Consider the following 576,716-nt stretch of genomic DNA (forward strand, 5'->3'; position numbering starts at 1 on the left):
AAGGGGGAAAAAACGTGCCCAACATCGCCCTCATACTGATGGCCACCTTTGTGTGCGGCTGCATCAAGCGGTGCGTAGACCCTCAGTACGCAAACACCAAGTGTCACTACATGCTGAGGTTCTACCTGTCCCCGGTGTTGCAAAGGATGGGTCTGGCCACGTAGTTGGCTCCAAGTAGTTGGACTGTGCCGTACCACCTGTCCCTCGTGGGAAAATTTATGCTGAGAAACACCTTCGACCACAAGTCCATCAGGCAGTGGTCGGCACGTAACGTCTTAAAGGCCCTGAGGGAAAAGGAGACGGTGGATCCTGTGGGATGGTTCCCTGAGCAGACTGACAAAGTCATTTGGCAGAATGCCTCATCACCAGAACTTTCCAACAAACACCAAGATGTAGCTTGGCTGGTGGTGAGAAAGGCCCTCCCTGTAAGATACTTCCTACACGCCAGGAGTCTCACCCCCTCTGCACGTTGCCCTCGAGGTGGCTGTTGTGGGGAAGAGACCGTTGTTCACTTCCTTGTAGATTGTGTCTTTGCAAAGAAGGTCTGGAGAGAATTGCTGTGGTTGCTGTCGAGGTTCATCCGAGCAGTTCTGTGACAGAGGACTCTGTGCTCTACGGGCTGTTCCCAGGGACACTCACCGAGACAAACATCAACTGCAGCTGGAGGATCATCAACTCGGTGAAAGACGCTCTTTGGTCTGCCCGAAACTTGTTGGTGTTCCAGCGCAAAGAGTTGTCCCTGACTGAGTGTTGCAGACTGGCACTTTCCAAGGTCCAGGACTACGTGCTGAGGGACACAGTTAAGTTTGGGGCAGCCGCCGCAAAGGCGCAATGGGGAAGGGTCGCTGCCTAAGACCTTTCTGCCACAGTGCACTGAGGGGCTGGGAACTGTAAAGAGCCCCTCAGGCTGTACAGATTAAAATGTATGTCTGCCAATGATTGAAATATTCATTGATTTTTCTGATTCACCTTGTTTCATGTTGTAAAAGTTGAACCTGTTTGTATTTTTGTAATGGTGATTTGAAATGTTTTGAAATGTTTTTGAAGATTTATGAATAAAGTATATTTTTGCAAAAAAAAAAAAGTTTTGGTCAGACCACAATGAAGTTGCAGCATCAGAGACTGTTGAAAACGCAGCATGGTGGTTGCGAAGAAATGCTTTGGAGACACAGCACCAAACTAGTGCCCAAGTAAAGAGCTAGTAAGCAGACGGGTCCCTCATGGTGAGATTGCAGTGCAAAAGCCTGTCCATTCCATGAATGGGGCAGCATGTCGAGAGGACCAGAACCAGGTTAGCTCAGTCAGGAAAGGTGAGGGTGTGGCCCAGATTGAGACCGAAAACGAGAGAGTCAAACAAAAAAAAAGTCATAAAAATCAGGCCAGAGATTATAATGGGTGGCTTTAGGAGATGCTGAACAATAAACAGAATAAAAAGCAAAGACACCATTACTCCATGGTGCATTCCCCCAACAACTCACCTTCACGGGCAGAGCTCTGGAAAAATACATGAAAGCGGCTACAGCGATTCTCATCCCAGGTACTAAGAAGAAGGAACATCGAAGGGTTATTGTCAGGATGTCCAGAAAATTCCCAAGTTTGAATTAGGTTGCAGCTGACCTGCTATCCATATTCATAAACTTTAAACAGGTAACAGAGCTATGGGGCAGAATTTTTCACTGAGCCAGAGGGTGCGCACCCAACCCGCTTGAGCGTAAAATAGCGCGTGATTGACGTCGGGTGAGTGTCCCGACGTCATCACGCACTCGCGATATTTCGGTTGGCGGGTGCAAGTGGGTGTTGGAGATGCGCCTGCCATTCATTAAGAGGCCAGCTAAGGCCATTAAAAAGGCAATTGATGCTGATTTTACATTGCCCATGCGATTTCACACATGGGCAAAACAGACAGGCAGCCATCCAACAATTTACACAATCCCATCCATGAGCAGGATAAAAAGGGTCAGCTGCATTGCCAGTGTAAGTAGTGAGGAATTTGGCAGCTTCATCTCTGTTCTGAGCTTCATTCTTAGCATTTCAGGCTTCATTTCAGGTCTCCTCAGTTCTCCAAGGACCCCTGAGGATTCAGACCACGTGGACCCTTCCAGGTATCAGACAGCCTTCTGTAATCCTGGTAAAGTGGATTATGGGCTCAGCTAGAGGCACCTCCTCTGAAGAGGAACAGAGGGGCGGAAGGGGGAGGAGGTCAGGTGTCCCAATGTAGCTTCCAGGGGAAGAACCTGTGAGAGGGGAGGCGCAGGCACAAGGGGCGTGGGGCCAGCAGGCAGTCCAAGGCATTAGGGGTCGCACAAGATGCCACTATCCTGCTGTCAGGGTTTACAGACAGCGATGCAACTACCTCAATATGTCTGAGGTGCAGTGTCGAAGGAGGCTCTGCCTCTCAAGGGAGACAGTGGCTCCATTTGTCAGATGATTGGGCCTGAGATCACCTCCAACTGTGTGGGTGGACACCCCATTCCAGTGCCTCTAAAGATCACAGTGGCCCTCAAATTCTATGCGTCCAGCTCTTTCCAGAGGTCAGTGGGGGATCAGTGTGGAGTCTCCCAGTCAACTATCCATAGTTGCGTCAAGCTGGTGACAGAAGCTCTGTTCAGGTGGATTTGACTTTCATTCATTTCTGTACATACGAGGCCAGCCAGGCTGAGCGAGCCAGAGGCTTTGCAGTGATTACTGGGTTCCCCCGCATCCAGGGTGCAATTGACTGCACACATGTGGCCAACAAGGCACCAGCGGGTCAACCAGGTGACTTTGTCAACAGAAAGGGATTCCACTCCATGAACATGCAGATAGTGCCATAGGTCTTCTCAATATGCGCTTCTGATGCCTGGGCTGTTCAGGGGAGCACCACAATACTCCCCAGAGCGGGTGTCACTGATAGTGGTTGCATGCTGTGCTCTCCACAATCTGGCACTGGCAAGGGGGGACCCACTGGAGGAAGAGGATCTTGACACAGCTGCACAGGCTACAGAGGATGAATCCAGTAGTGAGTCACAAGAGGTGAGGAGAACGCTGAGGGTGTGGAGGCAGACCTCTGTAACCTCCAGGGAGGCAGGGACACCAGGGATGCCTTGATCCAACGCTGCTTTAGCTAGGCTGCCAAATAAGTGCTGCCACCTCATGCCAGGGCTGCTGCCTTCATCCTGGATGTCTGAAGTGACCCTTTCCTTTTACCCCAAAGTCCACTCCATGTCTGTGCAATAAAGTTTGGAGTCACTCACATCCAGCATTACATTCTGGCGTACCCTGCACCACATTAAATAAAAAAGGTGAAGATTACTCAGGTCATTACGACAAAAGAAAATTTATCTCATTTTGACAGTTCAAACAAATAAATAGAACCTTCTCTGGTCTTCAACCTCAGACCAGTACACATAAACAAAATATTGCACAACAGAACATTACCCGTGACCAAGCCCACTTGTACTCATGGTGCCTTAAAATACCTTTAAGAGCGCTACATCTTGGTGCTCCCCCCTTGCTGGTTGTGGCATTGGGGACGGCCTGCTGACTCTGCTGTCCTGTTGGCCTCGATGACCTTGGCGGTTGTCCTCTGGCCAATGGAGACCGTGCTGGCCCTGCCTGGGAGAGAGCAGCCACTGCCACGGCTGGCATCTCCTCAGTCGCTGCAGCCTCATCAGATGCCATGGTCACTGGCTGAGGGGCGGAGGAGCTGTTGCCATCATCCAGAGCACTCAGAGGAGCCCCCAGAGACGACAGGCAACTCATGCTCCAACGTGAGGTCGCTCCCTGCTTGCCATTGATGGACAGGCACCTAGCTGGGATACTGGGTGCCTCATCCATCTCCCACAGACATTGACCACCTGAGGCCAGTGCCTGTGTGAGGGCTTGCAGGTCCAAGCACAACCCCAGGAAACCCTAATTCTGTTCCAGAAGTTACCTCTCCATGAATCACCACTCTCTCAATGGAGGAGGCAGTGCGCTCAGCCATGAAGGTCAACGCAATGCTTATGCTCTGCATGGACTTCTCCATAACGGAGACCATGGCACACATAGCGTCATGGATCTCCACCAAGATTACAACGTCTCTTGATAAAGATTCAAGGTTACAACTGTGAGAACAGGCACAAGCAAAGTAACTTGATGGTCACATCAGATACACTTAGCAGATTGCCTAACCCAGCAAAATCAGAAGATACATCCTTAGATCTACAAGTTGACTTCATTGATATCAAACTTGAAAATATTCTCCAAATTCATCGGGTACATTTTGCGCAACAGGAACGCCAGCAGCTACAGGAAGAAATGGTAAAAGATTCTACACTACAGAAACTGTAGAAAACCAACATCGAATGATGGCCTGATTCAATTCAGTATGGCCTTATCAGGATGAGCTAGGCATTTCCTGAGGAGCCATGTTTAAAGGTAGGCAGATCATCATGTGAGAATCTTTGTGACCTGACATTCTTCAACAACTTCATCACTCATACATGGGCACAGACCATATGAGAACACTCGCAAAAGAGAGTCCATTGGTTGGGTGTGAACAATGAAATTGAAGTCATTGTCAAGAAGTGCTAGGCATGTCAAGAGCATATGCCAAGTCTGCCAAAGTACCATTGCTTCCACATGAAGTTCCTACCCATCCTTGGTCCAAAATTGCATCCAACCTCTTTTATGCCCATGGCACTGACTTCATCTTCATCATTGATTACTTTACCAAGTACATCATTACTTGACAATTGAACAATATGTCAAGCATAACTTTCGTGCACACTATAGGTTCTATTTTCAGTTTCTTTGGTATGTCTGGAGAGATCATTACAGGTAACGGTCTGCAATTTATCGGTAAGCTCTTTCAGGGTGTGAGAGAGAAGTGGAATATTGATCGCACTACTTCTTCTCCTCGTTACCTTAGATCTAACAATCTAGCTGAAAGAATGATTTGCACAGTGAAATCCCTAATTCTCAAATGTAAACAGGCCAACTAAGATGTACACATTACAATGTCACATCTGAGAGCGACACCTTTAAATGCAACTATTCCATCATCAGCAGAGCTCACGTTTGCAGATCCAATCCATACCAATTTACCTACTTTTGCCCATTCTACTCTCTCAGACACTGGAAAGCAGCTTTTAAAATCACAAGTGAAGATGGCCAAAGTGCACCATAAAAATTGAGGTACAGAATTGCCAAGTTTACAAGTTGGACAACAAGTTCACATCCAGGATCCCACAGAAAGTACATGGCAACCAGCCGGAGTGACAAGAATTTTTTCAGAACCAAGATCCTATGAAGTCATTACACACAAAGGTGCAATGGTGGGGCAAAACTGGGGACAAATCTGATCCATTCCAGCTCCTCAATGACCGTACAGTCCTATTGCATCTAGGACATGATCCCAAATGTAACCAGGAACAACATCTGAGAATAACAACCTTACAGATCATTGAGAGTAATTAAAGAAACCTACAGACAAACCTACAGATTGCAAGATCTGGGTGTGCCAGCTTTACCCTTCAGGGACTCATAGATTCATCAGTTCTATACACTGATGTAACAGGAGCAAAGCATGAACATGTATTGTAAATAGTTATATTTCTTTGGAAGGGGGGAAAGCATCTTTAAAAAGAAAGGGGATGTTGTAATATGCCTTTAAGGGATATAAGCATGACATCACTGGAAGGGAAATGTGTCATGGTCCAGTCTTAGTTTCACTTTTGCTTTGAGCAGAACACACACACACACAGCTCTGATACCTTCAAGCTTTATATCTATGTGTAACTGTTCTCATGTGTTTAGTATTAATAAATGAACCCACATCATGTTTACCCAATCCCTTATCAGTGATTGGGGCCTTGTGTCTTGTACAGTAACTAAGCCCAAGGTATCACGTCACTATAATAATTTGACACTTTGTTATCCAAGGTTGTCATTTTTTTGGCAAGTAAGACTCTTGACCTTTAAGTGTATAAACTGGTTCCGTAAAACTCTAAATTCATTTTCAAAGACTTCCATTAGATCTTCTGTCATTTTACCCATTAACAGATTCTCCAGTTACTTTGGACAGTCTCTATCTCATCACATTGAAATCAGCCTTACCAAAATCTAGACTCCGAGTAGATGCTTCATGTTCCTCCCTTCTAAACACTACACTGAACTGTATCATATTATGAATACTATTAGATAAATGTTCATGCACAATTAGGCTGTTAAGTAAATCAGGCTCATTACTCATTACTAAATCTAATATGGCTTGCTCCCTTATTGGTTCTGGAACATACTAAACAGGACTTTCTGTGAGCTTTGGGACCCTGACTTTGACACCAAATTAGGGTCTTGAACTCACACTTGCCAGGAGTCAGGCCTCCTACTTGGCCACCTCCTATTAAGGAGGCCAGGCGAGCTTCCAATGTTGCCAACCCAAACACAGGACTGGAAGGTCAATGTCTCCTTAAAAATGAAGGTGCCCTCAGAGGCATAAATTTAATGTAAAAAAATCCAGAGGGGCCAAGTAAGCAGGGCCCTCAGAATGGAGGGGAACTCGTCTAACAGTATTTGGGCTGCTAGTTTGACCTTTGCTGCCAGGAACCCCACATGGCAGGAGGCGCACTGCTGCTGGCAAAATGCTGGCAAGCCCTCTAAATTGCCCCTAATGGGATCGTTCATTATTAAAATTGGCTGCCCGCCTCCATGGTGTAAACAGCCGATCTACATTCCTGCCCACTGCTGGGAAACTTTCACAGGGCAGCTCAACCCTATTTTCCCTCCCTCCATACCCACAAACTGTCTCTAAGCCCATCACCATGGGGCTGGGAAAATCCAGCTCTTTGTTTCAGGAAACCAGCCTGGATACAATCAAGAAATTAAGATATTTCTCACATTTTTTGGTCTGCTTATCCCAATCTATTTCAAAGTTAAAACCACCAATAAAGCCACTCTTGTTACATGCTTGTCTAATCTCTGTATTTATACAAGCTGCTACTTCACAAGGAGCCTATGCACGACTCCCACTGCAGTCTTAAATCCTTTTCTATTTCTTAATTCTGCCCATAATGTCTCACCGTCTATTTACTTCCCATTGTCTCATCGCTTATCATTGAAGTGATTCCATCTTAAATCATTCAGGCTACTCCTCCATCAATACTATTTCTCCTATCTTTCCAGTAGATTCTATAACAATATTTCGTTCTCAGTCCTGACCATCTTGCAGCAACACAGCCTAATCTGTCCTTCTGTTTTACTCACACAGCTCCATGCTCTCAGGGATAGTGAATCACTATTGTAATTAATGAATAAATGGTTTAAAAATGTATTTAAGCATGTCCCCTCATGTGACTGTGCTAATCTTAAGATTGGATGGACAGCATTAACAACTACATCAATTACTTTCTTAATGGCCTTAATAGGCTGTTTACATATTGGCGGGCGCACAGCCGACTCCAGCATGCGCCTGCCGAACGAGACATGACAAGACAACACGACGAGGTCAGGGCGCACGCCCGATGTCATTGAACATCATTTTACGCATCGGTATGTGTCGGGCCTGCCCCCGCATGCCGACTGAAAGATCCTGCCCAATGAGTGATAACGATGACTATGAGAATGCAATAGGGTGAGAGTGTGTGTGCCCAGCTCACTCCCAGTGTCAGGGTGCTCACTCACTCACTATCACCCACTGTGAGTGGGTGAGAGTGCATGTTGGCATGTGGGTGAAGGTGAATGAGAACCCTGATACTGGGAGTGAGCCAGACTTGTGAACACACTCTGTCCCAGCACACACCCTCTCCCCATACACTCTCTCTTTGCGCCTTCTTTCCTCCCCTCGCACACACTCTCCCCCTCTCCCACTCTCCCCCACCACACACTCTCCCTCCTCCCTCAAACACACTCTCTCTCCCCCTCACACTCACTTTCTCTCTTTCTCTCTCTCACTTTCTCTCCCCCTCACTCTCACTCTCCTCCTCACTCTCACTCTCTCTCCCCCTCACTCACTCTCTCTCTCTCTCCCCTGCCACAGTCACTCTCTCTCCCCATCCAACAATCCCACTTCCCCCCCTCTTTCCTCCCCTTGCACACGGTCTCTTCTCCCACTTTCCTCCCCCACACACACTCCCTCCTCCTTCAAATACCCTTCTCTCCCCCACACACACCCTCTCTCTCCTTCTCACATTCTCTCTCCCCCTCACACTCTCTCTCCCCTCCACACTCAAACTCTCTCTCTCCCCTCACATTGACTCTCTCTCTCTCTCCCTTCCACACTCAAACTCTCTCTCTCCTCTCACACTCACTCTCTCCCCCACTCACACTCACTCTACCTCCCACACTCACTCTCCACCCTCTCTCACACTCTCCTCCCTCACACATTCAAACCCCTCACACTCTCTCACCTCCATCTCTCACTTTTCCCTCCCACTCTCCCCCCTCAACTTCTCTCCCCCCTCACCTTCTCTCCACCCCCCCCCCTCACACTCTCTCTCTCACACAGTCTCTAGTCACTCACCTACTCAGATGCCAGTGGGCCCCAGTTCAGCAGGGAGTGGCTGCAGCAGGCCTGGGGAGTTTGCTCAGGTGGCCTCCATTTTAATTTACTATGAGGAGGGTGGTACCCCAGACCAGTGGGCCCTCGGGAGGCCTAGGGTGAGGACTGGGGAGCCCAAGAGCCAAGGAGACAAGCGGCAGGGCCAGGAGTATGCCATGCTGCACTCCAGACCACCTGGGCCCTGCTCTTCCTCTCACGTCCTCCTCTGGAATACCTAGGCCCCATTCTGGACATCTGGGCCCTGCCCCTCGGCATCTCCACTCCCCACTGCTCGCCTCCTTGGCCCTGGGGCTCCCCACTCCTCGCCTTAAGCCTCCCGAGGGCCCGACACTCCGAAGCACTACCCCTGTCCCAGTAAATTAAAATGGAGGCCGCCCTGGCCTGCCGCAGCCACTCCTTGCTGAGCTTACCTGTTGCCCTGAGCTCCCCAGGCTGAAACCGAGAATGCAAACTTACCTGGCAACTGATTGCGTGTTGCTCGTCCAGTCACAGGCTGGTTCCTCCCTGCAATGGCTGCTGAGTTCACTCAGTTCAAGGGTAATTAGGGGTGGGCAGCAAATGCTGGCCTTGACAGCAACGCCCACTTCCCAAGAAAGAATACATTTTTAAAAACTCTTTCAGCCATGAGTTAACTTTCCTAATCTCCTTATCTCTATGTCAATGTGCGAGTGGCTAGGATAATAGTCAAGAGAATATAACTCTCAAGGTATTATCCTTTAATTTAGCTCCTAGTTTCTGACACTCTCCAGGCAGAACCACTTGCCTATCCTTCTCCATTATGTTAACCCTAACATGGACCACAACAAATGGATGTTTCCCCTCCTTCTCCAATATTCTTTCAAGCGGGTTTGACAGCAATCCATCTGTGACTTTTGATCTTGCTTAAAAAGGACGCTTAATATCTGTCCTCATAATTACTGAATCCCCTAAAATGATCAAATTAGGCTTCCTCTCCTGCTCCTTCTCCCTCTCCCCACTTTGTACAGTGGGGTGGCAGGCATGGTGGGCATAAAATTGGGTGCCATGGCAGTAGCACATTGCCTGCAGCCCACCAGCCCCATTGCAATTTTACTAGCACTGGGTGATGTTGGGCAGCCCACTCACATGTGGTTTATAAAAATCTGGCACATATGGTGTTAATGTGTGACTGGGTATAGTAGCACCATGTAAGAGAACACATGACCCGCACCCAGGGTCAGTTGAGTGTTAGACAGAGCCGTGTGTGCCAGTGAGCATGGAGTCAGCTCCCATCTTGTACCCTTTACTGTATATTTGTAAATCATTCCAAGAGTCAATAAAGATTAATGCTAACCTATAAATGGCTACAAAGACTTCTTCAGACCTAATGAATTGTAACCAACACCATACAATATGGTGGCAACTAGTGCAAAAACACAAAACATTACAGAAAATGCAGAGAAAAACTAAAATGCTGGAAGACTGAGAAAAAATTCAGCAAAGCATTCTGATCTGAAAAGAAGCTCCAGAAGCAGAGATGCAGAGGAAAAATCGCCAGGAGAAAGTTACAAAGAAAGGCTTGGAAGCTGAAGGCAGAGATTTAAAATTCCTTACTGCAGCAGAATACTCCATTGCAGCTCCTTTGGAAATCCAGCTTCAAATCCCAGAGTGCAGAGTCAACAGGGTGAGCTAAGTCTTTTAAAACTAAGGCTACAGCAAGTCGTGAGAAATCTTTAAATAATTCAGAGTCAGAATTGCAGTTTGAGAAAACCTGTCACTAAAGCCCAATCACTGAGACAGCCTGGTATCCAAGCTTGCTCTGAAATGGAAAAAAATAATTCACTAAATAATCTGGGAGAATCATGACGTCTAAACTAAATTGAGAGAAAGCAAAAGCGAAGACTTGACAAATTCATTACTTTAAAGTAAAACGCTGAGCAAGGGAACTCTGCAGGCAGTTGATCTGGTCAGCTATTATTGAAAATCTTTTCAAGTTGAGGGCAATTGCCATTGTAGCAGATCCCACCAATACTGGCAAGCGCAGGAAATCCCTTTGGCTCCAAGAGAAGGGAGGCGCCAACTTGAAATTCAGAAAACTCTTAAAGCAGAACCTGCACTTTTAAAAATTTGACCATGGATCAGTATTCCACATTTGCAAATCAATTCGGACTTATTCACGACCCAGGTCAATCACATAATTGGGTGCCCTGGAGTGGAGAATTTTTGAATTACCAGCGTACATCAGGTCTAAGTACAAAATCAGAAAAAAAAATCCAGATTAATACCTTTTCACATTGGTTTGGTGAATTTGCTGATAAAGTAATCCTAATGCAGTGCTTTGATGAATCCTCAACCAGCTTCAATGAAATATTAAACCTTCTGATGAATATTTTAATCTTCAAGTTGTGGAGCTCACAGAAGTTTAAAAAAAAGCAAAGTTATGAAAGGGGAAAAGACAATACCGAAGCAAACCACCTGAGGACGCCATGGAGTCCCAAAGGTGTATCTTTTTGGCGATCCCAGCACATTTCCTGAACTCTAACAGCAGGTGGCAGTGCAGACCGAGCTACTGGCTTGAACAACAAAGCCCTACTGCAGGCGGAGCAAGAAAAAGCAGAAGTAAAATCAGAAAATGTTCGCATCAAAACTGAATTAGGAGATTTGAAACATAAAATTCAAGCTGAGTATATACCTTTGAAAATGTGCAATACACTAAACTCTTCAATGAACCAAATTATTTGCGATCTGAACAAACAAATTTCTGAAGCATCACAAAGGTATCAGGAGGAAATAACAACCCTGGCTTCCACAGCTGGAAAATTGAAGCAGGAGTTGGGAAAACTCAATCAGAAAAGCAGCCAGGCACAACAGCAGGCAGAAAATGCACTTGAAGAAGTTGCGACCTTGAAAGAACTGAAGAACCAGTTGGCAGAGAAGACTCAGGAATTTTCTATATTCCAGGAGGAAGTCAAGAGGGACAAGTAAAGATTGCAGAGTTGCAGAAAATGGTTGGACATTTGGAAGAAAACTTGGGAAAACATTGCATTTCCAAAGATATATATGAAGAGATGAAAATTAACAACTTAGAATGGCAAGATCAATTAGAACTTCTTAAAAAAGAGCGTGGAGAGTCTCAGAAACAATTGGCAGGAGTGCGATTACAGAATGTGAGCTTTAAGGATAGCACAGAGGAGTTATGCTCTGCTAAAGTAATCAGATCAGTGTATAGAACCAACTTTCATGTACGAAAGACATGTTTGTAAAGGAAAAACAAGAATTAATCAGAACATTGGAATGTCGCTCACAGGAAGTGGAACACTTGAAAGAGAACTTGAAATCCTTAAATGACCAACTTGAAGAAGCAAATTCAACAAAGGTAGATCTTCAATTAAAACACTTGAACTTCAAGTATCAGAAATCTCTAGTAAGCATTGTGCAAAATGCTTAGAACAAGAGGAAGAATTATTGATGAATCAGAGCAGTTGCTTGAAAGCAGCAGTAAGAAGCAAAACTGATTAACTTTTTGAACTTCAGTCCAATCTGAACAACATGAAGGTTGAGATACACAATATGGAAGAGCAAATCCAGACTTCGAAAGCAGATAAGAGAAATTCTACGTTTGATGATCCAATGAGTGATTTGAAAGAGTACAAGCAGCAGGCAGTGACCAAGGAAGAAAGATTCCAAACAGAACTGAATTCCCCAATGAAGCTGCCAAACTTACATAAGTGCTATGCAGATAACATAGAAACAAGGATAACCGCTGTTGTTAATTATTCAGGACTGCAAGTTCCCAAGGACAAAAAAGAATATCCTGACTGGGACTTCAGGTCTGAACTGTCTTCTCTCTTTACAGAGTAGGTTTAATCTACTCTGATTAAATTAGATTCCTGTTACAGGTGCTGGAAAACCTACAATGTTCAGACCAGCCAACCACCCAGGAGCTAACCACGAATCCACCAGTGGAGGATGTAAAAGGGAGCAACCAGCAGTTTGAAAAGCCTCAACCTCTGGCTCCAACGACAGCATAGCAGGTCAACACTGCAACAACTGACCATACACTGCAACTCCCAGCCAGCATGCCAAAGTCTCAATAGATGCTGGAACCTGGTAGCAGCCGTCCATTGCTAATAGCAAAAGGTAGAGCTAAGCATACTACTAAACCTCATTCTAGGCACAGGAATGCTTATCTTCCACCACAGAAGACATCGCGACGACTCACATGATGATGGAGGAAGTGAAAAAAGCGACAAGGAAATGAACACAAAGTTCATCCACCCTGCAAGAAATGAGTTAGTGTAACCAGCACCAACCAGCATGAAAGCCAAACTGACCAAGTGCAGTTCAACAAAGAATAGAAGAAAAGGATGAAAATATACCCAGATGCTGGAACAAACTCAACTCCAAACTTACAGAAAGGACCAACAGCGGCAGAGCATACCACTCCTCCGATAGTAGTGCGAACGAGATGTGGAAGCGTTTTAAGGTCTCCGGACCACCTTTGATTTCAAGGACTTGAAGGGGGGAAATGGAGTAGTGATAACATAGTAATGACCAATGTAAATGTATGATAGTAATAACAATGTAAGACATAAGGTGAACTATAATCACTTAAAAGCATTGGATAAAGACTTGGGGGTGGTGTGGTATAAGAGAGCACATGACCTGCACCCCAGGGTCAGTTGAGTGTTGGGCAGAGCCTGTGCACCAGTGAGCATGGAGACAGCTCCTAGCTTGTACGCTTTACTGTTTATTTGTAAATAGTTGAAAGAGTCAATAAAGACTTACTGGTAACATACATAGGACTACGGGGATTTCTACACACCAGCCAAACTGTACCCAACACCCTACAAAAGCATGTTGGCCAATTAAGGCCCTTAAGTAGCCACTTAATGGCCCTTAAAGGGCTTCCTCCCACTGCCGCTGAGATTTTACCTGTAGCAGGGGATGCTGGCACCAAGTATCCAGCCTGACATGTGAAACCCAGTGGACTGGTGAACAGCAAGAATGGATTGCTTCCTTTTTGAGCTCCCCATGCCAATGGGCAGGTGACGTGTTGCAGCCGTAATATGTGGGGGGCTGGTAGACACCTATGTGATCTACAGCAGCCACATCTACAGTAAATGTCTGCAGCTCAAAAAACTTCAGCTCAGAGTTGATGAGCTGGAGTCCGAGCTTCAGGCACTGCAGTGCGTCAGCGAGGGGGAAAGTCACCCGAACACTTTGTTCTAGGACTTTGTTCCTTGTTCCTAGGCTAGGTACTTCAGATTGTGTACATGCTCAGGGACAGGAGATTGTGACTGCGCGTGAGTCAGGTTTGGGGATCCAGAAGATAGCAATGGAGAAGCCTAAGTCCTTGCAATTGTCCAAAAGGTCCTCACCTGCCATCCTGGCTCTGGTGAGACTACAGACTTACCTTCAAGTCCAGCTCCATCATAATTGGCTTGCCTCTGGAATTCACTGCAGCCCCAGAAGTGGCCAGCACACCCGGTGACATGCTGGGACAGGGGAGCTGCCAGCTGTCCTCACCTGGAAGGCCCACCTGAAGCCAATTTGTGGCCCAAGAGCAGTTAAATGGCTACAGTATAAAACATGCAAACAAAGGTGGACTCACCCCCAACTTTCATGCCAGGTGTGATGACCCTGCCCCCAATGTAAAATTCAGCCCCAACTTATGGCACAGCTCATGGTAAATGCTGAGCAGCTCAAGTCCCAAAGGGAAACATGAAACAACTGCTACAACTGTTTTGCAATTTGTATATATTTTGAGATGCGTGCCTTGAATCCAGTAGTGATAAGACCACCAAGTCTTATAGGTTTCTAACAAAACTAAATTAAACCTTTATTAAAATTTTAAAAATGATTTCAAGCATATACATAGTTTACAAATTACTATTATGAAAACTCCTAGCTCCCCTAATTAATCTAACTCCCAATTACACCTCCGTTAAGGCAACAGTAAAACGCTGGATTTAACCATCGGTCAGCGGGGACAGGGCCCGCTTGCCGACGTGTAAATTAATGCGCAGTGACATCGGGCAGAACTCCTGACGTCACCGCACGCCATTTAAATTTTCAGGAAGGCAGGGGAGCAGCAAAATCAGCTGCGCACCCGCTGACCTGTTCAATGGCCAATTGAGGCCATTGACAGAGTCAATTAAAGTAATTAGTGGACCTGCCCGTCCAACATTAAGGTTGGGAGACAGGCCAGGAGCCCCGGCGGAAAATAGAAAAAACACGAAACCTCATTCACAGGCGGGATAAGGTTTCATGTAGGGATTTAAACATTTTAATAAAGTTTTTTTGGAAATTTTGAACATGTCCCAACTCATGTGACATTGTCACAAGAGGGGACATGTAAGGGAATTTTTTTTTTTCTATTTTTAATATTTTTGAAGGTAGAGGTGATCTCCCTGAGGCAGCACTTAGCCTCAGGGAGATGAGTGCGCTCTTTCATGCGCATGTGCGAAAGGGCGCAGTCTTGATTTTAGGCATTCCCCCCCACCTGCACAGGAAGCGCATAGCACTTCCATGCGGACATCACGCTTGGCGGGCCTTAATTGGCCTGCCCACGTAAAATGGCACCGCACCTCCGATCGGGGGCACCGATCGGAAGCGTGCCCGCACATTCCTGCCCATCCACATCCCCCCCCAACGGGGGAAAATTCAGCCCATACATTTAAACAGACCCAGGCGAAGCACACACCCCGGGACAGTCAAATTCAACATGAGTTTTCTCAGCTTCGGTTCCTTATAGACAGCAGCTTGGTGCTTAGATGCTGGAAGCTTTTCGCATTTGTTAGATCTTAGAATTCCTTCTTTCCTGCACACAATCTCATCTCCTTTATACAGATTTCCCCTTTGAATACAAATTCCCATTGTTTCACTATGTCTTTGGACTTTACCTCTCTAATAATAAATCATAGTATCAATTTTACCAGTAATCCTTGGGAAAAATAAACACACTGGGTAAAATTTTTTGCTCGGTAGGCAGGCGCAAGCCTGACCCACTTGAGCATGAAATGACATGCATTGTGTCAGCCTAGAATGTCACACAATAGTTCCATCGGTGGGCAGATGCCAGAGCAGGCAGCACGCCAGTCTACAATTAAAAGGCCTGTTAAGGCCATTAAAGAATCAATTAACTTAAATTTTTCGCTGCCTATCCAATCTTATGGTTGGCGGACAGGTGATAAGGCCAAGTGGCCTTTGCATTTTTTTTTGGAAACCTCAGCCATGGGCAGGATGAGGTTTCTAAAAGCAAATAAAAGTAAAATAAAAGTTTTAAAATGTAATTAATTTAACAGAGTCACATGAGGGGACATGTTTTATTACAATTTTCAAATCTTTATCTTTATTTTAAAAAAACGCTTCATCTCACCGAGGCAGCTCTGTGCCTCAGGGAGAGTATGAAGTGCGGACTCACGCGCATGTGCTAAGTTCACGCTCTACCGTTCACCCTCCTGCCCACACCCCCATCCCCCCGGCACATGCAGCGCTCATTGAGGCTCGCGTTTCATGCTGGGCGAGCCTTAATTGGCCCATCAGTGTGAAATCATGGTCCAGCCCCAATCGCAGGTGGCAGTCAGCTTCCTGACCACCCTTGCTGAGCCCACCCGGCGTGGGCTAAATTCTGCCCACTGTTTCTTAACTTCTCCTGGCTAGATGAAACATTTCACCCCCTCTTTTGAATTCAAGCTAGTCTGGTTTATTTTAAAATGCAAATAACCCCTTTAAACCTCACATTCTAAAACTTCCCCCATGTTTACCTACTTAACATTTCAAACCTAGCTTACCTTCTAATACATCAAAGCCTTCAGACCAGCTGCCTTTAATTCAGTTAAGTCCCACAAACACATAAACACACAGACATAGACACAGACCCCACTATCACTCTACTTTACAATAAATTCCAATAACATAATGAAAATTATTATATTTCCTGCCACTGCCTCAAGCTTCCTGAATTGGAGGTCAGTATTAAAAGCAGCACTTCCTTCCCCCTATGCACTTACAATTACAATTATAGTTTCAGACTTTAGCACTCTGTTGACACTTCATTCTTCACAGTCACTCTGCAACCCAGTTCTAATCTGTTCGTCCCTATGCCAATTTCCATGTGTCTCGGGTTACAAAGCCAAGAGTATTTCCCATGAGGTTCTGCATTTTTATCTTGACCTTTGCGTCATTCCTAATTCTACCTATGTCTTTGGTTTCTACATGAACGATGACAACTTGGTCCTCCCCCTTCAAATTCTTCTTCAGCCAAGAGGAGATTTCCTAACAAAAACCCTGACACTGATCTGGCAGCACAATCTTTGGACTCATGGCTGTAGAGGAACAGTATCTATTCTTCTGACTATACTGTCCCCAATCACTACCACATTCCTTTCCACTTGAATGGCCTCCTTTAGCAGGATGTCATGGTCTGTTTGTTCATCCACACTACAGACGTTGCCATCACCTAGAAAGGCAGCAAGAACCTCTTTCCTGTTAGATAAGAGAGATGATGGAGACTGCTCCATTATTGCACCTTAAACTGTCTGACTCACAGCCAGATCCTGATCATTATCCAAACCTGGACTATTATCTATCTTAAAGGATGTTTCTGCCTCCTGGATCCATCCATCCAGGTAACTCTTTCCCTTCCTGATGTCCTGGAAAACTCTGAAGAAGGGTCATAGGACTCAAAACATTAATCCTGTTCCCCTCTCCGCAGATGCCGCTAGACCTGCTGAGTTTTTCCAGCATTTTCTGTTTTTGTTTCAGGTTTTCAGCATCTGCAGTATTTTGCTTTTATCCTGGAATATCTGCTCCTTAGACCTCAGCTCAATAATTCTGAGCTAAAATTCCTCAAACTGCAGACACTTACTTCAGATGTGATGTCTGGGATTGTAAAGATCGCACCAAACTCCCAGCTGTGGAATACTACTCACACTGACATTGTTATAAAACCTTGTTTTATTTATCTAATTAAAATTAAATTAAAATGAAGGGTTTTTTTAAACTGTTCCAGTTCTCCCTCTTTTACTCTGCGTTGTTCCTTATTTTTTAGTTTATTGGCTCCTCAATTTAGTCATTTATTTAACTCTTATTTATTATTTATGTAAGTGAGGTTTTAATTTGGCACCCCTCCCACAAATATTCACTCTTTCCACCACTGCCGAACAGTGGCAGCAGTGTGTACTATCAACAAGATGCACTGCAGAAATTCACCAAGGTTCCTGTCAGGAAGATATAATAATTCTCATAATATTATTGGAAGTTATTGTAAAATAGAGTGATAGTGGGATGTGTCTGTGTGTGTGTGTGTGTGTATGTGTGTGTGTATGACTTAACTGAATTAGGCTGGGTGATTTGATGTAAGAAGAGAAGTTAGATTTGAAAGGCTAACTAGGTAAACTTGGGGAAGTTTAGAAACATAGGTGTCAAGGAAATATTTGCATTTTTAAATAAACTAGACTAGATTGTTTTCAAAAGAGGGAGTGAAATGTGTCAACTAGCCAGGTGAAGTTTAGAAATAGTGTGTTTATTTTTCCCAAAGATTACTGGTAAAACTTAGTGCTATGAGAGGTTTTTATTATCAGGAAGATAAAGCCCAAAGACATAGTGAAACAATGGGTATTTGTATTCAAAGAAGATAACATGTATAAAGGAGTGGCGGCTCTGTGTAAGGGAAGGCATTTTAAGATCTTACAAGTGTGAAAAAGCCTTCAGCATCTAAGCCTCAAGCTGCTGTCTTCAAAGGACTGAAGTTAAGAAAGCTTACTTTGAATTCAACTTGTTCAGGGTATCATGTTTCTTTGCCTGGGTCTTTTAAAATCCATGTGCCTTACTGTTGCCTTAACAAAAGTGTAATTGGGAGTTAGATTGATTAGGGAATTTAGAATTTATCATAGTACTAATTTGTAAATCTAAGTATGTATTTAAAATCATTTCTCTTTTAATAAATGTTTAATCTAGTTTTGTAAAAACCTATAAGACTTGGTGGTCTTATTACTACTGAATTCAAGGCACGAACCTCAAAATTTATACAATTTGAAAATTAGTTGTGACATTTATTTCAAGTTTCCCTCTGGGATTTGAACAGCTCAGCATTTACCATCTGCTGTGTCATAACACTCCATAGGTAGCACTTTCCAAACCCACAACTGCTACTATCTAAAGGACAAGGGCAGCAAATAGATAAATTAATCACATACCACCATCTGGAAGTTCCCCTCCAAGCCACTCGCCATCTTGACTTGAAAATATATTGCTGTTCCTTCACTGTTGCTGGTTCAAAATCCTGGAACTCCCTCCCTAACAACACTGTGGATGTACCTACACCACAGGGACCGCAGTGGTTCAAGAAGGCAGCTCACCACCACCCTTTCAAGGGCAATTAGGGATGTGCAATAAATGCTGGTCTAGCCAGCAATGCCCACATCCTGTAAACAAATAAAAAAAAATTTACTGAACATCGGGAACCCTTCAGTGTTCTTGTCCTCTATTTAGTTAATTTTACTGAAATCCCCTTAGATATGATTAATTAATTAAAACTAATTAATTAAAACACTGATAAATTATACACTTGACTTTGTTATAAAATAAATTAATCACATACCTAAAGTTCCTTGGGCTCCACCACTACTCTGAAGTCAATTTCTCAGATTTTGAATTTTTTTCAGATTCTTCCCTGCATTACAGGCTAGCTTCCGCTCACAACCACCTCAGCTGTGCCTCATGCCCCCTTGCAGTTTACAAATACTCTTGGTTGATCTGGGGGGGTGTGCAGATTGCCAAGTACATGAAGTTGCTGACACCCTGCACTTGTGGAAAGCAGCCAGAGCTGCAAACCCAAACACCTGCTCATTTCGACTGATGTCATTATAGGTGAAGGTGACCGAATTGTCAGCCCTGGCAATAGCCCATCAGTGATCTGTCTTATGTGTTTGTGTGCAGCCAACTGCGAGATTCTCGCTATGTCTCCAGTAGTGCCCTGGAAGGCACTGGTCACTTTCATAGCCACTGGTAACGTTTGGCCACTAGGTTCGGCAGGCAACAGGTCTTCTTTCTACAAGGCTGCAAATGTGTACCACCACCTCAGAATCACAGAATTGCTACAACGCAGAAGGAGGCCATTCAGCCTAACTTGTCAGCACCTGCTCTCCGAATGAACAAATCACCTAGTCTAGTGCCATTTGCCTGCCTTCTCCCCATAACCATGAACATTCTTCTTTTTCAGATAATAATTAAATTCCTTGTTGAATGCCTCGATTGAACCTTCCTCTACCACACTGTCAGCATATTCCAGATCTTAGCCACTCACTTCATGAAAAAGTTTTTCCTCGTGTCTCCATTGCTTCTTCTGCCAATTACCTTAAAATCTATGCCCTCTCATTCTTGATTCCTCAACCAATGGGAACAGTATTTCCCCATCTACTCTGTCTAGGTCCCTAATGATTTTGAATGCTTCCATCAAATCTCCTCTTAAACTTCTCTTCTCCAAGGAAACAGTCCCAACTTCTCCAATCCATCTAGGTACCTGCAGTTACTCAACCCTGAAACCATCCTCATGAATCTTTTGTGTACTTTCTCTAATGCCTTCACATCTTTCCTAAAGTATGGCGCCCGGACCTGAACTCCAGTTGAGGCTAGGCCAATGTTTCATATAAATTTAACATAATCTCCTTACTCTTGTACGTTATACCCATATTAATAAAGCCTAGGATACTGTATGCTTTATTAATAGGGGTCCCACCTGTCCTGCCAACTTCAATGACTTATCCACATATATGTCCAGGTCCCTCTCTTCCTACCCCCCTTTAGAGTTGTTCCCTTTATTTTGTATTGCCTCTTCGTGTTCTTCCTACCAAAATGAATCACTTCACACTTCTCTGCATTAAATTTCATCTGCCATCTGCCTGCCCATTCCACCAACTTGTCTATGTCCTTTTGAAGATCTACCGCATTCTCCTCACAGTTCATGTTGCTTCCAAGTATAGCATCATCCACAAATTTTGAAATTGTGCCCTGTACACCGAGGTTTACAGAGAAAAGTCATGAAAAGCAAGGGCCCCAACATTGACTCCTGGGGAACTCCACTACAAATCTTCCTCCAGTCCATAAAACATTCCCTAAGCACTAGTCTCTGTTTCCTGCCACTCAGCCAATTTTGTACGCATGTTGCATGTTGCTACTGTCCCTTTTATTCCATGAGCCATAACTTTGCTCACAAGTCTGCTGTGCAGCACTGTATCAAATGCCTTTTGGAAGCCCATGTACACCACAAACAGCATTACTCGCATCAATCCTCTCTGTTACCTCTTCAAAGAACTCCAACAAGTTAATTAAACATGATTTTCCCTTAACAAATCCGTGCTGGATTTCCTTAATTGACCCACATTTTCCCAAGTTGCTATTAATTTTGTCCTGCATTATTATTTCTGGAAGATTCCCCACCACTGAAGTTAAACTGATTGGCCTGTAGCTGTTTGCTTATCTTTACACCCTTTATTGAATAAGGCTCCTGGCTATGCAAAGGCAGGAGCAGCAGCCTCATGAAGAAGGGCTAGCAATTGTTCGCACACATGACACCCAGGAGTGAAAGCTAACCGTGGCTTGTTGGTGCCTAGTGACACCCAGGGCCTTATGGATTTGCAATTCTTCAGTCATCTGGCATCACCCCGGAGTCTAAGGAAGATTGGAAAATTAGTGTCTCCACAATTTCCACTCTCAATTTCCGCAGTATTCTTGGATGCATCTCATGGTCTTTGTGTCTCATCAACTTTATGTACAGACAGCCTATCCAATACCTCCCTCTTATCAATTTTAAACACTTCAAGTGGCTGAAGTGACTCTTCTTTTACCATGGCCTGAGTAGCATCTTCTTCCTTGTTGAAGACAGAAGCAAAATATTGACTTAATACATCAGGTATGCTCTCTTCCGCCATGCATAAATTCCCTTTTTGTCCCTAATTGGCCCCACTTCTCCTTGAACCACACTTTACTATTTATATGCCTGTAGAAGATTTTGGGATTCCATTTTATGTTAGCTGCCAGTCTCTTTTCATACTCCCTTTTAGCTTCGCTTACTTGCTTTCTCACTTCCCCTCTATAGCTAGCATTGTTCTCAGTTGTAATATCCACCTGAAATCTGTCATACAACACACTTTTCCTTCTTCATCTTAATCTCTATCTCTGTTGCCATCCAGAGACCGCTGGATTTGTTTGCTCTACCTTTCATATTCGTGGGAATATACTTGTTGTGCCAAAACTATTTCTTCTTTAAAGTTAGCTCATTGTTCAGTTATTGTTTTTCCTGCCATCCTTTGATTCCAATTTATCTGGCCTACATCCATTGCTATCCCACTGAAGTTGGTGATGAGGCATTCTGCCAAATGACTTTGACAGTCTGCTCAGGGAACCGTCGACAGGATACATCATCTCCTTTTCCCTCAGGGTCTCTAGGACATTATGTGCAGACCACTGCCCGATGAACTTGTGGTCAAAAGTGTTTCTCTGCATAAATTTTTCCATTAGGGTCAGGTGATACAGCATGGTCCAACTACTTGGAGCGTTCCACAACAGTGTGACCAGGCCCATCTTTCGCAACACCGGGGACAGGTAGAACCTCAGCACTAGTGGCATTTGATGTTTGCATACCGAGGGACAGCTTGATGCAGCCACACACAAAGGTGGCCATCAGGATGAGGGCGATGTTGGACACTTTTTTTGCCTTTATCCAGAGGCTTGTACATCATGTCCCTGCAAACACAATCCATTTTCAACCTCCAGATAAAGTGAAAGATGGCTCGGGCGATCGCCACCACGCAGGAGTGAGGAATGGGTCAGACCTGCGCCACGTACAGCAACAGCGAGAGAGCCTCACACCTGATGACCAGGTTCTTATCAGCAAAAGAGCGGAAGTGCCCACATGCCCAGTTTTCTTTTCACCATAGCCACTCACTCCTTCCACTTTTTAACACATGCCCTGGTCCCTCCAAACCAAATCCCCATAACCTTCAGGCCATGTGACCTGATGGGGAAGGGGACAAAGGATTGGTCAGCCCAGTTCCCAAAGAACATGGCCTTGCCCTTGCCATGATTTACCTTGGCGCCCGATTACAGTTCAAACTGGTCATAGGTATTGATCAGTCTGCGCACCAACAGCGGATCCGAGCAGAAGATGGTGACATCGTCCATGTACAGGAAGGCTTTGGCCCGAGCGCCTCCACAGCCAGGGATCGTCACTCCTCTTATGCCCAGATCCTTCCTGATGGACTCAGCATAGGTCTCTATGCAACATACAAACAGGACAGGGGAGAGAGGGCAGCCCTGCCTGACTCCAGATTTAATTGGAAAGCTTTCTGATTCCCACCCGTTGATTCAAACTGCGCTACTGATGTTTGTGTAGAACAGTTGGATCCTCCCCAAACCCCATTTTGAAGAGCACATCCACCATGTAGGTGTGTGATACTCTGCCAAAGGCCTTCTCCTGGTTCAGGCTGATGAGGCAGGTGTCCACTCCCCTGTCCTGCACATAGGCAATCGTATCCCTGAGTAGCATGAGGCTATCAGAGATCTTCCTGCCGGGTACAGCGCAGGTCTGGCCAGGGTGGATCACCAACTCCAGAGCAGACCTGACCCGATTGGTGATGACCTTGGACAGAATCTTATAGTCCACATTCAACATGAGATGGGTCGCCAATTTTTAATTTCCTCCCTTTCCCCCTCTGCTTGTAGATGAGGGTGATGATGCCTTTCCTCATGGATTCTGACCTGATCCATGTCCCCTAAATGTTCTCCTACTGACATTTGATCCACTTGGCCCACCTCATTCCCAAGAGCCAGGTCTAGCAGTGCCTCCTTTCAACATTGAGGTCATCAACTTTCAATCATAGCTTCTGCCTCCATCTTGTTCAATGGTTTCTTTTCTTCTCCTTTTTTTTGTTTTGCTGGGTCAGTCTTCATCTTGTATCTTTTTTTAATTCCTTCATGTTACATTCAGATTTTTTTTATGTAGCAATTCATGCCTTAATTGAAAACAATCTTTGTTTCTTGACTGTACCCATCACCACTCTCTTTGGCTATTGCATCAGAAAATAGTTTGTTATTAATCTCCCCTGGGCTCCATCCTATCAGAGACCTATTCCTTTGTTTTTCCTGCACCATCCCCCCTTCCAACGGCTTAAAAGCTCCTACATTTCTAGCTTTCTCCAGTTGTGAGAAAGGTCATTGACCTGAAATACTAACTCTGTTTCTCTCCATAGATACTGCCTGCCCTGCTGAGTTTTTCCAGTGTTTTTTGTTCTTATTTCAGATTCCCAACATCCGCAATATTTTTTGTTACTACTTCCTTTCTCATTGGACTGGAAACATACTGCTGTAGAAAATTTTCCGGAACGCGCTCAAGGAATACTTGCTCTCTCTGCCTTCTACATTACCACTATCCAAGTCTATATTCGGATAATTAAAATCCCCTCTATAACCACGCTATAATTCTTGCACCTTTCTGCCATTTACTTGCAAGTTTGTTCCTTCTCCATCTTTCCTCCTAGTTGGTCGCCTATAGACCACACCAAGCCATATAATTGCACTTTTTTTGTTACTTAGCTCCAGCCAAATAGATTCTGTCCTTTGCCCCTCTGGGACATCCTCTCTCTCCAACACTGCAATGTTTTCCTAAAACAATATCACCACCCCTCCCCCTTTCCTTCCTTAGATTACATGGCATGACAACCCCAGCCTCCAGGGGCACTGCCTTTCCAAGAGATGAAGGGGGTCAAGCCTCTGCCTGTACACCCTGTCAGGCAGGTGATGTCTCCTGTGACCTTGACCTCTGCTGTTGCCACCATTCTCTCCTGACCACCTTTGGGTCTCTCCACAGCAGCCACTGCTGTTGGTGGTCACCTTGCTTCTCACCAAGGCCCAATCTAAGGAAGCCATGGCATCACTCATCCTGATTTTGAGTCTCAATACTCATAAAGTTAATCATTCAACACAAGTACTTTCCTCAAACCCTTTCCCAGTGGGAAGTAAGAAAGTAGTTGTGAGCAGTCTTGTTTGGAATTTCCACTAGATTGTACTTGTTTTTTTCAATGCAACTCACCCAAAATTGGTCGAACCAGTGCAAATATTGATTGAGGGATTCCAAATGCAAATTATGTCAAGTGTAAATAAACTTCTCACAATCACTGGTTTGGAAAAACATTCATTGGAAATCAGCTCCACCCACAAAACTGGCCACACCCCCAGATCAAATTAATCACCTCTCATGAGTGGGCCTTCTCAAAGGCTCTTGAAATAAAGCTGTTTCTTGGCACAGGAACAATAATAGGCAGCTTTTAAAAAATGTTTAATATAAAATTAATTTAATTTATTAAGAAACTGCTGACTTGTACCAATATAACTAGTTAAAAATAGCTCATTAAGTTGGAAAGTTGTGGGTTCAAGTTTCACTGCAGGACTTCAGCACAAAAATGAAGGTTGTCAGCCCAGTGCAGCCCTGAGGGAATGCTGCACTGTTGGTGAATGTTGTCTTTTGGATGAGAGGTTGAACAGAGGCCCCATCTGACCTCTCAAGTGGATATACAAGACCCCTTGGCCCTATGTTGAAGAAGAGCAGGGGAATTTCTTCAAATGTGTACAGGAGAACTTTTTAGGTCAATATGTAGAGGGTCCAACAAGGGACAGCGCAGTGCTGGACCTAATTCTGGGGAATGAAGCCAGACAGGTGACTGAGGTGGTGGTGGACGAGTATTTTAGCGATAGCGACCACAACATGGTATAGTTTAAAAACAAAAAAACTGCGGATGCTGGAAATCCAAAACCCTGACATTGTCATCAAACCCGCTGACAAGGGTGGTGCTGTTGTTGTCTGACGCACTGACCTCTACCTCATGGAGGCTGAGCGTCAACTTGCAGACACTTCCTCCTACCTCTCCCTGGACCATGACCCCACCACTGAACATCAAGCCATTGTTTCCAGGACTGTCACTGACCTCATCTCCTCTGGGGATCTTCCCCCCACAGCTTCCAACCTGATAGTTGCCCAAGCTCAGATGGCCCGCTTCCATCTCCTACCCAAAATCCACATACAGAACTGCCCCGGTAGACCGATCGTCTCAGCTTGCTCCTGCCCCACAGAACTCATTTCTCGTTATCTTGACTCCCTTCTCTCTCCCCTTGTCCAGTCCCTTCCCACCTACATCCGTGATTCCTCTGACACCTTACGTCACATCAACAATTTCCAGTTCCCTGGCCCCAACCGTTTCCTCTTCACCATGGATATCCAATCCCTCTACACCTCCATCCCCCACCAGGATGGTCTGAGGGCCCTTAGCTTCTTCCTCAAACAGAGGCCCGAACAATCCCCATCCACCACTACTCTCCTCCGTCTGGCTGAACTTGTTCTCATGCTGAACAACTTCTCTTTCAACTCCTCTCACTTCCTCCAAATAAAAGGTGTGGCTATGGGTACCCGCATGGGCCCCAGCTATGCCTGTCTCTTTATGGGGTATGTGGAACATTCCTTGTTCCAGTCCTACTCCGGCCCCCTTCCACAACTCTTTCTCCGGTACATCGATGATTACTTCGGTGCTGCTTCATGCTCTCGTCGGGACTTGGAAAAATTTATTAATTTTGCTTCCAATCTCCACCCCTCCATCATTTTCACATGGTCCATCTCTGACATTTCCCTTCCCTTCCTTGACCTCTCTGTCTCAATCTCTGGTGATAGACTGTCCACCAATATCCATTACAAACCCACTGACTCCCACAGCTACATCGACTACAGCTCCTCACACCCCGCTTCCTGTAAGGACTCCATCCCATTCTCTCAGTTCCTTCGCCTCCGTCGCATCTGTTCCGATGATGCTACCTTCAAAAACAGTTCCTCTGACATGTCCTCCTTCTTCCTTAACCGAGGTTTTCCACCCACGGTCGTTGACAGGGCCCTCAACCGTGTCCAGCCCATCTCCCGCGCATCCGCCCTCACGCCTTCTCTTCCCTCCCAGAAACATGATAGGGTCCCCCTTGTTCTCACTTATCACCCCACCAGCCTCCGCATTCAAAGGATCATCCTCCGCCATTTCCGCCAACTCCAGCATGATGCCACCACCAAACACATCTTCCCTTCACCCCCCCATCGGCATTCTGTAAGGATCGCTCCCTCCGGGACACCCTGGTCCACTCCTCCATCACCCCCTACTCCTCAACCCCCTCCTATGGCACCACCCCATGCCCACGCAAAAGATGCAACACCTGCCCCTGCACTTCCTCTCTCCTCACCGTCCAAGGGCCAAACACTCCTTTCAAGTGAAGCAGCATTTCACTTGCATTTCCCCCAACTTAGTCTGCTGCATTCATTGCTCCCAATGTGGTCTCCTCTACATTGGAGAGACCAAACGTAAACTGGGCGACCGCTTTGCAGAACACCTGCGGTCTGTCCGCAAGAATGACCCAAACCTCCCTGTCGCTTGCCATTTTAACACTCCACCCTGCTCTCTTGCCCACATGTCTGTCCTTGGCTTGCTGCATTGTTCCAGTGAAGCCCAACGCAAACTGGAGGAACAACACCTCATCTTCCGACTAGGCACTTTACAGCCTTCCGGACTGAATATTGAATTCAACAACTTTAGGTCTTGAGCTCCCTCCTCCATCCCCACCCCCTTTCTGTTTCCCCCTTCCTTTTTTTTTCCAATAAATTATATAGATTTTTCTTTTCCCACCTATTTCCATTATTTTTAAATATTTTAAAATCTTTTATGCTCTCCCCACCCCCATTAGAGCTATACCTTGAGTGCCCTACCATCCATTCTTAATTAGCACATTCGTTTAGATAATATCATCAACTTTAACACCTATGAGTTCTTTTGTTCTATTGTTGGTGACATCTTTTGATGATCTGCTTCTATCAATGCTTGTTTGTCCCTACAACCACACCAACCCCCTCCACTTCTCTCTCTCTCTCTCTCTCTCTCCCCCCCCACACACACACACACACACACACACACACACACACACACACACACACACACACACACACACACACACACACACACACACACACACACACACCTTAAACCAGCTTATATTTCAACTCTTTCTTGGACTCGAACTCAAGTTCTGTCGAAGGGTCATGAGGACTCGAAACGTCAACTCTTTTCTTCTCCACCGATGCTGCCAGACCTGCTGAGTTTTTTCAGGTAATTCTGTTTTTGTTATGGTATAGTTTAAGTTTGTTATGGACAAAGAAATCGACAAGTTGCAAAAAAATGTTTTGGATTGGGGGAGAGTAGATTTTAGTAAAATATGACAGGATCTGGCCAAGGTAGACTAGGAACAGTTACTTGTGGGGAAATCTACAGAGGAACAGTGGGGGGTGTTCAAAAAGGAAATGGGGAGGATACAAGCACAACATGTTCCCTCTAGGGTGATAGGAAGGAGTAACAAGCCCAGAGAATCATGGATGACCAGAGATATTCAGGTAACGATGAGAAGGAAAAGAGAGGTTTTTAGCAGGTACAAGGGAAGCAAATCAGCAAAGGCATTAGTGGAATACAGAAAGTGCAGGGTGGAGCTTAAGAAAGCAATTAGGAGAGCAAAGAGGGGATATGAGAAAGCTCTGGCTGGCAAAAGTAGGGAAAATCCCAAGATATTCTATAAGTATATCAATGGGAAGAGGATAACCAGGGAAAGAGTAGGGCCCATAGGGGACCAAGGGTGGAGTCAGAGGACATCGCTAGAGTGTTTAATGAATACTTCACATCCGTCTTCACCCAAGAGAATGAGGATGAAGGTATCGAACTCGGGGAGAGAGACTGCGAGGTTCTTGAGCAAATTAATATAGGGAGTGACAAGATATTGGAAGTGTTGGCAGACTTAAAAGTGGACAAATCTCCAGGTCCAGATGATTTCTGTCCCAGGCTGCTGAGGGATGCAAGGGAGGAGATCGCAGGGGCTCTGACACAAATTTTTAATTCCTTTCTGGCCACAGGAGAGGTGCCAGAGGACTGGAGAACAGCTAATGTGGTTCTGCTATTTAAGAACATTTGTAGAGATAAGCCAGGGAACTACAGGCCAGTGAGTCCCACGTCAGTGGTAGGGAAACTATTGGAGAAAATTCTGAAGGAGAGTATCTATATCCATATGGATAGGCAAGGTTTGATGAGGATAGTCAGCATGGCTTTATCAGAGAGAGGTCATGCCTAACAAATTTGATTGAATTTTTTGAGGAGGTGACCAGGTGTGTAGATGAGGGTAGTGCAGTTGATGCAGTTTATATGGATTTCAGCAAAGCCTTTGACAAGGTCCCACATAGGAGACTTATAAAGAAGGCAAATGCACATGGGATACAGGCTAATTTTATAAGATGAATTCAAAATTGGCTTAGTTGTAGCAAGCAGAGGGTGATGACAGAAGGATGCTTTAGTGACTGGAAGCCAGTGTCCAGTGGTGTACCACAAGGATCTGTGCTCGGTCCCTTATTATTTGTCATTTATATAAACAACATAGATGACTATGTGGGGGGTAGGATAAGTAAGTTTGCGGATGACACAAAGATTGGCTGGGTGGTTAAGAGTGAGGTTGAGTGTCTTGGGCTATAGGAAGATATAGATGGGATGGTCAAATGGGCAGATAAGTGGCAGATGGAATTTAACCCTGAAAAGTGTGAGGCGATACACTTTGGAAGGAGTAATTTGACAAGGAAGTATTCAATGAACATCATGGCACTAGGAAGTTCTGAGGAACAAAGGGACCTTGGTGTGTGTGTCCATAGATCTCTAAAGGCAGAGGGGCATGTTAGTGGGGTGGTGAAAAAAACATCTGGGACACTTGCCTTTATCAATCAAGGCATGGATTACAAAAGTAGGGAGATCAAGTTGGAGTTGTATAAAACCTTAGTGAGGCCACAGCTGGAGGACTGTGTGCAGTTCTGGTCGCACATTACAGGAAGGATGTGATTGCGCTGGAGGGGGTGCAGAGGAGATTCACCAGGATGTTGCCTGGGATGAAACATTTAAGTTATGAAGAGAGGTTGGATAGACTTGGGTTGTTTTCGTTGGAGCAAAGAAGACTGAGGGGTGACCTGATCGAGGTGTACAAGATTATGAGTGGCATGGACAGGGTGGATAGGGACCAGCTATTCCCCTTAGTTGAAGGATCAGTCACAAGGGGGCATAAGTTCAAGATGAGGGGCAGGAGGTTTAGGGGGGGATGTGAGGAAAAACTTTTTTACCCAGAGGGTGGTGACGGTCTGGAATGCACTGCCTAGGAGAGTGGTGGAGGCGGGTTGCCTCACATCCTTTAGAAAGTACCTGGATGAGCAATTGGCATGTCATAACATTCAAGGCTATGGGCCAAGTGCTGGTAAAAGGGATTAGGTAGGTAGGTCAGGTGTTTCTCATGTGTCGGTGCAGACTCGATGGGCTGAAAGGCCTCTTCTACACTGTGATTCTGTGAACTATCCTCGGTGTTCTGGCTAATATTTATCCTTCAACCAACATCACAAAAAGAGATTATCTGGTAAAGATCATGTTGCTGTTTGTGGGAGCTTGCTGTGCACAATTTGGCTGCTGCATTTTCTGCTTTACAATACTTCAAAAATGCTTCATTGGCTGTAAAGAGCTTTGGGATATACTGTGGCTATGGAAGGCACTATACAAATGCAAGTCTCCTCTTTTTTTCTCCCATTTGCCTCATAATAGGAACAGGACAAAATTGAAAAACATCTTGCAGAACCTACTACTTTGGAACCAGCACAGACAGTTTAACACTAACAGATTTATTTTTAAAAAAACTATATTAAATATATACATAGTTGATTTTAAAAAGCTCGATGTTGCACTTTTGAGCACGAACAGCATAAGGTTATACAGCTTATACAATGAAAAACTCAAAACCTAATTTTTAAACAGTTTAAGGTTATGCAGTTTATACACTGAAAAACTCAAAACCTAATTTTTAAACAACATAAGTTTATGCAGCTTACACACTGAAAACTTCAAAACCTATTTTTTAAACAGCGTAAGGTGATGCCTTAAAAATTAGGTTTTGAGTTTTTCAGTCAGGTTGCGAGAGAGAGAGAAAAATAAACGAGTGAGACTGCTTTCTATAAGCTCCCGCCAGATCTACACAAGTGAGCAGGGAAGGTTCAGAGAGTTAGGCTAGCATTTGGACCCTGGAGGAGCAGGGAAGCAGACGGCGAGCTGACTGCAGCAATGAGGATGGGAGTGAGCGCTGAGCCGCTTCCATTTAAGTAGTTGGTGCTGGACGGTCGCCGCGTGAGTGAGTGAGAGGAAGAGGTGGGGGTGTTTGAGACCGGCAGCTATGGAGTCCGATCGCTGAGAGGTGGGGAACAAAGTGAAGGGGAAGCGAGAGAGAGAGAGGCCCGCCGGAGAGCTGCTGTAGAAAGCGGGGCCTCACTTCACCCAATGCCCGGGGCCATGGAGAGATTTCTGAGCGAGGGCAAGGGACGGGGTCTGAAGGCTGGGAAAGACTTTGGCATAGGAGAGCTGGTCTTCACATGCCCAGCCTACACCCATGTCCTGACTGTCAATGAACGGGGAAATCACTGTGAATTCTGCTTCGCTCGGTATGTGGATTGCAGTGAAACCTGTTTGTTGCAGCTTGCTTACTGTTTGTGAATGCTTCAGTCCGCCTGGATAACGACTGGAATCCCACAACTGCAGTGCTTTCACTCTGGGTCCTGCTGGATGTAGTTGAACTCTCAAGGTTTGCAGTGTACCAAAAGCAGGAAGAAATCAGCATTTTAGTGGAATGTATCAATTGTTCCCCAGTGACATGTAGCTGTGTGGTTAAAGATCAAATAATTTATTATTATTAATATAGTATAATTTGTATCATTCTTGGGGGGGTGGGGGGGGGAGAGAACCGTTTTTGAGCATTGAGTTTTCCAAACATGAGCCTTACCTTGTTCCTTGCAGTGTTTGGATTTTTTTTTCACCTGAGTAACAGTCTTAATTAGACCTGGAATGGCTTTAATCACGAATTCTACAACTCGTGTGGAATCTGAAGGTTCTCTTAGATTGAAGGACGTGAGAGAAAGACAGTTAGACTTTTCACAACCTCAGAATGTCCCAATGTGTTCTGCAGCTAATGAAACGCGTTTTTTTTGGGGAAGGGTAGTCAATGTTGTACTTCCAAATACTGAGAAATGAGGATCATGCACTAAAATGATTCCAGGGTTGTGGAGAGACGAGAGAAACTGGAGTTGTTCTTGGAGTAGAGAAAGTTAAGGGGAGATTTATTAGAGTTGTCCAGAATAATGAAGGATTTTGGTAGAGTGAAAATGTGTTCCTCTGGCAGGTAACCAGACACAAATTTAAAATAACCACCAAAGGACCCAGAGGGATGATATGAAATTTTCTAAGCAGTGAGTTATGATGATCTGGAATACATTCCTTTAAATGGTGATAGAAGTTGATTCAGTAGTAACTTTCAAGAGGGAATTGGGTAAATATTTGAAGTGTAAATATTTGCAGGGTGACGGAGAAAGAACAGGGGAGTGGGATTGATTGAAAGATCTGGCACAGGCATGATAGGCTGAATGGCCTGATTGTTAGTGCTCAATTGCTGCTATAGATGTTAAATGGATAAAAGCCATTTTTTTATTGCCATATGTTATCGCCCTCTGGTGGTTGGAAGCCTGATCCAATATGGGTGCAGCCATTTTGTATTGCTTGTTGTACTGCTTGATTTTGTGGTTACATTAAAGCTCAGTGTTTTCACCTAAACATTATTGATATTGTGATCAAGTTTATGTGCCAAAGTAAACAGCTAACTGGTGTATAGAGTCATAGAACACAGAGGAGGTCATTTGGCCCACCATGCCTGCCTCTTTGAAAGCTTTTGAATTAGTTCTATTCATGTGCCTTTTCTCCATAACTCTGCAATGCTTTCCCTTCAATATTTATCTAATTCCCTTTTGAAAGTTAAAATTGAATCTGCCTCCATCATCCTTTCAGGCAAGCAGTGCATTCCGGATCATAACTCGATTTTTGTTTTAAATGCTCCTCATCTTGCTTCTGATTCTTTTGCCAAGTAGCTTTAAGTCTCTGTCCTCTAGTTACTGACACTTCTATCTCTGGAAACAATTTCTCTTAATTTACACTTATTAAAAACCCTCATGATTTTGAATACTTCTATTAAATCTCCCCTTGAAACTCTGTGCTCTAAGGGGAGCAGCTCCAGCTTCTATCTGTTGTCATAACCGAATTTCCACACCCCTGATACCACTCTAGTAAATTTCCTGTGCCACCTCTCCAAAGCCTTGGCATCTTTCCTAAAGGGTAGTGGCTCAGCATTGATCACACACTCCAACTGGGACCTACCCAATGATTTTATTAAAAATAATAAGCATAATTGCCTTTTATACATTATTCCTCCGTTTATAAATCCAAGAATCTTGTATTCCTTTTTTCTTTAAACAACTTACTCAACCTGTCCTGCCAGCATCAATGATTTGTATACACATCATCCTCTTCTATCTCTGTTTCTGCAGTGCCTTTAAATTGTGTACCATTTATTTGCCTCTCCTCATTCTTCCTACCAATATGTATCACTTTACAATTCTTTGTTAAATTGTATCCATATGTCTGCCCATTTCACCAGTCTGCCCTCCTGAACTCTGCTAATATTCTTCTCACTTTTCTCAGTTTCATGTCATCTGCAAACTTTGAAATTATGCCCTATGTACCCAAGTCCGTATGTATAAATCAAAAAGAGTAGTGATGTTAATACCAAGCCCTGGACAACATCGCTCTTATACTTTCCTCTTGTCTGAAAAAGAACTGTTCACCATTGCTCTTTGCTTTCTATTTCTTAGCCAATTTTGTATCCCTGTTGTCACTACCTGTTTAATCCCATGCGTTTCAATTTTGAAGTCTGTTGTGTGCCTTTTGAAAGCCCATATACACAATAGAACTGTTCTACATCAATTCTCAGTTACTTCAACAAAGAAATCAAACTGTGTTTGGTTAACTTGATTGCCTTTAACAGATCCTTGCTGGCTGACATTTAATTATCCAAATGATAATTAGTTTTGCCTTGAGTATTTTCTCTAAAAGGGTCCCTACCACTAACGCTGGATTGACTGTTCTGTATTTGCTGGATTTATCCCTCTCTGTTTTTGAACAAGGATGCATTATTTCCAACCTTTAGCTCTCTTCCCTTGTCTGAGGAGGTTTGGAAGATTGTGGCCACAATCTCCACTTCCTCAGCAACCTTGTGCTGCTTACCCAACGAGGTGATTTTTCTACTTCAAATAGCCAACGTTTTAAGTATTTCCACTTTATCCCATCCAATTCCTTTTATTCTGACATTGGCAGCATCCTCTTTAGTGAAGACTGATAAAATATTCATTTAATGTCTCAGCCATGACCTTCTCTGAGAAACATAAATGACAAAAGTGGAGTCAGGCTTTTGAGGTTTTTTTTTGTTACCCATTAATCCATCCTCATACATTTTCCCCCCACCCCCGACTCCTATCCCTTTATTTCCATGTTTAGCTCTCCTCTACACTTTATGCATTTAGTTTTGTTATCTACTGAATAATACACCTAACATATTTAGTCAGTGTCTTTTTCTTTCTTTCGTTTTAAGCTCTATCTTTAGTCACCCAGGGAGCTCTAGCTCTGGATGCCCTTCCTTTCCAGTTTAAGTATTTTCACTTTTTTTGTGCTTTTTTAATTTAAACCGAACATAGCCTCAGATTGGGAGGTGATGCGTTGCTGTCTTGATCGCCTACGTTGAGGTGTGGTGATAGATGCAGCAGGTACACCTGCAGTGTTCTCAATTGGGTCACGCTGCAGGGGGTAGTAATGTACAACTGCAGTGCTGATTCCAATGGTGGAAGAAGGGCAAATAAATGTTTGTTTTCAAAATCACTCCCTTCTCTGTTTTGATCATAAATGCAGCCATCACTTTGACAGGAAAACGCCTTTTTTTTCAAAACAAAGATTTTATGCTACTGTAGAAGTTGAGAGAGTGAGACTGTGAGAATTTTGCATTAAAGAATGAGTGGCAAATCAAAATATCTATTGGCTCTATTGAGGTGTTTCCAGACATATTTTCATGTATCAGATATATTGACTTGCCTTTTGTGGTGCAGTTAAAAACATGCAGAGTTAAAATTGTGAAATTTTTGGAGAGGGTTGTGTCTGCCACAGCATTTTCAGCCTATTTTAATTTCAGTGTACTTGTTCAAAAGGGAACTAAAGATGTCTTGATTTTAGGGGGGTGGGGGGGGGGGGGGGGGGGGGGGTGGCTGGTGGTGGGGGGGTTGCTGTTTGTTGTGCATCTTAGATGTATTTTGTTTGGGATTTGTTGAGAGTAGTCCTGGTTAAAGTTGTCAACTTCTTTAGTGTAACAAAAAAACTAGCATTTATGCAGTATCTTTTTAATATAAAAGAAGTCCCACAGTGCTTCACAGGTGCATAATTAAACTCAAGTTGCCACTGAGCCAAAGAGGGACATTTTAGGGCAGGTGACTAACACTTGGCCCAAGAGTTAGGTTTTTTTTAAAGACTGTCTTTTTAAAGGAGGAGAGGTGAAGAAGTGGAAAGATTTGAGGTGGGAATTCCAAAACTTGAGGCCTAACACATGTAACTCTTTCGAGTACAAACCCGTTTCCATCTGTTTCAGATGAAGTTACATTGTTTCATAATTTGCCATTGTGAGATTTGAACTCTTGATCTTGGGGTTACAAACCCAGTACCATAACCACTTGGCTATTTGGGCCAAGCCTAACACATGTAGGTGCACCTACCGAGGGTAGAGGTAAAGGACATTTAGTGGCTGGGTGGGGGTGCTGTGCACAAAAGGCTCGAGTTGGAGGGGAATGCAAAGTTGCTGGAGGGTTGTAGGGCAGGGGAGGTTAAATATAGGGAGGGGCAAGGCCATGGATGGATTTGAATACAAGGATAAGTATCTTAAAATTGAGTTTCAGGACCCAGAGCCAGTGTAGGTCAGTGCACACAGAATTGAATGGTGTATGGGCAACGGAGTTTTAGATGAGATCCAGTTTAGAGGGTGAGAGGTGGGAGACTAGCTAAGGAGTCCAGAGATGATAAAAGATTGAACTGAGGTGGAGGAGAGACTGGAGATATTGTGGAGGTGTAAATAGGCATTCTTTGTGATGGAGAGAATCAGGGCTGGAAGGCTTGGCTTGCAGGTCAACTAACCACACAGGTTGCTAATAATCTAGTTCAACTTGAGACAGTGACAAGGGTGGAGCAGAGGCATAGTGGCGAGGGAACGGAGTTTATAGTGGAGGCTGTAGACGATGACTTTTCCGCGTTGGAGGAATTTTGGCCCATCCAGGATTGAATTTCGGAGATCTGAAATTGTTCTGTCTGTATTGCCATATTGAAGGAATTTCTCTAAGAGTGCAGAATTGTAAATCTTTCAGCATGTGAAAGCTGCAATGATTTAGGTATGCCCAGGTCGGGGCAGAGCTTCAAATTATTAGCTGCGTAGGAACAGGAAATAGGCACTTTATCTCTTCAAGCTAGTCGCGCCATTCAGTAAGATCATAACTGATCTATGACCTAACTCTGTATAACTACATTTGCCCCATATAGAATCTTTGAGCAGTTACAATACAGGAGGTTATTCAGCTCATTGTGTCCATGCTAGCTGTCCAAGAGCCACTCACCTAGTCCCACTACCGTGCCTTTTCCCTGTATCTCTGCAAAGTTTTTCTCTTCAGATAATTGTCCAGTTCTCTTTTGAAAGCCACAATTGAATCTGCCTCTATTACACTCTCAGGCATTGCTTTCCAGATCCTAACACTCGCTGCATTTATTTTTTTACAAAAGGTTTTCCTCATGTCACCATTGCCCCTTTTGCCAGTCATCTGAAATTGCCCTGTGGTTTTTGATCCTCTGCTAATGGGAACGGTTTCTCCCTCATGACTTTTGGATAACACAAATCTATCAGTCTCATATTTAACATTTACAGTTGACCTGGCATCGATAGCACTTTTCGAAAGAGAGTTCTAAAATTCAGCCACCCTTTTTCTGTGTAAAAGTGTTTCCTTGTGTTTTCGTGTTCGCTAAAATATGTGAACAGTAGTTATTCTGTAGAATTCTCTCAAAGTTCTCTCACCTTTACATTGGGCCTTATTCACCCCAAAGGTATTTACAGCCAATTAGGTACTGTTGAAATGTAGTCACTGTTGTGTCGGAAACACAGCAGTCAATTTGCCCACCCCAAACCTTCCTAACAGCAATGTGATAATGAACAAATATCTGTTTTAGTGATGTTGGTTGAAGAATAAATTTCATCTAGGGCACGAGAGGAACTCCCTTACTCTCCTTTGAATTGTGTCACAGGAACTTTTATGTCTATCTGACAGGGCCTTAGTTTAACATCCTTCACTACAACATTGGAGCGCCAGTCTAAATTTCATGCTCTAGCCTCTGGTATGCAGTGTGAACACACAACCTTCTGACTGACAAGAATGGTACCACCGAGCCACGACTGACACAATTTTTATTAAATAAAAGAGGAAAGCAAAGCTTTCAAAAGAAATTTGAAATTCAGACTTGTGGGCCACTGACTACTGCACTTGAGCCGGAAGCTAAGTTATTTTTGGATTTCTGTCATTTCCAAATTTCCAAACTTCCCTGCTTGGGATGCCCTACTTAAATTGGGTCAGATTTCCTCTTTATGAATGGGGAGAAGAGTTGTACAAAATCTATAGCCCTTAACTTTTTCTGGTATGTGATCAGGCAAATGCACAGTTCAGAAATTGACATTTTCACTGCATCCAGAACATTTTATGCAAAATTATGGTGCCCTTGCAGGAAATCATACCGTACCTGTAAAGTTAGGAAATCACAGTGCGCTAAGTCACGCACCTTACCATTGAGCTGCTTCTTCAAAGACTGCGACTCAGATGATGGATAAGGCTGCCGAGTTAACGTGTTTTCTCTTCTTTTGCAGTAAGGAGGGTTTGGCAAAGTGTGGTCGTTGTAAACTAGCATTCTACTGCAATGTAACCTGTCAGGTAAGATTCCGGTCTGTGATCTGCAGTGTCCATCGAAACATAAATGTCATTTTTATAATACAGAAGTGTGCCCATGACCTGTCAACAGTAACTTAGCTTGCCACATTGTTTTGTATCCATCTGCATTAAAACTTACGCGAGAGCTGCTCCTCTCATGCTTCATTGTAGTAAATGTAGGAGCCCGGTGTGGCACTAGGCTGCATAAGTGAGGAACATCCCAGGATGAGTGAGGTAACCCCCACAAAGATCACAACGGTAAGTTACAATTGGTTTTCATGTTCCCAGCAACAAAGAAAAAAATGAACCTTGGATTGTACACCTGATTGCTGAGAAAGAAGCTCTGTATGAAAATGCGGATTCGGAGTGAGCATATAATTGACTGATGTCTTTGCCTTTGTGGCAGGATAATCCTAAAGGAATTTTTATTTGTTAAGAATACTAGAACACAAGAAATAGGAGCAGGAGTAGACCATATGGCCCGCTGAGCCTGCCCCCCCATTCAACTCCATTTTATCACCTGCTCTCCATGTCCCTTAATTTCCTGACAGACCAAAAAATCTGCCTATCCCGACCTTAAATGTATTCAATGATGCAGCATCCACAACCTTCTGGGTTGGAGAATTCCAAAGATTCACAACCCTTTGAGCGAAGTTAGTTCTAGATGATCGGCCCCTTATCCTGAGACTGTGCCCCCTTGTTTTAGCCTCTCCAATTGGCAGAAACATTCTGTGTCTATCCTATCAAGCCCCCTCAGACTTTTGTAGGTTTCAATGAGATCGCCTCTTATTCTTCTGAACTCCAGAAATATAAACCCAATTTAGTTAGCTTTTGGCATTGGACAACCTCTTCATCCCAGGGACCACTCCAGTGAACCTTCGCTGTACTGCCTCCAATACAAGTATATCCTTTCTTAAATGTGGAGACCAAAACTGCCCACAGTACACCAGATGTGGTTTCGCCAAAACATGTACAACTGAAGCAAAACTTCTTTATTCTTGTCCTTCAATCTCCTTGCAATAAAGGCCAACATGCCATTTGCCTTCCTAATTGCTTGCTGCACCTGCATGCTAACCCACTGTCTCTTCATCTCGGTATTAATATAGATTGTAAATAGGTGAGGCCCCAGCACTCTGCTAGTCACTGCTTGCCAACTTGAAAAAGCTGTGTTTATGCCCACACTCTGCTTTCTATCCATTAACCAACCCTCTACCCCAACTCCGTGAGCCCTTATCTTGCCTATTAACCTTTTGTGTGGCATCTTATTGAATGCCATTTGGAAATGCAGGTGTACTACTACATCTACTGGTTCTCCTTTATCTACCCTATTAGTTACATCCTCAGAAAACTCCAATAAATTTCAAAAAACAGGATTTCCCCTTAATCAGAACAAGTCAACATGGTTTTATCATACTATGCTTTTCTAAATACACTTTTAAGACTTCCTTACTAATCTATTCCAGCATTTTCTAAACAACTGATTTTAGGCTAACTGGCCTGTAGTTCAGTTTTCTCTCCACTTTTCAAGAAAGAAGGGAAATATTTGCCAACTTCCAATCTAATGGGATCATTCCCAAATCTAATGAATTTTGGAAAATCATAACCAGCACATCCACCATCTCTGCAGCTATCTAATTTAGAACCATAGGGTGTAGACCATCAGTACTTGGGATTTATCGGATTTTAGTCTCTCAAGTTTCACCAATACTTTTTCCCCACTGATATTAATTTCCTCACTTTTTAGCCACTATGTTACCGTCTATTTCTGGTATGAAATGTGTGTCTTCTACTGTGAAGACAGATACAAAATATTAGTTCAGTAAACTTTCTTAAGAGCAGATTTTGGAATAAAATAGTGTATTCATTGTTCACAATGTGTTTTACACAACACTGGGGAGACAAAGCGCAGACTGAGTGACCATTTTGCTAGGTATAATACCAATCAGTAGAGGGATTTCCCCCGATTCCCAATGACTTCAGTTTTGTTAGGGCTTCTTGATGCCACACTCAGTAAAATGCCGTTTTGATGTCGAGGGCTGTTACTTGCACCTCACCCTTCACCACATTGACTGCAGCGATCCAAGAAGGTGACTCCCCAGAAGTAACTACAAAATGGATATGTATAGGATCTATAGAAGTAAGCAGGATACCCAGTGATGAGGAGCACTTTGTAACCTATTGGTGAATCAAAGCCCAATTCACCTGTGGAATAAGTAGTCTCCCCTCCCTTTTCATTACCTTTCTCTTTTCCATCCTCCTCTACACATTCTTGATTCTCTCCAGTACTCAGCAACCAAAAATTAGACAAGATTACTGCTCTTGATCATCTGTTTTACTGTACAACTGACCTCATGTGGGCTCTTGAGGTCAGCAATTGATTTTATTATGACGGCAGCCATGATCATCAAAATACCCTCTGTTCAGGTTGTCAGAGGAGAGTGACCACTCCACTCTTATGCACTGGGGGACCAGTAGTACTCCCTCAAAGTTTGCGAACAATATAGCTGCTTCATGAGGATAGATAGATAGAAAATTGGAGAAGGGAGAAAGGTACAAACAATAAAATAGAATAGATTGAGTTGCTCCTGTACTGTAAATGCTCCCTGTGGTAAATTCTGATGTAGTATACAACTTATCCTCTTGACTGCTTTTTAATTGACTACTGCAAAATTGGGATTCTCAAGAATTGGTGTGGAGTAACATGATCTCCACTGATCCCCTCCAGAATGTATAGGTCACGCTTTGGGAACAGGATTAAGAGGGCAAATTCATCCCACCTATTCTTCTCGGGATGCAACTGAGAAGGATGCAACTGAGAAGGATAAGTGAGTTTGTCAAAACAGTACAGGTTATATCAGGCACTCCTTGTGGTATAAATGAATTTAAGTCAGTTTGCTGTGTTAGAATTCTGCTTAAATTAGACCATTGAGGTGAGCCTCTTTAATTAAAATGTTTCTAATGTTTGGAATCTTAACTATGAAATGTATCATCTATCTTTTTCTTGCAGAAAGCTGACTGGCCGATGCATAAACTGGAATGTTCTTCCATGAGCAAATTTGGACAGAATTGGAACCCCTCAGAGACAGTCAGGCTGTTGGCAAGAATCCTGGTCAAACAGGTGAGATGGATGAACCGACAAACTGTATTATTGATTGTTGTCAGTTGGGAGGATGGCAACAGCTGTGGTGTAATAATACTTGGGGATCTGACTGGACTGCTTACTATCTCTGTTGAGTTAGCCCCTCTTGGCACAGAATGGCTGTGGCATGAGGTTATAAATTGGCTGGGATTCCAGCTCGTGACTACTACTCAGTGACTTGTGCTGGAAGTGCATGTGTTCGATATCTAGTGAGGATAGGGCTGTACATGATTTCCCCTGCCTTTCCTTCTCTCCAATAATACTATAGCCTGCTGAAATTAATTGTCAAGACAGTGCACAGTACTAGTCTCCATATTACAAAAAAGGTTATAGTGGCATGGTAAAAAGGTATAAAACATTTTACAAGGATGATATGAGAACTGAGAGGTTATACTAATCAAGAATGATGAAATAGGCTGCCGCTCTTTGCGGGTTGACCTGATAAGGTCTTTAAGATTATGACAGGGTAGAGAATGGACTGGATTTTTCTGTCAGTGGCACTCACCTCTCACCTTGGTATTGGCCACAAAGATCTAGCAATCTCTGAGAAGGGAATTTTCCATTTTCTTGACAGAAGTTTAAACCTCCAGGCAGCCCAGCACTGGAAGGTTTTGTCGTTTCACTGATTGCTCTGTACTCTGTGGTGATTTCAACTGTGCACCCTCTAGATCAAGCGCAGAATCAATGATAGTAACTTCTGCATTACTGTGTTATTTTTGTACACATGCAGACTTCCAGAGTTGCAGTTGGTTTTAGTGGAGCAACAGGTGATGAATGTTGACAGTTTAACCATTACTACTGCAAAATCTGGGCTGTTAATGAATATAACTAAGCTTTGGAAGCCTGCAGGAAGTGGGAACAGAGATGGGCGGGCCCAAAACTTCCCAGGATTGGCTAGTGGGCAGATTTGCTGGCATCTAACCACTTCTGGGCCATTTTTTAGGGTGAGATAATGGCTGCTTGCCCAAAAGCAATGAGAAGCTTGTTAACATAATTAAAATGTCTCTTAAGGCCTATGATCAGAGGCTGACTGGAGTTTTTTAGCCAGCCTGTGGGTCGCCTGTCTGGAGACCGGCAGAAACCTGGAGGCAGCATACTGGCAGCGCTTCAGGTTCAATTTGAGCCCCCCCCCCCCCCCCGCCCCACCCCACAGCCACCATATCTGGAGGATTGCCACAGCTGGAATTCAGCTGGAATTCTAAATTGCTGGAATTCACACCAGGCTGCCATGATGGTGGTCTAGCAGTTGTGGCCGTTTCTTTTTATAAGTTTGTAAAAGATAGAAGTGCTAAGAGGGCACCTCCATTTTGAGGCACCCTCTCTCTCCCTTACCTGCATTGGCAGACTAATTCTTTCAGTGCTTGAGGGCCCCCTATTGGCTTTAACAGTTTCGGAGCCCATCCACTGTACTTGGTGTGTCCTCTAACCTTTAATTGTCTTTTTATTTAAAAACTGTGGCGTGCGTATCACGCTGATGCCATGGGGGTGGGGATCCCAAACTTATCCTGACCCAGAAATGAAAACTCAGCCCTTTGTTTCCACCTATACTGGAGACCAAAACTAGGAGCCATAAATGTAAGCAAATTCAATAGGGAATTCAGGAGAAACTTTGCCGGGGAGGAGTTAGAATGTGTACCTGGCTGTCACCAGGAGATGTTGAGTTGAATAGTTTAGATGCATTTAAGGTGGAAGCTAGATAAATGCGTGAGGGCGAAGAGAATAGGTTATGTTGATAGGGTGGGAGGATACTAGCTTGGGGCATGAACCAGTCGGCTGAATGGCCTGTTCCGACTGTATATTCTGTGTAGTTCGGGATGGACTATCGGGTGCGATGCTGAAAGGCTGCAGCTACCACCTATCAAACTGTCCCAGTTTGAGTTGCTGTCTTTGTCTCTCAAAGTGCGAAATGAGAAAATAGGGAGGAGAGCAAAGAAGTTAGTAAATTGGGGTTGATCATACAGTTGTTGCACTCTGGTTGATTAATTGTATGTTTTGACCACTTTTGGTATCTTCAGTCTTAAGCTGTGATTCTTCTAAAATGCATTCACAGGCATGATGGAGTGAATGGTCTCTTTCTGTGCTCTTGGATTCAATAATTCTTTCCAAGTGAAATAGGCAGAAGTTAAAAGTTGGGCCCCCTTGGTGTGTTTTTAATAAACAAAATATTAATTTGTTCTGGTGAATTCCAGCAATTTAGACATTCCATAAGGCCAAAGTAATGTTTCACTTAACTAAAGGATGCTTGTCAGTTATTCATCCAAGTGATCTCACTAATATTTATTCAGAGCATCAAAACAGTATTCTGTAACACTGAATGACATCTCGGTTTTAAGGTGCTCCTATGGATAGCAATATCTTCTAATTAAAAATTGAGTTAAATATTGAATCTAGAGTACACATTGAATTTTAAATAACAGTGGTGACCCTGTTTAGAAACAACTGTATGATCAATCCCAATTTTGCCTTGTGATGAATCTGAGCACAGTTATCTCCAACTTGGGCTGGTTTTTCCCTAGGGCTGCTAAATATTCCAGGAGGCTAATTATTAATTTACACCATCCCAAATGTGATTGAAATTATAAAGGGTTTATTTGATTGAATCCCAGTTAACTCCTATTTGCAGTTCCTTTGTTGTGAAAATTAAACTTTCAGATTTATTACAGTGCTAGTGCTTTCATTTCCCTTCCTTGAAATACAAAGACCTGTAAATGTAAAGAGAACAGTGCTCAAACTGAACTGTAGGCAGCTGGGTGACATACTGGAGGACGAGTAGCAGCGTAGAGCTGCACTTCAGCAAGGCAGTGGTTTTTATATAAAAAGAATATCTCTGCTTTTCAAATGGACATATTTTGGGTGTACTGTCATTCCATAGTTTCAAGAATTTGAAGCAAAGTCCTGCCTTTAGCCTATATTACCTGTGATTTTTGTTTCTCAACTTACTAGACATATGTACAGTACCTAGAAAAAAGGTTTTAAGTCTGGAAATTTAAGCAATATACAGAAAGTATTAATGCAGTATAGTACCTTTGAAATCTACTGAGAACAGGAGACTATAACTGGTCTGCCTGATCTTATTATGAAGCACACTGCAGCTTTAAGAATAAGAGGGATCTGGAAAGTCACAATTGCAAGGGCACTATTCGGCTCCCTCATCAAGCCCTCTCTTCCAATTTTTTATATAGCAAGTAATCCATTTTGGAAATTAATATTAATGCCAGTAGACGGGCCTTTGTTTTAGACAACAACGTTGACTCTTGCCATATTGAATCTTTGCTGTTATAAATACACTTCTAAATTCTGCTGCATTTTCTTTTTATTATCTAGAAAATGCACCCAGAGAAAACACCTTCAGAGGAATTATTAGCTGTTAGTGAGTTTGAATCACGTAAGTATTCCTCGCAACGATTGAAGCCAAAACTGGATTACAGGATTCTGGAACTCTTTTTAAGAAGAAAAAGATTTTAGTTCAAAATTAACACAAAAAAAAATGTCACATTCCCTTCATGATGCTGTTAGTACTTTGAGATTGAGGAGTCTGTATAACTCAAAGTGGCTGTCTGTTTCTCTGTGCTTGCCTTCACTGAAGCCTGGCCCTATCCTACAAACATTAAGAGAAAAGTTTGCTGCTATAATGTTTCAGACTTCAGGGTCTGGATTTCCCTTTGAACCATGTCCTGTTTTGGGGTAGGTTTGTGGTGTGAAACTAGGTACTTGAAGGCTCATCTCTTGCAATAAAATTGGATCTGAGTTACCTTCCCAGAGGAAAAAAAAACATTAATTCCCTTCAAAGACTGCTGGGACCCCAGTGCACTTTGAATCTGAGGTCATGCACTAGCTCCTCAATATTTCCTATGGGGATCTCTAGGAGATTCAGTCAGGGTATTTGCTGCTAGTTTTACTCTGCTCAAAGTATTGCTTTGCTTTGAATTTGCCAAAGGGAATCTCTGTTGTATGTTATGACAATGAGAATATTGAAGTAGTTAGATTGTAGGCTGAGCTGGACATCACAGAAGGCTTCTCTTCTCCATGCCCTGATATTCATTCATCAGGCCACACCATGATGATCTTGCTTGGGCTTTCCTGACTATAGCTGCCTCAGCAGTGTGCACTTTCTCCTGGAGGCTAAAGGGTAAATATTTCAACCACTGACTGGAGAGCTGAAATGCACTTCCACTAGGAGAAAATCATTGTGTACCAATCAAGGTCACCACTGAATTTCTTTGTGACTAAATCTTTCCAGGCAGCAATGGGTGACCTTTATCAAACTAATTAGGCAGTAGTTCCCTGTTCCTGTAGAATTGGATAGCTTTCTCTCATTGGTTGTTTGTTTCCACTAGGCAGGATATGAGTTGTGCAACTGTCCTGAGTAAAGCAGCAATGACCTTCTTGACACAACGGTCAGGCCCTGATGATGTTATCGGGCCTGATCTTCAATTTCAGCTTGATCAAGGGAGTTGATCTGGCAGTTTTCCTACCAAGCCAACCCCACTAGGATATGGATCGATGGCCAGAAGAGCAAGGCTTATAAATTTAAAATAAAAAATGTTTCCTTGTGGGGCAGGAGTTGCAAGAGTGCAGTAAGACCTTGGGCCTTTCTTGCCTCATGTAGTCTCCATTCTGCCACTTGAAGTAAGTATGAGGTTTGTCCTCTTGATTACTTGATTATAGCCCTTGTAAGTTGGCAATACACTCACTATACCTGACAAGAGGTGGTAGCTACTCTGAATGTAGGACACAGGAGGGTGGGAGAGGATGACACTATTTGAGGAACTTGGCACATTAACACTAACCAATAATACCAGATAAATGGCATGTGCCACTTACAACTTCAGCAAAGCTTGCATTTACATAGTGCCTTTAACATATAAAAAGGCCTAAGTTGTTTCAACAGAAGTGCGATCAGCCAAAAATAGAAGTTGAGTCAAATTTAATGGTGTGATGACTAACTACTTGGTCAAGGAGGTGAGTCTTAAAGGAGGAAAGGAAGGTGATGAACCAGAGGAGTTTAGAGAGGGAATCCCAGAGCATGGGACCTAGATAACAAGGGGTGGCTGCCATTAATAGAGGATGGAGGTGGGGTATGCATAAGAAGGTAGAGTCAGAGCAGTGGCGAATTTTCTGGGTAGTGAAGCGTTTTTAAATGCTAGGATGGGAGTTTTAAATTGGCTTCCAGACCCTTTAATTCCAATGTAGGTCAGTAAGGGCTGGAGAGCTGGATAAACAAGACAGCATATGGACTGCGGAGCTTTTAATCAGCTGAAGCTGAAAGTGTATGCAGGATGGGATGCCAGTCAAAGAGCAAGTGTACCTTAATGGGCAATAAGAATGGTTGGCTTATTTTTGTCAGAAAAATTGATTAAAATTTCAGAAATGTGGGGAAAGGTATTGCGAACATTACAATTTAAAAAAGAATTTCAGTGCCTGCAGAGCTTCCCTCGAAGATAATTTAAATGAAAAAAGTGCCAGCCTAGCGGAAGTACCATTGAATAATTTAAATATTTTTATATCAGCTCCAGGGCATTAGTAGAGCTTGCGCAGACAATGGGAAAAAACACATTGATTCACTAAAATTGGAGGCCAGAAAGAAAGTGGTGTAGGACCTGCTCTCTCAATTCAGTGCACCTTCCATGCCAATTGCTACTTGATCTTCTAGGGCAGAATTTTATGCCTCGCTGGCGGGCGCATGCCCAACCCAATCGGGCGACTGTCCCAACATCATCCTGCACACGCGCAGTCTTCAGATTGGTGGGTGTGCGCGGGTGTCGGAGCCGTGCCCACCTTCAATTAAAAGGCTATTAAAAACCCAATTGATCCCAATTTTATGTTGCCTGCGTGATTTTGTGCTTGTTGCGTGGGCAAAATGGACAGGCGGGTCAGCCCACTTTTTGCAGAACCTCATCCAAGGGCAGGATAAAAAGGGCCAGCAGCATTGCCATTGTGAGTAATAATGGGCTTAGGAGATAGTTTGCAGCTGATTGCTTATTGGAACTTGGCAGCTTCATTCCTAGTATTTCCAGGCTTCATTTCAGGACTCATTGGTGTCGCCAAGGCCCCTGGAGGATTTTGACCGTGTGCACCCTTGCAGGTATCAAATAGCCTTCGGTGACCCTGGTAGTGGGGATTGTGGTCTCCGCTGAAGGTGCCTCCTCTGAGGAGGAAGAGAGGGGCAGAAGGGAGAGGAGGCCAGGTGTCTCAATGCAGCTTCCAAGGGAGTGACCTTTGGAAGGAGAGGCGCAGGCACAAGGGGTGCAGGACCAGCAAGTATTCTAAGGCGGAAGGGACCACAGAAGACACCACTATCCTGCTGCCAGGGTTTACAGGCAAAGATGCAGCTACCTCAATATGTCCGAGGTGCAGTGCCGAAGAAGGCTCTGCCTCTCCAGAGAGACCGTGACCTCCATTTGTCAGATGATCGGGCCTGAGATCATCTCCAACTGTGTTGATGGATGCCCCATGCCAGTGGCTCTAAGGGCCACAGTGACCCTCTACTTCTATGCCTCCAGCTCTTTCCAGGGGTCAGTGGGGGATTTCTGTGGAGTCTCCCAGTCAGCTGTCCACAATTGCGTCAAGCTGGTAACAGAAGCTCTCTTCAGGCAGGTAATGACATTTATTCATTTCCATATGGGCGAGGTCAGTCAGGCTGAGTGAGCCAGAGGTTTAGCAGCGGTTGCTGGGTTCCGCCGCATCCAAGGTACCATCAACTGCACACACGTGTCCATCAAGGTGCCAGCGGGTCAGCCAGTTGTCTTCGTCAGCAGGAAGGGATTCCACTCTATGAATGACCAGATAGTGTATGACCACAAGATGCAGATTCTGCAGGTCTGTGCAAGGTACCCTGGTAGCTCTCATGCTGTTTATATCCTGAGACACTCTCAGGTGCCAAGGCTGCTGAGTGACAAGGGCTATCCATTGAAAAGGTGGCATGACCCCTCTTCGCCACCCAAGAACAGAGGCAGAGCAGCATTATAATAAGAATCATGCCTCTACAACGGTGGTGGTAGAGTGGACCGTAGGTCTTCTGAAGATGCCTGGACCATTCAGGGGAGCACTACAATACCCCTCAGATCAGGTGTCACTGATAGTGGTTGCATGCTGTGCTCTCCACAATCTGGCACTGGCAAGGGAGGACCCACTGGAGGAAGAGGATCTTGAAGCAGCTCCACAGACTGCAGAGGATGAATCCAGTAGTGAGGCAGAAGAGAAGCATGGTGAGGAGAACGCGGAGGACGTGGAGGCAGGGACACCAGGGATGCCTTGATCCAATGCTCCTTCAGCTAGGCTGCCAAAGGTCTGCTTCCACCTCATGCCAGGGCTGCCGCCTCCATCCCGGATGTCTGGAATGACCCTTTCAATTTAACCTAAAGTCTACTCAGTGCCTGTGCAATAACGTTTTGAGCTACTCATGTCCAGCATTATGTACTGGCATACCCTGCACCAAAAAAATCGGTAAAGCTTACTCAGGCCATTACGACAAAAGCAAAATTCATTTAATTTTGGCACTCAAAACAAATGAACATTACCATCTTTGGTGTTCATTTCCACACCAGTGAACATAAATATTACAGAACAGAAGATCACCTGTGAACAGTCCCGCTTCTGCTCATGGCACCTTAAGCTTAGGTTTGCAAGTGCTATGTCTTGGTGCTCCCTCCTCGTTGGCAGCAGTATTGGAGACAACCTGATGACTCTGCTGTCTTGTTAACCTTTATGACCTTGGCAGTCGTCCTCTAGCCTATGCTGGCCCTGCTGGGGAGGGAGCAGCCTCATTAGATGCCATGGTTACTGGCAGAGGGGTGGAGGAGCTGCTGCCAACACCCAGAGCGCCCTGAGAGAAGAGACGACAAGCAGCTCATGCACTAATGTGAGGTTGCCTGTGTGAGGGCTTGTAGGTCCAAGCGCAACCCCAGGAACCCCTGATTCTGTCCTTGGAACTGCCTCTCCATGACAGTCAACACATTCAATGGAAGAGGCAGTCCGTTCGGCCATGAGGGTCAACACAGTGCTTATGCTTCGCATGGACTCCTCCACATCAGAGACCATGGCACGCAGACCCTCGTGGATCTCCATCAGATCCTCCCGCCACATCCCGCTGGACATCCAGCACCTGCTGTCTAACGTACGACTCCAGTGGCTCATCATCTGCCTTCAACTCAGCATCGTCCTGGTCTCCAGCAGTCCTCCAACGGCTGGTGCCCTGCACCTCTCTGCCTCCGCCTGCACCTCAAGTGAGTATGAAGTGTCCTCACTGCTGTGCACTGACATTCTAGCTGAAGATCTAGCACCCACTGAGGTTCAGAGACCGGGTGTGACATAGGTGCAGCTGAAGCCCGGTGGTCCTCTGACATCAGGGGTGGCGCTTCGGGGTCCTGCGAACAAGCGCCTGCTGGCAAAGCCTAACGGAGAATAACAACATGTCATTTGTTTAAGTCATCACACTGTCACTGTACATGCCAGGCACCCTGGTGAGACAATGGAGATCTGCATCATGGTGCCATGGTCTTTCAATGATCAATGGGGACTCGAGTTTTGAGGCTTCCATCAGTTAAGAGACTACACGAGAACGTTTGCACCATGCAAAACTCTCACCTCTGAGCACTGCACTCTGACCTTTGTCTAACATGCCAGCCTCTCCAAAACTGGCCGAATAAGGTGCGTGGCGCCTCGCCAGCTCCAAGGCGTCCTGCTCAAACCTGGTCAATATTAGGAGGTTTTGGAGGCCATCGCCTGTGTGTGACCTCTCAGTGGTTATGGCTCATCTTCTCCTGAAAGGGCAGAGGACCACTGATTAGTCCACTCTCTACCTGCAGCACCATTGCAGCCTGGCCTACCCCACCTGTGGAACACCTTGCACATCTAAGTCGTGGCCCTCGAGCCGCAAGGCACTCAGTTCAAGTAGCCAGGGCTCACCCCCTTGGCCAGCTCCGGCACTATTGACAGTTGGCACTCAGACTCTTACACCCCTCAGCTCCACAGGGGAACGGCCAGCCCTTAACACTTCTGCACACTGATCCATGCCAACATGGTACTCGCCCTTGCTGAGTGCAGCAGATTGTGCAGCGCCACAAATGGTTCCACAATGTCGTGGCTGCTGATCTCGGCTGCCAATTCCTCCCAAGCTTCTTTAGTCTGGTGTGGTGGCCTCATCCTGCCATCTCTGGGAACAAGGGTGTCCCTCCTGGCAGCCACCTCCTCCAAGAGCATTGCGAGACACTCGTCTGAAAAACGGGGTGGGCCGAGTGCCCAACCAACCTGCCCTCCTGCCTGGCATCTACAGCTGTTGTTGAGGCCATAGCTTCAGTCTCCAGACCGCAGAATATGATTCTTCCCTGGCAGCCTTCAAGGAGCTGCCTCTGCCATTTTTAAACTGCCCGCCGGGCCGCCGTTGGACCCGACTTCAGACAGGCCCCCACACCCACCCGGCCCTTCCCGACCATTGGGAAGACGTGTTTCGCGCTGGGCAGGCCTTAATTGGCCCGCCAGCATGAAAACGCAGTCATGGGCCAATTACAGTTGTGGGCCTGTTTCCTGACTGGTCTCGGGCCTACCGATCGTGCGTGCCCACCAAGGGTAAAATTCAGGCCCTAGCGTATTGGACTACAGAATTGACTCCCATATCTCCCAATTCAATAGATTTAACAGCAATATAAAGATTTCTGAGCAGTCATAGTTTCACTGCAGGCTTTTTGATTAACTTTTTATTTTTGTTTGATTCAGACCTAGATAAATTGGATAATGAAAAACGAGAGTTGATTGAGAGTGACATTGCTGCCCTTCATCATTTCTACTCTAAGCACTTTGATTTTCCTGACCGGGCTGCCTTGATTGAGCTATTTGCTAAGGTTTGTACCAAATTTAAAACATGTTTTTTTTAAAATTTATGGATGTATTAAGGTGGCTTCAGAGCCCCCAAATGAATTTTATGCATACAGATATGTGCTTTGTCACATAGTTAAGTATTATTAGACTTGTGAAGGTTCCAACAGGATGGTGATGCACACCTATAGAATAAACTGAAAACTTCCAATGGACACAGAACATGTTTTATTTTTCTTTTCTCTGTATAACTCCTAGTGTGGACCTGTTTTTGTTGTGTCACATGGAGGCGGGAAATGCAATACTCTCCATTCTGTTTCCAGTTGATCTGCGTTTCTAGTCACTGGCTGGTTGGAGCAAGATGCTGAATTTAAAAGTGCAGGAAATTATGGGGAGGATTTTCCCCTCGTCAGGCAGGCCCAGGAGCCGTGCAATGGTCCATTGCCCGCAACCGGGCCCCGACCGCAATTTCACGCTGGCTGGCCAAGTAACAGCCAACCGGCATGAAATGTGCGCTGATGACCTCTGCTGCTGGGGTGGGGGGTGGGAAGAGCACAAGCGCTGAAGTGTGCGCATGTGTGGCGAGTGCACTTGGTAAAAGCTCCCTGAAGGCACAGAGCTGCCTCAGGGAGCTGAAGATTTTTAACATTACAAATAAAGATTTCAAAAATAAGGAAAATATCAGGGACATGTTAAAAATTTTTATTGATTTCTTATTTAAATCACTTTTTGAAATCTCATCCGGCCCCGTGGATGAGGTTTCACAAAAAACCCTTGGCCTATTTGCCCGCCTGCCCGCCAACCATAAGGTTGAATAGGCGGGGAAAATTTCACTTTTATTAATTGGCTTAATTATCGGCGCGCACTTTGCCGACTCCCACACGTGCCTGCCGATCGAAATATCACGCGAGTGCGCAGCAACGTCAGGACGTTCGCCCGACAACATTGCGCGCTATTTTACGCTCGGGCACGTCAGGTGCGCGTTCACACGCCGAGCTGAAAATCCTGCCTTTTGACACTCTTTGACCCATGTAGCCTGAGCATTTTCAACTTCAAGGTTTTGTTGAAAACCCATTGATACTTGGGGACAGGCGCCAGCTTGGAATGTGATTGGCAACTTGACCTTTGAGCAAGGAGACTATCATTTCATGATCTGTTGTTGCAGTAAAACTGAAGGGTGCCCAGAAGATGTTAAGAAAAGCTGGTGAGTTGCAAAGTCTTCTGCTCTCACCATCCTCCTTGGCACAATGGGGATTCAAACTGAGACTCCATTACACATGTGCTCCTCACAGGAGGGCCAGGAAAACTTTTGATTTGCCACAGAGTGTGCCACATCATTGGATGGAGAAGGCTTCTACCCCCATTACCCTGCTAATCTTGCAGAGGGACAGACTCTTAGAGGCTCTATTTCATCAAGATGTTATGAGAGAATTGTAGAAGCTGTTGCCGGCAGACTTACAGGACAAGCATGGTGCTGCCAGTGGATCTTGCACCAAAAGTGAGGTGGCTTAAATTTCTTGTCTCTGGCTGTTTCCAGGAAATGAGCGAGGACATGAGCAACATCAGGTTGTAGTGCATCACTACAAAAAGCAGTTGACTGTTTCCTTATTTGGCGAAGCAAGCAAGTATATCCCCTTGCCCAATGATAAGGGAAGAAAACCTCAGTTTTGTTTTCTGAACGGCAAGATCCTCCAAAAGTGCACAACTCTCTAAACTGCTCCAAATGATAGTGCCCTTTAAATGAGTTGCAACGACTTTAGTTTCACAATTTATCAGCTTGTGTATCCACCTACACCAGTTGCTGTTGGTGAATACCAGATTCCCTGGCAACAATCATGATTCATTCATTTTACAGCAGTCCACTCTGCCATTCTCTGCAGAGACTCAGCTAGTCAACGGTTGGCTCCTGGGAACACGAGAATCTCTGCTGTTACATCCCCACACACCTACAAGGCACAGGTACAATGAGGTGCATGCCTCCACCAGATCAATAATGAGCACACCATTGGATTGCTGAAGCAGCATTTCTGAAGCCTTGACAGTTCTCCGAGCATCCTTCAGAGTAACCAAGCCAAAATTCCCAAGATCACTGACGTTTGCAGCATTATCTGTAACTTTGCAACTTATGGGACATTTTTTTTATGAAGAGCCCTTTGAAGAACAGAGGAGGACACTGCTGTGGTGCTGGAAAACTCAGACGAAGCATCAACACAGGCACCTTCAGCTCTTGCAGCTGCCTATTCAGCAGACACTTTATCCCTGGGTTCTTTTTAGATTTTCTCCATTATTATCCTTTTGTACATATTTCATAATGAACATCCAGTGCACACAAGTCACCCTGCCTGTGAATCTGTAGATGCGCAGAGCTAATGGCAGTAGTGACCATGCTGAGAGCCGGAGTGGCTCTTTAACTTCCAATAAAATGATCTGTCAAAAAAAAAGCAACTGTGAAGGATGTATAATCATTTGACATACTTTTGGGAAAGTCTAGGTGAGAGTTTGCATAAGCTCTTTTTTTAGGGAGTATATTAGTTGCTTGAGTTGCAACAGAAGCGGATTATAGATTGTTCCAATCCCAGAGAGACCATTAACTTAATGTGAATTTGCCAGCTGCCGATGGAAAGAATCGCATGACAAAATTTCATATTTTAAGGCTTTTACTGTTACAAACAAACTAAATTCAACATCGATTAATGTTACTTAGTAAGCAACTAATACACTAAACAACAGAAAAGATTCTTTCTCCGTTAATTCATTCACAGAACCGAAAACCCCTGTACCTTATTTTATATGTGATGTCACACTTTCAGCAGATACATAGTCTTGTGGATAAAGTCCCAAACTCGTCTCGGCTACAACAGGCTGTGTTCACCCTATTAGACCATGGCAAGTCTTCCAATGTCCCCTTTGGAAGTTCCCTCACTAAGCCTCCTGAGTATCATTGAACTGACCTCCAGTAGCAGGGCACCCTCCCCTTGTTCTTTAAATCTCTACAAGTCCCATCTCTTCAAATGGAATCCATTCTCACCAGCAGCCTGCTTGGCGGTTAATACAAAAACAGTCTTTCCCTCAGCTTGGCACAGCAGCTGCTGTTTTCAGACTTCCTCTCCTGGTCTCCGTATCTGTCAGTGTGTGTCCAGCAAGACCAGTTTGACCCTCTTTTGTGTCGAGGTGTGAAAACTGGCACTTGAGTTTCTATAGGTTTTGATCTGGGCCTTGGCCCCCATAGCAACCAAATCACATGGACCTGTCTCAGGGCATGATTACCACCCCCCTCTTCAGGACACCCTGTTTTACCTTAAGTTAAAGGAAACACTTTAATACATAATCATGTTATAATGTCTCGCATTCATAGCAACATGGTCATTGGAAAGAATGGGCTTCATCTGCTTTTATTTCATTTGCCTATATTCAGCGCAGAAACCTGGCAATGCTATAAAATCTCTAATAAAGGCCGAGTAAGAATCAATCTGGACTGAGAGCTGCCTGAGTTTATATAAACTTTACAGTGACAATCCATTTAACAAATTGATTTGTTTTTGGGGAATACCAATATGACTGCTAAAAGTCCACATTTTAGTTAGGAAATACTACATAATGTGCACCATTTTATCTCTTAATATTCCAGTCCTTTAAATAAAGTGATTCCTAAATTGCATGGCCTCAACTAACCAGATGATTAGTTTACTGCCCCTTTGTATCGATCTAGGGATTAGGTAAAATTAATGAGAGTAAGCCAAAAGCTATAATAAAGCAATTATTGGGACTTGTGCGCCTGACTAGTGTCTGCTAGATGCCAGCCTGAGATTCTTAAATTGACAGCCACTGTTTCTGCCACTCAAATGTGGGGTGGCTACATTCCTACCTGTTCTAGGGTCATGTTTCCTCCATGGTTGGAAGCCGGAGCACAGCTGAACATGTGCTTGTGCTGAATAGAGAATGCTAGCTGCTTCATGTCCTATCTTGCTTGCTATGAAAGGAGAATGAATCCTTTAATGAATGTTAACCCAGCTGTTACTTTTCCATGTAGAATGAGAGATCTAGATCCTTGAGCAGAAAATGGTTATACTTGATGAAAACAGTAATTAATTTCAAGAAAACAAATCATAATCTAAAAAAAATCTATCCTTTTGCTTTCTTTAATTGGAAATGCTGTTGGAATGTTACAAGAAACACCATGGCCTGAATTCTTCTTTTGTTGGGCGCGTGCGATTGGCAGGCCTGGAAGCGGACATGACATGTACTTCCACCTGCGATCAGCCCCTGACTACGATCTTATGCTGGCTGGCCATTGAACACGCCCAGAGATAGGCTCAGCACTACCGTTGAGAGCGGGAAGAGGGCAGATGCCGACTTCCACTGAGCTCCCTGAAGGCAGACAATTGCCTCAGGGAGCTGCAGACCTCCAAATAATAAAAGAAAACCCAAACATGCTGCAAAAAATGTCCATGCAGCACAATCAAGCACCTGAAAGCAGACTTTATTTTTTAAAAAAACAAGCCCTCAGATATTTATTTTCATTTTAAATCCTAACGGAGATTTCATCCTGCCCTTACATCAAAAATGTAAAGCCCGCCCGGCCAATTGGCCCGTCTGCCAAACGTAAGGTTGGACTGGCCACAAAAAAATCGCTGACGATTGGGCTGCTAATAGGCTTAATTGCCTTCTAATTGTCGTCTGGCGCTCTTCCGACTCTTGCATCCGCTGAGCAAAATAGAGATGATGTCGAGATGCTCGCCTGACATTATCTCGCACGATTTCACACCCGCTTGAGTCGGGTGTGCACCAGCCCACGGGATGTAAAATTTTGGCCCATGTAAATGTAACCATTTGTTTTGCTGCTTGAATTGAAAAAATACAGACTTCTTTCCTTTAAAACTGATCCCACGCTTTTTTTCTTCTGTTAAAACCACAAAATAAAATTCAGACTTGCTCCAAGATACTGCACCCATTGCAGAAGTTTGTGTCCATAGGCAAGCTCCCACTTCTTGCGAATTGAAACACGACCTTAAATTTTCCTGGGTGACAAGCTTCAAAGTCTACGGTGAACTCTGTTTACTCTAATGTATGCTTCAGGATAAGTATGCTATAATTCCATGCAATTCTGATGTCTCTTTGGCAAGTAACCAGGCTTATAAAGACTTGGGCTGAAAAGTACAGATCAAGTTTAATCAAAAGCAATATTAAAATGAACAGCAAAATTTTAAGTCAGGTTATAATACATCATGCAATGGGGTGTACATTTTCAAGACAAAATTCCACAAACATTAGCGAGTAGCTTTTATGTGAGGAATGAACCTTGCCATGTCCTTCATTAGCCTCTGCTCGTATAGCAGGAAGGGAACTGCAAAACAAGAGCTACTTTTCTGGATTATATTCTGTTTCCCATTCGAGGCTCAGATGACAGAAAATGAGAAAGACATATTGTGCAACATCCTATTGCAAATTGTCCTTAAGATTACTGGGATGTGAAAACAATAAGCTGAATGAGAGCTGGAAATGCTTAGCTACCTTATATTGATAGTAGTGATAAACCTATTACTTACACTGTACAGTATCTTGAGTACATCAAAATTGCCAACTTACCACATTGCTTGCTTGCAGGTAAAAATGTTAGGTTGCCCAATAGCAGGTTAATTTGTTAGTATTAGAGCATCAGTATCAAAGGCTCTTTTTTTTTCCTTCCTCCTTCTAGGGATGTTTTTACATGGCTGATGTGAAGGCCAGCATTAATTGCTCTTGAGAAGATGGTGGTGAGCTGCCTTCTTGATCCACTAGGAATCCATGTAGTGTACATACATCTGGGGTGTTGTTAAGTAGGGAATTCCAGAATTTTGACCCAGTGATGATGGAAGTAACAGCAATATTATTCCAAGTCAAGATGGTGTGTCATTTGGAGGGGAACTTGCAAGTAGTGTTGTCGCCATATGCCTGCTGCCTTTGTTCTTCTAGGCAGTAGTAGTCACGAGTTTGGAAGGTGATAACGAAAAAACTTTGGCAGGTTGCTAGAGTGCATCTTGTAGATAGTACACACTGCAGCCACCTTGTTATTGTGGTGGGGGGAGTGAATATTTAAGCTGGCAGATAGGGTACTGATCTAACCAACTGCTTTGTCCAGGCTGGTGTTGAGCTTCTTGAGTGCTGTTGGAGCTGTAGCAATCCAGACAAGTGGACAGTATTCCATCACATTTCGGGCTCGGCGCAATGCTGAACTCTTCTTCCACCACCTTGGTCTCCGTGCTTACTTCTTTGGGCAGGAGTCCTCTCCCTGTTCAACGGATCCTTTTACCTGCCTCCAATATTAACCCTCTACCTGGACCCCTCCCTCTGGATTTTTACCTGCTCTTGATCTTTTCATTGAGAACTGTCGGCGTGACATCAGCCATCTCAATTTCTCTGCTCCTCTCATGCACCCTAACCTGTCTCTTTCTGAACTTGCTGCACTTCATTTTCTCAGGTCCAACTCTGACTTTGCCATCAAACCTGCTGACAAGGGGGTTGCTGTTGTTGTCTGGCGCACTTCCTCCTACCTCCTCCTACTGGACCATGACCATGACTATCAAGCCATTGTTTCCAGAACTGTCACTGACCTCATCTCCTCTGGAGATGTTCCCTCCACAGCTTCCAACCTCAGTCTCCCAACCTCGGACAGCCTGCTTCTACCTCCTACCCAAAATCCACAAACAGGACTGTCCCGGCAGACCGATCGTGTCAGCCTGTTCCTACCCCATGGAACTTATTTCTTGCTATTTTGACTCCATTCTCTCTCCCCTTGTCCAGTCTCTTCCCACCTACATCCGCGATTCCTCTCACGCATCATATCAACAATAACCCTAACCCAAATGCCTCCTCTTCACCATGGACGTCCAATCCCTCTACACCTCCATCCCCTACTGGGATGGTCTGAGGGCTCTCCGCTTCTTCCTCGAACAGAGGCCCGAACAATCCCCATCCACCACTACTCTCCTCTGTCTGGCTGAACTTGTTCTATCACTGAACAATTTCTCCTTAAACTTGTCTCACTTCCTCCAAATAAAAGGTGTGGCTATGGGTACCCGCATGGGCCCCAGTTATGCCTGTCTCTTTATGGGGTATGTGGAACATTCCTCGTTCCAGTCCTACTCAGGCCCCCTCCCACAACTCTTTCTTCGGTACATCGATAATTGCTTCGACGCCGCTTCATGCTCTTGTCTGGATCTGGAAAAATTTATTAATTTTGCTTCCAATTTCCACCCCTCCATCATTTTCATGTGGTCCGTCACTGACACTTCCCTTCCTTGACCTCTCTGTCTCAATTTTTGGTGATAGACTGTCCACCAATATTCATTACAAGCCTAACTACTCCCACAGCTACCTCGACTACAGCTCCTCACACCCCACTTCCTGTGAGGACTCCATCCCATTCTCTCAGTTCCTTCGCCTCCATCTCATCTGTTCTGATGATGCCACTTTCCAAATCAGTTGCTCTGACATGTCTTTCTTCCTTCCTTAACCGAGGTTTTCCACCCACGGTGGTTGACAGGGCCCTCAACCGTGTCCGGCCCATCTCCCGCATATTGCCCTCACACCTTCCTCTCCCTCCCAGAACCATAAAACGTCCCCCTTGTCCTCACTTATCTCGCCACCAGCCTCCACGTTCAAAGGATCATCCTCCGCCATTTCTGCCAAGTCCAGCATGATGTCACCACCAAACACATCTTCCCTTCACCCCCCCAAAGGCTTTCTGCAGGGATAGCTCCCTCCGGGACACCCTGGTCCACTCCTCCATCACCCCTTACACCTCAACCCCCTCCCACGGCACCTTCCCATGCAATCGCAGAAGGTGCAACACCTGCCCCTTTACTTCCCTCCTCCTCACTATCCAAGGGCTCAAGCACTCCTTTCAAATGAAGCAGCACTTCACTTGCACTACCCTGAATTTAGTCTACTGCATTTGCTGCTCCCAATGCGGTCTCCTCTACATTGTGAAGACCAAACGCAGACTGGATGTCCGCTTTGCGGAACACCTTCGGTCTGTCCGCAAGCATTACCCAGACCTCCCTGTCGCTTGCCATTTCAACACACCACCCTGCTGTTATGCCCACATGTCCGTCCTTGGCCTGCTGCAATGTTCCAGTGAAGCTTAATGCAAACTGGAGGAACAGCACCTCATCTTCCGACTAGTCACTTTACAGTCTTCCAGACTTAATATTGAGTTCAACAATTTCAGATCATGAACTTTGTCCTCCATCCCCACCCCCTTTCCGATCCCTCTTTTTCCAATAATTTATCATTTTTTTACAATTATATTTTTTTCTTTTCCCTCCTATTTTTAAATTTATTTTGAGCTATTGTTTCATCTCCACCTTTTAGCCCATATCGATCCCTTCCCCCCACCCCACCCCCACTAGGGCCATCTGCCACTAGCTTGTCCTGCTTGCTTCCCTTAATGTCCCCTTTAGCACATCCTTTAGATAATATCACCACCATCAACACCCCTTTGTCCTTTTGTCTATGACATCTTTGGCAAAGTCTCCTTTTAGCCTCCACCTATCACTGGCCCCCTATCGAGCTCTCCTGTCCCACCCCCTTCTACCAGCTTATATTTCATCTCATTTCTATATGTCTTAGTTCTGGTGAAGGGTCATACGGACTCGAAACATCAACTATATCCCTCTCTGCAGATACTGTCAGATCTGAGTTTTTCCAGGTGTTTTTGTTTTTGTTCTAGTTCAAGTCTTTGTTCACACTCCTGACTTGTGCCTTGTAGTTGGTAAAGAAGTTTTGGGGTGTCAGGAGGTGAGCTACTTACCTCAGATTTCCCAGCCTCTGTCCTGCTCTTGTAACTTACAGTATTCATGTGGCTGGTCCAGTTGAGTTTCTGGTCAAAAGTGACCCTCTAGGATGTTGCAAGTAACGGATTCAGCGATGGTAATGCTGTTGAATGTCAAGGGTAAGTGGTTAGACACCCTCTCATTGGTGATCATCATCACCTGGTGCTTGTGTGATGCGAATGTTACTTGCCACTTAACAGTTCTAGTCTTGCTGCATGTGGGCATGGGCTGCTTCATTATCTGAGGGTTCCGAATGGACCTTAACACTCTGCATTGGCAAAAATCCCCACTTTTCACCTTGCAATGGAAAGGAGGTCTTTGGTGAAGCAGCTGAAGATGGTTTGGCCTAGGACACTGCTATGGGAACACCTGCCGTGATGTTCTAGGGCTGGGATGATTGGTTTCCATCAATCACAACCATCTTCCTTTGTGCTAGATATGACTCCAACCAGTGGAGAGATTTCCCCCTGATTCCCATCGACTTTGATTTGACTTGGGTTGCTTGATGCCACACGGTCAAATGCTGCCTTGATGTCAAGGATATCACTAGCATCCAGAATTCGGCTCTTGTATCCATGTTTGGACCATGACTGTAATGAGGTCTGGAGCTGAGTGGTCCTGGTGGAACCCAAACTGAACATTATTGAGTAAGTGCCATTTGATAGCACTGTTGACAATATCTTCCATTACTTTTCTGGTGATTGAGGATAGACTGATGATAGAGCAGCAACTTGCTGAATTGGATTAATTCTCTTTCTATGGGCAATTTTCAACTTGGTTGTGTAGATGCCAGTCTTATAGCTGTACTGGAACAGCTGGGCTAGAGGTGTGGCTAGTTTTAAGTCAATACCCAGGTTCTCACAGGAAGTGTGTGTCATATGGGAATCAAATTGGGTTTAGCACTGATGACTAAACTATTGAATAGTCTGTTAAATGACTGGTGTGAAGAATTGACACTTAAGTAAAATACAAGGCAGTGCTGGAACTGTGTCCCTATGCACATTTGGATGGGGGAAGGGTAAAAAGAAAAATGAAGGCTTTTTTAAAAAAAATCGATAACCAAAAATCTGTGTAAAATGACCTCTTAACGTAAAAATATATTGACTGGAGTTGTATATATGCTGTCCTGCCATTTCCAGGTGGATTAGCTGCTTTATACAAAATCTTTTAGGCCAGCAACCAATAACAGAGAAACTGGCAGATAATTGTAAACATTTTGAGATGTTTTGAGATACGTCATTTAAAATCAGAGTCACTATAATCTCTTCAATAAGCTAGTGTAAGGACTATTGAAAGTTATAGCTTTTGTAGCTCTAAATGGTACTGAATTTACACTTGCTCCAATTCAATGTAGACAGTAATTGTCAACAGTGCCAGTTATGTTAGTGGTTTCATCATTGTGTTATGAGACCTGTTGGAGATCCCAGAATTACAGGGCCATAAGCTTTGCTTAAATCTACTAAATCAGCTCAGACGCCTGCATTTTTGAAAGTTTGTGTATATCTGCAGTTCTGATTGTGATCTTTTTTCCTCTTCCCAGCCTTAATAAACCAATCTTAGCTTGAACCTGTAGCATCGCTTATCTAAAGCTGAGAAGAACAATAATCAAGCTCTGTAGGGAATAACTGAGGGACCGATTTGTTTTTGTGAAGTGTTTAGTTTTTATTTCCTTTTTAAGGTCAACTGTAATGGATTCACAATTGAAGATGAAGAACTGTCTCACTTGGGTTCTGCTATCTTTCCAAGGTTAGTACTGCAATGAAAAGCACTCTGTTTATATTGTCACTTAGTAAGAGTTTTTGATTTTAAAATAGTTCATTGCAATCATTTATTCTTGACAAGTAAACTGGACTTGTCACATATGCTGTAAACAGTTACCAGGAATTCCTGAAGGACCATTTCCTGCTAACACCCATCTTGTGCTAAGAAATACACTGACAACCAATTTAAGGTTATCAGTCGGGCTCACTTGCACATGCTAGAAGCTACATATATTCACACATAGAGTCCTGCCCTTTGCAGACAGAAGGAGCATATCCATGGATTGTGACTTTTTCAACTGAACAAAAGCTTGGGGGATAGTCATTCCTTGTTCATTCCCAATGGCATTGCTTTGATCAATCAGTCAACCTGCCTGGTTTGAAGTTAAACAAAAGCTTGGCAGTTAACTATATCTTTGTCCATTCTCCATGTCAATGCCTCTACCAATCAGAGTCCACTTGCCAACCAATCAGCATCTTCTCTTGCAGTATAAATTGTTGTTCCCTTTACAATTGGTATTCTTGTGCATCTATCCTGTTGAGTGCCAGATGAAAAGCTTCGACAGCATGTCTGTATTTTTTCAGCAATGCACAATTGATTCAGTGAGTCCAGACAGCACGTCCCTTCATCAGCATTAAAAACTGGAATTTCAAATGATCATGGATTAGCACATGGTTTTTGATGGTATAAAGGTTTAAATCTATTCATGATAGGGTATTAGTGCTCTCACTCTGTGCCACAGGTGGGAGCTGAACTCCCACTCTATTCAGCTCTGATCTGTGTTGAATGTAGGGTGGTGGCATCTCTAGCCAACGGGTAATGAAAAGTTTGAAAAGAAGATAAAGGCTTATTCAACCTTGATGCCCCCAATTGCTATTTTTGAGTTTATTTATTTTTAAATTAAACTGCAAGTTGCTGATGGTGTCTCGGGGTACCTGCCTTGGAGGAGTTAGCAAGCTTGACAATGTCAGAATGCTGTAATTACACACACAGTTGGATTGACCTAATTGCTGAAGTGCTCTGCATTAACGCCTGCTGAGTATTTATTTAGTTCCATTATTCTGCTGGATTTAGTACTCCTTCAAGATTGATCGTGCAGTGATGTAGGCTGCACTCTGTTTACAAATTGATCAACATCTTTACATACTTTTGTTCTTTGTATTTTAACTATTTATAACTTTTTTTTCTGCATTTGTTGCTGATGGTGAGGCAGTCTCCTGAAGAGGTGTTCTGCTAGGGCTGCAAGGATAGTTTAAGATGGTAGTCTCTCTCAGTAACGGGAAAAATTCAAATACCATGCCATATCACAGGTTAATTATATTGTCACGCAAGCAAATGCCAAGGCTGTTCAACAATTGACAAGCTTTTTGTTTTGTCAACACTTGCCAAGAAGTATTAGACTGCAGTAGCAGTTATGAGACTTGCTTGATAAATCATAGGACATTGTTTTCTGGATTCTAATTTTCATTGTTTATCAATTGGGATGTTGTTACGGCCACAACTAATGTTATTCGCTGAGCAAACCAAATCCTACAGGGAAACTTGTCTTCCTGATCATAACATTTTTTTTGTATTTTGAAAACTAGGGCAAAACTAGAAACCCCAGAAGCACAGAATCCTAGTAACACTTATAGAATTTAAAATGAGAAGATTTAATAATAAGAAAAACAAAAAAACTTAAGCACACAAGATTAAAATTACACAGTTAAACAGTCTTCCACAACGTTCCCCCAAAAAACCCTACACAATTAAGCTACTTGGCAACATGTCCGTTACAGATTTTTAACCCTAGAAATCCAATCATATTACCCAAGGCAAAAACTGTGGCTACTTTAATAAAGTATAGTACTATCTTCCACTCTGCTGTTCAAAAAACTGAAGGATGTTCAGGAACAGACTGCTCTCTGAAAACAAAGATTTCTCTGGCTTGAAACTGGATGGCTGCTTCAAATTCACAGCACAGAGCTGGTCTCGGGACATCTCCGCCACACAGCCAACACAACTCAACTAAACATCTTTCCTTAAATATCACTTTCCCCTTTGGTCTTAGATTCCATTGTTCTAAGCACCTCTTTCTATTCCCAAAATATAAAAGTTTTTCATATTTTCCTATTGCCTCCACTTTCGGGTAAAATAAAATTTAATAACCTTCCCTTTTTATTTATGGAACCTTTAAGCTGTAAAGCCCCTTGTCACTTTTAAACCCCCTTTTGAATGTAACAGGTAAGGACTTGACTTTTCAGGTATTACCGAATACAAATTTTAAAACCCAAACTATTTACTCTAACATTCAACTTCACCATAGCCTCTCATTACAAATGCATGCATCTAGCTCTCTCTCACTCTCTCTCACTCTCTCTCACTCTCTCTCACTCTCTCTCACTCTCTCTCACTCTCTCTCACTCTCTCTCACTCTCTCTCACTCTCTCACTCTCTCTCACTCTCTCACTCTCTCTCTCACTCTCTCTCACACTCTCTCTCACACTCTCTCTCACACTCTCTCTCACACTCTCTCTCACACTCTCTCTCACACTCTCTCTCACACTCTCTCTCACACTCTCTCTCACACTCTCTCTCTCTCTCGCTTGTCTTTACAGAATACCACCATATTCCCAAAAATGTGTTAAATAATGTCCATTTCGCAACCTTTCAATGGGCCATCTGTCATTCTGCAACTTCCCACTTTGGGAGAGGGAGACCTTGATGTCCCTCAAAGCAGGCACACATATCCTGTTAACTCAACAACCGAGTGACTCCCACACCCATCTTGACTTTTCAGGTATTACCTAATGCAAATTTTAAAACCCAAACTATTTACTCTTACATTCAACTTCACCATAGCCTCTCATTACAAATGCATGCATCTAGCTCTCTCACTCTCTCTCACTCTCTCTCACTCTCTCTCACTCTCTCTCACTCTCTCTCACTCTCTCTCACTCTCTCTCACTCTCTCTCTCGCACTCTCTCGCACTCTCTCGCACTCTCTCGCACTCTCTCGCACTCTCTCGCACTCTCTCGCACTCTCTCGCACTCTCTCGCACTCTCTCGCACTCTCTCTCTCTCGCACTCTCTCTCTCTCACACTCTCTCTCTCTCACACTCTCTCTCTCTCACACTCTCTCTCTCACACTCTCTCTCTCTCTCACACTCTCTCTCTCTCTCACACTCTCTCTCTCTCTCTCTCTCGCTTGTCTTTACAGAATACCACCATATTCCCAAAAATGTGTTAAATAATGTGCATTTCGCAACCTTTCAATGGGCCATCTGTCATTCTGCAACTTCCCACTTTGGGAGAGGGAGACCTTGATGTTCCTCAAAGCAGGCACACACATCCTGTTAACTCAACAACCGAGTGACACCCATCTTGACTATGTCACCATCAAATCAACGGAGTGCCATTGTACTTTTAATGCCAGTGGCTTTCAACCTTTGCCAAATGAGAAAGGGGATTATGCAAATAAGCAAGTTACAGCCTTTTGTCATAACATATATTTGCAAATTAATTTTTCTTACTGTCTTTGGATATTGGATATGAATTCAACATATTGTATATATCTAGCTTGTGTATGGAGTTGTGCAGGTTTTTAAAACTGAACTGCTAACTTTAAAAGATTGAAAATCCTAATCTGCTGTGTTTTTATCATTTCTCATCCACAGTGTTGCTCTGATGAATCACAGCTGTTGCCCGAATGTGATTGTGACCTACAAGGGGACAACTGCAGAGGTCAGAGCTGTTAAGGAGATAAGCCCTGGAGAAGAGGTTAGCGAGAAGGATTATAGAGCTTGATTATTTTTTTAAATGAAAATTGTAATAATTCTGTGTAAATATAGTGAATATTCTGAAGTAAAGTGTTATGAATATATGCAAATAAGCATGTCAAGCACTTGTGCAGCTTGGTATTGCCATATTTTATTTCATTTGCTTCGAAGTGACCAGCTTGCTGGGGTATCAATGTAACTGTTGGAAATTAGAAATAAATAACAAGCAAATGTATACACTATTACAAAGTGACTGATACCGCCTCACATAGTAGGCCTTATGCATTGTTAAGCAACAATTTTGATGCTATGAATTGTAAGAAATATATGATTGAGGCTTATGTCCCTATATGTAGCCAGTCCTTTATGTCTTTGTGGAGTTTGATAGTACTGTGTTTAAACGGATGATGACAGCTAGGAGAAGCCTACCAGTCAACCAGCAAGAGTGTACCTGCATGTCCTCAAAGTATTGAGCTACAAAGTACTCCAGTAATAATATTTTAATAATGGTATTTTTATAATGCAAAGATTTCTTGCCTTGTCTGCAAGCTTATGGAATCTATATATTGTTTTGGACCTGATGCTAGTTTTGACATGAAAATCACACTTGTGCGCATGTTTTGGTCCACTTCACTCCAGATTTTCACCAGCTATATTGATCTGCTGTATCCGACTGAAGACAGACAAGATCGATTAAGGGATTCCTATTTCTTTACTTGCGACTGCAGAGAATGTGCAACAAAAGCAAAGGTAACATTTCTAATCTTAATTTTGCTCGCTTCACCTCCCCCCTCCCCACTGGGCACCCATACCTGCTGACCCACCCTCACCCACTCAATCGTACGCCAGGACATGCCCTGGCTCTCTCCCTTGCTCTCTCCAGTGTGAACAGGTCAGTGGGAGCCCTGCAGCACAATCAGGCAAAAGCTTCCAAATTTGAAGAGACTTGTTGCATCCTCCATAATATTACAATGGGACTCAGTCTTCAGAACACACAGGTACTAGTTCCTGCTCTCAAAAAGACAGAGAAAGCAAGAGAGAGACTTGTACAGAGACTGAGACAGACAGAGGGTGGAATTTTAAGTCCCGTGGTGCGGCTGTAAAATTCAAAGATATTCAAAGTTGGGGAACCATAAAACCTCATGGGTGTTAAAGTCAGTCCAGAATGTGCGACAAAGACGCACATAACTATGTCTGCCTGTGTGTGCCTCACTCGCTGGGTGTGTGTGCGTTGCTCCCCATTGTGTGCACCCCACCCCCCCCCCAACGCCCGTTACCTCTCGTTCTCCCTGTCTTTGTGCGTGTCTCTCCCCTGCAGTGTGCTTCTCTCTTCCCTTCTCCCCCGCCACCGTGTGCTTCTCTCTCCCCCGCCACCGTGTGCTTCTCTCTCCCCCGCCACCGTGTGCTTCTCTCTCCCCCGCCGCCGTGTGCTTCTCTCTCCCCCGCCGCCGTGTGCTTCTCTCTCCCCCGCCGCCGCGTGCTTCTCTCTCCCCCGCCGCCGCGTGCTTCTCTCTCCCCCGCCGCCGCGTGCTTCTCTCTCCCCCGCCGCCGTGTGCTTCTCTCTCCCCCGCCGCCGTGTGCTTCTCTCTCCCCCGCCGCCGCGTGCTTCTCTCTCCCCCGCCGCCGTGCGCTTCTCTCTCCCCCGCCGCCGCGCGCTTCTCTCTCCCCCGCCGCCGCGTGCTTCTCTCTCCCCCACCGCCGCGCGCTTCTCTCTCCCCCGCCGCCGTGTGCTTCTCTCTCCCCCGCCGCCGTGTGCTTCTCTCTCCCCCGCCGCCGCGTGCTTCTCTCTCCCCCGCCGCCGCGTGCTTCTCTCTCCCCCGCCGCCGCGTGCTTCTCTCTCCCCCGCCGCCGCGTGCTTCTCTCTCCCCCGCCGCCGCGTGCTTCTCTCTCCCCCGCCGCCGCGTGCTTCTCTCTCCCCCGCCGCCGCGTGCTTCTCTCTCCCCCGCCGCCGCGTGCTTCTCTCTCCCCCGCCGCCGCGTGCTTCTCTCTCCCCCGCCGCCGCGTGCTTCTCTCTCCCCCGCCGCCGCGTGCTTCTCTCTCCCCCGCCGCCGCGTGCTTCTCTCTCCCCCGCCGCCGCGTGCTTCTCTCTCCCCCGCCGCCGCGTGCTTCTCTCTCCCCCGCCGCCGCGTGCTTCTCTCTCCCCCGCCGCCGCGTGCTTCTCTCTCCCCCGCCGCCGCGTGCTTCTCTCTCCCCCGCCGCCGCGTGCTTCTCTCTCCCCCGCCGCCGCGCGCTTCTCTCTCCCCCGCCGCCGCGCGCTTCTCTCTCCCCCGCCGCCGCGCGCTTCTCTCTCCCCCGCCGCCGCGCGCTTCTCTCTCCCCCGCCGCCGCGCGCTTCTCTCTCCCCCGCCGCCGCGCGCTTCTCTCTCCCCCGCCGCCGCGCGCTTCTCTCTCCCCCGCCGCCGCGCGCTTCTCTCTCCCCCGCCGCCGCGCGCTTCTCTCTCCCCCGCCGCCGCGCGCTTCTCTCTCCCCCGCCGCCGCGCGCTTCTCTCTCCCCCGCCGCCGCGCGCTTCTCTCTCCCCCGCCGCCGCGCGCTTCTCTCTCCCCCGCCGCCGCGCGCTTCTCTCTCCCCCGCCGCCGCGCGCTTCTCTCTCCCCCGCCGCCGCGCGCTTCTCCCTCCCCCGCAGCCGCGCGCTTCTCCCCCGCCGCCGCGCGCTTCTCCCTCCCCCGCCGCCGTCTGCCTTGCCCTTCCCCCCACACAACCATCTGCCTTGCTCTCCCCCCCCGCCGTCTGCCTTGCTCTCCCCCCCGCCGTCTGCCTTGCCCTCTTCCCCCCCCCCCATCTGCCTTGCTTTCCCCCCCCCGCCTGCCTTGCTTTCCCCCCCCCGCCTGCCTTGTTCTCTCCCCACCGTCTGCCTTGCTCTTTCTCCCCCTCCCACTGTCTGCCTCTCCCCTTCTCTTTCTCTCTCTCTCTCTCCTGTGCTCTTTCTCTTTCCACCGCTCTCTCTCTCCCCTTCCCCTGTCTTCCTACCTGTGTCTGTCGTTTATAGAGCAGGATTGTGTTTTGATGTCCTAATCTCACTCTAATATTAAGGAGGGTGCAGCTATTCCCTACACATTTAGATGGCCTTGCCTGACTATGCTGGTCTTTCACTGGCCTGTCCAGAAACAGGACTTGACAATTCCAATGATGTGATCCGCGCTGGTCCTGGTACCGCTTGGATCTTATTGAACCTGTTTGCGGCTCTCCTGTTGTGTAATTGAGCAGTGCAGGCATCCTAGATTGTCTGAGAATAAGTGAGTCAAAGCCACCTTGCAGGTTGTGCACATTGATGTGCAGAATGACTGCATTACTCACTATCTGAACATTTGGGGAATGAAATCCCTTCTTGTTCCTGATGTTGATGGGTTTTTCATTCCAGGTTTTTGTAGCCACAGGGGACATATCACTAGCACCTTGTACATAAGAATCTAATCACTCAGAAGAAGGTGAATAGTTTTTCATTTTGCTAAGTCTGTGCAAATTGAACAAACTCAGGATATGCTCAAAAATTACCTGTGACCTGTCTAATATAAGACAGATAAGCAAGGACTTACATTTGTGCAGTTCTTTTCATGAATTCAGGATGTGCCATAATGTCCCACAGTCAATGGAGCATTTTGAAATGTAGCCTCTATCGAAATGTAGGGAATGAATTGCTACCTGTGACTAATATGTCACTATAAGTCACCTGCAAAGTAAAGGAAATAAAAAATCCAAACCAGCAAAGAGAAACAAAACAGAACGGGGGCAGAGATTATGATCTGAAGTTGCTGAACTCAATGTCGAGTTCAACAAACTTGGAGTCACATTTATGGACTGAACGGAGGACCAAAAAGCAGTCACTCGACCTACGTTTGGCCTCACTAATGCCGAGGAGACCACATTGTGAGCAGTGAATAAATATACTAAATGCTGGAGATGACTGAGGAGCGGACCAAGATGTTGTAGGGGGAACGGTCCCTCCGGAATGCTGAAAGAGGAGGGGTGGGAGAGTGACGTTCTGCTGTTTACAGTCCCATTCGACATTGTCATGCTATTCTAGGAGTGAACAAATGGGTTGTAATAACAAAGAGTTGCATTTACATAGCACATTTACTGGGATACTTTTCTGGATTAAAGCCGATTTTATATAAATACAGGTTATTGTAAAATGCTCAAGGTACTCCCGAGGTGTTCTGAGGCTAAGTAAAATATTACTTGGATTATAAGGAGAATCTTAGGTGTGGTCAAATTTCAGAACAGGAAATGGGTGGTTGAGATGGTCAGTGGTGGGGCAAAGGAAGACATAAATACGTCTTAGGCTGAAGTTGGTGGGGGAAAGATGGGCAGGGTTGGGGAAGACTAGGTGATAGAGAATTTAAAATTGAGGCTGATTTTAATTATGCTATAGATGGAGTTGAAAACAATGGTCAGCAAGAGCAAATTAAAACTTCATCCCTAAAAACTACGGTTGTATTCCCTACAATTTATAAAGTTAAGGAGTGATTTGATAAAAGTTTTGAAGGTATTAAGGGGAGCTAATGGGATAGATGGAGAGAAACTATTTCCACTGTTTGAGGAGTCTAGGACTAGGAAACATAGCCTAAAAGTTAGAGCCAAACCTTTCAAAAGTGAAGTTAGGAAACATTTGTACAAGTGAAGGATGGTAGAAGCATGGAACTCTCTTTCTCAAATGGCATTTAATGCTAGGTTAATTGTTAGCTTTAAATAGATTGACAGATTTTTGTTAACCTAAGATATTGAGGGATATGGGGCAAAGGCAAGTATAGAGTTGGGTCACATCAGCGAATGTACCATTAAGTGGTGGAACAGGCTTGAGGGACTAAATCTCTGGGGTTGCAAGGAAAGCACGAGTTGTTGAGGGATAGGATACGGATAGCAGTTTTAAATCATCAAAAATTTATGTGGGAGGAGTGGGGAATAGGGTGGAAGGTTGGTTAGGCAGATACTGGGATAACCAAGTCCAGAGTTGACGCATGCATGGCTAGGAGTTTTGGAGGCAGATGGACTGAGGCAGGTAACATTAGAGGTGGGCATCGGCGGCCTTCATTATGAAGGACTGCAGCATTATAGTGGGTGTAGTTTTGAGATGAGACCATAACCCGACATCCTGTTTACCCACTCGGATAGATGTAATAGTCCCCATAGCGCTATTAGAAGAAGCACAGGGGAAGTTCTCCGGCAGCCTAGCTAACATTTATCCTTCAACCAATACCACAAAAATATCCTAATTTGGTCATTTATCTCCTTTTTATTTGTGGGATCTTACTGTGTGCAAATTGGCTGCAGTATTTCCCCACATTGCAACAGTGACTATACGTCAAATCTATTTAAGATAAAAGCAAAATACTGCAGATGCTGGAAATCTGAAACAAAGACAGAAAATGCTGGAAAAACTCAGCTGGTCTAACAGCATCTGTGGAGAGAAAAAAAAGAGTTAACGTTTCAGAGTTGAAGAGTCATACGGACTCGAAACATTAACTCTTTTTTTTTCTCTCCACAGATGCTGTTAGACCTGCTGAGTTTTTCCAGCACTTTGTTTTTGCCTCAAATATATTTCATTGGTTTGGAACATCATGAAAGGTGCTGTATAAACGCATTATTTCTTCCATAGAAAACTGGATGGTAGCAGGCAGTTACAGCACAGAGACAACAGAGGGACTGAGAGAGCTGGTAGAGTTGGGTGTCATCAGAGTGTATGCGGAACATGAGCCCATGGGTTGAATTTTGCTGGCCCCATTGAGACGGGCTTGGAGATGGCAGGGCAAGGAGAATTGGTTTTCTGAGGCATTTCCGTCTCGGAGACACTTTCCCAGGCGGGCAGGGAAGAAAGTCAGCAGCCCACTCTGACCAGGCAGGCAACCAATTAGGTCATTTAAGAGCACACTTAAGGGCCATTTTCCTGATGGAGAAGGATCTTCCTGCTCTCCAGGAGCAACCTCCTGGTCACTTGTCAGGAGGGGTTTATCGCTGCTTCCTTTAAAACCCTCTCCCAGAGCCAAGGGGATCAGCAGGCCACTGCTGCAGGCCATTAGTGAAGGGGCTCTCCCTCCACAATAATAGCCTGCCAGCTGTGGCCACACTTGTAACAATTTTAGAAGTTTTCAGAGGACCTCTCCATCTTGAGGCACCCTTTTGGTCTCCCACCTACATTGGCAGCATCCACATTTCTCAGTGGCACTCTCTTACCAAGAAAACTGAGGGGCTGAGAAAAGTGAGGCTGTTGGCAGCCCACAGCTTCGAGCGCTCCGAATGGCCGTCCCATCTGCAAAGCCTGCCCTCGTTGGACAAGGCTCCTGGAGGCAGATTACAGAGGGGTTATCTCCATGTCTCTGGATAACCTTACCAAGGGGCAGAATATAGATGAGGAAAAGGAAGGCACTAATAGTAGATCCTTGAGAGATTTCTGAGGCGATTGGAGTGCTGAGAAGAGAATCCACTAGTAAAGAGATTTTGCCAATAACTGGATAATTAAGAGTGGAACAAAGCAATGGTAATCTTCCCAAGGTAGACATTGGAGGAGAGATGCTTGAGCATGCGGAGGATGGTGTGATTGATTAAACAAAAGCCCTTTATTAAGGCTATCAGCATGGTTGCTGGGATAGCTCTTCCCATTGATTTCTGTTCACCTTCAATAATAACAATAATAAATATCATCATTAACACATTTATACATGATTTTGAGAACCTGGAATGGGAGGAAAAGAAATTGTGATTTTAATGTACTAGTTTTCAGCCAGTTCTGGAGAATTGGTGGGGAAATGTTTTTATCAGACGGGATGGTGTGAGATGTGCCTTTCTTACCAAGAAAATATGACCAAAGGTATAGAGAATACCAGTAATCATATTAAAAAAATTGCACAACCATATTAGGAATTGGTTGCGGTAGATTACACCTTTGTCTTGATGGTTTTTAAAAAATCTTTCAAGGGATATGGGCATCGCTGACGAGGCCAGTATTTATTGCCCATCCCTAATTGCCCTTGAGTGGTGAGCTGCCTTCCTGAACTGTTGCAATCCATGTGGTGTAGGTACACATACACTGCTGTTAGGTAGGGAGTTCCAGGACTTTGACCCAGCGACAGTGAAAGAACGATGATATAATTCCAAGTCAGGATATTGTGTGAGTTGGAGTGGAACATGCAGATGGTGGTATTCCTATACATCTGCTGCCCTTGTCCTTTGTGTTGGTGGTGGTAGTTTTATGATTAATGGTGCTTCATGTTCCCATTCTTTTCTGCAGGATAAAGAAAAGTTGGAGATTACAAAATATGGTGAACCGCCAAAGCCAGAGGTCATCAAGGAAATGATTAAATATGCTCGGAATATAATTGAAGAGTTCAGGAGAGCTAAGCACTACAAAAATATCCTTTTCCCATAAATTGGTCATAAGGCACCCATGTCTTAAAAACCAAGCTACTGTAGCTTGATTAGTGCTGCTAATTAGTGTTAATTAATACAATTTCTGTTCATTCTGATGCTCTTCACCTCTTGTATATTTGTTGACAACAGGCTAGCCATTCACTCCTCTTGTTCTTGGCACATATAAGTTATTTGGACTTGGGAATAAGAAAAATAATATTAAAATTTGCTGATGACAGATGGTAAAAGGCTTGACCAAAAATCAAGGAAGGAAAGCTGCAAAAGACTTGAGGCAGGTATAGGCAGAATGAGGGAATGTCAGATGTAATTTAGATGTGGAGAAGTGTGAGGTGATGAATTTTGGGAGGGAAAACAGTGAGTGGGGGTATAAAATGAATGGAAGGACGCTGAAGAGATGAAGAAACATATAATTAAAACATATAATTCCTTGCAAGTGCAAGCAAATTTTTTTTTAAACATCATCCAATCGTTTTATAAATAGTGCCATAGAGTTCAGGAGCAACAAGATGACAGGCTACAATTAACACTGTTTTCAGTTTTGAGTACATGATTATACAAAGGATATTAAAGCCACACAGTTTAGGTTCAGTTTGTGGTAGAAAATTCGACTTAGGTGATGGCACTGAATGGATGGTATCAGATCGGCTGATTATATGCAGTGCCTGTTGTTTAATTCAATTGACTTGCAAGGGGAATTGAATGTAAAGATAGGGATGTTTTGCTACAGTTTGTGAGACCGCATGTGGAGTACAGTGTACAGTTTTGGTCTCCTTACTTAAAAAAGGACATAAATGCCTTAGAAGCAGCTCAGAGAAAGTTCGTTCGACTGATACCTGAGATGGGGGGGTTACCTTTTATGAAGAAAGGTTGGACAGCTTGGGCCTGTATCCATTGGAGTTTAGAAGAATGAGAGGCAATCTTATAGAAACATATCAGATCCTGAGGAGACTTGACAGGGTGGATGCTGAAAGGCTTTTTCTCCTTCTGGAAGAGACTAGAACAAACAGACACAGTTTAAAAATAAGAGGTCTCCCATTTAAGGCAGAGATGAAGAGAATTTTTTTTCTTGTGAGTCTTTGGAGCATTCTTCCCCAGAGAGCAGTGAGGTCAGGGTCATTGAATATTTTTAAGGCAAAGGTAGATTGTTAGTCAAGAATCTAAGGTTATCAGGCATAGGCAGGAGAGTGGAGTTGGGGCCGTGATCAGATCAGCCATGATCTTATTGAATAGCAGAGCAGGCTTGAGGGGCCAAATGGCCTACTTCTGCACTTAATTCGTATGTTCATAACAGCCAGCCGTTCTGGTATGCCCAATTTTTGCCACTGACCAAGAGCCATCTTTGTTCCTAGGTATGAGGAATGACTTTCAAATACTGGGTATTATTACCACTGTCCAGGTAAGAAGGAATTTGCGTTTTTAAAATTTTGCAGGGTTCTGATATCTGGGAAGATTATTTCCTCTGGTTGCAGAATTTTGGATGGAAATATCCTTACATGGTTACAGCACTGTTGAGGACACAATTTGTGCAAAAGTGTAAAGAGTTGGAGGGACACTAGAGAAGGTACTATGAAATTTAAAAAAAAATTTATGTTTTAATTTCCCATTGAAGTCTAGCTTTTGGGAGCTCCCTCAAATCTTTTGTGTTATGATCCCGGTTGAGGCTACCCCTGGACAAGCGTGATCCCAGAGTGGAACCCAGCTTGATATCTAAACAAACAAATTAAAAGTTAAGATATATGTGGAGAGTGGTCACTGAACAGAGTCACTACAGTCAGCTCATGAACTTTTAACTAAAGAATAAAACATTTATTTAACAAGAAACGATGAACTATATTACAATATTCCTTCACCCTCAACTATACCTTTTACAGATACATACAGATTTGTAAGGACAGCACAAGTTACAAAAACTATCTTATACTAACTATTTTATACTCTAATGTTCACAGTAAGTACACAGTCCTTGTACCAATAGATGACCTGTGGTCAGACACACCACACTCTGAAAACAAGTGACGGATGCCATCTTAACTGGATGCTATGGATCTCTCCTTAATTCCCCCCAGATATTTGTCACACCGTGAGCCAATCAGTCTCACTGAACTTCGTCTTTCACACGAAGGTTTCCAATCTCCACTTTCTAACAACTCACTTTGATCTTCTCGCTTTGGACGCTTTCTTTAAGATGCCTTCAGCAAGGGTTCACTTCCAGAGTTTTGAATTCCCCTTCCAATGTTCCTCTCCCCTTTGTCACCACATGCATTCACACTTTCTTCCATGCACTCTCTCAACGACTCAACTGTCAACAGTACACCGCTGCTTCACATGCCCATAACAAAGAGTTATAGACCTTCAGTTGTCTCTTTGGACCTTCTGGCCTCTTGCAAGTTGTTTTCGCTTTAAATCTGCTTTCTGCAGCTTTTGCCTCTTTAAACCTGAAGCTTGGAGCCTTTCTTTCTGCCCCTCACTTTTAATTTCACTTAGCAGGACCTTTTTCCAGGCTCTTGTCCTTGTTTTGACTAGAAGGTCTTCTTGGGACTTTCTCCTATTCCACTCCCCTGGATTTTGGGGTCTTTTCTTTAGCTTGGCACTTGCTATCTGCCCCCTTTGCTCCAGTCTCTTCTGGCAGCTACTTTCAAAACCAACTGAACTCAAACAACTTCTAAAAAAAACTTGCTGTTTTGTTATGACATAGCGGATGGTAAATGCTGAGCTTTTCAAATCCCAGAGGGAAACTTGAAACAGCTGCCATAACTCTTCTTGCATTTTTTAAAAATATTTCAAGATATGTGCCTTGAATTCAGTAGTAATAGATCACCGAGTCTTAAGTTTTTACAAAACAAAATTGAACATTTATTCATGGAAGAAAAGATTTTAAGCACATACATAGGTTTACAGATTACTACTATGATAACTCCTAGCTCTCCTAATTAATCTGACTCCCAGTTACACCTCCATTAAGGCAACAGTAAAAACAAAATAAATTTTAACAGCCCCAGGCAAAGCACACGATACCCTGGACAAGGACATTCACCGTGAATTCTCCTAGCTTTGGTTCCTACAGGAAACAGCTTGGCACATAGAGGCTGGAAGCTTTTCACACTTGTTAGGTCTTAAAATGCCTTCTTTCTATACACACAACCTCATCTCCTTTATACATATTTCTCCTTTCTTAATGTAAATTCCATTGTTTCAATATGCCTTTGGACTTTACCTTTCTAATAATAACTTTTCAAAGTACCAATTTTATCAGTAAGCTTTGGGAAAATAAACACACTATTTGGCTTCTTCTGGCTAAGTGTAACAGTTCACCCTCTCTTTGAAATCCACAACTATTCTGGTTTATCTCAAAATCCAATTTTCCTTTTACACCTCACATTCTACATTCACAGATCATTGAAGGTGGCAGGACAGGTGGAGAGAGCAGTTAATAAAGCTTTATTAATAGTGGCATAGAGTACAAGAGCAGGTAGGTTATGCTGAATTTATATAAGACACTTGTTAGACCTCAGCTGGAATATTGTGTACAGTTCTGGGTGTCACATTATAGGAAGGATGTGAACACATTGGAGAGAGTGCAGAAGAGGTTTACAAGAATAGTTCCAGGGCTGAGAAACTTCAGCCTTGAGGATATGGAGAGGTTGGGACTGTCTCCTTGGAGAGAAGGCGGCTAAGAGATGATTAGAGATGCTCAAAATCATGAGGGGGCTGGACAGAGTAGATAGGGAAAAGCTGTTCTCGCTCATAAAAGAATTAAACGAGAGGGCACAGATTTAAATTGATTTACAAAAGAAAAAAATGTGATGTGAGAGAAAACTTTTTCACACAATGAGGGGTTTAGGTCTGGAATGCACTGCCTGGAAGTGTGGTGAGACAGGTTCAATCAAGGCATTCAAGAGTGCTTTAGATGATTATTTGAATGGAAAAAATGTGCAAGCGTACAGGGAGAAGGCAGGACAGTGGCACTAGGTCATAATACTCATTTGGAGAGCCGGTGCCTACACGATGGGTTGAATGGCCTCCTGTGATTCTGTGAAACTTCAGCCATGTTTACTTATTTAGCATTTCAAATCTAGCTTCTCTTCTGATACACCAAAGCTTTCAGACCAGCTCTTTAATTCAATTAAGTCCACACACACACAGACTATCCATAGCCCACTGTTCCTACTTTACAATAAATCCTAATAACCTTATAAAAATTATTATATTTTCATGACAGTTTCTAGTTTCTTCTGTGTGCGTGACTGGGAGGGGCCTGCCTCTCTGGACCCCTGTTGCTAAGCAATAGCCCAAGTTTCTCTACTTTTTGTTTAACTTAGCTTAGAGTTGTAAACTGTCATTAGAAATGCAGGTTCCTTTTAAAGTGAAACTAAAGCTCAATTTGACCTTTTCTTAACCCGCAAATACAGAAATACAAATCAAATTTAAACATTAACGTTAAAACTCATTTCTAACACTCATTAACACACAAATATAACTTGCTTAAAATATGTCTTATTTCCTAACACTTGGTACAATCCTTAACTATCTGGCACCCCCTAGTGAGCTGCTGGAGATCTGTGAGTTAAGTCTGGACAAGATGGGCTCGATCTTTGAGGATAACAATGTCTACATGCTGCACATGATGTATCAGGCCATGGGAGTCTGCCTGTATATGCAAGACTGGGACGGAGCTCTACGTTATGGTCAAAAAATAATCAAACCTTACAGGTGATGAATAGAATATAAAACTGTATACAGAATAACTATTGCTACAGAATTTCCTGTAGTACCTACACAAGATGATTTCCAGAAGTAGCTTATAGTTGCTTTTCTTCAAGTTTTAGAACAGTGATATTAATATAGACAATGTAAAATCTCACTACTGCATAAGTTACATTAAAGAGTTGTGCAGAGTGCACCTTTAGTAATAAATTGTTGCATGCAGCAATAGATAGTTGCAACCATGTTTTTATTTGTCATTTAAAATGTGTTGCAATAGTTTCTGGCAGATTTGAAAGTGCTGGATAAATTTATTATTTTCTTGAGGTATCAAACTTGTATTTATATCCTTTGGCTAACAACTTCTGTGAGTGGAGCCTAAGCTCTGTGAATGTAGAAGAGGCCTGTAAGTAATGGCCTCCTCATGTGCTACGAAGTTGTGTGTCCTTTTGCAAGCATGTAGAGAATATAGGTGATTTCAAATGAATGAATTCACTGAGTTATGAAAATTAGATAATGGAGCTCAGTCTGATTCCCTGTGTAGAGGGAACATGATCAATAAGGTAGATGTCGAAAAGAACTTGTACTGAACCAAGTAAAGAGACCTAAGTTGTCATGATGGTACTACAGGCTATCTGTGTCATGGGCTGAATAGAGGCAGTTTGTTCGCAATCCTCCACATGGCAATTTTCCAATCTTTACTGCGGTAATGGTGTTGAACAAGACTCTGTGCTTTCCCACATGGAGGGAGAGATTTTAATTAGGCTAATCTGGTGTATCATCTTACAGTTGCCTGCCTGCCCTTTCGATCACAATTGCTGCTGAGTTCAATACAAGGAAAATCAAATAAATTATATTGAATATTTACCCTTAATATTTTGCCTTTGTCTACCCCCATATGCAAAGAAGAAGCTTTGCCACATAGTGTCTGTCAAGTGATGCTGTATACCTTCATGATCTATATTGTGCTCTAGTTTAATAGAATTTGATTTGTAGCTGTAATATAAATTTGTCTTCTGCAGTTGACTGCATGGATATTTAAAACTTTCTTGGCAAGCAGTTAAAAGTGGATCCAATCATTCAATTTGGTCTGTACCTGGTATAATCATATTTTAACCACTTTCTGATTATCATGTCCTGGATGCTGTTGCTTTATGCAGGAAATTATGGGTACCATGATGTGGCAGAAAGCTCCTGGGGAGGCACTGTGACGGTGATGTCTACAGAAGGCAGTATCCTTCTGCAGGGACTGGAGTCACATGTAGGCCAAACTGGGTAAGGACTGCAGGTTTCCTTCCCTAAAGGAACTTCCTTTCCTTCTCTACTGCTAATTACATTTGAGACAATATGTATCATTAGGACCAGATGGGGAGAGTGGAAACTTTATCACACTATTGCTGACATAGTGATAAAAGATTGAGAGTGAAATAAATCTTGGGCAATAGAGCAGAATAGGTGAGAGAATCAGTTTTACACCTGGTTCAGTTTTAAATGGGGCAGGGTGCAAAATGGGATGGCAAATGTTACTCCTTCTCAGTCCTCTCCAGCGTTAGAAACAAGTTGCATCTGGTTAAGGGAAGCAAACAAAACTAACTATTTTGGGTTGCTAGCACACCAGAGGGATTTGAGTGTTGTCGCAGAGAATCTACATGTTTTAAATCCTGCAGTTGGTTGATTATTTAATTGCAAACTATGTTTTTTGATAGCCTTTGATGTGCAAAGAGCTGTCAGTCAACCTCTTCCTCCAATGATTGAGAAATATATTTGCCAGTTCAGCAGTTCTTCCTGTGTCTCTCCTATCGCCCAAGTGAAGGTTCTTCCTGTGACTCACCTGTCGCCCGAGTGAAGGTTCTTCCTGTGACTCTCCTGTCATCCGAGTGAAGGTTCTTCCTGTGACTCTCCTGTCGTCCGAGTGAAGGTTCTTCCTGTGACTCTCCTGTTGACCGAATGAAGGTTCTTCCTGTGACTCTCCTGTCGTCCGAATGAAGGTTCTTCCTGTGACTCTCCTGTCGTCCGAATGAAGGTTCTTCCTGTGACTCTCCTGTCGTCTGAGTGCAGGTTCTTCCTGTGACTCTCCTGTCGTCTGAGTGCAGCTTCTTCCTGTGACTCTCCTGTCGTCTGAGTGCAGCTTCTTCCTGTGACTCTCCTGTCGTCTGAGTGCAGCTTCTTCCTGTGACTCTCCTGTCGTCTGAGTGCAGGTTCTTCCTGTGACTCTCCTGTCGTCTGAGTGCAGGTTCTTCCTGTGACTCTCCTGTCGTCTGAGTGCAGGTTCTTCCTGTGACTCTCCTGTCGTCTGAGTGCAGCTTCTTCCTGTGACTCTCCTGTCGTCTGAGTGCAGCTTCTTCCTGTGACTCTCCTGTCGTCTGAGTGCAGCTTCTTCCTGTGACTCTCCTGTCGTCTGAGTGCAGCTTCTTCCTGTGACTCTCCTGTCGTCTGAGTGCAGCTTCTTCCTGTGACTCTCCTGTCGTCTGAGTGCAGCTTCTTCCTGTGACTCTCCTGTCGTCTGAGTGCAGGTTCTTCCTGTGACTCTCCTGTCGTCTGAGTGCAGGCTCTTCCTGTGATTCTCCTGTCGTCCGAGTGAAGGTTCTTCCTGTGACTCTCCTGTCGTCCGAGTGAAGGTTCTTCCTGTGACTCTCCTGTCATCCGAGTGAAGGTTCTTCCTGTGACTCTCCTGTTGTCCGAGTGAAAGTTCTTCCTGTGACTCTCCTGTCGTCAGAATGAAGGTTCTTCCTGTGACTCTCCTGTCGCCCGAGTGTGGATTCTTCCTGTGACTCTCCTGTCATCAGAATGAAGGTTCTTCCTGTGACTCTCCTGTCGCCCGAGTGCGGATTCTTCCTGTGACTCTCTCCTGGCGCCCGAGTGAAGGTTCTTCCTGTGACTCTCCTGTCGTCCGAGTGAAGGTTCTTCCTGTGTCTCTCCTGTCGTCCGAGTGAAGGTTCTTCCTGTGACTCTCCTGTCGCCCGAGTGAAGGTTCTTCCTGTGACTCTCCTGTCGCCCGAGTGAAGGTTCTTCCTGTGACTCTCCTGTCGCCCGAGTGAAGGTTCTTCCTGTGACTCTCCTGTCGCCCGAGTGAAGGTTCTTCCTGTGACTCTCCTGTCGCCCGAGTGAAGGTTCTTCCTGTGACTCTCCTGTCGCCCGAGTGAAGGTTCTTCCTGTGACTCTCCTGTCGCCCGAGTGAAGGTTCTTCCTGTGACTCTCCTGTCGCCCGAGTGAAGGTTCTTCCTGTGACTCTCCTGTCGCCCGAGTGAAGGTTCTTCCTGTGACTCTCCTGTCGCCCGAGTGAAGGTTCTTCCTGTGACTCTCCTGTCGCCCGAGTGAAGGTTCTTCCTGTGACTCTCCTGTCGCCCGAGTGAAGGTTCTTCCTGTGACTCTCCTGTCGCCCGAGTGAAGGTTCTTCCTGTGACTCTCCTGTCGCCCGAGTGAAGGTTCTTCCTGTGACTCTCCTGTCGCCCGAGTGAAGGTTCTTCCTGTGACTCTCCTGTCGCCCGAGTGAAGGTTCTTCCTGTGACTCTCCTGTCGCCCGAGTGAAGGTTCTTCCTGCGACTCTCCTGTCGCCCGAGTGAAGGTTCTTCCTGTGACTCTCCTGTCGCCCGAGTGAAGGTTCTTCCTGTGACTCTCCTGTCGCCCGAGTGAAGGTTCTTCCTGTGACTCTCCTGTCGCCCGAGTGAAGGTTCTTCCTGTGACTCCCCTGTCGCCCGAGTGAAGGTTCTTCCTGTGACTCCCCTGTCGCCCGAGTGAAGGTTCTTCCTGTGACTCTCCTGTCGCCCGAGTGAAGGTTCTTCCTGTGACTCTCCTGTCGCCCGAGTGAAGGTTCTTCCTGTGACTCTCCTGTCGCCCGAGTGAAGGTTCTTCCTGTGACTCTCCTGTCGCCCGAGTGAAGGTTCTTCCTGTGACTCTCCTGTCGCCCGAGTGAAGGTTCTTCCTGTGACTCTCCTGTCGTCAGAATGAAGGTTCTTCCTGTGACCCTCCTGTCGCCCGAGTGCGGATTCTTCCTGCGACTCTCCTGTCGTCCGAGTGAAGGTTCTTCCTGTGTCTCTCCTGTCGCCCGAGTGAAGGTTCTTGTTGTGACTTTCTCCTGTCGTCAGAATGAAGGTTCTTCCTGTGACTCTCCTGTCGTCAGAATGAAGGTTCTTCCTGTGACTCTTCTGTCGTCCGAGTGAAGGTTCTTCCTGTGACTCTCCTGTCGTCCGAGTGAAGGTTCTTCCTGTGACCCTCCTGTCGTCCGAGTGAAGGTTCTTCCTGTGACTCTCCTGTCGTCCGAGTGAAAGTTCTTCCTGTGACTCTCCTGTCGTCCGAGTGAAGGTTCTTCCTGTGACTCTCCTGTCGTCCGAGTGAAGGTTCTTCCTGTGACCCTCCTGTCGTCCGAGTGAAGGTTCTTCCTGTGACTCTCCTGTCGTCCGAGTGAAAGTTCTTCCTGTGACTCTCCTGTCGTCCGAGTGAAGGTTCTTCCTGTGACTCTCCTGTCGTCCGAGTGAAGGTTCTTCCTGTGACTCTCCTGTCGTCCGAGTGAAGGTTCTTCCTGTGACTCTCCTGTCGTCCGAGTGAAGGTTCTTCCTGTGACTCTCCTGTCGTCCGAGTGAAGGTTCTTCCTGTGACCCTCCTGTCGTCCGAGTGAAGGTTCTTCCTGTGACCCTCCTGTCGTCCGAGTGAAGGTTCTTCCTGTGACTCTCCTGTCGTCCGAGTGAAGGTTCTTCCTGTGACTCTCCTGTCGTCCGAGTGAAGGCTCTTCCTGTGACTCTCTCCTGTCGCCCGAGTGAAGGCTCTTCCTGTGACTCTCTCCTGTCGCCCGAGTGAAGGTTCTTCCTGTGACTCTCTCCTGTCGCCCGAGTGAAGGTTCTTCCTGTGACTCTCTCCTGTCGCCCGAGTGAAGGTTCTTCCTGTGACTCTCTCCTGTCGCCCGAGTGAAGGTTCTTCCTGTGACTCTCTCCTGTCGCCCGAGTGAAGGTTCTTCCTGTGACTCTCTCCTGTCGCCCGAGTGAAGGTTCTTCCTGTGACTCTCTCCTGTCGCCCGAGTGAAGGTTCTTCCTGTGACTCTCTCCTGTCGCCCGAGTGAAGGTTCTTCCTGTGACTCTCTCCTGTCGCCCGAGTGAAGGTTCTTCCTGTGACTCTCTCCTGTCGCCCGAGTGAAGGTTCTTCCTGTGACTCTCTCCTGTCGCCCGAGTGAAGGTTCTTCCTGTGACTCTCTCCTGTCGCCCGAGTGAAGGTTCTTCCTGTGACTCTCTCCTGTCGCCCGAGTGAAGGTTCTTCCTGTGACTCTCTCCTGTCGCCCGAGTGAAGGTTCTTCCTGTGACTCTCTCCTGTCGCCCGAGTGAAGGTTCTTCCTGTGACTCTCTCCTGTCGCCCGAGTGAAGGTTCTTCCTGTGACTCTCTCCTGTCGCCCGAGTGAAGGTTCTTCCTGTGACTCTCTCCTGTCGCCCGAGTGAAGGTTCTTCCTGTGACTCTCTCCTGTCGCCCGAGTGAAGGTTCTTCCTGTGACTCTCTCCTGTCGCCCGAGTGAAGGTTCTTCCTGTGACTCTCTCCTGTCGCCCGAGTGAAGGTTCTTCCTGTGACTCTCTCCTGTCGCCCGAGTGAAGGTTCTTCCTGTGACTCTCTCCTGTCGCCCGAGTGAAGGTTCTTCCTGTGACTCTCTCCTGTCGCCCGAGTGAAGGTTCTTCCTGTGACTCTCTCCTGTCGCCCGAGTGAAGGTTCTTCCTGTGACTCTCTCCTGTCGCCCGAGTGAAGGTTCTAACTGTGACTCTCTCCTGTCGCCCGAGTGAAGGTTCTTCCTGTGACTCTCTCCTGTTGCCCGTGTGAAGTCAAGCGTGCATTTGCGTTGCAGATACTGAAAAAAATTCATTGTTAGGATAGTTTGTGAAATCTTGCAGCTTTTTTTTTGAGCCAAGGAGTTGTAAATTTAAATATTACAATTTAGTGGAATCTGCCGTATTGATCCATGGTTGAAGCTTAACATTTATTTTAAATAGACCTGGATAATTGATTTTAGACAAAACTATACCATTTACTAAAATGATAACAAGGCTTTCTTCTTTCTTCATTGTGAGCAAGGATTGACTTGCAGGCCTGCTCTTTGATGCTGAATACTGGAATAATATGTGGTACGGAGCAAAAATTGTAATTAATAATAACTAATTGGGTAATAGATACATTCATTCAAAATTACTGTCTGTTCAGTGCCACTGACTGGATCAGTTTCTGTTGGGAAAATTGTTCACTTGTTCTGCACTGTAAAGGATGTGACTAGTGGGGAGTTTCACCATCTTTCCTGTCCTAATACCAAAGGGCCAACTTAATAAATCTGAGCTCCCAAAATGGGAGTTCATCCACTGGAAACACTTGTTGGGAAGTCACAAGTGAGCTAATCCTGATTTCCATTAAAATAGAAGCTCTGGTGACTGAGAGAAATGTGCCCATGATTTCCTGACGTGCACTGCTGGTGGATGAGGCTTGTCACTGGGAGAGCAGTTCCATAAAGCCAGCATTTCGGGCCTATTGTACCATCAGAGGTGACATTCAGGGTAAAACCACCTCCACTGTACCCAGATCTACAAGAAAAATAAAGGCACCTGCTATACCACTGGCTTTTCCAGAGAGAAATTCTTAATTTGGCCCCAGATTAAAGATGGATTTGTGATTTGGACACACAACTCACTAAGAACTAAGTTAAGATAGCTCAGATTTAGACCTGGCAGAGAGAAGACTTTCTTTCAATCGTTCATCCTATCTGTCTGAATTTGATTTGAACCTGGGTCCGTGGCAGTAAAAAGGTTGCGCTTTATCCACTGCAACACCTAATCACTGCCAGTGCTTTTATATTTTTTAAACAAGGAAACCTATTCAATAAGTATTGGTTTGTCAGTAACAACTTGCATTTAATGCTGAAAACATCCAAAGGCATTTAACAAAAAGGAGATATTAAGGGCAATGACTAAAAGCTTTGTTGAAAAGATGGGTTTCAAGGAAGGTCTTAAGAGGCGAGGGCGATGGAGAGGTTGAGGGAGTGAGTCCCTGAGGGTAGGGCCTAGACAGCTGAAGACATGGCCAAATATAGAGGGATGAAGAGAGTGGGAAATGCACAAAAGTACAGAGTTGAAGGGACAGAGTTTTTGAAGGTTAGCAGAGGTTGTAGAGCAGGAGGGAAGGTCATAGAGGAATTTGAACACTTGGATGAATTTTCTTTTTAAATTTGAGACTTTGTGGGACTAGAAGACCATCTTAAGTTAGTGAGTATACTGGAGTTGAGGGAGCAGGATTTAATACAAGTTAGGACACAGAAATCAGACTTTAGGATTTATTGAAGTTTATGAAGGATGAGAAGTTGTTGGGGGAGCAATAGAATATTCAGATTTGGAGATGACAGGCATGGATGAAAGTTTAGGAAATTGACGGGGGTGGACAGAGAGGAGTAGTGTTGTGGAGATGGAAGTAGCTGGTCTTTTGTGATGGAGAGAATATGGGGTTGAAACCTTATCTTGCAGTAGTGCAAGCAGACAAAATCCTTGGGATTATTCCACTCGCTACAGAGTACTGTTGTCCTGCACATTGAACTCCAGTGCTTTCTTGCAATTGCTGTCTTAGTTTATTTGAGAGTGGTTGGAAAGTAACACATTTGGTCCCATTCCATGACAGGTTACTCCTCATTTTGTCTGACGTTGGTATACAGAGTTACTTAGTGAACTTTTCCCACTCACTTATGTGCAATCCCACAGTTAGAAAGAAAATGAGAATTAATGGAGGTCCGGAGAGAATTAGAATCTTACTTATATTTTTAAAAATAAAATTTAAAAGCAGTTTTGCTTTTGTTTTAAAAAAGCAGCAAACACTATCCAGCATATTCCCTAAATGTTGCCTCAATGTGGCTGAAACTGGGACGGTTATATATGGGCCTGGAACACCATTCTGCTGGAGCCAAGGCACTGAGGAAGGTAAGAAATTCACCTTGAGCTTTTCCCTTTACAGAGTATTGAGTTTATAACAAATGTATGTTCATTTTGATGGCTTGAATTTAAATTAATATTCCAGAGAAGACTCTTGAGTACCTTACCCAGTTGTGTAAGAAATTGAGTTTAAACCTATGCATGCCTCATTTTATTAAATCATACAGATCGGGGTTATTATCGGCTTTAGGCTGTTCCTGTGCTTGTTTACAATCTGTTTGATGAAGAAATCTCCAAGAAGCACATTCATTCAGTAAAGCTGCACACCCATTTCTTCATTTTTAATGCAAATAAACTTATGTCTAAAGATCCATCCTTTCCAGATTTTCAACTATTATTCCTTCACTTAAAGTAACTCTGAACAATAAGTATCTTGTAGTTTTCTGCCAGAGTGTATTGAAATTGATGGATTTTAAGGTAATTTAATTAATTCAACAATTAAAATACAAATTTAATCCAGCAAAATTGTTAACTGGGAAATTTTAAAGTGCACTAATCTTAGAGAAAACTCCTTCTGCGCCACACAGGTAAATGTACTTCATGGGTATAGTTACTTAATAAGCATCTACCATAATTAATGTGAAACGTTGCAGTCATTCTCATTCAAAGTTTGAGAATTCGAAAATGAACTTATCAGAGGCAGCACACCTTAAAGTTTCTAGGTTTTTATCCAGCAGTTGCGAGCAGTACTTTTGACTTCATCAGGGTAATTGCTAAAAATGTCGACTTGCACTGCCCCTCCATCCAGAATGCAGTTGGAAGGTACGGGTCCTTTGCCTTGACCTGTTGGAGCTGTTCATTGTCATTTGGACTTTCTTTCCTCTGCTCCCCTGGAGCAGTTATCACAAAAGCCATCCTAATTTGTTAGCAGGATGAAAGCTCAACGACCTGAAACATAACTCTGTTTCTCTCCACAGAAGCTGGCTGACCTGCACAATATTTCCAGAATTTTCTGTTTTGACGAGTGTGATGCATGTTGTTTGTAAAATCCTCAAAATAAAATATCAAGTTTCATGTACAGCTTAAATTGGGAGGTTGATATCATGAAATAATTGAAAGACATCATTGAAAGATTTTTTTCCCCCTGCCAAGTCACTAATGCTCGCAAAGCCACAGAAATAGATGGAATGTCTAATCTTAAATGACATTTCTTTGGGTGGGGGGGGTGGGGGGGGGGTGTTATTTTAAACTTAACTCTCTGGTGTGCACCAGGTGGCCTGTTTTTTACAGAAGGAGAGCAGAAATAATAAAAACAGCTTTGAAGTCAGAAAAATTCCCATTTTTAGCATCCTTTTTCTGCAGCTAGAATTATTCATCTTAGTGCCATGTGACTGAAGTCATTTGTAAAATTTGCATCTTTTAAAAGAAATCACATTTTGGAATAGACCTTGAGAGAGATGTTAACTGATCCAAATTGGGCATTTTCTTTCACAGGCATTGGCCATTATGGAAGTGGCGCATGGCAAGGATCATCCATATGTTCTTGAAATTCAAAAAGAGCTGGAGGAAAAATGAATGTTTTCCTGAAATGCTTCATTTACAGTCATAATGTGAGACTGAATGATGGTGTCCGTCAACAAACTGATCATTTGAAATATTTCTTCATATCTGCATCGACCAGTCTCAGAATAATGGCATGAAGGTCAAAGGAATGCTGTTTTTATTTTTGTTCTGTTTTTAATATTTAAATGCATATTACAATAAAAGTATTGTAAAAGCGTTGAATTGTGAGTTATGTTAATTTGTTTTCACAGTAGCAAAGGTTCTGTAAGCATTCTACTTCAAAGCTGAGTTAAAATTGAAAAAAACGGGAACTTATGTTAAACCTGTATTGAATTTTCATTAGACCACACTAAGAGTACTGCATGTTGTCCTTGTCGCCATGTTTTAAAAAGGATGTAGGGCAATAGGTATTCACTAGAAAAATAGTGAGAGCCGATTGTGACATTGAAAAACTTCGATCTGGCCACATGAGAGCTGGAGCTGGAGCTGGGGCTGGGGGAGAAAGAATTATGAGAGTGGAGGAGCAGGGGGGGAGAGTTTTGAGGCTCTGATGGAGGCAATATTGGAACCTTGGAGCTCATTCTCCAAACCATGGCAAGGAAAAAAAAAATCATGCGCGCGCATGTCATGGGGACTCTGAGCCAATGTCGGGATTGTCCTGCTAGAGTCCTGCTGAGGGGGAGGAGGAAATTGCAGCCTCACTGTGACCCACAGTTTGGGAACCCCTGGCTTAGGCAGTCAGTTCATCATCATAATACAGTACAAAGAATGATCCAGGGTGACATAGTAAAGACATTTAAATAAAGACACAAGAAAGACATGTGGTGAATAGCACTGGAGAGGCTTTTATTCATATGGCTGGGGAAGCAGTTATAGTTTCATGTCTAAGTTAATAATCCAATCAATGGCTTCAGCTGACACAGCTCGAATGGTTGTGATGCCACCAGGAATGTATCTCTCAGGGCAGAGGTTCAGTATATGGATAATACAAGAGGGATTGAACATAAAAGTATGTAATGCTTCAGTTATACAGGACATTGGTGAGACCGTACCTCGAATACTGTGTGCAGTTTTGGTCTCCTTATTTAAGGAAGGATGTAAATGCATTGAAAGTGGTTCAAAGGAGGTTTACTCGATTGATACCTCGATTGATTGAATGAGTGGATTATCTTATGAGGAGAGGTTGAACAGACTGGGCTCGATTCCACTGGAGTTTAGAAGAGTGAGGGGTAATTTGATTGAAGTATACAAGATTCTGAATGGACTGGACAAGGTGGACATTGAAAGGATGTTTCCTCTTGTGAGTGAGCCCACAACTAGGGAGCACTTTTAAAATTAGGGGTTACCCTTTTAGGACAGAGATGAGAAGGATTTTTTCTCTGAGGGTTGTGTGACTTTGGAATTCTCTGACTCGGAAGGTGACGGAGATGGAGGTCATTGAGTTTTTTTAAGGCAGATGTAGATAGATTCTTGTTAGGCAAGGGAATCAAAGGTTATCGGGGTTAGATGGGAATGCGGAAATCGTAACACGAAGATCAGCCATGATCTTATTGAATGGTGGAGTGGGCTCAAGGGGCCAAATGGTCTACTCCTGTTCCTATTTCTTATGTTCTTATGGACGGTGGTCTGAGTTGGATGGCCACAGTCACTATTTAAGCTGTTCCTCATATTCCACTTTTGGAGCAAGTAGCCACATTTTCCCTGGCCCATCCTCAAGTGGTTGAGGTTTGTCCAGATTTTCCATGGAGGATTGAAACCTGGGGCTTCACCAGTCGGTTCAATTACCAGGTTGCTGTTGGTGATGTTTGCAGTCAACCAGGAGGTGCACCATCGAGAGGTGGGACTGTCATCACTTGTCGGAGGGAGTACAGAGAAGATTTATAAGGATCGTGGCTATACATATCAGGAAAGGGTTGACGGGCTGGGTCTCTTATCTCTTGAAAAAAGAAGGCTGAGGGGTGACCTGATAGAGCTCTTTAAAATTATGTAACGTTTTGATAGAATGGATACAGAGAGAGTGTTGACTCACACCAAGTCCCTTTCCCCTATCACCCCTGTTCTTGCTAACCTATACTGGCTCCTGGTCAAGCAGCGTTTTGATTTTAAAATTCCCATTATTGTTTCCTTTCATGGCTTTGCCCCTCTCTATTTCTGTAATCTCCCCCACCCTCGCTGTGCTCCTCTAGTTCTGGCCTCTTGTGAATTCCCAGTCATAATTGCTCTACCATTGATGGCCATGCCTTCAGTAGCCTAGGCCCCAAGCTCTAGGATTTCCTCTCTCTGCCTCTTTTATCTTTCCTACTTTAAAATGCTCCAGAAAACTACCTCTTTGACCAAGCATTTGGTCATCTGACCTAATATCTCCATGGGCTGGATTTAACGCTCCCTCGCCAGTGGGTTTGAAGATGTGGGGAGCACTTTAAATTCTGTGGGCTGCTTGCCTGCTACTGACCTGCCTGCCCCGCCCCCATGGCAATTATACTGCAGGGGAGGGGTGGTGTTGTCAGGCAATCAGCCCACAATTGGGCCAATTGAGGCGTTTAAGTGGACATTAATTCTGGGATTTAACTGGTGGCGGGAGAGATCCATGTCATGTGGCCAGCCTGGCAGGTTTCCCTGTCTGGGCCGCTAGGAGTACAGTTCGTCCTCAGGCTCTCATTTAGAGGCCATGCCCAAAGTGTAACCTCCCCCTCACCAACGTCTCCCCCCCCCCACCCCACAGCTTCCTCTTCTCCCTGCTTCCTGCTACCCCATCTTGCCCACATTTACCCCTCTCCGCAGATCCAGTGACAATCCCTGGTGAAGGCCCCAATGTAATACTGGCAATGGCCACTACCTCTGGTTGTGGTGTTGCTGGTACAGGAGAGCTGCCAACCTCTGATTAGCAGCACTGAGGTGGGACTTCCAGTTCCTGAGGGACGGAAGTCCCACTTCCAGTCTATTAACAGCCAGAAGGCTGTGAATGGCTGCTGGACATCCATTTTCCCCCTGGGTGGGCTCCTATCCTGACTTTTTATTGGAGGGAAGGGCAGGGACTGTAGTGCCCTTACGTGGCTCACTGTCATATTTTGTCTTTGAATGCTCCTGTGAAACACCTTGGGACATTTCATTGTGTTAAAGGTGCTGAATAAATATAAAATTGTTGTTCTTGAGGAAGAGCATAAATCGAGGTGATCAATAGAAATCCAATAGGGAGTTCAGAGGAAACCCTCTTTACCCAAAGATAGTGCAGAGAGTGGCTGAAGTGAATCATAGCGATGCATTTAACAGGAAGCTAGACAAGCTTATGAAGGAGAAGGGAATAGATAGAATGATAAATTTAAAATGAGGAAAGATAGGAGGAGCCTTGAGTGGAGCATAAACACTGACATCAACTGGTTGGACTGAATGGCCTGTTTCTGTAATGTGTGTCCTCTGTAGTCCAATCATTTTTCAGTTCTGCCAGAATTCTGGGAACTTGAGGTTTTTTGGCCCTTCCCCCATTCTACCAAAATGCGTTCAGTTGCCTGAAAGGCATCATCAGTTAGCCTGCACATGAAAGCCGATAGCATTAAAGACTTCTCTAACTTTTTGTACTGAGAACAAGGAATTATCCTCAATCCAGATCCTCTTGAAATGTGAAGGTTGGTTTCTTGGGACTCATTCTGTTAATGGCATCAGTATTAAATGTTACATCTTTAAATTAAGTTTTATTCATTATTTTGACCTCCACGAATGGTTTGTAGGATAAATCCCTTATGAGGTTGAAAAATTAATTAATTTAAGCCTTGTCGCAATAGAAATTATACAGTTCTTTCCACGGTTTTATTTAGAATTTTAGAATTAAGAGCCTATTTGCCTCATGGTTATTTTATACAGCAATGGCAATGTGCAAAATATATGCAGTTTAGTCCCAGCTTGATCACAGGTCCTTATCAATTCAATCACAGCACATGAATTAAAAGCAAAGACTGTCCAAACTTAAATCAAATGTTGCAATTATTACTTGTCTTAGGGTGTGAATTTGGGTCTGGTAGTGCCCATGGCCTAACTGCTGTTCAGGGACCAAAATGGTGTCTGAGCACACATGCTCACTCTGCTGTGAATTGCATTGGACTCCATATTAGTGAAGGTAGTGAATGTCCAGCAGAAGTAGGCAGAACAGGCAGAACATGATGTCAGGCAACATGCAATGCTGATTTGATACCAGTGCTGACATTTTGGAGCTCAATGTTCCAGCTGACACTGTCTCTTAATCTCACTCAGTTGAACACGCTAAATAGCAGGAAGGGCTCCTGTCCTTCCACCACTGCTGTTCAAAGGGATCATTAACTACTTACAAGTTAGTTGCTGGTTGATTGTCTTCTGTCTGTTGGTAGGATTCTACAGTGTTTAGTTCTTTTTATAAGTTGTTTGAAGTTATAAAAGTTTACTGGGAGTGGTATGGCAAATGCAGAAGGATTCTTTGTCGACTTCGAGGCTTCTGCACAAACCCGTTACTCCAGACATTGGTTCACTAATAGGCATCCCTTTGGGATACAGTTGACCTTTAATGGAGGAAACTGCAGATGGCCGTGGAGGGCAACCTTGAGAGCCGTGAGCCTCAAGGGCCTGTCTTTGGACTGCACCACCTTTGCATGGGCAGCTAACAGCAAGACACTGATGGAGTGGCAGTGGTGGGATGTGAATGCTGTCACTTGGAGCACAGCAGGCTTGTGCTCCATGGAGACACTGCCACTCCCTAGGATGGTGCCAGCAATCCTGGTAACCTGTTGCAGGACAGATTGTTGAACTGCTGTGGCGCTCTGCAAACCTCTCTGAATATTGGTACCAGCAGTCATGACAACAATCTGAGCCTGCCTGGAAGCAAGCTAACCTTACATCATTGCTGCAGCACACACACTGTCGGTGAAGCTGAGCTATCATCCGTCACACGCTGCATCACGGTTGGGTCCAAAAGTGTGAGAACAGAGTTGGTCACCACTTCCATACTGAAAAGGATGAGCTCCTAAGCACTGTCAAGTTTGGTGCTGAACTCCTCCATGGACCTTGATTTTGAATTCAGGTTTTCCCAATGCACCGGATCTTTTATTGTATATGCCACTAGTCACCAATGTAATGATAAAAGGCCTCATCTGACTCCTCTGCAGCAGAATTTGTATGCAATCTCAGCCTCACCTGTGCCATCCTTGCCTTCTGCCCTGGTTACAGTGCACAGCTACAATGTCTCACACCCCATACAGATTGCACCTCTAATCCATCATCTAAGATATAAGCAGTGGTCAGTAAATGAGCTACTAGCTGTGGGGTGTAAAATCAGATGAAAGCGTGTCTTTATCATCACTTTCTCCACTTGCCTAGGCAGGTTCCAGTATTTAGGTATCTGAAAGGAGAAAGGCAGAAGGGTAAGATTGTGGGGAAAAAGTGGCGGATGCTTACACCATCTGCAGTTTAGAAGAGATTGTGGGATGAGGATGAAAGTGGAATGTGAAAAGGAGGATTAGGAATGAAGATACCATCATCTTCAAAGCTTTCAGCCCCACCACCATCGCAGTCTCAGCAATGGCCAACCCAGTACTGGCCAATATTCTATGTCAAAGCTATGGTGTAGGCTATGCAGTCATGCCTCTCTCTGTGCCCCACCATCCTATTCCTCCCCCACCACCCCCCCACCCCACTCCCCCAACAACACCAGATTGGTTCCTGCTGCCTCCAGATGTACACCATTTCTGCAGGAGAGAGGGCAGTGTATCAGGGAGTGCGGTGCAATGTGTTTCAGTGATGTGTCTGTCATGGTTGGAAAGCTAGCAATGTGTGCATTGGTGAGGCCTAGGTGTGAGGCTTGCAGTAATGCTGAGTGTGAAAAGGTGAGGAGAGGCATATGGATATTAGGTATGAGTCCTATCTGATAGAGATTGCTGGTAGCTAAGTGATGTGCATGTGGTGTTTGAGTAATGTCTGAGGCTAGTGGTATGGTTGGTGGGATATGACATCTAAAGATATATTCATGGATTGTGATCATTTGTATAACTAGGCCATAGAGAGTGCTTTAAACTAAATAGTGGGATGGGGGTGGGGGTGGCAGTAGGAGGGATCATGCAGAAGGAGATTTGGAAAATTAGAGAAAAGACAAGGCAATAGTGAAGGGCAGCTACATGGGTAATCAAAACCAAAGTGTAACAGGAAGGGACAGAACATGCAAACATAAGAATGCATCAGACATATGGTCAGAGTAGGGAAAAAATGGTATAAGGACAGAAATAATGGCTCTTTATCTGAATATATGCAGCATTTATAACAAGATGTATGAATTGTTAGTACAAATTGAAATAAAGGAGTATGTGATAGCTGTTATAGAGACATGGTTGCAAGGTGACCAAGGCTGGGACCTGAATATTCAAGGGTTTTTTTTTTACATTTTGGAAGGATAGGAAGAATGGAAAAGAAGGTGGGTTAGCTCTGTTATTAAGTGATGAGATCTTACAATATTGAGAAATGATTTTGGATCATCAAAATGTAGAATCAGTTGGGGTGAAGATAAGAAATAGCAAATGAAATAAGTCACTGATGGGAGTTGTTTATAGGCCCCCTAACAGTAGGTACACTAGGGGCTTGTAAGACAGGTGCTGTAACAATTGTTGGTGGTTTTAATCCTCACATAGATTGGATGAATTAAATTGGCAAAGATAGCCCAGAGGATGAGTTTATAGAGCGTATTCATGACAGTTTATTAGATCAATAAATTCTAGAACCAACCAGGGAATGGGCTATTTTAGACATGGTAATGAGACAAGATTAATTAATGACCTCAGAATAAAGGATCCTTGAGGCAAGAGTGATCATAACATGTTCCAATTTCATATTCAGTTTGAGGGTGAGAAACTTGGGTCTGAAACTAGTGTCTTAAATTTAAATAAAGGCCAATACAAGTGCATGAAAACAGCATCCACAGTATTTTGCTTTTATCATATGAAAACAGAGTTGGCTAAAATGGAAGGAGAAAATAGGTTGAAAGGTAAGACGGTAGAGAAGCAGTGGCAAACATTTAAGGAGATATTTCGTAACTCTCAACAAAGATATATTCCATTAAGAAAGAAAGACTCTGAGGAGGATAGACCATACATGGCTAACTAAGGAAATTAAGGATAGGATCAAACTGGAAGGAAAAAGTGTATAATGCTGCAAAGATTTGTGGTAGGCCAGAAGATTGGGAAAATTTTTAGAAACAAACGAAGGATGACTGAAAAAATAAGATGGATAAATTAGAGTATGAGAATAAACTAGCAAGAAATATAAAAAAACACAGTAAAAGCTTCTCCAGGTATACAAAAAGGAAAGAGTAGCTAAAGTGTTGTTCCCTTAGATGATGAGTGGGGTGTTAATAATGAGAAACAAGGAAACTTTGAGCGAATATTTTGTATCTGTCTTTACAGTACAAGACACAGAAAGCATCCCAAGATTGGTAGAAAATAAAGAGACAAGAAGGAGGGAGGAACTTGACAACTATCACTAGAGAAAAAAATGAGGAAAACTATGGAACTAAAGGCTGACAAGCTCCCTGGAGCTGAAGCCCTGCATCCAAGGTCCTTAAAAGAAGTGGTTGGCAGAGATAGTAGATGCAATGGTTGCAATCTTTCAAAATTCCCTAGATTATGGAAGGTCCCAGTGGATTGGGATTAATATTACTATTCAAGAAAGGAGGGAAACTGAAAGCAAGAAACTATAGGCCAGTTAGCCTAACCTCTGTGATTGAAAAAATGCTGGAATCCATGATTAAGGAATTATGATATTTAGAAAATGATAATTAAGTTAGGCAATATCAACATGGTTTTATGCAAGGGTGATTGTTTTTGACAGCTCCTAATTGTGTGTAGCAAGCAGCATGGATAAAGGGGAATCAGTAGATGTAGTATATTTGGATTTCCAAAAGGCATTTGATAAGGTGCCACATACAAGATGGCTCAGAGCCATGAAGTTGGGGGTAATATACTAGCACAGATAGAGGATTGATTAAGAGGAAACAATCAGGATAAATGGGTCATTTTCAGGTTGGCAAACTGTACCTAGTGGAGTGCTACAGGGTTCAGTGCTGGGGCTCAACTATTTACAATCTAAATTAATGACTTGGAAGAAGGCACCAAGTCTCTTGTGACCAAATTTAATTATATGAATATAGGTAGGAAAGCAAGTTGTGAGGAGGACACAAAGAGTATGTAAATGGATATAAATAGGTTAAATAAGTGGACATAAATCTGGCAGATGGTGTTTAATGTGGGAAGATTTGAGGCTCATCCAGGTGCAAAGAATAGAAAATTAGAGTATTATTTAGATGGAAAGGGACTGCAGATTGCTGCTGTACGGAGGAATTGGGAGGAATCACCAAGTTAGGATGCAGGTCAGCAAGTAATTAGGAAGGCAAATGGAATGTTTGCCTTTATTACAAGGGAGATAAATGTATGAAAGTAGGGAAATCTTGCTACAACTCTACAGGGATTGGTGATACTGCATCTAGAGTACTGTGTAGTTTTGGTCTCCATACTTGAGGAATATACAGTATTTTCATTGGAAGCAGTTTAAATAAAGTTCACTAGGTGATGAAGGGGGTGTCTTATGAGGAAAGATTGTGTAGATTGGACCTATACTCATTGGAGTTTAGAAGGATGTGAGATCAGGTTAGATGCTAAGAGAATATTTCCCCTCATGGGGGAACCTAGAACTATGGGGTACCATTTAAAAATAAGAGATCTCCCATTTTAAGACAGAGATAGGGAGGAATTTCTTCTCTGATGGTTGTTAGACTTTGGAATTCTCTTCCATTGACAGCAGTGGATGCTGGGTCATTGAATATATTCAAGAATTGGTTAGACAGACAGACATTTGATTGGCAAGGGAGTTAATGAGGGACAGGCAGAAAAGGGGAGTAAAGGCCACAATCAGAGCAGCTATAATCATAATGAATGGCGGAGCAGGCTTGATGGGCCGAATGGCTGTCTCTTGATCCTATTTATGTTTTATGTGATGTCATTGAACTTTTTTCTGCACTATACTGAGGTCCTTGAGGTTCGACTCCTGGCATTGATCTCCAGTTATCTGCTCCCATTGTCTTTTGATCATGTGTCTGGAGTGCTTCGGATATAGATCTTTCCTACAACCATCTCCTCCTGCAGGACCTCCAGCACAATACTTGAAAATCTTAGAACCTGATTTCTCCCATGTTATGCCATTTTTCACTTTGTCACAGGTCAGATTTGCTTCCTGCATGATTCACAACACCCCTGCTCCAGCCACAATGCACCTTCTCTTTGAGAGGTGCAGTGTAATTTTGAGTGCTAGAAAGTTATGATTATGGACCCACTGTTGAGTGTGCTGTTGATTGACTGCACTTGTTACACCGGTTGTCTACAGAAATCCTGCTAATTTGTAGGCAGCCTGATGATGGCATGCTACATTTCAAGCAACGAGCAGTTTAATTGCACATGGCGACCCTCGCACCCATTTTTGGGGGTTATTCAATTTTGCCCTCAAAAGTTCAAAGAAAAACCAAATGGGGGATATTTTTCCAGGTTCATGTTCAGGTGCACTTGATCATCTGGTCATAGCAAATATCAGAAATTTGTGTTCATTCAAGCACGTGCCTGTAAGGGAACCTGTCCAATTTTTCTTCAGTTAATTTAAATGGAAGTAAATGGGTTTCCTATACAAATATGCACTTTGCTCTCTCTGATTCACTGATACTTGCAGCATCCAGGCAATCCTGCATGCAGAAAATCTTCCCTAATGTACGATTGTTTAAATGCCAGCATGGACGAGTTCAGCCCAAATGGCCTGTTCTTCTGCTGTAAATGTTCTATTTAATTCTATTGAATGTGTCTGGCTGGTAGCTTTACTTATTAAAATCCCCACCAACTAATCTTTTGGAAAAATGTATCATTAGCCTGGACTGTTCAACCTAGAAAAAACAACTTGAACATTTCCCCAGGACTATGCACATGGAGCCAGATTTAAAGAGTTCATGTGGGTTCCAGTCAACCTGGAACTAACTGAGAAAACAAGGACATCTAGATTTTAAAGAAAAATGCTATGTATGTGGGTAGATTTTGGTCTAGGCTTGTATGGACTAGTGTGCGATGGAACCCAGTGGTTCCCAAGAATGAATGGAAATTGATTCTGTGGTCTCAGCATTTTCTGCATGGGCTGCTGATACTGATTGTGCCTTCAGAGACAGCTTCTCGCCAGCTGTGACCCTTGGGTAAGTCTGGGAGCAGGTGGAGCAAGGGCTGCTGACGAACTCTGAGCGTGGCGCGAATTGCCAACTAGGTGTTAGGTTCCTTAAATATGCATATTTGGAGCCAAACACCTGGTTTGAGAGGGGGGGGGGGGGTGGTTGGTGTGGTGGTGGCGGCTTCCAACAAATTTGGCAATGGAATCAACGTTTGCAGATTTTGTGCAAGTTGTCCCACTGCTAAGTTCATACACTGCCCAAATTCTGTTTGGGTGTAGCATATCTGACACCCAAGGAACAATCCTGCCAAATAAATGGTCAGATTTAAAAGTAAAAAGAATCAAAGAAAAATTTGAAGAGATCTTCCACCGTGATGTCCTGTGGAGAAATTTGTGGAATGGCACATCACAACAAATAATATGCCCTAATGATTACTTGTGTAGCTGTACTCAGTTTGCTGCATACAGAAGCAATTGATACAGACCAAACAAAAAAAGATGCTCTTTTAATCAAACTATCTTAGATCTTGGATTTAAGAACATGTACCAGATAGTCTGGCAACTGAAGGCCATATTCCAGCATAGCATACTGACTGATAAAAACAAAAAAACTGCGGATGCTGGAAATCCAAAACAAAAACAAAATTACCTGGAAAAACTCAGCAGGTCTGGCAGCATCGGCGGAGAAAAGAGTTGACGTTTCGAGTCCTCATGACCCTTCGACAGAACTTGAGTTCGAGTCCAAGAAAGAGTTGAAATAGTGCCCTACCATCCATTCTTAATTAGCACATTCGTTTAGATAATATCACCAACTTTAACACCTATGTGTTCTTTTGTACTATTGTTGTTGACATCTTTTGATGATCTGCTTCTATCACTGCTTGTTTGTCCCTACAACCACAACCCCCCTCCACTTCTCTCTCTCTCTCTCTCCGCCCCCCACACACACACCTTAAACCAGCTTATATTTCAACTCTTTCTTGGACTCGAACTCAAGTTCTGTCGAAGGGTCATGAGGACTCGAAACGTCAACTCTTTTCTTCTCCGCCGATGCTGCCAGACCTGCTGAGTTTTTCCAGGTAATTCTGTTTTTGTTTTTGTTTAGCATACTGACTGGTCAGAGTTCCCACTGGCAGTTATAATTCAATCACATGTCTGTATTCTTGAGTGACACCTTAGAAACAATTCTATGGGCAGGATATTGAGTTCAGCGAGCTGGGGGTGGAACTCCCGACGTCACGAGTTATTTCAATTTTCAGATTGGCGGGGGCGCAGCTGAATCAGCTGGCTGCCTGCTGACCTGTCAACGGCCATTTGAGGCCATTTAAAAACTAATTGAAGTAGTTAATGGACCTGCCTATCCAACCTTAAGGTTGGTGGGCAGGCCAGGAGCCCTGGCAGGCTTCAGAAAAAGCATGAAACTTCATCCACAGGCAGGATGAGGTTTCATATAGGTTTTTAAAATTTTAATAAAAGTTGAATTAAAAGTGATGGACATGTCCCAATTCATGTGACAGTGTCACATGAGGGGATGTCAGGGAAATTTTATTTGTCTATATTTCACATTTTTGAATTTGGCGCCGATCTCCCTGAGGCAGCACTTAGCCTCAGGGAGATGAGTCGCCCTTTCGTGCACATGCACAAAGGAGCGCACTCTCCGCTTAGGGAATCCCTCCCCTGCCCGCACAGGGAGCGCATAGCGCTTCCTGGCTGACGTCACGCTGGGCGGGCCTTAATTGGCCTGCCCACTTGAAATGGTGGCACGCCCCCAATCGGGGGCACCGATAGGAGACGTGCCTGCTCGTGCCCCCTCCTGAACTTCCCTGCCGATGGGGGGAAAATTCTTCCCTATGAAACCAAATGGCATTCAATTAATTAATTAAATCACCTTAAGTGGGATTCTCTCTACTATAACTTGAAGTTTGTTCGTATTCACCTGAAAAAAGCTGGTTGCAAAGATTTGCCCAGGTTCAAAGAAGGTCATGTGCAAAGTCTTAATAGCATAAGTTTTACAGAAAAAAAACTGTATTACCTTAAAATGCCATATCATGCAAATAAATAAAGTGTTGGTAATAAATCAGTGTCTTTGTTGTTCTCTGACAAGTAAGGGTGATGTTGTACATTGTCCTATTTCATTATAACTCTGTTATTGTCTGATATGGTTTGATCAATAAATTTTAGGCTACATATTGGAAGCTGTCAACACCACTCCTGATACATAGGGGTTATTGTTCTTACTTTTCTACATTAAAAGGAGGAAAGGCAGCAATGGGATTTTTGGAAAAAATGTTTTATTGCGTATATGAATGATAGACATAATTATCTTTTACAAAACATTTGGTACATTCATAAGGAAAAAATGTCACTGAAAAGCATATACAAAATAATTATTTACACAAGACAGAAAGAAACAAATGATAATTTTGTTCTGACGAGTCATGTGAAGCAATGCTGAATGGTATCAGTATCCACAGAAAGACAGGCAGCAAGATCAAATGCAAAATACTGTCATGTAGTATCACAGTTTTATACCAGAAAACTGGAAAAGAAAGCTTATACACTGTACATACACCTGATGTAATAAGCATGCATAGTTAGTTTTCAAGCAGAAGAAAGTTTAAACAGAACATTTTAAATCTATTTGTTTAAACGAACTATTCGATTTATTGTAGTTAAAACCATTAAGTTCTGTTGTAAGTCAAATAAGGTGTGGACTTAAACTTCTGTTACAAAGTTATACTTTTTCCAGACATATAAACACTAAAGGGTGCAAGCCCTTTCACTGGGTTAGTATAACACACGTCGGTTTTTTTTTTGTTTCTTAAGGTTTTTTTTTAAGCAAGACGCAGAACGGTGGTTTTGAATAGGTACAAATACCAATTGAATCCAGTATCAGCACACCGATGCTAAAAATTAGCTGCATATAATGGCAGAGATTGACTGCCGAACAGTCCAGTTAGAATCTGGGGAACCCACAAGAAATAAGCAAGAATCTTTTCATAAGGAAGGCACTTGCACGTTGGCATAAAAGATCACAAATGCAATATAAATAATTGTTTGTGTGCTTTTGAACTTTAATATGTAATTTTAGCAGGTATCATATTGAATTGTTTTTTGTCCAAATAAATGTGCATCTCTAGTTCTGGACTTACTGTGGTTTCATTAGTAATGAGTGAGATTAAGTGTGTAATCAATTGAATTTGGCAATTGATGACACAAGTCTACTTGTTAAAGATAGGGACTAACATGCTTAGCAGAGAATCAATGTAATGCTTGCCCTCTTTAGTCACGGTTTATGAAACTATTGACATATATCAAAGAATATTCAGAATTGTTTTCTACAAGCAGCATGTTTTTATTCACTAATTGGCCTCCTACCAAATCAGAACAGGTGTAACACAGGATTAAAAAAAATAGACTTAGTAAATTTATTAAATACAGCCCAGAGAGCAGTGATGAAAATCTCCTGTCAATGTTTAAGCCAACTAAGTTTGGACAGTTTCAAAACAACTTTTGGGTGGACTCAAGTATCTGGCAAAACACACTCTTTCCATTTTTATACAGAGAAAAGAGTTTCTTGGTACATTAAAGCTAACAAACAAGGTGAGACATAATTATATAAAGACATGGAAATTTCAGCAAGACGTTCATCACTGCTTTCCCATAGTATGCAACAATTTTGTACTTTTTTCATAGCAACAGCAAAGTTGTTGCTGTGACTTTATGAGAATCCTACCCATAACTAAGAGAAACTTGGGGATTTAATGTTGGTTTTGTATGACTTTTTTTTTACAACTTGCTGTTTTAGAGAAAACTAATTCCACAGTTTCTTGTTGTAAGCATCCTGATATTTTAGCAATTGTACACAGCTAACTGTGCAGTACATGGTTTCCAACTGGCCTTAAGTAACCTTGAATATGAATATACAATTGGAAAGGATTCTGTTTGCACCTCAAACCTAAGTGATAATTGCATTTATATAGATATATAAAAAAAATATTTATATGGCGCCTTTAACATAATAAAAAAGTCCCAAGGCGCATTGCAGCGGCATAAGAAAAAATGTATACATTCAAAAGCACTTTAACAAAAAAAATGGTTGTGGTACTTGATTACTGATAACAGATATTAAATCAAGAATCAGAACAATGTTAAAAATTGGTCAACAACCAATCATTCAGCATTTCCAAACATCAAATACAATGTTGTGATAGGCATTGCAGCAAACGTGTTGCAATTTCAGATATGGCAATCATTTGGCAATCAATATAGAACATTGTTCAACAGCACATATGTGACCCAACAATTCAAACTTTAGCAATATTGAAAAGCCAAAAAAATACTGTGAGACAATACAGATATTAGCATATTAAAAACTCAGATTGGACTTTATCCCAACCTGTTAAATTATATAAATACACAAATTAAGATCAGTCAACAGTACTAGTCAGTGGAAGGAGCTTGCAAAGTCACAGCATGCCAGCCATCTTAAATAAGGCCATCAAAAGTTTGACAAAAGTAAATCCGAGAAGCGTGAACTTGTCTACATTATCATTTACTTTTCATAGGACTGTTGACTATTGTGAGCATCTAAACCAGTCAAAGGTCTGCCATTTCCCCTTATTTTATTTATCAGTCTGTAATACTGTCTGAGAAATTTATTTTCATCTGTTGATTACCGGTAACTAATGCAAAATTTATGCTAATATGAAACAAATCCACACAGAACTTCAGCCCTGAAATTCCTTGGGGATCCTGTCCATTTCCTGTTATTAATTCAGTGAGACTTCATTGCTTTTGCCAGTTTCCAAAATGCCATGCCTTGAAAGGGGCGGAATCTTACAAGGCCATTACCAGGGAGCTGAGTCTGTGCAGGGATTCCTAGTGCCGCGTGATTTTGGCTCAGTCAGGACCCCAAATATTTGAAGAAGTCAGTACAAGTCAGTATACTAAGTGACTTATGGCATAGGGTTTCTAATGGGTGAAACTGAGCACCACCAATGGTATTCAGGGAAATGTTTTTCAACCACCTCCTTACACATAGCTTAAGGTGGTCAATGGCTGGGTAGGAAGCAGGGCTGGACAGACTATCCCTTCCCTGTGGCAGGCAGATGGCAGATTTACCAGATGCAGCAGGCCGCACCAGAGATGTGCCCCTAGTGGTGCTGGTGCCCACCCACCCCATAGAAATTGGGTGTCTTCCTGCTGACCCGACAAATTCAAGCAGGGACAGAGCTGGAGGGGATATCAGTGTAACTTCCAGCATGGCACCCAAAGGAATTTCAGAGTCTGCATGTTTATATGTGTTTGGTTTACACACCAGCACCCCTGACCAAAAACTTGAAAGCACAATCCAGACTTATAGCTTGGTTAATATCTGACTACAGTTTTGCTTAAACCTAACATTAGTGTGCCAGTGAAGGGATTATAAAGACTATACTCTTCTTTAGCTTTTTCATTCTCTGCTTTATTTTCTTACTTTTGCATTCCTATCTTCAAAGTATCTCCAAGCATTTTCTTCCCCCAATGACCAATTGTTTTTAATATACATGATCTCCTCAGGATTATACAAATTATACAATTACTGGCATTTTTTGTATTTGATCATTTTTGCATCTGGTGACACTGTACAATTTTGGTCTTATTTAAGGAAGGCTATAATTGCATTAGAAGCAGTTCAAAGAAGGTTCACTCGACTGAGTCCTGGGATCAGGGATTACGTTATGAGAAAAGTTTGGACAGGTTGGACCTATATCCATTGGAATTTAGAAGAATGAGAGGTGATCTTATTGAAACAGATGAGATCCTGAGGGGACTTGACAGGGTGGATACTGAGGGGACAGTTTAAAAATAAGGGGTTTCCCATTCAAGATGGAGATGAGAAATTCTTTCTGTCAGAGGGTCCTGAGTGTGTGGAACTCTCTTCCGCGCAGTGGAGGCAGGGTCATTGAATATTTTTAAGGTAGAGGTAGATAGATTCTTGACTAACAAGGGATGGGAGTAGGTCAAATATGGAGTTGAAGCCAAAATCAGATCAGCCATGATCTTATTGAATAGCGGAGCAGGCTCGAGGGGCCAAATGGCCTCCTGCTGCTGCAAATTTGTTTTTGTCTTAGGTTTTTTGGCTTTTGCTCATGGGCTAAGTAATAATAATGGTTTTTTTTTAATTCACCTATTTCCACATAATAATTAAACAAAAATATTTACTTAAGTCATCTTCCATCCATAGCATTCATTTCAGTTTACTGAGAAAGTTGTGTAAATACTGGCTTGTTTTTTTTTTTAAAACTTGGATTGCACCCGTGACTCTTACCAGTTCATGAATCAGTTAAAAAAGACCCTGTTATTCCCACAACTGATCAAACTGCAACAAGCTCAGATTAAAACCAATTCATTTGAAACAATCAAAGGTGACACATCACCTCTGTAAAGTTGCTTGCTTTCTGACCTATTATAGTAAAAAGCAAATGAGGGATGTCATTTGCATGTTAAAAAAATCACATGACTAGCTTCTGTACAATACAGTCATGCTGAAATAATGCACTGCCCCCTGTCTGGTAACCAAAGCTGGTGATCCATCCCATAAACAGGAAGACATGAATATATAGTCACTCATGCCACAGAAGCCACAAAGCAGCACATGAAGAGTTACTTTGGCCCATCTGCCTGCCTTTACTCAATCTCCCCGTTCTCTGCTGCTGCCATCGTTATTAACCTCGAGGGCTGGTGCAATATTTTGCCATTGACATAAAAATTAAATAAAAATAAACCTATTCTAGGAATCTTTTGACTTGAGAAGTGTTCGCTGCTTCAGTACATTTCTCTAAATCTATCTTATAACACTCAATATTACTGATGTACAAGAAATAATTTGCATAATTATTGTTTACTAAACAGCAGATGAAAAGTTTACTTAAGAATCCTTGTGAGGTACAACATAAGTGTAAAAGAAAAGCAATTTACTTTTCCCCTTACAATTTAAAAGTATCTGGCCAGGGATTAAAATAACTTGTTCTAATATTTGTAGGAATGACCACTTTACAAAAGTTAAGACAAGGACCAATTTTAAAATGAAACTTAACCCGCAGCTATGTAAACATCTTTTTCTCAGCACTGTCAGAGTTAAATGCAGTTGTTGCAAAAAGAACAATTCACACCAAAAAACGATAACAATGACAAATGTCCTTCTCATGTCTTATACTTGGCACTCTTTCTTTGCATAAAGATAATAAGTTTCATAAATAAAATTGAACATTTAATGTTTTTTCTGGTTTAATGCTCTTAATATAGTTTTCAAAAAAGTTCGTAACTTAATTTATATAACTGGACAAATATAAAAAATAAATTAAAATGAAACTTTACTATTCCACATTGAGGGGTCTTGTTTGCTCCTTTACATTAGAGCAGACGAAAATGTTACTCATATACATCTTGCTATAACGTACACCATCAATCAGATGTAATTATTGAAGAAAGAAATATAGTAGATGCTGTAAAGCTGAAATAAAAACAAAAAATGCTGGAAACACTCAGCAGGCCAGGCAGCATCTATGGAGAAAGTAACATAGTGTTAATGTTTCAGAACTCAAGAGGTGAAACTTTTAACTGTTTTTGTGAGCATCGCTGACAAGGTTAGTATTTATTGCCCTTCCCTAATTGCTTTTGAGAAGGTGGTGAAGAGTCATTTTCTTAAACCGCTGCAGTCCGTGTGGTGTAGGTACACCCACAATGCTGTTAGGGAGGGAGTTCCAGGATTTTGACCCAGCGACAGTGAAGGAACGGTGATATAGTTCCCAGTCAGGGTGATGTGTGGCTTGGAGGGGAACTTGTAGGTGTTCCCATTCATCTGCTGTCCTTGTTCTATTAGGTGGTAGCTGTTGCGGATCTGGAAGGTGCTGTTGAAGGAGGTTTGGCAAGTTGCTGCAATGCACCTTGTATATGGTGCACATCACTGCCACTGTGCATTGGTGGTGAATGGTATGAACATTTAAGGTGTTTGATGGGGTTCCAATCAAGTGCTATGAGGGAGTGTTGTTGGCTCTGCACTCATCCACAGGCAAGTGCAGAGTATTCCATCACACTCATGACTTGTGCCTTGTAGATGGTGAATAGGCTTTGGGGAGTCTGGAGATGAGTTACTCATTGCAGTATTTCCAGCTTCTGAGCTACTCTTGTAGCTACGTTATTTATATAGCTGATCCAATTAAGTTTCTGGTCAATGGTAATCCCCTGGATGTTGGTGGTGGGGGATTTAGTGATAGTGATGCTGTTGAACATCAAGGGGAGATGACAGACTCTCTCTTGTTAGAGATGGTCATTACTTGGCATTTGTATGGTGCAAATTCTACTTGCAACTTAAGTCCAACCCTGAATATTGTCCAGGTCTTGTTGCATGTGGGCACAGACTGCTTCAATAACTAAGAGATCATGATTGGTTCTGAACACTCTGCAATCATCAGGGAACAATGCCACTTTCAACCTTATGTTGGAGGAAAGGCAACTGATGAAACAGCTGGAAAAGGTTGGGCCTAGTGCATAATGCTGACCTGCTGAGTGTTTCCAGCATTTTCTGCAGTTAGTGAAGAGTTGCCAGTTATTCGATTCTTTGAGTAAAGTCTGTGTACCAGACCACTTTACATGAATTCTAGTGCTTTGAGGTAGCACAAGATCACAAATCAGTTTAGCAATAAATACAAAACTAATTAAACACAATAGCCTGGCATACTAGTCACAGAATAAAAATACAGCACTCAAAATTAGGGGACCAAACCTCTGCTGCTAGTTTCAACTGAATCTATAGGCTAAAAAAATTATTATTAATGAGTCAAACTGTTATTTCTTTAAAGTTATTTTCCTGTTCTTGCAGTGTCACCAGACCTCTGACTACTGGGCAAATAGCAAATATGCCTCCAGGCCTCTATTCTGCTTTGGTATGTGAATACGCCCTTGAATGACCTTTATTTTTCTTCACTTCTGTAAGAAAGCACTCCAACATTCCTGATGATGGGCAGGACTGAAATTAGTAACTCATTGGAGTTCCACATCCTATTTAAATATTTCTAATCTTAAATTGGTATACCAATCAATATCTTTGTTTCTGATGCTTGCTTCACATTCCTGTGGCTGCAGGTTCTTATCCAGGGTTGCTAACAATCAATACCTCAGGGAGAGCAAAATCCATCAATGTCTTTCATTGCAAGGAATCCAACTGTCAACTGCTGTACCAAAAAAGCTGCCAACATTGACCCCTCTCTATGCACCCTCCAGGATTGCCAATGAAGTCATTGAAAATACCAGTCACACATTTGGACAAGTTGACAAAGACTCATCTCTTGTCCCTGATGGCAATGTGCACAGTCTCTGCTGAGTAGCTGGCCTAGGTGATTATAAAGCCAAATAATATGAGCCAGATATTCTCATCTGATTACCTCCCAATACACAAACACTTCCCTTCCTCAGCTATATATATCATTCCCAGAAATCACTGCCAGCTGCTGAATGTCTATCTCTCCAAGCATTTGAAACATATTATGATATGGAAGATTCTAGCTTCCTTAAAAACATCTAAGATACATTTTACTTCAATCAATGTTAACACCATGCTGAGGGGGCCGCCTTCAGATGTTTCAACCTCTGTCCTCAAGTGTTCCACTAAAAGTGTCCTGCTGTTTATGGGAAAATATATCGCTATTCCAATTCTGTCATTAATCACCAGTGAAACCACCTGAATATATGAAGATATCCATAGCGCTTCTATTTATTACAACAAGGTCTGATGCAAGTCAATTTGGATATAAAACTGTCCTCTACTCCTGCAAACTTTGCCCACTATACTCATACTATACAATTGTATCCAAAGGGTCTGAAATCATCCTTGTAAGCACAAAATCTCAAGGAGAACAGATGTTCAAAAAGATGAAGGCATGTGCTGTCATTAGTTTAACTATTTAATATAAAAATAATCTCTGCAGACCATCATTGTGTTATCATCTATTTTTAACAGTGTAACAATCACCTCATCTTTGCTGATTTGACTATGAGACCAGGCTTTGTAAGTTATTTTTAAAAATTCTAATCATTATTAGATGCTTATGAACTCATTGAATCATCCTCATACTGCCATCAAATGGATCAGCCCCCCTGATACCTTTTGGTCTTTTCATGATGAGAATGAAGCAATAATAAAAATTTTGCTCAAGATGTAACAGAGCTGCACTTCCAACAAACTTTTAGCTTATGACTGTTAATCTTCTTTACAAATCTGCAAGGTTGGACAGTGCTCCATTTTGTTTAGTTGGAAAACATCATTCTGGCACATCACTGTGCAATCAAAAGCACAGCAACTGCAAAAGAACGCCCACCATTCACTCATGCTAAGTGTGTGCGCAGAATGTTCTCTTTCTTGTTACTATGCTCAGTACTTTAGAATTCTATAGAAGGATTCAACAGCAGCCTTTAAAGCCAACAAGACTCAACAGTGTAAAGGGCAGGGTTCCAAAAATCAAAGTATCACTTGACAAACTGCTTGCTGTACTGAGCTACACTTTTTTTTACTGAAAAAGCTAGCTCCATTTCCACTGCTAAATGTTAAGGTGGTTCAAATACAGTTTAACAATTCACATCTAAATCAACCGGGAGTTCTTCAGGAACTGAATGAGGACCTGGTAGACAAACTTGTATTGGGCTATTGTCTGTACCATTAACATCCGCTGTTGTCGGAGAAATCCCAGCATAACCGGCACTTCCAGCTTCTGGAACAGAACAACAATGAACATATGTTATTACACAAGCTGATACATTCGACTTTTAAGACAACCTAGTGTGGGAAAACTAAATTAAAACTAAAATACCTTGACATAATGCCCTACAATAGAGTTTATTTTTTCAAAATTCCCACTAATCCACAGTATGCAATTATTCCAAAGTTGAAAAATAATTTGACTCTCTCTTTCCTGATTGAAGCCTTGTTGCTCCCCTCACTGATTTCAAGGCTGCACTTTGACATTGGATATTTAGCACTGATGTTTAGAAACAAAGCCTTTAATCAGGGGTCAAATACTACAAATCAAAAGTTTAATTATATACATAAATACTGGGGATGTGGTAGTGAATAAGGTCACTTTTGGGGCTTACTTTCAAGCAATCCTATCAAGTGACTCAGTGTGTTCAGGATTTCTCAATTTAAGGGCCACGAATATGCCAGTCTGCATGTGCAAGTGAGAGACCTTGGCCTCAAAAATCTGCAGCCAATCAGATTGATATGATAGAAAACAATTACATACTCGAAGAGCTTCTGGGGAGCAGGCCAGAATCATATCCTGGATCATGAAGACATGAGCAATTTCCTGTAAATATCAAAGCCACCTTATAACAAGTATTTCAGGGGCATTAAAACCTTGTTTTGAAGAGTGGGGGAGAAGGAAAGGAGAGAGGAAAATGCTCAGCACCATGTCTTCACTGCCTGCTTATATCATTAAGTCAGAGAAAGGAAAGCCCCATAGATATGTTCTCAAGTACATTCACAGTGGCTCAACACCACCTTCTTAAAAAGTTTAACTTTTCTGGTGGAGAGTCATGCCACCTGTTTAAATACAGCAACTGATAACCATCTTCATCTTCTCCAGTTGGCTTCACTAAATAAGCATTTGTTATTTTATGCTGGGTTTTTGGCTTAGCTCAGCCCCAAAAGGGTCTGACAACAATGACAATTTCTGGAATTCTCTTCCCCAGAGAGCAGTGGAGGCTGGTTCATTGAGTTTATTCAAGGCAGAGTTCGACAGATTTTTGATGGATAAGGGGGGCAGACAGGAAAGTGGAGCTGAGGCCCCAAACAGATCAGTCATGACCTTATTGAATGGCACAGCACACTCTAAGGGCTGAATGGGCTACTCCTGCTCCTAAGACCTATGTTCCTATGACAAAGCTTCAGACTGAAAGCTGCCTAACTAATGCATTATGATGATCCAATCCTTCATGGGAGCTATTGATTTAAAAGATAGATTACAAGGTTATATAGAGATTTGTACTAATTGGTGCTCCAAACAGGTGTGAGATGATATGTGTAATAGAAACCTAATGTCTCCAATTTCACTAACTGTCCCTGATTTTCCAGGCTGTCTTGGTTCACTGGTTCAGAAGCAGATAAAGGTGTGCTGGAGTAAACAAACCAAGAATAAAAAGTTAACTTCAGCCTAATATGATTGTTGCTAGACCCTAATCCAAATTGCCATAATAATCCAATAGCTTCAATGACAAATGGGGCTGAAATAATGATTTTAATACTAGGCAATGATTTAGATGCTAATGTCATACCATCACGACTACAGCATAGTAACACAGGGGAGTGATTATAATTGATATGCAAGATGTATTGAAAGCAGATAGATTGTTTTATTTGTTCATGAGATGTGAGCAACACCATCAACCCAGTATTTATTGCCCATCCTTAATTGCCCTCAAGAAGGTGCACTCATTAAAATACTAACTTTAAAAGAGTGCATTCAATGAATACCTGTGCTCACTGGAAAAGAACATCAGTGCTCAGGAATGTGGGCAAACAAAATAACTAATAAAATAGCAGAAAGTACCAAGGTCGGCAAGAAACAAGATTGCTTGGCATTTTTCTCCCCTCCCGTCTTCAGTTTATTTCAGTTTGTCAGACTACTTAAATGTAAATAGAAGCCAACAACATAATGCCCATCAGGCAGTTAATTGGGAGCTATGTAAAATTTGATGAAGGCCTTTGCAGTTCCCCTTTGACAAACTGAACTGCTAGCCAGCATACCATGGATTAAAAGTCTATGAAATACCAATCTGTTGCACCCACCTCATTGTGCTCCAAGCAACCAACCATGATTTCTGTTAGAATCACCACCCCTGTTCTTCCAGCTCCTGCACTGCAATGTACAACTATCGGTGGGTTGCAGCTCTTGGTAGAATCCAGCATGCTATTGGTGTGTCGACGGACTGATTGAATTTCCTCTAGATAAGCTGAGAAATTAAACAGAAAATATGGGTGAAAACAAACAAACTGGATGCTGGAGGTTGCTCACTGTCAGCATGCAAAACGCCTCTAGCAGGATGAACAAGCTGGCTGTGATTTAAATCGCAAAATGCTGAATATAAAATATGATCTCATTTGCTTTCACCCAAGTCTTTTTTCCTCCCAGCATACTTTTGCTACACCTGCACCAGCCTCTCACCTCTTTTAAAGAGCTAGCTTTCCAGTAACTGAAAGCATTTTGTGAAGGCAAAGGGTTAGTGTCTATTACTGGCAGAAAGCTCTTGTCCATAATAATACCATTCCACAGAGTAAAGATAAGTTTAGGTGGTTGTAATCCAACAGCTATTTTCATCCTAACTTATAGATAAATCCTGTCATGCAAAAGGAAACTTTTTAAAAATAACTCCTGTTAAGATATAAAATAAATCTTGTTATAAATACCTAGCTCATGGTTCATATTAATATTTCTGAGGTAATTTTTAGTCCTGGGAAGATTAAAGTTTAACTGTGGAAAATGGGAAAAATGCAACTAAAGCAGCTTGAAGACTATTACACTTAAAAGATTGGGGCCATCTTGACTTAAGGGGTTAAGAACTAGAAAGTTAAGATCATAAAACAGCAGGTAGGCATGCTAAGCTGAAGAATTGGAAACAGGTATTTACACATCCTTGCAAAGAAATGCAGCCCAGAGGATTGTTTTGTTTTGGGAGTTAAAGCCACAAGTAATTTAAAAGCATTAGTGTGCCCTGGAAGGCTACAATGTTATTGGGATGGATGGAGTTTAATGAAGTTTTAGGCTTTCAATTTATCTGTTGTTTGTTGGGGGAAGAGAGGGTTCTGCAGCACTGGAAAAGGCTATACCAAAAAGATGCTGCTGTTAGCAGGCTCCAGGCAGCAAAAGTGTTGTTAGCTGGCTGTGTAATTTGGGGGCTTAGAAGTGGCAGGAGCCATTTGATAGGTCTGTGCCATTAGGGCTCAGGAGAAGTCCTGGGGAGCTCAGAAGGTGGCTGGCACCATGCTTGAAAGGGTTAGAAGCAGCTCTGGGAGCCATTTATAGCTTGGTGTTGCTGGGAAGATTGGAGCTTAGTGAAATCCAGGGGCAATACCAGCCCAGTGAAGCTAGCCGACTATTAAGGAGCTGAAATTGTGCCAGTAAGACTCAGAAATCCAGGGGAACGGAGTTTCAGAAGACAAGATTAAAACCTTGGGAGGTATGCAGTTGTTGAGACAGTCTGAGTTGGATTGGCTTTTGAGGGAATTCAGAGGCTAGATCTTTGAAAGAGAAAAGTTTCTAGTCCCTTGTGAAGGAGACAAGAGTTTTAAGGAGATTGATTAACTCAGTGTTCACCTGGGTGGGTTGCTAAGAAATCCATGGGACCTGCCTTGGTTGCATTTGCTATTTAACGTGTAGTGTGGGTGTTCAACCACAGTTTGCCTGTTAGTTCACATTTACCTTATGTCAATTCTTAATGTTAGAGAATAAGATAGATATTGTAAATTGTTTTATTTTTCTGACTCTGTATAATTGAGGTTATCTTTGTTCGTTCAAAACCAGTGGAATCCTGTGGCTTTATTTTCTTAGTAAGTGACTTGAATCTCAAGCTTTGTCTACTTTAAGCAAAGTGTTATTGGTTCTTAACCAGACATCATGAAAATCTTGAGGGTCTGGTCTAGGATCACAACACTGCACAGACGAATCTAAGTCTGTAGAACAAAACATCATTCGCCTGCTTGTCAGAAAAAGGGAATTTTAGATCAAATCTTGTGGAAAGTCCAAAGCCTGGATTTTCCAGCCCCGTCGTGGGTGGGACCCATTGTGGGGGAGGCCAGAAGTCCATTGACTTGTGGCAAGACTGGAAGATCCTGGCAGCAGGCAGGTGCGGAAAATCCCACCCCAGATTTTCAGTCATAGGAGAGCTTATACCAAAAGCCATAGCGGAGAGGAGCACAGTTAACATTTCGAATCTGAATGACCCCTTCAACAGACCCTTGTTGAAGGGTCATTCGGACTCGAAACGTTAACTGTGCTCTTCTCTGCAGATACTGGCAGACCTGCTTAGTTTTTCCAGGTATTTTTGTTTTTGTTTTGGATTTTCAGCATCCGCAGTTTTTTGCTTTTATACCAAAAGCCATGTCTCATCCAGTCATATGAGGTTACTGATCTTGGGACCCATATGGTCTTGAATTTTTCCATAAACATGTTATTTCTGACAGTTGGTTTTGATCTGGTCTAACAAAGCTGTAACCCTATCTCAGGGTTAGACCCATTAGTTTACACATATAGGATAACAGCTAATTATTTACTTCAAATTCATTCTTAAAGCCTAAAAACTGAACTTGAGTGGTCAATAATGTTATTGGAACCCTGAGATAGGGTTACAGCGTTGTAAGACCAGATCAAAACAGCTGTTAAAAATAATGTGTTTATGGAAAAATTCAAGTCCAAGAGTCCCAAGATCAGTAACCTCATATGACTAGACGAAACATTATTTTTGGTGTAAGCTCTCCAATGACTGAAAACTTGGACTTTCTACAAGATCTGATCTAGAACTCCCTTGCTCCTTCTCTGACAAGCAGGCAAATGATGTTTTATTCTACAGACTTTAGATTTGTCTGTGCACAGTGTTGTGATCCTATTGCTGAACTGTGCTTCAAGCCCAGATTGGGCCAGTATCAATGTTCTGTTGAAGAGTCATATGGACTCAAAACGTTAACTGTGTTCCTCTCCGCAGATGCTGTCAGACCTGCTGAGTTTTTCCAGGTATTTTTATTTTTGTTTTGTACAATATCAATGGGTCTTTGGTTTTCCTCCCTCCTACATGTAATAATTTATTATTTCTTCAAAGAGTTTTTCAATGTCTGTGTGTTCATTTACACAAGATTAAGAAGTGTGAAGTGAATAAAAGCTTTTTGTCATTGATCCTATGTTTGGTTGTGTTTGACTGACAATTTTGAAGATGTAAGCTGAGCAGTTTGCACAACAGCTTTTTAAATCCTTTTTGCTTACTGTGTCAGTCTCATGAGCATTTCAAACACTTGCTGGACCTGCCAAAGCCTCAATGGTTCTGTTCATAGTGGATAAAAACAAAATACTGCGGATACTGGAAATCTGAAACAAAAACAGAAAATGCTGGAAAAACTCAGCACGTCTGACAGCATTTGTGGAGAGAGAAACAGAGCTCTGAAGAAGGGTCATACGGACTCAAAACATCAACTCTGTTTCTCTCTCCACAGATGCTGTCAGACCTGCTGAGTTTTTCCAGCATTTTCTGTTTTTGTTCATAGTAGATACTGGGAGGATGGACATGAAGGATCCATGGGGTCATTGAAGGAACATTGGAAATATGGAGGCATGGAGGGTACTTGGGAGATATGAGGGGGCATGGGGAAGGGGTGGGTGGGGGTGACTGACAGGGCCTGAGTGGGGGCCTGACATTCATGATTACATTTGGGCCCATGTCCCAGTAAACGGAGGTGGACCTTCTAGCCTGCCAACTTCATCATCCACCCACCTCTGTTGCCACCTTGGGCCTGCCTCCAGAGGCAGTGGGCCTGACTACATCCCACTAACCCAGAAACATGGTGCGCAGGAGTTTGTGGAGTCGGGAACCTTCCTCAACAGAAATACGGTCCAATATGTCTGCAAGGAGATGAAGCTGACAGGGTGGAGCTTGTGAAGATGGAAAAGAAAATTCAGAGGTCAAGTATGATGATTATAAGGAAAAGTAATTCAGAGGATACTTTAGCTTTGTATTTCCTTCAGTACGTTTTACTGGCAAGAGAGTGACACTGGCAGTATTTATTGGCCATTTCCAGACATTCGAAGTTCTTTAGTTTATAAATACTCCCTTGTATTATGTTCTGAAAATAGATTTTGAAAACCACAAATGAAGCATTAAAATGTACCTAATAACATGTATCCATTTCTATTGCTGATTTAAATGCACTGCACAGTTAGGTAAGCAGTAATGCTGCTCACGATGAAGACCACCTGTTTCACATTCTTGGCACAAAATTGGCATCTTTCCTCACTGCATGACCTCTGATTTTAAAACATTTTAATGCAGCTTTGCAATTATATAATTCCCATATAAAAGGAGTTGCCATTTTAAAAAGCGGTGTTCTATCATTTTAAATATATTCTTTGAACAGTCATTGTGGCTGTACACGCATTACATTGGAACAAAGTGGAGTGACAATCCTCAGGAATGAAGTATCAAACTGCTTTACTCTGGAGCTTCGTTGAGTCCCAACTCCAGAGCTATACCAATTTAAGCCCGTACCAAGCATAACTGCTATGCACCATTGATGCGGTTATGATATAAGTGCGGCCTCTGGCTTTGCAGGTTCTAGAATCACCACCTGAACCGTAAACTGAAACAGGGCATTTTATGAGAGGTACCAGAAATCTGAAGGATCTACCTGTCCCTGTACAGCAAAAAAATTATAACCCAGTATAACTTGGCTGCTCTTGAATTTTAAAGCTTGGGTGTTGTAAGCTTTTTATTTGCCTTTGTGACCACATAGGTGCTTACCATGAGTGTAAAGAGCTGCATATAAAGTTTAGAGCCATGTTCCTATTAATTTACATGCACCTTGAATTACTTTAGCTAACCAGTCTCAGTATTCTAATTTAGAATTTACCCACCAATGAGGTAACTCTAAGAACTCTAAGACAATCCCATTCCAAAGCTCCAGCCATATAAAACTTAAGTGGGCTAGCCAGCAACAATATAAAAAAAGGTAAACTGCATTGTGATGGCTTCTTGGACCAGATTGCCAGCTGCAGGTGTTCCAAAGGTCACGGTTTAACACTGCTGCTTTAAAGCAAACAATGGTGTTTAATATATAAATGTTTCACACTAGCTTTGATTCAAGACTTTTATTTAAAAAATAATGGATTATAATGATAAAATTGATGTTTCATTCTGCTTGGCATATTGTGTAAAATACGATATGTATCATGGTACTTACATAAAAAACCCTGAACATCTTCCGGACAGCCATGGTCTGGCCAGTCTGTGTATTGCAAGTGCCACACAGTCCTCTCCTGTCCAGACAAAAGGTGCTTGACCTTTAAACCCGTAGTTGCATAGCAACCAGAATCTGTGCGGAATTTGGTTGTCACCTTAAACTTTCCATAAGTTGCTGAACTGTGCTTCGAGCCCAGTTTGGGCCAGTATCGATGGGTCTTTGGTTTTCCTCCCTCCTACATCGTAAAGGATAAATTCATGAAAGTTAGAAAGGTAAATTTCAGGATTAAAGTCAAAATACAATTGATGATAATTTCCTTCAAGCATGGTTCCTTTATATGTCACAAATCAATAACCATGTAGGAAGAATAAATTAATGGGAATAATAATTGTAGCACTACAATTACATTGTAGAATTATGGAGGATTCCTTGAAGGTGAGTAGCAAATCCTTCCATTGCATTGTCCACTCTTTTGCATTTGTTCATAATTTTTTTATCAGCTACATTTTTTATTCCACTAATTAGGGATCTTTATACATTGGCTTATTGAAACTATCTAGATTGCATGGCACCTTTCTTCTTACTAAAATATTACAGGAACATGATGCATATTAGGCTTCAAAAATTCTGTTTCCTATGACAGTTTTACTTGTAAATGTGAGAGCAGTGTTATTATTTTATTCATTGGAAGAATGAGCTCATGAGACATGCTGAATGATAAAGTGGAAAACAAAAAAGATCACAGTGGCAATATAGATAGCCTACGTGATCAATCTGACGAAAGAACAAGAAACAACAGAGGAACAGCATCAGTATTTAAAGGGAGATATGAGAGATTAACACACCAAAATGAATTATTTCACCATCTGTTTCCTGCTTTTCCGGAATTTGTATGATGTTGTTAATGGCCCCATGAGTCTTCTCTATAAAACCTCATGACCAATAGCAACACTATATGATAAAAGAAACTACACAGGTCCTGGTTTGAAACCAAATTTATGCAATGAGCAGATCAGATTTCAGAATTCAGATGTGACAGTGGATTAATGCATTTTGTTTTTCGGGTCTACAAGTTGTTTTGGCCCATATAATGTTATGTACCTCTATTCACATGTGTTACTAAGTAGGAATATATAGAGAGGCACCATCATTATCTAATTTACCCAAACCTGATACTGGGGATTAGTTTTGAACCTGGCTTGCTTTCCCCTTTCTTTTAGGCACTTTGTGTCGTTTATTTTGATATTTTCACATGTTCAAATGGGCTTAATCATCTCAATTTTGGTGACTTCTTTCCCCAAATGAAATAATTTTATCTTAATCCTAAATTTGAACAAAGTGACAGCAGCAGTGTGATGCCAAGTCATATGTTCCCAGTAGAAATTTGATATTCTACTACTCCCATAGCCGCAAAAAGTTCTGCATTCCACTCTAACCATTAGGAGTCTTACATATGTGGGATAAGGAATTAATTTCCTGTATTTGAGGTAACGCAACAAGATATACTTCCTTGTGAACCGAACCTTTGAAAGTTGAACAAATTCAAACCCAACTATGTGCTTGCATCCATCAACAGGAAATGCAGTAGCCTTAACAAAACGAACATTGGGTTCATTAGTCCCCTGCACAGTGTCCTCTCTTATGTTTGAAACATCGTTAAGGTTAATTCAGTATAAAAACAAACAGAACTCACCTCTTCTGCTGTAACCATGACAATAACATTCACTCCTTGCTCCCACACCATCTGCCAGAAGTCATGGCAAGTATGTGGCAGGGGTCCCTGTGTGGCAATATAATGCCAGTCCTCTCCAGCAACTGTAACCTGCCAAAAAATGCAATACCATAAATGAGCAGTCTGCATTAATAAGTATTCTGCATTATGTGCTTCAAAGAGATTGCCCCATTTCAACTGTAAAAAGCACACAATCTGTTTAAAAAAGTCTTGCTCGTGAGAGACACGTTAGCACATCAGCTCGTTGCGTTCTGACCCAGGTGCAGAAGTTAAGTCAGGCTGATGAAATAAATGTTCCCAGTTTGTTGGTTGCAGTGATCTTTTGTGTGGATTGAATCTTTACCATTAAGTCTTCACCCTCGCAGGACTAGGAACTGTAGCATAAAACGGACTGTAGTTTGTCACGATTTTGGCAATTGTGTTCAGAAAGATCACATGGTGAATGATTTTGCATATAACACTGATGCAGTAAGAAGTGTTCTTGTGATGTTGGCATTGAGACATGTATTTGGATATGGCAGAGCGAGTCTTGCTCTGCATCTCACACCCAAATAGACAGAATAGGCAGAATTTAGTGTTAGCAATGCGGCAGCACACCCAACACCTGAAAAACTGGAAGGAACCCTGAACCCCTCCTTTTCTCTAGGAGGCCCACATAGTTACCAGATAATCAGGCACTTACCTGGACAGCGTCAGGCCTCCCATGCAATCAGGCCCCCAGTAGAGCAGAAATCCACCCCCAAGAGCTGCCAGCCAGAGACCAGCAGCTCTCCTGTACTGGCAGCACCATCAGGAGCAGCAGCCACTCCAGAACAACACCTGTGCTGACCTTGAGGATCACTGCTGTATGCCCAGCTAGAGGCAAGTGAGAGCAGGATGAAGGTCACGGAAAGAAGGTCACCAGCAGAGGGTGGCATGGGTCAGGATCAAGGGCAGAGGGGTGGCTTTCTGATGTTAGTTCCCTCTATTGGGCACAGAGTGTCTGAGAGCGAGGAACGCTCCCCTGCGCTGCTCTCTGCTTTCCCACTGCCAACTAGGCCTCAAGCAAGTTGGGCAGTGTCCCCATGTGGTAAGATCTCACCAGCCACTAGTTGAATGCTATCGGTGGTGGGATGAGGTCCTGAGCTTGGAGGGAGGCAGGAAGGCAGTGGGGTTGCCACCCTACACTCTCCGGCCTGATCAAACGGCTCCCCTTACCTCCGAACTCATTAAATTCCGACCAATGTTTGCTGTAGTAATAGGTTCTTTTAGTTAAACTGTTGTAACACTGCAGTATAATAGTTCCCTGTTTAAAACGGGAAGTATTCTGACTTTATTAAACATTAAGTATTAATTTACAGCAGACACTTTAAAATGAAACAAAATCTGCTTTTGCATTATCAAGCACTCAAGAAGCACAACATCATTACTAACATATTGCCAACCTCTTTGTGCTAGAGTGATTCGCAAAATCCATTGCTGTGGTATACATGGAGGATGCCGTACATATATAGGTGGCAAAAATTCTGCCATCAGTTGCACTGCTGGCTTGACATGGTACAAACAGGAATGACTCTGGTTTTGCCAGAAGCGTTATAAGGTACAGGGAGGGATTTTGGGTGCTTAATAGTAAAGACTGTTGCACATTTTTGACTGAAGCTGGTCCTGTGTAAGTAGGCTCTTAACTAACAAACAGCAGCTGAAGATCCACTTCATGCTTTACAGGCCAAACAACATAAAACAAGCAAACTACAAAAGTCAGTTGAAGTTGAGAACACGAGGAAAGGTTTTTGATTTATTTTGCATGTTCAATTTGTTAATAATGTGTGGAAAGCATGAAGTTAAGACTTTTCTGTGGTAACATGAGCCGCTGCACCCCTCTTGAACAAAGTATATTCAATGTAATGATAACTTAGAAAGCAAAAAAATCACAATATCAGAAAATTAATCAACTTTGTGCCATAAGGGAAATTCTTTGGTTCAATTTATTCAGATGCAAAACTTGGTAAAATGAATAGGAGGCACAGATTAAAAACATTAAAAGGATTCAAATAAGGCATTTTAATTTGTTGCATCAGTTTCAGGAGAGTTTTACATGGGATGTCAGATAGAAGCAGAGTTTGCAAAAAGTTCACAAGACCCCTAAAATGCAGTTCTCCGCTACTACTGGAACAATGGTAGTTAGGTTATTTATACTACTAAATATTGCCGGTGACAGAATTGTGGGAGAGCTCCCCTGATTACAGTTTAGAATGCAAAAACACCACAATTGTGTGATATAAATACATGTTGTGAGATTTTGCTTTAATGCATCATGTACTGCTATATGGAATACCATCACTTTTATAATATCTAGATGGGACTGAGAAACAGTGAACTCAATGTCTTGTTCTCTACAGCCAGTATCATTGTCCTAATGAAGGTCCACTGTTGGCTGTTCCTGTTGCTAAAAGGGAATGCAGCTGAGTTCATGGGCTTGGTTTTAATTAGAAACTCAGCAGTATCTTGCAAAATCCACAAAGATGTGGAGATCCTTTACAAAGTACAGTGTAAATGTCTATTCATAGCAGTCATCCGAAGACTGTTGGCTCCTGGGATTTTTGGAGGGGGGATCCAATTGAGAGTAAACACTTCCACACATATAGGGAAGACGTGAGAAGATGAAACAACCTGTAATGTTTGGAGTCAAGGTTTTTTGACAAACCACTCAGCTGCTGATTTCAGGTCACAGATCTACCCCTATTTTTTTTTAAGTTTACCTTTAAAGATAGATTTCTAATAATTAAGGAACTTTATCGTTACTGGAGATGCAAAACTTTCATTAGAAATAAAAACCTCATGTGAATCCTCAATACAAATAAAGCAGTCTGAGAGGGTGTAATTCTGATCAATCCACCTGTTAAAAAAAAATCGAACTGCCAGGCTATTTAGCAGAACATTATGCATTCAGGATGCATGAACAAAATAGCCTCTGTTGAATTTGAAAATTCATCAAACTTTGAAACAGTTATCAGCACCAATATGAAGCAGTGAGATAATGATGATTCAACTCCTTAAAACAATTTAATAACAAACAGATTCATTATTAAATATCATGCTACACATCGGCTGGGATTTTTCAGCGCCATCATGACAGGACCGGCCACAGGGGATGCGATGGCCCAGCCAAAAGTCCACTGACTTTTGGCAGGACCGGATGATCCCAGCAGTGTGCAGGTCCAGAAAACCCCGCCAATTAATTCACAATTATTCAAAAGTTTGCATGAACAACAATAAATGGGGTAAACACAACTTGAGGCTCTTGTGTGACTTTAATAAATAGGTCTAACGTAGTATTTCCAATAATGTATGAGATCAAATGATGGCACAGCTAATATATAGATTGGTAATGTTTTAATGTAGAAAAGCATTCTCACCTTGATGTGAGAGGCATTGACATAGCCAGTGTTATTTTCTTTGGTTGGCACAAGCTCCACCCTGTTCTCCTCATATGGAACGACATCCCTGAAACGATTCCGCTCTGCATTTTCTGGAAGAGTCGCTGTGGTGAAAACACCATCCACCATCTTCTTTGGGATCTGCTCATATTCTGTAAACACCATGTCCTCTTCTAGCTTTCTTTCCAGCATCTTACACTGCATTTTCAGGGAAATAAAGGCAATATTAATAGAGTTTCATCTAGTGCCTTGGAATAAAATAGCAATTGCATAAACTGCAGTCACAGAGAGAGGAGTTTATTCTCTTTGCTACTAACTGACATCATGGGGCGACAATAGAGGCAGTGCTATTGCAAGACTGGTTCTGCTCAAATCTTCTAAGGTAGTTTGGCAATATACAGTGCTCATTGGGACAATCTGTGATACTATGTGAAAGTTGTTGCTTTTTATTTTGAAGTGCTATCATGTTATTTGGTTAGATTTGGTATTATTTTTGATTAAGACATTTCTTGTTGGTCTTGTCCTATATTATATTATGAAAGTTATCTATACTGACTTCATTTTTTTTTAGGTATACTATGGAATACGGAAGTGGGTTACAATGTTTATTTTAATCTCATCCATCTCGTCATCTTGATGTTACTCTAGTTTAATTCAATAAGGATGGAGACATAGATTGTGCAGATGTGGCTGCCTAGCTATTTTACATGATATATTCGATTCACTACAAGTTATGACAATGGAATAAGTTTAAATAAAAGACTTTAAAAAGACACACATTTACTACAAAGCAGTCAAATTTGTTTTGTTCAAGAGTTAAAGGAAAAGAGGTGAAATTGGTCTATGTCAGCTGTGTGAAATGGGCTCAATGAATCATTAGCTGATTTTTTCACTAAGCCTGATCTCTTTCCACTGAGCATAACACAAACTCTTCTCATGGTCTCTGTTGCTTTTGTCTTAAAAGTAAAAGTCTTGACAATATTATCCAAGCCAATGGAAAATGAAAACTGGCGCAGTATATAACAGGCTGCTGATTCACTGTGAGCTTATCTCACACTGCAGGCATAGACTAATTTCACCCCCAAATGTTTGACTTTAGGTGGAATTCACACAAAGACCCACTAGATGGTGCCAGGACACACATTTATTAGTTCACGTAAAATATCAGGGTCACTAATTTACAAGGTTTTTTAAACCAGTGTTTCAACCCTGTTTTCCAATAAAATTGAAAACCAGCTGCCTTGCAGATAATAACTGAAATTTGTGGCTATCAAGTATTCACTGATATAATTTACTTATACCAATACTTTAATGGCTTGCTTCATTCTACCAAATACCTGAATGATAGATTATTCAAACCATGAAATAGCCCATTCCAAATCTGTTCTTTTTAATTCCTTCTAAGAATCACACTTCAAAAATAAAGGTAAGCTGGTCCTGTGTTGTTTATTCTTCAATGTAATGTCCAGTGTAATAAATTTGAATTTGAGTTGCTTTTTTTTTTGCTTGCAACATATCATTTGATATTATCATCTGTTAGAGTTAAAAGTTTAAAGGCAACACAGAGGGATGGGATTATTCAGTATAATACCTGTAAAGAGTGGTAATATGAGAAGTGGTCAAATACCCAACACAATAACACATATGCACACAATGATGTTTGATGCTGTCCACCAGGCAAAGAATGAGTGTGTCTTGAATTTTGTAGCACTACTTATAGCTATAACTTAGAACCATAGAAAAGTAACGGTACAGAAAGAGGCAATTCAGCCCATCATGTCTGCGCCGGCCAAAAAGAGAAAAAAAAAACTAGCTGCTCATTTTAATCCCACTTTCCAGCACCTGTCAGTAGCCTTGCAGGTTATAGCACTTCAGATGCAGATCTAGGTACCTTTTAAATGAGTTGAGTGTTTCAGCCTCTACCACCAGCTTAAGCAGTGAATTCCAGATGTCCACCACCCTCTGGGTGAAAAGTCTTTCCTTAAGTCATCTCTAATCATTCTACCAATCACCTTAAATCTGTGATCCCTCAACTAGGGGAAACAAGTCATTCCTGTCTACCCTATATAGGCCCTTCATAATTAGGTCACCCCTTAGACTCCTCTGTTCAAAGGAAAATAATCCTAGCCTATCCAATCTCTCCTCACAGCTGCCATTTTCAAGCTCTGGCGACAATATTGTAAATATCCGCTACACTCTCTTCAGGGCAATTATGTCCTTCCGGTAATGTGGTGACCAGAACTGTACACAAAATTCCAGCTGTGGCCTAACCAGTGTTTTATACAGTTCTATCATTACATCCATGCTTTTGTATTCAATACCTCACCCAATAAAGGTAAGCATTTCATGTGCTTTCTTAACCACCTTGTCCACCTGTCCTGCCACCTGGACCTGTGGACATACGCTTCAATGTCTCTCACTTCCTCAACCCCTCTCAATAACTTTCTGATTAGAGTATTCCCTTGCTTTGTTTGCCCACCCCAAATGTATTACCTCTCACATTTCCAGATTGAATTCCATTTGCCACTTCTCCGCCCACTCAATCAAACCATTGATATCATTCCGGAGTTGATAGTGATCCTCTCGACTATCAACTACATCACCAATTTGAGACATCCGCAAATTTCCCAATCATGCCTCCCACATTTAAGCCTAAATCATTAATATATACAACAAACAGCAAGGGCCCCAACCCTGAGCCCTGTGGAACACCATTGGAAACTGTTTTCCAGTCGCAAAAACATCCTTCCACCATTACTCTTTGTTTCCTGTCAGAGTCAATTTTGGATCCAACCTTCCACCTTCCTCTGTAAGCCAAGAGATCTCACTTTCCTGACCAGTCTGCCATGTGGGACCTTGTCAAAGACTTACTGAAATACATGTAGACAATATCCACAGCACTACCCTCATCAATTCGCCTTGTTACTTCCTCAAAAAATTCTATTAAGTTAATAAGGCACGGTCTTCCCTTACCAAAACCATGCTGACTATCCCTGATTAATCCATGCCTTTCCAAGTGACAGTTTATCCTGTCTCTCTGAATTATTCCCAATAATTTGACCACCACCGAAGTCAGACTGACTGGACTATAATTTTCCGGCCTAGTCCTCGCACCCTTTTTAAATAATGCTACAACATTGGCAGACCTCCAATTCTCTGGGATCTCGCCTGTATCTAGTGAGGATTGGAAAATTATCATCAGAGCACCTGCAATTTCTCCCTGGCTTCCTTCAACAGCCTGGGATACAATTCATGGGATTCTGAACTCAGGGCCCACTGCCAGCCAGCACAGGGTTGGCTCCCACTTTTGGTCCTGGTGGTGGGACTTCTCAATATCTGACAAAATTCATCCCAATATGTGCAAAATTGGCACAGTGGTATTGTCAATGGGCCTTACTTTTTAATTCATTCATGGAGGATGGGCTTTGCTGGATGGGCCAGCATTTATTGCTCATCCCCAATTGCCCTTGAGAATATGGTGGTGAGCTGCCTTCTTGAACCGCTGCAGTCCATGTGGTGTAGGTACACTTACAGTGCTGCTAGGAAAGGAGTTCCAGGATTTTGACCCAGTGACAGTGAAGGAACAGCGATATATTTCCAAGTCAGGATGGTGAGTGACTTGGAGGGGAACATCCAGGTGGTGGTGTTCCCATCTATCTGCTGCCTCTGTCCTTCTAGATGGTAGTGGTCATGGGCTTGGAAGGTGCTGTCTAAGGAGCCTTGGTGAATTCCTGCAGTGCATCTTGTACATGGTACACACTGCTTCTACTGTGTGTCCATGGTGGAGAGAGTGAATGTTTGTGCATGTGGTGCCAACAAGTGGGCTACTTTGTCCTGGATGGTATCAAGCTTCTTGAGTGTTGTGGGAGCCGCACTCATCCAGGCAAGTGGGGAGTATTCCATCACACTCCTAACTTGTGCCTTGTAGATGGTGGACAGGCTTTGGGGAGTCAGGTGGTGAGTTACTCATCGCATGGTTCCTAGCCTCTGACCTACTTTTGTAGCCACAGTATTTATATGGCTAGTCCAGTTCATTTTCTGGTTAATAGTATGTTAATAGTGGGGGATTCAGTGCTGGTCATACCATTGAACATCAAGGGGTGATGGTTGGATTCTCTCTTGTTGGAGATGGTCATTGTCTGACACTTTTGTGGAGTGAACGTTACTTACCACTTGTCAGCCCAAGCATAGATATTGTCCAGGTCTTGCTGAGTTTGGACATGGACTGCTTCAGTATCTGAGGCGTCACGAATGGTGCTGAACATTGTAAAATCATCAGTGAACATCCCCACTTCTGACCTTATGTTGGAAGGAAGGTCGTTGATGAAGCAGCTGAAGATGGTTGGGCCAAGGACACCACCCTGAGGAACTCCTGCGGTGATGTCCTGGAGTGGAGCTGACTGACCTCCAACAACCACAGCCATCTTCCTTTGTTCTAGGTATTACTCCAACCAGCAGAGAGTTTTTCCCCCTGATTCCCATTGACTCCAGTTTTGCCAGGGCTCCTTGATGCCACAGTCAGTCAAATGCAGCCTTGATGTCAAGGGCAGTCACTCTCACCTCACCTTGGGAGTTCAGCTCTTTTGTCCATGTTTGAACCAAGGCTGTAATGAGGTCAGGACCTGAGTGGCCCTGGCGGAACCCAAACTGGGTGTCAGTGAGCAGGTTATTGTTGAGCAAGTGCCGCTTTGATAGCACTGTTGATGACCCTTTCCATTAGTTTACTGACGATCGAGAGTAGACTGATGGGACAGTAATTGGCTGGGCTTGATTTGTCCTACTTTTTGTGTACAGGGCATACCTGGGTGATTTTCCACATAGCCAGGTAAATGCCAGTGTTGTAGGTGTACTGGAACAGCTTGGCTGGTGTTGGGGGGGGCGGGGGGGTTTAGTTTTGGAGCACAAGTCTTCAGTACTATTGCCAGAATATTGTCAAGGCCCATAGCTTTTGCAGTATCCAGTGCCTTCAGCCACTTCTTGATATCACGTGGAGTGAATTGAATTGGCTGAAGACTGGCATCTGTGATGCTGGAGACCTCTGGAGGAGGCCAAGATGGTTCATCCACTTGGCACTTCTGGCTAAAGATTGTAGCAAATGCATCATTGAGGATGAGGATATTAGTGCAGCTTCCTCCGCCAGTAAGTTGTTTAATTGTCCACCACCATTCGTGACTGGATGTGGCAGGACTGCAAAGCTTAGATCTGATCCGTTGGTTGTGGGATCACTCAGCTCTATCACTTACTGCTTTTGCTGTTTGGCACACAAGTAGTCCTGTGTTATAGATTCACCAGGTTGACACCTCATTTTTAGGTATGCCTGGTGCTGCTCCTGGCATGCCTTCCTGCATTCTTCATTGAACCAGGGTTGATCCCCTGGCTTGATGGTAATGGTAGCGTGGGGGATATGCCAGGCCATGACATTACAAATTGTGTTCTAGTACAATTCTGCTGCTGCTGATGGCCCACAGAGTCGCATGGATGCCCAGTCTTGAGTTGCTAGATCTGTATGAAATCTATTCCATTTAGCACAGTGGTAGTGCCACAGAACATGATGGAGAGTATCCTCAATGTGAAGGCAGGACGTTGTCTCCACAATAACTGTGCGGTGGTCACTCTTACTAATACTGTCTTGGACAGATGCATCTGTGGCAGGCTGGTTGGTGAGGATGAGGTTCCCCCTCACTGGTTCCCTCACCACCTGCCGCAGACCCAATTTAGCAGCTATGTAACTTAGGACTCGGCCAGCTCGGTCAGTAGTGGTGCTACCGAGCCATCCTGATGATGGCCATTGAAGTCCCCAACCAGAGTGCATTCTGTGCGCTTGCCACCCTCAGTGCTTCCTCCAAGTGGTGTTCAACATGGAGGAGCACTGATTCATTAGCTGAGGGGGGACAGTACATGATAATCAGCAGGAGGTTTCCTTACACATGTTTGGCCTGATGCCATGTGACTTCATGGGGTCTGGCGTTGATGTTGAGGACTCCCAGGGCAACTCCCTCCCAAGTATATACCACTGTGCTACCACCTCTGCTGGGTCTATCCTGCTGGTGAGACAGGGCATACCGAGGGATGGTGATGGTGGTGTCTGGGACATTATCTGTTAGATATGATTCCATGAAGATGACTATGTCAGGCTAAGAGTCCCAACTTTGGCACTAGCCCCCAGATGTTAGTAAGTAGGGCTTTGCAGTCGACAGAGCTGCCTTTGTCGTTTCTGGTGCCTAGGTCGATGTTGGGTGGTCCGTCCAGTTTCATTCCTTTTTTGTGACTTTGTAGCAGTTTGTTACAATTGAGTGGCTAGCTAGGCCATTTCAGAGGGCATTTTAAGAGTCAACCACATTGCTGTGGGTCTGGAGTCACGTGTCGGCCAGACCAGGTAAGGACGACAGATTTCCTTTCCTAAAGGACATTAGTGACCAGTTTGGTTTTTACAGCAATCGACAGTGGTTGTTTCAAGGTCATCATCAGACTCTTAATTCCAGATTTTTACTGAAGTCAAATTCCACCATTTGCTATAGTGAGATTCGAACCTGGGTCCCCTGAGCATTACGCTGCGTCTTTGGATTACCAGTCCAGTGACAATCCCACTACGCCATCACTTCCCCCTTAGTATTCCAGAGATCCAGGTTAATTCTCTGGGCATCTAGGTTTGAATCCCACCAAGGCAGATGGTGAAATTTGAATTCAATAAAAAAACCTGTAATTAAAAGTCTGATGATGACCATGAAACCATTGCCAATTGTCATAAAAACCCATCTGGTTCACTAATGTCCTTTAGGGAAGGAAATCTGCTGCCTTTATCTGGTCTACACAAGGGCAATTAGGGATGGGCAATAAATGCTGGCCTAGCCAGCAACGCCAACATCCCATGAGCGAATAATAAAAATATTGTGCCCAAGAATGTTCATTTGTGTCTTGTGTGGAACTTAGTAATTCACATCTTCTGAAAGCAAGCAAGGGACAGCAGGTAGAGGTTAGCTCAGATGCAGTATCTATTTTCTGGCAGTTCTTAGGTTATAATAAAAAACACTTCATTTTTTTAAATCCCAGTGTCTGGACAAGCCTGGACTCATACTACTTGCAGATCAAATGGTACAGGGAGAGAAGATATAGCAATTATTTTCAATAATAGATATTTCTTTTTAAGCAAAAGAACACAGCTGTTACTGATCTGAAACACTACCTAAAAAGGAATAAAAAGAAAAACATATTTTGAAGTACTTGAGTTGGCTTTGGCATGACATGTCTCTCATACCAACACTTATCCAAAAGATAATTTTAAAAAAAGTAATTTGTTCAAGGCTACAAGATACTCCTTCAGACTGAGCTTTCATTTGCCAATGTTTTCACAAGGATTCAAAATAAAGATAAAGAGAATGTTAGCCATTCTACACACAATACATTTGGCATTTGTTACCCAGTAAGAGCCATTATTCAAAATTCTATCCAAGGTAACTACTATTCAAACCCATGTGCTGTAATATTTTTGGACACATCACCTACTTTTGCAAAATGCCTGACTTTTGCATCCTTGCAGAAATACAGGATTTAAATGATATGTAACAATGCAAATACCATAAATATTCATCTTTAGCAGCTGGGGATGTCGAGTCCATTGTGGACTTTTCACAGTTAGCTGCAAGGAAAGGTGGGGGGGTGGGGGTAGAAAATGCCAACCTGAAATGATTTATTATTTGCTACATTAGCTGGAGCCCTTCCACCCGTTAGCCTAGAACACCTCTCTGAAGAAACAGGCCCACCAGTGACTACAGATGGAAACTTATAATTCTGGAAGAAAAGGGCTTAACAATTGTATTCAAAAAGAACAATTTGCCCTTTAATAGCACCTGTAAAAGTAATAAAATGTCCCAAAATGCTTCACACAAGCGAACAAATAACTCAACGGCAAGTAGTGGTAGGCAAGGATTCAACAATCGTGATCCAGGAAATAATCAAAGAAGCAGCATTCAAGGAGACTTTTGAAAAATTGGAGAAAGATTGCAAACAGGAATGGGTTAGACAGAAGTTTTCAGTGGGTAGGTCCACCGATGGTTAAAAGCACGGCTGCAGAGAAGGAGAGCAGATGCACAGGACACAAGAGCCAGAAGAGCTAAAGGAACATGCTGGAGCAAAAAACTGGAGGTAGGAAGGAATATATAAATGAAATCAAAGATTTTGAAACTAATGTTTTGGAGGATGAGCAGCCAATGAAGGTTAGTGAGGACACAACTGATTGGGCACCAGGCTTAATGTAAGATAGGAAGCAGGTAGCACAATGTTAAATGAGTTACAATTTATAAATGGTGACAGTTAGGAGCTGCTAATGAGGACACTCAAGTAATCAAAGCAAAAAATGCTGGGAAAAGCTCAGCAGGTCTGGCAGCATCTTAAGTCTAAGTCATATGGACCGAAACGTTAACTCTGTTTCTCTCTCCACAGATGCTGCCAGACCTGCCGAGTTTTTCCAGCACTTTTGGTTTTTATTTCAGATTTCCAGCATCTGCAGTATTTTGCTTTCATCCAAGTAATCAAGTCTGGGGATGACAAATGCATAAGTAAGAAAGGGATAAGTCTTTCACTGTCAATAGCATTCAATTAAATTGGATTAAGGTAGTGTTTTGGTGGTGAAAGTAGGAAGTCTTGATGATAGCTTGAAGGTGGAGTTTGAAGCTCAGCTCAGGAGAAAACAGGATAGTAAAACTGTGCATCAGTGGACATATTCTGAGTGAGTTAGCAGGTAAAGGGAGATACAGTAGAGCTGGGGGTTAATGTGTAGGGTGGAATTTTGTCAGTGGCATGCCGTTCCTGATGCTGGAACCAGAAATGGGTGACACTTCCACTCCCTCCCTTTTTCCCATTTCCCACATCATTACAACTTAAATTTAAAGTGCTGGTGGAGTGCACAGGAAACAAATGCAATTCTGTGGTGGGGGATGCTTTTCAGGGGTGAAACCCACTGTCAGCTGACAATGCTGTAGCCGTGGACGGGCTGTCAAAGAGCCTCCTGGCCAAACAGGGAGACTCTGCATCATTGCCATAACTTTCCTACCCAACTCCACTGCTATTAACATAAGACATATTGAGAACACAAAGGTGGCATAGGTGTTTTTCAAATTTATATTTCACTTGTAAATAATTTACATTACATTGGTTTCATTTTACTCATGTGTGCATCATCATTATATATTGAGACCAGCTTAGTCAGAAAGCTAAATGTACTGTCACGCCTCCTGGTTGGCACGTATTGACGGTTACAGGGGAGTTAAAAGCTGTAGCTGTGGAGGAAGCAGTGTGTTTTTTTTGTTCACTCTTTAATGAAGTTCATATTAGTGCCCAGTGTTGTACTCGCCTCTCTGTGGGCCAAGGCTGAGCTTGCAGGCTCAGCTGGCCCTCCTTTCTATGCATTATAAAGCACATTGTCCGAGATCACTCTCAGAGGGTAACTGAAATGTAGGTGAACTCAAAACGCTGTTAGGATTCTGTCAGCCAACACCCTGAGATGGACACACATTTGGACAGTACTGACACCAGAGTTTAGGCCTCTCATTTTCTTACCTTGACAGACTGTCCCCACCACCCCGCAATCAAACCCTGGATACTAGCACTTACCACTTGACCACCCCCCGCCCCCCACACCACCCCCCCCGCCAATGCCCCAACTCTACTCTCTATCCTCCTTGGATTCCTCTTCCATTCCTCCATGCCCCCAGCCCCATTTCACACACCCACCCCCCAACACTGACTCACCTTTGCTAGTCCTGAGCCTCCATGCAAGCTGCCATTGACCTGCTCCCCTCCCTTGTGCCACAGAGTTCAACAACAGGGTTCAATGTTTACCTCGGGCACACTGCTCAAAGCTGACTGGTGCACGCCACCTTTGAACAAATGTGAATCAGGTGCGACGAATTCTTGTGCATTGCTGACTTTATCTTGAAGGTTGGACTTTATTAAAGAACCTTATATATTAATGAGTATTCATAGCATGCAAATGTATTACAGTATGAACCTGCCACAGGCTGATGTGAGGCCTGACACATTGCAAACACATTGCTGACTTTATCTTTCAATCCCAAACCATCGGAAAATTGAAATTTTGCACCCTGCCGAATTCAGTCACCCCATACTCCATATTTACCGTTCTTGCAAGCTCCATAAAATCTCCCCCATAATTTTCGATGAAAAATAAACATACATATACAGTGCATGTTGAATTGAATGAAGTTTGTGACTCATTCAGGACTGATGCTGGCTAAGGTCCCACATAACACAGAGGTGGTAGTGGAGTAAAGGATGGTGGCAAAGACACAGATCTGTCATCAGCATAACAGCGAGTTGACTGGATGCCTGTAAATGATATCAATGCGTTAGCCTGTAGATTAGGACAAAAACCTGGGCCCCGTCCAAGGTGACCATGTAGATGGGGAAAGAGATACCATTTTAGGAGATTTGTTGATTGTGTTGGAACAGATGTATGTGGAACCAAGCTAGGACAATGTCACAGAGCTAGACCACAAAGAAGAGACATGAAAGAAGATAGAACAGTCAACTGCATTACATTTTCAGAGAGCTCAAGGAGAATGAGAAGGGACTCTTTGTCACAGTCATTTGGGATGCCACTGATAACTTTAACTATGGTGGTATAGGCTTGATAAGAAAGTAACAAGATTGAAGGGAATTCAAGAGAATGTGAAAAACAGAGCTGGAAAATGATGGCACTGTTGTGAAAGAATGAGCAAAAGGATTGAGGGTGTGATCTTTGAGAAAACGATGAGAGAAGTGTTGAATGGTGGAAAGGAAGCCAGTGATGATGTCATCTAGCATTGGACTAAATTGTAGCAAATTAAATAGTTCAACATTCAGGAGCTGTGGACCCAACCCTCAGGCCCCAATGATTGCACTTTTTTAATGTCATGCTAAACATTTTTTTTTCAAAGACTGGATGAAGACCTAGATATGAACAGGACTAAAGGGTGAAGATAGAATTGTGGGTAGAGATGATCAAATTAAGAATAGCTCATGTTAACTCCCATATTGTTTAAGACTGAAGGAAATTTCATGCAATTTTTCTTCTGCAGATTAAGCTGGGTAAAACCTTTGAGGGAAAATGAAATGAATAGTTGGAATGCCCTGTTTTCAGTTCCTGCTTTATATTCTTATATGGCAAAGACCTTCCAAGATTCAAAAGAAACTTCAAAGGTGAAATACAGAACAACCTACACATAACCTGGTTGAAAGGAAAAGTGATGAAAATGCCCCCAGTACTTAAACAGGCAAGGGCAGATTCACTTCTAGACAGTGGTTCTGTCAGGCAATATTGTAAAGTATTGATACATGCGCACATGTTCTTCAAATGAAGAAGTGGGCACATGTTGCATTTCAAAAATGGCAAAACTAAAATCCAACATTGGAGCTCCATTCTCCAATCACATTGTCTCCATGAATGCCAAAATATTAGTGGTGGATTTAGTATATTTCATCAACCTTAATTCCACGCATTTCTTATTCTCTCTTCACATGTTAACAAATAGCCTTAATAGAATTCTACTGACAAATGGGGGCTACATTGCAGAGAGTTCTACACAGCTGGGGTGGCAGGTGGGCAAGGGAATTGCTACACAAGTCTATATATATATATATATATATATATATCTTCAATGTTGATTTAAATTGTCTCAGGCACTAACACTGAAATTAAATCACAGCTTTAATGCTCTGTAAAGATGTATCCCCTAGTCTTTGTTGTGAATCTCAGTCATTAAATCTAGTATCTATAACCCTCAACGACTGGAAACAGTCCACTGTTATATACCCTGTCTCATCCTTTCATACTTCATACAACACTTCTTTCATATTTTCACATAATCTCCGATGATCCCATGGGAAAAAAAGTTCTAAATTTTCTTCAAATTTGTATGTTCATCCATCTGGCAGCATCCCTAATCTATATTGTAGTCTCTAACACCTCAAGTACCTCCCTTTAGTATGAAACCCAATACTGGTGTATTAAAGTTTAATCAAAGCATTCTATTACCTCTTGGCTTTTATATTCAACAGCAAGTGATAAAACCTGGAATTAATTACCTTTTTAATGGACTTATCAACCAAGGTGCTGACTTTCATGTCCTGTCAATCTGTATCCCTAAATCCCTTTGCTCTCCCATAGTGATGAGCCTACTTCCATTCGGAGTAAGATTACAGTCTTTTTTAAATACTAAAATACTGTAGAGTTCTTTTTTAAAAATTCTATTTAGGTATTTTATTTTTGCTGACAGTGTGCTCCATGCTTTTATTGTCCACTGATAGTTGGGAGACAACCATGTAATTGTTTATCAAGTAACAAGCAAGATGATTTCTAGAAATTCCTAGGAGCATGGTTGATGTGAACAGTCGGATGTCATCATTTTTCCTATATCTCGACAAATATGCAAATAATGTCCACTCCTGAGTCAATGAATCATCAAATAGTTTGAAACAAGCAACATAAATAATGTAGCAAAGAGGAAGGTTAGTACTCTACGCACTGGAGATTTCTCTCAGTGCTTGAAACATTGCTCACCCTTTCATCCATTGGGACCTTTGAAGTGTCATCTTGGCTGTCCTCAAGTACTGGAACCCTTGCCATTGATAGGCCATTAAGCGCTGCCCACTTCAGTGGCCCTATCTTTTGGGCTTCTGCTGCTGCTAGTTTCTGTTTTTCTAAATTCTTGGGAAACAGAAAAGGCACACACACATCATTGGGGTTGATATTCAAAGGGAAAAACATTCCTGATGTCTTACCTTTTAACAGTCAGTTAAATGTAGGTATTGAACCCAGATTAAAAATAACATTCTTTTGAAAGCGCAATTCTGTAAAATACTGCTCTGTTTACAAACTTAAGCAAATTAAGAGAGAAGTTTAAATTTCTCAGGAAATAAATACAGTAGTCAGATGGTGGTTTGGTTTATCTGGATTAGAATAAATAATTGAAATGACTATGGAGTTAAAAAATGAAGACAAAAGAAAGCTTTTAAAATAGGTTGGGTGCAAACTCAAGAACACACCTGTCCTTGAACAAGAAGTGAATGTGATTCTAATTTTTTTAAACAAATAGATCAGAACTTTTGAAGGAACTATAACATGACGGTTCTATATTTTTTTCTGCTGAAATCCAACACCATTGATTATTTCTAGAAGTAGAGATTTTAATCAAATATCTCTCGATATATCAGAATATTTTTATAATCTTTTACTGCTTTGGCTATGTAGTAGGGATATGCATCAAAACATCTCTAACCTTTTGCTAATTAAATGTAAATTTTATATTCTATCAACTTTCTAAACCAGCTTTTTCTCCAGTTGTGTAAATGCATATCAGTGATACTAAAAAATAAACGAGAATTACCCTCAACATGATTTCCCTTTCCACAATGCTGTCCTCAGTAGAAAACAGTTCAGATACAGGTCTTTCTTTGACCGGCTCCTTTTTGACACGCTCTTTCACACTGGTGAGATCAGGTTCAGAAATGGATGGCCCAAGTGAGGACCCATTAAGTGTCATTTGTTCATTTCGTGAGAAGGTATCTAGTTCAGAACCCGGTAGTTTGGTCCTGACAATAGATTCTGACATTTTAACTTGTTCTTGTCTTAAGGCTCCATTGCTTATACTCTTTTTGTTTCCTGGGTATTCAGGAGGGGGCTTGTTTGGTATTTTTGCCAATGCTGCCTGCAGCTGGGCCCTGTAGTCCATCCTGTCGTTAAATGCTGGTATTTGAACATCATAGTCAGGGGTCTCCTCTTCATCTTCACTTTCACTGCTGTGAATTAGCATTGTGGCATCAGACAGTGTCTTCTTGTGATGGTATGAAGGTTGCTGTTGAATCTCTTGGACCTGCTCCTCTTGGCGTCGTTGATCACGCATGGTGTTCCTACGTTGGGGGACTGAAGCACTTAAAGTTTTCAGTGCCATGGCCTCCATACCACGTACCATGCTGCTGATTACCTCTAGGCTATGACGCTTGTTAACAGCTGCATGATGTTTGGCTGTTGTGAGGGGCTCACTGACCTCCTGCAATGACTGGTGCACCACGGGTGAACTGTCCTCTTGGAATGTCTTCACAAAGAGCTGGACTCTCCGACTGACTAAATCAGGGCTGCTGCCACTAACATACTTGTGGCGGTGACTGGCAAGGTCTGGCGTACTAGTAGCAGGCCGAGGACGTGGGTATGGAGGGGGTGGTCTACAAAAATGATTTCTCAACATATGGGTAGTACTGTAATTTTGAGTACCCTGTAATTGCATATTGGCAAGTTCTGGTGTGCTTACTGTGTGAGAGATTGCACTATTTGCTGTCCGGGTAGGTGCAGGATGGCTGGCATTTTGCTGGGCAGAAGTAGCTACAGGTTTGTTGTAACTGTGCTTTGACCCATAACGAGATGGATATTGGGATCGGTCCCTGATCTCTGGTTGACTGTAAACCATAGGTTCCGGCTGGTTGTATGCATGAGTGTTTCCAATATTAAGATTTCTCAATGACTGGCTTTGACAATCCATATGAATGACGCCTCGCTTCATTTGCCTCATTACAGTTTCATAGTCAGGTGTGGGCCTATATGAGGGCACAATGATTGCGCTGTGCCTGTGGCTGGGGATGTAATCTGCACGCATGATGTCACTTCCAGGGATGCTGAGATTAGAGGACACTGGAGATGCCTGGATGAAGTTTTGTGAATGATTCAATGAGTTCATGCTAGAAGCACTATACACACTACCATTTGGCACAGTTCCATTCATGTAATTATACTCCATTGGACATCTGTCCAAGCTAGACTGAGATCTGCAGTAGAACCCTTCCTCATTACCATGGTAAATACTATCTGTATGAAACAAAGAATGGGCAATTAAAATGATGATTAAAAGAGAGTAATTTAAAACTTTACTAGGCCAAAGGTTAGAGTTGACATCGCAATCTACAATGACGCTGATTTCTGCTACAAATGACTTATAGGAAGACTCTGCCCTATACTGATGGTATGAAGAAAGCACAGTCTCATCATACTCTTCGCCAAATGAATTTGCTCAATGCATTCATTGTATAATCCCACCGAATCAATAGCATACATTCAGAACTCAGATAAAACAGAAGTGAATACAACTAAAAACATACTATTCAAATATGTCTTTCACCAGCAGCCTACTGACATAACGAACAAGGAGACCAGTTTTTTTCCATTCACCCAAATGAATCCGGTTATGATTTGTTCCTTCATCTTCCACATTTTATCCTCCCACCGCCTGAATTTATTGTACCAGATAGTGCCCCTCAAAAATGCTGACCATTCTTGAGAGTTATTTTGGGAGCAAGTTTTGGTAGGTCATTCAATTGCAGGGAGTACCAAAATGAGCTTCATTTGGGTCATGACCTGACATCCATATAAGCATACTTCCAGCAGAAATGCCGCGCCACTAGACATACCAGAAACAAAAGAGTATTACCTTGTGAGGTGTTTGTTTCAGTATAATGCTCTCCATATTGAACGTGCATTGGTGGCATTATAAATGGCTGTTGCCTTGGCTAAAATCAAGCAATAAGAATTATATATGAGAAGCAGCACTACTCGAATTTAAGTAAATTAAAATTAGTACAGTTATTAGTTTCATACAGCAACATCTCTTTCAGGAGCAACTCTGAAAATTGTAAGTACTTAACACCTCTTTTGACGATTAAATCCATTATATTATCACACTATCAGAGGCATCCATTGATCTGCCCCTCTTTTCTCTTTGCCTTGATAACAACATTTGACATGTTGGTTGTGGTCCAGTATATTATTAGCCCAGGCAGGTTTTTTTATTCTTCAAATACATAAGGCAAATCCTCTGCTGAAACAGGGGCATGAAACTGATCAGAAATTAGTATATTAGTTACTCAAGGGTTACCTATCTCAGGAGCATTCACTGTAAGCAGAAAAATTGATTTGAATTGTTAGAAGGCGCATTTCCTCAGAATTTCTTTCGCTACTTTGCCATAATTTTGGTGGAAGCCCCATTCACGTTTCTAAGTGGGGTTTCTACCAAACTTCTACCAAAGTTACAGCGATGGAAAGCGGGAAGTCGCAAGGAAATTCTGATTTCAGATTTAAGATAGGTATCCCTCTTAAAATTTAAAAAAATTGGCCAACCCAATGGTGTATTTTGATGGAACTGTTGTCACAGATTATATCAAGGTGAATCGCACCTGCATAAACATTTCAGTGTGTAAGTGTTCACCAGACAGATGTATTCAACTGCATCATTCTAAAGCAGTGACCCAATAATAGTTTCTTAAAGAGCCATATCCTTAACATGTATACAACACATTTAAAACTTTTACAGACCTGTGACTAAATGCTGAAATATCCTAAATAATATCATAGAAGCACTGTTAATACAAGGATAGCAGCAGTGATCGACCACAGTCATTTATTATCTCAAATCAACTGGTGAAGGGTGATAAATGATCCATTGTCAGAATCACTACATCCTGAGGACAATTTGGACAGGTGCTGAACTGTTGTGTTGTTAATGCCAAATACCAAGAGTTGGCTAGGATTATGAATCAACACAAATACTTGCTTGAAAACTGAATGCCACCTTTGTTCTCTGGTTATGAGAACAGCTGTAAAATTCAAGGATGCAATTTTAAATGTAATTCAGTTACACACCATTGGTGGAAATTTCCAGTAACATATCAACTCAGCTTTTAAAATCTGAGTTCATTTTTGTAAATAATCTCTAAAGGATTGTAACCCAAGGACAGAAGGTGCAAAAATACATCTTGTTAAAAATCTTTGCCAAGTTGCTTTGATGGTTTGATTTGGTGAAAGCTGTAATTCATTTAGTGAAACAAACCAGGAGCTCCCGAATCAGCAATCCCAATGCCACACATACCACTTGTGCTTATTGAAGCCAGTGGCAGGACCACAGACCAGTGACCTCATTTGTTTATTAATGGCGAGCTGCAGGCACCAATTGCAGACCAAGAGGCAACTCACCAGTTTTGGAAGGCACCAAGAATGGGCGGCACAGAGTCCGGGGAGTGGAGTTAGTCGTGGGGGCGGGAGGAAGAGGAGGCAGGAATTCACTTGAGAGGGAAGCGAACATAGGCTCAAGAATTCATTATGGAGCCAGGAGGAGCAGGAGTTAAGTGAGAAATAAAGAACTTTCTAGAGGTAGCCTTGGTTTAGCTGCCAGGTGCCTGAGAATACTGATCGTGGATTGCCTGGCGCATGCTGCAGCGAACCACAAATTAATTTTGCAAAGAGGAGCCTCAGGCAAATCTCAGAACCATCCCTCTCCCTTTCATTTGCATGTTTAAAAGGCCCAAAATCTGTTTCAGGCATGGGCCTTGGACTCCAATGTAGTCATGGTGGGCGGCATACTTACAGTGTGGAATGGGCACATGCAAGCATCCCCTCCCACATCCCACCCCACTGCTCTACATTAGACTCTAGGGTGCCGGTTTTATGTCTGTAAAACAGTGAGAGATCCAATTTCTAGGCCTTATGTTGCCAACTTAATTGATCTCAACTGAGGTGGTAGTAAGGGTGCGACAATTGGCTGCAGCACCCCTGGGTAAGGAAGGGTAAAAACAGTCATTGTCCTTTTCCTGATTTTCTATCCAGTTACTTGGGCTGTAAAGTACATGTTTGTGGACTTGAGTGAGAATAGAATCACCCCTGACTGTGATACCCTTCCACAATCTGCCAGCATTTGTTGTGCATACATTTGGAAAAAGACTGCTAGGGCCAGTTACCAGAAGGCATCCTGTGCTCCCACAACTGTATCTCAGCAATATTTTGCTCCTGATCTCCCCTTCACTTCTGCATTCAGGAGTAGGAGGAGGGATAAAAATGTGGGGTGGGGGTGAACAGTATGGGGGTGAAACTGAAATTACACTAATGAAAGTACTAATCAAGTGGTCCTAAATAAATTAGTACAGTTTTGATTCCATCGCTTCTAGCATTTTTAGCAATATACCATATCTCAACAAAGCATGGCAAGATATTCATCACATAATTATTGCACTAGTTCTATCTCTATTTCACTTCTGAAAAAAACACAAGAATTATGAATGGAACAGGTCATTCCCAGAATATTTTCCAGTGAATTATACCCAAAATGGATCCAGAGACAAACTAACTGCAACATACAGCAATTTGAGAGAGCACTTTTTAAACATAGTAAACGGAGAAACATTTCTGAACATTTGATAAGTATTTATGTTCAGAGAGAAAGAAAAAAAAATCAATGCAATTTGACAACAGCGAGACTTTTGATGCTTAACAATGAGAATTATCTACAGGATTGCTATTAACAGGAAAAGCTTCATAAAATAAGATGTAATTTAGAAGGTTATTGCAAAGTTGCTAATGTAAATTAGTCCCTATTTTTTATTAATTAATGCTATCTAATGCCACATATAAAACTAGTAACAGGATGCATACCAAAGATGATCTGCTCCATGTGGGTCGTCTCCTGATTGGTGTCGGGGAACATGACTGTGTTTGTCTGAGAGAAAATACAGCAAAATGTTAGCAGTTCAGGAATGTAACTTGAATAATCCTTCTGTTTGTGGAGCCTATTGCTCTGTTAACTGACAAGCACATGCTTCATAGATTGCAAAACTCCAGAGAAAGACAGCAATTCTTCACACACACATGTTCTTGTGTCCAAAATATGTGCAAGTACTTGCAAAAGGTAGCTTTGATATGTAACAGTTAAAACCTGTTTTAAAAATTCATCCACAGGATGTGGGCGTCAGTGGTAGTTATTACTACTTCTATATTTCTATAGGGTATGGGGAGAAAGCGGGAACAGGCTATTGAGTTGGATGATCAGCCATGATCATGATGAATGGCAGAGCAGGCTCTAAGGGCTGAATGGCCTACTCCTGCTCCTAGTTTCTATGTTTCTACTATTTGCAGAATTGAGAGGCTTGCTAGACTTTTTCAGGGGGCAGTTAAGAGTCAACCACATTGCTGTGGGTCCTGAATCGCACACAGGTCAACCAGGTAAGGGTGCAAGATTTTCTTCCTCAAAAGGACATTAGTGAATGAGATGCATTTTTATGACATCCAAGTAGTTTCATGATCACCATTACTGAAACTTTTTTTTATTCCAAATTTATTTAATTAAATGAATTCAAATTTTCCAGCTGCTTTGGTAAGATTTGAACTCATGGCTCCAAATCATTAGAACAGGCCTCTGAATTAGTAGCCTAATAACATAACCACTATACTACTCTACCCTTGCATTAAATTAGAACCTTTAGACATCATGCTTCAACATCCTTTCTCAACCAGCCTGTGCACAGTAACCCTTGTATTGGTGAACAATACAACATTTAAAAAAAAAAAATCCACCATGGACAAATCAGCCATTTTTACATTGTTCTTATTCTGCAGATCCTTTCCTTGTACAAATGTCTTGAAATAATATGAAATTGCTTTAACAGGTCATGGCAAATGTTATAACTATGAAATCATACAGCTTTAAGAACACCAATAGTTTTTTTTATTCTTTCACAGGCCAGCATTTATTGCCCATCCCTAGTTGTCCTTGAGGAGGTGGTGGTGAGCTGACTTCTTGAACTGCTGCAGTCCATGTGGTGTAGGTACACCCGCAGTGCTGTCAAGAAGGGAGTTCCAGGATTTTGACCCAGTGACAGTGAAGGAACAGCGATAAATTTCCAAGTCAGGATGATGAGTGACCTGTATATGGACTGATAATGTTTATTATCAGGTTCTAAGATAGGTTATTTGAGTAAGCTGCACCAAAAAAAACCCCTAGGTTTTTAGTCAAGGATTTTACAAAAATGATTGAAATAGAATCTATATGACCCAAGCCACCATGGAAGTGCCATTTGGCAATTGTAGTTAACCTTGTATCAAAACCAAAGCATTGAACCATTATCACTTATCAATAAAACAAGAATGCAAAAAATTAATGCACAGAGCTAGAGTCAAAGAAAGTTTAATACTATGAGGACTGCTTGAATTCTCAAAATTGATGTCTATATCATGTTGTACCTGTTAAACCGCCCCTTGTTTTATGCTCGAAAGTGCTAAGGAACCAAAAGTGACGAAGGAATCCAGAATCTGAAGCCCCGATTTTAACCAATACTGCCCAGCAAAATCAGATAGATTTAGGTTGGCAGCCAATTTATATCCACTTCACTTTACACTTCATTTGGTTTGAATCTAGCTCCCTTTTGGCTTTTAGACTCTTTAGTTACTAATATATATATCTTTAATACATCAATCCAAGAAAAAAAACTCAAAAAACATGCTTTTAGTGGTGTTAAGTCTGAACACAAGGAACAGTTAAATGAACGGCAATTTAGGAAGGTGGAAGGAATGCTTACATGTAGGCAGAGAGAGTGGGAAATTTCTTCTTATCATCATATTGAATATTAGAACCAGGACTGAAAGCAAGAATACTTTCTGATTAACTGTGTCCTTACATGGGTTCTCTCTCAGTAACCAAAAATAATTAAGATATTGAGTATGAAAAGGATACAAGAACAATGAATCAAGTGATGTACAGTTCAGATACGTGCAAACACACAAAACCTGTCTTGTCATATCAAGCTCAAACATAAAATCCATGTTAGTCAGGTGGAATAAATTTCTAAATGATCTGTTGAATGAAAATGATTGCTTTAAAGGATTGGATTCACAGATAACACATGGACTTTTAACAATGAGCGAGATACTCAGTAGAAGCCTTCGTTATCAAGATAGAGATTATGGGTTGGATTTTCATCCTCAAGGTCAGTAGCAGGATCAGCTTGCCCGCCTCTGGAGAAAATAGCTTCAAAGATGGGGTTTTTTGTTCCCGGGCGAAGCAGAGTCGGGGGTGGTTGGGGGAGGGGGGGGTGGGGGGGGAGGAGGAGAGAGAGAGCTGCAGTTGAGCCAACAACCTGGAAAAAAGTTTGGAGGTAGCCACAGGGGCTGCCAGGTGTGGAGGCAAGCTGTTCAAAAGGCCTGCATCTATGCTCTGGGACTTTATCCCAGTTATAACAGAAACAGAAAGGCCTTCCAGCGCTCATCCCCCTGCACAGTATCCATGCCACTTCATGCCCTCCACACACCCCCATGGCCCCTCTTGCATTTCATGTCCAGGTATGCCATTCCACTTTGCCCTTTGGTCCCTCATGCCCCAATGCCAAGATATGTCACCTCAATGCCCATTCATCCACTATGCACTGTATAGAACCAATGAATCCTGTAGTGACAATGGGATGAATAAAAAGGTTTTTAAAAAAAGTCATTGATAACTTTCCACTTTCTTAAAAATAGCTCCTTTTCACTACTGGCCAACAAAAGTGTCAATCATCCAGATACTTTAAAGTATCAATAGCAGAAGCTGCAAGCACTCAAAACCTCTGTCTTGTGTAAATAAACATTATGTGGTTGACAACAATCAAAAAGCCAGAGCTGTTAATCAAGCAATGTTTTCTGTGGGGCTCAGGTGTTTCAGTATCGTAATGGATATTGGGTTCTCAGCCAGTATTGAAACACCTATGCCCCTGGGATAACATTACGTATGAACATACAAGCATGGAGGAGTAGGCCACTCGGCCCCTCAAGCCTGCGCCACTATTCAATAAGATCGTGGCTGATCTAATTGTAACTTCCCACCTACCCCTGACAACATTTCACCCACTTGTTCTACCAAGCTCTGCCTTCAAAATATTCAAAGAACCTGCTTTCACTGCCTTTTGAGGAAGAGTTCCAAAGATTCATGGCCCTCAGAGAAAAAGCTTCTCCTCATCTCTGTCTTAAACAAACGACCCCTTATTTTTTAACCACAGCCTCTAATTCTAGATGATCGCACATGAGGAAACATCCTCTCCATATCCACTCTGTCAAAAGCCCTCAGGATCTTAAAGGTTTCAATCAGGTCACCTCCTACTCCTCTAAACTCCAGTGGATACAAGCGTAACCTGTCCAACCTTTCCTCATAAGACAACCCACCCATTTCTGATATTAGTCTAGTAAACTTTCTCTGAACTGCTTCTAACACATTTACACCCTTCCTGAAGTAAGGAGACCAATACTGTACACAGTACTCCAGATGTGGTCTCACCAGTGCTCTGTCCAACTGAAGCATACCCTCCCTACTTTTGTATTCATTGCCCCTCACAATAAACAATAACATTTTACTAGCTTTCCTAATTAACTGCTGTACCTGCATACTAGCCTTTTGTGCACTCGGATACCCAGGTCCCTCTGAATCTCAGAGCTCTGCAATATCTCACTATTTAGATAATATGCTTCTTTTTTATTCTTCCTGCCAAAATGGACAATTTCATATTTGCCCACATTATACTCTATGTACTAGATCTTTGCCCACTCATTTAATCTATCTATGTTGCTTTGAGCCTTCTTACATCCTCCTCACAATTTACTTACTTACCTATCTTTATGTCGCTCTGGCTTTCTGATCTATGATGTCAAATTCAAATGTTTATTTACGCAAGGTAAGGTTTCAAGTACTTGCAGTTTCTGCTATTGATACTTTAAAGAATATGGTTGATTGACACTTTTATTGGTCTGTAATAAAAGGGAGCTTTTTTTTTAAAAGGAAGTGGAAGATATTAATGGATGACTTTAAAAAAAATTGTTTTTAACAAATCTCGTCACTATTGAATTCATCAGTTCTATACAGTGCTTAGTGAACGGGCATGGAAGTGCCATAACTTGGCATGGGGTTCATGAGGGTAGGTGGGGGTAACCTTGGCATGGGGGCATGATGGGCCGTAGGGCTGGGTGGGGAGCATATCTTGGCATCGGGGAACATGAGGACCTTTTGAACTTAGCTTTCAAAAGGTCCCCTCGTGCAGACTGTGGTTCACAACAACTCTGCAGTGCCACAAACCATGACACTTTTAAAAGCTGGTGCAAATCCACGATAATTTCAAAGAACTAGGACATGCCTTTCCCCGCAATGGAGCCAGCCAGATCAGGAGTGCACGGTACAGGCTCGCAACCCAAACCGTACCCTTAAAAGGCACTCTTGATAATCGGAATGCTGGAATCAGGTCCCATCTGCCATTTTTAAAGATCTGCAGAGTCTCTCCATTTTTAAAGGAATGCAGAGCCTCCCCAACTCCGTGAAAATCCAGCTCTATCTGTTCAGCTATTTCCTTGGCCCTGCTGCCTTAGCCCTCCAACTCCTGAGCCTGTCTAGTTTATCTCTCAACTCCTCTGTGCCCTCTCCAAGCTCATTCTGTCTGTGACATCCACCTCTTATTTCCTTGACCCCATTCCCACTAAACTACTGACTACCCAAATTTCCTTCCTGGCCCTGTGCTGGCTGACATTGTAAATGGCTCTCTCTCCTCAGACATTGTCCCATCCCCCCCAATTTAAAAAATTACGCTTAATCCCTCTGCCTTTGCCAGCCGAACAACCATCTCCAACCTACCATGTTTCTCCAAAATCCTGAAGGCTTCAACACCTCCAAAAGCCATTCTCATTGCTTCTTAATTTCCTGTTTGACTCTCTCAACCACCTTTTAACTGCCCCAAAGCACCAAAATAATTTAACCAAAGTAATGAATGGCAGTCTCTGCAACTATGACATTTAACAACTGTGTGCCAGGTTTCCCAGAAACCCAGCAGCCGAAAGGAGATGGGAGTTGCCAGATCCAGCAGATAAGTGCTTCTAAAGCACTGCTTGTAGGCCAGGAGCAGGAATGCTTCCCCTGTGCCACCCTCCACCCCTTCGAAGTTTACCTACCATAATCTGCCTCCTTCCCCTCAATCCAACACGCAATCTACTTCCCACCTGCTGCAATTTACCCCCGCCTCCTCTCCAGTCTCTTGCTATGGCCTTCTACCACAGGCCATTCTTTCAATTTGGCCAGCTACCAGGTGGGAAACAAGAAATAAAATGAGATCCAGCCATTAAAATCAGCAGGTCCTCCACATTCCTTGGCAGCCAGAAGTCACACCTCCTTCCTCCATGCCAATATCAAGCCATTTACTCCTTAGCTCTCATGACTGGCTTTCTTCACCAGCTGTTGCCTTCAGCTCATCCATATCCTATTTTGCACCAAATTGGCCCATCGTCCATCCTCGTTGACCTACAAGTCTCCTAGTTTATCAATGACTCAACATTAAAATTCTAATCCTTGTGTTCAATATCTCCAAGGCCCTGCCCTTCCCTATCTCTAACTTCCTTCAACGCAACAAATATTCCCTTCAAGTTTCTTGTTCCTCTCACTTTTGCCTTGTGAAATTCCTTAATACTCCCTTTGCCCTACCATTGGGATTCCCTTCCTAAGTTCCTGTGCCTTCATCTCACTTTACGTAAGACCCTCCCTTAAAAACCCAATGTTTGCCCTTCTCATATCTTTCTTTACCTTGGCATCCATTTTTTGATTTGCCTCTGTGAAATGCTCTGGAATGTTTTTCTATATTACAAAGATGCGTACACACACAAATATCAGCTAAAATGTTAAATAGGTTATTGAGGTTCCAACATAAAGGAGCTACTGAGCCATACTGTGCAAAGGAGCTAAATAACGCCAAGATACTAGGGTAATCATATTACTCTGTTCAGCTTAGCCATGTAATGCTGCTCTAAGGTACGAATATGGAGTGCAGGGATGCAGGACAATTATCTACTCGAACCTGGGTTCCTGACTTGGCAAAACTTGTAGTGAAATCTCCATCAAGTTGCTTTCAAATTGTCTCTTGACCTGGGTCATACTTCTCAGCTGTCACTTTTTAATCAGGATGTCAAACTTAAACATTACTTCTGAGAAAAACATCAGTTGTGTGCAAGATATCCAAGCTTGTAAAATAAATTGACTTTATTTACTTTATCTGAGAAGCTAAGGCGAGGAAATGTATTCCTGCCACAAGTGCTGAGACAAACTCAATTCCTTGAACAGAATGTAGATTCAGTTCTGTCAGGGAATGTGAGGACTGTTCAGCCTCTCTCACTCTGCCAAACTCCAGATTATCATGTTGCAGCTACTTTTCCCAAAATTATTCATTATTCAAGAACAACAGTCAAAATCCACAGAATGTGCAACAAAGTAAGTGAATTGCGATCTGCTTTAACTGTTTAATTATTAAATGAGTGCATGATTCCCGATCAACAAGAGTGGTTAATATGTATTTTGCCAAACTGAATTTAGTGCTTGGTCTCTATAATGTAAATCCATCCCTCTTTATTTCTAATTTAATGTCAATAGTAACTTAACATTTGTCATGTCACTTATTTGAGACACAGCTGTTAAAAATTTTAAATAATCCTGTTATCTTCGGTCTACTGTACTCAAATAAAAACAAGGGACAGGAATTTCATCTCCACATGGAGGTGAGTATGGAGGCGGGTGGATGTGAAATTTCAGTTTGCCAGCACCATCTTGCCCGAGTATGGGGTCAGGGTTGGAAGATTACCTGCCCATGAGCGGTGGGCAGCCAATTAATTTGAATAAATAGCCTATTAAGGTCTATTATCAGAGGCGGAAATTTTCCAGTCAGCCTGTGGCCCCTTAAAGCTTCAGGAACTAGGCAATCCAGCTAGAGGTGGCATCACAGTGGCAGACTGGGAGGGATGAGAGCTCCAAGCAGAATTTGAGGCCCTTCCCACCAGCCTGGCCACAGCTGTAGCCACAAGAACTCCCCCTCCACAATGGTGGCCCAGCTGCTGAGGCTATTTTTAAATTTAAAACTTGTAAAAGCTGCATAGAGGGATCATCGAGGGGAGGCATGTGCTCTCTCTCTCTCACACACAAATTGCAGGCTCTAGCTTCTTCCAAGCGCCTTCAAGAGCCTGCCTACCATCTTTAATTGGACAGTGAGTCTGCTCTCCGGCTACTAATTGCCCAATTTGGGGCAAATCACTGCCAGGTGACTGTTTCCCCGACTCAAAAAACTTAAAATCCTGATCCAGGGAATCTCTCAATAAGCTTTTAAATTTTCGTGCAGCTGTACCTCAGGAGTATACCAGTCAATTATGGGGACGGTGAGTAACTCTGGAAATTTAAAATCCTTTCCAGTATATTAAACATCAAATTACTTTAATCCAGACCACCCTCTCTTTCTTTGGTCATACGTTTTAGGGCATAGCAACATAGTTCTGATAGAGACAATTGAAAAGGCAGTCAAGTTTGTTCCTGGTGGCAGCAGGGAGCATTGAAGTTAAGGACATTATATACTTGTATAGAGAGATTTCTATTAACCAAGAACACTGTTTGGTTTTCACAAAAACAATGGTTATAATCACAGATATGGTCCCCAAAGTAAGAGAACAACTTAAGCAAAGCAATTAAAATGAATAGTCTAATACACTCTCCATCAATCCCAAGAAACAACACATTGAATATTTGTACCACCATGCATTCCACCTTATAAATGATAGGAATAGATTAACAGTAAGCTTGCAGTAGAAAATTCATTAGGAAAACATGATATGTTCATTCTTCATTGTCAGTTGTTTGGGACTATACAATGAGGGAAGAATTTCCCCAACAGGAAAACAAAAGGACAGAATTTAATCAGAAGACACAGGTCCTGCCAGCAAGCCTGGAAGTTGTCAAGATTCCCAAGTGGGAGGGAAGGGAAAGTGACATGCGGGGCCTGTACAATTACATGGGTGGGACAGGCCCTTTTCTGTCCCTGCCTCTCCAACAATGGTGTCTCTGATGCCTGCAGACACCTCCCAAGGCACTGCTCCTCTACTGCTCATGCATCCAGCAATAAAGGGATTTATAATCTCCATGAATTTGATTTAAATCCTTTCACTGGCTGCTGACCCTAGATTTAAAGTGCCAGTGTATGCCCCTCATCCTGTTCCCTCTGATCTATGCCTCAAAGACTGTACCATTAGCCCTAATCCCTCTGATCTATGCCCCTCAGACTGTACCATTAGCTCTAATCCCTCTGAACTCTGCCCCACAGACTCTACCATTAGCCCTAACCCCTCGGATTTGTGCAAATTCCACTGTCCTCCATGGAAGACAGCTGCAAAATGGCTGACCTATCACTTTGGAGAAACACATCTCTTCAACACTGCCTGCTTAGTGGTCAGGTATCTGGCAGACCATGATCCCCACAAATATCTCTTAACTGGCTCCTTTACAATCAATTGGCTTCCTGCCATGTTGATGCAGCTTCACCACCTTACCACCTTCTAGCCAGCTGTTTAATTTGGTTGTTTGGATTTGCCATCGGGATTTTTGACTTGCCCACTCGCACACGTTTCTATTGTTAGGATCTCCGTAGAGACCGTTAACATTTAAAGAAAAATTCAACCACCAAGTTATTAATTGAAAAGACCATGCAACAGGATATCAATTTTAAAACAAAAGATCTTTACTAACAAAGCAAACAAAGCAAAAAGTACTAACTAAGCACTGGGCAGAATTTTACATTCTCCTGCTGGTGGGTTTGTAGGTGCAAATGGGGTGGGGGCGCCTAAAACTCTTAGGACGGCCTTTCCACCGGGCTCCTGCCTGCCCCTGCCCAAATTGAGACCCTTAAGTGGCCAATTAATGACCACTTAAAGACTGTTTCCCATCCAGCCTTTTCAGGCTAGTGGGGGGCTTAGCCTAACTAGCCAAGTGGTTATGGTACTGGGTTTGTAACCCCAAGATCAGGAGTTCAAATCTCACAATGGCAAACTATGAAACAATCTGGCACTGCAGCTGATCTTAATGAAAAAACATGAATCAAGAGTTCAAATCTCACAATGGCAAACTATGAATCAAGAGTTCAAATCTCACAATGGCAAACTATGAAACAATGTAACTTCATCTGAATAGGAACAGATGGAAATGTGTTTGTACTCGAAAGAGTTACATTTAATCCGTGCTCGGTGGGCACCGCGGGGACTGGGGTGTTTTGTTGACCCCTTTAATCACATTTTGATTTAAAGTTTGTAAGGCTCCTTTAAACTTTTGTCCTTGGTTTTACAGCTGACCTGAATTAGGGGCTGTGCCTGATTTATCCCAATTTTGTTGATTTGGTTTTCATTTAAAAGATTATCAAAAGTTCAGGCTAGTGGGAGGAGTTATGGGGAAGTCTGAAATGTTACCCTGTTCAGGCCTCATGTGTGAAGGGGTGGGGATGTGCCTCCATCAACTGCCTCTTTGCAACGTCAGGCACTGCTTCAAAAGGTCTAGCTCCTGGGGGAACTCCGTCCTCCCCTGGCCTCTCCACCAACATCTCCCAACACCACACTTCTGGGCTTCACCTCCCCTGCCTCCGAGACTCCCACACATATCTGGCCCTGGACTCCCGCAACTTGGGACAGAATCTTCGGGTCGGCGAGCAAAGGCAGACCCTGCTCGTCGATACGTAAATTGACACACAGTGACGTCGGGCGTGCGTCCCAATGTTACCACGCGTCATTTAAATATTCAGTTTGGCGGGCGCGCACCGGAGTCGGTTGCGCGCCTGCCAAACTGTCAAAGGCCTACTAATGTCATTTAAAAACTAACTACAGTAATTAACTGAGCTGCCCGTTCAACCTTAAGATTGGCAGGCAGAGCCCAGGTGGCCTTCGCATTTATCATGAAACCTCATCCACGGGTGGGATGAGGTTTCATGAAGGTTTTAAAACATTAATAAAAATTTTTAATAAAATTCTTAGACATGTCCCAGCTCATGTGACACTGTTGCATGAGGGGACATGTCTTTAAATTTTGTTTTCCTTTATTAAGATTTTTTTAAAAAATCAAAGTAATCTCCCTGAGGCAGCTCAGTGCCTTAGGGGGATTTCTGCAGAAAGAGAGCAGGCCCCGACTCAGCCTACTACCCCCGCCCACACAGGGAGCGCACAGCGCTTCCAGGTGCGCGTCACACTGGGCAGGCCTTAATTGGCCCGCCCACATAAAATGGCGGCATGCAGCCGATCGCAGGCAGCGATCGGCTGCACATCCGTCCACGCCTGCCCAACCCCCTTCCCCACAGGGAGAAAATTCTCCCCTTAGACTCTGGGGACTGCTTGTAGTTCCAGTCCTGTCCACTGCAGCTTCTAGCGCCGCTGGGACTATTGAGCTACCAGCCAATCAGATTGGCCTGCAGATCCTGGAGGTGAAACTTCCTCCTGAGAGAGGGGCAGAGGTCCCATCTGCAGTCAATTAACAGTTGTTGGAATGTTAAATGGCTGCAGGGCAGTCAGTATCAGCAGTGTGTTTGCTGCTAACTTCTTGGGTGGCGAGAAGGGAAACACTGCCATCCTAAAAGTCCTGACCACTATCTTAGCTTATCAATTATAGTTTAAAATAAAAATAAATCTTATACTTTAAAACTGAATTACTCAACTGAACCTTCCCCTTTCCACTCTGACTTTCCACCCAGAAAGTCTTTGGTTACTTATCAGGCTCTTGAAAGTTCTTCACTTCTTGGGACCAGTTTCAAAGTTTTCCACATCTATCTTTTAAGGTTTGAGATTCCTTAGGCTTTCCTTCTAATAGTACTCAGGGAATCCCTTTCAAATTTTCTTCAACACCCTCACAGTTGTGAATTATTCAGCTCAGGCACGGATCTTTCTGCATTCTTGCTTATTCATTCCACTTCAGAATTACCCTTGATTTCTGATTGACCTTTGCTTCTGGTCTACAGCTGCTTTATAGCTCTCGGCAGATTCTCTCTCTGCCTGTCTCAGAATTGGTTCCAAGCTCCAATTGTCTGTTTCAGCTGCTTTTAAAATGGTTCTGTCCAGAATCGCATAGCTTAAAAAAAAAACTTCCAAAAGGCCCAACCCAGTTCAACCCTGGACCATTTATCTCTGTGGTAACATTGAACATTGGGGATATCCAATAGGTGTTTACATTAATTAACTTTTAGCTAAATAAGCCAATCTTTTTGATCCTGAGGTCTGCATGAATAATTCACCTATTTAATAAAGCAGGACAATGCAGCTAAGTTACAGTGGCTTAGATCTTCGCTGTGTTGTGGAGACTCCATGGCTTACCCAAAATGGCGCTGGGAACCCGGATTCAGAAGTCCTGCCCCCATTTCTGACTGATGATCTTATCTCTGATAGGAGAACAGGGGCAGCACATGATTCACAGATGGGGGAAACCCAAACCCAGCGGGGCCATTTGAACTCATTGCTGAATTCCTCCGAGATGCATCAAGTCTGCACCTGCCCTATCCACCCAAACACCACCCCCCCAACAACCCGGAACAAAGATCCCACCATTCGGGACACTTTTTCCTGAAGCGGGTGTGGCAAGCTGGAGAATTTCCTGACTCTATGCACCCACCTTGGGAGTGGGAATCCAGGCCACCATCTCCAGCTAAATGAGCCCTTTTGCCATTTTACAGCCTGTACACCTTCTGTACTGCAAAAGATGCTGTGGTACTGTGAAACACAGGTCACCCTTTAAACTGCCACTATTTGAGATGATCCGGCAATTTCTAACCTTCAGGAGGTCCAGTTACCTTGCATTTAAAAAATATGAGCCCCAAAACTAACAGTTATATGTTCAAAACATGAGTCCTGAAATTAGACATTTTTGTGACACTATGCTACCTCCCACTTCAGCGCATTGCAATAAATTCTGCCCAGGGCTTTTAACAAATAAAGAATAAATTCTTCCCTTAGTATCTCTTCAGTTAACTTCTGCTTATTCAAAAATGTCAATGGACCTGCAAGAGATCTTCCTAATAGGCTCCCGCATCTAAGAAAAAAGCCAGTACTTCGTTAGCGATTTTTTTTTTTAAACCTCAACATGTTGCAACTCAAGTTTGTGTGAAGTAATGAAAACTTGAAAAACAATAGAAATGCATAACATTCAAGTGCGGAAAAGTATTGCTTTAAAAAAAAAGCAATATCGAGATATCCTTTATAGAGAAGAAGCTGAGAGCTAAATCCTAGAAATCCTTAGGTTTTTCCCACTTCTGATTCTGCCACCTTTCCTAGAGAACAATCTAATTGAAAGCAATTCCATAGTCAGACAAATAATCTTGGTGGTTTTGGTGTACATGGAATAAAGTGTAATGCTCAGAATACTCACTCTGTGCAGATTTTATTCTGTTTATAAAACTTATGTCTTGCTGTGAACAACCGTGATATGTATTTTGCCATTTCAATATCATCCTAAGAAGAGTAAAGAAAAAAAATCACATGTACATAAACTGTATAATACCTGTAATAATGGATTTCTTAATTGAAATGAAGAACATACTAGTACCTTCTCATCATAAGGTTTCAGTGCACATAATACCGCAATCACAGTGAACTGTTAGGTGGAGTTTTATTGCACACTTAGGGTTGCATTTTCTTGACTAAACTGAGGGAACATGTGGTTTTGCAGCCTACTACCAAACATTTGCCCTTAGAACAACTCTTCTTCCCTCTCTCAGCAGGGATTTTGGCCAACCAACCTTTAAATTACTTCTGGGACAGACTTGGGAATCCACATTGCCTTTGCACTACTCTATCACTGATGCCAAATACTGTCAGAAAAGGAGCAGTGGTACCTACTCAGTGGGGGAGTTAGGATGCAAGGGGCTATAGGAATCTTGCTGCTGCTCGTGCTGGAAGGAGAGGACATGAAAGTAGCCACCTCTCCCTCTCTTCTGCCCCATTGCTGCACCAACAGTCTCAGCAGCTTATTCAGAGCCATCTTAAAAATGTTAAATAAAACTCTTATTGCACCTCTACTTCCTTTTATGGTGCCCCTTCCTCTTTCTAGCAATGTAACAAGTTTTCTTTGCTGTCAATGGCAAATTCCCTACCGTGTGGCAGTGATCCTGTTGAGAATCTGCTCTGCATCTACAATGAGATCTGATGCATCCACATTGATACTTGACTCAGGAAAATGGATTGGTTCACGGCTAAGTGAAGGCGATGGGCACACCTGCCCTGTAGGGAAATTTCAGCCCTTAAGGTGTTGTATCACACCTTATAGAAGAGACAGCATACAATCCTTTATAGGGTAGATTTATTGGTCCCAGGTCTCCACGAATGGAGGCTGAAAACTATGACGGGTATGCTCATGATAGAGCCAGCGTTAATAGATTCTTGGCCACTTTATAGTATTAGTATTTAATTTTATCAGCTTTGCATATAGTAATGAAAACCACATGACCAGCATTTTCACTTAAACGTTTAACTCTGCAGACATCCAAACTAGTCTTTAACTTAAAGTCTATCTGGAAGGCAAAGTAGCATTTTTTACTTTAGAAAATACAATTACTCAATCAAAAACAAAATGTATTCAAAAGAACCAGCACACAGGATAAGGTTGCGTTGCACCTGCCAATGCAACAAACAGTATGATCTATAATGTATATTACTGTAAAATAAAAAACTTTTAAGTATCAAATTAGAGAGACATGACATCTTCTGTCATGTGCAAGAGGTGCAGTCATATTTTCTCAAGAATTACCAGTGATACAAAATATCCTAAATATATTGCCTAACAACTTTTAAAATCACAATGGTGCTCTCTTAATGACATTGAATACTTCCAAAACAATATAAGACGTACCAGTAATGCAACTAGCTATTCCCCCACCACCCCCACTATGCCCCTCGCCGAGTTGTTCTGCCAGCTCCATAGTGACCTGGAATAAATGGTGATTCACTCTGCTTATGAATGGAATTGGCTTTACGTTGATACAAAAGCCTTAGTTTCAAATTGCCAGCATTAACATGTTTAAAATGAATGGGTGAAAATAATACTGATTGGAAAATCTAGTCTAAATTGTGTTTCATAAGTGATGTCAATGAGTATTCATGTTTGGTAAACAAGTTTATATGTACTAAATGGCTATCATCTTATGTTCCTCTGAGTGTTACAGACATTCAAATGTTGAGTTGTAAAAAGGGTTGCCATTCTTTTGGATGCCATGCTTATACTTGTTACCCTCCAGAGCAGCCTACCACCTGGCTTAATAAAATGACTGTAAAAAGAATTAGAAATGGTTCAACAGACAATTATGAGTTTGGGTTGGGAAAATATACAAGAAGATTGGTTACTGAAAAGAAATTAGATAACAATGAAAGTTAATAGTTTAAACAGCCATTTCTTGTTCCTCTGTTCTTCTGCCATTATAAATAAGAAATTGACTTAAAACACAACTGAAGTTTTCAGCTCCTGGCTTCTCTTTGACTTTCTTTTTTAAATGCCTTCCTGTGAAACAGCCGTTAGTACCGCCCAATCATGATAGAGCACTAATAGTGGCAAGTCAATCTTTTAGCCAGACAGTGTAATGAAAGTTCAGCCGCTCACCTCATGTAAACTTTCAACAGAAAATCAATAAATGTACAATCTCTTGATTTATAAATAGTGATTGGCCAGATCCTGGTACATATTTAGTGATAAAAATACACACAGTTAATTAATATAAACAGAGATACAAAAATTCAAATGGATATACTTATCCTGATATTTATGTTCTAATGTTAATTTGTTAAACAAGAGAAGGGAGGTTTGAATAAGAAAAGCAAAATGAGGACTTGTTAAAAAAATTGCAGGTATTTGTAATTTAAAAAAGGTGAAACAAGTAGCAATATATTGCAATGAATCAAGCAGATTTGTGCATCAAGAACTATTTGGCTCTCACTTTAGCCTACAGCCTCTAGTGTGGTGTCATCACCATAAGTTTAATGCAAGCAACCTATTAGGAAGCATTACCTCTAGTGGTGGCTTTCCTCACACTGCTAAGGTGCAGTCACATTTGCTGGCTGCAGGTAGACCACACAACCCCTTCTGTTTACACTCATATTAATGTTGGTAAGAAAGGCTGAAGAAAACACACTGGTGAATTCATGTCTCTTTGAAAGGTACAGAGCTGAAAAGGCAGCTCCTGACAAGGAACAGAGATTTTAAAATATCTCTGTTCAATCTGAAACAACAGGGAATTCAGTTAGACATGTCACCCTTTGAAGTTAGAAAAGTATCTGAAGTTCTGGAGACTGTTCTATTAACAATAGCATGCAAAATGGTGATTATCAATTTAATGTAGAAGTGGAACACCAAAAATGGCCGATGATTTGTAATCAGGAATGGAAACCCAAAACAGACACTGCTTGAAATTGGGCAACTCACCAAATAGTATCACAGAATAATATCATTATATCATAAAATCATCCAAACCAAAATTAATTGTAGCTTGGAAAAAATTGGTTAATAAGTGAGTGCTAAAGCTAGCAAATTGTGTTTGACTAACTTGATTAATTTCTTTAATGAAGGAATGGAGAGGATCCATCATAAAGGTCAGAAGTGGGATGTTCACTGATGATTGCAGAGTTTTCAATTCCATTTGCAACTATTCAGATACTGAAGCAATACCTGCATGCAACAAGACCTGAGGAACCTTCAGGTTTGGATTGATAAGTGACAAATAATGATCGCAGCACACAAGTGACCATCTGCACCAAGATATAATCTAACCATCTCCCCATGACATTCAACAGCACCATTACTGAACATCTGGGGGTCAGTATTGGCCTGAAACTTAACTGGCCAGCCACATAAATGCTGTCAGAGCAGGTCAGAAGCTAGGTATTCTGGAGAGTTTAACTCACTTCTTGACTCCAAAAAACCTTTTCAGCATCTACAAATCACAAGTCAGGGGGTCATAAGGAATATACTCCACTTTCCTAGTGGCGTGGAGCTCCAACAATGTTCAAGAAGCTGAACCCCATACAGAACAAAGCAACCTGCATAATTGACATCCCAGCAACCGCCCTAAACAGTCACTCCCTCCACCACCATTGCATCTTAAACTACAGTGTCTCCAATCTATAAAATGCACTGCAGCAACTCTCCAAAGTTTCTTCAACAACACCTTCCAAACCCGTAACCTAAGAATGATAAAGCATAGGTGGCCACTTGGCCTATAGCGCCTGTGCCAGTTGTTTGAAAGGGCTATCCATTAGTCTGAATCCCCTGTTCTTCCCTCGTTGTCTTGCAATTTTTCCCATTCAAATATTATGTTATTATTGAATCTGCTTCCACCATCCTTTCAGGGGCTGCATTCCAAATAATGACACCTCACTGTGTAAAAAATTCTCTGCGTCTCACCTCCAGTTTTTTTTGTTAATTACCTTAAATCTGTGTCCTGACATTGGAAACAGTTTCTCTTTATTTACTGCATCAAAACCCTTCATGATTTTCAACACCACTATTAAATCTCCCCTTAACTTTCTCTGCTTTGAGGAAAGCAAACCCAGTTCTTCTGCATCCCTAGTACAATTCAAATAAGTCTCCTCTGCAGCATCTCGCAGGCCTTGGCATCCTTCCTAAAACATAGTGTCCAGAACTGCACACAATACTCCAGCTGGGGCCTAACCAGTGATTCATAAAAGCTTAGCATTAACATCCTTGCTCTATACCTGTTTATAAAACCATGGATCCCATATACTTCTTTCCTTTATTCTTCCATGGGATGTGGGTGTCACTGGCAAGGCCAGCATTTGTTGCCCATCCCTAACTGCCCTTGAACTAAGTGGCTTGCTTGGCTATTTCAGAAGGCATTTTAAGAGTCAACCACATTGTTGTGGATTTGGAGTAATACATAGGCCAGGCCAGGTAAGGACAGATTTCCTTCCCTAAAGGACATTAGTGAACCAGATAGGATTTTATTACACCAAAACAAAAAAATGCTGGAAAAACTCAGCAGGTCTGACAGCATCTGTGGAGAGAAAGACAGAATTGAGGTTTCAAGTCCATGACTCTTCTTCAGAGCTTTCTCTCTACAGATGCTGTCAGACCTTTTGGGTTTTTCCAGCATTTTTTGTATTTTTTTCCAGCATCTGCTGTATTTTGCTTTTATCTTAGGATTTTATGACAATTGATGATAGTTATCATGGTCACCATTACTGAACTAGTTTTACATTTTATATTTTTTTATATTCCAGATATATTAATTGAATTTAAATTCCACCAGCTGCCATGCTGGGATTTGAACCCATGTCTCCACAGCATTAGCCTGGGCCTCTGGATTACTAGTTCAGCGATATTATCACTATGCCACCATCTCCCCCTGAATCATTCGTCTCTGTTCTTGAACCCCTTTTAAAATTGTATCAGTTTATATTGCCTTTCCTCACTCTTCCTACCAAAAATAGTTTGCATTTGTTAATGGGACACGGGCGTCGTTGACAAGCCCAGCATACATTTTCCATCTCTAATTGCCTGTGAGGTGGTGGTGCTGAGCTGCCTTCGTGCACAGCTGTGTTCTGTGTGCTCTAAGTATAGCCACAGTGCTGGTCGGTCGCGAGTTACAGAATTTTGATTCAGTGAAGATGAAAGAATGGCGATACATTTCATGGTGGTATGTGAACTTGCAGGCATTGATGTTCCCATGTGCCAGCTATCCTTGTTCTTCTAAGTGGTAAAGGTTACAGGTTTGGAAGGTATTGTCCTGGAGAAGCCTTGGAGAGTTACTGCAGTGCATTTTATAGATGGTAGACACTGCAGTTAAGGTGCAATGGTGGTGGAGGAAGTGACTATTTCAGTTGATTGATGGGATGTCAATTATGTACAGGGTTGAGCATCATGAGTGTTGTTGGAGTTGCATTCATCCAAGAAAGTGGACAGTATTCCTTAACACTTCTGACTTGTGCTTTGCAGATGGCAGAAAGGTTTTGAGGGAAAGGAGTGGGTTATCAGTCTCAAAATACCTAGCCTCTGACTTGCTCTTGAAGTCACAGCATGTGTGTGGCTGGCCAGTTGTGTTTCATGTCAATGCTGATCCCAGGATGTTGATGGTGGAAGATTCAGTGATGGTAATGCTGGTAAACATTGAGGAGGGATAGTTAGATCCTCACTTATTGTAGATGTTCATGACCTGGCACTCGTAGTGTGAACGTTACTTGCTAATTATTAGTCCAAGCCTGAATATTTTTTCTGCACGCAGGTACAGACTGCTTCAGTATCTGAAGATTTGCAAATGGATTTGAACACTGCGCAATCATCAGGAAATATCCCATTTCAGACTTTATGATGGACTCTTTCCATTCCTTCAAATAAATTAATCAAGAACACGATTTGTTTGCATTGGCACTCATTTATTAACCAAATTTTTCCAAGCTAAAGTAATTTTGTTTTGGATTATTTTAAGATGTTTCCCATGATCAATTTTAGGCTGAGTGATCTTAGTTGTTGGGTTTATTCCTCTCCACTTTACAGAACATTTGTAGTCCTCCAAGTGCTCTGGAATTGCTTCCAAATCTGAGGAGCATTGCTATTTCCACCCTTACTTCCTTCAGCAACCTTGGATACCCACCATCTGGACCAGGTGGCATTGTTACTTTTGTGTAGTGCCAACCTTGTAAGTACCTCCTCTATTTATTTTTAACCTATCAAATTGCTCTCCTTCTTCCTTCTCTACTATGACATTGACGGCATCCTCTTCTTTATTAAAGACCAGTGTAAAATACTCATTTAGCATTAATATAAAAACAACGCTCTGGAAAAACTCAGCAGGTCTGGCAGCATCTGTAGAGAGAGAAACAGAGTGAACATCTTGAGTCAATATGACTTCTTCAGAACGCTGCACTAAGGTGTGATGGTGGTGCAAGGGATGATTGTTTAAGGTAGCCAATGAGAGTTCTGAAGAAGAGTCAAATTGGACTTGAAACACGTCTGGCTGACGTGTGGGTGGTGCAGCCCGCAAGCCAGCGCTTAAAATGTTGCGCAAGTGTCCTGACGTCAGCACGCAGCATTGCGATATTTTGGTTGGCGGATGCGCACAGCAGCAGGATGTGCGCCCGCCATTAATTAAAGGCCTCGTTAAGGCCCTTAACTTGCCAATTGTCGACGATTTTGAGGAGCCCGTGCAAACTTCAGCTTGGCACACGGGCCCAACGGGCAGGCAATTTTTTTTAATGAACCTCATCCAGTGGCGGGATGAGGTTTGATAGCGGTTTAAAAAACTTTTAATAAAGTTTTTGTTTATTTCATTAACATGTCCCATCTCGTGTGACATTTTCACAAGAGGGGGACATGTTAATTAATTTTTTATTGCTTTTTTTTAATATTTGCCAGCCTTTCAGCAATCTCTCTGAGGCAGCACTTTACCTCAGGAAGATGTGGACGCTCTGACAGTTGGGAATTCCTCCCCCCACCCCCCGCACAGGAAGCGCGTAGCGCTGCCCGCTGGGCGGGCCTTAATTGGCCTGCCCACTTAAAATGGCAGTGGGGCCTGTTTCAGCGGCGGCAATCAGCTGCCTGCCTGCTGCTGAGGCCCACCTGCCCATCAAGGGCAAAATTCTGCCCATTAATTCTGATTTTCTTTCTACAGATGCTGCCAGACCTACAGAATTTTTCCAGCACTTTGTTTTTATTTCAGATCTCTAGCATCCACAATATTTTGCTTTTTATTTTAGTACCTCCATGGAGGGCTTGTTGAAGAAGGGGTCATTCGGATTTGTACAGTTCAGCTAGGTAGCATTTTTTGCAACTGGGCCCTGGGAAAAGTTAATGAGGATAGAGATGATTAATCAGATTTTTTGGAGTAATGCTCTAATCTTGATAAGCTCAATGAATTCAAAAGGAGGTTTTGCCTTAGATTTCAGAAATTTGAAGAATGATGAAGTTTGTAGATAGAGGTAATTTCTCTTGGAATATTAAAGTGTGCTTAAATTTAATTAACAGACCAAGTTAACAGTTGATATGGCTTCTGTTAATACCTGCAACAGTACAATCCAACAGGCAATTCAATCAGCACAGTTAGGAAAAGTGTAAAAAAAATATAGCATTACAGCATAAGTATGTATAAAGCATATGCTAGAAACAAGGATAAAATCACAGAAGATTCAGGAAGGCATTTTGTAGGCATCTTGCTGAAGAAATACCACAGAGACCAGTTCCAATACACCACTAAGGATAATGGAACAATTTCTAAATAACTGTTAAATTACTGCAAAGTCAAAGAGGTTCATAATGCCAGTCACTATACTTACTGTGTGAAATGGAACAGTTTCTTCTTTGCTTGCTAGCTCCACATTAATTGAAGACCTATTGTGCGTTATATTTCCAATTTCATTCCATCTGTAGGTTTAAATACATATTGTATTATTGATCATGTTTAGGTTTTATCCTTTTGATTCACAAGTTGTCAACTTTACAAATACTTGGGCTGAAAATCTAAATAAAACACTCACAAATTTATTGAATGATTCATTGTAATCAATTGATATTTTCCATCCAGGCAAGGAAGAACTGAAAACCAACTGATTGAGGGTGTGCAGGAGGGGAAATTGTGCGCAATGTGTGACTCAGTGTAGGCTATTCTTGCACATATTTTTCAGTTTTCAGAAAGAATTAATGGTAATTCACTCACCATTCCTCCATACTTATGAAGGGCATTGTGCAAGGTTATCAAGAAAAAGGAAGCAATAATGCCTTTGAGGAGGAGAAAACTGAAGGGCGCTCTACTCAGGAGTCAGAAGGTGTAACGTCACGGTAGAACTCAAAAAGTTTAATTCAGATGAACAATCACCTGTCTAAGCCTTTGGTCCAATGCAATTTAGTTGCTTACCTGTATGTTATGGTTGGTCGTCCATTCCTGTGCTTTACGAATATTCCCATAAAAGAAATGCCAATAACAGTGTCATTTCCAAGATTATCCTGTTAAAGGGGAGTAAGTGCTCATTTACAAGGTGAAACTTACACAACACCCGGCACATATGCATGTACTAAGTTACTCTAGCATGTCTCCCAAGGCTTCCATGAACTAAAATTAACATATATGTTACAAATTTAGGTCAGCTTTAGACGTTCTCTTCAGTACAGTATTCCTAATCACACCTGTAATCAGCCTGAATGACTTACATTTCAGAGTGTGCTCAGACCACCCAACAACAATATGATTTTACAATGAAATGCCCCAATATTACTAAGTTGTGGTCTGAACTGCATGTTCTTGTCTTTTGCATGTGCCCCTACCTGTATCTTTCCAATCTTTCTGAAGGTGGACTGAGAAAACACAATACTATGAAATCAGAAGTCAATGTTTTGAGTTGCTTTATGTTGTTATAAGGGTTGGGGAGGGGTTGGGGCTGGTGGGCGGGAGGGGTGAATGGTTTCACGGCTAGCAGCGGAAGGTAGCTCTGAGGAACACATGCCTGGCCTTTACTTGTGGGGCACAGAGGAGCTCTCCTGCTGCTTCTGACCTCAATATGGAGAGTTTTTTTTGATACTTACCTTTGAGGGCCTCGCTAGCCTCCTATCAGTCTGACCTGGCAGGATGGTCAGGGATTGTTAGCATTGTCCCGTTTGCAGCATTGAGGTTACTCACATCATAATGCATCTACATGACTCTTAAAAAATTACCCCCTTGCCAATTTAAATTCTAATTCATTTTTTAATAACCTGCACTCAAGTACACCAATCCCACATAGAGAATGTTAAATATGTTTAAAAACAAGCTTACAATGCATTGGTGAGAATCTAAAATATCTGAAAAGATATCTTTCAAACTTAAGGTGACAATTTCTGATGTACCTTAGCAGGAAAGCTTTCTTGTCCAAAGCCTTCAAGCTGTTCCACTTCTTTTATATATAGTAACTCAGCCTCTGCAGGTGGCATCCCACTGGGAAGAAAAAAAATCATACATCCACACTTCTTAAAGGTAACATTTCCACCATCCAAATACAATGCTGCCTGCATTTATCGGTGATGTCATTCATATAAAAGCAAATACTGTAGTGGAACCCAATTAGATTCAGCTTGGAGAAGCTCAAATCTGTAAAACCTCTGGCGAATCACACCAGGGCATTCTCTCCTTCTTCCTAGATTTGATTCTATAGCAATATGGGAAAAGGATTGCAAGCTTGTCTGTCCCCAGTCCCCCTCAGTTGTGAAATGGGAAGGCGGAGTAGGGAAAAGCAAGAAAAACAAAAACTAATTCAGTTAGAAGAACAAATCTTTGGCAGAACAAATGTAATTAATATTTGGGCACATGTACAGAAAAGTACAAACTTGCCATTATATAGCATGTCATTGTTTCTTTGAGGATTTATCAAAGTGCTTCAAATTCCATGCATTATTTTGGAATTGCAGTCACTATGGTTATGTAGGACAATGTGACAGCTAATCTACACACAGCAAAGTCCCACTAACAGCAAGTGAGATGTTTAACCAGTTACTCTATCTTTGGTGGTATTGATTGAGGGAGCGATGCTGGATAAAGCTTTGGAAAGCTTCTACAAAATAATGCCAAGGAAATTTTTATGCGCAGCCGAGTCACAGGAACAGGAAGACGGAACCTTTGTTTAACTTTTCATCCAAAGCTCTGCATTTCTAACAATGCAGCAATTCCTCAGTGTTGCACTAAAGTTTCAGCCTAGTTAATGACTTGAACCCATAACCACGAGAGGATAGTGATACTAATTAAGCCAAGTTGGCATAAAGGAGGGAGATTATCAAAATAATAGAGCTAAACTGAGTAAATGGCAACACCACCTGTAGAGGCAGTAACCAAGCAGGTGGACCAGCAAATTAGGGTGCTCACATTAGCAGTCTACCTGCCGCTGACCCACCCATCTCTGGCTGATCTGTTCGTATTAATTCCACATTCCCATCTAATTAATACCTATTGTTCAATTTTTTAAAAAATGCAGATACTGACATTTTATGAGAGATTTTATGACACTTTTTAAAACATGAAGTGAAAGCTACGATCCTGTTTGTAGCACTATAATGAACAGCTAGAAGTGGGCTTAGAAAAACATGTAAACCAATGTTAGGCTGTATCTTGGCAGCAATTCTTAGAAAGCTATTCTCTCAAGAATGAAGGAATGGATCAAAGGAACACCTGTGAGAAACCAAGCTCTTGTAAAACATAATTTTGTGCTCCAGTATTTCAGTCCAAGTTCTACTACACTGGAAGCCTTGCTTACCTGTAGGCCTGGTGTTGCATTGCTACCTTGTGTGTCATTTCTTCCAGCATCCGTTCATCTTGAGCCCAATCCTGTAAACAGATCACACAAGATATCATTCAAATTTGCCAGCTAATCATAGTTATGATGCTAGGAATCACTTACCAATCAATCAATCAGTACACTTTCATTGCCCTATCAGAAATTTGCTCTGGGTACAATTGCTTAGGCTTAACCAAATTGAAAAATAATTACTTCAGTAATACCACAACCCATGTCACTACAGTGCAGCACCAACATCATAGTTGAAAAATGCAATAAAGAGAGGGGAAAATAAAGGAAGGGTCTTAAAGCCTTATGAAGTTGCCATCCAAGGGCAGAAATTGAGAGGCTTCATGTCAGTTTGGAGCACGAGTTTATTAGACGCCAATTCACTGACTCTCATGCTTATGTCAAGTGAGGTTCAATGCTGTACAAAAATTCTGATCATCATAAAACTATTAGTTCCTCTAGGCTGGGAGGGGAAAATTAAATTACCTAGCATTCTCACCCCTGATTCTTATTCATGAATTCTTATTAGGTTAAGGCACTACATAAATGTAAATCATTGTTGCGTGTGCTGTTGGAAATTCAGCCAAGATTGCAACTAGATTTGACTGAGATGCCCTCAATTCCACAAAGGGATAGAATTTGTGGGGGTTTCTCTCAATCACTCACTGTTTGTCAAGGGCTTCAGCATCTGAGGCCCTCTACACCTTCCACCTCCTGCAATGTACTTAGAAGTTCCACAAACCCCCTAAAATACAAGTATTTCTTCTATGAAAAAAGTAGTTAGGACACACACATATAATAATATAGTATGTATATATCATTAATGTGTCAAGGAATATTTCTCAATTCTCATGTGAACATCAAGACCTAATGTCACATGACTTGTTTTTAAAAAGTTCACTTTAATTGCAGAAGCATCTAAAAATCAGTTAAAAATACTAATATTGAATTAATGTTTCATAATCTGGCTATAACTGATATCAGACATATTAAATTCTTCTGAACCAAGCTCCCTTGTACAACAGGCTGTCACCTTGGGGCAGAAGCAGCTCTAGGAACCTACATCAGATGACTGATGCTCTCAAAGTGGCACCCCCACATTTCTCCAATCCGGCTGATTGGTCTGGTGATCTCCAGCCAGCTGTACTTGTGTTGAGACATAAATATCTTTAACAGTATAAAATACCTTTTCATGTTGCCTAGACTTTTCAAAACACTTCACAGAGTGAATCATTTTGAAAATGCAGTGACCCTAGGTAGAGAAACTCACTTAAACAAATGCAAGCATTTCTTCTGAGTGGTAAGGAGTTAAGTTATAGGTACAAGTTGTTTCTTTTCTCTAACACATTGTGGTTATTTTTGAAACCATCTCGCAGATCCCAGTTGAGAACTCCTGTCTGAGGGCAGCCCAAGCCCGAGGATCTGTGCTTTAGTATTGCTGAAAAAATAGACATGTCGAAGATTTTCATCTTGCACTCATTAGGACACTTCGCAAAAATACCAATATAAGGAGAAAATCAATAATTTGTACTGTATGTGAAGAGTGCTGATTGGTTGGCACGTGGCGTTGCCATGGAGAATGCACCAATGATGGTGACTAACAGTTAACTGTCAAGCATTGTTTGAAATTTACATCAGACAGCTTGACCCTGATTGGTCAAGGTATTGCCCTGAGGATTGAGTCAGCAAATGGCTGTCACTTAATTTTGTTTATCTGACACATATGCAGTATGTGCACGTTCCTTCTATCTGCAAAGAATAGGGCCCTGTGTATTAATATATGTAGCTTCCAGTACACGCACATGTGCCACACTGAGCCTGACTGTCCATCTTAAATCAGCTGTCAGCGTAATTTTTAGCACACTCAGGATTAATTAACAAAAGTTGTCCAATCACTGAATTGCATTGAATGTTGGACGCTGTGTTTTGAGTTCTGCAAGCATGGGCTAGTTGGGTACAGTCTGTACCCTGCCCATTGCGAACATTGGCTGGCACGTTGTTTGATACGATCCGCCAGAATTTGGGATACATGGCCTACATATCTAGCATCATATTGGCACTGAAATTCATATACTACATTATTCATTAGTGTGATAGGCAGATTGTTTTTTGGCTGGTTGTCAGCATCCTGGTAGTGCAAATACCACTTGTGTTGCTGTAATCTGAGGTAGACTGGATACTTTTCAGGGCCTAAAGTGATGGTCATAGGCCCATTCATGAGTTTGCGCGATGTACAGTGTGAAATTATCTGATCAGGGTAACTGTTATAGGATGGTTGAGTTGTAATATTAGTGATAGAGTTGATCTGCACACTTCTTGGGTGGAAACATTAAGTTTATTTACAATATACTCAGCAACAACTACACATGTGCTTTCTACTACCATTCCATCTCCACACTGACTGCTGAGGTAGACAACACTACTCTCTAATTGGTTACTACTGATCATGTGATCTTCCTTAACACGTATTATTCTTCAAGGTATATTACACACCAAATAAAACCATAATTACTATATTCCTCCTCCTTTATCTAGGTTATACATATATTTACACGTACATATTTTTCAAGGCAACATAACATTTAAATATATATAAAAACATAAAACTGCGGATGCTGGAAATCCAAAACAAAAACAGAATTACCTGGAAAAACTCAGCAGGTCTGGCAGCATTAGTGGAGAAGAAAAGAGTTGATGTTTCGAGTCCTCATGACCCTTCAACAGAACTACACCTAGTTCTGTTGAAGGGTCATGAGGACTCGAAACCTCAACTCTTTTCTTCTCCACCGATGCTGCCAGACCTGCTGAGTTTTTCCAGGTAATTCTGTTTTTGTTTAACATAACATTTACACTGGGTAAGGAATTTACAAGTTCAGTCTTTCAGGTGGTTTCCTGGTAAATGTGAAACATTACAGCTCCACAACTCCAGATTTTTTGTCATGAACCTCCTTTTCCGGAGTTGTCTGAACATCAGGTGCTTCGGTGGGCACTTGCACTTCTGTGTCCTCAACTCTTTTAGGAACATCAGTCCTGTGTTGAGTATCCTCAACAGGAAATGCAGACCCGGTCATAATCATTGGTGGAACCAAATTTTAGTGATTTGTCTTTCCCTTCCTTAAATGGTCCACATGTTTACGGATGATCTGGCCTTCCACCTCCAAATGGTAAGATAGAGGTCCAGTTACCGCACTTATTTCACTTGGTAACCTCTTTGGTCCTTCCCCAAAGTTTTTCACGTATACCAGCTCTCCTACGGTAAATTTCCTCTCACAACTATGCCAGTCATGTCTAGTTTTCTGGCTTCCCTGACTCCTTTCCACCTTCCCCTCTAAATTCGGCATCATTAAGTTCAATCTCACCTTGAGACGGAGTTTCAACAATAACTCCGCAAGTGTGACACCTGTTGTGTGAGTTGTTGTCCTATAATGAAAAAGCGTGCTAGCTTGGTTGCCAAGGAATTGCCAATTAGCTTTTTAATGCCTGCCTTGAACATCTGAACTGCCCTTTTGGACAATCCATTTGAGGAAGGGTGGAACGGTGCAGCTTTCACATGAGTGATGCCGTTGAGGCCATTATTGGAAACAACTACTTCTGGTAATCCATGAATGTAAAAACTCTGATATAGTTTCTGAATTGTAGCGCCTGACGTTGGTGACTTTACCCCAGATGTCCAAGAATTTTGAACGGGCATCGATAATGAGCAGAAACATTGGCAACATTGGACTTTTCCTGGGAACAACGTGTAACCGCACCCAGGGTCTACCTGGCCTCTCCCATGGGTGTAACAGAGCAGTCACTGGTAACTTTTGCAGTTGCTGACATTGCACACAGTGCATTACTAAACTCCTTATTTTGCCATCCATCCTAGGCCACTATAGTTAACAGTGTGCTATGGTCTTCATTCAGGAAATTCCTGGATGGGCACGGTGTAGTTCAATAAAAAGTGGCTCCCTTACCTTTGGAAGAACTATCACTCATGCTCCCCACAATAAGATGCCACCCTGGCTGGTTCTTCTGTTGAACTACAGTTTCATTTAGTCAGATACGGGCTGCTGTGACCAACCACATAACACTTGTTCTCGTACCAGAGATAGGACTGGGTCCTGACTCGTCTAGTCTCTGGTCTGTTGAGCACATACTGGCTAGGAATCTAAGAAATTTAACAGTAAAACAAGTTCCTGTGGAACTGGGACGTGCTCATCATTTTCTTGTAAAGCCAAATGACTAAGGGCATCAGCGTTTGTGATTTGATTGCCAGGCCTATGTACGAACAGTGTATCCGTATGCTGCCAGAATTAAAGCTCATCGTTGTATTTTTGCTGAGGCTATGGGTGGTATAGCTTTGTCCTCACTGAACAAACCTAGCAACAGTTTGTGGTCTGAAATGATTGTAAAATGGCAGCAGTGTATGTACTGGTGAAATTTCTTGATGCCAAATATGATGGACAGACCTTTTTCTATCTGTGAGTATCCCTTTTCCACTGTGGTGAGCATCCTTGTTGGCCCTTCCCTGCCGTCATCCATCCGATGGGAAAGCATTGCTCCGACTCCGTAGGGAGATGCATCACATGTCAGCACCAATTCTTTTATCTGGTTATAATGCACTAATAGATTGGACGAGTGCAACAATTGTTTCATCTTTATGAAAGCTTCTGTCTGGGGTGCCTCCCAAGACCAACGTTGGTTCTTTTTTAGTAGAGAATGCAGGAGGCCAGCACCATAGACAAATTGGGTAAGAACCACCCATAATAGTTACTCATTCCTAGGAATGATCCGAGCTCTGAGGCGTTCTTTGGCAAAGGTGCCTCTCTTATGGCTCTCACTTTCTCCTCGACCAGGTGGAGGCCCTAGGAATCTACTCGGTGACCCAAATAGATTATCTCCCTCACTTGGAACATGCACTCTTCTTTTTTTTTAAATGCACTCCAGCCTGCAATAAACATTTTAAGACTTCTTCTAAGTTTTCCAAATGCTCTTTTTCAGTGAATCCTATCACCAATACATTGTCTAAAGAGACTACAACGCGGGGCAGTCCCTGCAGTAAGCTTTCCATTTTTCTCGGAAAGATGGCATAATCGGAGGAGACACTGAAAAGCAATCGTGTGTTGGTACAACCCTTTGTGGGTATTAATTGTGACAAATTCCCGGGAGGCATTATCCAACTCTAGTTGTTGTTAAGCATGACTCATGTCCAGCTTTGTGTATGTTGTCCCTCCTGCCAGCTTGGCATACAGGTCTTTCGATTTTTGGAATGGGGTGCCTGTCTAGCTTAGCTGCCTTATTAACCGTCAGTTTGTAGTCTCCACAAATTCGGACACTCTGGTCAGGTTTAAGGACAGGGTCTATGGGTGCTGACCATTCTGAGAACTAAATAGGTTGTATAACACCCAGTTTCTCTAGTCTGTTCAGCTCAATGTCAACTTTTTCTTGCAGGGCATATGGCACTGGTCTTGCCTTCATGAAGCAAAGAGTTGTTTCCGGATCTACATGAATCTTGGTCTGCAAGCCATGGATTTTCCCCTGTTTATCCTTGAAGATGGTGGTGTACTTTTTAAGTAGCTCCGGTAGCCCGCTTGCTCTCAACTGGAAAATTTCAGCACATGCTAACTTAATCTCCTTTAACCAATTTTGCCCCAGAAGGCTTGGCCCTTCACCTGCTACCACCATTAAGGGTAGCTTTGTCCCTTGGCTTCCATAATGGACAGTTACTCTGCTTATGCCTTTTACTTAAAAGTCTTCATCTGCATATGTTTTTAGCTTGGCGGCCGTTTCTTCTAGACTTAAGTGATGTTCACCATTATTCAAATATCTGAAGGTATGTTCCCCAATTACTGTAGTGGAAACTCCCATGTCCACTTCCATTCTAACAGGTTTGCCATTTACTTTCACTGCGACAAATATTGGTTCTGTCTTTCCAACTTTCAGGTTAAACAAGTAAATGTCTGAATTTGTTGTTTCAGGCTCTTCTACATTGTAGATTTCATTCTTCTGTTTACAAGCCTGCTTGAATCTTTCCTTGCACTGCCTCATCATATGTCCATTTTTATGACAATAACAGCATTCGATTTTTTTAAACTGCCAATCGCTAACAGACTGCTTGTTCCCAACTCTATTAAAATTATTCTTCGTTTTCGCTGCTAAGTTATTTTTCTTTATTCTTCGGCTAGCAGGGGCCGTTTCCTGTTTCTCAGCGAAATCTTGCTTTTTCACACCTCTTTTGGTTGAGGTTTTCCGCCCGATGTGGAGGACAGCGCCATTTTGCACACCCTATATTGCTCTTGAAGCTCTTACTGCTCTTTCCATGGCCAGCGCTATCTCTAGTGCCTTCTTGAAATCCAAATTCACTTCAGGCAATATTCTCTTCTGAATAGCGTTCCCTTTCACACCACACATTAAGCGATCTCTGAGCATGACGTTCAGAGTCGTACCAAACTCACAATGTTCTGTTAACTGCTTCAAAGTTTCCACGTAGCATGCAATTGTCTCACCCGGGGTGCTATTTGCGACTTAAACCTGAACCTCTGCATTATGACTGAGAGCGTGGCTTGAAAGTGACCCTTCACAAAGTCCACCAATTCATCAAAATCTTTTGAATCTGGGGCATTAGGTGCTGCCAAACTTCGAATCAAGCTGTAGGTTTTGCTCCCATAAGTACTCAAGAGGATCGCTCGCCTCTTCTCTACCCCAACATCTCATTCGCTTAAAAAAAGAACATGAGGTGTTCTATGTATTGAGACCAATTGTCTGTGGCTCGTTCAAGGATCAATTCTCCAAAATTGTGGCATTTTGAGAGAGAATAACTTCTTCAATTCTAACGGAGCTTGCTACTTACAATCACTGGGCAAGGTATAGTGCTGATTTCTTTCTAACTTGATTTCTTCTGTTCAATCCTGTTTTATCCTCATCACCAGTTTGTTGTAGGGTTGCTAGGTTTTACCATTAGTGTTATCTGCTGGCGCCTCTTAGTGGAGACATTAAGTTTATTTAGACTATACTCAGCAGCAACTATACATGTTTTCAACTCCAACTCTAACTCTACACTTGACTGCTAAGGTAGCCTGTGCTACTCTCCTGTTGGCTACTACAGATCATGTGATCTTCCTTAACAAGTATTATTCTTAAAAGGTACATTACACATTAAATGAAGCCATAATTACTACAGTAGCCATTATCCTTCAGGATGCCTTTTATCAGCCCTATTTCAGCATCAAGCTTGTGTGGTGAGCAAATGGCTCGGCCAAAAGATTGCCGACAAGACCAATTTTATAGCATGTGGAACTATAAGAATCGTAACACGTATATTTGACCATCGAAGGTGGACTTTTGATAGACCGTGGTAGAGAACTCTCTGGCAGATTTCTCAAATAATACGTCAAGGAAGGGGAGTTCATTTGACCGCTGCCGTGTTTCTCATGTGCCAGTGCAGACTTGATGGGCCGATTCTGTGATTTCAAAGTGTGGTGCATTTGCATGTACTGGAAGCTACATAGGTTAATACACAGGGCTCCATTCTTTGCAGGCAGAAAGAACATGTACATGTACTGCACATGTTTCAGCTAAACAAAATAAGTCACAGCCATTCGTTGACTTAGTCCTCAGGGCAATGCCTTGACCAATCAGGGTCAAGCTGCCTGGTTTAAATTTCAAACAATGCTTGGCAGTTAACTGTCAGTCACCATCACTGGTGTATTCTCCATGGCAACACCACTTGCCAACCAATCACATACAGTATAAACTGTTGTTTTTCCCTAACATTCGTATTCTTGTGACATGTCATGATGAGTGCAAGACGAAAAGCTTAGACATGTCTCTTTTTTCAGCAATACTCAAGTACTGTATTACCAAATGATTTTCTGTACTTTAACTAGAAACAGTGCCTTCTTGAGATCAGGGAAATAAGTAGAAGAATGAAAAAAATCATTGAAGGAATACTCCAATGAAATGCCTCATTGACAAGAAATATCATCCATTGTTTCTCCACACAGACATGTGAAAACGGATAAGGAACTGAAGCAGGAATTGATGTCACACTTCATCCTTTTAATCTAAAAAATTATGATTAAAAAAATGAGCTGAATTGATATATGAGATTTTACATCATTTAAGAAGTATTTAGCGGAGCACTTGAAATGCCATAGCATTCAGGGCTATGGGCCAAGGGCTGGAAAATGGGATTAGAATAGATAGGTGCTTGATCACCAGCACGGCCACAATGGGCCGAAGGGTCTGTTTTCATGTATAACTCTATGGCTCTATGCCTATGAACAATTTTCCAACAAGTGCCCAAACTTAATGAAATTGCTCTGTGCATGAGGGACCATGTTTCAGTGCAAATAACTTTGTGAAAAATATTACCTTTCTGTGAAAGAAGTCCATTAGTGCAAGATATTTTATTGCCTTTAACCATGGCAAAAAGGCCATAGCTGCACTCATCCAATTATGTAATTAAATGAACTCATCCTCACCTTCATAATCTTTGCATGACTTTAGTTCATGGATTATGAAGACAGCTAACAGTTAAATATGGCATTGAATTGGAACAGTTAGATACCCTCAACCGTATTCAACATCAATGACATGCTCACGATTCAGATTACTAAATAACTTTGAAACTCTTCCCCAATATTTACATAAAACAAGCAGTTCTTAAAGCAGAATTTCTGGTCTGCTGGTAGCTGTGGGGAAAATTACCTAATGAACTAATCTGGCTTTGGGTTGTTTAGAGCAGGTGCACCTGCAAAGTCAAAAAGATTTTCTTTAAAAAAGCTCTGAAAGGAATCAAGTGTGTTTGATCTTCACACAAAAAATAGCTTCAAATGAACAGTCCTGCCTTGGCAGGAAAAATCAGAAACAAATGATAGTGCCCTACAGGTGTGGGGCTGCCTGCAGGCATAGAGTGTTACTTTGTCTCATTATTTCTGATCAAGTTCTTGCATATTTTACTGTCAGAAACAAGTATCAAAAGGGAGGATCTAGGGTATGAGGGCAGGGGAAAATCAGCTGTAGTATTTGTGAGCTTTTGCTGGCCTATGAGAAATTAATGGCTTCCCAAAGAGGTGCTGGTGAATTGCAATCGAAGTATTTAAGTGTCTTAAAGCACAAGACAATCAACAGCTTTTAATCTAATATCAAAGAAATGGTGCTGGGGAAATTAATGGGACTGAGAATTGACAAAGTCCCTGGGTCTGATGGCCTGCATCCTAGGATTTAAGAGGTGGCTATAGAGATAGTCTATACATGGTTTTGAGCTTTCAGAATTGCCTACATTCTAGATCGGTTCCTGTGCATTGGAAGATAGTAAAAATAACACCAATATAAGGGCCAAATTTTGCCATCATGACAAGTGTCAAACTCACGTCAAGGATACTCAAATGAAAGTGGGGAGCAGTTTGAAATCTGAAATTGCGACCTCATTCCTGTAGGTTGCCATTTTCACACACAATGCAACCTGTCACATTTCTTGCGTGTGCACACAAGCTGCCATGGGACTGCCATATTGCTGCCTTCTATTTTGTACTTCATCAAGTTTGAGATTTTCATGGAGGTAGTTGGGCTTCTGAAGCTTGTGTGAACCACAGCAGGTTAGAGGGGTAGTGAATCTTGGGGGAAGCTTGTTCTGGAATCAGGAACCTTTTGATGGGTAAGTTTAAAATTGTTGTCCACTTCACACATCATAAATTATCATACAGCATCTAATTAAGTATGTTTTTAATGCAGTGATTGATGATAGGGCTTTGTTCTTAAAATGTAACTGAGCATGACATTGATCAGCATTCTGAAAGTATTCAAATGCATTGAGTACTTTTTTTTTAAAACAATGGATAAAGTGCTCTTCTGTGCTCAACAATATTGAGATTCAGGTCTTAATGTGTCAGTTGGACTCTATGCATTGAACTTTACATTCTTTGACAGGCTAGACATAGACTGAGCCTTAGAGGCGGTAGAACAAACGGCTGAGTTCAATGATTGATAGGTAAGCCATCTGTTTAGCCTTTGAAGCAGGGCAACAGATAACCATCTATTCCACTACTGCAAAAGCTTTAATATATTAAGCTCTGGAGATTTTGTTGACACAGTTGTGCAATGGGATCTCATCTTGGCTGAGATCCAAATCCCAATAATGGATTCAGCTGAGCAGGGATTGTTGATACAGCTGTCAAGGGCGAGATTTCTTTAAATTGACAGTTTTATGAGCTCCAAAGAGGATTATGTTTCTCTTAAGAGGTCTGGGAATGATTATTTATTTTGACAGTTTTATGAACATTTAAAGAGGATTAAGGCTTTTCCCAAGTGGCACTTGAATGGCTGTGTGTTTGATAATTTCATGAGCTCCCAAGAGGATTATGGTTTTTTGAAGTGGTTTTTGAATGGCTGTTTGTTTATTTTGACAGTTTCATGAGCATCTCAAAGACATACAGGGCTCATGAATTCAGTCCATAATTGATGCTGGGTTAGTGGGCATGGGGGTTATGGAGGGGACATGGGGATGGCATAAGTCAGTGGGGACTGAAGCCTAGAATGCCTTACACTTATGTACAAAACTGGGCCGATGCTCCAGTGAGCTTTCTAAACTGCCCATCTCGCATCTGCCTGTCTCACGTCTGCTTCAGGAGGTGGCAGCTCCAACTCCAGCCCATTCCTGACAGCACACCATGAAGATAGCTTGGGCCAGTACTGCCAGACAGGAAGCAGGATCTCTTGACATGCAATTCTCACCTCAAAGGGAAAATGTGGCCTTAAGAAAGGAGGGGCAACTATAGACCAAGTAACCTGATATCAGTAGTACGGAATATGCTAGAATTTATTATTAGCAATGTGGTAACAAGGAACTTAGAAAATTATAATATGGCTGGGCAGAGTCAAAATGGATTAATGAGAGGTAATAGTATTTGACAGGACTGTTAGAATTTTTTTTGAGGTTGTAACTACCAGGGTAGATGAGGGGGAACTTGTGGACATATCTGGATTTTCAAAAAGCACTCGGTAAGGTGCCACACAAGAGGTTATTAAACAAAATTAGGGCTCAAGGGAGAGAGGTAATATAATAGCATGGCCTGAGGACTGGTTAACAGGGAGAAAATAGAGTGAGTTGAAATAAATGGGTCATTTTTGGGTTAGTGGTAACACAAGCAGCAATGCTTGAGCCTCAGCCTTTTTTTTTAATTCTTTCAAGGCATGTGGGCATCATTGGCTCTGCCAGCATTTATCATCTATCCCTAATTGCCCTTGAAAAGACGGTGGTGAGCTGCTGCCTTGAATCACTGCAGTCCATGTGGTCAGGTACACCAACAGTGCTGTTAGGAAGGGAGTTTCAGGTGGTGGTGATCCCATACATCTGCTGCCCTTGTCCTTCTAGGTGGTAAAAGTCACAGGTTTGGAAGCTGCTGTTGAAGGCTCCTTGGCGAGTTCCTGCGCATTTTGTGGATGGTACACACTGCTGCCACTGTGCATCAGTGGTGGAGAGAGTGAATGTTTAAGGTGGCGGATGGGGTGCCAATAAAGTCAGCTGCTTTGCCCTGGATGGTGTCCAACTTCTTGAGTGTTGTTTGAGCTGCACTCATCCAGGCAAGTGGAGAGTACTCCATCACAATTCTAACTTATGGAGAGGCTTTGAGGGAGTCAGGTGGTGAGTTACTCACTGCGGAATAACCAGCCTCTGACCTGCTTTTATAGCCACAGTATTTAAATGGCTGGTCCAGTTCAGTTTCTGGTCAATGAGAACACCCAGGATGTTGACAGTGGGGGATTCAGCGATGGTAATGCCACTGAATGTCAAGGGAAGATGATTAGATACTCTTGTTGGAGATGGTCTTTGCCTGGCACTGTGTGGCATGAATGTTACTTGCCACTTACCATCCCAAGCCTAAATGTTGTCCAGATCTTGCTGCATATGGGCATGGACTGTTTCAGTATCCGAGTCATCGCGAATAGTACTGGACATTGTGTAATCATCAGTTAACATCCCCACATCTGACCTTATGATGGCAGGAAGGTCATTGATGAAGCAGCTGAAGATGGTTCAGTGTACGACACTACCCTGAAGAACTCCAGCAGTAAAGTCCTGGAACTGAGATGATTAACGTCCAACAACCACAGCCATGTTCCCTTGTGCTAGGTATGAATCCAACAAGTGGAGAGTTTTGCCCCTGATTCCCGTTGATTCCAGTTTTGCTAGGGCTCCTTGATGCCACACTTGATCAACTGCTGTCTTGATGTCAAAGACAATCGCTCTCATCTCACCTCAGCCCTTTTGTCCATGTTTGGACCAAGGCAGAACGTCAACTGGGCACCAATGAGCAAGTTATTGCTGTGTAAGTTCCATTCGATATAGCACTGTTGATGACACCTTCCAACACTTAGCTGATTATCGAGGGTAGACTGATTTGGGCGGGGGGGGGGGGGGGGGGGGGGGGAGGGTGGTAATTAGCCAGGTTGGATTTGTCCTGCTCTTTGTGGGAAATTATGTAACCCAGATCTGTATTCATTAAACGTTTAGAAGAATGAGAGATGATCTCTTTGAAACATATAAAATGCTTAAGAGGCTTCACAGGGTTGATGCTGACAGGATGTTTCCACTGGCTGGGTGAACTAGGGGTCACAGTCCACAGTCTCAGAATAAGAGGTCTGCCATTTAGGACTGAAATGAGTAGAAGTTTCTTCACTCAATGGGTTATGAATCAATGCTATACCCGAGAAAGTTGAGGATGGTCAGTTGTTGAAGGTATTCGAAACAAAGAGCGAAAGATTTTTAGATACTAAGCAAATCAAGGGATACGGGGATAGTATGGGATGGTAGAGTTGAGGTAGAAGATCAGCTAGTATATTGAATAGCTGAGCAGGTTCGAAGGGTCGAATGGTCTACTCATGCTCCTATTTCTTGTGCTTCTTGTCCCCTGATATATGTGTCCATATGTATTATTTCTCATGCCGCTAAATTACCACAGTTATGTCACGAAATGAATTCAGCAACACGTGCAAGACTTCAAGTGAAGTTAGCTGTTCAGATGTACTGAGCAGGAGTGTCAGAGGAAGATTTGGTTCATATGACAATGTTAAACTTTACTGCAGGTCAATCAGAGAGCAAAAAATTTCAGCAGTCATAGCTATAACCAAGGTAGTAGACCTGTGAGAGGCAATGGTGGCAGGCATTTACCTTAGAGATCACTGATGTTTCCCTCCAAGCAAAATGGAAAAACAATTTTGCTGCCAATTTTTCATTTTAAAAACTACTGCCAAAGAGAAATCCAATTACAATTTAATTTCTTCCCTATCAATACACATTGTGAATACTTACGTTCACAAAGTACCAATAACATTGATGGACATGGGTTGAATCGAATAACTAACAATGAGAAAAATTGTTCAGTTTGTATGATGTATTTTGTTTATTCGCTCATGGAGTGTGGATGTTACAAGGCCAGCATTTATCTAATTACTTGAGGTGGTGATGGTGAGGCATCTTCTCGCAGAGCTCCATGTGGTGAAGGCATTCCCACAGTGCTGCTAGGGAGGGAGTTCCAGGATTTTGACACAGCAAAGAAAGGAACAGCAATATATTTCCTAGTCAGGGGGGTGTGCGACTTGTAGGGGAAATTGCAGGTAGTGGTGTTCCCACGTACCTGTTGACTATTTAGGTGGTAGAGGCTGTGGGTTTGGAAGATGCTGTCGAAGTCTTAGTGAGTTGCTCAAGTGCATCTTGTACATGGTCCATACTGATGCTACAGTGAGCCAATGGTGGAGGAGGTGAATGTTTATGGTGGTGGATGGGATGCGGATTAATCGGAGTTCTTTGTCCTGGCTGGTGTCAAGCTCCTTGAGTGTTACTGGAGATGCACTCATCCAGGCAAGTGGAGAGTATTTCTTCACACTCCTGACTTACTGGAAAGGCTTTGGGGAGTTATGCAGTGAGTTGGTGGTAATGCGGTTGAATGTCTAGGGGAAATGGTCAGACTCGCTCTTGTTGGAGATAGTCATTATCTGGTATTTGTGTGGTGTGAATGTTATTTGCCACTTAACAGCCCATGATTAAGTGTTGTCCAGGTCTTGCTGCATGGGGACATGGACTGTTCCATTACCTGAGGAGTGGGGAACAGATCTGAACACCATGCAATGATCAGCAAACGTGCCTACTTCTAATTTGATGAAGGGAAGGTCATTGATAAAGCAGCTGGGGGGGGGGGTGGGGGGGAGCGTGGTGTTGTGCTGAGGATAATGTAATAAAAGTGTAGGTCATACAGCACAGAAACAGGCCATTTCAACCCAGCATGTCTGTGCCAGATTTTGAAAGGGCTATTCAATTAGCCCAGGCCCCTGCACTCTTTTCCCATAACCCTGCAAATTCTTCCTTTATCCATTTACAAAAACAGTTAATGCTTTATTGCATGTAATATGCACAGCTTAAATATTTCCCAATGAAAGAGAGATAAACAAAATGGACAGTTCAAAAGCCAACACTGCATGAATGTCTCACTCACAATGTTGGGCACAATAACTAGAATCAGCATTCACTGTTTTTAACAGAAATATATCAAAAGGAACACGTTACATTGGACTGCATAGGATATACAGTACAGAAACTGGCCATTTAGCCTAAGCATGCTGGCGTTTCAGTTCCTTTCAAGCCTTCACCCATCTTTTCTCATCTAACTATCAGCATAATCCTTCATTCCATCTCCCTGATATGCTTATGCTGTCTCCACATAATTGTATCTATATTATTCACTTCAACCAACTCCCTGTGCTGGTAAGTTCCACATTCTCACCACTCTCTAAGGCAGGGGAGTCGGTAACCTTTTTTACTTCAAGAGCTTTTTTTTAAAACCTGAAGAGTCTTTCAAGAAATTTGCCCAAAACTGTTCATTGTCGTAAAACAAAAAAGATTAAAAAGTTAGCAAAACAATTTTCTACTAGGAAGAAAACATCAATAGCAAATTTACTTATCAAAATGAAAGAAAGAATATTTTTGTCTTTGTGGTTTTGCAATAGACCTTGTAATAAATGAAATAATGTTCTTTTATTTTAAATTTGCCAGTGAGGTCATCTTTAAAATGGGGTTTCTGCTTAAAATTTTCAGAACAAAGACCATTTTCCAGCCTATAGATTCTCATGATCCAAAAATAGCTTGTAATGATATTCAGAATAATTTATTGTTTTCAACTATATTAGAAACACTAATTCTGCAACCATAAAACCTGATGCTGGAATCCAAGGATTTCTGCTACTATTATGAGGTTTCTAACATCATTATATTTTGGGACTGCAGCTTTAAATTTAGGGTAATGAAGTAGTCATGTGACCTGTTCTGCAGTCTGCCTGACAGTAGGCCTGGTGGTTTGTGGCAGCAGGGTCTGAACCTATCACTTTGTAGAGTCGTAGGGACGGCAGAGCCATTACAAATGGGGGCAAGACCAGATTATGGGATTCCCACCCTATTCCCAGCACCCCCAAGTTTCACTGGCGCAGGATAGGGGTGCGGGTAGCAAGCCTGCACTGTGCACTCTCCACCTAGCTGACTCCATTGTGGGAGTAGGCATTTCCAACTGTTCATGAACTTGAGCTCATCCAAAGCTCTGTTCCCCTGTCCCAACCTGTACCAAGTCCTGTTCATTTTTCAGCCCGGTGCACACTAAACTACATTGGCCGCAGCTAAGCAATGCCTCAATTTTAAAATCCTTATCCTTGTTTTCAAATTCCTCCATGGCCTCACCCTCCCTATCTTTATAATCCCCTCCAGCCCATGAACCTCAGATATCATCACTCTGCTCATTTTGGTCTCTTGAGCATTCCCAATTTTAAATTGCTCCACCATTGATAGCCATGCCTTCATCTGTCAAGGCCCTAAACTCTGGAATGCTCTCCCTAAAACCTTTTCACTTCTCTACCTCTCTCTCCTCCTTAAAACTTACCTCTTTAACCAAGCTTTTGGTCATCTGTGTTCATGTGTGCCTGGTGTCATAGTTTATTTCCTGTAAAGCACTTTGGGATACTTTGTTGTGTTAAAAGGTGCCAAAAAAATACTTGTTGTTGCTGAAAGCCAAAGTTATGAAGATTGACCATTTGCTGAAATGATCAAAATGGATTTAGAAAATGAGGTTTCATTGTGTAGTGAATTGCACACTTTTCTCTTGCCTTGGGATCCCAGTTTGAATCCACACCAAAGGAACAGATTATAAGTTCTGTTCTATGTGCTGACGGTAATGGTCCTAAATCAAAGAAGTCTGGACAGTTCCTATTCCGTAAAGGCCCACCACACAGAAACAGCCCACAATCTGACAGAAATAAACAATACATTCAACTGAACCCTGATCAGAGAGTCTTGATGTTGACCTTACTCCCATAGCCAACATCCCTCACTATGATGAAATGAGAGAGCTGCTGGTGAGCAAAGAGAATCATCAGGCAATCTTAAAAATAATGATGGGGCTACAATAGAGGAATCCTAGACCTGAACAAACTACTACACATCATAATCCTGACATAAATTTGGGTTGCTAACCCTTCAGAATTACTCTGGAGTCAAATCTTTAGGAATTAAAAATTAATCTCCTGGGCACTGCAGCAAGTGTCCCAGCAGAAAAATCATAGCAGCATTAAAAAAGAATGCTTTTTTCTCCATGTTCTGCAAAAACTTCCCATTAGTCAAAACAATTCCAATAATTGAGAAAAAAGACTTGTGTAAAATGGTTGGAAATGATGTGATGAAACCTCCAGGAACATGTTGAACCAGTGTTGGCATTTCTACATAAGGTGAGTCTTTGTGGGTCCATATTGCAAAGATGCGTGCATTCTCTAATTTTATAATCATTCAGGTAGGGTTACAGCCTGTAGACTTAAAAATTCTTTTCATAACAGAATCCAGAATTTCTGACCAATACATCTATTTCCAATCTATTTCAAACGCCTTATTATCATTTCACTTACCATTGGGAACAAAACATATTCCCTGAGGAAATCCTGGGACTCATACTGTCCATAATCTCCAAAATCAGCTGTAAAGAAAGAGAACGGGTTGGCAATAATTCTTATTGAATTAACCCTTTCACAAAACATATCACAATCAATTTACGGTGGATGTAGTACAAATAGTAAAAATATTATAAATATTAAAAAGGATTTGAAAGCGCAAGCCATTTTGCAACTGACAATGATAAGATTTGGAATCAGAAGTAGTTAGGATGCAAAGTGATGACTCCACTATACTGCTAATTCAAGTTCTGCAAATTCTCCTGAATGTCTGCTTGGTGAAGGCAGCATGTAGCCAAATCCAACAAGTCTGATAGCTTCCAGGTTTATTTCCTGCTCTGTATTGATCTCTGATTTCAGTTGGGGGGGACAGTAGTTCTGCTATAATTGATCCAATTGTCCCTGGGCTAGGGAGAAGCAACAATTTTTTTTTTAAAAATCAGTCGGGATGACAATCCAGTTTCTCTCTAAACCCCATGTGTATAGATATCTTACGCATTTAAGACTGACCATTGTAAGATACCAAAGTGCACCCTTGGATTTTCAGCACTATGAGTGTCACTTTGCCCAGAAAGCCTGGCTTCAGACTGCACCATCTGAGCAGCAGTCTGGGTTAGCTAATAGGCAACAGCAAGGGCACTGGCAATGTGGCAGTGGTGAGAGGATGAACGCTATTATCCTAGGTGAGGACAGCAGGTTTGTATTCCCTGGAGCTACTGCCTACCCCCCTCAGGATGCAGCCTCAACAATTCTGCCAATCTGTTGGAGAATAGATTGCTGGACTGCTCTGACACCCTACAAGCCCCTTTGAATAATGGTATCTGCAGTTACAATGGCAGGAGAAAGTGGTTGCATTTTAGGCAAGCCGAGCTTCCATAGCAGCAGGCTAACCTTACATGACAGCAAAGTGAACTTCTACCGGAACACCCAGATGTTAGATGGCTTTTGGAAGTGCTGTACTGCAAGCTGAGACAGTGGTCATCAAATGTTGCATCATGGCTAGTCTGCAAGTATGCTACTGGAGCTGGTCACCACTTTTCACACTGGAGAGGATGGATCATAATCTCTGTGCAAAGCCCTGTACCAAGTGTCTTCCAGACTCTACTATGCATCTTGACATTGACCACAGGACTTTGAGCAGGCCTGCACCAAGCATTTCATTGTGCATATGCAACAATCTTCTTCTGCAGGCTGCTCAAAGACCTCAACTGAGTCCCCTGCAGCAGCACTTGCATGTGATCTTGCCTTCCAGTGAGTTGTCACCTGTACCAGTCCCCTGCCCTGCCTGAAGGCCATTCATATCAGTGTCACATACCACGTGAAGATCCTGTCCCTAAGTCATCCTCTAGAGTACGCGCAATATCTTGAGCTGGTGGCTGAGAGTGAGAGAGCGAGTAACAGTGCTTCTTTATCATTATCTTCCACTCTTCTACCACTGTCTGGATCAGTTGCAGTTCATTATGTTCACTTGGCTGAGAACCCAGATGTTTATTTGATTAACAGAATACCTGCCCTCCAGTGGGAACATTGTTTGATTGACAGTTCAGGCTCTCTGAACTCTGCCTCAATTTCACAATGTTTATTGACACAAGTTAAGTGGATTCCAGTAGTTTTGGCTTGTGGTTTTTGAAACTTCAAAAGGACCTGGATGATTGACACCTTTATTAGCTTTCAGTCCAGGGCTTTTTTTTTTTAAATGAGAAATTTATCAGTGAAGTACATTTTTTCAAAGCTTTTTTTTTACACATCCCGCTTTACGCTGTGATGTTAATTGGTTCTAGAACACATACTGTGGGTCAATGGACATGCAAATGCCAGAGTTCAGCATAGGTGGCATGAGGGAACACAGGGGGTGCATGGAACGGCAGAGCCTGGAATAAAGGGTAAGAGGGAACATATGGAGTGTATGTGGGGGGGGGGGGGGGGGTGCAAAGTCCATCATAGGTGGCACGAAGGGACATATTGGGTGTACGGGGGTGGGGGGTGAAAGAGCCTGGCATGGCAGCATAAGGGGGCATGGGGGTGGGTGGAAGGGCAGAGCCTGGCATAGGGACATGAGGTGGCATGGATGGGGCACAGAGAATGTTTGCAGGGTGAAGGGGGTGTGAGCAGTGAGGACTAGAGGGCCTCTATGTTACTTTTTCACTGGGACAAATTCCCAACGCACCAGGCAGGCCTTTTAAACATCCCGCCTCTGCACCCGGCAGTCCCTGTGGCTGTCACCAGACTTCCTCCCTGGTTGGCTGGCTCGACTCCAGCCCCCACCCGGCCCCCAGCAATGAAGATCCTGCCTTGCAGGGCACTTCCTCCCAAGAATTTTCCTGACTCCCCCTACCTAACACGAGGCTAAAAATCCAGGCCACTATGACTGGGCAATTTCAGAGCTGGAGGCAGGGGAGCCAGGTGTCCTGATAAATTTCCCCAACTTTCATCATAAAACTATAAATAACAAAAAGTTGCATGTTTCCAATAAACAGAGAGGTCAATTAAAATATTGATAAATGTTCAATCATTTCTTTTTTAGATTAGGATAGTACTGAAATTTACAAAGGGATGTCAATTTTTAATTGCTGGAAAGTTTGCAACCAACAGTCGAAAGGGATCATGTAGGAGGCCTGGAAGTAGTATAAGGATATGGCAGCCAGTCTTGTTGAGGAAAGTTTTGGTTAAAAAATGATTAATAAAACACACTTTATACAAATATACAAAGAAAGCAAGCAGTAAATGCTGGAAATTCTGAAATCAATTGGAAAAAAAAATGTTTGTGTTTTGCATGTAGACACTTTAGTCAGAACTCAAGTGTACAAGTTCAGTTTCAGTATGGATTATCAATATTGTAAACCAATGCTGCCCAATATGTCAGGCACTTGTAACATATGGTAGACTGGAAATCCAAATGTGGCAAATTGCACTTTTGGCTAACAAATGAAAAATGAGTAATAGACATGGTCGTTAGGCATTTGATGATGAGTAGCAAGATGATTGTGAGAGCTGTATTTGCTGGGTTACTGCTGATTGGCTGTCTGCTAAAATGGTGTGTAACAATTGAAACTGTACCACAGAAACACCTGCAACATTGTTTAGAGAGGGGAGCAGTCATCAGGATCAGTTTAGCCAATTAGAATAACCGTTCCAAGGCAGCAGAGGAATGCAAGTCAAACTGATAATGAGCAGCTCCAACAAATCAAGGCCCCAACAAATCAAGGCAAGGACTGCCTTCTGGATGCAGGAACAGAGATGGATCTGGTGCGGCTCATGCAAGTCAATATTCTTTGCACTTACTCCAATTACGTCAAAGTACTGCTCACAACTGCTGGACAAAAACCTAGAAGCTTGATTAAGATGTGCGGTGCCTGATAAATTCATGCTAGAGTTCAAAACTTTGGTGAAAAACACTGTAAAGATTTGCACTGAATGGTGGTACAATAGATGTTTGTTAAGTAAATATATGCCTGAAGTACATTTACCAACACTAAGGTGTTTTCTATCAAGATTGTTGCTTTCTACTAAGGTTAGTGTGTGTTGTGAAATTGCTGTCACCATAGCTACTCCAGCAGCTAGTTCATCAACTTTATAGGACAACACTGTTGTAAACTTTAAACGTTTAAACATATTGAACCTAAAACTGGTTTATTACTGCTAGCCAACATTACAACTTACCACATCTTCAAATCTAGCCTGTAAAGTAATCTCATATAAACCATTTTAACAAATAGAGAGCTTGTTCCACAACCAATAAACCAGATCTTAAATTCCCTGAGACTCAACACAGCTGCAGTACACATTCCTGAGTCCCTTCACACCTACATAACAGTTTCACACTTTGTAGGTGCCAGGAATTCCATTCACTACAATTGATCTCATGCCACAAAAAGCAGGGTACTTATAAATGCGAAAGGTCCAACTTCTTTGATAAAAGCAAAAAACTGCGGATGCTGGAAATCTAAAACAAAAACAGAATTACCTGGAAAAACTCAGCAGGTCTGGCAGCATTGGCGGAGAAGAAAAGAGTTGACGTTTCGAGTCCTCATGACAGAATGTTGAAGGGTCATGAGGACTCGAAACGTCAACTCTTTTCTTCTCCGCCGATGCTGCCAGACCTGCTGAGTTTTTCCAGGTAATTCTGTTTTTGTTTTGTCCAACTTCTTTGCTTTGGTCAAGATAAAAATATGCAAATGTGTAAATACTGTTCTGTCTATTCACATGTCCCATCTCTTTAGCTTGGAAAAACAGCTACTGCTTTAACCTGATGTAACTCACTCCTGCACACTAAACTCTCCATGTCAGACATGAATTTACAAAATATAACTTTGCATGGCTTCACTACTAGTATAAAGCTTCACTTGACACTAGCACAAATTGGAGATAAGGCTAAACTAGATCAGATTCTCCAACCGACTCGCTGCTTGAGAGGTTCTGTATCTGATGTATTAAAATAAATGGGTTACCATCAACATTATGGAGGGAAAATCTAGGTTAATTTGTTTGTGTGTCTAAACAATTTATTTTTGTGCCCTAAAAATCTCTTCCCTGTAATTTGCTACAACTAAAACCTATTTCTTGATTTACAGTGCAGAGAATCTCTGAAAAATGTACTCTAGGCATAGTCTAGATAGAGTATACTCTAGATCTACTCTGACACCTGGTTTTGGATCCTCTATTATTACACCAAAATGGCCTTTCTATATCTGACAGCTTGAACAGTGATTGCCAGTGGATAATGACACTGGGCGAGATTGTGCAGCCAAACTTGCCCTATTTTCACCCTGTATCATACACAAACACTTCCTGGATATCAAACAGCAGTGGAAATCTCATCTGCTTTTTTTTTCACCATTGTAGAATCCTTCTGCCGTACTGACTGAGATCAGGACCTTTTTTTGAAATAATACCCAAATGAAAGAAAGACAAATTTGAAAAACCAATTTATTTTGCAACATATTCAGAATTGCATTTGCTGCTAATCCCAGTTATTTTATTCACACATCTGTCAATATGAGGAAATAAAAGGATGTGCCAAACACACAAACACTTTTGTACTGATGTGTGCTTAGAATGATTTCCAAGAAATTAGCAGTCCCAGGTCTGTCATAGTGTTAAATTCTGCTTGCTTGTTCCCACAGCAGAATAAGAACCCAGTCTGTGTTCTATTGCCAAAAGAATGAAGCCATATTTAGTAGAATAAATAGTGGGAGCAATCTCACAGAAGCTAGTTTCCAGGCCTGACCCAAACAAAGCAGCAGCATAAAAAGCAGCAATGGACCATAGGTCTGCTTAGCTTATTAGATGAAATTTTCTTAACTATTTATGGCAGAAAACACCCTCACACCCCCACCCCAAGCACCACCCCTGAAGCTACTAATGGAAGAGGTAGACTGCATGGTAGTGTTGCCTACAAAGCAGACAAATTGAAGATTTGTTCTCTGGTATAGGCTAAGTTTAAACAAGGCAGAACAGTTGTATTGAGTGATTCAACTAGGGAGTAAGAAAAATCAACGGAAATTTCCCATTGGTGTAAAGTAACATTTACTAAAGAGGAAAAGAGAACGAGGAAAGCGAATACATAAATGTGGATACGAGTGTATGCATAAATCTGTGTAGTGAATGCCTCTATGTTCAAATAGCCAGCCATTGTTTACAGTCGCACCTGGAAAAAAGCCAGAGCATTCAGATTGTGGGGCTAAATTTTACAGGCCACCCGTGGGCAGGAAAATAGGCAGGTGGACCAGTAAGGGTGCCATGCCTTCAGTAGCATGACTGCCGCCAGCCTGCCTACCCACGTTGCCAGATTTAGGCCCTTATTTGGAAAATTAATGCCCAATTAAGGGCCCTCATTCCAATGCTGTTCTGATTTCACAGGTAGTGGGAGAGACCTGTGCCAACGTGTGGCCTGGCTGGTATAACCCTGTGGACAGGTCAGCGAAAGGACAGGGGGATGCCTCCTTCCTGGGCCTCCTGTGCCTCACTCCCAGTTTTGCCTCGCCATGTCCACCCTTCTTCCTGCCCTATCCAACATGCCCTACCCTCTACCAACCTCCTTGCTGAGGCCTGCCAACCCAGCCCCGGTGTGATCTTGGACTTACCTGGGTTTGGGCGCATCGATAGTTCCTCTTGCTCCCAGGTCTCCTGCAATACCAGCAGTGGCCACCTATCTTAGTGTGGCACAGAGCTGTTGGCCTCTGAGTGACCAGCAACTCTAGAGGTGGAACTTCCTCCTGGAAACAGATGAAGTACTGCCTTATAATTAATGGGCTGTCTCCCAAAAAGTTAAAGTGGAACAAACTGGCCAAATGTAGATGGGCTCAACTACAAAATTTATGCTGGAGGGGATAGAGAGCCTGCCCTCAGCAGATAGTCCAGCCCATGCAGTTTGTAATATCCTGTTCTTGTGTAAATGCTCAGGGATTGATCTCATACCAACAGATGAGAACAGAAAAATTGTAGGTATATAATGATGAGCACTAGATTTTGAACGTTGTGTTAGTTCCAGCTGCTATAAGGGAGTATTACTCCACTGTCAGATTGGAATTGGTTTCAGAGATGATGCAGCTGAGTCAAAGGGGGATTCGCTGGCTACATTCCAAGATATTGAAGTTAAATTTATGTTGCTGCATATGTAAAATTTAGGGTATACATAAGGGCAATAGCTTCTGAGAGCAACATTAACGCAAGACAAAAATTTTGCAATTATACGCTTACCCTGCACAGCTAAACCAGCTAGCCTGATGCCTTGCTCCAATGTACAAGGAAGCCGTCCATCGAGCACATCTTTCTTTACTTGAAGATAATACTGATACCTGAAATGAGTACAGAACATCACTGTCAAGTGGTGCAGATTAGTTTTATAAGTTGGATAAGTTCCCTTTTCTTAAAAAAAAAGATTTTGTATATTACCTTGGACAGCAATTGGTTGTATAGACCATCAGATCAATAATAAAAAGGAAAAGTGACAGCAAAGAATAAAGCAGGAAAACTGCTGCATTTAAGACTCTTTGGTTCAACATAAGGCAATGAACCGTGAAGATAGTTTTGATCTCTGAGCTATTCTGAGAAACTTACCTCAGCCTGACTGCCAGTTCAATTGGTCTCAGTGCCACTGAACTATGAAAGGAACACGACAAAGAAAAGGAAAGGTGACTGCAGCTTCTGATTTCTTAAAATAAGGCAGGAACGTGTGTATTGCATAAATGGATGGCAAGGGTGAGGTGTGGCTGTGTGTTAATTTTCAACCTCATCCCCCAATACATTTATATACCCACACAACTAAGCTCTAATAAAAACAAAGTGCTGGAAAAACTCAGCAAGTCTGGCAGCATCTGTGGAAAGGGAAACAGAGTTAACATTAATTCCAATAGGACTCTTCTGCAGAACTGCAGAGAGGTAGAAATGTGATGGGTTTTATGCTGTTGACAAGTGGGGGGGGTGGTCAGGTGGAACAAAAGGGAAAGTCAGGGACAGGTTAGACAGGTGGGCGAGATTATCTGACAAAATTGTCATTGAACAAAAGGTAAAGGGAGTGCTAACGGTAGTAGTAAATAAGCAAAACATTGGTCCAGAGTAGGTGTTAATAGTAGAATAAAGGTCAGCTCTATCTGAAAGCAAAAACATGGGAACAAGATACAGATTGGCACTTGGGGGAAAAAAAAATCAAAATGTAGGCCTGGGTTCATGGTCTGAAGTTGTTGAACTCAATGTTAAGTCCACAAGGCTGTAAAAGTGCCTAATCAGGTGACAGGTTTGTTTCCTCCAGCTTGTGCTGGGCCTACTGCAGAAGGTACAGGACAGAAATGTGAGCATGAGAGGGAGATGGCGAATTGAAATGGCAAGTAACTGGAAGATAGGGCCACGCTTATGAGCAAAGATATTCCACAAAGCAGCCACCCAATCTGCATTTGGTCTCCCCAGTGTACAGGAGGCCACATGGTGAGCAGCTGCCTGACCTTCCCTTTTGTTCGACATGACCCGCCCCCCATTTCTCAACAGCATGAAACCCATCATATATCTAACTCCCTTCAGTTCCGAAGAAGTCATATTGGCCTCAAAACATTAACTCTTTCTCTCTCTCCACAGATGCTGCAAGACCTGAGTTTTTTTCCAGCACTTTGTTTTATTGGGGATCTCCAGCATCTGCAGTATTTTGCTTTTATAAATGGTATTCTGTGTCTGGACTAACCAAAGATCTGTTACTTGTTGAGGTAGTAGATGGTTACTAGCCTCATCACAGCTCACTGTCTTCAGAAGAATATAGCATAAAATGGTATAAATACCAAGGGGAAACAAAGGTCAGTGGTGCTTTTGGAACATTAATGTAAATGTCCACTACCCAAGCTGAATAAACAAATGGGTCCCAGCTGTCAATAAATATTTACTGCTAAATAGATCTTAAAACAATATTGGAGCAAAGACAACTTTTTTTTCCCCAAGAGGCTACGTAAATATCTGAGTAAGTATAACCTTCAGGTGAGAAGAAAAGAGTTGACATTTCGAGTCCTCATGACCCTTCGACAGAACTTGAGTTCGAGTCCAGGAAAGAGCTGAAATATCAGCTGGTTTAAGGTGTGTGTGTGGGGGGCGGAGAGATAGAGAGACATCCATTGCCATCCATTGGGTGTCTCTCTATCTCTCCGCCCCCCACACACACACCTTAAACCAGCTTATATTTCAGCTCTTTCCTGGACTCGAACTCAAGTTCTGTCGAAGGGTCATGAGGACTCGAAACGTCAACTCTTTTCTTCTCCGCCGATGCTGCCAGACCTGCTGAGTTTTTCCAGGTAATTCTGTTTTTGTTTTGGATTTCCAGCATCCGCAGTTTTTTTGTTTTTATTTTTGTTTTTAACCTTCAGGTGTACGTTTTACAGTGACAGCATTTGCACACATATATGGTATGTTGATGGTTGCTTGCCAAGACCGTGCAATGTGCCACCATGTTGCTATAACATGTTCACTATGTCATAGCTTAACAATACTGCTACTGTAGAAATGTGCTTTCACATATTGTTGTCACCCAGAGTTACCACACATACTACAACCTGGCACTGGTGCAATACCTTTTCCAACCACGGAACAATGATAATATAAATACTGCTAAGTTGCAGAATTGTCAGCCCATGTGAGACAAACACAAGACTGCTTTCCATTTGCTGAAATCAAAACTTTGATTATGCAGGTGCAGTTTTTTCCTAGTTAATGAAAATACATTACTCTTCTACAGTTTATAGTCAATCTTGAACTGCATTTTCTGCTGGTACAATTAGAAATTAAGGGAAAAAAGCAGATTGTCCTCTCACATTAACTTTACAAGAGGATATTATGTTATAGCTAGAAATTTCATGCAGTCAGTCTCCAAGTTTATTATAAAATAGTTAAATGAAACACCATGGCTTCATCCTGTCCAAAGGCACAGTGGAAGAAGTAGATTTTAAAGAGGTGTTTTCACATGTGAGGAAATACAGTAAGGTAAAGAGGTTTCAGGAGGAAGTTTCAGAATGTGGGGTCAAGATGGCTGAAGACATTTCCACTGATGTTAAGAGTGGGGAATGGAGTGTGGAACACACAGTAAAGCAGAGTTGTAAGAATGGAAAACAAAAACAGAATTACCTGGAAAACTCAGCAGGTCTGGCAGCATCGGCGGAGAAGAAAAGAGTTGACGTTTCGAGTCCTCATGACCCTTCAACAGAACGGATTACTTGTAAGAATGGAACATGCATGGAAGGAGGGCTGAGAAGTTAGAGAGGGGCATGGCAACAGAGTGATTTGAGGATGCGAATGAGGATATTGAATCAAATGCTCTAAAGGCATTGATAAGGTCGATTCAGGAGATCACTGTAGTTTTCTGCAGCAGGAGTGAAAATATGAGTTTCAGTACACTTTGCTTCTAGATCATTTAGGTACAAAACATGGTTTATCATCATTAAACTGGCAGGATTTTAACTGTAAAAAGTCAGTACTCACTTTTTCAAAAGCAATTCACTGACTACAAGGGGGCAACTTCCAAGAAATAACACAGGGTGTAAGTCAGTGTACAGAAAGCAGCCGTTCGCTTAAACTTTAATGTCGACAATTCTGTTGTGAAGGTGTAGTGCGATTTGGAATTACTCAATTTAAATGGGTATTTTTGAGGAGTTATTTATTCACTGCTGAGCAAACATTGATCCACAGGATCTTATGGAAAGAAATTTGAGCACCTCTACTACTGGACTTTTTTTGATCAGAAAACAAAGCATTTCTTCCATTTTTCAGACTGAATAACAATTTGATCTTTCAAGACAGCAAGCAAACAACCTTTTGTCCCGAATTGGAGGCTAGTCTGTTAAAACGAAGTGCTCAGATATGGGAGGCCCACTTAAGGATGCATTTTTAATTTACATATCCTGAACATAATAGTTTCTTTGTGACTGTACACTGCAACAAATAGAACACAATGAAAATGTCAACATAGGAACACTCCAGAATTAAAATCTACGATTGAGGGTGGAGTAGGATTAGTCAAAAAAAAAGCAAAATACTGTGGATGCTGGAAATCCAAAATAAAAACAAAAAATGCTGGAAATATTCAGCACCTGTGGAGATAATCTTTCATCAGGGTTAACTGATACGAATAATCATATTTTCTGATTTCTGTTTGTCTTCTTATTCTTTCATGGGGCGTGGGAATTCCGTGCTAGGCCAGCATTTTTGGTGCCCATCCCTAATATGCCCTCGAGAAGGTGGTGGTCAGCTGCCTTCTTGAACCACTGGACTCCATGTAGTGTAGGTACACACAGTGCTGTTAGGGAGGGAGTTCCAGAGTTTCAGTCTAGCAACCATGAAGGATTTCATAAAATAACATGATAACTATGGATAAGGAAGCCATTAGTCCCATCTTAGTTCATCTATTCAATGTGATCCTTTAGTCCTCTCATGGAGGCATCCAAATGTTTAAATAATCCTAGGTTTTCACTTCAATTGTTCAACCTGGCACTGATTCCATGGATAACTCTGTATGAAGAATTACTGGACATTAGTCCCAGATTTGTCTTTTATCAGTTCGAATAAATGCTTCCTTATCCTTCTCTCTAAGGCAGATGTAAATAATTTTCTGCTTCAGTCTTTTCCATGCTGTTTACCATCCTATATGCCTCCATAAAATCACCTCTCAGTCACCTGTTTTCTATGCTGACAAGTCAAATTTTTCATGTTTTTTCTCATCCATTTCATTTAGAATCAGACTTCCAGACTACTTCCAGTGCATGAATGTCTACTTCTTGCCTCGGGGACCAGAGCTGAATGGTATAAAAAATTTCAGATTTTTTTAAATAAGAAAAATTATTTTTTAAAGTTGGTATTTCAGCTTCTACCTTAATATCATGGGGCATTTGACCACCTTCTCTGACAAATATTGTTTTGCCTACAGACTTAGCATTATATTTGCTTTGTTGATTGCTGCTCTGTAGCAGGTGGACATGTTGAGGGTTGAGCCTATTAAGACCCCTATATAATTTAAGTTCACCATTCATAGAGTACTTATGACATAGTTCCACCCAATTGTTTATTCAGTGAATCCTCAGAAATGTGACATTTGTACTTAATTATAGTTTAGCGTATAGATTATTGATAACCTCAACTGGTTCCTTTAAACAACAATACTTCCCAAATTCAAAAATATAAGTATGAACCACATTTTGCTGCTGACCCTGAAGAAAGGTGCCCACAGTGATCTAGCAATCTCTCTGACATGGATTTCACCTTTCCCAATGTTAATTTCATTCCATAAGGGATCTTCAATGTCTAGCAACAGTGACGTAATTAAGCATGTTCAGCAGCTAATCACATTGAAGACATTTCATAGAGATTAAACCAGGAAGCACTGATTATCCTTCACTTTTCAATCATTTTACAAACAGCAAAATAAAGATTGGGACATACACATGAGATTAAGATAGAAGCTGAAATATCAAACTTTTAAAAATAATTTTTATTATTTTAAAAATCTAAGACTTTTTTTTAAAATCATAATGGAGAAATTTGACATTCCACAAATATAAAATTAGTTTTCAGGGCCAGAGAGTTTGTTGAGCAGTAATTATGACTTATTGCACTGTTAAAATCCCAGTTACACCTGTTTCAACAACATGCAACTCTTTCCACGGTTTTTTCAATAAGAGGAACAGCATAAAATGTGGAAGTTCACGTCAAATCAAGTGATTTCTAAAATTACCATCTGCAAGGACCTCAGCAGTGTACCCTGCTGGGAGCAGGGAATCAATGACAACAACTTCTGGATTTCCGCATTTTACTACACTAGTGCGTATTCTAGAAGTTGCTGTCATTTCACAGTAATGACGGTGAACACTGACGATTTCATCATCATTATAACTACAAAATCTGGGCCTATAGTCTTTTGAAGCAGCTTGGAATCTCTTAACAAAGATAATTCCCTTAAGCAAGGATAATTCCCTTAAGCAAAGTCAAAGTACTCATAAAAGTAGTAAGAGCCGTCACAACATACTGAATGCAAAGTATTTAAAATGTACACAAGACATCCCCCAAACAATGCCCTGGTGTTTTAGCTGCTAATCAGAATCTTGGTTTAAGGATGATGTCCTTGGTTAATGTTTACATACATGACTGACAGGGTTCTGATAACATGCCTGAACAAAGCTGTAATTACTAGGCTCTCATCATCCTCCTCATATGGCAAACAGAGGGGGAGAGTCCATAGCTGGGAGGTTTCTCCACTCTTACACTGCAGGATAGCATGCTTTTTAGCTTTCATTAGTCTGCTGATACCAGCTCTTTAATGTTATAGTGTTAATGTCACATTAAACTGCTTACTGGGCATAAAGAAACCTTCAAAAGAATGCAACCATTTAAGTCATTTTGTACAAATATTCTCTTTAATTAAATTCATTTATTTTTAAATTTGACTTTAGAAACTGCCACAAAGTACTTTAAAAGTTATCAAGCAGTATGTTAAAGGAGGAAAAACAAATTGCACTCCTGGCTTACACTTGTGTATCTCTAAATGACTGGAACAGAGCAGCAACAATAAGCAGCACTGGCAAGAGATATAGGGGTAGGTGGGCTTCCGATTGAAACCATTTGGCATGCATTTTAGTATTCAGATCATAATCCAGAAGAAAGGTGCCTGGTGATTCTCCTGTTGTCAACAGTAGTCACCTGGCGAGGGGGTCAACTGAGAGGAAGTGAAGTCACTACAAAATGCCAATGAGTTTACTGAAGTTAAGAAAGTCAATATGGCATACCTCCTTGTATTGTTCATTCTACCTAAAGAAGCTATTTTCTTCCAATCACCTTTGAGTGGGGAAGGAAAAGAAGGCACTTCAAAACACCCCTCTACTACCATCTTCCCCTTCAATACTAAAGTGCGCATCACACAATGCCATATATATTCAAGTTAAACGGTTCAGTAATTTTATTATTCTAATTAATGCTGCCTTGCTCAGCATGATTGCTGTGTAACAGTAAACATTAGGTCTTTAAAGTTTATCATGTCATCAAGACCAACAGTTAATTGGCAGCATTGTAGCCATCAGCTATCCACTACTTAATATTAAATTTGACTTGACACAATGGTTTTAACCAGGACAGAATATATATTATACATAATGAGATTTTAGTGAGTTAAAATGTGCACTCCTGGTGTGAAGAAGCTTCCGGCTGGGAGTGTAAATTCATAAAATTTCCCCTTTTATTAATTTGCTGTCCAAAATATGCATGACACAACATTTGCGCTCCCACATTGTCTTGTAGTGCTTTGAAAGTTTATAGCGTCAATAAATTACATCAATTAAAATTGGAGGTGCCAATTTGAAGAATATAACAGACAAAGAGCTCAAAATTACCCAACACATCATGAAGAATTTATCTTTTTTTTTTATTTTTCTTTACTTTTCTACTGCTGGGCACCAATTTTTATATTTTGATTCCACTTCTTATATTTTAAAGTTTGAGAAATTTTCATGACAGAATTTGGAACAACTCAATGGCAGACGGGTTGCACCTGAACCAGAATGGGACCAACATCCTTGCGGGGGGGGCGGGGTTTGCTACTGCTGTTGGGGAGGGTTTAAGCTAACTTGGCAGGGGGATGGGATCCTGAGAGAAGGTTCAGAAGGGGGAGATGCACAACCAAAATTAGGAGAGAGCAAATGATTCTGGAAGGCATAGAAATTATAGGCCAGTTAAGGCACATGGGAGCTTGGCAAGGTCGTATGGTATTTATTTTAATGCAAGGAGTGTGGCGAAGAAGGCAGATGAGTTGAGGGCACAAATTAACACATGGAAGTATGATGTCATTGCTGTCACAGAGACATGGTTGAGAGAGGGGCAGGATTGGCAGCTCATTATTCCAGGATATAGGGTCTTCAGGTGAGACAGGGGAAGTGGTAAAAGAGGTGGGGGTATCGCAATAGCGATCAAGGATTCAATTACAGCAGTAAAGAGGGATGACATCTTAGAAGGCTCCTCAAATGAAGCCATATTGGTAGAACTTAAAGACAAAAAAGGAACAATCACATTGCTGGGAGTGTACTATAGGCCCCCAAACAGTCAGGGAGAAATAAAAGAGCAGATATGTAGGCAAATTTCAGAGAAGTGTAAAAATAATAGGGTAGTAATAGTGCGGAATTTCAACTTCCCCAACATTAACTGGGTTTGTCATAGTGTGATAGGTTTAGAGGGAGCGGAATTCTTAAAATGCATCCAGGAGAGCTTTTTAAGCCAGTACATAGAAAGTCCTAGAAGAGAGGGGGTGGTCCTGGATTTAATTTTAGGGAATGAAGCCAGGCAAGTGCTAGAGGTATCAGTGGGGGAGCATTTTGCAGATCGTGATCATAGCTCTGTTAGATTCGAGACTGTCATGAAAAAGGACAATGATGGGCCAGAAATCAGAGTTCTAAATTAGGGGAAGGCCGATTTTAATAAGATCAGATATGATTTCGCCAGAGTGGACTGGGAGCGGCTACTTTTAGGTGAATCTGCATCACAGCAGTGGGACTCATTCAAGAAGGAAATAGGGAGAATACAGGGCCAACACATTCCAGTAAAGACAATGGGTGGGACCAACAAATCCAGGGAACCCTGGATGTCGAGGGATACACAGGGTTGGATAAAGAGAAAAAAGGAGGCTTATGGCAGATACTGAGGGCTCAAAACAGCGGAAGCCCTAGAGGAGTATAGAATGTGTGGGGGGGGGGGGGGAACTTAAAAAGGAAATTAGAGAGCAAAAAGGGAGCATGAAAAAAAATTGGCAGGTAAAATAAAGGAAAATCCAAAGTTATTTTACAAGTACATTAAGAGTAAGAGGATAACTAGGGAAAGAGTAGGGTCCATTAAGGACCATAGTGGTAATGTGTGTGTGGATCCGGGAGACGTAGGTAGGGTTCTAAATGAATACTTTGTGTCAGTGTTCACAAGTGAGAGGGATGACATGGTTATGCAAATCAGGCAGCAGGATGGTGATATAATTAAAGAAATTAGCATAGAAAGGGAGGAGATTCTAAGTGGTCTGGCAGGCTTAGAAGTAGATAAATCTCCAGTCCTGGATGAAACGTATCCCAGCTGTTGAGTGAGGCAAGGGAGGAGATAGCAGGAGTGCTGGCAATAATTTTCAATACCTCTCTGGCCACAGGAGAGGTTCCAGAGGACTGGAGGACAGCCAATGTGGTACCGTTATTCAAGAAGGGAGGAAGGGATAAACCAGGGAACCACAGGCCAGTCAGTCTAACCTCAGTGGAGGGGAAACTATTGGAAACAATTCTGAGGGACAGAATTAATCTACATTTGGAGAGGTAGGGATCAATCAAGGGTAGTCAGCGTGGTTTTGTTAAGGGGATGTCATGTCTGACCAATTTGATTGCATTTTTCGAAGAGGTGACCAGGTGTGCAGATGAGGGCAATACATTTGACGTAGTCTACTTGGACTTCAGCAAGGCTTTTGATAAGGTCCCGCATGGGAGGCTGATAAGAAAGGTAAGAGCCCATGGGATCCAAGGCAATTTGGCAAATTGGATCCAGAATTGGTTAAGTGGCAGAAAGCAGAGGGTGATGGTCAAGGGATGTTTTTGTGACTGGATGCCTGAGTCCAGTGGGGTTCCATAGGGATCAGTGCTGGGTCCCTTGCTGTTTGTGGTATATATAAATGATTTAGACTTGAACGTAGGAGGGTTGATCAGTAAGTTCGCAGATGACACGAAAATTGGTGGGGTGCTAAATAGCGAGGAGGATAGTCTTAGATTACAAGAGAATATTGACGGACTGGTCTGATGAGCCGATCAGTGACAAATGGAATTTAATCCGGATAAGTGTGAGGTGATGCACTTGGGCAGGACAAACAAGGCATGGGAATACATGATGAACGGTTGGACCCTGGGAAGTACTGAGGATCAGAGGGACCTTGGTGTGCATGTCCACTGTTCCCTTAAGGTAGCGGGACAGATAGATAAAGTGGTTAAGAATACATATGGGATATTTGCCTTTATTAGCTGAGGCATAGAATATAAGAGCAGGGAGGTTATGCTGGAACTGTATAAAACGCTGGTTAGGCCACAGCTAAAGTATTATGTGTAGTTCTGGAATCCACAGAGTGCAGAGGAGATTTACCAGGATGTTGCCTGGGCTGGAGAGTTTTAGTTACGAGGAGAGATTGGATACACTGGGGTTATTTTCCCTGGAGCAGAGGAGATTGAGGGAGGGCATGATTGAGGTGTGTAAAATTATGAGGGGCATAGATAGGGTAGATAGGAAGGGACTTTTCCCTTTGGTGGAGGGATCAATAACCAGGGGGCATAGATTTCAGGTAAGGAACAGGAGGTTTAGAGGGGATGTGAGGAAGAATTTTTTTCACCCAGAGAGTGGCGGGAATCTGGAACTCACTGCCTGAAAGCGTGATAGAGGCAGATACCCTCATAACATTTAAGAAGTATTTGGATGTGCACTTGTGATGCCATGGCATGCAAGGCTACGGGCCTAGTGCTGGAAAATGGGCTTAGAATAATTAGGCACTTGTTTGACTGGTGCAAACTCGATGGGCCGAAGGGCCTTTTTCTGTGCTGTAGGTCTCTGTGACTCTATGGCTTTTTTAATGTTCTTTGTCCCCTAAGCACTGAAGACCATTTTCCCCTAGCTGTGCCACTGCCAATTTCAGTTGACACAATTTAAATTGGTGTTATAATCTTTCAAAGCACAGGACAATGTGGGGAAGGGAATATTGTGCCATGTATTCATTTGCTGTCCACTATATGCAAGAAGAAATTTTATGAATTTACACTCCAGGCAGGAAGCTTCCTCACACCAGGAAAGCACACTGGAAATTACATTTGCTGCCCTCTACTCCAAGCTATTCCATCTATCAAGAGGATTCTCATGGTAAAGCACAGTACCGTTATTGAAGTGGTGCTGTTTTAAAATTTCTTCCTAACCTGCTTCTGGATCCAGAATGTCCAAGTTGGCTTTCAACATCCGACAAGTTGCTCAACTGTACTCTGGGCAGGGGAGAGGGGGCAATGTCACCCCTTCTCTAGTTTGGTACACCTGCCCAATCAGCATTCCACCCATTAGCTTTTGATCCCCACTCAGCCTTTCCCTGGAAAGTCCTGGCTCTGTGCACCAATTTGCTGGCAAAAAGTGCTGTTTTCTGCCCCATTGGCCCTCTCCCAGGGTTGTTCCAAAATGCCTTGTAATTTGTGGAGTTTTGTACTTAAGCACATATTCAGAGTTTCCGCATGTATGTGGACACATGGGTCCTGCACTGGCTCAGAATTGGTGCCCAGCAGCAGAAAAGAAATTGATAAGTTCTTCATGATGTGTAGGGTAATTTTGAGCTCCTCTACCCACACTATTCCGCCAACACATGTTCCCATAAAGGCCCTCATGATATGATAATGATGGACATTAAAAAATCAGCTGGTCCATCAAGGTTTCCCCATACCATAAATAATCCTCACAAGCAGTTTGATATCTGTAAATTATTCTCTCGCCCCCTTTATATAATAAAACTGGCTCAGTACATTTACCATGATTTATATAACTTTGTATTCCACCTATTATGAAATTTTGTATCCTGTTGTCTCTGCCCTAGCTGGGACTGGTCAGCACTCTTCTGAAGGTATGCAGCAGATCCAAACTCATTGCATGAACTGGAAACTTGTTCCATTGGTCTATTTATCATCACCTGGGAAAAACCTAGCAATGAATCTAGTTCTACCCTGAGTAACATGTACTCGTGCCCCAATGACACCATAACATCAAATAGAAATAATCTGTCAACATGAACATAGCTTTATGCTGAAACTTTGCTACATCTGAGTTTCTTTACAATTTTGCTTTACTGCCATGACATACCTGCATAAACCTGCTCTCGGTCTCTGCACCCCACCCAGGCAAAAGTGCAGCTTACAAGGGTTTCTTGCATTTATGCCAGTAGTTTGTTAACACGGATATACACCCATACATTTTGTGCAGTACAGTATGCAACTGAAGGTTTTTTTTTTGCAATGTTTTATTTGTTGATGTTTTGTCACTGAAACTTGCACCATTTTTAACTGAGACGACATCAATCTCAGTGCACCTGACTTTTTTCTGGTGTCCATCTTCCCCACACTTTCAGAAGGACTAAGCAGCTGGAACAACCTTCCCAATGGGCATACTTCTGTTCAACATAATAATGAAAACAAAAAAGAGTAGCAGTAGAGGCAGGAGGCTCAGAGTGAGGTGCCATGACAGAAGACAGCAGCCTTTCACTATTACCTCTACTTGCGATACTGCAGCTACGCTTATTTTATGCTAGTACTTACGTTTGTCATAGGGAATTGAGCTCTACCGGAAATTTAAGCACAGATTTGCTTTGGCAGGATCAGTGTAAATTTCAGCATTCATTTGATCAGGAAACTTCTGGGCTAACAGATGTATATGGCTTCCTTGTGCTTTAATTTGTCTTCTTTAAAAATATTCAAATTATAGTAAGGAATTGGTACTATCCCAACTGAATATCAATGATTCAATAATTTATGTCCAGTATTTTAGGAAAGTTAATCTTTTTGAAGTGTAGAACTATCAATGGATTCTCAGTGCTGTTGGGTCTACTGATAACTGAAATCTATTATTACGGTTACTATTGCCAGTTATTCATCAAAATTGCTTCCAAAATTCAAACATGCAGTAATGTTTTTGGTCTGGATTTTTCTCCTTTCAACAGGTTAGTGCTAGGTAGGGCCACCATTCACCCAGCCTTTTTACCTCCCAGTGTTTTCATTTGCTCCATCGAGCAGGCTTGGAGTGGCGGTACCACTTCTCATATGTTTATTGCCACTGTGCAGGAGGGAAATGTAGTACTGCAGCATTTACCATGCCACAGCTGTTTAAGAGCAGAAGGCAGGACTGGCCACTATGTAAGGTGTCAGCAGTGAAGGTTCCCTTCTGTCCCACACATTTTCAGATGTACTTGTGGAGGTACTTTTTGATAGAAATGAGGACCAGAAGAGTGACAAAAACAGAAACAGAAATACCTGAAAAAACTCAGGTCTGGCAGCATCGGTGGAGGAGAGCACAGTTGACGTTTTGAGTCCTCATGACCCTTCAACAGAACAGTTGAAGGGTCATGAGGACTCGAAACGTCAACTGTGCTCTCCTCCGCTGATGCTGCCAGACCTGCTGAGTTTTTCCAGGTATTTCTGTTTCTGTTTTGGATTTCCAGCATCCGCAGTTTTTTGCTTTTACCAGAAGAGTGACTGTTGGAGACCATGATAAGAAATCACATAACGTATGTTTGGACAGTACAGAGGGAGTTAGAAGCAGAGTGAAATATCCACCACACCGAGAATGTTGAAGTTTAGAAGCAACATCACAAGTATAATGAACTCATGAGCATGAAGATTTGAAAACAAGAGAGGAAGAGTGGCATTCCTCTGCAGTGGACAGAAAAATGAAAGTTTCAAATCAGGTGCCTTGGGTTCAGGTTTTAGGGTCCCAGGCTTCATAAGGAACTATGACAAAGGGCTCACCAATATCATGGAGATAGTGAAGAGAGCTTCCATGCACACGGTTGAGAATATAGGCACAGAGGAGGAATCAATCAATTGCATCGGCAACACATTACACAAAGTTTCTCATTGCTTGCTGAACACCCTGGAGGCATCAACAGTCTGGAGAATTCTGCAGTATCAAGAAACCAGAAGCAGCCTCTATATTGATGACTTCTAGAGTGGCAGAGCAGCATTAGTTGTTTTGAACAGGACACTTTCACAAGGCATCCAAGACTTGATTGCTCTGTGTATCCTCACACCTACCACAGGTAACTCAAAGTCCGTGCCAAAAACAATGAGGTGCAACAAAGGGTCACAGATATTCCTCCAGAGAGTAAACTTGCTTCCTTAAGACCCCTTCCAATATCAATGCATAACTGAACTTAAACATTTGTCTAGCACTCCTTGCTAACGGAAGAGAAAGGACAGAAGCTGGTTCCCTTCTGGGTCAGTTGCTTTACCAAAGTAACAGTCCCCTCATGTTCTAAGGCGCCAAAGAACATTTCAGCCACCTGCCAATTAACCTCATCTCACTCAGGGAGCACTTTATAGCAGTAGTGGAATAGGAGCTTAAGGAAGTAGTTTAGTAGTTACAGTTAGATAATGATTATAAATAGTGAATAATTTTGATGGCACCTTTTGTCTAATAATTTTGTGCACAGTAAACACTGGTTGACCACACAAACTTGAGTTCAGTTGTGTGTGTACTTGTTAGCTTTTTGGATCTTGGTGGTAGGTAACTGTAGAATTATGTCTTAAGAAAGGAAATGATTGAAATCTTTGACAGTAAGGGACTTTATAAGTGACTTTATTTGATGTGTCAATTCTATTCACAGAAATCACTGGACAATAAATTGTTGCCTGCCTTTCCTAAATGATGGTTGTTTTATTCCATGTCCTCTTGGCAGCACAGACTTGAACCAAAAAGCTTTCACCTTCTGAAAAGAACAAATCTTTCTCCTTTGCGATGATATGTAGAATACAGCAAGCTATGGTGAATCTGTCAGCAAAAGACTTACTGGAGCTTTGAGCTATTATTAAGAATATTATTAAGAATTAGTCGTGTTGACCAATCAACCATCCTGACACATGACTTTGAGTCATCGAGACTGGTATGGTAGACTGATTATGATGGGAATTCCATGGCCTGTTTTTGTTGTAGAGCTGAAGGAAAACAGCAATAAGACTCCAAAGTATCAAACAGTTCAACATGTCAGCAAAGTCCTACCAACTCTCAGCTGCAGTGAACAAAATGGTCATCTTAACGCAATATCCACCTCAGAGAAGTCTTAATGATGCCCAAACTACCTCACTGTTTGACTGTGACAGTATTAATTAGGGTAGGTTTGGACTAGAAATCAGGACGGGAAGGGTTGGAGGGACCAGTCACGTCAACAAGTTTAAACGCAGCAGAGCAGATTCCTGTTGAGTCTTTAAGAGGACAACCAATTTTTCTAGGTAACACCAGGTGGGATTTTCTGGTCCCACCCGCCGTGATACCTGCCCAAAGTCAGCGGACCTTTTGCTGGTCCACCAAATTTTCCATGCCACCCGAGACGATTCAGCCGCAAGCAGGACTGGAAAACTTTGCCCAATGAAGCAAATTTAAGCTGGTATTTTTGTAACGGTAAGCCCATTTTATTTCATTTATAACCCCTAACTGCTGAAAATGCAGTGGAAAATCCAGCCCATTATATGGTCCTTTTAATGATTCAAGAATCAAAAGTTTACTTTAACTTGTAACAGCCACTATCTTTGACCTTTCCAGGATAAATTATTTTTGACTTCAGGGGAAAATTCACTACACCTAAAAAATGTGAAAAATAAAAAATTCTTGGAGAAGACATTCTCCCAAAACCTCTAGGAAACTTATATTGTATCCTCAGTTTTCATAGTCACATCCCTTAGAAACTTCTAAATTTTCCGTTGCGAAAAACATTTTTGTTTTTCCCTGTATTGCAATTGCTTTATGTATTTTAGTATACCAACATTTAAGTCACAATAAGCTCCTGACCCACTCCATTCAATCTGTCACTACTTGCTTCTGCATGCCATAGATAATGCCTTTGGGTTTGGGATTTTAACTTCAAATAATACCAGGAGTTATATTGAAGCTGTAGCAACTATTTTTAAAAATATATCACATTTTTATATTCATTCATTCATGGGACGTGGTGTCGCTAATGAGGCCATCATTTATTGTCCACCCTCACTTGTACTTGGGAAGGTGAACTGCCTTCTAAAATTGCTGCGGCCCATGTGGATTATAGCTTTTCATAGCAATTTTGTTACAACTTTGGAATATACTAGATTAATTCGGAGAGCACTTAAGAGTCAACTACACTGCTGTGGGTCAGGGGTTACATACAAGCCAGACCAATAAGGACAGTAGGTTGCCTTCCCTAAAGCACATTAGTGAGCCAATTGGGTTTTTATGAAAATCCGCTCATTTCAAGATCACTGTAATTGATATTGGCTTTTTATTACAGATTTACTTAATTAACTAAATTTAAATTCTCCAACTACTCTGTTGGAATTTGAACTCAGGTTCTGGATTATTAATCCAGGCCTCTGGATTACAAATCCAGTAACATCCACTGTAACATTTCCATAAAACATGACCTCAAAAACACTAGTTAAAAATCTCCAAATTCCATGTAATTAAAGCAGAATTGAGCTTGATTGGCCACCTGTAAAGCAGTGACCTTAGTCATAGGCCAGTATTCATATCTATTTCTCGAACTTTTTTTTTGGAAAGTTGCCAGCTTCTATGAAGCTGTTTTTCAACTTTTGCGAATTTTCCATATACATTTTTACTGACGTATTGGTGAATCTGGGGATAATTGGTAAAACCCCTCTAGGCAATGACATTTTGTCTCCTGCAAAATTCAGCTGAAATGCTCAAGGTCCATATGTACTTTGGCTCCTGCAGCAACAACACCTTGAAAAACAGTAAACTCACAACCAGAGACATCCACCATGGTGGGTGTTCTCTCAAATTAGAATAGTGATGAGGTTAGCTTCCCCATCATGGCCAGCAGTGATGATCACACTGCACATGCCTCGCACCGAGTCTAGATACTGAACTGAAAATTGGCTATATGTAATGCAAATATAAATTCCTTTGTGTTTAGTTAGTGTTTAGTATATTTTTCCACTTATACTTGAAAATATTGGGCTAAGTCTTCCTGTCTCTGAATCATTGTGGACGGATGAACAACTGAGATATGCATCAGGGCCTTGCAGAAGTCCTGACATGATGAATTAAATCGGAATTGCTCGGGAAGTATCAACTTCCAATGGGCAATTCCCCTGCTCCCCAGGACCCTCTGCAAACATCTCCAACTCAGAGACAGATTGGAAGCTTTGGACAGTTCCGCGGTTATTCCCTGAATAGTAACCCAGGAAATGTTAGACACATTAAAACCTAGTCTAACATCTGGGTAACTACAAAACCAATGTCCCCATCACCAACTGTCCCCCAAGTATTCAAATACTTCCCGACCACCTACCCCTGATCCGAATACCCCCTACCTGACAACCCTCCCAACCAGGCTAACCTCCGCAACCCACTTACCCACCTCATCCACCCCACCCACTTCAGCCCCTAGCCCACTTACCCACCTAACCCATTCATTCACCCATCCACTAACATTAAAACTGGATATTTAAACTTACCATGCAACAACTAATGCTGTTAGAAGTGGGTGTGTCTTCTGCACTGATCCTCTTCGCAGGTCTCTGCAAGGATTCCTGTGCTTGGAGTTCTTCTGGGTGCTGTGTTAGGAGTTGGGTCCTTTTAAACGTAACCAGATAAGTGCACAGCTTTCTGACTGATCAGTGTCGTATGCAATGGTTCCGACCCTTATCGGAAGAATTGGAGCATTATTCCTAGAGAATGTCCCTTTACAAATATACCATGAAAGTACTAAGGTGTGTAGCTTGAAAGCAGAACAGGTTTTCACTAATCAGAATTTTTAATTGGCAACAAGTACGACAAGTTAAATGCACTGCTTGTTTAATGGATTGGGCCATGTTGCTCTCGTAACAAGATTCAGACTGTTAACAGGGAAAGTATTTTAACATCCAATTCTAGTGACAAAAAAATGTGGAAACAAAGTAGCCCTTTCTCTGACAGAAACCCTCGGCCATGTGTTTCTGCACACCTGTCTCTCCCTCACCCCACTACAAGTTAGTACAAGTGTCAGACCATTGTGCTGAGGCCTGTCCAAAACACAACATTCCTTCCACAAAGGGAGCCCTAGAGATTCTATCTTCACTTCCCCATCAGTCATTCCAAATAAATGAACCTCTTGTACTCAAACACAGAAACATCTGCTGCCTTCTCACTTGATCTCTAACAGGGAGGAGGTGGGGGTGGTGGTGGTGGTGGCGAAGAATAAAAAACACACATGCAAGAGACCGACATAAAATTAAAAGGATTGTTTTTCTTTAAACTGTACCAATGCAGCCCCTACATACGGGTCTTTGAGTGCTGGTGGCAGCACATTTAGTGGAGTAGGTTAACTGCAAACCTTAACCTGATGTTTTTTTGTTTTAACTTCTGAGTAAAATGTATGTTGGGTGAGTTGATCTTATGAACAACTACAACAGTCTTTGAGAATGTAAAATATCTGGGGCTGAATGTACTGAGAAAAATGCAATATTCAGTTTTGTTTACAGACTGAACTTTAAATCACTATTGTTAAAACTTATGGGCTGCTCTCTGTTACAGTAGGGACCAATAAGTACTCTCAGTAATTGTCTAGAACTTTATCAAAAAAACTGTATTAGCCAAAACACAACATGTTTTCAGCAATAATTTCAACACTAACCTCAACAGTAGTAGCAGGGACAATGCTCTTATGATCAACACTGTACATGCAATTCCAAACTAGTCCAAATATTTAGATATGTATATATAAACTCCAAGCAGAATGAGACAAAAATACATAGTTTCATCTGCTTACATAATATTTTGAAACCAACATACTTTTATCTGCTTAACTCACAAGAGAATCGCAGCTGCTTTTATGAAATGATAGCTAATTAACATGATGTGCCAAATCTCTACTCTATTCCTGTTCATCCAATGGCTTGGTATGAAGAGGAGAAAACAAAGGGCTGAGTTTTGCCATGAGTGTCAAGGCCCAATGTTGGGACCATTCCCTGGCCCTGACCCCACACGTTTCATTAACATGTCCACTTGCTTAATTTTATGGGAGGCAGCCAATTGGCAGGCCACTTTCATGTTAATCATCCAATTAAGGACAAAGGGCGGGCTGTGAAGGCAGTAGGGCCAAAGTGAAGTCAAGGGCAGCCAGCAGCCCCAATGTGAAGGCTGTGAACTGATCTGGATGCAGCAGGAGTGAGCAACACAAGATGGAGGCACAATAATGATAATGTGACTGGCAGGCAATCCTCTGGCCCAGCATTATCCAGTGGATCTGTCTGCAAGTGAGGTGCATCCATATACAAGGCAGATGACCAGAGGATTGCCAATTTGGTTGTTCAAAGTTCAAACTTCATATTCATCCCATTTTGCTCTGACCTCCCACTCTGCTCTTGTCTCCTGAGAGTATTTGAGCAGCACAGAAAGAGGGGATCCCTTGCACCTCTGGCAAAATAGTGTCTGTTTGAGAAATTCCTGCTAATTACATCAATAACTACCTTAACTATCTGCTGTCGCCAGATGCTTTGTAGTGTTGCTGAGTTCTCACCCCTGGAAAATGTGCAAAGAGGCAGGAACACAACAGGGAGCTGGCCCGATGCTCTTTGTTCTAAAGTTCCCATCTCTAAAACAGTCTCTAAAGGGCTGGGAAAACTCAAGCTATCTCCTACAATAAAATAAAAGCAAACTACTGCAGATGCTGGAAATCTGAAATAAAAAACAGAAAATGCTGGAAATTCTCATCAGGTCTAGCAGCATCTGTAAGAGAGAGAGAGAGAGTCAAAAGGTTAATTCTACTTCTCTCTCAACAGATGCTGCCAGACCTGCCCAGTTTTTTGAACATCTTCTGTTGTTAATCCAACATTATAATGCTACCTATCAGGAATCCAGACCCGACCTCAGAAATTGGTACGACACAAGGATCGATTCTGAACTGCAGCGTGATCCAGACATTGGCAAAGCATTATGCACGTTACCTTTCCACTTAGGCCTGATGACGAATTAACTCTCAAATGGAGAACTGGCTTTGGTTGCTTGCGGAGCGTTAAGAACCTAAAAGTGATGTCAGGTTCAGATCCTGACATCATTCCACCCTATTCCAGGTTTCACCTAGATGAATTTGAAGGAGAGTGGGGAGCCCCCATGCAAATGTTGGGTAAAGCATTTAAATGTTCAAATAACTTATTGATTTCTGTTTTAATCAAGGATTCTGGCTTTAATAGTCAACAGACTTATTTCCTGAACTGTCAGCAACTCACTGGGATCACCAAGGCATGTGCACAGTGGCAGTGCTACTTCAATGAAACTGACAGGCTGGGAAGCCTTAGATTAATGAAACTGGAGAGCTGCAGCCTCAGCCGTATGAGTAGCAGCTACTCACAGGATTCCTTCTCACCTTGTGCTTGATTGGTGATTGCTTGTCAGGTGATTGCCAACTTCCTGGAAGTCACTTTGCCTGTCTTGCACTTCATTCACCTTCAGTTGCACTTTCCTGCTGTCAGCCTTCACCGCAGTATGGGAATAGATAGTGCAGCTCTACCTTGCACCTCTGATGCAGAGCAAGAGGAGCAGCAACACCAACAGCTCCAGCAGTGGCAAGCAACACCAGCAGCAGAATCAGCTGCCTTCCACTCAGCTATATGCCACTACACAGAGCAGAGTGGATGGACACAGAGATCCAGCTCCTGGGAGGCGAGACCCCAACCACAGGGTCTACAGGCAGAGTTTCAGTCCACTCAGGAGGCTTAGATTTTCATGCAGTTCTTTGCTAACATCTGCAGTCTCATGGAACCAGGCTTTCTTCCCAGCGGATCAAGTAGGCATACATTGCCAGTGCATGTCACTAGAGGTTTCCCTTCCTACCAGTTCCTTCTAAACTACAAATATGCTTTCCTACAGCCTCCTCCTCACTTGTTAAATTCAAGATTCATTGCCTAATACTACTAACTTATTGTTTCTTTGACTTTGATATCGCTACCTCCTATAATTCTTTGTTTAACAACCTGCATCCTTTCAAATCCCAAGCAAGGCACCCCTTTTTCACTGCTAGCTGATATACTTTCTCCTGTTTTTTTACTTCCTTCAACCTTTTTTTAATTCTTTCACAGGATGTGGGTGTTGCTGGCTAGGCCAGCATTTTTGTTGCCCATGCCTAATGGTCCTTGAGAAGTTGGTGGGGAGCCACCTTTTTGAACTGCAGCAGTCCAAGAGTGCTGTTTTGGCGGGAGTTCCAGGATATTGACTCAGCGACAGTGAAGGAATGGTGATATAGTTCCAAGTCAGGGTGGTGTGTGACTTGGAGAGGAACTTGCAGGTAGTGGTGTTCCCATGCATCTGCTGCCCTTGTCTTCTAGGAGGTAGCAGTCGAAGGAGCCTTGGTGAGTTGCTACAGTGTATCTTGTAGATGGTACCACTGTGCATCGGTGATGGAGGGAGCGGGTGTTGAAGGTGGCGGACGGGGTGCCATTCGAGCAGGCTGCTTTGTCCTGGATGGTATCGAGCTTGTTGAAGTTGCATTTATCCAGGTAAGTGGAGAGTATTCCATCACACTCCTGACTTGTGCCTCATAGATGATACTCAGACTTTTGGGAGTCTGGAGGTGAGTTACTCTGTGCAGAATTCCCAGCCTCTGACCTGCTCTTGTAGCCACAGTATTTATATGGCTGGTCCAGTTCAGTTTATGGTCAATGCAGAGGCACTGGCAATAATCTTTCAATGTTCATTGGATTCAGGGGAGGTGCTGGAGGCCTGGAAAATTGCAAACATTACGTCCTTGTTCAAAAAAGGTTGTGAAGATCTGCCCTGCAATTATAGACTAGTCAGTTTAACTTCAGTGGTGGGGAAACTTCTAGAAAACAATTATTCAGGATAGAATTCATAGTTACATAGAAAAATGTGGATTGATTCGAAAGAATCAGCATGGATTTATTAAAGGAAAATAATGTCTAACTTAACTTGGGAGTTTTCTGAAGCGGTAACAAAGATGATTGATGAGGGCAAGGCTGTTAATGCAGTGTATATGGACTTCCAAAAGGCATTTGATACAGTGCCACACACCAGGCTTGTGAGGAAAGTTATAGATCATGGAACAAAAGGGACAGTAGCAACGTGGATACAAAATTGCCTGAGGGATAGGAAACTAGAGAGTAAATGGTTAATGGATGTTTTTCGGGCTGGAAGAAGGTTTGTAGTGGAGCTCCCCAGGGGTTGGTATTGGGACTCTTGCTTTTTCTGATATATATAAATGATCTAGATCTTGGTGTGCAGGGGGCAATTTCAAAATTTGCAGATGACACAAAACTTGGAAGAATTGTAAACTGTGAGGAGGACAGTGTAGAACAAAAGGACATTGACACATTGGTGGAGTGGGCAGATAAAGTGTGAGGTGATGCACTCTGATACAAAGAACATGGAGAGACAGCATAAAGGATACTATTCTAAAGGGTGTGCAGAAGCAGAGACATCTGGGTATACATGTACATAAGTCATTAAAAGTGGCAGGACAGGTAGAGAGCTGTTTCTAAAGCATACAGTATTCTATGCTTCATTAATCGGGGCATAGAGTACAAGAGCAGAGAGGTTTTGATGAACTTATAAAAGATACTGGTTAGACCTAAGCTGGAGTATTATGTATAGTTCTGGGTGCCACACTATAGGAAGGATGTGAATGCATTGGAGAGAGTGCAGAAAAGGTTTACAAGAATGGTTCCAGGGATGAGACACTTCAGTTATAAGGAAAGACTGGAGAAGTTGGGACTGCTTTCCTTGGAGAGTAGAAGGCTAAGAGGAGACTTGATAGAAGTTTTCATAATATTGAGGGGTTTGGGAAGAATAGATTGGAGAAACTGTTCCTGCTCATAAATGGATCGAGAACCAGAAGGCACAGATTTAAAGTGTTTTGCAAAAGAAGCAAATGCGAAGTGAGAAAATTTTTTTTCACACAGCGAGTGGTTAAGGTTTGGAATGCACTGCCTGGAAGTGTGGTGGAGGTAAGTTCAATTGACGCATTCAAGGAGGGCACTAAATGATTATTTAAATAGAAACAACGTGCAGGGTTACAGGGAAAAGACAGGAGATTGGGACTAAGTTAAAATGCTCAGAGAGCCGGTGCAGACACAATGGGCCAAACAGCCTCCTTCTGCACCAAAACAATTCTGTGATTCTGTAACCCCTAGGGTGTTGATAGTGAGGGGTGAGGGATTCAGTGATGGTAAAGCCATGGAATATCAAGGGGAGATGGTCATAGCCTGGCTCTTGTGTGGCATGAATGTTATTTGCCACTTATCAACCTAAGCCTGACTATTGTGCAGGTCTTGCTGCATATGGACATGGACTTGCTTCAATATCCGAGGAGTCGCGAATGATGCTGAACATTGTGTAATTATCCATGAACATAGCCACTTCTGACATTATGATGGAAGGAAGATCATTGATGAAACAACTGAAGATGGTTGGGCCTAGGACAATACCCTGAGGAACTCCTGCAATGATGTCCTGGGACTGAGATGATTGAACTCCTATGTGCTGGGTATGACTCCAACCAACAAGTGTTCCGCCCCACCGCCCCATCTTCACGGTTTCCACTGACTTCAGTTCCGCTAGGGCCCCTTGGCCTTGATGCCACTCTATCAAATGCTGCCTGGATGTCAAGGGCAGTCACTCTCACATCAAGTTCAACTCTTTTACCCATGTTTGGGCTAAGACTTAGGGAGGTCAGGGGCTGAGTGACCCTGGCAGAAGCCAAATCTTAGTGGTGTCCTATAAAATGGACCATGGCCCTTCATCTTACTGTTCCCAATCAAAAGAAATACAACTAGAAATATATTGTAGAAGCTTTTGAGGACTTAGGCATAACTCAAAAGGCGAAATAATTTTATTGAGTGCCTCTCCACCTCCAGAAATCGCATTATATGTTGAATTCAGTATCTGAGGCACGCATTTCTTTGAAAATTTATTCTAAGCACTTATTGTTACTCCTGAAGGCAGTGCTATGATGAGCATTTTCAATGTGAAAAGTGCTATACCATGTAAGACACCAAAACTGCAATTTTCAATGGAGATATATATATCAACCCCTTGTTGCAAAATCTGGCCATTAGGTTCAACAACCATGGGCAAAATTTTACAGTTCCCTGCTGGCGGGTTTGCAGGCAAAGGGTCCCGTAAAATCCCCAAGGCCTTCCCACCACACTCCCACTCACCCCTGACCTGTCTACAATTTTACAGAGGCGAGCGAGGCCTAGAGCGGCCTGCCAACACTCACCCCAATTGAGGCACTTAAGTAGCCAATTATTGGCCTCAATTTTGAGGCTGATGGGAGGAGTTCATGGGAGGGTGCCAATCACATTAGCTGGTAGTCCTTTGAGGCTGGACTTCCACCTGAGTGAGGGGCAGAAGTTCTGTCTCCAACCAATTAACGCTTTCGTTACATGGTTGTGGGGTTGCTGTGATCGACGGGATGCATTCCCCGTTGACACTTAGGGTGGCGACAAAGATAAAAAATTCAAAATTGGACATTGCACAATAACATAAGTGTGTCCACTGAATTGCTTTTTTTTAAAAATGTATTTTAACCCACTTATGAAACTTTTTACTTGAAGACCTCACCCTCTAACTGGGTTTGGACTCTAAGTTATGAGTATTTTCTTTTTAAGTGAACTTGTGTAAATGACAGCAAGTAAAGGAGTGTGTCAGAGAGATTGGCTTTTCCATACCCATACACTTTCACTACTATAACCCTCACTTTCCCTCAACTCACTGTAGATGAGCTATTTAACTCTCTAAACACCTCATGAGAAATCTGAGCCCACGTGCAAAGCCTCTGACATTGGCTATCATGGACACACCAGAGGAGTTGTGGCACAGGGCTTCTTCACGGCTTATCAACTTATTCCCTTCTTACTTCAATTCTACACCACAATTTGCATTACAAACTGCAGAGGCTTTCACAACCATGCATTTCTTTTTCTCTTCACATCTTAAGCCAACTCTTGGCCTTTTCTTTCAATTAAGGTGCAGAGTGTGTGAAAGTCCCTTTGCCATTTCAGGAAAAAGGAACTCAGCATTATAGAAAATGCAGAGTTACTTGATCTCACCCATTCAAGTACCAGCTAAAAAACTGGCACCCCATATCCTTTAGAAACTAGACTAGCAGAAGGGTTTTCACATGGTGAATCACCAAACAGGTGGGGTAGGATGATAGGACAGGGGTCATCTTACTGGAAGGCAAATCAAATATTAGCTTTGCTTCAGAGAACTCAGATATTGACTTTGAGGACCCAAGTAGGGCCAAGGGCATACACCAGAGAATGCAAGGGCCGCTGAGCAGACTGCCAGTGAGCACTGGAGGAAATACAAGTAAATTGATTGCTCACCTAGATGTATTTGGGGCCCTGCATGGTGCTGGGGGTGGTGCTGAATGGGCACATGTTGTAGGCTCTGCATTTAAATGGAAAAGTGCCAGATAAAGGAGAGCAGGTGACAAGGTGATGGAAGAATGGAAAGGGCAGGGATAGATGTGCTTAATAGTGGGATCATGCTGGAGGTGGTAGGAATTGTTCCACTGCAAGCAAAGATTAGTCTGGTGGAAGGTGAGGAAAATAGGAAATTGAACAGACTCAGTTAGGAGCTCTGAAGTACCATGCCTCAAGGGTAGGTACATTTTACTTTTGAGTGCTATGAACAGAAGAAATAGGATTATGCTACATGGCACCTTGAGCCTGCTCCACCATTCACTAAGATCATGGCAACTCAACCCCACCTTCCCAGCCAATCACCATATCCCTCAAATGCCTTAGTGTCCAAAACTATATCAATCCCAGTCTTGAACATATTTACCAACTGAGCAACCTCGGCCATCTTGGGTCAAGAATTACAAAGACCCACAATTGTCTAAGTGAAGAAATTTCTATCTCAATCCTAAATAGTCAATCCCTTAACCTAAGTCTGTAAGCTCTAGTTCTAGATCCTGAAGCCAGGGAAAGCAGCCTCCCAGAACCTGCCTTATCAAGCTCTCTGGGAATTTTATATGTTTCAATAAGCACATTCCATTCTTCTAAACTCCAGAGAATATAGGTCCATTCCCCTCAATCCCTCTTCATAGAGCAAACCCCTCAGTTCAGGAATCAATCTATTGTTCCTTTGTTGTAACTCCAAGGCAAGTATATCTTTCTTTGGTAAGGAGATCAAATCTATACACAGTACTCCAGGTGCAGTCTCACCAAAGCCCTATATAATTGCAGCAATACTATCTTACTCTTCTACAGCAAAGACCAATATTCCATTTGCCTTCCTAGTTACTTGGTGTATCTGTATGTTGACTGTGTGATTTGTATACCAGGCCAACAAATCCCTCTGTATTATCAGCATTTACATGTCTCTCACTTTTCAAAAATATTACGATTTCCCATATTAAACACCATCTTGTCCACTCACTTTGTCTATTTCTCCTTGCAGCTTCTTTTTGTCCTCCTCACAGCTCACTTTCCCACTGCACTTTACATAGTCAGCAAACTTGGATACATTACTCTCTGTTCCCTCGTCCAAGCCTTATGGTACCTGAGTAGTTGCAGCCCACCAACCGGAGAATGACATGTTTATTCCTAATATCTATTTTCTGTTCCTTAACCAATCCTCAATCCAAGCTAACATTTGCCTCCAATCCCATGAGTCTTACTTTTATATAAAAAATCCCTTTAATTTCTCCAATGCTTTTTCTATACGAATGTTAATTGCTCAAGTTCCCCACACTTATTAGACCTTTGGATCCGTACTTTTGTTTTTCATATCTCCCACTGTGAAGACAGATACAAAATATTTGTTTAAATTGACAGCTATTTCCTATTCCTCACTGTGATTTCTCCTGTCTCTACCTCCACGAGATCCATGCTTACTTTCACTAATCCTTATTACATACTTCTAGAAGTTATTGTAAACTGTTTTTATATTTCTTGTTAGTTTACTCTCATATTCTAATTTCTCCCTCTTTATCAATTTATCGGTTATTCATTGCTGATTCAATGTCTTGTGGCGCAGTGGATAGCTTCTCTGCCTCTGAACCAGAAACTCCAAATTTCAGTCCCACCCCAGGACTTGATGGCCAAGGAAGGTGCATTCATACAGGTTGAGTATCAACCTGCAAATCCTCCCAAGACACGTCAATGACAGGCAGTAAGAGCAAGAGAAATTCTTGGTCAGTTGGAAAGTATGTTGGAGCCTCTACCATCACTATCTACAGCTGCAGACTATAACATGCATGTAAAAAATGCATGTTACTACAGCAACTCCGAGTGAACTGTAACACGTCGCTACCACCACTGTTGGTTTCTACAATCCTCAAGCTTACTCCTCTTCTTGGAAACATTGTAAGCCTCTTCTTTTAATCTAATACTATGCTCGACTTCTCTAGTTATCCAAAGGTTGACCAATTTTCCCAAGAAGTTTTTGTTCCGCGATGATATGTATCTATGTTGAGAATAATGAATTATTTCTTAAATGTTTACCATTGTTTATCCACTATGATATAGTTAATTTCCCAATCTATCTTAGCCAACTCACCCCTCTTTCCTACATAATTTGCTGTTTAAAATTAAGATCCTAGTTTAATATTTAAATCACATCATTCGTAAACTCAATATGAAGTTACATATTATGATCACTCTTCCCTAGAGAATCCTTTACCATTAGATTTCTCATTAAACCAGTTACATCCAGATCTAGGGCAGGATTTTGAGTTCAGCAGGTGGGCGCGGTCTGCAGACCTGGGAGCGGTTGGGAAACGGTCCCCGACTGCAATTCCATGCTGGCGGGCCAATTAAGGCCCATCAAGTGTGAACGGTGGCTCCCCAATGGTTGGGAAGGGGCAGGTACCTGCCGGCCACCAGGTCCAATGGTGACCCTGTTTAAAACTGGCACAGTCGGGCCCTGGAAGGCTGCAGGCGAGGAAGATATCTTCGGTGTTGTCAGCAGGAGATTAAAAATTATGGATTCCAATGCGGCTACAGGTGCCAGGCAGGAGGGCAGGTCTGGTGGGTACTCAGCACCCCCCTGGTATCCTTGTGGTCCTCCTGGGGGTGGCTACCAGGATGGACACCCTTGTCCCCAGGGATGGAAGGAGGAGGCCACCGCACCTTACATAAAGAGCTTGGGAGGAGGTGGCAGTGCTGGTCAGCAAGAGATTTAACAACCTGCTGCACTCAGGAAGGGCAAGGACCACATTGGCACGGATCAGTGGGTTTAAGTGCTAAGGGCTGGCTGCTCCCCTTGGAGCTCAGGGGTGTTAAAGCCTGAGCACCAATTATCAATGATGCTGGAGCTGGCCAAGGGATGAGCCCTGGCTGCTTGGACTGAGTGCCTTGCAGTTCAAGGGCCACAATTCAGATGTGCCCTGCAAGGTGCTCCTCAGGTGGGGTTGGCCAGACTGCAATGGTGCTTCAGGTAGAGAGTGGAATAATCAATGCTCCTCTATCCTTTCAGAAGACGGCCCATGACAACATTGAAAGTTCGTGCACCTCGGTCAACCGGCCATGGAGAGGCTGGGGCATCAGATGAAGGTTGGGGTACAGTGCACAGAAGTTAGCGTATCGGGTGGTGCAAATATTCTTGAATAGTCTCATCATTGATGGGAGCCTCAAAACTGGATTCCCCATTGATCATTGAAAGATGATGGCGCCATAATGCAGAGCTCCAGGGTCTCACCAGGGTGTCTGGCATGTACAGCCTCAGTGTGATGACTTAAACTAATGATATGTCGTTGTTCTCTCTTAGGTCTGCCACCACACACCCAATCGCAGGACCCAGAAGACCCACCCCTGACGCCAGAGGAATGCCAGGCTCCAGATGCACCTGCATCACATCTGCTCCCTGGCACCAGCGCAGATACCAGCACCTCGGTGGGTGTTAGATCTTCGGATAGAATGGTGCACAGTGGTAAGGGCGCTTTACACTTGAGGTGCAGGCAGAGTGTGCCCAGGGTGCCGGCAGTCGGAGGACTGCTGGAGACCAGGATAATACTCAGTCGAAGACAGGTGAGGAGCCTTTGGGGTCATCCGTTAAGTGGCAGATGCTGGATGTCCAGTGAGATGTGCAGAGATCCATGAGGGTATGCGTGCCATGGTCTCTGTTATGGAGGAGTCCATGCAGAGCAAGAGCACTGCATTGACCCTCAAGGCCAAGCGCACTGCCTCCTCACTTGAGAGACTGGCTACTCTCATGGAGGTGCAGCTCCTGGAACAGAATCAGGAGTTCCTGGGGTTGCACTCGGATCTGCAAGCCCTCACACAACAGGCACTGACCTCAGGTGGTCAGTGTCAATGTGGGAGATGGGTGAGGCACCCAATGTCCCAGCTAGGTGCCCGTCCATCAATGGTGAGCAGGGAGGTCTAGAGCAAACTCACATTGGCACATGAGCTGCTTGTCATCTGTGGGTTCATCTCAGGGTGCTCTGTGATGGCAGCAGCTCCTCCACCCCTCTGCCAGTGACTACAGCATCTGATGAGGCTGCGGCGACTGGGAGATGCCAGCTGTGGAACTGGCCACTCCCTCCCAGGTGGGGCCAGCACAGGCTCCACTGGCCAGAGGACAACTGTCAAGATCATCAAGGCCAACAGTTCAGCAGAGTCAGCAGGCTGCCCCCAATGCTGGTGCCAGCGAGGGTGGAGCACCAAGACGTAGCACTCAAACTTAAGTTTAAGGCACCAAGAACACAAGAGGGACTGGTCACAGGGATCTTCCGTTGTGCAATGTTTTGTTTATTTTATCTGGTCTGGGGTTGAAGATCAGAGAAGGTTCTGTTAATTTGTTTTGACTGTCAACATGAGAAAAATTTTCTTTTGTTGTAATGGCCTGAGTAGGCTTCATCTTTTTTATTTAACGTGGCGCAGGGTATGCCAGTATGTAATGCTAGACGTGGGTGGTTTGAAACTTTATTGCACAGGCACTGAGTGGACTTTGGGGCCCAAGAAAAAGATCATTTCAGACAGGATGGAGGCCGCAGCCCTGGCATGAGGTGGTAGTGCTTATTTGGCAGCCTAGCTGAAGGAGCATTGGACCAAGATATCCTTGATGTCCTGCCTCCCTCGAGGTTAGAGGTCTCAGCATTCTCCTCACTGTGTTCCTCTTCTGACTCACTATGGGATTCATCATCTGTGGCCGGTGCAACTGCATCAAGATCCTCTTCTTTGCCAGTGCCAGATGGTGGAGAGTGCAGCATGCGACCACTATCAGTGGTGGGTATTATAGTGCTCCCCCTAAACAGTCCAGGCATCAGAAGCAAATCTTCAGAAGATCTATGATCCTCTCTATCACTGCCCTTGTGGAGGCATGACTCCTGTTAAACCACTTCTCTGCCTCTGTTCTTGTGTGACGGAGAGGTGTCATAAGCCTCTTCAAGGGATAGCACCCAGCAGCCATCCATTCTTTTGGGTTGGAGCATTGAACAGCCTTGACACTTAGGAGTGTCTCAGGATGTATGCGTCATGGGAGCTGCCAGAGTAGCTTGCACAATATGCATCCTATGGTCACACACCATCTGCACGTTCACGGAGTAGAATCCCTTTCTGTTGACGAAGGCACCCGGCTGACCCACTGGCGCCTTGATGGCCATGTGTGCAGTCAACTGCATCCTAGATGCGGGGGAACCCAGCAATCACTGCAAAGTCCCTGGCTTGCTCAGCCTGGCTGGCCTCGTGGGTACGGAAATGAATGTCAATACCCACCTGAACAGAGCTTCAGTCACCAGCTTGACGCAACTATGGACAGCTGATTGGGAGATGCCACACATGTGCAAAAGGGCGCACTCTCGGCTTAGGGAATCCAACCCCCACCCCACACAGGGAGCGCATAGAGATCAGATTTCTTCTTACTACTTAATCAATGGTCCTTGAACCATTTAATTCAGTGTTATCCAATAGGAATTGCTGACAAGTCATGTGTGGCCACATCAGTTTAGCCGCATGCACTAATTTTAGTAGAAAATGGCATACATACACTCACGCAATGCGTCACATCTAGATTCCCAATTAGCCACATGATGGTCATGGATGATGTATGGAATAACACTGATCTAAATGACAAATAATTAAAATGAATTTGAAAGCGGATATTATTATAACCATATATTATAATCATCCTATTTAATCATATATTCTCGTGGAACAATCACATTGTCAACTGATTGGATGCAGACAGGATAATTGAGCATAATTTGCCAAATATGAAAATCTGGTAGTCAGTTGGATATTAATAATCCATGATCCAAAGAACTACAAGGTCTTTTCCAACTCATCAGAAATCAACATTCTTCCCTCGAGCAATACTGCTCAGCAGATTATTTGCTTATTCATCTCATGACCATTTGTGGGACCTCAAGTGTACAAAATGACAGTTGCATTTACCAATTTAGCAGAAGTAAATCATTTAATATAAAGTGATTCAGAAAATTTCAAACATACATGAAAATGTCTTGTAAATTTGGGCCCATTTTCAGCTTTGGGCCTCATCAAAATGCTGCCAGAGTTATAGATGTCAAACTCTACTTTGGCTGAGCACTCTTGCTCCTCTGGCTCCACAAAAATTTAAACAAAATATCCCTCAGTTGTATTTTGAATGGTCACCTCAAAAAACAATTGGTTAGGTTGTCAAATGCCTCATACAATTGGGCAGATGGGCCCGCTGGTCACATATTTACAAGCCCCCTCAAAATGACATCAGAAGTGCCTTAGGAATCAACATGACAACCAACCCCATCCCCACCCAATTTTTAAACTCCACCCACCCCTATTTTCCTGGTGGGAAATGTGTGTCAACATTTGCAAATACCCCCATGATAAGGCACTAAACAACTGTGATTTTTAAGTATGTTCCACTAACAAATTAATAGCACAGCTGCATATTCAGAGAATTGACTAAAACACATTCTTTTCACTTTAATGAAGAGTAAAATTCATAACAACCAAGGGGAACTGCTCAGCAAGAACAGTATTCACCAATATTAACATGTTCACTGGTGCTACCTATTTCTGGAGGACTAACCAATCAAGGAGACTGTTCTCTCAAAGCCTTCTTGAAGGATAAACTTATGGGCCAGAATTTTCCCATCAGCAAGTTGGGGACAGGGCCTGCTTGCCGACGTGAAAATGACGCAGGATGACATCGGGGGGAACCCCCAAAGTCATCCCGGTCCATTTAAATCTTTAGGAAGGCGGGCAGCTGATTTTGCTGTCCACCCGCCAACCTGTCAATGGCCAATTGAGGCCATTGACAGGATAATTAAGATAATTAAAGACCCTGCCTGTCCCACCTTAAGGTTGACGGGCAGGCCAGGAGCCCCAGCAGGCTTCTGAAAAAACATGAAACCTCATCCACTGGCGGGAATGAGGTTTCATATCTGTTTTTAGAAACTTTAATAAAAGTTTCTGTGCTTCTTATTAAGATGTCCCATCTCGTGTGACATTGTCACATGAGGGGGGACATGTTAATAATTTTTTTATTTTTCTATTTTTAAAGTTTTTTAGACTGTCAGTAATCTCCCTGAGACAGCACTTAGTCTCAGGGCGATGTGCGCTCTTTCGCGTGCATGCGTGAAAGAGCGCACTTTGACAGTTGGGGAATCCCCCCCCTCCCGACAGGAAGCGCATAGCGCTTTCCATTGGGCAGCCCGCTGGGCGGGCCTTAATTTGCCCACCCATTCAAAATGGCGGCATGCCCCATTTCGGCAACGGAGGTTGGCTGCCCGCCCGCCCACCAAAGGCGAAATTCTACCCATGAAGTGATTAAAAACCTTAAGAATAGAACAGTATTTTAAATAGATCAAGTTTCTGGATGATTGTGCTGGTTTATTTGGTTATATCAGTATTTTAGCCAAATGGGCAGCATAACATGCATAGAATATGGACTCAAAACATGAACATCGTGTCTCTCTCCACATATATTGCCAGACTTGCTGCCTTTTTCCAGCATTTTCTGTTTTTATTTCAGATTTCCAGCATCTGTACTATTTTACTTTTGTAACACACACCTAGTTCTAGTGGAGATTGCTTCATGCTTATAAACGTGAGATAGGGAGAATTAATAAGGGTATGTTGGAGTAGAGCTTCTGGGTGATTGTGCTGCTTTTATTTGGTGCAGTTGACCCAAAATTAGTGCAAAAGCTGCTATATAAATTTAAGTTGTTATTTCCAAATAAAGAACATTAAAAATTTGAAGCTCATCCTCATCTCCTGTCATACATAAAGGTGATAAGCTGGTGCTCAGTGTAATATTAACGTGGCACCAGTAGGATTACAACTACCCTGTTGATGCCGCACTAGTCTCACACACAGAAATTCAGATACAAAGACTCATGGATTGTCTCTCTCATGCCTGTAACTTGTTCACTTTTACAATGAGAATCAAGAAAACCATGATTGTGAGTCAGGGTATCACATTTCTGTCCTTCGTCACTCTAAGTAACACCCTGCTGGAAGTGGCTAGCAAATTCTACTACGTTGGGTTCACGATGACAGACAATCTGTCTCTTGATGCAGAACTTGATACATGTATAGGGGTAGCAGCTACCACCTTTGGCTGACTCATAAAACGTGCATGGAATAACATCAAGCTGACTCTTAGGACCAAGGCGCTGGTTTATGAGGCCTGTGCTCTTAGCATTTTTTTGTGTGGCTGTGAAACATGGACAACTTTACAAGTACCAAGAAAGGAAGCTCAATAACTTTCATCTTTGCCATTTGAGATTCATTCTGGGCATCTCATGGAAGGTCAAAATCACAAAAGTCCTCTGAAAGGCAAATGTCCCAAGTAAACTGGCACTCATCAAGCAGAGGCAACTTCGCTGGCTCGGGCAGGTTCACAGGATGGAAGACTGACATCTATTCAAGGACTTTATGTATGGTGAGGTAGCTGGAGCCCTACAGTCAGTAGGGCACCAAAGCTCCACTTCAAGGATGCCTGCAAGCATGGTATGAGGATTCTAAACATTGATTTTCGCATCTGGAAGACATTAGCCGACAACAGAAGGGAACAGCAGAATCACTTATGGCCCGGATTGTGCCACCAGGACTATTGATGGCTACAACAGCTTGGCAACAGGCACCAACACCAAAAACAATAACCCTCAATGCCATCTGATAACTACTTCATATGCAGAACTGAAATATCAAAGCAAAAATGCTGCTACCTGCAATGAGTCCCAAGTTATGTATGGCTGGAAGTCTCCACAAGCAATCTCAATTTAACATTTTGAGATACGCATCTGAGAGATTAGTTGCTTATGCACTTCCAGAAATTACAATTGAGAAAGTATCTTCTGTTCCTGCCAGAGGCACAGGTAAATTTTAGTTTTTCAGAAGGAGGGTGATGAATGTATTAAAGAATGCAGAGTGTGTGGTTTTAGGTTTGGGTTTTTAGAAAATTGAGAATTAGGAATGTGTTCCCTAACAGTAGTGAAACAGATTACAATTGGGGCACCTCTTTTAAAATATGTTGTGATGTTATTAAATCCCAGCTTTAGGAATGAGAGGTAGAGAGAGGATATAGATCGCTGCTGTCCCCACAAGGTGTGCTTACTGCTCCTGAGATGCCTTCTTTCCGATACATTTTCTTTTTCTTTACTAATTTTCCCTTGCTGGTTCTTGCAACACCATATTGTAGATCATAGTAAAACAGCACTTACATTGCTAACAGCAAAGCAAAGTACTGGAGATAATGGAAATCTGAAACAAACACAGAACATGCTGGAAGTGCTCAGCAGGTCAGGGAACATCTGTGGAGAGAGGAAAATAGTGACACCAGACTTTGATGCCATTGTAAAGATGTGAAGAGGGGTGACCAACTGCTTTCTTCACATTAAACCAAAAGGGTGCGAAAAAGGGTAGATTTGTTTTTGTTATTGTATGTGATGCATTGTTATGATGCTATTATTATAATAAAGATTTTATGCTTATTTGTATCAAATTTATAATTATTATTTGTTTCTTAAGCATCTATAGCCAGCATCCCCATACCATTTCCATACCTAGATGTGACCTTCCAGCCAATAAGTTTGTCCATCACTGCACGATAGATTTATCGTCTGTATAGCAAATTGCTAATAAACCAAATCAAAATTTAACTGCCCATATACAATTAAATATTTTTGCAAACTAGTCCAACAAACAAGTTCAACTCTAGGTTGGATTTTCATGCCTTAGTATACAACATTATTGGACAATATAATTTGGCATCTGCAGAAGAACTGAACGTGTTAACTCAGTGGAAACTTGTAGAAGAGATAAGACTAGAACAGTAACACCTCACAACCCAAGAATTTCACATACTGCTCTGCTAAACTTAATGCCAAATTCTTCCAAGATTTTCATCCACATAAGGGCCTCCACAAATGCTTCTTTTAAACTCCTGCACAGCACTCATGATTGTGTTGACATCCAGTTATAGATTTTAAGTTTACAGTCTGGCAGCAGGAGAAATTCTTGAGATGTTTAGCTATCTTTAACTGGAGCCCTTCTTGACTTTCTCTCATCAGGATCAGAACAGTGTCTTGGATAATAGGGCCTTGAGAAGGGACTAAGAGAGAACAGCGTAATGTTCAGAAGTAATTCTGTTTTTCATTAAGCAGCTCAGAACCAAAGAAAATAAGTTAATAATGCTTTTGCCCCAATCTTAAAATTTTGTGAAAACTTCTTTACCAGTAATAATTAAACTAGATTTTAAAACTGTAATCTTTGTAAGGATATGCATACAATTTTCCAATCAAAACAGATCTCACATCACCACTATGAAAAGTAAGAATTGACAGTCATCTCTAGCAAATATGAGACTATGTATTTAACATGCCCAGCAGTTGTATTAAGCTTAGAAATTCTGCAGACATGTATTAAATGCAAACGTAAGAGAGTTCAAGAAAAGTGGTAGGAGTGTGCAATCTTCAAAATATTTTTTTTGGCAATGCCCTTTAATTTATCAGTGGTCTGGATTACCCAACAAGATGTTCTATGCCTTGACCTTTAATTGGGTCTGGTATTGGGCATGAAGTTGTCCTTTCACATTAGTTAGCTTAAAAGAAAACTGGAAGTACATTCTAAATTAAAGGCTGAATAAGAAAATATTAATCGTATACTGGATGTATATTTCCCAAATTTCTCTCCAGTAAGAAGCTAGTTTGGCTAATCCAGGGAATTTACATTCTCAGCGGGAATAACTTTGATCTACTCACCGCCAAACCGCTCCCTCCCTCCCCCCCCCACCCCCACATTATAATACCATGTATGGAAGATTCATCTCAAGAAATTAATTAAAAGAAATGGTCTGTAAGGGATGAAACATGGCTCATTCATTCCAGATATAGTGGGCTTTTTAACTGAGCGTGCCTTCCACAACAATTTGCTTATTTTGAATCTTGAATTAATGATATTTGCAAGGTGTGAAGAATAATGCAGACTACAAATTATTATTAATAACATTCTCTGGAATGTACTACTTTATTAGAAGAGCACACTGCTGAGCTTTCAGCTAATTAGTGGTAGCTCTCCTGTTGTATAATCCATTCGTGAGTGCTGCATTACTGGGCTGAGCAGAGACCCACTGTGTTTTGAGAGTTGAATTCAAACAGGGCAAGAAAAATATGGCGTACTTTCCTGCCTCCTGCAAATAATTCTCCTGGGTTCATCAAAATTCTACCTTCATACCTCCATAAATGAATCTTTTAAAATATCCTGATGCCTCTAACCATCCTTGAGCTGTTTCTACAGGCATACTCTAGTCCCTTTAGTCAACATGGTAGCACGGTAACTGGATGCTAATCGTTCACAACAGTAATTCGGATTCAAGTTGGTGACTATGGGAGAGCAAGATACCTATGACATATATTTTTTTTTTAAACAGCAGTGGAAATAACAAGTCCTCTTGTTTCGGAATTCAGAGATTCCTATAGATTAGAAATTTTACTAAACAATTGCTTTTGACTTAGTTAACAAAATAGACAATGTTTAACTATTTTCTTCAAGTTTGTTGAAAGCAGTTTGTGTTGGTAACAAGCAAATTCCTTTCTGAAATATTTTCCACTATGATTAGGAATCTAGAACTGACAGAACAATCTTGCTCTTCAAGGGGCACACTTGAGACAGGAAGGAGGCTTGGGTGTTGGGAGGGAATGATTATGGTGTGTTTAAATATAAGTTGGAGGAGAGAATGTACATTCAATGTAAAATATTCCACCTAGTAAAGATTAAAAATTGCTTCTTGGGTCTCTGCCAAGGGGACATAACCTAACTTATACCCACAGAAAGGCTGCCTCTTGAAACATTGGAGAGAATTTTCTCCCCATCGGGGGAGGGCTGAGTGGGAGCGGACGCGGGCGGCTACACGCAGCCATTTAACGTGGGCAGGCCAATTAAGGCCTGTCCAGGGCATGCGCACCTGGAAGCACTGAGCGCTCCCTGTGCGTTTAATTTCATTTTGAAAGATTAAAATAAAGAGAAAAAAAAATTATGGCTATGTCCCCTCATGTGACAGTGTCACATGACCTGGGACATGTCAATTTGATTTATAAATCTTTCATGAAACCTCCTCCCACCAGTGGATGAGATTTCATGGTAAACGCAAAGGCCGCCTGGGCTCTTTGCCTGCCCAAGCTTAAGATTGGACGGCGGCTCCATTAATTATTTTAATTAGTTTTTAAATGGCCTTAATAGGCCTTTGACAGTTTGCCAGGCGCGCAGCCAACTCCAGTGTGCACCCGCTGAACTGAAGATCAGAATGACGTGCGGTGACATCAGGACGCACGCCCGACGTCACCGTGCATTAATTTACGTGTTGGCGCGTGGGGCCTGCCCCGCTCGCCAAGCAAAAGATTCAGACCATTGTTATTCTGGGTCCTCCTAACTGGGTGAAATACTTGCAGATTAATTTTGAGGGTATGGATAACTGTGTAACCTATTAAAATCTACATCATCTTTAAAGATTGGAAAAATTAACTCATTGTATCAAAATAACATTTTTAAGGGAAAAATTTCCTCTTCTTCAGCTAACATAAGTTAATGCTGGAGAATGGAATATTTTCACTTTAAAGCAACCAGTGTCAAGCACTTAATACAAGCAGAATACAGGTTAATGCAAAGCTCCATCTGCTCTTCCTACACAGTGCCTCATGCTCAGGGGAGCAGCCACCACTGCAAGGGTGTGACATTTTTCAAAACAAAAACAAAAATAACTGGAAAAACTCAGCAGGTCTGACAGCATTTGCGGAGAGGAACACAGTTAACGTTTCGAGTCCGTATAAGAGTCATACGGACTCGAAACGTTAACTGTGTTCCTCGCCGCAGACGCTGTCAGACCTGCTGAGTTTTTCCAGGTATTTTTGCTTTTGTTTTGGATTTCCAGCATCCACAGTTTTTTGCTTTTATTTTAGTGTGACATTTTTCAGTTTCCCATCAGTCAGCAGCACAGTTCTATTGGGCCTCCCATATGGAAAGCACTGTATTCTGAGGCATGGGTGACTAAGTTTAGATAGGAGCACGCGGGTTTGTTGTCCCAGATGAGTGTGCATCTCTGGGTGATTGCCTACTAATGTCTATGGTTTCAGACCAGTTGGGCAACCTCAGTTCTTCCTCTTGATCTTCCCTTCAAAGTGAAGGGGAATATGACAAGAAAAGGACATCTTTGCCACAAAGTAATGCTGCCAGATTCCAAAATTAAAAGCATCAGCTTCAGCTTTCTGCTAGTTTTGAATTTGATAAAGTTACAGATCTAATAACTTAATCAAAAATGTTTCTCAGAATTTTATCAAAACAGCCACTTTGCAGCCCTTCTATTTTCCTACCCCTACTAGCAACATTATTTCTTTATTGCACATTGCTTTTGATGGAAGAAAACAGTGTTTCACATCAGACACTCATAACATGACTATTCACACTAAGTATTGTTTACTGCAAGCGCTGCAGAACTCCAATGTCAGGAGGAATAATAAATGCAAGGCCACTCCACCAGATTTACCGCCTCACTCTCCAAACGCCTGAAGGAAAACCTAACACGATGTGCCTGAGTTGCAATGATTTAGCAAAGTATTGGCACAGAACGATTAATAAATGGATGCAGCATTGCATTTATCAGCAGTCAAGTTAAATGACTCACAAACCAACACAATGTGATGGTAGCTGTCTCTACACTAACTTTGGAATAAATCTGTTTTCTTAAGCTAAAAAGGTTAACCTTTTGACACAAGAGGTACAAAAGGAACATTGTGGGTCTTTCATTGAAAGACATAGCAGACTGTGTTCTGATAAGGTTGGAATTTAAAATTTTTCTTTCCATGAAAACCTCTAAGTTACTGAACAATGAGCATTCAATTCAGCTGTACACAATTCAATATACACTCAAAGTTTTTTTGATTTAGAACAAATTCCATTGTCCTGATGAGAGCCATTTATGAGCTTTTTGACTTTACTGTTTTCATGTACCTACATCAGACATCCCAAAATATATTTTGAAATGCTCTTCCCTCCATAATTACCACATTTTTTTGGGCGGGGGGGGGGGGGGCGGGTTTCATTGAGAAAATAATATTTGCTATATATTCATTATTTATAAATATATGTTTAACTGTTTTGGTGCCAGAGAGATACAAACCCTGCTGAGTTTTAGGGCATTCCAGGAAAGCCATTGGCTTACACATTTGTAAATTTCCTATCACACATAACAGAATATTTAAATAAGTGTGTTTCTGGTGTTGTAAAATCCCCTATCCATAGCCACAAAATGCCCTGGGTACTGAAACACTGGAAACACATAACTATGTGGAAAGTGAGGATAGTCAAGAAACAGTTGTGAAACAAGCAGTGTCACTTTTATAAAGCCACTAAGCATCCTGCCAGAAATATGTCAGCAGCAAAGACTACATTCCACTGGCTGTTCTATGATTCATTGCTCTGAGACCAGTTTCATTTGAAACTCCTGACCAGCTTACAAATAATTGTCAGCTTTGATGGTATGGTTCAGCTTGAGCCATGCAATATGCTACTACCTCTCCAGCATCCTCATTGTAGAAACAGATTAGCAGCTTGGATGTGAGTGGTAAAAGGAAATAATTACAACTTCTCATTTCATATGGGAAGTGGGGAAACAATCTAACTAGCATGAAACCGGTTTGTGTCCAAAGAACCACATAATTAGTATGTTAGATTGTCAAGTAATATCTCCAACACAGGCTCAGCATCACTTTTTTTCTCATGTCTGTGAAACCAGTTGGGCTGCTTTTCTACATTAATGGTGCCATATAAATGCAAGTTGTTGTTGATGCTGTTGAATAGAATTAGGAGCCAATTTGGTAGACCGATTAGGATTTCATGCTTGGACAAATATCCACTTGAAACTAGTTGATTGTGCATGGATGATTCATCCTAGCAATTGAGAGAAATGTCTTCTTCTGCACAAGAATCACAGGTTGCAAGGCAGCATGAGTTTACCAAATCATTTTCACTCCATTCGCACTGATTTTATAGCTTCTCCCAAGATTAAAGGAATTGGAGAAAGGAAAAAAATGTTTCCCGAAGAGGGTAAAGCTTTTCTGCTCAAGGACTGTCAATGAACCAAAGTATAAAAGCACAATGATAACTATCCAGAGGAATGCTAGCTTTCCTTGCACCAAAACTTGAAGGGTCTTATTTGCCAATTATGGCACTACTCATAGACATTAACTTGGTTCAGTGGTTGCACGCCTGCATTCTTAGTTGGCAGGTGACGAGTTCAAGCCCCACTTCAGCATTTGAATACAAACTAAGCTGGCATAATGGATCTAGTTTTGTCCACTGAGGTAGGTTCTCCATTTCAGTTCAAACATCCCAGGCTGTCATTTAGAAATTATGTACTGTCACGGGTCAGACTTTTAAATGAGTCATTAAACCATTGGAACAGGTAAATGGAGTCTTGATTTATATTGTTGTTTTACACAAGATGTCTGCTTTCTTTACCAATTTGAGTCACTGCATGTCAATTAATTTATACATGGAAGCATTTTGATGCATTTAAATGTGATAAAGGACTATTTAACTGTAATTCTTTTTCACACGTTTCTATTTTTCTGTTGCAGATAGAGTTGTTTCTAGGGCAGTTACCTGGGCAAGAACCATGAAAATAATAAGGACCATAGCAGCTACATTTACTGCAAGATGCCAGGTAGAGGAAATGATGAAACCAAAACATATATTCAAAGTTTCCTTCAAATCTGCTGAGGGCACTTAACAGGAATGGTGATTTTCCTAAGGAGTCAGTATCCTCAGTATGCAAAATCCAAGTGCCTCAAGATAGTGAGGGAGACTCCAGCTATAGTATGCCAGAGAAAAACTGGGGCTACTCCCAGAATAATAGTACTCCTGTTGATAAATTTCACTAGGGGATATCATTCATAATATTTGTATTCTCAGAACAGGAGATTAACTGAATGAAGACTTGGAGTTTGGTGAGAGGGAAGTTTTGAGTGTTAATTTTGTTCTTAAATTTTGCTCTTCAAATTTAATCTAGTCTGTAATTAGCAGTAACTGGAAAGTATTGTGTAAGCAAGCTCAGTCATTTCTTTCTTGCAGTTCAGACAGGGTAAACTCACTCTCAGCTGTAGGAGCTGAGTAGTTAATTAGCTAGCTGGTTGAATCTGGTTACTGTAGCCCCAGCTCAGTTTACTATAAATTCAGGGTTGTTTAGTGCAGCCTTGACTAACTGAGTAAAGATTTGGAGTTTGGAGAGAGGGGAGAAGGAGTTGTTTGTTTCCTCTTTCTTTCTCACCCCACAGAAGTTGGTTCTTGCTCTACTACAGGGAAAGAAGCTAACTGTTTGATATCTGGTAAGTAGGTAGGTTCTATTCCATCCCTAAGGTTTAAAATAGTACACAATTTGGTGATAAGTTAATAAAATATATATATAATAAAGCAACATAAATAAGTGATTAATATGATTAAGTAATTATTTAAAACACATTAAAGATGGCAGGACAGGTGTCAAGGCTGCAGCATGTGGGATCTCCTGGACAACATTGTGATCCAGGGCAAACATGTCTGCAGTAAGTGTTTGTGGTTTGAGGAACTTCAGCTCAGGAGTCGTTGAGCTGCAGACTCTGTGACATATCAGGCAGAGGGAAAGTTACCTGGATACTTTATACCAGGTGCTAGTCACATCACTTAGGATAGGGTCCTCTGATTTGGTCAGTGGCTAGGAACAGAGGGTGTGACTGCAAGTGAGGCTGGTAAAGGGACCCAAAGGGCAGGAGAGGAGGAGTGTGAGCCTCTGCAATTGTCCAACAGGTATGAGGTTCTCTCAGCTTGTTTGGATCAGGATGGGGGCTGCAGGGTGGATGAGCAAACGGACCATGGCACCGTGGTACAGGAAGCCATTCAAGTGGGGGAGCAAAAAGGAATGTAGTGGTCGTAGGGTACCGTATAGTAAGGGAGATTAACACTATTCTCTGTAGCAAAGAGCAAGAGTCCAGGCCGCTTTGGTGCCTGCCTGATGCCAGGGTTCAGGACACATGCTCAGGGTTGGAGAGGAACTTGCAGGGGGTGGAGGTGATCCAGTGGTCGTGGTCCATGTAGGTACCAAGGATATAAGCAGGATGAGGAAGGAGGCTCTGCATAGTCAGTATGACAAGCTGGGCACCAAATTAAGAAGCAGAACCTCAAAATGTAATAAGTTCTGGATTATTACCTGAGTCATGCACAAATTGGCATAGGGCAAAAAGATTAGAGAAATGCATGTGAGGCTCAAAGGCTGGCTTGGGAGATGTGTGATCTGATTTGTGGGGCATTGGCACCATTACTGGGGAAAGTGGGATCTGTATCATTGGGATGGTATACACCTTAACAGTGCTGGGGCTGGTGTCCTCATGAGCTGCCTAACTAGGGAAGTAGAGAGGGTTTTAAACTAAATAGTGGAGGCATGGGATCAAATTTGGGAAGATGTGGTAAACCAAAGTGTAAGGATAAGGCAAGGAAGACAGATATTAGTATGGGAAATGAGAAACAGACTGTGATAGGAAGGCACAGAGAGTACAAATCTAAGAGTAAATCAGCAGATAAGGCTAGACACTACAAAAATAATAAAAGAACAAAGGTAGAGGTTCTGTATCTAAATGCACATAGCTTTCAAAACAAAACAGATGAACTGATAGTGCAAATAGAAATAAATAAATAAAATAGGAGACATGGCTACAGGATGACAGATTGGGACCTGATTATTGAAGGGTGTGCGATATTTAGGAAGGACAGAAAGTTAGGAAAAGGTGGAGGAACTCTTAATTAATGCTGGTATTAGCACATTCGAGAGGGATGACCCAAGTTCAGGAAATCAGGATGTAGAAGCGGTTTGGGTTGAGATGAGGAACAATAAAGGCAAGAAGTCACTTGTGGGAGTGGTGACAGGCCGTCTAATTCTAACTATGCAATAGGACTGAGTATAAAAGAACAGCTTGCCAGAAAGGTACAGCAATAATCATGGGGGATTTTAATCTATAGATTGAAAAAATCAGATGGGCAGAGGTAGCGTGGATGAGGAGTTCATAGAATGTTTTCAGGGTAGTTTCTTAGAACCGCACGCTCTGGAACCAACCACAGAGCAGGTTAGACTAGACCTGGTATTGAGTAATGAAATAGGGTTAATTGATAACCTCCTAGTGAAGGCAGCCCTAGGTAGCAATGGTCATAATATGATTCAGTTTTACATTCATTTTGGAGGGAGAAACGAGGGCATCCAAGGCTAGTATTTTAAACTTAAATAGGACAATTATGAGGACATAAAAGCAGAGCCAGCTAAAGTGAACTGGCAAATGAGGTTAAGGGATATGTCAAAAAAATTCAGTGGCAGACATTTAATGGGATATTTCAGGATACACAGAATACATACATTCCAATGAGAGAAAAATTCCAAGGGGAGGGCCCACCATCTGTGGTTAACTAAAAAAAGTTAAAGACAGTATCAAACTTAAAGCAAAAGCATATAGTTACACAAAGATCAGAAAATTTGAAAGAATATAAGGAACAGCAAAGAATGACAAAAATATTTATGAGGGAAAAATTGGAATATGAGAGAAAGCTAGTTAGTAATAAACAGATGGATAGTAAGAGTTTCTATAGTTATTTAAGTAAGAAAGAGTTAACAAAGTGAGTGTTGGTCCTATAGAGAGTGCATCTGGGGAATTGATAATGGAAAATAGGGAGATGGTGGATGAATTAAACAGGTATTTTGCTTTGATCTTCACTATAGAGGACTTAAGTAACATCCCAGAATTAGCTGTAAATCAGGAAATGGAAGGGAGGGAGGAACTCAGGGAAAATTACAATCACCAGAGAAGGAGTATTGAGCAAATTGTCTGGGCTGCGGGCTGACAAATCCCCAGCTCCAGTTGGATTCCACCCAAAGGTCTTGAAAGAAGTGGCTAGTGAAATACTGATGCACTGGTTTTAAGTTTCCAAAATTCCTTAGATTCAGGGCAGGTTCCATTAGACTGGAAAATAGCAAATATAACTCCTTTATTCAAAAAGGGAGGGAGACCGAAAGTGGGAAACTATAGGCCAGTTTGCCTAACATCTGTCATAGGGAAAATATTAGAAGCTATTATTAAAGATGTTATAAGCAGGGCACTTAGAAAAATTCAAGGCAATTAGGCAGAGTCAACATGGTTTTGTAAAAGGAAAATCATGTTTAACCAATTTATTGGAATTCTTTGCAGGAGTCACATGCTGTGGATAAAGGGGAACTGGTGGATATGCTGCACTTAGATTTCCAGAAGGCATTTGATAAAGTGCCACATCAGAGGTTACTGCGGAAAATAGAAGCTCATGGTGTAGGGGGTAACATATTGGCATGGATAGAAGATTGGCTAGATAAGAGGAAGCAGAGAGTTGGCATAAATGGGTCTTTTTCTGGTTGACGGGATGTGACGAGTGGTGTGCCACAATTTATATAAATTACTTGGATGAAGGGACTGAAGGAATGGATGCTAAATTTGCTGATGACACAAAGATAGGTAGGAAAGTAAATTGTGAGGAGGATGTAAGGAGGCTACAAAGTGACAGAGGTTAAGTGAGTGGGCAAAGATCTGGCAAATGGAATATATTGTAGGAAAATGTGAAATAATTCATTTTGGCAGGGAATAAAGCTTATTTTCTAAATGGAGAGAGATTGCAGAGCTCTGAGATACAGAGGGATCTGGGTGTCTTAGTGAATGAATCACAATAGGTTAGTATGCAGGTACAGCTGGTAATTAAGAAAGCTAATAGAATGTTATCATTTATTGTGAGGAGAATTGATTACAAAAATAGGGAGGTTATGCTTCAGCTGTACAGGGCATCGGTGAGACCACGTCTCGAGTATTGTGTTCAGTACTGGTCTTCTTATTTAAAGAAAGATGTAAATGTGTTAGAAGCAGTTCAGAGAAGGTTTACTAGACTAATACCAGGAATGAGCAGGTTATCTTATGAGGAAAGGCTGGGTTAAATGTGTATCCACAAGAGTTTAGAAGATTAAGAGGTGACTTAATTGAAACCCTTAAAATCCTGAGGGGTCTTGACAGGGCGGATGTGGAGAAGGTGTTTCCTCTTGTGGGAGAATCTAGAAATAGGTGTCACTGTTTAAAAATAAGGGGTCACTCATTTAAGACAGATGAGGAGAAATTTTTTATGAGGGTTGAGAGTCTTTGGAACTCTGCTTCCATTGCCTTTTGAGGAAGAGAGTCTTAGAATATTTTTAAGGCAGGGCTAGGTAGATTCTTGATTAACAAAGGGATGAAGGGTTATTGGGGATAGGCAGGAGTTTGGGGTTGAGGTTACATTCAGATCAGCCATGATCTTATTGAATGGTAGAGCAGGCTTGAGGGATCGAGTGGTGCACTACTCCTAATTTGTATGTTCGTACGATTAATGTATGGTTCAATTCCAGTTCTGCGTAGAGAATACAAGAAGAATGGAACCTTTGCCATGTATGGTCTTAAGGAAAATACAATTAAAATTCTTTTAAAAGAAAAAGAACTACTAGGTTAAGATAAATAAATGTTAAGATTGGCCAAATTTTATTAGTCCTCTGGAGATGAGCTGGGAGGAAGGAGGGCCTGTAAAATGTAGTGGAAGGGAGGGATGCCTGACATATTCCTGTCACCATGAAATATTCCAATTGGGAATGGCAGCAGCGCAGTTGTCTGCCAACTGGAAGCGGGTGGCCAATTAATTTAATTAAGTGGTCAATTTACTTTAAGCCCCACTGGTACTTTACTAGCATTGACAGGGATTCTCGCTGCGTGGGAACACTGCCAGGCAGTGACTCTGATACCCCCACTAAATGCATCACTCTTCCAAATGCTGGGGCTTGCTTTGCCTGGCACTGGAACATTTTTAAAAATCTCTCAAGCCTTTGAGGACACATTAACATGAAGGTGCCCTCTCCTTCTCTGTGCAGCCTGAGCTGCAGCCATCTTTATCATGACATTGCTGAGACTGGAGAGTTTCCGGCTTCCTGATTGGACCTCAGCTTTGAGAGGCAAGCTGCCATCCTTAATTGGACAGCAGCCCTGTTTGCAGACTCTTAATTGGCTGGCGCCGGTATATTTGGCCTGGGGGTGTCCTGCTGTCCACCTGCATGAGCTTGGAACCCACCTTTGGTCCCGGTGATGGGAATGTCCTCAACTCTCAAAATTCCAGCCTCTATAACACAATAGCTATAAATGGTCCTGTAAACATAATGTAGATGGAATATTTCTCAAACTTCAAAGGCCATTACTTAAGATGAATTCAGAATCAATTCTAATTTCCTTGCTAGCCTATTAAGGAGTCTGCAGACAAACTATCCCATCAAAATGTTAAACATTCCACTCAAATCGGCACTTCTGATCAGTGACACAGAACAGTACTCTGTATCTGAAGAATTACCCAAGGCTAGTTCAAAATCAAATCTCTTGTTCATTATTTTAGGCTTTTAAGTGAGTTTCCTCTTATTACTCTGCCTGCTGAAGACATTAAATGAAATCTCTATGACAAGTGCCTTAGGTACTGACTTTAACGGCAGTCAGAGTTGGTAATTAAAATATAAGCAGTGATGGAATTGCTTTTATTTATAATGAACAGTTCAGCTGGCAACTGATTTAGTTTGTCATGCCAATCACTGCAATTTTAAATTCATGAAGCAATGTTAAGACTACAAGCTCATTTTTAAAAGTAATGCAGATGATCCCAGAGCAGAAGAGTTACAAACTATCAGGGAAGACAGAACTGGCTGGGGTTCTGTTCTTTAGAAAATAGAAGGCTGAGGGGCAACCCAATGGATGTCTTTAAAATTGTGGCAGGATCTTGTTGGATAAACATGGAGAAAATGTTCCACTCCTGGGGAAAACCAACACTAGGGGTCCTATGTATGATAGTCATGAATTAATCGAATGAGAAGTTTAGGAGAAACCTCTTTACTCATAAAGAGTGTGGAACTTACAACCACATGGAATAGGTGAGATGAATATCATAGAAGTATTTAAGGGAAGCTAGATGAAACGCATGTGGGAGAAGGGTATTAGAAGTTATGATTTAAAAGGCTAAATGAAGTAAGGTGGGAGAAGGCTTGTGAGAACTGTAAATATTGGCATACAACAGGTGGGCTAAAAGGCCTGCTTCAATGCTGTAAATGCTATGTAATTCTACGTAGCCTAATGGAATTTAACAAATTATTGAAATTACATGCAATTACATGCAGGCGCTTGAATTTCTTGGGAATCTGTATAAACGTTGCACATACAATTTTTAATTTTTAAAACTTTTATTTTCATTTAAGTAACATATTTGAAATGTCTCTGCATTAGGCGTTTTAAAAGTATACTTAAACTAGTTTTGATGAGAACAGACAGGAAAAGCACCAAATAAATACACCAAGATGCATAAGAATTATGCACAGAAATGCTTTTTTTGCATACATCATAAATAGAATCATTGGAAACTTAAGTTCTTTTCCTCAACAATTTCACCTAATCTTCCTCCTTCAATGACACTATGGCACACAATGATAGCCTACACCTTTCTCTTCATGTCACAACTTATTCCTCTTTTCCTAACCTCTTTGCTGCGCAATACCCATTCTTTCTTGTCCAACATCCTGTATGCAACAGTACTATTGAAATAGATACAGGTGATGTTGGTTGAAATGTACAGCAAATCATTCAGCATTCAAAAATGAGGGGGGAAAAAGCTCTTTTCAGATGTAACTTTGCAACAGAACTGAAAAGATTTTGACCCAAAATCCCAATCTTTTGCTTTTCCCACCATTTTCTTTTTATCTCATCAATTGTATATTCTCATCTAGCGAATATTTTGAAAGGAGATCAGAGTTCTCTTTCTGAAGACTATTTCCATGACAATCTACTACACAGTATGAGAAAATGTTTGCTGGTTTTCTGTACCTTGTGACCTCTTGCTGTAGTTTTGAGACACTGGGTACGTAGAACATCACTCCAAAGAAAAGGAGAGGCTCATTAGCAAATTTGTCCAGTTGTTTTTTCAGAGCTTTTTCTAGCTCTACCCATCGTCCCTGTTGAGTCTTACTGAGGAACCAAAGTCCAAAATAATGTGTCTGGAGAAAGAAACAAAACTGAGTTATTTGACAGGCAAGTACATTCTGATATTCCTACAGCTCCAAGTATCAATAAACAGGAAATTAGGTGCCTCACAACATACGTTTTATTCCTGATCCTGTTTCGTGAGAAAATGACTTTGTATTAACACTGTAATTTGAATTAAATATGCAAGAACACAAGATGAATTTTTTTTTTACTGGAAAATGATTCTTTGGAACATTAAAGGGATTTTGTTAAGAGTAGATTGTATTCAAGGTTCCCTTTACTCTCCAAGAAACAATGATTTCCAATGCATGGCTAATAAGGGATTCATTCTTCATGCCTTGCTATTCAAACATCGGCAATTCTAAAAACATAAGCTGATTTCCTTCAGAAGTGTATAACTTTTCAGTTATCTCATGTTATTGAACTGTTGAGCAGAATTTCAAAGAAAATATAAATACAATTTTGTGGTATTCCTGTAACATCCTACTGCATTTTCATATACTTCTTAAACGTTTCCACATTGTGCCAAATCTTGATATGGATTTGGCTGAGAGGTGGATTAATTATTCAGCGTGACCTGGAGAACTAGTGCAACTTTAATAAATTATTACAGGAGCAGCTTCCTCTCTCCAAGTTATCCTGACACTGTCAAAATGACGGAGTCACGTTCAACAATACTACTTCAGCTTTTAAAAAAAAAGTTTTCAAATTGCACTGGTGAAAGAACAATTGCACACCAAGATATATTAATCAAAAGTTTTCATTCTTTTTGCACAGGAAAGAAAAACGAGTGATCGCATTTCAATTTACTGTAAGTACATGCAGCCTCAATTTGCAGTTCCGGTTCTAGAGACCAGTGACTTGCAGGGATAAGACACAAACTAGAAGCTAAGGCAGAGATACAGTAGAATGCAAAATAGCAGTAATCTTAAAAAACAAAGCCTGCTTATTTTGATATAGATTTCAATATAAAGGCCATTGAAATGGCCAAAATAAAGCCAGAGTAACAAAATAAACAACAAATTGATGAATAAACTCATGACACAAAAGCTACTACTTTAAAAATGAGCAATGAAATCAGTTTTGAAATCATAATCCAAGAAACAGGCTCCCATGAATCATCTTAACTATCCTTTTCAGTAATAAAAACTTTCAGCTAGCAGAAATCCTGATTTAACTGTCCAAAATTAACAAATCAACATCATTATCTACTTGTGGTTTTTTTTCCAATAGAGCAAATCTAACAATTTGCAATCATATAACACCACTAACATAGAAAAAAATGTGATTCACAGGGGTGTGATCGGGCAAAGTTATACACCGAGTGAAAGGAGGAGATATTCGGACTCTAAATGTTAACTGTGCTCCTCTCCATGGATGCTGCCGGACCTGCTGAGTTTTTCCAGGTGTTTTTGTTTTTGTTGTAGACTTTTTCAGGTTGGCTTATATCTTGGTGGGCTTCAATTCTACAGTTTATCAATATTTTGATGGTTGTCTCATTACAAGACTATGTCAAGGACACAGGGCTATCCCCAGTCTCTCTGCTGTTAAAGAAGGGGCTGTCATCACTTAACATCTTTAATTGCACTACAGTATCTCCTAGTTATGTTTTTTTGTTGTTTTCTACAGGAATGAGCTATGCATGAATACAGGCACATGGAACTACTTTCATATTAGGAGTTAGTGTTACCACTTCCTGACAATGTCAAGTCAAATGTAAACAACTCAATCACAGAAGTAAAACTTCTGAAGCTAAACACTGGTGGTGCAGAAACATAAATGAAGTAAAAATTAATATTAAAAAAAAGTATTTAAAAAAAAAATCTACATACACTTGCAGTCTACATGACTTGACTTCCTGTTGCCACTTTTCTGTGACAACCTTTTCCTATTATAAATTCCTAAATCCACATTAACACGGATCTTCATACTGTTGGCAAACTTTCCCCACTGTTGAGTCCCTGCATCTTGTCTTCACTCCAGTGACCAAGTGGTGGCACTGTAGGGGCTGTGTTCTGTATTTGGCTGCTAAATCTGTAGCTCCACTACTGCTCTTCCGTATTTGTCTCTGCTCTGCCAAAATCGGTCCACTTGAAACAAAGCGGTTTTTTTAATGTAAAAAAAAACCCAGCTTTTCCTGATAACAGGAAGAGACACAGTATGAGCAAATGTTACCAAGAGTAAGAGAGAAATAAAAAGGAGAAAGACCAGACCAGCACAAATCCAATCTTTTATCTTAATTATTCTTGTTTTATTTTGAGGTAAAGAGTGCCTGGCAACTTTATTTTCAAAACAATCAGTCCACCTTTCTGCAGGAAATATGCAGGATGAACAGAGACAGGCAGAGTTCTTTCTAAATCCCATCTCCTCATCCCCATTGGGCCTCAATTATATTCCAGGACCAATCTAGAAATCGTTTCCATAAGAGGAAGGAAGGCAAAGTGGTCATTTGATAGGCAAATAGACAAAACAAAAGGCTTTCAAATAATTACTCTCACTTCATTTCCATCAGGATTATTCCTGGCAATCTACAGTATACACTTTTTTTTAAATGGGAAAATCCACTGAGCTCTACGGCGGCTGAAAAGTATGGGTGCATGAACCAAGCAACATGTTGGATTTTCCTTCGAGGACACAATATTTTTAAAAATTAAGCCAAAAAAACAACTGCTAAATAGTTTTAACATTTAGAAAATCTAGCTGTCAAGTCACTGTGCCTGCTTATTCTAGTGGGAAAGCCTCAAACTCCGATTAACTATATATAGTTTATTGTTCATTGGCAAGTTGGAAATAAGGCTTAAGATAGTAAGAACATATGAACATTGGAAATAGAAGCAGGAATGGACCTGCTCTGTCATTCAATATGATCATGGGCTGATCTTCAGCCTCAATTCCACTCTTCCCCCAACCCCCCCAGCTCTCCATATCCCATGGGCAGAATCTTCTGGTTGGCGTGCGGGGGCAGCCCCCACATGCCGACACATAAATTGATGCATGGTGACGTTGGGTGTGCGTCCTGATGTCACCGCACATCATTCCAATCTTCAGTTCAGTGGACGTGCACCGGAATTGGCTGCGCACCCGCCGAACTGTCAAAGGCCTGTTAAGGCCATTTATCAACTAATTGAACTGATTGTCTGGGCTGTCCGTCCAACATTTTAAAGGTTGGCGGGCAGGCAAAGAGCCCAAACGGCTTCTGCATTTCTCATGAAGCCTCATCCACGAGCGGGATATGGTTTCATGAAGGCTTTATAAATTAAATTAAAATTATTAAAATATATAAATATGTCCCAGCTTATGTGAGTGACACTGTCACATGAGGAGACATGTCTGAGTAATTTTTTTCTTTTTTGCAATGTTTTATTCTTAAAATGAATCTCTGAGGCAGCTCCTTGCCTCAGGGGGATTTCTGCGCTCTTTTGCTGAGCGCTTCTGCGTGCATATCATGCCGGGCGGGCCCACGCCCAGCCCGCCCGACAGGGAGAAAATCCTCTCCCATGATTTACGAGAGATCGAAAATCTGTCCATCTCAGCCTTAAATATATTCGACAACCGAGCTGTCACAACCCCACAACTCTGAGTGAAGTCATTTCTCCTCATCTCAGTCCCAAATTATCAGCCCCTTATCCTGCGATTATGTCCCTGTATTCTAGATTGACCTGCCAGGGGCAAAGAATCTCTCAATATTTACCCTGTCAAGCCCCTTCAGAATCTTGTATGTTTCACTTAGATCATCTTTCATTCTTCAAAACTCGAGAGAGTACAGACCCAAGTTCCTCAATCTCTCATCATAGGGCAACTGTCTCATCCCAGGGAATAACCTAATGAAACTTTGCTGTACCGACTTCAATGCAAATATATCCTTCCTTAACTATGGAGACCAAAACTGAGCACAGTACTCCAGATGTGGTCTCACCAAGGTCTTGTACAATTGTGGCATGTTTTCCTTATTCTCATACTCTCATCCCCTAATAAAGGCCAACATGTCATTTCCCCTCCTAATTGCTTGCTGTACCTGCATGCTAACTTTGTGTTCAATGTAATAGTATATCCACGTCACTCTGAACATGAACATTTAAAAGTTTCACACCTTTTAAACAATATTCTTGTTTCGAAAGTGAATAATCTCACACTTCCCAACATTTGCAACCTTGTTGCACATTCACTTAACCTGTGAGTAAACAAAGGTAAATAATTAGCAGCTAGAGGTTGCCCATTACAAGATAAAAGCAAAATACTGCAGATGCTGGAAATCTGAAACAAAAACAAAAATAGCTGGAAAAACTCAGCAGGTCTGACAGCATCCTTGCGGAGAGGAAGACAGTTAAAGTTTCGAGTCCGGATGCTGTCAGACCCATTACAAGAGTTTAAATTACATTTTTTTTTTAAAGATACCCCACCCTGGCTCAAAAGCAAAAATGCAGTGAATTATAGTCAGACAATAATTTACCAACTTTAGTTTAAGGCTTAAAAACAAAATAATACCGATCAGTGCTGAGGCCTTAGCTACTTACAATCTGTATTAATGACTTAGACGAGAGACCAAGAATATATCAAGGTTTGCTGACAATACAAAGCTAGGTGGGATGTAAGTTGTGAGGACACAAAGAAGTTGCAAAGAAATATAGGCAGAGTTCCATTAGTTCCTCACCTCTTATTCGTCCCTTGTTTACCCTCTTATTCTGGTATGTAATTTGTAATGGTGAACTACAATTTGTTGATTCTAAAACTTATTTAAGAAGTTTGTTGTAATCTTAGAATTTCTAACTGTGATTAAAATAAAAAACTCTTGTTGAACCAGGTTCTGAACCTAAAATGCTAACTTTTCTATTCCCTCCACAAATGCTGTCTGACCTCCTTTGTATTTTGAGCACTTGAACGTTTTTGTTTCAGATCTTTACCATCCACACTATTTTGCTTTTTAACCTTTAACTGGAGCTGGTAAATTATAGCCTGACTATAATTCACTGCATATTTGCTTTGTCCCAGGGTGAGAAGGGTGGAGTATCTCAAAGGAATGCAATTTAAACTCTTGTAATGGACACCTCTAACTGCAAATTGTTTACTATTACACTTTTTTTCTTGGGAAGAGGAACTGGGAACAAAACACTTTGCTAACTTAACCTTTTCTAGTAGGGAAACAGTACCTGTCAAATAGATTAAATAAAAAAAATTCCAGCCCTGCTCCTCCAGTAAGAGATGAACAATGGTGAAAATTTAAAGAAACATTGAATTAGGACTTTTGAGCACTCCTATTATGCTAGGCTCTGCTCCACCTTTTAGGAAACCGCCAAGTTAGAGATAGGCCAGTTTGGTGTTGTAACTTCCTGTCCTACACCACCCCCTCCCTGATTTACCCAGCTTTCCTCACTGGTCCAAAAAACCAGCCCTGTTTCTTTGCTGACAACATTCCTCTTTCAGCTGCCAGTTCTTCCCACCCATTTCCTGTTGCCACCTCCTCAGGCCTCTGGTAGAAAAATTATCATTGCTCTTTAATCAGCCTTCCCAGCCATGCTCAGAAATGCTTCCTCAAAAACTATTGACCCTATTTCTTCCCGACTTCTTGCCCAATGAAAATCAGGCTAGATAGTTGGAAATAATGATGATAAAATGTCAGTTTTATAGTCAGTTGTCTCACGCAAACAACTAGAAAACATACAATTAGCTCATAAGTGAGTCACTAGAAATCTGGTGAATTCATTTTATGGGGCATTGCAAATCCACCATACTTCAAGGCATTGGAAATTACTTTTGTCAAAATCCACTATTAGGCTTACTAAATCCACTACTGGAACATATTTAAGACGCAAATTAAGGCTATCAGCTCTCTGGCAAAGCCAGTAACTAGCATACAACTTTTTCCTCACTGCCAGTAGTTTACCTGCACTTATGGAAGAATGGTTAAAAGCATCAGTTTTATAGGTCATATAATAATCAGCTCCTTTTCCCACCAGTCAAATACGAGTAATCAGTGCCGGACCGACTGGTGGAAGTTTTGATGCAGCATGAGTGTACTTTTTCATTAGGCAGTTAAGTACAGGCAAAAGGTTGGCTGTGTGGGAAAAAATGTTGGTTTTTCCAGAATGTATTTACCTTAAGATACAAATGGCATCAGTAAGCCCATCTTGACTTCGTTTTCCTGATTCCAAGTAAAGCTAGGACACTGTCTCAGAGCCTTGATTGTGAACAAAATATTGCTCAATTCAAAATGTTCCCTTCTGTGATTTATTGAACAATTCATTAAAGTATTTCTTACTCATTCTCCAAAAATTCTTAATTTAATCTTACTCCATTATCTAAGTGCAGCAACAGGTAGCACAGTTATGCCCTCACTATTTATTTTAATAGGATGCAAATTATGAGCCTGAGATTTTGCCTCAGTTGAAAATAATAAATGTCATTCTACTTAAAAAGGTAAAGCATTTTATGTTATGCTGGGCCAATTTTTAGCTGTGTGTGGATAATAAAGCCCACCTGTGTATTGTTAAGTGCATTCTTGGGGTACAGAGGCTAGTGCTTGAGCTTCATTTTAATGTGCAAATTGGGTATTTCAGCTATGACCCCCCCCCCCCAATCTGTTAGATTAATGGAAGTCCACATCTTCACATTTTTTTTCTCACTCCTGATCTTTTTTTTTCTTACTTCTGCTGTTTGATTTTGTCCTTCTCCTGTTCTATATTTTCTTAACCTAATTCTTGATAATTGCATTCCCCATTCTCTAATGTTGCTGCCAGAGTTTCAAGTTTTCAAGCAAAGTTCTAATGTTTCTGTTTAGCTCCTGGGTTCAGTATTTCCATTTTTAAACTACAGCTGATATTCATTTTTCACCCTAGTGTTTGTTTATTAGAGTCAATCCAGTTACTACTTCCCCAAACTTATTGCTTCAAGTATCGGGATTTTAAAAAAATGGCAGAGTTTCTGTTTCCAGTATCTGGATTTTTTTTTCTAAATGGCATGGAATTTCTTTTTCCAAATATTACCTCTTTCAACACTGAATTACTTAGATGCGTCATGCTACTTGTGTGACGTTTAAATGGGGAGAAATTTCCTCCAATTAATTGTGGAGAAAACCAAAGCTTCAACCCCTATTTCCCAACCTGACTCCACCCCTCACCCTGGCCACTGTTTGAGCTGAACCAAACTGTTTGCAAGCTTGGCACCCTACATGACCTTGAGCCGAGTTTGACCCTATATCCTCTCTAACACTGTGACTACCTACTTCCACCTCCATCTCTGCCCCTTCCCTCAGCTCACCTACTTCTGAAACCCTCACCCATTCCCTTGCCACATCCAGACTCTATTTTTCCTATGCTCTGCTCATTGGATTCCCATCTTCTATAAATATGAGCTCATATAAAACTGCTAACTTTCTTCATGTCCCAATCACTAAGCACAGCTGTTCCCCAGTAACGCTTCAATGTTAACATTCTCATTCTTGCATTCAATTGCCACTATAGCCCTCCCCCTCCTCATCACTGTAGCCTCCTCCATCCTACACCTTCTGAGATCTGTGTTCCTTCAGGTCTGGCTCCTTGTGTATGTCACTCTACTATTGGCTGCTGTGCTTTCAGCTGCCTAGGCCCTGCGCTCTGGAATTCTCCCCCCAAACTTATGGACCTCATTTCCTCCTTTAAATCACTTCTTAAAACCTCCCTCTTTAACTAATCTTTTGGTCACCTGTCCTAATATCTGCTAATACTACTGTGAAGCACCATGAGACTTTTTATTACACTAAAGGTGCTTTTTAAATGCAAATTGCTGTTTCAATTTTAATTCAGTTTCAAGTGTTTTACTTCCTACCTGTCAAACATTTTTTTTTTCCCCCACTGCTGGGACTAGTATCCTTCTGGGAGTGGGAAACTGAGGTCGCGGCTGTATCCAGGTCCTACCCCCACCCTGAGGGGAAACATTCATTCAGTGGAACTTTCACAGGGGTGCCCCCTTAATTGGCAGAGAGACAGGTTCTCCTTCCAATTAAGGATGGTGGGCAGGCTGTCAAAGCTGGAGGGCTAATCCAGAGGAGCAAAAGGCTATAATGTTAAGTAGGTAACCAAGAGGGTGCTTCAAAATGGAGGCAACCTCACTCCAACATTTGAAAAATTATGATCGAAGAATAAATGCAGCAGCCAGGCAAGCATTGTGGGAGTGTGGGTGGTGGGTGTTGGAAGAGGGGAAGTTCCTCCAAGTGCCTCTAGGCTTGCCTGGAGCTCTGACCCCATCACTGCCCTGCCGCCTGGTGCCTGGCTCCAGCACCTAGAATTGGCCTCAACTGGTGCAGGAGGATGGCTAGAAAATTCTTGTCTACTTCCTTTCATTGGCCTCAATTAGGCTCTTACTGAGTCAGATTGGCTACCTGCCACATGAGGGACAAGTTGCCCTGCTGTCCCAATCCTGCCTCGGCAAAAGTGGCCTCGAGATGGGATGGAGCCAGGAAACCAGCAAGCCAGTCGGAGGAGTTCAGTTTCGGCTCTGGCGGTGAACAAAATTCCAGCTCTTGCTGTTTGAATTTTAGGACTCCCCTTTAGCGATTTAAAATATCCTTCTGCTCGGTTTCATCCTACTCCTGCCCTTTAAAAAGAAAAAAAAAGACTTGCATTTATGTAGCACTTTACGCAATGACAGGACATCCCAAAGCGCTTTACAGGTCAGGTTAAGGTCTCATCTGAAAGATGAGGCTTCCAACAGAGCAACACTCCCTCAGTACTGCACTGATTTTTGTGCTCAAGTCCTGGGGTAGAATTTAATGTAGATAATAGGAGTTTCGCCCACCAGCTGGAGATGTGGCGAGAGCCCCACATCATCTCTTTACATGAAGGCCTGCTGCATAAAGTGCTGATCAGGCATTATGTTGGGCAGCGGTGGACCTTCTCCAGAATCAAGGTTACTGGGAGTTGAAGTCTGACCAACCAAGAGCTGCTGGCCAGAGGTTGGCAGTTCTTCATTGCTTGGCAGTGCTACAAGTGAGTTAGTGACCGCTGTAGGTATTGCACCCATCTGAGGCCCAGGATTCCCGAGGGATCCAAGCCAATTTTGAGTGATGGGAGGGGGATTGAGAGGTGGAGACTCGCAGGGATAGGGTGGGGCCCTGGCAGCAAGGGCATGATGGTGACTCTGAACAGGCCTCCTTCCCGATGCCAGGTCCTTTGATCGGGCATGAAGTGCCTTTGAAAGAGGGCCTCGCCCCGCCCTCCACAAGCAACTCCAACAGGCTTTGCTTCTCGGGCTTCTCACATGGCGAGTCCCCTGCCACCTGCAGATTTAAGGATCTCAACTGGCGGCAGGGTAGGAAAACCGTCCACAAACCTCCCTGCCCCAGACTTAATTGGGGTAGAGGTGGAAGGTGGTAGGGTACCCACCCACCACCCTCCTGCTGGATTAAATTCCCCCCGCCACCAAACTTGCCAAGGAGGGGGGCATCAAATTCCACCTCAGAGTGAAATGAATCCATAACCTTCTGATTCAGATGCAAGACTGCTACCAACTGAGCCACAGCTGACACATGACATGGTATCAAACCTTCCCAGATTCCCACCCAATTGTTTATAACTATATATGATTTTTAAACTTTTCTCACTACCTATTTGCCCACCATTCTCATCGTAACAGTCAAAGCTTCACCTTTCACACTTACAGCTCATCCCAGTATCAACTTTGCACAGAACGCACCAGCAAAGTTCTCTGCAGCCCTTTTCCTGCTAAAACTTTACTACACTTCTGATCAATGACCTTGTACCCCCAATTGCCATAACCTCCTTCCTCTGCTCATTAGCATCATCTTCTCCAGAGTTCAATTGTTTCTTCCCTTAAAGTTTCCTACCTCCCCATTACACTTACATTATTTCCCAACTTACCCTTGCTATGTGCATTTCTCTCGCACAATGAAAACAGAGAAACTAATACTCACAAAAGTAACATTCTAATAGTTATATTCCACCACTTATTTACAAAATACTTTCGAGCTTTTATTTAATTCTTTTGAAAAAATGTCTTTACTTACACAAATACATCTATAAATACATCTTGCTGTAGAATTTATATATGCCATATTTATTTTTAACTTCCTTTCTCTTAAAGCTCTACCATACAATTTTTATCTTTCAGGACTTCAGTTCTGATAAAGAGTATACACTGTGAAACCTCATTATGTATCTTTTGTATTTTCAGTTTCTCATTTTCCTTCTTCATAATCTTTTTCCAGCTATAATCCTGCTTTTAAAAAGATCAGTGTACTAGAAATTCTCAGTGTAGTGGAAGAATGTTTAATCAATGGTATATTTCCATTCTTTATCCCCAAAATGGACCATTTTACATTTATCTACCTTGAATTGTATTTGCTATATAACTGCCTACTCCTCTGCCAGGTCTTCACGCAATCTTGCACATCCTTCCGCAGTTTGCCATTTTCAGCAAATTGGACCTTCAGCAAATGTTGATACTATTCTTTCTATGCCCATATGAAAATCATTCATGTACGAGCTAATTTCCTGCAACAATACTGACAGACCAAGGTCTGCAGCCTGTCTGGAAGATTTAAACTCAAGATACAGCAATGTTTTCAACTTAACTTGCATAAAGCCAATGCTCAGGTGTCCTATACAGAGAAGTGCCTCAAATGAGCATCGTGCTGCAGTCAATTAAAGGAAACTGCTTGTAAATCCCTGGATCCTGCCCTTGGGCAGAGGCCAGGCTATCAGGATCACTTTGATGTGTGACATTTGAAGTGTGACGGATGCAGGCTACATGCAAAACATAAGGTATGGAGGGCAGGATATGGTCCAACGCAGATCCCTCAGGCATATCACTACCTACCAATTGAAGAAACAAACATTTAATCCTACTCTCCATACTTTAACAATCCACCTACACCATCCACCACTTCATCTTTGATACTGTAGGTCTTATACCATAGAAAAAGGAAGAATTGCAATTATGTAGCCCTTTTCATGACCGCCAGACATCTCAAAGTGTTTTGCAGCCTACCTTTTTGAAGTTTGGTCACATGGCAGCCAATTTGCACTCAGCAAACTCCCACAAACAGCAAGGTGATAATGGATAGTGATGTTAATTGAGGAATAAAGATTGGTTGGGACACCATGGAAAACTCCACTGCTCCTCTTCAAAATAGTTCATGGGATCTTTTATATTCACTTAAGCAGGCAGAAAGGCCTCAGTTTAACGTCTCATCTGAAAGACGGCACCTCTAACAGTGCAGTGCTCCCTCTGTACTCCACTGAAATGTCAGTCTTGATTAGCAATTGTTTACATCGCACTTATCAAACATCTTTGAAGGTCCAAATTTCTCATTTCCAAAACATTTGCTTTACCTATACCCTTACTGATGCATGCTCCAGCTAGCTCTGTTCACCAAACATGTGTTTTCCATATGAAGGTTGGAATTTGACATCTGTGAATCATTAGCTGGGATATTAATTGAATAATAGCTTACTGAGTAAATGTCTCAATTGGCCAGGTGCTGCATCACAGACTTGGAAGGCTTCGAATTCAATTCTATTTCTCTGCTGAGTTGGTTGGGGCAATGATTATAATGTTGCAATTGGCCAGAACATTCCGAGGCTGTGTAAAGGGAAAACAAATAAACAGCCAGTGTTTCTCTGCTGGGAAATTTGCTTGTGTAAAATATTGGACAAAAACAAGATTAGGCTTAAGTGATGCTACTGTCCCCTATAACACTCATCATCAACGCCATTGGTTCTTCTTTATTCACAAGATTCACCAGACCAAGCTAAGATAGGTAAGATATTACCTTAATTCTGTTTATTTTAAAACTCATCAACATTATCATCTGAGACTGTCACCGTTCCCATATCTTTTTCTCTCCATTGTGACTGTGATGAAGCCCTTTTTTCTCTATTGTTCTCCCTTTTCTATTCATGTTACTCTGTATACTTTTGTGTTTGCTCTTCTCTCCTCACTACTCTGCCTTTTGAAACTCTTCTCACTTCTCTCCGTTACTCCCCTTCCTTCTCGGTCTCTGCTTATGAAAACATTCTTCCCACTGCACACTACACTCTAATACCAGTTAAAATGGCTTTGTAGTCTGAACTGCAGCTTACCCTTTTTGAAACTCCTGGTCTAAGATAACAAAGAATTATCACTTGAGCGAGGTACCAGGATGAGAAAGCGTAGGAAAATCCAAACAAGAAAATTAGTTTAAAAAGTGAATCAGGAGGTGCTTTTAGCTATATTTTAAATATAAAAGATGGTAATTCATAAGGCGTCAATCCACATATAGAACAGTTGTGTAACAACTATATTTTGAAATTGCTGAGACACTGTGCCAGCACTGTAGAGGATGTCACATAGACACCATCACTATAGTAACAATTTAAGCAGCTGTAAACACCCAGAAACTTTGTGCTATCCTTCCTTCCCCAAAGTTCTTTCAGGAATACATGTTCAAATGAAATAGACCACGTTTGAACTGACCAATTTACTTCAAAGCAGAGGTTTCAACCATAAAAGAAAGAAGTTTGTGGCATTGGTTTAAAGAGCAATTTGAAATTATATTTTTATTACAGTGACAGGTTGTCCAATACATTAACATTGAGGTCAACTTCAGACAGAAATGTGGTGATAATAGGTTGTCGACATGGAAAGAACCTGTGCAATCTCTGCCCATGATCCAGCAAAGCTTTCAAATGATTAATTAGTATCATTTCAGACAAGTTGCTTACATTTTCTCAAGAGAAGCTGAATTAGTTGCATGTTACGACTTGTATCTGTTGCACAGCATTGCATGGAGTGTGAAGGTACAGCAAACATACACTTTAAGCATGTTGGAAGCAGGGTTAGGTAAGTAATTAGCCATAGTTCACAAAAGGACCATGGAGACACAATTGGTTATATATTGGCTCACCAGTCTGCAAGTGTCAGGCAAGGCAAGGAGGCAGGCATGGGGATTGAGCCAGTGCCATTGGTGTCACTAATCACATGCTAGCCATCTAAGCTAACTGACTTCACAGGCAATTTATGATATTACCCAATGCTTCTCTCTATATAGTAAATATATAGTATGGGTCCAGGCAAAAATTTAACCCTTCAAATAAACTTCTGGGGGTGCTCAGGATTTGAAGAAAAGCCTGCTCCTGGATTTTGATGCTGAAAAGTAGATCGGCAATCTTAAGGTCGCTGCCAGTTAATTCACTGACAGACTGATGGAACATGAAGGCAGAAGAGACAAGAGGAGACAAGAGAAAAATGCTGAAACTGTTACCAATGTGGCTTTAACACCTATGGCATAAAAAATTCAAAGCTTACTTTCCTTTAAAGATGTCATCACAACTCTGTCACCAAATGAAATGGTGACATGCAGAGACCTACTTTCAACAGACAAGTTGCCTTTTTTAAAACCGCACCAACAATAATCTGTCAATGAGCATAAAATGCCTATTCCTACGTTTCCTTTTCCTTTTAAGTAAATGTTTTGACTTTAACAATTGAAAAAATATTACTGAAAACATAGCAAGTTATTGATTCACTTTAGCAGATAATAAATAAAGTATAAGTACACAACTATAGTTTGGGGAGTGAGGGAAATGTAGGAAATATTACAGGTCTAGGGCTAGCACCAAGAGAAAAAGTAATTATAAAGTTCACTAATGCTTGTCACAGGTGCAAGAGATACATGTTTCACAATTTACTGAGGGCTGCAATTACAACATATGGGGCTGTAATTTTCCTCTCTACTGGCCAACCCCTTAAAAAAAGGGGTTTTAAATGGCTTCCCCACTAAAACAAAAATAAAACACTCTTTAATAATAATGAGATTAGAAAATTTGCAATGATCAAAGATGTAATAATAAAGCTCTGGGCACATACAATGGAACATCTAATTTCATTTATTGCTCAAACTTTCTTCCCAACTAAACAACCTGTTATGATTCCCTAAAAAAGGCATAATGAAGTGACACATGCCAGCCCACACCAAGACCTAGGTATGCAGGCTTGCGATATCAAGAGGTAAGTAACATTCATACCACGAGTGCCAGGTAATGAATTTCATTTTTTTTGCCCTTGTAAGATGATATTCACTGGGAAGCATGACCACTAGAATTGTTTTCCCAGAAAGAATAAAAAGCTGTTTTACTTTTGGTGAAAATTACAGTACTGCATTGTGAATATTTGGAGCAGAATTTAAGAGCTACAATAGCATTTGGACTAATTCTATAACATTCTAAATTCTAAACAGCTAAACTGCAATTCTCAGCCAGCATTGTTAAAAATGGTTGGGAACCAACTGCTCAAAAAACTATTTTAATTACAGGATAAAATTAAAAATATTCTTTATTTTGGTGATTCTGGTGTTACAATCCTGTCCACTGTTGTAATGATCTATTCACTGCAGGAAGGAAGAAGCAAGTTACCTCTAATGTAGAGACAAATTAAAAGTGTACAAACTGACTATTCCTGGCCCTGGGCTTTTCTGTTATTTTGCCTTTCCCAGGAGGTTACATTCTGCAGGGAGGTTAGGAGGCATGTTGTCATCACACTCCAGACATCCTGTGCATGGGGCAGGCTTGGTGGACCAGCTGGTCTCTTCCTGCCCATCATTCTCATAGGTTTGCAGGAATAAGTTCATTATATTTCAAGCCTTCACCATAAGCATGGGCGTCAGGAAGTGAGGCAGTTTTCATAATCAATTCCAGTCTCCTGTGAGCCAAAACCAACTAAGTGGCCATGAGTAGGTTAACATGCCATGAACCAGCAGATAACTTCCATTTATAGTATGGTACACTGAGATTGAGTGGGATGCTCACCTGTCCTCACCAAAAAGCAACAAACACCACGTTGTTACACAATTGCATTCAGACTGAAATGAATTGTCATGGGGTTAAAACAACTGCAACAATTTTGTAAACTCCCTGCTGCATTGTCATATGCTAGTGACACGATTCCTATGTTGACTTCATGAAGTTAAACTTCACAAACTAAAGACAAGAAAAATATTTCAGTACTTATCCAAATCGGGAAGAATGAGCTGTCAACCAATCAGAACAATGAAGCTGCTTAGTGTGGTGAGAATATCTCGACAAGCAAATGTTTCTGCCTTGTCCAGATTTCTATTAATACTTTGACCAAACAAGATATAATTGAGTTCTGATGTAGATTAAAGCTTTTCTTATCTTAGCTAACATATATATCAAACAATCTGCAATTTGTCTCACATCACCAATTCTCAGTCAAGGGAAAGGAAGGGAACAAAAGTCAGATTTTTCTTAACTTTAGTTATTTAAAGACTGCATGGTACAAAATACTGAAATTTTACCTTTGACACAGGATAAAAACACATAAAAGACGGCCAATGTGGTGAGTAAATTGTTTCTTTTTTCAAAAAGGCACAGTAGAGCTCTATTATAAGGTCAGTCATAAGTTACATGGATGAAGGAAATTCCCTTTCATATTATCAATGCCCATGTTATGCTGACAAAATCACTGCAGTAATCTTTCCTTCAAGGGAATGCATGCTCCTTTTGATAAACATCACAGAAAATTCGTCAAACACCTAAGTAAGTAGAGGTCAAAGCTTTTAAGGCGGCAACTTGCCAAGTTACTTACACGATTGTTTTCAGTGCCTATTCTTGGCTTCACTCCCATTCCAATTTTAACTTTTATGTCAAAAATTACTTATTGTATCCACACTAATCTCTTCTCCAGAGAGAGCACTAATGTTTCTCATTGATCAAGAGACGTAATGAAGATAGAAGGGCGGGTCCCCTTCACTAAAGATGACCAAGTTGAGAATGGGAATCTTGACAATGCAAGTGCTTTTTAAACACAAATTATTTTCAATTATGTATAACTGCAAGTATTCTCTATTTGATACTATCATCGATTTTGGTTAACAATATTATCTTAGTCTCTCAGCAGATGCTTTAACACTAAACGGGGATAGGGCTGTTTTTAGCATTCCGAATATGTTCCAACATAAAAATCGGTGTGCTATACGAAAACATGTTGAATGAAAATCATTTTTCCATTTAAAAAAAGCAGATAATAAGGGCGGGTTACATTCCTAACCTTTAATTTTTTCATTGCAAACCTATTGGCTGCCTTCAAACCAAACAGCCGAAAAATCCTCTTTTTACTTACTACTAAAAACTTTCTTACTTCTTGCCACCCATTTGCTGCTCCTCTTGCTCCCTCCCACTTGCCGCTTCCTTCTCCCAGCTCTCTCCTATTCACTGCTTCCCTCTCCCAAACCCTTTGCTCCATCCTGCTCGCCAATTCCCACTCCCATCCCTCTCACTCATTGATTCTTCTCCCACCCCTTCCTACTCATCGTTTCCCTCTCCCCACCCCCACAGCTTGCCACTTCCCTTTCTCCTCTCCTGACCTCATTCTGCTTGCTGCTTCCTTCTCCCTCCTGCCATTTCCCTCTCCTGGCCTCTTCCCACTCGCCCCCACCCCAACACCTTGCCACTTCCTTCTCCCTCCCTGTCATTCCCTCCCACTCGCCACTTCCCACTCCTGACCACCCCCCCAAAAAAAACTGCTTTCCTCTTGCCGCCCCTCTCCCAAAGAGCAAGGGCTTGGGAGAGGGGCAGCAAATGAGGCAGCAAGAGGGGCGATGAGTGGGCGAGTGGAAAGCAGCAAGGGGATTGGGAGAGAGAAGCAGCAAGTGGGAATTTGCAAGGGGAAGAAGAGGGAAGCGGCGATGGGAGGGAGTCAGGAGCAAAGTAGCAAAGAGGTCAGCAGAGGTAGCGAATGAAGCAGCAGGAAATGTTTAAAAATACTGAGCATGCGCAGTAACTGCACTAATATGAAATTGTGGCTTTGCTGTTTGGTTAAATTCTCTAACTTATAAGCCATGCTAAAATGAAAGTTCTGTCGAAGGGTCATGAGGACTCGAAACGTCAACTCTTTTCTTCTCCGCCGATGCTGCCAGACCTGCTGAGTTTTTCCAGGTAATTCTGTTTTTGTTCTAAAATGAAAATGCATCATTAGAACACGCTTCAAATGGGGTATATCTAGATTCTGAGTTGCACTTTATGCACTGGCAAAAAATATACATGCTGACATGACAAACTCAAATTAAACAATTAATGGAAATATTACCATTAAATATGCTGTTAAAGCAAGGTTAAGCAAACTCTCATCCCACAGTGGCATTAAATTATGAAGGCTACAAGTAGCCAACAATAATCTGGCTGTAAGGAGAATTATGGCTGGATTTTCTGGCCCCAACACAGGCAGACATCATCCCTGGCGGACCAGAAAAATTTGGAGAGCCATTGACTTTTAACAGCTCTCCAAATTCCCTCCCCCAGCAACAATGCCCACTGGTGTCAGGGCCTGAAAATCCCACCCTATATGTGTGCTTTGTCTTTTCTCGGGAGGAACTTTTCAATCCATCAATCTCCACATATATCGACCCCAGCTAATAATACTACCTATAATCAGAACTGAGAGCTGCACTGACAATGACAATGGGGTCTAGTCTCATCTCTTTCTCTCCTGCCTGCAGCATCTTGTCCAAATGCTGCAAGATGCAATTAGATGAGGGAAATAACAGCTAAACAGAACGATTACTACATTCTAATATCACTGCAAAAAAGACAATTAATCTGAAACTGTTTAGCTTATTCAGCTAAATATTTAAAGGCCCATGGAAAGAATCAATGTTTGCCTCAATAAATAAGCAATTGGTGAAGAAAACTTTCACCAACTCCTTTGGGGAACACAGAGAAACTCAAGAATGTTTATAGGCTGAAAATAGTTCCTGACATGGATTAAATTACATGCTACTTAGGTTATCTCTTGGCAATCACTGTGAATGAATCACTTCAAGTTTATAGCTACATATCTTCCAATTCTAATCTTCCATAATCACACATCAACTGGATGGCCATCACTGTACATCATTAACAAAAGAGTATGAGTGAACCCAATTAAAACTAGCCCATCAAGTTCAAAGTCTACATTTTTATATTGACTAAAATACATGGTGGTAATCTCCAAGCATTAATCTCATCATACTGTTGAAATGATAGTCATAAGCAGCAAGATAGGTTTATGAACATCATGTGACTCTATTGATTGCCTAATAATTACTACTAGGTACCTCAGGTATTCTGGAAAAACTCAGCAGGTCTGGCAGCATCGGCGGAGAAGAAAAGAGTTGACGTTTCGAGTCCTCATGACCCTTCGACAGAACTTTCATTTTAGCATGGCTTTAGCATAGTTCTGTTGAAGGGTCATGAGGACTCGAAACGTCAACTCTTTTCTTCTCCGCCGATGCTGCCAGACCTGCTGAGTTTTTCCAGGTAATTCTGTTTTTGTTTTGGATTTCCAGCATCCGCAGTTTTTTTGTTTTTACCTCAGGTATTCTGTTGGGTTGCCAGGGTGGGAAGAGAGAAGACTGAAGTTGGATGTGGGAGTTTTAATGTCACTTTTCACCTATTAAACTGTCAACACGATCCAAATGGGATCATAAACAGTTCTCAATGAAAATACTGGAAACTCCCACCATTCTTAGGATTTACTATGCTATTTCTTTAAATATAGCAAACTCAAACTAATTATATCAGTGCAGTATACAGCAGACCAACTTGAATGTAATATTTTTCCCCTGTATGTTGTACAAAAAAAAAAATGCTACCCAAACCAAAGCAAATAGTATCAATGTCAGTTGGCTTGTAAACTTGGCACTAATAACTGTTGGCAGTGAAAGACTTCTGGAACTTATACTGAATTTAACTCTATGGATAAAGCCTATGAGCCAACACATTAAAGAGAAGGCCTGGCGATTAGCATTTGGAGTTTCTTAAAAGATACAGATAGAAATAAATCATACATTTCATGCAAAAAACACAAATGGCCATTGGACAAAAACAATTAACACTGATAAGAACATAAGAAATAGGACGTGATATGGGACTACAGTGCAACAACTGTGGTAGAGTTTAGCATACAATTACCAACCATATTGTTTTATCATGGATGGTAGAAAGCAAACAAGATGGACCATGGCCTGTTTAATCTAGCAATTCTTATCTTCCACCTCATAGTGAGGATGAGGCCTAGCGACTTAAGGTATTTAATATTAAAGACTGGAATTTCCTAAGTAATTTCCCCCCAGAGAATACAGCTGGGTGGGGAATATTCGGTTTAAATTAGCAATAAAACTGAGGCACAAGTGCATCACACACGTAATTGCATTTTACTCTAATTTTTCCTCCATGATTTGCAGCCATCTATGCCTGACCTCATCTCAGTTCAGTATAATAGTTTCACCCCCATGTTAAGAGCTGTACCTGTGAATTTCTTCCAACAGTGCTGGTTCAACAAAAATGTAGAATTAACTCCAGAATTTTAAACACAGCAAACAACAAAGTCATTTTTCTGGTATTACACAGTGAATTATTTTTAAGCCAATTTGTTTTTTAAATTAATTCTCACTGAGGCCTGCACTGTATTTTCTACTTCTTTGAATGCATTTTTGTGACTTCAGTATGAATCAAATATAAAAAATTATAAGCTTCCATGAAGGCCTGTGAGAGAATGATGGCTGGATGGTTTAAAACTTTCCTTATTTAAAGATGAAACATACAGTACGACTTCAAAGCTTTCCTCTGGCTTCAATTGTTTATGTTGAATATTACCTTCCAGTGTATGCTACTAGGATTGGCAGGAAATTTAAGAGTAAATTGACATTGATGAAATAGAAATGTAAGTGGCATAATTTCAGGTGTATTTTCCCCAATTACTCACCCACAGGAAATTCCATCCTAAAGAGTATCGGTCAGTTTGACTTTCTCTTTTTGCACTCTGCTACAAAGCTGGACAGAATACCATGCAGAGAAGAAAAAGCTTCAGACATACCATTCCTACATGAATCCTGATCACTGTTAGTTGATCACAGAATCATACCTGAAGCAACTCCAGCCTTGAACATCTAATCCTTCCAAGTGCAAATGCTGGAGGGAGTTTTGTGACTGAAGAGAGCAGCACACAACAGTGATGATGGAAATGGATGGAAGAGACAAAATACCATATCTATAAATAGCAAAGTAGCATGTTGGAAACAAGAACTATCCTTGGCACTCTGCATTGCAGTGTTTTTTTTTAGGTACCTTGACACTGGCTTTACAGAAATCAATGGGAATTATTCAGTAGCATCTTTGAATTCACTGGGCAGGACTTTACCACGGGTTTCAAGACCCTGCATTGGAACTAAATTGGGCTTGAGACCTCACTTGCCAGGATCCAGATCAAGGCAGCTATTTTCCTGAAGGCAGCCTATTAATCGGTCACTTCAGAACTCGTCATCTAATTAATGACAGCGGGCCAGCAGCTTTTGAGCCTGGGTAACCCCACCGAGAGAGGTGCGCACTGCTGAAGCAGCTGGAAGGACAAAGGGGCATTGCTGCCATCCCCCTCAGTTCAGAAAAGAAACCCTCTCTAGCAGGGGCGGTTGGGCCATGGGTGTGCCCTTTGGTGCCGGGGCAGTCGCAGGTACCAATGGCCCCTCTTCCAGCCACAGGAAGGCCGCCTCCATTGAGGTGGCAGCTGTTCCATGCAACAGGGGCCAATTGGCCACCGGGAAAATGCTGGCAAGCAATGAATATTCATCCCTAATTTGGACTTTGATTGCTTCAATTGGCTGCCTGCCTCCATTGAATGGGCAGCCACTCAGAATGTTGGCCCATGCCTGGGAAACCTGCCCAGCAGCAAGAATGCATCAGGGAGTTGTCCCCAAGTAGCTCCCTGCCGTTTTCTCAGAGCATGGACCTCGGTTACTGGGCTCCGGTCCTCATTGCCCCTGGGCATGGTTCCTAGTCCCCAGTCTCGCTGCCTGGCCTCCGCCTCCAGCCTCGCTGCTTCTTGACTTTGCTTACCAGTCCCTGTCCCCTGCTGCTGCTCTCCAGCCTTCCTTAATGGCCATTGGCCCTCACTGTTCGCTGGCCTCACTTACTGGCCCTAGTCCTCACTGCTCCATGTCGCTTCCTAGGTTCCCTACCTCACTATTCCCCCAGTGTCATTTACTGAGCTCTGGCCCCTGGCTCTTGCTGCTGCCTACCGCATCCTGACGTTTCTGGGCTCTTGGTGGTGATGGGTCATTGTGGGGGGGGGGGTGCAGAGAACAAGAGACAGCTTGGGAGGAGGGGCAGGGCGTCAGCATGGCCAGGGAATGGCAAGGGTGGGAGGGAAGGGGAAGATGGCATAAGACAGGGGAGGGGGAGAAGTCTGGGAGTTGTCAAGTGGACGATGGGGATGGAATGGCATGGGAAGAAGTGATGGGATTCAAAGAAGTACTGTTGCAATAAAGATACTAATTTCACCGTTTTTTTTTTAAACAGGTCATCACCAGTTAAAGATTAGACCAGACAGCAACTTCCAGTAATCACATAATCATACTTAAATGTAGAACTGTGGAAGTTGCTGTCCGAGCTGCCCTCCTTTGAGAAACTGTACAACACTGTTACCTTCTGTGACTCAGATGGTCGTGGATTCAACCCAAATTGGACTTCAACAGAAGATTAGGCGGACACTTTAGTATAAGATGGGGGTGGGGGGGGGGGGGGGGGGGGGGGGGGGGGGATGCTGCATTATCAGAAGTTTCATCTTTCAGACCATATATTAAACCAAGATCCTGCCTGCCTGCCCAGATGTATGTAAAACACCCCACAGCACAGTTCAAAGAAGAACAGGGAAATTTCCCTGTTTGCTGGCTACATTCATCCCTGAATTAACACCACTACAACTAAATCAACTGATCACTCATTCTTTTACTCTTTGTGGCACACACAAATTGGCTGCTATGCTTGCCTACAAAATAATGATACAATGTAGAAAGTAATTCAATATATGTCAAATGCTTTGAGATGTCCTAAGGCCATGCTAAGGCACTAAAACAGATGCAAGTTCTTTCTTTCTTTGCATTAAACATGCGATCCAAGTCCCACTGCTGAAAAGTTGTTTGATTTAATGTGCTAGGGTATCATTAGTAGGAGACAATTTAATTACAGAAGGTTTATTGTTACTTACCAGTTACATTTGTTTCCTTCCATCTTCTCCCGAAGCTACAGCATTCTACAGATCCTAGCAACCCCACCTTCCCAATGCCCCCGCCCCAACTGCTACTACACCCAACAGCTATTCTACATGTATAAAATTGAGTTGCTGGAGCCTGTTCCATCTCTGTGGGCGTCATAGCCAGGTCAACGCTGACATCCACATCTGCACTTTCCAGCATGTGCCAGTCACTAGTGATCATTTGGATTTTGATGGATTTTCCTTCTTTCCTCACTGCAACCAGGCAGCAGCCAGCTAACTCAGCACAACCAGAGATTAAATGTGGGCTTTTCACAATCAGGTTACTGCAGAATTCCCAGCCTCTGACCCGCTCTTGCAGCCACAGTATTTATATTGCTGGTCCAGTTCAGTTTCTGCTCAATTGTAACCCCCCAGGACATTGGATAGTGGGGGATTCCGTGATGCTAGAACCGTTGAATGTCATGAGGAGATGTTTAAATTCTCCCCTGGTAGAGATGGTAATTTGTGCCACTTAAGTGCCAGGCAATGTTACTTGCCAATTATATCAGTCCAAGCCTAAGTATTGTCCAGGTCTTGCTCCATATTGACATGGACTGCTTCAGTATTTGACAGTCACAAATGGTGCTGAACAATGTGTAATCAACGACAAACATTAGTACTTCTGACCTTATGATGGAAGGAACGATCTTATGATGAAGCAGTTGAAAATGGTTGGACCTAGGACACTACCCTGAGGAAATCCTGCAGTGATGTCTTGGAACTGAAGTGATTGATCTCCAACAACCACATCCATCTCCCTTTCTGCTAGGTATGACTCCAACCTGTGGAGAGTTTTCCCCTTCATTTCTATTGACTTCAGTTTTGCTAGGGCTCCTTGATGCCACTCAGCCAAATGCTGCCTTGATGTCAAGGGCAGTCACTCTCACCTCACCTCTGGTGTTCAGCTCTTTTGTCCACGTTTGGACCAAGACTGTTATAATGTCAGGAGCTGAGTGGCCCTGGTAGAACTCAAACTGAACATCAGTGAGCAAGTTATTTCTGAGTAAGTGCTGCTTGATAGCACTGTTGATGACACCTCCGTCACTTTACTGATGATTGAGAGTAGACAGATGGGGCGGTAATTGGCCAGGTTGGATTCGTCCTGCTTTTTGCGGACAGGACATACCTGTGCAATTTTCTACATTGCAGGGTAGATGCCAGCATTGTACCTTTACTGGAATGGCTTGGCTCAAGGTGCAGCAAGTTTTGCAGCACAAATCTTTGGTACTAATGCCGGAACATCTAGTGCCTTTAGCCATTTCTTGATATCACGTGGAGTGAAGTGAACTGGTTAAAGACTTGCTGGGGGCTTCAAGAGGAGGCCGAGATTAATCATCCACCCAGCATTTTGGCCGAAAATAGTTGCAAATTTTTCAGCCTGGTCTCTTGCACTGCTGTCCTGGGCTACCCCCATCATTGAGGATGGGGATATTTGTGAAGCCGCCTCCTCCTGTTAGTTGTTTAATTGTCCACCACCATTCATGATTGGAAGAGGCAGTATTGCAGAGCTTTGATCTAATCCACTGGTTGTAGGACTGCTTAGCTCTGTCTGTCGCATGCTGCTTTTGCTTTTTGGCACACAAGTAGTCCATGTTGTAGCTTCACCAGGTTGGCATTCCATTTTTAGGTATGCCTGCAGCTGCTCCTGGCATGCGCTCCTGCACTCTTCATTGAACCAGGATTGATCCCCTCGCTTATTGGTAATGGTAGAGTGGGGGATATGCCAGGCCATGAGGTTACATATCGTGGTTCAATACAATTCTGCTGCTGCTGATGGCCCACAGTACCTCATGGATACCCAGTTTTGAGCTGCCAGATCTGTACGAAATCTATCCAACACGGTGGTAGTGTCACACAACACAATGGAGGGCATCCTCAATATGAAGGTGGGACTACATCTCCATAATGTCTGTGCGGTAGTCACTCCTACCAATACCATCACGGACAGATGCATCTGACGCAGGTAGAATGGTGAGCGAAAGTAAGTTTTTCCCTTTTTTGGTTCCCTCATCACCTGCCACAGATCCAATATAGCAGCGACATCCTTTAGGGCTCGGCCAGTTCGGTCAGTAGTGGTGCTATTGAGCCATTCTTAGTGATGGACACTGAAGTCTCCTATCCAAAGTACATTCTGTGCCCTTGCTCCCCTCTGCTTCTTCCAATTGCTGTGCAACATGGAGGAGCACTGATTCATCAGCTGGTGGTTGGTGGGCAGGGGGCACTAGGTGGTAATAAGGAGGCTTCCTTGCCCATGTTCATGGGGTCCAGAGTCGATGTTGAAGACTCCAAGGGCAACTCCATTCCAACTATATACCACTGTGCAGCCACCTCTGGTGGGTCTGTCCTGTTGGTGGGACAGGACTTACCCAGGGATGGTGATGGTGATGTCTGGGCCATTATCTGTAAGATATGATTCCGTGAGTATAACTATGTCAGATTGTTGCTTGACTAGTCTATGAGTCAATTCTCCCACAACCCCCAAGATATTAGCAGAGAGGACTTTGTAGGGGTTGACATGATTGGGTTTGCCATTGTCGTTTCCAGTGCCTAGGTTGATGCCGGGTGGTCCGTTCAGTTTCATTCCTTTTAGATTTTGTAGTGGTTTGATACAACCAAGTGTCTTACTAGGTCATTTCCAAGGGCATTTATGAGTCAACCACATTGCTGTGGGTCTGGAGTCACGTGTAGGCTAGACCAGGTAAGATTGGCAGGTTTCCCTCCCTAAAGGACATTAATGAACCAGATGGATTTTTACAACAACCGACAATGGTTTCATGGTCACCATTACTGGATTATCTTTTAATTCCAGATTTATTAACTGAATTTAGATTTCACCAGTTGCCATGATGGGATTTGAACCCATATCACCGGAATATTTATGTTGATCATGTTTATAACCACAAGAAATCAATTTTCAACAAAATTTGGTTCATGCATAAAATTTCTAAAACCCATCTTCACTACAGTATATCACGTTTCCACCAAACTAACAATATGAATGTGGTCACGGCACACAATGACAAACTCACTCATTGTCATGTAGTATCTTTAATATTTTGCATTACTGTGATGACATCAAATCCTGAAGCTATAGTTGGCAATGCTGCGTTAGATGGATTGAATTTAAGTTGGACAAGCCCCACAAAATCTCTCTTTAGGAGTGACTTCATGTCCATGATACCCCACCAACAGACAGTGGAATGATGCCCATAAGATGTAGAGAGGTAGTTTTATGGTAAAGGAAATCATAATCATTGTCAAGCCACCAAAAGCTGCAAAATATTACAACATAGTGATAATTAATAGTTTTTGTGCAGTGGACGTCATTAGCAAGTCCATTACTGTAAAGTTGATATATGCACTTCGTATGTATAAATGCACAAGATACTGAACATTCACAATTGCTGGTTGTATAAATTAAACTCTCCTGATTAGAGGAAAAAACTTTAAATGAAAACATGCAATGCGTTTTTTTTTAAAAAAACTATTCAAGTTCAGAGTAGAATGTGTAGGCATGACAATGTAAACAGGAAATTTTATTTGTTGAAAAGAAACTCAACACTATTTAAAAATGTCAAACACAGAGCATTAGCAGGGAGATGTGAGGAAAACCCAGTTCAAAATTTGCAAGCACAGCTGATTTAGTATAGAAAATTAGCATTTTGAGTTGGAAGGATATTTACATTTATGCTCTCACCACTGCCTTTTTTTTTTTAAGTCCTCCAGTCTTTTACCCTGCCCTCCATGCCAAGCTTGTAATGGCCAGTCATAAACAACATCTTATCATCAAGGGATGTGGCTAGCTGACCCTTCTCGACCTCTCCGCTGTCTTCAACATAGACAACAACAACTTGTATTCATATAGCATCCTTAATCCATTAAGGCAATTCACAGCAGCTTTATAAAGCAAAATTTGACATGGACCCACCTAAGGAGATATCAGGACAATCGATCAAAAGTTTGGTTAAAGAGGTAGGCTTTAAAGAAGTGTAACAAGAGAGCAAGGTAGGGAGCTGGAAAGGTTTAGGGAGGGGGTTCCAAACTCTAGGGCCTTGGCAGCTGAAGACATGGCCACCAATAAGGAACTTCGAGATGGCTCTTCGCATGTGAGAATAATATGGAAATGCAACTTTTTGCAGTTCAATGTGAGATAGTTTAACAACCTCTTTACAGAAATAATACAATTGTACTAAAGGATGGTAGTAAATTAGGATCCAACACAAATCTAGGATGTCAGCAGTAATCCCATAATTTAGAAGGAATGAAACCTATTGACCTGGTAATTTTTCTATAATGCGAAGTAAATAAAATGATTCCTGTATGAAAAAAATGAACAAAAGCAGACGAGTATATAAATATTGTAACGAACTCAGATACTTACCTTGAGCTCATGAGTTGCAGTTCAGGAACTACCCAGCTGCGAAGTGACTGCAAATGTACAGTTCATTTGTTTTCACATCTTCAGGCTGGGAACCGGCCTTTTGCACATCGCAGAAGAAAAGAAGCAAAGAAGTGAAACGCTGCAAAACTGCAGGTCAGGTGAACTGGAACCTGAGCGCCATTAGAAAGGTGTTCCAGAGAGCAGGACATGCGGAGAGGGACAGGGAGAATGTCCCAAACCAGGGAGGGGACAGAAAGAGACCCAAAAGAAGGTCCCAGGCAGGGACCAAGAGATAGAACCAATTGAATCAAGATAAACGAAAGGAGCAGAGAAAAAGGCTCCAAGTTAAAGAAAGAGCTGTGGGGAGCAGATTTGAAGCAGAGTGGGTTCAAGAGAACCCCAGAAGATCAGAGAGTGCAGTGGAAGCTTGGTGACCCTGTGCTGCAGGCTGTAGGAGCAATGGAATCACTTTAGAGCAGTGGTGTTCTGCATGGCATGGTCGAAGATCATAAACTGTGCTTGGAAGGTGAAGCTTAAGTGTACTTGGAGATCAAGAGGAAAGGAATCTCAGAGGACAAAATTGAAATCCTGGAGGTAGATTCTGGTTGAAGCCATCCAAGTGGGAGCAACATTTGAAGAGAATTCCAAAGTAAATACTTAGGGGAAGCAATGGCATAGTGGTATTGTCGCTGGGCTAGTAACCAAGAGACCAAGGGTAATGCTCTGGGAACCCTATTGAATTCAATAAAAATCTGGAATTAAAAGTCTAACGACCATGAAACCATTGTCAGTTGTTGTAAAAACCCATCTGGTTCACTAATGTCCTTTAGGGAAGGGAATTTGCCATCCTCACCTGGTCTGGCCTACATTTGACTCCAGACCCACAACAATGCAGTTGACTCTTAAATGCCTTGTGAAATGGCCCAGCAAGCCACTCAGTTGTATCAAACCACTACAAAGTCTCAAAAAAGGAATGAAACCGGACGGATCACTCGGCATCGGCCTAGGCACTGGAAACAAAAACGACAAACTCAGCTCTGTCAACCCTTCAAAGTCATCCTCACTAACTTCTGGGGGCTAGTGCCAAAAATTAGGAGAGCTATCTCACAGACTAGTCAGGCAACAGCCTGACATAAAAACAAAAAAACTGCGGATGCTGGAAATCCAAAACAAAAACAAAAACAGAATTACCTGGAAAAACTCAACAGGTCTGGCAGCATCGGCGGAGAAGAAAAGAGTTGACGTTTCGAGTCCTCATGACCCTTCGACAGAACTACAACCTCACGGAATTATATCCTACAGAGATAATGTCCCAGACACCACCATCACCACTCATGGGATGTCCTATCCCAACGTCAGGACAGGCCCAGCAGAGGTGGCAGCACAGAGGTATACAGTTGGGAGGGAGTTGCCCTGGGAGTACTCAACATCGACTTCGGACCCCATGAAGTCTCTTGGCATCTGGTCAAACATGAGCAAAGAAACCTCCTGCTGATTACCACGTACCACCTTGCCTCAGCTGATGAATTAGTGCGCCTCCATGTTGCACTGAGAGTGGGTAAGGGTGCAGAATGTACTCTGGGTGGGGGACTTCAACGTCCATCATCAAGAGTGGCTCAGTAGCACCACTACTGACCAAGCCTTAAAGGACATAGCTGCTAGACTGGGTCGGCGACAGGCATTGAGAGAACCAATGAGGGAAAAACATACTGGACCTCATCTTCACCAACCTGCCTGCTGCAGATGCATCTGTCCATGACATTATTGGTAGGAGAGACCACTGGACAGTTGTTGTGGAGACAAAGTTCTGCCTTCACTTAGTTCTGTGACACTAACACCGTGCTAAATTGGATAGATTTCGAACATATCTAGCAACTGTAGACTGGGCATCTATCGGGCGCTGTGGGCCATCAGCAATATTAGATTTGTACATGAACATAATCTATAACCACATGGCCTGGCATATCCCTCACTCTACCACTACCATCAAGCCAGGGGATCAGCCCTGGTTCAATGAAGAATGCAAAAGGGCATGCTAGGAGCGGCACCAGACATACCTAAAAATGAGCTGTCAACCTGGTGAAGCTATAACACAGGACTACTTGCATGCCAAACAGTATAGGAAGCAAATGATAGACAGAGCTAAGCGATCCCACAACCAATGGAGCAGATCTAAGCCCTGCAGTCCTGCCACATCCAGTCGTGAATGGCTGTGGGCAATCAAACAATTCACTGGAGGAGGCTCCACAAATATCCTGTTCCTCAATCATGGGGGAGCCCAGCAGAGCAGTGCAAAAGATAAGGCTGAAGCATTTGCTACAATTTTCAGTCAGAAGTGCTGGGTGGACGATCCATCTCGGTCCCCAGCATCACAGATGCCAGTCTTCAGCCAGTTCGATTCACTCCACGTGATATCAAGAAACGGCTGAAGGCACTGGATAGTGCAAAAGCTATGGGCGCTGACAATAGGAAATAGCAACATAGACCATTCGGCCCCTCAAGTCTGCTCTGCCATTCATTAAGATCATGGCTGATCTTCTTGTGTTTTGATTTCCACATTCCCATCTGCTCCTGATAAGTTTTGCTTCCCTTGCCTAACAAGAATCTACGTACCTCTGCCTTAAAAATATTTAATGACCCCACCTCCACCACCTTCTGAGGCAGAGTGTTCCAAAATCACACAACCCTTAGAAAATGTTCCCCCTCGTCTCTCTCCTAAAAGGCCAACACCTAATTTTAAAATATTGCCCCCTAGTTCTGGACTTGCCCACAAATGGGGTCATCCTTTCAACATCCACTTTGTCCAGGCCATTCAGGAACTTGCGTACTTCGATCAAATCACCCTTCACTCTTCTAAACTCCAGTGGAAACAAGCCCAGTCTGTCCAACCTTTCCCAATAAGGCAACCCATTCATTTCAGATATCAATCTAGTAAACCTCCTCAGAACTGCCTCCAATGCATTTACATCCTTTCATAAATAAGGAGTCTAAAACCGCACACGCTATTTGAGGTGTAGTCTCACCAATGCGCTGTATAACTGAAGCATAACATTTTTACTTTTATGTTCAATCCCTCTCGTGATAAAGGATAGCTCGTGATAAAGGATAGCATTTCATTAGCCTTCTAATTACTTGCTGTACCTGCATACTAAATTTTTGTGACACGTACTAGAACACTGAATCCCTTTGCACCTCAGGACTACGCAGCCGTTCTCCATTTAAGTAATTCTCTGCTTTTTTGTCCTTCCTGCCAAAGTGAACAACTTCAGATTTTCCCACATCAAACTTCATTTGCCAGGCCTCTGCCCACTCACTCAACCTATCTATATTCATCTGCAACCTCTTCATGTCCTCTTCACAATATACTTTCCTACCTACCTTTGTGTTATCTGCAAATTTAGCTGCCATATCTTCACTCGCCTCATTTAAGTCAAATGATGTAAATCGTAAGAGGTTGAAGCACCAGCACAGGCTCCTGTGGGACTGCACTCATCACATCCTGCCAATCCAAAAAAGACTTATTTATGCATACTCTGCTTTCTGCCAGCCAGCCCATCTTCTATCCTTGCTAATATGCTACCCCCTACACCATGCACTTTTATTTTCTGTAATAACCTTTGATGTGGCACCTTATCAACTGCCACATGGAAACTCAAGTACAGTACGTCTACAGGCTCCTCTTTACCCACTGCGCATGTTACTCTTCAAAAAACTCCAATAAATTGGTTAAACATGATTTTCCTTTCACAAAACCACGTGGCCTCTTCCTGATTGCCTTGAGCTCTAAGTGCCCAGGTATAACCTCCTTAATGATCGATTCTAACAATTTCCCCACGATAGATGTCAAGCTAACTGAACTGGCCTATAAGTTTCCGGTTTTCTGCTTCCCTCCCTTCTTGAATAGAGGGTTATATTTGCCACTTTCCAGTCTGATGGAACCTTTGCAGAATCTAGCGAATTTTGGAAAATTAATACCAGCGCATCGACTACCTCATTAGCCACCTCTTAAGACCCTAGGATGTAGTCCATCAGGACCTGTAGACTTGCCAGCCCACAGCTCCATCAATTTGCTCAGTACCATTTCCCTAGTGATTTCGATTTTACCAAGTTCCTCTCTCCCTTTCACCTCTGGATTTGCAGCTATTACTGGAATGTTTTTTGTATCCTCTGTCATGAGCACAGAAGCAAACTATTTGTTCATTTCTTCCACCATTATTATCAACTATTAACTCCAAAGTAACACTCTCTGGAGGACCAATGCTCACTTTACTTAATCTTTTCCTTTTTAAATACCAGTAGAAACTCTTGCTATCCATTTTTACATTTCTAGCTGGCTTCCTCTCATACTGTAATTCCTTTCTCCCCGTTAACCTTTTAGTCATTTTCTGCTGTTCTTTATATTCTGACCAATCATCTGTCTTGCCACTCATCTATGCGGAGTTGTATGCTTTTCCCTCAAGTTTGATGCTTTCCTTAACTTCTTTAGTTAACCATGGATGGTGGGTCCTCCCCTTAGAATTTTTCTTTATAATAGGAATATATTTATTCTGAATATTCTGAAATATCCCCTTAAATGTCTGCCATGGCTTCTCTATTGATCGATCCTCTGGCCTAGTTGCCCAGTTCACTTCAGCTAGCTCAACGTTCATCCCCACATAGTTGCCTTTATTTAAGTTTAAGATCCTAGTCTTAGACCCACTCTTCTCTCTTTCAAATGATATAAAATTCAATCATATTACGGTCGCTGCTACCTAGGGGTGCCTTTACTCTGAGGTCATTAATTAATCCTGTCACATTACATAACACCAAGTCTATTATAACCTGTTCTCTTGGTTGGTTCCAGAACATGCTACTCTAAGAAACTCTCAAAAGCATTCTAAGAACTCCTCATCCAGGCTACTACTGACAATCTGATTTTTCCAGTTTATAGGTAGATTAAAATCACCCATGATTATTGCCATCCCTTTATCACATGCACACAATATATTCTCCTGAATACTTTGTCCTACACTGTGGATATTGTTAGTGGGCCTGTAGACAACTCTCACTAATGACTTTTTGCCCTTACTATTCCTCACCTTCAGCCAAACCGATTAGATATCCTGATCTCCTGAACCAAGGTCATCTCTAACTATTGCATCAACGCCCTCTTTGATTAACAGTGATATTCTGGCATGTGCTCCATAACTTGCCTTCCCCAAGCCAAGCTGTTCCAGTGCAGCTACAACACTGGCATCTATACAGCTATGTGGAAAATTGCCCAGGTACATCCTGTACACAAAAAGCAGGACAAATTCAACCCAGGCAATTACCGCCGCATCAGTCTACTCTCGATCATTAGTAAAGTAATGGAAGGGGTCATCAACAGTGCTATCAGGCAGCACTTCGTTAGCAATAACCTGTTCACTGATGCCCAGTTTGAGTTCCGGCAGGGCCACTCAGCTCCTGACCTCATTACAGCCTTGGTTCAAACACGGACAAAAGAGCTGAACTCCCGAGGGAAGGGAGAGTGACTGCCCTTGACATCAAGGGGACATTTGACTGAGTGTGGCATCAAGGAGCCCTGTCAAAACTAGAGTCAATGGGAATCAGGGGAAAACACTCCACTGGTTGGAGGCTTACCTAGCACAAAGGAAGATGGTTGTGGTTGTTGGAGGTCAATCAACTCCGTTCCACGACATCACTGCAGGATTTCCTCAGGGTAGCATCCTCAACCCAACTATCTTCAGCTACTTCATTAATGACCTTCCTTCCATAAGGTCAGAAGTGGGGATGTTCACTGATGATTGCACAATGTTCAGCACCATTCACAACTTATCAGATACTGAAGCAATCCATGTCCAAACACAGCAAGACCTGGACAATATCCAGGCTTGGGCTGACAAGTGGCAATTAATATTGGCGCCAGGCAATGACCATCTCCATCAAGAGTGAATCTAACCATCGCCCCTTGACGTTCAATGGCATTACCATCACTGAATCTCCCACTATAAAAATCCTGGGGGCCACCCTTGACCCAAAACTGAACTGGACTAGCCATATAAATGCTGTGGCTGCAAAAACAGCTCAGGGGCTAGGAATCCTGCGATGAGTAACTCATTTCCTGACTCTCCAAGCCTGTCCACCATCTACAAGGCACAAGTCAGGAGTGTGATGGAATATTCCCCACTTGCCTGGATGAGTGCAAGCTTAACACACAAGCTTGACATCATCCAGGACAGTGCAGCCTGCTTGATTGGCACCACATCCACAAACATTCACTCCCTCCATCACTGACACACAGTCACATCAGTGTGTACCATCTACAAGATGCACTGCAGAAATTCACCAAGGCTCCTTAGACAGCATCTTCTAAACCCATGACCACGACCAGCTAGAAGGACAAGAGCAGCAGATAGATGGGAACACCACCACCTGAAGTTCCCCTCCAAGCCACTCATCATTCTGACTTGGAAATATATCGCCGTTCCTTCACTGTCACTGGGTCAAAATCCTGGCACTCCCTTCCCAGCAGCACTGTGGGTGCACCTACACCACATGGACTGCAGCAGTTCAAGACGGCAGCTCATCACCACCTTCTCAAGGGCAAATAGGGATGGGCAATAAATGCCAGCCCAGCCAGCGAAGCCCAAATCCGATGAATGAATAAAAAAATGTGGAGATTTTCATGAGAAAGACAGAGTTTAAATGAGATCGGTTGGCTCACGGTGTGATATGCATTTGGGTGGGTTGTTGAGAAATCCATAGAATCTGCTTTGGTTTCATCTGTCATTTACTTTGGAGTGTGGCGTGTCTGACCACAGTTCGCCAGTTGGTTCACATGTACTGCATACTTACCCTGAATATTAGAGTATAAGATAGATAAGGTAAATTGTTTCAACTTTTCAAATTTGTATGTATCTGTTAAGATATAGCTGGGGTGAAGGGATAGTAAATATTTGAATCGTCTTCTTGTGTGTGTTTGCATGGCAATCTTACCAACCTTTTCATCTGGTGTAATAGAATAAAATATATATTAAAAAAGAAAAATGAACTGTGTTAAAAGCTCATCAGCAGACTCCTGTGAATTTGTTCAATAAGTTTCCTTCACTGTTTCAAAAAAAGAGTTAGGATCCATCAAGCCAGGTTTCACTCTGGGATCTGACTTATCCAGTAGCAACAGCTGGGATCGTAACAACATCAAGACTTGTAATTATCATTATCATTTACTTGCATCCATCTCTCCCAGCTCTTTTACTCAAATGGTTCCCACCTTATCTTTTCCCACAAATGTGTTATGTCAAGAATTTATCACGCTATGATCTTGCAAAAACAGTTCAATGTGTATTGCGGCAATTCATGACAGCCGATAGATATTTAGCTAATATTTTATTAGCAGTTCGGAAAAACATCTGGTGTGTAATTCTAAGATTTCCCTTTACTTATGGAAAAGCTAAGTAATGTTTTAACCCTATGTCTTCCCAATTTATTATTCAGCAGATTTGCATATTAGTTTTGCCTACCTCACGCAGTTCCAGCCGCTGAGCTACGGCCTCCAGGCATTCCTGTCCTGTGCTCTCTACGGACAGTGTGCACTCGATGACATTGTTATCCAGCAATCGGATGCGTGTCACAAAGCAGTTCTTGCTTAGAACGTTGTACCGTCTGGTCCTCCGCAGTTTCAGCCTGAAAGGCATGGCTCACTAGCCTTGAAAGCTGCCTCTCTCAGAACTGAATCCTTCAAACAGTTTGCCTGTTGTCTTACAGCTCCTTTTCTGCTGAGGGTGAAAACAACTACCCCTTTCCTGGTGACATTTAAGTATTTGAGACTTCCTGTGAACAATGAGATTGAAATTAGTTGGAAATAATTTTAAAAGAAAAACCTTGACAATTTGTACCAATGTTTTGAACATAAAAATTAAAACTTGAGGCACAGATCATTCAAACAACTAGTAGGCTCATCTTAATATAAGGCAGTTAGATTCTTGCAATGGAAATGCATAATTATTTGTAACATATAAAAAGTAACAATTTTCATAAGATAATTTACTAACAAGTATCAATCATTGATGTTTTCAGAAAAGGTAATCAATTCCTGATGGTATGTTGTATAAGCAATTTAAAACCATGTGTTTGTATTTAGTGATGCAAAGCCAAGAGATAGTTTGATGAGATGTCAGGGCACTTTAGCACTTAAGATCTTTTTGTCTCTCACCAATCTCTCTCATGATTCCGTACAAACTGGCAATATCAATCAGGGGAATCATTAAAGGACAGCCTTTGTGAGAAATAAAAATATCACCAATATTGTAGTATGTACATTACTGAAGTTGCGGTTAAGACAAAATCTTGGCACAAAGCTAAAAGGAGCTTTGCATCGAGCTGTGCAATCCCCAACCTATACAGGTTCAATATTGATACTAACACGGGGGGTGAGATTTTAACTCATTCGAAACCCACCCACTTCCACAGGATTAAAATCGGACCCCAAGTGTAAACGTGGGCTATTCTTAACCAACACCTTTCACCTTGATCACAGAACTTCACGCGCCCTCAGTCAAACTGTTCCAGTACAGCCAAAACACTGGCATCTACCCGGCTTTGTGGAAGATTGCCCAGGTACGTCCTGTACACAAAAGACAGGGCAAATCCAACCCGGCAGATTACTGCCCCATCAGTCTACTCTCGATCATCAGTAAAGAAATGCAAGGGGTAATCAACAGTGCTATCAAGTGGCATTTGCTTAGCAATAACCTGCTCATTGACGCCCAGTTTGGGTTCTGCCAGGGCCGCTCAGCTCCTGACCTCATTACAGCCTTGATTCAAACATGGACAAAAGAGCTGAATTCCTGAGGTGAGATAAGAGTGACTGCCCTTGACATCAAGGATGCACTTGACTGAGTTTGGCATTGAGAAGTCTTGTCAAAACTGAAATCAATGGGAATCAGGGGGAAAACACTCTACTGGTTGGAGTCATACTTAGCAGAAAAGATGGTTGTGGTTGTTGGAAGTCAGACATCTCAGCTCCAGGACATCACTGAGGAATTCCTCAGGGTAATACCCTCAGCCCAACCATCTTCAGCTGCTTCATCAATGACCTTTCTTCTATCATAAGGTCAGAAGTGGAGATGTTCTCTGATAATTGCACAATGTTTAGCACCATTCGCAACTCCTCAGATACTGAAGCAGTCCATGTCCAAATGCAGCAAGACCTGGACAATATCCAGGCTTGGGATGACAAGTGGCAAGTAACATTCACGCCACACAAGTGCCAGGCATGACCATCTTCAACAAGAGTGAAGCTAACCATCGGCCCTTGACGTTCAATGGCATTACCATCACTGAATCTCCCATTATCAGCATCCTGGAGTTTACCATTGACCAGAAACTGAACTGGACTAGCCATATAAATACTGTGGCTATAGGACCAGGTCAGAGGATAGAAATCCTGTGACGAGTAACTCATCTCCTGACTCCCCAAAGCCTGCCCACCACCTATAAGGCACAAGTCAGGAGTGTGATGGAATACTCCCCACTTGCCTGGATGAGTGCAGCTCCCACAACACTCAAGAAGCTTGACACCATCCAGGGCAAAGCAGCCTACATGATTGGCACATCCACAAACATTCACTCCCTCCACCACCGATGCATTGTAGCAGCAGTGTGTACCATCCATAAGATGCACTGCAGGAATTCACCAAGGGTCCTTAGACAGCACCTTCCAAACCCATGATCACTACCATCTGGAAGGGCAGCAGATAAATGGGAACACCACCACCTGAAGTTCCCCTCCAAGCTACTCACCATCCTGATTTGGAAATATATCTCCATTCCTTCACCGTCACTGGGTCAAAACTCCGGAACTCCCTTCCTAACAGCACTGTGGGTGTACCTACACCACATGGGCTGCAGCGGCTTAAGGCAGCAGCAGCTCACAGCCACCTTATCAAGGGCAACTAGGGATGGGCAATAAATGCTGGTCCAGCCAGCGAAGCTCACATCCAGTGAATGAATTAAAAAAATATCAACAGCATATCACAAATCTACAAGTCACTTTAGACTTAGAGAAGTTTTAACAATCCTTTTGATATTTTTATAATGTACAGTTGAGTATTTAATCTATTTGTAGCAGGCTAGTAATTGAGTAAATGATTTACCAGAAATTATTTTCCAATGTAAACCTCTAATTGCTATTCAATAATGATGTGTTACTAGCTGGTTTACTACAGGTTGAATGGTAAGTTCTTGCAAAGAGATGAATAGGAGCATTGAAACTACACCAATAAACTCTCTGCCTTCTTTTAGCCTCAAAAATGAACAGTGGTCCTTTAGAAGATCAAGACAAGCCCCTCAGTTATCAATGGTCGAGCAAAGGTTGGAGCGTGACTAGAGCGAAGGACCAGTAAATATGTGCCAACATCATGAAAATCTGCTCACTACACATATGCAAGAAGATTCTTGTTCAGTGTTCCTATAAATCACTTCAAGGAAGATATGAAAGAAACATTTTATTTAAGTTGGTAAAATATCGAAGGGCCAGTCACTTGTCAGCTTCTAGTCTGGAGGTTTTCATTTTGATCTGCATTCATTGTTGTGCTCTCAACAAACATTAAAAGCAGGTGATTACAGCTGAAGCAGGCTTAGCACATAAAAAGAAACAGTTTGGAAACAATGCTATTTGATCAAAAAATCTGTATTGTGGGTTTAATGATGCATTTTCCTCAAATTTATTGCAAACTGAAAAAATTGTTTAGATTTTTTATAAGATCCATACAAAGTGGAGATAATACAAATATTTTCTGATAATGTGTGGCTGGCAATATCTATGTAACATGGTACATGAGCATCCCTAACCACAATGGAGTTTGAGGCAAGTCAGTGGACTTGGTGCCTTCAAATTCCGCATTAAGGGACAAGCAGACCTGCCACACTTTTATCTCCACAACTTTCCCTGGCTGCATCACTGCAGTGTTGAACAAGGCATTGAACATATTAGTGCCAATGCAAAATTAAGGGGGAAAAAACTAAGTTGAAATGTTATGTGACACTGCTGATGCATTATCTTAAATTGTTCTGGCAACTGCAACTAGTGACAGCCTTGTAACTATCGATGTTTTACCCTAGTGTTGAACAGCTCAAATACACTTGATCCAGAAAAATGCTAAAATGGGTAGAACCTATATGCTGCTGGTTATTTTTCAACATTTTCAGAGGAGACAGTAAAAGAAAAATTATATCCATACCATTTAAATTTTTTGGCTGTGATTATACCATTTTTGTAAAGTGTTTCCGGGTTCATAAAAATGGCAGTATAACTTAGGAACCAGGTCCTAGTCAAGTTCACAAACATACTGAAACCAGATTATGCATGATGGTCTCCTGGAGAAGGTGTCATGAAGAATGTGCCAACATAGTTTTCTTATTCATTCATAGAATGTGAACGTCACAGGCAAGACCAACATTTATTGCCCATGCCTAATCGCCCTTGAATAGGTGGTGAGCTGCATTCTTGAATTGCTGCAGTCCATCTGGTGTGGATGCACGCTCAGTGCTGTTAGGTAGAGAGTTCTCCAAGAAAGTTTAGAAGGAATAGTTATATATTCCCAAGTCAGGATGTTGTATGACTTGGAAGTGAACATGCAGGTAGTGCTGTTCCCATGTGTCAGCTGCCCTTATTTATCTTGGCAGTAGAAGTTGCAGATTTAGGAATTGCTGTCCAAGAAGCCTTGGTACGTTGCTGCAGTGCATCTTGTTCGTGGTACACATTGTAGCCACCTTGTGCTGGTGGTGCAGGGTGTGATTTTTCATGCTGGTGGATGGAGTGCCAATCAAGCAGGCTGCTTTGTCTTGCACGGTGTTGAGCTTCTGGCGTGTTGTTGGAGCTATGCACTATTCCATCATACTCCTGATATCCTCTTCATCGTCATCATCATCCCCCAACAACTTGCATTCATAGAGTGTTTTTAATGTAATAAAACATCCCAAGGCACTTCAGAGACATTATAAAACAATAAATGACATTGAGCCACATCAGGAGATATTAGAGTAGTGGACAAAAGCATGGTCAGAGGTAGGTTTTTGAGGTGCATCTTAAAAAGAGGAAAGTGAGGTAGGGAAATGAAGACATTTAGTGAATTCTAGGGCTTAGGACCTAGGCAGCTGAAGGCACAGCCACCAATGATTGGAGTGATTAAAATCAGAGATGTTCAAGAGGCCAAAATTAGAGCAGCACAGATGTCTGAGGTTTATAGGACTTGAGGAAATTACAAAGATAGGGAGGAGCCAGGCCATGATTTGAAAGCAAACATGGGAATTATAAAAATTGAGGCACTGCTTCACCAGGAAGCTGTATATGTCATGGAGCACAGGGGTGATGGATGAATGAATGCAGTGCAAGTTAGGACAAGCCAGTAGAGTTTTGGATTATCTCAAGTTTAGAGGTAGGATGTGGAAGGCAAGCCAGAAGTGTGTTATAGTCATCAAGTCTGGAGGTAACAAAGGCATGGATGTGGGTTTCAGTAGCAAATGAGCTACGGCTAGCAAAGTTGGGTGATGTTATGGAGGTGGAAACAGGCTGTCTTCGTGATGGCGCATTTATTTGATTGAAAGCTTAACTTGGGATCAAATACGACACTGAGTTTGCAAACAATCTGGTTCAGCCTCAGACAGTCGTTAGAGAGAAGGATGAAGTCAGTGGTGAGGGAATGAAGTTTGAAGTGCGGTCCAAGGGCAAAAGCTTCAGTCTTATCAATATTTAATTCAAAGAAATTTCAGTACTAGATGCTGGATAAGCAGTCTGATAACAGTTTGAGGCAGTGGAGGGGTTGGGAGACATGGTGATGAGGTAAAGCTGGCTGTTGTCAGTGGAAACTTATGTATTTTGGATTATGTTGCCAAGGGGCAGCATGTAGCTCAAAATAGGAGGGAATCAAAGACTGATCCTCAGGCAGGGGGCACACTAGAGGTAGCTGTGCAAGAATGGGAAGAGAAACCAAGAATGGGAAGAGAAACCATTGATGGCAATTCTCTAGTTACCAATTAGATAGATAAGAATGGAACCAGGCAAGTGCAGGACCACACCCCTGGACAATTGTGGAGAGAAGTTGGGGGAGCATGGTGTGATCAACTACCCCAAAGGATACAGTAAGGTTGAAAAGGGATAGTTTGCCTTTGTCACAGTCACATAAGGTGTCATCTGTAACTTTGCAAAGAGCTGTTTTCGGTACAGTGGCAGGGCAGAAACCTGATTGAATTCAGACATGAGTTCTGGGAAAACTAGGTATGAATTTGGAAAGTGAAGACACGTTCAAGGACTTGAGAGGAAATGTCAGTTGGAGATGGGCTGGGAAATTTGCAAGGATGGAGGAGTCAACAGTTGGTTTTTTTATAGTGGATTGACGATGGCAGATTTTAAGGAGAAAGGGACACAACCTGAAGAGAGAGAACTGTTAACAACGTCAGCTAACATAGGAACCATGGGACTTATGTCTTGTAGGTGTTAGAAAGACTTGAGAGTAAAGAGGTGAGTTACTTGGCAGAGAACCCAGCCTCTGATCTGTTCTTGAAGACACAACACTCAAGTGGCTGGTCAGTTAAGTTTCAGATCATAGTAACCCCCAGGATGTTGATGGTGGGGAAATTCAATGATGATAATGCCATTGAACATCAAGACGAGATGGTTAGATTCTCTCGGAGATGGTCATTGACTGACTCTTGTGTGGTGTGAATGTTACCTGTTACTTAACAGCCCTAACCAAAATGTTCGTCTTACTGAATTCAGATACAGACTGCTTCATTATCTGAGAAGTTGCAAATGAAACTGAACACTTTGCAATCATTAGTGAACATTCCCACTTCTGACCTTATGATAGAGAGAGGGTCATTGATGAAGAAGCTGAAGATGGCTGAACCGAGGATACTACCCTGAGGAACTCCTACAGCGATGTCCTGGGACTTCAACAACCACAATTATCATCCTTGGTGCTAGGTATGACTCCAATCAATGGAGACTTTTCCCTCGACTGGTTCTCATCAACTTCAATTTTATAAGGTCTCCTTGATGCCACACTTAGTCTAATCCCAGTCTTACCTCACTTATGGAATTCAGCTCTTTTGGCAACGTTTGGACAAAAGTTGTCTCAAGGCCTGGAATCTAGAGGCCCTAGTAGAATCTAAAATGAGCATTGGAGAGCAAGTTATTAGTGAGTAAATGTTACTTAACTGGGTTGGCAATAATCCCTTCCATCACTTTGCTGATAATTGAAAGTAGGCTGATGGGGCGGTAATTGGTTGATATGGATTTGTCCTGCTTTCTGGGGACAGGTAATAACTGGGTGCTTTTCTACTTTGTTGGGTAGATGCCAGTGTTGCAGCTGTATTGGAACAACTTGGCTAGAAGTGGAACTAGCTCTGGCACACAAATCTTCAGCAGTACAACCGGGATGTTGTCAGGGCCCATAGCCTTTTCTGTAATCAATGCATTCAGCGGTTTGTTGATATCACATGGAGTGAATCAAATTAGCTGAAGTCTGGCATCTATGATGCAGGAAACCTCAGGAGGGGCAGAGATGGATCATTAACTTGGCATTTCTGGCTGAAGATAGTTGCAAACGCTTCAGCCTTGTCTTTTGTGCTGACTTCCTATGTTGAGGATGGTGATGTTTATGGAGCTTCCTCCTCCAGTTTTTCAATGGCCCACCACCACTCAGAACTGGCTGTGCCAGAACTGCAGAGCTTTGATCTGGTCCATTGATTGTGGGATTGCTTAGCCCTGTCTATAGAATGCTGCTTTTGATGTTTAGCATGCATGTGGTTCTGCATTGTAGCTCCATTAGGTTGCACCTCATATTTAGTTATGTCTGGTGCTGCTCATGGACTCCTACACATTTCGTTGAATGAGAGTTGGTCCTCTAACTTGACTGGAATAGTAAAGAGAGATATGCCAGGCCATGAGGTTACAGGTTGTGGTTGAATATAATTCTGCTGCTGATGGTCCACAGCACCTCATGAATGCACCATTTTGAGCTGCTAGATCTGTTCAAAATCTATCCCATTTGGCATAGCTGATAGCGGCACACAACACAATGGCGCTGTCCTCAGGTGGGAAGACGGGACTTCATCTGCTGCCGAGCCACTTGGTGTCAGACTATGAATCTCCCAACCAGAGTACATTCTATACCCTTCCTATCCTCAGTACTTCTTTCAACTTGTGTTCAACAAAGAGGAGTAATCATTCATCAGTTAAGGGAGGGTGGCGTGTGGTAAATCAACAGAAGGTTTGCTTGCTGATGTTTGACCTGATGCCATGAGACTTGGAGTCCAGAGTCAATGTTGGAGGACACCCAAAGCCACTCCCTCATGTAAATTACTTTGGCACCACTCTGGTGGATCTGGTCTGCTGGTAGGACAGGACATATCCAGGGAGCATGCTGGAGGAGTCTAGGACATTGCTTGAAGGGTATGATGCAGTATGTATCACCATGTGGGACAACTCTCCCAAAGTTGGCACAAGCTGCCAGTCATTACTGAGGACGACTTTGCAAGGTGAAGAGGACTGGGTGTGTGTCATTGTCTTGTGCGGTGCTTAGGTCCGCACCAGGTGGTCGTCTGGCTTTATTCTTATTTTTTGACTTTTTTTTGAAAGAACTCAGATCTTGCCATCTGGGTGTTGCACTTTATAACCAAGAATCTCGGGTTGGCAGTTCTGTATATAAAATATCTATTTATATTTTAACATATTAAAATAGAATGAGAACACATCAAGAAATCCTACTTCAGGCACCACACTTCATTACAGATGAAAAACGACTTTAAATTATTAGGCACAACTTGAAACTAACAAGCCCATTTCAAACTGCAAAATTGTTTGACCAGACAACAAGTAACTAACCTAGCCTTAGGCTATGTTTACTTCCAGCAATTAAATTTGCTAGTTTAAAGAGAAAAGGCCATCTTAAACACTGCTCCATACCAGCAGCATTATGCATTACATACAGTATACTACTCCTATTAAAACCATAAAACTTCATATGATTTGATTTATTACAAGCAACAGTACCCAAGAAGCTAGTTATATTAAGTGTCAACACATTTTGGCACACTTCTTGTTTCACACTGCAGTGTCACAAGTCACATTTTTATGTGCAATTTTTGGCAGTGATTATCTTCAATTTTATTTCATAAAACAGCAACAAATCACAGCTGGACATGCAGACAGTACATCAATAAGTAGTAAGAAAGGAAAACTAACAATCACAAAATTAAAAAAAAAAGCAAAATGGGCAGTCAACAAGTGAACCAACCTATGCACAAAATATGTTGTAAATAGTTCAAAAGATTTTTTTCCTTTGTTCCCTCCAGGCAAATGACTACACACCAGCATAAATGTTAAGAATAAACTTAACTACACACTTGTCCACTGTGCAGTGCATTCCTTCGGTACATTTTAAATCAAAAGTTTCAGCCTCTCAGACACCTAGTTTTGGGCTGAAATTCTCATTTCTAGATGAAAAGAGTTACAACTACATCTGCAGAGAATGTCCGAGGGTGTATCGGTACAATTGTGTCAGACAATCTGTGAAATACCTCAAAAGTACTTCTCTCCTTAGGTTAGATTTGTAATTTATGCATTTGTCAACAACCAGAAAACTGTAGCTTCACTATTTCAACCATCCCACAAAGCCTTACAATTGATTCCAGCAAAATTTATAACAGCAAATCCTTAACTCAATAGCACTGTCATTGCCTAAGGAACAACTTGCTCTCCTCCCTCTTAGAAATTTCATTATCTTCTGACTAAATATACAAACTTAACAAAAAATAGCTAATAGTCTTATCAACCCAATTAAACACTGCAAAATGCTACCATTTCAAAAGCTTCTCGTTAACAGAATGTTCATTGATTGCCATGTACGATGTAACTATACATTCTAATATGAGCTCTAATAAGCATCTGGACATACTATATAACCATCACATTTAATTAAGGCATGATGCGACAAATAGTTTGATTTAAACTAAGGTACATTTGAGTTGCTCCAAAATACTAATCAGCACAGCAAGAAAAGATTTTTCATTCACTGTCATCAAGGAATATTTTGATCTTTAACATTTCATATTTGTTTGTCTAAGATTAATTCAAATATGAGGCAAGGTTTGGTTTGTACATGCCCAGAACAGGTTTTCTTTTTCATTGCCGTTGGCAATTGGACACCTAGGAATTTCAAACTTGGAACCAAGCATTTTGCAATGCATTATCAAAACTGTGTTATCAATTTTGAGGGCTGAAACTCCACGAACACAAGCATCTGCACTTACTTAACTGGAGAATATAGGACCTGTCGAATGAAACCAGAGAGGAAATAAAGGAGGATAATAGTCAGGCTCTTCAAGGAGATGGGAAAGAGAAAAAAAAATATTTAGCCTGTCTATTTTCCTCATTATTGACTTGGAGAGATGCACAGAATCTCACATCACATCTCACCAAAAGAATTTCAACTTGGAATGGAAATTGGGTGGACAGGTGACATGATGCCCTAAAAGCATTGGCGTTGGGGCATGGCAACCATTTGAGTAAATGTGAGAAGATCCTTCACCTGATAGCATCACAAAATGGGCTATCCACCCATTTCACTGTGCAATTTCAGGTGAGTTACCCAAGGCATATTTAAAGTGGTAATGCACCACTACTGTGTGATCCCTGATACCACATTTCTTTAGTTAGAACAGTGTGGACAGAATTCTGTAGGCATAGTGAGTTAGTTGGCCGCCAATAGATTTTGTTTACGTCTCCCAAGAGGATATATACTCAGATGTTTAATTTGTCAGAGGTGGTTAAGAGAGTCAGTACCAACAGTTTGACCCCCAGAACCTGTTCTCAATGTAGAAAAAGGTTCAATTACATCACAAGAGCAGCAAGGGGGAATATAGCTCATCATTTCAGCTCTCTCAAATTCTGCCAACATCCTTTTACCCTCTCCCACGCACACACACAATTCCCTCTCCTGCATCACATCCTTCAATATCCAGTCAGAAAGGCACACTCACTTCTTCCATTGCTGCTTTCACAGCATTCTCTTCTCACATCCTAGCACTTCCATTACCATTAACTCCTCCCAGCATTCTTACCACACTTCACATTTTATTCATCATCTCATCCTTATTCCATCTTCTTTCTTCTTCAGCTCTCAGCAGATGCATGATACACAGAAGTCCTACATAACTCCATGCAGGTCAGGTTTTATTAGTTGATTAGACACTGGGCAGAACTTCCACTACCTTGTGCTAAAATTTCATTGTGGCCAAAATGAGATCAATAGACCAAAATTTGCATGAATTTATGAGATCCATGTCTGGGTCTGGAGTGAGCCAACTATAAAAATCGCCGATGAAATAGCAGTTGTCAGGGAAAGTCACGGGGACTAAGTGGGAAGTACTCCAAAAAGAATTTCAATGTCTCATACACAAGGAGCTTTCTTCAGCGGCCATTATTTCAGTTGTTCTAGAGACGGAGTTATCTTTAAAAAAAAAACTTGTCATCTCATGTCTTGTAGCATGATCAAAAACTGATTACCACGTCGTACCTGTGCTTAATCTTGCTGCTAGGGCTGAGCACTATGTTGTTTAGAAGGAGCCACAGCGGCACACCATGTTGTGTGTGTTATAAGGCACCATTCTCTCATAAGGGATTGTGCAAACATATTATGGGTTTATTTATTAATTCTATGCAGATGTGAACATATATACATGGATAGTGGGAAGCAGTAAAAATTGAGATCCTGATTGTACAAAGTAGACATGTCCCCTACAAAAATAAGAATGGTACTGCCAAATCTAGACCTCCCTGGTTGTCTAGAGGAATACAGGGGAAGATCAAACAGAAAAAGAAAGTGTACGATAGGCACAAAGAACCAAGCACTGCAGATAGCCTAGACGAATATAGGAAGTGCAGGGACGTAGTAAAAAAGGAAATAAGGAGATCAAAGAGAGGGCATGAAAAAAGATTAGAAAGTAAAGTTAACGATAACCCAAAGGTGTTTTACCAATACATTAATGCTAAAAGGTTAGTTAAGGAAAAAGTGGGACCTATCAGAGATGAAGATGGAAACTTGTGTGTAGATGCAGAGGCTGTGGGAAGGGTTGTGAATGAATATTTTGTCTCCGTGTTTACAAAAGAAAGGGAGGGTGTAGGTATAGTAGTCCAGGAGGAACACTGCGAGATATTGGACAGGATAGTCATAAAGAGAGAGGAAGTACTCGAAGGGTTGAAATCCTTGAAAGTTGATAAGTCACCAGGGTCAGATGGATTGTTTCCAAGGCTGCTGCAGGAAGTCAGGGAGGAGATAGCAGATGTTCTGAGGATGATTTTCCAATCTTCACTAGATACAGGGGAGGTACCGGAGGACTAAAGAAATGCAAACATAGTTCCATTGTTTAAAAATGGATCAAAAGATATGCCAAACAATTATAGGCCAGTTAGTCTTACATCGGTGGTGAGCAAATTAGTAGAATCAATCCTGAGAAGTAGGATTAACTGTCATGTGGAAAGGCATGGACTAGTCAGGGATAGTCAGTATGGATTTGTTAAAGGAAGGTCTTGCCTCACAAATTTGATTGACTTCTGTGAGGAAGTGACAAGAAGGGTTGATGAAGGTAGTGCAGTGGATGTTGCGTACATGGATTTTAGCAAGGCATTTGACAAGGTCCCATATGGCAGATTGGTCAGGAAAGTAAAAGCCCATGGGATTCAGGGTAATGTGGCAAACTGGATAAGAGGTTGGCTTTGTAACAGGAAACAAAAGGGAAATGGTCGATGGATGCCCTTGCAAATGGAAAATTGTCTCAAGTGGTGTTCCACAGGGCTCGGTGTTGAGACCCTTGCTGCTTTTATTAAATATTAACGATTTGGACATGAACTTGGGAGAGGGGGGTGTGCGGAGGGCACGATTGCAGATGACACGAAGGTTGGCCAAGTAGTGGATAGTGTAGAGGATAGCCATAATCTCCAAAACGATATAGATGGGTTGGTGGAATGGGCGGTAAAGTGGCAGATGGATTTTAACATAGAGAAGTCTGAGGTCATACATTTAGAGAGGTCAAACAGTTACAGGGATTACACAATAAATGGGAATATACTTCTTATCGTGTCCATGGACAGTCTATGCATGGCCCAGCAAGAACTGGACACAGTTTTGCGTCTTGCTGTTGAATTCGGCAAGGTCTGCAACAGTGCAGGGTTCCTCTAGCAATAGACATTGCAGGAAACGTTGCATAGTCTGTGGTTCAGTTCCACATTCACAAGTTCACGTTGTGGCTCTGTTTCCACCAATTCTACCACCACCACGCACAGCAAGTAGGGAATATACTAAGAGGGGTAGATGAAGTTGAGAGACCTGGGCGTATAAGTACACAGGCCCCTGAAGACGGCAGTTCAAGTAGACAAGGTTGTAAAGAAGGCATATGGAATGCTCTCCTTCACTGGCAGAGGTATAGAATATAAAAGGAAGGATATAATGTTGGAATTGTATAAAACACTGGTGAAGCCACAACTGAAGTTCTGGTCGCCACGTTACAGGAAAGACATAATAGCTCTGGAAAGAGTGCAGAGGAGGTTTACAAGAATGTTGCCAGGGTTAGAAAAGTGTAGCTATGATGAGAGATTGGATAGGTTGGGGTTATTTTCCTTGGAACAAACACGGCTGAGAGGTGACTTGATTGAGGTGTACAAAATTATGAGGGGAATAGATAGAGTGGACAGGATAAAATTGTTTCCCTTGATGGAGAATTCTAGAACCAGGGGACATATCTTCAAGATAAGTGGCAGAAGGTGTAGGAGGGAAAATGAGAAAGAACTTTTTTATGCAGAGGGTAGTGGGTGTCTGGAATTCACTGCCCAAGTTGGTGGTAGAGGCAGAAACTTTAAACTCTATTAAAAAGTACCTGGATCTGCACCTAAAGTGCTGTAAGCTGCAGGGCTATGGGCCGGGTGCAGCAAGGTGGGATTAAAAAGGGCACCTGGGTGTCCTCGGGCTGGCATGGACAAGCTGGGCTGAATGGCCTCCTTCTGTGCTGTAACTTGTCTATGGTTCTAAAGCTTGAAGATATCAGATCTGCAGAGATGTGTGCTCTGCTCCAGGTCGAAGTGAAAGTGAGGCTGGGTCACATGATACAATTCCCTTAAAGTAATAGCATGCTGCTATCCCTTAAAGGCATATTCCAACAAATCTTATTTAACCAATAACAGCTTTAAACAGAGCTGCCTTTTCTCACACTGGGGTGCAAATTCTGTTTGGCTAGCACTTTTGACCCCAAGCACTGCTATGAGCACCTTGGTCCTCTGATAGCAGGTTTACATCAACGTATGCTGGAGAACCCCTGACAAGGCACAAACCTCATTATTAGTTCTGATTTTGATCACCTGAACAGTACCCTAATATTCATTCAGTTCTTTATTCCATTTATAAAAATGTGTTGACATGTAAAATTACCACAAGTCTATTATTTATTTTGTTTTCAAAAGTAAACATAATTCATGCATGTAATATAGGCAACAACATTAGGCTACAAGTACTTGAGCTAACTGAAGGCTTCTATATTGTAATTGTTTTCAAAGTTGATGGGCAAATTCATCTGAAAGCCTGTGTTTTGCAGGAGAAATGTATTAAAAACTCAATACAAGATCTGTTGGAAGAATTTTTAATAATTCTTTTCTCAGATATTGTCTTTCAATTCAAAGCAACTGAAGCTGCATGGTCTCTAACGGTCACCTTAACTCTTCAAATAAATCAACATTCTAAATTAGTGGCTGACTTTGTTTAGGAACCAGAGATCAGTGAATGGACATAAACATTAAATGGCTGTCAAAAATTAAATTCCATCCAAGAAACATTCCAGCCGACTTTTATGTCCAAAAGCCAATTTGTTTTGAATTAGCCAAATAAAATTGGTGAAGTTCAGTAAAAAAAAATCTTTGTTTAAGGGAAAGTGAACTTAAGAGCTATAAAATCAACTCTCTGCCAGCTCACCGTTCTAGTTCAGGCTAAGTGGCAGTGGCAATCAAAGCAGTTAATAGTCCAGAGGCCTAGACTAATAATCTGGAAAATATGAGTTCAAGTTCCACCATGGCAGTTTTAGAATCTGCATTCAGTTAAATAAAAATTGTGGAAATAAGAATTTATTATAGTAAGAGTTATGGGATTAATGTAAAAACCCAACCAGTTAACTAATGCCCTTTAAGAGAATAAACTGCATCTTTATGCAGTTTGGATTATATATATGACTCTAGTCCCACAACAATATTGTTGACTCTCAAATGCCCTCTCCCTTGTCTGAGCCTTGCCAGTGACATCCCCAAGAATGAAATGTTAATCCAACAAATTGGACATGAAACTTATCAAGAGACAGAGCCATGAAAATCAAATTCTCACTGTTTCAACATGACTATGGCAGAGGTTTTCTGCTGTGTCAAAAAGGAACATTCAAAATGGCATCTGCCATAATTCTCATTAACTTTTCTAAACAGATACATAGATGATTGGAATCTACATGTAATTTTAGGACCTATTGTTATACAGCCTATTAGGAATCTTTTTGACTAACAAGGATTTTCTAGTAGATTCCCTACCACTTTGACAAAGGCCTTACATTTCAGTAAGACTTTGTGAAAGTGAATATACGTGCATGTATATGCAACTGCAACGTATATGTTTCCTTCTATTTAGAATATGCCTTTATGTTACAGTACTTTATAATTCCTATCTGTTGCACAAAGCATTTATTTCATTACTTCAAAAGAAGTTCTGTTCATATATGAAGTATAAATCAGAAGTAAAATGGGTGCCATGCCAAATAAATCAACAATTTAGTTCATGCATTTAGACCTCACATGATGTGGCACATCAAAAATGCTAAAACCTGATCCCAAGACCGGGATCCTGTAGCAAACAATATCAATACCTTCTTAGGGGTGTGGACTGGAAACCTCGTCTTGTGAACGACTGCCTAAGCAATGCAATTATGTTATTCCACAGCAGGAAGCTCCTCAGAAAGCTACAGCAAGGCTGGTTCCTTAAAACATGAACAATGATGTGCAGTGGTTTAGCCAGGAAGCAGTCTAACCAAATAATACCAGTGCCTCTCTTTTTCCCTTGGCTAATTGCAGTTTAACCTCTTGTTACTGTATTTCTTTTCAAGGAGCAGTTTTACAATTTCTCTTTCCTAGGGGGAAAAACAATCCAGTTTCAGATATCATGTCTGTTCTTGTTATTCCTTCTGTTAATGGAATGCTGCTCTGGATACAGTCCAGCATTCCACTTAAGGCAAAACAAACAGAACAGCCACTGAAGGTAATGTGTAATCCTGAACCAGACAATTTAGAAAGGCAACCTGTGAGACCAAATGTAAACAAACAGTTGGAGCAATATTTGCGCTGCGTGCATTTTTCATTCATATGACACCATAACAAGCATGGACACCATTTGAATCAGATACTCTAGCCAGAGTAAGAGCAGTTTCTGGAAGTTCAGCAAAATGGAAGGCCTTTCAATTTCCTTTCCTTTCCAATATATTTCATAAGTTACATTCTCCAAAAGTTATCCCACTCCAAAATGAACATTTCTCACATATTTCACCACCCCCCCTCCCCCCCGCCACCAGTGTAGAAAGAACTACATCTTCCCACCCATGACACTGAATTACCACCATAGCATAACACTTGAAAATTAATAGCACATAAAAATACAATTGTATCCCCCTCCCTCTCTTTACCGTATCAGCAGTGTTGACTTCCCTTTTATTTGATGGGGAATGGAAGCATATTTCATGTTATAGGTTAAGGGCCACCAATGCAATTGGTTTCCCTACAACACCACATCTTTTAGAATAGGTGTCACTAAGGCCATGTTGATGATGATTTCATGGAAAACTTTAAATGCTTTGTGGGAATGGGACAAAACACAAGGTTCTCTTCCCCAATTATACATTAGCTTTCTGGAAAAGGGGAAACCAAGGAATAATTGCTGAAAAACAAGACATGCTGTCGAAGCTCTTTGTGTTGCTCTCATCAGGACAGTAAGAATGCCGAATTTCAAAGGGAACAATTAATACTGCATGAGAAAAGAGGTGCCAATTGGTTGGCATGTCTGCTCTGATTGGTCGAGACATTGCCATAGCGAAGGTACCAGGGAGCTGTTGTCCCCAGTGCTTTTATGCATTAAAAAGAGGTGCAATTTCTGGACATATTCCTCTTACTTGCAGTGGACTGATCTCTGAATATGAATATATGTAGCTTCTAGCAAGTGTAAATGAGTTACATCACGAGCCCAACTGATAATCTCACACTGGTTGTTAGCGCAATTCTTAGCACACTCAGGATAGTTCAGCAAACACTGCCTAATTGCAGAATCACATCTGCAACATTGTTTTTGGAGTTTTGCAAGCACAGGTTGGTTGAGCACAGTCACTACTCTGCCCATTGAGAACAGCCAAAGGGACGTGGTGTTTGATATAATTCATCAGTTGCTGAGATATGTAGCCTACATACCTGGCAACACACCGGTACCAAAATTCATATACCACGTTACTCACTTGTGTGATTCAGAATATCTTTTTGGCTTGATAACTGCATCCCGTTAGAGGAAAACATCACTCATGTCACCACTGCATAGGAGCAGCATAAGATAGCGAGCTTCATCTGTTGCTCAATTTTTGAGATACTTTACCCTTGCGGGGTAACTTGACATAGACTGGACATTTTCCAGGTCCAAAAGTGGCAGCCTTAGACTCATTTGTGGCTATGTGCAATACACAGCAAGCAATGATCTGATCGGGGTAGCCATTATCCTGCAGGATAGCTTTGATGCACCCTATTTTGGAGTCAAGCTTACATGATGAGCAAATGGCTCAGGCCCTATTTATGACATTGACAATAAGGCCAATCTTGTAGCATGTGGAGCTGTAAGAATCCCAACACATATATTGACCAGTGAATGTAGACTTCCAATAGACAGTAAAGGAGAACCCATTAGCAGATTTATCAACTAGCACGTCAAGTAAATGGAGCTTCTTAAGACTGCTCCATTTTAAAGGTGAATTTAAGCTTGGGAAATGAGGCTCATTGTAGGTGTGTAAGGAAATTCTTAAATGCAGTGGCATTTTCAAATATAGCAAACATGTCATCTATGTATTGGAAATATGCAAGGGATTATTCCATCAAAAATGCATTTCTCGTGGAAACCAATGAAAATGTTAGTGGGTGCTTGCCCTTGAGGGGAACCCATCCATCTGGGCATAGTGTTACTAAAGCTGAATTCAACTGCATGAGTTGCTAAGTTCACAAGTTCAACGAATACAGATTCAGAATATGGCAACGTATCAAGATTGCCATGATGCAGTTACAATTCAGAGTGTGCTAAGAATTACATTAACAACCTATTTTAGATCATCAGTCGGGCTCACAATGTAGCTCACTTACACTTGCTAGAAGCTACATATACGCAGGAACCTGTCTTCTGCAGGCAAAAGGAATTTTCCAGACATTGTGTCTTTTTTGCATAAACAAAAGCATGGGAGACAATGACTCCCTGGTGCATTCTCCATGGCAATGTCACGACCAATCAGATTCAACTTGCCAGTCAATTAGCACCCCCTTTTCAATTAAGTATAAATTATTGTTGCCTTTGAAATTTGGCATTCTTGCGTCTGTCTTGATGAGACGAAAAGCTTCAACAGCTGTCTTGTTTCTCAGCAATACTCAAAAGAATAATTCCTTCATGTTATATAGCCAATCAAGTCAATACAGGCTGTATAACACTCAAGTTAAAATCTGCCATGTTACATAGGACCCAGAAAAACGTCTCCTCCAATTTTGTTTTCCAGCTCTCTTGAAGAAACCGACTCCTCTTCCAAGATAATTCCTGAAAGAAGAGTTACTCAGGAGTAACTTCTTAACAAGCCTATTGCCCATTCTCCTGTTCTGTAATTTCCATCCTTCCACGTAAACTTTTCTTTACTGAGTCAGAGCCCAGGCAGTGTTTTGGAATTTTTAATACTGAGCTGACTTTAGGATGATACGTTCCGTGATTGTTCCCCAAGCACCAATCCCGCTGTGCAATCTCTGTTCGGTTCAGTTCAGCCCATTTTTACATATTAAGCCCAACTACAGACCGGCTCTAAGAATGCAAGTTCAGAGTAGTCACCTTCACACGTAACCTGAATCCAAACCAGGGTCCAAAGGCAAAGCTACAGAGATTGGGCCTATTAAATATGGCATTGACTTGAGTGTTGAGGGAGCTTGAGTGTGTTTTGTGTAGTGAACAGGGATTTGGCAGTAGTTACAGGGTAAACATTAGTGAGTATTACAAGTTACAGGTAGAGCATTGTGACGTTGCAACTATTGCTTTCAGTTACATTTTAGTATCCTCAAGCTATTTTACTGTTAGGGAAATCTGAGAGTTACCAATATTACTATTAGTAGTACAGTTCTGGTAGGTTGTAATTAACTTTTTTTTTATTTGTTCTTAGAATACGGGCATCGATAAAAAGACCGTCATTTATGGTCCATTCCTACTTGCTCTTAAGATGGTAGTAAACCATCTTCTTCAATCTATTGCTGACCATGTGGTATAGGTACATCCACTGTGCTGTTAGGGAGGAAGTTCCAAGATTTTGATCCAGTAATAATGAAAGAATGGTATGTTCCAAGTCAGGATGGTACATGACTTGGAGGGAAATATGGTGTTCTCAAGCACCTGCTGCCCTTGTTCTTTTTGGTGCTGGGAGGTCGCGGGTTTGGAAGGTCCTGTTGAAAAAGCCGATAGATTCTAAGATCCTCTCATCTCTGGTTCTGCCGTGAAAATCCATCTGCCACTTTGCCTGCTTCCTGGTTCTTGAAGTTTCTCACACAACAGCTAATAGTGCAAATCCACAAGCAAAGATATTCAACTATAGAAGACCTAATCTTTCTAGTAAATACAGTAATACTTTGTCAAAGTCACATGGTCAGAATGTGAAACAATCAAACCTCCAGGAAGGTTGATTGTGATTCTCAACCTGTGCTCAATGAAGATCCACATGCATTTTCCAGACAGGTCAGTGCACAACCCTGAGGAGGAGGAACTGTGTGATTTTCCCTTCGACCTGTTGAGATTGACTAATTCAACAGGAATCCAACTTGGGCCATTGTGACATTTCACATCCAATACGACTCCAGCTGTGGTGAAGAGTCATACTGGACTTGAAGCGTTAACTCGGTTTCTCTCTCCACAGCTGCTGCCAGACCTGCTGAGTTTTTTTCTAGCATTTTCTGTTTTTATTTCAGATTTACAGCATCTGCAGTATTTTGCTTTTATTACATTGGGGAATTGTTGGTCTGAAAAGGTTCAGTTACATGACATCTATACTTTCACCAGGCAAGCTATTGGGGGAGTCTAGGATTTGTAAAAAAAATTAAAGATCTGAGTACAGCATTGTAGCTGACCCATCCATGCAATTTCCCATAGGATGCATTCCTGCTCTGCTGTGTCAAAAAGTAAGGGGAATTAAAAACATTCCATGGTACTTTCACACCTTCTCGTGGCTCAATAATAGAGGTGATATAGACACAGAGCAGACCACTTGGCCATCCTTTTGTTACATGGATGATGAAAATAGGTGGCGGCAAAAAGGTGTAAAACCTTGTATGGGTATTACCACTTTAAACAGCATTGACAAAGCTTTATAATTGATAATACTACACTCAGAGAATAAATAATGAAAGGCTTCTACTTCAGCAGCCTGCACATAACTCAAGTCGACCAGTGGCCTCAGTGACTCATACAGAGGGGGAAAAAAACTTGAAGCAAGTAATACTCTCCTAAATAAAGGCACCACATACAACTTGAAATGTTGCTAACTTCTCAGTAGAAATTCGTCATTATTTAACACAATGTAATTATGGCTCAGTTTCAATGCTAACAAAATTCAAAAGCAGTCACAATATCAGGGCAATGAAATCTGCTGGTGCTCATAACCTCTCAACTGCAGCCAGCTAATGAAACGGACTTTTAGGAAAATCATATTACAATGTGTTTTGAGGTATTTCAAATTTGGGAAGGTCTGCATATTTCTTAACCTCCTGTAGATATGATAGACATCATTGGCAGTTGTTTAGGGCTCTGAGAATGTACTGAGAAACCCAATAGTTGCAAATGCTAACAAGTCATTGTCAGACTATTTAATCACTTTACAAAACCATCAGATTAGCCTTTGCATTTCTCATTATGTTATTCTGGTATAGATATTTATGACATATGGCTTCGGGAATAATTAAAGACAGGATAGTGCAAGAAACCAAAAGAGCTTAGTTCATAAATAAACCGGAAAACTTTTGCACAAGTTCCCAATTCCTGCAAAGGTCAATAATGGCACACCCTTTAGAACAGAAGATTTCCATTGTGAATGAGCACTTCTTTTTTGAACACAAATGTTTTTTTGTCACATTTGAGGAGGAGGAAATTTTCTTCCTAAATGAGGCTGATGAAATTTAGCCAAATCACAAGCTTATTATTTTGTCACTGCTATGCGTTCAGCCTAGAGTCCGTTGACCCAAAAATGCTGTAACTGAACAGAGAAATTGGCATAATGCCACATGTTGGAATTAAGCTTTTCATAATATTTGAGTTATTAATCCATACACTAGTGCACTTGCTTTTGAAACTCAATGGCAGAACCTTAAACATTATTAGGCTGACAAAGATAACTATCAGATTGCACAGAATAACTAGTTATTGATCTAGGAGACCCACTTTAGAATATTTTTCATAAGGAAGAATCTCAAACAATAAAAGCATTTTCTTATGAGGACGGCAGTAGAAGGGATTTTATTAGGCTTCTCCAATTCTATCACCATCATGAGATATATGCGATGTGGTTCTATATTCTATAGAGTCAGTATATGTCAACCATACTTATTTAAAAGGGTTGCTTAATGAAAACAAAAAGATAAGACCTAAAGCACAACAAACTAAGAGAAAGAAAATGTAAACAGATCAAAACTATTCTATCAGCAAACAAAGTTACAGAAAAATTATTAACCCAGCCAACTACATGAGGTGACCTTGCTTATCCATTACCAGTTTCTTCATACTAATGTTCTCCCAAATGGATTTCTACACCTGTTACCTGGCATTCCCTGGAGTTTAGAAGATTGGGAGGATATCGAATTGAGGTATTTAAAATGGTGAAGAGATTTGACAGGGTAGATACAGAAAAACTATTTCCTCTGGTGGAAGAAGCCAGAACAAGGGAAACAATCTTAAAATTAAGTTAAGCCATTTAGGAATGAAATCAGGAATCACTTTTTCACACAAGGATTGTGGAGATCTGGAAGCCACTTCTGCTGGGTCAATTGAATTTTTCAAGACTACAATCGATAGACTTTTGTTAGGTAAGGATATTAAAGAATATGGAACAAAGATAAATATAAATGAATGTTCAAACAGGCTCAAGGGGCTGAATGGCCTATTCCTATTGTGTTCCACTCCATATTATTTGCTGTTCTTCAACTGAGTGGACAGGCACATATTCTCTGAAGGGTTTACAAATTGCCATAAATGGTCACTGGAAAAGGACAGTTCAGAAGAGAGATCACTTTTGCTTAAGGATATAATAAGGAAGCTAAGCTAAATCTAAGGAATCAAGCCTTTCAGATAGAGAGGGCATAGCTTTTTTTCCTGTGCTATGCTAGAAAGCTGATTTCATTCAACCTGGGTTCAGGACAAGGAAGAATAAAAGAAAATCAGCCAGGATTATTAATCCCGTTTCTTATTTAGTGAACCTTGATGGAATTCATAAGTGCATACACTAAGCTTGGCTGTTCCCTGTACTCCCCTCATCACCTCTGTCAAATGATCTGACACCACTCAGTCAAGACCATGCCCCTGCAAGAAGAGAAGAAAATTCTAAAATGAAAATGAAGACTTAAGAACCAATTAAAGAAAAACAAAGCTAATACTCTACAATGTAGGGAAATTTTGTTTTCGAAATAATTCCCCGCATTGAAAGAATACTTTTATACAATTGTACGTTTATGTGCAGCAGAACAAAATATTTATAACAAAAACTTATAAACATAAGCATCGTGAGCAAATTAAAACTAAAAATTATTAGTCTCAAACTTTATTTAAAATACTATTTAAAATAACCTAAAATATACCAGGGTGAAATTGGACGCAGAGGCACAAAACAGGCGATAGTGTATTAGTCCCCTGTTACACACACTGCCTGATATTCAGTTAGCTCCTTTGATTATGATATAACTAAATAACGGATATGTTGTGCAACAGTCCCTAACTGCAATTCTGCAGGCTGTATGTTCTGGCCCATGTTCAATTGCATCCCATTCTCTTTTGATTGCGATCTGCTTTTAGCTTAGATTCCTTGGGCTGAATTTTACAGGGCAGTGCAGTCTAGTCGATACCTCCTGTAAAATTTCAGACAAGTCGGGGGTGGGCAGGTAAATGGCAGGAAGGTCACCTGCTGGATTTTGTGTGGCCACCCAGACCATAGTTGTCAAAGAACAAACAGCCAGAAACAGGCCTTTTCCTTTTGAACCACAAGAAACTTTAAAACTAAAGATAGTGGCAAAACTAAAAACAGGATAGACATGAAAAAAGTGCTAAAATACTTCACAATTGTTACCAAGACAAGGCTCTCGATCTTTGTTTCCAATGTCTGTACTTCGCTATCTTTGTCTAACTGTACTTATTCCTGAACATCTACTCTTGATCGAACTCACTCATTTGTCTTTCTGTCCAATCAGCTGATTTGAAGCATCCTCTGCAATAACCACATTTCAAAAGCTGTTATCCTCCTCTATGTTACCCCCTATATCATGAGCTCTTATTTTGCACAGTAACCTTTGATGTGGCACATTACCAAATGCCTCCTGGAAATCTAAGTGCAGCACATCCACAGGGTCCCCTTTACCCATGTGCTTGTGATTTCTCAAGGAACTCCAATAAATTAGTCAAACATGTTTTCCCTTTCACAAAACCATGTTGACTCTGCATGATTGCATTGAGATTAGATATCTCATTTCCCCTTCCTCTTCTGAAGGTGTTGACTCAGTGGTTCAGTTCCATAGATACCTGTAGCCTAAAGTGGCCACTGTCCTTGTAGAAACATACACAGTGCATGTTCGTAGGCTATTCCTAAAATGGTGGGCATCATTAACTATACGCTTCTCAGCCTTTTAGCTAAGATCAAGTGGAATATCTGTTCTAATCAGTTTCTTCTGCATGTGCAGGCTCCAGTGCCTAGCATCGGGAACCTGAAGAGGTCATGGCTGCAACCAGTCGAGCCCCAAACCAAGGGTTATGTAACACTATTAGGATGGTGGTGAAGGACAGCAAAGGAGTAACACCCATGGATCGTGCCTTCTTCATTAAGCTAATCTTTTTGGAATTGTGTGGATTTGAAGCCACGGAGATCTACTGTTTGCAGGATTTCCCCAGCACTGGATACTTCGATGTGACCTTCAAGAATGTTGCTGCCTGCATCAAGTTCCTGAAAGTATTCAAGAGCGAGACCAGCCACAGATGAGAATCCTGACGATGGAGCCACTCTTTGCTCTGCCGTTGCAACCGGACCGTGTATTGACTGTGCATCTCGACAACCCCCACGTCCCTGTCGCGGATGTGCTCACCTTCCTCGCCAGGTACGTCGACAAGGTTGGGAACTGCACTGAAGTTAAAGACACCTTCTGGATTTGGAACAGTAAATGCCAGGTCAAGGTCACCCTCAAGGCAGATGGTAAGGGAGCAATCCTCCACCCTCCTTCCAGCTTCACTATCGGGGGAAGCCGTGGCTACCTGGTCTATGCTGGGCAGCCCAAACTTTGTCGCTCATGCTGCAAGACTGGTTATGTGGCAGCCAACTGCAGCGCGTCCTCTGCAAGAATTGCAAGCAGGAAGGACACCAGACCAAGGACTGCAAACAGACTAAGTGCTGCAACCTGTGTGGCGAGGCAGGCCACTTCTACAAGACCTGCCCCAAATGCTGCCTCACTTATGCACAGGTGGCCAAAACCAATGAGGGGGAAGTAGATGAAATGGTCAGTGTCACTACTGCCAAGGATACTTGCAACTCTCCAACCACCAAGGCCTCCAAGTGAGCACAATGGGACAAAGGAGGACACGGAAATAAGATGAAGGAAAAGATTGAGGCAGCAGACAGCCAAACAACTGCACTGCTCCCTGAACCTCCCACTCCTCAGCAGAATGAATCAATGGAGGAGGAACCAGCAGAAAATCATGCGGGGGAGTAGCAGCTGGTGCAGGGGGCCAAAAGGAAGAAGGGGCTAAGAAGGGACCAAGCCCCAGATGAATGGCAAGAGGCGTCTCCCATCCGACATGGATGACAAGGGCCACTGCTCTTCAGACGAAGAAGGGCAATGGCAGCACCAACAGAAGAAGCGGCAAAGCTCTAGAGAGGTGGAAGAGGAGACACCCGAGCTCCAGAATATTGAAGACAACGGAGGGACCAGCGCATCCCAACTTTGCCCACAACCGAAAGAGGCCAACGGACCCCAGCCCCAGGAATCTGGGAGCAGTGAAGCGCATAGTGCACCCCAGACCCGGGAAGCTGAGAGCAGCAACGCCCTCGGGAGGAAGTGGATCGGAGACTCCTCTCCAACAGAGAACAGAGAAGCTCGTTCCTTGCATGAACCCCCAAATGCCACCTGAGCAGAACATCTCCAATGGGGTGGTTCAAGAAAGTTTCCTCAATCCATCCAAAGTAAGGATTTGTAAACACAATGGGTTTGCAGGAGCTGACCAAAGGCCTGGAACTCTCAAAGACAACGGGTTCGGTAAAGGACAAAATGCTTTAAAAACGGGGATAAAAATCGTATCCATAAATGTGCATAGCATTAAATCTACTACACGATGTGTTGCGACCTTGGATTACCTTGCCAAGGTCAAAGATGACCTGCTGTTTCTGCAAGAGTGTGTGATACTGCACCTCAGCTCCTACAGGCAATGGTTAAGATGGTAGTCCCATGGGCCATCGATCCGGTTGGGAGGAAATAACTCTCGTTCCTCCGGCCTGGGTATTCTGCTGTGGGGACACAACTTCACCCTCTCCGAGGTTAAGGAGTTCATGGGCGGGAGCCTCCTCGTAGCAGACATAATGTACAAAAATGCTCCACTCCGGTTAATTAACGTGTACACCCCGGCTCAAAGAGCGAGCGTTTGGTGGCCTTTCAGCAGCTCCCATTGCTACTGGCGACCTCCAGGCTGGTCATTCTGGGCATTGATTTCAACTGCATCATTGATGCAGCTGGACGATCCGGCAGGGCCAACAGCAGATTGGACACCACGTCCAGATCCCTGATGGAAACAGTAAAGGATGCCAAGCTACACGACATCTTCAGCAACCCTGCAGACGGAGCACAGCGTAGATACACCCGGTCGCGGCCAGACGGGGCCATCCATTCCAGGATAGACTTCCTGTTTGTGTTCCAGTCAGATCCACCGATGTCAAACCAGTGTTCTTCTGACCTCCCTTCTACTGGTTAACTGTCATTTAAAGGAACGCCAGGGGGTCGGCAGAGGGACATGGAAGCTGAATGTGCAACTGCTGACCCCAGAGAACACTGAGGAACTCAAGAGGGACTACAAAGGTTGGAGAATCGTGAAAACCTTCTTGGAGTCCCTGACACACTAGTGGGAAGCGATCAAGGAAAATATCAAGAGGTTTTTCATCCTCAAAAGGTATCCAGAAAGCTAGAAAGGAACAGGGGGAAATGTCCCGCCTCCAGAAAAACATGCAGAACTTGCTCCGGCTGGACTCGGTGGGGATCGATGTCAAGGAGGAACTTCAAGAGGTGAAGAGCCAGCAAGCTTCGCTCTCTCTACCTCAGAGGCTTCCAAGATCATCTTCCGGTCCAGAGTTTGCTCCGTGGAGCAGGATGAGACGTGCTCATGTTTCTTCTTCCAAAAGGTACACAGAGAGCTCTGTGACCAGCAGCCTGAAGGAAGAAGATGGCTCAGTAAAGTCATTGTAGTCTGACATTTTTTGAGAATCAGCAAATCCTTTTATGCTGGATTGTATGACATGAAGCCCACAGACATTGCAGCCTCCCAGTCCTCTATCACAGAGGTCTTAGAATGATAGTACACAGGAGAGTCTGGACAAACTGTTAACTCCCGATGAACTGACTAAAGCCCTTGACTCCTTCAAGAAGAATAAGACTCCCGGAAGCGATGGCTTAGCGGCTGAGTTGTCCTCAGCTCTGTGGGACTGGATCTGCCCAGACCTGCTAGAAGTGTACAAGAGTATACTCCTGGCCGGCAGCATGTCAAAATCTATGAGGAAAGGTATCATCACACTCATCTACAAGCAGAAGGGGGAAAAGGGAGGAAATTAGAAATTGGCAACCCATTTCACTGTTGAATGTGGACGATAAGATTCTGTCTATGGTCACTGCCAATCAGGTCAAGTCTGCCCTGGAGTTGGTGATCCACCCTGAGCAGATCTGTGCTGTGCCCGATAGAAATATCTCTAACAGCCTTGTGCTACTCAGGGATATGATTGCTTATGTTCAGGAGAGGGGTGTGGACACCTGCCTCATCAGCCTGGATCAGGAGAAGGCCTTTGACAGAATATCCAACTGCTCTACACAAACATCAGTAGCACAGTTTCAGTCAATGGATGGGAATCAGAAAGCTTCCCAATTACAAACCTCTAGATAGAGGGGGAAAATACATGCCCAACATTGCCCTCATCCTGATGGCCACCTTTGTATGCGGCTGCATCAAGCTGTGCATAGATCCTTGGTATGTAAACACCAAGTGTCACTACGTGCTGGGGTTTTACCTGTCCCCAGTGCTGCGAAGGATGGGCCTGGCCACACTGCCACGGAACGCTTCAAGTAGTTGGACCGTGTTTTACCACCTGTCCCTTGTGGAAAAATTTATGCAGAGAAACACCTTTGACCACAAGTCCATCAGGCAGTGGTTGGCATGTAACGTCCAAGCGGCCCTGCATGAAAAGGAGGTGGTGGATCCTGTCGGATGGTTCTCCGAGCAGACTGTCAAAGTCATTTGGCAGAATGCCTCATCGCCAGAACTCTCCAACAAGCACCAAGATGTAGCTTGGCTGGTGGTGAGAAAGGCCTTCCCCATCAGATCCTTTTTACACGCCAGGAGTCTCACCCCCTTTGCACATTGGCCTCGAGGTGGCTGTGGTGGGAAAGAGACCATTGTTCAGCTCCTTGTGGAATGTGCCTTTGCAAAGAAGGTCTAGAGAAAGATGCAGTGGTTTTCATCAAGGTTCATCCCGAGCAGTGTTGTGACGCAGGACTCTGTGCTCATGGGCTGTTCCCAGGGACACACACCGAGACAAACATCAACCGCAGCTGGACGATCATCAACTCAATGAAAGGCACTCTTTAGTCTGCCTGAAATTTGTTGGTCTTCCAGTGCAATGAGTTGTCCCCGGCCGAGTGTTGCAGACTGGCACGTTCCAAGGTCCAGGTTAACGTGATGAGTGATGCACTAAAGCTTGGGGCAGCCCCCGCGAAGGCACAATGGGGAGAGGTTGCTGTCTAAGATCTTTCTGCCATGGCACACCGAGGGGCTAAAAATTGTGTAAACCCCTTGGGCTGTACAAATCAAAGAATGTATGTAGTGAATACTAAATGTACCATAATTGTATTGAAGCACCTCAGAGTGCAACATAATGTATGTCGATAACTCCAATACCATTGCACTGGCTGACTATCTGTAATGACCATATTGAAATGACTGTAATATTCATTGATTGTATTGAAGCACCTCAAGATTCACGTGTGAAAGAATATGATTACCCCTTTTGTGATGGCCATTTTGAAATGTTTTGTAATGTTCTTTCAGATATTTTATGAATAAAGTACATTTTTCCAAAAAAAAAACATAATAACCATAAAAACAAAAAATTGCATTCCTAAGCAAACACTCAGTCTCAGTATTTCTTTCTCTATTTTTGCTCAAACTTATTCATATGCGAAGACCTTATGTAAAATGGCTTTGAATGCCTCCCAATCCCCATCATAAAGATGGAGAATCATCTGTTAAATGAAGGTCTGAACCTTTGTTATGGATTTTTTAATTTACATTCAACTACAGCACCTGCTGCAATATAATGGCTAAAAAAATACTATTTGCTGCTACTGATAGTTGTATGTTTGAATATCGCATTGAGAGAGAAGAAATAACCAAATGAGTTGGGCTGAATAGGAGATCTATCATTGCACAAGTGTTCTGATTGATTTGCACCAACAATTGCTCTGTGATTAATTTCACAACAGTAATGAGCCCTGCTGCTAACTATATTACTCTGCCCAGTGTAGAACACAGATCTGCACAGGTTTACAAAGTGAAAGAGACCATCTGACTTATTTTTATACACACCAGCTATTTGCTGGTGCAATCCAAAGCAAATCACTTTTTCCTGTTCTCCTCCCATAGCATTGTATCTTTTTCTGCTTAACTATTTAGCCAATTTTCCTTTGAAAGATGCAATGGTCTCTTTGGGGTAAAGCATTCCCTGGGTCCAAGAGTACTCTGCAGAGGAAAAAAAAATCCAAATCTGTTTCTGAATTTACAATGACAAATGTAAAATGGATGATCCCCTCATCTGACTCTAACCAGAGAAAATGGTCTGCCTGATTTATTCTATCAAAAGTCTTCATTAATTTTATAAACCTCTACTGAAATTTATTTTAGCCTTTTCTGCTCCACTGGAAATGGTCCAAAAAAAAAAAAAGCTCAAGACTTTCCTGATAATGGTTTTTCATTCCTGGCATCACTCTGCTGTGCACTCTCCATAACTTCCATTAGCAGAAAAAGAATGAAATGCTAAAAACTGAACGTGGCATTCAAACTATACAGTAACCAATATTCTGCACAAAATCATGATTGCTTTTTTCTTCCAGTATGTTTCTATTTACAAAAGTCAAAATTCCCCTGGCCTTTTTTTTTTGGCTTTAACCACCAGCACTCATATTTTAGGGAATATGGTTGCAGGTCACTTTTCCAGCTATGCAAAGCAGCAGTTTAACTCAGGTATCAAACCTATCCAACACCTGAGCATACTGAAGACAAGTGTTGTGTTGCATTTGGCAAAAAGCCATCTCATGGCAGTTGATGGCTGCTGCTTAAGTCCAGTTTGGTGTAAATAGCCAATATTTCCCAAGATTACATATTAATAATCTGGGAGATAGTTCAGCATGTTATTGGTTCACAACCCATTCTGTCATTTTGTAGTATTTTTATAATTATTCAGGTGAGGAAAGCTCTAACACAAGGCTTATTACATAGTACTGTCTACTCTTTAATTCAAATTAAATATGGTCCCTCCTATCCTCATGGCAGGGTCATTAAGCCATGAAAACTGGGTCTTCAATTCTACACCAGAAAAAGGAAGCTAGGTTTAGTAATGTGGGCCTGGGGGGACTGACAGCAAGTCCTGACCTAAGTAAGCATGTTAATACAAGTTTCCTAAGATACAATGTGGAAGCTCCTGAAATGGGAGCACTTACATTTGGTTTATACTAATAAATGTGAACCTGTTATGAGAGCCAAAAGCCAAAATGATCAGGAAATCTGAATGGTCATTTTGAATAGGCAGTACATAGCTTACTGAACAATGAAAACTGTTGTTCAGCAGTTCTTATTGGTCATTTTAATAGAATGCCCCTGAAATACAGAAATTGTGGACATAGAAATATTTGTTTTCATATATTTTCAAAACGAATTTCTAGTTGAGTGCGTGCGCTGAATATTACAAAGCAGGAGATAAAATTCACAGGAACCAATAATTTATTAACTCAAATTGTAATATTGGTGGATCTCAGATGCTGTTATAGAAGTGATGTTAAAGCGCATTAATCCAGGGTAATCAATATCAGTTTCCACAGCACTCCAGTATCAGACGGGAATCAGCTTGCCATAATACAAATATGCAAACACAAGAAGATAATTGCTTCAAAATAACACCAAATCTGCCAAGTTTCACTCCATTGGAATGAGAGAGCTGTCAATTTTGATTTCAAAATCTAGCATACCTTGAAAATTATTTTTTAAAAATAAACTGTTCTATGTGTTCCATTTTGGAATGAAATAGTATTAATTAATATGAATTTTAATTTCTCATTTTAGCGATTAGTTTATCAAAAATGTCAAATCATAAAATCTGGAAGATACACCAAAAATGCTGGTTGTCATTCTAAAAAAAAAATGGACAATGCATATCCAATTCATAATTTCTGATATTGAGTTCTTAGTCGTAACCAGTGCACTTCTTGCAACATAATCATATGTTGATTAGGACTTGACTGCACTTCTGCCCTTGGACTTCACAAAATAATATAACTTTTCTTTGTCAGGACAACATTAGGCTTGAAGACAAAAACTGCTATGACATATCCAGAAACTGTTTTTATACCTTTGTCAAAGAGTTTTAATTAAAAGATTCACACAAAGTTCAGAGAGCAACCAATTTTCCCCATTTGGTTGCTCAACTCAGTGCTAAAGCACTTATATATTCCAGCAAAATTAATGAGCTGCTATATGTAAACATGTTTGTGCTGAGGATGTGAATATATCTTTTTTTTTTCCCCCACTACCAACAACTAAAGAAAGGTATTATGAGCATAAGGCACTCAGCACATGTGGATATACTTTCTCTTGCACCTTCAGGTAACTTTCTCCTGCACCTTTAAGTGGCTTAAATGTCTTGGCCTTAGGCACTTTCCAACAGGTTGACTTCACTGATGTATAAATGGAAGCATTGTACTCTCGCTCCCTCATTGGAACCGCTCCTCAGCAGATGTTCTGAGCTGCCACCATTTCATTTACACACCAAGTACAGAAACACAGGATAATGCCAGAGTATTCCAAGAAGAAGCTGCAGTACTAATTTTCCAGCAAGTGTCTTCATCATTCCTGTTTTAACTGATCAATTCTCAATAAAATCTCACCAATACTTTCCTCCCCCTCAAGAAACTTCCAGGACGCGTTAAACATAGATCAAATGTGACAAAAAAAAGTGAAAATATCAAAGAGCTTCTGTTAGATCCAGTAGCTGTAATTCTGGTGCTGCTAACATTTCAACTGCTATAATTTGCCTTTCTTTGGAGCATTTAATATAATAAAACATCCCAAGGTGCTTCACAGAAGCATTACAGGCCAAAAACTTGCTGAATGCGGTAGGTTTTAAGGAGCAACTTAAAGGAGGAGAGAGAGTGGGGTAAAGAGCCAGAAGTTTAGGGAGGGAATTCCAAGGCTTAGGACCAAAGCAGCTGGAGATCTGGCATCAAAAGTACAGCAGTGAAAGTCATGGACATGCAAGAGGCCAGAATTGGAGAAGTACAGATGGGGGGTGGGGTGGGTTTTCAGGTTGAAGAGGGCAGGGTAATGGAAACAGGAGGGTGAGAATAGCAAAATTGAGGCACTGCCAGGTCATGCAAATAACAATACTTATCGTTATGGTTGGTGTTCTTTGCAGTGGAACAATACACTTTTTTTTAAAAGCCAAATAGAAGTAACACTGGTTTGACCCACGAAACCACATTTAAAAGGTTCTAACAGTCACTGAAAATCCAATTTTTTCTCAAATTTGAATAGAAAACTGAGTTAAAAACTTTCAATAATTGCCCAATTGTTTCCAAATATGCATCCCTGGCTGACATGCAAGACATGCTCAGAGCCCATATAAACTTCTGTCAGTCACTCACTGGTGTTTGCTCACTGTGGAGAATTGCCCCATCCTTCATGCGGATAATGCGCCAAGTCGGCACAGTGCTAGCACTCTCACCCAAGAAAGAAGAACATGGGTTCAAACCCCATTCCAAGACTTCAGCATAATTATAGAATGGTTACACAGCACAGAAAGAGCTATTCAGCTCATCGTGTCCATGCTAGCTCTCTGTAACAGCAACTCAGCTAAACCCATTTCCACGCAGCCCTACAATATTTTTCTCATCAGATAATTATTTAATTCCCTTTTGAAGCATATGGTTGAATTGGACACCGCCACACTCAGGCATTGCATTCATGCTGTCTCTGTTTTTTTCTGTCAATCAACTTAAACCAGTGTCCTCCGGCTCTCAACCCTTCCACCAATGGAAACTGTTTTTCCCAACTACTTGGTCCAGGCCCCTCAATTTTGAGCATTGTTATCAAATATCCTCTCAACATGTTCTTCTACGCAGAACACAATTGGTTGAAAGTTCAGTGCAGTACTGAAGGAGTGCCACATTGTCAGATGGGTTATTGAACGTAGGCACTGAGTGCCCATTTAAACAGATGCAAAATATATTACAGTACCATTCAAAGAAGAGCAGGCAGTTTTCTGGTATCCTGGCGAACATTTATTTCTTAATCAACAGCACCAGAACAGATTAACTGGTCATGTATGTCTTTTGTGATCTGTGGGACCTTGCTGTGCATAAATGCTGCTGCATTTGTTTACACAGCATTTACTATACTTCCTAAGTCAATGACTGTGAAGCACCTTGGAACACTCTGAAGATGTGAAAACTGTGGTAAAAATGCAAGTTATTTTCCTTCTTTCTTACTTATTCCCATTTCCAGTTAAGAAAGAGAATTTACAATACAATCTAAGCAAGCCTTGAACAAGCACTGTTCAACATTGTAACACGACGCATTACTACACAAGTGTTCTGTGGTATTGCACCATTCTGAAAGGTTTTAAATAAAAGGTGATGAATTGGTTAGTATTCACTGATGAACAGAGCAGGCCATGAATTATTTGTTGAGTGTCATAGTGATGAAATCAAATCAAAGAGGACCACAGCTGGTGGAAAGGCAGTCAACAGTGATTTACAAATTGAATACCAATAAATGTTGATTGGTACAAAAAATACATATATTCATATGGAACAATGTCATTTTGGGGTTATAGATGGTAGATTTCAATTAGATCCTATAAACGATCAGGAAAGCAGGTGTTGCAATTTTAATACAAGCTATTAACCACATAATTGGAAGCATCTTTAGCTAACCAGCAGGGGACAACCATGCCTGCATATCCTCACTTCCATGGAAGAGATGCTACTGGCAATTATTCAAACAGCCATTGCTGAGGCTGTGGTCAGAGTGGCTGAAAACAAAGCTGACAATATTCTCAGCCTGATGCTTGTTCTCGATTGCCACTTGCCCCTCATTCCACAATCACTTTTGATTTACAAACCATCCATAGTATAAGCGTGCACTTCTTACTTTCCCAACATCCTGTCATCACAAACTTCTCCTTGAGTCTTTTTATATTTAGATATGCAAACCTGACCAGGCAGTAGAGGAACACCAAGAAGTGAGTAATGAAGACACAGTACCATCACTTAATTTCACACTCATAGCTGCCGCTTTACATACCATGTATCTTAGAGATAGATTAGATGTGGGATCTGTATATGGTAAGACACTGGGCACGAGTGTACTGCAGCCAGGGTAGGAAGAAAGGAGAAAGCAGGTGCCAGCTCATTAGAGGGCAAAGTCACACATGGTTCCTGCTGGAGGGGACTCGGAAAAGGAATTCACTGGGACATCCTATAGGATAAAGCAGGTGGATATGCATAACAAAACGCTTAGAGCTTTGTCAGGCCTGCCAGAAGCCCAGGTTTAAAAAGTCAAGGAGCACAGAGGAGTCCAGTACCAACTTAGCGCAGGGCTTTGTATAGGGCTTGCAGCCCACCCTTTCCAGTATGGAAATCTTGGTCAACTCCATTCATCCAACCATGTGGACCCAACAACAATGCAACACCTGTTGGCTGATGTCAACTTTCATTGCAGCACAAGCACCAAAGAGTGCTGCACTAGAACTCAGGTTTCTGTCAGGCAAGGCCACTTGCTGCTATGCCAGCTCAGGCTGTTGCCATCATGGTTGTGGATTATACAATGGGCTTAGAGGATGTCACCACAGTCCAGTTATTTGTCCTTCAACAGATTACTGGGACTGCTGAGGTGACGGCCCAGGGAAATGTCAGTGCCTCTGTGGTGCATAAACCTACTGTCGTCTCTAAGGCTGGCAGCATTCATCCTCACAATCCAGCAACAAAGCCTGTCAGCAAGCAAGACAACAGCAACTTCAGGCTGTCCTCTAAGGCCATCTGCAATATCCTTCATTGAAAGTCAGCAGCCACTGAGGTAGCACTGCTTAGGAGCACCAGGACAGGCAAAGGCACATGGAAGACCAACATGAAGGGAATGCACAAGGGCAATTTGTTTACATGTGCATGCAATATGGCATGATTTCATTTTTAAATCTGGTTTGGAATGTTTATTTTGTGGTGGCTTTTATCTTTGCATTATGTTCAAGCTGACAATGTGATGGTCAGTTAATGAAGTGGGAACTGGGATTGTGTTTACCTATACTGCACTCTTGGCAGCTCTTCATGGGCAGTTCAGCCAGAAAGGTCGTCATGGTTACCTCCTCCCTTCCTCTTCCTCCTCCTTGTGCTCCTGTTCCTCAGATGCTCATCATACAGATGGAAGCAAGGGTTTTCCCCTCATGATGGCGGGCTTATGCAGCGTGCAGCAGACCACCACAAATCTTGACACCTGCTCTGCCAAATACTGCTAGCTCCTCTAGAACAGTCCAGGCAGCAAAGCTTTGTTGTAGCACCCTACTGGTCTTCTCTATTACATTTCATGTGGCAGCATGGCTATTTCCTTGAAAACATGTGCATGGGTTGCACACCAGAGTCATGAGCCATGTCTCTCGTCATGCAGTACCACCCTTTGGGTTTGCCATGGTGGCTCAAATGCAGCTGGCACAGCAGAGTGAAGGCATAATGACTGCTACCAGGAAACCAGACAATGATCCGCATGACTCACTACATATGGTCACACACTAGCTGGATGTTAAGGAGTAGAATTCCTTTCCGTACCCCTATATGGCAGAGTTGATACGCGGTGCAGTTAATGGTATCCAGCACTATGGGGAAGCCTGCAATCTAAGCAAAGTCATATGCTCCCTCTGAATGTCAGTCTCTGCTAAGACAGAATGCAATATTGTAAACTCTCAAAGAAGAGACAGTATTCGAGACCTCCTTCCCATAACTGGAAGCAACAAACTGTAATACATTGCAAACATCTCTGGTTCCAGCTTGAAGGAGGAGACACTTAAAATTAATCACCATGTTACCTTCACAGCAACTGGCAATACAATCCTTGCCCTGCTCCAAGGTTGCCAATGTGGCTGCAACATGTGGCAGATTTCAGTGAGGATGTCCTTATTGAGGGGTAGGTGTCTTGCACATTATCCATCACTGAGATTCAGGTCAAGAATTGCCCCCTGAACACCATGGGCGCATTTGGTTTCCTACTGAGTCTCTTTTTCCCCCTCCTTCTCCTCTGTTCTCAAGCAGCTTGCCTCTGCTCATTCTTCAAGTCATGCTGTATTCCATGAGTAAGACCTACCAGTGCAGCCACATCTGGTAATAATTGGTCTCTGTAGAAGTCTTGGAGCAAAAATAAAGGCCTTCAGCAGTTGCCATTTGACTCCTTGTAGAATTTTGCAACTTGAAAGAACAATCTTGCAGAAACGTAGCAACAGCCAGAAGGAATCAACCAGAAATGAACCTGCAAGTAGTTGATTTCATTTAATAGCACTGGTGGTGAGCTCCTCCCGCTGCCTTTATTTTACACTCTTGGGCTGTGAGCCCCATCGTTGGCAAGGCCCTCCTTTATTGTCCACCCGCAACTGCCCTTGAGAATGTGGTGATGAGCCACTTCCTTGAACCACTGCAGTCCATCCGGTATGTCCACAGTGCTGTTTGGGAGGCAGTTCCAGAATTTTGACCCAGCAAGAGTGAAGGAACAGCAATATAGTTCCCAGTCAGCATGCTGTGTGATTTGGAGGGGAATTTGAAGGTAGTGGTGTTCCCATGTGTCTGCTGCCCTTGCCCTTCTAGGTAGCAGAGTTTGCAGATTTGGAAGGTGTTTTTGAAAGAGGCCTAGGGAGCTCTGCAGTGCACCTTATAAACGACACACTGCTGCCACTGTGCGCCGTGGCGAATAAATTTAATGTTTAAGGTAGTGTATGAGGTGCTGATCAAGCACCAAATGAACTGACCTACCACCTTTCATCCATTTCCTTGAATTTACACCTGCTGGCTACATTACTTAATCTCGTTAAAAAATTGTCAACAAGCTCAGCTAGTTCCTGCCTCAGGTATTAAAATTCACATCGGTGGATCCAATGATTTGATTTTGGCTGGAAACATGCTGAATGTCTCAAAAATTCTGTCTTGGTTTTTACTGTCATTCTCACCACTCCCAGTTATCAAAAAATCTAAAACAAAAACAGAAATACCTGGAAAAACTCAGCAGGTCTGGCAGCATCGGTGGAGAAGAGCAAAGTTGACGTTGAGTCCTCATGACCCTTCAACAGAACCAAGTAGAAATAGGAAAGGGGTGAAATATAAGCTGGTTTAAGGGGGGGGAGGGGGTGTTGGGATAAGCAAGCAGTGATAGGAGGAGATAACCAAAAGATGTCACAGACAAAAGAACAAAGAGGTGTTGAAGGTGGAGATATTATCTAAAAGAATGTGCTAATCAAGTGTGGAGAGCAGGACAAGCAAGGTAGCTCTAGTGGGGTGGGGTAAAATAAACCATGGGTGGAATACATTTAAAAATAATGGAAATAGATGGGAAAAGAAAAATCTATATAAATTATTGGAAAAAACAAAAGGGAGGGGGAAGAAACAGAAAGGGGGTGGGGATGGAGGAGAGAGTTCAAGATCTAAAGTTGTTGAATTCAATATTCAGTCCAGAAGGCTGTAAAGTGCCTAGTCGGAAGATGAGGTGCTGTTCCTCCAGTTTGCGATGAGCTTCACTGGAACAATGCAGCAGGCCAAGCACAGACATGTGGGCAAGAGAGCAGGGTGGAGTGTTAAAATGGCAAGCGACAGGGAGGTCTGGGTCATGCTTGCGGACAGACTGAAGGTGTTCTGCAAAGGGGTCACCCAGTCTGTGTTTGGTCTCTCCAATGCAGAGGAAATCTCATTGGGAGCAACGAATGCAGTAGACTAAGTTGGGAGAAATGCAAGTGAAATGCTGCTTCACTTGAAAGGTCCTTGGACGGTGAGGAGAGAGGAAGTGAAAGGGCAGGTGTTGCATATTTTGTGTTTGCATGTGGAGGTGCCGTAGGTGGGGGTTGAGGAGCAGGGGGTGATGGCGGAGTGGACGGGGTGGTGGTGGTGAAGGGAAGATGTGTTTGGTGGTGGCATCATGCTGGAGTTGGCGGAAATGGCAGAGGATGATCCTTTGAATGCGGAGGCTGGTGGCATGGTAAGTGAGGACAAGGGGGACCCTATCATGTTTCTGGGAGGGAGGAGAAGGCTTAAGGGTGGATGCGTGGGAGATGGGCCGGACACGGTTGAGGGCCCTGTCAACCACCGTGGGTAGAAAACCTCGGTTAAGGAAGAAGGAGGACATGTCACAGGAACTGTTTTTGAAGGTAGCATCATCAGAACAGATGCCACTGAGGCGAAGGAACTGAGAGAATGGGATGGAATCCTTACAGGAAGCGGGGTGTGAGGAGCTGTAGTCGAGGTAGCTGTGGGAGTCGGTAGGCTTGTAATGGATACTGGTGGACAGTCTATTACCAGAAATTGAGACAGAGAGGTCAAGAAAGGGAAGGGAAGTGTCAGAGATGGACCATGTGAAAATGATGGAGGGATGGAGATTGGAAGCAAAATTAATACATTTTTCCAGGTACCAACGAGAGCATGAAGCAGCACCAAAGTAATCATCGATTACTCTTTCGGAGAAAGAGTTGTGGGAGGGGGCCAGAGTAGGACTGGAACAAGGAATGTTCCACATACCCCATAAAGAGATAGGCATAGCTGGGGCCCATGCGGGTACCCATAGCCACACCTCTCACTTCCTCCAAATAAAAGGAGTTAAAGGAGAAATTGTTCAGTGTGAGAACAAGTTCAGCCAGACGGAGGAGAGTAGTGGTGGATGGGGATTAAATCTTTCTCTCCTGCCCACAAAAGGATATAGTTGACCCTTTCCCCTTCACTAGTGCCTTTTAGAAAGCCACTAAATGTCAATCTGCATTTTTTGTTTAAACTTTTCAAATGTCTCTACAACATCATCAACCTCTCAATTCATCCTGATCATTGATGTGGCAGCAGGCATTTCATGTGCACACAATTCATTCAGTTGTTTCTCTCTCTGGCAGTAATTGGGGCTGATTTTGCTCCATCAAATTCAGCATTTATTTTGTTTATAATCACGGAATCAGGGTGCAGAAGGGTCTGCACCAACATGAGAGAAACACCTGACCTACCTATCTAATCCCATTTACCAGCACTTGGCCCATAGACTTGAATGTTATGACATGCCAAGTGCTCATCCAGCTACTTTTTAAAGGATGTGAGGCAACCCGCCTCCACCACTCTCCTAGGCAGTGCATTCTAGACCGTCACCACCTTCTGGGTAAAAAGGTTTTTCCTCACATCCCCCCCTAAACCTCCTGCCCCTCACCTTGAATTTGTGTCCCCTCATGAATGACCCTTCAAGTAAGGGGAACAGCTGCTCCCTATCCACCCTGTCCACGTCCCTCAATCTTGTACACCTCGATCAGGTCTGTCCTCAGTCTTCTCTGCTCCAACGAAAACAACCCAAGTCTATCCAATCTCTCTTCATAATTTAAATGTTTCATCCCAGGCAACATCCTGGTGAATCTCCTCTGCACCCCCTCCAGTGCAATCACATCCTTCTTATAATGTGGCGATCAGAACTGCACACAGTACTCCAGCTGTTGCTTGAGATTACTCTCAGACACTTGCTGCCACCATGTTATGTCTTATGGTCCCCTGAAGTTTGAAATAACAACACTTTTAGACTCAAATGCTGGAGTTTCAACAAATGTATTTCTCTGATTACACAATATGCTGCAGACTGTAGTGCAGTAGAGAGTGATGTGGCATACTGGATACTTACATATACATGAACATATAGTTCCGGAATCATTTTGGAATAATTTGGCAATATAACAAAAGCAGGCTGGAACAATTTTTGAAGGACATCATAAGATTTGACCTGGTCTGGCAAGGAGACATAAACCTGCTGAAAGATTGGAGTGCCCTGAGGCTTTGGACAGAATTTTGCCATTGGCGAGCAGGGGGCGGGGCCCACTTGCCAACGCGTAAAATGACACGTGATGACGTCGGGCAGAACCCCCGAAGTCATCCCGGTCCATTTAAATTTTCAGGAAGGCGGGCCCACAACAAAATCAGCTGTGGGCCCGCCGACCTGTCAATAGCCAGTTGAGGCCATTGACAGGAGCAATTATACAATTAAAGGACCTGCCTGACCAACCTTAAAAGTTGGCGGGCAGGCCAGGAGCCCCGGCAGGCAATAGAAAGAACATGAAGCCTCATCCACTGGCGGGATGAGGTTTCATGTAGGGTTTTAAAAAGTTTAATAAACTTGTTATGTAAATTATTAACAAGTCCCATCTCATGTGATATTGTCACAAGAGGGGGACATATTAGGGAATTTTTTTTTTCTTTCTTTCATATTTTTAAAAGTGCAAGTGATCTCCCTGAGGCAGCACTTTGCCTCAGGGAGATATGCGCATTTTTGTGCGCATGCGCAAAAGGGTGCGCTCTCGCTTTTGGGGAATCCCTCCCCCTCACCCGCACAGGAAGTGCATAGCGCTTCCCGCCGGACGTCACGCTGGGTGGGCCTTAATTGGCCTGCCCACATAAAACGGCAGTGGGGCCAGCTTCCCTGGTGGGGATCGGCTCCCTGCCCGCTGGAGATTGGGTCGGGCCCGCCCACCCAACAGGCAGAAAATTCTGCCCTTAATCTCATATTGCTATCCATTTGCCAGATGCGTGGCGTGAAGTAAAAATGTGTTGTACAGCATGTCTCAATAGGATTAACTAATGAATGCAAAAGTACCTTTTGTTTAGGCTGGTGTATTAGTTGCCAAGTAGCATTTGATCTATAGTGACTTTAGTTTGTTTATTACAGGAAAAGTCTTGAAATCTTGTCCTTCAGTTATTTCTGTTGGTTGCTGCGAAAATCATCTTTCAAAAAGAGATCGGTCCCTCTGGAGATCATAATAATGGAAAGAACGAACAGTTGAAGAGAGTCAGTGAAGCATGGAGACAAGGCTTTCAAAATTAAGGGCCAGAACTTCCAAGGAGTGGCAATCATGGTCAAATTGCTACTCCGCTCCTCTTAACTTACACTGCACAGCTGCACATTTCTTGCCTGACCTTCCAACTTGAGCCAGGTGAGAATAACGCAGTAGTTGTGAGACCTTCAGTCAAGTACAGCAGCTTTGGGGGAAAGTAAAGCCATGCCTTTTTACAAACAGCCATAGGTGCCATAAAATAGCTAAATTTAAAGGTCCCAGCCACTTTGAAAAGCCAGGGAGAAAATGAGTGTATAATGTAAGTATGTAAGTGGGTAGGATGGGGGGGGGAGGGCCAGCTGGCCAGTGAAGGTGGTAAGGGGAGGATGCAGGGTAGCTAGGAAGGTAGCCATGGGGGTCCAGTGGGGGGAGGGGATAGTGGGAGAGTAATCAGGGAGCCCAGTGGGGAGTCTCGGGCAGCGGGCAGTGGTGGGGTGGTTGTCAGTACCATAGTTATCCAGGAGTTAGAGGTGCTTTCAAATTTTTCTAACTTTTACTGGGTAACTATTCTGCTAGAATAGTTGGAACTATCCAAAGTCTCCGATTTAAAATCGGAGTATCAGATTGTTTCCATCACAGGGTAATTGCCCATCAGAAGTTTGGACTTCCTGTACAATTCCCATGCAGTCTTTGCATGAGGACTTCTGGGGAGATCCCCCAGCGCATCATTTAAGGTATATTCAGGGTACAAAACACCCCCAGAGATGGGAAGTTATGGGTCTAAATTAAATGAAATGATTTGGAAGAGCCACGTCTGCTGAGGTTGTAACCATCTTTGATTTTCAGTTTCGTAATAGGAAAAATTATGAGGGATATAACTGAAAAAGAAAATGTGCGACCCCCTGCATAGGCATAGAAAAGCCTTGACTGCATTATATTGGATAAATAATTTAACTGAATAATTTCTCACAAATATAATCCAACATCAACAATGTAGGACCTTTATGTTTTTCACTCATCAGCTTAGAGGCTACCAGCTTCATTCCAAATAAGTGTACGTGTATCACACTTGTTTAGCTTGAATCATGACTGAACAGTTTGAATGCCAACTCCATGTACTTATATCTCTTATTCCGACAGCTAAATTGCAGACCTACATTTGCCACTCTCACCATTCAAACTAAACAAGGCTGATGTAAAACGAATCTCTGCATCTAACACCACCCTTCACCAAAGCCGATAGGAAATCCAAAAGTTTTAAAAAAAAGTTAGACTTAATAACCAATGCCATGGCCCCAGCACATGACCGCGATTCCAACTCAAAAGATTTTTTTTAAAAAGCACAAGTCAAAATATAGCACATTAGTTATCATGATGGCACTGGTCACCAACTAGGAGGGCTCCTTCCTATTTCAGCTTACATTCAAGTTCTCACATATCCCTGTATTTTCTCTTTTTTCACCCATTACCTCCTGTCATGAACCAAACAACAATATCCCAATTCCTGAAAAATAATTCATGCATCTTACATTTTAACTGGTGTTGGGATGATCAGATAAATTGATTTCTGCCAGGACCATCCCAATGAACAGCTTTCAAGTGTCTATTATTATCCTGACAGGTGTTCTGCAATGTGTGTGGCTGAATACATTAATGGCTTTTACAAGCCTCAGCAAATCCTACCTAGTTACCAGCTACAATTAGTACAGGTTTCAAGAAAGCCAAGAATTTATTTAAATTTGCATTGCACATAAATAGTACATTTACATTGTGGGAGTGGCACAAACCTGCAAATAGAAATGCTACTTCCTCAGGCAACCAGTTTGCTGAAGGAATGTGCATTCATTCCTTCCCCCTGAGACCCTTGAAAGACAGACGGTCACTTTTATTTACCGCATATACTCGTGTAAAAGTTGGTTTTTTGAGACAAAGTTTTTTAGGGAAATCGTCAAGGGTCAATTTTTACACTGTTACGACCAGGTGAGAAGGAATGTACTAGCTCCCCATTATCGAACATCCTCGGTGGGTCATAAGAAAGGTTTAAGTTTCTTTTTTACAAGGATATCCCTTTTTCAAATTAGAATGTATTTTACTATTTAGGTAGTGAGCAATAAGGAGCCAATCAAACAAGATTTCCTTGAGTTAATGAAAGAGCAAATGCATTAACCCCCAAACCCAAGAAAAATAATAAAAATGCGACACCAAGCATTCGACCCTCATGCAATCATGCAGACACATACACAGGTATCAGAATAAAGGTGTTAAAGGTCCAACAAAAAACAGTAAAAGAATTTAAGGATTAAGCGTCTTTTGATTGTCCTTGAGGCGTAGATTTTAAATATTGCAGCCAATTTAGTTCAGCTGGTTTCTTGGATGCAGTCAGATGTAGGAGATGTTGCAATTATTACAAGATCTTGGTTCGCTGGTAGGTTTCTGGTAGAGCTGGCTTCTTGAACCGGGCAACACGCTTATTCCAAAGGAGAGAAAGGGAGAGAGCAGCATCCATCAGCTTGTTTCCTCTGCTGGAGACTTTTTGGACATCGCCTGTGTCATTTGCAATCTGCCTCCAGTGGCTGGCAATCTTGCCTTGAAATACTTCACCCATTGTGTATTTTCCAAGACGCTTGGGTGGACTTGTCTGTGGCAGCCATTGTTTCAATATCCAGTACTTTACATTTTTATGTCTCTTCCTTAGACAGTTAAGATTTGAGGGGTGTCTGGGTCACAGGAAACGTCTCTCACTTCACACTTGGAATGTGGCCTTCATTTTTAAGCAGACTTCTCCATCTCAGCTCAAATTGCAAAAGTTCCAGTCAGTTGAAAGTTGAAAAATCATATTTACTGAAATAAAGAGGCACCTCCCCATCACAAAGAAATGTGATTCACTTTCCTTTCATTACAAGGTATTAAAAATACAAAACGATAAAATAACATTCACTTCCATTCAATCTTAGCCTTGGCCTGGATTATCCCAGCAGTTCACACTGGGTCTCTAAGTTCTAGACAGGCTATCTGCAATCACATTTGATTTCCTGGAAATATGGGTACCCTTTATGTGATATGGTTGGAGAAACAAACTTCAAACAGAATAACCTTGCATTCTGAGTTTTGAATTTCCCCACAAAAGGTCAAAGAGTTGTGGTCTCTCTGTACCTATTTATTTCATATATCTCAAAGTGTTTTGAGAAGCAGTAAGAAACTTAGAGTTTCTTTTTCTACTGTTGAATACCGTTTGATGTTTGTTCAGTTTTTTGGAAAAGTGCCCTATTGGTCTCTCGGTTCCCGATTTGTCCTCCAGGTGGAAGACAGCCCCTACCCCAAGGTTACTAGCATCAATGGCTACTTTAAATGCTTGGTTAAAGTCTGGAGAGGCTAGCACTGACTCATTTATTAAAATGGCATTCAGATTCTCGAAAGCTGTCTGGCATTTCTCGGTCCACTCTACTTTTGTTTCTTCTGTAGTAGGTCTGTCAGTGAGGCAGCCACAGAGAAGTTTGGGGTGAACCTGCGGTAGAACCCACATGTCCCTAAAAATCTACCAATTTCCTGTTTTGTTGTGGGAATAGGAAACTATACAGCTCTGGGCAGTATTCATCCCTGACCCACCACGTGTCATCTGAGCTTTAGCAAACTCGCTTTTTGCAAGAATCAACACAAGGTCAGCTGACTAATTTCTTGAAGCGAGATTCTAGTTGTTCTAAGTGAGTTTCCCAGGTGCCACTGTACACTAGGAGATTGTCTAGGTACACTACACAATTGGATAACCTGGTTCATCAGCCTTTGAAAGGTGGTTGGAACATTTGAGTCCAAATGACATGACGTGACACTCCTGTAACCCACCCAGAGTCATGAAGGCAGAGATTTCCTTCACTCAGGCAGCCAAGAGAACCTGTCAGTATCCCTCAAATAAAAACAAAAAAACTGCGGATGCTGGAAATCCAAAACAAAATTACCTGGAAAAACTCAGCAGGTCTGGCAGCATCGGCGGAGAAGAAAAAAAATGTCAACTCTTTTCTTCTCCGCCGATGCTGCCAGACCTGCTGAGTTTTTCCAGGTAATTCTGTTTTTGTTTTGTCCCTCAAATAAATCTATCTTTGCAATGTAGGCTGCATTACCTACCTATTTATGCAGTCTTCCAGGTGGGGATCGGGTTGGAGTTGGCTCTGGTCACTGAACTGACTTTTCGATAGTCTATGCGCAGCCTTGTGGAGTGCCCAGTTTGGGCACAAGCACAACTGGGAAGCTCCAGCTGCCACTGTTAGGCTCTATTAGTTGGTGCTCAAGCATGTAGTTCATCTCCCGAACCTGGGCCAGCTTTCCTGGACCTACACAGTATCGAAGTTGCCTTATGGGAGGGACCTCTCCCACATCCACAAAAAGTAGCGCTAAAGTTGTGCAGTCTAGCTTGCCTATGCAGATGCTTCTAAACACAGTGAGCAGCCTTGTCAGGTCTCCTCGCTGTTCTGCATTTAGGTGGGCGAATATAGTGTCCAATTTCGCTAGAATTTCTGTGTTCCCTAACTAGACAATAGGAGGGTCAATGTGGGTCTCACCCAATTCTCCCCCCAATTTATCCTCACTGTTTCTTTCATCCTCCAAGTCTGTTGTTATTGGACAGACTTGTATCTGCGTACAAACATTCGAACAAGAAACAGGAGGTGGTCATTCGGCCCCTCAAGCCTGCTCAGCCACTTAATAAGATCACGGTTGATCTGATAGTAACCTCAAATCCGCATCCTGCCTACCCCAATAACCTATCACCCCCTTGCTTACCAAGGATCTGCCCACCTCTACCTTAAAAATATTCAGATTCTGCTTCTATAGCCTGTTCAGGAAGAGTGTTCCAAAAACTCACGACCCTCAAAAAATTTTGCCTCATCTGTTTTAAATGGGTGACCGCTTATTTTTAAACAGTGACCCCTAGTTCTAGATTCTCCCACAAGAGAAAACATCCTCTCAGCATCCACCCTGTCAAGTCTCCTTAGGATCTTATATGTTTCAATCAAGTCACCTTTTACTATTCTAAACTCCAGCGGATACAAACCTAGCCTGTCCAACCTTTCCTCATAAGGCAACACACCCGTTCCAGGTATTAGTCTTGTAAACCTTTTCTGATCTGCTTCCAAAGCATATATATCCTTCCTTAAATAAGGAGACCAATACTGTACACAGCAATCCAAATGTGGTCTCACTAGTGCTCTGCATAATCAAAGCATAACCTCCCTACTTTTGTATTCAATTCCCCTTGTAATAAATGATAACATTCTATTAGCTTTCCTAATTACTTGCTGTACCTGCATATTAGCCTTCTGCAATTCATGCAATAAGACATCCAAATCCTCTGCGTCTCAGAGCTCTGCAATCTCTCACCATTTAGATAATATGCTTCTCTTTTATTCTTCCTGCAAAATGGACAATTTCACATTTTCCCACATTATATTCCATTTGCCAGACCTTTGCCCACTCACTTAACCTATCTATATATTTTTGTAGCCTCACGTCCTCTTCACAACTTACTTTCCTATCTTTGTCGTTAGCAAATTTGGCAACCATCCCTACATCCAAGTCATTTATATAAATTGTAAACAGTTGAGGTTCCACCACTGATCCCTGTGGCACACCACTCATTACATCTTACTAACCTGAAAAAGACCCACTTATGCCTACTCCCTGCTTCCTGTTAGCCAGCCAATAATCTATCCATGTAAATATGTTACCCCCTATATCATAAGCTTTTATTTTCCACAATAACCTTCGATGTGGCACTTTATTAAATGCCTTCTGGAAATAATACAGTACAACCGCCAGATCCCCTTTATCCACAGCGCGTTACTTCCTCAAAGAACTCCAGTAAGTTCTTTGGTTAAACATGACTTTCCTTTCACAAAAACATGTTGATTCTGCCTGATTACCTTGAACTTATCCAAGTGCCCTGCTATAGCTTCTTTAATAATATCTTCTAACATATTCCCTATGACAGATGTTAAGCTAACTGGCCTGTAGTTTCCATCTCCCTTTTTGAAAAATGAAGTTACATTTGCTGTCTTCCAACCTAATGGAGCCTTCCCCAATCTAGGGAGTTTCAGAAAATTAAAATCAATGTATCAACTATCTCACTAGCCGCTTCCTTTAAGACCCTAGGATGAAGTCCGTCAGGACTCAGGTACTTGTCAGCCCGCAGCTCCAAAAATTTACTCAATACCACTTCTCTGATGATTGTAATTTTCCTAAGTTCCTCCCTCTCGTCTATTTCCTGATTTGTAACTGCTTCTGGGGTGTTACTTGTATCCTCTATAGTGAAGAGTGATGCAAAATACCTGTTCAATTCACCTGCCATTTCCTTGTTTTCCATTATCAATTCTCCAGACTCACTTTCTAGAGGATCAATGCTCACTTTGTTAACTTATTTCTTTTTCAAATATTTATTGAAACTCAACATATTTGTTTTTATATTTCTGGCTAGCTTTCTCTCATACTCTAATTTTTAGCTCCTTATTAATCTTTTAGTCATCCTTTGCTGTTCCTTATATTCTGTCCAATCTTCTGACCTTCCACCTATCTTTGCACAATTATATGCTTGTTCTTTAAGTGTGATACTATCTTTAACCATTCTAGTTAACCACATTGCATCCTTCCCTTGGACTTTTTCTTACTTGTTGGAATGTATCTATTCTGGGTATTCTAAAATATCCCCTTAAATGTTTGCCACTATACCTCTATTGACCTATTCCTTAACTTAGCTGGCTAAAGTGAATTGGCAAATTCTGCTTTCATGCCCTCATAATTGCCCTTATTTAAGTTTAAAACAGTGTCTTGGACCTACTCCTCTCTCTCTCAAACTGAATGTAAAATTCAATCATATTATTGTTGCTACTACCTAGGGGTATCTTCACTATGAGATCATTAATTAATCCCATCTCGTTGCACAACGCCAGGTCTAGTATAGCCTGCTCTCTGGTTGGTTCCAGACATGCTGTTCTCAGAAACTATCCCGGGAACATTCTATAAACTCCCCATCTAGGCTTGCCCCCTTCTCAGCCGTGACATTGCTCTGTTATGTTGTCATGACACGGCCTTCGTTTTTTCCCTGCAGTCTGGGGTGCCATTTAGGTGAATTACCTCTCCAAACTTCTTTGCTGCTCCGTACAGGCCACTGAACCAGGCTTTTAGGGGTTCACCCAGTATTGGTAGGAGCACTAGCATGTAGTCTCCTGGCTGAAAGCTTTGGGCCCTGGTATTTTGTCTACCTGTTTTTTCATAGCTGTCTGGGAGATTTTTAATTGTCCACGAGCCACATCATAGGCTCTCGTGAGTTGCTTACGGAACAAGATTACGTAGTCTAACATGGAGATTTCCTCCTTCTGTTCTAAAAATCTCTCCTTGATTAGTTTCAGGAGGATCAGTCATTTGGTGCCTTCAAACTATTTTAAACGGAGTAAAAACAATGCTTTCGTTAGGTGAATCTCAGGTAGCAAACAGAAGGAAATCTAGTCATTTATCCCAGCCATGGGGGTACTCATGGCAGTATGCCCTGATCATTGTTTTTAGGGTCTGGTGGTACCATTCTAGCATCCCCTAGGACTGCAGGTATTGTTGACTAAGACAATGGGGTCTTGGAGTTTGTGGCCAGGGGCAGTTTGGTACAAGATTTCGGTCTTTTTCAGACTAATTGTAACATTGAAGCTCGAAAAAAGCAGTTAACAGGCAGCTGGATATTGCTATGAGAGCGTAGTCATTGGAAAACAAGAGTTTACTTAGTAGCTGTTCTGTGACCTTCATGCGAGCCTTGAACCTTTGCAGACTGAAGAGGTTCAGCAGAAACAGCAACCTCTTCAATCTTCAAAATACATATATTGGCATGCAAAATTAAAACTGCACTCTTCAAGTCTTGTGCTGGCAAGTTAAAATACATCAACTCATAAATCCCATTACATCAATTCATCAGAAAAATAAATATTATGAACATTTTCTGTACCTATAGACTACTGTTCAATACTGCAGTACAATCTACAGCTGTGACAAAGGCCATGCACCTCAAAATCTGCGAGAATAAGTGGTCAGTTTATATATGTTGCTCAGTTTCTCTAAACTTTCTTTTGTTATTTCCAAACTCTAAATATGCTACTCTTGTGCATATTTTCTCCACTTTCCTACATGCAAAAATCAACAATCAACACAGTCTCGAGTTTAATACATTCTTTCACAGGACCACAGAACTGTGGAACATCCAGCTCTCTCAGGCTTCCCTTTTTCCTCTAATCTAAAGGCATTTAAAACCAAACACCAAAGTTACTTCTTGATTCACCTGATTCTTTTCAATCTTGGTGATAACCAGCAATATGATTATTATGCTTTTATTCAGATTTTTCAATAAATAAATTAATTGAGTATCTTAATTAACCTTGTGCCACTTAATATTTACTAAACCAGTTGTGATTTGATTTTGGTCCTCTACCAATATGATTTATTTAAGCAGAGTGAAAGCAATCAGGCTATAATCCTGACCCTAGTTTAAAGTATGCTAGCATTTCTTAAAAAAAGAATTAAATAAATGGCTTTGTTGGCCTGCAGAAACTAAATCTAAAACCACAACATTGCTCATTTTTGTAGGTTTTAGTCATTTCATAAAGTTAAAGTCATACAATAATTCCACAAGAACAGCCACAATTGTAGGGATGAGTGCACAGTTTGGGTCTGGCTTGCAAGTCTTTTGAAGCTTTTTCTTTGATGTTTTTGGCCCTCCTTTTAACGGTGAGCACTAACTTTATTGAGACGCCACCATTTTAGGTTTCCAAAAGAAACCACTGAAAACATCAAAAGGAAAAGCATCAAAAGAATAAAACCCTTGAAGGAGCAGTGTACCTTAGGCCTAAGGGAAGATTTGATGGCAGTGGAATTGCCAATTTGAATTGATTGTAAGAAATGAGCTTATTATCCTGGTTAAAGAAGCCATGGTTTTTCAATGCAATTCGAGGGAAGCTCCTGATACCTACCACCTACTGTGAGATTTTCATTCTTGTCTGCTCTTCTTTTACCTCAAAACCACCATACTACAGCTTTCCACAGTGTAACCAATGTAGGGACTGCAGAAGTTGAAAATAGAACCATACAAAAGGTTATGGTGCAGAAAAGAGGCCATTCAGCCCATCATGTCTGCGCAAGATGCTCTATCTTTTTTGTGGCGACAGACAAAGTCTAAATAAATTCCTATTTTCAAGTGACTATGCAATTCCTGATGGCTCCTAAAACTACGCCTGCTTTCTAATGCTGTGTTAAGGACATTGATATCAAAGCAGTTTTGTAGTAATTATAGCATTTTACATCTAGGTAGCACAGATGAAAATCATAAATGTTGCCCCATGAAGAGGCAAAGCAAAGCCTTGTGTCTGCATTTTCCCCAAACGATGAAGTTTTGACACCTTTGGAAGATATCAAACCAGATACTTCCTCACAGGGAACAGGGAAGCATAAGGATAAGAAAATTAAGAAATCAGTGATCCCACTCTCACATTCCCTGACACCAGCAAACTTGTAAAGTTGATCAAATAATTTTAAAAAGGGTGGGATTAAATTGATAAAATTAAAAATACAACTGGAAGAGTCATTTGTGTAGGATAATGAAACAATATTAATAATCCATCACAAAAGCTATAGCATGGCAAAATACATGTTACGGATATGGTGGTGTAGTAGGTATGTTACTGGAAATGTACTCCAGATGTCTGTGCTATTAATTCAGAGAATGCGTGTTCAAATCCTGACATGGTTTGAGAATTTAAATTTAGTTTAAAATAAACTTAAGAAATAAAAAGCTAGAGTAAGAGTGCCAATGAAACCGTTGGATTGTCTCAAAAATCCATTTGATCCATTAAATGTCCTTTAGAGAAAGAAACACATCATCCTTACCCTGCCTGATCTATACATGGCCCCAGTACCATAGCAATGTGCCTCTGAAATGGCATTGTATGCCACTTAACCTCTCAAGGCAACTTGGGATGGGCTTTACATATCAGATATTTCCATATCCACAGAATATACTTTTAAAAATTGCACACTTGCAAAGCTATACAGAAAAACTTCCTGTTCTTGAGTACCCTGCCAAGAAAGGTGGAAACAAAAGGTTGATTTGATTCCTGCAAAGACAAAGACAGAGTCCAAAAACGCATCAGCCTGGCCACCCTCACTTGATAGATACATGGCCTGAAAGAAAAGGGAAAATGTTGTAAAACAAAAATTCAAATGGATTCACATTTTACAAAACAAAAACAGAATTACCTGGAAAAACTCAGCAGGTCTGGCAGCATCGGCAGAGAAGAAAAGAGTTGACGTTTCGAGTCCTCATGACCCTTCAACAGAACTGATCTTTCTTTACAAGGAGAGGGAAATATAAGCTGGTTTAAGGGGGGGTGGGGGGGAAGGAGGAGAAGTGGAGGGAGGGGGTGTTAGGATAGGAGCAGATTATCAAAAGATGTCACAGACAAAAGAATGCAGAGGTGTTGAAGTTAGTGATATTATCTAAACAAATGTGCTAATTAAGAATGGATGGTAGGGCACTCAAGGTATAGCTCTAGTGGGGGTGGGGGACATAAAAGATTTAAAAATAATGTAAATAGGTGGGAAAATAAAAATCTATATAAATTATTGGGAAAAAAAAGCAAAAGGCAGGGGGAAGAAAAGAAAGGGGGTGGGGATGGAGGAGGGAGTTCAAGACCTAAAGTTGTTGAATTCAATATTCAGTCCGGAAGGCTGTAAAGTGCCTAGTGCAAGTGTGCAATTTTTAAAAGTATATTCTGTGGATATGGAAATATCTGATATGTAAAGCCCATCCCAAGTTGCCTTGAGAGGTTAAGTGGCATGCTATGCCATTTCAGAGGCACATTGCTATGGTACTGGGGCCATGTATAGATCAGGCAGGGTAAGGATGACGGGTTTCCGGACTGAATATTGAATTCAACAACTTTAGGTCTTGAACTCCCTCCTCCATCCCCACCCCCTTTCTGTTTCTTCCCCCCTTCCTTTTGCTATTTTTTCCAATAATTTATATAGATTTTTCTTTTCCCACCTATTTCCATTATTTTTAAATCTTTTATGCCCCCCCACCCCCACTAGAGCTATACCTTGAGTGCCCTACCATCCATTCTTAATTAGCACATTCGTTTAGATAATATCACCAACTTCAACACCTCTGCATTCTTTTGTTCTTTTGTCTGTGACATCTTTTGATGATCTGGTCCTATCCTAACACCTCCTCCCTCCACTTCTCCTCCCACCCCTTAAACCAGCTTATATTCCCCTCTCCTTGTAAAGAAAGATCAGTTCTGTTGAAGGGTCATGAGGACTCGAAACGTCAACTCTTTTCTTCTCTGCCGATGCTGCCAGACCTGCTGAGTTTTTCCAGGTAATTCTGTTTTGTTTTGGATTTCCAGCATCTGCAGTTTTTTATTTTTATCTTCACATTTTACAGTTTAACAGCAATATTTGCAAACAGTTAACCATAATTTAGTTCAGAATTAGTTTCCAAATATTGCTGCTAGCTTTTGAGAAGAAAATATTGGGTAATAATTTTTTTGCTCAGTTATGCTAATAACATCTATGGGCCATGAGTGAAAGGTGTTTGTATGCATTAAAGTTGAAAGGTCATCAATAGAACACAGCCACAATGGGCCACGGCACAAGCCAACTGTAGGTGAAGAAAGGCCGAACTTACAACTTCAGAAAGGAAGAACAGTACTCTTTGATGTGACAGAACTGTCTTTCATAATGCCGGAGACCCATTTCAAACAGTATTCATCTGTCAACTTCTCTTTTATTTCCTTTCTTTTTTCTAACATATTGAGGTTTGAAGATTGGACAAAGTATCTTTTATCAGAAAAAAACTAACATTTTTAAAGGCAGGGAAAATGGGTTTACACTGGACTATTTTTCATGTTCCCAGCCACTCACCCACCCAATGTATAGCTTATCGATTCCTGGGGCCTTTGTAAACTCCACAGACCACTTCCCTGTGAAAAAAAATCTAGGTTACGTGCTATCCTACTTACCGAATAAACACAAGTGCACAGTTTTATACAGTTGGCTGGGTTTGGCCCTGAAATGCTCAGCATCAACACTGGATCCCATCAAGTTTCATGGCTTGTCAAACAAAGCCAAGAATCCTCCTGATGATCATACCTACTGTTTGGCAGTGTTCCATTTATTAAAGGCATTGTGGAAAGCAGGGGCATAGGGGCTGAGTCAGGGACTTCAATGCCCACTGTCAAGAGTGGTGTATCACTACTAACTAAATCAGCCCAAGCCTTAAAGCACATAACAGCTGGACCAGATCTGTATTAGGTCAAGAACAAACCAACAGAAGGAAATGCCTATTTGACCTCAGCCTCGTCACCTAACTATTTGGAGTCTCTTTGGTCTACAACAACATTAGGAGTGATCTCTACATGGATCTTTGAAGGCAAATAGTGTGGCACTACTGTCATACTATGTGAGACAGGCCAAGAACAGAACTAACAACTCACCATCCATGGTGCACCATAAGTTATCAACAGCAAAGAGTTCTACATAAGCACAATTCTTAACAATGTAACCCAATACATGCCCCAGTCCTCTATTATCACTAGCTAAAAAATAGCCATCAGCGTTGGGAGGTCAAAAAACACAGTCCTAGAATTTCACAGCATAAGGTCTTCAAAGAAGTTTCCACACCCAATTATTTTCAACTAGCTCATCAATGATCTTCCATCAATCAGAATGCCAGGGTGGGGCTGTTAATTAACAAGGCTCTAGTGTTTGCCTCCATTCACAACTTCTCCAATGAAGCAGTATTAGAAATAAAACTGGAGGACAAATCAAAAGGCTTGTTTCCTCCTCCAGCAGACAGTGCAACAGTGCAAAATTTCACAAGCCATCAATCTGGAGGCTGTGAAGTAGAGTTTTGAGTGCAGGTTATTCCTGGCCTTTTCACAACCAAATGCTGCTTGAAAACAGACTACAATCATAACCTTATACTCCTGGGGTTCTTACACCTGAGTCATTTTTTCTTGCGTAAGATCCATTTTTCAGGAACTGACAGTACTGGCTGGGGTTTCATACTGCTCAATCAGCATAAAGCTATTTGGGTTCCAATTTTAAGCAATGTTTTGGATTGCTGGTTTTAGTGTATTCCAGCAGTTTTACATCGAACAAAAACTCTGGATGCTGGAAATCTGAAATAAAAACAGAAAATGCTTGAAAAACTCAGGTCCAGCAGCATCTCTGGAGAGGAAACAGAGGGCAGAAAAGTCTGGTCCTGCTGGCAACGGGTGTCATGGCGGGCGAGAGTGGACAATATGTCGAAAATCAGATCTATGCTGTCATGAAATCATCTGCTCCACTTGTCAATGGTGGGCCACGTTTGCCGCCACCATATGTCAGGAACCTAATTTTAATAATTTAGCATCTCATTATAAGCCCTGCTCGCATGAATCATCTCCCCGTGCTGGATCATCCGGGCATGTCAGTGTAATCATACGCAGTGTTTCAAAAGATACATAAGCGACGAGCACCTGGCGAGCTGCACTTTGCTCGGGACTTGAGGTTTGTTTGTCTACCTTGCTTCGGGCAGGACCTGCAGTCATCAGCACCAGGCTTCACAGCAGCACCACATTCCTTTTAGGGGGACTCGCGGGCAGGTCTCTACTTATTAGACCAGCTGTATGGCTTCCATGGCTAGGGCTTGCTTGGGGAAGGCGGAGAAGTGGCCTCAGACAAAGGAAGAGGCTGCAGGGCAAGGGGACACATGTTGATCTGTGCAAGTAGCCTCAAGATGGTGAGGGCTTAGGAGGCAATCTCCAGAGGAAGTGGGATCATGTGGAGATGTGAGTGTGAGTGAAAGTGGTGATGTCCCTTGAGCTGACAGTGAGTGAGATGCCAATGAATGGGTGATGGCTTTGAGAGTGAGAGAGTTTAGAGTGATGAGACTGTTACCTTGCCCTGGCAGCATGGGTGAAATCACTCCTCTTTCTGCATTGGATGGCCGATGTCTTGTGTGCAGCACTGGCACTGACCACCTCTGCCACCGCCTACCAAGCCAGAGTGGTGAAACTGATGAGCCTCCTGTGGTCAGAGCAGGGTTAGAGGATTTTAACTCCAATAACTGTATTTAAAGGGAAGGATGAGTCTGAAGTTGGTCTTTTACCTCAAGCAGATTTATTCTTCAGCCAGCTCAACAGAGTGATAGACTCCCAGTTCCTTTCCTCCCTGGAGTGTACCCATTTATGGGTCAGCCAATGCCCATCACCTGTTTTAACAATGCAATTGTCTTAACAATCTAACTGCCAGTCAACAAGGTGATTGTTATTGGACCATGATAATGTAATGATTATATAATGACCGAGCTTGGCCTAAATAGCCAAGTGGTTATGGTACTGGGTTTGTAACCCCAAGATCGAGAGTTCAAATCTCACAATGGCAAACTATGAAACAATGTAACTTCATCTGAAACAGATGGAAACGGGTTTGTACTCGAAAGAGTTACAAAAGAAAGAGATGCTAAACCACGAAAATCGCATTTAAAAGATTATCAAGAGTTCAAATCTCACAATAGCAAACTATGAAACAATGTAACTTCATCTGAAACAGATGGAAACGGGTTTGTACTCGAAAGAGTTACAAAAGAAGGAGATGCTAAACCACGAAAGTCACATCAAGAGTTCAAAGTCTAGACCATTGAGATATGCCTGTTAAATTAGAGATCTAAATACTTTTTGGCTTGGCCTAAATAGCCAAGTGGTTATGGTACTGGGTTTGTAACCCCAAGATCAAGAGTTCAAATCTCACAATGGCAAACTATGAAACAATGAAACTTCATCTGAAAACAGATGGAAACGTGTTTGTACTCGAAAGAGTTACATCTCTCATTGGGGAGTCCCGCTCGATTGTTGGCTTGGCCTAAATAGCCAAGTGGTTATGGTACTGGGCTTGTAACCCCAAGATCAAGAGTTCAAATCTCACAATGGCAAACTATGAAACAATGTAACTTCATCTGAATAGGAACAGATGGAAACGTGTTTGTACTCGAAAGAGTTACAATGACCGAGAACATCACGATGGACCTCCACGTCATCCAGAAGGCATTCCAGGGGTGTGTCACTGAATTGAGGGGCTGCGGTTTAAATATGGTGCCCAGGGTTAGGAAGCAGCGAGGTGACGGACAGATAGATAGGAGGCCGCCCACCAGTGACAGGGTGTTTTTCCTCTGGCTGCATAATTAATGAGGTGGGAATGGGACAATATGGCACAAAAACCCGCCATCGTGGCCAATTGGTAAAACATCTTATTTCATGCCTGCTACCACACTTGGTGTGAATCTGGGATGATTCCGCCCAGAATTAATGCTTCAGGTCAAGGATCTTATTTGCCAGATCTACTGAGTGTTTCCAGCATTTCCCAGTTTTACATTCAACATGTTGCTACCTTCCTTCAGGAACCAGGACCATGAGTATGAATCTTGCAAAGTATAAATGCAGCTTTGCATTTTGTCTCAGCACAGACAATGGTGCAGACAAAATTACTTCTCATGCAGGAACCTTCATTGGTATGACAGAGGTATTTGTTTATCTTGATGGCTCATAGTGAAATTATTCCTATTGAATAACAAGAATTAGAACACAAACATGCTAACAAGTTTTTAGTTACTCAAAAATATAAGAAGCCAAATCCCATTTAATCAGTTTTTGAATCACCAGCACTTGTTATTATTCCAAAATTTATTTAACTTCAAATTGTCCTTAAAACTTTAAACAAGGTACAAGAAACATCTGCCAAAACATACATGAGGATGTTCATGAAAGCATAGCCACAGAAAGGTCTACAAGAATTTTGCATAACAGGAAAAAAGTAGGAAAGTTAGGTACAGGGAATTTCTGCAGGTCAAACCCTAACACAAGTTAAGACTATGCCAAACGAGGACACTAGAAATTATAGCTTTTATTCATGTCAAGAGATCAGTGTCAGCTATGTTATCTCACCTTCCATTGAAATTACCTTTTCTGCTCCCTCCAATGGTCCTGCTTGTCATGTTGGCCTTACATACCAGAATGATCCAAATCTTTGTTGGGTTAGTTAATCTCAGCAGGGACACTATAATTTACTTCAAATTGATATGAGGAAAAGATTAAGAAATCCATTTTTAACTGTTATTCAATGGCTCCAGCTCCAGTTTGTATGTGTTGACAGCAGTGGAGGACCAATTTGGATTTGGTGGTTACCTTTTACAGTGAATGGTCTGCCAATGCGCTCAGTCTAGAATCACACATGAAGAATGGCCACTTGGACACTGTGTCAACTGGCTGCCTGAAGTACCTAAGGAGCCATGAACTAATGCCTGCAGGTGATGAAAGAAAAAAAGTTGGATGTATTCTGGCACAATACTCCAAATGACTTTATTCCTTGGGTCCAGATGACATTTGACTGCTCAAACTTCAGAGTCAAAGATGTGACAGTAGTCTGTACATATGCGAATCATGCTTATTCCATCTAATGGGTTGACAATGCAGCCAGCTCTTTTATATTCACGTTTATGCTAGCGTTACTCAAGAGCTGAATACAGATTGTGAGATGGTACCTTCAACAACAATCCACCACAAAAGAGAATAGTAGCAAAAACCCTTATAAATAAAATGATCTCCGAATTCAGTGTACCAGACAGACTCCTAAAACTAAATACCATTTATACTAGTGAATATGATAAATGTCATGTGAAGGATGATTTCATGCATCAGCATAGCCCAATAATTGTCATCTGTAAGTCTATTTTACAAGAGAAAACATCTGTATGAACAAAATATAATTATGTTTGGAGAGTATTTACTGGGGAATGTGCACTGAAATATTCATGTGCATTAAGAGTGAAATCTGTGGTGTGCTCTGAACTCTTATACCATTCACTGTTATCATATCATAGCGCTAAACAATGAGGTGTTATTCTAATCCAATTATAGATACAACAAGCACTCTTGGTTTTTGATATGTTTGATGGGGATCTGTAAGAAGAGTTCTGCTGCTATACTGTGCATTGTGTTTGACCTACAATCCTGGCTACTGGATAGATAAAAAAAGAAACAATGCTTTTGGCTAATTGATTTTGCAACCACTGTAGTGTCACTGGCTCCCTGGCTGCAAGTATCACACAACATCTGGCAGCAATTCCAAAATAAATCTAGTTCTGTCGAAGGGTCATGAGGACTCGAAACGTCAACTCTTTTCTTCTCCGCCGATGCTGCCAGACCTGCTGAGTTTTTCCAGGTAATTCTGTTTTTGTTTTCCAAAATAAATTAAGGCTAGCTGCTGTGAAAACCAGGTTAAAGAAAAAGCTTCAGGTTTAATGAATCCAGCAAGTTAACTTTGATAAAAGCAAAAAACTGCAGATGCTGGAAATCCAAAACAAAAACAAAAATACCTGGAAAAACTCAGCAGGTCTGGCAGCATCTGCTGAGAGGAGCACAGTTAACGTTTCGAGTACGAATGACCCTTCAACAGAACTAAGTAAAAATAGAAGAAAGGTGAAATATAAGCTGGTTAAAGGATGGGTGGGACAAGTAGAGCTGGATAGAGGGCCAATGATAGGTGGAGATAACCAAAAGATGTCACAAACAAAAAGGACAAAGAGGTGTTGAAGATGGTGATATTATCTGAGGAATGTGTTAATTAAGGGTAGAAAGCAGGACAAGCAAGGTACAGATAGCCCTAGTGAGGGTGGGGTGGGGTGAAGGAATCAAAAAAGGCTAAAAGGTAGAGATAAAACAATGGATGGAAATACATTTAAAAATAATGGAAGTAGATGGGAAAAGAAAAATCTATATAAATTATTGGAAAAAACAAAAGGGAGGGGGAAGCAACGGAAAGGGGGTGGGGATGGAGGAGGGAGTTCAAGATCTAAAGTTGTTGAACTCAATATTAAGTCTGGAGGGCTGTAAGGTGCCTAGTCGGAAGATGAGGTGCTGTTCCTCCAGTTTGCGTTGAGCTTCACTGGAACAATGCAGCAAGCCAAGGACGGACATGTGGGCATGAAAGCAGGGTGCAGTGTTGAAATGGCAAGCGACAGGGAGGTCTGGGTAATGCTTGCGGACAGACCAAAGGTGTTCTGCAAAGCGGTCACCCAGTCTGCGTTTGGTCTCTCTAATGTAGTTAACTTTGAGGTTGTCATGGAGTGCAACAGACTCGTGTTGCAAACTGGTACTAACATTGCACAAAATTCAATACAAAAACAGTTCAACAGAAACAGGATTTGGGAGCATGGAAAAAAGAAATGAGAATTTGTTTTTTTTTTAAGAAAACACCGTATTATATAAACACAAAATGATTAAATGTAAATATTTAACATTATGTTTTATGTACATTATGATTTCAGTATTACAAAATTGTTGAATACCCAGTAAATAAATGATCCCAACATTAAAAATAGAAACTATAAAGAAAGAAGGGGAGAGCAAGGACTAGAGGCAAGGTTCAATCTGGCGAAAGCAGAAGAAGCAAGTCTGGGATAGTAACAAGGGCTAAACAGCAGGGAAACCCAAAGCTAACAGGAAGCAGTACAAAACAAAAACAGAAATACCTGGAAAAACTCAGCAGGTCTGGCAGCATCGGCGGAGAAGAACAAAATTGATGTTTCGAGTCTCATGACCCTTCAACAAGTCATGAGACTCGAAACGTCAACTTTGTTCTTCTCTGCCGAAGCTGCCAGACTGCTGAGTTCTTCCAGGTATTTTTGTTTTTGTTTTGGATTTCCAGCATCTGCAGTTTTTTGTTTTTAATCTATAGGAAGCAGTACAAGGCTGGGGAGACAAGGGAACAATGGTCTGGCTCTTGGTGGGGACAGGCATGGGGGAAAGAGTAAAAAACAAAAGTAGTCCCGTGCCAGCAACTTGGAGACAAGAGCTTGGGAACATTCAGAGTGGCAGCAATCTGTTGAATCTATTTTCTCTGCAGGATACATAAGGCAGCCAGTTAAAAAGGAGGAATAAAAGTCATCTGTCACATGCAACATTTTATAGTCAGGCCCATTCCACAAACTAACAATGAATGGTGTAAGAGTTCAGAGCACACCACAGATTTCACTCTTAATTCACATGAATGTTTCAGTGCACATTCCCCAGTAAGTACTCTCCACACAATTATATTTTGTTCGTACAGATGTTTTCCCTCGTAAAATAGGCTTACAGATGACAATTATTGAGCTATGCTGATGCATGAAACCATTCTTCACATGACATTTATCATATTTTATGACATGTAAAATAGTGGTTACAGGGAGGGAGAGAATACAGCTTCCTACTATTTGGGCTGAAAACATGCTGGCAAGGTCAATTACAGTGTAATCAACTACTGGAAGCCAGACAAAAATCTCTGGCTGATGAAACAAACAAAAAAAATCCCTTGGAATCTATAAGAACATCAAAACAGTTTGGCAAATATTGGAACTATACCCAAATAGGCAAGCAGAAAAAAAAATGCAAAGAGTGCTGTCTGGTTTGAATCAAGCCTACTCAGGACTTCTACAGCTGCTGCTGAAAATATAGTACATAGGATGTGAAAGCAGATGGTAAAACTTGCAGACCTTAATGTTCGTAGTCAATCAAGGGTGGGGACCTAATTGCTACAAACGCAATTTTAGGAGAAGGTTTAAAAATTGGGACATTAAAAGGTGGACATCTAATTTAAACAGGTAGTAAGGCCAGGCGATGACACTCCTGCAGCTGAAAAAGCCAGTCACAATTCTGCTAATGGCACAGTGGATAAATGTATTGCCTGGTAAAGTATGAACCATGTACCCGAATTCAATCCCTGATTAGTACTGAGTTTGCTGATGTTAACAAAGTGCTATATGTAACTGACCTCAATGTCCATGGTCTTGGTAGGAGAGAAAAATATAAAAAAATCAGCTGGTTTCTTGTCCCAAGGAATCCTACATAATAATTACATCATGCCTGCAGATCAAAAAGAATTCATTTGCGATGAAGTATTTGGGAGCATCCTAAGAATATGAAGCGTGCTCTCTTTTCTTCTTTTGAAACCTAGAATGTATAGCGAAAACTCTGGCCACTGAGCCCGTCAAATCTCTGCTGGTGTTTTCCTCTGAGTCATCTAGCCTAGTTCCATTCTCCCGCTTTCTTTTCCCAAGCAACTATCCAACTCAATTTTGAAAGTGCTCTATTTAAATAAATTTGTGGTAGAGAAATCTATGCAATAACCACTTTATATGCAAAAAATTTTGTTTAACTACCTCTTTCATACTTATTGTGATCAATATAAACTTGTGCCCAGTTGTCCACCCACCTCGCTAGCCAATGGGAATAATTTATCACCATTTACTCTTATGACCATGCATAAGTTTGAAAGTTCAATCACCCACCCTCAAACTCCAATGAAAAAATCTACAACTTCATAAATCAACCTTTCCGTAACTGCTCATCCTTGGTAGCCCCATAATGAATCTATGCTTCATCTTCTTCATAATTTTTATATCTTTCCTAATAACAGGATGGTCCAAACTGCACAATATTTTAAATGCAGTGTCAGGTCCTGTGCAAGTTTAGTATTACCCACTTGCATTTGTATCTTATCTCTCTAGGTGCAAATCCAGGCATTCCATTTATCTTTTGAACAGGTTATCTATTTGCTTTGCTACCTTTAATAACCTGTGTATCTGTGTAGCAGGGTCCTTTGGCTCCTCTGTATCATTTAAAATAAAAATTAAAAATATAACAATGAATAGTCAGTATGGATTTCAGAAGGGACTGTCGGATGATATTTACCAATTCTTCAGAGAAGAAACAAAGTAGACATAGGTAGTGCAGTAGATGTAATTTTTTGAATTTTCAAAATGTCTTTGAGATACATAATAGACTCATGGCTGGTCAAAGCATGCAGAGACTGGGGACGGGTAGCAGAACGGATAGCAAGGTGGCTATAAAACAGAAAACTGAGTAGGGATTAAGGAATTCATCAGACTGACAAGACGGGAAGTAATGTTCTGGTGGGTTCGAAGCTCGGACAACTGTAGTTCACAATTTACCTAAGCAATTTGGACTCAGGGATTGGAAGTGCAATTGCAAAGATTACAGACCTCAAATTGAGGTGTTTGGTTAAATCTAAAGGAAGAAATAAATTACAAGAGGATATATATAAACTTGCAGAAAAAGCATGCAATGGGCAACTGAATATCAATATAAGTGTGAAGTATGCTTGGCGGAAAAAAAAGGAGGCTACATAAAATAAGGAGACCACACACTACGTACAAAGTAAGTGTCTAAATGGGGGTAACAAAGCAAAGGGATCTAGGAGTACAGATTTACAAATCACCGAAGGAGCAATGCAGGTTAAGACCATAAAAATAAAAGCAAACAAAAGCACTTGGGTTCATCCCTAGAGGGATGGAATTGAAAAACAGGATGGTATGTTAAACTTGTACTGAATCTTGGAATACAATGCACAGTATTGGTTTCCATATTATAAAAAAGGACAAGGAGGCACTGAAGGTGTTTGAAAGAAAGTGGATAATACCAAACCTGACAGGTTACACTTGTTAGGAAAGGCTAAAGAGCTCTTTTCTCTAGAGAAGGCCAAGGGGAACCAAATATAAAAGGTGTCTAAATTATGAAGGGGTTTGATAGGGCAGATAATAGAAAGAGGTCTCCACTTGTGGAGAGCCCAAAACTAGAGATCATAAATAAGATAGTCATCAATAAATCCATAAGGAATTCAAGAGAAACTTCTTTAAACAGTGATAAGAACGTGGAACACACTACTACAAGCAGTCGTCGAGGTAAATAGCAAAGATGCAGATAGAGGAAGCTAGATAAGCGTGAGTGAGAAAGGAATAGAAGGAACAGCGCCTCATCTTTCATCTTTGCACTTTATAGTCTTCTGGACTCAATATTGAGTTCAACAACTTTAAATCATAACCTCTGCCTCCATCTTGTTTTGTGTTTTTTCTGTTTTACTGGCTTTTTCCTTTCTTTATCCCTTCATGTTGCATTCAGATGGCTGCTATATAGCCATTCACACCTCATTTGGACATAATCTTTGTTTCTTTATGTATTACCTCTCTCTTTGGCTTTCGCATCATGAAATCTTTCTTAGTTAGTCTTTCCTGCCCTCTATCCTAACTCAGACCTTCCCTTTAGTTCTTCCTTCCTCTCCCCCACCCCCACTTCTACTGGTTTAAAAACTCTTACATTTCTATCTTCCTTCTGTTCTGATGAAAGGACACTGACCTGAAAAGTTAACTTTGTTTCTCTCCACAGATGCTGCCTGATCGGCTGAGCATTTTCAGCATGTTTTGTTTGTATTTCAGATTTCCAGCAATTGCAGTGTTTTGCTTTTGTGTTGTGTGAAGAGATAGAAGGATAATGTTGATAGGCTTAGACGAAGGGTGAGGGGTGGTGGGAGGAGCCTCATGTGGATTGTAGACACTTGCATAGACGAGATGGGTCAAAGGCTGCTTCTGTGCTGTAAATTTGATGTAATTCCCCTTCTGATATATAATTCCCCGCTTCTTAGTTTTGAAACGTATTACTTCAAATTTCTACATTGCACTGTAATTACCAACTACCTGTCCATCTTCTTAGTCTGTCTTCCTACAGTTTTCCCACAAGCTTTGTTGCAACATCATATCCTCTGAAATTTAGTGTCACCAGTAAATTTTGATATTGTTCAATTCTTGTCCAGATGAATAAATAAAAACAGATCCAACTAAAGATCTGTCAAACATCACTCACCAAATGTTTTCTAATGCAAGAAGTTTCCTTTTACCTCCATTTTTTCTAACAACCAACAATCTTTCTGTTCACATGGCCACGTTCCCCTCATTCCCATATATGATTATTTTTGCAAATTTCTTGTGTGCAGTAGCTTATCAAATGCATTTTGAAAATCCGTATTAACATACAATGTATTTCCTCCATTGACTCTCTCTTGCTTCTTCAAATAATTCTATATGGCTGGTCATACATTATCTGCCTTTTAGAAATCAATGTTGATTGAACCCAAGTACTTTGTAATTACAAACTCTAGTAGGTTTAGTGACAACTGAAGCAAAACTAATGGCTTGAGTTCTCTCAGTCTCCTTTCTTTGATCTATTATATTGGAAAATGTGTGTCTGGATATGGCTGAAGAAGACTGGTTTCACCATGATGTCGACGATCATGGTTGAAGAGCCTAATAGCTACCACTATGCCTTAATCATGAAGGATGGCCTACTTTAGCAGTCCTTGCACTGCATAAGTGACCAGTTTCCTATGTGAGGGTCTTGGTCATTGAGCTGTAACCTCAGATAAAACTACCAAGCTGCTTCAAAATTTGAAGATGACACAAACTTGGAAGCACAGTGAACTGTGAGGATGATAGTGATGGACTTCAAAAGGACTTAAGCAAGGTAGTGGAATAGGTGGATATTTGGCAGGTGAAAAATTAATGGACAGAAGTGCAATTCCTAGCATTTTGTTAGGAAGAATGACAAGGCAACAAAAACTAAAGGGTATAATTCGAAAGGGGCTGCAGGAACAGAAAGGCTTTGGGGGTACACGTGCACAAATTGTTGAAGGTGGCAGGGCATGTTGAGGAAGTGGTTTAAAAAAAAAGCACAGGGGATGCTGTGCATTATGAATGGAGGCACAGAGTACAGAAGTAAGCAAGATAAATGAACCTTTAGTTGTAGCGGAACTAATGATATACAGAGTATTGTATCCAATTCTGGGCACCATTCTTTGAGAAGGATGTGAAGGTTTCAGAAAAGGTGCAGTAAAGATTTATGAGACTGGCTCCAGGAATTAGGGAATTCAGTTACGAGGACAGACTGGAGGAGCTGGGGTTGTTCTCAAAAGTAGAAAAGGTTGACAGAAGATTGGATACAAGAGTTCAGAATTACAAGGAGTCTAGACAGACTAAAAGATACAATGTCCCCACTGCTGGAAGGATTGGGAAACATTTAAAGTGAAGAACCAAGGACATGAGGAAAAACATATGCATGCAGCAAGTGGTTACAATTGAGGCCTTAAAAAAGAAATTGGATAAGCACCTGAAGGGAAAATTTTTTCAGGGCTATGAGAAAAGGATGAGGGGTTGGAACTAGCTGAATTGATCTTGCAGAGAGCTGGCACGGGTTTGAAGGGCTGAATGGCCTCCTTCTTGCTGTAACCATTCTATGATTTTAACACTGTAAAGGTCACTGCATTGATAAACATCCTAAAGAGTTACAGGAATTATTCCTAATTTAAAGAAACTCTGCTACTCAGCTGGGCTCATGGATCATTGTCTATTTACTTTAGAGCAGCGTAGATTTAGAGGTGATCTGGTAAAGTCTATAAAATAATTCAAGTCTGTCAAGCAACCCCATTGACAGCTTATTCCAATTTATTAGATTGCACAGGACCAAGGACATGAGTTTGAGCTATGCAAGAGTAGAACAAGCTGGATATTAGGTGATCTACCTTTTCTGAGTGAATTGTGAGCATCTGGAATACATTGCCAGTTGGTGCAGTTGATGCTCTCTGCATACCTTCAAAAAAGAGCTGTACTGGTTCCTGACTGAGGCAGAGAGCGTGTCACACAGAAGTCAAGTTTCTTTATAGCTAGTATAAAAACAGAAAATGCTGGAAAAGCTCAACAGGTCTGACAGCATCTGTGGAGAGAGAAACAGTTAATGTTTCAAGTCCATATGACTCTTCTTCAGAGCCATACAAACTCAAAACGTTAACAGCATTTTGCTTTAAGCTCTTTTTCTTTGTAGTAGGGTGGCCAAGTTGTACTATTAATGATAGAGTTAATGTGCAGACATGTCTTGGGTGGAAACTTTAAGGTTATTTACAATATACTCAGCAGCAACTACACGTGTGCTTTCAACTCCAACTCTATCTCTACACTGACTGCTGAGGTAGCCCATGCTACTCTGATTGGTTATGACACATCATGTGATCTTCCCAAACAAGTATTATTTTTAAAGGTAGAAAAGCTGGAAAAAAACTCAGCAGGTCTAAAAGCATCTGTGGAGAGAAAAAAAAGAGGGGGCAGAAATTTTCTCCTTTGCAGTGGGGAGACGACATGATCGGTGCCGCACCACCATTTTACATGCACGGGCCAATTAAGGCCTGCCCGGTGTGGCGCGCGCGCTCAGAAGTGCTGAGCACTCCGTGCGGGTGGGGGGGGGGATTCCCCGAGACAGGGCCTGCGCTCTTTCGCGCATGCACGGAGCTGCCTTGGGGAGTTTAAGTTCAGAATATAAGTTGTAAGTTTTTATTAAAGAAAAAATTTATTTAGACTATGTCCCCTCATGTGACAGCATCACATGAGCTGGGACATGTTTTTCAAATGTTTGAAAATTCTTTATTTTATTAATAAACCCTTCATGAAACCTTATCCCACCCGTGGATGAGGTTTCATGAAAAATGTGAAGGCCATCTGGGCTCTTTGCCTGCCTGCCAACAGGTTATTGTTTTAATTAATATTTAAATGGCCTTAATAGGCCTTTGACAGTTCGGCAAGCGCGTCGCTGACTCAGCTGCCAGCCCGCCAAACTGAAAATCTAAATGATGCGGGGTGACGTCGGGATGCCCGCCCGATATCACCACGCGTCATTTTACATGTCGGTGAGTGGGCCCCACCCCCCTTGCTGACCCGAAAATTCTTCCCAGAGTCAATGTTGAGTCCTTATGATTCTTCTTCAGAGAATAAGGACTCGAAACATTGACTCTGTTTTTATTCTCTCCACAGATCCTGTTAGACTTGCTGAGGTTTTCCAGCATTTACGGTTTTTGTTTCAGATTTCCAGCATCCATAGTATTTTGCTTTTATTCTTCTTAAAGGAACATTGCAAACTAATTAAAGCCATAACTAATACATTCCTCTGCCTTTACCTCAGCTATACATACTATATCTATAAGTACATATTTTTCAAGACAATATAATATAAATACTGGGTAAGCAATTTACAAGTTCAGTCTTTCGGGTGTCCTGGTACGTGTGGAACGTCGCAGGTCCACAACTTCAGATTCTTTGTAAGGAACCTCCTTTTCTAGGATTGCCTTAACATCAGGTGCTTCGGTGGGCACTTGGCAGTTCTGTATCCTCAACTCTTTCAGGAACATCAGACATGTCAGTCCTGGGTTGAGTATCCTCAGCAGGAAACGCAGACCTGGTCAAGGTCACTGGTGGAACCAAATCTTGGAGATTTGTCTTTCTCTTCCTTAAATAGTCCACATGTTTACGGATGATCAGGCCTTCCACCTCCATACGGTAAGATAGAGGTCCAGTCACCACACTTATTTCACCCGGTAACCACTTTGGTCCTTCCCTGAAGTTTTCACATATACTGGCTCTCCCACAGTAAATTTCTTCACAACTATGCCAGTTGTGTCTGGCTTTCTGGCTTCCCTGACTCTTTTCCACCTTTCCTTCTAAATCCAGCATTACTAAGCTCAATATTGTCCTGAAACAGTGTTTCAACAGCAGCTCCGCAGGTGTGACACCTGTTGTTGTGTGAAGGGTAGTCCTGTAATAAAAACGAAAGCGTGCCAGCTTGGATGCCAAGGAATTGCCAGTTAGTTCTCTCATGCCTGCCTTGAGCATTTGAACTGCCCTTTCAGCCATTCCATTTGAAGAAGGGTGGCACGGTGCACTTTTCACATGAGTGATACTGTTGAGGCTGATAAACTATTGAAACCTTGCAAACGCCTTGCCATCATCAGAAATGACTACTTCTGGTAGTCTGTGAATGGCAAAATTCTGACATAATGTCTCAATTGTAGAGTCCAACATTGGTGACTTCACCTCATATGTCCAACCATTTTGAATGGACACCAACAATGAGCAGAAACATTGACTACGTTGGATCTTTCCTGGGAACAATGTGTAACCGCACCCAGCGTCTACCTGGCCACTCCCATGGGTGTAATGGAGCTGTCACTGGCAACTTTTGCAGTTGCTAATATTACATGCAATTCTTCACTAAACTCTCTATTTCGCCATCCATCCCAGGCCACCATAGATAGCAGCATGCTATGGTCTTCATTTGGGAAATTCCTGGATGGGCACTGGGAAATGGTTCGATTAAAAGTGTCCTCCCTCCCTTTGGAGGAACTATCACTTGTGTTCTCCACAATAAGATGCCATCCTGGCTGGTTATTTCATGTCTTCTGTTGAAGTACGGTTTCATTTCATCAGATATGTGCTCCTGTGACCAACCATGCAGCATTTGTTCTCATACCCTAGATAGGACTTGTCCAGTCTCCAATCTGTCGAGCACATATTGGCAAGGAATCTAAGAAATTTAACAATAAAACAAGTTCCTTCGGAACTGGGACATGCTCATCATTTTCTTGTAAAGGCAAATGACTAAGGGCATCAGCATTTGCGATTTGATTACTAGGCCTATGTGGGAAAGTGCATTCATATGCTGCCAGAATTAAAGCCCATTGTTGTATTCTTGCTGAGGCTATGGGTGGTATAGCTATGTCCTTACTAAACGATCCTAGCAATGGTTTGTGGTCTGAAACAACTGTAAAATTGTGGCCATGTATACACTGGTGAAATTTCTTAACACCAAAGATGATGGGCAAGCCTTCTTTATCTATCTGTGAGTACCCCTTTTCCGCTATGGTGAGCGTTCTTGATACGTAACTTATTGGCCGTTCCATACCATCGTCCATCCGATGAAAGAGCACTGCTCCCACTCTGTAGGGAGATGCGTCACATGTCAGCACCAATTCTTTTGTCTGGTCATAAGGCACTAATAGACTGGACGAATGCAGCAATTATTTCACCTTTATGAAAGCTTCTTTCTGGGGCACCTCCCAAGACCAAAGTTGGTTCTTTTTTTAAAAAAAGAGTAGAGAATGCAGGGGGGCCAGCACTGTAGACAAATTGGGTAAGACCGCCCATAATAGTTGCTCACTCCTAGGAATGGTTTGAGCTCTGAGGCATTCTTTGGCAAGGTGCCTCTCACTTTCTCCTCAACCAGATGGAAGCCCTGTGAATCTAATTGGTGACCCAAATAGATTACCTCCCTCACTTGGAATGTACACTTCTTTTTTCTAGCACAGACTTCAAACTCATCCTTCTTTCTGATTTTACTATCGGCCAGACTTCTTTCAGATGCAAGCTCAACTTGTCTGAGCTCAGTGGCTGAGTCTCCCAAAACTTCATTATCTGTCCGCTTCTTGGAAAATCCTGCGACTTTTGCTTCCAAAGCCTCTTTGGCTTCATTTAGCTGATTCTTTAGCTCTTCCAAGTCTTTTTTGTATTTGTTTGCTGCCTCCTGGAAAACTGAGCATTGTTGTGTTTTCTCTGCCAACTCATTCTTTAATTTGTTCAGAGAAAAACACCTCAGACCTGCAGAATGGTAATGAGCAAACACGAAGATGATTGGCCATCTACTGTCTGAAGGATGCCTACTTGCCCTTGCGGCTATTGGAGAAGTTGATGTGTGTCATTAACTACATGGGAATGGCCAGACTGACAGGCGTCCCCCTCCCCTATCTCCTCTCATAAGGACAGCAAATCAAAACGGTCTCTCAGTTGCTCCTACAAGTATGGATCAGAGTGATGCTTCTTTAAATTAAGTAATTAGTTAGCTGTAACTTGTTCAGTGAATACACCACCTAACTTCCATGTTGCACAGAGAACGTCTCCAGTATTTAATTCCCAGCACTAACTGAACAATAGTGAATGATCTATGCTGGATAAATAGTACAAATAAAAGTAGACTATAGAATGTGTAGGGGGGAAATTTAAAAAGGAAATTAGGAGAGCAAAAAGGGGGCATGAAAAGATCATTGGCAGGTAAAATAAAGGAAAATCCAAAGTTATTTTACAAGTACATTAAGAGTAAGAGGATAATCAAGGAAAGAGTAGGGCCCATTAAGGACCATAGTGGTAATTTGTGTGTGGAGAAAAGACGTAGGCAGGGTTCTGAATGAATACTTTGTGTCGGTGTTCACAAGTGAGGGGGACGATGTGGGTATGGAAATCAGGCAGAAGGACTGTGATATAACTAAAGAAATTAGCATAGAAAGGGAGGAGGTTCTAAGTGGTCTGGCAGGCTTAAAAGCAGATAAATCTCCACGCCCGGATGAAATGTATCCCAAGCTGTTGGAGTGAGGCAAGGGAGGAGATAGCAGGAGTGCTGGCAATAATTTTCAATATCTCTCTGGCCACAGGAGAGCTGCCAGAGGACTGGAGGACAGCCAATGTGGTACCGTTATTCAAGAAGGGAGGAAGGAATAAACCAGGAAACTGCAGGCCAGTCAGTCTAACCTCAGCGGTGGGGAAACTATTGGAAGGAATTCTGAGGGACATAATTAATCTCCACTTGGAGAGGCAGGGATCAATTAAAGACAGTCAGCATGGTTTTGTTAAGGGGAGGTAATATCTGACCAATTTGATTGAATTTTTCGAAGAGGTGACCAGGTGTACAGATGAAAGCAATGCATTTGATGTAGTCTACTTGGACTTCAGCATGGCTTTTGATAAGGTCCCGCATGGGAGGCTGATAACAAAGGTCAGAGCCCATGGGATCCAAGGTAATTTGGCAAATTGGATCCAGAATTGGCTGAGTGGCAGGAAGCAGAGGGTGATGGTTCAGGGGTGTTTTTGTGACTGGATGCCTGTGTCCAGTGGGGTTCCACAGCGATTGGTGTTTGGTCCCTTGCTGTCTGTGGTATATATGAACAATTTAGACTTGAATGTAGGAGGGTTGATCAGTAAGTTCACAGAAGACACGAAAATTGGTGGGGTGGTAAATAGTGAGGAGGATAGCCTTAGATTACAGGCAGATATAGCCAGGCTGGTCAGATAAGCTGATCAGTGGCAAATGGAATTTAATCCGGATAAGTCTGAGATGATGCACTAGGGCAGGATAAACAAGGCACGGGAATATACGATGAATGATGGGACCTTGGGAAGTACAGAGGATCAGAGGGACATTGGTGCGCATGTCCGCCGGCCCCTTAAGGTAGCGGGACAGGTAGATAAGGTGGTTAAGGCGGCATATGGGATACTTGCCTTTATTAGCTGAGGCATAGAATATAAGAGCAGGGAGGTTGTGCTGGAACTGTATAAAACGCTGATTAGGCCACAGCTACAGTATTGCGTGCAGTTCTGGAATCCACATTATAGTGCAGAGAGAGTGCAGAGGAGATTTACCAGGATGTTGCCTGGGCTGGAGAGTTTTAGTTATGAGGATAGATTGGATAGGCTGGGGTTATTTTCCTGGGAGCAGAGGAGATTGAGGGGGGAATATGGTTGAGATGTATAAAATTATGAAGGGCATAGATAGGGTAGACAGGAAGGAACTTTTCCCCTTGATGGAGGGATATATAACCAGGGGGCATAGATTTAAGGTAAGGGGCAGGAGGTTTAGAGGAGATGTGAGGGAGAATTTTTTCACCCAGAGGGCATTGGGAATCTGGAACTCACTGCCTGAAAAGGGTGGTAGAGGCAGAAACCCTCATAACATTTAAGAAGTATTTGGATGTGCACTTGCGATGTCATGAAATACAAGGCTATAGGTCTTATGCTGGAAAATGGGATTGGAATAGTTAGGTACTTGTTTGACTGACGCATACTCAACGGGCCGAAGGGCCTTCTTCTGCACAGCAGACCTCTATGACTTTATGACTCTCCAAGTGCTGAATTCTTTCTGTTTCTCTTCATACTTTTCCCAGAGGTACAAACTTTGACCTGGGGGAATCTTGTAGTGTGAGGGCTTTTCAACAGGTTTTATTTTTCCCTTCCCAAATGTTGCTCATCTCATCTTGAGCTCATGTCATCAAGCAGGATCTCTTCGAGCTCCTTCTGCTGTTCTTTCAGGTTTTGGCTCAAGACAGCCTGCATTTCTTCAGGTTGTTGAGTCCTTACACACTCCTTTTTTAAAAGGAGAAATGCTTCCAGCTTCCTCTTGGAATCTCAGTGGCCAATCAAGGTTGATTTCCCTTAGCCAATTTCACCCCAGAAGGCTTGGTCCTCTGCCTGCTACCACCATCAAGGGTAGCTTTGCTGATTGGCTTCCATAATGGACAGTTACTTTGCTTATGCCTTTTACTTGAATGGTTCCACCCACACATGTTTTAGCTTGGCACTGTCTCTTCTAAACTTAACTGATGTTCCCCATTATTCAAATATTGGAGAGAAAACAGAGAATTATAGACCAGTCAGCCTGACGTCGGCAGTAGGGAAAATTCTAGAGTCCGTTATAAAAGATTTAATAGCTGAGCATGTGGAAAACAGTGGCAGAATTGGACACAGTCAGTATGGATTTATGAAAGGGAAATCATGCTTGACAAATCTACTGGAATTTTGAGGATATAACTAGTAGAGTTGATGAGGGGGAGCCAGTGGATGTGGTTTATTTGAACTCTGAAGGCTTTCGACAAAATCCCACATAAGAGATTAACATGTAAAATTGAAGTGCATGGGATTGGGGGTAGTGTATTGAGATGGATAGAAAACTATCCATTCCTGTTGGCAGATAGGAAACAAAGAGTAGGAATAAATGGGTCTTTTTCCAAAGGCAGGCAGTGACCTGTGGGGTACCGCAGGGATCGGTGCTGGGTCCCCAGTTATTCACAATATATATTAATGATTTAGATGAGGGTATTAAATGTAATATCTCCAAATTTGCAGATGACACAAAGCTGAGTGGGAGGGTGAGCTGAGAGGAGGATGCAGAGACGTGTGATTTGGACAAGTTGAGTGAGTGGGCAAATGCATGGCAGATGCAGTATAATGTGGATAAATGTAAGGTTATCCATTTTAGTAGCAAAAACAGAAAAGGCATATTATTATCTGAATGGCTATAAACTGAGAGAGGGGGATGTGCAATGAGACCTGGGTGTCCTTGTACATCAGTCACTGAAGGTAAGCATGCAGCTGCAGCAGGCAGTAAATGTTGGCCTTCGTAGCCAGAGGATTCGAATACAGGAACAGGGATGTCTTGCTGCAATTGTACAGGGCTTTGGTGAGACCACATCTGGAATAGTGTGTGCAGATTTGTTCTCCTTATCCGAGGAAGGATGTACTTGCTAGAGGGAGTGCAGCGAAAGTTTACCCGACTGATTCCTGGGATGGCGGGACTGACATATGAGGAGAGATCGAGTCGATTAGGATTATATTTGCTGGAGGAGTTCAGAAGAATGGGTGGGTGGGGGGGTAGGTGGGGGGGAGAGGAGGATCATCTCAGAAACCTATAAAATTTTAACACGATTAGACAGGGTAGATGCAGGAAGGATGTTCCCGATGGTGGGGGAGTCCAGAACCAGGGGTCACAGTCCTAGGATATGGGATAGACCATTTAGGACTGAGATGAGGAGACATTTCTTCACCCAGAGAGTGGCGAGCCTGTCGAATTCGCTACCACAGAAAGTAGTGAGACCAAAACATTGTATGCTTTCAAGAAGGTGTTAGATCTAGCTCTTGGGGCGAAAGGGATCAAAGGCTATGGGGAGAAAGCAGGAGCAGGCTATTGAGTTGGATGATCAGCCATGATCATAATGAATGGCGGAGCAGGCTCAAAGGGTCGAATGGTCTTCTCTTGCTCCTAGTTTCTACATTTGAAGGTATGCTTCCCAATTAATGTTTTGAAAGCTCCCGTGTCCACTTCCATTCTAACAGGTTTGCCATTTACTTTCACTGCGACAAATATTTGTTTTGTCTTTCCAACTTTCAGATTAAACAACAAGTAAATGTCCGAATTTGTTGTTTCAGACTTTTCTACATTTTAGATTTCATTGGGCTTCTTCTTTTGTTTAGAAGCCTGCTTGCATCTTTCCTTGCACTGCCTCATTATATGTCCACTTCTGTGACAATAGTAGCATTCAATTTTTTTGAATTGCCAATCGCTAAAATTGTTTATTTCCACCTGTATTAAAATTATTCTTTGAATTCACTGCTAAGTTATTTTTCTTTTTTCTTCAACTAGTGGGGACTGTTTCCTGCTTCTCGGCAGGGTCTCTCTTTTTCACGCCTCTTTTGGCTGAGGTTTCCTGTCCGATGAGGAGGATGGCATCATTTCGTGCACCCTGTATTGCTTTTGAATCTCTTACTGTTTTTTCCATGGCCAGTGTCATCTCTTGAAATCCAGATGCACTTCAGACAATATGCTTTTCTGAATAGAGTTCTCCTTCACACCACACATTAAACGATCTCTGAACATGTCATTCAGAGTCAAACCGAACTCTCAATGTTCCATTAGTTGCTTCAAATTTTCCAGATAGCATGCAATTGTCTCACCCGGGGCTCTATTTCGCAAATTAAACCTGAACCCTCTGCATCGTGACTAAGGGTTTGGCTTGAAAGTAGCTCTTCACATGGTCCACCAATTCATCAAAATTCTTCGAATCTGGGGCACTGGGTGCCGTCAAACTTTGAATCAGACTGCAGATTTTGCTCCAAGTACTCAAGAGGATCGCTCGCCTCTTCTCTCCTCCTGTAATCTTGTTCGCTTGAAAAAAGATTGTGAGCCGTTCTATGTATTGAGACCAATCGTCATGTTTCAAAAGGATCAATTCTCCCAAATTGTAGCATTTGAGAGGGGATAACTTCTTCAATTCTAACAGAGCTTGCTACTTACAATCACTGGGCAAGGTACAGTGCCAATTTCTTTTTAAACTTGATTTCTTCTGTTCAATCCTGTTTTATCCTCGTTGCCAGTTTGTTATAGCGCAGCTGAGTTGTACTATTAGTGATAGAGTTGGTCTGCTGAAACTTCTTGGGTAGAAGCATTAAGTTTACTTGCTATGTACTCAGCAGCAACCAAATATGTGCTTTCAATTCCAACGCTATCTCTATGCTGATTGCTGAGGTAGCCTGCACTATTTTCCTAATAGGTTACTACAGATCATGTGATCTTCCTTAACAAGTATTAGTCTTAAAAGGTACATTGCACAATAATTAAAACCATAATTACTACATTCTTTATAGCTAATATTTGGACCATGTGATCTACTGAACTAGTTTGATTGTCAAAGCCTTTTCCAACCTCCTCAGACAGAATATTTTTTCCATTATTGACCTGGACTTTTTCCTGTGTTTTTGCCTCTCCCTGGAGATTACATGACTGAACGAGTGTAGGCAGGAGGTTGTAGGGCAGGGATGAAACATTTAACCATAATGTCCAGGCATCATGTTGCAGGGTCGGCTTGGTGTGCCAGTTGGTCTTTTCCTTGCTGTCATTTTTGCATATTTGAGATATATTTGATGATTCTGGTGATGAGACCGAGCTCGAATAAAATGCCTTCCAGAGCTTAGTGATCTGCTGGTATTCTCCATGTAAACTCACACACAAAGAATTAACACTTGACCAAGGTGCTGGAAGAAATGGAGTTAAACCCCATTGATGATCACTACCCTTCAGATTAAAGGGGTTAAAGCTTAAAAATAGGTCAGTTTTGACACCCAACTTTTCGGACCAGTGTTGTGTTGACATTCACGTTGATATTCATGTAGAAAGTGTATTGTTACTGCATGGCACCTATGCAACATGGTACTTCTCTAGAACCCCCACAGCTACCCCAAGAAAGCTAAGAAAGACTTGTATAACTAGCCCGGCTTCAGCAAATAGACTGCAATAGATTTGAAATCAGAGACTGATCTTTTAAGCATAAGAGAAACATGAGGTCCACAGCTATGTTATACTAATCTGGACTGGCACTTCTTTCCACTCAAATAGTCACCTAGTTTCCAAACAGTCAAAATACACACTGCTTATTTTTATTCTTGACCAAGTTTCTTGGTTTTAAATCTCTTTTGAATCAAAACAGATGATGCATACCCAGCCTCTCCTCCAAAGGTTTCTTCACAGACTTGTCCTTATAGATTTTTAAAGATGGGATATATACTGCCAACAAGCAAAATACAGGAATGGAGCTACTTAAACCATCCATATGTTGTAGCTAAAAATAATCTGCACAAATGGCCACATTCACCCAAGTTGAATATGAACAGTAATCAAGGAATTTACTGCATTGGATTTTATATGTAGTTTATACACAAAGCATTGAAGTGCAGACCATGATTGGCATTTAGACATTTGTTCGACAAAGGTTACTGTTAGTATGTTCAACATATGATCTAGTTTAAGCTACAGGATAAGGGTCAATAGTCTGGGCACTACACTTATTTGTCACAACCTGCTGGGCAAGAGAATTTTCCCAGCCTAGGGTTTAGGAAACCCTGCATTATAACTACTTTAACTATGTCTTTAATTGGTAATGTCTAGCCAGTTACATAAACCAGACATGGGTTTGATTTTGATTTGTTTCACTTGGTAAATCATGCCTAACCACACAATAAAGTTATTCAGTCTCTAAAAGCATTATACACTTCTTAAAATACTCAGATAAGACAGCCTCTATGATTCCCTGCAGATTAGTATTGTGCAGAAGCACATTAATAATAATGTGCCAAGTAGTGCAACTCATTCTTCCATCTGTCAACAGGGTAAACCTGCTATCAAATGAAGCTGCACTTGTTACATTTTGTCATATGCATGAATATAATTACACTTTATGACAGCAATTCTTAATTCTGATTCTGCAGCCCAGTTATAGAAGCATGGATTGCTTTTCCTCAGTTGTTAAAAAGTGCTATCCACTTTAACAGTGCAGTTTGCTTCAACAGTATCTGAACTTTCAACTGTCATTCCATACAAATAAGTCTGATTTAAGTTAAACCCAAACCCAAGTCATGCTTAAAAATTTAGGAACTCCACTCCGAGCACCTACTAAACCCATGACCACTACCATCTAGAAGAACAAGGGCAGCAGATACATGGGACACCTCCAAGGTGTCCTCCAAGCCACTCATCATCCTGACCTGGAAATATATCACTGTTCCTTCACTGTCATTGGGTCAAAATCCTGGAACTCCCTCCCTAACAGTACTGTGGGTGTACATACACCACAGGGACTGCGGTGGTTCAGGAAAGCAGCTCTTAAGGGCAATTAGGGATGGACAATAGATCCTCACCCAGACAGTGATGCCCACATCCCATGAATTTTAAAAAAAGGAGTACTTTCTGTGATTGACAAAATGTATGCTGAAATTTACAAAAATTCTCTCCAGGCCAGATCCAAATCCAGTTACTTCCCAGAAGCATCAAAGTCCTAGGAAAATGACTGGAATATAATTTTAAATCAACCCTTTAAACATTATTTGCCCAAATCAAAGAATTGATGAGATGCCACAAATAGTTCCCAACTTTTATTTTTAAAAATCACAATTTCATCCTTATGGGCATGATGTACACTGTTCTTTCTCATCTGGAGATAGAGCTTTGAATTTGGTCCATAGTGCTGTAAATAAAGGCTCCTCTTTGAGGGCTATAAAAGCAAATATTTGCACCATGGTGAATACAGGAATAAGGCAACCAATTGCAATCATAGTCAGAAAGGCCTTAAAAATGGTTAGTGTTGGAAAGTAAATAAAAAAGAATCAGTACTTGTACAACAACAGTGCACTTTTAAAGGCGAGCTCAAGAGACATTGTTGGGATAACGATGGCTTTGATCTGCATGTTGCAATGCTGTACCTGCCCAGAGGTGCTCAATATTAGTGCTGGGTTTTCAAAAATGGTTTAAAATAAAAGAACTTGTATGTAAATAGCTCATCTACAGAATGTTCCAAAGTGCTCAACAACCAATGAAGTAATTTTGAACCATAGTCATTGCCAATAATGTAGGCAAATGTGGCAGCTAATTTGCACACAACAATGTCCTACAAACTATGAGATCAAAGACCAGATCATCTACTTTGGAAGCATTGGTTGAGGTATAAACGTTGGACAAGACAGCAGGAGAATTCATCTGATCCCCTTCAAATCACACCTAGGGATCTCTTGTATCCAACAGAGGGGACATACGGACCTTGGTTTCACCTCTTATCTGAAAGAGTACTTCCAAAGCAGCAATCCCTGATTGCTGCACTGAAGTGCCAGTTTAGATTATGTACTCAAGTCTCTAGAGTTGGGTTTAAACCCACAATCTGCTAAATTGGAGGTGAAAGTAGTATCACTGAGCCAAAGCAAATACTACATCATATCACTACACTTTCACTTCAATACATGCAAATATTTGTCAAAAATCAACCTACAAGAAAAAAATACATTGGAAAGAAAATCAAAGCACAATAGCTTCCACTGATAGCCAAGAGATTTCCATTTGCAGAAGAATGGCTTACTTAGTTCTTCAAAGTGACAATACTAATCCAACACAAGCTCCATAAATTCAACTCTTTCTTCCTCAGGAATGCTAAATGGATTATAGTTTGCATTTTACATTTTCTGATTTTGTCCTTATTGGTAGCCACACTCAGATCGAGGAGCCACAAGGCTGATGATAGAATGATAGTCATTCAGAATGTCATCTGATGTCTGTCCAGATTTTGATTTAGGGACATCTGTGTTTCCCATGTGGAACAAGTTATCACAGTTCTGATGATTTGCAGCAAGAGAGGCGCAACCATACTGAACCAACACCCCATCCACTTTTAGCATTCATGTATGGTCTGAATCAAGACAAAATACAGATGTTTTCCAGAACATCTTAATCATTGTTCTAATTAGCTCAGAATCCAACCCTGAGACTTTTTCAAAAAAACTAGGTTGAAAAGATCAACATACTGTACACTGCTGGGAAAGAATTAATATCAAGTGCCGAGAAGCAGCCACTCAATTTTAGAGTATTTAAAGAAAAGAAAATCTCTTTTGTCAAAGACATGAGCCTCCATAAATCCAACAGACTGTTCAACAACAACTTGAATTTGTATTGTGCCTTTGAAGAGTATGATTATGGCTTTCTCTGACTTGTATTCTACTGTTTTTACTATGCGGTACAATATTCTATTGGCTTTGTTGATTTTATGTTCTACTTCCTTGAGGAAGCGGCAATTATAATATTGCTACGAAACTTGAATCCTAAACAAGGACTTTGTCATGGAGCAAGATTGGTAGTTCAAAAGTTGTTTTTTTCAATGATAGATGCTGAAATTATAGCAGGCAGATTATTCCTCGAACAACATTGAGCCCATCAAATGTAAATCTGCCTTTTCAACCCAAGGGAGAAGTTCCCAATTAGACCTTCATATTCTATGATGAAAAGCAAGTCACAAGACCAGTCTCTTGGCAAAATTTATATTGAAATTCCTAGGTTTTTACAGATGGACAGCCTTATGTAGCTTTTTCCAGAATGAGAAATTTTATCTCTGTTAAAGCCTTTGGTGAAAAAATAACTGGAAATCCTGCATTTAAAAGAAGTACTGTTGCAATGAAGCTCTGAATTCGGCCGCATATGTTTTGCGGGTCTCCACAAGTTTGTCATTAATAATTTTGTCTGAAGTGCTTGTAGCTTTTCATGTAGCTAAGGCTCCCATCAGCCGCACTCCATAGAAGAAAACAGGGTATTATTTTTGTGACCACTATAGTATGTTAATATGATGCTGCTTACATCTAGTATACCTAAAGACAAAGAAAAAGCTTTCTAAACACTTTCCTAGTTTAAATAAGAATGCTATTACTACACTCTATGCAAGCTGAACTTAAAGCTTGACAAGAAATTAGCACTGAAAAATCTAAACTGCGTTATAAAGAAACTCCTTTTTTTGAGATCCCATCAGGAACCCATTTTTGAAGGAAAAAATGATTCCATTACATTTGTGTAATTACACTTGGTAAAAATGGGCCAAGACTATTTAGCATGGTAAAGCAACCTTGCCAGCCAATACTTACTGTTCCTTTGAACTATTTAATGTGATAAATGAAAAACAAAGAGTGAGGGCGGGTATGTCAGGTCATGAACTACTGATGTAATTTAAAGTACCTCCCAGCTATGAACATGAAATACTGTAATTTGAAGATACGAGTGAAAGGTATATTGATGTGGTTTAAAAATAACTGTAGCGTAACAAACTGTTAAGAGTTGAGTGTACTGAATAACAAAAAAGAAACAGCTAGGAAAAAGGCAAGGAAAAAAAGGAGGAAAAGAATTCACAGAAAACAGGAAAGGCCGAAAGAGAAGTTAGCCAAATATGAGTTTTAGGAAAGTCTGAAGCATGCTGTTAAAAGACCGGTTTCTTAGTTATTATTCATTAGTTCCTAAGTGTATGAGAAAGACACACACGAGAAAATCTGTTTTGTCGCTTTTAAAGTTTAATACTCCATGATGCACATACATTAACCCAAAAAAGACTGTTCTACAGATTTTTGGATCTTATCTTCTTCCTCTTGAATCACAAAAAAGGCAAGACATTTTGTTAATTCAAATGTTTTAAATTGTACAATAATGTGTGGTCATTAATCTTACTTCCTTCACCTGTCCCAATGTCGTCTTCTTTAACTTGGTGTCAATTTTTGTCTGATTATGCTCCCATGAAGCGATTTGGGACTTCTACTATGTTAAAGATGCTATATAAATCTAAGCTGTAATTGTTGTTCCACATCACTACTAGGCTATGTAAATAATGCCATGCATGCACCACTCAGTAGTGGTTTGAAATAGTTCTATGCAATAGTTCAGTCAGCTGTAGTTAGCAATAAGGTTCATCCTTAGCATGTGATATGAGTATTTTCTCAAACAACCTACCACGTGTCAGGAAACTGAAATGCTGCAAATAGCCTCTCAAGTGTGTAATATTAAAATGCGCCTCCATGGATATACTGCTAATGTATCTAAAGATAGGCTTATTACAAATTGCAGACAATCCCTCATTTTTGGTGTTGGTAAAATAAGGTATATTTCTTTTATTGAGGAATCACTACTGTTTACTGTTTCAAGCTAACTGTACACACGTGCAGCTTTATAAACCTGTTCCAGGCCAAAATAAATCTGGCAATTCTCAGGAAAAAACAAAAAGGTACCATGGCCATACATTTTTCTCCTCCTGCCATCGCCCCCACATCCCCACCACCTCTATCCCCTTATTCATTGCACCACGATCATGTCCTACTGGTACACTGAATACCCAGCACTCTCTGGGCCTGTATAGATCATTCAAAATCCTTCCCATCTGAATTATCTGTCCCAGCAAGATTTCTTTATACAAGTCAATAAATTTGCTTCTGACATCATGCACCAGAGAAGTTGACTACAGAAGCTTGGAAATAAGCTGTAATGCTACCAGGACATTCCTTGCACTTCTATATAAATCTTTCAATGTTACTAGCAGCTTATAATCCCCACTGAACTGTTAAATTTGCTGATCATTGTTTTACAGAGTTCCCAACTTCCATGAATGAGGAGACAGCGAGAAATAATATTTCTAATTTATAAAATGGATATCTGTGCTCCAGCTCAGTATTTTTGCTATTTTGTAGCTGGCCTATATTTTTCTCCTGGTGACAGTAAACGGGAAAAAATAATCAGCACATTTTCTGGGCAGATTAGTTGGAAGTTTAAACTTATGACATTTAGTAAATAGGGAGATTGGAAGCAGTAACAATGGTTACATCTTATTTCTACAACCAAGTTAATGTGCTGTCTTACTGTACAAAATAGGGGGTATGCCACAAATTCCAATGTCAGGCTCTGTATCCAGTATAAAAGTACAGGTCTGCTTAGCATTCATTGGAATTCCACAACTTAACAAAGTTTTTTGGTGCTGAACTGATTAAACAGTTTACATTTTCAAAGTTTATAATGCAAGTCTGAAAGAAGATGTATGCTCTGAATAAGCGATATACAAGCAGCCCTTGGCATTATAATGTATGCAAGAATGCAAAGCTTGCATACACTTTTACATGGTAGGAGTGGTGGGGTTGAAGAGTAATCACTTAAGAATTCTACTTGAAATTTTACTGCTCAGGGAGCATAAAACGGAATGCAAAGCAAAACAAAAGCAAGCATTCAGAAAGTGACTTTTGTGAAATCTTTTGAGATCAGAAAGGGTAAAATAAAGCCTTATGTTAGCACAGTCTGTGTGTTAATATCTGAACAGTCAGCCAGTTTGAAGGACAAAAAGAAAGCTTATATTGTTCTTATGCTATGCTTATTCCAGTAAAGGACTTTGACAGGGAATGATGTGGGAAGTGGGGTAGTGGGGTTGGAGGGTGGGGGAGGCAGGGGGTGGTGAAGGGCTGCAAAATTTAAAATGGTATAATTCAAGGGGCCAAGGCACAGAAAGCAGAGAGTTTGATCTTTTGTCTTTACTGACTTAGTGGAGACAGCTACAATTGACTTCAGTATCCCTTGCGGTTGGGGGCTGGAGGGGGGAAATTAGAGTTTCTGAGGGAATTAAATGACCTCTCCAATGGGTGTCAGGGTGGCAGTTGGGAACCCTGCCACTATCCAACCTCCACCCTGACCGAGTCGGTGGCGGGAAGGCCCTTGGACGGCCTTACACCCTGCTACCAATTCCGGCCGTTAAGTGGGTAATTAAAGTCCACTTAAGGGCCTCATCCTGCTAGTGGTGGGTGAAGTCTTGCCAAGTAGGTTGCTTGCTGCCTCCCCAGGCAAGAGATCTCATTCAAAGGCACCCTAGTGCCCAATTAGTAGGGAAGCATCGGGAAGGGGGTGCCCACTGACAGTCACTCCATTGCTCTTGCTCTTAACCCCTCTTCCCGTCATCCCTACCTTGCCACCACACACCTATGGCATGAGATCCAGTGACAATCCTTGGGCGGGTGAGAATAAATAACCTTTATTTAAAACTCACGAACACTTGCTGCTGAATTAGTAAATTGGAATACGCAATCCAAGAGTAAGAAAAGACACACCTCTTTTCAGACAAAACACATTGATTACAGGCAGTAAGAGAGCAAATACACTCTTTTCTGTGACACATGCAATAACGTTACAAGGTACATTATTTTAAAACCAAGTTAACTCTGTAAAGCCAACATATGAATTGTACAAATGAAATGATGGGCAGAATTTCCTATCCCTCACCAAAGGGTTTGCAGATGGAGGGGCCATCAAAATTACTTGCCCACCACTTTCCCGCCCGTCCTGACCTGTCCACAATTTTACATGGAGGACGTGAGACTTAGAGCAGCCCACTCGGCCCCACTCCAAATACGGCCCTTAAGTGGTCAATTATTGGCCACATAAGGGTCATTTTCTGTCCCTCCTCAACTTTGAGGCTGGCTGGAGGCGTTCAGAAGCAGTGAGAATCCTAGAAGGTCACCTTGCTCGGGCCTTGGGGGGGAGGGGGGCTCTCCCACAAGGGCCCCCTTTTCACATTGGGCACCCAGCATACCCTCGCATAAAGGCCTGTCCCCTGCAGTTGCTCACACTCCCTCATCCACCCCTCCCCCAGCCTCTCCATTAAGACCCTGACCCCCTCTCTGCCGTGAGAGGCCCCCCCACACTGACCTGGTCCTACACCACAAGACTTAAAATCTGAGGACTGCTGTAGTCCCAGTCCTGGTCACTGCTGCCACTGGCATTGCTGGAACTACAGAGCTGCTGGAAAATCAGATTGTCAGGCAACTCCGAGGTGAGACTTCCATATGAGTGAGGGATGGAAGTCCTGCCTACAGTCAATTAATGCTCCTTGGAGTATTAAGTGGCTGTGGGGCTGCCATGATTGGTGGGGATGTGTTCCCTGTCAATTCTTTGGGTGGTGGGACAGGAAACCCCATCTGCTGAAAAATCCTGCCTGATGTGCTTCAAAACATCATATTGACAAAAGCTGCAAAGGATTTTAAACATTTTTTTTAAGAAGTGCTGACAAGGCTTTTTGATTTTGTTTGAAAGTCCATTGCATTGTGCCATCTAATTCATGGGTTTTCAATCTGGACTGTCTAAGGATATATGAAGGTATTCAGAAGGTACTCAAACTTCTGATTTTGTCATCTTACAAAAATAATAACTTGGATTTATATTGCACAATTATGACAGAATTTGAGACATGCATACACGCAGGAAGTCTTCCATCAAATTGTTTTGTTTCTCCGACGGAAAATCTCCGCTATCAGAGGAAAATCTCATTTTGCTACTATTTTATTCCAAACCAGTCCCAGAGAATGCCAGAAATAAAAACAAAGTGCTGGAAAGACTCAGCAGCTTTGGCAGCATCTGTGGAGAGAGAAACAGAGTTAACATCGAGTCCAATAACGCTCTTCTTCAGAAATTCAGAGTTCTGAAGAAGAGTCGTATTGGATTTGAAATGGGAACTGTTTCACTCTCTACAGATGCTGCCAGACCTGCCAAAGTTTTCCAGTACTTTGTTCTTATTTCAGGCCTCTGGCATCTACAGTGTTTTCCTTTTACCAGAGTATGCCAGCATGGCTGAATTGGACATCACTTACATTACAATAATCAGTTCTGTTTTATGATGGTCAATGATTTGTGACTTCACCAGGTGCAAAGCAGTTATGATAAAAAGATTCAAAACTGTCACTTTCAGATCAAAATTCTGTCTAACTCAGCCTTCAATATATTCAATAACCCAGCCTCCACTGCTCTCTGTGGGCCCTCAGAAGAATTTTCTCCTCATCTCAGTCTTAAATGGGAGACCCTTAATTCATCCTCCCAGCATCTACCCTATTAAGATCTCTCAGAATCTTTTGTTTCAATAAGGTCAGCTCTCGTTCTTCTCAATAAGTATAGGCCCAACCTTCTCAACCTTTCCTCATAAGACCACCACTTCATCCCAGGAATCAACCTAGTGAACCTTCTCTGAAATGCTTCCAATGCAAGTATATCACTCCTTAGGTAAGGAGACCAAAACTGAACACGATATTCTAGGCATAGCCTCAATGACCTGTACAGTTGTAATAACTGTTCCCTATTTTTATACTCCTTCCCCTTTGCAATAAAGGCCAACATTCCATTTGCTTTCCTAATTATTTGCTGTGCCTGCATGCTAACTTAAGAGATTCATGTACAAGGACACCTGATCCTTCTGTACTGCAGTATGCTGCCGTCTCTCTCCAGTTAAATAATATTCTGCTTTTCTATTCTTCCTGCCAGTGAACCACCTCACATTTTCCCACATTATACTCCTCCTGCCAAATTTTTGCCCACTCACTTAATCTATCTATATCCCTTTGGAGATTCTTTGTATCCTCATCTTCCTCATAACTTGCTTTCCTACTTATCATTATATCGTCAGCAAATTTGGTTACAATACGCTTGGTCCCTTCATCCAAGTCATTAATATAGATCATAAATAGTTTAGGCCCCAGCATTGATCCCTGCCTGTGGCACTCCACTAGTTATAGTTTGCCAAGTTTGTTACAATTAAGAGATTTAAGATTATGATTTTTTTGGACTATATCTTTAAACGTAGATTAAAATGAAGGGGGCCATGTGACTATTCTGAATCCAGCCTGACAACAAGCCTGAGCAAGGTGCAAAGTCCTCACTCTTGGGAACAAGAGGCAAGGGCAGCTGTGCTAATAGTAAATAGCTTGCCAACTCCAAGCTTTTGGGCAGAAGAGAAAAAGAGGGGAAAAAGCCAGCAGCTAGTGTGGTCAGCAGAGAGAGGGGGTTGCAGGCTCGTGAGCTACCATGCCTGATATAGGAGGAAGATGGTCTGTAGTCGAAGGGATGCATTCCATAGTAATCCAAGAAATCCAGAAGATTTGTCCAGGTGTGGCTGTGGCCATGACCAGGGGTGGGGGAGGGGGTTGGTAGTGGAAAGAATAATCATCGGAGCAGGCTCTACCGCTTGTAGTGAATTTGGGAAACTCTCGAAACTCTGAGGGAAGTGCCTGGAGAGACAGTCACTCAAAATTACTACTTAGTGAAACAGGAAAACGTGAACCCACTGGAAGCTGGAAACAACAACGGATTGTTTGTTATAAAGGACTGTAATTCCATGCGATGTGTTAAGTATAAAAAGGGAATGTTCCTTTCTGTAGTTGAAGTTGCCTGCAAATAGAGTGTTTAGTTAATAGTGTTTTCAGTCATTTGTTACAGTAAAATCCTTAAAATGTGAAATCTTGCATTGTCATCCTTTTCAAATACTGACTTTAAGTTGAAATTTCTTTTTAAATGTTATCAGTCTCTACGGAGATCACAACAAATTGAAAATGACCCATTTATCCACACTTGGTTTCCTGTTATTTGGCCAACATTCTAACCTTAATAGCATACCACTCGCAACACTGTGAACTCTTATCTTGTGTGTTGTAACCTTATATGGCACCTTATTGAATGCCTTTCAGAAATCCAAATACACTGCATCTAATCATTCCTTTTTACCCACTCTGCTTGTTACATGCTCAAAGAACATTAATAAATTAGTCAAACATGATTTCCCTTTCATGAAACTCTGCTGACTGCCTGAATGTATTCTGATTTTCTAAATGTCCTGTTATTACTTCCTAATATATTCTAGCATTTTCCCAATAACAGGTGTTAGGATAATGTGTTTCATGTTTCCATGGGTAAGTGGACAGAAGAAGCTATTTTTCAGGTCAGGTTACAGGCTTCCCTATAAATCAACGCACATCACAGAAAGACAGCAGGTGGTTCTGTGTAGTCAGCCGAGAGAAGAGGCTACTTGGCTTTGTGACCTACTACTGCCAGATGGGGGAGGGAGACAGATATAGTTTCCTGCTTTCTGTCTCCCTCCTTTCTTGGAGGCATTACATTAGAGTTTTTCAATCCACTGGAACCTTTCCAGATTATAGGGAATTTTGGAAGATTACACTCAATGCATCCGCTACCACTACAGCCACTTCTTTTAAGACCCTAGGATGCAGGCCATCAGGTCCAAGGGACTTGACAGCCTTTAACCCCATTAGTTTTCCCAGGGTTATTTTCTCTAGTGATGGTGTTACAATTATGTGTATACTATTATATTTTGGGACTGTAGCTTTAAATTTAGGGTAAATGAAAGAGGTCAAGGTGCCTGTCCTGCAGACTGCCTGACAGAAAACCTGGGTGGATTGATTGTTAGAGATCAAAGGAAGGCTTAGATTGTTTTACTGAGAAGACGGTTCAAGATGTTTACACTAGGAAACAATGGCAGCAGTCTGAGCTTACCATGAGGAGACTCACAATTTCCCAAAGCCCCAAAAATGATGTTGTAGGTATGAGGTTGTAAACAGTTGTGCTGTAAACTCTCCATACTAAAAGTGAAAAGGGAGCTGGAATCAAGGATAGCTAATCAGTATTTCTAACTGCATGCAAGGTTAATGTGTTTCTATGGGTAAGAGGGCAGAAGGAGCTATTTTTCAGATCAGGTTACAGGCTTCCCTACAAATCAATGCATATCACAAACAAAGAGCAAAAGGTGCTGTGTAGTCAGCCGAGAGAAGAGGCTACTTGGCTTTGTGACCTACTACTGCCATTCGGGGGAGTGAGACAGTCTCTAGTTGAAGAAACGCATGCTATAGCCATCCAAGGATTCCATGAAATCCATGGGGAGTGTGATGTATGGTAAGTATAAAAGGGGAATGTTCCAGTTTGTAATTTAAAGTAAATTATAAGCTGCTTACAAAAAGAAAATACCGTTTCATCAATAGTGTTTTTGTACAGTGAAAGTTTTAAAACATGAAATCTTGTCATGTCGTTCTTTCAGTTATCAACTGGAAGTTTGAATCTCTTTTTAAAAATCATGGGTCTCTAAAGAGATTGTAACAATTGAGATTGTTTTAATTTCCTCCCTTCTTTTGCCTCCAGATTTTCTACTATTCTTGGGATGCTTTTTGTCTCTTTGACTGGGAAGACAACGATACAAAATGCTTGTTCAAAGTCTCTGCCATTTCCTTGTTTTCCATTATTAATTCCCCAGTCTCACTCTCTAGGGATCCAATGCTTACTTTAGCTGCTCTGTTCCTTTTTATATACTTTTTACTGTTTTTATATTTCTTGCTAGTTTTCTCTCATACTATTCCTCCCTTTAAGTAATCTTTGCTGGTTTCTGAAAGAAATCTCTATCTTCTGGCCTACCACTAATCTTTGCAGCATTATACATCTTTTCTTTCAATTTGATACCATCCTTAACTTCCTTAGTTAGCCATGGGTAGTGCACCCTTCTGGTATAGTCTATATTTCTCAATGGAATAAATCTGTTGATTAAACATTTTGTTAAATGTCTGCCCCTGTTTCTTTACCATCTTATCTTCAAACCTATTTTCCTATTCCACTTTAACCAACTCTGTTTTCAAACCCTTTTAATTGCTTTTATTTAAATTTAAGACACTAGTTCCAGATCCACATTCTCACCCCCAAACTGAATGTGAAATTCTATCATGTTACGATCACTCTTGCTTAGAGAATCCTTTACTATGAAGTCATTAATTAATAGTTTTACATTACACATTACCAAGTCTAATATAGCTTGCTCCCAAGATGGTTCCACAACATATTGTTCTAAGAAACTATCCCGATGCACCCTATAGGTTCCTCCTGCTGAAGTTCGAGATGTAGAATCAGTTTGGTTGGAGATAAGAAATAGCAAAGAAAATAAGTCACTGGTGGGAGTAGTTTAAGACTCCGTAACAGTAGCTACACTGTAGGTCAAATATAAATCAAGAAATAATGGGGCTTGTAAGAAAAGTACTGCAACAATTGTGGGCGATTTTAATCTTCTGGATTGGAGGTGTCAAATTGACAAAGGTAGCCTGGAGGCTGATAATATTTGAGGGGGAATTAAGTCTTCAAAACTTTTGTATGTGACTTCAGTAGTAAGGGTATATTCTTCAGTAATCTAAGTTATCAATACCAATGTATATTCGTGTAACACTTTTAAAAATGTAGAATAATGTTCCAAGGCACTTCACAAGAGTGTGAGGGGAAGAAGTCATTATTAAAATTGAGAAATTTGAGTTGACGGTTTCAACATCTGGGTTCAGTTTTAACATGGTGAAGGGGTAAGGCCCATATTTCAAGGAGTCCAAAGTTAAAAAGCAAAACAAATTAGTGATTATGATACATCAAGCTTCATACGAGGCAAGGTTTTTCACAATTGAGGCCCTGGAAAATAATTCATATTTTGAGATTGTAAAAATCAAGACTCGTCAGTCAATGAGAATATGGGGGAGGAAGAGCATTGGAAAGAATAGTATACTTAAGAGTTTAGGTAAATTATGGCCAAAGGTTCAGAGGAGCATTAACTGCAGTAGCAAAATGTGAGGGAGAAATTGAAAACTAGAGGTGACGGCAACTGCCCATCAGGCAACAAGCTTTAGCTTTCTCAGGAATGTAAGAGTGGTGTTCAAAAGCCAGAATAGTAATTGAAAGGAAACTGGTGTTAAAAATCATTAATAAATGGTTTTGCCTATTTTAGGAGATGCACTTGAAAAGCAAAGAAGAGGTTCCCATGAAAATTCAGAATGGGCAGGTCCGATCTATGCACTCAGCATCCATAAAAAAAGAGTTGAACAAAAAGTACGATGAAATGTTTTTCCAGAGAGATCAAAGACTAGGAAATTTACTTTGCAGTGGACAGCTATCTTATGCTAATACAATCAAATTTTGACCCAGGTAAAGGTGCTCATTTGCTCCTACATTTGTAGGATGCTCAATTTTAATTCCAGATGCAAGAGGCCAGACTCCACTACTCCAACTAGCTCACTTATCTATGCTGTAAAATTGTCAATTTAGTTTTTGTAGATAAGGGACGAACAACTAGTAAACACCAGGAGTCATGTTATGGATGTTAACCACCTGGATCTAACCTATAACAATTGCTCGAGTCAGAGCAGGGGCACCTTGAAAATGCACCATCTTTGGTGCCAAGCCATTCATGAGCGCGATCTAGTAGAATTCCATAAATCTTTATTTAACAATAGAGGATAGCATCATGCACAAATTCTAGCCTGTGCCTGCAACTCAATGTATTGAAGACAATAATGCACTTTATATTTTCATCACTTTCCAAATCTGGAGCACTTTGAAATACACGTGTTGATCTAAACTGTGCCTATTGCTCCAGAAACATTAAAATGGACAGAACTTTAGTGTATTTGCATACCACAGCACAATGTGTTAGAATGTGCAAGAATGCTGGAATAGATTGATGTAGTTCCCCAAATGCCAACTCAGACTGAGAATTAGAAAAAAATTAGTAAAGTATTTTCAAAACGGTTTTTGGGCAGGGCCATAGGGAACCATGGAATTTGGAAAGGAAGAACACAGAGGAAAAACAAGTGAATATCTCATACATCTCCTAATGCAATTTGTGATCAATAGGCTTCCCTGCTCTTTTGAACAAAGGGAATTACAAAGTAGGATCTTTATAAAATAAAGGAATAAATTGGACATCTAAAATAACGAGAAAGCAGTTTTTGTAAAAGGTGAACATATGGAATCAGAAGCTCAGCTTGGGGTTGAATAATATGCTGAGATTGAAAACTGACTGGTTTAGGCTGAGATAAAGGCCGAGGAGGGGGCTAGAATGGATGGCAAGGATATAGAGTTTGTGGCAGTTAACTGATCAAGTCTTTGGTCATCCCAATATTTAACTGAAAGAAACTGGAGCTCATTCATGACTAGATATTGGAGCTCTATGACAACACAGAGGCAATGGAGAGGCCAAGAGAGGTAGTGGAGAGACACAGCTGGATTTTGTCAACAAACATATTGAAGCTGATCGCATGTCAGTGGATGTTGCTGCTAAAGGGCAGCGTAATGATAAGGAAGAGGAGAGGGTTGAGGATAGATCCTTGGAAGAGTCGGATGGCACCAGTACAGGGAAAAGAAAAGCTATTGCTCGAGATTCTCTGGCTACAACATATCAAAAGTCACATTGATGAGTTAAAATGGCATACTTTAAAAGGTAGATAGATACCTGATAAGCAAGGGGGTGAAAGGTTATAGGGAGTAGCTGGGAATGTAGAGCTGAGGTTACAACCGGATCAGTCATGATCTTATTAAATGGTGGAGTAGGCTCAGGGGGCTGAGTGGCCCACTCCTGCTCCTAATTCATATGTTCATATGTAAATTATAGTCAGAATATTAATGAACTAGTATTTAAAATTCTTGGCTGTCATTATACAATTCATTCATAACCCTTAGCTTTTGTTGGGCATCTTGTCCTAGGGGTACTGGCTGGAGAGCAGTGTTCAGCTCTAACACAGCGGCCCTAATCCATAAACAAGGAAGGAAGGCCTGGAAAGAGATGACCAGCTGGGTCAGTGTGAGGTCCACCAATACGGAAGGTGAAAAGCAAGCAAATTCTAGCTTTCAAATTACTAAGCATTCTGCAGCAGACTAAAGATTAAAATGCTACTAACAATCAAAGTAACTAGGTTAAGCAACAGTTTCCAAACAAAAGGGATTGGAAGTCCCCAGTAGACAAAACTCAACCTATGAAGCACAACAAAATTTTGGGCACTCTTTTAACATTACAAACATTTTCAATGTGTGGTATTTCACTTCCCATGATACAGGTTTAAGACCTTGATTCCATTAGAGTCCTTGTAATCATCGGTTTAATAAGACCATCTCCGCTCCTCTATCTTTCCTGCCATAAATGTTTTAAAATGTTTTGGTTATTTTCTCAGAATTTCATAAGTAGAAATCAGACCAGCAACAGTCCACATATGGTATTAAATTTCAACCTCACTGACTCCCTGAATTTCACCACACTTGAGAGAATGTTAATTACTCGTTTTATGTTTCAAGCAATGTTTATTTTAATCCACTTAGTAAAGTTAAGCACCACAAACTATAATTACTATTGGACACGAAATGCTGATTAATAACAAATGCATGTCTTCCAAAAAGAGCAAAAATAGACCTGCCATTCTTTTCAGTAAACATCAGCTAAGTACCTATGAGACAAGCACTGGGTTGAAAGAATCAGACGGTGCATAACCACTTTTAAGGTAAGCCCAACCTAACTGTAAACTGCTCAAGACAAGCATTCACCTTGTTATCACCCATGATGTTACAGCAAGCTATCTCAAAAAAGAATCTACACACAAAGAATTAACTTCAAAGCAGTATGACACCATTAAAGCTGTGGGCCAAAAATAGCAAATCGGAACTTAGATTTTTACCTCTGCACTTCAATTGCCATTTTCAAAGTCAGCCTAATGCCAGTTTGGAAGATCAAATTTCAGACAATTTAACATTTACACATACAAATCAGAAAACTTCAAGCATCATAAACAATAAGAAAATACTTTAAGAGAATAAATATCTGAAAGCCGATCTAAAAATTCTGGTTACTGATATCCATTTATTCTTAAATATGTTTGTTTATAAAATTTATGTAAATAGCTTACAATAATAAATTTACATATAAATATTTTTCCCACAAATATCCTTACCGGAGATGTTTACAGTAAAAGTTTTAAAATTTATATAAACATGCTTACAATGAAATGAAGAATTAGGTCCTTTGACAACCATTTTCAAGAGGAACTGACACAAACATGGTTACTGTAAACTACTTGCCCATCTATATTGAAAACTCCTTTTAATATAAATACCTCACAACATTCATAGCAGGATACACCTGCAACTACGCAATTACTTTGCTATTTAGAAGATCCAATAGTTTAGACTAAAACAATCTGGTCTCAGACCAGAAACACATATACTAATACACTTACAAAGGAGTCAATAGGGAGAAACTGTTCCTGCTCCTAAAACGATTGAGAACAAGGCAGCACAGATCTAAAGTGATTTACAAAAGAAGTAAATGCAATGCGAGAAAAAACTTTTACACGCAGCAAGTGGTTTGGGTTTGAAATACACTGCCTGGAAGTGTGTTGGAGGCAGATTCAATCGAGGCATTCAAGAGGGCATTAAATGATTATTTAAATAAATGTAACGTGCAGGGTTATAGGAAAAAGGCAGGCGGATGGCACTGAGTCAATGCTTGTTCAGAGGGCCGGTGCAGTCACGATGGGCCAAATGGGTTTCTTCTGCACTAACAATTCTGAGATTCTGTGGGAACAGGGAAGGAAGCGAGAAGCAAGACAAAGTCGGAGGAGGAGACAACAAGGGAAGGAGCAGGGAAAGTCCTTTGGGGGACGGAAAAGTATCTTAGTTGGTGGGACTGGAAAAATACCCCAGTGGGGTGGTTGATGAAGTTATTTAAAGTGGATAATTAATTTGAGGGTGGGAGAAGAGAAGACATCCCAATCTTCCAACAATTAAAACAGTTTATTATTGTTCAAACATTAAAAAAGTTACAAAATTTTAAAAACTAAATATATCCCAATTGTATTCCTTTCAATAGGACATTTTTTTTCCCTGTAGCAATTAGGATTTAATATTTCAAGTTTGAAGAGGCCTGATTTTTCTTTTTACAATTATATAAATTAAAAATTTTATAGCACAAAGAGAGACCATTCCACTGAAGTGGTCTTTGTCAATGTCTATACTCCATGAGAGCCTCCTCCCATTCTAATTACCACTTTCTTCCCTGTCCCCTTCTCTCTCTATTCCCTTATTCCTCAGGTCTGCATTGACACTCCCCGTAAATGCATCAATACCACCTGCTTCAACCACACCACATTCTCAAGATTTACTGTGCAAAGAAATACTCCTTAAAATTCTTTAATAGATCAGTTAATGATCAGTTAATTATATTTATGTCCCTTTGTTCTGATCTCAGCCACATTTGAAGATGCTTTCCTCATATTCATCCTATAAAACACCTTCATAAATTTTGAAGATTGCAATTACATCTCCTCTTAGTCTTTTCATTTCCACAAAAGAAGAGCCTCGGCCACAATCTTTCCTGATAACTGCATCCTCACCGCGCTAGTAACATCCTTGTAAATCTAGAGTACGCTTTCTCCTATGCTTCATCTTGCAGTATGGAGGCTAGAATTATACAGAGTACTCAAAACGTGGTCAAACTGTGCTTCTAAGAAAAGCAAACCCTTACTAGTACTGACAAGACTTTTTTAGCATCTGAACTGGTGTTAATTTCTCCAAGTTTGTTCCTGATTAAAGTTGTGATGATTTAAGGTTCTAGTAAAGCCTAATATTGTAAACCCCAATCAAATCAGTGCTACATACAGGCATTGCAGGTAAAAGTGGGCAATTTTAAAAATAAATTTCTAATTGTAGAGTTTGGCATAGGGCTTTTGGCATTTTGAAATGGAATGCGGTGACTGACCTACCATTTTTAAATACATAATAATTCAGGACGATAAAATTTATCTCCCTTCTTACCCAATGGCATAGATACACACTGGATATAGTTCAGTGAATTCAGGCTCCTCTTTTAGTACCTTGTGCAACTCCCCATTCTTCACACATGAACCAAGAAAACAATCAGCAGTATGCTAGTCAACATTGGGTAACGCACCCAATGTTCACACCAGCACACTTTCTAAGAAGCATAGGATAAACAAAAAAAAAGACTGGAAAGCCTGGTAGATGTTTGCTTTTGCTAAGTTACATCCACTGACATCAGTTGTGAACAAGCTAAACTTAACATAAACCTGGATTCTTGTAATCTGAATAGGCAATTTTTACGCTGGGCAGTGTATATATATATATATATATATATATATATATATACACACACACACCAGCTGAGCTACGAGTTGGGAATCCTGAAGACACATTTCACACAATCAGGTATGTTTCATTTACTTGCTGAAAAAAATGCACTTTTATTTACAGCCTATTAAAGAGCAAATTGTACCAGCTGAAAAAATGTACAGATTGGAACTACTGTATGTATGTAAAATCCTGCTCAAAACATAATTAATCCAAATCCTTAAGACTACAAATGTGCTCATTGTTCTCAAGGGAAAGTTCACATCTTTTTAGCATAAGAAACTACATCTCATTGAAGTAACTTGAACCAATTAGGAACATAAATATTGAAGCTTTTGGCTTTTCAGCCTTTAGATCAATAGACTCTTTGAGAATCAGAATGTTTATAACTTTCAAATGACCTGTATAGTTTATAAAGCAACATTGTCAAAGATCAAAGATCTTATCTAATTTCCCATGTAAATTCTTGAGTTTCAAAGTAACGTTGAATGATGAAAGTAGAAGAGCAGCAGTCATTTGTGATGTCACTACTGTTGGTTTTCAAGTTTGTCTGTGTGGGAGACCTCCTACAAAACATTCACATACTCGTGGGGATCCCCAATTCAGACTTCCAAAAGACAGTCTCAGCAATCCTAAGCTTTTCTTTACTTTGCAGACCTCCCAAGATCAGTTTGAAAAACTAGTGGCTTAAATAGAAATCATTTGCAGTAAATTAATGGGAAATTCTATGCCCTGCTATGGCTTTTTAAGTTTCCAAATTGTGATTAAGTAGGACTCTGCCAATAAAATTCAACTCCATGCCCTCCACCCCCCTTACCATCCCCTTTATTCGTCGCTCATTTGCCCAGACATAATTTACCGAGGGTCCATCACAGGACACTGAATGAGGACATTACTAGGATATATTTCAAGCAGGAGCCACAGGATAGGAATCAACGATGGGGATTTTACAGCCAACAAAGACACTGCTCCAGATGTGACCAACGAAGCAAGAATGGACCAGGGCTTGAACTCAAGACCTTTGTATGGCACAGTGCCCATATAACAAAGTGAATTCATTCATCAAGCCAAAGGAATTCAAAACAGTTTTATGTCACATTTTTAATCCAGATTCTTTTCTAAAGGATACTTGTTGGATCACCTGGATGTATGTCATGAATAGAAATTTTCATCACGTTTGACAATCTGAGCTAAGCTCCTGAAAAATGTCGAATGCAGGTTCACTGTCGAATGGAAACCGGATTTACTCAAGTCCAGAGAGATTAGGTTTAGATTGGTAGAACCAAGGCTTAAAGACCACCCAGATATGTAGAGGGGAATTGCTGAAGTTTAGTATCATGAATCTTATAAGTATCAATCACTGTAAAAGCTTCCCACTGCTTGCCCAAGGAAGGCTACCTTACCTATTAGGGTACAGGCTTGCAGGATTACCTGCAGCCAAAAAGGGGTGAATTCCAGCCCGTGTGTTAGGGTCTTAAAGGAAATGGCTAGTGAGATAGTTGATGCATTGGTTTTAATTTTCCAAAATCCCTAGATCCTGGGAAGGTCCCATTAGATTGGAAGATAGCAAATATAACTCCATTATTCAAAAGAAAGGGTGGGAGGTGGAACAGAAAGTGGGAAACTACGGGCCAGTTAGTTTAACATCTGTCATAGAGAAAATGTTAGAAGCTATAGCAGGGCACTTGGATTAGTTCAAGATAATAAGGCAGAGTCAACATGGTTTTGTGAAAGGGAAATTATGTTTAACTAATTTATTGGAATTCTTTGAGGAAGTAACATGTGTTGTTGATAAAGGGGAAACTGGTGGATCTACTGTGCTTGGATTTCCAGAAGGCATATCTGATATAAAGTGCCACATCAAAGGTTATTGTGGAAAATGAAAGCTCAAGGTATAGGGGGTAACATATTTGCATGGATAGAAGATTAGCTGGCTAACAGGAGCAGAGAGTAAGCATAAATGGGTCTTTTTCAGGTTGGCAAGGTGTGGTGTGCCACAGGGATCTGTGCTGGGGCCTCAACTGTTTACAATTTATATTAATGACTTGGTGATGGGATGGATAGGATTGTTGATTTGCTGATGACACAAAGATAGGTAGGAATAAAATTTGTGATCAGGACATAAGGAAGCTACAAAAATATATAGATAGGTTAAGTGAGTGGGCAAAGATCTGGCAAATGGAGTGTAATGTGGGAAAATGTGAAGTTGTCCATTTTGGCAGGAAGAACAAAAGAGAAGCATATTATCTAAATGGTGAGAGTTTGCAGAGCTCTGAGATGGAGGGGAATCTGGGTGTCCTAGTGCATGAATCACAGAAGGCTAGTAAGCAGGTACGGCAAGTAATAAGGAAAGCTAACAGAATGTTATCATTTATTACGAGAGGAATTAAATACAAAAGTAGGCCTCAATTATTTACAATATATATTAATGACTTAGATGAGGGAAGTGAACGTATTATTACCATATTTGTGGATGATACAAAAATAGGTGGGAAAGCAAGTGATGAGGATGACACAAGGAGTCTACAGAGGGATATAGACAGGTTAAGTGAGTGGGCAAAAAAGTGGTAGATGGAATATAATGTGGGAAAATGTGAGGTTATGCACTTTGGCAGGAAGAACAGAGGAGCTGAAGAGCTGAATATTATTTAAATGGAGAAAGACTGCAGAAAGCTGCAGCACAGAGGGATTTGGGAGCCCTTGTGCATGAATCCCAAATGTCTAACATACAAGTTCAACAGGTAATAAATAGGGAAGGCAAATGAAATGTTGGCCTTTTTTCCATAGGGAATGGAGTATAAAAATAGGAAAATCTTGCTAAAACTATACAAGGCACTAGTTAGACCACACCTAGAACAATCTTGGTCTCCTTATCCAAGGAAAAATACTGGTATTGGAGGCAGTCCAGAGAAGGTCCTCCAGGTTGATTCGAGGAATGGAGGGATTTTCTTATGAGGAGAGGTTGAATAGGTTGGGCCTGTACTCAGTGGAGCTTAGATGAGAGGCAACCTTATTGAAACATAAGATTCTTAGGAGGCTTGACTGGGTAGATGCTGAGAGGTTGTTTCCCCTTGTGAGTGTGTCTAGGACTAGAGGGCATAATCTCAGAGTAAGGGGTTGCCCATTTAAAACAGAGGTAAGGAGGAATTTCTTCTCTCAGAGGCTAGTTAATCTGTGGAATTCTTTACTGCAGAGGGTTGTAGAAGCTGAGTTGTTAAGTATATTCAAGGCAGAGATAGACATACTTTTAATCAATAACGGAATCAACGTTATGAGGAAAAGGCAGGAAAGTGGAGTTGAGGATTATCAGATCAGCCATGATCTCATTGACTGGCGGGGCCGACTCGATGGGCCAAACGGCCTACTTCTGCTCCTCTTAGGGAGGTTATGCTTCAGTTATGCAGAGCACTAATGAGCCCACATCTGGAGTAACGTGTACTGTATTGGTCACCTTATTTAAGGAAGAATGTAAATGCATTGGAATCAGTTCAGAGAAGGTTTACCAGACTAATACCTGGAACGGGCAGGTTGTTTTATGGGGAAAGTTAGGACAGGCGAGGCTTGTATCTGTTGGAGTTTAGAAGAGTAAGAGGCAATTTGATTGAAACATAAAAGATCCTGAGAGGTCTTGACAGGGTCAATGTGGAGAGGATGTTTCCTCTCATGAGAAGATCTAGAGCTAAGGGCCACTGTTTAAAAGTAAGGTGTCGCCTATTTAAAATAAAGATGAAGCAAAATATTTTTCTCTCAGGAGGGTCGTGAGTCTTTGGAACTCTTCCTGAAAAGGTGATGGAGGCAGAAACTTTGAATATTTTTAAGACATAGGTGGATAGATAGTAAGCCAGGGGGCGATAGGTTATTGGAGGTAGGCGGGATGCAGATTTGAGGTTACTATGAGATCAACCATAGTCTTATTTAATGGCAGAGCAGGCTCGAGGGACTGCAAGGCCTACTCCTGCTCCTTGTTCATATGTTTGTATGCTTGTCCCAGACTGGCAGGTCAAGTCAACAATGTCCCAGCATGCTGTGGATCTTGCTCATTAAGGTATCAAGTTACAGAGACTGCCACAGATCTTTGATTTAATTCTGAACTTTGGAACAGGTCACCTTGCAGCCACTGTCTAAAGAGTGGAGTCTGAAGAATTCACTTGCAGAATTAGTGGTTGAGGTCACAACTATGTCAAAATTCAAGATTAGATTGGATAGGTAGATGAAGGCAAGAGGTTGAAAGGTACATGGTGGACAAACGTGATTAAGAGTCATTTGCTTATTTGTAAGATAAATGCTGACATGGAGTGGCTGGGCCAAAAGGCCTGTTGCTATGTTGTAACTTTTAGGTATTTATCCTGGTCTGCCAAGTAGTTATTAAAGTGTAACAAATTAAATTATTCAACCATGTATATGCTACATAATTCAATTACTGGACTGTCACACAACCAATACTTCATTGTGAAGTTGTTTAATCCAGCTCAACTTTTACCTTACCTTACTTTTTAACTACAAAGTCAAATCATGGAAATCAGATCAACTATCAGGGCAGTGATAGGGCTGAACCGTGCCATTCTCCTAATATTATTGATAGGATTGTACTGAGCACACAGTAAAATGGATGTTTTTCACGTGGAATGTCTTTCTTCACATATCAATACCATAAGCAAGGTCACAAAAATGATCCAGCAAGCCAACTTTCTCACCAAACCACTCCAAAAGCAATCCACCTGAAATAGTATCTTATCAAAAATGAACTCATCCATCCACAGAAACTTCTTGATTTTTAATGGTCTCCTTCATTAGCTGATTGTTGTCCACCCCTAAGTGCCCTTGAGAAGCTGGTGGTGAGCTGCATTCTTGAACTGCTGCAGCACATTTACTGTAGGTATCCCTACAGTGCTGTCATGGAGGGAGTTTCAGGATTTTGACCCAGTGACAGTGAAGGAGCTTCAATATAGTTCCAAGTCAGGATGATGTGTGGCTTGGAGGGTACTTGAGGTGGTGGTGTCCCATGCATCTCCTGCGCTTGTCCTACTATACGGCTAAGGTTGCAGGTTTGGGAGGTGCTGTCAAAGGCACCTTGGTGAATTGCTGCACTGCATCTTGTAGATGGTAGACGCTGCTGCTGTCACTGTGCATCAGTGGTGGAGGCAGTGAGCGAATATTTAAGATGGTGAATGGGGTACCAATCAAATGGGCTGTTTTGTCCTGCATGGTGTCAAGCTTCGAGTGTTGTTGGAGCTATGCTCAACCAGGCAAATGGAGAGTATTCTATCACACTTCCAACTTGTGCTTTATAGATGGTGAATAAACTTTGGGGCGTCAGGAGGTGAGTTACTTGCCAGAGTTCTCAGCCTCTGACCTGCTCTTGTAGCCACAATATTTATATGGCTGGTCCAATTCAGTATCTGGTCAATGGTAACCCCCCAGGTTGCTGGGGATACAGTTGCTACAACTAACGTTGTTTGAGGAGATTGCAGATGGATATGGATAGGTTGAGTGAGTGGGCAAAGATCTGACAAATGGAGTTTAATGTGGGAAAACGTGAAGTTCACTTTGGTAGGGAGAACAAAAAAGCAGAGAATTACTCAAATGGAGAAAGGCTGCATAATTCTGAGGTGCAGAGGGATCCAGATGTTCTAGTATATATGAGTCACAAAAGTTAGTATATAGGTACAGCAAGTGATTAAGAATGCTATTCTTTATTACAAGGGGGATTGAACATAAACCTAAGGATGTTATGCTTCAGTTATACAGGGCATTGGCGGGACTGCACCTCGAATACTGTGTGTAGTTTTGGTCTCCTTATTTAAGGAAGGATGTAGATGCTTTGGAGACAGTTCAAAGGAAATTTACTAGATTGCTACCTGAAATGAGTGGGTTGTCTTATAAGGAAAGGTTGGACAGACTGGGCTTGTTTCCACTGGAGTTTAGAAGCGTTAGGGGCGATTTGATTGAAGTATACAAGATCCTGAATGGCCTAGGCAAGGTGGACATCAAAAGGATGTTTCCTCTTGTGGGTGAGCCCAGAACTAGGGGCCACTGTTTTAAAATTAGGGGTTGCCCTTTTAGGACAGAGGTGAGGAGAATTTTTTTTCTCTCAAGAGGGTTGTGCAACTTTGGAGTTCTCTGCCTCAGAAGGTGGTGAAGGTGGGATCATTGAATATTTTTAATGCAGAGGTAGACAGATTGTTAGGCAAGGAAATCAAAGATTATCGGGGTTAGATGGGAAAATGGAAATCGAAACACAAGATCAGCCATGATCTTATTGAATGGTGAAGCAAGCTCATGGGGCCAAATGATCTACTCCTGTTCCTATTTCCTAAGTTCCTATGTTAATAATAGGGAATTGAATGATGGTAATGCCACTGAATGTCAAGAGGAGGTGGTTAGATTCTCTCTTGTTGAAGATAGTAATGAAGAAAGATAGGTCAAACAAAATAATGATGCAGACTACAGTACTGAGATAATACTAAGACTAAAATATATGGATGTATCTTAAGTGTAGTTATTTATCCCAATACAGAGGATTTTTGAGACCACTGGCTCAATTTTTGACCTTCCTAACAGATAAAATGCCATGTCACCTCAGCGAATTACGGTTTTAACAAATATTAATTTTCAAACCAAAATACAGTTGTTACAACCAACATTATTCACTATCAAAGAAATGGAAAACTCAGCAGGAAAATATAATGGAAAAAATAAGTTAAGGCAAAAGAAAATGCAAAGAGCAAATCTGAGCCTCTTTTGAAAATATGTAATAACGGAAGCCAAGATTTTTTTAAATGTATATAGGAAACTGCTAAATTTTTTTTTTTAATTCATGGGATGAGGGCTGGGCTGGCCGGGCCAGCATTTATTGCCCATTCCTATTTGCCCTTGAGAAGGTGGTGGTGAGCTGCCTTCTTGAACCGCTATAGTCCAGGTGGCGTAGGTACACCCACAGTGCTGTTAGGAAGGGAGTTCCAGGATTTTGACCCAGTGACAGTGAAGGAACAGCGATATATTTCCAAGTCAGGGTGGTGAGTGACTTAGAGGGGAACTTCCAGGTGGTGGTGTTCCCATCTATGTGCTGCCCTTGTCCTTCTAGGTGGTAGTGGTCTTGGGTTTGGAAGGTGCTGTCTAAGGAGCCCTGGTGAATTCCTGCAGTGCATCTTGTAGATGGTACACACTGTTGCTACTGTGCGTCAGTGGTGGAGGGGGTGAATGTTTGTGGATGTGGTGCCAATCAAGCAGACTGCTTTGTCCTTGACGGTGTCCAGCTTCTTGAGTGTTGTAGGAGCTGCACTCATCCAGGCAAGTGGGGAGTATTCCAATTGTGTCTTGCAGATGGTGGACAGGCTTTGGGGAGTCAGGAGGCCAGTTACTCGTCGCAGGATTCCTAGCCTTTGACCTGCCATTGTAGCCACAGTATTTATACGGCTAGTCCAGTTCAGTTTCCGGTCAATGGTAACCACCGGAATGTTGATCACGGGAGATTCAGTGATGGCAATGCCATTGAACATCAAGAAGCGATGGTTGGATTCTCTCTTGTTGGAGATGATCATTACCTGACACTTTTGTGGCGCGAATGTTACTTGCCACTTGTCAGCCCAGGCCTGGATATTGTCCAGGAGTTGCTGTATTTGGACATGGACTGCTTCAGTATCTGAGGAGTCGCGAATAGTGCTGAACATTGTGCAATCATGGTGAACATCCCCACTTCTGACCTTGCGATGGAAGGAAGGAAGGTCATTGATGAAGCGGCTGAAGATGGCTGGGCCTAGGACACTACACTGAAGAACTCCGGGAGCTGAGATGACTGACTTTCAACAATCACAACCATCTTCCTTTGTGCTAGGTATGACTCCAACCAGCAGAGAGTTTTCCCCCTGGTTCCCATTGACTCCAGTTTTGCTAGGGTGCCTTGATGCCACACTCGGTCAAATGCTGGCTTGATGTCAAGGGCAGTCACTCTCACCTCACCTTGGGAGTTCAGCTCTTTTCTCTATTTTTGAACTAAGGCTGTAATGAGGTCAGGAGCTGAGATTCTTTGGAGCAGAATACACCATCCGTGTTTAACTAAGGAGGTTCAGGATGGTATCAAATTGAAAAAAAATGTACAATGCTGCAAAGATTGATGTAGCACAGAAGATTGGGAAAATTTTAGAAACCAACAAAGGATGACTGAAAAACTAATAAAGAGGGAGAAACTGGACTATGAGAAAAAACTAGCAAGAAATACAAAAACAGACTGTAAAAGCTTCTACAATTATATAAAAAAAAGGGAATGAGTAACTAAAGTGAGTGTTGGTCCCTTCGAGGGTGAGACTGGGGAATTAATAATGGGAAACAAGGAAATGGCTAAGACTTTGAACAAATATTTTGTATTTATATTCAACGTAGGAGATACAAAAAACATCCCAAGAATTATAGAAAATCAGGAGGCAAATGGCGGGGAAGAACTGAAAAGCAATCCAATCACTAGGGAAAAAGTACTAGGAAAATTAATGGGACTAAAGGCTGACAAGTCTCCTGGACCTGATGGCCTGCATCCTAGGGTCTCAAAAGTGTTTGCATTGGTTGTAATCTTCCAAAATTCCTTAGATTCTGGAACAGTCTTGGCAGATTGGAAATCTGGAAAGGTCCCAGCGAATTGGAAAACTGCAAATGTAACACCACGATTCAAGAAAGGAGACAGACAGCATCTATCAACGGGAAAATATCATAATCCATTATTAAGGAGAAAGTAGCAGCTCATTTAGAAAGTCATAATAAAAACATGTCGATTCTGTCTGATTGTAAGAAAGGGAAATCCTATTTAACACATTTATTAGAGTACTTTAAGGATGTAACAAGCAGGGCAAATAAAGGGGAACCAGTAGATGTAGTGTATTTTGATTTCCATAAGAGATTCGCTAAGGAATCACATAAAAGGTTACTGCACAAGTTAGAAGCGCATGGTGTGGCAGTGATAGCCTGGATGGAGGATTGGCTAAGAAACAAGAAAGAGTTGGGATCATTTTCAAGTTGGCAAACTATAACTAATGGAGTGCCGCAGAGATCAGTGCTGGGGCCTCAACTATTTATGATCTATATTAATGACTAAGATGAAGGGACCAACTGTATTGTGGCCAAATTTGCTGATGATAAAAACAGACAGGAAAGCAAATTGTGACGAGGGTACAGAGACACTGCAAAGGGATATAGATAAAGGTTAAGTGAATCGACAAAAATTTGACAGATGGAGTATAATGTGGGAAAATGTGAGGTAGTCCACTTTAGCAAGATGATTTGAATAGTAGAATATTATTCAAATGGAGAGAGATGTATGCTGCAATACAGAAGGATCTGAGTGTCTTTGTACATGAATCATAAAAAGTTAGCATGTAGGTACAGCAAGTAATTAGGAAAGTAAATGGAAAGTTAGCCATTATCAGATCATTAGTCTTTGGAATTCCCTTCCCAAAGGGCAGCGAAGGCTGGGTCATTGAGAATATTCAAGGCTGAGTTAGATAATCTTTGACCCCCCCTAGGGTTAAATTCTATGTGGAGGCGGGGTGCAGGCAGGAAAGTGAAGTTAAGGCCATAATCAGATCAGCCAACAATCTACTGAATCGTGGAGCAGACTCGGTGGGCTGATGGCCTACTCCTGTTCCCTATGATCTTATAATCATTGCTAAAACATCCTGTGAGCTACAGTTCATTCCAGAAGTTTTGAATTAAATACAATTCACTGTAAACATTAAGGACTTCTAATATTTTTATATCACAAATACTGTACTTTCAATTAGATACAATTAGCATTCCACAAATATTTAAATATCAAATGCAGATTGAGGTTTGAGTAGCACTTATTTAAATTCACCTATAATGGGAACCTCAACTATTCACTAACAAAAGGTGGATAATAAAAATTCAGATTGATCAAGATCATCCAAATTACAGTGCTGATGACTGATCTGGATTTTGAGACTACTGATTCTTTCTCTCTCAGATCTCATCAGCAGCACTAGCCTCCATTCTATTCTTGAGCTTACAATAAAACAGCTTAAATATCAAGTGATATCGCTGATTCAAAGCTCCCCCAAAAATACACATAACTGCAGTTACCAGACCCGCCAGCGTTCCCAGATAGAACAATAAAAAAAAGTTACCTCAATGTCAACCTTTAGGTACAGGGAAGAGTACTAAAGCCAGCACAGGCTAACTCCTAAAAGATCAACAGTGCAGGAGTTCCAACTTAAAAATCAATTAAGAACCTGTCTTGTTAAAGGCATCCTTGTGCTGGTAAACAAAGCAATGCTGAATGTAGCATCAGCTGGTTACTGTACCTGTTAAAACAAGCAGGCGCTGTATTAATTTCAGATCAGCAATATGCTGAGATCAACACTGCAGAGGCTACCAACAGGATGAGTGTGGTGCCTTTGGTAATTATAGGAGACCAGTGGTCGGTGTCAGGAGCATTCTTTGACCATTTCTCTTGCGATGTGATGGGTTTGCTATCTGGAGTTGTGCATGGGTTTTTGAGAGACCAATGGATCAGGTGATTGAATTAGCAACCTGGTAATATCACTGGCAGAAGCAAGTAAAGAAAGTAAACCCTACAACTGAAACTCCCACTAGTACCTCTTGCTTAAAAAGTCTCACTAATATTTGAGAATGAATACTGTAAGTTTTATAATTCACATCCAAATCCATTTTTGCTGCAGCCATTTTAAAAAGTAAGTTTCAACTGGCTCCCAATTTAGTACTTACATGGTTTGCCTACTCTATTAGTTTACATGGTTAAGATATATTTCCATTCTTTTCTACATACATTGTGCCTGAGTGTAATTCCAAATTGTAAAAGATGCTATTTTGCATACTCAATTTAATACAGTAAATCTCTAACATTTGTTTTTGCAATTAATATATTAAAGTTCATTTTAATACAGGTAATAATTATGCATTGTATTTGTTATGACATTGTGAAAGCACCGAATTGGAATCAAAAACAATTCCAATGGGAAAACATGGGATTTATTTTCTTGCAACTAAAAACAGCAGAAAAAAAGTGTTATGATAAACATTGGTTTTAACTTACCAATCGAAGACTTAAAAAAAAATGTTGCTAAAAAATGTTTGTCAACATAGTCAAATCTATCCCCAGGAAAACAAATAAATTTCAGAATACACAATTAGATGTAGGCTCTGAGCAATTAAACCAACATGCACAGAAAATTTGACCCTGAACAGACAAGCATGCCAAGTCTGTGTAAAAGGTGCCCATTGATCACATACAAAATCCCAAGAATGGTAGGAAAGAGAGGGGGCAAAAAAGATCATCTTCCTCTCTGTGCTTCAGTGCAAGTTACTGTCTTCTGGCTTCTGTGCCATTCACTCCCTTGGAAAAGGCCCATTTACAGTTTGAGAACACTCTTAAACCATGGCAGGATCTGCACAATTTCACAGGACAGCCAAGTTAAACACTGCAATCTACATTAACTTTACTGACACAATCACCTGAAAATCCAATTTGCAAAGCAATCACTTCCTTCAAAAGAAAGGCAAAGTCTACAATACCATTCTGCACTAAAATTTTCATCAGAATACTCTTATTGACCTTATTACAAAAATCAGCAGGTTGCAAAGTCTAAAGATTACTCATCAAACATTTAGACGCTTAATTTAGGAAAGTTGGTAGCCTCCTACACCTAGACATTACAATTATGCAGCTTTCTTTCCCCAACAATGAATCTACACCAACAGCATTTCCTTTCAAGCAGTGGAAATAAAAATATTGGAAATATAAAGCTAAACTTAGGCCAAAAACTTTTTAAAATTCAACAACTTGTCGTTATACATTACCTTTAAGATAATAAAATGTCTCAAGGCTCTTCATAGGAGCATTATAAAACAAAATTTAACAAAGCACGAAAGGATATTGGAACAGATGACCAAAAACTTGGTCAGAGAGGTAGGTTTTAAAGAGCGTCTGAAAGAAGAGACATAGAGCAACAAAATTCCAAAGTTTAGGGCTTTTCAGCTGAAGGCATGGCTACTAATGTTGGACCAATTAAATCAGGAAAACTCAAGAGGCCAGAATTTGAGTGGTGCAGATATCTCAGAGGATTGAGGTGTTGGAGGTTACAGGGTTAGGAGGGATGAGGAATTCATTTGCAATGCTGGCTCGTTTCTATTGACATTTTTACTGGTCATTTTCACATTACTGCTTGTGGAAACTTGCTGGGTACAAATTGCTTGTCTGGTTTCCTACACTCCAAATATGACTGCACTTCAAAAATGCTTTGTTCGCAATAAAGTGCCTTGGGATTACTTAAGGTCATGAAAGGTGTTATATAAATACAAGTTTTCTTTCTTTCTTCAGCTGTAGCTGGGGGTCCATTACACCTGAAGTACACAGAACAAACTGGATGTCAATGTGTGTTTGGAATTTTTGCACTGAAATTATAAATCTTCTTGAAGTGCAAATGGATCCCAAAACAGTTTTCACTCTTGTTCTAAATATAGATCACACTTAAATAAATAAGATTCAAATTATGATTGTGCACAGATCTTGGAAAAACCTGGGTTCATTGTAGGAGCACCATTTTCACCAGGACTGCAATGATTTACAAAGAAAGCCCACTAATGCCTTATCAGAGCATCTAGGATTCAGTAATGTGGGCTAGCTAACATCACCTGAACCCATGATCAAAAATGTGCATCTGTATCATACCTTTCATGACCTCAGGACTCCCAATATGCTGTACTGCCAATTATGTACCTTTAAAGTGTAATCAATATAATTTAGGAAATGCAGCAGCTGGTTTGCACACATGGTTTTCTTTGACTAGTGCCATGGGATCTTTTACATCTGCTAGACAGGGTAAATGAAGCAGTCCGATATCTCATCGGAAGGACAACACATCTGATAATACTTTTTTTTTAAAAAAAAACTTGCGTTCTTAGAATGTGGGTGTCACTGACAAGGTCAGCATTTATTACCCATCCCTAATTGCCCTTGAGAAGGTGGTGGTGAGTAAGTTGCCTTGTTAAACCACTAAAGCCCATAGGTTGTTAGTATGCCCACAGAGAAGGGGTTCCAGGATTTTGACCCAGCAATGACAAAGGAACAGCGATATAGTTTCAAGGCAGAATAGTGTGACTTGAAGGAGAACTTGCAGGTGGTGTGTTCGCATGAGTCTGCTGCTCTTGTTCTTCTAGGTGGTGGAGGTTGTGGATTTGGAAGGTAGTGTCCCAGTGTTAGCCAAATTGTGTTCAAGTCTCTGAAATAGGGCATGAACTCGCGATCATCCAATGCAGAGGCAGGAGTGTCACCACTGAACAAATGCTGACATCCAAGTTCTAGGTTCCAAGTCTGATATGCATTAACCAGGCAGGTGCAGACTAGAAGTTATAGCCTCCACTAGGAGACATAGAGAACCTGAGTGGAGACTCATATCTGGGTGGTTTCTAATACCTATTGGTGGCTGAATTAGTGATGGCCTAGGAACAAGTTGCAGGCATGAGGTTAAGTAAGTGAAAATAATTTTAAATGAAAATCTGAAAAGGGGAAACCTATCCATATATCCCCATAAGTTAGTTTAAAAAAGAATTACATTGAACTTTTATTTTTTTAAAAGCACAAATTTGAAGAAAGACTTACAATTATATTGTGCTTTTCACAACCAGACACCTCAAAGTGCTTTATAACCAATGAAGTACTTTTAAAGTGTAGTCACTGTTATAATGTAGCCAACTATGTTTTGGATCCCTTAGATTTTACAAGAAAGCCAAAAGCTAAAGACATTGTGTTGTGGTTTTGAACAGTGAATGTGAAACAAAACTATCAAAACATAAGATCATCCAACAGTTGAACAAACATAACCTGATTGCTTCTTTGAGTAAACCTGTAGTGCAAAGTTATCAAAAACACTAAGAAATACAATTCCAATATACAAATAATAATCAGATTGGCAATCATCCTTGATCTTATTGTTCCAGTCCAAACTCCAATTATTTTTCACAATAAAAGAATTAACATCTTGCAAGTCAAAGATTTCTTGAGCCACAGGACTTCCTTTGAAAATGTGACAGCATTAACCCAAGGTTAATTTAGTCTGGTGTTTACATCACAAATTTCCCCTGAATTTGAACTCAAGCATACCCACAGGTCATATGTTTCAAATTGCAAGTCCATTACAGTTGATAACTACATAAAGTGGATCAGGGGACAAGTGGGAATTCAGATCAGATTGCTTATACTATCATGGCTGAATGTGATGAATGTCGCACTTTTTATATTTTAATCTGTGAAAGAGGCATGTTAAATAAATGTAAAGTTATAGCTATTGAATGAAAAATGTGAAATTATCACTAGAAGTCACATTCCAAACTTTCATACATAAAACCTGTTTAAAATTTGCTGCAATATTTGTATAAAGTGTTAAAATTACCTTGTAAAACTGCAAACTCTATGACGAGATGCATTCACTCTAAGTGCTAGCTTAAAGTCAGTACCACCCTTTGTTTCCAATATTTGCATCAAAAAAACATTGCAAAGGCACAGAAACCGACTTTAAACAAAAAGCTATCGATTTATGAAACAATCCAATCTCTGAATTTAGGAGATAGATTCCAAAACCATATGTCTATTTCAGATTTTGCTTTCATGGTTTGGGATATCATCCGAACCCTTCGTCTGGAACAATTCCTTGTAATTAGGTAATCATTGCGCCCTGTGTCCTGCACACAGTCATCATCTTTATCTCTGAGTTTACTTTAAAATAAAAAAAACAGCTTGGTAACATCTTCAAAAAAACCTTTCTAGTAAAGCAACTTTTAAAAGTGGCGTTTCAGAGAACAGCATTTTCACATTTATTCCATTAGCTAGATTGACCATCCAAACGCGAGACAGTCTCTTTAAATATGCTGCCTGCAACAAAGCACAGGCTGAATTTCGTTTTTTTCTGCATGCGGGCCACAGATTACAGTCTTGGCATTTTGGAAAGTTGAATATAAATATGTTAAAAGAAAAGGCTGTGGTATCTAGGCTTGAAACCCCTCTCCCCTACTTTCTCCTCCCTCCTTCTAGGAAGGCTGAAAGAAAGAGAAACAAGGCGGGGGGGGGGGGGGGTTGCTGCAAGGAGTGCTGGCAGTTGAACCGCAGAATGAAGCAGACAGCCTCCCTTTAATAGGCATGTCTGACTTGCTCTTTCAAACCATTCAAGGACGAGTGGAAATCTTGGATCAAGTAATGGGTTACTTTTCTCCGTTTGGTGTATCTATCTCCCCCTCCACCACATTCAATCAGACAGACAAGTTCTTGGAGCAAAGAATCTCGTGTCCCCTTACCTGTTTACATGTCTTTATTGTGTCTGGTTAGTCCATTAAAACCACAAACAGCGCGCTCCCCTTCAAACTTTTCAAATGTGTTTTTTTTCCTTAAAAGTTTCCACAAGTGGAGATTGGCACAGTAATCCGGTTCTGGATAAAGGATCTGCTTGTCTAAAGGAGCTCGGGATTCGTCTGCTCACCAGAAGTGTTTGAAGTTGCACGGAGAGCCTTACCTCATCCGCTCAAGAACTACTTTTGTTTCGTGAAACTTTCTTCTCTCCCCCCCGCCCCCGCCCCCGCCCCCGCCTTTCTTGTTTGTTTGTTGTTCTGAACTCTACTGCCCGGGTCCAGCAGCTGCCAGCGGTCCGACAGCCTTGTGATCGCCGAGTTGTATTTTTCTCTTCTTTTCCCAGTCGCTCCCCGTTGTAGCCGAGACTATTTTCGATGAAATAACATGTTCAGAGTTTGTGGGTTTGAAAAAAAATCTGCGCCTCGTGACATCAGAAATGTGGAATGTGAAGAATGTGAGCTGATGAAGGGCTGAGATGTCGTTGCTTCTTAATGGTCACACAACGAAAACACACCCAGCCAACGTCGATTTAAAGCTGTACTGCATCAGATTAACCAAGCATTGACATGATTAAATTTTTCACGCAATATCGTAGAGGAATCGGTGGGAAGCTGTCCTGCTAATAAAGTGTGCCTTTCCTGCTGGCCGGATCAGCATCAGAATTGTGTTCTTTTACGTTAAGAGTACATTTGATTGAACACCTCTAAAATAATGAATTCTGAAATTGATGCATTTTCTCTTTAGGAATGCATATCATTCGTTAATCGGATTGTTATGCTATAGGATTGTGCTGTCGAACGACGACACTTCTAGAGCTAGCTCACGGATGACACCATGTGGACATTAAAGGCTTCGCCCAGTTTATATAGAAAACGATTTGCATTTATATAGCACCTTCACGACCTCAGGATGTCCCAAAGCGCTTTGCAGCCAATGAACTACACTTATGCATTTCATTTGTTTTTGGTTCAACTCTCCTAACCCCAAAATATAAAACCTGTAATATTTCTATTCAGCCTTAATTTCTCGGCTGTTTTTTTCTGTTTGAATGTCTATTTTACATCCCTCTGAGCTACTCTACTTCAAACTTCAGCTCATCCGGACTGCTAATGAAAAATATCCCAATTGAAATGTTGACACACCTTGTATTTATATAGCTCTTTTAATGTAGTCCCAATGCATTTAACTGGAGTGTTATCACACAAAATTTGGCATCAAGCCACATGTATGGTGACATTAAAACAGCTGACCAAAAGCTTGTTCCAAGTAGTAGGTTTTATGAGGGAGGGAGAGGGGTGTGGTCTTAAAGAATGAGAGAGGCAAAGACTTTTAGAGAGGGAATTAGAGTTTATGGCCAAGGCAGTTGAAGGCATAGATGTGGAGGGATGAAAGTTGGGGATGAGGCCATGAATTGGAGAAGTACACAAATCTGCAGAAGCCCCAGAGTAAAAGAGTCCCTTTTGCATTGCTTCTTGACCACAGTTGCATTGGATGATCAATAGAAGCCTCACAGAAATTCAGCCCCTAGGTTCTTTTTAAGGCCTTTTTGCTGAACTGTTGTGGTAGTGATCCACCTGAAAGCACTTAATGGCATGCAAAATATAACACACATCTTACATATTATTTTACAAGTTACATATCATGCAATTTATTGTAGGAACCTGGGTAATCACTTGAAAGAGTGATTTATTTTCTTAAAGAAAGGTAACAGAAGCAGATGCGAAATAGTAGGCATAAGTAATAAATTTAATAATGTTACAGTTCACGGACATGGCAAATGAGTAATTTCATGACAATTATTGAAACTAAAAGAGAACCTTCAATATAGAATGCAAAGCAATTCTGCTTCTGTGTACTTTGAGCTTTTTTTTACATTTTATTTCTGTGTAGTTAATGCCCCTATTAACCGAATGTCATAGGTTTGACTTGCATGCATTCTTCAGTAATTGTGATCTTCTCTACCCCACCCATCCTAAATAAAGTGCATAGGCTTCCTCAGTGGCACAAGTAGGGACCAGCATAGGTATTCAGACCACAGGAGCAAATAGCTTGGATCCTATTTCAAATATTTCCAGGGGCACCAGCCATTGGACGTAGGACCTGCCACCAAAGTAGAGTTTCACAGTAGCTTAGGGCAGGCTCTGAAGAAGTCATACAGACTCGAAATGTTAACTCTGTTTCTCTCTCCACAGATGCTGCCAGACCTGCTGAGTTTTTCCAATATTTACTATTTTTATTTCAGATTTCCAGTATCCTCAGTATTTTGCTTTTACTTAAGGTGTAACTGAAGTGGCATGAGCACCAGTTGACCCATGCTAATTAGGTGCCCTGTCCTTGACTGAACACTCCTGCAAGGTTAGAGTCAATGGATATTGACAGGTACAATTCTGAAGTATGTTCCAGGATCACAGTCCATGGATTTTTGGGGCCGCCCACGTAATGTTCTAGATAACTAAGACTCCATCTACTCAATTCTCAGACTTCAAACATAGTGATACTGAAGCCTGATCCACTGTTTTAACAATCATGTCAATTCTAGCTTTTGAATCTAACTTTCTTGCTTTTTGCATATTCCTCAATGCTCTTACTTTCAAAGTATATACCTAACTCCTTTTAAAGCAGTTAAATTACACATAAAGTCTTCTGAGACAGTTAGGTTTACACTGTGTGACAGCTTTTGACTCGGAAGTAGTGATAGTAAGAACAATTTGTAATTACTTCAAAATGTTTGGGGAATCTGTAAATGCTTTTCAAAACGTTTGAAAAGGACTTTTAAGAGTTTGTATCACTTACAAAGAGATCAAATGTAATTTACCATGCAAGTTCATTAAGCATGTGAATTTCTCAAAATTCCAAACAAACTCGGCACTGAAAGGAAAATATTGACTCTGTATATACTGTTAAGTATAGAAATAACACTATTTACATCTCTTTGATTCAGTCAGAAATTTCAATCAATGCATAAAAACAATAATATTTTATCCTAAGTGAGTAAATCCTTATAGAATCATAAATTAAATCATTCCTGCTTATGATTTAATAAGTGTGGTAAACATAGGGTATTGCAGCCATGATGGTATGTTATTGGTACAAGGTTAAGCATGAAAGAAAATTTACTCAGACATACCATCATCACTTGTGACTTATGTTTCATTTTCGCTCTCATGAATCAAAAGCAGTAATACACCATAATAAGGGCGATATTCTTAGTACTTGGTTTTGGTTTGCAATGCCCTTTTGACCTTTTTATAGTTGTATTATGATTCCACACCACATCTAACCGTTGAAGCTGTTAGCAAAACAATTGCCACGTTTTGATCTGATTGAAGAATGTGTTGTACAATAGTGACAGTAATGTGATAGCTACCTGCCATATGTTACTGTTTTTACAGTTACTGTAAAAAGTTATCACATTCTTGAGGAGTGACAATAACAATATCTACTAAGTTTTAAAAATAATTCAACAGAATGGAAGTTAGTGGAGGAAGGGACAGAATGAGATAAGGGTGATTTGTGTCTGACTGAAAAATGATTAAACAGCACAATATATTTTATTAATTACCCTTGTAATTGGTCTGCTTTGCAAGCTAAAGCTTATAAGTAGTCACAAGTTAACTGACTTGTTAAATACTTTCAAAGGGACCAAATCATCAACTGTCACAATATTAGGACAGTTGAGCCTTGCCAAGTTGAATGTGATACAGTAGATTATAATCAAACAACAATTATGTGTACAATTTCAAACCTGGTGGCTATTTGAGCATTGTTTCCTAAAATTTTGAAACAGGACCAATATTAACATCAAAGTAATGGCTTTAATGAAGTACACAGATGTACAGAGTAGAACTTGTGATCCTCAATTATGGCTTCAATCAATCATAGGTATATCTAATATAAATTCAAGAGTAGACCTTGCAGCATAAGTTGAATGGACTGATCAGGGATGCAGACCAGCTCAAAATGAAAACATACATAATTTACTCCATCTTATATAGTCAATTGCAACTTTTCTTCATGCTTACTGAAAATTCAATCAGCAACCATTATTTCTTACCTTTGATATATCCATCCTTGGTCTATTAATACTTTAATAGGCTTTATTTCCTCTGTTCTCAATGGAACTTGCAGATCGCCTTCATAGCATTACTCTTCAGTGCAAAACTTTGTTTCCTCTCAGCAATTCTTAAATTTCTAGTAATCCCAGGTATGCCCAAGGTTCAAATCTTGCTTATATATTTGGAAAAGCTCTTCTTACACCTCGCTTGCACTCCTGGACAATAAACAAGAAATAGAGGGGTGACTTCTGATGTCCAATTTCTCCCTTTCTACTATTATCTTACCTGCTTGTGTTGTATCATTAATATGACAGCAGCGTTTCTTGAAATTTCCTTTTTTGTGCCTTTTCTTGTAAATATCTTCCTACACATCCTTATACCCTTATTGTGTTGAAAGTAAGGCCCATTTCAGAGTCACCTATTTTAACTCATTTTTTCACAGAACCTGAAAATTGTGGAACTCCTCATTGTCTGCAGTTTTCTCCTCCCCTTACAACCATCAGGCTTCTAAAACTCATGCTTAACATCACATAATGATTGCATCCTGATTTACATCATCTTTTCTTTTAATTTTTTTCAGGTTTGCTGGTGTCCTGCATGATGGTACCTAGCCCTTCATTTTGGATTCTTAAATGTTAAAAAAAAGTTTCTTTAAAGATATTCCTTTCATCCAGCATTAAAGTAATATTTTTTTTAACAAAAATAGAATTCTGTGACTAAAACAGATCCCAGTTTTGTGATAACGCTGTTCTGCTGGAAAGCACCTGACTGAGGATTCGTTAATATTGCATGGAATGTTAAGCACAGAAACAGGCCATTCTGCTCGGCAGGTCCAAACTGGCATGCCCCACATGAGCTTCCTCCCATCTCTCTCCATTTACTCCTATCAGCATAACATTCTGTTCCGTTTTCCCTCATCTGCTAACCAAGTTTCCCCTAAAATACACATCAACTAATCCTTGTGATAGTGATTTCCATATCTAAAGAACTCTATATGCAAATAAGTTTCTCCTGAATTCCCTGTGGGATTTCATAGATTTATTCTACCTTTATTGTCTGTGGGGAAACACTTCAGGGCCAACTTTTATCCTTTTAACACCCTGCTTTCAGTCAAAATTGGACAGGTGGAAAATAAAACATCTATTCTGTTTGGGAACCTCATGCATATATTTAAACAGAGACCAAGTAAAATTATTATGACATCAGTGCCATTTTCTGACCTCATCATTTCACGAGCACCACTTCCAATCTCAACCACCAACCATTGATAGTACATGTGCTCAGATAGTACATGTGACCATTTTAAACACTATTTAAAGGGATGCTGTCAGGCAAAGTTCATATATAGCTTTTGGAAACAATTTTCTTGCAGCTGCATGCAATTGTATGACCATAAAGGATTTGAAAGTGCTTGTAGTTGCTATGGCAAGCTCTGAATTGTTAAGCGGTTCCTGGCATTTTAGTTGTTTCTTGACAAAAGTTCTTCTAGGAATCTGACTCTGGGGAGAGACTGAAAAAGTGGATCAGGAAGAAGCACCAAATCGGCTGCAATTGCGGAGAGACCAAATAGAAGGAAGCATGCTCTCCCAGACGTTTATAGGTTCTAGAATAATTCACCAGCGGTTCTCTGATGAGCACCACATTAGAAATTTTGGTTGTCTAGAGAGGTAGTGACAGAAATGTATTGTATCCTGCAAGAAGACCTGCAGACCACTGCCGGTGTGGCAACACATCATTGCCTGTTGCAACCAAGATCATGGTAGCCCTGATTATTTTTGCCTCCAGACCTTCCTAGATATGAGCAATATAAGTCAGTCTGCATGCTGTGTTAAATGGGTGACCAAAATGTTTTTTGCCAGTGTAAGTGCATTTCTGATGGACGTTCAGAGCAGTAGGATAGGGGTCTGGGTTCTCACAAAATGAAGAATCCAGGGCATCTTTGACTATACCCATGTTACCCTGCAGGTTTCTTCACACAATGCAATTGCCTTTATAATTCACAAAGCCTTCCACTCTTTTAATGTGCAACTGATTAACATCCAGCTGAACTGGACTAGCCATACAAATACAGTGGCTACAAGAGCAGGTCAGAGGCTAGGAATCTTGCAGTGAGTAACTCACCTCCTGACTCCCTAAAGCATGTCCACCATCTACAAGGTACAAGTCAGGAGTGTGACGGAATACTTTGCACTTGCCTGGATGAGTGTAGCCCACCAACACTGAAGAAGCTTAACACTATTCAGGACAAAGCAGCCCACTTGATTGACACCCTGTCCACAACCATTCACTCCCACCACCACCAACACACAATAGCAGCAGTGTATACCATCTATGAATGAACTGCAAGGACTCACAAGGCTCCTTACATAGCATCTTCCAAACCCATGACCACTACCATGTAGAAGGACAAGGGCAGCAGACACATGGGAACACCACCACTTGAAAGCTCCCCTCCAAGACACTCACTATCCTGACTTGGAAATATATCACTGTTCATTCACTATTGCTAGGTCAAAATCCTGGAGCTCCCTCCTAAATAGCACTATGGATGTACTTACCACATGGACTGCAGTAGTTCAAGAAGGCAGCTCACTGCCACCGTCTTAAGGGCAGTTAAGGTTTGGAAATAAATGCTGGCCTAGCCAGCAATGCCCACATCCCATGAATGAATAAAAAAAAATACAATTATCCGAAGCAGGTCCTAGACCACATTCCAGGCAACTGCCATGGTCCATTTATATTGCATCGTAGAGTCATTTACAGCATGGAAGGAGTTCTTTCGGCCCATTGAGTCCATGCCAGTTCCCCATGGAGCAACTCAGTTAGGCCCAATTCCCTGCTTGATCCCCATAGCCCTACAAGTTTATTTCCTTTAAGTGCCTATTCAATTTCCTATTGAAATCATTGATTGTTTCCATATCCAACACCCTGTGTGCAGCAAGTTCCAAGTCATTACCACTCACTACGTAAAGAAGCTCTTCCTCACATTTCCCATGTAACGTTTGCCCAAAATCTTAAATCTGTGTCCCCTAGTCCTTGTACAATCAGCTAATGGGAAGGGTTTTTCCCTGCCTACCTTATCCAAGCCTGTCATTATCTTGTACACCTCTATGAAATTTCCCATCAATCTCCTTTGCTCTGAGGAGAACATCCCCAGCCTTTCCAACCTAACAATATAACTAAAACCCCCATCCCTTAAATCATTCTGATAAACCTCCTGTGCGCCCTTTCAAGGACCTTCACATCTTTCGTAAGTGTGGTGACCAGAACTGGATGGAACATCAAGTTGGAGCCTAATCAGAGCTTTATAAAGGTTCAACATAATTTCCCTGCTTTTGTACTCAATGTCTCTATTTATGAAGCCCAAGATCCCATATGCTTTGCTAACCATTCTCTCAGTATGTCCTAAAACATTCAAAGATCGATGTCAAAAGCAATTAAGGAAGGGCAATAAATATTGGCCCAGCCAGTGATGCCTGTATCCTGTGAAGGAATAAATGAAAAAAAAAATGTACTCCCAGGTCCTTCTGTTCCTGTACACTCTTTAGAATTGTGCTGTTAAGTCTATATTGCCTCTCCTCATCCCTTCTGCTAAAATGTAATAAATTACATCTGCTACTTGTCTGCCCATTCTGTTCGCCTATCTATGGCCTGTTGCAGGTAATTCATATCATCCTCACTGTTTGGTATCATTGGAAAATTTTGAAATTTTACTCTGTATTCCAAGATCCAAGTCATTTATATAAAACACAAAAAAAAGAGGTCCTAGCACTGACCATTAGGAGACATCACTGTCTACCATCGTCCAGTCTGAAAAACAACTATCTACCATGGCTAAAATAAAAGCCAAAAACTGCGGATGCTGGAAATCCAAAACAAAAATAAAAATACTTGGAAAAACTCAGCAGGTCTGGCACCATCTGCGGAGAGGAACACAGTTTTCAAGTCCATATGACTCTTCAACAGAACTAAGTAAAAATAGAAAAGAGGTGAAATATAAGCTGGTTTAAGTGGTGGGGTGGGTGGTAGAGCTGGATAGAGGGCCAGTGATAGGTGGAGATAGCCAAAAGATGTCATAGATAAAATGACAAAGAGGTGTTCAAAGTGGTGATATTATCTAAGGAATGTGCTAATTAAGGGTAGAAAGCAGGACAAGCAAGGTACAGATAGCCCTAGTGGGGGTGGGGTGGAGTGAAGGGAAGGGATCGAAATAGGCTGAAAGGTAGAGAATAAACAATGGATGGGAATACATTTAAAAATAATGGAAATAGGTGGGAAAAGAAAAATCTATATAAATTATTGGGAAAAAAGGGGGGGATTGGAAAGGGGGTGGGGATGGAAGGGAGAGTTCATGACCTAAAATTGTTGAACTCAATATTCAGTCCGGAAGGCTGTAAAGTGCCTAATTGGAAGATGAGGTGTTGTTCCTCCAGTTTGCGTTGAGCTTCACTGGAACAATGCAGCAGGCCAAGGACGGACATGTGGGCATGAGAGCATAGTGGAGTGTTGAAATGACAAGCGACAGGGAGGTCTGGGTCATGCTTGCCTGGGATCAATGTCCTTTGGGGAGGTTCACTAGAGTAGTTGGGGAGAGTTTAAACTAAATTAGCAGGGGTATGGGCACTGGCATATACAAGTAGAAAATAGGACTAAGATGCATAAAACAAGAGTGTTGGACAGTACTAGCGAAGGAAATAGTGCCATATTAGATAGGAGCAGACTTGGTGAGCTACAAGCACAAATCGCTGTGTGGCAACATGATGTAGTGGCAATAATTGAAATTTGGCTTTAAAATAATGAGGACTGGCCACTTAATGTACAAGGATATAAAGTGTTCAGAAAAGAGGAAGAAGGAAAAAAGGAAGTGAGTGGCAGAAATCATTAAGAAAGAAATTGTAGTTTTTGAAAGAGAAGATTTCCTTGAGGGAGCAGGAAGGACTCCATTTGGTTAGAGTTGAAAAGCAAAAGAATTAAGTTCACACTCTTTGGTGAGTATTCTATAGGTCCTCAAGTAGTGAGAGAGAGATAGAGGAACAAATCTGCAGGGAAATCAGAGATGTGTAAGAACCAAAGAGTGGCGAAACTAGGGTGTTTAATTACACAAATATAATTTGGGATCGTGTTAGACTAAAGGGTAAGGAGGGAGAGGAATTTCTGAACTGTGCTCAGAGAACTTCCTTGATCAGTATGTACTTGGCCCAAATAGAGAGGAGCCATTGCTGGATCTGGTGCTGGGAAATGAGGTGGGCCAAGCAGACCATGGCTGGGATTTTCTGGTCCCGCCCACTGCAGGACTGGAAATTCCTGCCCAAAGTCAATGGATCTTTGGCTGGTCTGTCAAATTTTCCATCCCACCCATGACAATTCCTGCCGCGGCCGGGACCAGAAAATCCTGGCCCAAGTGTCTATGGAGGAACATTTGGGTACAAGTGATTATCGTATCATAAGGTTTAGATTAGTAATGGAGAACAATAGGGAACAATCTAATATAGAACTTCTAAATTGGAAGAGGGCTAATTTCAATGTGATGTGAATGGATCTAGCCAAGGTAAAATGGAACCAGAGACTGACAGGAAATGCTGTAACAGAACAATGGGTGATTTTTAAGGAAGAGATGCTTCAGGTATAGGCTAGGTACATTCCAACAAGGGTGAAAGGTAAGGGAGCCAAAACCAGGGTTCGTTGGATGACAAGGGAGAGAGACAATATGATGAAATAAAAAAGGAGGTCAGTTCTTCAAGTGAAAACCAGGTCAAATACAATAGGTTGAGAGGAGAAGTGAAGAGGAAAATAAGACTGGCAAAAAGAGACTATGAGATTAGAATGGTGGTTGACATAAAAGGAAATGCAAAAATCTTCTACCAGCATGTAAATAGTAAGTGGGTAATAAGAGGTGGAGTCAGGCCAATTAGGGACAAAGCACTTGGTGATATGTGCTTAGAGGTGAAGGGCAAGGCTAGAATAGCTAATGAGTTCTTTGCATCGGTGTTTACTAAGAAGAGAAACCTGACAAAACATCAGTGGAAGTGGAGATACCAGAGGCAATGGATTATGTGAACATTGAAAGGGAGGAGGTACTGGAATGGATGGCTATGTTTGGGGTAGATAAGTCACCTGGTCTGGATAGCTTGCATACCAGGTCCCTGAAGGAGGTGGGAGTGGAGATCGTGGAAGGGCTAGCCTTAATTTTTCAAGCTTCCTTAGATATGGGGGAGGTGTCAGAAGATTGGCAAATGTGACATCCTTATCCAAAAACAGGCGCAAGGACAGTCCTACAGGCCAGTCAGTCTAACATTAGTGGTGGATAAGGTTTTTGAATCCTTAATCAGGGAAAAAAATCAACAGGCACTTGGAGAGATTTGAGTTAATTAAGGAGAGCCAGCACAGATTTGTAAAAGGCAGATCATGCTTCTCTAATCAAAGTGATTTTTTTGATGAAGTAATGGAGAAGGTTGCTGAAGGGTATGTGATGGAATTTTTTGGTATGGATTTTAGGAAAGCACTTGGCAAGGTTTCACATAAACAGCTGGTTAACAATAGGAAGAGGAAGGCCAGTGTGCAGTTGGATAAAAAAATGGCTTAAGGACAGAAATCAGCAAGCCATGATAGATGATGCTACTTTCAAAAGTGGTTCCAGAACTGGAACCAATGCCGCAAGACTTCTTTTAAGAACCCATGCTCAGCTATGGAACTGTCCATAATCAGATTCGTCGATAAACTTGAGGTTTCATCAAACAGTATGTTTGAATCCTCAATCAGTGATTCAGACTGGTCAAATTTGGTGGTTTCCTTCTTCGGCATTTGCCATCTCACACCATGTCTTAGGCCAATCGTAACACACTTACATTGAGCCAGATCATGGGTTCCATTCCCAATGTTTAAAACAGCGAGAAGAGATCCAGGAGCTCAGATATGGAGGGCGAATCTGTGAGAGAAGGACAGCAGTTGGTGGAGATAAAAACTAGCGGCAGAGAATCCCTTCAACCTGTTTCTACCTGTCAGAGCTGAAGTGTATGTCACAGGAAAACAGGTAGGTGATTGGTGGGTATCTCTTCCCTGTCTCTTTTGATTGGCCAAGAGGTTTAAATCAGGAGATGTTATTACAGCTGAAGAGTGCAGTTAAGAAATCATTTTTAAAATATTTAACATCCAAATTAATTAATTAAATAGAATAGAGATGGCTGGGCAGGCAATGTGTTGTAATGTGTTGCTCCCAGTGTGGACAAGGGTACAGACTGCAGGGAGGATGAGCAAACTGACCAGAGAACTGTGGTACAGGGCACCATTCAAGTGGGGGGAGAAAGGAGAAATGTAGTAGTAATAGGGGAAGGCATATTTAGGGGGATAGATACGGTTCTCAACAGCAAAGACAGAGAGTTCCGAAGCTTATGTTGCCTACCTGGTGCCAAGGTTAAGGACAGCTCTTCTGGGCTGGAGAGGAACTTGGAGTGGGAGGGAAGGATCCAGTTATCTGATCCATGTAGGTACCAATGGCATAGGTAGGACTGAGAAAAAGGTTCTGCTGAGGGACTATGAGCAGCTCGCAGCTAAATTAAAAAGCAGAACCACAAAAATAATAATCTCCAGATTGCTACCTGAGCCACATGCAAATTGGCATAGGGTAATTAAGATTAGAGAGGTAAATGCGTGTCTCAAAGATTGTTGTGGGAGAAATGAGTTCCAATTCATGGGGCACTGGCACCAGTACTGGGGAAGGAGAGAGATGTTCCATTGGGACAGGCTTCATTTCAACCATGGAAAAACTCAGCAGGTCTGGCAGCATCGGCGGAGAAGAAAAGAGTTGACGTTTCGAGTCCTCATGACCCTTCGACAGAACTTGAGTTCGAGTCCAGGAAAGAGCTGAAATATAAGTTGGTTTAAGGTGTGTTAATGCGGGGCGGAGAGATAGAGAGACAGAGAGGTGGAGGGGGTTGGTGTGGTTGTATGGACAAACAAGCAGTGATAGAAGCAGATCATCAAAAGATGTCAACGACAATAGTACAATAGAACACATAGGTGTTAAAGTTAAAGTTGGTGATATTATCTAAACGAATGTGCTAATTAAGAATGGATGGTAGGGCACTCAAGGTATAGCTCTAGTGGGTTTTTTTTTTAATAATGGAAATAGGTGGGAAAAGGAAAATCTTTATAATTTTTATTGGAAAAAAAAAAGAAGGGGGAAACAGAAAGGGGGTGGGGATGGGGGAGGGAGCTCACGACCTAAAGTTGTTGAATTCAATATTCAGTCCGGAAGGCTGTAAAGTCCCTAGTCGGAAGATGAGGTGTTGTTCCTCCAGTTTGCGTTGGGCTTCACTGGAACAATGCAGCAAGCCAAGGACAGACATGTGGGCAAGAGAGCAGGGTGGAGTGTTAAAATGGCAAGCGACAGGGAGGTTTGGGTCATTCTTGCGGACAGACCGCAGGTGTTCTGCAAAGCGGTCGCCCAGCTTACGTTTGGTCTCTCCAATGTAGAGGAGACCACATTGGGAGCAACGAATGCAGTAGACTAAGTTGGGGGAAATGCAAGTGAAATGCTGCTTCACTTGAAAGGAGTGTTTGGGTCCTTGGACGGTGAGGAGAGAGGAAGTGAAGGGGCAGGTGTTGCATCTTTTGCGTGGGCATGGGGTTGTGCCATAGGAGGGGGTTGAGGAGTAGGGGGTGATGGAGGAGTGGACCAGGGTGTCCCGGAGGGAGCGATCCCTACGGAATGCCGATAAGGGGGGTGAAGGGAAGATGTGTTTGGTGGTGGCATCATGCTGGAGTTGGCGGAAATGGCGGAGGATGATCCTTTGAATGCGGAGGCTGGTGGGGTGATAAGTGAGGACAAGGGGGACCCTATCATGTTTCTGGGAGGGAGGAGAAGGAGTGAGGGTGGATGCGCGGGAGATGGGCCGGACACGGTTGAGGGCCCTGTCAACGACCGTGGGTGGAAAACCTCGGTTAAGGAAGAAGGAGGACATGTCAGAGGAACTGTTTTTGAATGTAGCATCATCGGAACAGATGCGACGGAGGCGAAGGAACTGAGAGAATGGGATGGAGTCCTTACAGGAAGTGGGGTGTGAGGAGCTGTAGTCGAGATAGCTGTGGGAGTCGGTGGGTTTGTAATGGATATTGGTGGACAGTCTATCACCAGAGATTGAGACAGAGAGGTCAAGGAAGGGAAGGGAAGTGTCAGAGATGGACCACGTGAAAATGATGGAGGGGTGGAGATTGGAAGCAAAATTAATAAATTTTTCCAAGTCCTGACGAGAGCATGAAGCGGCACCGAAATAATCATCGATGTACCGGAGAAAGAGTTGTGGAAGGGGGCCGGAGTAGGACTGCAACAAGGAATGTTCCACATACCCCATAAAGAGACAGGCATAGCTGGGGCCCATGCGGGTACCCATAGCTACACCTTTTATTTGGAGGAAGTGAGAGGAGTTGAAGGAGAAATTGTTCAGCGTGAGAACAAGTTCAGCCAGACGGAGGAGAGTAGTGGTGGATGGGGATTGTTCGGGCCTCTGTTCGAGGAAGAAGCTAAGGGCCCTCAGACCATACTGGTGGGGGATGGAGGTGTAGAGGGATTGGACGTCCATGGTGAAGAGGAAGCGGTAGGGGCCAGGGAACTGGAAATTGTTGATGTGACGTAAGGTGTCAGAGGAATCACGGATGTAGGTGGGAAGGGACTGGACAAGGGGAGAGAGAAGGGAGTCAAGATAACGAGAAATGAGTTCTGTGGGGCAGGAGCAAGCTGAGACGATCGGTCTACCGGGGCAGTTCTGTTTGTGGATTTTGGGTAGGAGATAGAAGCGGGCCGTCCGAGGTTGGGCAACTATCAGGTTGGAAGCTGTGGGAGGGAGATCCCCAGAGGAGATGAGGTCAGTGACAGTCCTGGAAACAGTGGCTTGATGTTCAGTGGTGGGGTCATGGTCCAGGGAGAGGTAGGAGGAAGTGTCTGCGAGTTGACGCTCAGCCTCCGTGAGGTAGAGGTCAGTGCGCCAGACAACAACAGCACCACCCTTGTCAGCGGGTTTGATGACAATGTCAGGGTTGGACCTGAGAGAATGGAGTGTAGTAAGTTCAGAGAGAGACAGGTTAGAATGGGTGAGAGGAGCAGAGAAATTGAGACGACTAATGTCGCGCCGACAGTTCTCAATGAAAAGATCGAGAGAAGGTAAGAATCCAGAGGGAGGGGTCCAGGTGGAGGGAGAATATTGGAGATGGGTAAAAGGATCCGTTGAACTGGGAGAGGACTCCTGCCCAAAGAAGTGAGCCCGGAGACGAAGACAGCAGAAGAAGAGTTCAGTATCATGCCGAGCCCGAAATTCATTGAGGTGAGGGCGTAAGGGTATGAAACTAAGTCCTTTGCTGAGCACTGAACGTTCAGCATCGGAGAGGGGAAGGTCAGGGGGTATAGTGAATACACGGCTGGGGTTGGGACTGGAAGAAAGGGTGGGGACGGAGGGACAGGCAGGGGTGGAGGGTCCTAGATGGGTGTTGGTGTCGATGAGTTGTTGGAGCTTGCGTTCCTTAGCACTTGAGAGAAAGAGGTCTCCTCTACATTGGAGAGACCAAACGTAAGCTGGGCGACCGCTTTGCAGAACACCTGCGGTCTGTCCGCAAGAATGACCCAAACCTCCCTGTCGCTTGCCATTTTAACACTCCACCCTGCTCTCTTGCCCACATGTCTGTCCTTGGCTTGCTGCATTGTTCCAGTGAAGCCCAACGCAAACTGGAGGAACAACACCTCATCTTCCAACTAGGGACTTTACAGCCTTCCGGACTGAATATTGAATTCAACAACTTTAGGTCGTGAGCTCCCTCCCCCATCCCCACCCCCTTTCTGTTTCCCCCTTCTTTTTTTTTTCCAATAAATTATAAAGATTTTCCTTTTCCCACCTATTTCCATTATTTAAAAAAAACCCACTAGAGCTATACCTTGAGTGCCCTACCATCCATTCTTAATTAGCACATTCGTTTAGATAATATCACCAACTTTAACTTTAACACCTATGTGTTCTATTGTACTATTGTGGTTGACATCTTTTGATGATCTGCTTCTATCACTGCTTGTTTGTCCCTACAACCACACCAACCCCCTCCACCTCTCTGTCTCTCTATCTCTCCGCCCCCCACACACACACCTTAAACCAGCTTATATTTCAGCTCTTTCCTGGACTCGAACTCAAGTTCTGTCGAAGGGTCATGAGGACTCGAAACGTCAACTCTTTTCTTCTCCGCCGATGCTGCCAGACCTGCTGAGTTTTTCCAGGTAATTCTGTTTTTGTTTTGGATTTCCAGCATCCGCAGTTTTTTTGTTTTTATTCATTTCAACCATGCTGGGACCAATGTCCTGGTGAATTGTGTAACTAGGGTTGTAGATAGGGCTTTAAACTAATTAGTGGGGGGAAGGGTTCAATTGAAGGGAAGTTTAGAAAATCAAAAAATAATCGAGGGAGCAGAGGTGCAGGGTAGTGAAGAGGTGGACGATAATCAAAGTGTGACAGGAAGGGGCAGAAAATATAAGCAGAAGAGTGCAGCATAAATTAGAGCCAGAATGAGTAATAATGGTAAAAAGTCAAAGCTTAAGGCTCTTTATCTGAATGTACGCAGCATTTGTAACAAGATAAATGAGTTGGTGTCACAAATAGAAATAAATGGATATGACTTGATAGCTATTACAGAGATGTGGTTGCAGGGTGACCAAGACTGGGAACTTAATATTCAAGGGTCTTCAACGTTCTGGAAAAATAGGCAAAAAGGAAAAGCAGGTGGGGTAGCTTTGTTAATAGAAGAAGGTATCAGTGCGGTGGTGAGTAGTGATATAGGTGCAATAGATTATGATGTGGAATTAGTTTGGGTGGAAATAAGGAATAGCAAGGGGAAAATGTCACTGGTGGGAGTTGTCTATAGGCCTCTGAAGAATTGCTTCACTGTAGAACAAAGTGTAAATTGGGAAATAATGGAGGGGTGTAAGAAGGGCACTACAATTGTCATGGGTGACTTTAATCTGTATATTGATTGGAAAAATCAGATTGGCAGGGGTAACATGGAAGACAAATTTGTAGGCTGCATCAGGAATTGTTTCTTAGAGCAATACATTGCAGAACCTACATTGGAACAGGGTATTTTAGATCTGCTAATGTGTAATGAGGTAGGATTAATAAGAGATCTCATAGTTAGGGATCCTCTAGGGGTAGCAATCACAACATTGTAGAATTTCAAGTTCAGTTTGAGGGCAAGCAACTCAGATCTCAAGCCAATGTCCTCAACTCAAATAAGGGCAATTACAGAGGTATGATGAAAGAGTTGTCTAAAGTGGGCTGGGAAAATAGACTAAGGGGAAGGTCAGTGGATGAGCAGTGGCAGACATTTAAGCAGATATTTCATAATGCTCAGCAAAAATTTATCCTGGTCAAAAGGAAGTACTCGATGGGAAGGATGAAACACCTGTGGTTAACAAAGGCAGTCAAGGAGAGTATTCAATCAAAAACTTAAGCATACAAAGTGGCGAAAACTCGTGGCAGGCCAGAGGATTGGGAATTTTGTAGGAACCAGCAGCGGATGACTAAAAAGTTAATAAAGTGGGAGAAAATTGATTATGAAAGTACATTGCCAAGAAATATAAAAACAAACAGCAAGAGCTTCTACAGGTATATAAAAAGACAGAGAGTAGCTAAAGTGAGCGTGGGACCCTTAGAGGATGCGACTGGAGAATTGATAATGGGGAACAGGGAAATGGCAGATAATTTAAATCAATATTTTGCATCAGTCTTCACGGTGGAGGACACTATAAACATTCCAAAGATATCAGATAAGCAAGGACCTATTGGGAGAAAAGATCTTGTAACAGATGGAGTTTAATGTCGGAAAGTGTGAGATCATGCACTTTGGTAGAAAAAATCAAAAGGCAGATTATTATTTAAATGGAGAGAGACTCCAAAAAGTGCAGCACAGAGGGATCTGGATGTTCTTGTGCATGAAACACAAAAAGTTAGCATGCAGGTGCAGCAAGTAATTAAGAAGGCAAATGGAATTTTGGCCTGTATTGTTAGGGGTTTGGAGTTTAAAAATAGGGAAGTTTTGTTCCAACTGTACAGGGTTTTGGTGGGGAGTACTGTGTACAGTTTTGGTCCCTGTATTTAAGAAAGGATATATTGGCATTGGAGGCAGTTCAAAAGAGATTCACTAGGTTGATTCCTAGGATGAAGGGGTTGACTTATCAAGAACAGCTAAACAGGTTAGGCCTTTATTCATTAGAGCTTAGAAGAATGGGGGGTGATCTTATTGAAACATACAAGATTCTGAGGGGGCTTGAGTAGATGTGAGAAGATGCTTCCGCTGGTGGGGGAGTCTCGAACTAGGGGCATAGTTACAGAATAAGGGGACGCTCATTTAAAACTGAGATAAGAAGGAATTTCTTCTCTCAGATGGTGGTGAATGTCTCAAATTCTCTACCTCTGAGAATGTGGAGGCTAGATCACTGAAAGGATTTAAAGAGGAAGTGGGTAGATAGATTTTTGAAATATCAGGGAGTTGAGGGCTATGAGGAGCTGGCGCAAAAGAGGAGTTGAGGCCTGGGGCTGATCAGCCATAATCGTATTGAATGGTGGGGTAGGCTTGAGGTGCCAAATGGCCTACTCCTGCTCCTATTTCTTATGTTCTTATGTTCACTCCAGGGACTTGAACACATAATCTAGGCTGCCACTTCAGTGCAGAACAAAGGAAGCACTGCACTGTTAGAAGTGCTGTTTTTTAGATACAACATGGAGACACAACAGAAGAGGAAGAAAGAAAACACAATGCCAGAAAAGAAAACCAAGTAGTAGCAAAAGAATGGAAAGAGAAAGGTAGCTGAGGAGTATACAATAAATTACGGTAATAATATACTGCCTTTTGAAAAAGATCCCCTAGGTGCCTAAATGAAATAACATAAAGAAAGTTTTGGAAATAGTTTCATTGTCTTATATTTTTACTAAACATGTTCCTAGCCTTGCATGTATGCAGGAAATATATGAGAAAATAGGCAAAAAAAATAGGATAGGACAATTTTTAAAAATACAATCTGCAGGAAACATTTGAACAGGATATGGGAGCATTAGCTCCTTGCCAAAATAGTTACATCACCCCACCCACCCTCTATAAACATAAATTATTGTGTCTTACAACTCAGAGCAACAATGGCAGATGCCTAACTTTTAAATCTCCATTTTAGGGATATACTGCCTCAGCTATCATTCTTGTTGGTACTGTTATTGCTCCAGGTTCCTTCCTGCTTTCCAGTCATTATTTTTCCCTCTGTACTCCTTTTCCACCATATTTCATACATTTGGTTTTACATTCATCTCTTGCTATACTCAAAACATGTTGCTTCTTCTCTAGTTCTTGTCACCTGTACTACATGCAGAAGATATACACTTCTCCACTCAACTTTTCAACAGTTAATAAATTACTAATTCTCATCCTCCTTTCTATAGGACAAGACAGCACATGATGTGATAGAAGAGACCAAACCGGGGAGAGGTAGATCATAGCTCTCACCCAGCAGAGCACAAAACCCTGGAGGTTAATGCCCAGGCAAAGCCATGAGCATTGGGGAAGGCAAGGCAAGGGTGGCAGTTTATCTGAGCAGGACACCTGGTTATTACTTGTAACCCTACTTTCACTTCAAGTATTCAGCAAGCTTCACAATTTCAAACTGTTTTCTCAAGACTGCCACCTGCTCATGTCTAACTTCTCAGTGCCATCGTAACTCTTGTCACTTTTTCTTTTCCCTTTTGATGCAGTATTTCTCGGCAACAATAGCTTCTTAAAGAAGACATTACCATGGAGAACAACCCTCCCAAGGATATAACCTCACAATCTCTCTCCCTCCCTCCCTCATTAAGGACCAGTACAGACATTGGCACATTAGTTGGGTTAGATAGTGAGCCAGAGGGGTCAAAACAAAGTGAAACATCCAGCATGGGTGAGCAGCAGGAACTGAAAGCATGGACAGGCCAGGAGGGATGGAGAGATATGGTCCTCCCCCAGTTCTGCTGAGCAGGACAGAGATGGAGTCTTTAGAGGCTCTTCCTTGAAACTGTCTCAGAGAGGCAGTTAAATCTGATGTCTGAAAGTCTGCTGAGAAGTTTCAACCCTTTGGCTCAAGATGTGGAGAAGTCCACTTCCATCTACCCTGGAGAATGTCTTCATGGATGGTGCAACTGGGTCCTTACACAGGAAATTAGCGTCACCAGCCTTTAAAGCTTTGCTGGAAGATCAAATGGATGCCATGCAGACTCTGGACTCAAACCTGTGCTCGGGCTTGCACAGATAGATGTGTTCACTTTGCAGAGATAGGCGTCCATCGTGGAAAGATTGACATAGCAAATGGTTATGGCTTTGATCCTCTACAATCTGTTCTCCTGTGGAACTTGGCCTTTTGGGAGTGGTAGTGGTGCAATGGGAGCAGTGCATGTTACCATCTTTCAGGATATCAGCAGACTATTCTTTTACAACTTTCTCAAACAGTACCCGTCATAATGCCATCATGTCAGCTGTGATAGACTGTCCTGATGGTAGCTAAGGTGCGACAGCCCCTCGGAGGCTTGAGCACCAGGAATCATTGGCATCTCAAGGCTCCCATTGAGCAATATCAGCTTCCCACCAGCTTTGCTGAGGCCTTACAGGAGTGACAGAATTCGTAAATTTTTGTCTTAAACAAGGCACCATGTGTTTCATGGGTTACAGGGCGGAAATTCAGTTATGTCCTATTTCTAGGCAAAGTTTAGGTTTTAAAATATTTTGCAATTTGATTGAAAACACAAGGTGTCCAATTATTAATATTAACAAAATTAGATAACAACACAAGACAGGAACAATTCATTTCATACCACTTAATTAGACAATGTGTGACTTACCTTGCTAGTGTAAACTTTTAACACGTATATTACAAATTAGTCATTCTACCTAAATTCTGCCTACAATAGTAGAAGATGACAATAAAAAAAGAATGGTTGGCTCTGACATTTGAACCAGATCATTTGCTAAAATGATCTTGAAGGAGTTGAAGTTTGTCTGAAGGTTAACAATTAGGAAAAAATGTAGCATAGAGCGAACCAAAAATTAACCATTTTCATTTAATTGTTTGTGATTCTGAGTCAATTTGAAAAAATGTCAATTGTACAGCTGATGAGGAAAATCTGACACTTCCTACAACAGTTGCTGAAGGCCAGATATGAGATTGCTTGCTCATATATCCAGGGTTTAATGCTATTGAGCTAATAGTATAATCTTGACTCATTTAATCGTCCTCTTTCATCCCAACCCATATGTTATAGTTTCAAGCTCCACCTCAGGACCTAAGCACATGACCTAGGTTGATGCTTCAATGCAGTTATTCAGACCAGGTATCAAATCAAGCTATCTGTTTGGTCAGATGAGTGTGAGCAAACCTCTGGCAATATCCACTGAAGAACATGAATTTTTCCAGTGTCCTGGTCAACATTCCACAATTCAGGATATGATAAGGTGCCTTAGGCAACATGCTGCCCCTTGGCAACATTATCCCAAAACACAGGGGATGGAATAGTTCCAGATTGGCACTACGTGCGGTAGCAGCAATTATGTTTTACCTGCCGCTGCAATGGCGGCTTCTCATGCCATATCGTCCCAAACTTGCCGCATTAATTATGCATTCCTGGGAAACACGCCATTTCCATGGGAGGCAGGCTCCATTTTGCTTGCCTGGCCGATTCATCACACCGGGTACTACATTTAAAGTACAGCCGCGGGCACATCTCTCAGTGCTTCCAGCCCAGGACCGCTACAAATAAGAGATGGCCCCAAAAGGCAAGGATACTGCAGCCCCCTGGTTTAATGATAAGTCCCTCAAGCACCTTTTGGACACTGTGGAGGCCCACTGTGATGTCCTCTACCCCTGCTCTGGCTGCAGGAGGGGCAGCAACATTATAACTCTGACTTGGTAGGCAATGGCAGTGATGATCAGTGCCAATGATGCACAGAAGTTGGCCATCCAATGCAGATAGAGGTTGAATTATCTCAGCCGTGCTAGGGTAAGGCAACCACTTCATCACTCTAAACTCATACATTCAAGCCTATAACATATGCACTGGCATGTCACTCACTGCCCCTCAAGGGAAATCACCACACACTCTTTCACACATACCCTCTCATCTCCATCTGGCCTCATCTGCTCTGGAGACTGCTTCCTCAGTCCTCACTATCTGCAGGCCACTTGTACAAATCAACTTGTGCCCCCACACAAACTCTGGGATATCCCCCTTCTTCAGTATAGCCCTCACCCTGCTGCCTCTTCCCTTACGTGAGGCCCCTTCCCCAAGCAAGCGCTAGCTCTGCAGTCATACAAAGCCACCCCCACCTTATGGCTGGTCTGGTAGGTAGAGACCTGCCAGTGATCCCCCCCTAAAAGTGCTGTGGTGCTGTCTGTGAAGCCTGGTGCAAGTGCTGCTCAAAGCAAGATAGGCAAACAAACCTCGAAGTCCCGAGTGACGTGCAGCTTGCCAGGTGCACGTCACTTTCGTGCATTTGTGAAACACGTCTGTCCAGCGTGGGGGTATGAGTCCGGCAGGCTAGCCTTCTAATGATATGCAAATGTATTAAAATGGACTTCCCGATGTTTGATGGCGGGAAATGCAAACGGCCTTCAACGGACTGAGTGGACAATCACAAACTGGTTTCACGACATCGTGAAATCGATTTTTGGCCCATATTGTCTGCTGAGAATGCCCGATGCCAGTGGGCATAGACAATTCTGCTCAGGGTTAGTTTCCACATGTAAACTGACAACATCCAGCTCTACATCACCACCACCTCTCTCAATTCTTCCTCTTTCTTTAAATAGTCCAACCACTTGTCCAGTGTCTGGTATTGGATGAGAAGAAATGTTCCCCAATTGAATATTGGAAAGACCTAAAGCTTAGATCCCCATCATAAAATCTGTTCTTTAGCCATCAATTCCAGCCCTCTCCCGGCAACTGTCTGAGGATGAATGAAACTGCTTGCAACATTGGTGTCATATTTGACCCTGAGATGAGCTTCTAATCTCATGTCTGCAGCACTATCACTAAGACTGCTTATTTCCAACTTCATAGGATCACTTGACTACACATCGCCTCAGCTCATCAGCTGCATTTAAAAAAAAAATGTCATATGATGTTGGCATTGCTGGCTATGTTGTCCATTCCTAATAGCTCTTGAGAAGGTGGTGGTAAGCCACCTTCTTGAACCGCGGCGACCCATCTGGTGCAGGTAGCCCATAGTGCTGTTAGGAAGGGAGTTCCTAGGTCGATGCCAAGTGGTCCATCCAATTTTATTCCTTTTTGACTTTTCTAGTAGTGGCTTGCTAGGCCATTGCATAGGGCAGTGGGTCCGATGTCACATGTAGGCCAAACCAGGTAAGAACAGCAGATTTCCTTCCCTAAAGGACATTAGTAAAGCAAATGGGTTTTTAACAACAATTAAGGGTGGTTTCATGGTCACAATTACTGAGATTAACTTTCAATTCCAGATTTATTAATTAATGGAATTTAAATTCCACCAGCCACAGTGGTGGCATTTGAATCCATGACCCTAAAGTATTAACCTATGTTTCCAGATTACTAATCCAGTGACATTACAACGACACCATCATCGTCCCATCACTCATGGCTTTGTTTTCTCTAGACTTGACTAATCCAGCACATTCCTAGCTGGGCTTACATCTCTACTCTCTGTGAATTTCAGACGATCCAAAACTCTGCTACTGTGTACCAACTTATACTATGTTCCATTCACCCATCATTCCTTTGTTCACTTTTGGTGATCTGCTCTAATATCTCTTTATGTGTCTTGGTGTCAAACTTTGTTTTATAATATTCCTGTGAAGTGCCAAGGGATAGTTTACTACTTTAAAAGCACTGTGGGTTGGTTTGTGGTGCAGTGGTAGCATCCCTACTTCTGGGCCAGAAGCTCTGGGGTCAAGTCCCACTTCTGCACTTGATGGCTATGAAAGGTCTGTTCATACTGTAGTCAAACAGGATGATTATCAGCATGCAATTCCTTTCAATGGCAGGTGGTAAGAGTGGGAGACTTTCCTGATCAGCAATAATGCAGAAGGCAATGGCTGCAGTACTTTGTCAAGCATAATCATGGACCAATCAATGGAAATCCATGATTGCCCATGTCCTCTTAGGACATGGTACCTGGAGGAGGAAAGACACTGTGTAAGTATAATTTGTTGTGGTGGTTATATAAATCCACATTCTTTATTTTTATTTGACTGAATTGAGTAAAGTAAGCTGCTGAAATTTTGTACTTCTACTTAATGGGTACTGCAAGCGACCATACTGCAGATGGTGGTACTATGCTCACACATTTTATGGTATGTTGGGCTGCTCAATATGTTACTTGCGAAAATATTTTGGTACTTGCTATCAGCCAAGCAAGAGCTCAAACCTACCCTGATGTAGTAGTATAAGAGCAACTAGTGATGGAGGAATAAAAACAGAAAATACTGGAAAACCTCAGCAGGTCGGCAGCATCTGTGGAGAGAGAAAAAAAGTTAACGTTTCAAAGGAACTCTTCTTCTGACTTCCGAAGAAGAGTCATATTGGACTTGAAACATTAAGTCTGTTTCTTTTTCCACAGATGCTGCCAGACCTGCTAAGTTTTTCCAGCATTTTCTGTTTTTATTTCAGATCTCCAGCATCTGCAGTATTTTGCTTTTATTTTAGTGATAGAGGAAGTAAGCAGAGTTTCTTTGGATCGGAATTTTCACCAAGATGATACATTTAGTGATTGGAGACTGAAATCAAGTTAAGCTTCTGTGGCAGAATGAATAAACCAATACCTGAGCTAGACAGGTGTGCAGTATCCTGGGCACTGTTGAGGATTAATCTACTAACCTACCTTATTAATGGGACCTGTAGGGGTAGACCTGTCACTGGCTGCTGTGATTCTTCCTACTCAATCTTCCACTCCTATCCTCCAGTCCAGTGCTGTACTGATCCTAGTTGGTGTTGGTAAGCTGCAACATTTTAGCTGGTATATTTGAGCTTCTCCTTAGCTCCTGGTTGTTGCCAACATCCATCTTTGGACATGTGAACCCCATGATGAGCAAAGAAAAATGTTACTCAAGGATTCTTAATTTATAGATTATGAAAGACTTGCATTGGGTTTTTGTGATACCAAACTGATCAAAAAGAAAACCTCAGTTTTCCATGAGAAAGTGATGCAATTGACAGGCATCTCCTTCCAGCTGCACCAGATGCAAAAAGTACATTTTTGATCCTGGCTCTCCAAAAATAAAGTACAAACCAGCAAAATTGTAATGAATATTTGTTTGTTTTTATTCATTCATGGGATATGGGCATTGCTGGCTAAGCTAGCATTTATTACCCATCCCTAATTGCATTTAATAAGGTGATGATGAGCTTGAACCGCTACAGTTCATGTGGTGTAGGTACATGCACAGTACTGTTAGGGAGGAGTTTCCAGGATTTTGACCCAGCAACGGTGAATATGGCTAGTCCAGTTCAGTTTCTGGTCAATGATAACGCCCAGAATCTTCAGCAATGGTAGTGCCATTGAATGTCAAGGGTTGATAGCTAGATTCTCTCTTGTTGGAGGTAGTCATTGCCTGGCACTTGTGTGGTGCGAATGCTACTTGCCACTTGTCAGCCCAAGCCTGGATATTGTCTAGGTCTTTCTACATTTGGACATGGACTGCTTCAGTATTTGATGAGTCTCAAATGGTGCTGAACATTGTGCAATCATCAGCAAACATCCCCACTTCTGACCGTATGATGGAAGGAGGGTCATTGATGAAGCAGCTGAAGATGGTTGGGCCTAGGACACTATCCTGAGGAGCTCCTGCAGTGATGTCCTGGAACTGTGATGATGAACTTCCAACAGCTACAACCACCTTCCTTTGTCAGAGACATAAATCCTATAGAGCTGTCTGAGAATTCACCATTGATGGAAATATTGGTGGGGTGGGGGTAGAGGAGAGCAGAGTGGGTCAATAATTAAAAATGCCCCTCCTTTGAAACTTCATACCTACTTCTGATGAAACTAGTAGCCTCTCTTCTTTTTACAGGTGCTGTTTACTTCCAGCATTTCCTGTTGTATTTGACATGTCATTGTACTTGGTGTACTTCTGTCGTCTCAACCCTGACATTTCTCACTGGGACTGACCTAGCAAAACAAGTCAGTCACCTTCTGTCCAATTAAGAGGCGGGCTCACTCGAATAGCGCAACGGCTGTATCGAAACAACCAATCCATGAAGAGGCTCGAGTTTGAATTTAAGACCAATCAAACATTGAGCCCTGGACCTGTCAATGTTGAATTGGACCTATCAATGGCGTGTTTTAAACGGGCGCATTCTAAATTTATCCAATAGGAATGCTCGATCTGGGGGACCGCTGCGCAGTTGGTTAACGCACAGGTTTTAAACTCGAGCGAAATAATTTGAAGTTGGGTTGTTGGTGTCGATGGAGTTGTCGGCTGAGGTTTGCATTTTTATGTTTTATTTTTGACGGTGATGTGTCCGAGTTGTTGTCGGTTCTTGAGCGCGGGGCCTGAAGCTGTTTGTAGGTGGTTTGGAGATCGCTCCCTTGGTTTGTGTTGATAGCGGCCGATATAAAAACAAAAAACTGCGGATGTTGGAAATCCAAAATAAAAACAGAATTACCTGGAAAAACTCAGCAGGTCTGGCAGCATCGGCGGAGAAGAAAAGAGTTGACGTTTCGACTCCGCCGATGCTGCCAGACCTGCTGAGTTTTTCCAGGTAATTTTGTTTTTGATAGCGGCCGGTTGGGAGTTAGGGCTTTGCATCGCAATCGTCAGGAAAATGTGAACAGAGCAAAGCCATTTAGCAAATGAGCTATATGGTTTCATCTTAGTGCTTGCTATTGGCCGAGCTGGAGTTCGGACGTTATGTAAAATCCTTTAAACTGAAGAGCATTGAACACTGGATGTAGTGCAAACCATTCAAGTACAAGGTTGGGAGAGTGTAAACCCGTGTAAGCCGTGTGCATAATGCAAGTCGATGTAAACTGAGATGAGTGATCTGTGATAGAAGTATAATCTATGTAAATACAGTAGTAATACAAAAGCAAGATAATTAAAAAAAAACAATATGTTGGAACTACTGCGTAAGACAGGTAGCATCTGTGGCGAGAAACGGTTAACGTTGACCCAGAACATCGTTCTCCAAATGGTTGTACCCCGCTCCCCTGCCCACATTTAAAGGTGCGCTGGAGGATCCCTCGGAAGTTTTGACACACTGTGGGAATTGCTTGTGAAGTTTGAACTTCGAATGGACAATCCCCCTGCATCAGGAACCCTCTGAAATTGTGAGTTGGAGCCTTTGGATGGTTCTGACTCACTTACCAGAATAGTTTATGTATGAAAGGTTAGAAGGATTAAAACCAGTTCTAACTCCTGGATAATTATACTACTGACTCACCACCCCCTGCCCCACCTGACTATTCTCACCCTACTGCCCTCACCCCCTTGCCTTAGACACTGACCTTCTTTCTGTCGCTTCTCAAACTGGCTTTGGGACCTTAAACTCAACCCATGGCCATTACCATCTCAAAGACCAAGGACAGATACGTGGAAAAACCACCGCCTGGAAGTTCCCTTCCAAGCCGTTCCTTCACTGTTGCTGGAAATCCTGGAACTCCTTACCTAGCAGACCTGTGGGTGTATCTACATCACATGGACTGCAGCAGTTCAAGAAGGCAGCTCACCACCACCTCCTTAAAGAAAATTCAGGATGGGCAATAAATGCTGGTCTAGCCAGCAATGCCCACATCCCATAAATGAATTTTTTAAATCTTACTGGAATATGACAGCTAGTGATGTAAAGAGTGTTAGTGGCTTGGCTTCCCCTAATGATCCTGCACTAAGAGGAATGACTACAGAATAGGTATGCTCTGCATTTCTGAAGAGGTTCAGTTTGGGTGAGAAATGCGGAGCTCTGGTGCAAGGTGAGAAATGCGGAACTCTGGTGCAAGATTTAAAAAAAAAAATAAGAGTACGATGGCAATCAGACGATGAGTGCCACTCCTCAAAAGATTTGGCCCAGTGTTTCAGGTTGATGACCTTTCATCAGAACATCAGTTTTCTTTAAGCCAGTTGAAAGTGAAGGGGGCAGGAAGAACCTAAGGGAAGGTCTGTGGTAGGGTGGACGGCAGGAGAATTTAACTAACAAAAGATTTCATGATGCAAAAAACAAAAAAGTGGTAATGGGTATAGTAAAGGCATAAAGATTGTGTCCAAATGAGGCATGCATGGCTACACAGCAGCTATCTGAATGTATCATGAAGGGATAAAGAAAAAAACAAACCAACAAGAAAGGCCATGGATGGATAGGTCAGAGTGGGAGCAAGGTGGAGAATTAAAATAACAGGAATCTTGAGGTTATTCCTGTGGACTCGATGGAGGTGTTCCACAGTGTGGTCACCTGGTCTATGTTTGGTCTCCCCAGTATGGAGGAGACCACATTGTAAACAGTGAATACAGTATACTAAGTTGAGGTACAAGTAAATTGTTAATTCACTTGAAAAGAATATTTGGGGTCTTGGTAGGTGAGAAGGGAGGAAGGGCAGATGCTGCATCTCCTGTGCTTGCACAGAAAGGTGCCATAGGGAAGAGAGGGAGTGTTGGGGCGACTGAGGAGCAGGGTGTCATGGAAGGTGATGTCCATTTGGAATGCTGAAAGGGTAGGGTAGGGAAAGATGTGTTTGATGATGGCATCAGACTAGAGCTGGCAAAAATGACAGAGGATAATATGGAGGTTGGTGGGGTAGAAGGTGATGATGAGAGGAACCCTATCATGGTTCTGGGAGGGAAGGTGAGAGCAGAAGTACAGGAAATGGATCATACACAGTGAGGGTGGGGGGCCGTAAATCATGCTGGGTGGGAACCCTTGGTTGAAGAAAAATGAAGCCCTGTCAGAAGTGCTGGTGTGGTAAGTTGCATCATCAGAATAGACACATCTGTTCTTCCCAGAACAATGATAGGGTTCCCCTTGTCCTCGAGGCTTGGGACAGGCAGTGGTGAGCCAGTGGCGAGGGATTTGGTGTGGAGTGGGGTTGGGGGCATGAAGAAATGAAAGAGAGATCCAGGGGAGGACAGAAGGTGGTTCAGGGACATGGAGCAGTGGAAGAGGGGAGGGTCTGGAGTCCTGAGTTTGGTGGGAGAAGTTAAGGTAAGAAAATGAGGGGCCTAAAGGGTGGTGCAGTACTGTCCAAATATGGGCCTGTCTCAGAATGTTGGCTGGCAGAGTCCTTTTGAGTTCACCTACAACATTTGAATTATTCCCACTGAGAGTGACCTCAGGCAATGTCCTTTACAATGCATAGAAGGGAGGGCCCGCAAAACCTGCAGGTTCAGCCATGTCCCACAAAGTGGCAAGTATAACACTGGATATTAACTTGAACATTCAATAAAGAGTGAATGCAAAAACATATCATCGCTTCTTCCGCGTTAAAGAAATGCCCTTAACTCCTCTGGAACCATCATTGCGTGCCAACCATGAAGTGTGCCAGTATATTTAACTTTCTGACTAAGCTGCCAACATGAATAAAGTGAAACTAATGTAATGTGAAGTTTAAATTTGAAAAACATCATTGCCATCTTTGTACACTCAATAAGCCTTATGCTAATGGCAATTGAGTTGGGCAGGAAAGTTGTGGCTGCAATGCAGACCCTCCTTATTGGCCCAGGAAAGCTCCTTTTGCATCCCACCTGTGCTTGCTGCATTGTAAGCTGATGGCAGGCTTCACCAAATAAAAACATCCCTGCCATGTGATTGCATGTTTCCCATGCACTCTGCTGGCACTTTAAATTTAAATTGTAATCCTGTGGCCTTCGAGAATGGTGCACTAACATTTCGCCCTCTGTTTCTCTCAGCAGGTCTGACAGCATCTGTGGGGTATTTCCAGCATATTTTTGTTTTTGTTAAATATAGTAGTGATCCACAAGTAAATTTGTAATCCAATTTAAATATTGGGCTGTAACTTCAAGCTCCCCAGTGTTGGATTGGGGGGTACCCCAAAGAGGCACTGGGGAATCCCTCTCAGGGCTTCACAGGTAAGGGTTTGCATGGCAATTGCCCAGAAGTACAAACTTCCTCTGGGCAATTGCCCTGCACTGGCAACTATCCGGAAATGCGATTTTTAAAGCGCAAACTTTGGTTGGTTCCAACAGGGTTATGCCAATAGTTGATCTGAAAAACTTAGATTTAAATCTCTTCTAACATCTGGGTAAATATTGTAAAGACTCAGACCATCTTGTTTTTCCTTCTTAAATCCGATGTTTGTGGCATGTAAGTGGGTCATGCAAACTGGAAAGATTTTGCAGCTTCTCCATTGATCTAAACAGTCTTAGTTAGTTTGTTAGGTCTGTGTATGGAAAAGGTAATTTCTGAAACTTCATCCACTCAGGAGATTCACTCAACAATGATCCCCAGCAGCCCCTTCCCCTGGCACCCCTCCAGAACTAATTTTCTGGAATGGAGACTATTACAGTGGTGTTGTGTAATTTGATTGTCTCTCATGTATTGCTAACCTACGTCAATGTGTGGCAAAACATTTCTTTCAGCAGAAAAACTACCATTAGTTCACCTTCTCAATCCCTCTGAACCACCATCAGTTTCTTTATTATGAATCTCGAACTTATAGACTTGTATCCTTTTACCCTATTGGGAATGATCCTTTTTTCTTTTAAGCTGTCCTTTCTGTTCCATTGCTCCTGCTGGTATGTGAAGGGAGCCATATGCTGCCCAAGCTTCACTCAGTTTAAAATTGATAAACGCTTTGTTTTGACAACAGATGTGTATGTATGTTTTCCATGCAGACTATTATAGCATAATCTTAGAACTCTGACATGGACTTGGTGGGCCAAATAGTGCCCTTCTGTGTCATAATGACTCTGACTAATCTAGAATTTTCCTTTTATTTCCTTAGTTCATAATTTAAATTTTTCGCAAAATGAGCTGGGCTGTAGAAGAGTGGAAAGAGGGGCTGCCCACAAAGGCTCTCCAGAAGATACAGGAGATTGAAACTCAGCTGGATAAACTCAAAAAGGAACGTCAGCAACGACAATTTCAGCTAGAATCTCTGGAAGCTGCACTGTTGAAACAAAAGCAAAAGGTGATTATTCTTCAGTTGCTTAGAAATAGTTTAGTTGTTCTTAGATGTCAGCTTTTTTCTTTTAGATGGCTTAGCTAAGAAAGCTAACAGAGGGTTGTAAGTTGAAGAACACCAATGGGCTTGAGGAACTAAGTATTTCTTAAAAGTGCTGGCCAATGTTCTTCCTTCAAATACCATCATTTGCTGTCCCTGAGATCTTGCTTCATACAAAATTGGCTGTTACATTTTCCTACGTCATGATAACAGTGACTGCATTCAAAAGTAAACTATTATTTGGAAGGTGCTATGGGATGTGTTGGGGATTTCCTTTGCTCTGCTGCAGCCTTTTAACTCCTTCTAAACCATGTATAGTTAGATTAGTCCATCGTTTAATGAAGGTGTTTTAATGGTATGCGTCATGATCACGTCATGTGCATCATTGAGTACCAAGCGCATTGCTACAGTTTGGGATTTTAAAATCCCATTTTACTAATTGCCCATCAGTGCACAATGCCATTTACTAGTTTACTTTTGTGGAGGCTAATGAGGTCCAGGTCTAGTAACCACCAATTATAAATTTCATACTCCAGTTATATAAGATTCCCAATGCATCACAGCCTGTCCTGGGGATAGCAACTGGTCTTGTACAATCCAGAATAGCTCTGGTAGCTTACATGGTAAGAATATACAAAGTTTGGGGACTGGGGTGTGTAAAACTCAGCAAGATTATTTCAACAGCAACGCTCCTCTGCAATGTGTACCACTGAGAAGAATGAGATCGACAATATTTCGAGATCACTGCCACATCACATACTACCTTGACATGGTCATGTATCACCATTATTTCATTGTCACAGGATCAATGTTCCAGCATTATCTACCAAATACCTGTTGAGGAATTAACATCAGTAAAAGAACTGCATGTTTCAAGTAACAGGCCGCTCACCATTTTCCCAACACAACTAGCGTTGAACGTTCAGTGTAACTTCTGCTTAGCTGGAGCACTTTCAGCTCCTGAGACAGTTGGTTGTAGATTCAAAATTTATTCTAAAAACTTGACATAATCTAGACTGACACTTCCAGTGGAGAGCTGAAAGAGTGCTGTACAGTTGGAAGATATTCCTTTTGAATGAAATGCTCAACTAAACTCCTATCTGCCCCCTCAAGCAGATGTAAAAGAACATGGGATTTCTCCCAGTATCCTCGACAATATTCATCATTCTACCAACGTGACATCACACAGATTATCTGGCTGTTTATTGAATTATTGGTTGTGGGATCTTGCTATGGGCAGATTGACTGCCACATTCCTCTAAATTACAGTAGTGACATCACTTCAAAATATTTCATAGATGGGAAGCAGGTTGTGAAGTGAGGTATATAAATGCAAGTTCTTTCTTTATATCAAAATTAAGGCAAAGCGTGCATCATATGGTCTTACTGGACCAAGATCTGCTTTAATGTCATCTGGTCTGTAGAAGGTAAGGCTGAAGTGCTGTCACTGAAGTTGATGGTGATGTCCTGCTGAATCTGTCCTCTGATGCTCCATGCAGCAGCATGAGGATATGACCTTGTTTGAATTGCAGATAAACTGGACCTTTGCAGAATGAAACTCCTATTGTTCACATTTAACAACAGTTGCTTAGTTGGTTTCTTCAAAGTCTTGTGAATACCATCATGATGCCCTGTACTCTGCGAAATCCAGCTGACATGTAAAGTCCCCGACTGTGCCTCTACTAGAGTGATTCCCTAGTGGAGGAATTTGGTCACTCTATGAACAAAGCTATTTGTCGCTTGCAGGATAGTCCCCCTGACTAAAACTGCACAGATGCCTGGGCGGCCTGAAAACATGGTGGAACTGTAAAAGTGGAAGATTCCATCCCTTTAGCTGCCATGGATAGAGCAGTTGTGGCAATGGATTGAGTCTGCATAACTTCATGATAAAGCTAACAGAGATGCTCTGTGATATCCTTGGAGGTACACAGGCACCAGATGTGAGGGCATCATTGGGCCAGTGTATGTCAGTATTGAAATAAGTGAAGGATGGGGCTAAAAAGTTACTTGGAAATCTGTAATTGGTTAGTAGATTTGGGACACTCTTAACAAAATTGAGGCTCATGGAACAGGAGGGTCAGTGTTTAATTGGCCTAAGGACAGAAAACAATAAGTCTTGGTAAATGGCTATTTTTCAGACTGAAGGATGGTAGATACTGGTGTTCTCCAAGGGTTAGCGCTAGGACCACTGCTTTTTGTTTTATCTATATTTGAATGACTTGGATGTTGGAATACTGAGTAGAATTTCAAAATCTGCTGGTGATTCAAAACCTGGAGTGGCAAAAAGTGAGGATGATACAAATTGCCTGCAATATGACATAGAAAAGATAGTAGAGTGGGCAGGCAAGTGACAAATGGAATTTTATAGACAGGCAAGTGACAAATGGAATTTTATAGACAGGCAAGTGACAAATGGAATTTTATAGACAGGCAAGTGACAAATGGAATTTTATAGAGAAGTGTGAGGTGCTCCGTTTTGGCAGAAGGAATAGGAAGGGACTAATTTCGACTCGATGGCACAGTTCTAAAGAGTGTGCAGGAACAGGGGGATTTGGGGGTGCATGAGTATCAATCATTGAAAGTGACAGGACATATTGAGAGAGTGGTTAGTGAAATATATTGGACCTTGGGCTTCATAAATAGAGCCATTGAGTAAAAAATCGGGGAGGGCGTGCTAAACCTTTTATAAAGCTCTGGTTAGGCCCAAACAAGAATATTACATCCAGTATTAGTCACCATGCTTTAGGAAGGATGTGAGGATCCTTGAGAGGAGAATGGCTCAGGAATGGGGGATTTTAGTTACAAGCATAGACTGGAAAAGCTGGGGTTGTTCTTGGAGCAAAAGAGATTGAGGGAGATTTGTAGTGATCAAGGTTATGAGAGGTTTGAATAAGGTAGACAAGGAAAAAACTTCCTGTTAGCTGATTGTACAAGGATGAGGGGGTATACAGATTTAAGGTTTTGGCAAAGAGATGCAGGGGGAATGTGAGGAGGAATATTTTTGTGCAGTGAGTGGTTAAAAACTTGGAACTCACTGCTCATGAGAGTGGTGGGAACAGAAACAGTCAATGACTTCAAAAGGAAATTGGATGGGCACTTGAAGGAAATAAACCTGCAGGGCTATGGGGATTGAGCTGGGGAGTTGAACTGACTAGATTGCTCCATGGAGAGCTGGCATGGACTTAATGGGCCAGATGGCCTCCTGTGATGTAAATGACTGATTTTCTCCATAAGGGCAGGAATATTAGACATGTAAAATAGTACAATTCTGCTGCTGAAGCACAGCATTTTTGAAGTGAGGAGAGTTATGTGCAGTAATAGAATGTATTATTGTGATGGTACATTTTCTATGGAATTGAGAATATAGCAAATGTTGGTTTAAAACAATCTAAAATTAAATGTTAAGATTCCATGAATGCAAATGAAAAATGATATGTAATTGTTTATTGGAAAAACTTTAGAATTCTAAGTTTCTAACAAAGCAATAGAAATTAAATGTGGAATGTATGAAATAATAAAATGTATTTTGTAGCAATTTATTTAGATGGTGTCATAATCAAGAATATTTCTTCAGTATTAACAACTACGTTTTAATAAAATTGAGGATTGGATCATAGAATGGTTATAGCACTGAAGCAGCCTGTCATGTTTGCAAGAGTAACTTGGCTAATCTCACTCCCCTGCCTTTTCTCCACAGCCCTGTAAATATTTTTCTCCATAACTAATTATCCAATTCCCTTTTGACAGCCAGGATTGAATTGGTCTCCACCAGACTCATTGGCAGTGGATTCCAGATCTTAAACACTTGCTGTGCTTTTTTAAAAGTATTTTTCCTCTCTCATGTTGCCTTTGGCTCTTTTGTCATTCACCTTTTAAATTGGTGTCTACTGGTTCTTGACCCTTCTGCCAGTGTGAATAGTTTCTCCCTATCTACTATGCCTGGACCCCTCATGATTTTGAACACCTCTACCAAATCTCCTCCCAACCCTCTTGAAGGAGAACAACCAGCTTCTCCGATCTACCCATGTAACTGAAGTCTCTCAACTCTGGAATTGCTCTCCTAAATCTTTTTCTGCATTGTCTCTAAAACCTTCACATCATTCCTAAATCCTGGTGCTCAGAACGGAACACAATACTCCAGTTGACACTGAAGCAGTGTTTTATTAAAGTTCGACCCAACTTCCATGCTACACTTCTATTTGTAAAGCCCAGGGTCCTGTATGCCTCATTAATTGCTTTCTCAACCTGCCCAGCCATGATTTGTGCACAAAGATCCCCCTGCTCCTGCATCCTTTTAGAATTGTACCCATTATTTTATATTGCCTCTCTTTGTTCTTCCTACCAAAATTTATCACTTCACACTTGTGTTAAATTTTGCCTGTCAAATGTCTGGCCATTCAGCCAGCCTGTCTGTGTCCACTTGAAGTCTATCATTTTCCTCCTCTCAGGTCCTGATGCTTCCAAGTCTTGTATCACCCTGCACGCCCAAGCCTCTGTCATTAATATAGAGCAAGGAACGCTGTAGCCTTAATATTTGCTCCTGAGGAACCCCATTATATGGCTTCCTCCAGTCTGAAAAACAACTCACCACTACTTGTTTTTGTCACCCAGCCAATTTCGTATCCATTCTGTCACTATCCCTTTTATTCTATAACATTGCATTTTATCCACATCTTTGTACATGTACAGCACACCTGCATTACCCTTGTCAACTCTCTCTGCTACATCATCAAAAAAAAATCAAGTCAGTTAAACACTATTGTTCCTTAAATCTTTGACTTTCCTTAATTCACATTTGTCAAAGTGACTGTTAATTTTGCCGCTGATTATTGTTTCCAAAAGCTTCCCCACCACTGAGGTTAAGCAGATTGGTCTGCAGTGAGTTTATCCTTCCACCCTTTTGAATCTGTAATTCTCCAATGCTCTGGTACCAAACCTGTATTGAAAAAGGATAGGAAGGTTATGGCTGGTGCCTCCACAATTTCCATCCTTATTTCCTTGATCCTTGGATGCAGCTGATCCAATCCTGGTGACATATCAACTTATAGCTAGCCTTTCTAATAACTCTTTTTATCTTTTTTTAGCCCATCCAGTGTTTCAACTACCTCCTCTTTCACTGATTTGTGCCACATTTCCTTCCTTGGTAAAGACTGGTGCCATGTACTCATTTAGTACATCAGCCATGCCCTCTGTCTCCGTGTATATTCTCTTTTTTTCTTTGAGGCCTAATTAACTCCACTCCTCCTTTTACTACCCTTTCTACTATTTAAATGCCTATAAAAGATGTTTAGATTCCCTTTTTTATATTGGCTACCAGTCTCTTCACATACTCTCTCTCTCTCTCTCTTTGCTGCTCTCTTGTTTTTTTCATATTTAGTTCTCATTTGTATTCTCAACCTGACATCTGTCGTACATGCCCTTTGTCCTGCACTACCTCCTTGTTTGAATATTGAACATTGTTGTGTTAGTTTTGCCTGCCAATCTTTAGCTCCAATTACCTTGCACAGTTCTTTTCTCACCCCAACAAAATTGGCCCTCCCCCAATTAAGTGTTTTATCTCTGGATTGCGCCTTCTCCTTTTCCATAGCCACCCTAAACATTATGATACTGTTCTTACTGTGTCATAAATGTTCTCCTACTTACACTTGATCCATCTCATTCCTCAGAAACAAATCCAACAATGCCTCTTTCCTCGTTGGATCAGACATTTCAATGTCTAGAAATTCCTCCTGAACACTTCAGAAACTCCTTTCCCCTCCACCTCCACCACCCTCCCTCCCACAGCCCTTTATATTATCACTGTCCCAGCGTATATTAGGATAATGAAGATCCCCATTATATCTACTCTACATGTGACAGCAAAATCTCAATTTGCCATTCACCAATGTTTGTGGGAGGTGAGATGGGAAAACTGGACAACTTCTTCACTATGAGGAGGGCTCACCAGGATAAGATGGCTTCCTGATGGTGCCATCAACTGCACTGCTGTCCCCTCATTTCTTTGGGGATTGATACAGTAATTACAAGGGCCACCATTCAATAAATGTGCAGCTAGTCTGCAGCCACATCAAGGAATTGTTCTCAAATGAGAGCTACTCCTTCCACACATAAATAATTGAGCCCCTTCAATCCTGTCAAAGGTGAAGTCAGTGAGCCTGCAACAAAAGCCTTGGAGCCATGCGTAACAATGTGGAACCAGCCATAAGTCCACTGAAACATACGTTTCGCTGTTTAGGTTGTCAAGGAAGCAGATTGGGGATGGGGGTTTGTTTCCCTACAAGAGGGTCTTCATGTTTGTGGTGGTATGTTGTGTCCTCAACAGCCTTGCTAGTATGAGGGTGTAGCTGCTACCCCCTGGAATCTGGATGGCCACTGAAGGAGGAGGAAAAAGGGAGGTGACCATAGCTGCAACTGGATGGAGCGAGAGGGACTGGATAGTGGGGCTTTGCTTCATTTGAAAGCTACTTCCCCTATGCCTAGCATAGACTCACCATCCCTTATACTACATTTCCATTTCAAAGCCCTCATGACAAAGTCCCCTTGGCCTACGTTCTTCAATAAAGACTAGCAATAACTTTTGTCTTGCTGATGTCCTTGCCTGGCCTAGTCCTATCCCAGTACAACACATCTGGTGGAAGGTTGCTGATTTTCCCTGGTGCTGATTGGAGATGGCTGCTCAGGATGCCCCTGAGTTGTTCTAGGCCTTGAGAGTATTGCTTTGGACTGAGCATCACCAGCATGAATGACGGCAGTCTGGGCTGGCTGGCTAGTTGAGAAACAATGGCACAGACCTGGGCAGAGTGGTAGTGGTGGGAGCTTAAATGCTACCACCCTGAGAAAGGGCAGCAGGTTTAAACTCTATGACACCACTCCCATGAGGTGGCATCTCTGCACTCATTCTCATACCCTGGAGCACAGATTGCTTACCTGCTGTCAGAGTCTGCATGCCCCACTGAGCACAGACCCATGATGGCAGCTGTTTGCACTTACATGCCAGAAGCCAGGAATCTCATGGGGCAGAATTTTTGTGACAAGGGAGGGTCAGAAACATATGGAGCCATGTCAGGCTGGCATCCCAATACATTCCCGCTGCCATTAAAATATGCCCATGATCCCTGCCTGACTGCAGCATTGATGCATTGGCAGAACACTGCTTATGCTGCAGTGAAAACTGAGACAGCGGCCATTAGATGCTGTATTGAGTCGGTCTGGTAGTGCTACCATGGAGGTGCCCACCACATTTATGATGGAAAGGATGGGCTCCAAGCTCTGTGTGATGCCCTGTGCCATGGTGGAATCAGAGTTCTCCATGTTCCTAACCAGTGAATAAATGTGAGCATCTCTGTGTGCATGTGCATCAATGTTCTCCTGTAGTTTGCCCCATTGAGGTCCTCATCTGAGTCACCTGCAGCAGAACTAGTGTGTGACCTTGCCCTCTGGAGAGTTTGTACATGAGCTAACCTATCCCCTTTCTGCTTGCACTGCACGTGCACATTGACTCAATGCATGAGATAGAACTTGAAACCGGCCTATAAGGTTCATGCTGTGCCAGTATCTGAACTCGTGGCTGAGCGTTAGGTTGAGTGATGGTGCTTCTTCTAGGCTTATCTTCCTTCTTTTGCCCCTTGACTTGCTGCTGGAGTGTCTGAGCTGCTGGTGATCTGAAAGTACAAAGGATTAAGGGAAAAGTAAGAGATGAGGATGACTTTCTTAGAGGATAGTGAACCTGTGAAGTTCTTTACTGCAGAGGGCTGTGGAGGCTGGGTCGTTAAGTATACTCAAGGCTGAGATAAATTTTTAATCAGTAAAAGAATCAAGGGTTATGGGGAAAAGGCAGGAGTTGAGGATTATCAGATCAGCCATGATCTAATTAAATGGTGGAGTAGACTTGATGGGCCTAATGGCCTACTTCTGCTTGTACGTTGTATGATAGTGGTAAGGGAAGGAAATCAGAAGGTCCATTGTCACTCCATTAGTAGTTTCTATTTTATGGCACCTTTCAGGATGTGGTTAGGAGTTACTGGAGAAGTTGCAGCAGTGCCTTAATCCAGATTAGCCTCCACTGCACCTGATGCTACTGGCCCTGCAGCAGTGCACGTGCATCAATGTTCTGCCATTTCCTCCAAAGTGCTGAGGGGATGTACATGACCTGATTCTCCTCTAGCCCCCTGACTTTTTCTCTTGTTGTGGGTAACCTCCGCCTGCAAGAGAGGGAGCTAAACGTCATTCAGTGTGGGTCTGTGTTTGGGTGGTGCCTGCCACAGCTGAATAGCTGGAGTTACGTGGCGGCAGTGACAGGTACACTTTTTAGTAAAACAAAAGCCAATACATTAAACAAAAAATCAATAAATGAGAGGGGATGACAGCCCCTGATGGGGCACTGTAACAAGAATCAAAACGTGAAAAGAAACTTACGGAATCAAATTACAACATCATTTCCATGGTTGATAATGCACCCAGTGGTCGTGGAAGATGCCTAGTGTCCTGGTGGACACCACATGCTTCCTCTCCAGGGCTACCTGGCGGCGAACATAGCTGTGGTAGAGGGACAGACAGTCAGGTCGGAGGACCTCCTCGACTGCCTGCTGCCTGAACCTGGTGATGGACACGCCAAGGAACAGGCTTACAAGGAGGTCTACCCCCTCCCCAGCCCCTTTTGCACTGGATGACCAAGGATCAGGAGCATGGGGCTAGAGTACAACCAGTAATTAAGAAGCAGCCTCTTCAAATAACTAAAAGGCACTGCAATCTTGGGTAGTCTACATGAATGTGGAACACGGACTCCCTTTGGCAGCAGAAAACACATGCAGCCTGGGCAGTGAGAGGCATATGTGTGGCTACTGGCTTCAAAGATATGTGTCAGTGAGTTATGATGTCAGGGTGTTTGGAGTGAATTCTGAGTTTCAGGGTGCAATGCCGTGTGAGTGATGAGGATATGTTACATTGAGCAATGTGGAAGTGGGTGGCGTGGTGTGTGAGATGTGACATGAAGATGCGCACTTACCTTGTGCACTTTAGTGAGGTTATTGAACTTCGTTCTTAACATAAGAAATGGGAGCAAGAGTAGGCCATTCAGCCCTTCGAGCCTGTTCCACCATTCAATGAGATCTTGGAAAAGTATTGATCTTAGTCTTGAACATAGCCAATGACTGAGCATCCACAACCTTCTGGGGCAGAGAATGTCAAAGATTCACCACTCTGAGTGAAGAAATTCATCCTCATCTCAGTCCTAATTAACCTTTTCCTTAATCTGAGATTGTGCCCCCTGGTTCTAGACACCCCAGCCAGAGGAAACATACTTCCTGCATCAACCCTATCGAGTCCTGTAAGAATTTTGTATGTTTCAATGAGATTACCTCTCAATTCTTTTAAACTCCAGAGAATAAAGGCCCAGTCCGTTCAATCATTACTTAAAGGACAGTCCCTCCATCCCAGGAATTAATTAGGTGCACCTTCATTGCACTCCCTCTATGGCAAGCATACCTTTCCTTCAGTAAGAAGATCAAAACTGCACACACTACTCCAGGTAAGGTTTCACTAAGGCTTTATATAATTGTAGTAAGAGATCTTTATTCCTATACTCTAAACTTTTTGCAATAAAGGCCAACATACCATTTGTCTTCTTAATTGCTTGCTGTGTCTGCATTGACTCGTGTACAAGGACATCTAAGTCCCTTTGAAGCTCAACACTTCCCAGCCCCTCTCCACTTAAGAAGTACTCTGCCTTTCTGTTCTTCCTACCAAAGTGGTTAACCTCACATTTATCCAAGTTGTGTTCCATCTGCCAGATTTTTTGCCCACCCGCTTAGCCTTTCCGAATCCCCTTGAAGCATCTTTGCATTCTCCTCACACTCAAACCTTCCACCTAGGTTTGTGTCATCTGCAAACTTGTAAATATTGGCCAGAATTTTCCAGCCCCCCAGCAGCGGGTTTCCCCGCAGTGGGGCCAGAGAACTATTGAAAGCTCCGTTCACATCGGCAGGACCAAAGGGTCCTGCTGCTGTGAAGGGCTAAAAAATTCTGGCCATTTCCTTTAATCCAAGCATCCAATTCATTGATACAGATTGTGAATAGCTGGGGCCCAAGCACTGATCCTTGCTGTACCCCACTAGTCGCAGCCTGCCAGCCTGAAAATGACCCATTTATTCCTACTCTACGGGGAGGATTTTCCCCTCACATAGCAGGTGTGGTGGGCGGACTCTGGAGCGGCTGCACAATGGTCCGCTGCCCATGAATGGGCCCCGAATTGCATGCTCAAACACTCAGTGCTGCCTGGGTGGGGAGGAGGGCAGGAGCGGAAGTCAGCATGCATGCGGGTGTGATCAGTAAAAGTTCCCTGAAGGCACAGAACTGCCTCAGGGAGCTGAAGATTTTCCATATTAAAAAGAACATTTTTAAAAAATAAGAAAAACATGCCCCCTCATGTGACTCTGTCAGCAGGGACATGTTGCAAATGAGTTCTGAAAATTTTTATTTTTAATTAACATCAGAAACCTCATCCTGCCCGTGGTTGAGGTTTCCTCAAAAATAAAAAGGCTGCTTGGCCAATTCACCCGCCTGCCAGCCGTAAGATTGGACAGGTAGGGAAAAATTCTAGTTAATCGATTAATGGGCTTAACAGCCCCCTTAATTGTTGGCAGGTGCACTGTTGATCGAAATATCACACGAGTGCACAATGACGCCGGGATGCTCGCACGATTCTATTACACGCTATTTCACGCTCATGCATGTCGGGCATACATCCCCACACCAAGGTCTGTTAGCCAGTTGTCTATTGATATTCCCCCAATTCAATGTGCTGTAATTTTGTTTACCAACCTCTTGTGTGGGACCTTTAAAAGCTTTGTGAAAATCTAAATATACCACATCCTCTAGTTTTCCCTCATTTATTCTGCTAGTTACATCCTCAAAAAACTCCAACAGCCTTATTAAATATGATTTTCTTTTTATAAATCCATGTTGACTTTGCCCAATCCTATCATTATTTTCTAAGTTTCCTGTTATCACATCCTATATTATAGATTCTCACATTTTCCCTACTACTTATGTCATGCTAACAGGTCAGTAGTTCCCCATTTTCTCTCTGCCTCCTATGTTAAATAGTGGGGTTATGTTTGTCACCTTTCAATCTGCAGGAACCATTCCAGAGACTGTAGAATTTTGAAAGATGACCACCAATGCATCTTCTACCTCCTCAGTCACCTCTTTTAACACTCTGGGATGTAGATCATTAAGTCCAGAGGATCTGTCTACTTTAAGTCCCATTATTTTCTCTAGTAATATTTCTTTAATATTAATATCTTGCAGTTCCTCATTTACATTAGTCCCTCGATTCTCCATTATTTTTGGGATGTTTTTAGTATTTTCCTCCTTTAAAGCCAGGCACAATGTATTTGTTTAGTTTCTCTGCCATTTCCTTATCCCCTGTTATAAATTCTTCTGACTCCACTTGAAATGGACCCTTATTTGATTTTGCTAAACATTTTGTTTTTGCATACCTATAGAAGCTTTTTCAGTGCATTTTTATGTTTCTCTCTACTTTACTCTCATTCTATTTTCCCTTTCTTATTCTGGGTGTTCCTTTGCAGGCATCAGAAATGCTCCTAATTCTCAGATATACCATTTTTTTGACAACTTTATACACATCTTTGATCTACTACAATCCTTGATTTCTTCCATTAGCCACAGTTGGAGCGCTTTCCTTGCTGTGTTTTTATGCATTAAAGGAATACATTTTTGTTGTAAACTGTGTGTATATTAGGTTTTTACATTAAGAGGTATGAGAGTAGTCAAGCAACAACTAACATTTAGTTTCCCAATCAACCATACCCAATTTGTCCCTCATACTCTCATAATTTCCTTTGTCTAGTTTTAAGACCCTAGTCTCTGATTGAACTACACCTTTCAAACATAACGTAAAATTCTATCATATTATGGTCACTCCTTCCTAAAGGCTCCTTTTACAACAAGACTATTGATTAGCCCTTTTTCATTAGATCTAAAAATCACCCGTTCCCTTGTTGGTTCCTCAATGTGCTGCATTATATAACCATCTTGCATACATTCCAAGAATTTGTCCTCTACAACATACGTACTAAATAGGTTTACCCAGTCGATAAGTAGATTGAAATCCCCCATGATTACTGTATTACCCTTGTTACATGTACCTCTAATTTGCTGGTTTATACTGTGATTTACATTATCACTGCTGTTTGGTGGTCTATAAACAAATCTCACCAATTTTTTCTGACCCTTACTGTTTCCTAGTTCCACCCAAACTGATTCCATGTCTTGATCTTTAGAACTAAGATCATCTCTTGCTACAGTACTAATGCCTCTTTAATTAACAGAGCTACCCCCACACCTTTTCCCAGCTTGTCTTTCTTGAATGTCGCATACTGATGGATATTCAGGTCACAGCTTTGATTTCCTTCTGGCATTACAGAATTGTGGCTATCAGATCATACATATGAATTTCTATTTGAGCTCACAGTTTATCTGGAGAATGTTGTGAGAATTCAGATACCTTAATTCAGTTTTTTTAAAAACTTTTTTTTGTAAACTCTGGCCCTATCTGCTGGAACACGCAAGTTTGCAATCACTGTCCCTGCCAGCCATTCTGTGACTATCATTACCTTTATAGCTACCATGACCTATTATTCTCCTTTAATTTACAGTCTCCCCCCTTTGTTTAGTGTAAAGCCTTCTCTGCTTCCCTTATTATACGACTGGCTAGAACACCGATCCCTGTACGATTCCCCACTACTGATGACAGTGCCCCAATAACTGGGACCTACTCCCACACCAATTTTTGAGCATTCATCTCTCTAATTTTATTTACTTTTATGCCAAATACCACATGGTTTAGGTAATAATCCAGAAATTATTACCTTTTGAGTTCTGCTTTTTAATTTAGCGCCTAACTCCTCATGCATTCTATGCAGAACCTCTTTCCTAGTTCTACCATGTCGTTAGGTCCTACATGGACCATGACAACTAGGTCCTCCTCCTCCCACTTTAAGTTCCTCTCCAGTCCTGAGCAGATATCCCAAACCGTGACAGCAGGTAGACAAGGCAGTCTTCTGGATTCTCGCTCTTGGCTGCAGAGAACAGTGTATATGCCCCTGACTATATTAGCCCCTACTACCGCTACATTCTTTTTAACTCCCCCATTTGAATGGCTTCCTGTACCATGGTCAACCTGTTCATCCACATTACAGCCCGTGCTCTTGTCCATACGAGCTGCAAGAAACTCTAACCTGTTGGTCAGTTGCAAGGATCCTCCACTCCCACCTTCTCGATCCCTTTACCTGCCTGTCTCACAGTCACATCCCCCTGTCCCTGACCACTAACCAAATCTGATGATGCTAAGCTAAGGAGTGTAATACCTTCTGGAACAAAGTGTCTGGGTAACTTTCCCCCTCCCTGATGCGTCGCAATATCTGTAGCTCAGCCTCCAGTTCATTAACTCTGAGCCAAAGCTCCTCAAGCTGCAGGTGCTTTTGGCAGATGTGGTTGCCATGGATTGTAGTGGCATCCAGGAGCTCCCACATGCTTTAGCTGTGACACATTACCCTCCTGCCATCTTTATTGTGTTAATTAAATAAATAAATTTTTCTTAATTCATTTATAGTTATCCTCCTCGCCGAACTCCCTCACTCACCAAACTCCCCCTGGCATTCTGTGCACTGAAAGCAGCAGTCAGTTCAGTATGTTGCCAGGTCCATTGACTACCCATTGAGCATTGACTACCTTGCAACCTGCAACCACTCCCTTGGACTCTCCACCTCCTCCCACAGGGCCTCCTTTCTGCCTTCAACCACCCGACAGTATGTGTGGAGGGTAGAGATAATTGCTGAATCCAGGGCATGGCTTGCAGTGACATGGCTTCTATTTGAGGGTCCAAAACCAATTACCCTGTTGTACATTGCTACAATTTCTCTTTTATAGGGATTGCGTCTGTTAAATTGGGGAGGTCGCTTGCAACACATGCTTGCTAATGAATGCTGCTTGGTCCCCTGAAGTGTGTAGTGGACATCTGTACCGATACGTGTACAGCGGCTGCTCCTTTTGACACGCAATTATGGAAATGGAGTTGCCTTACCCAACCCCTTTTCCAATGGGCATGGGCACACTGTGAAACACAGCCTGAATGCATCGAAATTGAGGCAATGTAATTCCATGGTCACAGTCTTGAAATCTAGAGAGGGTAGAAGGAAAGATGATTTCCCGAATAGATAGACAATTTATATATGTATATAATTGTAGCCTGAAGGACATACAAACTAAGAATAAAGTAGTATATTGGCTAAGGAAGGAGTGTGAAAGGAATCTCTTTTGGGGAAAACTTACCAAAACAGGATTAAGTGCTTTCATTACATATACTGATTCATTTCCTTCCTCACACTGGCCTCCAAGTAGTGTCAAAATAATTTTATTTAAAAGACTTGAATTTATTTTGCATGTTTATCTCTGAAAGTTCCCAAAAGCACATTACACTCTAAATAACTTTGAAATGGAGTGACTGCATTGTAGGTAAATGCAGCAGCCAATTTGTGCAAGATACTGCAAACTGCAATTGGATGACTGATTGTTTTCTTTGGCGATGTTGGCTGAGGGAATAAGAAAAAGGCCAAAGGAACTTCCTGCTCCTCTTGGAATAATGAAATCTTGAATATTCACCTTGAGCGAAATGACAGGACATGTCCAAAGGATGGCATCTCGGACAATGAAACAATATATCAGCAGTGAGTTGGAATGTCAGCCTTGATTGCAGGGGTAAAGTTCTCTGGTTGTTCTCCCGATCTTCTGTTATAACACTGTTTGTTTGTATTACTTTTCTGGGGATTCCTCTGCTCATCCTCCACAGAAATTCACACTGTGTTTAAATCCTAAAGTCTTCTGATTTAATTATGGGAGTGCTATCAACAGCCAAACAGATACAGTAAATCCATACTATAAGATTAGTTTGATCTTAACTCTATCATATCTGATGCTTCTGTGGGAAAATAGCTTGTTAGAGCTCACTGTCTGAACTGAAATCAACAATAAACCACTCTGGGTGCATTGCACTAGAAGAATCATAGCCGATTAATAAGTCAAAGCCTGCAACAGGTGGTGCAAAATGTGTGTTTTGGTTATCATAAGGTAGTTTTTCTTTCTATGGTAGAAAGTATATTGATAATCATTTTTCATCATTGCTTGTAAAACAGGTAGAGAATGAGAAGACTGAAACGAGTGCTCTGAAGCGGGAGCACCAGGGCCTAATAGAGTCATGTGAAAACCTTGAGAAAACCAGGCAGAAGATTTCACATGAATTGCAGGTGAAGGAATCACAAGTTAATTACCTGGAAGGGCAGCTTGCATCAAGCAAGAAACGGATGGACAAACTTGAGCAAGAGAACAAGCGGTAAAGAGATTTTTAATACTGTGCTGAAGGATATAATAATCCATAGTCACAAAGAATATGAAGGAGGCACTGCTTTGTGCCAAAGGGGTGCAGCACTACTGGAAACAATACAATCAACCAGGTGACCTAAATTAGACTCCAAGTAAACCTCCACCAATTAACTTTTTTTCCCCACACTAATATAAGACTTTGGAGCATGTCCTCGACGTTGGAAAACATTGGTTAAAAATGTGCAGAAGAGTAGCTTAAATGTTCAAATATTGGAATTAAATATTTGAGAAAACCTGGTGCTACAGTAGTTAGCCAGCAGAGGGTGATATTTAAATTCATAAGGCAGCTTGGACTATTTTTGGAATAACAGAACAGATTTTTTTTGCATAAGGTGTGTTTTGTCTAGATCTTCTGGCTCTTACTATGAAGATAACGATGCACTTTAGCTTATCTGGTTAAGTTGGTGAGTGGCTAAAAAGTAAAGACCAGGAAATTCAGAGTTTGTGTTCAGCCAGTTGATCTGTATAAATACCAGTAAGGGTGCTACAAATGTCTTCAGTTCTTCTGCAACGAGGAAGGAAAATTCGCCACGCTTTCTATTCCTACTTTGTATCCAGTAATCCCTATTGAGAGTGCACATGCATAGATTTCATGTTGAAGACAGTATCAGACTCTGCTGTAACGATGTGTGTGGTAAAATAGCCAACTGACTTTCTGTCTTGTTTCAAACATAAGTAACAGCTACTTGGGTTAGATACTGAAGGCTGATTAGCTTTTGTAGAACTGTATCCCATCAAGGAGTTGATGTCTTTAAGAGAAAGGAAAGGAGAAAAAAAAGGGAGAAAGATCACTGTAATCAAAATAATGTGATCACTCCTGTTTTCCTCAACTTAACCTCCTAATATAATGGAATTATGTACTCTGATATAAATAGGGCGAGAGACATGCTCCTTTAACAGTTTATTGCAATTTACCCATATGATCTAGTGTGTAAAGAGTGTGGTATTGGATAGGCCAGAAGTAGGTATAAGCTGTAAAATAAAATTGGTGGTTGATTACATATTGCATAGCCATTTTTGGGAATTGGGGGAAATATAGGTGCAGGGAATTAATAGACATCTGAAGTTATTGCATAATTATCTTAGTGCCCAAGAAAACTGAAGACAAGTCATTGCGTAACTCGCTATTTACTATACAGACAGACTGAGCTAGATTTGAAAGACTTTATTAGATGTTGAAATGTAAGAACTATTATTGCTTCTGTAAATAAAAGGTCAATTTAGGGTAGACTTCCATCTAACAAACTGCACTATTTTTGTTTGATTTTTATTTTAATATATAGATACAAGTCCGAACTTGAGCGAAGCCAGCAGACTGTAACGTCAGCCGATGCGCAGTCTAGAACACCACAAAGAAACCTCTCTGGAACTATGACACCAAATAAAAACGTTGCTGGTAAGCTTGGATACAGTTACTATTGCCTATTTCATATTAATGTTTTAAAGGTTTAAACATTGCAAAATAAATCAGATGTGTTAGCCTTGGCTAATGGCTAGCACATAGTAAGACAGATGGTTATGCATCAAACCCTATTCAGGACTTGAGCATGTAATCGAGGTTATCTTTTAGCTGATGGTAAGGCCAGTTAACATGCCCTTTGCTGCTGCCATGACTAAGATCTGCCAATATTTGGGATCTTTCTGGTCTGTGTGGTTAGGAATCCCCAAGTGGTGCATTTAAAATGAACAGACACAACTACACTGCTAATTGAAGAATGCAGTCACTACCGATCTTGCAGAATGTACAAAAGGTTTGAATTTTTTTGTTAACTTTTGCGAAACAAAATTAGAGGAGTTTATTCGTTACCAAGTCATTTTGATGATTTACTTGTAGATTCAAAACTGGAGGAACTACAGGAAAAATATAGTAAAGAAGTGGAAGAAAGAAGGCAATTGGAAACGGAACTAAAAATAATTCAGACCAAGGTGAGACAAATCTTTTATATCCACTAAAGAGGATATTCTGGAAATACAGAGCAGACCTGTTGACATTTAAAAAGATGGGGAAGGTGATAACTAAACTGAGAACTGTTCCCAGTTCTGGCAAAAAATTTCTCAACCTGCAATATTAATTTAAAAGCTCTCTTTTGAGAAGCTTTTTAGAGCTTTTATTTTCCCTTTCTATCTCTGTTTTGCCCCCTGTTAATTCCTTAGTTTAGTTCAGCATTTTGCTCTGATGATGAAAAGCCACAGACCTGAAATGTTGACTGTTTTTATTTCAGATTTCCAGCATATGAAATATATTTTGTTTGATGCTATTTAGACCCATAAAGGTGAAACTTGAATTAGTGGCAATGCAAAATGGGCTGTAGTGGATTGTCAAACCGTTTAAACTTGACCTGATTCTATTCTTCTATTGACTTCAATTGGAATATAAAATGGGGCTGAGTGCAAAGTGGCGATTCTTGTCAGCTGTTTTTGTGCTACTGTCCAAGGCACGTTTCACTGCAGCTTTTCACTTCCATATTAACATACTACAGGTATACCTTAAGGCATAATGTATGTTAACTTTTCAATCATATAATGACACTAGAATGTGAATAATATTTATATATTTTTCTCTCCTTAAATTTACAAAAATGAGTGACTTTGAGAACTAAAGTATTGGTTTTAATTTTCTTTACTCTTTGAATGATGAGTGCAATAAGTTGTTGATGAATTTGAAAGGAGGAAATATCACCTTATTTTCATCAGGGGCATGCTAACCTCTCTTCCATGTATCCATCTGTAAAGTCACTGTTACTTTTCAAATGCTTCCCTTGCATATGTGAGGTGCAGTTAGACAGAGACTGGTTGCATGGCAAATTCCTTTCTGTTGCATATGAATGCAACACCAACTTTCATAGATGTAGAACAATGTAAATACCAAGCTGCAGTTAATGCTTTTACATCCTCCCTGTTACTTTTCTCTACCTCCTCTTCTAACCCTGCCCTCCTCCCCCGCTGATGAACTAAATCCATGCAATATGCTCTAGTTTTTCCTGAGCAGTCCAGGATAGGAAGAGTGCAGATTTATGGCTGAGCTTTTGGAATAACTTACCTGCATTTAAATTCTGTTTCTCACTAACCCTGCTTTCTGGTTTGCTTTCCAACTATTAGAAAAGATCTTTTTTGCAACGTGAAATGGTAGAATGTCAGTTCACATTCATAGTTTCCTGTATGGCAGGTTCTGATCTTTGCCATTAGAGAGATTCAGCTGCAAAGCACTTTTGTACAAGGAAAGAGATTCATGGATACAGTTAATGTACACCAGTTTCTCACACTTCTCCATAGTGGCATCATATCATTGATCCCATAAAAATATGGGAGATAGTTATGTACAAAAATATGAATTTGGGAAAATAAGGCTACTATTAAATAATTGCCACTATTACATGGTGTAATATTTGCTAATTAGTAATATGTTTTTATAAAATCAATGGCATTCCATTTTTAAAATGAAAACATGTCTCTGCTACCAACTGTGTCCTTAAACCGTTCCCTTACCTCCAATAAATGTAAGGAGCTCACAGACTTCTTTGTCACCAAGACTGAGGCTATCTATTAAAGTGCTACTCCTGTTTTCTCTCCTCCCCTTTCTGTACACGACCTGAACCCTTATCTGTTTGGCTTCTCTTCCATATTCCTCCATGCTATCTTCTAGCTGACCTCATCCATCAAACCAACCTTCTGCTCCCTGAACCCTATTCCCACTTAACTGCTGAATACCTAACGTTCATTCCTGATCTCCATGCTAACTGACATTTTGAATGGTTCCCTATCCTCTCTTCTGTGCCTTGTTCCTTTACAAACTGCCCATCATCACCCACCCCAGAAAACCTATCCTCAACTCATCTATCCTTGCATACCCATCTTCAACCACGCTTTCTTCTCCAATGCCCTTGAATTCTCAAATGCTCTTGGTATCGAATCTCAATCTGTGCCTATCTTCCCTGGAGTTGTTTGACTCTCTCCAGTCAAGTTTCCACCCCTGCCATAGCATTGAATAGCCCTGAGCAAAATCATAAATGACACATTCTGACTGTTCAGTATGGCTCCTCATCCTCCTTGACCTTTCTGCCTAACCAGAGCATCTCCGTCAACAGTTTCTCTTCCAGCCTACCATTGCCTCCAACAACCCTGAGGGAATCTATCCTCTGCTGTTCTTACTTAACTACTCGGTGCACCTTGGTGACATCATCCATGGACATGGGAGTCAGCTTTCATGTGTACATTGATGACACGCAGCCTCTATACCCCCACCACCTCTCTCATGAAGGAATGGTTATGCCTATTAGTGACTGCAACAATATTGTGGAAAATGGAGGGCCAAAGACTAGACAGTTGGGATTTATAGAGTGGAACTGTAAGCAATGTTTCCTCTAGATGTTTTCATTGTACACAACCTGTTGATTTCAATGCACAATATTTTTCAATTTTTTTGAGCGTTGTGCATCCACAGCAACTTAAGCAGCACAGTGGTACCTTCTGAATTGCTGTGCAGCTGCGAGTGTGCACAGATTACAGGAAACATTGGTTGGCAGTGATTTTAGGTTCAGGTTTTGTCCTAGTATGGACACAGGAGGGAGTATGGCTGTAAGGGGGAAGGGAATGTGATTGGTGAGAGATACAAGGAAGCAGTTGGAGATGCTTGGTCTAATTGAGACCATGGAGGTGGAGGTTATGGGAGTTGAGGGGCTGGTGGTGAAAATGGGTAGAAGAGTTTATATGGGATAAATGTTTAGTGTAGACTGGAGGGCAGTGAATTCAGAGGTGAGAAAGCAAGAGAAGTTGAGATGAATTATTGAGGATGAGAAAATGCAATGTGGAGGTTTAAAGAGGATAACTCAGTGCGATATTTGGGTTGGTTGCAGGCAACAAAAGTTTTAAAGAAGAGGTGAATTGGAGAAACAATGTGAGTTGCTTAAAAGAGGAGAGAACCAGTGGAGGAGGGGGAGAAACCAAAGTATTATTTGTGGTAAGAGCCACACCATTGCTGCAGTGGTTTGGCGCGGCAAGTGCTGAAAACTCTAGTTTGGTAGGGAGGCTTCACTCAGGGTTAAGATGTTGCCATCCATTCTGGAGGGAGAAAAATGATTATTGGTTCAGTGACTGAGTCAAATAGGGTATTTGTAGGTGAAGTGACTGGGATGGGAAAGATTTGAGGTTAGAAACCTGCAGGTACTGTAGGCAAGCAGGTCTACGAGATAGGAGGATGGGGCATTTGTCATTGAAAATTGTTCATCCTCATCTTTCCATCCTGTCATCGTATATCCTTGTCTATTTCAGTAGCATCCCCCAGTCATCCAAATAACCCCTCATCCTGAACTCTTCATTCTACTAAATCTGGCCTTGTGCACTGCCTCTCTCCTTTTAGTCTTCTTTTGGCAGGCCTGCTTTCAGCCACATAGGTCCCACGCTCTGGAATTCCGCCCCTGTCTTTCCACCTCCCTATCCTCCTCTGGGATTCTTGTTAAAATCCACCTCTTTAACTAATGTTTTAGCTCCTCCCATGTAGTTGCTTTGGTTTGGTGTCTTTTTTTGGTTACATCTTTGTGAAGCACTTTGGGATATAGTCCATGTTAAAAGCACCATATAACTACTAGGTGATGTGGTGCCTCAATCTTTGTTCCATAATGTAGAAAGACACTTATGCTGGTCCTCTGGATTGTACAGTGGGTTAATACACTGTTCTGTTTCTTTTGGGACCTGGGTATGTATCCCTGATGACTAAGTAGAAGTTCATAGACTGATAGGAGTGTTCTCAATTTCAGATTAAGGAACATAGTTTTAGTGGAACTCTTGATGGAAAACTCCTTTTTGAACTGAGCTTTTACAATTTTGCAGTTGATCAACCAAACACAGCCTCAAAGCACCATTAGCCATCGGAACATTGCACGGCAGCGATCCTCTTCTGTGTTCCCATGGCAACAAAATCAGACTTCAAAGCAGCAAACCCCCCATTCACTGGAGACCCCATTGAAGAAGGGTGTTGCCATGAATCTTCAATGGGAGCAGGAAGAAACTCCTTTGAAACACTGTCCCAAGTCGCTGCAAAAGGTCACAGGCTCTACAGGCTTGTTTAATAACAGTATGGACAATTCCAAGCAAGACGAGCAACTGAAATTACAAAATCAAGGTATTATAGTGACCAGAGAATAACAATTGTTCAAAACGAATAATTTTGAAAGAGAAACTGCTTTTAAGCAGCATGAGGAATATAAGCGGTGATTTTACTCATCTCACTAACATACTTCTTGATTTGTCCTCTTTTACTCATTTCAATCATTGTGGTGTGTTGCCGTGTTCTTCAGTTTGTCACCTGCTGTTGACCATAAAATATTTTTCAAGTAGTTCTGGCCCAGACAGCTGCAAAATTAAACTTTCTTTATTCAACCCTAGTAATGTGCCCTGAATAAAACTTTAGAAGTGCACCCTGGACTGCACCAGAGTAAATCTTTTTATTTCCTGCACAAGCAATATATTGACTGTTAATTACATCCTGATTAGTATCAGTTTTATACTGTAGCTTTGAATCCTCTTAGATGTGGATCAAGATACCCAAACTCATTTCATAGAGGATCATTATAACAGACAAAGAGAAAAAAAACTCATCACATTAGTCAGGATAGGATTTGAATGCAGGCTCCAAAAGATTGAAGAGCAGCGTGATAGCTTATCCAATCCTAAGAAGTCATTATTCAGCAAGTAACGTGTATTTTCCACGTTTTAATCTTTGTATTGATATAAATCTACATCTGCCTAATTCCCCTAGAGGCTTTTTTTGAAAATCAAAATGCTTGTAACTAAAATTGTGTTAGTAAATTAGTTATCCTGAATTGGATTAAATCAACTAAGTATATGAGGAACCCTTATGTTTTCTTCACAAGCTACAGCATGCTAATGAGTGTGCTTTTGCCCTGCCAGTATACTGTGAAGTAATGCACATTAAGTGTTTTTATTTGTGTTATTGTATGTAGCATTACCTTGTCTTTACCCAAATACACTGGGGCCCTGCTATAATGCAGTCCATGGCCACTATATCTTCAGACTGCAATATAGGTGAGACTGCATTATAACTGTCATCTGTATCAATCGACACCCTTCTCAACTTTTCTTCACTTTTAAGCCACCCACAAAGCATTGATTCAACAATCCTCATTCTTTTTGAAATGAATGCTCGCATAGAAGTCTCCTTGATCTGATTGATGATTTTCAGCTTATCAGCAATGATATAAGATATTCTTTTCTATGATTCAGTGGATATGATTTCACTTTAATCATTGTATGGTTATCAGTACAATTACGATTGGCCCATATTTGTGCAAAGGAAAATGGCTTTCAATTATGATGGGAAAATTTCGCTGGCTAAGCCCTTAGTCATGAATCTGACATCTCATTGGCTGGTTCTAAATCTAACTATTATTAAAATAACAGTGTAACTGATAATCCAGCAGTTAATAAAGAGCTTAGTTTTGTGAATATTAAGAATCATGTTTATTTAAATTCATATTTCCATGTAAAGTTTGACCTGAAATTTAAAAAGTTTGATCAAGTTTCAATTTATTGAATTGCTTGTTGGGTGGCAATAAGTATTATCTGACAGAAACTTTTCATTTGTGGAGCATTCATAATTCAGCATTGTTTGACACATCATGGAAAAGACTGGAAATACAATCAAAAGTGATAAATTTAATGGAAAATTTTGGGTCCAGAGGCCTGCATTACTCTGAGTTCTGCATTCTCACAGTGACCTAGTGTACTCTGTATTCTTGCAATAATAGCCATTGTATTGCTCTTGAATGAAATAGCTTATTGAAATGTTTCAGGTGAAGTAAATGATTAGTTGCTATACTGCAGCAATAGTCTGATGAAAAGCACTCGCTTTTTTTTTGAAGAACTGCAAGCTAATATTTTGGATCTGGAATTTCGACTTCAAGCTCAGGAAAAAGAAATCAAAAATCACATGAACAAGCTACATGAAATTCAATTCCAGTTTGATAAAGCTAAAACAGATCTTTCAGAGAAAGAACGCAAACTGAATAAGTGCAGAGATGAATTGACCAAGGTGACTGCACAGTGTGAACAAGCCAGTAGTAAGGTACAGTAGGATCAATTAATTCACTCTCTTCCAAAACTATTTTTTCAGACTTGAATACCAGTATATTCTGTGATTGTAATGTAGCTAATCGGTTTAATTTTATTCAGTCTTTTAATCTGTTAAGTGTGCAGTTTTTGGAATAACTTTATACACTACTTTTTAATGTAAGATACTTGCTTGAAACTGACTTATTCTTCATTCTTATGTTTATATTTTATCTTATGTGATTGTTACATTGAGTCTACTGCACAAAATCAGACCATTTGGCCCATGCCAATGTTTATGCTCACACGAATTTTATGCCACTCCTCTTCATCTAACTCTATCAGCAAATCCCTTTCTCACATGATTATTAAGCTATCCCTTAAATGAATGAATTATATTTCCCTCAAATATTCCTTGTTGTAATGCATTCCGCATCCTTGCTGCTCTAGGCAGAGAATTCCCTATAGGATTTATTAGTGACTCATATTTATGACCTCTAGTTTTAAAATCCTTCAGAAGTGGAAATATTTTCTCTATCTCTACCCTGTCAAACCCTTTCATTATCTTAATGATCTCTATCAGGTGATTCCTCAGCCTTTTTTCTTGAGAAAAGTCCCCTTGCTGTTTACCTTTTCCTGGTAAGTGTATCCTCCCAGTTCTCGTATTATCCTTGTAAATATTTTTGCAGCTACTCCACCTCTTCTCTATTTTTATAATTTTTAAAATTTAATATATTTTTATAAGACCAGAACTGTACACAGCAGGCCAAGTGTGGTCTAACCAAGGTTTGATACAAGTTTAACATAACAACATAACTACTATCCCCTTTCAGCTGATGAATCAGTATTCCTCCATGTTGAACACCACTTGGAGGAAGCACTGAGGGTGGCAAGGACATAGAATGTACCCTGGGTGAGGGATTTCACTGTCCATTACCAAGAGTGGCATGGTAGTACCATTACTTCAAGTTGGCCGAGTCCTAAAAGACATAGCTTCTAGACTGGATCTTCGGCAGGCAGCGAGAGAACCAGCAAGTGGGAAAAACCTATTTGACCTCGTCCTCACCAATCTACCTGTTGCAGGTGCATCTGTCAAAGACTGTAATGGTAGGGGTGACCACCACACAGTCCTTCTGGAGATGATCCTGTCTTCACATTGAACTGCCCTCCATTGTGTTGTGTGGTACCGCCATTGTGCTAAATGGGATCGATTTCGAACAGATCTAGCAACTTAAAATTGGGCATCCATGAGGTGTTGTGGGCCATCAGCTGCAGCAGAATTGTATACAACCACAATTTGTAACCTCTTGGCCTAGCATATCTCCCATTCTACCATTATCATCAAGACAGGAGATCAACCCTGGTTCAAGTGCCCAGTGGATGATTCCATTTCGGCCGCCTCCTGAGGTCAACAGCATCACAGTTGTCAGTCTTCTGCCAAATCGATTCACTCCATGAGATATCAAGAAATGGCTGAGGGCACTGGATACTACAAAAGCTTTGGGCCCCTGACATTTTTCAGCAATATTACTGGAGAATGGCCCTCCAGAACAAGCTGCACCCCTAGTCAAGCTGTCCCAGCACGGCTATAACATAGGCATTTACCCAGCAATGTGGAAAATTGTCCAGGTATGTCCTGTCCACAAAAACCAGAACAAATCCCAACCTGGCCAATTACTGCCCCATCAATCTTCTCTCTTCAGCAAAGTGATGGGAAGTATTGTTGGCAGTGTTATCAAGCAGCACTTTCTCAGCAACAACCTGCTCAGTGACGTTCAGTTTAGGTTCCACCAGGGCCTCTCAGCTTCTGACCTCATTGCAGCATTTGTCCAAACATGGACAAAAGAGCTGAACTTGACTGCCCTTGACATTAAGGCAGTATTTGACCGAGTGTAATATCCAGAAGCCCTAGCAAAACTGAAGCCAATGGGAATCGGGGGGAAAACTATTCACTGGTTGGAATCATACCTAGCAGAAAGGAAGGTGGTTTAGATTGTTGGAGGTCAGTCATCTCAGTTCCTGGACATCACTGCAGGAGTCTCTCAGGTTAGTGTCCTGGGTTCAGCCATCTTCAGCTGCTGCCTTAATGACCTTCCCTTCATTATAAGGTCAGAAGTAGGGATGTTTGCTGATAATTGCGCAACGTTCAGCACCATTTGCAACTCCTCGGATACTGAAGTAATCCATGGCCATATGCAGTAAGATCTAGACAATATTCAGGCTTTACCTGATAAGTGGCAAGTAATATTTGTGCCAGGCAATGACCGTCTCCAACAAGAGAGAATCTGACCCATCTCCCTTTGACATTAAATGGCATTACCATCGCTGAATCCACCACTTTCAACATCCTAGGGGTTATCATTTGACCAGAAACTAAACTGGACTAGCCATAGCAATGTGGTTGCAATATCAAGTCAGAGGCTGGGAATTCTGTGGAGAGTAACTCACCTCCTGACTCCCAAAAGCCTGCCCACCATCTACAAGGCACAAGTCAGGAGTTTCATGGAATACTCTCCACTTATCTGAATGAGTGCAGCTCCAACAATTCAAGAAGCTTGACACAGTACAGACAAAGCAGCCTGCTTGATTGGCACCCCAGCCACCACCTTCACATTCACTCCTTCCATCACCGACACACAGTGACAGTAGTGTGTACCATCTACGAGATCCACTGCAGCAACTCACCAAGACTCCTTCCACAGCACCTTCCAAACCCGGGACCTCTACCACCTAGAAGAACAATGGCAGCAGATGCATGGGAACACCACCACCTGGAAGTTCCCGTCCAAGTCACACACCATCCTGACTTGGAACTTTATTGCTGTTTCTTCACTTTGTTGGGGCAAAATCCTGGAACACTCTTCCTAACAGCACTGTGGGTATACCTACACCACACGGACCACAGTGGCTCAAGAAGGCAGCTCACCACCACCTTCTCAAGGTCAATTAGGGATGGCCAATAAATGCTGGCCTAACCAGCGATATCCACATCCCATGAACAAATAAAAAGAAAATTCCCTGGCTTTCTAATTTCTAATGAATCCCAGGTTGTCGGCATGCAGGGGTGGGCCCGACACACTGACGCGCAAAATGACACATGATGTCAGGCATCTGTCCCGATGTCATCGCACGTCATTTAGATATTTTGTTTGGTGGGCACCAGAGGCAGCTGCCCACCGCCAAACTGCCAACGGCCTATTAAGGCCATTAAAAAACCAATTAAAGTTGTTAGTAAGGCTGCCCGTCCAACTTTAATGTTGGCGGGCAGGTGAAGAGCCCAAGCTGCCTTCGAGTTTTTCAAGAAACCTCATCCACGTGCAGGATGAGGTTTCCTGAAGGTTTTATAAAATTATTAACTAAATGTTGCACAATTCACAAATATGTTCCAGCTCATGTGACACTGGCACATGATGGGACATGTTTAAATAATTTTTTTTTACTCCTTTATTAAAAAGCCTTACACTCAATTTAATCTCCCTGAGGCAGCTCCGTGCCTCAGGGAGATTGCTGTGCTCTTCCGGGTGCATGCGCGAAAAAGTGCATGCCCCGACTCTCCCTCTCTTCACCCCACACACACACACACACACACACACACACACACACACACACACACACACACACACGTAGCACTACTGGCAGTGTGTCACGATGGGCAGGCCTTAATTGGCCCACCCACGTAAAATGGTAGTGCACAGCCGATTGCGGGTGGCAATCGGCTCCGTGCCCATTACCGCCCAGCCCTCCTGACATTGGTAAGATGCAGCCCCCAGTGTTTGGTTGCTTTTTCTAATGATCCTAATAAGCTCTTTTACTACTTTGAGTGTAACCCTAGATCCCTTTTGTCCTCTGCTCATTACGACTTTTATTATTCAACAGTATGTGGCCCCTTTATTCTTTCTGCCAAAGTACACCACCTCACCTAACCACTTTGTATTCCTTTCGTCATCCTCTTTACTTTCTATGTAGTTAGCTTATGCCTTTTTCTTTAGTTTCAGTTTTACGATTGTGTCTTTATTCATCCATGGAATTTCGCTATTGGCGAGTTTTTCTTTTAGGGTAATATATTTCTTCTGATTTAAAAATAGCAAAATACTGTGGACACTGGAAATCTGAAATAAAAAACAAAGTGCTTGAAATACTCAGGCAGCATTTGTGAAGAGTGAAACAGTTAACATTTCAGTTCGATGACCTTTTGTCAGGACTCCAAAAGGTCAACAACCTGAAACATTAACTTTGTTTCTCTCTCCACAAACGTTGGCTGGCTGAGTGCTTCCAGCATTTTCTGTTTTTATAACAGATTTATCCTGAACTCTCGATCACTGATTTAAATGTTACCCTTGTAGTTCTATCTCTTTGTTGTTTTTCCAGTTCACCTTCCCTAGTTTCATTCCCATTCCCAAAGTTGACTTCCCCCCTCCAATATTACTTTGGCCTTGGTCTTACTTATTGGTTTCATGTTGGCAACTACTTCTGTTTTCCTTGGACGAGATAGTGGCTATAGGCAAAAGGCGTAGGCTGATTAAGTATTCAGAAACTGAACAATAATTTCAGTTAATTAGATCCACCCTTTAATTAATGGTCTTAAATTTTTGTTTCCCAATATTAACAGAAACTTGTTTCCATATTAAAAACTATTTTGGAAGCTGGGTACTTCTTTCCTCAGTTGGGGTGCATTGCTGCTTTGCAACCACAAACTTAAGATATTTCATTTATTTTATCATGCACAGCTAATAAACATGAAGGTGCATTTTTTTCTGTACGTTAACTTTACATACATTCATTTGCTGATTTGTTTTCTATCAATATGGGTGAGGTTTATTTTATCATAGGCATAGGGGTCTACAGCACAGAAAAAGGCCCTTTGGCTTATTGAGTCTGTGCCGATCAAACAAGTACCTAACTATTCTAATCCCATTTTCCAGCTCTAGGCTTGTATGCCATGGCATCGCAAGTGCACGTCCAAATACTTCTGAACTGTTGTGAGGGGTTCTGCCTCGACCACCCTTTCAGGCAGAGAGTTCCAGATTCCCACCACCCTCTGGGGTGGAAAAAATTCTTCCTCACATCCCCTCTAAACTTCCTGTCCCATACCTTGAATCTATGCCCCCTGGTTATTGATCCCTTCACCAAGGCAATAGTTCCTTCCTGTCTATCCTATCTTTGCCCCTCATTATTTTATACACCTCAGTCATGTCCTCCCTCAATCTCCTCTGGTCCTGAGAAAATAACCCCAGTCTTTCCAATCTCTCCTCGTAACTAAAACTCCAACCCAGGCAACATCTTGGTAAATCTCCTCTGCACTCTCTCTAGTGCAATCACGTCCTTCCTATTATGTGAATTACAGAACTGCGCACAATATTCTAGCTGTGGCCTAACCAGCGTTTTATACAGGTCCAGCATAACCTCCCTGCCTTGGCTAATAAAGGCAAGTATCCCATTTGCCTTCTTAACCACCTTATCTACCTGTCCTGCTCCTTAAGGGACTGGTGGACATACACACCAAGGTCCCTCTGATCCTGGGTACTTCCCAGGGTCCTACCATTCATCGTGTATTCTCGTGCCTTGTTTGTCCTGCCCAAGTGCATTGCCTCATGCTTATCTGGGTTAAGTTCCATTTGCCACTGATCAGCTCAGCTGACCGGCCCGTCTATAGCCTCCTCACCATTTACCACCCCACCAATTTTCGTGTCATCCTTGAACTTGCTGATCAACACTCCTACATTCAACCCTAAATCGCTCATATATACCAGAAACAGCAAGGGGCCCAACACCAATCCTAGTAGAACCCCACTGGACACAGGCATCCAGTCACAAAAACACCCCTCGACCATCACCATCTGTTTTCTGCCACTCAGCCAATTCTGGATTCAATTTGCCAAATTGCCTTGGGTCCCATGGGCTCTTACCTTCATTATCAACCTCCCATACGGGACCTTATCTGAAGCCTTGCTGAAGTCCAAGTAGACTACGTCAAATGCATTGCCCTCATCTACACACCTGGTCACCTCTTCCTCTTCTATTTTCTAGATTTACATAGTCTTTTTAAAAGAGGGCTTTGTTTCCATATATTAATGTTGGGTCCTCTTCATGCAATTAGTTAATTTAGTCTGTTACCTTTTTAACCTTGTAATGTGTGGCATTCAAGTAACCCATGTCACTGTTAAATTTCCATAGTTCAGTTGATTTGTGGGATCCTTGTGACTGCATGGACTGGATTTCTTAAGTAATGGCCACTGTACTTGTGTCTTCCCAACCCTGCTCCTGCCTTGACTTCACCAGCCTATGGCTTATAGCTGCTGTTGTTATTCTCCTGATTTTCTTGGTATATAATAAATGCATTAAAATTTTGATCTTAGTTTTCTTGACCTGAGCTGCAAATGGATGGCAAATTGGCAATGTTGTTCTATGTGACACTCCTAGCCACTTTTTCCAGTCGGACATCTTGCTCAATCTCTCAATCTATCAGTGATTCACTTATCTTCTTGTTCCGACAAGTCTGCCTCCAGTGTGCAAGCTAAACTCTTAATCCAAGTGGGCCAATTATTAGTATTTGCCTTGCATGGCTCCTCTTTTCTCTCTTGCATTAAGTGTTTGAGGTCTTGAGTAATGGAGGTGAGGGATGAGTAGGTCTGAGAGCAGGAGCAAGGGTTGAATAGATAAGGCCCTGTTAATAATGTCAAGGTGAATCATGAGTTTTTCAATATTAAGTATTCCTTATTTTCTTATCTAAAAATAATAAAAGTGGCGCTTTGCATGAGCTGCTCCCTATTTTACTTCAAACATTATGGTAGGATATGGCTTTGCAGCAATGTTTTTCCATGTGATAAGCTTGTTATTTCAAATTATTACAGAAAATCAAGTCAAGTGAAGACCGGATGTTTTACCTTGGCGAGGCAGCAAAAAATGAACTCTTAGTAGCTTTGGTCCGAACCACACCAGGAGTACTGTGACCAGTTCTGGGCACCACTCATTAGAAAGGATAAATTGGCTTTGGAGGAAGTGTGGTGTAGATTTACCAGAATGGTACCTGGACTCCAAAGGTTAAATTAGAAGGAGAGATTATACAAACTAGGGTTGTGTTGCCTATTATTTATAGGATCAAGGGATGATTTGATAAAAGTTTTCCATCTATTAAGAGGAACTGATAGAATAGTATAAGAAAAACAACTGGGGAGTCTAGGACAAGAGGGCAGAATCTTAAAAAATAGAACCAAGCCTTTCTGGAGTGAAATTAGGAAACATTTCCATACTCAAAGGGTGATAGAGGTTGAAAACTCTCCTGCAAATGGCAATTGATGCTAGGTTAACTGTTTGTTTAAAACCTGGAATTGATGGGTTTCTGTTAACCTAAAGTATTAAGTGATATGGGACGAAGGCAGATATGAGTTGGGTCACAGATCAGCCATAATCTCACTGAATGGTGAAACAGGCTCAAGGGGCTAAATGACCTACCCTGCTCCTATGAACTTAGACAGCCTTAGCAAGTGGTTACATAATTAGCATTATCAGAATTCTGGAGCAGTTTCTCTGCTTACTCTAGATTAAACAAGGTGAAATTCACAAATAAGAATTTTAAACTTGGCCCACAGAAAGACCTAGTGTATGCAAATCTTTGAGGGTATAAGGACAAGCTGGGAAGACTATTAAAAGAATATGAGATTCTTGCTTTACTAATGGAGGAATCGAATATAAGAGCAAGGAAGTTGTGCTAAACCTTTATAAAAGACTGGTTATACCCCAACTAGAGAATTCCATAATTCTGGGCACCACACTTGAGGGAGGATTTGAAGCTTTGATGCTGACGAGAGGGTGTAGAAGTGATTTACTTGAATGGTGGCAGGGAAGGGGGACTTCAGTTATGCATAAAGGTTGTTCCTCTTAAGAGCAGAGACATTTGATAGAGGTGTTTAAAATCATGAATGGTTTTGAAAAAGTAACAAGAAACTGTTTCTAACAGCCAAAGGGTCAGTAACCAGAGGACACAGATTTAAGGTGATTGGGAAAAGAGGTAGAGGTAATTTAAGGAATTTTGTTTGTTGTGGATTGTTGTGATCTGGAATGTACTTCCTGAAGGGGTGGTGGATGCAGGTATAATAGTAACTTTCAAAAGAGAAGTGGATAAATACTTGAAAGGATATAATTTACAGGGCTATGGAAAAGAGCACAGGAGGGGTACTAGCTGGATAGCGCTATCAAAAAGCTGGCCCATGCCAGATGGGCAGAATGACCTCATTTTATGTTGTATTATTCTGATTCTATAAACACTGTAGCTTTCAGAATTGACAGTGTAGTATAAAGGGTTAACAGATGGGATATGCTAATATATGATATAGATGATGATGTACTACTGATACCAGTCAGTCTTGTGTTAGACTTGCTTTCCTGCATGTCTGCAGTCAGTCTGAGAACCAAGTCCCAACATGGTGGCATCTGTGGAGACAGCGATGTAAAAAAACACCTAGGTCTTAGCAAAGGAACCACTGAGTGAAGAAACCTTTGAAAACTGCTCGAGAAATTTCTGCGGAAGAAGGAGGCACACTGCAGAGAAGTAATGATGACTGTACCTGGTGAGCAGTCCCTACCCTTCCCTGCCCGATTGACTGTCTCAAGGGCCTGTAGAGAGGTCAGCAGTGGGAAATATGGAAACGTCATTTTCTCCGGTACCAAGCAGCGGAAGGTCTTGCCAAAAATGAGCCTAAGCTTCAAGTTAGTTCCTTTTTTTTATGCGGTAGGTCCAATAGCAGATGCAGGGTGTGCAGGAGTCCACTGTGGACTTTGACCCCATTATTAAAGTCTTTGACACCTATTTTAGTCCGAAGCAAAATTTAGTAATTGAACAAGTACGTTTTAACCAGTGCTCGCAACAACCTAGGGAATCAATTGAATTATTCCTAACCGACCTATTTCGCCTAGCTAGCTCTTGCAGATACGGGACATTGAAAGATGAGCTAACCCGCAATCACATAATCGTGGGTATCCAGGATGAAAACTCTCTGACTTGCTACAGACCAAAGATGATCTTACATTGGATCAAGCAGTCAAGTATGCTAGACACGTTGAGCTTCAGGCATTTAATCGGTCTAATTTGTGGCGACTTTGAGGCTTTACATGACTCTGGATTGTGTGGGCCCATGAGCAGCGGCCCCACCCATATGAAAGCCTGCCAAACCAAGCGAAAGGGTGGTAAACTCTATGCTGTCAGCCACTGGGATGCTTGTGTTGTGGCATGAAAACCCAGTATAGATGCCAATACTGTCCAGTGGTGCGGGGGGTGGTGGTGATGGGGAGGAGTGTGGAATACTTCCAGTGTGGCAAGTTTCAAGCATTTCTGCAAATCCAGTAATTTTATTCAAAGTTGTAGGCCAGCTGGTATTGATGAAACACATTCTTTCCAAGAAATGGAAAGCCCAGAAGAAGACAAATTACGGAGCTCCTCGGTGGAGTAGAAAATCTTAATCCAGACTACTGGTCACTTAGTCCAAATTCAAGGCTTTGATACTTTGATAAAGGACATTCTGTTAACATATTAGCAGATGATCTCGACTGGCTCCAGTTGATGACTCTTTATCCAGCAGGTATCAAGTTACAAGGTCCTGGCGACGTAGCCCTTCCAATCAAAGGCAGGATTATTATTCTTAGCTACAAGCGGCGACAGATCGTTGACTCTGTCTATGTTCTTCATGATCAATGTACATACCTGTTGGCATACTTCTAAGAATCATGGAAAAAGCGGATGATGCTCCTCATTTGAACGACTCAGTCTTTCACGCAAAAATCTTCAGTTGTTTACTTTGAAGCAGTGGAAATTCAGTTTTCAGAAGCTGAGGAAGTTTATATGTTCAGTAAGTTCTTTTCTTTCACAGAGGCACCATCCACTACACCCAGGGCAGACATGGAAGTTATGAACCTCTCCGTTCTTCATGAAGTAAGGTCAGAGCTTGCGGATACAGAAGACACTGCAGCAGGCAGTGACCATCCCCATGAAGACCAGCTGGACCTCAATTGGCTCTTCTAAGAGAGTGATGAGGAAGAATCGCTTGCAGTACTGAGTGATCTCATGGAGATTGAGGTCCTAGAGATTGATTCATCTTTCCCTGTTGATGGATGCATCTTATGATGTCTCTGTTGTCTTTTTAGAAGAATCAGCTGTGCTTTTAGTGGCTGAGCAGCATTCAGATCTTAGTTCCATTGAATCTAACAATGTATAGCCTACTTTATCTCCTGTTGTTCATGAAGAATCTTTCACAGACAAAACTTTGCCTGAATCCAGGTTGAAGTCCATAGAGGATCACACTGCTGAAAACCTGGTACTTTCTCAGGTTGAAAAAAAGGAGGCTTATTGCAGAAACAGAGGGCTGAAAACAGTGGAAGCCCTAGAGGGGTATAGAAAGTGTAGGGGGGTACTTAAAAAAAGTAATTAAGAGAGCGAAGAGGGGTCATGAAAAAACATGGACGGGCAAGACAAAGAAAAATCCCAAGGCACTTTATTAAGGACAAGAGGATAACCAGGGAAAGAGTAGGGACCAAAGTGGCAATCTGTGTGTGGAGCCGGAAGAGGTAGATGAGGTTTTACATGATTACTTTTCATCTGTGTTCACCATGGAGAAAGACAATGTAGGTGTAGAAATCAGGGACGGAGACTGTGATATACTTGAACAAATTAGCTTTGAAAGGGAGGAGGTTTCAGTGGGCTTAAAAGCAGATAAATCCTCAGGCCCAGGTGAGATGCATCCCAAGTTACTTATGTAAGGCAAGGGAGGAGATTGCAGGGGCTTTGCCACTAATTTTCAAATCCTCTCTGGCCACAGGAGAGGTGCCAGAGGACTGGAGGACAGCTAATATAGTTATTCAAGAAGGTTAGTAGGGATAAATCAGGCCAGTGAGTCTAACATCAGTGGTAGGGAAACTATTGGAAAAAACTTCTAGGGATAGGATTAATCTCCACTTGGAGAGGTGGAGATTAATCAGGGATAGTCAGCATGGCTTTCTTAGGAGGAGATCACGTCTAACAAATTTGATTGAATTTTTCGAGGAGGTGACTAGTTGTGTAGATGAGGGTAGTGTAGTTGATGTCATCTACGTGGACTTCAGTAAGGCTTTTGACAAGGTCTCGTGTGGATGAATGGTCAAGAAGGTGAGAGCTCATGGGATCCAGGGCAATTGGTAAATTGGATCCAAAACTGGCTTAGTGGCAGGAGGCAAAGGGTGATGGTCGAAGGTTGTTTTTGCGATGGGAAGCCTATGATGAGTGGTGTACTGCAGGGATCGGTACTGGGACCCTTGCTGTTTGTAGTGTACATTAATGGTTTAGATGTGAATATAGGAGGTATGATCAGTAAGTTTGCAGATGACACGAAAATTGGTGATGTCGTAAATAGTGAGGAGGAAAGCCTTAGATTACAGGATGATATAGATGGGCTGCAAGATGGGCAGAGCAGTGGCAAATGGAATTTAATCCTGAGAAATGTGAAGTGATGCATTTTGGGAAGGAAGTACACAATGAATGGTCGGACCCTAGGAATTACAGATAATTAAAGGGATCTAGGTGTACAAGTCCATAGATCCCTCAAGGCAGCAGCACAGGTAGATAAAGTGGTTAAGAAGGCAAATGGGATACTTGCCTTTATTATCTGAGAAATAGAATATAAGAGCAGGGAAGTTATGTTGGAACTGTATAAAACGCTAGTTAGGCCACAGCTGGAGTAATGTGTGCAGTCCTGGCTGCCAAACTAAAGGAGGGATGTGATTGCACTGGAGAGGTTGCAGAGGAGATTCACCAGGATGTTGCCTGGGCTGGAGCATTTCAGCAATGAAGATAGACTGGATAGGCTAGGGTTGTTTTCCTTAGGGCAGAGAAGGCTAAAGGGTGACTTGATAGAGGTATACAAAATTATGAGGGGCATAGATAGGATAGATAGCAAGAAACTTTTCCCCTTAACAGAAGTGTCAATAACCAGATGGCATAGATTTAAGGTAAGGGGCAGGACGTTTAGAGGAGATTTGAGGAAAAATGTTTTCACCCAGTGGGTGGTTAGAATCTGGAACACACTGAGGGGGTGGGAGAGGCAGGAATCCTAGAATCCTCACAACATTTAAGAAGTATTTAGATGAGCACTTGAAATGTATAGCATACAGGGCTATCGGCCAAGTGCTGGAAAATGGGATTAGAATAGATAGGTGCTTGTTGGCTGGCATGGACACAATGGGCTGAAGGGCCTGTTTCAATGCTGTCTGTATAACTCTGACTCTATGAAAGTCAATTGACTTTCTTCAGGCCCAGCTGAAAGTCGTCTGCTCTTCAGAGCTGATGGTCAGCACAGAAGCTGTGGCAGAATCTTTAGTGCTTCTGAAGCTGCAGAATCCTGTACAGCAATCTTGTTCCCAAGCTGATCAACTACAGTAATTTACAGAAGATGAACTTGTCTTGTCTCCATGTTCTCAGAAATTCTTCCCATTGCCCACAGTGGAGCAATCCCATACAGAGAGAAGTATGGCTCTTTTACCATTGCTGACATAAAGTAGATGGCCCTTCTGAAATATCAATGGGAAATCAACTCTTCTTTTCCTGACAGAATTACAGGAAGTTGGTTGTTTTTTCTTTTGTTGTCTAAATTAATTGGAATCTCAGACCTTCAATAGCTTTTCAGTCTTTGATACAGCATTTGATGAAATAAGTGTGACGGTCTTTTCTGAAGTTGAAGATCATTTCTCTTCTGAAGCTTCTTCCCAGAGTCCTTCGAGGGAACAACAAGCTCCTCAGAGTGTCCTAAGTTCTTCTCTTCTGGTCCCAGAGGATCCGAAGGTGGAATCTCTTCAGTCTTCTCTTTTGGATCAATCTTTCATTGAAAAGTCTTTCTTGTCCTTGTAGTTCAATCATGCTGAAACCTACACTCTGCTTCCCAGCAACGCTGCTAAAGTGTCATCCTTTCTACAGGATGATGAAGTCTTAAAAAATGCAGAAGATATCTCCAGACATCTTCCCTGAGGGCTGAGAATACTGAGGGAGATTGAATCCTCCCGGACAGTGACTTGGGGAGGGGAAGAGTTGGAGTTGGCTAGAATCTGTAGTTGTAGAAAGGGGGTTACAAAAATAGAATGTGAATACTTAAAAGACTTAGGGCGGAATCGTCCCACATTTGCACAATGTGTAGTAGTGGGCAGGAAAATGACGTTTTACCTGCTGGCCGCAATGGCGGCTTTTCGCACCGTATTGTCCCATTCTTGTCACAGTCCACCTCATTAATAATGTATTCACGGGAAACACGATGGATCACAGGTGGGCGGGCTCGAATTAGCCCGCTCTGCTGTGACCCTAGCTCCCCCTCGCTTTGGGCACCATATTTAAACCACACCAGAGTACATGCCAACTTCATGTTGACAGACCAGTTCTTCTCCAGGCGGCGTGGCCCTGAAAGCAAAGAAGATGGTAGCCCTAAATTTAGTGACGCCTCTCTAGGGCACCTGCTGGATGCATTGGAAGGCCACCGCGATGTCCTTTATCCCCGTTCTGGCCGCAGGAGATCCATCAGAATCACCCATCTGGCCTGGGAGGTGGTCGCAGCTGTGATCAGCACCACTGGAGCAAAGAGGAGGTTAATGCAGGAAGAGGATGAATGAATGAATGTGCTCATCTGCCAGGATAAATCGACCACCTCATCACACTCAACTCACACATTCCCGAACCCTTCACACATTCACAGGGATTACACACGTCAAGGGACAATATCACTAGTTCTCACACACACCCGCACCCTCCACCAGCGCAGAGACACATGCCTCAGTGGGACCTAGACTTAGATTCACAATCTGATGGTCGCTGCACAGACATGTGTCAGCGGCAGGAGGAGGCAGGTTCAGCCAAGCTCCCGGGCACTCAAAGGACTGCTGGGGAAGAGGCATCTGTGAGATCTGAGTCAGATGATGAGCCTCTGGACTTGGCCTTCCAACTCATCGTGGTGAGTCAGTATAAGGCTGGGGAACATCACTCAGAGCTGTTGGAAGCCCATAACAGAGTGGCATGACAGTCGGAGGAATGCATCCTCCTGCTCTCTGATGAAGTGGTGCCTCCATGGGAAGGATGGCAGATGCTTGGAGACCCTGGCCCAGCAGAACACAGAGATGCACGCAGACCTACATTCCATCGCGGTAGCCATGGGTGAGTTTCTGAAGTGGCAACATGAGAGGGAAATAGCGCACCTCAACGTCCCTCAGGTGCTTTCCGCCCCCCCACCCCCGACCAAGGAGTTAGGCCAGGGTCCTTAGGCACTTAAAGGAAGAAGTAGTGGCAGTTGGACATCCCTGGGTCATCCATTCAGGAATCTCAGAGGCTGTCCTTTCCCTCCCAGTCCCCTTTGCCTGTGACACCCCTCAACCTCATCCTCTGTCACCGTAGAGGGAGCAGCTGGTCCAGAGGATGAGCGCAAAAGTGCGGGCTCTCGGACTCCTGAGGATGTAGGCCGAAGTCATCAGGGGCCTTTGCACAGGATGGCTCCACCCCTGCTGTGGATGTCAGAGCAGCACCTGGAAGAAGTGGTAGACCTAGAAAGCTTAAGAAATTCTGATCACAAGTGGTTGAACACATTTTATTGCTGTATAACCTGAAAATATATTCACTTTCACTGAATAATATGTAATGTTACCTTTCAGCTTCATTTACATGCTTTGTGAGTTCTCCAACTGTATCCCCCACTAGCAGTTCACAAGTGGTTCTGGAGGGACAAATGTGTCTGTGGCAAGGTCTTTCAGAGTCCTGTGCGAGCACTCTCCCACGCACACGGAGCCTTCATCCATCACACTCATCTCACTATCCTGAGCATTTTCAATGCTGCCTGCTGGGGTTCTCTTTCAGTTGTCCATCTGAGCCGACCTGCATCTCCACCCACCCACTGATTTGCACTCCCATGCAGCATCTGTGCCTGTCCAGCACGAGGCTTCGCTCACTTTCGATTTTGACAGCCATGGTGGTCGTTAAGATTCTTATCCAGTTCCCCGTCCTTCCCCCTCCCCCAGTCACCTTGCCCCCATCAATGCAGTCCCCCCGGCATCACCTTCACCTCCTCAATGTCACCTATTAACATGAGCCCTTTTCTTTCAGGGATGTCCAGGTGAATGTACAGATTTCCTACCTTCCTGAGAATCCCAGCCCCATCCACATTGACCTTCCTGACCTCCTCCTTCGCACCCCTAGAGGACGTGTCTCGGAGCCCACACCAACCACCCTCGCCGTCCTTTCTACCACTACAGATGCGCCCTTGCCCTCCCATCCTTCAAGCTCCCTGTGCCCCCTATTATACTCATCATTCTCTCTACTACGCCCACCCTCAGTTTACTCCCCAGGAGACAATCATTGACTCCACATTGACATCACTTTTATGGGGGCCCATGGGCAAGTCTCTACTTATGAGTCTAGCCATGAAGGGGTGGTTTTACAACAGCTGCAAGATTATGGCTTGCTTGGAGAAGGGGAGTAAGTGGCCTTAGGCAAGGGAAGAGGCTGCAGTGCTAGGGCGTTACTGGGGAAGGGGGATATCCCAAGGTGTGTGGGGGCACATGTTGATCTGTGCAAGTGGCCTCAAGTGAGGGCTGAGGAGGCAGCCTCCAGAGGAGATAATGCCATATGGAGATGTGAGGGTGTGTGAGTGCTGATGTCCATTGAGCTGGCAGTGAGTGATTTGCCAGTGAATGTGTGATGGCATTGAGAGTGTGTGATTTTAGAGTGATGAGATAGTTGCCTTACCCTGGTGGCAACTTTCAGCACTTGATGGCCAGCTTCTACTGTGCAGCATTGGCACTGACCACCTCTGCCACCACCTTCCAAGCCTGAGCGATGATGCTGATGGGCCTCCTGTGGCCATAGCGGTGGGCTCCATTGTGTCCAGAAAGCATCCCAAGGATGTGTCACTGAATCGGGGGGCTGCAATCTTCTTGCCTTCAGGGCCATGTCTTCTGTGCAGCAATCCTGGGCTGGAAGCACTGAGGTGTGTGCGCAGCTGCACTTTAAATCTGGCACTCGGCATGAAGAAGCAGCGAGGTGACAGTGTGGTGGGTGAATTGGAGGCCACCCGCTAGCGATACAGCGTGTTTCCCAGGAATGCATAATTAATGAGGCAAGATTGGGATGATAAGGCACGAACAGCTGCCGTTGAGGCCGGCAGGTAGAATGTTCTTTTTCCAGCCTGCTACTGCACGTGGTGCAAATCTGGGATGATTCTGCCCTAAGGCTGGTAAACTCTTTTAAACTATGGAATTAAGAAGTGCATGGTGATCAGAGGTTGGGCTTCTCTAACAAAACTCATCCAAAAATTAACTAGATTCTGTCCTCATTGTTGGTATATAAATTTATAGAACATGATTATCCAATAGTGTTTTATTAGCAAGAAGTACAACTTTTAAAATCTGTTCATGTTTAATGCTGCATTTTACAAAATTAATATAATGACTTAAATTGCCTTGTTAATAGAAGCGTGTGCGTTCTGAGACCCACTCCCACCCCTCTCCTCAAGTGGCGGAGGGAGGAAAAGATGGGGTAATTTCCAACCATACTGGCCGGCCCTTTTTTTGTTTTGCCGTCCCACCTCTGTTCCTGTCCAATCGGGGACAGGAAAATACCAGCCACCATCGTCAATGAAGAATAGAAGATTCATTTGATCAGAAAGGCAAAAACATTTTCATGTCTGAATTTGACAGGACACAAGCTGCAGCTGTGTGTACAGTTGTGAAGCTGTCTTATATATCTTTTGGGTCTAAATAGCACCTCAAATTTAAAAGTAAAACTTAACTACATATTTGATGCATGACATTCTATGAACCTAAACATTTTTGAAGTGATTTTCTCTTGCATGCAATAATATTTGTGGCAGAGTACATTACAGAGCAATATAAAAGTCACATTCCTATTTTTGTCTTTGTTCTTTGTTAGTGTGTGACGGTGGAACAAAAGCTAAAGCAGGTGACAGATGAACTAAGCTGTCATAGGCAAAATGCTGATAGTACACGACGCAACATGGAGCAGAAGTTAAAAGACAAGGAAAGGGACTTCCAACAGGTGATAAAGAATGCACTTACAGTATATTGCATTAGCTTTATTTGTAACCAAAGCCTACTTAAGTAAAAATGCACATTATGGTTTGAAGATGAAAATAGTTGCTTTATGGAGGCAGTTTCCATACATCATTGTTACTAACATGTGCAACTTGGGAGTCCAGTCATGGGGATGTATTACCTCGGGGCTCCTCCCCATCAACTATCATAACTTCAAGATTGCTGCCAAAGTTAGTATGGCAGAGTGAGAGCAAATTCATTCTTTAGGTAAGCAATACTATCACAGCTAGAGGTAACAAAAAAAAACTTTGAGGCTACCAATCCTGTAAATTTAAATTGGAGCAAGTGCTGAAATAAAACATCACCAATAAGTTAAATTCTGCTTTTAGCTAAGTGTTTGAGAACTGTAAAGATATTTTCATGTTTCTGCACTTTTGGCATCCTAAAAAGATGAATGGGCTGGATTTTACACCCCCTTGCTGGCAGGTTTGAAGGGTGGGCGGAGGCTCATAAAAATCCAGTGGGTGACTATCCCACCACCTGCCCCAGACCTATTTGAAATTTTAGAGAGGATGGGGGAGGCGTTGGGCAGCCCATCCACCCTTGGGGCTATTGAGGCCCTTAAGCAGCCAATTAATGGCTGCCTAAAGGCTTCATCCAGCCTGCACTGCTATTTTATCTAGGCTGGGGGGAGGCTTTAGCTGCATGGGCTGATATCAGGTGGGGAGTGTCCTCCTTTGCAGGTCCCCTGTGCCCATCTGAGGCAACACCTCCAAAATCATACCTCCCTTTTTACCCTCTGCCCTCCCTAACCCCCACCCCAGCCTTTCAAACACGGCTCACCCCTCTCGCCAGGGCCTGCCAGCTGAGCCCTGGCAATGCCCCAGATCTATTTATTGGTCCAGGCTTGGCTTCATCAGGACTGTCAGTAATTTCAGCTGTGGCGACCACTCCCGTCTAGCGCTGCTAGGGCTACAGAGCTGCCAGCCATCTGATTGGCTAGCAGCTCTCAAGGCAGGACTTCCTCCCAACACAGGGGCAGATGTCTTACCTTAAAGCAATTAATGCTACTCCCTGCGTTAAATTGCTGAGGGTCACCTGTCAGTAAGGTGAATAGGCTCGCTACTAACCTTTTAGCTGGGGCATGGGAGGGGACCTGAGTGCCTTGTAAAATCCAACCCCATATGTTGAGAAATAGGGGGCAAAATTGGGCTCTATTAGCGCCATTTTTAAAATATGCCTCTTAAACTATTGCACTGCCGTTTTGGAGTTCCATACTGCAGCCTATGCCCTCTCTTACCCTCACATAGCTGAACACCTTCCCACCAAAACCCTAAGTGCCATCTCAAGGGATCAACAAATACTTGATAGTCAGTTGCTGGATTATTTCTTCTGTCTGGTCCTATAATTTCTATGGATTTTGGGTGCTTTTCCTTACTTGTTTAAAGCTTCAGTTGTCCACAGGACTTTGCTGGCAGGTGCACAAGTACTTTTTGATCACTTAAAGGCTTGTGCACAAATGAGTTGCATCCAGGAGTAGGTGGCATAGTAGGGCTTCATTTGGCATTGAGCATTACTGGGAAAATGAGCAGAGGTCACACAGAACAGGACAAGTTGCTTGAATAGAGAGGAGGAGACAGAGAATGGCATTCAACAGTGGCCCTTGACATAATGTCCAGCACTGTCTCCTCTATGGGAATAACACACAGGCAGCTTCTTCTTCCACCCACCGCCTCCATTAATTCCTGCTGCCTCCTGTTGTGTGCCACTTTCTCCTACAAGAAAAAGGGAAGCATGTCAGTGAGTGTCCTGCAATATGATTAGGTGATGTGATCGTTGCGATTGAATAATAAACACCACAGTTGGAATTTTCTGGCCACTCCCACTGGTGGGATCTTCAGGTCCTGCTGAAGTACATAAGAACTGGAATAGGCAATTCAGCCCCTCGAGCCTACCCTGCCATTCATTACGATCATGGCTGATCTCATTTCAGCCTCAACTCCAATTTCTCATCCTCGCCCCACAACCTTTCAACCCATTACTAATTAAAAGTCTGCCTATCTCCTCTTTAAATTTATTCAGCGTCCTGGCATCCACTGCACTCTGCGGTAATGAATTCCACAGATTCACGACCCTTTGAGAAAAGTAATTCCTCCTCATTTCTGATTTAAATCTAGCACCCCTTAGCCTGAAACTATGACCTCTCGTTCTAAAATGCCTCACGAGGGGAAACATCCGGTCCACGTTTACTTTGTCCCCTTTAGCATCTTATATACCTCAATTAGATCTCCTCTCATCCTTCTAAACTCTAGCAAGTATAGGCCTAAACTGCTCAATCTCTCCTCATAAGACAAGCCCCACATCTCTGGAATCAATCTAATGAACCTCCTCTGAATCGCCACCAGTGCAACTACATCCTTCCTCAAGTAAGGAAACCAAAACTGTGCACAGTACTCCAGGTGCGGTCTCACCAATGCCTTGTACAGTTGCAACAACACTTCCCTATTTTTATATTCTATTCCTTTAGCAATAAATGCCAAAATTCCATTTGCCTTCCTTATTACCTGCTGTACCTGCATACTAGCTTTCAGGTTTTCGTGCACGAGGACACCCAGATCCCTCTGCACTGAAGCATTCTGAAGTTTCTCTCTATTTAAATAATAAGTCACCTTTTTATTCTTCCGACCAAAATGGATAACCTCACACTCATCCATGTTAAACTTCATCAGCCAAATTTTGGAGTAAACACACATTTGAATGGCTAGCTGCATCTTCTGTGGGTGAACCCACTGCAGCGGGGTCAGAAAATCCCGGCCCACGTTCTCAAGGGCAGTGGTGGGGTGGGCAACAAGTACTGACCTTGCCAGTGACACCTACATCCCATGAACGAGTAAAAATGTATTTTTTCACATTACAATAATACTGGGGCAGATTTAAATCCACAATTCATTGAATTTACCATCTCACCCATACTACAGAGGATAAGTTAAACAGGTTATAAGCATCTATACAGCAATTAGGCCCCACAGCTGAATCTTTCTGCACAACATTATCCAACAAGAAGTTACAACGGTTCCAGAATAATGCAATAACATATGCTTGTAATTTCGGAGTACCAGTGCTTGACTGAGTTCTTGTAAAATTTTTCCATTCTGATACAGATAACAACTTTAAGATACCCCAATGGATGAGGTGTTGACACAAATTGAACATAATTGTGCTGTTTAGCATTTGATTTCTAAAATAATGAAGTGTGCTGTGTGTTTACTAATCTAATTTTAAATAATAATGTTTGTGTACTTAATCTCATAAATATCATTTGTTATGCAGGAGCTTTCTCATCAGCAACACTCTCTTCAGAGCCTGGATCAACAATTTAGCCAAATGAAAAGTAAACTGAACCAGGAGTTACAGCAAGCTAAAAATGATTATAATGTTCTGCAGTTGGAGATTGATAAAGTACGTATTTTTGAACTCGAAATTGATGTATTTAATGGATACAACTTGTAGTATTGAATTATCTGAATTAACCCACTTAATTACACATTTAGACTCTTTTTTGCCCAATTTATTAAGCACTAAATTTACCAAATCTCAGGATGTTGAATTCCCCTGTTGTGCATTAAAGCCAACGTGAACTGTGATTTAGATAATAGGTAAATTTATTCATTTTGGTGCACCAGGTGTTTCAGGCCTGGGGTTTAAGTCCATTCGTTAAGGTTTCCATTTGGGTATGTTATAATTATTTTCTATTTAGGAGAACTAATCTTTAAAAATATGTGTTTTACCTGTGGGCGGTTATAATTTCAAATGTTAATTAATTTTTGATCTCTATTTCCTGGTTACAGGTATCAGTGCACAGACAGAAACTAGAAAGAGAACTGGAGGAAATTAGGCAGCAATTATGTAATTCTAACCAAATGCTGAAGGAAAACCAGACGAAGGAAAATGATCTGAAAAAAAAGCTTGAAGTAAGATTGAGTAAACAATTCAAATTGTATTTTGGAAGGATGTTCAGTTTTACTTTGCAGTTCTGTACTTTAAGTCTTTAAAATAAAAGTGTTGGTCTCTTTTTTTTCCTTGTTATATGGTTTTATGCTCATTTGGGAATCGATGCTAGGCAGCACTCAAAGAATGAGACAGGCTAAATTACCAGTATTCAATCTACCTGCTACATCAACAATAACTTGTATTGAAATAGAGTCTTTAATGTAGAAAACATCCTGAAGCATGAAGAAGAAATGATTCCGTCTCAAATGATAGATTAGGAAGTATGAGGAGGAACTAGTCAGAGGTGGGTTTAAGAGGAGACTTAAAAGATGTTTCATGAAGATGTGCTTTATGCTAAATAATCATTTTAATCCACTGCCTAGGAACCTGAATTAAACTTGAAAAAAAAAAGACTTTTTAAAAACACAAACTAAAGTGCTTTGAACTCCGAGTCCAAGATGGCTAACTCCAATATGCTTTACTATACATTCCACATTCCGGTTCATTGGACTGGAGTCAGTCTGTCTGCAAAACCCGTCAAAGACAATTACTTCAGTGGAGCATGAAGGGCTCACATCTCCTTTCTCATCATCTATGGCAATCAACTGAGGTATTCAACTGTTGGAGATGGGTCATTAAGACTAATCACTTGGACAATGAGACCCTAGCTACAATAGCTTTCCAGACATGAGCTGATAAAGTCATCTTTAGAATAAACTGACTTTTTTTTGTTAATCCCCTGGTAGTTGGAAAGGAAGCTAACATGATAAGTCAACTCTTCGTATGTTTTAAGCACATTTTCTCAGCAGAACTGAGAGCAAACAGCTTAGGGAGAAAAACAAAGCGGGGTCCCTCCTACATCCATTTTTTTCCATTTTTTTTTTCTCTTTATTCATTCACGGGATATGCCATTGGTGGCAAAGCCAGCATTTATTCCCATCCCTAATTGCCCGTGAACTAACCTTGCAAGGTCACTTCAGAGGGCAGTTAAGAGTCAACCATATTGTTGTGGATCTGGAGTCACATTTAGGCCAGACCGGGTAAGGATGGCAGATTTCCTTCCCTGAAGGACATTAGTGAACAAGATGGGTTTTTACAATAATTGCTGATAGTTTCATGGTGACCATTACTGAGATTCTCACCTGGTAAGCTTTAAACACTGTTTGCTGACTGAGATCATCTAGGGATGCCCTGCTGCATACAAATTTCTTAAAGGAATCCAACCTAGCACTACCATCTCCCAAAGAATAACCAACACCAGCATCTACATCTTTAAATCAAAAGCGTTCAGACCATTGAATTCAGCTTGAAGCCAGCCAAGTCACCAACAACATACTGTATACTCTTTTTTACGTTTTTTAATGGACTCTAATTTGGCCAGCCTATCCTTCCCCACTTTGTACCTGTGTTTGTGTGTGTGTGAACTTTGTGTGTCTGCATATGAAAGTTGGGGCGTGCTTTCTGTTTTACTTAGCTTTATTATACTTACACCAATCTAAGTTCTTTCGAAACGTCAACTCTTTTCTTCTCCGCCGATGCTGCCAGACCTGCTGAGTTTTTCCAGGTAATTCTGTTTTTGTTTTTGTTTTGGATTTCCAGCATCCGCAGTTTTTTTGTTTTTAAGTTCTTTCTTTGTTCAACTCAAGAAAACCTGTCCTATTGTTTTTATATGACCACAGTGTGTAAATAGTTAATTACTCACTGAATTGGCAAGTATATCCTTTTCCAACAAAAAATCAGTTGGGAGGAGAGGTCAAAGAGGGAAGCCATTTGATCCTTCCTCACTTGGTCACTACAGATTGCAGGAAGCTGGAGAAGTTTAGTAAGGGAACTTGATAGCAGTGCCTACACAGCTGAAGCCAGCAGTGGTGGGAAGCATGGAGAGAAGAGAAGATACACAAACAGAATCAGGAACAGAGCATTTGATTGAGAGTGGGGGAGTTGAAGGGCTTGGCGGTTATAAGGAAATGAAATGTCGATTCTGTGTAAAAGTGAAATTTTAAATTTGAGCCATGGTGAGGGGAGAGAGCCAGTATAGGTCATGGAGTATAGGGGTAGTGGATGAGTGGGACCTGTGCAGAATAGGATACAGATAGTAGAGTTTTTGATTAACTGAAGCATAGGGAAGGGGAAGAATGGGAATCTTACCAGAAGAGTATTGGAATTATTGAGTCTGGAGGTGACAGAGGCATTGATGAGGGTTTGAATGGCAGATAGAGTAAAGTATGGTCGAAGCAGGTGATCCTGGGTATTTTTTTTTAACAAGTTCCTTTCTAAGCACCTTAGTAATAAATAGTAACAGTTATTCGTGATCATTTTTTAAATGATTCAAATAAATTTTATTCAGCTGTTTATTCAGATTCTCTTGAATTATGAATTTGATATAGAAGCAGTTTCACTAACCATTTTTTATTGACAGAATATTCAGGAGGAAAGAAACTGTCTTAGCAAGCAACTTCATCAGAATTCTACACAAGTTCACCAACTGGAAGATGAATTAAAGAAGACCAAACAGGATTTCAACTGTACCTGGAATTTTGGGGAAGAGATGAAAAGTAAAACTCTTTAATCAATAGCTATGTGAAATGTATAACATTTAACAAATTGATTAACTTAAATATTCCCCATTGAGTTGGTTTTAAAAAGAATTGTGTAAAAATCTGCTCTGTTGTAGAAGATATAGTTATCCCTGGTTTAGCGCTACTAATATTTCCCTAAAAACAGCATGCTAAATGAAAACTACTTAACCATCAGCAAACATGTAATAAGGGTGGGTTATGTTCCTGATCTGTAATTTTTACATTAAAAACTTACTGGTTGCCTTGAACCTAACTAGCCCAAAACTCCTCTCACTAACTCTTAATAACTTAAGAAGCCTTAATAGCTTATTAACTGTTTCCACTTATCTCATGCTTGCTGATTCCTGTCTCTAGCTTGCTGCCTCTTCCAACCCTCCCACTTGCCTCTTCCCTCCCCTCACCCTCTCATGTACTGCTTCCCTTTTGCTTGCTGCTCTCTGCCACCCAACTTGCTCCCTCCCTCTCGCCGCTCCTCTCCTGAGCCCTGACAGTGGGGGCGTGGGGGGGTCACAGAAGGACAGCGAGGGAGGCGGGAAGCAGTGAGGATTCAGAGGAGGGTCAATGAGCAGGATGGTTGGGCGGGGATGCAGCGAGAAGAAAGGTCAGGAAGGGGAGGGAAGTGGGAAGATGGTGAGGGATAAGTGGTGGTTTGCTTTTAAAAAAGGACTGAGCATGTGCTAAAATGAAAATGGAGACAGCACTCTTTAGGGAACGCCCCTAATTAACAAACTGCGCTAAAGCATAAATGTGCTATTAAATGGAGGAAACCTTCATTTTAAACTGCAGTTTTTGAGCCCAACTGCTTTGTGTTTCCATGAATTAGCTATGGGACTGATTTTGTGCAGCTCTGTTAAAACAGTGATCTGCACCTTTTGCTGAAATTCTTTTTTAAATCAGATTCCAGAACAAATGCACATGGGATACAGGGTAATTTTAATAAGGTGGATTCAAAATTGGCTTAGTTGTAGGGGACAGAGGGTGATGACAGAAGGATGCTTTAGTGACTGGAAGCCAGTGTCCAGTGGCGTACCACAGGGATCTGTGCTCGGTCCCCTATTATTTGTCATTTATATAAACGACATAGATGACCATGTGGGGGGTAGGATTAGTAAGTTTGCAGATGACACAAAGATTGGCCGGGTGGTTAAGGGTGAGGTTGAGTGTCTTGGGCTACAGGAAGATATAGACGGGATGGTCAAATGGGCAGATAAGTGGCAGATGGAATTTAACCCTGAAAAGTGTGAAGTGATACACTTTGGAAGGAGTAATTTGACAAGTAAGTATTCAATGAACAGCACGACACTAGGAATTTCTGAGGAACAAAGGGACCTTGGCGTGTGTGTCCATAGATCTCTGAAGGCGGAGGGGCATGTTAGTGGGGTGGTGAAAAAGGCATATGGGACACTTGCTTTGGTCAATCGAGGCATAGATTACAAAATTAGGGAGGTCATGTTGGAGTTGTATAGAACCTTGGTGAGGCCACAGCTGGAGTACTGTGTGCAGTTCTGGTCACCACATTATAGGAAGGATGTGATTGCACTGAAGGGGGTGCAGAGGAGATTCACTAGGATGTTGCCTGAAGTTATGAAGAGAGGTTGGATAGACTTGGGCTGTTTTCGCTGGAGCAGAGAAGACTGAGGGGTGACCTTATCGAGGTGTACAAGATTGAGGGCATGGACAGGGTGGATAGGGAGCAGCTTAGTTGAAGGGTCAGTCACAAGGGGGCATAAGTTAATGGTGAGGGGTAGGAGATTATGGGGGGATGTGAGGAAAAACCTTTTTACCCCGAGGGTGATGATGGTCTGGAATGCGCTGCCTGGGAGGGTGGTGGAGGCGGGTTACCTCACATCCTTTAAAAAGTACCTGGATGAGCACTTGGCATGTCATAACATTCAAGGCTATGGGCCAAGTGCTGGTAAATGGGATTAGGTAGGTAGGTCAGTTGTTTCTCACGTGTCGGTGCAGACTCGATGGGCCGAAGGGCCTCTTCTGCACTGTGATTCTGTGAAAGTTTCCAATACTGTATCTAGGATTTCCAACACGGGTTGGATGTATCCCTGGAGCAGGTCAGAGGATGGAAGTTCTTTGGCGCGTAACTCACCTCCTGACTCCCCAAAGCCTGTCCATCATCTACAAGGCACAAGTCAGGAGGTGGGATATTCTCCACTTGTTGGGACGAGTTAGAAAAAAAATACTGAAGGTTGCGAGCTTACTCCAATTTTCTTTAGGTTTGATCACTCATGGGGCAGAATTTTTCTGTCAGCGAGCAGGGGGCGGGGTCCGCTCGCCGACGCGAAAATGACGTGGGATGACGTCGGGGGGAACCCCGATGTCGTTCTGCCCCATTTAAATATTCAGGAAGGCGGGGGGGGGACAGCGAAATCAGCTGTTTGCCCCCGACCTGTAAATGGCCAATTGAGGCCATTGACAGGGTAGTTAAATCAATTAAAGGCCCTGCCTGTCCAACCTTCAGGCTGGCGGGTAGGCCAGGAGCCCCAGCGGGCTTCTGAACAAAATGAAACCTCAACTACTGGTGGGATGAGGTTTCATGTTGATTTTAAAAAATCTTTAATAAAATTTCTGTGATATTTATTAACATGTTCCATCTCATGTGACATTGTCACATGAGGGGGACATGTTAATAATTTTTTTATTTTTCTATTTTTACACTTTCAAAAACTTTCAGCGCTTTCCCTGAGACAGCACTTAGTCTCAGGGGGATGTGCGCTCTTTTGTGCGCATGTGTGAAAGAGCACACTCTGACAGTTGGGGAATCCCCGCCCGCCCGCTGTTTGGGCAGGCTGCCCGCCCGCCATCGAGCCGGTGGGGCCCGCCAGCCCATCAAGAGCAAAGTTCTGCCCATGATTTCATAGCCAGCTGACTAGCTCCTTGCCAAGTATGCAGATCTGAAATGGTAGGTTCCTATTGGCAAGCGAAAATAAAACTGAAAGCTCAGATGATTCCTACAAAGCTGTGTTGCTTCTTTGCATAAATAGTATTAAACATTTTATCCACTCATTTCTCACTTATCTTTCAACTTAACCATATGAATTGGTTTCATTAGCATAGAATTTTATTTTTAATTTGCTTCTCAGTTTTTTCTACTTTAAGTTAACAGTTTCAGCTAAAGGTTAAAAATACTCTGCTAATGCTAGAAATTTAAAATCAAAACCTTGGTTGCTATTTCAAGAGTAATTGGCAAGGATAAATGTCCTTCATCTGGTCTATTGGTAATTAAGAGAGTGCAAAATGGAGCACAGAATAAAATGTGTAATGATTTAAATTATTTTCAATGTATTACAATTAGAATTGTGTATTAGGCAACTTTCTAAGTAACTACATAATGTTGCCTTGTTGGGAAGCTAAGAGATGGCACTGTCAATACAAGTTTGTGTATCTAAAAACAAGAAACTTGGCATTTCTTATTTTAATATGTTATGATCAACTTGTAGTAGAATGGCTGCATTCATCTTAATATCATCTGTGAGAAATACTAAGTGATGGCTAGGCACTCCCATGGCTAGGCATAAGGAGGGAGGAAAATTTGAAGCGTGAGTTAATCCTTTATCTTGTACACCTCCCAGTGGCAAGCCAGTGAACAGCAATGGTCGATGCCTTGGCAAAGGATTCCTCTCTACCTTTAATATGTATGATTAGGAGAGTTTAAATTGCTACTTTAATGCTTTTACAACAAGTTCTCTAATAGGGCAATGTAAAAATAAAAATTCTAATTCTTAACTGCTGTATTAACTTGAGACTATAAACTCAATATGAAAGTCTTTTAAAAGAAAACTAATAATAGAAGAATTGAGCATGGATTTTGTGGTCAGAAGCAAAGCAACGGAGCTTGCCACTGACCTCAAAGCTACCTGCCACTAAGAGCTCGTGATCTCTGGCATGGTGCCAGATTAGGGGGACACAGCAGCAATGATGTCAGTAAGTAACCAAGTTGAAATATTTACCTACCGCAAACTAGGAAGTAAAAAGCATTTAAAATCCTTCACTTTTAATTTTAATTTTCATAGTGAAATAAATGTATGTCTGTATTAAGGTAGAAGCTAAAATATAGATGAATAAAATTATTAAGATGCGCAAAAAAGTTTTTTCAAAAATGAGGAATTTTTAATTATAGTGAAGAAATCTGGCTTTCTATAAATATAAAATTAACTTTTCCAGGCCAGTAAGGGTGTTTAGCAATAATGATGAAGTTAATATGACATTAAAAACCCAGTTAACACTTTATTCAACAAGGTGTAACTTTTTCTAGGGTTTTTACAGCAAGACTAGCGTTAAGAGTAGAAGTTCCTGTTATGATTGCAAGGGGATAGCAGTCTGTGGGAACCTCTTTGTGCATCCTATGGAGGAGCATAGACTCACTGATAGCAGCTTCTGGTTTCCTACGTTATTCTGCACTTATTTGAGCTCCCGAAGTTGCAGTTAGTTTCAGTGAAGTAATGATGGTGAAAGTTAATAGTTATTTCCACAGCAAAACCTGGGCCACAGAATTAGACGGGCAGTTTTTAATTCTGCTGTTTGATAAGTCTATATGGATGATTCCCCAATCATTAGGATGGGATATTATTCCATTGTCAACTTTAGAATAATAATTCAGAACAAGGCATTTGTGGAATAATACAAAATATATGAATTAGTAAGTCTGTTGTTTACATAACATAAGAAATAGGAGTAGGCCATTTGGTCTCTTGAGCCTGTTCCAACATTCAATAAGAACATAGCTGATCTGACTGTTGCCTGCTCACCATAACCTTTGCCTCGCTTGTCAATTAAAAGCCTGTCTAGCACAGCCTTGAATATATTGAGTGACCCAGACTCCACTGCTTGCTGGAGTAGAGAATTCTGAATATTAATAAGCCTCAGAGAAGAAATTCCCTCTCATTGCCATTGTAAATGGCAGATCCTTTATTTTGAAACTCTGCCCGCTAGTTTAAGGTTCTCTCGCAAGGGGTAACATCCTCTCTGCATCTACCCTGTCAAGCCCCCTCAGAATCTTATAGGTTTCACCTCTCATTCTTTTAAACTCCAATGAGTATAGGCCTAACCTGCTTAACCTTTCATCAAAAGACAACTCCTTCATCCCAGGAATCGACCTAGTGAACTTCTTTGAACTATCTGCAGTGCAAGTATATCTCCTTAAATAAGGAGACCAGAACTGTATGTGGTACTTCAGGGCGTGTGAGGCCGCACCTATACAGTTGTAGCAAGATGTTCCTACTTTTATACTCAATCCACCTTGCAATAGAGGTCAACATTCAATTTGCCTTTTTTGATTACTTGCGGTACCTACATGTTGACTTTGTGTTTCATGTAGGATCCTTCTGTAGCACAGAATTCCATATTCTCTTTCTAAATAATATTCCGCTTTTCTAATCCTTCTGCCAAAGCGGACAACCTCACTTTTTTCCACATTATACTCTATCTCCCAAATCTTTGCTCATTCACATAACCTATCTATACCCCTTTGCAGACTCTTTGGGTGGAATTTAATGCTCTCCTTCATGGTGAGTTTGGTGGCTAGGGGGCATTTAATCAGATGAGAGGGAAGCTGGTAGCCCTCTCAGCCCTGGTGGGGGACTTGCCATGCGGGAAACCCAAAAAGCAAACCCTGTTGGTTTCCTGAAAGGGAAATAAGACCATAACGGATTGCAAAGATTTCTCAACAACCCACCTAAATGTCACTGAGTCAACCAGTTTTCACCTTCGAAGACCTTGCCTTGGAATTTTCTCCAAAAGTTGCCTCAATGATAGCACACCTCGCAGGGTTTCAGTCTCGTCTCCTGAGGCTCTGTTCCCTTGGATTCCCGAGTAGGCACTCGAGCACCAACTCACAAGCACAACTTTGACTCTTCAGTTGCGCTGAACAGAATACTACTGCTCCAAACTACTTTACCCCACAGCACAGAGTCACCAACCTTCTGTTGCCTTCTTCAATTTTCAGGGCTTTTCCTGACCCCTCACCACTTAAAGGTCTGTCAACTGCAGTCCTTTTTCTGCATAGCGCTTTTCTCTGCTCCTCTTTCTTCTCAACTGGGACCTCTCCCTGTCTCTGTCCCTTGCCTGTGACTCCTCTTTTAGAACCACTTCCTGTCCCCTCTCCCTGCCCCCTGCCTGGGTCTCTCTTGACTATGGCGCCATTTTTTTTTTCTTTTTACACAGGTGCACTGTCAGGGTGGCCGAGCCCTATTGCTCCCAGCCCGCACATGTGCAAAACTTACGAGGGCTGTCAGGACTTGGAGTTCCTGACTTCCCCGTTCCCCAAGAAGGTAAGTATGGATTTCTTGACATGGACCCCTTGGTGACCCTGGAATTTAGATGGCTGCATTACAGGCAGTAGGCACTGCCTCCCTGGTGGCACTGCTGAGCACTGAAGATCTGTTGGGCTCTGATTGGCCAGTTAAGCGTCTGATTGTCCTTCTCACAACTGGCTTTCTCATCAAGTATTGTCGGCAAATTTGGCTACTTTGTACCTTCATCCAAACCATTGTATAGATTGTAAATAGTTATGGCCCCAGCTGATCCCTGTGACACCTGCCAAGTTACAGTTTGCCAACTTGAAAATGTCCCATTTATCCTGACTGTTTCATGTTAGTTAGCCAATCCCCTATCTATGCTAATATATTTCCCCCCTGCAACACCATGAGCTCTTTATTTTGTGCAGTAACCTACAGGTTCCCATTTATCCACCTTGCTTGTTATATCCTCAAAGAACTCTAATAAATTTGTCAAGCTTGGTTTCCCTTTCGTAAAACCATGTTGACTCTGCCTGACTGTATTATGATTTTCTAAATGTGTTGCTTCTATTTCCATAATAATGGATTCCAGCATTTTCCGAATGACAGACATTAGGTACATTGGCCTATAATTTTCTTTCTCCCTTCTTTCTTGATTAATGCCTTTACACTTTCAGGTTTCCAATTCGCTGGGATCTTTCCAGAACCTAGGGAATTTTAGAAATTTACAAGCAGTGCATCCACTTTCTCTGCTGCAACTTCTTTTAAGACTCTAGGATGCAGGTCTTCACGTACAGGGGATGTGTCAGCCTTTCCTGCTCCTAAGTTATATGTTCCAATGTTTTAGTCCCATTAGTTTTCCTAATACCTTCTCTCTACTGATAATGATTGTTTCAAGTTCCTCTTTCCCTGATCCTAGTTGAAACTACTGACTACTTTGGAGAAAAGAACCCATAATGATCAGCCATGATCTTATTAAATGGTGGGGCAGGCTTGGGGGGCTGAATGGCCTACTCCTGCTTATGTTCTTATAAAACTCACCAACCAAACATCTAACTGCTCACTTCATCAATGCTTCTAGGCTTCAAGTTTCACTGTCTCTTGCTCCCTCTCTCAGACTGCTGCTTGCCTTATTAAAAAAGAACAGCACATTTCCCTCACTCACCAAATTCCCAGTTAAGTATTCTATAGAAGCTGTACTCTGTTGAGTTGGCCTCCATTTGTTAACAAAGGCCTCCTATATTTATTCTAGTCAGCATTCCCAAAGACCTGAGTCCGCCCCTGCTGACCGGGTAACCATTTTATCTAGTCACCTAATTAACTGCAACTGCTACTAACAGGCAGATTGTTTACCATTGACTAACGCTGTTAAAGAGAGTTTAAGTGCTAAATGCAAAACTTTACTAGATTTCAGAAATTGATCAACCTTTAAAACACTCAGAATTCTCTCATTCTCATCAAATTCTCTCACCATTCACCAAATTGCCAAGGTAAGTGCATTGTAGAAGCTGTACTCTGGTGAGCTGGCCTCTGTGCTACTTTTCTCTAAATTCCGATTTTAAAAAATCAATTTTATTGAAGTGTGATGTGGTTAGATTTCCTTAATTGTAAAACTGTATTGAAAGAACACATTAACAACTTCTTACCCACAGCACACAGAGCAAATCTTCCTTCTCCACAAATGTGATAAACGTAGCATTTTGAATATTAGTTAAGTCTGTTGCAATGTGACTTCACTTTTTTTATCTTGAGTTTTGATTTGCTGATGAAATTGTGCTATTTCTATGTACCTTTTCACCTTTTTAGGTAAGAACACTGTTCAGGAAGCCGAGATAAAAAATCTACAACAAAAACTAGATGAACAGAGCAAGTCAATGTGTATGAATACAAAAGACCTTGAACAACAAATTTCTCATCTGAAAATGGAACTTGACTCTGCTTTTAAGGATAGGAAAGAGAAAGAAAGAAATGTGGAACAGCTGAATGTTCAGATTGGTATAATGGAAAATGAAATTGAAGAACTGCAAAAAAATATGCAATTAAGGGAAAAGGCATTTCAAGAACTAAAGGAAGAAAGTAGTTCCCTGGCTCAGTGGAAGGTGCAAAATATGCATGTTGTAAATAATTTACAATGTGAAAAAGGGGTAATGGAAAACAAAATTAAAGAATTGGAACAAAGTCTTAAAGTTTCTTTAAATAAAAATCAACAACAAGAGCAGAATCTAGAGGTTTATCGGTGCAAGAGTGAAAAGCAATCTGAAAAACTTAAGTCTCTTGAAGATGAAAAGGAGAATTTGCAAAGCCAGACTGATCATCTTAAGAATATGCTCAATAACAAAACATCTGAGTTAGAAACACAAAAGCAGGCCTTTGAAGAATTCATGAAAAAAGCAAGGCAAGAGGAAGAAAAATATGGAAAGGAAGTAGAAAACCTGAACTTGAGCATTTCTCAGCTAACAGCTCAGATAGCTGAACTGGAGAAAAAATTGCAACAAGAAACCGACAAAGTTGTGGAATTAGAAGAGTCTCAACGTGTATTCTGTGCTGATTATGAAAATGTCAGTAATTTGGCAAAGTCAAAAGATTGCTTGATTGAACTGAAGGAAACTGAGATTTTGAATTTGAAGGACCAAATTTTGCAAACCACAAATAATCTTGAAGAGCATCTTGCCAAAGTTGAAGCAGAGAAAAATCATTTAATGCAAGAGTATGAAAAAAGCTTACTTGACAATTTTGAAGTTGAAAATATAAAGTCAACACTAAAAAGTTACCAACACAACATCTCTACCTTCAAGGAACAGATTACTTGTCAAGAATCCTCTCTGAAGCTTGAACAACAACAACGGTCTGAGATGGAGAGCAAGTATGAAATCCTATTAAAACTGAAAGAAGAATTGGAAGAACAATGTGAGGAGACAGAAAATAAATATGAGAACTTGCAAGCAGAAATGGAGCAAGAAATTCATCAGCTGAAAACGCAACACGCTGAAGCGTTACAGTCTACCATAGTTGAGAAAGATAAATCTATTCAAAATATTGCACAAGAACTTGAGACCAATATGAATAATTTTAAATGTTTGCAGATAACCAACAAGGAGTTAGAAGCAAAGCTGGAAGCTTGTCTTCAGTTTGAGAAGTGCATTCAGGAAAAAGAAGAGTTAATTAGTTTAAAGGAAAAAGAACTCATACGGCTTACTGAGGAAAATGAAGAACTGAAAGACTCCATCAATACTGTGATGCAGGAAAATATGGAATTGAACAAAGTGAATTCTAGTTTTACTGATGTAGTGAAAAGGAATGAAGCAGTGCTGCAAGAGCAGACCAAAAAATATGAAGAAGAAGCTGCTACTAAAGAGAACACACTCAAAGAGCTTAAAACTTTGTGTGAAGAACTAACTTCAAAACAAAGATTGCTGCAAAACACTGTAGCAGACAAAGAAAATGATAATAAACAATTATTGGAAAAGATAAATGAAAAGGACACTAGGGAAGATGGATTAATGCATCAGTATGCAGTGTTAGAAGAAGAATTAAAGAATCTTCAAGAAAAATGTGTTGCTTTGGAAGAAAGCAAAGACTTCTTGGAAAAGCAGTTATGTGAGAGATCACTGGAATTAATGAAGAAAATTACAGAAGTAGAGGAGTTGGAAAGAAGCCATGCTGAGGGTTCTACTGAATATAATGCTAAAATTATAGACTATGAGGAAAAGATTAAAGCAATGATTGAAGAAATAGAGTGCCTACAGGCACAGCTAGAGAAGATGGAAGAAATTGATCATTTAAAAAAGGAACTTTCTGAATCTTATGCAAGGCAAAATAAAATACTGGAAGAGCACAATGAATTACTTCAAGAAAAAGAACAATTGACACATCTGATAAGAAAGCAAGCTGAAAAAGAAGCTGTTTTTGCAACAAAATTAGAAAATCTTGAAAATGATTTGATTATAGTGCAGTCCGAAAACATAAAAAAGAATAAGTTAATTGCAGAGAAAAATCATATTTCAGATCAATTGAAGGATGCAGTAATAACAAAAGAAACTGAACTTCAGAAACTTCAAGCTCAACTCCAACTTCTCCAGATGGACCTTGAAGATAAAGAGGCCTCTTTAGAATCTTATATTTCTCAAATAGAGCAAATGCAAACTGAGAATAGCAATGTGGAGAGTAAGTTTCAGCATTGTGAAGAGAATAGGACTCTTCTGGAGAAAGAATTAAGTGCACTGCAGACAGAGATGGAAGCTATGGAATTGAAATTTAGTGAAAGCAAGAACCATGAAGAATCATTGCTGGGACAAATAACTCTACAGAGGCAAACTATTGAAGAGCTGAAGAGTGAATTTGAAAAACAAAAGGAGGATCTTGACCACCTTCATTCCTTGAAAATCCAGCTTACTAAAAGCCAGAATGCAGAGAAGCAATGTCAGATAAAAGAAAAAGAAATTAAAGAGCTTCAAGAGAAGCTGTTTCAGTCTGAAATACAGATAAGTGACTTAATGAGTCGTAATAGTGACATTGAATCTCAAATGGAATCTCGACATCATGAGTTAAAAGCACAAATGCAAATTACTTTGAGCAATATGGAGAATACTCTGCAACAGAGTGAGGAACAAAGAACACTTTTACAGAAGGACTTGAATAAAGTACAGTCTGAATTATCAGCTATGCAATCGCATTTCATTGAAGGCAAAAATCGAGAAGAATCTTTGATGGAACAGATAGCTATGCAGAAGAAAACTATTGAGGATTTGAAGAGTGAAATTGAAAGAAGTACAGATCAGGAAGCACATTACAACTCGATGGTGTCTGAGTTACAGTCTCTTATTGCAGCTCTGGAAACTGAAAAGGCTTCACTGTTGACTGAAGTAGATTTAACACACAAAATTATTGATATAGGTGCTCAAGAATACAAAGCTGAAAAAGAAGAAGAAACAGTTGCGCCCCAAGAAATTAGGCATCAATACAGTACAGAACAGAAAGAGATGGCTGACAAAGTTGTTGAGAATGAATCATCAGGTGAAAAGAAAAGCCTTTTAAACACAATTGAGAAAAGTAATGATTTTGTGGAAGAATTAAAGACAGAATTGTCCATATTACAAAGTAACTTGATAGAAACCCAGTCTGCTTTATCTGGAACAAAGACTGAAAAAGAAACACTGCAATCTCAGTTGAGAGCACTTGAATCATCACTAGAAAGTGCACACATTCATATGTCGGAGCAGAAAAAGCACTTGGAGCAGCTAGAGAAGGTGATTCAGGAAAAAGGTGATGAAGTAATTTTACTCCAGCAGCAGCTAAAAGAGAATTCGACCAACTTGACTGTAAATGACCAGCCTACCATTTCCATTCAAGATGCTCAACTGAAAATGAAAATAGTAGAACTGGAAACTTGTTCTGTGACTTCTGAGCAGCCCCTTACATTGCTCAGAGAACAACTTCAGAAACAGCAAAATTCTGCAGATCAAGCCTGGGAATTGCATCAAAACTTAGCTGCAACAAGACAAGAACTTGAATCTCTCAAACAACAGCATTTATTTGAAATTGAGAAATGGCAGCTGAAGTTAACCAGTCTAACAACTGAGATGGAAAACAAGTTGGCAGCACAGAAACAGCAGACTGAATTGTTGTCTGCAGAGTTAGAAGGTGCGAGGATCCAGCTTCAATCTCTGGACCTCAGTGCTCAATCATTGCTGTATACCAGCTACCTTTCTGAAGAGAGTACTCCACATAAGGTGAATAATAAAAATCAATATTGTAGTTACTAATTATTGAAATATGTAATATGTGTTCAAAGGAGGATCGTAAATGTTATAGTTAATAAATTAAGTATATGCCATAACTCTTGAAAAACATTTTTTTGGTTCATGGAGGGAATCGCAGCTGTGCTTGTTTCTATCCCTAATCAACATCACTAAACAAGTCTTTCCTTCCGGTAGTGACTGTAAAATGGTATTCAGAAATAGCAATCATAGCTTTCTAGCCCTTTCCCCTGCAGGCAATCCCAGTTAAGTCAGTCCATTTGTGGTGCTTGAAGGAAGGAATTGGAGCTTGTGATCTTTCTTCTGTACGATACAGAATGTGTATCAACCAATGAGCCATCAGGAGAGCTGAAATTCCATGAAACACTTGTCATTTTGTTTTGGCAAGCTATGGAATACATAAAAACATAGAAAATAGGAGCAGAAGTAGGTCATTCGGCCCTTTGAGCCTGCGCCGCCATTCAATTTGATCATGGCTGATCATCCATCTCAACGACATACTCCTGCACTCTCCCCATACTCCTTGATGCCTTTAGAGTCCAGAAATCTATCCATTTCCTTCTTAAATATATTCAGAGACTTGGCCTCCACAGCCTTTTGTGGTAGAGAATTCCATCACCCTCTGAGGGAAGAAATTTCTCCTCATCTCAGTCCTAAATGGTCTACCCCATATCCTGAGACTGTGACCCCTTGTTCTAGAACCCCCCCATTCAGAGGAAATATCATCCCTGCATCCTGTCTGTCCACCCCTGTTAGAATTTTATATGTTTCAATGAGATCTCCTATCGTTCTTCTAAACTCTAGTGAATACAGGCCTAGTCTGCCTGATCTCTCCTTATATGACAATCCTGCCATCTCAGGAATCAGTCTGGTGAACCTTCGCTGCACTCCCTCTCTGGCAAGTATATCCTTTCTTAGGTAAGGAGACTAAAACTGCACACAATACTACAGCTGTGGTCTCATCAAGGCCCTGTACAGCTGCAGTAAGACATCCTTACTCAAGTCCTCTTGCAATGAAGGCCAACATATCATTTGCCGCCTTAACTGCTTGCTGCACCTGCATGCTTGCTTTCAGTGATTGGTGTACAAGGACGCCCAGGTCCCTTTGTACATCAACATTTCCCAATCTATCACCATTTAAATAATACTCTGCCATTCTGTTTTACCTACCAAAGTGGATAACTTCACACTTATCTACGTTATAATGCACCTGCTATGTATTTGCCCACTCACTCAACCTGTCTAAATTGCCTTGAAGCCTCTTAACACCCTTCTCATTGCTCAGACCCCCACCAAGTTTTGTGTCATCAGCAAACTTGGATATATTACATTTGGTTCCCTCATCTAAATTATTTTTATATTTTGTGAATAGCTGGGGCCCAAGCACTTGGCGTGCCTGCCACTCCGAAAAAGACCTACACTCTGTTTCCTGTCTGCTAACCAATTCTCAATCCATTCCAGTATATTACCACAAACCCATGTGCTTTAATTTTACACACTAACCTCTTATGTGGGACTTTATCAAAAGCTTTCTGAAAATCCAAATACACCACATCCATTGGCTCTCCCTTATCTATTCTGCTCGTTATGCCATCAAAAAAACTCCAGTAGGTTTGTCAAACATGATTTCCCTTTCATAAATCCATGCTGATTTTGTCTAATTCCATTGATATTTGATATTTTCTAAGTGCCCTTAGAATGATAGCATGAATAAAAATATTTATTATAAAAAAAAAATAAAATATAAAAAAAAACTTGCCCTCCACTTATAATGAAAATCTCCTCAATTGCGGTTCAAATTAAATAATGTATATACTTATTTAAAAACTTAGCCTTGTTTTTGAATAGTCACTTTGACAATTTGGACATTTTTATCAACATGTACTGGTCTCAAAAGTATCACTAGTATGTGTATTTCTAGAAAGAAATTATATTTCAATTGTGCCTGTCACTCATCTAGGACATCTCAAAAGTACTTAGAACCACCTTTTTAATAAAAGATAAGAGTGTGAGAAATACTTAAGATAGGAATAATCTAGCAATGTAGTTTTTATGGAATATTTTTTTATTATTTATATGTTGCTATTTCATTATAATATTTTATATATCAAGTTTGGCCATACATACTTAAAATTATCAATTGTCTTTTTTTTGGCTTACAAAGATTGATATGTTTAATTACAACTATTTTTGTTTTTCATTTAAAGCATACTGATTCAAAGAAACAACAAAGAGAGATGACCTTCGTCACCGATCAATTGGAATTGGTTCATAGTCTAAATGTGACCCCTGACAGTAATGTACAAAAGGAGCAGAAATCTAGTTTGCAATCTGGCGCTATAGGAGAAAAGCCTGTATGCTGCACCATACATTTTGATAATGCTGAGAACATAAGCAAGGACGTTGACGATGAGTTGAATGAAAGTAACACAAAACGAGAGCACATAGTTGAACAGATACATTTAGCTAATGAGGAAGTTAGTGTTCCAGTGGATTGCCAATCTACCCATGAAATCTCTATTGGCTCTCAGTTACAGTCTGGACAAATTCTGCATCTTCTTCCAGATGAGGAAAATAAGAAAATATCTGAAGTACTACTCAGTGAAATGGAGAATTTGCGATCCAAGCTAGAAACCCATCAAAATGAACTGTTTTTCAAAGCTGCTGCATACACTGAGTTGGAAAAGAAAATGCTGTTGTTTGAAGAGGAGAAGCACTGTCTACATAATGAGTTGAAGTCCTCAGCTCTTGAAAATCAAAATCTTTCTGACAAAGTAAAAAACCTGGAGGAAGAACTCTTTAATATTTCACTACAGCTGAATATGGACAAAATTAAATTGTCTGATGTGACCAAGATGTTAGAAAGCTTAGAGGTAGATAAAAAAGACAAGAGTGAACAATTATTTGAACTGGAAAATGAACTGAAACGAGCTAAATCAGATAAAGCTAACTTAGAAAAACATATCCTTGAAATGGAAGTTGGCCTGGATGAATTGCAGATCAGAAAGCAGTCTTTGGAAAAAGAACTTGAATCAAGTCAAAGGACCATTTCTGTTCAGGCAGAAAAGCTGACTGAGCTTGAAACAGAAAATAATGGGGTTATTCAGGAGCTTAGCACTTTAGCTGAGACAAATAATGAATTGGAGCAAACCGCTAAAAAGCTAGAGGCAAAAGTTCAAGAGCTTGAAGCGGAAAAAATCTATAATTCTAATACCATCAGGGGGCTTGAAGCTGAAGTAAAGAAACTAACCAGTCAGCTACAAGCTGTTGCTGAACGAATGGAGAAAGTTTCAAAGGAAAAGAGAGACATGATCCAGGAAGTCCAATATTTGGAGAAGAATGCTATGTTGGACACAGAAGGAAGGGGGGAATTACAGCAGCAACTGAATCAGTTGAAGAAGGAAAACTTATCCATGCTAGAGCAGACTGAAATCATGCAAAACAAGATTAATATTGTAGAATGTGAAAAGTTAAATCTACTGCAATCCTTGGAGTCCTCTCAGTTGGAAAAAGGTGAATTTGCAGGAAGGTTGAACTCCACCAAGGCAGAAGTAGCTGAAATGCGGCCTGCCATTGAGAAACTTAAGGTGCGCATTGAAGCAGATCAGAATAAAAGTCGACATATGGCTGAAAAACTCAAAATCAGTGAACGAAAAGCAGACTCCCTTCAAGACAAGATTGAGGCTCTTGAGCGGGAGCTGCAGACCTCTGAAGAAAATATGGAGCAAATAATATTGCAAGCTGAAACTGCAAAGGAGCAGGTTGAGATACTAAAGGAAGAGAAGGAAGTAATTACTGAGAAACTGAATCTATTGACTATGGACCTTAATTCTCTCTTCTCTGAGAAACAAGCTTTAGAGAAACAACTGCAACAAAGTCAGGAAAAGTTAGAAACTCATTGCTCAAATTTGTCAGGAAAATGCGAAACAGTTGAAAATGAAAAACTCAAAATGACTGAAGCTTATGAAAGTTCTGTTAATGAGCTACAGTCTCAAATTAGCCATTTAAATGAACAAGTAAACAAGTGTCACAAAGAGTTGGAAAAACTGAGAGAAAATGAGAAAAATTACCTCAATCAAAATTCACATTTAGAATGTGAAAAGATCCGGTTATCCAACCAAAGGCAGGAAACTGATAAGTTCAATGTGGAGCTACAGTCTGTAAATACAATACTCAGTAAAGATCTGCAAGTAATTCAACAGCAGGTGAATAAGCACATAGAAGAGAAAGATAAACTTCAGCAACAGATTGCAGATCTGGAGCAGTTGAAGCAAAAAGATTCTGTGGATTTGTGTAACTTGCATATTGAAGTGGAGAATTTAAGGAGAGAAAGGAAGGACTTGCAGACGACAGCAGCTGAATCTCAGCAAGCAGCACAAGATCTCTCAGCTAGGTATAGGATCATGCAAGAGACTAAGGAAAATTCTGAGAAGGAACTACGAAATGAACTACAAGTTTCTCAGTTACAAGCTTCTGCACTTCTTAGTCAGGTATAACAATTTCACCAAAAATACTTAATTAGCTCTTTAGGTGACTTTTCTGTAAATAATAGATGTATATTTTGACATTTAATACTCTTCCCCACATTCACTTCAAAGTCTTTTAGAATGAATGTATAAACAAGTTACAAGAGCACACAAGAATTAGGAGTAGGCCATTCGGCCCCTTAAGCTGGCTCCACCATTGAATAAGATATTGGCTGATTTGATTGTGGCCTCAACTCCACTTTCCTTCTTGCCCCCCATAACCCTTGACTCCTTTGTTGACCAAAAATCTATCTAACTCAGCCTTGAATATATTCAATGACCCAGCCTCCACTGCTCCCTGGGGAAGATGATTCTACAGATGAATGACCCTCTGAGAGAAAGAAATTCTCCTCATCTCAGGCTTAAATGGGAGACCCCCTAATTTTTAAACTGTGTTCCCTAGTTCCAGGTTTCCTTACAAGGGGAAGCATCCTCTCAGTACCCACTCCGTTAAGTCCCCTCAGGATCTTATATGTTTAAGTAAGTTCACCTCTTATTGTTCTAAACTCTAATGGGTATCGGTCCAAGGTGTTCAATCTTTCCTCATAAGCTAACCCCTTCATACCAGGGATCTGTCAAGTAAACCTTTTCTGAACTGCTTCAAAGTCTACAGTTTTTAATTGCTGTTAAAACAAATACTGTAACTTTCTACTTCTCTCCATCCTGTCATTAGGCTATTAATTCCCAAACTTGGCTCAGTGTGATCACTCCTTCATGATTTATATGATCTCTACACTTCAGCTATCCTGGGACTTTCGCATAGATTTGTCAATTTAACAGGAAGTTTAATTTTTAAATCATTGATCTATTTATTTTATGCTTCACTTGCCATTATTAAACTATTGAATCACAGTCAAAATGCTGTGAATTTTGTTTTTTATTCTTTCACAGGATGTGGACTTTGCTGGCTAGGCCAGCATTTTTATTGCCCATCCCTTATTGCCCTTGAGAAGGTGGTAGTGAGCCAACTTCTTGAATAACTCAAATATTTCACCCTGTATTCCTGTTAACTATTCCTTTTAACCTTTTTTTTAATATATTGAATGACCTGCAGTAGTTTCATTGTTCTTTAGTTGTTGGCGAATTCTGTAGTTTCAGTTTTTTGACAAAAATATTTACAAATTAAGAAAAATCAGCCATTAACTGAACAAGCACATACCATGACCAACATTGCTACAACAATATCAATTTATACAGCATCATTAATGTAGAAACAAGTGCTTCAAAAGCATAAGGAAAATTGATACTGAGCTCAAAAGAGAGAGATTAAGAGGGCGACCAATAAAGTGGCCTAGAAACTGGTCATTATATTGAGGCTCTAAGCCCAATATCTAGGCTATCATTGGCTGCATCATTCCGGCACAGGGATGCATAACGCTGCGCCCCTCTGGGTAGTGAATTTTAAGGATGGTTTTTAAAAGAGGAGATGGAGAAAGAATGGAGGGGTTAAGGGAGGGAATATAGACAGTAGACCTAGGTGACTAAGGCTTAATGTCATTATAACCACTGGCAAACAAGGAGTTTTGTGGGACGTGAGAGAACATTTGTTGTTCCCTGACTTTATATAAATACCAGAACTTGCAGTTTTGAGCAACAGTTTTTTTTTTAAGTTGTGTTAGCATAAAAAGCAATATTATTGACCTCATAACTCAGATGAACACGATAAGACAGATGCTGTCAGTGTCCCCTGTTTAACTGGTAGCTGAAGTAAAAAAAGCTGTTCATATCTTTTTTTTATCCCTTTCTAACTCTTAACTTCCCCACATGGGCTGGCCAAGATTAAGGAATTAGTTATACAAGTATTTTGGCTTGCTGGTTTCTAGAATAGGAACAGTAATATATTAGCCCAGATATTGCAGTTTTGATAACTGCAAAACTATCGGTGTTCACTGTCATTGCCTTATGAAACTGACAGCAACTTTTGGCATCCGCACACATGCAGTTAATGCAGAAATACAAAAGTTGCTGCCAGTTGATTTCCTGCTCCTCCACAGGATGTGCTGTTGAAGCCCAAGCAGACAGCAATCTGTACCAATGACTGAACTGATGAGAACTTCTCCTCTTAGAGTGTAATGTTACTGTTAAAATCCCTGAGTAAATTAGGTCCTGTTAATGAAGTGTAACTTTTTAACAGGGCACCAACTCATAACTGGTGTTGAACATCCTATTTGCCCCTGGAAAATTAATTTTATATTTCAATAATGTCAATTTTTTCCATTATGAAATCCAATACTTTAAAATATTTTTAAGTTTGTTCATGATATTTCAGCTTCTAATATGTATGAAGTATTCTTGATTTAGTTTCTGTAAAATTTATATAAAGATAAGTATAAGTATAAGCATTGTACTTCATTGTTTGTTGTCTGAGAATTATTCAGTGTAATTGGCTGCTTATTCTGCCCTGTTAACATCTATGTTGCTGGATGTCTAGAGATCCTTTGGCTTGGCGCCAGGTTCACAGTAACATTGGGGCTGGAGAAATACACACAATAGATCACTATATCTTTGTGGGCAGCTTTCTTTAACATCAGAAGCGAGCACTATCATTTTGCTGCTGACTGCAAAACCCATGCTATTGTCTAGTGCCTTAAACCGACTACTTTGATGCTGATGTAAGTTACCTCTTCCGAGTTACACAATGTAACTATACAAAAGGTTATCATGAAGATTGAAAAAAATACTTAATAAGCTTCTTCAAAATGCTATAACATTTAGTTTAATAAGTAACCATAATATCTTTTAGGTCGATGATCTTACAGAGAATAATCGTAAACTGCAGGATGATTTATCCATAGCCAATGAAAACATGCTGAAAATGCAGCAGGAATTTGATGCAGAGAAGAAGTTCATTTCATCCGAATGTGAAGAGTTCAGAAATCAGACAGAAAGCTTTAAGGTTCAGTATCAGAAAACTCCAACAATCTGTCATTTTCCAAAGATCAATGTTTTCCCTGTATTTTAAACAACAAAAAAGTGTAAAAAGTCTAGATATATTTTTATTGCAGCTGTGTCATTATTAATCTACAGAAATACTTAGTTGCAAATAAAACTTTCTCTATTCATAAGAAATAAATGCTTACAAAATATTATACTGTTATAAGACAGAGGTTTTATTTGTAGGAATGGGTTTTGGAAAGTATACAAGCAATATTTTTGTCATAAGTTAACCAAGCCATATTTTTAAGGTAATGGAAAACTAGTTGTGACCATGGACTTTAATCTAACAAGGACGACATTTCTATTCCTTTGTGACAGAGTTGGGTGGCGGAGAAAAAATCCCATTCTTTGTTTTCATGAAAAATCAAGTTAAAAGTATGGAATATAATAATGGAAATAGTGTTGAAGTTATTATTGCAAGTTATATTTCAGATGTAATTGTAAAATTGCTTTTATCTCTAGTTGCAACTAGAAATGTCTCGATCAGAAAAATACAAGTTAGAAGAGGATGTTGGGCACTTACGGAATGAACTGCAAATCACTGATGTACTGAAGAAGGAAGTAGATGAACATAAACAAAGACTAAGGTGCATCCAAGAAGAGCACCAAACTGTGCTTAAAGATTTACAGGATCAGGTAAATTATTGCCCTAAATCAGAGTTGATAAAGGATTCATCCAGAAATCAGACAAAAATCAAACAATTAGTTTTGTATTAGCTTGGTATTGGAAATCTCCTAAAATACAAGAGCTGTCCATAGCCCCATGTCTCACCATTACAGAGCTTAATACGGTGAATTGCCTTTAGGACTTAGTGACTGTTATACGGCAACATAGGAATCATTTTTAAAAATTCATTCATGGGATGTGGGCATTGCTGGATAGGCTGGCATTTATTGCCCATCCTTAATTGCCCTTGAGAAGGTCGTGGTGAGCCGCTGCCTTAAATCGCTGCAGTCCATGTAGTGTAGGTACACTCAGTGCTATTAAGAAGGGAATTTCAGGATTTTGACCTGGCGATAGTGAAGGAACGGCAATATAGTTCTAAGACAGGATGATGTGTAGCTTGGAGGAGAATTTGCAGGTGGTGCCCTCATCTCCTAGGTGGTGGAGATCGTGGGTTTGAAAGTGCTTTGGAAGGAGCCTTGGTGAGTTACTAAAGTGCATCTTGTAGGTCATACACACTGCTGTCATTATGCGTTCATTGGTAGTGGAAGGATTGAATATTTAAGGTGGTGGATGGGGTGCCAGTTAGGTGGGCTGCTTTGTCCTGGATGTTGTTAAGCTTGAGTGTTGTTGGAGCTTCACTCATCCAGACAAGTTGAGAGTATTCCATCACACTCCTGACTTGTGCCTTGTAGCTGGTGGACAGGCCTTGGGAAGTAAGGAGGTGAGCTACTTGCTGCAGAATTTCCTGCTTCTGACCTGCTCTTGTAGCCACGTATTTATATGGCTAGTCCAGTTCAGCTTCTGGTCAATGGTAACCCCCACCCCAGAGGTTGATAGTGGAGGATTCAGCAATGCTAATGCCGTTGAATATCAAGGGGAGATAGTTAGATTCTCTCGTGTTGTAGATGGTCATTATCTGGCATTTGTTTAGCTCAAATTTTACTTGCCAGTCATCAACCTAGGCCTGAATGTTGTCCAGGCCTTGTTGCATATTGACATGGACTGTTTCAGTGTCTGAGGAGTTATGAATGGTGCTGTGGAATCATTGACAAACACCCGTACTTCTGAACTTATGATGAGGGAAGGTCATTGATGAAGCAGCTGAAGATGGTTGGGCATAGGCCACTATTCTGAGGAACTCCTGCAGCAATGTACAGGACTGAGATGATTAACTTTCAACAACCACAACCATATTCCTTTGTGCTAGGTGTGACTCCAACCAGCGGAGAGCTCCCCCTGATTCCCATTGACTTCAGTTTTGCTGGTGCTGCTTAATACTTGTGACACTTGGTCAAATGCTGACTCGATGTCAGGGGTAGTCACTCTTACCTCACCTGAGGTGCAAAATCTTAAGAACTGTAAGGAGAGGAATGACCAATTGTTACCATATATAATTATATTTAAGATGATCCCAAGCAGGATACAACTCGCTTCTCCAAAATAAATTCATGATGCTTGTATAAGATGTGGGTGAACATTATTGAATCCTTTCCTCCTCCTCCTCCTCATTACTGTTAGTGTTCTAGTCATTTATTACCCTCCTTCTCTTGTACTCTGATATTTAGTGTTTGTCGTGGCTCAGTGATAGCATTCTCTGCTTTGAGTCAAAGTTTGTCTTGAAACTTGAGTGCATAATCCAGGCTGCCACCTCAGTGCAGAATGGAGGAAATGGTGCACTCTTGGATGTCCCATCTTTCGGATAAGAAATTAATTGAAGGGCCTACTGTGCCCTTGGAGAGGAAAAGATCTCTTGGTATTATTCAAAGAAGAGTTTTCCCTGTTTCCTGGCCAATGTTTATCCTTCAACCTACATTGCTAAAACTGACTGTCTAGTCATATATCTCTTTGGCATTTGTGGGCATATTACTGTGTGACCATTCAAAAAAAGACGCAAGACAATAGACACAATTTCCTGGCTCATGGTTGGATGGAGAATATGGACTGGGTTTTATGCTTCACACCTGCCTGCCACTGCAATTATACCAGTGGTGGGGGTGAGTTGAGCAGCTCACCTCTATTGGGCCAATTGAGGCAGTTAATTGGGCAGTTAATGCCCACTTAAGGGCCTCATCTCTCAGCTGTTGGGAATTAACCGACCGTGGTAGAGGCTCACACCATGCAGCCTGCCCAGCTTGTTGCCCTGCATGGGCAGGGGATCATCAGAGGGCCTTCTCCACGGTTTGGCTTCCTACCCCCCTCCCCAGTTGCCCTGTCCTCATGGCCTCTTCAACTCCAGTACCCCATCCACCTTGCCCCTTACCGGCTTGGCACCTGGTAAGATCCCCAAACACTTAGTAAATCTCAATCCAGCACCATGTGCTCCTGTTGCAAGAACCAATCAAACGCCAGCAGCTCTCTCTGTGGCTGGACTTCCTTTCCCGGCAGGGAAGCGTAAAATTCAGCCCACATCCTCTAATCGACCATGAGCTAGGCAATTGTCCGTTGTCTTGCATCTTTTTTGAATGGTCACACTGTAATATGCCCACAAATGGCAAAGAGATATATGACTAGACAGTCAGTTTTAGCAATGTTGGTTGAAGGATAAACATTGGCCAGGAAACAGGGAAAACTCTTCTTTGAATAATGCCAAGAGATCTTTTCCTCTCCAAGGGCACAGTAGGCCCTTCAATTAATTTCTTATCCAAAAGATGGGACATCCAAGGGTGCACCATTTCCTCCATACTGCACTCAGGTGTCAGCCTGGATTATGCACTCAGGTTTCACCTGGCTATCACTGATGGGACTGGGGGTGGGATGATGGAAATCCCTTTCACAGAGTGGCTGATGGCTGCTACTGAACCCAGGCAATCAAGAAGAGGGCCCCAAGGCAGCTAAATTGTCTTCCTCCATTTGCAGGGAGCTGGAGGCCAACTGGAAAATCCAGTAAGGCTCCAAATCACATTAAATCAGATTAATTAGATCAATTCCCCCTTCTCATCCTGCCTAGGGAAGATAGCTGTGGGTTGGTTGGAACCATTGAACTGGCATGCTAGCCAGTGGCACTATTTTTAGTGCCTGCCTGCTTCCATTCCCGACCCCGACAGGGACTAAAAGTTCTGACTCGGAATTGTAGAATTTTTCTGGGTAACCATTTGGCTGATGACCTTCTCTGATTGGAATTCTTATAATGTTGCTTGGATTTTTTGGCCAACATGTCTAGTTTGCAGCTGCAATGGATGAGTTGGCAAAGTAGTGGATTGTTTGCTGTGCCTGAGACTTTGAGCATTATAGACAGGTATAGAGATCTGTAAATCCCCTCTTGGTCTTGGCAGGGTCAGAGATAAGCTTGCCCTCTGTTTTTCAAATGAATACAATCGTTTCGTACTTGTTTTTCATTAGAGATATAGGCTTGGTAGTTTCTTGATTTGTCTCCTTGCTTGTGATAGTTGTAAGTCGTTATAGAAGTTTTCAGATCCTGCTTTCAACAAGCTACTTAGTTAACTTCTAAGCATTATCTGAACTGCTTGCTGTTTCAGATTGTTCTGGGATGGCAGTATTTCTTTGAAAAGTTGCTGGAAATAACATTGCCTGTGTGTACAGTTTTAATGGTTTCCCAGTGTGATGTTGCATTTCCCATTCTCTGATGTGAAGTAGACAAGCTGCTCCCGCATGAAAGATGTAAATTCCGAGTTCTCAAGGAACATATTTAGGCTCCAGGTTGGTGAGAATGAGGTGGAAGGAACAAAAACACATTTTAAAACCAAGGCCCAAAGGAACAGATCTTTTTTAAATGGGACACTGAAGTAATTGTTAAGTGAGAATATAAATATTTATGTTAGGTTAATTATCAAAATTATACTGTTGATGTAAATCATTCATTGAAATTTGTTGCGATTAGATTGTCTTAATGCTTTGGAATTTTATTAAATAACTGTTCACTAGTAATTTTTCTTTATTTTACTTTTTCAAACATTAGTTATGTCAGAGTACTTTGTACATACAAAAAAGTTGATGAATATTTCTTTAAACAAAAGCAAATACTGCATTTACTTTGTCAGCATGAAGTTCAAATACAGTCATACCAAGAGAAAATGGCCGTGATGGAACAACAGCTTACTGTGCAAGACATGGAAATTGACAACCTAAAGGCTGCAAAAGAAGAAGTAAATGTTGCCTTAAAAGATGCTATCAACAAGGTAAAACTTAGTGAAATCTGGACGTTTTGCCTATTTTTACATGCAACATACTCCTCTTGATGTAAACTGACTGCTGTTAGGAGTGACTTTTATGTTGCATGAATTCTGAGAGCCAGGCATTTAGGTGTGTGTCCATAATGCCCTACATAAAATTATATGATAACCTAACCTTTTGGTTAGGCTATGAATGAGATATTCCTGTCATAATTATGTGCCTCCATGATCTTTTCAAAAACAGACAAGTGAAAAATTAGAAAATCAGCAGATATGAAACATTACAGTGTGAAACATTACAGTGTATTATATCAATGCATGTGAACATAACACAGTAACAGTTATTATCAGACTTACTGCATTAAATTAGTACAACTCGACTCTATATAATACCAAGTGATGAAAATATTGCCCTTCCACACTTCACTGTGTTGTCTTGTTTGACTTAGACAAAATAATTTCTTCCTCAGTTGCATTCTATTTTGAAGCTTGGTGTAAGCTTGTCCTTGCAGCTTTGTGTTTGTTTAAAGAAAAATCCTGATTGCTCTTTTCTTTAATTTCTTCCTCTGTTCACAATTAAAGGGAAAGGCTTATGCCAGATGACTGTTGCTGAGTGTGCAATCATGTGCGTCCCAATGAAATGAGTGACTACTGGACAGGCTAATGAATAGCTTATTATTTATAATTTTGGGAAAACTACGTAAAGCCTAGCACATTAGCTTTTCAACCTTAGTGCTTCCTTTTTAAACTTGTATAAATATACTTTGGCTTCAATTTAGCACTCCCTTCCCCACCCACCCACCTACAAACACACTGGGCTGGATTTTGCCGTTGGCGAGCAGGGGGCGGGGCCCACTCGCCGACATGCAAAATGATGCAGGATGCGGGGGGAACCCCTGACACCATCCCGCCCCGTTTAAATTTTCAGGAAGGTGGGGGCACAGCGCAATCAGCTGTGTGCCTGCCAACCTGTCAATGGTCAATTGAGGCCATTGACAGAATAATTAAAACAATTAAAGGACCTGCCCGTCCAACCTTAAGGTTGGTAGACAGGCCAGGAGCCCCAACGGGCTTCTGAGAAAACATGAAACCTCATCCAACGGCGGGATGAGGTTTCATGTAGGGTTTAAAAAACTTTAATAAAGTTTTAGTGAAACTTATTAACATATTCCATCTTGTGTGACATTGTCACATGAGGAGGAAATGTTAAGGATTTTTTTATTTTTCTATTTTTAATGTTTGAACAACTTTGAGCGATCTCCGGGGCAGCATTTAGCCTTAGGGAGATGTGCAGTCTTTCGTGCACATGCGTGAAATAACGCACTCTCACATTCGGGGAGTCGTTCCCCCGCCCCCCAGCACAGGAAGCACATAGTGCTTTCTGCCGGGTATCATGCTGGGCGGGCCTTAATTGGCCCACCCACTTAAAATGGCAGCAGGGCCCATTTCTCCGGTGGGCATTGGCTCCCCGCCCGCTGGAGATTGGGTTGGGCCCGCCTGCCCAGGAGGCAGAAAATTCTGCCCACTGTGTTCTCCATTTATGTAACCAAATCCAACTCACTGATCACCACTGTCCTTCTGATTGCTGGTAACTGAAACATTTGAAGATTCAACAGGTTTGCAAATTACACATTGAGCCAGACAATTAGGAAGGAACACCTGCAGACGGCAGCAGCTCCGGTATCATCATTTCACCAGAATGATTTCATCACTTTTTTTAGGTGCTACTTCTGTTAATCATAGCCAGTATATCCACATTTAATTCTCTTCACCATTGCTCCAAAATTCTTTAGAATGAATATATATACATCCTACATTTGTGTTTTTAATTGCAGTGTAAAAAAATACAGTCTCTTTCTGTCTGTGCTACCTTCTGTCATTAGGCTTTTGGATCCTAAAATTCGATCAGTGTAATTATTCCTTCATTATTTTCCTAATCTCTACTCTTCAACCATCCTGGACCTTACACCCTAGGTTTGTCAGTTTAAAAGAAAATTTATCTTGATGTACTTTGATGTATTCACTTCATGTATCCCTTGTCATTATTGATCTATTGAATTGCATGAAAGTGTTGCAGTGCAATAATAGTACAAATAGTTCTCCCAGTGTTCTCGTTAACTAATTTCATTATCTTAGATTTTGAATGAGCTGCAATGGTTTCATTGTTATTTGGTTGTTATGATTGGGGAATTTCATAAAGTAATTACAGTTTCTGGATGAAAATGATTTTTATGTTCACAAAATTAAGAAAATCAGCAATAAACTGAACTAGCAAATACTGCAACCAATGTTGCTACAACAATGTTGATACCTGTAATTTGTATTTATATAGCAGCAATCTTGTAGAAAAATGCTCCAAGGTGCTTCAAGACTGTAAGGAAAACCGATGTTAAACTAAAAAAAGATGGAGTAGGAGATCAATAATGCAAGCTTGGAGACTAGCCAATATAATGAGACCTACAGCCCAAATCTGGGTAAAGTCTGACCTCCCCCATTCAAAGTTAGGGAAATATACGCTACACCCTTTCTAGGTCTTGGATTTTAAAGATGGTTTTAAAAGAGCACAGTGGGGATGAGGAGCAGTGGTAAGATTTAAGGAAGGGATCGTTGGAGTTGGTAGAGTGGTTATGTTACTAGACCAGAAATACTTAAAACTGCAGAAATACTAGAGGCCCAGACTGAAAGCATCTCCACAGATGCTGCTGAGTTTTTCCAGCATTTTATGTTTTTATTATATATAATGATGAGAGTTGGATTCAATTCCCACCATGGCAGCTGAGGAACTTAATTCAGTTAGCTAGTATCGATAATGGTGACTATGTAACTACTGGATTGTCCTAAAAACATATATGGTTCATTAATATCCTGTAGGGAAGGAAATCTGGCCCCTTTACCTGGTCTGTCCCATATGTGACTTCAGACCCACTGCAATGTGGTTGGCTTTTAAATGCTGGCTTTACCAGATATGTCCCCTTGAATATCTCTTTGCTTTGCAGGGCATATTTGATGGATTGTGCGATTTCTTTAAGATTGCGATACATCCATGCATGTGTGCATCTTAAAGGAATGCTGGTTGTGCACAGCCTGTTTGTTCCAGAATGCTGCATGGCCAGTTACCCTCACAGCTTAAAGGGAACATTGCTCACAAACGATGCCCACATCTTGTGAATTAATTAAAATTTTGAGAGAATGGACTTAGGCTGCAAAAGTCTTGATGCTATTATTACACTTATAATGGCACTTATTAATTATTATAATGGCACTTAGAGGAAGCTTTTGTGGGTGGATGAGAAATTTTTCTTGTTCCCGACATCATATACACACCAGAATTTGCAGTTTTGAGTCTTAGGCCTGAATTTTCATTATGATGGAGAACCTCTCTATTGTTGCGAAAATGGCAGACTACCTGGAAATTGTAAGTCCTGCCCCCGAATACAACACCTACCATTTTTGTGGGAACAGGAACGGGCCCAGGTTGGGATTTGCGCATGAATGTTTCACAGAGGTAGCTGCCTCCATCAAGTTGGATTTTGGTCTCTCAAGTGTATGAAATGTGATGTGCTAGAAGGCCTGGTATGAGCAGGTCTGAACTTTGTTCATTTCTTTGGATAACCAGGGTAGCCCTTTGGAGAGGTGCAGGTACCCTGGTGGAATTTACTTTAAACTTATAGTAACTGCCTCAGAATTGGCAAAACCTGAATTCAAACTGTCTTACTTTAATCCAAGGGTGTAGAAGGTCAGTTTTTTATTGCCCCTATTGACTTATGCACCAAGGTGCTAGGAAGAATCATGTGCTTAAGAGTGCGTTGTGCTTTATGCAAAGAAAGATACAAGAGGGGCATGGCACCCTTGCACATTGAAGCCAGTCAATGTGGGCAGCTGGAGGGCAGAAGGTCAGGGGAAAGAGATAGTGCCATGTGCACCAGGAAGGAGGAGGAGAGGCAGGACAATCAGGTACTACCCTGTGGGAAGGGTGTGCCGACCTAAGACATCATACCTCAGTATGATGGAGAACCAGTGCTGAAGGTGATTGATGCTAAGCTGTGAGGCGGTGACAGATATGTCCTGTGGTCCAGCAACAACTTGAGCCACACTCTATTGACCCCCATGCCCTGGGTGTCGCTGTAAAGATAACTGTTGCTTTCAATTTTTATGCCTCAGACTCTTTCCAGGGATCATCAGGAGACTTGTCTGGTAGATCCCAGTCAGCAGCACGTAGCTGGATTAGGGCTGTAACTAATGCCCTGTTTGCCTGTATGGGGGATCACAATTTCCCTGTGGATTTGATGTCTCAGACACAAAGAGCCACAGCTTCCCTCAGGTGCAGGGTGTTATTGATTGCACCCATGTTGCCATAAAGGCTCCAACTCATAATTTGGACACCTTCGCCAACCGAATGTCTTCCCTCTCACTTAAGGAGGCTTGTGACCACAACAAGGTGGTCTTTCAAGTGCGTGCAAGGTTCCTTGGTAGCTGCCACGACTCCTTTGTACTAAGAAGTTCTCATTTCCCTTGGCTATTTCAGCCATATTTGTAGATCCATGGTTCTCTTCTAAGGATCTGGCTAATGATCCCATTTAGGACCCCTCAAACTGAGGCAGAGTGCAGCTTCAACAGGAGCTATGTCGTCACAAGGAGTACAACCTATCAAGGCAATGGCATTTTAAAATTGAGTTTCAAGTGCCTCCATCACTGGTGAAGCCCTGCAGTATGCCCCAGCATGCATTGCAGTGGTGTAATGCATTCTGTGCATCATTGCGCAAAGGAGGGACTTACAGATCTCTGACAACAAGAGCATGGACAGAACTCCAACTGCTGATGAGGAGGAGGAAACCCCTGTCCATTCTGAATATTTTCAAATGAAGGACGAAGAGAAGGCCGCCAGTGGCAGAACAGCTGGGAAGCAAGGCCATGTAGCCAAGGATGATCCTGTGTCCTTGTGCAAAATTGATTCACATAAGGTCTTACTACCTCACATTTGCCTGTGCCTGGTGAACAACTTCTAAGTAAAGAACCTTTTACGTTGATGCCACAATTACTTGGGGGAATGCCCATTCCCCAGAGTGGAGAAAATCAACATCAATGAATTTGACTTAGTTACATTAGAATGGTTGAAACCCTCACCATCATAAATACACATTGCAAGTAGTCCTTCACAACCTGGTCCCATCACATGAATGCCACTGTCTGTAAATGAGGTGCCAAAGTTGCCACCTTGCCCATAATCAAACCACACTCACAATGCTGAGAGTGACATCATTTAAGACTTTATACCCTCGACAAGCTGGTAGGATTGTATGTGCCAGCAAACATGCAAATAAGGCATATTGTGCAGGATGAGCCCACAACTATACAGCAATAGCTCTTTGAAAAATTTGGGCACCGGCCATTCCTGCCAGTGTCTGAGGTGGGCACCATATGCAACAGTCCATGCTTCCATAAACCTCTGCTTCCCACGCAAAAGGAGTTATTTAGGTATAGCCCTTCTCATTGTGAAAGCACGCTCTGAGGCATGCCACTTAACAATGTTTGCGCTGTCCATATGACGCAACACCATCCTTGCACTCACTCTCATGCAAATGACCCATTGTGCTCGGTGAACTGACATTGTGATCTCCACCATTACCAACGTGTTCCAACGCGATGTTAACACCACCTTTATCACCTGTCACAGGCAATTCACTATCACCTACACTATCATCTGTTCAACCGAGCGGATTGTTCCCAGCCTGGCTGAACCCTCGGCCAGTCCAGGCCATCGCCACTGCGTTCTTCGTTCTGCAACGACAGCATGATTTCATGTTAACCTGATTAATATAGTGCAAGCAGGGATATTTCCCTTCATTGAGCAGTGATACACAAATACATTAACACGTGTTCTCTCTGTACCTACATGAACAGCTTTCACATACAAGCCTCAATGCTAAAGCAGAGGTATGTGTCAGGTCTCACACCTTAGCTGCAGCATGCAGATGTGACCCTTCCCTTAGACCTCTATGGGGAGCCAAGCTACTCACCTTTCCGAAACTCAGCAGGTTACTGAACCTTTCCCTGCACTGAATCTATGAGCATTGATGGTCTCCTGCTGTGCTCGCTGCAGTTGTAATTTGAATCCAGGTCATGGTAGCAAGATGTTGCCATCTCAGTAGCTGTGTCTTGTGAATCCACTCCATGTTTTCAGTGCTTCAGTACAGTACACTCTGTTAAGGCAGCAACATTAACAATTCTTTTCCTAAGGAAGGCCAATGGTGGGCCAGCTGCTCCAGGGTAAGCTAACATTTGGACAATATTTACAGAGTTCCCACTCACCTAATAAGTCAATAAAATCTCCAAGGCACAAAGACTTCACCATGGATGACCAATCTCTCAAACGGGCCTTTCCGTGGGCCCGCTTTTTATATGTGCCCAAATTGCCTAACCCACCGGGCCTGCCTCCGACTTCTCACTACTTCAGGGGTCACCCACCCTGATTCCTCATATAGCCAGCCATCCCCCTCCGGACTGAAAATCTGACTTTTGGTAAGGCATTTTTAGAAATTGGGTTCACGGCACGTGGATGAAAATTTAGGCCTTTGTCTATCAAAATTGAGTTGGTAAAAAAGCAATATTATTGACTTCAGGACAGGTACTGTAAATTTGCCTGTCCTTTTCAGTGAAGTAAAAATGTTGTTCCAGTTTTCCCTTTGTTCCCTGTTTAAATTGGACGTTCTTCACATCAGATGCTGAAAATTAAGGAATTGGCTTTACATGTATTCTGACTTGCTGGCTTTTTGAAGGGAAACAGGAATATATTTGTTGGGATTATGTGGTTGTAATGATGGTGAAAGTGTCAGCATTCATCGTCATTAAAGTAATCAAGTCTGGCACCCACAGGTACACAGTTAAATACTGAAACCCAGAAGCTGCTGTCGATTGATTCCCTGCTCCTCCACAGGGTGCAGTGTTGAAGCCCTCGCAGACAGTGCAGAAGAGGCCCATCGAGTCTGCACCAACATGTGAGAAAATCTGACCTACCTACCTAATCCCATTTACCAGTACTTGGCCCTTAGCCTTGAATGTTATGATGTGCTAAGTGCTCATCCAGGTATTTTTTAAAGGATGTGAGGCAACCCACCTCCACCACCCTCCCAGGCAATGCATTCCTGACCGTCACCACCCTCTGGGTAAAAAAGTTTTTTTCTCACATCCCCCCCCCTGAACTTGTGCCCCCTCGTGACTGACCCTTCAACTAAGGGGAACAGCTGCTCCCTATCCACCCTCTCCATGCCCCTCATAATTTTGTACACCTCGATCAGATCGCCCCTCAGTCTTCTCTGCTCCAACAAAAACAACCCAAGTCTATCCAACCTCTCTTCATAACTTAACTGTTTCATCCCAGGCAACATCCTGGTGAATCTTCTCTGCACCCCCTCCAGTGCAATCACATCCTTCCTATAATGTGGCGACCAGAACTGCACACAGTACTCCAGCTGTGGCCTCACCAAGGTTCTTTACAACTCCAACATGACCTCCCTACATTTGTAATCTATGCCTCGATTGATAAAGGCAAGATTCCCATATGCCTTTTGCAACACCCCACTAACATGCCCCTCCGGCTTTAGAGGGGGCACACACGCTAAGGTCCCTTTGTTCCTCAGAACTTCCTAGTGTCATGATGTTCATCGACTACTTCCTTGTCAAATTACTCATTCTGAATTGTATCACACCACGCTTTTCAGGGTTAAATTCCATCTGCCACTTATCTGCCCATTTGACCATCCTGTCTATATCTTCCTGTAGCCCAAGACACTCAACCTCACTCTTAACCACCTGGCCAATCTTTGTGTCATCCACAAACTTACTAATCCTACCCCCCACATAGTCATCCATGTCGTTTATATAAATGACGAATAATAGGGGACCCAGCACAGATCCCTGTGGTACGCCACTGAACATTGGCTTCCAGGCACTAAAGCATCCTTCTGCCATCACCCTCTGTCTCCTACAACTAAGCCAATTTTGAACCCACCTTATCAAATTACCCGGTATCCCATGTGCATTTGCTGCCTTTATAAGTCTCCCATGTGGGACCTTGTCAAAGGCTTATAAACTACATCAACTGCACTACCCTCATCTACACATCTGGTCACCACCTCAAAAAAATTCAATCAATTTTGTTTGGCATGACCTCCCTCTGATAAAGCCATGCTAACTATTCCTGATCAAACCTTGCCACTCCAAGTGGAGATAGATTCTCTCCTTCAGAACTTTCTCCAATAGTTTCCTACCACTGACGTGAGACTCACTGGCCTGTTCCCTGCTTATCTCCACAACCCTTCTTAAATAGCGGAACCACATTAGCTGTTCTCCACTCCTCTGGCACCTTCCCTGTGGTCAGAGAGGCAACTATTTTAACAAATCACTGAAAGGATGAGAACTTCCCCTTATCCTCTGTAATGTTACTGTTAAAATCCCTAAAGAAATTATGCCTTGCTAATGATGCATAATTGGGTCTTTAATGGCACATAAAGTCATAACTTCTGCTAAACAATCACTTCACCTGCATGAAATTAATTTTATATTAGTCAAATATTTCCATCATGATAAAAATTATATAGGTCAATGATATAATAAACTTTAAATTAATTACATTTCAGCTTCCAGTATGTATTTTGCTTTCTGTATACTTCATAAATAGAGAAAAATAACTAGACCTTTTTATTGCCTGCTTTATTGTCTGTAAGAATTTTTCCACATGGTTGACTGCTTAGCTGACATCTGTGTAGCCTTGAGTTGCCCCTTCACTTTGCACTAGATTAACATTAATGTTGGGAAAGGTGAAACCCATACCACACAGATCACTAGACCTTTGTTGGCAGCTTTCTTTGAGTTCAACAACGAGCATGTCACTTCATTGCTGGCTGCAAAATCTGGGCCATTGTCTTAAATCTCTTAAATCGACTACAATGTACCTTGATTTTAATACAAGTAGTCTTTTTCCAGGCTAACCTTGCGTATAGTTACAATAAATGTGTGGTAAGATATTAACACTTGGTGAAATGATCAAAATATTATTATGTTTAATAACCAACCTAATGACTATCTTTTAGGTAAATGACCTGACAGAGCATAACCATAAACTGCAGGACGATTTAACCATAGCTAATGGAAAGATTCTGAAAAGGCAGCAGGACTTTGATGTGGAGAAGAATTTGAGTTCAGCACAACTTGAAGATTTCAAAAACCAGACAGAGAGCTTTAAGGTTCAGTATCAGAAAATTACAACAATCTGTCATTTGCCAAAGGTCAATGTTTTCACTACTGCAATCAACAAAAAAGAGAAATAAGTATAGGGGTGGAATTTTCTAATGTGAGGACTAAGCCCGGTGGCGGGCAGGATAGCTGGTATTATTCTCGTTGGGTGGGTGAACACATGTGATCTTCCACTTTTAGAGATACTAAATTAATACTTCTCATCAGTATTCACCAAAGAGAAGGACTTAGTGGTCGATTTGTCTAGGGAAGAGTGTGTAGATAGCCTGGATCATGTTGAGATCAAAAAAGAGGTGTTAGGCGTCTTGAAGAATATTAAGGTGGATAAGTCCCCAGGGCCAGATGGGATCTACCCCAGAAAACTGAGGGAGGCAAGGGAGGAGATTGCTGGGGCCTTGACAGAAATCTTTGTATTCTCACTGGCTACGGGTGAGGTCCCAGAGGACTGGAGAATGGCCAATGTTGTTCCATTGTTTAAGAAGGGTTGCAGGGATAATCCAGGAAATTACAGGCCGGTGAGCCTTACATCAGTGGTAGGGAAATTATTGGAGAAGATTCTTCGTGACAGGATTTACTACCATTTGGAAGCAAATGGGCGTATTAGTGAGAGGCAGCATGGTTTTGTGAAGGGGAGGTTGTGTCTCACTAACTTGATCATGTTTTTCGAGGAAGTGACAAAGATAATCGACAATGGAAGGGCAGTGCATGTTATATAAATGGATTTCAGTAAGGCCTTTGACAAGGTCCCTCATGGCAGACTGGTACAGAAGGTAAAGTCGCACGGGATCAGAGGTGAGCTGGCAAGATGGATACAGAATTGGCTTCGTCATAGAAGACAGAAAGTAGCAGTGGAAGGGTGCTTTTCTGAATGGAGACCTGTGACTAGTGGAGTTCTGCAGGGATCAGTGCTGGGAACTTTGCTGTTTGTAGTATACATAAATGATGTGGAGGAAAATGTAACTGGGCTAATTAGTAAATTTGCAGACGACACTAAGGTTGGAGGAGTTGCAAATTGTGAAGAGGATTGTCAAAGGATACAATGGGATATAGATCGGTTGGAGACTTGGGCGGAGAAATGGCAGATGGAGTTTAATCCTGACAAATGTGAGGTAATTCATTTTGGAAAGTCTAATACAGGCAGGAATTATACAGTAAAAGGCAGAACCCTTAAGTGCATCGACAGGCAGAGGGATCTGGGTGTACAGGTCACTGAAAGTGGCAACGCAGGTGGATAAGGTAGTCAGGAAGTCATATGGCATGCTTGCCTTCATTGGCAGGGGTATTGAGTATAAAAGCTGGGAAGTCATGTTGCAGCTGTATAGAACCTTGGTTAGGCCACACTTAGAATATTGCGTGCAATTCTGGTCACCACATTACCAGAAGGATATGGAGGCATTGGAGAGGGTGCAGAGGAGGTTTACCAGGATGCTGCCTGGTCTGGAGGTTATTAGCTATGAGGAGAGGTTGGAGAAACTCTGATTGTTCTCACTAGAGCGATGGAGATTGAGGGGCGACTTGATAGAAATTTACAAAATTATGAGCGGCATGGACAGAGTAGATAGCCAGAAGCTTTTTCCCCAGAGTGGAAGAGTCAATTACTAGGGGACATAGATTGAAGGTGAGAGGAGAAAACCAGAGAGGAGATGTGCGTGGCAAGTTTTTTTACGCAGAGGGTAGTGAGTGTCTGGAATTCGCTGCCAGAGGAGGTGGTGGAAGCAGGTACGATGGTGGTGTTTAAGAGGCAATTTGACAAATACATGAATAGGATGGGAATAGAGGGATACGGACCCCTGAAGTGCAAAATGTTTTAGTTGACGGGCAATATGATCGGCACAGGCTTGGAGGGCCAAAGGGCCTGTTCCTGTGCTGTACTTTTCTTTGTTCTTTTAAGCTCATTAATTATGCAATTGCGAGGAGTTCGGCGAGTTTCATGGTGGTGCGGCCCATCACCTCATGGAGTTGAAGTTCCTGGTGCCATATTTAAATAGCACCTGGAGAGACATTAACTCACTGTAGGATAGGAGTTCCGCACTACCCCTCCGGAGTCCTTGCGGCTGCAGCTCATATCGGAGAAGCTCACAGATGTGAGCAATCACATGCTGGGATATACGAGGGCGCCTCTGGCACTGCCTTTCACTCATCTCCAGATAAGAGTACCCCAGGCAATACGTCTATGGCTGGACCAATGCTCACCGTTGCAGTGGTCCACGTTCACCAGCCTTTTGACTTTCTAGAGGCCTCGCTGCCTCTTGCTGATCAGGTCCTTGTTCCTCCTGGTCCTGTGCCAACTGGTGTTCCTCCTTATCTGGTTGAGAGCCATTACCAAAGCAAGGTTGCCTGCAGCCTGTATTATCGACACCACTGGATATGTGAATGAATTGAAGTGATACATTAAGTGAGCATGTCATTTACAGATTTCCCTCCACCTCATAGCCAGCAGGCCCTTCGGTTGGCCTCCATCTAGACATGGCACCCTCACCCCACCTCTTCTAGGTAAAACACATCCTGGAGGACCAGAGATAAGTTTTACTCCCATTCATACATGACAGCATATGGAGACACTGTACTTTGACCAGGGTGATGAGAGCTATGTACAAGAGCCTCATTCAGACACTATCACCAGTACCCTGAATTCTCCCCCCACTGTCTTCTAAGACATTTCCCACCATGCCCCCCAACTCTCCCCAGCCTTCCCCAGATACTATACCCCAGACACTCTTTCTTCCCTCCCCTGCCAACCACCACAAAAACCATACTTTGTTTTAAGAAACTAGTTGTGACCATGTCATGTATCTAACAAGAACATTTTTTTGGCCGAGAAGAACAACATCCTGTTGTTTGTTCATACTTTCCTTGAAAAGTTAGTTAAAAAGAAAAATAATAATGAAATTGTTATTGGAAGTTATATTTCAGATGTGATTGTTTACATTTTTAAAACTGCTTTTACCTCCAGTTGCAGCTAGAAATCTCTCAATCAGAAAAATACAAGTTAGAAAAGGATGTTGGGTACTTGCGGAATGAACTACAAATCACTGATGTACTGAAGAAGGAAGTAGATGAACATAAACAAAAAATAAGGTGCATCCAAGAAGAGCACCAAACTGTGCTTAAAGGTTTACAGGATCAGGTAAATTATTGCACTAAATCAGGGTTGATAAAAGGTTCATTCAGAGCCAGGAAACAAATCAATTCGTTTTGTGCTTGATATTGGAAATCTTCCAAAATATAAAGAACTCTCTATAGCCCCATGTCCCATCATCACAGAACTTATCGTGGGGAATTGCCTTTAGAATGTAGTAACTGTTATATGACACTTGGAAACCATTCTATACAAGCAAAGTCCTAAAATCTGGAATGAGTTGAATGACTGGCTGGTTGTTACCATATATAGTTGTGATTGAGATGATTCCAAGCATAATACAATTCCCTTCTTTCTGCAAAACAATTTAATTACTCTTGGATAAGATGAGGGCCAACAATATAGAAACTTTTCTTCTTCCTCATTACAGTCAGGCTGTTCCAATCTTTCCTTACTCTGTTTTTCTAGCACTCTGATATTTACAGTGCCTGTTGTGGATCAAAGGCAGCAGTGTCACCTTTGAGTCAGAAGTTGGTGAGTTCAAAATCAATCCAGAGAAGTGAGCACATAACGCACCCTGCACTTCAGTGCAGTATAGAGTGATAGCTCTATGGAGGTGCGATATTTTGGATGGGAAGTTAAATCAAGAGCCCATTTGCCCTTTCTGTAGATTTAACATTTCCCCTGGCATTATTCGAAGAAGAGCATGGGAGTTCTTCTGTTTCCTAACCAATATTTATCCTTCAACCAACATTGCTAAAGTTGATTATCTGACTGGGTATCTCATTGCAGTTTGTGAGCACTTTGCCCTGTGATCATGGGAAAGAAATCTCTAGCTCATATCTGAACTTAATTATTGCTTCAGGTTGTTATGGGTTTGGAGTATTATGCAGGTGGTTGCAATAACATCACCTGTGTATATAATTTTAATGGTTTCCTAAAGTGACATTGGGTTTCCCATTCTCTGATAGAAAGGAGGGAAGCTGCTTCCATATGAAAGATGTTAGTTCTGAGTTCCCAAGGAATTTAGGATATAGGCCACAGGTTAGCAAGAATAAGTTAGAAGATACAAAAACATTTTAAACCCTTGGCCTAAAGAAAGGGATCTTTCTTAAATAGGACACTGAAGAAAATTTTAACTGAGAATACACATATTTATGTTGGTTAATTATCAAAATTACACTGCTGGTGTAAATCATTCATTGAAATTTGTTGCGATTTGGTTGTATTAATGGTTTGAAATCGATTTTTCAAAAAAAGATTAATGCCCAGATTTTCATCTTTGAGGCATGAATCATGAATGGGGCCATTTCCTGGCGTTGTGATCTTGCCTTCTGCCTGACAGTACCCATCCATACTATTCATCATCATGGGGTGACGGGGGCAGGCTGGAGTCAGGTCTGCTGCCTCCCAAAGCAGGCCCGAAGGAGAAATGGAGGCAGCCACAGGCAGATTAGAATACCTGCCTTGGTTCCCTGGGACGTTGGCCAGGTTCAGTGTGAGGCCTTCTACCGCCGTCCCCAAAAACCTGCTCAGCCCCTGTGTCCCTTCATATCACTCATGCACCCCCCGCCCCCCCCATGCCCACTAGGTACTGGTGATAGTGTCTGAATGAGGATTTTGCGGTGGTTGGCTGGGGAGGTAAGAAGGAGTGTCTGGGGAAGAGTGGGGATAGTATCTGGGGAAGGCTGGGGAGAGTTGGGGGGTGTGGTGGGAAATGTCTTAGAAAACAGAGGGGGGAGAATTCAGGGTACTGGTGATAATGTCTGAATGAGGCTCTTATACATTGCACTTTGACCAGGGTGATGAGAGCTGTGTCTCCATATGCAGTCATGTATGAATGGGAGGAAAACTTATCTCTGGTCCTCTAGGATGTGCTTTACCTGGAAGAAGTGGGGTGAGGATGCCATGTCTAAGTGGAGGCCAGCTGAAGGGCCTGCTGGCTTTGAGGTGGAGGAAAATCTGTAAATGACATGCTCACTTAATGTATCCACTATGTACAGAGCTCTTGAGCACTATAATAACCTTGAGAAGTCTTTTTGATGCCCTAAAACTAGCAAAATAAACAATGTCATTCAAGAATCATTTAAGAAATCCTTTTAAGTGGTCATAAAACTTTCAAGATAAACCATCATTTGAAAACGCTTCAAAAAATAATCCTATTACGTGGTCATAAAAGGGACAAGTTGAATAAACTCTCTGTCCGCTTAACAGCTGTGTGAACATATCTTCCTAAGCTGATTCCATCGGTGGGCTTTTGAGATCAGCCAAGCAATCATAATATGATTCAATTGCACAGTGTAGAAGTAAAACCTGCAGGGCTGAATACATTAAAATCTTTGCATCATTGACAGAGTTCAGCCTTCTGTTCAAGGTTTAAAGCATTGAAACAGATGTCTGATATGTTAATCAAAGAGTTCAGTCAACTGTTCAAGGTTAAAAGCAGAGGAATACATGTCTGAGCTGTTAATTAATAAAAAGATTAAATCACATTGGACAATTGCCACAGTCAAATCTGAAAATCACTATTTTCCAATGCAGTAGAGCACTTTATCCATTAGATAATGTACTCTAATGCATCTGAACATTTTTCTGTTATACAGTGCTGGTCAATTCAGTGGTCACTTACCTTTTTAAGAATAAAGCCATATCATCAATTGTTGCATTTCAATCATATTCAACATTACATACATCATTATGACATGTGAAGTTGGCAACATCCTTTGAACTTACATGTCAAAAGGCTTCTGATTCCAGATTAGGCTTCACAACTCCTCTGAGCTGCCATGAACCACATCTCCTTCAGAAGCTAGCTTGACTCCATCAAAATTGCGGGAGTCTGAAATGCCTACTCCCCACAATGGAACCAGAAAGGTCAGGAATGTTATGTGCAGGATCACTACCCTGTACCCTTATCCTGTGCCACTAAAAATTGCTGATGGGAACAAGAAATTCAGAATCGGGTGTTGACCTGAATAGTAGCCGCTCCTCTCTTGTATATTTCAACCAGTTCCACCTTTCCCATTCCTGCGGCACCTGCGGGTGTAGGCACACTGAATGATTGTAAATGGGGCACATCTGGTTCCTCCCGTACTGAATATTTTGCTGCCACGTGGTAATACAATAACTCCCATTCCCCATATATCCCAACATGGATTGGTCCTTTTGCAGCCCATATAGTTTCCATTGTACAATTTGCTGATGCTTTAAATCCATACCTTGCTCTTCCATCTCATATATTGGATGTGCGCATACTACTGCGATGGCCTCTATACTATACCCTTCTAATGTGGTGCTAACTATGTTCCCTTCTATGTCTACTGCATATGGCGGAATGTCATGGTACCTAATTTATAATAATCCCACCCCCCCCACCGTATCACCCCAATGTTTTCTACTCTATATAATGTTCTGCCAGGTGTTGACATAGGTATAACAGGTATCACTAAGACAATGCCTTTTAGCTCATTATTATTCACTTTCCATCCAACATTCATTCTATATACACGTGTAAACCTCTGAGCTGGCACCCAGTCAAGTCATGATCCTTATGTCGTGAAAGATTAAATAAATGTTCATTAGTTACCCATAAAGGAACTACCCCTTCATTAATCTCTTTTATATCCTCTCTGGCTTGTTTCAGTGCCCAGGATCCATAGGTACTGCAAACATTCTGCTTGCGTCATCTGAAATATTTTTCCCTATCCCGATCAGTTTATTGATAGTCCCCGCATGGCCTTCCAGCACGGTAGCCAGGTTTTGAATTAACTGTGTCATGTCCTGGTCTGTATTTAATTGGGTGTTGTGAATCCCCTGTCCCCGTTCTAAAATTTCCTTAAGTTTGGAGCTCAAGTTCCGGACCTTCTGATCGACAGTTGCAAGGTCAATCGAATTAACCGTTGATGTCCCTGTATTGAATATCAGTGGCGTCATTTATCAGGCTGCGCTTAACTCTGTTCTCTCCTAAGCCTGGAGGTATAACCATCGATCACATCCTGCCATTAAGCTGAACTGCTTCAGTCATTAACTGGTCCATTAGAGCATTATAAAGTGCATGGGTGCGGATTGAGCAGCACTGGGGCAGGGCTATACCAGATATGTTCAAGACCACGGGTACGAGCTCATGATGTACATTATCATACTAAACTTTATTATGATTAACTAATACTAGGCCATTCGTCGGACCTGGAATCACAGCTGGACAAGATGGGTCAGTTGGTGTGGGTTGAGGGACTTCAATTGCTGCTGTTCGGTTTATTGATACAGTCATGGGAGGTGATTGGGTGGCGGTATTAATCTTCTCTCTAGGATGTATCTTGCATGTCCATCTATCATCAGTATTTCCCCAAGTTGATACATCATTATCGTTTGGGCTACAAATGTTCCATTTAGAATTCTTAGGGTGGGACTGAGCAACCATCGATGCATACATTGTCAGGTATGCTACATAAACATAATTCTCTGTTTCACAAACAAAATCGAACTCTCTTGCCCACTCCTTATGCTTAAAAGACAGTTGTTAGATTTGGAAACTTAACAAGTGCCAGCTTTCCTGAACAGCCCCCACCACCTGCTCATGCATGACATATGCCTGACACTTCTGCGCCCAATCTGAAGTAAACCCTTGCTACAAATCAAATTCACTTGTTCTTCTACTGCGGTGTAGGACGAGCAGTGATGATCCCCAGCCTTGTTGCCAGTATCGCCATGCACATGAGCGTTGACATTGCAATTAACATGCTGTGAACTTAAGCAGATAACCGTCCTAGTCGTCACCGGTCCGTTGTTGAGATTAGTTCTGTGGATAGAATCAGTTAATAAAACACTTCAGTTGTGACCAGTGCATCCAGCGCCCCTTTCCCCTAAAGTCCACACTGGTCATGATTACCTAATACAGTCCCACCCACTTGGGTGTGAACCCAGGTTTTACGGGAGCCACTTTAACCATTACCTTCACTTCGTTTAAAGCTGTATAGTCAATTGTCAGTTTCTGTAAAAGCCAAATGGGGGTGGACTGGGTCCTCCTCACTATCCTGTACTGCTCTAAACTCTGATATCCCACACTGCATTCTGTGCCTCTGATTTAATGGGATTTTGTTTCCTTGGAGGGTGTTCTGGCCGTGGAATATGTATGGGGGTCATGTTAACCCTACTGCAATCATGTTTGTGTCGTGCCCAGACTCTGGCCACTTGCTGACACAGGATGCCCCATTGCCCATATTGCCTCCATTGATCTGGGTCTACCCCTGCCACTGCAGCCATGCTGCACAGAAGAATCGGTGTTCGATTCTTCTTAAGTGGACCCTGCATAATAATCTTACCATCCTATGGGCTGATAACTGCTCTCGAGTCTTTTCAGGATATCCATTCCTATAATGCTTCCTTCATTAGTTTGTCCTACCCAAATCTGGATAGGGACTATCAACCCCCCTATCTCCAAGGGAGTGATCTCACTTTGTTTCACCCGCATATGCGTCCCACTTATCCTTGTCATCATTATGGTAACACATGTAGTTGGTAGGTCCAGGTCTGTAATCAAAATGGACGCATTACCGGCCCCCTAACTGCGCGTCAACAAGCATCCGTGGGTCTCCGGCCCTGGATGTCCCGAGGGCCGGCGCTACCTATGCATGACTTGACAGGTCCTGAAACAACTTCCAAGCCTCGTCCACTATAAGCAGCTGTTGTCCCGGGTCACTCCCCTGGGACTGCCTGGGACCCTGGCCTCCCCCATCCTGCCACCCCGTCCCCCATCTCCCCTGCCCGAACACCAGCAATCACTCTGGAGGTGTCCGGTCTTCCTACAGTTCGTACACTGCACTTCTGCATTCACCTTTTGTGGATTCCTACATTCCCTAGCCATATGCCCCTCCTTTCCACAATTAAAACATTGCCTCCTTGAGTTGACAGCTGCCACTGAAGCCGTCTTATGCCCCTGGGTCTCCAATTCTGTGGCCCATCGCATGATGTCCATATAGTTCCCTCCTACTGAGAGGCCCATCCTAATGACCTTCTGATGTACGGGCCCAAACCTTTCCTTTAACACTTTCAGGAAAATCTTGTCACCTGCTTGGGACGCGGATGTCCTGAAAATTGTACATACGCTTCCCACTTCTGTCCTGCATAGTCCATTGCGGACTCGCCTTTTTTTTGCTCCACAGATGTTATACACCCCCAATTCGTGTCTCCCACCCCCAAAGCCTCCTTAACTACTCTCTCGAAATCCCTTTGCATGGCTAACGCTGTCTCCCGATCTGGGATGTCCTTGGGCTTTGCCTAATCTCTGCTTTTCACTGGCAGAGGCAATCTTCCCCAAATATCCCCTGGGCATTTTGCCTTTACCAATATATAGCCCGCCAGTGCAGCTGTTCCTCCTCTCACGGTTGTGGTCCGGCCTCCCTGTGCGGCTTTGGCACCGTTAGCCCGCCAGCAAGGCTCCGCCTCACCCCAGCGCCACCTGTCTTGAGTCGTCTTCCCGGTTCTTTTTGATACTCGACCGGACCGTCTTCAGGTAGGCTAACTGCACTAACTACGGATGGTAAATAAAGTATACTCACTCACTTTGCAGAGCTGTCCCGAGGATCCGATCCAAGTATCCTGCTGACTATGCCAAACGGTTGTGGGATCTTTGACGAATGAACCACAGGAGGCTCAGGTAGAGGTTATGATGGTTTATTCAAGCTGCTTTGAGGTGGCTTTCTCCTTGCAATTGCTCAAATAAACGATCGTAACTTATACCTGAGCCTCTTGTGGTTCGTTCGTCAAAGATACCACAACACGGGTCCTCTGCCATTTTTAAAGCCTACCCACCTCTGTTCTGACATGGACAAAGGCATAAAAATCCAGCCCTAACTACCTGTTCACTAGTAATTTTTCTTTTACTTTAACATTGTTTTCATTTCAGAGTACTCTGTACATATTTACCAAAAATGTTTAATATTTTCTTACCAATTGTAAATACTGCATTTACTTTGTTAGCGTGAAGTTCAAGTACATTCATACCAAGAAAAGTTGGCCAGAATGGAACAACAACTTACTGCACAAGGCGTGGAAATGAATGACCTAAAGGCTGCAAAAGAAGAAGTAAATGTTGCCTTAAAAGATGCTATCAGCAAGGTAAAACTTAGTGAAATCTGGGTATTTTGCTTACTTCTACATGTAGCATAGTCCTCTTGATGTAAACTGATCACTGTTAGGAGTGGTCAGTTTGACCAAGGCTTTTATGTTGCACAGATTCTGAGAGCCATATCCATTCTGCTTAATATCAAATTATACAATACTCTAATCCAAGGGCATAATCTAAATTGGATACTCTTGTCAGAAGCATATGTACCTCTGTTCTTTTCAAAAATAAGCCAAGAAAACATTTACTAAATGAGAGCAGAAAAGAGACACTTAAGTTTTTTTATTTTAAAGCTTGCAGTCATACAGAGCAGCAGTAATTGTCAGATTTACAGCACTAAATTAATAGAACGCATGTCTGAAAAATAGTACCAAGGGCAGAATATTTGGCGGGGCCCACGTGATGATATTGGGCATGTGTCCTGACGTCATGGTGCGTCATTCAGACTTTCAGTTTAGTGGGCACGCAGCCGAGTCGAATGCGCGCCCGCTGAACTGTCAAAGGCCATGTAACTCTCAATTAAAGTAACTAAAGAAGCTGCCCGTCCAGCCTAAAGGTTGGCAGGCAGGCGAAGAGCCCAGGCAGCCTTCGCATTTTTCATGGAACCTTATCCACAGGCGGGATGGGGTTTCATGAATGATTTTAAATTTTGACAAAAATTTTTATTGAAATTAATGCACATGTCCCAGCTCATGTGATAGTTTCACATGAGTTGACATGTCAAAAAAATTTTCTCACCACTTTATTAAGCATTTTGGACTTAAAACTAATCTCCCTGAGGCACCCTGCCTCAGGAAGATATTTGCGTGCGTGCGCGAAAGAGCACACTTCCGACTTAGACAACCCCAACAAACACCCCCCCCACCCGCAGAGATGTTTACTGACTACCAGACAGGCTAATGAATTGCTTATTATTTATAATCTGGAAAATAATTTAGAAGCCTAGCACATCAGTTTTTGAACCAGCTTTCACCTCATTGCTTCTTTTGTAAATGTACCAAACACTCTTAAATTCTTCAATGTAGCACTTCACACTACACCCCAGTGTCCTCACTGTTAATTGTACTTAATTGTATGCAAATTAGTGAGCATTAACTTGGGGATTCACTTATGCTCCTATAATAATGACAGATTGAATGAAACCGCGATTGTGGGTTAGGAATTGTACATTTTATTGTGTATCTATAAGTAGATACTAAAAGTGTGTAAAGATTTGGCTCCAGTTCTATCCTTCAACACCTGGCTTTCTGGAGTCTAGGAAAGACTGAAGCTTAAAAAATAGGCTATTAAAATGGTTTAATTTAATGAATACATTTTTATGTATTTTTTATAGAAGTATCTAAACCATAATTAATTGATGGTTGTTGATAATTTTTTTTCTAGGCAGATGAATTGCAAAAATCTATTGCAAAGCTAAAAGGAGACAAGGACTGTGCTCAGAATAAACTGCTACTTTGGATGAAAAACTGTAAGCAGCTTGAACATGAAAAAGAGTCCCTGAAGAAACATATTCGGCAACAAGAGGCGCTACTCACAAAGCTACAGAAAAGCCAGAAACTGGGTAAGTAGGCAGTAGGTGAATCCAGCATTTGAATTAGAGACAAAACAGTTCAAGTTCAACCAACTTTTTCAGTTAAAACAAAACACAAAATAATCTAGGTGATTTATTTAATCATTTGAACCAGTTGTTCACTTAATTTGTTTTGGACTCATTACACTTCAACTGACTCCCTTCTTGCTCCTAAGTTTTATTTTTTTCCCTTGGTATTTGCTTTAATGAACATTTCATGTTTTTGAAAAGCTTTAAGTAGCCCACCTTGACATCCACTTTTCCAAAAAAAAATCCACTTATTAAAAAATGAACTATATGCTGTATTAATTCACAGCAGCCAATCACCCAGAATTTGCCACACATTGATACTACGTTGTCAATTTTACAAGTAATCACTCTTGGCTGGTGTATGAGATGCAAAAATTTATACTGCTGCAGTTTGGAAAACTCTTCTGATATTGCATTTGAGAACAGAGGGTATCTGATGTATGTTATTCCTCTACATGGTTCTGAAAAGAGCTTTGAAAAAAATGCATTGCATGCATTTCCTTTAGCACCTTTCCCACATAAGATGCCTTTCAGGCCATGCTAGTATTTCTATCCTGAGTGGCAAAGCTTGAATAGTGAATCTGCCTTGATATACTTCACTTTACTGCTCAAAAAGTCACCAAACTATACCTAACAATTGTTAAGTACATTCTCAAGAATCATTTTTTTACTAGCTCAGAACTAGTTTGAATTCTTATTTCCCTGTTTTTTAATGGAGGTTCCACCACACGGATACATTTCCTCTTTCAGTTCCTCTCCGAAATTAAGTTTTAATATAGAAATATACTTACTTGTGTGCTATCACAGGTAAATTTTGTTTTTACCAGCACTGTGCCAAATCATTAAAATGTATTGTCTCAGATTATTAACTGGATTGGCTCTGTGCATGGTTGGGTGGTTATCAACGGTAAAATGCAGAGGGGGGGGGGAAATCACATTTAACTGTTTGTAATATACAAATAGCTTCTCATTAACCTGAATTTATCCAGCCTGTGCAAGGAACTCAGAGATTAATAAACTTTAATGTTTTAATCTTTCTAACACTAGTAGGTCCAGATTCACAGATAGATGAACTAACCACTGAGATGAACGAACTTAAAGAGGCACTGGAGGAAAAAACAAAAGAAGCTGATGAAAATATGGAGAAATATTGGAACCTTATCAAAAGTAGCCACAAACTAGAGGAGGAAAATGAAATGTTAAAGAGCAGGGTTATTTTGTTGAACAATAAGTTGCAACAGCTGAGTACTCGAGATGAAAACGGTATAGCAGAACGAGCTGCTGCATCAAGATCAGCTGTGCAGAAAAAGTGTGAAAAGAAGTCACCTGGTCAGCCAAACAGGCAGCAAAAACATCTGAACTCTCCAGATGTGAGCAGTATTGCAGGACTGAACTTGGATACTCCATTGGAATTGGCTGTGAACAAAAGTCACAAAAAATGCCCAGATAGTCAGTCTAACCTTACCACAAAGAGAGTTAGAAGAGCTGAATCCAAGGAAGAGCGAGATGAATTAGAATCAGAAGCTCTGCCGAATTCTGCAAAGAGAACAAGAAGTGACGAGGAGCATGAGGTCCTTTTAAGGTCAGCTGCACGAGATGAAACTTCATATGAACCAGAGGATCTTCCACACATAGTTAAAAAGGGTGAGTTTATTCAACCTCGCACCACTGAACTTGAATCAAAAGATTGAGGTCATTATAAGTATAGATTTGCTTTTGAGGTTTTATCAATCACTGAAACTTGGAAAATAATTTCCTGAATTAGCAGCATTGATGCTACAATTGACTTTTGTCCATGGACTAGAATTGGGAAAAATCAGCAATGATTGCAACTGACAAAACCCATGTTAGACCTTGGATGAGGAATGGGCTTGGCTGTGATCTCAATACTTAGTATTCAGGCCCATTTATGAAGAATAACAGCTTGCGTGGGACACCAACATCTGCCGGGGCTGTTTTTAACTTTCAGCAGCAACAGAAAGAAACCGTTAGGTGATTGGCCATATATTTATACCCTGCCTGATTTTCCTTTCTGTTAACTTCAGTGGAGAGGAGAATCAGGTAAGGTGTGAAAAAAATAACTGATTCACTATTGTCAATTTTGTACCTCACACATGCTGCTCCATCACCTGCTACCATCACAGCAAAGTTAGTCAGCCTTCACCAGGCTATGACCTTAAGGAGAAAATGGAAGGAAATGATGAAGCTAGGTTTCCAAAACAAAAGCTTATTGATAAGCTTTTCACAATCTAAGGTGGTAAACTGCAGCTGAATGATGTTTTTTAGACACTAACATTTGGAGTTTTGGTTGTTGATCGGTAACATATATTCAGAGAATAAAGTTTAACTAACGAAAAGGGATGGGGTAAATGTATTGGACTGGGTCTCAGCTCAAAGACAGTGGGGAGATGGGGCTATTCTGAGGTCAGAAAACCTGAACAGAACCCTGTGCAGCTGTCAAATTTAACAGAGGACTTGATTAACATTACACATCTTTATTTCCAAGCTTGGGAATATTGAGGGGGCTGGCTGTTGGGCCAGTGGACCTTCTTCACCAGCAAGTGGGCAGGAAAGATAGGAGTCCTCCATGTGGGAGTCAAAAGGGCCTCAGTGAAGATTGGGTATGTTGGTTTAGAGAAGGGGTGACCTGGTGAGGGCTGGCGGGGTGCGGGTGGAGAATGCGTAGAGTTGAAGTTTGAAAAGGTCAGTGATGGTTGGAGATCAGGAGTGTGGCTGGAGTAAGATTGGAAGGATTGGTGGTAGGAGAGATTGGAGGCCTCCTGGTCAAAGTTGGGGGGGTGGGGGGGGGTTAATGCCAAGTAGAGATTGTGAGGGTTACAGGAGGGCAGGGGAAGAGATTGGAAGGGTTGGAAAGTGTTTGATCATGGGGAGTGAGTGAAGCATGTAAATTGGTAAGTGGAAAGGGATCTAACCTCCTGAGTCCAGCACTCCTTTTTGTTTTAGCACACGGGTTTCCCAAGGTCTGGAAAACCCAACCAACCAGGATTAAATTTAAAGTGGTTTAATTCTGAGGCACACAGCCTCATTATAATATTTAAATGACCAGCTTGCCTCCTCCGACCAGATTGGTTACCTGTCCTACCATAAAGTTTTAAAATTTTTACATTGCACCTGACCTAATCCCAGCAATTTTTAGGGTTAAAATCCCCTTATCATCCCTGAAGGATGCAAAGTCAGATGGCTCAAAAAAGCTATGGCTAATGAAGTTTTCAACCAAATCAAGCCTCTGGCAGTGTCTATAATCCTTTGCCTGAGGATCCTAATAACCCTAAAAATCAGTGCCTTAAAAGTGAGTCTGACTGGAAATATGTTATAGTTTATCCAAGCATATTTCCAAAGGCTGATTGACTAATTTATGCAGGGTTGTTGGGTATGGGCAGATTGAACAAATATTGACAATGATACAAGTTTGTCTAATTCAATACTGCTTGTACAGATGAAGTATTACTGCATCTGATGATATTTTTTCCTTTCAGGTTTTGCGGACATTCCTGCTGTATCACATAGTCCCTACGTCTTGCGCAGGACAACCGTACTCAACAGAGCTAGTTCTGAGCTTGCGGTTCAGAGCAGGATATCTCCTCATAGGCAGATGCAACATAAGGGAGCTGCACAAACTTGTAACAAAGCAGAGACGACAGCAGAAGGCAGCCATACACAACAGGTAATTTTATTCAGCAAGTGCAATTCTCCCTATGGTGATGTAATTGATATAGAAATGTTGGTCCACTGGTAGAGTATGAAGAAATAAATGTGGCAAAAACAGATAAATTGGAAATTTTAGCATTATATACTGTTTTCCAGATACAGTGTTGTCCAGTGAATCTGTTAAAGTTTAGTGACAGAGCTGATAAATTATTTTGGCTTGCATATTGAGGCTAATAATTTGCTGACCTTTGGTCCTATGGTCTTTTGTACAGGTTGGGGGAGGGATATTGGGGTCTGATAATGGGAGAGCTTGGAGGGGGAAGGACTCCTACTCCTCTTCACCCAGATACAGTCTACTAGATTTCCTAGCTGGCCATTATAAAATTTGCAAAACAGGTTAATCCAAAGGCTGCTGGCTTTGTTAAAATATTTAAACTGCCAACCCAGCTGCTGGGATTAGCTGCCCACACCTTGTCTCACCTCCATTAAATCTGGAAATTAGACAGATTGGAGTTGGGTTTGAGATTTTAACATGTGACCAGATTCCGTCCTATCCAATTTTGGGGGTTAAACATTACCCCTTTCTCTTTATATCAAAACTGATGAAGTATTAGTTCTCTTGTATTTTTTTTCTCATTTCATTGCACTTCAATTCAACTTAGGTTTTGCATCTAGTTAAATGAATTGTTAATTATATATAATATTGCATTTTCTCTGGTCTTCATTCATGGACTCCAAAACTATAACAGAGCTTTAGGAACTTGGTGTAGAATGTTGGACAATCATCTGTCAAAGCTTTTCCTAAAAGTACATTTATGAGTCATTAAATCCTTTAGTGCATAGCACAACTACAAATGCAAATATAGGATTGACTTTTTTTCCTGTCTGCTGGTCTGTACTTTCTCTCCTATTGCATGTTGTCATTGCTTCATGGGCAGAATATGACGCTCGTCGGGCGGGTAGGTTCTCAACCCGAAAGAGCATAAAATGACGTGTGATGACGTTGGGCAGGCATCCTGACGTTGTCGCGCAGTCATATGATATTTCGGCTGGTGAGCGTGCGGGAGTTGGCAGCACACCTGCCAACAAGTAAAAGGCCTATTAAGGCCATTAACAATCCAATTGATTTAAATTTTTCACTGCCGTCCAACCTTGGGCAGGCGAAAAGGCCAAATGGCCTTTGCATTTTTTGCGAAACCTCATTCACGGGCAGGATAAAGTGTCAATCTGTCATTTTAAAAACAAAAAAAATTTCATCCTAATTTCTAACATGTCCCTGCTCATGTGACTCTGTCACATGAGGGGACATGTTTTTTAACAATTTAAAATTCTTCATTTTTTTAATATATCTTCATCTCCCTGAGGGAGCTTTTCTAACGAGCACGCCAGCGTGAAATCACGGTCCGGCCCCCGATTGTGGGCAGCATTTGGCTTCCTGATTGCTCCTGCCCATCCCCACCTGACGAGGGCAAAATTCTGCCCCATGCTTCTATTGTCTGATTGCACTCCCTCCTAATAACCAGAAAATGATTTATGATGTCTGCGCATATCATAGGAAATCTCATGTTTTGACTTTAATTATCATTTGTTTTCCTCAGTACCCAACTGAATCTACGTGTTCATCTCCAGCGTTATTTCTGGGTTCGATACCAGCTACAGCAGAGCCACCTCTTTCATCTTTAACAAATACTCCAAAGAAAATGGGCTTTAATACTTGCGGTGGGAAGCAAACACAAAAAAATAGGTGCCCATTGAATACAAAGAAATCTGTTGAACAAAATAAACAACAAAAGGAACAGATTAATGAAGAAAATGAAAACTGCAAAGTACAGTGAAACAACGTAGTAGAAATTGGACAGTACTGCAAGTGCACTCTGTACTATAAAACCTCTGACGTGGTACTATAAATTTTTTGGAGGTACAAAATAGAAAATACCAAGTGACTAAAGTACAGTGATTTAGGGAGACTAGATTACTCTAAACTTACAACTGTAACTTGCATTTAAATAGCAACTTTAATGTGGTAAAATATCCTCAGTAAGAGACGCAACTTAGTAATATTATTACAAAATGGTTAAGGGTGAAAAGATCATCTTCACTGTTTGCAGGAAACTGATACTTTTATACATTTTCTTTCATAAATTATTCTACTAACCCCACTATTCAATTTTCTGTAAACTATAAGCAACAGCCTTATTGTCTTTAAATCACTTTTTTGAGATATGGGGTTTATTTTGTCTTACGATCACCCCAAAAAAGGTATTAATTTTGAATAATTCAGACAAATGTTTAAATGCTCTGTGATTTTGTAACAATTCAACTTTCTGAATAAAGCTTAATTTTGTCTTCTAAAGTTGCAAAGCTTAAAATCTGTATATGTAGGGTTCATAACCAATAACTACCTTCATTCAGTACATGAGAACATATATTAATTGACTACATTTAAAACTGGCTTTATTTGTGGGAAACAAACAAACTTCCTTTTGATCTTTTTAATTTTATATTTTACTCATACCATAGACTATGGATGTAATACCTATGTGCTTGTTTTATCTTTTTCTAGTATTTTGTATACAACTTGTACAGAAATAAATTAACACTAACTTTCAGTTAATATTGTGGCTGATTTTATTTAACAAAACTTCAGTTTTAATCTTTTATTGTAGTATTATCCATGTGTATGGTGGCAAAGAGGTTACATTACTGAACAATTAATCCAAAGGTCTGGATGAATGCTCCGGGGATATGACCTAGCAAGATACTCAGTTGTATCAAATCGGCATAAAATATAATGGAACCTGATGTACCACCTGGCATCGGCCTGGACACCAGACATGAGAAAAGCATACCCAGTCCTCATTGTGAACATTTGGGGACTTATGCCAACATCGAGAGAGCAAAACTGGGACAACTTGACATAGAAATGTTCACAGGATCACACCTTTCAGCTAACCTCCCAAACCTCTTCACCACCAATCCTGGGTATTTTCTGAACCACAGAGATGGCAGTACAATCATATGCAATTAGGAAGGAATCCTCAACATTGACTTAGATCCCCCACCCCCCTTGCTTCGATGAGTGCAGCTCCAGCACCACCATCCAGGCCAAAGTAACACGCTTGATTTGCACCCCATCCCCTTAAACTTACACTCCTTTCACCATCTGTGCACAGTGGTAGCAGTGTGTACCATCTACAAGATGCACTGCAGCAGCTTGCTATGCTTACTTTGACAATACCTTCCCTATCTGCAACCTTAAGGGCTACAAGTGTGTGGGAACACCACCACCTCATCCTCCCCTTTGAGTTACACATAATCATAGCTTGGAACTATATTCCTTTATCATTGCTGGGGGTCAAAATCCTGATACTTCCTACCTAACAACAATATGGGAGCACCTTCACCATTCAGACTGCAGTGGTTCAAGAAGACAGCTCAGCACCATCACCATGTCAAGGACAATCAGGGGTGGGCAAAACATGCTGGCTTTACCAATGATGTAAGGAAATAAAAAAAAAATTCAATTAAAGCTTCTATTATTTCAAAGTTCTTTGGCTTATGCAAAAATTTGATTTTGCCTCAGTAAACATAATATAAATCTTAGTTTCATGGTGGCTTGGACAACAATGAAAACTTTAATTTATTTAGTGCTACTTGTGTAAATTCAAAAGAACACTACAGGAATTCATGCAGGAAGTGGGAGATGACCAAAAGTGTATTTAGTACAATCCAGAGTTTTCTGACATGTTTCCTATGTAAGTGACTTTGCTGTGTGCAGAATTTAATCCAGGCAATAGGGATTGCCTGCTGGTTGAAGTGCTGGAAAGATTGCCTCGTTACCTCCTTTGGAGAAGGCCTGTTGTATTCAGTAACGGACGCTTAAGTTTCCAGTGGCAGACCTTCGCTGAGATCAAAGAGTCCAAGGGATGGAAATCTTCATTGCAGGCAATGCCACCAGGGGAACGGTGGTAACTCCTGGCAGTGGCAAGGATTTTGACCCAGCAATGATAAAGGAATGTAGTTCCAGGCCAAGTGGGTATTAATTGCCCACTCAAGGGTCTCAGTTGGTGTCAGGGTAGGGGTTCAGCACCCCGCACCCTCCAGCCCAAGTAAATGCCCTGTCTCCAAACTCACCTTGGGGGAGGGCATTCATTTTTTCCCAATGTCATTAAAAATTAAAACCTACATCTTTTATTCAGTTTTATATGCAGTTAGCATAGCTCACTTTTTTAACTATCAACCTGATCAGTAAATTGTTTGCTGGACAGCATTTTCTGTCAATTCACAGAATTGTACAGTGCAGAGGAAGGCCATTCGGCTCATGTGTCAGCACCGGCTCTTCGAATGGACAATTCACTTAATGCTATTCTCCTGCCTTCTCTCCCATAACCCTGTGCATTCTTCCCTTTCAGGTAACAGTCCAATTCCCTTTTGAATACCTGGATTGAACCTGCCTCCATCACACTCCTCGGCGGTGCATTTCAGACCTTAACCACCCGCTGTGTGAAAAATTTCTTTCACATATTGCTTTTGTTTTTTTTGCCAATTACTTTAAATCTGTGCCTTCTCATTCTCAACCTTTTCACGAGTGGGAACAGATTCTCCCTATCTACTCTGTCCAGCCCCTTCATGATTTTGAATATCTCTATCAGATCTCCTCCCAGCCTTCTCATCTCCAAGGAAAACAGTCTCAACTTCACCAATCTATCTTCACAACTGAAGCTTTTAATCCCGGAACTATTCTCATGAATCTTTTCTGCACTCTCCAATGCCTTCACATCTTTCCTAAAGTGTGGTGCCCAATACTCCAGTTGAGGCCAACTTGTGCCTTATACAATGTCAACATAACCTTGCTCTTATACTTATGCCCCATTAATAACACCCAGGAGCTGGCATTGGTATGAGATTGTTGGATTGTCATTACAAACCTCATTAGAGAAGGAAAACTGCCATCCTAACCCGGGCTGGCCTCTGAGTAACTGCATTTCCACACCAATGAGCTCAACTCTTAACTGTCCTCTGAAGTGACTCAGCATGAAACTCAATTGTATCAAAACCATTTTCAGTGCTCCAAGAAGGCCCACCGGCACCTTTTTCAGGACAGATAGAGCTGGGTAATAAGCCTCATGCCAACTGCATACAGACTGTGGTTAATAAGTGGGGTTTACCACAGGGTCCATGGTATCAATTTAGGATCTGTCTTGAATTCAGGCTGTCTCACTTCCATTCACTTGTCTGATTTCCTGAGGCCAGGGAAATCTGGCAGACTGTGATTTAAAATAGATTATCTTTAAAATGAAGGCATGCAACCTCAACCCATTATGGGGTAATGGGTAGAAGGCGGGGGAATGGCAAGAGGTGAATTTGGAGAGCTGGTGCAGACATGACAGGCCAAATGGCCTCCTGGACATAAGAAATAGGCCATTTGGTCTACTCCGGCTCCTATCGTGCCTGCTCCATCATGGCTTGACAAAGTAGATGAGTTAAGGACACAGGTAGACACATGAGAGCAGGATGTCACTGCTATAATGGAGACCTGGCTAAATGAGCAGCTAAATATCCCTAGTTATAGAGTCTTCAGACATGATAGAGTAGGAGATAAAAAAGGAGGGGGGGGGGAGGCGTTAGCACTAGTGGTTAAAGAATCAATTCCAGTTGTGAGAAGGGAGGATATACTAAATAGGTCAACAAACGAGGCTGTATGGATTGAGCCTAGAAATAAAAAAAGGGCACTCACACTACTGGAAGTGTACTACTGACCTCCAAATAGCGAAAGGGCAATCGAAGAACAAATATGTTGGCAAATTTCTGCTTGTAAGAACAAGAGGGCAATAATAGTAGGAGACTTCAACTATCCTAATATCAACTGGGATTCAAACAATATAAGGGGCACTGAGGGAGAAAAATTCTTGCAGTGTGTCCAGGAAATTTTTTTCAACCAATTAGTGACAAACCCAACGAGAGAAGGTGCAATTCTAGACCTAGACTTGGGGAACGAAGAAGAGCAAGTGGATGAAGTGACAGCTGGTGACCATATCGGGGACAGTGATCACAATTCAGTTAGATTTAGCATTACCATGGAAAAGAACAGAGATAATGCAGGAGTAAAAGTCTTGAACTGGGGGAGGGCAAATTTTGCAGAAATGAGAAGGCTGAGGTGGACTGGACAGCACTGCTGGAAAATAAAACAGTGAAAAACCAGTGGGAAGCACTAAAAAGTGAGATCCTAAGTGTACTAAATAGACATGTCCCCTACAAAAATAACAGTGGTACTGCCAAATCTAGACCTTCCTGGTTGTCTTGAGGAATACTGGGGAAGATCAAAAAGAAAAAGAAAGCATACGATAGGCACAAAGAACCAAGCACTGCAGATAGCCTAGACAAATATAGGAAGTGCAGGGACGTAGTAAAAAAGGAAATAAGGAAATCAAAGAGAGGGCATGAAAAAAGATTAGAAAGTAAAGTTAAAGATAACCCAAAGATGTTTTACCAATACATTAATGCTAAAAGGTTAGTTAAGGAAAATGTGAGACCTATCAGAGATGAAGATGGAAACTTGTGTGTAGATGCAGAGGCTGTGGGAAGGGTTGTGAATGAATATTTTGTCTCCGTGTTTACAAAGGAAAGGGAGGGTGTAGATATAGTAGTCCAGGAGGAACACTGCGAGATATTGAACAGGATAGTCATAAAGAGAGAGGAAGTACTCGAAGGTTTGAAATCCTTGAAAGTTGATAAGTCACCAGGGTCAGATGGATTGTTTCCGAGGCTGCTGAAGGAAGTCAGGGAGGAGATAGCAGATGTTCTGAGGATGATTTTCCAATCTTCACTAGATACAGGGGAAGTACTGGAGGACTAAAGAAATGCAAACGTAGTTCCATTGTTTAAAAAGGGATCAAAGGATATGCCAAACAATTATAGGCCAGTTAGTCTTACATCGGTGGTGAGCAAATTAGTAGAATCAATCCTGAGAGGTAGGATTAACTGTCATGTGGAAAGGCATGGACTAGTCAGGGATGGTCAGCATGGATTTGTTAAAGGAAGGTCTTGCCTCACAAATTTGATTGAATTCTTTGAGGAAGTGACAAGAAGGGTTGATGAAGGTAGTGCAGTGGATGTTGTGTACATGGATTTTAGCAAGGCATTTGACAGGGTCCCAGATTAGTCAGGAAAGTAAAAGCCCATGGGATTCAGGGTAATGTGGCAAACTGGATAAGAGGTTGGCTTTGTAACAGGAAACAAAGGGTAATGATCGATGGATGCCCTTGCGAATGGAAAGTTGTCTCAAGTGGTGTTCCCCAGGGCTCGGTGTTGGGACCCTTGATATTTGTGTTATATGTGAGGGACACGATTGGGAAATTTGCAGATGACACAAAGATTGGCCGAGTAGTGGATAGTGTAGAGGATAGCCATAATCTCCAAAATGATATAGATGGGTTGGTGGAGTGGGTAGTAAAGTGGCAGATGTATTTTAACATAGAGAAGTCTGAGGTCATACATTTAGGGAGGTCAAACAGTTACAGGGATTACAAAATAAATGGGAATATACTAAGAGGGGTAGATGAAATGAGAGATCTTGGCGTACAAGTACACAGGTCCCTGAAGGCAGCAGTTCAAGTAGACAAGGTTGTAAAGAAGGCATATGGAATGCTCTCCTTCATTGGCAGAGGTATAGAATATAAAAGGAAGGATAGAATGTTGGAATCGTATAAAACACTGGTGAGGCCACAACTGGTGTATTGTGTAAAGTTCTGGTCACCACGTTACAGGAAGGACATAATAGCTCTGGAGAGAGTGCAGAGGAGATTTACAAGAATGTTGCCAGGGTTAGAAAAGTGTAGCTATGATGAGAGATTGGATAGGTTGGGGTTATTTTCCTTGGAACAAAGAAGGCTGAGAGGTGACTTGATTGAGGTGTACAAAATTATGAGGGGAATAGATAGAGTGGACAGGATAAAATTGTTTCCCTTGGTGGAGAATTCTAGAACCAGGGGACATAGATTCAAGATAAGTGGTAGAAGGTGTAGGGGAGACAGGAGGAAGAACTTTTTTTACGCAGAGGGTAGTGGGTGTCTGGAATTCGCTGCCCAAGTTGGTGGTAGAGCAGAAACTCTAAACTCTTTTAAAAAGTACCTGGATCTGCACCTTAAGTGCTGTAAGCTGCAGGGTGCAGGAAGGTGGGATTAGAAAGGGCACCTGTGTGTCTTCAGGCTGGCATGGACAAGATGGGCGTTATGGCCTCCTTCTGTGCTGTAACTTTTCATTTCTATGATACTGTATGCTTTATTAATCACTTTCTCAACCTGTCCTGCTACTTTCAAGGACTTATGCACATACACACCCAGGTCCCTGTGCTCTTGCACCTCCTTTAGAATTGTCCCCTTTATTTTATATTGCCTATCCATGTTCTTCATCCCAAAATGAATTACCTCACATTTCTCCACATTGAACTTTATCTGCCACCTGTCCACCCATTCCATCAGTCTGCTTAGGCCCCTTTGAAGCTCTACACTCTCCTCATAGTTTACAATGGTTCCAAGTTTCACATCAACGGCAAACTTTGAAAGATGCAGGTCATCAGAAAAAACAGAGTCGCAACATTGATCCCTGGGGAACTCCACTACAAACCTTTCTGCAGCACGAAAAACACCCATTAACCACTACCTTCTGTTTCCTGTCACTCAGCCAATTCATATCCCTACTGTCATTTGGATAGAAAGTATCACATAGGCCACTTTGTACATGCTAAACTACTCATCAAATAACAGACTTTCATTAATAAAGTGCTTTTTCATGACCACCAGATGCCTCAAAGCACTTAACAACCAATGAAGTAATTTTGAAGTGCAGTCACTGTTGTGATTAAAGCAGAATTAATACATGTAAACACAAAGAAAAACAATACTTCTATAAGATTACTGGAAATTGAGAGTAAAGGATTAGCCCACCTTTTCTCAATATTACCTTCATGAGGACGAAGATAAACAGTACAGCAAAATTTGGAAAAAATACATGGTATCATTTGTGTTACAAATATCAAAGTGGCACTTCGCATATGACATCGCTATGATAGATTTTAATGTGTATTCTTCTGGGTTATTTCTATTCCAGGAAAAATGGTGGCCAATCTTTCATAAAGTAATGGGCTGAAATTTTAAGGGAGAATGCCAGGTTTAATTTACTGGGCACGTTCAATCAGAACCAAATATGTTTTGTTCTGGGGAGGATACTGCTTATATTTCTGTGCGCATGTTTAATTACAAATAAATAGGACCAATAAAGTGCAACTTGTACTATATTGGTTGGAATTGTCCTAGATTTGCACTAAGTATGGTAGTGGGGGGGTAAAATGACATTTTTACTCGCTGGCCGCAATGGCGGCTTTTCATGTCGTATTGTCTCAAAACCGCTGCATTAGTTATGCATTCCTGGGAACAGGCCATTTTCATGGTGCGCCGGCTGTCATTCGCCCACCACACCATCATCTCACCACTTCAGCATGCCAGACGCCATACTTAAAAGTCCAGCCTCGTGCACACATCTCAGTGCTTCCAGTCCACGATGCTGCAAAGAAGACATGGAGCTGAAAGACAAAAAGACTGCAGCCCCAAGTTCAATGATGCATCCCTTGAGCATCTTTTGGATGCAGTAGAGGCCCGCCGTGATGTCCTCTACCCCCACTATGCTCGCAGGATAACCATGGGAGGTGGTGGCAGTGGTGGTCAGCACCAATGCCCTTCAAAAGAGGACAGCCACTCAATGCCGCAAGAGGGTGAATGATCTCCTCTGTTCTGCCAGGATAAGTCACTCTTCTCATCACTCTCAACTCACAAACCCAGCACACATCCACAGGGATCTCAGTCACTGCTGGTTCAAAAGACATCATCATCACTCTTTCACACACACCTTCATTGTTCTCATCCCATCCATGCGACCACTCACCACCCACAAATGCCAGGCATACTTATCATCTGGCCTGGCAGGCATTCTGCTTACACTCTCTCCATCTCTATCCATGCAGGACAAGCTGGCACACAACAAGAGGGAGAGGTTGCAGAATGGTGGAGGAATGCCTGAAATCAAGTTCCTCACGGACTTTGAAAACAGAGCCATCCAGCAGGCTGATGAGGATCTGGACCAGTCCTGTGCTGACAGTGAGATTGGCAGTGCTCTACCAAGTGAGGATCCAGCAGTGCAACATCCATCAGACAGCCATGCTGTGAGTCATGTGTCCCGTTTCACAGGCCACTGCCATGTACTAATTATCTCCCTTTGCTTCCACAGACACATCTAGGAAACAGCTGACGGAGTCCACGATCCAGGGCCTCCAATCAAGCCCCGAAGAAACCTCTGAAAATAAATCTGGATACACCCTCCCTGAAGTCTCGTCACAGTGCTCACCCACATCCTCCACCAGTGCAGAGACACACACCTCAGTGCGACCTAGCTTTACAGTAGCCTCAGGATCACAATCTGGTGAGCACATTGCACTGTCTGATCCACAGCAGGCGGTGGCAGGGATTTCCCAGGTGTCCGGCACTCAGAGGACCGCTGGAGCTCAGAAATTTGCTGAGTTGGAGTCAGATGACAAGCCTTTGGATTCGGTCATGTCACAGTTGCTGGAGCTGCAAAGGCAAGCTCGGGAACATCAGGAAGGGATGTCCGCTGCACTCCTCAGATTGCAAAGCACGATGGAGGAATCTATCCACCTTCAGTGAGGTGATAGCACCAGCATGCCAATGCACCGAGGTCAACACTGGTAGGATGGTGACTGCCATGGAGACCTTGTTCCAGGAAGTCGCTCCTGCACTGCTGTGCGGGCTGAACCCCATCGCTGGTGCCACAGTTGGCCTCCAACTGTGTACGTGAGAGGGGTGCGGGGCAGCTCGATCTCACCCCAGCTACCCCTTCTCCTCAAGGAGTTAGCCAGGGGCCCTTGGATACCCATGGGGAGGAGGATCAGCAGGTGTACCCCCCACCCTGGGGCAACCCATCCAGGTGACTCTGGGAGTGTCTGGCCCATCCGAATACCCTCTTCCTGTGACTGCAGCAGCTGCAGCTCCACAGGGCGAGGAGTGTGCCACTGCCACACGGCAGGCCCCTAAAGCAGGGTGGGGCCCTCCAGGTCTCGGCCCTCCAGAGGACGCCCGCCAAAATCATCACAGACAGGGCATAGCAGTCAGCAGGCTGCCTCCAGCTCTGCTGTGGATGACCGGGGAGCACCAAGACATAGTGGCAGGGTTAGGAAAGTTAAGAAGATGTAGTTGCACTGCCTGGAGGTGTGTTAAAGACTTGTACTTACTGTTCACTATTGTCAATAAACTCCCAAGAATGTCTCCCTGCCTATAGTTCCTTGTTTTGATGAGCAGTATTTGTGTCACTCAGATATGAAAGGTTTCTGCACAAGATAAAGGCAGGTGATTCAGTCCTGGACCTCTTCCCTGTGCTTTGTGCAGCCTTCAGACCAAAGTGATGGTCCAGCCCCAAACTCCCTGGAAACATTACTGATGTCTGCACCTTGATGATGCTTGTCATTGCTCCCAGAATGTTCTGGGCAGGCATCACAGAGTTCCGTTAATCTCTCTGTGTGCTCTCAGCACCTTTGGGGCTGGCCCCTATCTCTTCAGCATCTGTAGCCAGTGATGCTGTGCTCCTGAAGGGCTCAGGTGCTGAATGTGGACAAAGGATCAGATCTTTTAAAGTTTCATGGCTGTGTCTCTATGATATGACCCTGATCACAGAGTGCAAGCGAGTTGCACTTGGCCAGACAGGAGTCAGGTATTCTCAGAGGCTATGTGAAAATCTACTGCATGTCATCATCATCCTCCTGCAATCGAGCAACTATTAGGGCCTCCACTGCATCTCCATGTGCGCTGCCATTAGCCAGACTGGAGTCAAATGTTCATAGATGTAATGTGAGGATCTATGGTGTCTCCTCACTGCATGTTGTCATTATCCTCTACAAACCTATCCTCCACAAACTATAAGGGCCTCCGGAGCACGCCTGCCTCGACTGTCCAGTGCGAGGGCTTCATCCCCTGTCATCGTCATCTTCGAGGACCTCCTCATCCTCATCCCCATCGGAACCCTCTTCATTGGAGGAGAGCTCCAGCTCCTCCATCTCTCCACAGGCAGCTCCTCTCCCCATTGCAGCGCCAGGTTGTGGAGAGTGCAGCAGAGGACGACGATGTGTGACACCCTTTGTGAACTATATTGCAGGGCTCCACCAGGCCGGTCCAAGCACTGGGACCTCATTTTCAGCATCCCAATGGTTTGCTCCACCAAGTTGTGAGTTGTAGCATGAGCCTCATTATACCTTCGCTCTGCTGCAGTTTGAGGCCACCGCTCAGTTGTCATCAGCCACGTTCTCTGTGTGTAGCCCTTATGCTCGAGGAGCCATCGCTGCAGCCTCTTTGGACCCTAGAAAATGTTAGGGATCTACGACCAACTGAGAATGTAGGAGTCGTGGACACTTCCTGGAAACCGTGTGTTCACCTGCAGGATGTGTTTGTGGCAGTCACAGACCAGCTGCACATTCAGCGAATGGAATCCCTTGCAGTTGACACAGTTGACCGTGTGTTGCGATGGAGAACTGAGCGCCACATGAGTGCAATCGATTGCACTCTGCACCTGTGGGAAACCCGAGATCTGGGCAAATCTTACTGCTCTTGCATCCTGGCTGTCCTGGTCCCGGGTGAAATGCAGAAAGTTGTGTGCCCTTGCGAAGATGGCAGCCATGACCTCAGGGATGCTTTTGTGGGTGGAGGCTTGTGATATCCCACAGAAGTTCACCTGTGCAGCCCTGAAAGGAGCCACTGGTATAGAAATTGAGCATCGCAGTCACTTTCGCGGCCACTATGGGTGCCCTCCATGTCCCCATGGCGCCATATCCTGCAGTAGCTGGCAGACATGACCGACCAGTTCCCTAGACATGCATGGTCTTTGAAAACAAAAATAAAAATAACTGGAAAAACTCAGCAGGTCTGACAGCATCTGCAAAGAGGAACACAGTTAACGTTTCGAGTCCATATGACTCTTCAACAGAACTAAAGAAAAATAGAAAAGAGGTGAAATATAAGCTGGTTTAAGGGGAGGGGGAGGTGGGACAGGTAGAGCTGGATAGAGGGCCAGTGATAGGTGGAGATAGCCAAAAGATATCATAGACAAAAGGATAAAGAGGTGTTGAAGGTGGTGATATTATCTAAGGAATGTGCTAATAGGTGACATTAAGGGTAGAAAGCAGGATGAGCAAGGTTTCTACCCTTAATGTCACCTATTAGCACCTTCTGAAACTTAGTTCAAGCAGGAAATGTGGGTAAGGAATTTAGCGATTGGCCTTGGCTGACCATATAACTTGGGCCATTTAGCTAGGATATTCATACCTTATTGTGGAGCAGTTTATTCCTAGTTTATTTCAGTTATGGAGTTAAAGCGCAGCTTGGACAAGTCTTGCAATGAGAAAATGCTTTCCCCAATGTGGCACAATCTGTTTCTACTCAAAGCTTAATTGAGACATATATCTGTTTGTTTGGTTAATGCACAGGCAGCAGCAGACCTGGGGAAGCTGATGCTCAACTATCATCCATCAATGATCCATAACATCTCTGCTGCGCATTACCCCCAGTCTGCACCTTGAGAAACAATCCTCACAGATGAAAAGAGTTGAAGATTTTTTCGTTCTGCGGGCTTTATTGGATGGTGCAGGAAGGAATTGTGAAAATAATGAACTTGAAGTTGTCCCTCATTTATGACAAATTCTCGACTATGGCCAGGCCATTAAGTTGAGGTGTGGTATGTTTCCACAACAAAAGGGCGATAACTGGAAGATGAATCACAATGGTTGCTTAAAAGCGCCTTCAGAATTTCTTCTTAGAGCAGGAAGTTTGATCACCTATTCACAACTAGAGAATGATAAGTTACAAGTGGGCTTGAAATTTAAAGGGTAGGACAATGATAATTACAAATGTCAATGGCTTAAGTAAGTTTTACTTGCAGTACATCCTGAAACAGGTGAAAGAACACAGTTAGTCATCTGAGATATCTATGAAGAATACTGTGATCATGATAGGTGATATGTGGTATGTCTCCTTGCTATTTTTCTTCTGCTTGAAATAAAAGGTACAGAGGCATGTTACTAGAAGTCTTGATCTACTGTAGAGAGCCTTGTGGCAAGTATATTTCTCACATTTTCAACCTCATTCTTTTTTGGGCATTTTCCCAGAAACACACTTTCATTTTCAGCCAGGGTTGAGTTCTCATTCGTTGTTCTCCAATCATGTTTTCCTTTGGGATCGTCTTTAAAAACAATGGTTCCTTGTTTACCGCAGTACGTGGTCTGCAGGATGTTTTGCCAAAACACAGGGTTTTCTGTGCTGTTGTACTGTATTCAGGGTAGCTAACAATTGGATCTGTTTGTAGCTCATTTCTCAGGTTTTGCAGCATATTTTTCAACTTATCCTACAAAAAGTTAAAGAAACGTTTGGATTAGTTTTTACCCATTTTTTAATACAGCACAACTACATGCCCCTTAGAGCTTCGGCAATCAATTCAACTGGGGAAAAGGCTATTGCAAAGTTTGAAATACCAACTTGTTTTTCCAAATCCGCATAGTTATTTTTATGACAATTCTGTCAATTTAGTGCTGATCTGTGTAAGGGAGGGTAAGCACTGAAAATTACTGTCAGAAACTTCAGGTCAGCTATCATATGGTTAGATGCAGAATAAAGGTCAGAACTGGAAAAAATAAAGATGTAGTAGGCTTTAAGCACATACAGAAGCAGGACAAGGGGTGGGCAGGTTCATGAAAGGGTGGAATGTAGGAGAGATTAATTGGCAAAAGGGATGTTGGTGCGAGGTAATGATAGATAGCAATAGGACGAGTAAAGAAACAAAAAAGTGGGTCATTTTTGGAAATTGCAGAAGTATTTTCAAGAGCCGTCATTTGAAAAAATAGGTGCAGAGGTTATGATCTGAAGTTGCTGAAACTCATTATTGAGTCCTGAAAGCTTTCAGTTCGGAAGGCTAATTGAAAGATGAGGTGATTTTCCTTAAACGTACGTCGAGCTTCATTGCGCATGTAGGCCAGTGTAGGCCACTGAGGACAGAGAGGTCAGAATGAAGGGCAGGTGGATAATTAAAATGATAGACAACCAGAAGCTGATGGTCACACCTGAGGACTGAATGATGATGTTTTACAAAGCTCTCACCCAACTTGCACTTGGACTCCACAATGTGGGGAAGATCACATCATGAGCAGTGTATACAGTATAATAAATTGGAAGAAATACAAGTAAATCATCGTTTCTCCCGGGAGGAGTTTTTGGGTTCCGGGATATTGGGATAAAATGTGAAAAAGCAGATGCTGCATCTCCTGTGCTTGCATGGAAAGATGCTGTGGGAAGGGGAGGGGATGTTGGGAGTGATTGATGGGTGGATCTTGGTGGTGTGGAGGGAATGGACCTTTGGAATGCTGAAAGGGGAGGGGAAAATATGTTTGATGACATCCCACACAAGGGGGTGGAAATGGTGGAGGATGAGCCATTAAAGTGGAGTCTTGTGCAGTGGCAGGTGAGGACAAGGGAAATGCTACCATGGTTCTAGGAAGAAGGAAAGAGTAACAATCAAATTGTGGGAAATGGAACTAACCCAGACATGGGCCCTGTCAACCATGATGCAGGAGAATCCTTGGTTGAGGAAAAGGCAAGACAAATTAGAAACACTGGTATGGAAGATGGCATTGTTAGCACAGGTGCAGAGACAGAAAAAATACTGGGAGAATGGAATAGAGTCCTTACAGAAAACAGGATGGGGGAAAGCATAATAAAGATAGCTGAAGGCCTACAGTGGATACTGGTTTGCCTACAGAAATGAAGACGGAAAGATTGAAAAAGGGAAGGGAATAGTTGGAGATGGACCGTGAAAAGATGAAGGAAAGGGGGAAATTGGAAGTAAAGTTAATTAAATTTTCCAGTTTGGGGTGAGAGCAGGAAATGGCACCAATACAGTCATCAAGCAATTAGGAAAGCAAATGGTGTGTTAGACTTTGCTTGGAAACTATGAGTAAAGCAGTCTTACTACAATTATATAGGACCTTGGTGAGTACTAGGTACAGGTTTGGTCACCTTCCCCAAGGAGAGATAGACTTGCCTTAGAGGGAATTTAGCAAAGGCGCAGTAGACTAATTTCTGGCTTGAAGAGATTGTCCTACAAAGGACTGATTGAGAAGACTAGGCCTATATGTCACTAAGCAGCTGTAGAGTGCTCTGAGAGGGGAGGGCAAACAACCAGAGGTTGTGGTCCATATCGGTACCAAAGACACAGATAGAAAGAGGGATGAGGTCCAGAAGGCAGATTTTAGGAAGCTAGGAAGAATAGCAAGCAGGTGTCAAAGGTAGTAATCTCTGGATCACTCCCAGTGCCACACACAAGTGTAGATTGAAATAGGAGGATAGAGCAAATGAATGTGTGGCTGCAGAAATAGTGCAGGAGTGAAGGCTTTAGATTCCTGGGATATTGGGACCAGTTCTAGGGAAAGTGGACGTTTACAGGCCGGATGGGTTGCACCTCAACAGAGCAGGGATCAATGTTCTCATGTTTGCTAGTGCTGATGGGGAGGGTTTAAATTAACTTGGCAGGTGCACAAAGAATTGGGAGAGACAGCACTAGAGTAAGAAATAGTAAAGTAATAAGTGGGGTCAGAAAAGAGGAACTGCAATGATTTCTAAATTGGGTTTACTGTACTTGTATGTAAACAGCACAACACGTAGTAAATAAGGTTGACATGCTTCAGGTGCAAATGACCATACGGGAGTATGATGTCATGACAAAAATGGGGACCTGGCTCAAAAAAGGCAAGACGGTATTAAATATTCCTTGATACAAGGTGTTCAAGAAAAATAGGGCAGGGAAGAAAGGAGGTTGGTGGAAAAATACTGATCAAGAAAATTCTCCTGAGCACACTTCAAAAGCTCTTCCCCCTCACTCCGCTTTACAGTATTACAGTATTGGTGGTAATACTGATTAAGGAGAATATTGCAGTAGTGGAGAGAGAGGATGCTCTAGAGGAGATGAGAATAGAATCTATTTGGTTAGAGTTAAGGTGTAATTAAGGTAATATTAGATTATTGGATGAATTCTATATGCCATCAAATAGTGGGAAAGATATAGAGGAGTACATTTGCAGTGAAATTACAAGGAGGTGCAGAAACTACAATGTGGTGAAGAGGGGGTGCTCTAATTATCCCAATATAACTGGGATAGTAATACTGTAAAGAGGAGTGAGGGGGAAGAGCTTTTGAAGTGTGCTCAGGAGAATTTTCTTGATCAGTATTTTTCCAATGCAACGAGTAGGACCTTATTCTGGAGAATGAGGTGGATCAAGAGGAACAGTGTTAGTCAGGGAACATTGATCATGGTATCAAAAGGTTTAGATCAGCTATGGAAAAGGACAAGGAACAATCTAGGATAAAAATTGGGGGAGGGCCAATTTTAATGGGGTAAGAAAAAATCTGATTCTGGTAAATTGGAACCAAAGATTGTCAGGCAAAACTGCAATGGAACAATGGAGGCTTTCTTTAAAGAGCAGATGAATTGAGTACAGTCGAGGTTCATTCCCACATGGGGCAAATGTAGGGCAACCAAAGCCAGAGTTCCCTGGATGGCAGAAGAGACAGAAGGTAAGATGAAGCAGCAAAAGAGTCTATCTGACATACGTGAGGTTGGTAATACAAGTGACAATCAGGCTGAATATAGAAGTTTAAAGTGGAAGTGAAAATGGAAATAAGAGAGGCAAAAAGAGAGAATGGGAAAAGATTGGCAGCTAACATAAAAGGGAATCCAAAAGACATATAAATTATAAGAGGTAGTAAGAGAAAGGGTGGGGCTGATTAGGGACCAGAAGGGAATCAACACATGGAGGCAGAGGGCATGGTAGAGGTACTAAATACATACTTGGCATTTGTCTTTACCAAGGAAGAAGGTGTTGCTAAGTCATAGTGAACGACAAATTAGTTGAGACACTTGATGAACTAAACATTGATAAAGAAGAGGTGCCAGAAAGGCTGGCTGTACTTGAAATTGATAAGTCACCAGGACCGCATGCAAAGCATCTGAGGATACTAAAAGAGGAAACTGTGGAGTACTTGCCATAATCTTCCAATCCTGCTTAGATAAAGAGGTGGTGCCAAAGGATTGGAGAATTGCAAGTGTTACACTGTTGTTCAAAAAAGGGGGTAAAGGATAAACCCATAAACTACAGGCCAGTCAGTTTAAGCTCAGAGGTTGGAAAGATTTTAGAAATTATATCTAGGACAAATTCTAATAATCATTTAGACGAATGTGGATTAATTCAGGATAGCCAGCACAGATTTGTTCAGGGCAAATAGAGTTCAATTAGCTTGATTGAGGCAAGAGAGGGTTGATGATTGTAATCCAGTTGTTATGATGTACATGGACTTCCAGAAACTTGTTTGATAAAATGCCACATACTATGTTTGCAAACAAAGTTGAAGCTCATTGAATGAAAGTATCAGTGGCAGCATGGATACAAAGTTGGCTGAGTGACAGGAAACAGAGAATAGTGATAGTTGTTTTATGGATTGCAGGAAGGTATACCGTGGAGTTCCAGACTGGTCAAGACTAGGCCCACAGCTTTTCTTGAGAGCTATTAATGATCTGGACTTGGGTGCACAGGGCACGATTTCAAAATTTGCAGATGACATAAAACTTGGAAGTACTGTGAACTGCGAGGAGGTTAGTCATACACTTCAAAAGGAAACAGATAGGCTAATGGAATGGGCAGACACGTGGCCGGTGAAAGTTAATTCCATTAAAAAACAAAGACTCAGCAAGATCCATCTGTGGCTTACCAGGGAAGTTACAAATAGTAGCAGATTAAGAGACAAGACTTATAATGTTGTAAAGAATAGTAGTGAGCTTGAGCATTGGGAATGTTTTTGAAACTAAAGGGTGACTAAAAAGTTGATAAAAATGGGGAAGATAAAATATGAGAGTACATTAGCCAGAAATATAAAAAACAGATTGTAAGAGCTTTTGGAAGTATAAAGAAAGGAGATCAGCTAAAATAAACATCGGTCCCTTAGAGACAGAGATAGGACAAATTGTCATGAGAATCAAGGAAATGGCAAAGAAATTAAACAAACATTTTGGGTCAGATTTGTGTGAAGGAGGCAGGAAGCCCGAGTCGGAAAATCTCCTGATGTTGCAAACTCGACTCTGTTAAGAAGGCCCTCACCTGCCATACTTTTGCTCTGGGGAGGCGGGGACAGGATGGAGTCAGGCCTTCCACCTCAAGAGATGCCCAAGGCTGCAATGGAGGTGGGTGGGTCGCAAGGCTAGCAAGCTAAAAGGCCCCCTTCCATTGACTGGGACACCAACCCAGTTGTAATGATGAATCTCAGATCTGCACCCCCCACCCACCCAACATGCCCCCCATGCCCCCTTATAACCCCTCCATGCTCCTACATTCCCCCGCAAACCCCCATACCCCTTCATCTTCACCATGCCCCCTCCATATCTCCCATGTATCCTCAATGGCCAGTCTGTTCACTATGGACAGACCTCAGGAGCCATTTCTTAGCAATGGAAAGTCATTGAAATGGATGCGAAAGAAAACTTCTAAAAATTTTTTGAAACTGAGCCAAGCATTCATAATGGGCTCAGCTTTCAAAACAAATTGTCAAACAAAACATCACAGCTCCTTTTATACTGAAATAGCATATTTCTTTTCTACTTCAAAACAAGTGGCCTGTGAATCAAAGAATTCCAGGAACAGGTGGCTGTTTCTTTTTGGGTTCCCCAATTGGATTGGGGTTTCTCCGTGTTTCATGATGCCTCTCAGGTGCTGTGAATTATGTATAATTATGGAAAGCACCAGATTCCGCACCAGCAAAGGTGGGAGTGCTGTGTGTGGGCTCGCAACCCTCACCCTTCTTCTACTCTGGGAAAAACTGCAGGAAACAGGAATGGGGACCGGTATTCTGGAATTGAGTCCTGCATGTCATTTTCAAAGGTGTTGGAGTTGGGCCCTCTGCCTTCTGGAAGCAGTGTGGAGGCAACCACAGCTGCTGGTGGGTGTGTTCAAAAGGCTTGGTGCTCTGGGATTTTGTTTCAGTTGTAGTGAAACTAGTTAGGTCCTCTAGCCATCACTGCTATGTGCCTTAACCCACCCCACCACTCTCCATGCCCCACCCATGCCATCTCATGCCCCCAACCACCCCCATGGCCTCTGATACCCACCATGTCAACCTCTGCCCCTCTAACCATCCTCATGGCCCTTTATAGCCCCTATGCCAATTTAGGGCCAACTTATGCCAGTCCATAACTCCACCCACCACCACTTTGTGCCCTTACACCCTGAATGCAAACTCAGCCAGAATCCACCATGGGCAGTACTCATGAGCCATGCTGAGATGAAATAAAATAAAGTTCTAAGTAACTACTACAGACTTCACTAAATAAAAAAACCACTCATTGATAAAAGCCCATCCAATACATTTAAATCCCTTCAAGTACTTAATCCCTTATAAAACAAACATTTGTATTAATTACTCCACATCAAATACAACTAATTCCTTAATAACATTTTCAGGCTGTCGATCAAGCTGTAAACTTACAGACCCTCCAATGTGATGATAGATTGTGGAAGCAGTGAAACAGTAATAATGCTATAATGTTAGCTACTGAAATTAGAAGCACCAATTTTTTTTCAACTCAGAGACAGGGCAGGCTTTCTTTTTCAAACTTTAAAAAGCAGGGGATTTAAATAACTTGACAGTTTGACAGTTCCACAGATCTTATCTACCTTCTACGCACATTCACATCTACTCTTAATAATCATAAGTCACACACTATGGGAAACATAATTTGCTCCAGTGAAACTCAGTATGTGAGTTCAAATGGACTTGTTGGGTTTGGGATTCCCCCATGTATGAATTACATTTTGTCCAGTTCCCCCTTTCTTCTGGCAAAAATAGGGTCAGTCGAAAATCAGCACGGGCCTTCCAGATCGGGGTAGCGGCACGAAAATTCAGGCTAAGGAGTAAATGGGACATTTTCAAGTTGGAAGGTTGTAACTCGTGGAGTGCCACAAGGATCAATACTGGGTCCTCAGCTACTTACAATTTATATTAATGACTTGGATACATTACTTTTGGTGTCTTTGTCTAAATTTGCTGACAAGACAACATTGGTCAGAATGTAAGCTATGAGGACACATGGAGGCTGCAAAGAGTTTTGACAGGTTAAGTGAATGAGGAACAAAGTGGCAGATGGAGCATAATGCCGGGATGTGTAAGATTATTCACTTTGGTAGTAAGATTATAAAAGTAGAACATTTTTTAAAAGGTATGAAACTTGTAAATGTTACTGTTCAGAGAGACTAGGGTGTACTCATACAAGGAACACAGAAAATTAGCGTGCAGGTACAGCAAGCAATGAGGAATGTAAATGGCATGTTGGGCTATATTGCAATAGGACTGTAGTACAAGAATAAGAAAGTCTTGCTACAATTGTATGGGGCTTTAATGAGACCACACCTTGAGTTGCTAGGTGCCATTTGGTCTCCATATTCAAGGGTGGATATACTTACATTGGAGGCAGTGCAGCGAAGGTTTGCTAGATTGGTTCCTGGGGTGACAGGGTTGCCTATGATAAGAGGCTGAGTAAATTCGGTTTTTTTTTGGAGTTTAGAAGAATGAGAGGTGATTTCATTAAAACATACCACTCTGAACAGGCTTGACAGGGTAGACACTGAGAGGTGCACAGTAAGTATGGCGGGGAGGGTGTGCAGAAATCATAGTGAGCCATGTAAGGTTGGTTCCCCCACTTGCCCCCACCATCAGGATATTGTACCGGCTTTGGTACTGCAAGTGGACAGGCTGCCAACCCCAAGGAGGCTGGCAGCTAATTTCCATACTTAAAGTGCCATCAGCATCTTGCCGATTGACCCCCCTGCTGCAAAAGGTGGCCGCCAGCTAAATGGAGAACTCCCCCCACCCATCCAGTGGCAGCCTGGATGTGGGGAAAGGTTTTATGAAACCAAGAGAAGGTTGTGGGCTGGGAAAGCAGCCCCCATGGCCCCAACGGTTTTCTCGGAGGGGTTTCTCCTCCTGCGCACGCACTGTGATCACTTAAAATTTTACACCTACCTGCTGTAGGCCCCACTTTTCCTACCAGCTCAGCAGTGACCACCATTCCCAGTGGCTCTGCTGAGGCTGTTGACCTGCCTCTGATTGGGCCAGCAGCTCTTGGGAGCGATTGGCTGTCACCCATAAAATATAGCCCTGGGTCCTGTCGCCAATCGAGGTGTGGTCGCCCCCACCCTCTACTTTTGGCTCAAATGGCGGGACTCCTGTCATCTCCAATAAATTCTAACCAACGTATCTTTAAGAGGCTTTTCAGTTATGTAATGCTTCATAACACCACCTCTTCATATGTTAGCTTTATTTTCTTACTCTCGTCATTAACATCTGTTGTAAACACATTCTTGGTGAGAGAGAAGATGAATGTAAATCTTAAACCAGTTTCTGCTTGTTATTTTCTACCTTTAAATTCTATATTAGCTGCAGGGTAACTTTCTCAGCTTCTAATAAACACTTCAATGGCCCTGGTATAACATGTTTTCTGACTGTTTTCCAAAAACTCCATGCAGTTATTCACAAGTGCCCTGCATTTTGAAAAATCATGAGTTAGAGTTCCATTGTAGCTTAATCAGGTTATTGTTGTACAGATAAGTAAGAAAGCTCCACAATGCCTTCAATTGTCCTGCTACATTTGTGCTAAAAAAGCTCCATAAAGAGTATGCAACTGACTGTATCATTTAATTAGTACAAGCAAATATATTTGACTTAATTGTTTCTGAAAGTATTTCAGAATGATTCACAGTACAAGAAGGAAGCTCCTTCAGGCTATTAATGTTTCACATGATTTCTTCGTAAGTGAAGCACAGACTTATTTTAACAAATTATGATTTTCTTCTTGCTCTATATCCAACGATAATTGAATTTTTGGAAGGGAGAAAGCACAGCCTTATTTTATTTCCTGATTAAAGTTATAGTAACTTTATGAACTGAGATTGAGTTATAGAAAGTTTTAGTTATAGTATCAAAGATGTTCATCAGGATCTAAAGAATTCTATATCTGTTTCAAGAGGTTCATTGATATTTGTTTCTTTATGGGGTAATATTGTGAGATTTAATTAATTAATGACCATGAAATCAGTGGATCTGCTAATCGGAGCACTGACCTACACACCCAAATTCCCAATATTCCCTTGTTAGGAAAATATTAACACCAGTGCTAAATTACAAAGTTTACTCCTTGGTATATTTCTAACTAGCTTCTTGTGGCATTGTTCATGGACAATGTGCGTACTTCAGCATGGCTGTGATGTTTAGCTGCAAAAATAGAAGTGGTGCATGTGGATTTGAGTTCATTACTCAACCACTGATTCTAGCAAAGTACTCTAAATGGGAATGTGGAAAGGAAAGTTAGGGGTTGATTGCTGGTGTTCAGGAAGGTTTATCTCCACATTGGTAGCTGCTTTTAAATCCCTAGCATTTTCCTTTGGGAAAAGGCAAGGATACCAAGGTCTGCAGAAACTAAAAGAAAATCATTGGCTTTATATCTTCTTGTTTTCTATCTGTTTTCAGTGTGGTACCTGAGCCAATCAGGTGTAAACATTGCACACGAAGCTCTTCTTTCCAACTATATCTTGACTCCCGCACAGATTATTTTCCTTTTTCCTGCCCACCATTTATGAGGAATGCTATGGGAATATAAATTGCTGCCCTACGGCATTTTCAAATGTCATATTCATCACTATTAATTCTATCCCTTCACAGGTATGGAACTAGTACAGCCAGGAGTTTAAGAATAATACTAAGTCAGACAAGGAATGAGAAACCAACCAGAACACCCATTCTTGCACTGTAGAAATCATGTCCTTCTCTTACCAATATCTCCTCTACCATGCCCTTAAAGCCCTTTAAATGCTTAACATGAATGCCCATTAGGCAGACAGGTATTCTTTAACTGTCCCACTTTCCAACCTTCACCAGAAACTAATCATTTACCCTCATTCCTGCACGCATTCAGTGAATGAGCATCCCACATAACTAAGCTACCTGTTACATGCACAAATAATCAAACTCCTTATGGGATACATATGATTTCACACGTCATTGTAATGATAGTTAATGCTCACTTTTTGCACCATTTTTCAAGAAAACAGCACAGTGTAAAGGGCTAGCTCTAACACCACTCTAACAATAGCTACTGAACATGTGCGAAAGGAGTTATGTAATAATGATGTCACATAGAAGAGAATGAGGAAAATCTGAGAGATGAGCAGTTAATCTTGTACATAAATTAGGTAAGTATGTAAATAAAGATTACTTTGAAAAAGGATCTTTGCCGTCAGCCAGATCTCTTGCTGAGAGTAAGACACCCAACATCTTCCAAGGCGAACCAACGACGACAAACCCAGGGCAACTGGAAGAGAACAGGCAGTGCTGGATGGAAGCCCCACGAACCTATGACAATTTACCTTTTTCAGAATTAAGTTCTAGAAATCTATGGCAGGCCGTCCATTGAGTATGCCAGAGATGAGAAGTAAAAAGTTAAAAGCCTACTCCAGGTTTGTGAGAAACTTCTGCTTCTCTTTTTTGATCCTAATGTATTCTTCGTTAGTGGCGATGTGTGCAGACATACACTCAAATGCGGTAGCCATGGATGAGTTTCTGCAGTGGCAATATGAGGGGGAAATGGGGCACCTCAACATTAAGCTGTCTTCACCCCTGCTGCAGATGTCAGGGCAGCACCTAGAAAAAGTGGTAGGCCTAGAGAAGTTAAGAAATACTGATCACAAGTGGTTGCACGGGTGAATACATTTTGTCACTGTATAATCTGAAAATATATTAACGTTCACTAAATAATGTGTAATGTTCTCTTTCCGCTTCATTGACAGGCTTCACGAGTCCTCCCCCTGCATCTCCCCACCACTAGCAGTTCAGCTGTATGCAGCCAGGCCACAAGTGATACTGGAGGGAGAAGTGTGTGTGGCCGGGCCTTTTGGAGACTCGTGCGAGCACTCAGCCACGCATGCGGAGCCTTCATCCATCACACTTATTTTCCTGTGGTGAGCATTTTCAATGCTGCCTGCTAGGGTTCTCTTTCAGTTCTCCATCTGATCTGACCTGCATCTCTCCATCCACCCACTGATTGCATTCCCTGCAGCAACTGTGTCCATCCAACACAAGGCTCCGCTCACTTTCAATCTGACAAACATGGTCGTGGTAAAGTTTTTGATTAGCTCTCTGGTCCTTTCCCTTCCCCCAGTCACCCATGTCCTTTCCCACATTACTGTGGACCCCCCAAGCATCACCTTCTACCTCCCACCATCACCTACTGTCATTCCAGGATGTCCAGGTGAATGTGCATGTTCCGTACCTTCCGGAGAACCCCATCCTGTCCACATTGACTGCCCTTACCTCCTCTTTCCCACTCCCAGGCTCCCTGTCTACCCCCATGTTCCCGCCAACCACCTTCGCCACCCCTTCAACTGTTACCAACGAACGCTCACCCTTCCGGCTCCCTCTGCCCCATCTCACTCATCGTTCCTTCCTACCATGCCCACCCTCAGTTCACTCCCCAGGAGGCAGTCATTGACTCCACAGACCCCTACTTGCATGTTCACCTGGGTATCCCCCCCTTACTTCCTCCTCCACCCTTACTCCATTCTATTCATGGACACATTCTCCCCTTCCAACTCTTACACCTTACACCACCCCCCGTTACACCTACCTCTCCTAAGACACCTATGTCCCCCCTCCTTACCTCTCCCCTCGGACACCTTCATCCCAACCTCTTCCCCCCAACACCTTTGTCCCAACCACCCCCCAGACACCTTTGCCTCCCCCTCCCAACACTTTCGACCCCCCTCCCACCAACATCTTTGTTCTGTCAACCTCTCCACCCCACCTGGCACCCTCATACTCCCTCCCAACCTCCCACTGACAGCTTTGTCCCCACCCAACCTCTCCCCAACCCCGACACCCTCATCCCCCTCCCAAACTTTCCCCCACCCCAACACCTTTGTCCCCCCTCTCCTGACCTCTCCCCCCACCCCCAACACCCTTGTCCCACCCCTCCAAACCTCTCCCCAACTGACACCCTCAGCCTATCCCTCTCAACCTCTTCCACCCCCACCGACACCCCTGTCCCACGCTTCCCAACCTCTTCCACCTGCACCAACACCCTCATCCTACACTCACAACTTCTCCCCTCCACCAACACCTTCATACCCCCCTCCCAACCTCTCCACCCACCCACACTTTCGTACTCCAACTTCTCTCCCCACCCCAACCTCGCCCCCAACCCGACACATTTGTCCCCTCCCACCCCGACACCCTCAGTCCCCCTCCTAACCTCTTCCCCCACCCACCCCCAAACTCTACCCCTCCACCGACACCTTCGTACGCCACCTCCCAAACTCTCCCCCCAACGACACATTTGTACCTCCACCTCTCAACTTCTTTCCCCCACTGAAACCTTTGTACCCTACCTCCCAACCTCTCCCACCTACCCAAAACCCTCAACCCCACTCCCAAATCCTCCACCCCCACCAACATCCTCACCCCCCCTCTGAAACTTTCCCTTCCTCCCATCGACAGCCTCGTCGCCCCTCACCCCCATCCACACACTTGTCCCCCACTCCCAAACCCTCCCTCCACAAACACACTTGTTTCCCCCCACTTCTCCTCAGATGTCAGCATGGCCCTAATGGTAAGTCCCAACTTTTGCATCTTATGCTCGTCCAGTCATGTCCTGGGCTGGCGTGTTTTCCTGGCGGCATAATGGTAATTTGGGCACTGGGGGGATGATTCCGGTTAGGCTTTAATTTGCATCCCATTAGTGGGATACAAATTGTATTCACGCTGGCCTCCAGTGGGATTTGCGCTCCGCCATGACGGACACTCTCAGGATGATCCCGCTGTGATTTCATACCAGGGTGAAAGCAATTTCTGCTCCTCACACTGACTTGTCACCCCATCCGCCCACCATAATGCCCTCCGCCAAAGGGACCAGTGATTCCACCCATTGTCTCAGGCCCCACACTGAACGATGAATTTTCACTGTAATTTTAAAAAAATTGTGATGAATTATGGTGAATAAAGGCCCTTGTTGCAGGTACAAGAATTTATAAAGAGCAATCAGGAGTTTTCCAGGAGAGCCCAGATACCAAAGAATACATTCATTTGTAGAAAATAGTAAACGTTAATAAATAATGCAAGATGGAATAAGCCATCATTTTGATGCTTCTCAAAGTCTTTTTGATAGCACCTGTAAAAGGTCCTATTATAAAAAAAGCAATACACTGATGTATTTCTAATAAGCATTTTAATTATTATGACTGGCAAATGAATAGAACATTTTAGGGAACAGTCAATCCTTACATGATTCTGTCTTAATTTACCCCCTAATAACAGGTTTCAGTTTGTATCTCAAAACATAATTTAGGATGTCAGTTTAGTTGCAAAAGATAAAATAAGTTATCAGACACCAGCTGCACTTAAAAGCATCTCTCACTCCAGCTGAGACTGTCTCCATACATGTGCAGGAAGTGCTTCCCCTAGTGTCACAGCAGAAATAAATACAGCTGACATGTCCCTAAGACATGAAAGAAACCATAAACTATGTAAGTCAAACTTTATTCTTTTTTGCATATTTAGAAATGAACTCTGCTGAACCAAAAGAAGGCTACCACGAGTCATTTGATGTATGGAATTGAAAGGTGACCACTAAAGCATTCTATGGATTCCATTGGAGATATGCGCTGACACATTGCTCATGGAATTTCACACCTGGGACCGTCAAGGTCTATTTCAAAAAGGAACTATTGAATGGAAATGGACATCATTTGCATCTTTATAAGCTTACTCCTCTAGCAAATTCCGAGGGTCTACCAAGGCTATAGCCATCTGGAACACAGTTATCGATAAGGATAATGACTCTTTCAGAGGCTAATGACTGGGACCATATAAGCCACAAAACAAAAGCCAGATCCAGACACCAGATAAACATCCCTTTATGAAATCATTGTGGAAGAAGGTCACATGACTCGAACAACCATTTTAAAACCTCTCCACACAGTTGAGAACCCAGAGGCAGGGCAGTCTGCTGATTTATCTCCAACCTGCAAACATCAAAAAGCAGTACTCCAGGCTGACAAAGCAGCCTGCCACGACTCTAAGCCTCATTGAAGCCTGTTTATCTGGAAGCTCAGGCATCACATGCCCACTGGACAAGTCTCTGAAAGTCAACCTCATCTCACTGGGTGGTCATCATCTTCAAAGGAATGTTTGCACTTCTGCCTTTAGCCTGGAACCTGCCCAAACTGGAACTTCTCCATGAGGGAACCCCCCCACCCCTCCCTCTGGGATTGGACTTTCTCTGGTAATCACATGAACTGATATCCAATTCTGTAGTTCTTTTTATTATTAGGTTATTCATTGTTGTAAACCCTTCTTTCCTATCCCTTTACTGTATAGGTGTGTGTGTGTGTGTATGAAGTTGCGATCATCCACCCCTGGGTTTGAATGTGTTAATAAACTAGACTTCCACTTTAATCCAAAGAGAGTTTGCTACAAGTCACTTTAAAAATTGACTACACAAACAAAGGGTTTTTGGAAAAACGCCACAGCCTATTTCTAAAACAAAAAACACTGTTGCAAGAGAATAGAGGAATTTAGTTTAGTATCTCTCTCCTGTCTGTAAAACAGTCATTAGGATAAAGGGACACAGGCTCAAAATTTAAAACTGATGGCAGGATATCTTCACACACATGGCATAGACATACTGATAGAGTAGTGGAGCCAAAAATTCTGTTAAAATTTGAGATGCTGCAATTTGGGAATATAGGACCTTTCAGGATGGATGAACTAAGGTGGCCTAAATTGCCTTCCTCATTGGTAATTATCTTGTGATAGGGATCAGAAATGTGTCTGGTTTCTGTCAAACAAAATATAGTTTTAGAATGCTTAATGAATACAAAGAGGTTCAGTTGTACCTGTTTATGTTATCAGATAGCTGGTTGGATAAGCCAGTGGGCTGGATTTTACACAGAGGATGTGAGGGGCTCTCGACCCCCCCCCCCCCCCCCCCCAGCATAAAAGTTGATCAATTAATTGGCTTGAGGTGCGGAGGAAGTCCTGCCTCCGAGAGCTGTCAGTCAATTAAATGGCCAGCAGCAGGTTCAAAGTCCCAGCAGCACCACCAATGGCCACTGCTGGGACAGCATCCAGTTCTCAATAGCAATTGTTGATGGAGACAAATATGAAGGCAATGCAGGGTGGGGAGGGGAGAGGTGGAATGTATCATCAGAGCCAGTTGGATGGCCTCAGTAAAGGGGGGGGGGGGCGTCAAGGTAGACACGGTGAGGGAGGGGACCCATCGGGGTGGGAGGGCTTCTGATGGTCATAAAGGAGGTATCCTCTCAACAAGCCTGGCCAACAGTCCAAGCAATGAAAGCTACCAGCTGCACATTTCGCCTAGGCCTCTCCTGCCTGGGATTAAATCCCAGTGGTGATGGTAGCCCCACTTAAGGGCTTCAATTGGCCCTTAAGCTCCCATGGCTCCCCTATGCCTGCTCACTTGTCCCTGGAGGGGCCCAGCATTTTCTAATTATCACATATGCATGAACTGCAAGACAAATACCTTTGCATTGGTGAAGAATTGTTAACCCTTTAACAGAATACATGAAATGCAGTTTTTGTGAATCAGCTTTGTCTCAATACATCTTCAAAAGGTTTGGAATGATTCTTTTATGAGTGGGTGTTTCAGTGGTAGAAATCTTTACTTACCTGACCAACAGTTCTTCACTGTCACTGGAATAAAATCCTGGAACCCCCTCCCTAACAGCACTGTGGGTGTACCTACACTACAGGGACTGCAGCGGTTCAAGAAGGCAGCTCACCACCACCTTCTCAAGGACAATTAGGGATGGTGTCATGAGAGTATAATAATTTTCATAATATTTTTCTGGTTTACTGGTAAAGTAGGTTTATGGGGTGTTATGCTGTTCTGTCTGTGCATGTGATTTAATTACATTTTGTAGCCAAGCAGGCTGTAAGTTGAAGTTATCAAAAGAAGTAAGATGTAGAAGTGTTTTTAATATGCTAATGATAAACATGGTTGGGGTCTTAGCATGTAAGCTGTAAAGGGAATTTGCATTTTAGATAAATAAAGGGGGATTCGGTTTTGAAGGGATCTCAGTCTGTTTACAAGTAGCCAGGCAACCAAGTTAAGGAATGTGTTTATTTTTCTCAAGAGTTATTGACAATATATAGTGGCAACATGAAAAGATTAATATTATGAGAAATGTAAAGTTTTAAAGATATATGGGGCAGAATTTTCGGGTCAGCGAGCGGGAGTGGGGCCTGCTCGCCAACACGTAAAATGACGTGCGGTGACATTGAGCGGGTGTCCCGACGTCACCGAGTGCCATTTAGATTTTCAGTTTGAAGGGCGCGCAGCCGAGTCAGCCTATTAAGGCCATTTAAAAACTAATTAAACCAATAATGTGGGCTGCCCGTCCAACCTTAATGTTGGTGGGCAGGCGAAGAGCCCAGGCAGCCTTCGCATCTTTCATGGAACCTCATCCATGGGTGGCATACATGAGGGGACATGTCTTAAAATTTTTCCTTCCTTTTCAGCTTTTTAAAACTTAAACTAATCTCCCTGAAGCACAGAGGTGCCTCAGGGAGATTTCTGCACTATTTTGTGCGCATGCCCCCGACTCAGGGAATCCCCCCCACCCGCACAGGGAGCACTAAGTGCTTCTGGGTGCGCGTCACAATGGGCTGGCCTTAATTGGCCCGCCCACATAAAATGGCAGTACGGACCTGATCAGGGGCGCCGATCGGGTTCACACCTGCCCCCGATGGGGGGAGAATTCTCCCCATGGAAACAATGGAATTTACTTATTAAAAAGGGATAATATATATAAAGGAGACAAGGGCTATGTATACATAAGTAGTATGTCATAAATGATCAGCTGTCCTTTTTTACTAACAGGCAGCTTGATGTTCATTCTTGTCAGGGGAAGGCATTGTAAGATCTAACAGAAGTGTGTGAAATAGCCTTCATGAAGCCTCCAGCATCTGTGCATAAACCTGCTGTCTACAGAACCGAAGCTGGAGAAAGCCACTTTGAATTCCACTGTCCAGAGTATTGTGTTAATTTGTTGGGTCTGTTTAAAATCTAAAATCTATTTTTGGACTGTTGCCCCAAAGGGAATGTAACTGGGAGTCAGGTTAATTAGGAATTTGAGGAATTATTATGGTAGTAATTTGTAGATCTATGTACGTGCTTAAAATCTTTTCTTTTGTTAATAAATATTTTAATTTTAGTTTTTAAAAAAAATCTCTAAAATCTTAGTGGACTTATTACTTCTGAATTCAAGGCACACACCCCAAAATAAATACAAATTGCAAAACCATTGATAGGACGATCAAGTTGCCTTCATGGATTTGATCCACCTGGCACACACCATCTGCCGCATCATAACAATGGGCAATAAATGCTGGCCTAGCCAGCGATGGTCACATCCCATGAACGAATAAAAAAATAAGGTCAGTTAGAAAGTTGAGTGGGACCTGCAATTCAGGGTACACCTAAACACTGTGGAGTTTTGACATGCAGGGCCTCTAGTCAGGCCAGGGACTGGTCAGTGAAGGACGCATCAGCTGCGGGTAAATCCACTTTGGTGGGGGTTAGGGTGGGGAGGGGGCGGTGGAGGGTGCAGGTGGTTGATTTGGGATGGGGAAGGGGGTGTTGATTGGAAGGGGATCTGAGGGAAACCCAAAGTTAAAGATGAAAACCTGCATGACAATGAGGCTTGCAGCCTCATTATCATACTTAAAGTGCCAATCCACCTCCTTGGGTCAGGCTGGCTCTCCACTTTCTGTCCTCATTTAAACAATAAATGGGTAGGTTGGAGGTGAGTTTGAGTTGGGAAACACATTTATTGGACTTTAATACCCAATTAACCCAAACTTGTTCTTCTGTAAGTTAAAACAACCCCCCAGAAGTAAGTCTGAAGCCAGTAAGAATGTGTGAGCTGTTTGACTGCAGTGATTTTGAATTGCACCATCTAAGAATAGAGCAACTGTATTCAGGTATCTAGTTGTTCAAAGGGTTGCAAATCAGCAAGTACTTAAGTTGTTTTGATTTATTGGAGAGAACAGTTAAAAGTTTACAGTTAAGAGAAACAGAGGAATAGATCCTTGCTTTTAAATATCATTTGGACAAAGTATAGAAATGAAAGGTTAACCAGGTTCAGTATCAGAACTCACCTGATTTCCATTCCATTCAAATAAGCAGTAATTCTTTCGAGTACAAACCCGTTTCCATCTGTTTCAGATGAAGTTACATTGTTTCATAGTTTGCCATTGTGAGATTTGAACTCTTGATAATCTTTTAAATTATGGCCAGTGACCCTGCAATTTCCATCTGTTTCAGATGAAGTTACATTGTTTCATAGTTTGCCATTGTGAGATTTGAACTCTTGATCTTGGGGTTACAAACCCAGTACCATAACCACTTGGCTATTTAGGCCAAGCTCAAATAAGCAGTAGTGGCACCTTGTTGATCGAGTATATCCAAGCTGTAAGTGATTTCAAAGATCACACTAAACCTATGCTTAGGAGGAATGGTGCATGCTGCTGTCTCAAAGCTCTTGGCTTTTACATGATAATGGAGGCGAGGAAGATCCAAGACATCTAGGTAGGTTGGCAGCTGCACTACTATGGAGAAGGCGAGGATGGAAGCCCCAAGAACTAACTCAGCTGGTACAGAGATTGAATACGTGCTGTTGGCATTATTCCGCCCCACACTCTTAGCCCACTGAGCTAACCAGTTATAGTGTAATGGATAATAGAATGGTTACGGTAATGAGTCATGTATACCATGATGTATCAGTGACATCAGTGGTCATGTGCTAGACACTCAGGAGAGGGGATGGAACAGTCTGTACTCATGAGAGATATACCTACCCTGTAACCTATCTTATACATGGTGTTAATAAACCAGTTTGAAGCAACTAACATAGTAAGACTACAATCTCTCTGGGTAAGATAGGCCATGCATTCAGCATATGAAACATGGTGGCAACAGTGGGATCACCAATCTAATGAAGGGTTGGTGCCATTGATAGAACACTCATGGCATGAAACTGGAAGAAGACCTGATTGAAGCGAGAATATGTAAACGTTGCTAAGAAGAAGGCATAGTGGAAAGTGGTAACGAAGCCTGCACTAGACAAGCATTCATTGCCATTTCTGCAGCCACTCAAAAACCATGGAGAGATCAGAACTGGAAATTGTGGATAAAATGCTTCCTATGGTATTGAACAGCATTGGACCTGTATGCTAAAGGGCAGCAACACCAAGTCAGTTTATTCCTCTATGCTGTAGGGGCTGTTGCCAACAATGTCCTCTTGAGATAGGGGATAGAAGAGACCTCTGCAGACTTTGAAACAATCCTAAATGCTTTCAACACATTTTTAAGGCCACCGTGGAACCTCAAAATCGAGCAAGTGGTTCAGTATGCTAGACAAGTCAAACTCAGAGATAAATCAGGCTACAATCCGTTGTGATACCAAGGCGATTCTATTAGCTGGGTAGGCCCACGGGTGACAGCCCACCAACTTAAAAGTCTGCCAAAAAGGGTGAAATGGTGGGAAACCCTACAGCAGCCATTGTGGTGCATATGCTACGGTGCAAAGAAACAGCACAGATGTCAGGATTGCCCAGCAGGGGTTGCAGAGTGTTTCTAGTGCAGGAAGACTGGTCTTTTAAGTGCTTCTGTAAATCCAAGAATTTTAATAGAGAACGAGGACAAGAGAACATTTATGCAAGGCATCCCATACAAGAAATTGGAAATCATGACAGATGAAACTACAAAGTGCCTAGGGGGAATAAATGGTCCGGATTTGGACTTTTGGTCAGTTACAGTAGAAGTTGAAGGCCTTGACACCAACTTTAAAATTGACACTGGAGCTAGCTTTACAATACTAGCTGATTACCTGGACTTCAATCAATATCTCTATTGCAAATAAATTGCAAGGCCCATGTGTCATAAGCCTTCCAGTAAAAGGTTGGCTAACTATCACTCTTCGCTACAAGGGAGCAACAGATTGTGATCCCCTCTATGTTGTTTACAATCAATGTGTTTACATAATGAGCGGAGATGTTGGAATGTTGCTCAGTATTCCGGAAAAAGTGGATGGCAACCTCTAAATGGACAACTGGATGCCTTTCATGTAAGAATTTCCAATGTCATCTATAGAACGAGTGGATTTTCATCTTACAGCAGTTGGTGAGGTTTATTCATTGAGCACTGGTTCACTTGCCATCACAGAGGGACCATCCATCAGATCCTGGGCAGAGATTGAGATTGTGGCTCTCTCAGTTTTTTTGAAGCTAAGCCAGAGGATGTGGATACAGAAGGCATTGCAGCAGACAGTGGCCATCCACAACACAACCTTTTGGAGCTAGGTTGGCCCTTTTCAGAAGAAAATAATGCAGAAGGAAGCCATTGTAGCCCTGAGTGATCCATTGGGTGATGAGATCCTAAAGGTTGGCAGTCCACTCCAGCTTTTGCCAAAGCATATTCTCTGGTTTCCTTTTTGAGGAGTCAGTTGTGTTTACTGAGGCAGAGCAGCACTCAGATCTTAGTCCCACTGAACCCACCAATGCAATGCCTTGTATATCGTTGGTTAACCATGAAGAGTTGTCCAGGATGAACAAAATGCTTGAGTCCACAGAGGACCACACTGACAGAGTGTTGGTAAAGCCTATTAGCTTGGGTGAAAGTAAATTGATGCCCACATTTCAGTCTCATCTGAAAATCTTCCCACTACAACTGTCCTTCAGCGTAGCAGCTGAGGCCAAATCTTCAGAACTTCTACAGCTTCAGAGTCCTGTACAAGAATTTTGTCTTGATATTGTCCTACAGATTCATTCCATTGTTGAAAATGGTGTTGTCTTAAATTCTTATCCGCAAAAATTCTTCCCATGGCTCATGGTGGAGCAGCCTTGCAGTGTGGAAAGTGTGACAGTGTTACCATTGTCTACAGAAAGTGAATGTTGTTTCTGAAATGTCATCAGCAAATAATACCTTCTTTGCATTCTGCAATGCCTGCTAGAATTTCGTCGTTCTTCTTCTTGTTGTCCAGATTCCTTCGAATCTCAGATCTTCAATAATTTCTCCATCTTCAGTGCAGCAGTCAATGATATGGCTGTGAAATTCTTCATCTTTCCCCAGTGTGTTTCGTGAAGCAGAAGATTCCTGGCAGAGTTTTAACTTCCTCTCTTCCAGTTCAAGGGAGTTCAAGTGCTGACATCCTTCAATCTTCTCTCTTGGATCAGTCTTTCTTTGAAAATGTTCCACGATCTTTACAGTCCAGCTGTCCTGAGGGTCACACCCCAATTACCAGCAGTTCTGGAAAGCTACTGGCTCATTAAGCCGATGATGATTTCCATCACAGAAAAGAGAATGCCCACATGTCACCAAAATGTCTTCCCAAAGGTCCGAGAACATGGTTGGAGATTGAATCCTGCATGACAGTGACTTGGGGAATTGAAGAGTAGGAATAGGAGTTACATAGAATCTGTAGCAGTAAAAAGGAGTTATAGAAATGCAACGTAAATAATTTAAAAAGTAGGTTAACATGGTTATTAAAGAATTTGATAGTATACTTGGGGAGAAGTGTAGTGTTAAATGTGTAATAGAATAGTTTTGGTAATGAGTGACAAATACCATGGTGGAACAGCGACATCGGCAGTCATGTGCTAAATATTCGGGAGAGGATGGAACAGTCTGTACTCAAGAGAGATATACCTACTCTATAACCTATCTTATACATAGGGCGAAATTTTCTAAAACAAAAACAGAATTACCTGGAAAAACTCAGCAGGTCTGGCAGCATTGGCGGAGAAGAAAAGAGTTGACGTTTCGAGTCCTCATGACCCTTCGACCGTTGGGTATCATCATGGCAGGCATGAGCGGACAGTATGACAGGAAGGGCAAAAGTCAATTCCATGATGTCGTGAAACCAGTTTGCAATTGTCCGCTTAGCCCATCAATGGTGGGTTGCGTTTTCTGCCACTGCACATTAGGAACTTCATTGAAATACATTTGCATATCATTAAAAGCCCAGCTCGCAGTAATCATTCCCCTACATTGGATCATCCAAGCATGTTGGCGTGATTGCATGCTGGCATGTTTCACAACAGCATTTATAAGGCGTGAACCTGGTGAGCTGCACTTCAAGGGGAACATGGAGTTAAGTGCACAGTTACGTTGTGCAGACCCCAAGGTTAAGGCGTGGTGTATTCAGGCGAGGGCACAGGCAAGTTGTATTTTCCAGGTTGGCTAACAGTGAGGAGCTGCACTGCAGTTGAGGCGAGTTGGGGGGTGGTAAGGGCAAGAGTTGCACAGCAGTTGATAGTAATGCACAATCATGTGCAGGTGGGGCGGGGGGGGGGGGGCTGGGGAGGGAAGTCGCCACGCATTAGGTAAACCTTTTATAAAGTATTCCTCTGCAGCTGAGACAGTGCAGTCGCAGCCACATTGGCATGCTTGAAGTTGGGTCTTTAACTTATCTGCACACTCAAGCAATGCAGAAAGGGCCACCAAATGCTCCAGAGTTTTCACCTCTTGGGTACAGGTTGCAAACTAATGAGCATTTTAGTGGACTGCAGAACAGTTGGATGACTGCGCCCATTGTACAATCTCCTTGCAAAAGTAGTCCATGGAGCAATCATGGGTGGAGGTGCTCACAGCTCCTTGCAAAGTCACCATTCAGTTTTGGACCAGTCTCTCCTCGTGGTTCAAGTTAATAGTGCAGACTTGCAGTGTGGGTTAGGAGGAGAAAGCCTGCGCCTGAGCTCAGAGCACAGTATGCAGTCCAGTGGGTGAAGCTGCTGCCTATTGGCTGGGTGGAGTGGGACAGAAGAGGGTGGGGTTCGGGCAGCCATGCAGCTCACTAAACTCTGACCATTCAAGTGGTGGCCAGCACACTCCGGGATGCATTAAGGGGCCTTCAGACTTAACCACTGGGGGTTCTTATATATATCCAAGTACACCCAAGATAACCCACGTATCTCTCTCTTTCATCCTGTAGGGGGAGTACATTAGGAGCATGGAGCCTGGTGAACTAGCTGTATGCCCTGTGGCTTACAGGGAGTGGAGATGAAGGAGAAGAGAATGATGGAGGCGCCTGGCTGGGCAGGGCTCTGAAGAAGGGTCATACAGATTCGAAATGTTAACTCTGATTCTCTCTCCACAGATGCTGTCAGACCTGCTGAGAGAATGATGGAACTCTGTGGCACTGACCCAGGACATTCTAGCAGCAATGATAAGTGCCACCAAGGTCCAGGCATGACTGATGTGACCAATAACAGTGAAGGCACACCATCAGTGTGCTGGGTAGGTTGCACAAAGCACAGGGAAGAGGCCCGGGACTGAGATAGCTGCCTTTATCTTGTGCAGCAACCAAGGTTTCACATTTGAGTGACATGAACACTACTCATCAGAACAAGGACCCATAGGCAAGGAGACATTCTTGGGAGTTTATTAACAAAGTGACCATTATGTACAAGTGATTAACACCAATGCCCAGGCTGTGCAACTATATCTCCTTAACTTGGCTTGGCCTAAATAGCCAAGTGGTTATGGTACTGGGTTTGTAACCCCAAGATCAAGAGTTCAAATCTCACAATGGCAAACTATGAAACAATGTAACTTCATCTGAAACAGATGGAAACGGGTTTGTACGCGAAAGAGTTACTGCTTATTAGGCCTTCCGTGCTCGGTGGGCACCGCGGGGACTGGGGTGTTTTGTTGACCCCTTTAATCACATTTTGATTTAAAGTTTGTAAGTTTCCTTTAAACTTTGTCCTTGGTTTAACAGCTGACCTGAATTAGGGGCTGTGCCTGATTTATCCCAATTTTGTTGATTTGGTTTTCATTTAAAAGATTATCAAGAGTTCAAATCTCACAATGGCAAACTATGAAACAATGTAACTTCATCTGAATAGGAACAGATGGAAACGTGTTTGTACTCGAAAGAGTTATATCTCCTTAACTTTCCTAACCCCACCGCTACGTTTTGGTGCTCCCACAAGATCCACAGTGGAGTTGGAGGCAGCTAGCTAACTGTTATGCCCTGTCTGTGATGACCTTGATGGGCATCCTCTAGAGGGCCTGCTTTCAAGGTCCTGCTGTGTGGCAGTTGCACCCTCCTTGGCCTGTGGAGCTGGAGCTGCTGGGGTCACAATAAGAGGGGATTCAAATGGACTGGACACTCCTGAAGTCACTTGGGTGAATGGCCCCAGGGTGTACACCTCCTGATCCTATGGGTGCCCGAGAGCCCATGGTTCATTCTTTGAGGAGAAGGGGAAGCTGGAGTAAGATTGAGCTGCCGCGCACCCCACTCGTGTTAACATTGTTGGAAGCAACTATGGCGTCAATGATGGAGTTCAGCCTGCGCAGCAGTGCAGGACTGATGTCCTGGGCCAAGATCTCCATGGCGGCCATCGACCTACCAATGTTGACCTCGGTGCATTGCCATGCCAGTGCTACCACCTCAGCCTGAAGGCAAACAGACTCCTTCATCCTGCCTTTCAATCTGAGGAGTGCAGCGGACATCCCTTCCTGATGTTCCAGTGCTTGTATTTGCAGCTCCAGCAACTGAGGTATGACCGAGTCCAGAGGCTGGTCATCTGATAAGGATTCAGCAGATTTCTCGCCCCCCAGTAGTTCTCTGAGTGCCAAAAACCTGGGAAGTCCCTGCAGCCGCCTGCTGTAGATCAGACAATTCAATGTGCTCACCAGATTCTGACCCCAAGGCTACTCTAAAGCTTGGCCCCACTGAGGTGTGTGTCTCTGTACTGGTGGAGGGTATGGGTGATACTGTGACGGTCTTCAATTAGGGTTTCAAGCAAATCCCTCTTCTGAGGTGTCTTTGGGGCTATCACTTTTCTCAAACTGATCTTCAATATTTAAAAATAGCTGCATAACCAATGTTGTCTTTGTACCTGAAGTGAACTTGTAGTAACCTCATCAGAAAAATGTCACTTAACTTATTTTATACTTTAGTGAACTCATCAGTTTTAAGTAGGTAATTCAAATAAAATGGTCATTGGAAATATCATCTATTGTATCTTCCCTATAAAATACTTCATGCCTCAAAATAGCCACATATATTCTATCCACTTCTAAAATTAACTTGTACAATCTGGTTACACCCTGATCATAAAATGACTTACAATAATAAATGGCAATAGATTCATTAAAACAGTTATGTTTTAGCAGAGAAGCCAAATGTCCCATCATAAATAATAACCTCTGTATTTATATCTATTCCCTGCTCTTTCAATTGCACACTGAAAATTTAATGTGGCAAAATTCAGGCAGGTGGGCAGTTAAGAATGATCAGGTTATTTACCCACTTGGAATTCAACACTGTACTCACTGTATCTGATATTAACTTACAGGGTACTACAGTCAGATGAGGTGCCTGCACAAAGCAGGTGGGAACCTTGTGAATTTAAATATGCAGGTCAATGTTCAATTATGTCATCAATCCCCGACTGCATTTTTAACTGAGGACTGAAAAGGGAAACCATTGCGGCTTCCCTGCCATGTGAAGCTAATGGGTCGAAGGGCCAGGTCCAGATGGAGTCCAAATAGGTAAAACAATTTACCTTTCCTGTGGGACCTGGAGGAACAAGATCTTTTACTCCTCTTCTGCTCCGGGCTTTGCTCCTTTCCTCTGGTAAGATGTCCCAACTTCCCTCTCTGAGACTTACCTATTTATCTGCAACCATTCCTTTCACACTGGCTGGCAGGCTTCTGCTGCCTGATCTTTCACACACACCTTCAGCCAGCTGTCACTTCCTGGTTGTTTTTAAAGGCTGGTGCCTTCAAAGGGTGCGGGCTGCTTCCTGTCAGAAGCCTGCATCCAGCAGTCCCGGCTTGGCTGGCTCCAATGTGACAATATGTATCTCTCACTCCTCCATTATTTTCATGGAGTTGGACCAGGTTTTTGAAGAGTTGTGATTCACAGCCTCTTAGAGACATCATGAACCCTACTGTGCTTAACTCCCTTTTTAGGGATAAGTTCAAAAAGTCCTCCTTATGCCTCATTATGTACACTTGGCGGAGAGCCCAGACATCTATTAGAATAACAGAGCTCCCCAGAAAAACATTGTTTGACTGGCAGCTCAGGCCCTCTGATCTCTGTGTCAATTTCACAATGTTTGTTGACATAAGACAAGTGGTTTCAAATGTTTGTGGTTTGTGGTTTTTGAAACTTCAAAGTTCCTGAATGGTTGACACTTTTATTAGCTGGTCCAGATGTTTTTTCAAGCATAGGGGAAACTTATTAATGGATTTCATTTTTTCAAAGTTTTTTTTACACATACACTTTACAATGTAGTGTTCATTGGTTCCAGAGGGTGGGTCAATGGGCACGCAAGTGCCATAGCTCAACACAGGGGGCATGAGAGGACATAGGGGGCAGGTGGAACGGGCTTGGCTTGGAGGCATGAGGCCTGGCCGGGGGGGGGGTGGAAGTCGAAAATTTGGCATGGGGGCATGAGGGGACGTAGTGGGTAGGTGTAAGGGCAGAGCCTGGCATAGGGGCAGGAGGGGACATAGAGGTGAGTGGGGGGCTTGAGGTGGCATGGATAGGACATGGGAAATGTTTGGAGGGTGAAGGGGGTGTGGGGGTGAGGGCTGGAAGCCCTTTGTGCTTTTGCTTTCACTGGAACAAAGTCCCAAGGCACTGAGGTGGGTCTTTTAAACAACCTGCCCCCACATCTGGCAGCCCCTGTGGCTGCCTCCCCACTTCTTCCTGGGTCAGCTGGCATAGCTCCAGCATGCATCCGACCCCCACCATGGTGGCACTTTTTGCAAGGCGAGCAGGCCAAGCTGGTAATTTCCCTGACTCCTACCGGCCTCAAGGATGAAAATCCAGGTGTGCATGTAAGATCTGAGTATGTCCTATTAACATTTACATATATGCCTCTAGGCATGCAATGCTCCTTTTCCATTTTCCCCATTGTACTGTAGACTATAGGAAAACCAATTCACTCATTAGGGCAGAATCCATCATGGATCAACACGTAGCTGCGAGGCTGACTCACTTATTTTTGATTTCTGTCAATATATCTGAATTCATGTAAGAGAGACCAAAATCAATTTGGCTGGGTCCAGTCAAAGGTTTAGAGATGCTTGTATTGTTAAAATGAAAACATTTTCAGGTGAAAGAATGCTATATCTTTAAGATTCTCACTGACAGCTCTTGACAATGGATGTCAATTTCTGATATTGTCATTGGTAAAGAACATACACTATGCAACTGCAGAATTAATTATTATTTAGGGGAGTGATGTGGTCACAAGCTAGTTTGTTAAATGAATATGTTGAATTCAGTAGTTTGTTGGTTACTTATTGAGCATATTCAGCACCATGAGTGAGTAAAGTTTGTCCCATGAGAAAACTTTAAAACTAACACTGCTAATTTTACCCAACAAACTTCACTGTAAGTTTGAGCTGTGGATCTGAAATTTTACACATTGTATACTTTTATCCAGCAAGTAAATATAAAACATACCCTTCAAGGTACATTACCTTTAAGGAAAATTGCTTGCCAAACCAATTTGTTTAGGAATGAGAAAAATTATACACAAGTGATATATTGACATGGTTAGCCTTGGTTTGACTTTGCATTTTGACTGTATGGCAAATAATTTTTCATAAAGGTGATTCCCTTTCAAGTTGCAATGAGTCCTTATCATAAAAACATTTCTAATTTGATAGCCTGAATTAGACAAGCAGAATCATAACTGGACAAGTGGATAACCTAACCTAACAATGATTACAAGAATGTTTGAGAAAGTAAGAACATGTTACATCATTTTAATTTCAGCCCAACTTAATATTTTTGTGGAAATCACTGTAATTTCACCAGAGACAACTCAAGCATGCCTTATCAGATACCTTGCTCTAGAAGTGTTTAGACTTGCCAGGGTACTTTAGTACATTATTTATCTGCTGCAATTTAAGGTTTAGTAGGTTTTATCATAAAAATGATTGTCCATCTGTTACAGTTGGAGGAAACCCATATCAATTGTCTGAAATCCTTCATTACAAATTATGCTTGCTTGAACAAATTGTTTCCCACAGGACATTTCATACTCTTATAGTATAAAAGCCACAGTATACAGTTTACAATGCGATGGGCTCAATTTGAACTCTTCCGTCTGGCAGAAACTGTGCAGGGGCAGTTAAAATAAGGGCAGGCAATTACCTCCCTAGATCCCGCTGTCTTCCTGCTATATTCTGACATTAACGTGCCTTTTTTGAATAGGCAAGCGGGAACCCAGAGGAAGGTAGTGAGTCTTTTTTAAAAGTACAGAATCGGGACTCATTGATGCCATCAGGCCCTAATCTACAATTTTAGTTGAAGACCTGAATGGGAGGGCAATGATGGCTTTCTCAATGACCACTCTTGCATTTATGTGGCTTTGATTGTAACTTCTTTGAACATCAGTGGTATGGCTTCTCACAGATGTCATCAGACATGTCCTTATAGGGTGACTTATTCCAAGAAACCACTCATTGACTCAGCTTGGAGGTGCGAATATTTGTGGGAGACTTGAGTGGCACAGAATAAAGGCATCATTGCAGCATCCTGGGTATCTTGCACAGACATGCATAATAATCTTTAGGTGGTTGAATACCAGCTGAAGATTAATGGAGTGGAACCCCTTTTGATTAATGCATACTGCTGGTTGATCTCAGGGTGCTTTGATTGCCACATGGGTGCAATACATGGCTGCCTGTCCTTGTGGAAATCCAGCCAGAGGAGCAATTCCAAGGGCCCTCTTGTTCTGACTAGCCTCATCAAGCAGCAAAGTGGATGTAAGTGGTGGCCCTGGCAAATATTGTATAGGTCGAATATTATTTGTCCAAAACCCTAGGGATAGATTGCATTTTGGATTTCAGATAATTTTGGTTTACAGATACTGCATATAAACTTACACTACAATAGCCTAAGCCTAGGATAGCTATAGTTTAAAATAAATAAAATGGCTAGAAAAGTAAGATGTTATGCTTCAGTTATATAGGACATTGGTGAGACCACATCTTGAATACTGTGTGCAGTTTTGGTCTCCTTATTTAAGGAAGGATGTAAATGCTTTGGAGGCGGTTCAAAGGAAATTTACTAGATTGATACCTGGAATGAGCGGGTTGTCTTATGAGGATAGGTTGGACAGGCTGGGCTTGTCTGGACTGGAGTTTAGAAGAGTGAATTGACTGAAATATGTAAGATCTTGAATGGTCTTGACAAGGTGGTCGTGGAAAGGATGTTTCCTCTTGTGAGTGAATCCAGAACTAGGGGGCACTGTTTTAAAATTAGAGGTCGCCTTTATAGGACAGAGATGAGGTGAATTTTTTTTCTTACATTTGTGCGACTTTGGAATTCTATGCCTCAGAAGGCGGTGGAGGCGGGTTCACTGAATATTTTTAAGGCAGTGGTAGATAGATTCTTATTAGGCAAGGGAATCAAAGATTACTGGGGATAGATGGGAATGTGGAACTCGAAACACAAATGGATCACCCGTGATCTTATTGAATGGTGGAGCAGGGTTGAAGGGCCAAATGGTCTACTCCTGTTCCTATTGCATATGTTCATGAGTTCATATGTATCACTGAATAATAAATACAGGTACCTTGTAATAAGTTTCATTTTGATATGTTCACCACAAAAATTGAAAGGTAAACAGTGCAGACAAACAATTAGACTTTCCGTGTTAAAGATCAATGGGGTTCAAAAAAGTGTGACTTTTGGATGTGTTCGGTTTTCAGGTTTATGCATAAAGGACACTTGACCTGTATTCATCACCTGAGAGATACACTTGTGCACAGCAGATTAACAGATTCTACAGATGTCACCAGCAGATCCCTGGAAGGAGCTGGAGGCGAAGAAATTCAGGGCTGTGGTGACCTTGACCACATGGGCAATGTGTACCCACCTGGTCCACTTGACAGTTAGTCTCTTTCCAGAAGGCTGCAAATGTCAGCAATAACCTGACATGAGAGTTTGACCGTCCTGAGGCACTCATGCTCAATCATATCCTGAAAGCTAATCCTCTGCCTGTATACCCTGTGTTCTGCGTATTGCTTCCTGCAAGCTGGAACTCTGTGGTTATCCCTTCTGTCCTGAGTAGGGTTGCCAACCGCTGGAGGTTTCATCACTTCATTTGCCTCCATGTTCCATCCATTTGTTGGTCAACACATCCATCCTTGTGGTGTACTACTTTCCTAAGCCAGTTGGAAAGCAAAAAGACACATTACCCAACTGGGTGATGCTTGACTGTCAGCCAAACAGCCTTTTAATTCCCTATTTTCAATATGTTCAAAGAAAATGACAACATTTTTAATGTTCTGATGATTTTTCTCCAAGATTGTACACACCAGTGTCCTGGAAACTCTAGGCCAAATTGGCAACTCTAGTCCTGAGCTACTGTTGTGGCTAGTGCCACTTGTTATTCATCAGAGATCAAAAGTAGATCTGCATAAGCTGCTCCCATACAGCTGATCTCCCCCCCCCCCACCACCACCTTAAACCAGCTTATATATCACCCCTTCCTGGGATTCACCTAGTTCTGTCGAAGGGTCCTGAGGACTCGAAACATCAACTCTTTTCTTCTCCGCCGATGCTGCCAGACCTGCTGAGTTTTTCCAGGTAATTCTGTTTTTGTTTTGTAGCTGATTAGGTTGACAGTTGGGAAGTGCAAATAAAAAGCAAAAAACTCCAAGGTAGCAGAAACAACCTTTAACGCCTTGGAAATCACTTCCAAAATGGTGAAAGTACACTCTCAGAACAAGTCCTGTGATCAAAGGCCTTTTACCTAGGCAAAGAAGCAGATGTCATATGTCAGTATTTAAAGGTTTTCCAGCCTGTTGATTGCTCAGCCAACAACCACCCCCAGCTGCCCTATCAATCCCCGCTGTCCTCCCACCTTGTTTAACCTGGCAAATTCCAGGAAGCCCAGGAAAACTGTGCCTTGACAGTTAAACACAGAATTCAGGGATAAAAATGCAGTCAATTTCCTTTTAGTGTCCATCCACCTGTCCTACAAGGATTTCCCACATGCTACCAAACCTGCTTTAGTTAAATGTGGAAGTTGGAGGGTTCCTGCTGGCTTCCTGACATGGCAGTATTTTTTGCTCTTTTAACCTGCCACATGCATCAACATCCACCCATGCTGGCAGGAAAAACTACTCCCCCCTCCTGCCTCCCATAAAGTGCACATTATTTAAAATTAAAAAGATTATGGAACGACTGACTATAGGGCACTGTTGAAATTTTGTTTCCATGGCTTGAATTGCCAGTTCACCTCCTTGACGTATCTGCTAACATGTAATTGCTTATTATCCATATATTTTCTGTACATACTTCATTCCCCTTTGACATTTAACAGATTTTCAAAATGTCATATGTGCTTTATCTGGGTTTATGCTTAAGAATCCTGCCGTGCACCAGCAGATTGTATTGACTTCAGCAACTGAAAATGAAAATGTTACTCACGTCTTCATTCTACATCTGACTGGTTATTTCTAGTTATCAGTCACATGCCAACTGTGCTGTTTATTTCAGTTCCAAGGAAAGAAAGTTGTCATAAAGATTAATCACACGTTGGAAAAACAGATTTAGCTTCAGAAAGAAAATTAGTTTGGCTCAAGGTTCATGCTTGCCATCTGGGAGCTACATTAGTAATTGTTAATTTGCTCCTGGAGTCAAAAACATTTTTATTGGAACCACAACTAGTTTTATAGTTATTGTTTGCTGGGAGCAGTTTCTATAAAGTAAAATGTGGAACAGGATTTATTATTTACTTGGAAAATAATTACTTTTTACTAATATTAATATGGCAATTTGGGTTAGCATAAAAATTCATAAATATTCCATTTGGTCAAGCTAATTAATTATGGTTTAAACTGGCTATTTAATAGATGGGCAATTATATTGTGTATGAAGCTTTAGCCAGTGAGAAGCATTTTATTAATTACTTTCTTCCCTTGTCTTCATTTTATTTTCACTTTCCCCTCTTTTCTTTCCTGAAGATTAAGTGAGAAACATTCTGTTGTTTAAAAAGAAAGAAAGAGATAGACTGAGTCAGTCGACCTAACCTCAGTAGTGAGCAAATTAATGGAAAAATCTCTGAGGGACAGAATAAATAATCACTTAGAAAGGCATGAGTTAACAAGGGCAGTCTTGCATGAATTTGTTCAGGAAAGTTTGTGTCAGACTAGATTGAATGTTTTGAGAAGATTATAAGGATGGTTGATAAGGGTAAAGTGCTTGATGCAGTCTACATGGATTTTAGCAAGAATTTTGATAATGCCCCATGTGGAAGACTGGTCAGAAAAGTTGGAGCCTATGAGATTTAAAGGCAAGTGGCAAGTTGGATCCAAAATTGGCTGAGTGGCAGGAAAGAAAGGGTAACAGCCTTTGACATTTTTGTGACTTGGAAGGCCTTTTCAAGTGGGGTTCCATAAGGCTCAGTACTTGGTGTTTTACTTTTCAAATATCAATGATTTAGACTTAAACGTAGAGGGCATGATAAAGAAATTTGTAAATGATACAAAAATTGTTCTTTGGTTAGTAGAGGAAGAAAGCTGTGGACTACGTGAAGATATCAATGGACTGGTCAGTTGGACCGAAAAGTGGCAAATGAAATTCAATCTGGAGGTAATGCAGTTGGTGAGGACAAACATGGTAAATGAATGCACAATAAGTTGCAGGATACTGAGACATATAGAGGAACAGAGATTTATGTCCACAGGTCTCTGAAGGTAAATGGACAGGTAGATTAGGTAGCTTAGAAGGCATATGGAATACTTACCTTCATTAGCTGAGGCAAGTATGAGATCAGACAGGTTATGCTAGAACTGTACAAAACACAAACAGCTAGAGTACTGTGTGCAATTCTGATCATTCTTAAAAATTATTTCATGGGACATAGGTGTCGCTGGCTAGGCCTGTATTTTTATAGCCGATCCCAGTCACTGCATTATAGGAAGGATGTGATCACACTAAAGAACATACATAGGAGATTGATGAGGGTGTTGCCAAGAATGGAGAATTTTAGCCATGAGAAAAGATTCAATAGGCTGGGGTTCTTTCTTTGGAAAAGGCTGAGGGACATTTAATCAAAGTGAGAGCTTAAGGTAACATGAGTTGGAACGATCTATTTTCCTTGCAGCGAGGTCAGTAACCAGCCAGCATAGATTTGAAATAATTTGGAGAAGGATTAGAGATGAGTTGAAAAGTATCTTTCCACCCATAGGGTGTTGGGGGTCTGGAACCTACTTCCTGTTAGGGTGGTAGAGCCAGAAAGCCTCATCTCATTTAAAAAGTGCTCGGATAAGCATTTACAATGCTGTAATGTACTGGGATACAAACTGGAAAGTGGTATTTGGCTGGATCAGTCTTTTTCAGCCAGTACAGACATGATGGTCCAGATGGTCTCCTTGTGTCATAAACTTTCTAGGTTTCTATGGGTTGGAATTTTAATCTCAACTGCAGCAGGGATGGAGGTGGGCAGGCAAGCGTGGAGAACCACAGTGAAGCGTTTCTGTTTCACTGTTGTGTCACTGGTGAGTTTGGAAATGGGACAAAATGGCCACGTCCAGGGGATACATTGGAAGGCTGGGAACATATGAGAGGGCTCAAAAACCATTCCATTCATCTTTTGAATGTAGGATATGTTTTTCAGAGCTAATAACATTTTAGAACTTGAAGGTGAAAGTGAAGAGGTCACAACTCAAAATAAGGCAATTCTTGGCCTGGAAGTGAACGGCATGCTAACAAATCTTCTTGCTCTCAACAAGGCAAAAGATATGCTAATTAAAATAATCATCACAAAGGTAGGGGAACATTTCAATCCTAAGCCACTAGACATAGCAGAGAGCTACAAATTTGGAACCAGAAATCAGAAAAGTAGCGAAACAGTTTGAGAGTACATTGTGGTACTGAAGAACCTATAATTACATTGCAACTTTGGCACATTCTTAGGCTGTACATTGTGAGAGAGATTTGTGTGTGGATTGGTGGATGAAAGAATCCACTCAATGTTACTGAATACGCAGAATCTTATATTTGGTTTAGCAGGTAAGATTGCTGTTTCTATGGAGATAGCATCAAAGAATGCCTAGGAATGACGTCTTATGGAAGTGATTGGTACATCTTTAGTCCACAGTGAGAAGGCTTTTGCCAAGCCTAAAGTGAGGAGATCTAGTCAAAAGAATACAGGTTTAGTGACTTGTTATCACTCTATTGGAAACCACATTGCACAGGCATGTTAGTACAGAAGTGCCAAATGCTTTAATTGGCAAAAGAAAGGCCATAGTGCGATTGACCATAAGACGTAGGAGCAGAAGAAGGCCATTTGGCCCATCGAGTCTGCCCTGCCATTCAATGAGATCATGGCTGATCTGATAATCCTCAACTCCACTTTCCTGCTCTTTCCCCATACCCCTTGATTCCCTTACTGATTAAAAATCTTTCTATCTCAGCCTTGAATATACTTAACAATCCAGCCACTACAGCCGTCTGCGGTAAAGAATTCTACAGATTCACCACCCTCAGAGGAGAAATTCCTCCTCATCTCTGTTTTAAATGGGCTCCTCCTTACTCTGAGATTATGCCCTCTGGTCCTAGACTCTCCCACAAGGGGAAACAACCTCTCAGCATCTACCCTGTCAAGCCCCCTAAGAATCTTATATGTTTCAATAAGGTTGCCTCTCATTCTTCTAAACCCCAATGAGTACAGGCCCAACCTATTCAACCTTTCCTCATAAGAAAATCCCTCCATCCTCGGGATCAATCTTGTGAACCTTCTCTGGACTGCTTCCGATGCCAGTATATCTTTCCTTAGAAAAGGAGGACCAAAACTCTTTACAGTATTCTAGGTGTGGTCTAACTAGTGCTTTGTATAGTTTTAGCAAAACTTCCTTATTTTTATACTCCATTCCCTTTTAAATAAAGGCCAACATACCATTTGCCTTACCTATTACCTGCTGAACTTGTATGATAGCTTTTTGGGATTCATGCACAAGGACCCCAAAATCTCTCTGTGTTGCAGCTTTATTCAGCCTTTCTCCATTTAAGTAATATTCAGCTTCTCTATTCTTCCTGACAAAGTGCATAACCTCATATTTCCCCACATTATATTCCATCTACCACGTTTTGCCCACTCACTTAACCTGTCTATATCCCTCTGTAGACTCTTTATGTCATCCTCACCACTTGCCTTCCCGCCTATTTTTGTGTCATCCGCAAACTTGGTGATGGTACATTCATTTCCCTCATCCAAGTATTAATATATATTGTAAAGAATTGTGGCCCCAGCACTGACCCCTGTGGCACTCGACTAGTTACAGTTTGCTATCCTGAAAATGCCCCCCATATCCCAACTCTCTGCCTTCTATTGGTTAGCCAGTCCTCTATCCATGCTAATATACTATCCCCAACACCATGGGGTCTTATCTTATTAAGTAGCCTTAGGAGTGATACCTTATCAACCGCCTTTTGGAAATCCAAATATACTACATCTACTGGTTCCCCTTTATCTATCCTGCTTGTTACATCCTCAAAGAATTCTAATAAATTTGTCAGGCATGATTTCCCCTTCATGAACTCATGCTGACTCTGTTTGATTAGATTATGCATTTCTAAATGCTCTGCCATTACATCCTTTAGAATAGATTCGAACATTTTTCCAAGAATGGATGTTAAGTTAACTGGCCTACAGTTACCTTTTTTTGTTTCCCTCCCTTTTTGAATAAGGGTGTTACATTGGCAGTTTTCCAATCATCTGGGACTTTTCCAGAATCTAAGGGGAGAATTTTCTTCCCATCGGGGGGGTTGGGCGGAAGCGGGCAGGGGCGGGCATGCAGTTGATCACTGCCCGTGATTGGCTGGATGCTGTCATTTTGCGTTGGCGGGCCAATTAAGGCCCAGCGTGACGTGCATCCGGAAGCGCAGAGCACTCCCTGTGCGGGAGGGGGGAGTAGGCTGAGTCGGGGTCTGTGTTCTTTCGCGTATGTGCACGAAAGAAGGCAGAAATCTCCCTGAGGCACAGAGCTGCCTTAGGGAGATTAGTTTGATTTTTAAAAATTTTTATATATAGAAAAAAGAAAAATTTTAAGACATGCCCCTCTCATGTAACAGTGTCACATGAACTGGGACATGTCAATGAATTTTAATTTAAAAAATGTATTTAATTTATAAACCCTTCATGAAACCTCATCCCGCCTGTGGATGAGGTTTCATGATAAATGCAAAGGCCACCTGGGCTCTTCAGCTGCCCGCCAACCTTAAGGTTATTTATCTCAGTTATTTATCTTAATTGGAATTTTAATGGCCTTAATAGGCCTTTGACAGTTTGGTGAGTGGGCGGCCGACTGTGCTGCACGACCGCCGAAATGACGATCTGAATGACATGCGGTGACGTCGGGACGCACGCCTAATGTCACCGCGTGTCATTTTACATGTCAGCAAGGGGGGCCCGCTCCCCACACGCCAAACGGAATATTCTGGCCTAAGGATTCTTGGAAGATTACTACCCATGCATCCACTATCTCTGCAGCTAATTCCTTTATTATCCTAGGATGCAACCCATCAGGTCCAGGTGACTTATTGGCCTTTAGCCCCATTAGTTTCCCTGGTACTTTTTCTCTAGTGATAGTTATTGTATTTATTTCCTGCCCCCACTTTTGCTCCATGATTACTTAGTATTTTTTGTATGCTATTAGTCTTCTATCGTGAAGACTGATGCAAAGTATTTATTCAACTCCTCTGCCATTTCCTGGTTCCCCATTATTATTTCCCCAGCCTCATTCTCTAAGGGGCCTATATTGACTTTGGCCTCTCTCTTCCTTTTTATATATTTAAAAGAGCTCTTACTGTCCATTTTTATATTACTTGCTAATTTACCCTCAAAATTTATTTTCTCCCTCTTTATTGTTTTTACGGTCATCTCCTGTTGGTTTTTAAAACTTTCCCAATCCTCTAGCTTACAACCAATCTTTGTCACATTGTATGTTTTTTCTTTCACTTTGATAAGATCCTTAACTTCCTTGGTTAATCATGGCTGATTTATCTCTTTCCTAGAATTTTCTTCCTCACTGGGATATATCTTTGTTGCGAGTCATGAACTATTTTCTTAAAAGTCTGTCATTGCTCATCAACCATCTTTTCTGCTAAACTCCTTTCCCAGTCCACTCCAGCCAGCTCTGCCCTTATTCCTTTTTAATTACCCTTATTTTAGTTTAGCAGTTGTTTCCGAACTAAGTTTCTTACTCTCAAACTGAATGCTAAATTCTACTATATTATGGTCACTGTTTGCTAGGGGATCTTTTACTCTGAGGTCATTTATTAAACCTGCCTCATTACACATTACCAGATACAAAACAGCCTGATTCCTGGTTGGATCTACAACATATTGTTCGAGGAAACTGTCGCGAATATACTCTATGAATTCTTGCTCATGGCTACCTCTGCCAATTTGATTTTCCCAATCTAAATGATGATTGAAGTCACCCATGATTAATATACTGCTTTTTTTACATGCTCTCATTATCTCCTGATTTATTCCCTGTCTTACAGCATAGCTACTGTTAGGGGGTCTATAGACTATTCCCATCAATGTCTTCTTCCCCTTGTTATTTCTTACCTCCACTCATATGGATTCCACATCTTCCAATCCAAGATCATTTCTTGCTATTGTACTTATTCCATCTTGTACTAACAAAGCTACCTTGCCACCCTTTCCTTCCTGCCTGTCCTTTCGAAAAGTCACATACCCCTGAATATGTAGTTCCCAGCTTTGAGCTCCTTGTAACCATGTCTCTGTAATGGCTATAAGATTATACCCGTTAACCTCTATTTGTGTCGTTAATTCATTTATTTTGTTCTGAATATTACATGCATTTAAGTAAAGAGCCAGTAATTTTACTATTTTTCCCCCTTTGACTCTATTGCTGATGTTTTTTTAATGTTTGTACAGTCTGTCCCTTCCTGTCACACTCTGGGTATCATTATCTAAATAGCTGCCTGCCATGCTGCCATATCCTTTTGCTTTACAAGCCTATTTATCCCCTCTCTAGAACCCTCCCCCCAACTATTTAGTTTAAAGCTTTCTCTAATGCCCTAGTTGTTCGATTTGCCAGGACACTGCTCCCAGTTCAAGTGAAACCCATCCCACCGAAACTACTCCCTTCTACCCCAGTACTGGTGCCAGTGCCCCATGAATTGAAACACATTCCTCCCACACCAATCCTAGAGCCACGCATTTAACTCCTTAACTTTATTTACCCTATGCCAGTTTGCCCATGGCTCAGGTAGTAAACCTGAAATTATTGCCTTGAGGTTCTGCTTTTTAATTTAGCTCCTAATTGTTCAAATTCTTTCAGCAGAACCTCCTTTCTAGTCCTATCAACAAAGTACCAACAAATACAACGACAACTGGATCTCTCCCCTCCCACTCCAAGTTCCTCTCCAGCCCTGAGGAGAAGTCCTTAACCCTGGCACTGGGCAGGCAACACAGCCTTCGGGATTCATGTTCACGGCTGCAGAGAACAGTATCTATCCCCCTAATTATACTGGCCCCTACCACTACTATGTTCCTACTTCTTCCCCCCACTTGAATTGCTCCCTGTACCATGGTGCTGTGGTCAGGTCACTCATCCTCCCTGCAGTCCCCACTCTCATCCACACAGCTTGAAAGAACCTCATAACTGTTGGACAACATCAGGGGCTGAGGATCCTTGAACGCTACCCCCTGGGTCCCCATATCTACCTCACCTGCAGTCACACCCTCCTGTCCCTGATCACAGACCAAATTTAAATGATTTAACCTATGGGGTGTGACCGCCTCCTAGAGCAAAGTGTCCAGGTGACTTTCCTCCTCCCTGATGTGGCACAATGTCTGCAGCTCAGACTCCAGCTCCTTAACTAAATCTGAAGTTCCTCGAGCTGCAAATGCTTACTCTGTCTTAAATAAAATCCACATGCTCAGCCACTCTCCATTTTAAATAAAATCCTCATGCTCACCCACTCTCTGTCTTAAATAAAATCCACATGCTCAGCCACTCTGTTTTAAAACTGCTGTTTTAAGACTGCTTGCTGAGTGAAGGCCAAAGCAGGAAAGAGAACTCATTCCAGTAGTAGTGGAAAACAGCGATGTCATAAGGGTGGAGTTCACAATTTTGAATTGAACGCAGAGCACCTAAACGAAGAGGAGCTAGGGCTGTACAGCATTTATGCCACTAGCAATCATGCAAATGACACAGACTCTGGTAGGAAAATATTGGTAAATCAAAAGTACATCAATGTGTATAGTGATACAGCTGCAGGATATTTCATTATGAGTAGAGACACGTACAAGAGCATTACACCGCTGAGGTGTTAGAAACATGTGGTTAAATGGAGTGCAACGTCCAACATAAGGGCAATTCCCTCTGGTTACCCACTGTTGTAGTGAGATATGTTAACAAGCCAAGTTTAAGGGAAAAGACTGGATTCTCAAGCTAAAATTAGACTGGAAGCATGTTTTCCAAGTTGAGACAACCAAGAAGCTTGATTAGCTATTGAACAGCCGAAGCAATATTTTCAAGGACAGCTATGAAGGCATAATCAGTGTGGAAGTGCACATCTGAAGCAGGTCTGATGCAAGACCAGTACATTGCAAGGCTAGACCAGTTCCTTATTTTCTCAAAACCCAGGCTAAAGAAGAGCTAAAGAAACTAGAGAGAAATGGTGTGTGAGTGAATACTGATCACAGTGGTTGGGCATCTCCAATTATAGTAGTGCTTAAGACAGACAAAACCATAAGACAATGCAGGGGCTACAAAGTCACAATCAACCAGGCAGTGGATGATGAGCAGTATCCATTACCCAGCTTCCCAAGATTTGCATGCGTGTTAGTAGGATGCAAGCTATTCACAAAGCTTATGCATGGCTCAACATGGATCAAAGGAGTCAGCAGTACCTTATGATAAACACACACATACATGTGTACACGGAGCTGCCCTACGGTGTGAAGTCTTCTCCAAAAATCTTTCAAGCTATGATGGATAAGATTTTGCAAGGAATGCCACATAGCTTGTACAAACAGAAGTATGTGTTGATTGTGATTGCAATGGAGGAAGAGGATCTTCAAGTGCTGGGTGAATTGTAAAAAAGGCTCAATGATGAAAAAGAGCAATGTGCTCTCATGCAATCTAAGGCAGTGTACCTTGGCATGAAAATCAATGGAATGTAGCTACAGCCAATTAAAGGGAAGAAAGAGGCTATAGTCAATGCCCCCAAGCCAAAAGGTATGTCTGAGCTTAGATCTTTTCTAGACATGGTTCAATGCTACTCATAATTCTTGTCTGAGCTTCCAACTGTGTTAGCTCCATTACGACTTTTGAAGAAAGATGTGATATGGGAATGGTCTAAAACACAACAGGATGCTTATGATGCATGTAAGAAAAGCTTGGTCAGTGATGCACTACTTGCTCATTACCACCTGAAGCTACCATGTAACACTTTAAACTATAGAATTGGAGCAGTGATCAATCATGCCATGGATGATGGTCAAGGGAAGCCCATAGCATTCAGGTCTTATACTCTCACCCAGAGTGAATGCAACTATACGCATATAGAAAAGGAAGCACAATCAGCTTTGGAATGAAAAAGATTCACCAGTTTACGTTGTGTAGAAACTTCACGGTAGTAACAGGTTATAAACCTCTAATATCTATTCTAGAACCAAAATCTGCAATTCCAACAATGGCAGCATCAAGGATGCAGTGGTACTCTATACTTCTCTCACAGTTAGATTACAATATTGTATATCGCAATTTGAAAGAATGCTATTGCTGATGCACTGCTGCGTTTGTTGCATAAGGACTCAGAAATAGGTGTGAAAGTACAATTTCAAAATAGATGGAGTAAATGATGACCTTTCAATCATTGCGACTGAAATTGCAGCTGAAACTCAGAAAGACTCAATGCTGGAAAGAGTCTACAAAAAGACACTGATTGATAGAATTTGACAAGTGTACTGATAAGGAACTGAAAACATTCCACAATGACTTGTCATGAAAGCAGGGCTACATCAAGTGGGGTCACAGAGTGGTGGTACCTGTTTCATTGAGAGATGGGATTCTGGCAGAACAACCGGACAGAACATATCGGAATAGTCAGTATAAAATCCATAGCAAGAGATTTTTAGTGGCCTGGAATTACTGGTATGTAAATGTACTCTCTGCCAAAACTGTAGAAATAAGTCACCAAAAAAAAAAACCCATTGCAGTTGTCATCTTGGCCAACTCATTCATTTAAAAAAATTGATGTAGACTTGTGAGAATGAAAATGACAATTTCTTGGTACTCACTGATAGCCACTTGTGGATCAAGGTAAAGCATATGGGTCAAAACAACAATATTGAATGAAAAGCACTTACGGCCTATTTTTGCTTGTCATGGGTTATCTGAGGAGCTTGCCTGAGATAATGGCCCTTATTTCATTCTGCTCCGTTCCAAAATTTCATGAAGCAAAATAGTATTAAGCATTCACTCACTCCATACCACCTGGTGTCAAATGGAGCAGCTGAAAGATCTGTTAGGCTAGTTAACAAAGCACTCAAGAAACAAGTGCTGCATGGGTGTTCAAAATTCAGTATGAAACGGTGGCTGACTAAGTTCCTGCTGAAGTATAGAACAACCCCATACTCCTCTACAGAATATACACCTGATGAGCTTTTAATGAGGAGACAGTTATGGACACAACTGAGTCCGGTCTCATCAAATTTTACTGCTAAAGTTGAACACAAACAGTTTAGTCAAAAATGTCAGTATACATAAACGAAAGGGAATGCAGTTCCAGCTAAAACAAAGGCAGTTGTAAGCATGCCAAGTGTGCATACAAGATGCTTATTTGCATCTCACTGTTAAAGTTTATAATTAGCGAAACAGGAAATAGAACCCCTTCCTATGCATGTGCTGGCTACTTGCTTACTTGTGTGTCGCTGTGCTGCCCTGCATCTGAGAGAACATCCAGTAGAAGTTCCTGCTTCCTGGAAATGGAGCACTTTTTCAACAATAGGGGCAGTGGAAATGTGGAATTCTTTCCCCACAAAGCTGTGGATTTTAGGGCTGAATTTTATAGGGTTGGGGTGGGGGGCTGCGTACTGCTTGCCTCCCCACCACCGCCCCAGGAAAAAAGTCAGTACCAAACCAACTTTAATTAAGACCGTCCTGTCTTGATAACGCCTGGGGGAGGCCTATAAACAGGCAGAGAGTAGGACATCTGACCCACAGGAACAGGAAATACCATCTTTGAGAGCAGTCAGTCTGATTGGCTGGCAGTTCTTGAAGTCCCAGCAGTGTCAGAACTCAGTAGTGGGTGTTGCTGGGGCTGCAAGGAGGCCCCGGGAAGAAGATCATGGCTTCAGTGCCACTTTTGTGCCACTGTGGCACCTGTATTCTACAAGTTAAGTATCCTTAGAAATTCTTGGCTTCAATGAAAATGAAAATTGGGAGTGAAGTATAACGGGCAGCTGATTGGATATCTTCTGTTTTACATTGTCATCCAAAATCAAAATGACCCCTTCAGTCTTTTTCAGAAGCTTAGGATATATGTCCTCTGACCTACTTGATTTATTAGCTTTTAGTTTTTCTGACTTGACCAGTTTTAATGATTTCAAAATATTTCATGCTATTAATAATACTACAATAAATGGAAAGAAGAGTGGAAAGAAGACCTGGTGAACAAACTTTTTAAAAAATCCATTAAGTAATTCAAGTATGTCAGTTATCTGCTTGGCCTCAAGTCCATGCTGATAAATGCCTTGGCCTGAAGCTTGCTTATTCACCAGATGGTTCTCAGTTATTGCTTTGTGAACTTTGCAGCTCTGATGTATCTTGGTTAATTAATATATAACCCTTTGGAATTAGGACATTAATCTATTGGATAATTATGCAATATATGTTGCTCAGAGCCCTTATTGCTGTGTGAAAGACAGAAATCATGTCATATCATAATTATACACTTCTTCTATTCTATATATTCAGAACACTTAATTTAATGTTCATATTGTGGCATTAGTAAAACACATGTTCATTCATGGCCAGTCAGTTCTATAGAGGCAATGACAACCGAAGTCTATTTTCCAAGGAAATCATATGAAGAATAATTATTTTCCTGAACTGTACAGGTGACAAATAAATGGTACTATGCAGTTTGGGTTCTTGCCATGTTTGATATTTTGGCCTAAGTATTGATTATGGGTCCTGTAAAAGGACAAAAAGCCAATATAAGAGATGTATACTGGGCTGATTAGTTCCCAATTTTTATAAAACTGGTATCTGCCCCAAAATATGGCTGGAGTCGCTAAATAGTGCTCCAAACACTGGAGGAGGGTCACCTTTAAATTAAAAAAACTAGTGAGCACCTTTGCTGTTTGCCACCCTCCACCACCAGTACATCTCATGATTATTGCTCTGCTCTTTGCCCATACCACTTGCCCTTTCCCTAAGTTGGGAAAATGCTCAGTGTAACCCTTCATTGGCTATTATTGCTCAGTAAAGTGATCCTGCTGCTTGCAGTAATGTGGGAGATCTGTCATTATGCTACGTAAATAAGCTGATATTGCATTATGACCCCTACAGTATGAATGTAGATTAGTCTTCAATGCTTGGTTTTATTAATGATGTAAACTATAATGTATCCTTTGCTTACTGTTTGCCTTCCTTTTACATATTCATGCTGCCTTATATATATTTATGAAATAAAGGTCTACTCCTTATTGTAAAGCTGATTTAAAAAATATATAGCTAACACATTGCACATAATTGCACTTGTCTTAAAGAAAACTGTTCTGAAATTCAGGTATGTGATTGATTTTATTGGTTTGTTTGCCATACAGCCAGTGAACCACTGAACCACCAATTCTAAACAATGTTTGCTGCCAGATGGGTAATGACATAATGGAGCAGATTCTATCATTGAAAACAGAAAGCTTATGAAATATTACTGTGAAATTACTAAAATTGCATAGCATAAATTAATTTTTGTTGAGGCCAATAAATGAAGGACCAGATGTTACACGGAAAAATAACTAGTTCAATCCAGTGACTTGAGTCTTAAACCTTCTTAAAACTCATCACAAACCTTCCTAAAACTCCTCAAACTTAATGCATTCATTTTAAGATATACTGAAGCTAAACACTTTCTTTTTGTAGTCTAATATAAGAACATTCTAGTACCTAGTGAGAAGTAAAATATAAGAATGACTACAGCAAAGAAGCCATATCTGATAATTCTCCATAACAAATTAATGTATAGAAATCCTTTATTTTTTTGAAAATTAGCTTTTCAATATGATTAAGTACAATATATGTATGAATGAAGAAAATAACATTTTCATCAGAACAATAATTAATATTTTCCTCACTGTTTTGTTTTAATGACAAGCAGCTTTAGGCATTGTATCCTCAATGTCCAGCCAAACTAGTAGATTTTCTTCCAGAGAAATATGCACCAAATAAAATAAAGAAAAATGCACTTTGTAATCTAAAAATAAGTTAGTAACTTTAATGCACTTAAACTTCCCTCCACTCTCTGCTGTTCAGTTGAGTCTTCGTAATGTTGATTTGCTAACCTTATGAAACCCATTAATTTCTCCTGACCCAATATAACCTAGAGGGTATATTTCTGTGAGTATTCTTCTGCTTACCTGCCATAACTTCAGTGTTTGTGCCTTCTTTGTGGTTTTCACAGCTCTTTCCTACTATTGCCTACAGCAAGTTGGGAGAACCCTGCATAAATTCACCCACAATATTTTCTATTTAAAGCAGAATTATAAAGCATACACAATGGGTTATTGGAGCTATAATGATAATCACCTTGGTATTATCAATTTCTCATCCAAAATTATTTTAAGAATCAGTCTTCTTGAAAAGATAAATTCCATACACTGCTTGAAGCAACATTCTATGCATAAAACAGCTTTTTAAAAATCTCCAAGGGGGAATATGCATTTGTTCCTCATAAATCAATAAAAATTCTGCAATTCTTCAAAAAATTTGCATGATTTTAGGTAATTAGGACCCATCTCCTTTGAATTGAATCTGCAGTGGTAATCTGTATATCTTGGATGAAAGCCTAATGAATCCTATCATACCATGCATATCTCTTTTAGTTCATTGGCATATCAGTATGTTCTCTCTAGTTTAGTTCCTTGCTTTGGAATTATTACTTCACAATGCTTTTGTTGATTCTCTCCCACATTTACACTTACCAGACTGTCTATGCATCATTCTGCTGAACATATGAATCAATGGCAAGTTGAGATATGCTCCAGGTTCCTTCATTGTATTTATATGAATTGAGTGATTTTTTTAATCAATTGGGCATAAATTTGGCATCTTGACTGTCACTACAGCAGCAGCACTTCCAGTACAACTTGCACTTTTTCAACACCTTTAATGTGGCAAAAGCATTTCTGAAAAGGCAGGAGGAGTTGAACAATAAGAATAAGTTGGGGAAACTTTAGACAAGGTGATCAAAAGTGTGACTAAAGAGGCAATTGTTTTAGGAGATTTTAGAAGACAGAGATATAGTGAGATGGACAACTGTTAGAAAGGAGTTCCAAAGGACAATTGAAGACTCTGCTACCGACAGTGGAAAAGAGTTGAAGGAATGTGCAAACCAAATTCAGAAGATCAAAGGGTGTGAATGAACATAAGTTGAAAAGGATAATGTTGATAGGATAGCATAAAATGATACAGGGATTTGTAGATGCAGCCCAGGAATAGGAATTAGAAGTTGACAAGGACAGATATAACAGTTGGATATGACTTGGCAAGAGATAGGATATAGATAGACAACTTTGGAATTGTGAAGAGGAGAGCTCGGGAAAAATAGCAAGATGAGCACTGGATAAGTCAAGACTAGAGGTGATTAATCAAGGACATGGGTACAGAATTGGAATTGGGCAGGTTTAGGTAGTTTTGAGGTCAGCTTGGATTGATCAGAATATTGAATTACTGCATTATTGGTTAAGCTTGCTCTTCAGACTTAGCTTAAGAGTGTGTAGTGGAGATGGTGTTGGGGCACAAGATTCCACCAACTAAATATGCTATCAGCATTTCTTAGCCAATAGAATTCTCACTTTAGCTAAGTATAACCACTACATTCATTCTCAAGTACAATATTGTTCTCTAAAATTGTGGGAAATGTCCATGTTTCTCTCAATGCAAAATATTAACCATTGTTTAAAGTTCCAATTTCATAGAATTATAAAGAAATTACAGAATAGTAACAAGTCATTTTGCTCCCATTTCATCTAATCCTCCTAGTTGTCTCTCCCTCATGTACTTATCTACGTTCCCCTTCAATTCATCAATGCTACTCATCTCAGCAACTCCATGGGGAGCAAGTTTCACATACTAAACAAACTCTGGGTAAAGAGGTTCATTCTCAATTTCTTAATGGATTTATTTATGATTATCTTATATTTGTGACTCCTACTTTTGGATTCTGCTACAAGCAAAAATATTTTCTCCACATCTACCCTCACAAATGCCTTCATAATTTTAAAGATCTCTATTAGGCCACCTTCTGTTTCCTAGGAGACATATTTTCTTCAAAATCTGGTAGATAGGAAAAGAGAAACCTATCTGTAGATACGTTTTCACCATGTAACATTCTGATCACCTAGGCCAGGTTGGACACCTGATGAAGATCTTTTCAGTGCTGCTTTGTAATCAATCATTTTAAGGCAATGTAAACTGATAGGAGCACTAATTTTTCCTCTCAGTAATGAAGCAGCTTTTCCTGGTAGCTCATCTGACATCCGACAGGAGCAGGAATCATGGCGAGCAGGGGCACTTAATTTAGCACGAATTTAAAAACCAATTTCCCGCTGGCGGAAAAATAGTTTAGAATTTTGTTCTCCTAACTTTCAAGATGGGTCAAAGGCAGGTCAAGTTTCCCGCTGAGCAATGTTGGGAACCCCATTTGCATTCATTAGTATCCCGAGTGCTCAATAAAAGGCCAACTCACTAGAATTATATTCCTCCTCCAAAGTGCCTCGCCAGCAGTTCTGTCGAAGGGTCACGAGGACTCGAAACGTCAACTCTTTTCTTCTCCGCCGATGCTGCCAGACCTGCTGAGTTTTTCCAGGTAACTCTGTTTTTGTTTTGGATTTCCAGCATCCGCAGTTTTTTTGTTTTTATCTCTGTGATAATTAGAACGGTCTGTTTTATGTCTATATAAGTGGCGTGCACCTGGCGAGCTTCACTTTAACCACGACTTGGAAGTCAGTAGAGGCTGCTTTCGCCTTCTTTTAATACAATAGCTGCTAAATATTGGGTGCCAGTAGCACAGGCTGCACCAAGGCGGGCATGGGAGGCACAACCAGATGGGAAGGGTGAAGGAGGCAGGACTAGGGGTGGGGCAAGGAACAGAAGGGAGGAGTGAGATGAAGGCAGGAATGGGGGGGAAGGAACAGAGGGAAAGGATAAGACAGCGACTGAAATAGTGGGGGTGGGAATGACGAGAGGGGAAAGATGAAATGGAGGCAGGAATGGGGGGGTGGCAAGGGACAGAAGGGAAATGTGAAAGACTGTGCGAAGAAGTTTGAGAAACTTTCCTGGCCACGTTGTCAGAGGCCTATTTAGGAGACTGTCCTGGGGCTGCACAGGCCAGGTTAGAAGGCCCTGCATGGCATTCAAGTTTTGGTCCCAGTCTTAGGCGGGGGAAGGCATTGACGGTCATGCACAGAATGGTGTATAGGATGTGATCAGTCAACTAAGGCATTTGGTCCTGATGGTTAGATTCATAGTATTGAGAAGCAGAAGTCACAGTAACATCCAAGGGAGGCATCTGGGTTCTGCAGGTCAGAAGCAGAAAAGTCATGAGGATGATATTGGAATCTAATGAGCACCATGTTTGTCTTCAGTGATTAATGATGCAATTGGAAATGCAAGCTTGAAAAAAAACAATATGGGAGTGTTCTCAAGGCCTGTGGGAAAGTTCAGCACAACTATTTTGGGCTGATTGAAGGGGCACTCTATTAATTTCCAGCTTAAATCATGGAGCACACGGCCCAGTTTGAGTGCCGGATTGGAGAGTCAGTTGCGCAATGAACAAGTTTTGCTCCTTTACTAGTGGTGAGCATTCAGGCGAGAATCTAGTTTTGGTGCTGTGGTGCAGTTGGTCTTAATGGCTATCTGATCCTGACAGAGGCATGTAAAAAGTGAAGGATTAAACATTCAAAGGCCATGGCTGCTGCATAGCAGCTATACAGACACTACATGCCTCAGTGTTCCCATTGCACTGGTCATGGATTACAAGGCACCATGCCTACAGTTATGACATTAATACAAGGCTATTGATAGTGTCTAGGCTACTGGAGGCAAATTGACAATAGCCTGACTGAGGGTTATTGCATGTGGATCTATTGACCTTAATCAAAGACTCTTGTTGTGAAAGCAGTCATCTTTGAGGGGGATGCTCAGTCACATGTGGCCCTCCAGGATCTCATTAGACTGCGAGGGGTGGCCAAGGAATGCCATGTCTAGACACAGAGCAGGCCAAGGGCTTGAGACTGGATTCCTGGCTTGGAGATGGAGGGAGACCATTAAAGGGGAAGTAGCAATGATGTAACAATTTTATTCATTCATAGATACAAGGAGGGGTGGAGAATTCAGGCTGCAAGATACACTGCCTTGTTGATAGCTGTATTTAGAATATGGAGAAGAAGGGCCCAACACCAACTAGCACAGCTCCAGGAAGACCATCGGGCTGAGGAGCAAGAGGCAGCGGGGACCCAGGAAGTCCCAGATGCTGCCGCGGAGACTACATATTGGACTCCTAATTGACTGCGGGACATTGAATCAAATTGAATATAAATTGAATCCATGAGACTTGAAGGAGGATTAATGCAACATGTATTTACAGAAATGAATAGTCAAAACAATGAGTGAACACCTGTGCTGCCAATTTGCATTCAAAACGTCTTAATTTTTCTTACCCTACTGTTACGTCTAGGTCAGCCCCGATATCCACAGCAGAGGTGGAGGAAGCCTACTGATTGCTATGCCCTGTTGACTGAGATGACTTCGGCTGGCATATTCTGGTGGACCAAGGCCTTGGAGCCCTGAGCCTGCTAAGGGTTTTCTGCTCCGGTGCAGGTGCACCCTCCTTGGCCTGACCTGCTGGAGTTGATGGCGTCACTACAGCAGGGCAGGGCCCGGGTCTATAGCTGGCGAAGGCAGTGACAGCTGAGGTCTCTGACACTGATGGAGATCAGGCCCTGCTGAGACCGAGTCCAATGATGAACCTTTGGAATTTGCCCTAAGAGACATGTTGGAGATGCAAAGACAGGCAGGGGAACATCAGGCAGAGTTGTCAGAGGTGATCACCAGATTGTGGACCTGAGCCTACTTTAGAGCTGGGTCCCAGTGAGATGCATGCATCTGCATTGGTGCATGGTGCAGGTGAATGCTGTTAGGAAATAGAGATAATTTAGGTAAGTTATATGTGTTTTTGGATGAGTTAGGAATAAGGTATATCTTTAAGTTTAAGTTTAATTTATATTTCTGTATTTTCTGTTAAAAGGATGAAACCTGAGTTTTAGTTTCACTTGAATTTTAATGAGATTTTATGATTCTTCAAGGAGAGCTAAAACAAACTGTAAAAAAAAACTGTGCTGTTGCCTAGCAACAGGGGTCCAGAGAGGGAGGCTTCACACATACATACAGACAGAGAAACCAAAAGTAGTTTGAGTTCAGTTGGTCAGTGTGCTCTAAAGTTGAAAAGTGTTGCCAGCAGAAGCAGTATAGGACGAGGGACAGGTAGGGTAGCAAGTCTCAAAATAAAGTTGAAACTAGCTTCAAGGAAGAGCTGGACAGGAGGGAGCTGCAGTCATGGGGAATGAACAGGAATGTGGAAAAGGTCCTGTTAAGCGAAGCTAAGAGTAAGGGGCAGAGAAAGGCTCCAAGTTTGAAGGGAGAAGCTGCAGGATGCAGATTTAAAGCAATATATGCTTGTGAGAAGTCAGAAGATCCAAGGAGACAGCTGAAGGTCTGTAACTCTTTAATATAGGCAAGTGAAGCAGTGGTGTTCTATTGGCGTGTTTGAGCATATGGGAAAGAGTGCGTGGAAGAAAGCTTGAATGCACGTGGCAATTCAGGGAGAATAACGTCAGGAGAGTTTGAAACCTTGAAGGTGGGCCCTTGTGGAAGGTGTCTGAGAGAAAGTGTCTTTTGAGAGAAGATTCCAAAGTGAGTTCTTCAAGAGTGGGGATTAGAAACCCTCGTGTGAAAGATGGAGTTTAGTGAGGCCGATTGGCTTATGGTGTGATAAGCGCCTGAGGGAGAGTTTTTGAGGGATCCATAGCATCTCTTTGGGATGGCATCTGATGCTTGGTTTCAGAGTATGGTGTGCCTGACCACAGGTCGCCTATTGGTTTACATGGACTGTGTACTTACTGTGAACATTAGAGTATAAAATAGCTTCTGTAACTTGTGTTATGCTTACGAATCTGTACATATCGTAAAGGTATTGCTGTGGGTGAAGGAGTATTGTAATATAGTTCATCTTTTCTTGCCTAATAAATGTTTTATTCTTTTGTTTAAAGCTCATCAGCTGATTCTAGTGACTCTGTTCAGTAGTCACTCTCCACGTATCTAAGCAAAAATATGAAGTTAGGATCTGTCAAGCTGGGTTCCACCCTGGGATCTGACCTGTCCAGTAACAACATCAGTTGGGATCTTAACAATGCAGTGATGGTTCTTCTTGTATTGGCACTTCCGCTTCTTCCTCAGAGTGGTTTTGGGGCTGAGTTTCAGTCTTCTTTTGGAGGAAGTCTTTCCCCTTTCCTGACCCTCCCACCCACCAGCAGACTTAGTCTCCAGAATGGAAAATTCTGTGGCACTGGATCATTTCTTGAATAAACCTGCTGCTGATTACAAAACCACTTTCATCTTTAATATGTTTTTAATTCTGCACAAAAGATAATTTAAATAAATAGGTCTCAAAATTGGACCTCACTATACCCTTTATTTGCCACAGAAAGAAGCAATTTCATGGTGCTATGTTCTCCAGTCCAAGGGTGCCTGAGTGCCTCTAACACATCCAACCCAGTATTGAGTGACGTGATAACAGGTGTGCTAGATATTAATGGGGCTAACAACTGTATCAGGATCATCCCCGAAATGGTTAGCAATAAGCGGAGTATGCTTTTTTGACCTTCTTCAGCCTTAAAAAGTCTACCTGAGAGAAAGTTACTTAGATGTGGAGCTAGGAAGAGCAGGAGTACTCCTCTCGACTCCACAAAGATACTTGTTATGATCCCCAGCTGAGGTTACCTCTGAACAAGCCTAATCCCAGAGTGGAACCCAGCTCCCATGGCACCTTCCCATGCAACCGCAGAAGGTGCAACACCTGCCCCTTTACTTCCCCCCTCCTCACCGTCCAAGGGCCCAAACACTCCTTTCAAGTGAAGCAGCATTTCACTTGCACTTCCCTCAATTTAATCTACTGCATTCGCTGCTCCCAATATGGTTTCCTCTACATCGGAGAGACCAAACGCAGACGGGGTAACAGCTTTGCGGAACACCTTCGGTCTGTCCACAAGCATGATCCAGACCTCCCTGTCGCTTACCATTTCAACACTCCTCTCTGCTCTCGTGCCCACATGTCCGTCCTTGGCTTGCTGCATTGTTCCAGTGAAGCTCAATGCAAACTGGAGGAACAGCACCTCATCTTCCGACTAGGCACCTTACAGCCTTCCGGACTGAATATTGAATTCAACAATTTTAGATCATGAGCTCTCTCCTCCATCCCCACCCTCTTTCCAATCTCCCCTTTTTTCCAATAATTTATATAGATTTTTGTTTTCCTACCTATTTCCATTATTTTTAAATGTATTTCCATCTATTGTTTTATTTCTACCTTTTAGCTTATTTTGATCCCTTCACCCCCACCCCACCTCCACAAGGGCTATCTGTACCTTGCTCGTCCTACTTTCTACCCTTAATTTCACCTATTAGCACATTCCTTAGATAACGTCACCACCTTCAACACCTTTTGTCTATGATATCTTTTGGATATCTCCACCTATCACTGGCCCTCTATCCAGCTCTACCTGTCCCACCCTCCCTTAAACCAGCTAATATTTCACCTCTTTTCTATTTTTCCTTAGTTCTGTTGAAGAGTCATACGGATTCGAAACGTTAACTGTGTTCCCTTCCGCAGATGCTGTCAGACCTGCTAAGTTTTTCCAGGTATTTTTATTTTTGTTTTGGAACCCAGCTTGATAGGTCTGAACTTTTATTTGTTTGTTTAGATACATGGAGAGTAGCTACTAAACAGAATAATAGGAGTCAGCCGATGAACTTTTAACAAAAGAATAAAACATTTATTAAACAAGAAGAGATGAACTATATTACGATACTCCTTCACCCACAACTACACCTTATACGCATATTTATAAGGATAACACAAGTTACAAAAGCTATTTTATACTCTAATGTTCACAGTAAGTACACAGTCCATGTAAATCTATGGCATCCTATAGTCAGACACCCCACACTCTAAAACCAAGTAACAGATGCCAACTCAACCATATGCTATGGATCTCTCATGAACTCCCCTGGACGCTTGTCACACCATGAGCCAACTGATCTTACTGCACTCTGTCTTTAACATGAAGGTTTCCAATCTTCACTCTCCAAGGCCTCACTTTGGAATCTTCTCCCAAACCAGCGCTTTCTCTCAGGGGCCTTCCATAAGGGTTCACCTCCAGGGTTTTGAACTTTCCTTTTAATGTTCCTCTTCCTTGGGTCACCATATACATTCAAGCTGTCTTCCACGCACTCTCTCTCACCAACTCAGCCGTTAATAGTACACACTGCTTCACGTGCCCATAGCAAAGAGTTATAGACCATCAGTTGTCTTTTTGGACCTTCTCCTCTTGCAAGCTGTTCTTGTTTTAAATTTGCATTCTGCAGCTTTTGTCTCTTTAAATCTGAAGCTTGAAGCCTTTTTCTCTGCCCCTCACTCTTAACTTCACTTAACAGGACCTTTTCCTGATTCCTGTTCTTCCTTTGACTAGGTGGTCTTCTTTGGACTTTCCCCTGTTTCTGTCTCCTTTGGCCTTGGGACCTTTTGGTTCTTTTGGGAAATCTGCAGCTCCCTCTCCTAGTGTTCAGCCTCTCTGGGGTCCTGGGTTAAAAGTGCTGTTTCTTTAGTTTTTCTGTGTATCTGTGAGAGGGGCCTCTCTCGAACCTGTTGCTAGGCAACAGCCCAATTCTTCCACCCTTGTTTATTTACCTTAGCTTAAGTCGTAAAACTCATTAGAAATGCAAGCAGCTTTTAAAAGTGAAACTAAAACTCAATTTGACCTTTCTTAACACACAGATACAGAAATACAAATCAAACTTAAACTTTAAAGCTAAAACTCATTCCTAACACCCACAAATACCAATATAACTTATTTAAACTATCTGTATTTCCAAACATACTGTGGACATGTTAGCGCTAGCACCACCCCACCCCCTTCTCCTGGTCCCCTCTCATCCTCCTCCCACCCAATTTCAGGAATTAAGACAGAAACAAAAATAGCTGGAAAAACTCAGCACGTCTGACAACATCTGCGGAAAGGAACACAGTTAACGTTTCGAGTCCGTATGACTTTTCATCAGAACTAAAGAAATATAGAAATGTGGTGAAATGTAAGCTGGTTGAGGAGGGTGGGACAGGTGGAGCTGGATAGAGAGCCAGTGATAGGTGGAGGCAAAGAAGAGATTGACAAAGATGTCATAGACAAAAGGACAAAGGGGTGTTGATGGTGGTGATATTATCTAAGGAATGTGCTAATGGTGACATTAAGGGTAGAAAGCAGGATGAGCAAGTTACAGATGGCCCTAGTGAGGTGGAGTGGGGGGGAAGGGATCGAAATGGGCTAAAAGGTGGTGATAAAACGATAGATCGAAATAAATTTAAAAATAGGTGGTAAAAGAAAAATATATTAAAAAAATTAAAAATTATTGGAAAAAGGGGGTGTGGATGGAGGAGAGAGTTCATGATCTGAAGTAGTTGAACACAATGTTAAGTCTGGAAGACTGTAGAATGCCTAGTCGGAAGATGAGGTGCTGTTCCTCCATTTTGCTTTGAGCTTCACTGGAACATTGCAGCAGGCCAAGTATGGACATGTGGGCTTGACAGCAGGGTGGTGTGTTGAAATGGCAAGTGACAGGGAGGTCAGGGTCATGCTTGCAGACAGACCGAAGGTCACCCAGTCTGTGTTTGTAGAGCAGTCTCCAAAGTAGAGGAGACCGCATTGGGAGCAGCGAATGCAGTAGGCTAAATTGAGGGAAGTGTAAGTGAAGTGCTGCTTCATTTGAAAGGAGTGTTTGGGCCCTTGGACAGTGAGGAGTTGGTAAGTAAAGGGGCAGGTGTAACACCTTCTGCGGATGCATGGGAAGGTGCCGTGGGAGGAGGTTGAGGTGTAGGGGGTTGATGGAGGAGTGGACCAGGGTGTCCCGGAGGGAACGATCCCTGCGGAATGCCGCCGGGGGGGGGGGTGGTGAAGGGAAGATGTATTTGATGGTGGCATCATGCTGGAGTTGGCGGAAATGGCGGAGGATGATCCTTTGAAAGCGGAGGCTGTTGGGGTGACAAGTGAAGACTATGGGGGCCCTTTCATGGTTCTGGGAGGGAGAGGAAGGTGTGAGGGCAGATGTGCAGCAGATGGGCCGGACACGGTTGAGGGCCCTGTCAACCAGTGTGGGTGGAAAACCTCGGTTAAGAAAGAAGGAAGACATGTCAGAGGAACTATTTGAGGAAAGTGGCATCATCAGAACAGATGCGATGGAGACGAAGGAACTGAGAGAATGGGATGGAGTCCTTACAGGAAGTGGGGTGTGAGGAGCTGTAGTCGATGTAGCTGTGGGAGTTGGTAGGCTTATAATAAATATTGGTGGTCAGTCAATCACCAGAAATTGAGACAGAGAGGTCAAGGAAGGGAACAGAAGTGTCATTGATGGACCATGTGAAAATGATGGAGGGGTGGAAATTGGAAGCAAAATAAATACATTTTTCCCAGTCCAGACGAGAGCATGAGGACACCGAAGCAGTCATCGATGTACCGGAGAAAGAGTTGTGGAACGGGGCCTGAGAAGGACTGGAACAAGGAATGTTCCACATACCCTATAAAGAGACAGGCATAACTGGGAGCCATACGGGTACCCATAGCCACACCTTTTATTTGGAGGAAGTGAGACAAGTTTAAGGAGAAATTGTTCAGTGAGAGAACAAGTTCAGCCAGACGGAGGAGAGTAGTGGTGGATGGGGATTGTTTGGGCTCTGTTCGATGAAGAAGCTAAGGGCCCTCAGACCATCCTGGTGGGGGATGGAGGTGTAGAGGGATTGGACGTCCATGGTGAAGAGGAGGCGGTTGGGGCCAGGGAACTGGAAATTGTTGATATGATGTAGGGCGTCAGAGGAATCGTGGATGTAGGTGGGAAGAGACTGAACAAGGGGAGAGAGAATGGAGTCAAGATAGCAAGAAATTAGTTCCATGGGGCAGGAACAGGCTGACATGATCGGTCTGCCGGGACAGTCCTGTTTGTGGATTTTGGGTAGGAGGTAGAAGCGGGCCGTCCGAGGTTGGGAGACTATGAGGTTGAAAGCTGTGGAGGGAAGATCTCCAGAGGACATGAGGTCAGTGACAGTCCTGGAAACAATGGCTTGATGTTCAGTGGTGGGGTCATGGTCCAGGGAGAGGTAGGAGGAAGTGTCTGCGAGTTGATGCTCAGCCTCTGCAAGGTAGAGGTCAGTGCGCCAGACAAAACAGCACCACCCTTGTCAATAAAGTCAGGGTTGCACCTGAGAGAACGGATCAAGTTCAGAAAGAGACAGTTTAGAGTGGGTGAGAGGTGCAGAGAAATTGAGGTGACTGATGTCACAACGACAGTTCTCAATGAAAAGATCAAGAGCAGGTAAGAATCCAGAGGGAGGGGTCCAGGTGGAGGGAGAATATTGGAGGTGGGTAAAAGGATCTGTTGAACAGGGGGAGGACTCCTGCCCAAAGAAGTGAGCACGGAGACAACGGCGGTGGAAGAAGAGTTCAGCATCATGCCGAGCCCAAAATTCATTGAGATGAGGGTGTAAAGGTATGAAACTAAGTCCTTTGCTGAGCACTGATTGTTCAGCATCAGAGAGGGGAAGGTCAGGGGATAGGGTGAATACACGGCTGGGGCTGGGATTGGAAGATAGGATGGGGTCAGCGGGACAGGCAGGGAGGGTCCTGGATGGGCATTGGTGTTGATGAGCTACTGGAGCTTTCGTTCCTTTGCACCTGAAAAAAAGAGACAAAGTTTCTTGCTGCAGCGTCAGATGAGACGAAGAATAAAATGAAACCGGGGGCAAGGACAGCTAAGAAATAGGGTGAGTCGGTGCTGCTGGAGGGAGAGGTCGAGTGTGTTCATATATATTATTAGCAGTGGTGGGGAACCTCTGTGTCGCAGCCGCACACTGGACAACCAATTAAGTGCTCAATCATGGGCACTTCCCACCCGTACTGGCATTTCACCGGTGTCCAGAGGTGCACTGTCACATGGGGATAGCACCAGCTAAATGTCAGGAACAAATAATAATTTTAATAATGTTATTGGAATTTATTGTGAAGTAGAGTAATAGTGGGGTTTGTGTCTATGGGTTTGTGTGTGTGGGGGGCTTAATTGAATTAAAGACAGCTGGTCTGAAGGCTTTGATATAAGAAGGAAAGCTAGTTTTGAAATGCTAAATAGGCAAACATGGGTGAAGTTTTAGAATGTGAGATGTAAAGGGAACATTTGCATTTTTAAATAAACTAGAGTAGCTTGAATTCAAAAGAGGGGGTGAAATGTTACACCTAGCCAGAAGAAGTTAAGAAAGCATGCTTATTTTTCCCAAAGATCACTGGTAAAATTAGTATTATGATAGATTTTTATTATTAGAGAGGTCAAGTCCAAAGACAGAGTGAAACAATGGGAATTTGCATTCAAAGGGGAAACTATGTATAAAGGAGAGAAGGTTGTGTGTACGGGCAGGCATTCTAAGATCTAATACAAGTGCAAAAAGCCTCCAGCATATAAGCCTCAAGCTGCTGTCTACAAGGAACCGAAGCTGAGAAAAACTCGCTTTGAATTTGACTGTTCAAGGTATCGTGTTACTTTGCCTGGTTCTTTTAAGATCTGTGTCTTACTGTTGCCTTAACGGAGCTGTAACTGGGAGTTAGATTAATCAGGGGAGCTGGGAGTTATCATAGTAATAATTTGTAGACCTATGTATGTGCTTAAATCATTTCTTCTATTAATACATACTTAATTTAGTTTTATAAAAACCAATAAGACTTGGTGGTCTTATTACTACTGAATTCAAGGCATGCATCTCGAAATAAATATACAAATTGCAAAACAGTTGTGGCAGTTGTTTCAAGTTTCCTTTTGGGATTCAAGCAGCTCAGCATTTACCCTTGGCTGTGCCATAACACTAAACCTTAGCAGTTTCCAAGCGGGTTCTCTGCTGCATGGGGAGGGTCTCCTTTATGACTGCTCTGTGGGCATGGAGGGGCTCCCTAGTGGCAACAGTGCCTCCAATGGAGGGTGCACTCTGTCCCCCCTGCCCACCACCCCCAACCCCATTCGCATTGCATGCCTGCCCGGCTCCATCACAATTTTAAAAAAACTTACCTTGCTTTCAAAGACGCTTCAGCATAGAGCCATCTTCCTGTAGCAGCAATAGCCACTCTCTCAGTGGCTCTGCTGAGGCTGCCAAGTTGCCAGATTACTGATTGGCCAGCAGCTCTGAAAGGCGGGCCATGACTCCCAATTAGACAGCTGTCCTGGTAATGGCCTCGCAATTGGCTCTTGCTTTGGATCCCTGCAGTGGGATACTCACATTTGCATAAAATTCAGCCCATTGAATCATAGAATGGTTACAACACAGTATAAGGCCATTTGGCCTGTCGTGTCTGTGCCAGCTCTCTGCAAGATCAACTCAGTTAGTCCTACTCCTCCGCCTTTTCCCCGTAGCCTTGCATGTTTCATGTTTCAAGCTGGCAGTCTAATAAAATAAATCTGCCTGCTGTCTTTGTATACTATTCATGTCCCAAGTTAAATACCTTACCTACATCTATATTGTCTCTGCCTCTATTCTATAATATTTATGTCCGACATTTCATTGAGCTGCAGTACACAGAATGAGTAGTTGAAGTGATAACACATACAGTACTTAATAAAAAGCAATGCATTATTTTTTTTCACTTCTGCTCTTTCAGAATTTTAACCTCGTGCTTAGAAGCTTTCACATTCATTTGGTTAAAAGCTTTTATCAGACCAGACTGCAGGTTCTTCACAGCAAAAAAGGTGGTAACAAATGAAAGATGACTTCCAAGATTCTGTGTCTTTTTGTTTATGGAAAATAATGCTTCATATCAAGGTTGAGAAGGATAATTGGAGTGCTACAGGTCAACTGACAATATTATTCACTTATCAAATTAAATATTTCAGTTATAAATTTTACGTCTACGGCCTTTACTATGGCTGATTTTTTTTCCCAAAAAACTGATACATGTTTTCATTAGTCTGATTTAGGCAGACAGACAACCTCAGCTGTAAACACACCTCTCTCTCTCCTGCCTCCTCAGATCTGTCTCTAACACAAATAAATATAGATGTTTTTCCAGCAAGAAGCCCACCGGTAGAATTATTGTGGATACTTATATTGCAGCTAGCAATAAGACACAAATGAAAACTGGATGCTGCAAATAAATTCAAAAAATTCATAAACTGTGCTATTTTGTACTGGTTTCCTTAGGGTATTTCCAGTTGGTGGGTGAGGTGGTGGGTGGGTGAAATAGGTAAGTGAGTAGATGGGTGAGGTGGTGGGTGGGTGAAATAGGTAGCCAGGTCGGGGGTAGTCAGGTCAGGGGGGGTAGTTGGGTCTGGTCGGAGGGGCAGTTGGGTTGAGGGTGTAGTTGGGTTGGGTCAGGGGTGTTGGGGGGGCGTCAGGGGGTACTTGGGTCTGGTTGGGGGTAGTCGGGTGATCGGTTTGTGAAGTTGCCCAGATGTTTGACTAAGTTTTAATCTGTCGAACAATTCCTAGGTAACTACCCAGGTAAGTACCATGGAACTGTCCAAAATCACCCACTCTAGCTCAGAGTACGGGATGTCTGCAAAGGGTCCCAGGGATCAGGGGAATTGCCCATTGGAAATTGAAACTTCCTGGGCAATTCCCTTGTAGGTCTGTGATACAGAGACTGGATGATTTGGCCCAATGAAATTGCTGACCAACATGCATCAAATTACCAAGCAGACTCTCTGACGAATAGGAAACAAGCTGGCTGAGGAGACCAATAATACAGTATTAAAAGCAAAATACTGTGGATGCTGGAAATCTGAAACAGAACCAGAAAATGCTGGAAAAACTTAGCAAGTCTAGCAGCCTCTGTAGAGAGAGAAAATGAGTTAATGTTTCGAGTCTGTATGATCCTTCTTCACAGCTGAAGAGAAGTAGAAATGTAATGAAATTTATACTGTTTGGGGGGGTGGAGCAGGTGGAGCTGGATAGAAGGTCAGCGACCTTAAACAGTATAAATTTCATCACATTTCCACTTCACTTCAGGTCTGAAGATGGGTCATATGGACTCAGAATGTTAACTCTGTTTCTCT

At 42.0% G+C, this 576,716-nt stretch overlaps 3 protein-coding genes across 8 annotated transcripts; 2 read left to right on the plus strand and 1 right to left on the minus strand.

Moving 5' to 3' along the window:
* Positions 1-30,653: 30,653 nt before the first annotated feature.
* On the plus strand, positions 30,654-86,493 carry smyd2a (SET and MYND domain containing 2a). 6 transcript variants are annotated; one of them, XM_041215674.1, is made up of 12 exons: positions 30,656-30,752; positions 37,430-37,493; positions 40,498-40,608; positions 43,954-44,014; positions 50,344-50,468; positions 60,934-61,001; positions 64,673-64,775; positions 65,414-65,524; positions 71,997-72,117; positions 76,672-76,846; positions 84,648-84,759; positions 86,206-86,493. In XM_041215674.1, the coding sequence occupies exons 3-12, from the start codon at positions 40,513-40,515 to the stop codon at positions 86,284-86,286; spliced, it is 1,053 nt and encodes a 350-aa protein (XP_041071608.1). In that variant the 5' UTR covers positions 30,656-30,752; positions 37,430-37,493; positions 40,498-40,512; the 3' UTR covers positions 86,287-86,493. The 6 variants fall into 6 exon arrangements, with proteins under 6 accessions (XP_041071600.1, XP_041071608.1, XP_041071586.1 ...); XM_041215652.1 differs by having other exon boundaries at positions 30,657-31,055; XM_041215658.1 differs by having other exon boundaries at positions 30,658-31,055; positions 84,651-84,759.
* Positions 86,494-98,748: 12,255 nt separating this feature from the next.
* On the minus strand, positions 98,749-376,695 carry LOC121291504 (tyrosine-protein phosphatase non-receptor type 14-like). The gene is made up of 19 exons (XM_041212793.1): positions 376,438-376,695; positions 267,133-267,442; positions 233,035-233,204; positions 185,142-185,239; positions 178,401-178,468; positions 161,451-161,521; positions 160,054-160,141; positions 159,089-159,177; positions 158,511-158,598; positions 150,607-150,689; positions 138,063-138,126; positions 135,073-135,151; positions 132,982-134,453; positions 132,156-132,302; positions 119,579-119,797; positions 116,145-116,273; positions 114,452-114,686; positions 109,301-109,464; positions 98,749-107,225 (listed from the first exon to the last, which is right to left on the minus strand). The coding sequence occupies exons 2-19, from the start codon at positions 267,304-267,306 to the stop codon at positions 107,097-107,099; spliced, it is 3,567 nt and encodes a 1,188-aa protein (XP_041068727.1). The 5' UTR covers positions 267,307-267,442; positions 376,438-376,695; the 3' UTR covers positions 98,749-107,096.
* Positions 376,696-401,959: 25,264 nt separating this feature from the next.
* LOC121293770 (centromere protein F-like) lies at positions 401,960-505,453 on the plus strand. Its single transcript, XM_041217075.1, has 23 exons — positions 401,960-402,039; positions 406,507-406,692; positions 421,938-422,134; positions 423,468-423,580; positions 424,019-424,110; positions 428,011-428,302; positions 430,062-430,264; positions 447,167-447,292; positions 450,619-450,747; positions 451,137-451,259; positions 453,698-453,833; positions 461,912-465,834; positions 468,069-470,351; positions 473,131-473,283; positions 473,787-473,960; positions 477,990-478,127; positions 487,211-487,363; positions 490,327-490,500; positions 497,431-497,568; positions 498,959-499,136; positions 500,223-500,819; positions 502,673-502,860; positions 504,443-505,453. The coding sequence occupies exons 2-23, from the start codon at positions 406,531-406,533 to the stop codon at positions 504,677-504,679; spliced, it is 9,909 nt and encodes a 3,302-aa protein (XP_041073009.1). The 5' UTR covers positions 401,960-402,039; positions 406,507-406,530; the 3' UTR covers positions 504,680-505,453.
* Positions 505,454-576,716: the final 71,263 nt, after the last annotated feature.

This window comes from Carcharodon carcharias, chromosome 2 (assembly GCF_017639515.1).
Source record: "Carcharodon carcharias isolate sCarCar2 chromosome 2, sCarCar2.pri, whole genome shotgun sequence".
NCBI lineage: Eukaryota > Metazoa > Chordata > Chondrichthyes > Lamniformes > Lamnidae > Carcharodon > Carcharodon carcharias.

Coding starts and splice junctions, on each gene's coding strand:
- smyd2a (XM_041215652.1), top strand. CDS start 30,895: ATGCCCGGGGCCATGGAGAGATTTCTGAGCGAGGGCAAGGGACGGGGT. Junction 72,118..76,671: donor GAGAGCTAAGCACTACAAAA/ATATCCTTTTCC, acceptor ACTATCTGGCAC/CCCCTAGTGAGCTGCTGGAG. Junction 76,847..84,647: donor AAAATAATCAAACCTTACAG/GTGATGAATAGA, acceptor GTTTTAAAAAAG/CAGCAAACACTATCCAGCAT.
- LOC121293770 (XM_041217075.1), top strand. CDS start 406,531: ATGAGCTGGGCTGTAGAAGAGTGGAAAGAGGGGCTGCCCACAAAGGCT. Junction 447,293..450,618: donor AGGAAAGGGACTTCCAACAG/GTGATAAAGAAT, acceptor TTTGTTATGCAG/GAGCTTTCTCATCAGCAACA. Junction 453,834..461,911: donor TTTTGGGGAAGAGATGAAAA/GTAAAACTCTTT, acceptor TCACCTTTTTAG/GTAAGAACACTGTTCAGGAA.
- LOC121291504 (XM_041212793.1), bottom strand. CDS start 267,306: ATGCCTTTCAGGCTGAAACTGCGGAGGACCAGACGGTACAACGTTCTA. Junction 138,127..150,606: donor CAGAATAAAATCTGCACAGA/GTGAGTATTCTG, acceptor ATTTTCTCTCAG/ACAAACACAGTCATGTTCCC. Junction 135,152..138,062: donor CATGGAGCAGATCATCTTTG/GTATGCATCCTG, acceptor GCTTGATTTTAG/CCAAGGCAACAGCCATTTAT.